General features: G+C 49.0%; 32 protein-coding genes, 1 long non-coding RNA gene and 1 other non-coding gene across 125 annotated transcripts; 19 read left to right on the forward strand and 15 right to left on the reverse strand.

Moving 5' to 3' along the window:
* Nucleotides 1-12048: 12048 nt before the first annotated feature.
* Nucleotides 12049-26630, forward strand: LOC3290543 (dynein axonemal heavy chain 3). 3 transcript variants are annotated; one of them, XM_061644900.1, is made up of 18 exons: nt 12050-12367; nt 12426-12976; nt 13049-13146; nt 13207-13930; nt 13990-14951; nt 15021-15205; nt 15293-15558; nt 15627-16847; nt 16916-18205; nt 18273-18826; nt 18887-19091; nt 19157-21890; nt 21955-22084; nt 22151-24682; nt 24746-25085; nt 25158-25781; nt 25950-25988; nt 26100-26630. In XM_061644900.1, exons 1-18 carry the CDS (start codon nt 12238-12240, stop codon nt 26400-26402), a joined length of 12888 nt encoding a protein of 4295 aa, XP_061500884.1. In that variant the 5' UTR covers nt 12050-12237; the 3' UTR covers nt 26403-26630. The 3 variants fall into 3 exon arrangements, with proteins under 3 accessions (XP_061500883.1, XP_061500884.1, XP_061500885.1); XM_061644899.1 differs by having other exon boundaries at nt 12049-12367; nt 15021-15558; XM_061644901.1 differs by lacking the exon at nt 25950-25988.
* Nucleotides 26631-26786: 156 nt separating this feature from the next.
* On the forward strand, nt 26787-28075 carry LOC1281109 (uncharacterized). Its single transcript, XM_321047.6, has 3 exons — nt 26787-26995; nt 27558-27641; nt 27716-28075. Exons 1-3 carry the CDS (start codon nt 26950-26952, stop codon nt 27877-27879), a joined length of 294 nt encoding a protein of 97 aa, XP_321047.2. The 5' UTR covers nt 26787-26949; the 3' UTR covers nt 27880-28075.
* A 1177-nt stretch (nt 28076-29252) lies between these two features.
* Nucleotides 29253-32218, forward strand: LOC1281108 (ammonium transporter Rh type A). Its single transcript, XM_321046.5, has 5 exons — nt 29253-29624; nt 29703-30490; nt 31048-31266; nt 31333-31426; nt 31971-32218. Exons 1-5 carry the CDS (start codon nt 29444-29446, stop codon nt 32099-32101), a joined length of 1413 nt encoding a protein of 470 aa, XP_321046.4. The 5' UTR covers nt 29253-29443; the 3' UTR covers nt 32102-32218.
* A 2739-nt stretch (nt 32219-34957) lies between these two features.
* On the forward strand, nt 34958-63141 carry LOC1281107 (lateral signaling target protein 2 homolog). 6 transcript variants are annotated; one of them, XM_321045.6, is made up of 4 exons: nt 34958-35104; nt 37412-37722; nt 61423-62040; nt 62122-63141. In XM_321045.6, exons 2-4 carry the CDS (start codon nt 37714-37716, stop codon nt 62308-62310), a joined length of 816 nt encoding a protein of 271 aa, XP_321045.6. In that variant the 5' UTR covers nt 34958-35104; nt 37412-37713; the 3' UTR covers nt 62311-63141. The 6 variants fall into 6 exon arrangements, with proteins under 6 accessions (XP_321045.6, XP_061499627.1, XP_061499624.1 ...); XM_061643643.1 differs by lacking the exon at nt 34958-35104 and adding an exon at nt 35150-35446; XM_061643640.1 differs by lacking the exon at nt 34958-35104 and adding an exon at nt 35837-35906.
* Nucleotides 63142-67507: 4366 nt separating this feature from the next.
* On the forward strand, nt 67508-73810 carry LOC1281106 (uncharacterized). Its single transcript, XM_321044.6, has one exon. It carries the CDS (start codon nt 68877-68879, stop codon nt 73188-73190), a length of 4314 nt encoding a protein of 1437 aa, XP_321044.6. The 5' UTR covers nt 67508-68876; the 3' UTR covers nt 73191-73810.
* LOC1281104 (leucine--tRNA ligase, mitochondrial) lies at nt 73807-76802 on the reverse strand. The gene is made up of 4 exons (XM_321043.5): nt 76647-76802; nt 74783-76586; nt 74234-74712; nt 73807-74148 (listed from the first exon to the last, which is right to left on the reverse strand). Exons 1-4 carry the CDS (start codon nt 76725-76727, stop codon nt 73849-73851), a joined length of 2664 nt encoding a protein of 887 aa, XP_321043.5. The 5' UTR covers nt 76728-76802; the 3' UTR covers nt 73807-73848.
* Nucleotides 76803-77609: 807 nt separating this feature from the next.
* Nucleotides 77610-97179, forward strand: LOC1281103 (dynein heavy chain, cytoplasmic). 7 transcript variants are annotated; one of them, XM_061648003.1, is made up of 10 exons: nt 77610-78056; nt 78276-79903; nt 79982-80491; nt 80890-80928; nt 81563-85804; nt 86333-86359; nt 86845-89868; nt 89943-90183; nt 90395-90596; nt 92963-97179. In XM_061648003.1, the coding sequence occupies exons 1-10, from the start codon at nt 77789-77791 to the stop codon at nt 96858-96860; spliced, it is 14079 nt and encodes a 4692-aa protein (XP_061503987.1). In that variant the 5' UTR covers nt 77610-77788; the 3' UTR covers nt 96861-97179. The 7 variants fall into 7 exon arrangements, with proteins under 7 accessions (XP_061503987.1, XP_061503988.1, XP_061503989.1 ...); XM_061648004.1 differs by lacking the exon at nt 90395-90596 and adding an exon at nt 91711-91909 and having other exon boundaries at nt 77626-78056; XM_061648005.1 differs by lacking the exon at nt 86333-86359 and having other exon boundaries at nt 77626-78056.
* Nucleotides 97180-97351: 172 nt separating this feature from the next.
* LOC1281102 (acid phosphatase type 7) lies at nt 97352-99433 on the forward strand. Its single transcript, XM_321039.6, has 3 exons — nt 97352-98268; nt 98346-98766; nt 98902-99433. The coding sequence occupies exons 1-3, from the start codon at nt 97646-97648 to the stop codon at nt 99247-99249; spliced, it is 1392 nt and encodes a 463-aa protein (XP_321039.6). The 5' UTR covers nt 97352-97645; the 3' UTR covers nt 99250-99433.
* On the reverse strand, nt 99344-101600 carry LOC1281101 (beta-1,3-galactosyltransferase 5). The gene is made up of 2 exons (XM_321038.5): nt 100869-101600; nt 99344-100799 (listed from the first exon to the last, which is right to left on the reverse strand). The coding sequence occupies exons 1-2, from the start codon at nt 101149-101151 to the stop codon at nt 99889-99891; spliced, it is 1194 nt and encodes a 397-aa protein (XP_321038.4). The 5' UTR covers nt 101152-101600; the 3' UTR covers nt 99344-99888.
* Nucleotides 101601-101694: 94 nt separating this feature from the next.
* Nucleotides 101695-113417, forward strand: LOC1281100 (actin-histidine N-methyltransferase). Its single transcript, XM_321037.6, has 3 exons — nt 101695-103551; nt 111922-112206; nt 112312-113417. The coding sequence occupies exons 1-3, from the start codon at nt 102848-102850 to the stop codon at nt 112802-112804; spliced, it is 1482 nt and encodes a 493-aa protein (XP_321037.6). The 5' UTR covers nt 101695-102847; the 3' UTR covers nt 112805-113417.
* Nucleotides 103597-126355, reverse strand: LOC11175537 (uncharacterized). Of its 2 annotated transcripts, none has more exons than XM_061648011.1 (4): nt 126134-126355; nt 124095-124421; nt 104884-108238; nt 103597-104426 (listed from the first exon to the last, which is right to left on the reverse strand). In XM_061648011.1, exons 2-3 carry the CDS (start codon nt 124311-124313, stop codon nt 104960-104962), a joined length of 3498 nt encoding a protein of 1165 aa, XP_061503995.1. In that variant the 5' UTR covers nt 124314-124421; nt 126134-126355; the 3' UTR covers nt 103597-104426; nt 104884-104959. The 2 variants fall into 2 exon arrangements, with proteins under 2 accessions (XP_061503995.1, XP_061503993.1); XM_061648009.1 differs by having other exon boundaries at nt 126120-126355.
* Nucleotides 126356-145387: 19032 nt separating this feature from the next.
* LOC1281099 (WD repeat-containing protein 5) lies at nt 145388-147096 on the reverse strand. 2 transcript variants are annotated; one of them, XM_321036.6, is made up of 3 exons: nt 146672-147096; nt 146512-146608; nt 145388-146427 (listed from the first exon to the last, which is right to left on the reverse strand). In XM_321036.6, exons 1-3 carry the CDS (start codon nt 146801-146803, stop codon nt 145613-145615), a joined length of 1044 nt encoding a protein of 347 aa, XP_321036.4. In that variant the 5' UTR covers nt 146804-147096; the 3' UTR covers nt 145388-145612. The 2 variants fall into 2 exon arrangements, with proteins under 2 accessions (XP_321036.4, XP_061501082.1); XM_061645098.1 differs by having other exon boundaries at nt 145388-146608; nt 146672-147075.
* Nucleotides 147097-147237: 141 nt separating this feature from the next.
* LOC1281098 (NADH dehydrogenase [ubiquinone] 1 beta subcomplex subunit 8, mitochondrial) lies at nt 147238-148368 on the reverse strand. The gene is made up of 3 exons (XM_321035.6): nt 148199-148368; nt 147770-147993; nt 147238-147687 (listed from the first exon to the last, which is right to left on the reverse strand). The coding sequence occupies exons 1-3, from the start codon at nt 148281-148283 to the stop codon at nt 147472-147474; spliced, it is 525 nt and encodes a 174-aa protein (XP_321035.4). The 5' UTR covers nt 148284-148368; the 3' UTR covers nt 147238-147471.
* Nucleotides 148369-148836: 468 nt separating this feature from the next.
* On the forward strand, nt 148837-158266 carry LOC1281097 (1-acyl-sn-glycerol-3-phosphate acyltransferase alpha). Its single transcript, XM_321034.6, has 3 exons — nt 148837-149785; nt 155781-155914; nt 155990-158266. The coding sequence occupies exons 1-3, from the start codon at nt 149601-149603 to the stop codon at nt 156742-156744; spliced, it is 1074 nt and encodes a 357-aa protein (XP_321034.6). The 5' UTR covers nt 148837-149600; the 3' UTR covers nt 156745-158266.
* Nucleotides 158267-158275: 9 nt separating this feature from the next.
* Nucleotides 158276-160421, reverse strand: LOC1281096 (protein maelstrom homolog). 2 transcript variants are annotated; one of them, XM_321033.6, is made up of 3 exons: nt 160163-160421; nt 159894-160095; nt 158276-159803 (listed from the first exon to the last, which is right to left on the reverse strand). In XM_321033.6, the coding sequence occupies exons 1-3, from the start codon at nt 160280-160282 to the stop codon at nt 158617-158619; spliced, it is 1509 nt and encodes a 502-aa protein (XP_321033.6). In that variant the 5' UTR covers nt 160283-160421; the 3' UTR covers nt 158276-158616. The 2 variants fall into 2 exon arrangements, with proteins under 2 accessions (XP_321033.6, XP_061519567.1); XM_061663583.1 differs by having other exon boundaries at nt 158276-160095; nt 160163-160411.
* Nucleotides 160422-162252: 1831 nt separating this feature from the next.
* LOC11176037 (uncharacterized) lies at nt 162253-167421 on the forward strand. Its single transcript, XM_061663585.1, has one exon. The coding sequence runs from the start codon at nt 163039-163041 to the stop codon at nt 163495-163497; it is 459 nt and encodes a 152-aa protein (XP_061519569.1). The 5' UTR covers nt 162253-163038; the 3' UTR covers nt 163498-167421.
* Nucleotides 167422-176900: 9479 nt separating this feature from the next.
* On the forward strand, nt 176901-179111 carry LOC133395073 (uncharacterized). Its single transcript, XR_009767183.1, has 2 exons — nt 176901-177972; nt 178162-179111. It is a non-coding gene; the product is annotated as an uncharacterized LOC133395073 (long non-coding RNA).
* A 2789-nt stretch (nt 179112-181900) lies between these two features.
* Nucleotides 181901-185546, forward strand: LOC1281094 (uncharacterized). The gene is made up of 3 exons (XM_321031.5): nt 181901-182304; nt 182449-182829; nt 182929-185546. The coding sequence occupies exons 1-3, from the start codon at nt 182201-182203 to the stop codon at nt 185354-185356; spliced, it is 2913 nt and encodes a 970-aa protein (XP_321031.5). The 5' UTR covers nt 181901-182200; the 3' UTR covers nt 185357-185546.
* Nucleotides 185547-186093: 547 nt separating this feature from the next.
* Nucleotides 186094-208810, reverse strand: LOC1281093 (F-BAR domain only protein 2). 34 transcript variants are annotated; one of them, XM_061651984.1, is made up of 17 exons: nt 208602-208738; nt 204250-205051; nt 198591-198935; nt 198302-198517; nt 198020-198118; nt 197796-197892; nt 195881-196705; nt 193590-193862; nt 191198-191309; nt 190938-191110; nt 190657-190829; nt 189569-189822; nt 189327-189502; nt 189056-189239; nt 188456-188965; nt 188134-188363; nt 186094-188064 (listed from the first exon to the last, which is right to left on the reverse strand). In XM_061651984.1, exons 2-17 carry the CDS (start codon nt 204277-204279, stop codon nt 187913-187915), a joined length of 3849 nt encoding a protein of 1282 aa, XP_061507968.1. In that variant the 5' UTR covers nt 204280-205051; nt 208602-208738; the 3' UTR covers nt 186094-187912. The 34 variants fall into 34 exon arrangements, with proteins under 34 accessions (XP_061507968.1, XP_061507986.1, XP_061507962.1 ...); XM_061652002.1 differs by lacking the exon at nt 193590-193862 and having other exon boundaries at nt 191198-191306; nt 196238-196705; nt 208695-208810; XM_061651978.1 differs by having other exon boundaries at nt 189056-189502; nt 208695-208810.
* LOC1281092 (uncharacterized) lies at nt 205382-207271 on the forward strand. Its single transcript, XM_321029.3, has one exon. It carries the CDS (start codon nt 205662-205664, stop codon nt 206238-206240), a length of 579 nt encoding a protein of 192 aa, XP_321029.1. The 5' UTR covers nt 205382-205661; the 3' UTR covers nt 206241-207271.
* A 239-nt stretch (nt 208811-209049) lies between the features above and the next one.
* Nucleotides 209050-210520, forward strand: LOC1281091 (dehydrodolichyl diphosphate synthase complex subunit DHDDS). 4 transcript variants are annotated; one of them, XM_003435961.2, is made up of 2 exons: nt 209050-209270; nt 209365-210520. In XM_003435961.2, the coding sequence occupies exon 2, from the start codon at nt 209368-209370 to the stop codon at nt 210364-210366; it is 999 nt and encodes a 332-aa protein (XP_003436009.2). In that variant the 5' UTR covers nt 209050-209270; nt 209365-209367; the 3' UTR covers nt 210367-210520. The 4 variants fall into 4 exon arrangements, with proteins under 4 accessions (XP_003436009.2, XP_321028.6, XP_003436008.2 ...); XM_321028.6 differs by having other exon boundaries at nt 209050-209260; XM_003435960.2 differs by having other exon boundaries at nt 209135-209270; nt 209348-210520.
* Nucleotides 210521-210581: 61 nt separating this feature from the next.
* Nucleotides 210582-220379, reverse strand: LOC1281089 (E3 ubiquitin-protein ligase Godzilla). Of its 8 annotated transcripts, XM_061652014.1 has the most exons (9): nt 219233-220073; nt 217262-217405; nt 216180-217056; nt 214593-214750; nt 214407-214498; nt 214115-214314; nt 213621-213807; nt 212971-213532; nt 210582-212892 (listed from the first exon to the last, which is right to left on the reverse strand). In XM_061652014.1, exons 3-9 carry the CDS (start codon nt 216372-216374, stop codon nt 212442-212444), a joined length of 1845 nt encoding a protein of 614 aa, XP_061507998.1. In that variant the 5' UTR covers nt 216375-217056; nt 217262-217405; nt 219233-220073; the 3' UTR covers nt 210582-212441. The 8 variants fall into 8 exon arrangements, with proteins under 8 accessions (XP_061507998.1, XP_061507996.1, XP_321026.5 ...); XM_061652012.1 differs by lacking the exon at nt 217262-217405 and having other exon boundaries at nt 213621-213819; nt 219233-220379; XM_321026.5 differs by lacking the exons at nt 217262-217405; nt 219233-220073 and adding an exon at nt 220165-220364.
* A 587-nt stretch (nt 220380-220966) lies between these two features.
* LOC1281087 (bromodomain and WD repeat-containing protein 3) lies at nt 220967-234513 on the forward strand. 2 transcript variants are annotated; one of them, XM_061650804.1, is made up of 10 exons: nt 220967-221140; nt 221403-221461; nt 221565-221594; nt 222831-222890; nt 224841-228535; nt 228620-228790; nt 228885-229158; nt 229232-232123; nt 232209-232554; nt 232668-234513. In XM_061650804.1, exons 1-10 carry the CDS (start codon nt 221098-221100, stop codon nt 232718-232720), a joined length of 7623 nt encoding a protein of 2540 aa, XP_061506788.1. In that variant the 5' UTR covers nt 220967-221097; the 3' UTR covers nt 232721-234513. The 2 variants fall into 2 exon arrangements, with proteins under 2 accessions (XP_061506788.1, XP_061506787.1); XM_061650803.1 differs by having other exon boundaries at nt 232209-234513.
* A 322-nt stretch (nt 234514-234835) lies between these two features.
* On the reverse strand, nt 234836-234907 carry Trnad-guc (transfer RNA aspartic acid (anticodon GUC)). The gene has a single exon. It is a non-coding gene; the product is annotated as a tRNA-Asp (tRNA).
* Nucleotides 234908-235019: 112 nt separating this feature from the next.
* Nucleotides 235020-246130, reverse strand: LOC1281081 (uncharacterized). Its single transcript, XM_321018.6, has 10 exons — nt 245446-246130; nt 244308-244504; nt 243035-244226; nt 242550-242943; nt 242251-242470; nt 241942-242170; nt 240897-241870; nt 236188-236499; nt 235866-236106; nt 235020-235793 (listed from the first exon to the last, which is right to left on the reverse strand). The coding sequence occupies exons 1-10, from the start codon at nt 245495-245497 to the stop codon at nt 235306-235308; spliced, it is 4299 nt and encodes a 1432-aa protein (XP_321018.6). The 5' UTR covers nt 245498-246130; the 3' UTR covers nt 235020-235305.
* LOC1281083 (arginine kinase 1) lies at nt 236807-238904 on the forward strand. Its single transcript, XM_321020.6, has 3 exons — nt 236807-237111; nt 237210-238185; nt 238268-238904. Exons 1-3 carry the CDS (start codon nt 237103-237105, stop codon nt 238672-238674), a joined length of 1392 nt encoding a protein of 463 aa, XP_321020.6. The 5' UTR covers nt 236807-237102; the 3' UTR covers nt 238675-238904.
* A 671-nt stretch (nt 246131-246801) lies between the features above and the next one.
* Nucleotides 246802-252094, reverse strand: LOC1281079 (intron Large complex component GCFC2). Of its 2 annotated transcripts, XM_061650805.1 has the most exons (8): nt 251455-252094; nt 250557-250897; nt 249384-249648; nt 249137-249313; nt 248343-249056; nt 247523-248258; nt 247109-247432; nt 246802-247026 (listed from the first exon to the last, which is right to left on the reverse strand). In XM_061650805.1, the coding sequence occupies exons 1-8, from the start codon at nt 251792-251794 to the stop codon at nt 246969-246971; spliced, it is 2955 nt and encodes a 984-aa protein (XP_061506789.1). In that variant the 5' UTR covers nt 251795-252094; the 3' UTR covers nt 246802-246968. The 2 variants fall into 2 exon arrangements, with proteins under 2 accessions (XP_061506789.1, XP_061506790.1); XM_061650806.1 differs by having other exon boundaries at nt 250552-252081.
* A 203-nt stretch (nt 252095-252297) lies between these two features.
* LOC1281078 (dihydroorotate dehydrogenase (quinone), mitochondrial) lies at nt 252298-254109 on the reverse strand. Its single transcript, XM_321015.6, has 2 exons — nt 253649-254109; nt 252298-253549 (listed from the first exon to the last, which is right to left on the reverse strand). The coding sequence occupies exons 1-2, from the start codon at nt 253673-253675 to the stop codon at nt 252380-252382; spliced, it is 1197 nt and encodes a 398-aa protein (XP_321015.5). The 5' UTR covers nt 253676-254109; the 3' UTR covers nt 252298-252379.
* Nucleotides 254110-254156: 47 nt separating this feature from the next.
* On the forward strand, nt 254157-262085 carry LOC1281077 (zinc finger FYVE domain-containing protein 1). Of its 4 annotated transcripts, none has more exons than XM_061647491.1 (6): nt 254157-255717; nt 257409-258721; nt 258867-259065; nt 259147-259444; nt 259770-259874; nt 259936-262085. In XM_061647491.1, exons 1-6 carry the CDS (start codon nt 255670-255672, stop codon nt 260436-260438), a joined length of 2466 nt encoding a protein of 821 aa, XP_061503475.1. In that variant the 5' UTR covers nt 254157-255669; the 3' UTR covers nt 260439-262085. The 4 variants fall into 4 exon arrangements, with proteins under 4 accessions (XP_061503475.1, XP_321014.6, XP_061503476.1 ...); XM_321014.6 differs by having other exon boundaries at nt 254185-255717; nt 259701-259874; XM_061647492.1 differs by lacking the exon at nt 254157-255717 and adding an exon at nt 257079-257291.
* Nucleotides 262086-262417: 332 nt separating this feature from the next.
* On the reverse strand, nt 262418-266114 carry LOC1281076 (leucine-rich PPR motif-containing protein, mitochondrial). Its single transcript, XM_321013.5, has 2 exons — nt 265963-266114; nt 262418-265866 (listed from the first exon to the last, which is right to left on the reverse strand). Exon 2 carries the CDS (start codon nt 265858-265860, stop codon nt 262672-262674), a length of 3189 nt encoding a protein of 1062 aa, XP_321013.5. The 5' UTR covers nt 265861-265866; nt 265963-266114; the 3' UTR covers nt 262418-262671.
* Nucleotides 266115-266604: 490 nt separating this feature from the next.
* Nucleotides 266605-349183, forward strand: LOC11175933 (serine-rich adhesin for platelets). 10 transcript variants are annotated; one of them, XM_061647481.1, is made up of 11 exons: nt 266605-267422; nt 294341-294390; nt 340288-341228; nt 341413-341664; nt 342779-343688; nt 343761-344270; nt 344357-344534; nt 344632-344811; nt 344900-345474; nt 345541-345888; nt 345979-349183. In XM_061647481.1, exons 3-11 carry the CDS (start codon nt 340289-340291, stop codon nt 346553-346555), a joined length of 4470 nt encoding a protein of 1489 aa, XP_061503465.1. In that variant the 5' UTR covers nt 266605-267422; nt 294341-294390; nt 340288; the 3' UTR covers nt 346556-349183. The 10 variants fall into 10 exon arrangements, with proteins under 10 accessions (XP_061503465.1, XP_061503470.1, XP_061503467.1 ...); XM_061647486.1 differs by having other exon boundaries at nt 342779-343679; XM_061647483.1 differs by lacking the exon at nt 266605-267422 and adding an exon at nt 269888-270040.
* LOC133391820 (uncharacterized) lies at nt 285118-291036 on the reverse strand. Its single transcript, XM_061648224.1, has 3 exons — nt 287295-291036; nt 286378-287225; nt 285118-285199 (listed from the first exon to the last, which is right to left on the reverse strand). Exons 1-3 carry the CDS (start codon nt 287628-287630, stop codon nt 285118-285120), a joined length of 1266 nt encoding a protein of 421 aa, XP_061504208.1. The 5' UTR covers nt 287631-291036.
* Nucleotides 349184-353774: 4591 nt separating the features above from the next.
* LOC1281073 (uncharacterized) lies at nt 353775-355949 on the reverse strand. Of its 3 annotated transcripts, none has more exons than XM_061647494.1 (5): nt 355648-355949; nt 355309-355474; nt 355017-355197; nt 354715-354927; nt 353775-354628 (listed from the first exon to the last, which is right to left on the reverse strand). In XM_061647494.1, the coding sequence occupies exons 2-5, from the start codon at nt 355402-355404 to the stop codon at nt 354327-354329; spliced, it is 792 nt and encodes a 263-aa protein (XP_061503478.1). In that variant the 5' UTR covers nt 355405-355474; nt 355648-355949; the 3' UTR covers nt 353775-354326. The 3 variants fall into 3 exon arrangements, with proteins under 3 accessions (XP_061503478.1, XP_061503480.1, XP_061503477.1); XM_061647496.1 differs by having other exon boundaries at nt 355309-355561; nt 355644-355949; XM_061647493.1 differs by having other exon boundaries at nt 355644-355948.
* Nucleotides 355950-357091: 1142 nt separating this feature from the next.
* LOC1281072 (interference hedgehog) lies at nt 357092-437670 on the forward strand. Of its 17 annotated transcripts, none has more exons than XM_061652020.1 (11): nt 357092-357239; nt 358506-359017; nt 376082-376122; nt 388895-388966; nt 414370-414615; nt 429193-429814; nt 429897-430213; nt 430277-431130; nt 431857-432672; nt 432764-432939; nt 434628-437670. In XM_061652020.1, the coding sequence occupies exons 6-11, from the start codon at nt 429230-429232 to the stop codon at nt 435447-435449; spliced, it is 3570 nt and encodes a 1189-aa protein (XP_061508004.1). In that variant the 5' UTR covers nt 357092-357239; nt 358506-359017; nt 376082-376122; nt 388895-388966; nt 414370-414615; nt 429193-429229; the 3' UTR covers nt 435450-437670. The 17 variants fall into 17 exon arrangements, with proteins under 17 accessions (XP_061508004.1, XP_061508013.1, XP_061508002.1 ...); XM_061652029.1 differs by having other exon boundaries at nt 432764-432933; nt 434931-437670; XM_061652018.1 differs by lacking the exon at nt 376082-376122.
* The last annotated feature ends 1105 nt before the right edge of the window (nt 437671-438775 follow it).

Raw genomic sequence — 438775 nt, forward strand, 5'->3', positions numbered from 1 at the left:
AGTGGGAAACGAAGACGCACACTTTTTTTTCATTCTTTCATTTTCATTTCTTTCATTTTTCATTCGTTCATCCAAACGAACCGGAACCGAGCAAGACTACGGCCTCCTGCTGCCTGCCTGCCGGGAACGCACAAAATCGAACCAAGACCGATGGACACCTTAGCCCCGTTAGCACCCGCCCGGCAAAGGCGCAAGAGCCAAACGAGGGGCACGCGCGGGTAGATATTGTCGCGTCTTCTTCATTATGCAAATTTATTCACCCTCGTCGAGCGATCGACAAACGGGGCACGTTTTTTCCCCGTTGCCGACTTCGGTGATCCGTGGAAAAGTGTTTGTTTCTGGTATGCCTATTATTACAATAAGCCTTCTTCTGCTTCCTCCTCCTGTTGCCTGGGGTCGTCCTGCCGCAACAACGGGTTTTCGGGAGTGGAACGTTTCCTGCCAGCCGTTGCCGAGTGGAATCATTTATAATGCTGACGCTAGTTCTCCCGCTATCTCTCTTTCTCTCTCTCTCTCTCTCTCTCTCTCTCTCTCTCTCTCTCTCTCTCTCTCTCTCTCTCTCTCTCTCTCTCTTTCTCTGTTAAGCACAACAATCAAAAAGGTCCTCAAACTTGGCTCCCTTCCTACTTCTTCTACTTGTACCTATAGTTCACACCGTTATCGTTCGAGTGGGTCTACGGCCTGACCTCGAAGGACCACTTAATGTGCCACAATTTGCACAATAATTGTGTTGGCGCGGTGCTGCGGCACAAGCCTTACGGCAGGAGACACCCAGCAACGGGGAGCGCGGTGCCGATTCACTGATTGGTGTAAAAGTGACAGTTGGCTGCCAGTGACACGGAAAACTCTAAGGCGATGTTAACATTTACTAGCTATTTGATTTGTTCTGCTGCAATCGCGGATGGTCTGATTGCAATTAATCAAGAAAAAATTCATTAAAAAGGAGAGAAAAATGGCTACAAAAGATTTTTCCAGACATTTTTTTGTGCATTTTCTAACTTTTTATAAAGTAATACAATAAATCGAGAAAGAAACAAATTGGAGAATGTTAAGACAATTTCTAACGGAGCTAATAAAAACGCATAATAATATGCAATTGTACACATTAAACCAGCTCAACATTAACGAAAACAGTGGGTAAAATGATAAAAATAAATAAAATATACAAATGACTCTTTCAAACCTGGTAACACAAATAATTACACTAAATAACCAGCAACCTAAACGAAACCTCTACATTTGTTATGCAACTCGAGAGAGCTCCCCCCCCCCCCCCCTCCTCCCCCTAAACGTACGTCAAAAGTTGTGGAATCTCCCATTTAAAGCTTTTAAATTATTTGCAACCATTTGCTGAAGGCAAAGTACTATCCTCCGTTCCGCGTCCTTTAGCCGCAAATGCCGTCGCATTGAGTGGAAAAATCCTTTACCCCACCTCCCATCGACAGCCGGGGTGAGTTTCTGCCGTCGTGACGAAACGAAATAATCAAGCCAGCGCGTTATAATCCACCAGCGTAATCAAAAATTTACTTATACACTTCATCTCCGCGTACACGAAACCGTGTTTATCTGCCATTCGCTAAGTAATGCAACTGCTGCTCCGGCTGCTTCAGGCTGCTGCGTACACTTTTCACCATCGTCACCGTTGTCATTATTTTCCGCACCCGCGCATAGATGCTGTCCATTAAATTATAATGAGACGCGCGCACTTACGTCACGCTGCAACAGTCACAGCGAGTAGCGCTTTGATCTGGCGGAGGGGTGCGCGAGACCGATCTCTTTGCCGTAGCCAACAACTTACAGATTTTATTCTCAACTGAGACGACGGGGGTCTTCGGGAAGCAACCAAATGGATGACGGGTAAGTACTGCAGATTTGTCGTTCCGGGCTGTCGTTCCTCCGATTGCGCGTCTAATGCTTCGTTTGTTTTTCCCATCTCCATTTTACTACTTGTGAAGGTACTTCATTTATTTTTACTTCTTCAAGTTTTGTTCGTACCATCGTACCTCAGCCCTGTAAGTGTACGCTTTCATAAAACTTTCCCCAACGACCCAATGCCCGCACCGTTCCGAAGGTGATAGGATGGTATGTCCGCAAATCTTGACCAAACGAAATTGTTTGCATCCGGTGGTGCAGTAAGTGCACAACTGGCCAGCTCTTCCCAAACCGGCAAAGTGCTCACTGCACTGCGGTGTGTTGCGGTATGAGTGCGCGGTGATTTGAATTAGATGAGTGGCCCCCGGCGGAACCATTATCCTTGTGTGCTCCCCCCCCCCTCCCCCCAACCAGCCGGTGTGAAGTGCATCTACTTCGACCACCCTACTGTGGGCTAATTCTTGCCCCTTTCCGTGCTGTGTGTCTGTGTGTACTTGCGGTAGGTTGAGCTTAACCCGTTGCCGTTTTCCCCACTGCCAGGGGTGAAGGGGGAGGTACCATCATCGACGAGAGTGTTCGCACACGAACAATGTTGGTCCTCTGGCCCTCCGGACCACCCTCTTTACACCGGTAAGATGGTTCCGCTTCGGCCCTTCCTTACTGTCCGAAGTGTTAATGCGGATGCGGAAGTGGCACATTTAAAATTCATAGTGTCGCAAAAATTGACACCATTTGGGTCGGTTGTTTGGCTCCTGTTGGTTGATAAGATGGGTCCAGCTGGGTGGTAGCCGTACAAACAAGCTTTCTTTCAGGAGCTTTTTGAACAGGGCCTTCTTACGGGGCGTGCCATAAAAAGGCTAGGGTGATTTTCTGGAGAGGGTAAAGATAAACAGATACTGAATTAAATTAACTGCTGTAGAAGGAACAGCACGTACATATTGCAGTTTTTCAAGTTAAAGCAGTTAAAATAATTTAAAAGAGCATCAATAAACATTAGATCCTATGATATTTATGTATTGTTTTTTTACATTCACAAATAACTCGTAAAATATCCAATAATCTTCGACGACTAATAAAAGCCTAAAGTTATGCAATAAGCATTGCACCATTGTCTTTTTTTTTTTTTTTTTTTTTATGATGGTCCCTCCACTTTCCCCTTCAAAGGTTCGAGAAGGACGAAATTATCTTAAAGATATTTAGGTATAAAAAATGAAAATAAAAATTTCTACATAACACTCGAGTGGATGATTGAGTGTTTTCGACCCACTAATGAATCCGATAAGGTGCCGCTAAGTCCTATCATCTTACAATCAGTGGGTCTAAACCCCAAAGTCCACTATACGCGCGCGTGTCTCGAATCTTTGAAGACTCTCATTATTTTTTAAATTTTATTTTAAATTATCTTATTTTTTTTTCATAAAAGCTGTTAAACAAAAACAAATTAAAAAATACACCATCATCATCAAGTAGATAAATGCGGTTAAATACTTTTACATAATACAAACTAGCAAGCACTTCTAGAAGTATACATTCTACATTACACTATACTACTATACTAAAACACTTCACGACCACATTACTAAATAACCTGCTTCACATACAGTGCACATTCCTTTTTGAAATTACCCAGGCTTGTTGCGTTAACAACTTCTCTTGGCATCGAATTATACATTCGAATTCCCTTATAGTATAAGGAGTTCTGAGCTCTTAATGAAAGGTAGCTTGGTGTTCTCGGTTCATTTGATCTACGAGTAGGGTAACGATGAACATCCGTCCCTAGAACTATTTGTTCCCCGAGATATCTTGGTAACATTCCATTCAATATTTTGTGTATGAAAATCATTGTTTGATATATTATTCTTTGTTTTACTGACATCCATTGCAGGATGTCAAGCATAACTTTAGAAGAAGTTCTTGAACCAAGACCCAAAATCACTCTCATAATTTTGTTTTGGATACGTTGTAATCTTTGTATCTGTGTTTTATTGCCAAGAAAAAGAATAGAAGCACAAAAATCTAAATGTGGTGAAATAAGCGACTTGTAAAGTTGCAGTTTACCAAAAAAGTTTAAATCTTTGCTAAGCCTGCTAATGACACCACTTTTTTTTGCTACTTTCGCTATGACATTATCTATGTGGGGCCCAAACGTTAATTTATTGTCAATTATAACCCCTAAATATTTTATTTCAGCAGTATTGTCTATTTGTTCTTGATTTATTGAAATACACAGCTGTTCTTGATTATTTTTGTTTGATATGATCATGTATTTGGTTTTATTAATGTTTAGAGCCAGTTTTTTATATTTTAGCCAGCCATCTAAAACATTAAGTTCTAGATTTAATAGAGTCTCTGCTTGTTTTAAATTAGGTTTTGCGATGAATAATACTGTATCATCGGCAAACAGATTTACTTCACAATAATGCAATATTTTCTTTATGTCGTTAATATACATGATAAACAAGATTGGCCCTAAAACACTTCCTTGTGGAACTCCCAGGGTGTTTTCTAGTGGATCTGAAGAACTATTTAAAAAAGAGGTTATTTGCGTTCTTCCATCGAGATAATCTGTAAACCATTTTAGAGGAACTCCTTGAATACCAAAAGATTTAAATAAATTCTTAAAATTCCTATCTTGTCACTTTTATTGCAATTTTTAAACTTAACTTTTAATCCCCTAATGCAAATAAAAAGGTTCATTAATAATTAATTTTCAAAAGAAAAAATGTCTCCATGTCTCAATTTTTAGCAGTTTTCCTGCTGTAACATACTGTAAACCGTACGAAGCGCTCAAGATGGGCGTCTAGGAACGACAGTCATGCTCCAAGGAAATTGGTCGGAAGTTGGCTGCATACAGGCAACCATCCGTCAAAGCATGGCCGGATTAATGATTCCTTCCCCGTGCCTTCCTGCACCGGGAGCGCCAACCCAGCGCCCTCTCCCAAACCCACATCATCATGTACGAACCAGCGCCGTGGGTAACTTGCACCAACAAGTGGTATTTACATTAATTGTTGGATAATTAATATGCATTTAATAGCAGACGAGGGACACTTTGCCCCAGCACGGAAGCACGCGAAAGCAGGAGGTGTCGCTAAGATACCGAGCCCGTGTGCCGCATTAGCAGGATCTCTGCCAGCAACCGTCCGCCCAGCACACGGCATGATTGATGAAGACACTCCACTCGAAGGAAAGGACTTCACACCCGGAAGCCCCTTAAGGTTCGCTCTTAAGTGGATGAAGGAACGGGAACACGGTTCAAGTGGGCACTAGCACAACGTAAGTGTGTGTGTGTGTGTGTGTGTGTGTGTGTGTGTGTGTGTGTGTGTGTGTGTGTGTGTGTGTGTGTGTGTGTGTGTGTGTGTGTGTGTGTGTGTGTGTGTGTGTGTGTGTGTGTGTGTGTGTGTGTGTGTGTGTGTGAGTATGTTTGCCGGGAGTGTAGGCTCCAGCACGACGGTTGCACGAAAGACACCGCTCACGTTAGCATACCCAGCCGAATGCTTCAGCACACAGGCCAAGGATGGTAATTCACATCGTCCTTGGTAGCGACAATTTCTTCCTGCCCCCCTGTGTGCTTAAGGAGCGACCCCGTTTGATGCTGATTTCGCCTCCTGTCTGCTTCGCAAAGAGCTTGGACACGAAATTGCAAACAACAACAGGATTGCTGCCACCAACGGACAACCGCTTTATCCCCGGGAACGTCTGTACAAGCTATTTTTGTACCCCTGTTCGGCCACACTGCTTACGTCCTCTCCACCCTTTGGGCGAACGTTTGATGAGTCCCGTCTCTTTTACAACCTGCTGCCAACCATTCGCGCGTGTATTGTGTTGCTTTTGCTTCAGCTGCATTGCTCGTTTTTAAGTATAGCAGCACTCCATTCACACCGCCTGAGATTGCAATAAAAGTGAGTTCTTTTCGTTTGTCTTTCGTTTCAAGCCTTTAATGTACACAAACAAGATGGAGCTTTATGTCAAGCATAAACCACCGACTGTTAATTGCTTATGTTTGGCTACAGTGCATAGGGTTGTTTTTCGTTGGTAAATCGTTTGAAATGGTAACGAAATAAACAACAAACATGACGACCATAATTTACAGCTTGTTGCCATGTTTTTACTCATCTTTTTAAAGCGTATCTTTCAATGTTTCGCTCGTACACATGCCAAACAGCGTATTATGCTTACAGCTATGCATTTGCTGCACATATTGTTTGTTTGCTACATTGAACATGATGGAATATACGGTCGAAAGGAACGGAATTGAAAATTAATATCATTAACATGATCCTCTACATTCCACAAACATGAGCGCGTACTGGGAAAGTGATGTAATAATACGCATATTCTTGTTTTGTGCGTCACTTTACGCATAGCACTGTGAATGGTATGTTTAAACGATCCAGGAAATACACATACGCTGATAATTTCCATAACCACAGGGGTTTTGAAACCATCACCATATCAATACCATTATTAATTGAAATCAATGCCAAACACTTGAAACTACGGAATTGCATCACAAAAAGTATGGTAAATTGTGTCAATAATCCATTGTTCCTAATAACGTTCAGGTCTACTTTCGATTTTTTTTAATTCCTCTTCAGTAGGAATGGAGTACAGCTTTTGCATCATGTTTGTTCAGAAAAAAACTCGAATGGACACAGCTGATGTATGTTAGCCTGGTTCGTGGACGAAGGTATCATATCGAAATTCCTTTTTTTGGCCCCATTGGGATTTCTACTTCCTGATATGTTTATTGTGGTGCTTCTTATCACTCAGGGACGTCGGCCATTCGAAACTCTGCTTTTTTCGATGCTCTGATTGTTGTCCAATAATGCCAAGATGTTGTAGATGCCGAAACAGGCTTTTACGACCTCCACAAACTGTCACACGGAATCCGTTTTAGACGCCGTTCTAGGATCGCGCACGCTCCTTTAGCTCCCCTTTTTTGGCCATCACGGTTAGAGTTCGACTCATGGGATACTATTATAGAAAGTGCAATTAAAATTTCGTTGGTGTGGTTTAAGATACATCCTTCAGATCAACATTTTTTGTCCATTTTATTCAATTCAAACGTTATATAACATACATCTCATCAAAATCATTTTATATTTGCACTACTTACCTATGTGTACTACATGCACCATGACAACTGCGGTACGTACATGTTTTAATTAAAGTTAAAACAATTACATCCAACAGCAAACATTGAAATAAGCACACATGCTAAAGAAAGCAAACAAAACCCCTCTACAACAACAGCACATTTCATTTCACGAATAAATCTTTGCATAATTCCTGGCCATGGCGAGACTGATTTTTAATGCCCGGCCACTGCCACCCGTCCGTAAAAACAATGCTCACCGAGACGTACCAAAATTGAAACCATTCATTATTGATTATTATCGGATTGTTGCCTTGTTGTTGTGTTTGCTGTTTGCATTTCTGTCCCCTTTTTTGAGCTCGTGCGCTTATACGTGTACTGTTATTCCATTCCCGTCCGTTCCCGGAGATTTGCTGCGACATAATCCCTCCGGAGTGGCGTCCTGGTGATGTGGGAGCAGTGCCATCGTTTCAGCTTTCAATTGATAAACACTGGAACCAAACAAAAAAAAGGCACTATATGCAAAAGTTTTAATTATACCTTCAACCACTATGGATTCTACACGTATATCGGCTCTAGCTTCTATATTCGTTTTGAGCGCATTGAATTATTTGCTAGTTCTAAAGAACTTAAATATTGTTTGAAAAGTTCAAATTTTATTAATTAGCCAATCATAAATATTAATGTAAAACTATTAAAATATTTCGATCGTCTAGGTGTATTACAAATTTTCCGTTTTTTCTCATTCATATTTATATTTGCATTTTACATTTTGCGTTTGCATATTTTGTTAGACAATCAAAAGTAAAACAGAGTTTTGGACCGTTCCTCTTGATTAAAAAAACAGAGAAGAATTGCCTTACGCTGCTGTATGTTTTCCATATTAACCTCAAAAAGAATTTTATCCTTTCAAAATCCTTTTTGTATTGATAATTGCATAACTTTAAGCGGTTTTTCAAGAGGCTTGCTTGCAAGAGAATTAAATACGCCTAAAAGTATGCAACTCAATCTACAAAATATCTTAATACATCTTTTGAAATGATCTGTATGTCAATCCAATAATTAAAGCATTCCAACCCAAAACAAAGTTAGCACAATCAACAACTTCCAAATTTATCTCAAATTTTCAAACGCATCCTATCGAATGCAGCTCACTGTAAATGCATTCCCGAACAAACACTGATACACTGCCCCTATCCACCCGAATCGTATCGCTTTGGTCGACAAAATATGTTGACAATTTCCGTGCGTGCCATCCATTTCCTACGTTCTTGCTGCACTCGTTGCAACACAAGTGCGGGTAGGATGCATGAACCAGTTGTTTATTATTTTATCTCACTCAGCACGCGACATCATCTCGAACCTACCCATGGTGCCATTGCGATGCACGGTCGCACCAAATGCACCACGCCGAGCCCATTATCGCACACACTTTTACACAATAAATAAATGGCAATGTGTAAATTGCTCATTTAATTAATTCTTTCGCCAAACGGTGCCCGTGTCCCGTCGGGGACTGCATTTCCGCCAGATGGCAATGCGGGCTTGACATTATTCGCGCAATCGAGCAGATTTTTTCACCGCACACATTTCGGCTACGGCACGGGTTGATAGGCAGCATACAGGCACACGCACACGCTCCAGATTGCATCGAACACGGCAATGGACGCTATTTTCGACTCCACACTCCTGTGTTGTGCACTTGCCGTGGATTAGAGGGCTACGGCTATCGCACGGCCAGCATTTATAATCCCCGTGCTTGGCCAGACTCATTATGCTGTGCTTCCGTTCGTCCACGATTCGGTGGTCGAATAAAGCGATCGTCTAATTGTTGTGAGCCCATTTTCAGCTGAACAAATTGCCACCATTGACTCTTAACGGTAGACGAAGCAATTATGCTCACCCGTCACCCGGCTCGGGCACGCTTCCGCTCTCTAAAAAATGGTAATTTTTTATTCAATGTACACGAGCGAATGGCTGTATTGTCGAGCCTCGACATAGTGCCAATCAAATAGATTCTTTCATCCGCCATAGCTAGACTGGCGTGCAAATATTAGCCCGCGACTGCTGATATTGAACTGATGTGCTCGAATGCGAACGGTGCCCCCCCACCGAGGTCAATGCCAACAGAATCAATACAAAGGGGAGTACGTGCGATGTGAACGTATATGAACGAATTAGGACAAAACGGACACTTTTATTTAGCACAAGCAAACAGAGTACGGCGAGATGAGCCTGAATGAACTCGAGCGATGGCTCAAATTTGAATGGTTAGTTTTTGGTTTTAGCGAGGTTTCATTTTTCTAGATTGCGCAAAATTCGATTGAATCCGGTATACTGTGTACTTTTTAGCCTGTGAAAGAGTACACTGTGATGCATTTTATGCAGTGCCAATTGCATACTTTGAGGCGTTTTGCAACGCAAAAAGGAAAACAATATTTATCCCACCAAACAAAGTTGATTTGGTGTGGCGGCAATTGAATTTTTCTTCTCTACCAGAAGCTCTGATGATCCCATTTGATGAACACTGTAACATTTTGTCAGTAAATTCTAAAAATTCGGCATTTATCTATTTCTTGCTGGCGATTATACGTTCTTCATGGAATATTGTAATGATTCCAGTTCCATGTACACCCTGATCAGTATGTAGACGTCCCTACGTTTTCCAAATATTTAAGCTCAATTGCTACTAAAACGAACAATCATGACGAACGCGAAGGCACACCTGACGTGCAACCAACCTGTTGGGCTTGAGCATGAATCATCCCGTCACATCGAACCCATACCCATTACCCGTACGCCATTACAAATCGCTCCTTTCCCCCCGGGTTCCGAATAATGTCATTGTAATTTCAAACGAACCATCACAGGGTCGCCCTTTTCGCGACCCATAACGTACCAGGAAACCTCCAAAACGTTCTACTCCGGGCCGGTGTGTTCCAAACCCTACCAGTCCTCGCGATCTAATCCAATGACATGAACCCCTGCGCTCGCTCGTTTAATTATAGCTTCGGGCACGAAAATTGCTTCCGACATTATTCAGCTTTCTGTTATTCGAGAGGGCGAGTGTGTGTGTGTGTGTACACGAGACAGTGCATCGTAGTTACCCGGGAGTGAGACTCCTAAATCCCCTCTATAAAACAGGGAAAGTTCCCGCTGCTACAGCCAGTCGGACGGACAATTGTGCCGGTCCCAGGAGATACGTAAATGACTGCTAATAGCTCCAGAAGGATACGTGGGGCACTGCGCACACTGCGCTCCAGTGATTCTATGCTCCAGGGGTTGTACCTCCGGACAGCTGGGTTCCCACTTCCCAGCACGGCCACTACAAGTCCCGGAGAGATAACGAACTCCAACTCCAACAGGAAGGGCAGCACCTCCAGCACCTAGTGAGCATTGCAATCGCAAGGGCCCTCGGTCTTGGTCTGCCCAATGTTGATTAGTTGCACGAAATACTCTCGCACTAATTGATACTTACGCGGGCACTGAGCGGCCACCGGCAGGCGGTAAGAACGCTTCCTAGTCCCGCTTCGGCTGAAGGGTGGATTACGCGCGTAAGTTATAGCCCTACCCATTGGCTCTCGTCCGCCCATTGCTGGCCCATCGTTGTACAAACTCGCGCGGGGCGATAAAAATGCTGACCCTTAAGCCGCGGGCTGCATTCATTGACTTTGGAAGTTAATTTTCGGACCGATCAAGGTGCTGGCTGGCAAACGCGACCGTTTAGTGCTAATACCGGAAGACGAGAGGAGGGGGAGAGAATACAGCACGCCTGCCTTACGAGGGGATTTAAAATACAAATTTTATTTACGGGTGGGCAGGACAACGTTGACGGTGGAATGGATACGCTTCTGGCAGGGGATGAGTGGCTAAGTTCATAAATTCTCTATTTTGACAGCACAAGCGATTTTCCTGAATGAAGTATTATTAAAGCCGCAAGCCTCTTTCAGCGAGAATGCTGTGAAATAAATCGTTTCAACAAACTTAACAAACATCCATTTCCTTCCGCTACAAATGAGCAACCATGCTTCGTACTAGTACAAGCATGATTTTAATAATTGTTAGCAATTCTTATTAAAGTATAGCAATAATGTATTTCCGAAAATGGTTTGTGTTTTTTGTGTCTTTAACTATTACAAATGAGCAGGCATCAATTGTACCCAGCACAATCAATAATTTCGTATTAAAGTAATAAACAATGTTAAACAAAATTAAACAAAACAATTGTTATTCTAAACAAAAAGGCCACATCCCCTTTCTTGGATGATGAGCTATACGAACATAAATCAAACTTACACTACTGGCCCATAGATGGCGCTTTTACAATGTGCTTGCAATCTTGCGCTCAAGTTTGCATGCTGTTGCATCACAATGGGAAACAATCGTGTGTTTACCGGAACCAGTTCTTGTTTTTATTCCCTTTTATTTATTCCCAACTTTTTTCTTCTTTTTCTTCTTCTCCTTCTTATTCTTCTTCTCCTTCTTATTCTTCTTCTTACCTGGCACAACAAAAACTGTCGATAGTCAATTATGCGTAAGGGGTGTTCAGTCCATACGGGACTTGAACCCATGGCGGGCATGTTGTTAGTTCGTGCTAGATGATGATTATATCACCAACCCAATCATTATATACATTTATCGAATATTATTCTATTTGAGCTATTTCAAAACAAATAATGCAAGTGTCTTTAACTGATATTTAATTATATTCAAACATTTGGAGTATGAACCACAAAGCAAATTTTATTTCTAAATTTAACTTCCTAACCTAAATAAGTTCCACAAAAACACATTTAAAACTGAATTTTGAAAGAACGATCCATTGTGATGAATGCTTTGTAGCTCTACATCAAACAAAACTTTCACCTTCAAAGGCCACCCTCATAATCGTTCGATTGACCCAATTCCAACATTCAACAATATTTTGATCCACTTTTATTTTATTGTTTTTTAACACTTGTTGATATTTGTTTACCTTCAACAAGAAACCGATCATAACAAAAACTCAACAGGTTTCGGTTGCGTTTCTATAATTTCAACAAACCACGTGTTGCATGTGTAGCACGTGCTTAACCTACCAGCCGGTTGCCATTGGAGATGATTGCTTCGCTACATTCGCTTCGTTTACCGGTAGTAAACAATGCAAACAATTTTTCATTCAAGTAGGCTGCAGTTAATGGTGAAGGTGGTTTTAACGCTGCTAGTTTGTCTAACTAAACTAATTGAAAGATTTTACTGATTAAAAGAATAAGAACAACTTTTAAAAAATGAGACGTGCAAAAAAACCGAAACCCAAACTTAAACGGCACATTGAGGATGTTCCGTTTTATAAGTTTTCCCATGGACCGGACGAGCTACCCTTGGATCCGGCCCGGTCCTTCATAGAAGAACAAATCGGTAGGCTGTTAGTCAAACTATGCTTTCACCTTTTATCTACAGGTTTTTCTCTTTGCAGGAAAAATTCATTCGACCAAGTCCAGCTGCTTTACCAAGGACTACAGTCTGCATCTTTCACCGCGCGGAGATGGTACGCTGGATCCGGAACTATTGCCACCGGAAACTGTCAACCTGTTTCATCACCCGGAAGCTACACCACGGCCCTCGACCTCAAAGGTTTACTGTCGGGGTGAACCGGCTCGTGATGGTGGCGGTTCACTGTCTGCAAAAGCTAAAGATGCTACCGATCGTATGATCGATGTGTACAAACGGTTTCGATTGAAAATATTTCACGATCTAGCACTCACCAAACCGATGCTCCGCGGTAATGAGTTCTTCCGGCGGTATGGCCGTACAGATGAGACCGGTCGCCGAAAGTTACCATCACTGTGGAGAAAAAAGCGCCCCCAAAAGTTTCAATTCGATGAGTTTGCCTATCGCACGCCGGAAGAAAACGAGGAAGCGTTGCGAAAAATTCAGAAACATCTGGATCGCATGATTGCCAAGAGCATACGGGAGGCAGAGAAGCGTCGTCGGGAGAAGGAAGAACAGGAGAGAAGGCCACAGTTTGTAGGTTTCGTCATGTTGAGGTCTAACTGGTGACTAATTCTCTATGATATGTTTGCCTTCTTTTCTTCCAAGTGTACATCCAAGAGCAAGAATGTCTACGAAGTTAAGGTGAAAAAGAAACGTCTTAGTAATGAGCAATACATCAAGAAACTCAAGCAATCGGAGAGCATGTAAGTATTTAAGTATTGCACGAATATTCCCCAATAATTGTATTAAATGTTTTTTATCAGGAAGCTCAAATATCTGCAAGCACTGCTACCTGTCCATCCCGACGATCAAAAGCATAAAATATTGCAACGGTACGAGCATAACTTCCGGCACGCGATGTGCTTCTTTGACGATGCGATGAAGCAGCGTACACTGAACGTGCTCGATCAGCTGGACGTACGCAAAATAGAGCACTTCCCGTCGCATCTTATCAAAAAAATTCTGCCCCGCATAGATCAGCGTCTAAACCATCTCAAACAAGCACACAAATTTATTTCCGAAGAAGAACAGCTGTGGCCCAACATTTATCCAGAGGTGATTCTGATGGATTACCTCTTCGATGCCGATCATGGTGTGTCACGCGATCAGGCTGTATTTTTCATCATCCTGCTGATGGACCTGCAGGAAGACTATCGGTACTACGTGAAGCGTTCGTTTCTACGCTACATACTGCGCTCCGAGGCAGAACGATCGCGGCTACAGCTTGCCATTGAGCCACCCGAATTTCCCATGGCCACAATGGTGGCCCCAGTGCCGTGGAAGTGCTCGATCCAGCTCGCCAAGAACAGGCTCGAGGAAGTGCTCATGATAAATCATCCCGTGCTGCAAGCGATCAACATGCTATGGCACAAGCTGTACAGCAATCTGCTGGTAGTAGATTCGGTCAAGTTCTACAGTACTGACATACCGATGCATGCCGATAAAATCACGGAGATGATACATAACAGCTGCCGAATAACGAGAGATGTAAGCGCGCACATAATTTGTAATTGGGAGGTTCTAACGTACGGTGTATTTTGTTCTAGATTTTAATCAACGACTGGATGCCCAGGGTGGCTGATCTGGTGGACGTGATGCGCAAATATTGGAAAGATCTGGTGCCCCGCAACTCTACACACGGTGGACGAGGGACAATCTTCTTCAACTGCATACACGCACTCACCTCCTACCATCTGCAGGAGCTTATCAAGAAGAGTCTTGACCATCTGGTCGAGGCGCTGGAAGTGTACCGGGATGGTGATGTGGCAGGAGAGGAGCCGAAAGTACGAAAGAAGCCCTTTATGACACTCACCGTCTCAGTGGTTGGCCAACACCACACAGATATTGAGAAAACGACCGAGAAAAGTGATCTTTCCCTGTACCAGGTAGATGATGATGATCCCGATATACTGGCCTCGGAGTCGGACGATTTCGCGCTAACGAACGGTGATGAACGGAGAACGTCCTTCATTGTTGAAAGCAGTGGTAAAATCATCATCTATCCGTACATGGAGGAGCTCCCCGATCTCTTCAAAAGCTACTTCGTGAAGATCTTGAAGGTGGGCTACAAGATACCGCGACTCGAGTACTACTTAACGCAGGATGAGAAGCAGCTCGGCTACCTGCACTTCATACGCACCGACAACGACGATATGGAGAAGTTGTACGAGCGTGTGAAGAAGATTGTCATCGCCAACCAGACTGGACCGACGGTTTATCTTTACCCAATGTACGAGTACTATTTTCCGGTTCTGGCAAACAAGATGAAGCTTATAACGGAGGGCATTTTCTCGCAAGTGGAACTACCGCCATTGGATATCTTTAAAGAGCTGGTCCAAAAGTTTACCGATCTGCTCAATGGGATCTACTATCTGCGAGACTTTATACCGCTGAATCTATTCATGCTTGATAACAGCAGGCTGAATAAGGTACTGGAAAAGTTGGTTAATGATCTGAAGAACTTTGTCATCAACTATTTCATTACACTAAATCAAGTGGATAATAGGAGGTAAATATTGACGTCATTAGACATGGCTTTCAAGATCAAGATTTACTGGTTCATCTTTGTTGTTTACAGAATTTGTGATGAGTTTGAAGATATGTCGCTGCATGCAGGCGAGAGACCTAAGGAAACTCCCGAAGTGGTGGCCCTGCAGAACTACCTTACCCAATGCAGGGAGGAACGCATGTACCAGCTGACGTCTGAGATCAAGCAGGTCGCACAGCGTGTTATCTTCCTGTTAACACATGCTATTCTTGACCGTAGGTTTTTTCGAAACACTCAAGCACTCAGCAGGTCCAATGACGATGACGTACATTTAACGTTCCTTCCTCTTTGGCTCTTTCCAGAGGAAGATATCAATCTCAACTCTCGTCTGTTCCTGTGGCCAAAGGAGTTGGAAAAGGTGCTCGATCTTAGCGGTGCTCGATTATCCGTTGTGCGTGATAATCTCGAAACATCTCTACGCGAACGGCGAGTCAAGTTTGAGCAGTACCTCATGACGGAGAAGAAAAAAATGGATCACTTCCGTACGAGAGAGATACGCGAAATGCTTTCACTAGACGATCTGCGCGATAAAGTGGATACAGTGGATGGACTAATGAAGATCTTAGAAGTATCTGCCTCTATGTTACACTTTCAACCTTAAGGCGTACTTTCTAACCCCTATTCTGTGCTCCTCAGGATTGCAGCAGAGAGGCAAAGGAGATCAACACGAACGAAAACCTGCTGCAGATCGATCTGTCGTTCTTCCCGTCGCTCAACGAGATGATCGAAAAGATGGGACCGATCGAGAAGCTGTGGCACACGGCGTACAAGTTCGACACCTGTCACGAGGTGTGGTACTTCGGTCCGTTCAAAGATCTGGATGCGGACATCATACGGAATGCGGTCGAGGAAATGTATCTCGCAATATCGGTGCTGCTGAAGGAGCTTACCGGTAGCCCGCAGGCAAAGCGGGTCGCGGAACAGATACGCATGAAGGTGGAAAAGTTTAAGGTGTATCTACCAATTCTGGAGTCGATCTGTCGCCAGGGATTGTGCGATCGCCACTGGAAACAGATCTCGGAAGAGCTCGGCCAGGAAGTGAACCCGGACGTGCACAATTCGCTCAGCCAGATGGTGGAGATCGATATCGTCAAGATACAGGACCGGCTCGAGGAGATCTCGAATGCGGCCGGCAAAGAGTACGAGCTCAACATTCAGCTCGTCAACATGCAGGAAGAGTGGACCGATGTGCTGTTCGTTTGCGTACCGTACCGGGACAGCGATATGTACATTCTATCCTCCGTCGACGAGATCCAAACACTGCTGGACGACCACATTCTGAAGGCACAGGCGATGCGAGGATCGCCCTATATCGCTGCGCTCGGCACGAAAGCAAACAACTGGGAGGATAAGCTCATCTCCATGCAGGACATTATCGATACCTGGCTGCAGGTGCAGGCGACCTGGATGTATCTCGAGCCGATTTTCAGTTCCGAGGACATCCTGCGCCAGATGCCAACCGAGGGCCGTCACTTCAAGGCTGTCGATCGCGTATTCCGCAAGATCATGAAACACACCACGTCCGATGCACACGTCATTCAGGCGACAGATTACCCGGAACTGCTAAACACCTTGCGGAAGGCGTACACCGATCTAGAGGAGATACAGAAGGGTCTCAACATGTATCTCGAAAAGAAGCGGCTGTTCTTTGCGCGCTTCTTTTTCCTCTCGAACGACGAGTTGTTGGAAATTTTGTCCGAAACCAAGGATCCGCTCCGTGTGCAGCCTCATCTGAAGAAGTGCTTCGAGGGCATACACGCGCTGCAGTTCGATCCGCAGATGGAAATTGTTGCGATCACATCGGCAGAACAGGAAGTGATACCATGTGTTCGAAAGGTTAACCCGAATCTTGCTAATGTAAGTATGCATCAATCGATCAAACTATTCTACCTTGCCAGCTCATCACTCGTAACTCCATTTGGTAGGGTTTGGTAGAGAAATGGCTTAAGGAGGTCGAAACAGTAATGCTGGAGAGTGTTAAGGAGCAGATCTGGCAATCGTACGAGCGCTACCCGAACGATCCGCGAAAGGTGTGGGTGCTGAACTGGCCCGGACAAGCGGTACAGGTTGTATCCTGCCTCAAGTGGACCGAAGAGGCCGAAGAAGCCATCCAGCAGGGCCAGCTCCCGCAGTTCGCTATAACCTGCAGCAATCAGATCGCCGAGCTGGTGGATCTAGTGCGAGGAAATCTGAGCACCGGTGCAACGATTACGATCGAAGCGCTGATCGTCGTCGATGTGCACGCACGCGACATAGTCAAATTGCTCGTTGACAAGCAGATCAGCGATGTGGGCGATTTTAACTGGTTTTCACAGCTACGGTACTACTGGCGCATAGACGACGATGACAAGCAGAGTTACGTCGGTGTTAGCATGGTTACTACCGACCTCAAGTACGGCATGGAGTATCTCGGCAATACTGGACGTCTCGTTACGACCCCTCTCACCGATCGATGCTTCCGCACGCTGATGGGTGCCTTCAAGCTCAACCTTGGTGGTGCACCGGAAGGTCCTGCCGGTACCGGTAAGACAGAAACATGCAAAGATCTTGCCAAAGCCGTTGCCAAAAAGTGTGTCGTGTTCAACTGTTCCGACGGGCTGGACTACAAGGCGCTCGGCAAGTTCTTCAAGGGTCTCGCTCAGTCCGGCTCGTGGGCGTGCTTCGATGAGTTCAACCGTATCGAGCTGGAAGTGCTTTCTGTCGTGGCGCAACAGATACTCACCATTCAGCATGCCATCGCGCAGAAGATTGTCAAGTTTACCTTTGAAGATACGCACCTGAAGCTCGATCCTTCGTGTAACATTTTCATCACGATGAATCCTGGCTACGCCGGGCGCACGGAGCTGCCGGACAATCTGAAGGTGCTGTTTCGTACGGTTGCCATGATGGTGCCCGATTATGCAATGATCGGCGAGATCACGCTCTATTCCAATGGGTTCGATAATGCACGCGTACTTGCACAAAAGATTGTACATACGTACAAGCTCTGCTCGGAGCAACTATCCTCGCAGTTCCATTACGATTACGGCATGCGAGCGGTAAAATCAGTCCTTATGGCGGCTGGTTCATTGCGTCGCGCTCAACCCCACCTGCCGGAGGATCAAATCGTACTGCGAGCTATCATTGATGTGAACCTTCCCAAGTTTCTGCAACAAGATATTCCACTGTTTGAAGGCATCTACAAGGATCTATTTCCTGGGGTTGATCTCCCTCCGGTATGTACCTATTTCGATGTCTTCTTTGCTCTACCACGTGTTAATCTCCTCATTATCTCACAATCAGCCTGCCCGAGACGATATTGTGCGTATTCTGCTGGTGAGGTTGGTGAAGCGGAAGCTACAACCAACAGCCTGGTACATCGACAAAATCATGCAGATCTACGAGATGATGCTCGTACGGCACGGTTTAATGATCGTTGGCGATTCGATGGGAGGCAAAACCACGGCCTATCAGGTTTTGGCCGAAACGCTACGCGAGCTACGCCTCGAGAAGGGACCGAAGTGTGAAGAGCAGGGCGTACAGTACCGTATCATCAATCCCAAATCCATCTCGATGGGCCAACTGTACGGTAGCTTTGATCCGGCTTCACACGAATGGTCCGACGGTGTGTTGGCGAACACTTTCCGCGAAATGGTCAACACAACGAGTCTGGAGCGCCAATGGATTCTCTTCGATGGGCCGGTTGATGCGGTGTGGATTGAGAACCTGAACACGGTGCTCGACGACAACAAAAAGCTCTGCCTAATGTCGGGCGAGATCATTCAGATGACTAAGCTGATGAACCTCGTGTTTGAGCCGGTTGATCTGGAGCAAGCTTCTCCCGCTACTGTGTCCCGGTAAGTGTATGAGGACAATGCCAAAGTTTCTTCTGTTAATTGTTGTGAATTTATTTCTAGATGCGGCATGATCTATATGGAGCCACATCAGCTCGGCTGGATAGCTCTGCACAAATCGTTCTTGCTGGTGTTGGAAGAGAAAGGAGTGTCTGAGATTAGCATCGGCGTTTTCGAGCAACTTGTTGAGTGGTTGATTCCACCTTCGCTCAAGTTTCTTAAAATGGTTAAAACCGTCTTACCAATCTCAGAGATGCAGTGCTATTCGGTAATACGAAGTAGTCCGATCACGAAACTCGTTACTTCATTAACATCACTTCCTCTTCTTTTCAGATGTTTTCCAAGTTTTTCTCCATTTTTTGCACACGCATGCAAAATTACACACAAATACAGTTTCAGCAGACGTTCCTGTTCTGCTACGCTTGGGGCTACTTCTCATCTGTTACCAACGAGGGGCGCAAGATGATCGATCCCTTGCTGCGCAAAATACTTTACGGTGGCAATGAAGATCATCCGAAACCGAAGCACTTCTCCCTGAACCGTGGCCAAATGTATCCGGAAAAGATGAACTTTATGGACTATCGCTTTGATGAGCATGAAAATTGGTGGCCCTGGCAAACGACGGAGGAAGTGGTCCTGCCCGAATCATGCATAGTTTCCGAGCTTATGATACCGACCAAAGAAACTGGCTACATACTTTATTGGACCAATCTGTGCGTTCGCAACGGCATCCCAATTATGCTGGCCGGTCCGACCGGTACAGGCAAAAGTGCTACCATCTCCAACTATATCCGCGAGCTGCCGAAAGCGAAATTCATCTCAAACATTATTAACTGTTCGGCACGCAGCACGGCCGCACAGGTGCAGGACACGATCATGGGTAAGCTGGATCGACGGCGCAAAGGTGTTTATGGGCCACCGGTCGGGAAAGAGTGTGTCAACTTCATCGACGATCTTGCCATGCCGGCACGTGATGATTATGGCTCGCAGCCACCGCTAGAGCTCGTACGTACCTGGCTCGACCATCGCATATGGTCGGATTTGCGCGATACGTCCAAGATCGAGCTTATTGATCTGCTACTCATCGCTGCTATGGGACCGATCGGGGGCAGTAACTTCATTCCACAGCGATTGTATCGCCACATGTTCGTCATATCAGTGGACTCCTTCGAGGATACTACACTGATGCGCATCTTCTCCTCGATCGGCGATTGGCACTTTGCGAAGGGCTTCCCGGAGCCCGTGGCACGCCTTAGCAAGCTGCTCAGTCAAGCAGCCATTGCGGTGTATCGTGGAGCGATTGAAAGTTTCCTTCCAACACCGGCAAAATCACACTATCTGTTCTCACTGCGCGATGTGTCACGGGTGTATCAGGGGATTGTGCTGCTGCCTTCGAAAAAGCTGCCCGATCCGGAGAAACTTGTGCGGCTTTGGGTGCACGAATCGTATCGCGTGTTTTGCGACCGGTTAGTGGATGATGACGACAAGTTGAAGCTTCTCCGCCTAGTCGACGATGCTTGCGTGACGCATCTACGCCTGAAGATGGAGCAAGCCTTTGGCGATCGGCTTGAGCCGGGCCAGAAGGTGTCGGACAAGCATATACGCGATCTGCTGTTCGGTAACTACATGGAGCCCGCGGCGGTAACACGCATCTACGACGAGGTGGACAATTGGGAACAGTTGGAGAAAAACATCAACTACTATCTGTCCGAGTACAACGAACGATCGAAATCGCCCATGAACCTAGTGCTGTTCCGGTTTGCGATTGAGCATATCTCACGCGTCTCGCGCGTGCTGCAGATGCCTCGGGGACATTTGCTGATGGTGGGACTCGGCGGATCCGGACGGCGCAGCGCCGTCAAGCTGGCATCCTTTATGGGCGATTCGCTCGTATTTCAGGTGGAGGTGACACGCAGCTACACACTCAACGAATGGCGCGAGGATATGAAAAAGCTGCTCATGTATGCGGGCTGCGAAGGCAAGCGTACCGTGTTTCTCTTTAACGACTCGCAGGCGAAGGAGGAAGCATTCGTGGAAGACATCAACTCACTGCTCAATACGGCCGACCTGCCCAATCTGTTCCAGGCGGAGGAAAAGGCGGTGATCCTCGAACAAATGCAAATCATCGTCCAGGCCACGAACAAGCCAATCGATCTGACAGCACTGTCGCTGTACACCTTCTTCGTGGAGCGTGTGCGCGAGAACCTGCACATAGCGCTGGCCTTCTCCCCGATCGGGGACTCGTTCAAAAAGCGGCTGCGTATCTATCCCTCTCTTATCAACTGCTGCACAATCGATTGGTTTACGGCTTGGCCCGATGATGCGCTGCAGAAGGTGGCGGAATATTTCATTCGCTCGATGGATCTCGTCAGCAGCCAGGAACGGTTGTCCTCCCGCGAGTCGTCTAGCGTCGAGGTTGTTGAACCAGTCGACGAGAAGGACCAGAAGGTGCGCAAACTGACCGAGCTGGAGTGTAAGTTGATCGACTGTGTGCTTGTGTTTAACGAAAGCGTTGTAGAGAATTCGAACCGGTTCTTCCTCGAGCTGGGCCGCCGTAACTACGTCACGCCCACGTCCTATCTAGAGATGCTACGATCATTCAAAGACCTGTACCACAAAAAGTACTCGGAAACCATTACACAACGCGACCGGTACACTACCGGTCTGGAGAAGCTGGACTTTGCCGCCGGGCAGGTGTCGGTCATGCAGGACCAGCTGAAAGATTTGCAACCGATGCTGAAGCAAACGTCCGACGAGACGGAGAAAATTATGGTCAACATCGAACGTGAGACGGCCGAAGCCGAAAAGAAGAAAGAAATTGTTGGTGCGGACGAGACGGCAGCGAACGAGGCGGCCGCCTCTGCTCAAGCGATCAAGGATGATTGTGAGAGCGACCTGCAGGAAGCAGTGCCGGCACTGGAAGCCGCACTTTCTGCCCTTGACACGCTCAAGCCGGCTGACATTACCGTGGTAAAATCGATGAAGAACCCACCGTCCGGTGTGAAGCTTGTGCTGGAAGCCGTCTGTGTCATTCGTGGCATCAAGCCGGACCGAAAGCCTGATCCGAGTGAGTGTTACTGAGGGGATAATTACTACATCGAAATTTGATTCACTTATACGTTTTATTGCAGATGGCCATCTGGTGGAGGACTACTGGGGACCGTCACAAAAGATGCTGGGAGATCTCAAGTTTTTGGATAGCTTAAAGACCTTCGACAAGGACAACATTCCTATACCCGTCATGAAGAAGATACGAGAAGTGTAAGACGCACCTCCAATCACTCATTTCCTACGCTTACTCATTAATCTTCTATTCCTTCGCAACAGGTACATCGCCGATCGTGAGTTTGTGCCCGAGAAAATCAAAAGCATCTCCATGGCCTGTGAAGGTCTGTGCCGGTGGGTGCGGGCTATGGAAATCTACGACCGTGTCGCAAAGATTGTCGCCCCGAAAAAGATTGCCCTCGCCGAGGCGGAAGCAGAGCTGGCGATGCAGATGGAAAAGCTCAACTCGAAGCGTGCCGAGCTGCAGGAAATTCTCGACAAGCTGCAGAAGCTGAACGATTTCTTTGCCGAAAAGTCGCGCGAAAAGAAACGCCTGGAGGATGAGATCGATAGCTGCGAAAAGAAGCTGATACGTGCCGAGCAACTGATCGGTGGACTTGGTGGTGAAAAGCGGCGCTGGTCAGAGTGTGCCTTCAATCTGCACCAATCGCTTAGTAACGTAGTGGGTGATGTACTGCTTGCTGCCGGGTGTGTGGCGTACCTGGGCTGCTTCTCGACCGAGTTTCGCTCAACGATCGTACAGGAATGGAACGCGGAAGCCGTCACGCGACGCATACCCTGTACGGAAGCCTTCTCTCTCATCACCACCCTTGGCAATCCGTTGCAAATCCGCAGCTGGTCTAACTGGGGCCTGCCGACGGATAACTTCTCCGTTGAGAATGGTATTATCGTGAAGCATGCGCGTCGCTGGCCGCTCATGATCGATCCCGAAGGGCAGGCTAACAAGTGGGTTAAGAATATGGAGAAAGCAAACAATCTCAAGATCATCCAGCAGATGGAAGCCAACTATATGCGCATCGTGGAGAACGCCATCATCAATGGGTATCCGGTGCTGCTCGAGAACGTGGGCGAGAATATTGATTCCGGGTTTAATTCCATCCTCGAGAAAAACATCATCTACCAGAAGGGATCGTACAACATCAAGTTCGGCGACGGTATGATCGAGTACAACGACAACTTCCGGTTTTACATCACGACGAATCTGCGCAATCCTCACTATCTGCCCGAAACCGCCGTCATGGTGACGCTGATGAACTTCATGATTACGGAGCAAGGCTTACGGTCGCAGCTGCTCGGTACGGTCATCGTTCAGGAGCGTCCCGATCTGCAGGAGAAAAAGGAATCGCTCATCATCGAGTCTGCCCAAAACCAGGAAGCGCTGTACAATGCCGAGGCAAAGATTCTGCAGGTACTCTCCACTGCGGAGGGTAACATACTGGATGACGAAAATGCGATCGACATTCTCACCTCCAGCAAGCAGCTGTCGGAAGAGATACAGGCGAAACAGATCGTAGCCGTGGCGACGGAAGCGGAAATTGATGCCGCCAGACAACAGTACATCCCGGTGGCTCGCCATTCGGCTGTGATTTTCTTCTGCACCGCCGAGCTGGCAAATATTGACCCAATGTACCAGTTCAACCTCACCTGGTTCTTGAATATCTTCGTACAGGCGATCCTAAACTCGCCCAAGTCCGACGATCTTGAGCAGCGTCTGAAACATCTCACCGACTACTTCACCATGGCCATCTACAACAATGTGTGTCGCTCGCTGTTCGAGAAAGATAAGCTAATGTTTTCGTTCGTGCTGTGTCTTGGTATCATGCGTGGCCGGGGTGACATTAAGGATCCAGAGCTTTCCTTCCTGCTGACCGGTGGGCTTGCGCTGGATAACCCCTACCCCAATCCAGCTCCCGAGTGGCTCACGGACAAGTGCTGGTCGGAGATAGTGCGTGCCGGAGCGCTACCTTCCCTGAAAGAGCTGCCCCAATCGATCATACAAAACATTGCCCAGTGGAAAGCGTACAACGATCTCAACGAACCCGACGCCCATCCGCTGCCGGAGCCGTACGATCAGCACGAAAACATCACCAAGCTGATCGTGTTGAAGTGTCTCCGGCCCGATAAGGTCGTTCCCGGTTTGCAGCGCTTCATTGTACAGAACATTGGCAAAACGTACGTAGAGCCGCCACAATTCAACCTGGAAACATCGTACCGTGATAGTTCGCCGAGAATTCCGCTCATTTTTATGCTCTCGCCCGGTTCCGACCCGATGGACAACATCTTTACGTTCGCTAACGCTCACTACATGAGCGACGACTGTCGAGTCATCTCGCTCGGACAGGGCCAGGGACCGAAAGCGACGCGAACTATACTCGATGCGATCAAGCTGGGCTACTGGGTTGTGCTGCAAAACTGTCACGTGGCCGAATCGTACATGGACGAGCTGGAGAAAATTTGCATGGACTCGAGCCTGTACGAGTCGGTCCATCCCAAGTATCGGCTATGGTGCACTTCATACCCCAGTCGACGGTTTCCAGTATCGATACTGCAAAATAGCGTCAAAATGACGAACGAAGCACCGAAAGGTGTTAAGAACAATATGACACGCATCTTCACCACTGAACCACTGTCCAATAACGCGTTCTACTCGGACGCTTTCGATGAACAACTCGCCAACATATGGCTTCGGGGAGTGTTTTCTCTGGTATTTTTCCACGCCGTTGTGCAGGAGCGATGCAAATTTGGTCCACTTGGCTGGAACATCCCCTACGAGTTCAATGAATCCGATCTGAAGTAAGTATTTGAGTTTCAAAATATCTTAAAACTGTACCGAAATGAGCGATTTTTCCTCGAAAGGATCTCCCTGATGCAACTGAAGATGTTCCTGAACCAGTATCACAAGATACCATTCGAGGGACACATTTATCTTACGGGAGAGTGTAATTACGGAGGCCGAGTTACCGACGATAAGGATCGGCGTTTGCTGATGGCTCTGTTGAACCGAATCTACAACCAGGACACGATCGATGTCGAAAACTATCCCCTGACGGAATCGGGCCGCTATAAAGTACCGGTACTGCCAACCAAGACTGAAGCACTTGCCTACATCTCCACAATGCCAATGATCGCCCACCCGGAGGTGTTTGGATTGCACGAGAACGCTGACATCACGCGCAATATTGATGAAACCTCGTCGGTAAGTACGAATCACAAGTACCTGTGTAGTATCTGTTCTTCAATATGGGCTGATTAATTTCCTTCATTGCAGCTGCTAGATCGAGTTCTGCTCACCCAAACGCACCTATTCGCCGGAACGGCCTCCTCCGACACGGAACAAAAGGAGGATCCGGTGCTGCTGCTGTGCACCGAGATTGCCAAAAAGCTACCCACCCTGTACGATGTCGATGCCGTCGCCGAACTGTATCCAATCGAGTACGAAAACTCGATGAACACCGTGCTGCGCCAGGAGCTCACGCGCTTCAACCGGCTGCTAGAGTACATTCGCCTCAGCTTAATCGATGTGCAGCGAGCCATCAAGGGCCAGATTAGCATGATACCGGAGCTGGAGAACATTTACCGGGCGATGAAAATATCGCGCGTACCGAAAGCGTGGCTGTCGAAGAGCTATCCCTCGCTGAAGCCACTCGGCAGCTACGTGAACGACTTTGTGCAGCGGTTAGCCTTCTTCCAGCGCTGGATCGACGAGGGCGAACCGAACGTGTACTGGATGAGTGGGTTTTACTTTACGCAGTCGTTTCTGACCGGCATTATGCAGAACCACTCGCGCAAATTTAAGCTCCGCATCGATGACCTGGTAATGAACTTCGATGTAACCAGCTTTGAGTCGGACGAAGCGGTCAAAGATTCTACCGAGGTGGAAACGTTTGTTAAGGTAATATTTCATATTTCACTGCAAATTGTTTAACGTTGCAAATAGATAGTAAGTCATCTTGCTTCACATAAATATAGATGCTATGAGATACAAATATTACATAACATACACAATTCTAATAACATTCTAACGACGCAAACTAACTCATTTAATGCTGCATTACAAAAGGACAAACGACTCATCAACGTTGACTACGTAATGTTCGACGTAAGTACTCGCCAAAGCATTGTATTAATGTGACACTTAACTTTCTAACAATTACTAATTCATTTAGTAACAATGCAATTTCTAATGCAACTGCTTTTATCATCTCAACAGGGCCTCTACCTGGAAGGTGCCCGTTGGAATCGGGAAAGCATGCGGCTGGATGAGCCCTTGTCGCGCATCCTCTACGACACACTGCCAATCATCTCGATGACCCCAATACTGAAGTCGGAAAAAAGTGAACAGCGCGTCAATCGTTACGACTGCCCCATCTACAAAACAAGCGAACGGCGTGGCGTCCTATCCACCACTGGCCACTCGACTAACTTTGTCATGTTCCTCGAGCTGGAAACTGATATGCCGCTGGAGCATTGGGTTCTGCGGGGAACGGCCTGCCTCTGCCAACTGGACGATTAATCTAGCCAGACCCGCAAATACTCTCTCTCTCTCTCTCTCATACTCTTTTGCACCGTCTCTATTTCCACAAATGTTTTGATTGTTTTGGTGTGGCACATCGCATCTAACCCACGGCATGGGTTTCAATAAATTTGTAGTCGTTTTATCCACTCTATTTAGTGCAACACGTTTCTTATCTTATCTTGCCACATTCGCCGTTACTCGCGGGTAAGGTAAGCGTCCGTTAAACGGCGCGACAAGTTCGCCCCAAAATAGAGAGGACAACCCTGGCACACCGTACCGGGCGGAAAGGTGCGTTATCTTATCTGTACTCGCGTTTGCCAATCGCCCACCGATAGCACAGCGTAGCGGTAAGGGTGTAACCATCCACATTGGAACAGGTCTTATTGTGTGCCATCCATCGCTTCGTAGCAGGTTGAATCGTTTGACAAATTTAAGTGTGAAAGAAATTTTGTGCTTTTGGAAATAAAAGCAACTTAAAACAGTGTTGACGTTTGTATTGTTTTGTGTGATTCTACAAAAGTGTCCAGTCCAGTGCCGTTTCAAGATGCATATCATAAAAAACAAAGCCGTTTACTTCACCCTAATGCTCGGTAATTATCAATGCGCAACCACTACACGCAGGAAGGCACAATCACCTTGAAGTGAGCGTGTGTGATTCATCGGTAGAATATTTCCAAGAACTGTGGCATTAGTTCATCGGTGTGAGGAAAAGATAAATGCAAACGGTGATCATATTGTAAATACTTGCTAAAATAACAACTGAATGCAGTTAACGAACTGAACGTAATAAACTTGAGCCATAACACGTAATTTTAACGGTTGTGTTATGGGTCACTTGGAAGTAAAGTCATTTCGATGGTCGAAAGTGTAGGTCAGCGTATTATACCCCAAATTATAGTTCCTGCTTGCCTTATCATACATACGGCATCTTTCTCTTAGTGAAGTTTTGACCAGAATGCATAAACGATGTTACATCTCTTTTGTTCCCGATTACTTAACCGTTGCCCAGTAATAACAGACCATTTTTGTGTTTTAACTGTAACAATTAATATTTTGAACACGTCCAAGTGTAACAGCGGAACACAGCGAGACACAGTGAAATATCTACTTCATCTAACACCTTCCATTTATCTATCTCTATATACCCCACAGTTGTCTTGAGCATGTGTTTGGATCAAACCGAGGCACGTCGCAAGATTCTTCGCGGACGCCGTACCATTAACCGAACCTTCAAACGTGAGTCATAACGAGCAACGCTTGCTTCGCGGGCTTTATACTAACCCCCAACACGCCCCTTCTCCACGTTACAGGTGGACCAATGATTCCTGCATGGGCCATCATTACGATAGTGGCCATCGTGAATCTGCTGCTCGGCGGCATTGCCTATCTAATATTCCGCAAGGTCGTGCTCAATGCACCGATCGAAAACGTTACCTCCTACACGCCGGCCATGCAGGATGAGTACAGCTCCTGAGCTCCCTATTAAACGGCCCATCCAGCCGTACACAAACACTTCATTTACCATGCTACCCCCAACCCCACGACAGCAGCAAATTGAATCCTGCCGGTAGTTTGTAAGCATTACCCCTTGTACATCCTTACATCCCCTTGAATCGATTCACAAATCAATAAACCACCAGATCAGTTTCGAAGAAACGTAACCAAAACAACGAGCAGACCTTCGTTTTATTGGTTGTAAAACAAACGCCCCGGTGCTCCATTCACCCGGAGTCAACCGAGTCAACTTTTCATCAATAATGAACCCGAACCATGTATTACCATGTCGAGCAATGCCACATCATTCCAGAAGCCACACTTGAGATTGCGTGACGGCAGGCGTCACGTTTTCGATGGTTGTTTTTCTACCTTATTGACACAGGAAAACCTCTTTAACTTTACAGACAACCCGGATTTGAATTGCCAGTCCGTAAGCAGACATTTGTGAAAGTAATCGAATCGTTTCCATATTTGATTACTACAAAGTCTCACAACGTACGGTGGAACCAATCCAATCCATCCATCGAACGCTCATCTTCAAACCGAACCTAGCCGAAATCGGCTCGATCGATCAGAACGTCCACTCGAAATTTACATTCGGAACTGCGCCGGGGGGTTTGCATAGGTCATGAGGGGTTGGTTTGGTCAAAATCGTTCAAGAGCAGCATGTACCTCCGGCAAGGCGTGGGGTTATGTTCTGCACCGATTACAGCTACTCCACTAATCCACGGTCACGGTCAAACTAGAAGCTGTGCAGCAGCAGCAGCAGCAGTAGCCAGAGGGGTTGTAGCAAAGGCGAGGGCTAACGATTTGTATAAATTTACATAATTCATTTACCCCCTTTTCCTAATTTAAATGTTCCCTTTCAATCCAATTGGCGCACGGAGCGGGAATGTCGGGGGTTTGAGGGTTTCGGTGGGAAAAGTAGAGTAGGATGTATCTGGCCGTGCAAAAAAAAGGGGTATCGTTTGGACGTGCAGGTTGATATTGAGCCACTTCAGATGTTTCACAAACCATGTTGGTAGATGCGACCGGCAGCATGGAGTTGTTTGATTGACATGTGCACAATGGGTAAAGGGGATGGATTTATCTTTGCATAAGGATTCTAAATAAAGTAACACTCTGTGGTAAAATATGCGTTGCTTAAATTATTCCATATTCTATACAAGAACCACTATTTCATGAGTAAGCTCTACACAAATATTGCCCCATTCTTTATGTCCACCTTAAAGCACGCCCATTCTCCCACTGTGTTCAACATCATTATCATCCACCGCGCGCATAGCAGCCACATTCCCGTCTAACCGTCCTACCTTTACAACCCGAATCTCAAATCCCAACCAACATCAACCTATCATCGTTTCTGACACCGAAATCAGTTCCGTTTGGACAGTGCGCGGATAAAAATGTACCACGGCTAGCGCTCCGTGGACTTGTTACGAATCCCCCCCAAAAGCAAGTGACCAAATTATTCAAACCATCAAACGGTTCAACGGTTCTAGGAAAGTGATCTTTCGGAAAGGAGCAAACAACGCCTCATCATGCACACACCAGGATCCTCGACGGCCGGTTACGCACTGCTGCTGATCGTGCAGGTGGTTTTTATAATCGTGTTCGGGTTCTGCACCGATTACGCCAAGGAGCTGTTGCCCGTGAAAAATGAAACAGCCCGAGTCCACAGCCCTGCCGAGTCCGAGGGAGGAAATCTGCGCAAATATCCTCGTAATACCGAATGTTTGCAACGACGGTAATCACGTGCAGCATCTCATACGTGGATTATTCTTACCATCATTTTTTCAGACTTTCAAGACATCCACGTGATGATCTTTGCCGGGTTTGCCTTTCTGATGACGTTTCTGAAGCGGTATGGCTTTAGTGCGTCCGGGCTGAACCTGCTCGTGGCCGCCCTGGTCGTCCAGTGGGCCATCATCATGCGGGGCTGCTACGAGATGGAAGACGGCATCATACCGATCTCGCTACAGAACCTGATCGGGGCGGACATTGCAGCGGCGGCCGTACTGATCAGCATGGGCGCCCTGCTCGGCCGTACGACACCGATCCAGCTACTTATCATGGGCATTCTGGAGATTGCGATCTTCGCTGGCAACGAGTACCTGCAGCTGGAGCTGGTAAAGGCGGCCGATGTCGGTGGCTCGATCACGGTGCACGCATTCGGTGCGTACTTCGGGCTGGCCGTGAGCTTTATGCTACGACCGAAGAAGGAACAGGCGAAGGCCGGTCCGCTGGAAGGGTCATCGTACAGCTCGGACATCAGCGCCATGATCGGGACGATCTTTTTGTGGATCTTCTGGCCCAGCTTCAATTCGGCACTGGTCGATGGAGCGGACCAGGAGCGTGCCATCATCAACACGTATCTTTCGCTCGCCGGAGCGACGGTGACTACGTTCGTGCTGTCCGCGCTAGTGTCCCACGAGCACAAGCTGGACATGGTGCATGTGCAGAACTCGACGCTGGCGGGCGGTGTGGCGGTAGGATCGATCTGCAATCTGCTGATCCACCCGTTCGGTGCACTGATCGTCGGCGTTATGGCAGGCGTTATTTCCGTGCTGGGCTATCGCTTTCTTACGGTATGTATGCGTGGTGTGCTATCTAATGTGGTTTCTCATGTGATTGTTTACCCCGTCGTTATCTAACCAGCGATCTCACTCTCACTCTTTTAGACAGTGTTTTAGACAAACGTGGTTTAGTGATATCATAACCGTGCGCCGTTACCATGGCAGTAGAACGTTTTATCAGCAGCGCAACCTGCTAAATGCTGCTAACAAAATTGTTCCACTGCTCGCCGCACTGTTAGCAACGGTTTAGATTTTAACCTGCTCTCAACACGACTGGATGTTTTCGGATCATTTTCACACCGAGCTGCTAAAAAGTGATCTCAAAGTGCTCTACTTAGCACTCAATAATGATTGGATCAATACGCAGATCGGTGAAGGCGATCGTACAAACTGCCGCGCACGACAGCAGAGCAGCTCATTAGTATCATTGCAAAAACATGCAGATGTTGATCGTGAACACAAAAATCTATTTTTATATGTTCATTTTTTTCGTACACTTTTTAGATATTTGTAAACCATTGCAAAATATTCAAAGCTTCATTTCTCTCTTCGTTTCTTTTTACATCTAGCCCGCCATACTGTCTAACCTGCGCATTGCGGATACGTGCGGTGTGCACAACCTGCACGGCATGCCCGCCGTACTGTCGGCCATCTTCTCCGCCATTTATGCATCGTTTGCAAGTGTCGAAACATACGGCACCTCATTGGCTACGATTTTCCCCGCGATGCAGAATCCGAACGCCACCAATGCCACGTCGGAAATGGAACCGCTGGAATATGTCATCGGGGTAGGCAGTGGTTTGCAGGTTATGAGAAGAAATGCTCTATTAATCCCATTTCCCTTCACTTCACAGGGATATGGCCGTTCCGGTGCTAAGCAGGGTGCTTTCCAGCTGATGGCCATTGGTTTAACGATGGTGATCGCCATTGTTGGCGGGCTGATAACCGGTAAGTGGAGCGATCAGCGATCGCTCGTTCTTCACACATTCGCTCTTCCAAAAGCTCTGTTTTCATGTTGCATTGCGCTGTTCGATAGGAGTGATCGTTAGAATGAACACGTTCGGAGGGCAGCTAACTGCATCGGAGCAGTGCAGCGATGCACTTTGGTGGAAGCTGCAACCAAACGAAAGCCCAAAGCAAGCTCCGAATATTAACTCCGTGCCTAGCATGACGCTCAAGACAAATGTTGCGTTTAAGCGCGCGCTTAAAAGGTGGTTAGTGAAACGAAACATGGCTAGCTCGCTGTTCACTACCGTTCTTGTACCGTGCACATTGAATGTTTAATGGAAAGCGCTGTTGTTCTGTGTATATGTGGTTCATTTTGTTTTATTTCTCCTGCAACAAAAAAATATTCCAAAAATGTGGCTTTGCTTTATGAGATGCACAATTTTAGGCGTATTCAAACAGTTCTTCTTGTATTATTGTTCCATATTCCACAGATTATGCTCTACATGTTTTACTAACTGTCGCTTTTGTTTATTTCAATTTTAAGGATTGATACTCAAATCACCCTCAGTTCGTCAGTTGGAAGAACATGAGCTGCACAAAGACGATGCGTTCTGGGAAACGCCATCAGAAGAGTCGACGAACACTACTAGCACCACCAACGAATCATCCAACTAGTAATAGAAAAAGGATTAAATACAACGAACGAAGAATCTTTCTCTTGAACAGCGTTCAATTCTTCGTAGAGGTCGAATTAAAATAAACCACAGCAAATTACAAATTGTTCATCTAGAAGAGCTTTTTTTATTTTAGTTAAGAGGAACGGTCCCTATAGGCCGTATTGCTTCAACGGAGGAGATCACTTTAATGTGTCTTAATGCATACGGCCGTTTCATAATGTATCGAAATCAAAGAAAAATGTTCAAAAGATGACTCAAAAACAACAAAAAAAAAGAAACTCATTACAAACACACGTCATCTGCGAAAAGATTTCCACCGTGGTTCGTAAATTGATTTCTATTACGATTGAAATCAAGACGCATTTCTCTATCTCTCCCTCTCGCACGCGTTTGCCTATTTAAATTCCATTTTCATGCCAACCGGCTCAATCATCGCAAAAGTCCCTCCCTTCCCCACAGCTGGACCGCATTCCGGATCGCAGATTAAGGCAACGGCAATCCAACCCGCTGAGCACACAAACATGAGCCTTTGCACCGGGAGCACATGGCCAGCGGCCCGTTCGCCCGCCACCCGTGATCGTGTCGGACGGCGCGTTTGCAAATTTTCGTTTGCACGCTCCGGCACACACGCGGCAACGCGTTGGTCACGCTAAGCTGCCATTTTATCACGCGATCATAGCCGCTCTGAGCGCCTGCTTTATACTCTCCATTTCTTTTAATAAGCGTGAAATGTATCACCTGTTCACTTGGTCCCACCTCGTCTGCGTAAAGCCCACTTACCCTCACGTTTGCTTCCACCTTCACGGATCAAGAAGGACCCAGTGTCTGTTTGTGTCGTCGCATGTTTATGCTTCAACCTAAAACTCATCCAAGCCTAATGCTAATGCATTAAACACAGAAGAAGTACAGGGAAATAGTGCAACGTACATTGGCGCGGGCGCGCGAACCGTACGAGGAATATATTATAAACAGTGGCATAAAATTGTCGCATTAGTCTCCGGCTAGCTCGCCTTATTCCCAGCAATCCAATTAACGACGGCCACCGCCGGCCTGGAATGTAACGTCCCTGGACTGTGATGTCACTTCCTCCGGCAGGGCAATAATTTCGTACGTCCTCGGTTGGCCTCGTCCATCGCCCAAAACAGAAGAAAGAAAAAACAAATCGCAAAACAAAAACGCACGCCTGAAATCTATGAACTACCGATCCGATTACCGTTACGCATGATAGAAGGTTAGCAATATTATGTCACATTCCATAATAACCGCGCACCGCGTTTGTCGCAAAACCAGGCACCAGCGCCAAATTAAAAACTAGAAAAAAAAGCGTTCACTCGGTGCTTTCTAATCGAATGAAAAGTGACCCACATTTTGGGGAGAGGCGAACGAACTTTCAATCCTTTTCCCAATGTCCAAGCCCTTGTCGAGTCGGTGTGTCGCCGTCGCTAATTGGTCTCAATCTCGGTGTAATGTCGGTCATCTTCTCGCAAGCAAACCGCCCAACAGGTTACACCTTACACAACCTACCCGAACACAGCACTACCCCACCCCGCAGGGGGCGACACTTCCAGACACTTCCGCAAATGAGCACGCGAAGGTATAATGAACGAAGCCCCACGACACAATGTCCGTGTCTCGCGGGCGGAGGCCATGTTTTCCACCCTCCGCTAGTGGGAGGGAAATTGGAACGGAAAATGGGCAACACCGTGCGGATTGGGAGGGGGTCATTTTCACGCTCCACGCATGCCAGGAGTTTCGCGTGCATGATTCGTAACGATTCCCAGAACGGGCCCCACCGGAGTGTCGTTCGGCGCTGGTCAGCTGGACGTGTTTGTGAGCGTGAACACTGAATGTGGCAATTGTAAGCAGATGGTATAACTTTTAGGGAATGATTTTTTGGGAATGGCTTGGTTGTAATCTGTAAATATCATATTGAAGATAAAGTTACAATGTTTGAGCGCCTTAAGTTATGCAATTTGTGTGGCAAAACTGTCTGATGTAATGTTTTTAACACTCTTGCATAGCTGATTAAAAATATCATCTAATTTTTCATTTCAAATTGTCAAAAATATGAGCACATATTGCAACAACACTACGACCCCCTCCCTCCGTCGTTGGAAAAAGGTTCTGATACCGCCCATATTACACGCAATGTTTATTAGTGTATGAGCTGCTTTCGGTTGATAAATTCGAGGTACACCACCTGACACTCTAAATCTCCTACCTAAGTACAGGCGGTCCCTGAGGTACACGGTTAATGGGGACCGAAAACAGCCGCAAAATAAAGCGTATCTCGAATTTCCGCGTAAGTCGAATCTTGTGATTTTCAGCCTTAATATCGTTAATTTTCATATAATTTTCCAAGTTGGGGGTGATTTAGCCACTTTATTTATTATTTGATATTCTGACTCAAAATAACAGCTTTAAAATATTTGAAATGGGTTCTAAAATTCAATCAAAAGGGAAAATATTTAGCATTTGATAATTGATGTGTCAAATCAGTACAATTTGCCCAAAGAACTGTCAAATTTTGAAAACCGGGTATCTCCGAAGCCCCGTATAACAGATACCATGTATCTCGGGGATCGCCTATAATCATTAATTTCTTCAAAATTCAACAATTAATTTATTATTCATTTTTTTCCTTCACCAGCTACTGACCGCGTCTCAGTGTGCAGGTGCCATATGCCCGGCGCACAGACAGAATGAAAGCAAAAAGCGTACAAATTTAACGAACCAATCGAGCGGATGGGGTATAGGAGCAAACCAACAACAACAAAAAACAAAAACCAATACACCATCCATCCACCAACAAGCAACAACCACGACGCTCCCGAAGACGCGCGCTCTCTCGAACGCATGGTGCGCGGTAATTAGAACCGCAGCTACTGCGCCCGCGATGGAGCAAACACCATCGGGGCAGACGGACCATCATTTCGTTAGCGGCACCCGTCGAGGCAGGCCGCAGTTACTGAGTGTGCAGTGTTTAGCTTCGCACGCAGCCGTAGGTTTCCGTTGTCTATTTTCACTCCCCTCATAATCACCAGCACCCTTCTTCCCGTCGCCTTGCCCCAACGTCTTCGTTCGTTGCGTTGTGTCGAGAAATTAAAGAAAATTCCGTCGGGAAGGGATCCAAGTGTGCGCGCACCGCATTTTCCACGGATATCGTGTACCGCCTGCTGTGCGTGTGTTTATGTGTGTGTGACGGTGCTCATTTCCTCCTGAATCTTTCCGGACGGCTGCCTGTTAGCGAATCGTACAGTAGCGCTGGCCCGTTTGACGCTGTGATCGAACGGAGCAAAATCGATCCGACAGAGCCGATTGGGGCGCGGATGTAACCTATCAGGTGAAACCTAATCATTCGCTCTGTGTGTGTGTATGTGTGTTTCTGTGACTCTCCCTTCTGTTTTCCCACCGAGTAAACGATCGAGAAAGTGAAACGAATCGAGAAAAGTAAAAGCATTAGACAGCTGTGTGTGTTAGTGTTTTTTTGTTTTTGTATTTCCCATTTCTGTGTGAGTTTCGACCGTTACGTGAACCACTTGTGCTGTTCCATTTTTTCCGCACGCCGTGCAAAACCGACGACCGGCCATTTGTGTTTCCCCTTTTCGTCCACGGTATGAGGGGTGGGGAGGGGGGGGGGAGTTCGATCCGGCCAAGTGTTTATTAAATTTGTCCCGAGCAGCATCGCGCAACCCCAACCCGTCCGCCGGAGGGGGCGCGCGATTGTCGCAGTTGAGCGTGTGCGGTGTGAGTGAGCGTACACACGCATCATGCTGCCGCCGTCGCTACGCAGCATAAGCACAGTGGGTGAACGGCAGTAGGCCAGGCGGTTAAAAATAAACACCACACCCTCACACGCAACCACAGTGCCCGGTAGGGAGAGAAGGGGTTGGTGCGACTCTCAGCCCGGCCAGGTAATGATGCTAGACGATGATGGGCGATGATAGCGCAATGAGCTCGGCTTGCATGCCTAACGCAACTTCGCGCATCTATCGGACGTTGTGGTTCGGACGTGAGTGCGCACGCCTCACGCCTCAGCCCTCCAGTTGGCTGCGTCAAGTGGTGCAAAGAACGACATTGAAAAAACGGTGCATCACCGTGTGTGTGTGTGAGTGTGTGGTGTTGGTAGGTTTCAATGCTAGACGCGTTTCGCTGCCTACGATCGAGCGCGATCAATCATACGCACTAACCTCAAAAAGGCTGGTCCCAACACGGTTGTACGTACCATGTACGGGTAGTAAACTGCTGCAACTGTTTCACCGGCTAGTGGTTTTGTGTTTTTTCGCAACTTTTCGGTTTTCTTGTGGCAAAACCCGCTAATCAGTGGTGAAGTAACGAGCGTACGCGCTAAAAGTAACGTGACGCAGCTAACACGAGGAAGTGTGGATACGTCCGCTGATTGCAGCAGTGACAAGTGTGTGTGTGTGTGTGTGTTTGTGGGTGTGTGTTTTTTCTATTTGTTGTTATAGCGCGTCGAGTTGTTGAGGTGTGTTATCATCTAACTTTCAATCCAAATGGCTCCATCCGCCACTTGAGGCTCTACTATCACAGTGTTGCCCAAGTGGGTGTTCCCTGAGCCCCCAAAAACACAAAGCAAAACCTCGAGTGTCCATTTCATTCGATACACCCTCTTCTTCCCCCCAGGTGGGATCACCCACCGGAATGGTAATTCTATCCGCTAAGCTGGATAAGAAGCTTCCTTTCTAACAGCGCCTTTTTGCGTAATACTTCTCCAATTTTTTCGTGTTCCACAACCTTACCACCCCCCTACAAACACAAACGGAAACAAAAACATTCCACAACACAGACACACACACACACACACCGTTTGGAGGATACAATGACGGTTCAACCCCAATGCCTCTGCGTTCTCGGCCAAACGGTGAGGAGCTGACCATGGAGGTCACGGAGTGAAATCGCGAAAATTGTGCTTCGACACAAAAAAACAAAACCAACAACCTTCCTCCGTACGTCGAAATCTTCGAAATTGCACCTCGCAGAATGTGCGTCATCTAGTGCGGCTTGTTGCGTTACCACCACCAACCCCTACCCCTCCCCGTATGGTTTCGGATTCCGCGAGTGTGCACTAGTAGCAACAACAACAACAAATACAACACCGGCTGAAGTAATCCAAACACGCGTCGAAGCGCTTGGAAGCCAATGCCGTTGCGCGGGCCACCCAAGGAAAAGCTGAGAGATGTTCTTTCTGTTTTCTTCTGTCTTTGCTTTTCCAGGGGGGGGCGAGCTATTTCCAACGTTTACGGCTGCAGTGGTATAATCTTATACATATCCTCCTTCAATCCACCAGCCCGAACTAGCGAGAGTGTCGCAGCCGTTGATTGTGCCGTCAGTGCGCGTGTTTATGAGTGGCCTTTCAATTTGTTATCTAATGTGCAGGCGAGTGGTACAGGTTGCAGCGAGACAGATCCAGTAAAGTGTACTGCTGCTGTTTTGTCGCGGAACTGTTCTGTGCCAATCAACTTGTTGTGTGTGTGTGTGTGTTTGTGTGTGTTGAAAAAGTCATGCTTCCGGTCATCGGATTGCTAAACAACTGCTGATCTCACCCACTGATTGCCGCCGTCCGTAAACTTGACCATCGAACAGCGTTAAATGGATACGGTACGTACACAGAAGTTGATGCTATTTTGTACAGGGTGACTCTAAGATGAAGTCGGTGTATAGAAGAATATTTTAAGCAGTATCCATCTTTAGTGTAACTAGTTTCAACATTTGAAGGGTTTTAGAGCTTCTTTTCGATAATCATATGTCATTACCGCAAATTTGCATTGTTATATTCGTGAAACCATAAGCCGTTGTGCACAAAAGAAACAAAATGCAGCGTGTTCCAAGTCGCTTTCATATGCAAACAGAGACATTTTTCAACTGCCCAGCTGTCACAAGTATGTAATTGCTGTTGAAAAGCATCTCACGATCGATGAATGCTACAGTTCACATAGTTCACTCGAACAACCCTGTAATTCGGACCAAGGTTTTATGAGTGAAGTTAAGAGCTCGATCAAAAGAATGTGCTTATAGCAGCATTTGATCTGTTAGACGACTTTTCGATTTTCCACACGAGTTCAATAGGCATGGTAAACTAATACACAATAAGATACAGTAATAAACTATGATGAGAGGCTATCTTTGAATAACTTCCTTTTTATTACAAGATTCTACTTTACTTATACCTTCCATTGCTAGCTGGAAATGATTGTTTACTGCCTCCTGCTCGGAACTACCCTGTGTGCCACTTCCCTCTCTTGTCCTAATGATTGCTGTTAATAATTCAATTTATCACAAATGCTCCACACACCATCCGATAGTCCGGTAGCACCGTGCATGTGAACACGTTAAACACCATCCCGCAACAGACACGTGTATGGGCCATCGACTGTTTGGTGGCAATGTGTTAGGTTTGCTTTGGAGAGTGTTTTCCCTGCTACGTGGCTGTTCCAATCATGCCCGCATAGCGCTAGGGGCGATACGGGCAATTAGTGAAGTGATGTGGTTCGTTAGTTTCTATTCTTCAGCGAGCAAGCTGAAACTGAACAGTGAATCTTGTAAAAAGAAACCCATCACTATTGGTGTTTGCATAATGCATGATCCTCTACTCAGTGGATATTCACCTCCGTTTTTATACACTCAGTTCAATCAACAAGCAACACTGAACCCTTGGAATGCTTCAGCAGCTTATTGCATTGATTGCTGGAACACTTGCTCATGTCCCGTTTATGACTCATGAGAACACGTCTATTTTTATTTTTTTTATTTCACTCCATTTCATATCTCTTAACGGATTTTTTTCAATTAATTGAAATTTTAAATTTGCTGTTCAAAATCTTAGCAAACCGTTACCCGTAAAACCAGTGTGCTGATAAGACAGTATTCCAAAATCTGACGTTTTTTGATAGTACGTCCGGATGTAACGGAGACCAATCAATAGCTTGAAAGTGGTGCCCAGCTGGTGTGTAATCTCAACAAACAACTGTCTGACGGCGAAACAAAAAATATTCCTAATCTTGATCATTGGATCACGTGTGTAATGGGATTGAAGCAGAGAATATTTAATATTTATTTTCTTGAATATGCATTGTCTTTCGTCACCAGCTAGCGTTATGTAAACAGGAATGTGTCGATAAATACCTTCTACCATTTCGCGCTCTCCTCACTAGAGCTGTCCTTCGCATCATCACGTTGCTTCCCATTTCCTCGGCCATTATGCTTTCCATTCTTTGCATGGCCTTTCTTCTTCCCTTTGCCGGGGCTACTGCTACGAGATGGTTGGTCGTTAGATTCACTAACATGCTGCTCATGTTTGGGTACGAATTCCAGTGGTGAAATGGGCAGTGGCATCTTTGCTGGTTGTGCAGGTTGTATAGGAATGTTCATGCGATTTACTACGCTTAAGCTCTTTTCCGTGGCCAGTCCTTTGGGTGGAGTTTTAGGCAAGGTAACTGATAGTTTCGTGGTCTCAACACTCACTGGTCCTTTTACGGCAACCGGCGCTCGGTAGGGCAAAGCATTTGTACCCGGAAGCGCGGCTTTTGGTTTGATAGGCGGGAACGTTGATAGCCCAGTGTTGCCTGGAGACAGTGAACGACGTACCCGATAGTGATTGTACTCTTCTGAGCTTTCGGTTGAAGGTTTATCCTGCTCTGTGTTTAGCTGAGATTTGGTTCCGGCCGTAGCTGCCACGAACGAAACGACCAACACCTGAAGCAACAGAGTTCTTATAGTTCCCATTGTGATAGACAAGGCACTGGAAGAATGGTTTACTACAAGGCCTTTTATATACAGGCGTAAGATGTTAAAAATAGTTGCCGCATTTGCAACCTTAAAACAACATGCATATTAGACACATTTAAAAACGATCAGTACATAACTAAATTACATTATAATAACCGCACTACGCATGACCATCCGTATAAAAGACCATCGGAAGGCGATAGAATTTATCATTTCGTGCCTACTATTTGAAACCGTCCAAACCAACTCAGTTCAACCAACAATGAAGGCTACTCTGTTCTTCTGCTCAATGAAGGGCACGGGCCGTGAAAATGGTAAGGGCAAGAAGAACTAAGGTGACGATTGGTTCGAGTGATGGTTGAAAAATAAAGCATCTTGAAAACAAAACAAAAAGACTTACGTGTGCAGAGTACGAGGAACGCAATCCGAACAAACGCAAAAACGTCTCCATAAATGTTGTTAATGTTTCCTTGGAAGGTTGTTGATTTAACCGACCTTCGACGATATGATCTTCAAAATTGCATGCTATATTAGATAGATTCCACTAAAACTAGATCGCAACGATCACCGATGCTGGATCAAGCGTTTTCGCCGGCTTTTTGCTGATGGATGCGGTGATCATGGCAACGAAGAACGAATAAAACATATTATTTGCATATTTTGTACCCTACCACCATTGGTAAGTTTGTTATATCACGCGAAGCTCACGAAATGAGAATGTATTCTTTGACTACTTTATACTACATAAGAGACTAATATGCTAACTAGCATATTATCAGAAATAAAAGCACTTTTAATTAGCACTTTTAAGATAAAGTTCTCATTGAAAGTAACGCTAAACTAAATTTAAATAAATAAATACATAAATATTTTACTGTGTTATCAAATAACTACAAATGTATGTTTGTTTAGCTATAATGTATCATTTTATTTCCGTATGTTCCGTTCAGTTCTTTCCCTTGCCCTTTCCGTGCTCCTTGGCCTTCTCCTGGCCCTTTCCTCCATTCTGAGCGTGGGCACGACCAGCCTCAGCACGGGATGCAGCGTCGCCCTTCTCCTGTCCCTTGCCCTTGCCGTTGCCAACGCCTACTTTCGAGCCATCGGCAGCTCCAGCGGAAGCTTGTTCCTTTCCTTTGCCCTTGCCCTGTCCCTTGCCATGCTGCTCACTGCTGTTGGCAGAGATAGCCACGACGCACAGGACGACGACCAGGAAGAACAGAGTAGCCTTCATTGTTGTGGGTTGAGTTGAGTTGGTGAGCTGGGTTGGGTGGTTGGTTAAGCTGCTGGTAGCTGGGCTGGTTGTGTTGTTTCGAGTGTTTTTCATCAGTATTTATAGTAGCCAATATGGACATTAGTGCGAATAATGCCCGTGTCAAGCTATTAACTTGCGATCAAGAAAATGAACACTGCATGCAGTAAATGGTTATGCCTAATAGGATGAAAATGAATAGTACTGATCTGCCCCATGATCATGTATTAGATAGTAAATTAATCGAGCTACTGATCGGCAGGTGATCATTTGCAAATATATCCTAGTCAAGTTACTTCTACTTGGGTATCGAGTTCAACACCTTATAGTGTTATCTTTCCACATACGTGTCTTGGTCAAAACCGTCTGTTCAAAGGTATCACAAAATAAAAAGCCCTCTCTTGATCTATGATTGATCAAGAGTTATCGCCAGTGATTCAGCTGAGAAATAACGAGATTTTTTTTTGAAACGAATATATAATATTATTTGTATATTTTCTACACCACACGTATTGGATGTTGGATATTATGTCACGAATTGCTCGACATTCAAGTGCATTCCTTTACTAGAAAATAACATTCAAACGTGGTCAGTTGCATCACAAAAGATATTCAATTAATCTAATGGACTGCTCCAATACTTAATACCACATTGATTCAAACTATTCTCATGACGCTATATTTGTTCAGTTCAGATTCATTTACATCCTTCTTAGCGCAACGTGTATCATACTGGTCCTTGAGCATTTAACAGGAGCTGTTGTCTACAGTGGAATAAACACCATTTCTTCAGCATTATTTCACTGAGTTACAATATATTACCATAGTTTTGTTGCGATATGATGCGACATCAGTTAGCAAACACTCCAGAAAAAGCGACAACTGTCAAAGGGAAAGTGAAGCTTCTTAAGTATAACATGGTTTAAGACGCTTTTCATAGGATTCCCTCTTCACGATCATTTTCTTTCAATCATCTCACATGTATTGTTTTGATATGTTATCAAATAACAACAAATGTTTGTATGTTTAGCTATAATGTATCATTTTATTTCCGTATGTTCCGTTCAGTTCTTTCCCTTGCCCTTTCCGTGCTCCTTGGCCTTCTCCTGGCCCTTTCCTCCATTCTGAGCGTGGGCACGACCAGCCTCAGCACGGGATACAGCGTCGCCCTTCTCCTGTCCCTTGCCCTTGCCGTTGCCAACGCCTACTTTCGAGCCATCGGCAGCTCCAGCGGAAGCTTGTTCCTTTCCTTTGCCCTTGCCCTGTCCCTTGCCATGCTGCTCACTGCTGTTGGCAGAGATAGCCACGACGCACAGGACGACGACCAAGAAGAACAGAGTAGCCTTCATTGTTGTGGGTTGAGTTGGGTTGGTGAGCTGGGTTGGGTGGTTGGTTAAGCTGCTGGTAGCTGGGCTGGTTGTGTTGTTTCGAGGCTAGTTCATCAGTATTTATAGTCAACCAACATGATCGTTAGTGAGAATAACATACGTGTCAAGCTATTAAATTGCGATCAAGAAAATTGCAACTGGATATTGTTCAAGAACAAACAGCGATGACCAACTTGACCGAAAATGATAAATAATGGCGTAATATCACTTAATAGATCGTAATGTCGGGCGGTCCCGTGGTACAGTCGTCAACTCGAACGACTCAATAACATGCCCGTCATGGGTTCAAGCTTAGAATGAACCGTCCCCCCGTAGCAAGGATTGACTATCTAGCTACGTAAGGTAATGAATTAAGTCTCGAAAGCCTGTATAGGTAATGTAAGCCGGCATGGCTGCATAGAACGTTACGCCAACTAAAAGAAGATCGTAATGTCAATACATTGATCGAACTTCTAAGCTCTTAACACTTGATTGATTATGTTTGCGAATAGTTCGTAGAAGATCTTTAACATATGATATATTCGTCTTATTATCATGACTTCTAACTTTTGTGTTCGGATGACCGATGAAGCGTTGAAAATAATGACGCGAACACAAACTACAATTTACAACTTATATTATAAGTAAAATGATAACATCCGTGCCGCGCTGACACACAACCGTTCGCCACCAAAGCCAGATCGGAAGAGAGAGAGCAATTCCTTAATTCTAATTCTCCTAATTCTAATTCTCCTAACTCTCCAGATTTCGCCTTGCCTATCTAGTTTCGCCTCGCCGTTGCGTCGGCCGCCTGACTGGTATCGGCGACTGTCTCCAGCCGCGATCCAGGGGTGAGCAACAATACGATCACAACACTAACATTGTCCGATCAGCTCAACTGATCCTCGGAAAACCTCGGATCTCAGATAAACTAGGCAAAGACCAAACTGATGGTGGCAACATCAGCGGACCTACCAATAACAAATCCAAACCTACATAGGCGTGACGTACAGATAGGTGAACGCACTTTTAAAGTCGTTTCACAATTCACCTATCTCGGGTCAAAGGTCTGCAACGACAATAGCGTGGTAGCTGAGTTGCACGCAAGGATGCTGGCTACCAACCGGTCTTTATACGGCCTGAGCATTCAGTTCACCTCAAAGAACCTGTTGCAACGAACGAAACAGGCAATATATGGCTCCTATATAGTACCGGTGCTAACATACGCCTCTGAGACATGGACACTGTCCAAATATGACAAAACCCTCTTAGCCGCGTTCGAGAGAAAGATGCTTTGAAGGATTCCTGACCCTGTATGGGTGGAAGGACAATGGAGGAGCCGTTATAACGACGAGCTATGCGAGATGTACTGTGACCTCATTGTCGTGCAGCGTATCAAGCATGCCAGGCTCCGATGGGCTGTTGTCCGCAAGAACAGAGGAGGCATGTTAGGCCCAAATTGAGGTCGCAAGATGTCGTTGCGGCGTCCACCATTGAGGCCGTGATAACGGATTGGCAGACGAAAGCGCGAGACCATGAGTGGTTTCGGACACTCCTGAGGCAAGCCAAGACCGCAAAGTACTAGTAGCGCCGGATAAGTAAGATCATTAGAAATACCAAAGATCATATCGTCGAAGGTCGGTTATATCAACAACCTTCCACGTAAATATCAACAACATTTATGGAAATGTGTTTGCGTTTGTTCGGATTGCGTTCCTCATACTCTGCACACGTAAAACTTTTGGTTTTGTTTTCAAGATGCTTTATTGTTCAACCATCGCTCGAACCAATCGTCACTTTAGTTCTTCTTGCCCTTGCCATTTTCACGGCCCTTGCCGTGTTCCTTCTGCTGCTCCTGCTTTCCCTTTCCTTTCGGGCTCTCCATGCGACGCGACGATCCTTCCATCTCACGATCCATACCGCCCTTTCCTCCCTTGCCACCCTTTCCTCCCTTGCCACCCTTTCCGCCCTTTCCACCTTGGCTCTCCTCCGAGCTACCACCCTGTTGTCCATCCTCCATCGATCCCGACTCGTCCTGTCTGTTGCCCTTGCCCTTGCCCTGTACTTCGGACTTTCCCTTTCCACCCCGCTTCTGTTCGGATTGTGGAGCAGCCAGAGCCACTGCGCACAGGACGACGACCAGGAAGAACAGAGTAGCCTTCATTGTTGGTTCGACAGGGTTGGATTGGTTGGTTGGAGCTAGGTTGGCTGGTTGGTTAAGCTGGTGGTAGCTGGGCTAGTTGTGCTGTTTCGAGGCTAGTTCATCGATATTTATAGTCAACCAATATGATCGTTAGTGAGAATAACATACGTGTCAAGCTATCAAATTGCGATCAAGAAAATTGCAACTGGATATTGTCCAAGGACATACATTAATGACCAACTTGACCGAAAATAAGAAATAATGGCCTAATATCACTTAATAGATCGTAATGTCGGGCGGTCCCGTGGTACAGTCGTCAACTCGAACGACTTAATAACATGCCCGTCATGGGTTCAAGCTCAGAATGAACCGTCCCCCCGTAGCAAGGATTGACTATCTAGCTACGTGGTAATGAATTAAGTCTCGAAAGCCTGTATAGGTAATGTAAGCCGGCATGGCCGCGTAGAACGTTACGCCAACTAAAAGAAGATCGTAATGTCAATACATTGATCGAACTTCTAAGCTCTTAACACTTGATTGATTATGTTTGCGAATAGTTCGTAGAAGATCTTTAACATACGACATATTCGACTTATTATCATGACTTCTAACATTGTCCGATCAGCTCAACTGCTGATTCATTTCGACGATCTTCCCTGCATTAATCGTGGTTCACACGTTCCAAAACATAAACAAAATCAATGTGCCACTTGGTAGTCTTTCCATGCATGTTTAGCAGGTAATTCCAAGAAATTCTCATAATTATCAAAACACTAAAATTCCTTTTATCAAAAGCCACTTTTGGAATCCCGGCCAAACTGATACGGTTAGTTAAAATGACTATGACCAACATCACTTGCCAGGCGAAGGTTGAGGGAAAACTCTCAAGGCTTTTTGCTACCATTAAAGGTCTGCGCCAGGGGGACGAGCTTGCCTGTCTCATATTCTACTTAGCGCCAGAGAGGGCCATCCAGGACTCGAGGTTGGAAGCTTCGGGAACCATCTTCTATGAGTCAACCCATATCCTGGCATATGCTGATGATATAGACATCAATGGTGTGCGGCACTCCTATGTAGCAGAAGCCTACCAAGGGATCGAGTAGGCGGCAGAGAACCTCGGATTGCAGATAAACTAGGCAAAGACCAAACTGTTGATTCAAAGATCATATCGTTGAAGTTCAGTTATATCAACAACCTTCCACATAAATATCAACATCATTTACGGAAACGTTTTTGCGTTTGTTCGGATTGCGTTCCTCATACTCTGCACAAATAAGTTTCTTTGGTTTGTTTTCAAGATGCTTTATTGTTCAACCATCGCTCGAACCAATCGTCACCTTAGTTCTTCTTGCCCTTGCCATTTTCACGGCCCTTGCCGTGTTCCTTCTGCTGCTCCTGCTTTCCCTTTCCTTTCGGGCTCTCCATGCGACGCGACGATCCTTCCATCTCACGATCCATACCGCCCTTTCCTCCCTTGCCACCCTTTCCGCCCTTTCCGCCCTTTCCACCTTGGCTCTCCTCCGAGCTAGCACCCTGCTGTCCGTCCTCCATCGATCCCGACTCGCCCTGTCGATTGCCCTTGCCCTTGCCCTGTACTTCGGACTTTCCCTTTCCACCCCGCTTCTGTTCGGATTGTGGAGCAGCCAGAGCCACTGCGCACAGGACGACGACCAGGAAGAACAGAGTAGCCTTCATTGTTGGTTCGACAGGGTTGGATTGGTTGGTTGGAGCTAGGATGGCTGGTTGGTTAAGCTGCTGGTAGCTGGGCTAGTTGTGCTGTTTCGAGGCTAGTTCATCGATATTTATAGTCAACCAACATCATCATTAGTGAGAATAATACCCGTGTAAAGCTATTAAATTGCGATCAAGAAAATGAACACTGCAGGCAGTAAATGGTTATGCCTAATAAGATGAAAATAAAGAAAAATGATCTGGCACATGATCATGTATGAAATGTGATTCATGCAGCAAGTTCATGCGTTTCTCCATTCCTTGTTGTATTCAATCTCTGTAAGATGATCGAGCTACTGATATGCAGGTGATCATTTGCAAATATATCCTAGTTAAATGTCTTCTATTTGAGGCTCAAGTCCAACACCTTATGCTGTTGTCTTTCCACATCCGTGTCTTCCTCAAAACCGTCTGATCAAAGAACCCCCACCAAATATGGATCGCTCTCTTGATCGATAATTGATAAAGAGTCATCGCCAGTGTTTTAACTGAGGAAAAATGTGATTTTTGTTTGGAACGAATATATAATATAATTTATATATTTTCTACACCACACATATTCGTAAGTTTGATATTATGTCATGAATTACTCGACATTCAAGTGCATTCCTTGACTAGTAAATATGATGCAAACATGGTCAGCTACATCATAACAGATATTCATTTAGTCTGATGGACGGCTCCAATACTCAAAACCACGATGATTCTGTTCGCATTACGGTATATGGGTTCAGTTCAGATTCATTTACATCATTCATAGCACAACGTGTATCATACTGGTCCATGAGCATTTAACAGGAGTTATAGTCTACAGTAGAATATAAACCATTCCATCGGCATTATTTCACTGAGTTACAATATATTACCATAGTTTTGTTGCGATATGATGCGACAGCAGTTAGCAAACACTCTTCATGATCATTTCTTTCAATCAGCTCACATGTATTGTTTTGATGTGTTATCAAATAACTACAAATGTATGTATGTTTAGCTATAATGTATCATTTTATTTCCGTATGTTCCGTTCAGTTCTTTCCCTTGCCCTTTCCGTGCTCCTTGGTCTTCTCCTGGCCCTTTCCTCCATTCTGAGCATGGGCACGGCCAGCCTCAGCACGGGATGCAGCGTCGCCCTTCTCCTGTCCCTTGCCCTTGCCGTTGCCAACGCCTACTTTCGAGCCATCGGCAGCTCCAGCGGAAGCTTGTTCCTTTCCTTTGCCCTTGCCCTGTCCCTTGCCATGCTGCTCACTGCTGTTGGCAGAGATAGCCACGACGCACAGGACGACGACCAGGAAGAACAGAGTAGCCTTCATTGTTGTGGGTTGAGTTGGGTTGGTGAGCTGGGTTGGGTGGTTGGTTAAGCTGCTGGTAGCTGAGCTGGTTGTGTTTTTTCGAGGGTTGTTCATCAGTATTTATAGTCAACCAACATGATCGTTAGTGATATTAACATACTTGTCAAGCTATTAAATTGCGATCAAGAAAATTGCAACTGGATATTGTTCAAGGACAAACAGCGATGGCCAAAATGACTAAAAATGAGAAATAATGGCCTAATATCACTTAATAGATCGTAATGTCGGGCGGTCCCGTGGTACAGTCGTCAACTCGAACGACTCAATAACATGCCCGTCATGGGTTCAAGCTCAGAATGAACCGTCCCTTCGTAGCAAGGATTGACTATCTAGCTACGTGGTAATGAATTAAGTCTCGAAAGCCTGTATAGGTAATGTAAGCCGGCATGGCCGCGTAGAATGTTACGCCAACTAAAAGAAGATCGTAATGTCAATACATTGATCGAACTTCTAAGCTCTTAACACTTGATTGATTATGTTTGCGAATAGTTCGTAGAAGATCTTTAACATATGATATATTCGTCTTATTATCATGACTTCTAACATTGTCCGATCAGCTCAACTGCTGATTCATTTCGACGATCTTCCCTGCATTAATCGTGGTTCACACGTTCCAAAACATAAACAAAATCAATGTGCCACTTGGTAGTCTTTCCATGCATGTTTAGCAGGTAATTCCAAGAAATTCTCATAATTATCAAAACACTAAAATTCCTTTTATCAAAAGCCACTTTTGGAATCCCGGCCAAACTGATACGGTTAGTTAAAATGACTATGACCAACATCACTTGCCAGGTGAAGGTTGAGGGAAAACTCTCAAGGCTTTTTGCTACCATTAAAGGTCTGCGCCAGGGGGACGAGCTTGCCTGTCTCATATTCTACTTAGCGCCAGAGAGGGCCATCCAGGACTCGAGGTTGGAAGCTTCGGGAACCATCTTCTATGAGTCAACCCATATCCTGGCATATGCTGATGATATAGACATCAATGGTGTGCGGCACTCCTATGTAGCAGAAGCCTACCAAGGGATCGAGTAGGCGGCAGAGAACCTCGGATTGCAGATAAACTAGGCAAAGACCAAACTGTTGATTCAAAGATCATATCGTTGAAGTTCAGTTATATCAACAACCTTCCACATAAATATCAACATCATTTACGGAAATGTTTTTGCGTTTGTTCGGATTGCGTTCCTCATACTCTGCACAAATAAGTTTCTTTGGTTTGTTTTCAAGCTGCTTTATTGTTCAACCATCGCTCGAACCAATCGTCACCTTAGTTCTTCTTGCCTTTGCCATTTTCACGGCCCTTGCCGTGTTCCTTCTGCTGCTCCTGCTTTCCCTTTCCTTTCGGGCTCTCCATGCGACGCGACGAGCCTTCCATCTCACGATCCATACCGCCCTTTCCTCCCTTGCCACCCTTTCCGCCTTTTCCGCCCTTTCCACCTTGGCTCTCCTCCGAGCTACCACCCTGCTGTCCGTCCTCCATCGATCCCGACTCGCCCTGTCGGTTGCCCTTGCCCTTGCCCTGTACTTCGGACTTTCCCTTTCCACCCCGCTTCTGTTCGGATTGTGGAGCAGCCAGAGCCACTGCGCACAGGACGACGACCAGGAAGAACAGAGTAGCCTTCATTGTTGGTTGGACAGGGTTGGATTGGTTGGTTGGAGCTAGGATGGCTGGTTGGTTAAGCTGCTGGTAGCTGGGCTGGTTGTGCTGTTTCGAGGCTAGTTCATCGATATTTATAGTCAACCAACATGATCGTTAGTGACAATAACATACGTGTCAATTATTACTATTAAATTACTATTAAATGGCAATTATTACTATTAAATTGCGATCAAGAAAATTGCAACTGGATATTGTTCAAGGACAAACAGCGATGGCCAAAATCACTAAAAATGAGAAATAATGGCGTAATATTACTTAATAGATCGTAATGTCAACGCATTGATCGAACATCTAAGCTTTTCTTACTTGATTGATTATGTTTGCGAATAGTTCGTAGAAGATCTTTAACATATGATATATTCGTCTTATTATCATGACTTCTAACTTTTGTGTTCGGATGACCGATGAAGCGTTGAAAATAATGACGCGAACACAAACTACAATTTACAACTTATATTATAAGTAAAATGATAACATCCGTGCCGCGCTGACACACAACCGTTCGCCACCAAAGCCAGATCGGAAGAGAGAGAGCAATTCCTTAATTCTAATTCTCCTAATTCTAATTCTCCTAACTCTCCAGATTTCGCCTTGCCTATCTAGTTTCGCCTCGCCGTTGCGTCGGCCGCCTGACTGGTATCGGCGACTGTCTCCAGCCGCGATCCAGGGGTGAGCAACAATACGATCACAACACTAACATTGTCCGATCAGCTCAACTGATCCTCGGAAAACCTCGGATCTCAGATAAACTAGGCAAAGACCAAACTGATGGTGGCAACATCAGCGGACCTACCAATAACAAATCCAAACCTACATAGGCGTGACATACAGATAGATGAACGCCCTTTTGAAGTCATTTCAGAATTCACCTACCTCGGGTCAAAGGTCTGCAACGACGATAGCGTGGTAGCTGAGTTGCACGCAAGGATGCTGGCTACCAACCGGTCTTTATACGGCCTGAGCATTCAGTTCACCTCAAAGAACCTGTTGCAACGAACGAAACAGGCAATATATGGCTCCTATATAGTACCGGTGCTAACATACGCCTCTGAGACATGGACACTGTCCAAATATGACAAAACCCTCTTAGCCGCGTTCGAGAGAAAGATGCTTTGAAGGATTCCTGACCCTGTATGGGTGGAAGGACAATGGAGGAGCCGTTATAACGACGAGCTATGCGAGATGTACGGTGACCTCATTGTCGTGCAGCGTATCAAGCATGCCAGGCTCCGATGGGCTGTTGTCCGCAAGAACAGAGGAGGCATGTTAGGCCCAAATTGAGGTCGCAAGATGTCGTTGCGGCATCCACCATTGAGGCCGTGATAACGGATTGGCAGACGAAAGCGCGAGACCATGAGTGGTTTCGGACACTCCTGAGGCAAGCCAAGACCGCAAAGTACTAGTAGCGCCGGATAAGTAAGATCATTAGAAATACCAAAGATCATATCGTCGAAGGTCGGTTATATCAACAACCTTCCACGTAAATATCAACAACATTTATGGAAATGTGTTTGCGTTTGTTCGGATTGCGTTCCTCATACTCTGCACACGTAAAACTTTTGGTTTTGTTTTCAAGATGCTTTATTGTTCAACCATCGCTCGAACCAATCGTCACTTTAGTTCTTCTTGCCCTTGCCATTTTCACGGCCCTTGCCGTGTTCCTTCTGCTGCTCCTGCTTTCCCTTTCCTTTCGGGCTCTCCATGCGACGCGACGATCCTTCCATCTCACGATCCATACCGCCCTTTCCTCCCTTGCCACCCTTTCCTCCCTTGCCACCCTTTCCGCCCTTTCCACCTTGGCTCTCCTCCGAGCTACCACCCTGCTGTCCATCCTCCAGCGATCCCGACTCGTCCTGTCTGTTGCCCTTGCCCTTGCCCTGTACTTCGGACTTTCCCTTTCCACCCCGCTTCTGTTCGGATTGTGGAGCAGCCAGAGCCACTGCGCACAGGACGACGACCAGGAAGAACAGAGTAGCCTTCATTGTTGGTTCGACAGGGTTGGATTGGTTGGTTGGAGCTAGGTTGGCTGGTTGGTTAAGCTGCTGGTAGCTGGGCTAGTTGTGCTGTTTCGAGGCTAGTTCATCGATATTTATAGTCAACCAATATGATCGTTAGTGAGAATAACATACGTGTCAAGCTATCAAATTGCGATCAAGAAAATTGCAACTGGATATTGTCCAAGGACATACATTAATGACCAACTTGACCGAAAATAAGAAATAATGGCCTAATATCACTTAATAGATCGTAATGTCGGGCGGTCCCGTGGTACAGTCGTCAACTCGAACGACTTAATAACATGCCCGTCATGGGTTCAAGCTCAGAATGAACCGTCCCCCCGTAGCAAGGATTGACTATCTAGCTACGTGGTAATGAATTAAGTCTCGAAAGCCTGTATAGGTAATGTAAGCCGGCATGGCCGCGTAGAACGTTACGCCAACTGAAAGAAGATCGTAATGTCAATACATTGATCGAACTTCTAAGCTCTTAACACTTGATTGATTATGTTTGCGAATAGTTCGTAGAAGATCTTTAACATACGACATATTCGACTTATTATCATGACTTCTAACATTGTCCGATCAGCTCAACTGCTGATTCATTTCGACGATCTTCCCTGCATTAATCGTGGTTCACACGTTCCAAAACATAAACAAAATCAATGTGCCACTTGGTAGTCTTTCCATGCATGTTTAGCAGGTAATTCCAAGAAATTCTCATAATTATCAAAACACTAAAATTCCTTTTATCAAAAGCCACTTTTGGAATCCCGGCCAAACTGATACGGTTAGTTAAAATGACTATGACCAACATCACTTGCCAGGTGAAGGTTGAGGGAAAACTCTCAAGGCTTTTTGCTACCATTAAAGGTCTGCGCCAGGGGGACGAGCTTGCCTGTCTCATATTCTACTTAGCGCCAGAGAGGGCCATCCAGGACTTGAGGTTGGAAGCTTCGGGAACCATCTTCTATGAGTCAACCCATATCCTGGCATATGCTGATGATATAGACATCAATGGTGTGCGGCACTCCTATGTAGCAGAAGCCTACCAAGGGATCGAGTAGGCGGCAGAGAACCTCGGATTGCAGATAAACTAGGCAAAGACCAAACTGTTGATTCAAAGATCATATCGTTGAAGTTCAGTTATATCAACAACCTTCCACATAAATATCAACATCATTTACGGAAACGTTTTTGCGTTTGTTCGGATTGCGTTCCTCATACTCTGCACAAATAAGTTTCTTTGGTTTGTTTTCAAGATGCTTTATTGTTCAACCATCGCTCGAACCAATCGTCACCTTAGTTCTTCTTGCCCTTGCCATTTTCACGGCCCTTGCCGTGTTCCTTCTGCTGCTCCTGCTTTCCCTTTCCTTTCGGGCTCTCCATGCGACGCGACGATCCTTCCATCTCACGATCCATACCGCCCTTTCCTCCCTTGCCACCCTTTCCGCCCTTTCCGCCCTTTCCACCTTGGCTCTCCTCCGAGCTAGCACCCTGCTGTCCGTCCTCCATCGATCCCGACTCGCCCTGTCGATTGCCCTTGCCCTTGCCCTGTACTTCGGACTTTCCCTTTCCACCCCGCTTCTGTTCGGATTGTGGAGCAGCCAGAGCCACTGCGCACAGGACGACGACCAGGAAGAACAGAGTAGCCTTCATTGTTGGTTCGACAGGGTTGGATTGGTTGGTTGGAGCTAGGATGGCTGGTTGGTTAAGCTGCTGGTAGCTGGGCTAGTTGTGCTGTTTCGAGGCTAGTTCATCGATATTTATAGTCAACCAACATCATCATTAGTGAGAATAATACCCGTGTAAAGCTATTAAATTGCGATCAAGAAAATGAACACTGCAGGCAGTAAATGGTTATGCCTAATAAGATGAAAATAAAGAAAAATGATCTGGCACATGATCATGTATGAAATGTGATTCATGCAGCAAGTTCATGCGTTTCTCCATTCCTTGTTGTATTCAATCTCTGTAAGATGATCGAGCTACTGATATGCAGGTGATCATTTGCAAATATATCCTAGTTAAATGTCTTCTATTTGAGGCTCGAGTCCAACACCTTATGCTGTTGTCTTTCCACATCCGTGTCTTCCTCAAAACCGTCTGATCAAAGAACCCCCACCAAATATGGATCGCTCTCTTGATCGATAATTGATAAAGAGTCATCGCCAGTGTTTTAACTGAGGAAAAATGTGATTTTTGTTTGGAACGAATATATAATATAATTTATATATTTTCTACACCACACATATTCGTAAGTTTGATATTATGTCATGAATTACTCGACATTCAAGTGCATTCCTTGACTAGTAAATATGATGCAAACATGGTCAGCTACATCATAACAGATATTCATTTAGTCTGATGGACGGCTCCAATACTCAAAACCACGATGATTCTGTTCGCATTACGGTATATGGGTTCAGTTCAGATTCATTTACATCATTCATAGCACAACGTGTATCATACTGGTCCATGAGCATTTAACAGGAGTTATAGTCTACAGTAGAATATAAACCATTCCATCGGCATTATTTCACTGAGTTACAATATATTACCATAGTTTTGTTGCGATATGATGCGACAGCAGTTAGCAAACACTCTTCATGATCATTTCTTTCAATCAGCTCACATGTATTGTTTTGATGTGTTATCAAATAACTACAAATGTATGTATGTTTAGCTATAATGTATCATTTTATTTCCGTATGTTCCGTTCAGTTCTTTCCCTTGCCCTTTCCGTGCTCCTTGGTCTTCTCCTGGCCCTTTCCTCCATTCTGAGCATGGGCACGGCCAGCCTCAGCACGGGATGCAGCGTCGCCCTTCTCCTGTCCCTTGCCCTTGCCGTTGCCAACGCCTACTTTCGAGCCATCGGCAGCTCCAGCGGAAGCTTGTTCCTTTCCTTTGCCCTTGCCCTGTCCCTTGCCATGCTGCTCACTGCTGTTGGCAGAGATAGCCACGACGCACAGGACGACGACCAGGAAGAACAGAGTAGCCTTCATTGTTGTGGGTTGAGTTGGGTTGGTGAGCTGGGTTGGGTGGTTGGTTAAGCTGCTGGTAGCTGAGCTGGTTGTGTTTTTTCGAGGGTTGTTCATCAGTATTTATAGTCAACCAACATGATCGTTAGTGATATTAACATACTTGTCAAGCTATTAAATTGCGATCAAGAAAATTGCAACTGGATATTGTTCAAGGACAAACAGCGATGGCCAAAATGACTAAAAATGAGAAATAATGGCCTAATATCACTTAATAGATCGTAATGTCGGGCGGTCCCGTGGTACAGTCGTCAACTCGAACGACTCAATAACATGCCCGTCATGGGTTCAAGCTCAGAATGAACCGTCCCTTCGTAGCAAGGATTGACTATCTAGCTACGTGGTAATGAATTAAGTCTCGAAAGCCTGTATAGGTAATGTAAGCCGGCATGGCCGCGTAGAATGTTACGCCAACTAAAAGAAGATCGTAATGTCAATACATTGATCGAACTTCTAAGCTCTTAACACTTGATTGATTATGTTTGCGAATAGTTCGTAGAAGATCTTTAACATATGATATATTCGTCTTATTATCATGACTTCTAACATTGTCCGATCAGCTCAACTGCTGATTCATTTCGACGATCTTCCCTGCATTAATCGTGGTTCACACGTTCCAAAACATAAACAAAATCAATGTGCCACTTGGTAGTCTTTCCATGCATGTTTAGCAGGTAATTCCAAGAAATTCTCATAATTATCAAAACACTAAAATTCCTTTTATCAAAAGCCACTTTTGGAATCCCGGCCAAACTGATACGGTTAGTTAAAATGACTATGACCAACATCACTTGCCAGGTGAAGGTTGAGGGAAAACTCTCAAGGCTTTTTGCTACCATTAAAGGTCTGCGCCAGGGGGACGAGCTTGCCTGTCTCATATTCTACTTAGCGCCAGAGAGGGCCATCCAGGACTCGAGGTTGGAAGCTTCGGGAACCATCTTCTATGAGTCAACCCATATCCTGGCATATGCTGATGATATAGACATCAATGGTGTGCGGCACTCCTATGTAGCAGAAGCCTACCAAGGGATCGAGTAGGCGGCAGAGAACCTCGGATTGCAGATAAACTAGGCAAAGACCAAACTGTTGATTCAAAGATCATATCGTTGAAGTTCAGTTATATCAACAACCTTCCACATAAATATCAACATCATTTACGGAAATGTTTTTGCGTTTGTTCGGATTGCGTTCCTCATACTCTGCACAAATAAGTTTCTTTGGTTTGTTTTCAAGCTGCTTTATTGTTCAACCATCGCTCGAACCAATCGTCACCTTAGTTCTTCTTGCCTTTGCCATTTTCACGGCCCTTGCCGTGTTCCTTCTGCTGCTCCTGCTTTCCCTTTCCTTTCGGGCTCTCCATGCGACGCGACGAGCCTTCCATCTCACGATCCATACCGCCCTTTCCTCCCTTGCCACCCTTTCCGCCTTTTCCGCCCTTTCCACCTTGGCTCTCCTCCGAGCTACCACCCTGCTGTCCGTCCTCCATCGATCCCGACTCGCCCTGTCGGTTGCCCTTGCCCTTGCCCTGTACTTCGGACTTTCCCTTTCCACCCCGCTTCTGTTCGGATTGTGGAGCAGCCAGAGCCACTGCGCACAGGACGACGACCAGGAAGAACAGAGTAGCCTTCATTGTTGGTTGGACAGGGTTGGATTGGTTGGTTGGAGCTAGGATGGCTGGTTGGTTAAGCTGCTGGTAGCTGGGCTGGTTGTGCTGTTTCGAGGCTAGTTCATCGATATTTATAGTCAACCAACATGATCGTTAGTGACAATAACATACGTGTCAATTATTACTATTAAATTACTATTAAATGGCAATTATTACTATTAAATTGCGATCAAGAAAATTGCAACTGGATATTGTTCAAGGACAAACAGCGATGGCCAAAATCACTAAAAATGAGAAATAATGGCGTAATATTACTTAATAGATCGTAATGTCAACGCATTGATCGAACATCTAAGCTTTTCTTACTTGATTGATTATGTTTGCGAATAGTTCGTAGAAGATCTTTAACATATGATATATTCGTCTTATTATCATGACTTCTAACTTTTGTGTTCGGATGACCGATGAAGCGTTGAAAATAATGACGCGAACACAAACTACAATTTACAACTTATATTATAAGTAAAATGATAACATCCGTGCCGCGCTGACACACAACCGTTCGCCACCAAAGCCAGATCGGAAGAGAGAGAGCAATTCCTTAATTCTAATTCTCCTAATTCTAATTCTCCTAACTCTCCAGATTTCGCCTTGCCTATCTAGTTTCGCCTCGCCGTTGCGTCGGCCGCCTGACTGGTATCGGCGACTGTCTCCAGCCGCGATCCAGGGGTGAGCAACAATACGATCACAACACTAACATTGTCCGATCAGCTCAACTGATCCTCGGAAAACCTCGGATCTCAGATAAACTAGGCAAAGACCAAACTGATGGTGGCAACATCAGCGGACCTACCAATAACAAATCCAAACCTACATAGGCGTGACATACAGATAGATGAACGCCCTTTTGAAGTCATTTCAGAATTCACCTACCTCGGGTCAAAGGTCTGCAACGACAATAGCGTGGTAGCTGAGTTGCACGCAAGGATGCTGGCTACCAACCGGTCTTTATACGGCCTGAGCATTCAGTTCACCTCAAAGAACCTGTTGCAACGAACGAAACAGGCAATATATGGCTCCTATATAGTACCGGTGCTAACATACGCCTCTGAGACATGGACACTGTCCAAATATGACAAAACCCTCTTAGCCGCGTTCGAGAGAAAGATGCTTTGAAGGATTCCTGACCCTGTATGGGTGGAAGGACAATGGAGGAGCCGTTATAACGACGAGCTATGCGAGATGTACGGTGACCTCATTGTCGTGCAGCGTATCAAGCATGCCAGGCTCCGATGGGCTGTTGTCCGCAAGAACAGAGGAGGCATGTTAGGCCCAAATTGAGGTCGCAAGATGTCGTTGCGGCGTCCACCATTGAGGCCGTGATAACGGATTGGCAGACGAAAGCGCGAGACCATGAGTGGTTTCGGACACTCCTGAGGCAAGCCAAGACCGCAAAGTACTAGTAGCGCCGGATAAGTAAGATCATTAGAAATACCAAAGATCATATCGTCGAAGGTCGGTTATATCAACAACCTTCCACGTAAATATCAACAACATTTATGGAAATGTGTTTGCGTTTGTTCGGATTGCGTTCCTCATACTCTGCACACGTAAAACTTTTGGTTTTGTTTTCAAGATGCTTTATTGTTCAACCATCGCTCGAACCAATCGTCACTTTAGTTCTTCTTGCCCTTGCCATTTTCACGGCCCTTGCCGTGTTCCTTCTGCTGCTCCTGCTTTCCCTTTCCTTTCGGGCTCTCCATGCGACGCGACGATCCTTCCATCTCACGATCCATACCGCCCTTTCCTCCCTTGCCACCCTTTCCTCCCTTGCCACCCTTTCCGCCCTTTCCACCTTGGCTCTCCTCCGAGCTACCACCCTGTTGTCCATCCTCCATCGATCCCGACTCGTCCTGTCTGTTGCCCTTGCCCTTGCCCTGTACTTCGGACTTTCCCTTTCCACCCCGCTTCTGTTCGGATTGTGGAGCAGCCAGAGCCACTGCGCACAGGACGACGACCAGGAAGAACAGAGTAGCCTTCATTGTTGGTTCGACAGGGTTGGATTGGTTGGTTGGAGCTAGGTTGGCTGGTTGGTTAAGCTGGTGGTAGCTGGGCTAGTTGTGCTGTTTCGAGGCTAGTTCATCGATATTTATAGTCAACCAATATGATCGTTAGTGAGAATAACATACGTGTCAAGCTATCAAATTGCGATCAAGAAAATTGCAACTGGATATTGTCCAAGGACATACATTAATGACCAACTTGACCGAAAATAAGAAATAATGGCCTAATATCACTTAATAGATCGTAATGTCGGGCGGTCCCGTGGTACAGTCGTCAACTCGAACGACTTAATAACATGCCCGTCATGGGTTCAAGCTCAGAATGAACCGTCCCCCCGTAGCAAGGATTGACTATCTAGCTACGTGGTAATGAATTAAGTCTCGAAAGCCTGTATAGGTAATGTAAGCCGGCATGGCCGCGTAGAACGTTACGCCAACTGAAAGAAGATCGTAATGTCAATACATTGATCGAACTTCTAAGCTCTTAACACTTGATTGATTATGTTTGCGAATAGTTCGTAGAAGATCTTTAACATACGACATATTCGACTTATTATCATGACTTCTAACATTGTCCGATCAGCTCAACTGCTGATTCATTTCGACGATCTTCCCTGCATTAATCGTGGTTCACACGTTCCAAAACATAAACAAAATCAATGTGCCACTTGGTAGTCTTTCCATGCATGTTTAGCAGGTAATTCCAAGAAATTCTCATAATTATCAAAACACTAAAATTCCTTTTATCAAAAGCCACTTTTGGAATCCCGGCCAAACTGATACGGTTAGTTAAAATGACTATGACCAACATCACTTGCCAGGTGAAGGTTGAGGGAAAACTCTCAAGGCTTTTTGCTACCATTAAAGGTCTGCGCCAGGGGGACGAGCTTGCCTGTCTCATATTCTACTTAGCGCCAGAGAGGGCCATCCAGGACTCGAGGTTGGAAGCTTCGGGAACCATCTTCTATGAGTCAACCCATATCCTGGCATATGCTGATGATATAGACATCAATGGTGTGCGGCACTCCTATGTAGCAGAAGCTTACCAAGGGATCGAGTAGGCGGCAGAGAACCTCGGATTGCAGATAAACTAGGCAAAGACCAAACTGTTGATTCAAAGATCATATCGTTGAAGTTCAGTTATATCAACAACCTTCCACATAAATATCAACATCATTTACGGAAACGTTTTTGCGTTTGTTCGGATTGCGTTCCTCATACTCTGCACAAATAAGTTTCTTTGGTTTGTTTTCAAGATGCTTTATTGTTCAACCATCGCTCGAACCAATCGTCACCTTAGTTCTTCTTGCCCTTGCCATTTTCACGGCCCTTGCCGTGTTCCTTCTGCTGCTCCTGCTTTCCCTTTCCTTTCGGGCTCTCCATGCGACGCGACGAGCCTTCCATCTCACGGTCCATACCGCCCTTTCCTCCCTTGCCACCCTTGCCGCCCTTTCCGCCCTTTCCGCCCTTTCCACCTTGGCTCTCCTCCGAACTACCACCCTGCTGTCCATCCTCCATCGATCCCGACTCGCCCTGTCGGTTGCCCTTGCCCTGTACTTCGGACTTTCCCTTTCCACCCCGCTTCTGTTCGGATTGTGGAGCAGCCAGAGCCACTGCGCACAGGACGACGACCAGGAAGAACAGAGTAGCCTTCATTGTTGGTTGGACAGGGTTGGATTGGTTGGTTGGAGCTAGGTTGGCTGGTTGGTTAAGCTGCTGGTAGCTGGGCTAGTTGTGCTGTTTCGAGGGTTGTTCGTCGGTATTTATAGTCAACCAACATCATCATTAGTGAGAATAATGCGCGTGTAAAGCTATTAAATTACGATCAAGAAAATGAACACTGCAGGCAGTAAATGGTTATGCCAAATAAGATGAAAATGAAGAGTAATGATCTGGCACATGATCATGTATGAAATGTGATTCATGCAGCAAGTTCATGCGTTTCACCATTCCTTGTTGTATTCAATCTCTGTAAGATGATCAAGCTACTGATATGCAGGTGATCATTTGCAAATATATCCTAGTTAAATGTCTTCTATTTGAGGCTCGAGTCCAACACCTTATGCTGTTGTCTTTCCACATCCGTGTCTTCCTCAAAACCGTCTGATCAAAGAACCCCCACCAAATATGGATCGCTCTCTTGATCGATAATTGATAAAGAGTCATCGCCAGTGTTTTAACTGAGGAAAAATGTGATTTTTGTTTGGAACGAATATATAATATAATTTATATATTTTCTACACCACACATATTCGTAAGTTTGATATTATGTCATGAATTACTCGACATTCAAGTGCATTCCTTGACTAGTAAATATGATGCAAACATGGTCAGCTACATCATAACAGATATTCATTTAGTCTGATGGACGGCTCCAATACTCAAAACCACGATGATTCTGTTCGCATTACTCTATATGTGTTCAGTTCAGATTCATTTACATCATTCATAGCACAACGTGTATCAAACTGGTCCATGAGAATTTAACAGGAGTTATAGTCTACAGTAGAATATAAACCATTTCATCGGCATTATTTCACTGAGTTACAATATATTACCATAGTTTTGTTGCGATATGATGCGACAGCAGTTAGCAAACACTCCAGGAAAAGCGACAACTGTCATAGAGAAAATGAAGCTTCTTAAGTATAACATGGTTTGAAACACTTTCCGTAGGATTCCCTCTTCACGATCATTTTCTTTCAATCAGCTCACATGTATTGTTTTGATGTGTTATCAAATAACTACAAATGTATGTTTGTTTAGCTATAATGTATCATTTTATTTCCGTATGTTCCGTTCAGTTCTTTCCCTTGCCCTTTCCGTGCTCCTTGGCCTTCTCCTGGCCCTTTCCTCCATTCTGAGCATGGGCACGGCCAGCCTCAGCACGGGATGCAGCGTCGCCCTTCTCCTGTCCCTTGCCCTTGCCGTTGCCAACGCCTACTTTCGAGCCATCGGCAGCTCCAGCGGAAGCTTGTTCCTTTCCTTTGCCCTTGCCCTGTCCCTTGCCATGCTGCTCACTGCTGTTGGCAGAGATAGCCACGACGCACAGGACGACGACCAGGAAGAACAGAGTAGCCTTCATTGCTGTGGGTTGGGTTGGGTATGGTTAGATGTTTCAAACAAGAGCAGTTGACGGTAGTGGGTAGACTTGCTGTATGACTGTGGTACTAGTGATTCCATGCTTTTATACCTGATCTGCGTAACCAGTGCGCATATTAAATACTCATTACTCAACTCATGAGAATTGATGATTGCACCTATCCTAATGTAGTGAAATTGACCTTCTTTCAACACTTCTACCAGTTTTACAACTTTATGTTTAAATTGTTTCATTCTTTTTCTTTACCCTATATACACACAGATGAACCCCGTGGACGAACGGCTACCAAAGCTAGAGTTTACGCTTTCTACGGACGAAGAAAATGCGCTCACCCTGTACGAGGAGCTCGAGCAGACGGACATCAACCCGACCAACCTCAACGTCAACTGCTGCTGCGGTCTGTTGCGCACCTCGCCCTTCCACCAGCCAAAATCTACCACCTCCAGCCCTACCGGCCGGCGCCAGCTAGACGATGCACAAAGCGTACATCATCGCCATCACCATCATCACCACCAGCAGCAACAGCAGCATTCCGAGGACACCGATCCGAACGTTCACGTTTCGACCAGCGACGAGGACTACCGGTGCGACAACACACTGTCCGACAGATGGCGGGACAGCGTGACGCGTCGCAACGAGCGGTACCGCACGTTCGGGCTGCTCGAGTCTAGCATACTGAACAGCTTCCAGCTGCAAAACTTTCGCCGCAAGACGCCCAGCGTGTTCGACTCGTCCAGCTCCTCGGGGCAGACGAGCTGCAGCTCGACCGCATCGAGCATGATCGACGACATATCGGACAAGATCGAGGAGATCGGCAAGCTCGACACGAACATCCACTCGCTCATGTACAAATCGGTCGAGCTGCATAATGACATACTGGTAAGCAGGGTCCCTGGGATTACAATATTTGCCCCAAATGCTAAAACCCCCATTTTGTTCACCATTCCCCCTTTCCCGCAGTCCTTGGAAGCGACTACTAACCGCCTCATTGCCGACGCGAAGAAACTCTCAGACGATCTGGACGATGTACGATTCCTGGACGAGCTGATCGCCATCCTGAACGGCGACATCGGTCCGGTGATACATCGCGAATGGCCCTACAAAATCGACACCGACGCACCGATCGAAGAAGGCACCCCGGTCACCTAACCTGCCCGGTTTCGTTTCGCCAATCTCGGCACACGCCTAATGCGTGCGTGCGTTCGTGTGCCGCTTGTGCTGGGGAAGCCGCCATCGCCATCGTGCCCAGCTGTTTTCAGTACGCGCCGGTCCGGCCGGTCTTATTATACCCCTATTACACTCCGATAGATCCTCGTGACTGCATGTCGGCGGCTTTGTAGTGCCTCGGCGGTGGTTCAAAAGACACGCGAACGAACGCAACGGCACATCCAAAGACCGAACGGAGAACCTCCAAATCGATAGCGTATCTAACGTTGCAACTTCTTGCTAAGTGCGTACCGTGCACTGCTCCATTGTCCATCATAGCCACAGCGAGACACAGCGCTGAGACACACCAAGCAAATGTCCTCGTCCTCGACGATAATTGGCTTACGGGCACGGTGTTGGAATACAATACCTTTCCCTCTTCCTTTGTGACATATCCAATATTCGATTTAACGCTTCCGGGAACAGCACCGATTTTGTTGCTTGTACCGCGCGTTGTGTGTCCCCTGTTGCTTGGCCCGTTTCAACGCTGCCGCTGCTTCTTAGCCAGCATAATTATAGGCAGAAAATGTAAGACCATCAGCCTAAAGGTGTCAGCGCATTGGAAGTGTCCCCTGCGAGGTCAATCACTTCGCGTCATTTGTCGCAGTGGCGGGCGGGTTTTAAACTACGCTAACGAGCATCATTAGGGGAGAGGGGGGGGGGGGGGGGGAGAGGGTGGTTGTAGATTAGAAAATTATACGTAAGTTAAACTACTCCGAACACTGTGTAGGTTGTATAAATAAATGATCCAATTGTGATAACTAGTAAAAAAAAGCCTGCAATCATTCGATTTTTTTCTTTCTTGTTTCTTTCTTGTTGGCGACAGTGAGCTGCAACACGTGGGAATAATTTTAGTTTCATATTACCAATATTTGAAGGCCGGATGGCTTATTTAAAGCCCATTTCGTGAAATTAAATCACTAAAGTGAGTTAACATCGCAAGCAAAAAGTGGAATAGATTGAGCTAGTTTTAAATAAGTTACAAAATAATGTTTCACGCATTGATGACGTTTTCTTGTGTGTATGGGTCGTATTTTCCAGCAAATTAAAGAGTTCCCAAATTTAGCCTAATTTTATATCAGTGCAATTTCAAATGCTAATTTAATATGAATCTAAATTTTCAAATTATATGACCTTAACGGATTAATGGCTCATGGCTCATTATCATAGCAATTGATAGTAACCTCTGAAAAGCTTATTAAAGAAAAACGTGTGTCAAACCAATTTATTTTAAATGTGTTTTTGCATTAGATAGTTGAAACTGTACGTTTCCCTTCATTTACTTTTTGTTGAGCATTTAATGATGGACATGTTTTTTTAAAAGCAGAGTTAAACGTACATCGCATGAGATTTTAAGCATTTTAAAATCGCACGTTAAAAATACAATTCTATTCAATGAATGATTTAACTTCCAGCAACAACAAAACAAAAAAAAACAAAACAATCTCCCAGAAATCAGGCCAGCTGGCTGAATCAATTTGTCTCCAAAATCGAAAAAAAGGAATTCCTTCCGCGACATTCCACCCACAATTCGCGTGCGGTCATAACTTTTGTCATTGACTTCCTTTAGTTTTATGCAAACATCGAACAAACGTGACCGTGCGGGCGGTATATGAGCGCTATCCGCCGTGCATAATCACGCCATTGAACTTGCTCCGCACAAACTACCCCACATGCCCTCACACGTAGTACGTAGTCCAATATATTCCCATACACCCCATCAAGTCGAATCGGCCGAGTAGGCTTTGATCGGGTCTGCCGGGAGCTCCCTGTCACAACCGCTCCCATAAGCGGGGTGGGACACCGATTGCACCAAACGCTCGCATATGAATTTATGCACAGTACGATCGAGAACTGACACATTGAGCAAATAAAAAAAAAATAGGGACAATCGGAGTTCGGGGTCCTTTACCGCACTTCAAGTTGTTTCTTTCTTGTTTCTCTCTTTCTTTCTCTCTCCATCTCTCTCTCTCTCTTTTTTTGGTTTCATTTTTGTCATCATTCCATCGCTTTCCCGGCCTAAAGCGTTGCCTCCAAAGCCCAGCACCAGAAATGCAAATCAACTACTCCATCAGCTTCTGAACGCCCTCCTCAACCTTTTCACCGTACATTGCCTCAAAAAAAAAACACACACACACACACAAAGTGAGCAATTGGCGCGTGGTAAGGGAAATTGGAGGGGGGAAAGTTTTGCAACATTTTATTAACTTACTCTGTCCCGTGAATCGGTCGGCCCCGTTCTGTACTGCTGCAATCAGCACGCCCCGCGCGCTTTATACTTAATTACTCGAGCAGTGCCCTTTTCTAGAGCACCAGTCCATCACTTAGTCCACTTTACCTGCTCCTTGCGAGGGGAAAATAGGGAGGTGAAGCTTACTCACCCACCCACCCACACTCACACACACACCCACTTCATGCCATTCTATTATGTGACTGCGAACTTTAGCGTTCGTTAACCTGGGGGCTATGGCTGGGTGTTGTATTTTTTGTTTTTAGTACATTCACTTCCGGCTTCAGGTTGCATTCCGTTGTGTAGCAAGCTTGACTGGTGCAAACGTTGTACGTTTGCCGTTCCGAGGACTAGTTCGACCCACGGCGCTGCATAGCCAATGATGAAGCATAAGTTGGTGTGTTGCTCTATTTGCTATCATTCTTTTTGGAGGGTGAATTAAAAAAGGCCAGCAAAAGGATGCATTTTACGGTGGGAATAGGGGAGAAAATGGTACCAATCATGTTTTAATTACGGAGTGACATTGTTATACAATTTGTGCGATTGTTTTCCACTTTTATGACAGTATGGTAGGTATTGAGTTATAAGAATTGTTTCCCTTTCGTGCAATTTGTTTAAAACCGTAACGGAATTAAATAGTACAGAATACAAAACATATTATCCTGTCTCAATGAAACAAACGGAACAAACCATATCATCAATTAACCTCTCCGATACGGAGTGGCTCGATAGTCTGATCGATAGGCGTGCATGATATGAATGTATATGATCCGGTTGAGTATCAACTCCCGTTTGGACTTCTCACCACATCCTTTCGCAATTGTTTAATTGGTTTTTATAGCGTACAGAATAGTAGGATACGTTTGAGATTTGATCCTTTATCGATCATATAATGCTTGCCTCATATAAATCTTTCGTCTTTTTGTACATCGGTGCTATAGGACTTAACGGAAATAAACACTTAATAATAGATCCTGCTTCGAAACATTTACTGCCTCTGTCGCTGAAAATTATCACCCACTGTATGCTGAAAATAGCTTCCGTAAGGCGGCTGCGTGGTTGTGGAGAAGAATGTTTGCCTAGCACCACCAGCCACCACCAGTATATCCCGCCAGTTGCAGCGCGAGTTCCACAAATAGAACCTAGTGTGCTAATGATGGAAAATGGCACCGGAAAATGTAGGCCGAATTCCGCAACACGATGCCCCCCCCCTCCCCCCTCCAACCAAGCCACTCAACCAGAGCGTCCGCTGTCCCGACGTTTGCAACCTTCCGAAGAATGCGAAATCGGGCACGATGCCTGGGCGCGCAGTGCCCGCCTTGGAGCAGAACGAATGTACAGCGGGAGTGACGGCGGGGGCAAACTTTGCAGATTTCGTTTGCAACGAGTTTCACTTTTTTTGTTCACTCCATTTGGTACCACCGATTCATATTGCGGAAGTTTACGGCACTTGGAAGTAACACTTCCGCAGCCGGAAATTCCAAAGACACCCAGCGGGGTCACGATGGGTTAACGGGATGTGTTATGCAAATGAGAGAGAAAGAGAGAGAGGGAGATAGAAGGGGGACGAAATGAGACAAAAAATGAACCAGCCCAACCTTTCCCCCGGGGGAGGTCCCGGGTGAGATCCCCGGGGTAGGACCCCGGGTGAATCCAAGGAGGGAGGGGCCAGTGTGCGAAACTATTCAGACGACCGGAAACACTACCATACGGCAGCCAACACGGCAGCGGCCATGTGGGCATATGGGGCGAGACTTGGAGCTGGGGCAGACTGGCTCGAAAGTTTGCCTTACCCCGCCCTATACTCCCGCGCAAACACACACACACACAAACACACAACATCTGCCACAGTTTCTATGACGTGTAGTTTCATCGTGCCCGTTTATCGTTTGAGGAGCCACGTCACAGCAAGCGGGTTAGGATTTTCCGTTGCTTTTGGTATGCATGTGTATGTGTGTGAGTGTGTATGTAGTGGTTCGAGTTCGAAAAGTTCCGCCTGGAGCGTAATCTATGGACGCGACTTCTAATCAGACCATGGTTTAGAGGGAACATGACTAAATTACTCACCTTCCCACACAAACACACACACACATCGGCCTCGGTCGAGTTTTGGACACGGGACACAGTTTAGTGGGTTCGGTTGCTACTCGCTCGGCCCATCGGCAGGACGAAACTTACACGAACAACCGTTTTCCGGTTGAGAATCGCTTTCTCTTGTTCGCTTCCTCGCTGCCCACCCCCGTCGGGAAGCCGAACTGACATCAACACGTGAAGCACGGCTCATCAGACCGGTAGCGGAGTATATGCTTGCGCGTACCATGACCGCGGAACATCACCGGGGAAGGGCCGGATTCGGTAGAACGTGTTTAGAACATTTTCCGGCGATATGATTTTGAAGCGCCTTTTCCACGACCGGTTCTCGCGTGGAAAACAGCGAACAAAGAATGAAAGAAAGAAAGGGAAACAAACAACTCCACTCGAGCAACACCACTGCTACGCGGCAACCGACCACAAACAACCGTCGGGAACCGCACACGCACACGCCTGCTATGTGGGGCCCCCCTTAACAACATTCTCAGCACCCAGCAATCACTAGGCTTTTGTTTATATCTAACCTCAATACACGCAGTACACAGCACCCAGCACCCAGCGCACAGATAGCGCATTATTTGCAACAGCGCGGCGTATCCTAGTGTGCGCTGAAATGATACCCCTTCCCTCACCAACACCACCACCACGCCCGTGTGCGCAACCGGTACGAAAAGCGTGGTGCGCGAGCGAGCGACCCACCAAAGCAACGTATCCTTCGGCGGCGGGACTGTTGGCCGATTTTCAATCATAAACAACGTAACGGCGGGGAGGGGGGGGGGGGAGAGGAGGGAGAATAAAAAGAGCGCAGCAAAAAAAAAAACACCACATAACTGTCCCGCGCAGAGGGTTGGGGAGTGTTTCTCCATTCACCCGAGGTCCGTGCACACCAACACACCTGCAGGACAGGACACTGAACAGCTTGAGCCGAAGTCACAGGAGCCAGCAGCAGTCGAAAGGATCGCGTTGGCGTGTGCGGATGTGTTTTTGGTGGTGTTGGCAACCCTGGCACCCGGGGGGATACGGCCACATAGCTCCACGTGTGCGGGTTTTCCGTTTTCCGAACCGTCGCCTTGGCACACACAGTTGGCATTTCGCTTGAATAAAGTGACACGTTAATGCAGTGTGTAGTGCGTGTTTTTACATTAAACATTTGTACACGGAATGTAGTACGGATATGTCAAACCGCTAGTGTGTCTGTCTGCAGGAGAAAAAGCCCAATAATGGGCAGCCAGAGCAGTGCGGATTGTCCGTCCGTAAACGGACCCCCAAGCCCAAGATCCTGCCCAAGAACCACTCTGCGTGCCAACCCTGCCCAACAGAGGAGCTGAGTTTGAGTGAATGAAAGGGGAAGAATAAGAAAAAGGGGTTACTAAAGAAGAAAAAGAAGAAGACCGAGAAGAAGCAAACGCGAACAGTGTGCGCCGCCAACGCCAACTTTGTCAATCAGTTCGTGCGAGCGATAGAGGGCAGTGCAAAGCAGGCGGGTTGTTTCGGTTCGGGAAAATCGGTCACGAAAGTTTTTCGGCATTCAATTGATTTTCACTACAACTATCCTATATAGTATAGCCGACGGTGTGTGTGTGTGTGAGAGAGAGAGAGAGAGAGTGCTCCACAGTGTCTGTGTCGTTTGATGTGGGCCTCGGTGTACGGCGAGAGGGGAGCAAACAACGGAGACAGTTAGAAAGGACTACCACCACCACCACCCGTTTCACCAAGACAGCTCATAAACAACTTTATGAAGCGCATGAATTACAAACGGCTGCACTGCATCACTACTACAGCGGAGGACGGAATCCTAACGAAAGGACGACTCCCTACCACTGTGCTGAAGGACTTTCCACCGTTCTTGTGCCGAGTGACAACCAACCTTTTCGTCAGTCTTCATAGTCTGTATCCGCGTGTGTTTGTGTGTGTGTGTGTGAGACAGGGATCTGAAGATATTGTCCAAGAAGTGTCCTCAAAGTGTTGACCGCAGCGCGTACGATGCACCGTATCATCCCGGTGCTGACTGTGCGGAGAGCGAAACGACGCGCAAAGGGCACATTCCGCGAGGCGGTGAGCTGTCACTCAGCACTCCGCACAAGACAGGCTGGCAAGGTTATTGCGGAGGAAACATCCTACAGCAACTAACAGAAAGAAAAAAAAAACGAACAGAGGCAATAAGCAGGTCACAGCCGCAGGCAGCACAATGAGCACCTCGAAGATGCGGGGAAAGTCGGCCCTCCACATCAACGACGGTATCATCGGCACGGGCGCACCGACGGCGGGTGTGGTGACCGGCGGGGGTCCGGGTCCACCCGCCGCCCTCCTAAAGATCGAATCCGTCGTGCCAAAGCTGAGCAGCCGGGTCGCGAACGGGCCCGCCTCGAGCTTGGCCCTAGCGGCGGCGGGCCACTCCACCCGCCTGCGCACCTTCCACCGGTCGCACAGTACGCTCAGCTCGTCCTACCTGCGGAAGGTGACGGCGGCGGCGGCCGCCGACTACAACCGGCAGCAGCGCATCCATCCGACCGGGGGCGCCACCATCCGCCCGGAACCGATCTGCGAGCGGGGCGGCTACGGTGGCCCATCGCCACCACCACCACCAGCGGGAGCAGTAGCAGCGGCATCACAATCAACCCACGACACGACCGGGCATCATGCGCTGCTGGCTGGGTACGCCGAAACACCGCCCCTGGACAGTACGCTGATCGTGCAGAATGGCGTCCCGAGCATTAGGCGCTCGGAGAAGGATCGCGAGAAGCACCCGGACCGGGTCAACCTCGACCGGAAGGGGCTCAGCTCGATCCCGCTCATCGAGGACGAGCCGAACCTGCGGCTGCTCTCGCTGCAGCACAATCTGATCAACGCGTTCCACATCCCACCGGAAGCCGACCCGAACAACAATCTGCCGACAACCAAGGGGCAGCACCAGGGTGCAGTGGTGTCGAATGGAGAGCTTAAGCCGGCTACGGCGCACTACTACCCCGCAGCGGTCAGCAGCAGTCCACCGACACCGACCAAACCCTCGCCCGGCGGTACGCCGACGAACGGGCCTGCCTCCTCCTCCTCTTCGTCCACCGCTTACGGGCCAGCGGCCACGAAACCCTCCGCCAAGCAGTTCCTCCGGCAGAAGTCAACCTCGCGCGGGCAGCTGCTGATGGGCACGAATCTGGCCTCGCTGGCCGGGCCCGGCGGAAATGGAAACTCCGTGGCGAGCAGCTTCATCCAGAGCAGGATTACGATCGGTAGCAAGCAGCCGGCGGTACCGAATGGTGCTCCCCAGTCAACCGGCCCCATGTCCGGGGTGTCGCCGCACCTTCAGAAACCGCCAGCGACCGCTGCCTCCACCGGCAACGGCTCAACGGGCCCGATCGCCATCACGGCGCATCAGAAAAGTTTGCTCAAAAAGTCCAACAGCTTCATCGGCGGACCGAGCATGTTCCTTACCGGTGGGCCGGGGGCCACACAGCCCGCCACGCCAAATGGGGCCACCACCACCACCACCACCTCCAATGGGATGTTGAAGATGCGGGCCGGCAAGCTGCTGCTGGTGCCCTCCTTTAGCATCGATAATCTGAGCAACATCGCCGAGCTGCCTGCCGGCGGTGCGGGCCTTGGCGAGCAGGACTACTTTAACGGACAGTCGAGCAGCAATGGCAGCGCGGGCAACAGTGGCAAAACAACACCCACCAGCACCGGTCCGCCGGTGGTGCCACCGGGGGCGGAAAGTGTGGTCCCGCCGGCGTTCGTCACCCGCTACAACCTGAGCAATCTGGTGTTTCTCGACCTGTACGACAACCAGATCGAGAAGATCTCGTGTCTGGACGGGCTCAAAAGCCTGACCGTGCTGCTGCTCGGCAAGAACCGCATCACCGACATCGGGGGGCTGGTGTCACTCAAGAGCACGCTGCGCGTGCTCGACCTGCACGGCAACAAGATCAGCAACATCAGCGGCAAGATCTGCCAGCTGCAGGAGCTGAAATCGCTCAACCTCGCCGGGAACGCGCTGCGCCAAATCCAGGCGCACGACTTTGCCGGCCTGTTCAGCCTGAAGGAGCTGAACCTGAAGCGGAACCGCATCAAGAAGCTGTTCGGCTTCGACGATCTGCACCATCTCGAGCGGCTCTGGCTGTGCCACAACGATCTGCAGTGCGTGGAGGATATGGCGGCGATCGCGAAAGCGATCAACCTGAAGGAGGTTACGATCGAGAACAACCCGGTCTCGCTCGCCGGCGACTGCGTCTCCTTTCTCGTCAGCTACCTGCCCGGGCTGGTGTCGCTGTCGCAGATGCAGATCACCGAGCAGGTGCGCCGGGCCGCCTCGGCCTGGCGCCGCAACAAGGAGCTGTCGGACAGCAAGTACTCCAACCTGTCGTCCGACGTCTGCCAGAGCATGCGGCGCGAGGAGATCATCTCGAACGCGCGCACCAACTGGGAGCTGCTCCGGTCGCAGCAGTCGATGGCGATCGCACGCGGCACCCAGCGACCCGCTGCCGCCGGCGGGAAGGAGGTTGCCAAGGAGCCGGACGGCGGTATGCTGCTGGGCGATGGTGCAATACTGCCACCGGGCGATCAAGGTGTGACGTTCGCGGTGGAAAAACCGACCAAAAAGGGAGCGAATGGAGCGTCCTCGCAAGGGACGCGGCCGTTGCGACCCGCCAATGGGAAGAAAATGGCCTCCAACCGGAAGCCACTGGTGCGATCTTCTTCGCAGGACAACTCAAGCTCGCAGGTGTCCGAGCAGGGCGGGGAAGATTACTTCCGTTTGCCCCCGATTTTGGCCCCGTTTTTAGAGCAATCCGCACCGGCCGGTGGAAAAGGTGCGGGCGAAGGTGAGGCATCCGTTACGTCCGGCGTGGGAACGCATGCCGATTCGAGCGTCTCCAGTGGATTTAGCTCGGAAAACGAGGAACAGATGAATCTGGAGAAGGAAATGGAGAAACAGAGCACGCTGGTGGCGAGTGGAAGTGCAAACTCTACCCCGGAAAAGGAAACTGACCGACCGGATGGGGTGGTTGCGGCACCGGGGAGAGCGTTGGATGTGGTGGAAGACCCTTCCAGTTCAGGTGATCCCGTTGCGCCTCGCGATCTACCCGTGCCGGAGGAGAATGGAGCACCGCCAAGAGAGAAGTTGAAGTTGCCCGCTGCTTCGGACGACTGCCAACCGCCAATCAGCATGGCCGATCCCTGTCCACCGCCCGATCTGGACGCAAATCTGGACAAGCTGTCCACACTGTCGACCGTCTCGACGAAGAGTGCCACCGAGTCGGTCATCACCAATGCGTCCTCCAACTCCTGCAACTCGGACTCGACCGGCTCCAACACGGACTCGGCCGGCAGTAGCTCGGCCGGTGGCAGTGGCAGTGTCGGTGCTGCCAGCGGCAGCAGCAGTACGAGCGGCCCCACTCCCTCCCTAACGGCCGAGCGGGGCCGAACGCACAAGACCAAGCTGACCACACCGATCAAGCGGTACGGCACGGGCACGCTCGCCCGCACGCAAACGGCCCGCAATGCATCCACGCTTCCGTCCGGCGGCACCACCAGCCTGGCCAACTCGTCCAATCTGGCCCACGGCAACGCGGGCACGGGTGCGCCGCCCGCAAACGCCCCCAGCGGTACGTACGCCGGCATACCGAGCAGCAACTATGGGCCGACGGCGGGTACGACCGGGACCGGCCGTTCCGGCAAGTCGGGCGAACGGGAGCGGGAGCAGGGCGGCGACTATCTGATCGAGATCTGCGGCCGCTACCTGAACGTGTACGGGCTCGGGGCCCTCCGGTTCATCGACAAGCAGTGGAACATGCAGAAGGCGTGCGACGTGCACACGGTCAAGTTTAGCTACATCAACTTCAACAGCATCACCGCGATCCTGTGCCGCATCAAGGTGCGGTTCGTCAATGCGGAAAACTTCATCTTCCGCGAGACGAACATCGCCTGCCTCGGGCAGATCAATGCACTGGCGGAAAGCCAGGGCATCGCGTCGCTCACGATCGACCCGGAGGGCAATCCGCTGGCGGGTCGGCCCTGGCGCAGCTACGCCATCTACCGCCTGTCGCACTGGGGGCTGAAGCAGGTGAACGGCGCGGAGGTGACGCCGGAGGAGGTGCAGCAGGCCGAGGCGACGTACGCCGGGCTGTCCGATCTGGTGCTGTGGTCCCTCCCGGAAGGGCTGCTGCAGCCGCTGCTGCAGCGGCTGCGGCTGGAGGAGACGGCCCACGCCTCGAAGATGACGGCGAAGGAGTGGCTGATGCAGGCGGACCCGTCCCTCAAGAACATCGTCGGCAAGGAGGCCCTGCAGTGGAAGAAGCACAGCACCGCCCAGGACGACACGGCGATGCGGGCGAAGGGCCGGGCGTACTTTGGCCGCATGCTGGAGAACACGTGCAATGCGGTCGAGAAGCTGCAGCGGCTGGAAACGATGTGGCCGGTGCTGCTGCTCGAGATGATCCGGAACACGCTGATCGACTACTCGCAGATCGACGTGTACGTCAAGGGGATGCTGGTCGAGCTGCTCAAGTAGGGGGGAGGGGGGGAGAGGGGAGCGAATGCGGCGTTGCACGCAAACATGTGTTCAGCAAACGCACGCGGCCTAACCGCCACGTGGTGATTACTGAGTTTTGCAGGGGATCTCGTAGTGGTGGGACACTTCCTACACTTTTTCCTATTGGAAGTGAACTGCATATGTTGGAAATTCGACTCTATGGCAACCCTTTTGGAATTCTGATAGCATTTGTCCAACAAGGGTGCTAGAGAGTCCAATTCCCATTAAAATACGTTCATTTCAAGTAAGAAAGAGTCAATGAAGGTTCCCACAGCTATGATAACTCCTGGAAAACCCTGTATGATGCATTTCCCGTACCTTAGTTTTATACATCGCTAAGAAAACGTTCGATCGCGGACGTCGGTTTCCCGTTTAACTAGTGAAAATAGGAAAAGGTGCAATAATAACATTTTAAAAAACACACACACCCACTTTCTTTGTTTATCCTCCTATTTTGTCCCCCTTTAACTCTATTTCTATTCGCTACCTTTTGTCCAAAGTTTCCTAAAATTCATCCCGCCCAACGTCGCCAATGCAAAACTTAGTACTAAAACGTGTCTTTTGGTGTAAAATGCAAATAAACCAGCACAGCAAATACACACCAGGGCGTTGAATTTATTGCTTCTTACCACGCTTATCACATCCCCACGTGCAGCACCTGCAGTGACTTTTTCTTCTTCGCCTTCTTGTCCTTCTTTTCCTTTTTGCTCTTCGTCTCGGGCTCCCCGCCTTCCTCCACGGCGGCACGATCGAGATCGACGTTCAGAATCGCCTCACAGCTCGGGTAGAGGGTGAAATCGCTCGTCCGGAGCGGTCGCTTGCCGATCAGCTTCACGATCGGCTCCTGCCGCAGTGCCAGATCGAGCGATTCCTGATGCGTCAGCTGGTTGAAGCGCTTGGCCGGGATTTTAAGTATGCAACACTCCGCACCGTTGATCTGCAAAACGAAAGTCAAAACGATTAATAAATGGTACTTCTCTCTTTAAATGGTGTGTGTGTTTTGGAAAGAAATAAAAAAGCACCTTAAAGGTAAGATCGAGCGGAAAATCTTCGTCGATTTCGGGCCACCGTTGCTCAAACACCGTACCGTCCCAGCGCAGACCAGTAGCGTCGTCATCCACACGGTGCGGTGCCGTCGCAAGCTGCTCCCACAGTTCCGCCGCAAAGTGGGGTGCCATCGGGGCAAGCATAATGATCTGGGCGGCCAGTGCCCGTTCGTACTGTCGGCCGTAGCTCACAACGGCCGGCGGGGCACGCCGGATCGCGTTCGTCAGGCCCTGCATCTTCGAGATGCCCACGCTCAGCTGGTGCGAGTGGCGGTAGTTGAAGGTTGCACCGGCCGTGAAATAGTTCCGTGCATCCCACAGCTTGTGCTCGTGCTCGGTAAACTCGGGCGTTGGTGTTGGTGCGCCTGAGCTGGGATCGATGTTTGCCCTCGCCTCCCGGAAATCGTACATCGTCAGCCAGAGCCGTTTCTGCCAGTTCAGAATGCCGGGGAATGCTGCAATGAATAAGAAACAAGGACATTAGAATGGATTTCATTCGTAACGGTAAGTGATCCATCCACTTACTCGCTTCGGACCAGTTCCGGTGCGATGTCGGCGCAACGTCGGCCAGCAGGATCAAGCGCAACGCATCGCAACCGTGCTCCCGCAGCACCTCGAGCGGATCGACACCGTTGTGCTTGGATTTGGACATCTTTTCCCACAGCATCGTGACCGGTTCGCCCGTCGCCCGCTCAATCGCTTTGTTGGCCTTCTCGTCCACGATCTCGACCTCCGCCGGTGGAATGTACTTCCCATTGCTGGCCACCCGGTAGGATCGGCCCATCACCATGCCCTGTACGAGCAGCCGTTTGAATGGTTCCGGCGTCGGCAGCAAACCCTTGCCGTGCAGATAATGTGCGACGAACCGGGCATAGTACAGATGTAGCACCGCGTGCTCCTTTCCCCCGACGTACAGGTCCACCGGCATTAACCGGTGCGCAAGCGCACTGTCGAACATTTCCCGCCGATTGTGCGCATCCAGGAAGCGCAAAAAGTACCACGAACTGTCGACAAACGTGTCCATCGTGTCGGATTCTCGCCGACAGTCGGTCCGTTGGCAGGTGGGACACGCCGCCCGCAGCCACTGCTCGTTCTGGGCCAACGGAACACCGACCGAATCTGTGGGCAACCGTACGGGGAGATCTTGTTCGGGCACTGGCACCGGACCACAGCTCGGACAGTGAATGATCGGTATCGGGGTGCCCCAGAACCGTTGCCGCGAGATGAGCCAATCGCGTAGCTTAGAGCTGACCGGATGACCGCCGATTCCTTGCTCGAGCGCTTTGCGGACTATTTCCTCCCCAGTGCTGGCAGGGCTCGGTGTGTTTTCCTTCAGCTTTAATCCACATTTGGTCGCTAACTGCCGATTCGATTCGCTCCCGACCGCCAGGTAGGTGTCGCAACCCTCTGGAAAGGTGACCGCTTCCGTTACGATCACTGGCAGCACATCCCCGGTGAACGGATTCTGTACGGTAACGTTCTCCAGCAGGCAATCGGTTTGTTTAGCCGTGTTCAGTAGATTCGTCGGATGAATAGCAATAAATAGGCCCCGTTCCAGCTCGACCGGATCGCTAGTCCACACGGACACGCTCTTCATCTTGTGCTCTCCAACCAGCGGCAGCTCGAACGCATATCCCTCACACTCGCCGATCCAGTGCCGCTGCAGCTTTATGATATCCTTCCAATCTTCCAGCCCCGGATCGCTTAAACCCTCCAGCAGCGGTTTGGCGAACCGGGTCGTCTTCACGAACCATTGGCGCAGCACCTTTTTCTCCACCTTCGCGCCCGACCGCCAGGAGCAACCGTTATCGTCCACCTGCTCGTCGGCCAGCACGGTCTCATCGACCGGGTCCCAGTTGACGAGTGCTTCCCGCTGGTACGCCAGCCCATCCCTGTATAGCATCAGAAACAGCTGCTGCGTCCAGCGGTAGTAATCCGGCTGGCAGGTAGCAAACTCTCGCTCCCAGTCGAAACTGAACGCAAGCTGTTCCAGCTGCTTACGCATCTCACCAATGTTGCGGTGCGTCCACGTGTCGGCCGGGATGCGCCGCTGCATGGCAGCATTCTCCGCAGGCAGCCCGAACGCATCCCAACCCATCGGGTGCAGCACGTTCGCACCGTTCAGCCGGTAAAACCGGGCCATCGCATCGCTGATCGTGTACACCCGCACGTGGCCCATGTGCAGGCTGCCGGAGGGATACGGAAACATGGCCAGCACGTAGCGTTTCGGTTTAACCGTATCGGCAGGGTCGAACCGGCAGTCGCCCAGCTTGTTCTGCCACTTCCGCTCCAGCTGATGTTTCATCTCCGGCGTCAACTCGCGGCATGGCTGGCAACGGAAGGCAAATGATATAATCAATCAGTAAGTCGTTTGCGTTTTGATAGTTACCGTCAACTGTCCGACCGCGGAACACAAGTGACTTCGCCCTTTTGACCATCTTCCCAAAAGCGATACGTGAAGAAATCGCATGTTTTCACACCGAGCACAATCCCACTACAAACTTTTCCGCACACGGATGACATAACGCGCGAGAGCTGTCAAGCTGGGCCTGGGTTTCGTCGATTCGGATGCGAATGAGGGAAGCACAACAAACGACCCGATAACCAGCGGCAACCGGCATCAGCTGTTCAGTTTGATCGAATGTTGTTGTAAACAACGTGCTGCATCTCGCTCTGTCGGTGAAATGGCATGATTTGCAATCGACCAAAGCTACACGGAAAAATAACGGATCGTTGGTCTTGAAAATGGAAATCTTTTGCTAATGTTGACTTTCAATTTACTTGAAAAATAATTGAATCTTGATGATATATTGGTTGCATTTCGATGTGCCATGATTATTATTGATACTTTCATGGGATTTTTGCTTAATTTAATGTGTATTATTTATAATTTTTATATCTTTTGCGATAAAATTATCAAATTGATATCAACAACACAATCATCAGAGGATTCCTTCTAATTACTTAAAAAATGGGAAAAATAATATTTGAAGTACTTTTTACAATTGAAAATTTCTTCCAACCTCCTTAGCAGTGTACATTTTTGTGTTCTTTTTTCATTTTTCCAGGAATTGTGCAATTGTCAAAGTGTAAGTTTAGAACGCCAGTTTCAAGGTTTCATATTTCAATTCAAACGTTACGCAGCTACTGATTATCTGACAAATCGAAAATTATCCAAGTATTTGCACATTTTTTTAATGATGATTTTAATTTTAACTAAATTTCAGCTTTACTTAGTTTCATCACCACGAAAAAGGGATCTAAATTTGAAAAAATGCATGCCACTTTTCTTCCGACGCCTCTCCAAGGTCATATAAACATAAAAGCCTGGCTGCGAACTGTCAGCCAAGCCGCAACCCAAGGCCGCCATCTTTCTTTTCACTTTGGTCCCAGTTTTGCGACGTGCAGAAGTGTCTGCGCGTTCCAATAAGTATCAATTTTGTGGGAAGAGAAAAGTACTCAAAGTTTAATTTTTGTGTTTGTGTGACGTTCAAAAGAAGAGTTCATCCGGCTACGCTAACAGTCGCCACGATGGGTGACTCGCTCGAGGCAACGATGCCCAGCATGGGCAGCGAGCAGCCACCATCGGTGGAGCCGGAGGCGGTAGCCATTATCGATTTCGACAACTTTTCCAACTATCTCCGCAAGGCGATTACGGTGCTGCTGCCGGAGGACGATATGAAATCGTTCGGTCCGCTGAACGCTGCCCTCGAGGACAGTGTTAATCAGGACTGCATTCGAAAGTTCATCTCGGATCCGCAAACGCAGGCCCTGTACATCCAGCGGAACTGCTTCAAAGGTAGGGAGAGCGTAGGGGGGATGCTGACGTATCACGTCATCAGTAGGCGTTTGCTTCTTCGCGCAGGTTGGGCGTGTTCGTGGGAGAGAGCGAGTCAGCCGATAAAGATGAAAGTTTATGGGCAATCATGACTCATCGGCATAGGCGATGGATGGCGTTGCATTTGGGGCTGTATGTTGAATTGATTTGTCTTTTTTCTTTACCCTCTCCCCCCAATAGATGATGAGAATGAACCACCGACCGAGGGTGAGGAAGAGAAGGACTCCATTACGTACTACTTCGGCAACGATGTGCACTTCACCAACCAGCGTATGGCTTCGCTGGTGTGCATCAAGCGTGGCGCGATGATTGAGGCGGACAAGTCGATCCACTCGCAGGTGCGGCTGATCAACTTTTCCGAGGGCTCGCCGTACGAGACGCTGCACGCGTTCATCAGCAAAACGCTTGCGCCGTTCTTCAAGAGCTACGTGAAGGAATCGGGGCGGGCGGACCGCGACGGCGACAAGATGGCACCGTCGGTCGAGAAGAAGCTGGCCGAGCTGGAGATGGGACTGCTGCATCTGCAGCAGAACATCGACATCCCGGAGGTGACGCTCAACATCAACAGCACGGTGGCGCAGGTCGTGAAGAAGTGTGCGGACGAGCAGCGCAAGGCGAAGATTACCGACTTTGGCGACAAGGTGCAGGATTCGACCTTCCTGAACACGCTCCAGAACGGTGTGAACCGGTGGATTAAGGAGATCCAGAAGGTGACGAAGCTGGACCGCGATCCGTCCTCCGGCACGGCGCTGCAGGAGATTTCCTTCTGGCTGAATTTGGAGCGTGCGCTGCACCGCATCCAGGAGAAGCGCGAATCGCCGGAAGTGGCGCTGACGCTGAACATCCTCAAGCACGGCAAGCGCTTCCACGCGACCGTCTCGTTCGATACGGACACGGGGCTGAAGCAGACGCTCGCGATGGTCGCGGACTACAACCCGCTGATGAAGGACTTCCCGATCAACGATCTGCTGTCGGCGACCGAGCTCGACAAGATCCGGCAGGCGGTCCATTCGATCTTCAACCATCTGCGCAAGATCCGCAACACCAAGTACCCGATCCAGCGCTGCCTGCGCCTGATCGAGGCGATCTCGCGCGATCTCAGCCAGCAGCTGCTGAAGGTGCTCGGCACGCGCCGCCTGATGCACATCCCGTTCGACGAGTTCGAGCGGGTGATGAACCAGTGCTTCGAGGTGTTCAGCTGCTGGGACGACGAGTACGACAAGCTGCTCGGTACGCTGCGCGAAATCGTCAAGCGCAAGCGCGACGAGCACATCAAGATGGTGTGGCGCATCTCGCCCGCGCACAAGATCCTGCAGCAGCGCATGGAACATATGCGCAAGTTCCGCCGGCAGCACGAGCAGCTGCGCACGGTGATTGTGCGTGTGCTGCGCCCGACCCGTCAACCGTCGTCCGCTCTGTCCGCGGCCGGCGACACCGGTGTCGGTGGCGAGGGCAAGCAGCCGTACAGTCTCGATACGGCCGACGCGAACGCGATCGAGGAGGTGAATCTGGCGTACGAGAACGTGAAGGAGATCGAGTGCCTGGACATCTCGAAGGAGGGCTCGGAGGCGTGGGATGCGGCGATCAAGCGCTACGAGGAGCGCATCGACCGCGTAGAGGCACGCATTACGGCCCATCTGCGCGATCAGCTCGGTACGGCGAAGAACGCGAACGAGATGTTCCGCATCTTCTCGCGCTTCAATGCACTGTTCGTGCGGCCGCACATCCGTGGGGCGATTCGCGAGTACCAGACGCAGCTGATACAGCGCGTGAAGGACGACATTGAGGCGTTGCACGAGAAGTTTAAGGTAGGGTGGGAAGGGGTTTGCTCTAACTGGAAGTTTCCCATAACGCTGGTGTTCTTTTTTCTCTCTCTCTCGTTCCAGGTGCAATACCCGCAAAGCAAAAGCTGTCGCCTGTCGGTGGTGCGCGATTTGCCGCCCGTTGCCGGTTCAATCATTTGGGCGCGGCAGATCGACAACCAGCTCACGATGTATCTGAAGCGCGTCGAGGATGTGCTCGGTCGTGGCTGGGAATCGCACATCGATGGCCAGAAGCTGAAGGCGGACGGGGATAGCTTCCGGGCGAAGCTGTCCACGGCCGAGGTGTTCCAGGACTGGGCTCGGAAGGTGCAGGAGCGCAACACCGGCATCACAGGGCGGATCTTTTCGATCGAAGCAACGCGCTCGAGAACGGGCCGTGGCAATACGTTGCGTCTGCGGGTGAACTTCCTGCCGGAAATCATCACCCTGTACAAGGAGGTGCGCAATCTGAAGAGCTTGGGCTTCCGGGTGCCGCTGGCCATCGTGAACAAGGCGCACCAGGCCAATCAGCTGTACCCGTTCGCGATTTCGCTGATCGAAAGCATCCGTACGTACGAGCGCACGCTGGAGAAGGTAAGTGCGCACTGTACGCCGCGTGTCCGACAACCAAACTTTATCATTTGTTCTTTACAAGTCTCTTCAAACCTTCGCCTATCCATCTCCCTTTGGACTGAACACACACATTTTGCAAAGTGAAATGAAAAGAAAAACCCATACCACCCATATGATCGCCACTTTCGAAACAATATGGCGCTCTGCTCATCCCATTCTACACTCCTGTTTGGCTAATAACAAGAAATTCTCTTCAATATGTGACGAAATTGTGCTTTTATCTCACTACTTCACCGTAATCGTAAAATTAAACAAACAAAACACACACACACGATCCAACACCCATACAATCTCATTAGAGTTTTACCATTGTCAATCACAGTAAGAATCTCGTATCCTTAATTTGTTCTTCCATGCAGCTAAACAATAGGACATTAGCACAAAATTCAGTATTTAAGGTAGCGAACCGCTAAAACCAGTTTTCCTAGCCTATTTGCCTATCTTGTTCTTTTGTTGAGAGGCTTACATTTTGCTCTTGTTTTGTTTTGATTTCCCTGTTTTTCGTAATACCCTATTTGTTGTTCTGTGTTGCTGGTACTGCTCAGGTTGCAGCACTTTTCTTGTTCCTTTGCTCGAATGCTCGACTTTGTATCGATCGTACTTGAATGGTTGTCGTTGCTTTAGTTATTGCTTCCTTTTGCCATTACGGAATGATATGCTTATCTACTTTGCTTATATCGTATTTAGCCTTTTCTTCCTTTTGTTATGAATTTTCTATCGTTTTGGAGCTTTTATTCCACAAAATTTGAAGTTTATTTTTCATTTACATGAAACAATTGGCGCAAAGTGGCAAAATTGTACAACATTGATGCTTTACAAAAGTAATTTCTGGATGTTTTATTTCTCTTTCTAATCATGTTGCTTCATATATTAATGCTATTATCTACTGTTGCACGAAACTGCTACAAATCGAATTGTGCTCAACATTAAAATAATTCTATTGTTCGAACAAACCCCACTTCCCGCTGTGCGTGTTCATTTGCTAACATTTATCTCTCTCTCTCTCGTGTTTCCCCACACCCACCGACGTAGATCGAAGACCGGGCCAGCATCATTCCGCTGGTGGCTGGACTGCGCAAGGAGGTCCTGTCGCTCATCTCCGAAGGCATTGCGCTCGTGTGGGAGAGCTACAAGCTGGATCCGTACGTGCAGCGCCTGTCCGAGAACGTGGTATCGTTCCAGGAGAAGGTGGAGGATCTGCTCGTGGTGGAGGAGCAGCTGGATGTGGACGTACGCTCGCTCGAAACGTGCCCGTACAGTGCGGCCACGTTTGCGGACATACTGTCCAAGATTCAGCACGCCGTCGACGATCTGTCGCTGAAGCAGTACTCCAATCTGCACGTGTGGGTCGCCCGGCTGGATGAGGAGGTGGAGAAGAAGCTGGCCGCACGGCTGCAGGCCGGCATCCAGGCGTGGACCGATGCGCTTACGGGCAACAAGAAGGAGGTCGACCTGTCCATGGACACGGACGCTCCGACGCAGCCCACGATTCGCCCGGGCGGGGATCCGCAGATTCAGCGCGCGATTCACGAGATCCGCATCACCAACCAGCAGATGTATCTGTACCCCTCGATCGAGGAGGCTCGCTTCCAGATCATGCAGCAGCTGTTCGCCTGGGAAGCGATCGTGACGTCGCAGACGCGCCTGCAAAGCTCGCGCTACCAGGTCGGGCTGGACAAGCCGGTCTCGCAGACGTACCGCAATCTGCTGACGAAGCTGCCGAACAAGCCGGACCCGCTGGAGGGTGCGTACGCTGCGATCGAGAACCAGATCGGCGACGTGCGCAGCTACGTCGACGAGTGGTTGCGCTACCAGAGCCTGTGGGATCTGCAGGCGGACATGCTGTACGGCCGGCTCGGCGAGGACATCAACCTGTGGATCAAGTGTTTGAACGATATTAAGAAATCGCGCACCACGTTCGACACGTCCGATACTAGGCGCGCGTACGGTCCGATCGTGATCGACTACGCGAAGGTGCAGGCGAAGGTAACGCTCAAGTACGACTCCTGGCACAAGGAGGCGCTGAGCAAGTTCGGCCAGCTGCTCGGCAACGAGATGAGCACGTTCCACTCGAAGGTGTCGAAGAGCCGCAGCGATCTGGAGCAGCAGAGCATCGAGGCCGCCAGCACGTCGGACGCGGTGTGCTTCATCACGTACGTGCAGTCGCTCAAGAAGGAGATGCTCGTGTGGGATAAGCAGGTCGAGGTGTACCGCGAGGCGCAGCGCATCCTCGAGCGGCAGCGCTTCCAGTTCCCGAACAACTGGCTGCACGTGGACAACATCGAGGGCGAGTGGTCCGCGTTCAACGAGATCATGAAGCGCAAGGATTCCGCCATCCAGACGCAGGTCGCCAGCCTGCAGGCCAAGATCGTGGCCGAGGATAAGGCGGTCGAGACGCGCACGGTCGACTTCCTGAACGACTGGGAGAAGAACAAACCGACCGGTGGGCGCACCCGGCCGGACGATGCCCTGCAGCAGCTGCACATCTTCGAAACCAAGTTCTCGCGCCTGAAGGAGGAGCGCGACAACGTGGCGAAGGCGAAGGAAGCGCTCGAGCTGCAGGAATCGGCCATCCCGAACAACAGCACCGAGCGCATGTCGGTGGTGCTGGAGGAACTGCAGGATCTGCGCGGCGTCTGGAGCGAGCTGTCGAAGGTGTGGGCCCAGATCGACGAGACGCGCGAAAAGCCGTGGCTGTCGGTGCAGCCGCGCAAGCTGCGCCAGTCGCTGGAAGCGATGATGAACCAGCTGAAGGAGCTGCCGGCCCGGCTGCGCATGTACGAAAGCTACGAGTACGTGAAGAAGCTGCTCCAGAGCTACATTAAGGTGAACATGATGATCGTGGAGCTGAAGTCGGACGCGCTGAAGGAGCGCCACTGGAAGCAGCTGACCAAGCAGCTGCGCGTCAGCTGGGTGCTGTCCGACCTGACGCTCGGCCAGGTGTGGGACGTGAACCTGCTGAAGAACGAGTCGATCGTGAAGGACATCATACTGGTGGCGCAGGGCGAGATGGCGCTGGAGGAGTTCCTGAAGCAGGTGCGCGAGAGCTGGCAAAACTACGAGCTGGACCTGATCAACTACCAGAACAAGTGCCGCATCATCCGCGGCTGGGACGATCTGTTCAACAAGGTGAAGGAGCACATCAACTCGGTCGCCGCGATGAAGCTGTCGCCGTACTACAAGGTGTTCGAGGAGGAAGCCCTCACCTGGGAGGAGAAGCTGAACCGCATTAACTCGCTGTTCGACGTGTGGATCGATGTGCAGCGCCGCTGGGTCTATCTGGAGGGTATCTTCTCGGGCAGTGCCGACATCAAGACGCTGCTGCCGGTGGAAACGTCCCGCTTCCAGAGCATCAGCTCGGAGTTTCTGGGCCTGATGAAGAAGGTGGCCAAATCGCCGAAGGTGATGGACGTGCTGAACATTCCGGCGGTGCAGCGGTCGCTCGAGCGGCTGGCCGACCTGCTGGGCAAGATCCAGAAAGCGCTGGGAGAGTACCTCGAGCGGGAGCGTACCTCCTTCCCGCGGTTCTACTTCGTCGGCGACGAGGATCTGCTGGAGATTATCGGTAACAGCAAGAATGTGGCCCGGCTGCAGAAGCACTTCAAGAAGATGTTTGCCGGCGTGGCCTCGATCCTGCTGAACGAGGACAACACGGTGATTCTGGGTATAGCGTCGCGCGAGGGCGAAGAAGTGCGGTTCATCAAACCCGTCTCGACGATCGAACATCCGAAGATCAACGAGTGGCTGTCGCTGGTGGAGAAGGAGATGCGCTTCACGCTCGCTTCCTACCTTGCGCAGGCGGTGCAGGACATCAAGCAGTTCAAGGACGTGATCGATACGCAAAAGTACATGGAATGGTGCGACAAGTACCAGGCGCAGATCGTTGTCCTGGCCGCACAGATCCTCTGGTCGGAGGACGTCGAAAACGCGCTGCAGCAAACGTCCGAAGGCAACGGTGGCACCGGGGGCAACGGCAAGGACAAAACCCCCCTGCACCGCGTGCTCACCACGGTCGAGACGACGCTGAACGTGCTGGCCGACTCGGTGCTGCAGGAGCAGCCGCCGCTGCGCCGCAAAAAGCTCGAACATCTCATCAACGAGTTCGTGCACAAGCGCACGGTCACCCGGCGCCTGATCGCCCACGGTGTGAACAATCCGAAATCGTTCCACTGGCTGTGCGAGATGCGCTTCTACTTCGACCCGCGCCAGACGGAGGTGCTGCAGCAGCTGACGATCCACATGGCGAACGCGCGCTTCTACTACGGCTTCGAGTATCTGGGCGTGCAGGATCGGCTGGTTCAGACGCCGCTCACCGATCGCTGCTACCTGACGATGACGCAGGCCCTGGAGGCGCGGCTCGGCGGATCACCGTTCGGGCCGGCCGGTACCGGCAAGACGGAATCGGTGAAGGCGCTCGGTAATCAGCTGGGCCGCTTCGTGCTCGTCTTCAACTGCGACGAAACGTTCGACTTTCAGGCGATGGGCCGCATCTTCGTCGGCCTGTGCCAGGTCGGCGCCTGGGGCTGCTTCGACGAGTTCAACCGGCTCGAGGAGCGCATGCTGTCGGCCGTGTCGCAGCAGATCCAGACGATCCAGGAGGCGCTGAAATCGCAACAGGACGCCAACCGGGACGCGCAAAGCATCACGGTCGAGCTGGTCGGCAAGCAGGTGCGGGTGTCGACCGATATGGCCATCTTCATCACGATGAATCCGGGCTACGCCGGGCGCTCCAACCTGCCGGACAATCTGAAGAAGCTGTTCCGCTCGCTCGCCATGACCACGCCCGACCGCCAGCTGATCGCGGAGGTGATGCTGTTCAGCCAGGGCTTCCGCACGGCTGAGAAGCTGGCGTGCAAGATCGTGCCGTTCTTCAAGCTGTGCGACGAGCAGCTGTCCAACCAGTCGCACTACGACTTTGGGCTGCGTGCGCTCAAGTCGGTGCTGGTGTCGGCCGGCAACGTCAAGCGCGACCGGATCATGAAGATCAAGGACACGAAGAAGCAGCAGGGCGAGGAAAACATCGACGAGGCGTCGATCGCGGAAAATCTGCCCGAGCAGGAGATTCTGATCCAGTCGGTGTGCGAAACGATGGTACCGAAGCTGGTGGCGGAGGACATACCGCTGCTGTTCTCGCTGCTGAGCGACGTGTTCCCGAACGTGGGCTACACGCGGGCGGAGATGAAGGGGCTGAAGGACGAAATTCGCAAGGTGTGCTCGGAGGAGTATCTCGTGTGCGGCGAAGGGGATGAGCAGGGCGGCGCCTGGATGGAGAAGGTAAGATAAGGGACGATAGCATAGCGATCACGTTACACACTGGCATTTGCTGTAAACAGTTCTTATGATAAACCAGAATCAATAACTAAATTCTTCGATAGCAAACCTGGGGGAACTAAACCTGTAGATAGATCGATAACACTTGCTCTGCATTATGATTCTACTAACCAATCTTTCAATACGACCAGAATTGCAGCAATGCTGAAAAGATTTTGAATTCAGGGAATATTCAGTTAACCGTTGCGGCAATTAGCTATTAGACTGAAAAAACGAATGTAACATTAACTCTATACAGGGACTCATTCGAACATCCATCATGTTCATCCATATACTTCAGTTATCCAAACTAATATTTGCGGGCCTTTCCCACAAAAGAAACCCCCTGTACGGCGATTAACTAACCTGTTCTTGCCCTTTTCTTTCTCACCTAATCCAACGCTTTATTTACAAAATGCGCAAACACAAAAAAAAAATATCAAAACTATCCACCGTACCGAAATCCGTCTGCAAAAAAATGTAAAACACAAGGGATTCGGCGAAACGTGGGTTGACAAAGTGAGTGCAATTAATCGTTAAGAAGCCCATAAGTATACACCCGCTTGTGGTTATGAGTTGTTTGCGGTTTATGCTCCCTCTTTCCCCCCCTAATTTGCTTCCTGTTTCCGTGTACGCGTTTAAGTTTTCTTTTTGTATTAAGAGTTTCCTTTTGATTTTTAAAATTCCAATCATCATTTTTACACAGTGGATATTGGTACTGTCAAAATTCGAAAAGATAATCCATTTTGATCTAACGCCATTTTTAGGGACATTTAGCTCTTAATGCCGGGTTAATGGCTGGTTGGCTGGGTCACCCGCCACCGTGTAAAAATGAAGAACAGTAACCGAGTGTCTCTATTTTGTGTGCCCGTGTGTGAGTGCGTGTGTATGTGTGTGTGTGGCTTGAGTTTTGCATTTTCTCCTTGTAAATGTGCTTGGCGCGATATACGCACTCGCTCGATCACCGCTAATCGTTTCTACCCTCGCTTACCACCGTTTTGCAGGTTCTGCAACTGTATCAAATTTCGAACCTCAACCACGGTCTGATGATGGTCGGCCCGTCCGGGTCGGGCAAGTCGTCCGCCTGGAAGGTGCTGCTGAAGGCGCTGGAGCGCTTCGAAGGTACGGAGGGTGTGGCGCACGTCATCGACCCGAAAGCCATCTCGAAGGAGGCCCTGTACGGTGTGCTGGATCCGAACACGCGCGAATGGACGGACGGTCTGTTTACGCACATACTGCGCAAGATCATCGACAATGTGCGCGGCGAAATTAACAAACGCCAGTGGATCATCTTTGACGGCGACGTCGATCCGGAGTGGGTGGAGAATCTTAACTCCGTGCTGGACGACAACAAGCTGCTGACGCTACCGAACGGCGAGCGGCTGTCGCTGCCACCGAACGTGCGCATCATGTTCGAGGTGCAGGATCTGAAGTACGCCACGCTGGCCACCGTGTCCCGCTGCGGCATGGTGTGGTTCTCGGAGGACGTCCTGTCCACGGAGATGATTTTCGAAAACTACATGTCGCGCCTGCGCCACATTCCGCTGGAGGACGGCGAGGAGGAAAGCTTCAGCGGGCAGCCGAAGGGCAGCACCGAGAAGGAGGACGAGGTGACGCCCGCGCTGCAAACGCAGCGCGAAATTGCGGCCCTGCTGCAGCCGTACTTCAGCTCGGACGGGCTCGTGGTGCGCTGTCTCGAGTATGCGATGGGCCAGGAGCACATCATGGACTTTACGCGGCTGCGGGCGCTTAGCTCGCTGTTCTCGATGCTGAATCAGGGCGCACGGAACGTGCTCACGTTCAACCAGCAGCACCCGGACTTCCCGGTGCCGCCGGAGCAGCTGGAACAGTACATCCCGAAGCTGCTGATCTACTCGATGCTGTGGTCGTTCGCGGGCGATTCCAAGCTGAAGGTGCGCTCGGATCTGGGCGACTTCCTGCGCAGCATCACCACGGTAACGCTGCCGGCGCAGGGCGCCAATCCGATCATCGACTACGAGGTGAACATCCAGGGCGACTGGGTGCCGTGGTCGAACAAGGTGCCCGTCATCGAGATCGAAACGCACAAGGTGGCGGCACCGGATGTGGTCGTACCGACGCTCGATACGGTGCGGCACGAGTCGCTGCTGTACACCTGGCTGGCCGAGCACAAGCCGCTCGTGCTGTGCGGTCCACCCGGTTCGGGCAAGACGATGACCCTGTTCTCGGCCCTTCGCGCCCTGCCCGACATGGAGGTGGTCGGGTTGAACTTCTCGTCCGCCACCACGCCGGAGCTGCTGCTGAAAACGTTCGACCATTACTGCGAGTACCGCAAGACACCGAACGGGGTGGTGCTCGCCCCGGTACAGCTCGGCAAGTGGTTGGTGCTGTTCTGCGACGAAATCAATCTGCCCGACATGGACTCGTACGGTACGCAGCGGGTCATTTCGTTCCTGCGCCAGCTGGTCGAGCATAAGGGCTTCTACCGTGCCGCGGATCAGTCGTGGGTGTCGCTGGAGCGCATTCAGTTCGTGGGAGCCTGTAACCCGCCGACCGATCCGGGTCGTAAGCCGCTGAGCCATCGCTTCCTGCGCCACGTACCGATCATCTACGTGGACTACCCGGGAGAGACGTCACTGAAGCAGATTTACGGCACGTTCAGCCGTGCGATGTTGCGCTTGATGCCGAATCTGCGCGGCTACGCCGAACCGCTCACGAATGCGATGGTCGAGTTCTATCTCGCGTCGCAGGATCGGTTCACGCAGGACATGCAGCCGCACTACGTGTACTCGCCGCGTGAGATGACCCGCTGGGTGCGCGGCATCTGTGAGGCGATTCGCCCGCTGGACAACCTGCCGGTCGAGGGCCTGGTGCGGCTGTGGGCGCACGAAGCCCTGCGCCTGTTCCAGGACCGGTTGGTGGAAGAATCGGAACGCCGCTGGACGAACGAGAACATCGACCTGGTGGCGACGAAACACTTCCCGAGCGTCGATCGCGACAAGGCGCTCGCCCGCCCGATCCTGTACAGCAACTGGCTGTCGAAGGACTACATGCCGGTCAACAGGGACGAGCTGCGCGATTACGTGAAGGCGCGGCTGAAGGTGTTCTACGAGGAGGAGCTGGACGTTCCGCTCGTCCTGTTCGACGAGGTGCTCGAGCACGTGCTGCGCATCGATCGAATCTTCCGCCAGCCGCAGGGCCATCTGCTGCTGATCGGTGTGTCGGGCGCGGGCAAGACGACGCTGTCCCGCTTCGTCGCCTGGATGAATGGGCTGTCCATCTTCCAGATCAAGGTGCACAACAAGTACACGAGCGAGGACTTCGACGAGGATCTGCGGTGCGTGCTGCGCCGGTCCGGCTGCAAGGATGAAAAGATTGCCTTCATTCTGGACGAGTCCAACGTGCTCGATTCCGGATTCCTGGAGCGCATGAACACGCTGCTGGCGAACGGTGAGGTACCGGGGCTGTTCGAGGGCGACGAGTACACAACGCTCATGACGCAGTGCAAGGAGGGTGCGCAGCGCGAGGGCCTGATGCTGGACTCGAGCGACGAGCTGTACAAGTGGTTCACGCAGCAGGTCATGCGCAATCTGCACGTCGTGTTCACGATGAACCCGTCGACCGACGGGCTGAAGGATCGGGCCGCCACCTCGCCCGCCCTGTTCAATCGCTGCGTGCTGAACTGGTTCGGCGATTGGTCCGATTCGGCCCTGTTCCAGGTGGGCAAGGAGTTCACCATCCGGGTGGACCTGGAGAAGCCGACCTGGTCGGCGCCGGACTTTTTCCCGGCCGTGTGTCCGCTGGTGTCGAATACGCCCTCCCATCGGGACGCGGTCATTAATAGCTGCGTGTACGTGCATCAAACGCTGCACAAGGCGAACGCACGGCTGGCTAAGCGTGGCAGCCGCACGATGGCCATCACACCCCGCCACTATCTGGACTTTATCCATCACTTTGTGAAGCTGTACTCGGAGAAGCGCAGCGATCTCGAGGAGCAGCAGCTGCATCTGAACGTCGGCTTGAACAAGATCGCCGAAACGGTCGAGCAGGTAAGAAAGGAAGAGATAGACGGCACAAAAAGGACACATTAAAGCTAATCGATTGTCACTTTAATGGATTTTAGGTTGAGGAAATGCAAAAATCACTCGCAGTGAAATCGCAGGAACTGCAGGCCAAGAATGAGGCGGCCAACGCCAAGCTGAAGCAAATGTTCAAGGATCAGCAGGAGGCGGAAATAAAGAAGGTACAGTCGCAGGAGATTCAGCAGCAGCTGGCCGAACAGACGGTAAAGATCGAGGAAAAGCGCAAGGACGTAATGGCCGACCTGGCCCAGGTGGAACCGGCCGTTATCGACGCACAAGCCGGTAAGTACTGTGCTGCGGGTGCGGGGATAGGGGGGATTTTTCCTTGTTTTACAGTTTTCAGGTCGCGTGTCGAATGTTAAGACGGCACATGTGTGTACCCACCACCAACACACTTTTTTTTATTGTAATAATCTCAAACTGTTTAATTTTCGTGTTTTGTTGTTGTGTCGATCGAATTTTGCCAAAAAAAAATCCGACCAACACCTCTCAGCCGTGGGCAACATTAAGAAGAAGCAGCTGGCCGAGGTGCGCACGATGGCGAATCCGCCCCTTCCGGTCAAGATGGCGCTTGAGTCAGTGTGTCTGCTGCTCGGGGAGGACGATCGGGGCGGCGATTGGAAAGCGATACGCGCGATCATGGTGAAGGATAGCTTCATCGCGTCGATCGTCAAGCTGGACACATCGCACATTACGTAATTATCATGATTTGGGGTTGGACGCCCCTCCCTCGATAGCTCAACACGACGCTCGGGCGCCCCGTTTTCTTCGTCCTGCTTCTTTTGGGAGGAGGAAAAGGGGCCACGTCGTTCGTTCGATCGGACAAGCGCAAGCGCATTATAGCCTTCATCCGCAATACTCTCTATTGATAATGGCAAACACTCATCCGTAACCGTTCCGGCGGCTTCTCGTGACTAAATTGCAAAGGTGGTGCACACGGAAAAACTTGACAAACGAAACAAAAGGAAGAGGCTAAATCTAAATAGCCAAATCGAAATTTGAGTTATTATTGTTTTAGGCAGCACACCAGCATGATGAAGTGTTTTGTCAAGGGTTCCGTTGCACCGCCAAACTATGTATCCGTGTTTGTGACTCATTTTTAACAGCTTGTTCTTCACCAGCTTTTTTCCCCACACGTGGTCAACTGTCTGCAGCGCTGTATTCGTGCTGCAAACATGGCTTTGGCTGTTACTTTACTTACCGTTTGCACTATATGCTACTATAATCGAACATAATGTACGCTGGCTTCAACGATTTCCTAAGCGATTTCAAAACAGGGTGTGTGGGTACAACAACAGAACGACGGCTGTGTGTGTGTATGTGTGTATGTTCCGTAATATAACAATCGCCGTAATGGGTGTGATGATTTGCTCCTGGCTCAAAGCAGAGCTACATACTTACCCGTTATGTTATGGCAATGGAAAAAAAAACAAGAACAACATATATGTTTAACGTATGTTTAATGATCTGAACCAATTTTTCTAATAATTAAATGTCTTCTTTTATCTTTTTACTTCTCTCTCTCCCTCTTTTTCTCTTTCTTCATCTTCTAATCTTAAACGATTAACGAACTCTTGCGTGACCTTCAAATGATAATTTCCAAACTCCGATTACTTTCCTTCACCAACTCTTGATACGCAAACTGTGTGATACAATAATCTCTCTGTTCTGTTAACACCATCTCACAACATGAACGTTTCGTAATCCAAAAACACTAATCTCTTTCCAAACGCGGAACCGTTAATGAAAACAACAAAAAAAAAAACGTCCAAAACATACACCCACCCACCCACTTACCCCACCGTGCAGCGGTAAAGTCGATCAAGAAGCAGCATCTCGTCGAGGTACGTTCGATGGCGAACCCACCGGCCGTGGTAAAGTTGGCGCTCGAATCGATCTGTCTGCTGCTAGGCGAGAACGCATCGGACTGGAAATCCATTCGTGCCGTTATAATGCGGGAAAACTTTATCAACTTGATTGTGTCCAATTTCAGTACCGAAGACATAACGTAAGCATGATCTCTGAATCACTCTCCCTCTCTGTTTTCTTCTTCACATTCCCTTTCTGTTATATTTGCTCCCGTGTTTTTTTCTTTGTTTCTTATCCTTCCTTTTGGTTGTTTTTTTTTCACATTTGTGGTTTGATTGTTTCTGAAAAATCATCCTTTCTTCTTTTGTATTTATTTTGTTTGTTTCCTTTGTTCGATTGGAGTGTTTTTTTTCTAAATCATGTTTTCCCTTTAAAATTGTGTGAGCTTATTCACATTGGAGTTAGTGTGAAAGTGTCTAGTGAGCACTGAACGCCACCCATCCTTGGAAGTAGCAATAGTAGTAACCTTTCTCACTACTAGGGTGAACTCCTCTGTCCCCCTATCAGTATATAGCAGTGCACTATCTTATTTCTAGTAGATGTAGAAGACGTAGAAAATGGAATTAGTGTGGACCATTCTTTATCCGACACATCTGCGTGCGTGTGTTCCTTTCCACTTGGCGTGTGTGACTGTAAAAAGCAACTACTTTCAAGATCAATTACCTTTTTTGTATTGTTTTTATTTTGTTTAATAATTTACATTAAAAAAACCCCCCCGTTACAATCCGCGGCACATTACGACTGCTACCGATGTCCGTTCGATTTATTAAGAGATACTGTGTGTGTGTTTTTTTTATTCTGTTTCCAACAGCAACTACTTTAAGTGAGTTGATCTTTTCAAGAGATGCTTACTTACTGCCTGTAAAGAGCCTGCATGACACTTACTAAGAAAGCTGCTTTTTACACACATATATAAGAATATTACGCATTAACATTAAAATTAAGAATTAAAATGGTCGCATTCGGTTCTAAATTGTTCGTGTGTGCCTCAATTTATTGGTTTCCTTTCTGGACTGCGATCATAACAAGCGCACGTAACACAATGCTTCTCATAGTTTGCCTACCTGCCTCACCTTGCATGCCATACAATTGCTTGTACCACGCTTTCCGTTGCGCTTTCCGACCCCTGTCCGAAACAGTACGCTAATATGATTTTTTCCTTTCCTCTTCTCCGACTTCCCGGCGAGCACAGCGATGAGGTGCGTGAAAAGATGAAATCGAAGTACCTGAGCAATCCGGACTACAACTTCGAGAAGGTGAACCGTGCCTCGATGGCGTGCGGTCCCATGGTAAAGTGGGCGATCGCGCAGGTCGAGTACGCGGACATGCTCAAGCGCGTGGAGCCGCTGCGCGAAGAGCTGAGCTCGCTGGAGCGCCAGGCGGACACGAACATCAAGCACGGCAGGGAGGTGAAGGAGCTGATCGCGCAGCTCGAGCAGAGCATCGCCGCGTACAAGGAGGAGTACGCGCAGCTGATCTCGCAGGCGCAGGCGATCAAGACCGATCTCGAGAACGTGCAGGCGAAGGTGGACCGGTCGATCGCGCTGCTCAAGAGCTTGGTGATCGAGCGGGAGCGCTGGGAGGCGACGAGCGAAACGTTCCGCTCGCAGATGTCCACCATCGTGGGCGACGTGCTGCTGTCGGCCGCCTTCATTGCGTACGGCGGTTACTTCGACCAGCACTATCGCAGCAACCTGTTCTCGACCTGGTGCCAGCATCTGCAGGCGGCCAACATACAGTTCCGGGCGGACATTGCCCGCACCGAGTATCTGTCCAACCCGGACGAACGGCTGCGCTGGCAGGCGAACGCACTGCCGACGGACGATCTGTGCACGGAGAATGCGATCATGCTGAAGCGCTTCAACCGCTACCCGCTGATCATCGACCCGTCCGGGCAGGCGACGGAGTTCATCATGAACGAGTTCAAGGACAAGAAGATCACCAAGACCAGCTTCCTGGACGATTCGTTCCGGAAGAATCTCGAGTCGGCGCTGCGCTTCGGCAATCCGCTGCTGGTGCAGGACGTGGAGAACTACGACCCGATACTGAACCCGGTGCTGAATCGCGAGCTGCGCCGTACCGGTGGCCGCGTGCTGATTACGCTCGGCGACCAGGACATCGATCTGTCGCCGTCGTTCGTGATCTTCCTGTCGACGCGCGACCCGACCGTCGAGTTCCCGCCCGACATCTGTTCGCGTGTGACGTTCGTGAACTTTACCGTCACGCGCAGCTCGCTCCAGTCGCAGTGCCTCAACCAGGTGCTGAAGGCCGAGCGGCCCGACATCGACGAGAAGCGGTCGGATCTGCTGAAGCTGCAGGGCGAGTTCCATCTGCGGCTGCGCCAGCTGGAGAAGAGCCTGCTGCAGGCGCTGAACGACGCGAAGGGTAAGATTCTGGACGACGATTCCGTCATCACCACGCTGGAAACGCTCAAGAAGGAGGCGGCCGACATCGGGCAGAAGGTGGAGGAGACGGATAAGGTGATCGGCGAGATCGAGACGGTGTCGCAGCAGTACCTGTCCCTGTCGCAGGCCTGCTCGAACATCTACTTCACAATGGACAGCCTGAACCAGGTGCACTTCCTCTACCAGTACTCGCTGAAGATGTTCCTCGACATCTTCAGCACGGTGCTGCACAACAACCCGAAGCTCGAGGGCAAATCGGACCACACGGCCCGGCTGCTCATCATCACGTCGGACCTGTACCGCGTGTGCTACGATCGGGTGGCGCGCGGCATGCTGCACGCGGACCGGCTCACGTTCGCCATCCTGCTGTGCCGCATCCATCTGAAGGGCACGGCGGAACCGAACCTCGACCAGGAGTTCAACTTCTTCCTGCGCAACAAGGAGGGCTTGGTGGCGTCGGCCAGCCACGTCGATGGCGTCAGTGCCGAGCAGCTCGAGTCCGTCACCCGGCTGGCGACGCGTCTGCCCATCTTCCGCAAGCTGCTCGACAAGATCAAATCCATGCCGGAGCTGACCGCCTGGCTGCAGCAGGGCTCGCCCGAACAGAACGTTCCCGTGCTGTGGGATGAATCGAAGGCGCTGTCGGCGATTTCGGCCGCCATGCATCAGCTGCTGCTGATACAGGCGTTCCGGCCGGATCGTGTCATTGCCGCGGCGCACCTGTTCGTGTCGACTGTGCTGGGCGAAGACTTTATGCCGCAGGCCGAGAAGGAGCTCGACTTTGCGGCCTGCGTCGAGAAGGAGCTGACCAGCAACACGCCGGCCCTGCTCTGCTCGGTCACCGGGTACGATGCGTCGTCGCGCGTCGACGATCTCGCGGCGGAGCTGAACAAGCAGATCTCGAGCATTGCGATCGGCTCGGCGGAAGGCTTCAACCAGGCGGAACGGGCCATCAACATGGCGTGCAAGTCGGGCCGCTGGGTGCTGCTGAAGAACGTGCACCTGGCCCCCCAGTGGCTGGTGCAGCTGGAGAAGAAGCTTCACTCGCTGCAGCCCCACTCCGGCTTCCGGCTGTACCTCACGATGGAGATCAACCCGAAGGTGCCGGTGAATCTGCTGCGTGCCGGTCGCATCTTCGTGTACGAACCACCGCCAGGCATTCGGGCTAATCTGCTGCGCACGTTCTCGACCGTGCCGGCCGCCCGGATGATGAAGCAGCCGAGCGAGCGCGCCCGGCTGTACTTCCTGCTGTCCTGGTTCCACGCGATCGTGCAGGAGCGGCTCCGGTACGTGCCGCTCGGATGGGCGAAGAAGTACGAGTTCAACGAGTCGGATCTGCGCGTCGCCTGCGACACGCTCGACACGTGGATCGACGCGACCGCCATGGGCCGAACGAATCTGCCGCCCGAGAAGGTCCCGTGGGATGCGCTGGTGACGCTGCTTTCGCAGAGCATTTACGGTGGCAAGATCGACAACGATTTCGACCAGCGGCTGTTGGCTTCGTTCCTGTCGAAGCTTTTTACGGCGCACAGCTTCGAGGCAGAGTTTGCACTCGTCGCGAACGTGGATGGTGTGGCCGGTGGACCGAACGGACAGCGTCACATTACCATGCCGGACGGTACGAGGCGCGATCACTTCCTGAAGTGGATCGAAGCGCTGGCTGACCGGCAGACGCCATCCTGGCTCGGGCTGCCGAACAACGCGGAGAAGGTGCTGCTAACCACGCGCGGCACGGATCTGATCAGCAAGCTGCTCAAGATGCAGCAGCTCGAGGACGACGACGAGCTGGCGTACAGCAACGACGAGAGCCTGGATACGATGCAGACGCGCCAGGAGGATGGCCGCCCGTCGTGGATGAAGACGCTGCACAACAGCGCACTGACCTGGCTGGAGCTGCTGCCCAAGAGTCTGGCCACGCTGAAGCGCACGGTCGAAAACATCAAGGACCCGCTGTACCGGTACTTCGAGCGGGAGGTCTCGAGTGGCGCCAAGCTGCTGCAGACGGTCGTGAGCGACCTGCAGGACGTGGTGTTTATCTGCCAGGGCGAGAAGAAGCAAACCAACTACCACCGGACGATGTTGAGCGAGCTGGTGCGCGGCATACTGCCGGCCGGATGGCGCCGCTACACCGTCCCGGCGGGCTGCACCGTCATCCAGTGGATCACGGACTTTAGCCAGCGCGTCCAGCAGCTGCAGAAGGTGTCGACGCTGGTATCGCAGGCCGGTGCCAAGGAGCTGCAGAGCTTCCCCGTCTGGCTGGGCGGCCTGTTCAATCCGGAAGCGTACATTACCGCCACGCGACAGTGCGTCGCGCAGGCGAACAGCTGGTCGCTGGAAGAGCTAACGCTCACCGTAACGATCACGGAAAGTGGCTCCGACAGCTACGACAACCTGAAGGACAGCAGCTTCGGCGTGTCGGGTCTGAAGCTGCAGGGCGCTCAGTGCAAGAACAACCAGCTGCTGCTGACGTCCGCCATCATGACGGAGCTGCCGCTGACGCTGCTCAAGTGGACGCGCATCGATTCGGAGTCGGCCCGTGCCACGAAGCTCACGCTGCCGGTCTACCTAAACTCGACGCGCGTGGAGCTGCTGTTTACGGTCGACATGACGGTAGCGCCGGGCCAGGATCCGCACAGCTTCTACGAACGCGGTGTCGCCGTGCTGGCTTCAACTGCTTTGAACTAAACGGAACGGGAGGGCAGCAAGCAAACACACGTGCTGCGCTTTTCACACACATGTCTATCACACACCGATATCAACACACAACAACTAAACGGTGCATAAAAAAGGTTATTGGGAATCATGCTATTTATCTTCATTTAACACATTTACGCATGTTGACATGCACGTATTTAGAAAGAGAGAGAAAAAAGTGGAATTACATACAATTATCCAACGGCTAGTAAAATTATTAACTCCCTCGTTCTAAGAATGGAGGGGGGGCTTTGCTTACTCAATTCACACATATATTCAAATATACTTATCATGCAAACAAAAAATACAATGCGACTTTTCATTCATGTCGATTAAAAGTAAAAGAAAGCAAAAACATTCAAAATATCTCAAGAATTTCGAAAACCGAGTGCGTAAAGAAACGATTCAGTAACTGCCTTTTAACGGTTCCCGGGAGCCTAACTGTCAAATTTGAATTTGACAAGACCCCATCATGTCATGCGCACCGAAATCAGGTCAACAAATGTTTTGACGCCACCGCTGGTGACGAAAACAACGCAAAACAAAGAACAGCTGCAATCGTCGTTTGCACAAAACAGGCCAATCGCTACCTTATCTCCCAAGGCTAGTGATTGCTGGTGGTATCGCATTTGTTTATTAGCATTTAGAACTTTCCTCTTCGAAAGAGTGAAGCTTTCTCTCTACCTCCGTTCAAGTGCAAACTACGCCACGGAAGTTAACGCACTTGGCTAGACGCACTGCCATTTGTCACTGCCATTTACGCAGTATTACGTAAAATGGGGCTGCTGGGAGGTATAAGGCCTCTGGCAGGACACCTACTCTTGCTCCTGCTCATCACCGCCTGCAATGGGCAAGTGTTTTACTACCAACCGGAGCAGGTGCACCTGTCCTTCGGCGAATCACCGCTCGAAATTGTCGTCACCTGGAGCACCATGACGGCGACGAACGAATCCATCGTCGAGTACGGCATCGGAGGGCTGATCCTGAGCGCTACCGGTACGGAAACGAAGTTCGTCGACGGTGGCCCTGCCAAGCGCACGCAATACATTCACCGGGTGGTGCTGCGTGACCTGCAGCCGTCCTCACGCTACGAGTACCACTGCGGCAGTCAGTGGGGCTGGTCGGCGGAGTTTTACTTCCACACCACCCCGGAAGGCACGGACTGGTCGCCGTCGTTGGCCATCTTCGGCGATATGGGCAACGAGAATGCACAGTCGATGGCACGGCTGCAGGAGGACACCCAGCGCCACATGTACGACGCGATTCTGCACGTGGGAGACTTCGCGTACGACATGAACACGGACGATGCGCTCGTGGGGGATCAGTTTATGAACCAGATCCAATCGATCGCCGCCTACACCCCGTACATGGTGTGTGCGGGCAATCACGAGGAGAAATAGTGAGTCACTGGCTGGGTTGTCCATTGTTGCTCGAGCATCACCACCGGTTCACAATCCCGTTCTCTCCTTTTCGCAGCAATTTCTCCAACTATCGCGCACGGTTCAGCATGCCCGGTGGGACGGAAAACATCATGTACAGCTTCAACCTGGGACCGGTGCATTTCATCGGCTTCTCCACCGAGGTGTACTACTTCATGAACTACGGGCTGAAGCCGCTGGTGAAGCAGTACGAGTGGTTGCGCCGCGACCTGGAGGAAGCGAACCGGCCGGAGAATCGCAAACTGCGCCCCTGGATCGTCACCTACGGTCACCGACCGATGTACTGCAGCAACGATAACGATAACGATTGCACCCACAGCGAAACGCTCGTGCGCGTGGGCCTCCCGTTCATGCACTGGTTCGGGCTGGAGGATCTGTTCTACGAGCACGGTGTCGATGTGGAAATTTGGGCCCACGAGCATTCGTACGAGCGGCTGTTTCCGATCTACGACTACAAGGTAAAGGCCATGTGCTGTCTGTGCAATTTGTGCCTTATCGTTCTATCGTGCCAGTGCGGACAGTCCCGTGATTCGATCGATCGTTGACATGGTGCTGAAACCACACTTACTGAAACATCTTCCTCCCCTCCGCAGGTCTACAACGGTTCGTACGAGGAACCGTACCGTAATCCCCGTGCCCCCGTACACCTCGTCACCGGTTCGGCTGGGTGCAAGGAGGGGCGAGAACCGTTCATCAACAAAATACCGACCTGGAGTGCGATTCACAGCCGCGACTATGGCTACACGCGCATGAAGGCGATCAATGGATCGCATCTGTACTTTGAGCAAATTTCCGTCGACAAGGAGGGGGCGGTCATCGATTCCTTCACCATCATTAAGGACGAACATTTGCCGTACAAACAGTTGCTGGAGCGGGACGAGCAGGAGCGTTTGCGTGCGAAGAGCAGCGGCGGCGCTGAGGCGGAAGCGAATCTCCTTTAACGCGCATACGCACACACAAACACCATCATGCGTTATATTTTTCCACTTTTATCCTATCTTTTGCCACTACCAAATATGAAACTCCTTGCCGTTGTTCACATTGCTACTATGCAAGCGATTTATTTAGTGATCAAAATAATACTTGAAACCACGCAATAAACACATCGGAGGAATTACCTATATATTGCACCGCGTTTTTTTGGGGCTGAGATTCCGGTCCGGTAGTGTTTGTGTGTTTTGTGCAGCAATTGGTATCACAGATCGGTTCTAAAGATCGGTCTCGTAAGTTTTGTGAGGGAATGGTTCTCGATGATGTAAAATAATACGCTTTTGCTAACTAAATCTACTTGTAAGTCTTGCACTACTAATACTAATACATCTCTCCCTCTCTCTGTCTCTATCTTAGTGTAAGAGGGATTAAAAATTAATGGCAGTATCGTTTGTGTGATCGTGCACATGATTAAGGACGGATGTGTGTAAAAAATGTGTCTTTTTCCCCCCACTAAAATGGCAATGATAGTATGGTAAGGGAGGAAAGGTAGTTCGTTGTTTCGTTCGTTGGCACATGCTAGTGGATGGAGGGGGTTATTTATATCGGTTTGGTAACTATTCCCGTACCCTTAGCTTACCATTACCATACTACTTTCTCAGCTTCATCTGACTGATCATGGCCGTACCGTGGTCGGGCTGGATCTGCTGCTTGTACTCGGCAACGCACGTCGCGGTGAGCGATTTGCCCGGGGGCCGCTGGTAGCACGCATTGTCGTAGCACCGTTCCAGCTCCTGGATGAACTCCATGATCAGCTTCCCATTGCCACCGTTCGGGCCGACGTAGTAGTCGCACTGGTACGAGTAGCGCTTCATGTCCCGGATGCAGCAGTCCAGAAACTCGGAGTTGGAGCTGTACCAGCGGTTCAGGGCGGTCGGTTGTATCTGCAGCCGCTGTGCCAGTATGCCCGTGATGAAGGTGTCGTCGATCCAGAAGAAGCTGCCCGCCTTCTGCGATTCCGCCGCCAGTGCCCGGGCCGTCCGCTGGTTCGTGATGTAAAGCCACCCGGACAGGTACGGGGGGTAAATGTCGCCCGGGAACTCGTCCCGCGACACGTACCACTTGTTCGCCTGCAAACGGATGACCTTTTTGCTGCGAAACACGTACCCGGCCAGCAGGTGGTGGTGGGTTCGCGCCTCCTCGCTCTGGTGCAGATCGGACAGATAGTTCTGGATATAGAACGGATCGTACACGATATCGTCGTCCATCTTGAGCAGATACTTGGCACCGCGGCAGTGTTGCGTTGCCCACTGCAAGCTCATCAGGTGCTTGTAGGTGAGATTACGATACGCCTCGACGAAGTTGCCCTGAATCAGATCGCCGTGCAGGCGCTGTTCGGCTTCGATGGCGGCCTGCGTGATGAAGCGTTCGGTTGGTGGAATCGAGGCGAGGGAAAATATACGCAACAGCCCCATCGAGAGCAGCTTCTGCTGCGATATGGCTTGTCGATGGGCAGCGCGGATCTCATCGTGACCGACGTACGAGGTTACCAGAATCACTCCTAGAAGGGGAAAGAGGGAAAACAGTGACCACGACAACAACACACATACCCAGGACGCACTCTTCTTACCCAGTAGTTCCGAAAAGCTGCCGTTCTCCTTGCAGATATCGTTCGCTATTACATACTCGAATCCGGTCAAGTTGGCCAACCGGGAAGGATCCACGGACGACCACTCCCGCTCACTGCTCACCGCTGACGATTGCTGTTCGCTGTCGCTCACTGACCTTCCACCCTCCCCGGGCAGCAGAAACAGATAGTTCCCTTCACTGTCCTTGCGGAAGGAGTATCGATACACGCCATACAGCACGGCCAAAGCTGCCACGGAAGCGAGAAACCGTTGAAACTTTCTCATCGCACAAAGCAACAAGTGGAAAGCAACGGGCACACGACACAAAGGGCACGGGAGCCCATGCAGAACTGTCGCGGGCACGCACGTAAAACACTTGGCACTTGGTTGTTTGAGTATTTTGGCACTGGGGGAATGAATGTTACATTAGATTACATGAAAATAAAACGTTTTTTAACACACTTCTATGATGGCACTGTTTTTGCTTTTTTGTGTGTGTGTGCTGATAGGCTGCGAACCGATTACTGCGGAATGTGTAAACAAACCGAGCTTAAGTGTCGTTTACACCACACGAATGAGACTTGCTGTCAAACGCTGTCAAAGCAAACATATCACAGGGGTGGTCAACTTTTTTTTTATTGTAATATAGATTTTCCTAAACGAAACGTGTGTTTTATTATCATTCAAATAATCGTTAAAATAATTATTTATGATATAAAAATGAGGGAAAATCTATGTTTTCCTCTATTTCACAAAATTGTGTATAAATTCACGACACTTTGTGTTGCGTTTTCTCACACACCGGCGACGATCCCTGCAAGACAGTGCAAAGAAACAACATTTCAGCACGCATGCACGTCACCGCGTAGCTCCTCAGCTCGCTGCATTTTCGATGCCTATTTATGCAATTTAACTCAGTTTTTTCTGTTCCGAATCTTGCTGGGAGCGGAAAAGCGGATAAAGTGGACCTATCCTCCCACAAGTGTCGAAAAGGGTGTGTGTGAGTGTGCGTGATTGTGTACTGAGTTGTGCAAGAAAGCCGTGATCACAGAGAGCAGCAGTGGCCGCCGGTCCGGGTGCGAGTGATAAGTACGACGGTGATTTGTGTGGTATTCCGGTGTGGTGTAGCCGTGGGTAATTTACGTGTTGTTTACGTACCGGTCCCTGTCAGCGGTGATGGGCATGTTTGAGTAGTTTTTCGAATAGTCCAAATACTTCGCCACCGGACCCTCGACCGCTCGGGGTGAGCAGCAAGAGGCGAGTGGGCAATTTGTGCTTGCACGCTTGGTACAGTCGGCTCAACCCCGATCGTGCATCGGCCAACCGGCAAAGATCATTTATTCTGCCGGCGTGCGCGCGCGCGTGTGTGTGTTTTGATCGGAAAATTACGATATTGTCAAGTGTGTGGCTTTCAGCTGCCGGCGTACCGGGGACAAGATCGTAAGGAATTTGGTGCAGCAGCAGCAGCAGCAGCAGCAACTGGGAAGGAAGCGGAGTGTTGCAAATTCGACCTCGGACACACACACACACGTTCCGACCGTACGGGTGGTTCACTAGTAGATCATCGCGTTCCGCCTCAGCGAGCAAGCAAGTCAATCTACGGCGCACGACCCATTTTTTCGGAATCTATTTTAAGTACGGGGCGGACTCGTCACACACCAATCTAGTGTGCGGGGAAGGTTTGCTTGGCTTGGGACATCTCATCAAAGGAGCATAGAAAAATTAACTCTCACAGTCCCCCCCACTCCTTAATGTGGATTCGAGCGTGCGTGCGTGCGTAGGTGATAAATATCCCCTCTAAAGACGACGGAGACCCCCAGAACACGAACAAAACACGGAAGGGGGGTTGGCGACAAAACTTTCAAAAATACATAAATCACCGTGACAAGCAATATAACGACGGGGTAGAAGAACGGGCCGCGCGGCACGTGACAACGTAGTCGGATCAGCACCACCACGCCACCCCCATCCGCGCCTCAATATGAACGGCGGCGCCCCCACCAAAGCCCTCTCGAAGGGTAAGGTGAAAGAGCTGAACGGGCTGGTGGAGGAGCTGATGCAGCACGGGTTCCGGGAGGCGAACGGTGCCGACGAGCTGCTGGCCCAGCACCGCGACATGGCCGGCGTGCTGGACCGCATCCGGCGCGTCGAGCCCAAGCTCCGCACCACCAACGGACGGCCGCGGATGGAAACGGTTGCCCACTTTATGCGGTGGGCGGTCGAGCGGGGCTGCCAGGTGGACAATGTTCGCGTCGCCGAACACGCCGAGTACGGGGGCCTTGGACTGGAATCCTGTGGGCCAATACCGGCCGGCGAATGCATTATCACCGTACCGAGGAGCATGTTTTTCTACGTCACCAACGAGCCGCGCTACCGGCAGCTGCTCGAGCTGATGCCGGGCGCGATGATGAGCGAGCAGGGCAACATTATGCTGGCGCTCGCCCTCATTATGGAGCGGTTCCGGGCGAAAAGCGACTGGAAGCCGTACCTGGACCTGCTGCCCGACCGGTACACGACACCGCTCTACTACACGACCGAGGACATGGGCGAACTGGCCGAGACGGACGCGTTTCTGCCGGCCCTGAAGCTGTGCAAGCACATCGCCCGCCAGTACGGGTTCATCCGGAGGTTTGTGCAGGAGAAGGTGGACGAGCTGCGGGACTGCTTCACGTACGATGTGTTCCGGTGAGTTTGAGATTACAAAGGGAAAAGAGGACGATACCACCACTGCCTTTTAATTAGATTTATTGTAATTTAAGAGAGTTTCGGATTGGTTTCACCATCGACGTTAAGTCGGATTGCTCCTTAGTGTTCCCCTCCTTAGTGTTCCCCCTTGGTGCTCAATCAGGCGGGCGTTGGGCAACTCGAACTCCTATTCTACCATCCCAACCTATCCTTAAAAGAAACGGACATACGGGGCATCGTTGTTTTAATCTATAAATTATTTCCCTACCGGGCTACAACGCGTACCGCCAACGGGTTGTCGTTTTGCGGGTCGTTTTTACACTATCGCTGCTCTAAATTAATGTATTATTCTTCCTTTCGAACATCATAATATTGCACATTGGTTTTGTCTATCTTACAAGATTTTCGTTCCCGCTCCATCTCCTCCCTAAGCTTCTTAACAACGTACGCACGTTACTAGTCTACTGTGTAGATAATTATGTTTGTCTCTTTAATACATCACTCTGGAAACTCTGGTCTACTGTTGTTCGTTGCTGCTCTCCTCCTTTCTACGCGCAACGAACGGCCGCAACCGACCTTGTTGGTCCTTTTGCTCGTAACCATATCTAAATAACCAATTCCTGGGAAGTTTAGTCGCATGTTGCATGGACAATCGTGTGCCCGAGATGTCGCCAATCTGCGGTTGCTGCTGCTGCTGCATACCCCACGGCTACAGGATTACCGTCCGTACCGTTTCGGGGCACGAGGGCATCAACAGCGCGCCGGAATTCCATCCTTACTTCTCGTACGCCCCAATAAGAGTTCGATACGGTGTCGGTGCTGTCCTTCTTTTTTGTGTTTTTTTGTTTTGTTTCATTCGGTGTGATGAGACCAATCTGAAAGGAAAGATAAGAAAATGGGTACGCGCTGCGTTAGTGCAACTTTTACGTCTCGTGGTCGTGCCGAGCGAGCAGGCGAGCGATAGCGGTTTGTGTAATTAAATTGCACCCTTTCAGAGCTTCAAAGTTTTAGCACGAAATTAGCACCACAATCCGAGAAGCTTGTGGCGGTTATGGGGAAAACCGAAAGTTTGTCTAAACTTTGACCAGCAATGCAAAATGCACACTACTACCCACGCCCACGTGCGGATTGTGTTGCTACTGTTGCCATAGAAATCAATGCTTCGGGTCGATGCTGTGCTGTTGACGAAAGTTGGCAGCAAAAGTTGGCTTAATTACAAACACATCCAAAACGAAGTGCTGTCGGTTTTTTTTTGGGAAGAAATCTTCCCAATAGTTCCTTTCCGCTGCACAACTTTACGATAGCAATGCAATCAATTATTGCCACACTCACCTACACAAACAGATAAAAAGAGCATGTGCTATCACAACCGTCGACATTCCAGATTTACGGCGTAAATGCCCCGTCTCTACTGGAACGGCTTCCGGTCCCACAGGTAGTCCTGTATCTCGACCGAGTTCGGATCCATCATGGTGCGCTGCCGGCCCGCCGCTGTCGCTGTAGGCGCTGCGCCCGCCCCACCGGTGCCGCCGGTTCGTTCCGCCAGGGCACGGTGCGTCGTGTAGACGACCTGCTGCTCGCCCAAACTGCTCGACCGGCCCGAACCGGCCGGTGTGCAGCTGCTGTGGGCCTGCTGCTGCTGCTGCTGCTCTTGCTCCACTCCGCCATGCAGTATCGGCAGCCGCCCCTTGGCCATGTGGAAGTGTTCCGTGTAGTTGAGCTTCTGGCGCCGGCGCTGCCGCACCCGGCACGCCACAAAGATGGCCACAAAGATCAGCAGCGAGACGCCCACGATGGCCGAGCTGGCCACGATCGCCGACCGGACGCCGACCGGCATCGACGTGCTTTCGATCGTGACCGAGCCCCGGTGGTGCTGAAACCCGTGCCCGGACAGCTCCAGATCGAGCAGATCGCCGTCCACATCCATCCGGTCGTCCCCAGTGCCGGCAGCCCCGTGCTGCTGCTCACCATTGCTGCCGTACGCGTGTTCCATTGCGGCGGACATTCTCGAAGGCACGAGCAGCCTATCCTTCGATCCGCCCTTCACTAAAAAATGCGACTCACTGCGATGGTGGTGCTGGTGGTTGCTGCCGGCGGCGGCCCGCGACCGGTGCCGGTCCTGCTGCAGCGCCCGGGCCTCCTTGCTGTAGCCCTCGTCCGACGGGCGGATGTTGATGATGGAGGTGAAGTAGCTGAAGCCCTGCGAATCGTGCTTGATGTCGTCGGGCCGGATGCTGCGCAGATTGCCAATGTTGAAGCGCGGAAAGTGCTCGAACGCCGTCACGATGTCGATCTTGTCGTCGATCGGCTTCACCTTGCCGTTCGCGATCTCCGCCAGATGGAGCTGGCTGGAACCGCGGCGCCGATGCTCGAGCAGCTGGTCGAGCGTCATGTTGCGCTGGGACAGCACCTTCGCTAGCCGCGACCCGATCCGCCGGTCCTCCATCAGCTCGAGCAGCTCGCGCCGCTCGTCCGCGCTGGTGATCGGCGACAGGTCGTTAAACAGCGACGGATTGCTCTCCGTCACGTCGCGGTACAGCTCCTCCAGGCTGTCGGTGAACGAGCGCTGCGTGTGCTCGCTGATGCGGCCGATCAAATCGGCCACCGCCGCCTCCTCCTGCTCGGAGTCGCGCTCCTCCTGCGGTGTGGCCTGCGGTCGCACACCAGCCGACGAATCGGCAAACGAGGTGAACTTCTCGATGATGTTCAGCCGCGGCTCTTCTTCCCCTTCGTCCTCCAGGTCATCGTGCAGCCGGTGCTGGCGGGTTGGCGGTTGCCGTTTGCCGGTCGGCAGGTCAGTTGTAACCACTGTCCCTCGCTCCCCAGCACTGTCATCCTCCAGCTCGACGTCGGACAGGTTGAGTGGATCTTTCGTCGCCGGTGGCCGCTTGTCGGGTGGTGGTGATGACGGCGATGACACCACCGTTGCTCCGTTCGAATCGGCGGGCAGCGTCGGCGGTACCACGTTCGTTAGCTTCGGTTTGATGGCGATTCGGGGCTTCAGTTTCGGCACGCGAAGCAAATGCTGCTGAAGGGGCCGATCGGGCGACAGCTCCACCATTGCTTCCGCTTCCGGCAGGATGGAGGTGGCCTCGACGGAGCTCAGTTTGGGCGCAACGAGCTTCTTCGCCGTCGGTGGCTCGACCGTCGTCACGGTCAGCCGGTCAGCCGAACCGGACGAGCTAAAGCTGGCCGGTAGGGTGGTGCCGTAACCGTGGTGCCGCTGCCTGCCGCCGGTCGTTTGCTGCTTGGCCCGCTGCCCGACGAGGGCGGCCGACGGTGTCCACTTTTCCCGGGTGGTCGGTGTTAGCAGCAGCAGCGATGGGCTCGTTGGCCCGCTCGTCGATGGTGTGGTTAGGCCCGGTTCGGTGCGGATGTGCGTGTTGCTCAGGTCGGGCCGTATCCGCGAGGCGACACCCTTTATCGGTCGCACGCGCTGCTGCTCCTCCTTGTGCACGGGCAGGACCGGGTTGAGGGCGAGCTGTTTGATTTCCACCGTTGGGAAAATGTTGCCCACACCACCACCACCACCACCACCTTTCTGTCCGTTGTTATCATCGCCAACCGCATTGCTCGACTCGTCGTCCTCCAGCGGATGACCATTGAAGCCGGACGTCGTTAGCATATCGCTAGCCGGTGCTGGTAGCACCGTGCTCGTCGTTGGGCTCGTCATTATCGCGCCGGTGGTGGTTTCGCCGCCCGGCTGCGACACTCGCCCGGTAACGCCATCATCGTCGTACACCCGAAACCGTACGCTCGAAAGTGTCGGCGAGAGGGTCGACGCCGGGTCGGTTTCGCCAGCCGTCGACGGCATCGTCGTTGTGGTCGCGTCCAGCGGGCTCTGGGTCAGGGCGGCCAGTGCCATCTGCTTGCCCTTGATAAGATCCTGCAGGGAAATGTTGCGCTGCTGCAGTATTTCGCTCAAACTCAGCCCGTCCGACTGCTTCAGCAGGGCCTTCAGATCGGCCGCCGACGCAGGAAGCTTGCCGGCCGTCTCTCCTGAACCACCACCATCGCCGTGTTCCTCCTCGGTGCGCCGGGCCTGCGAGTAGGGCTTCCGGTACGCTTTCCCATTGGTCGGTGACGGTTCGGTCGGCCGGCCGCCGGCAATTCGCCGAGACCTATTCGCATCCATAGGTGGCAAATTCCCGCCGGCCGATGCCGCCGCAGTCGATTGTCCACCGGGGAGTCGTCTTGCAGGTATTGCCGCCGCTGCCGCCGCCGGTTGCTCCACGTTCACCGCATCCGTGTAGGGATTGTGCATCCAGTCGCCGGCGCGCTGCTGATGCTGCTGGTGATGATTCCAGTTGCCATTCGTGCGAACACCCTGCCGAAAGGCGGACGGTGGCACCTTCTGCTGCTGTCCCGCCTCTTCCCACCGTACTGCTGGCAGGCGCTTCCGTTCGGATCCGCGCGTCCCGGCCGCCGCTGCCGTCGGGGAGGAAAACACGTTCGATTCGGTATCGTTATCTTCCGGTGCGGCCGGCGGCCAATAGTCGTCCTGCAGTGGGCGACGTTTGCGCTTTCTGCCCAGCCGACGTCGCCGGCGTCCGTCGGGCGGTGAGCTGGAAGGTGCCGACGGGCCGTGCTCGGCCAGGGGCTGCAGGGATGCATCGGTTTGGCCGGGCTGGTGCTGCAGCGCTGCCGCCGTTGGATCCTCCGAGAGCAGTGTCGTTAGCGAGAGTGCCTGGCAGGAGAGGATGGGTTGAGAAACATTATTATTAACATCGGGAAAGCCGTTCGAACAGCATTTCACGTCATCTCACATGTGAACATGCATGTCTAGTGCGTTGATACTAATAGCCAATTAAATGGGTATGCGCACAATGCAGCAGGGCTCAAGGCTTCAATGTTTCTAGCTACCTACTACGTCCTACGGCCGCAGTTGGTAGTTGCTGTATCCCAAACGAAACGATTCTTTTAATGGTATGTTATACCGTAATATCAAATTCTGGCATTCAATAATGAACCTGCAAACTAAACGTTTCGGGTGAACTCGCAATTGACATTTAACCTTCCTTTCCATTAGCGCAATACGTCAGTTAAGCAAGCTTCCCGTTCCATTACAAAGTGGACCTAACTCCACCACCGAAAGGTCAGACGGCGAAGAGCACGGAAATCGGACGCCAGCATCGATCCGATGCGCTCAGATTGTCTGAAAAGCTTTCCATTTTCCACTCCAAGTTCACGATTGGAATGTTTTCTAGAGCATCCAATATGTATATATTGAACCATTATACCATGGCCATTGAGCTCGGCGGTTGCTATGTTTAGCTGGCAAAACCAAGCTCATTTACCTTGAATAATACGAAAAACTTACCGTCCTGCTAATATGTATCTCATCCACATACACACACGTAAATACAAACAGATAAATCAGGACGCGGTTCTCATCTGCTAGGCTAGGCTTCCAGTGAGCTCCCCCACGACCCACATCTGTCCACTTGCAAATCCGAATTCGCCTCAGTTCCTGGGAATTCTAAAACTAGCTTGAAACACTGTCTATTTGTAGTGTGGTGTTTTGTTGTGCCCTACCAACTCCTCCAACACAATGCCCCCCGTCTCCGGCTGCCAAGCCCGGCAGCTCGCATGCTCTGCTGGGTGAGTGAGATACGAAAACATGGAAAAGCAATTAGAACACAACGGGTGGCCATAACGCATCACAAAACTAATCATAAAGTAAAGGTGACACACAGTGGGCACAACATTGTCTGTGAGAATGCGGCAAAAAAGCATATGGCCAGAGTATGGTCAAACCCGGTTCTCTATTGTTCGAAATTAAGCACATTTTTCTTGTCCCAGAAACGAGTAGGGAGGCGGCTTTAAACTCTGGCTAAATCCTTGCTCTACCTACCCAGCCGGGGTGTAAATCTGGCCCTTTTCTGTTGTTTACCGAACTGCTTCTGCTTCACCGGGACCGGGAGGTCATTTCATTTATGCATCCACTCCACTGCAAACAAACCCAAAGCCCCTCGTCGCATTGGTTGCCCTTTTTGCGCTGTACCCCCACTGTTGGCCAATAAATGATGTTATTTTTAAATGATAGGAACACAAATGTTACAGCCACTTTTTGCAAAATAAATGGCATACACACACAGGTTGCCGTCACATTTCGATATTGATATGTTGTGTGCTGTTTGCAGGCGGCGGGATCCCGTCCATTAGATGGGTCACGGCAAAACTTTGAGTTATTAAATTCTCGTATCCCTCCGCCTAGTTCCACTTCGATGGCCCGGTTCGGGCGGTAACAGCTGTGTTTGCCGGGGTTTTCATTAGAGTCCGTACTAAATATAGGACTAGGAGGGGGGGGGGGGGGGCGGAGGGAGGGGAAGAGAGAAGTGGACTGACAAAATCCTAACATCACTAAGGATACCCGAGAGCCACGTCTCATAAATCGGACAACCCTCATAAAGTGCAGTCATGCGTTTTGGGGGCCAAACTCGGTACTGCTCCGATCTCCGATCCGATTTGCATTACTTCTGCCTGTCCGAAGCAAAGTCCTTTCACGCAACCACGCACACACACACAGGACCAAAGAAGGACATTCTTCCATTCAATACCAACGGTGGTAGATCGGAAAGCAGCAGCAGCAGCAGTGGCAGCAGAGGTTTAGTGGCAATTTTTGCCGGCAATGTCTCACCGTCATCATCCTCATCATCGTCATCATGTTCAGATGTTTCATCGTGTTTGGATGACGGATGAAGACACAGGAAGGACATCGGATATCTTTCCAACTACCGGGGACGTATCCTGGGAGGCATTCTTTCCAAACCAAAGGATCCTAAGCAAGACATCCTCACACACACACACAGCGCTGGAAAAGGGAGAGAAAGTCAGTGAGGCTGACATTTTCCGTTTGATTTGAATGCCGCACACGGATGGGCGAGTTTTTACGCAGTGACGATAGGGGTGAGACTCGGCCTGGAGGGGCCTTCGGAAAGGGTTTGTGTGGGGAAAAATGTTGTCCCCTTTTTTCTTGCTATTTCCCATACCTCTTCCCATAAGGATGAATTTGTTGATGTTTTTTGTTGTTTAGGAAATAAGCTCCAAAGCCTAAAGGATATGTGTGCAGAATGGGGGGGGGGGGGGGGGGGGGGCTCTATTTGTTTGGGTCCGCTACATTGTTACGGTGAATGGTAAATTTTGGCGAAAGTTGGAAGGAACATATTTGCATTTCATCATATTTGCCTTACCCCGTGTTTGCTGGCTGTGGAAGGATTGTGATTTCCTCCCCCATTGTTTCGGCAGTCTTGTAATAATACACACAAAAAGAACTCCTTCCACCCCTTTGCCGCAGGCTGTCTCAAGATTAGTACGAATTAGCATGAGATTGATTGAAATACTTTTAACGGCTTAACATTCTTCTCGCAAATACCGGGCTGTGTGATTTGCCGTGAAACGCTCAGCACTTTGCCAAAACAAGCTTAATAGCGGCCAATCGATTTCCCGGAGGCACTCTCGACACTATTAGATGCTAGATGCGGTTCGTTCGCCAGTTTCTCGAGCACGCCAGGGCCAACGATTTCCAAGAAGTTTGCCCCCTCCTTTGCACCGGAGGGCCTCAAATTTATGCGTTTGCAATGCTGATATCACCAGTAGAATTGATTTAACTCTCTCTCCTCGCTCTCGCTCTCGCTAGCATATGGTCGGTCCAGTCCATCCCGGCATCCACTCGGACATTATTGCACCGACGTACTGTCCTCCGTCTCACCGCCGGCTCACAGTTGCCCGCTTGCTTGGAAACCCAATCGGATATAAATTGCCTGGCAAACAGCTTGCAGCGTGGACCAGAGGTTTATTTCCGAACCGAATATGCCCTGTTGCATATCGTCGTCCTCTTAGGCAATGTTGCCGCCACCACGATCGGCAAGCGGAGCCTGGAGAGGCATAGCACAAGCCAAGCAACGGAATTAGGGGAAAATTGACTTTATTGCAAGTAGCAATGCCCACAATCCTGGCGATGGCTTTCGATCCGGTGTGAAAGTTTGCAGTGCGGGAAGGTTTGCTTTTGTTCCGAAACGATCGATATATGATCTATTCCCTCGACTATTACCGAGCTACTAGCTGTCTCTGCTAGCTTACGTTCGGTATTTGCTAAACAAATTGTTGTATGTATGTTGTGTGTGTGCGTATTTGGCTTGCATTGGATCGATGTTACCTTCTCGTTAGTGACTATGTTACTGGTCACATTAATACCATTTTATTAGGTCTGTTTGCGGACTGTTAGGCATCAGCAAACGGCAGCGTTTAATATGCTCTTACGATGATATTTAGCAATTAAACATCCCTCTCCCCCTCTATAACCAGCACAATAGAGGTAGAAATTTACTAAATCCGATTGCTCCTCTTTACCTTGCTTATCCCACACAGCTGGGCTGTCTCGACGGTTATGACACGACAGAACAAAGTACCGGTCAATCTGGCCGAGTTCGACGGGATGGACCACACGCTGGCACTGATCCCGCTCTGGGATATGGCAAACCACGCATTTCCCGACACCGCGAACGAGACTCGATGCGTGGCCGAAACCTGTTACAACGCCACCAACGAGCAGCTGGAGTGTAGCCTGACGCGGGAAGTAAGCGACACCGCCAGCGTACCAATTTTCATCGTTTACGGCACGAGAACGGATGCCGAATTTCTCGTGCACAATGGGTAAGTTGTTGCAGCAGCAAGCAAGAAGATGTTTTATTAGTTCACACTTTCCATCATTTAAAAAAAATCTCAACACTGCTCACTGGCATATCTTCCCTGTTTCAGCTTTGTCTGCCCCCGTAACCCGCACGCGAACGTACAGAAGCGCTTTACCCTGGTGCCCGCGATTCCCCTGTACAAGGAGCGGGCGCACCTGCTCGAGCTGCTCGGCATGCCGACGACGGGAACGTTTAGTTTTGGGCCCGCCAGGGAACCAGCTGCCGCTACTACAACTACACCGATATCCCAGGAACTAATCTCGCTGGCCCGCGTTTCCTCCATGACCGCTAAGGAGCTGGACGAATATACCGCAATGGAGGAGACGCAACGGCAAACGCTGCGCACGTACCAGGCGCTACTGCCCGCGGAACTGTGCGCCCGTACCGAGCGGTGGTTGGCTACGGTGATGAAGATCATGCTGCTCCGCTATCCTACCACGATCGAGCAGGACGAAGCGTTGCTGAAAACCAACCGGCATCACATCCGCCGGCTGCTGATCGAGTATCGGCACGGGGAGAAGCAGATACTGCGCAGCTGGTGCACCCTTCGCGGGGTGTAAACTGTACTGCAAAGCAACCATGTTGTGGAGCACCCGTTCTGATTGAATCGGGTTCTTTGAAATACTATTTTCTAATACCGAGAACTTGTTATCGCTGACAAACCCCCCATTTTCAATCGGATCGGAAACGACGGTTGCGCACTTGCAGCGAACAACTAATCAACCACCACCAAATAGCTTCACGGCAACATGACTTGAACATGAATAAAGCTTTAATGCAATAGCATATAAAGCTTTTGTAGCAACGAGCGTATGTTCTAGTTCACGGTGCAGCAAATACTGAACATGAAATAGTATTATTTTGCTTAAACCTTTGCAATCAAAATTCGTAAAAAATCTATCAAAACTTTCCTCTTGTTATGGTTAACTTAACTTAGTATTAGCTGTGCACAACCACTGATTGGATTTAGTGGCTTTGTAGCGGTTTTTTTTTGTTTGTTTTTCTTATCACATAACAGTCATATTACGTTTCGTTTTGCATAATTGTATACGCTTACTACATGTTCTATTGTATGTTTTTCTTGTCACCCACGGAAGCATAATTTGCCTATAAATCGTGTAACGTTAGAGTGGAATAAAAAAAATCTTATATTATTCTTGATAGACAAGAAAGGTAGCATTATTCCGTGACGAAAGAAAGTATCGCCAGCTTAAACTAGATAAGTAGCATGAAAAACAATATATCCTAGTGCAATATGTTTAACAATATTGATGAATCAGTCGAATTCATGGTAAAATACTGAGATTAATCACATCACAACTATAATTAGTTCATAGCAAATCTCTTTTCAATGGTCGCCCTCGACAATACTCTCTTTATGCACCAAAATCACATAAGCAAGCATCACTGAAATGTGAATCGGTTGCGTTGAAATGCATTTCCGAAATATGATACGATTGTTGCGTGTACCAGCCAAAAAGCCGCTCCCCAACGTACTTCTCCCCATCTAAACATAATCCTGACCACCACACCCTCCTTTACCCCCTGCCATTAACACGCACTCTTATTGCAGTTTTTCGCCATGTAGCCACCAAACCTGCGCCTGTACACCATCTGGCAAAGCAAGGCAAAGTTTCATGCTGCCCCGGTGGTTAACGGGTGTACCGGCAACATCGTTGCAAAAAGCATAAATCGATTTATTGCCGCTGATTTATGCATGCTCACCAGTACGGATGGGGTTCAGTTAGGTCAGCGCCTGTGCCACACACTCGTTCCTTCCGTGCCTTTCGTCCTGTGTAGGCGCCACAGAGACAATAGGTTCACACCGCTTCGCATTGTTGGTGGTGGTTAAGGTTCGCAAGGTCGAAAATCCATCAAAACCTCCAAAACGCAACATACATTCACCGCTCCGTAGTGACACCCACACCGTGACCGGTTTGTGTGGTCACCAGTTTCGTTCACTGGTGCATACGGCTTGGGGGATGAAATGGTGGATTTGGGAGAATCGGATTCGCGTGTGGTTTTATTGCAATTGTTCAACCAGAATGGAGCACACAAAAAAACGAACCACCACAACGAACAAGCGCAGAGAGACAATTTTCATGGAACCGCCGAAACGGTAAAATGGCCATACCGGATGGCCGGATAGATTGAAATGTGGTGCACCGAGATGTGTGCCGACGGAGAGATGGGGAAGGATGGGCTTTATTCAAACATTTAGTTTTCGGAGCAGTTTAAGCAGAAACCCACACAATTGACACTACACTTCGTGCGGATTCGTTAGAGGTGTAGTTAATGAGGTTTGATTGTGCGGTACGGTGTGGCAATGACGTGCCGTATGTATGTATGCAGATAACAAATAGTTTTTACTGTCCCACCCATTATTGATAGGTGCTTTTTGTTCACTAGAAATGCAACCATTTGCCTTAATTAATCGTACATTAAAGCGTTAACAGCCAGCGGGCAAAATGTTTGCCCTCCTACAAGGGGAGTAGGATTTATGATGCTAAACAGCCGCGTAATTAAACCGTCACATGTCACACGATGCTTTCTCTCTCTCTCTCCCTCTCTAGTGCGAATGTTAATATTTTCATTTCCAATTACAGTTTACCTATACCGGCCAGCTATCACAACAGCGCCGCAGCCGAAGGAAGGGCCAGATTACCGATCCAGCAATAATAGCTCACAGCCATAAACAAATTGGAAAACGATGACTTTCCCCCCAAATCACCCTGCCAAAAGTCAACCCGATCGTACGACCGCTGCCCGACGGATGCTGTGTGGCGTGGCTTTCTAAACTAAACGGAACATCGTCGTACACACACACACACGCACACAGATATCCCTCTTGGTGCCAATCAGGTACGCCGAGTTTAATTTCATCCTGTGACGGTGAGACACCGGTCGTAGGACGCTGTCGATGGCACAAATTGGTGAAAATTAGATTATGAAATACCGCGGGCGTGCACAAAAGAGCAACGGCGCGACGAGAAAACTCGTCAACCTATAGGTATGAAGGCACTCGAGAGAAGGAATAGGAAGAAGAAAAAACTGTGTAGTTTTCGGCCCTGATGAGTCCATGTGTCCTGTCAGCGTTGGTCCACAAGTGGTGCTACCGCGAAAGATACGCGTTTCATTTAATGCTATTAATCCAGCCGAATGAAGTGATTTCTGAACGCGTGCAGGCCCTCGTCCTCGGCCGAAGGTAGAAAAACGGAAGAGCAGGAAAAGGAAAATTGGATTAAAACGAAAAAGCTCGTTATACAGCCCCAAACCCTATCCTGCCCGGGCACAATCCTTTTGCGTGCGCAAGTGCTTATCGGCACGGACGGGGCAATGTGGGTCTTACATTTATCTCTCGTGGCGGTTTTATTTACCCTCGGTCTCTCGGCCACGCGTGCAGCAACGGTTTGTGGTTTATTTTTACCCAACAAACCCACCCACCCATGCGTGCATGTTAATATCGGCTTCGTTTTGCCCCGGGGCCAGTTTGTGTTTTGTTTTCCAACAGTAACAATTTTAACCGAAACGGCAAACGTTCGGCCCTTTGGCTTGGTATGGCCCGGGCACAATAATCATCAAAATAAATGCTCCACCGGAAGCTCCTCCTGGGGTGCCTGCTTTCTGCCAAGCCGCTCCTGTTGTTGTTTTTTTCACGAATAAGCTTTTGCATTTTTGGTTTGATGGGCACAACAAAAAGGAAGCAGCAAAAACATCGAGATGAACAACCAAAAACAAACAGAACCCTATCTGCTTTCCGGGGCTGGGTGTGGGTATGTAGTTTAATGGTTCATATATCGGAACAACGGGGCTTCATAACAGCAAGAGATGCCAGTTTTTTTTACTACTACTACTACTACTGATGAAGCATCATGGCCAGCGGAAGCCCTTCTACACCGGAACGCTTTGCGCTTTCGAGTGGCGTAGATTACGTTTTTGCACTCGTTAGAACACACACGAACACACACACAATTTGATTAACAGTTATTACTGTTGTCTCCCTGGCAGCTGTGCAAACATGATGTGCTGTGCGCGCAGCAACGTTGCCAAACCGCGTTGCCGTAAGCGCGCCCTCGTACCACGTGTCATGTTGATGTTTGCGCGTGCATGTGTGTGTGTGTGTGTTCGTAACTACAGCAGAAATTTATACTTTTTTTCCTTCTGGCAGTTCATCCTGCTCACCACTCTCCCCCCGGGATCCTGTTTGTACCTGTGTGTTCCGCGGCGTACAACATCGATCTTTCGCCGACCGCGTGTCCTGTACAGTGGCGCCCGGAAAATTGGCCCAATCTTGCTCTCGTGCTACGTCGAGAGGGTGCACTGGGAAAACAATTTTCTCAACCACACCAGCCATAATTGGATCCAAAACTTGTGACAAGGCTAGCGGACAGCCCGCAAACAGGTGGTGGTTTTGCCGGGGGACATTTTGACGTCCATTTTAAAAGGGTATTTAATTGCGGTAGCAATATTGGCATCAGGCATCGGAGGATCAGGGTTTCCCTAATGCATAGTAGGATTAGTGAAATTTCGGTATGGTTGGCAAGTGATTAGTAGGGTCAAAGCGAAAACCTTAGTCAAAAATGAACAGGTTGGCTTGCTGGGCTGCTGGCTTGCTACTTACGAGCAACCGATTGTCGTCGTGTATACTTAAATTTCGTTGGTTTTAGGATATTCGAAGTTATTTATTTGGGGTAGCAACCAACAGTAGTAACTAAGAAACTAACTAAAGGCAGAGAGACACCCTTTTATATCTTTTACTAATGGAGTTTGGTTCTTCAATCTAATTCAGTGACTTAAAGAGGATTGATTTTCCGATTATGAATATAGTCAAAGGCTTGAACTCATGACGAGCATGCTGTTACAACATGTTGCGTGCAAGTTGACGTCTATACCACGGGACTCGCCCAACGAGTTGCTTCTAATAGAAGGGTTTTATTGTAGAGTCTAGTTACGATCGGTTTGATGGAGAGGGTTTTGCCATTTTTTATTCATTCTAGCAGTATTCTATTGACGAAATCGAGATATTTCTACGTGTAATTGTCGACGTTTGGAAGTTCTCGAATCGAAAGATTAACTAAAGAGTACTTTTAGAGTTCCCATCACAAATCGAATTATTTCAGTTATTTCAGTAGACGTCCATTACCAATCTTAACAAATGAAAGACAGTGCACTTTTTGGTATTCTATTTACTTGAATGTACGCACTACAACCATGTCTGCTGGCAAACGTTGTTGCTGGCACACACTGTTCTCTCTACCACACCGGTATCACATGAACTTTTGAGCCGAGCGCTACCGGGTTGTGCGCACTATCTATTGTTTTGCTAGCTCGTCTGCCGGGCAGAATGTGCACCATTAGTCTTTTATTTTCCACGTTTTATTGTCATTTGTTTTAAGCATTTTTTATACCTGTAGTATGTACACCCTTCCCGCACCCCTGATGCGCTAGCACCATTTGATTGAGCCGTTTCGGTAGTGTGGCGTGCGAATCCGGTGTTTGTCCACTTGTCACAACGTTTTCGTTATATTGTAACCGTTTTTTTTTCTTCTACACATTTTCCCCGCAATATGTTGGTGTATGTTCGGATCGTTCTTTCTTTTTTTTTTCAACCAGCTTTCATGTTCTGTCTGTTGCTGGTTGTTAGGACGAAAACGGAAACATAGTTTTTTTTTCTCCTACACGGTTGCTTCTATAAACACAACAACATATTGGCTCTCGCGATAGGAAAATAAAAGGGGGAAAGGTGGTGCAGAACAGCAGGAATGGGGGATGGGGAGGGGGACAGGAGTGATCGGTTTCGGGAGTGCTGATTAATGTTGACACATACCGTGTGAAAATCCCTCCAGCCATTGCGCGCGATAAAACTATTCGACAGCATTGCGGTGCACAGCAGACACGTGCATTTTGCTCGACTGCACACGATGTTGGAGCGATGCCCGGTGGGCTGATGCTGATTGTGGTTTAATTTATGCTACCGCAAGGGTGCTGGTTTTTGGTTAAAAATTGAACAGACAACCCCTCTTCCCTCGACATTGGATTGTCATAACCAGCAGTGTGAATAATAATTTCGCATGACATGTTTGGTATTGGGACTCTCTCTCTCTCTCCCTCGATCAATCAATTGAATGAGAAAAAAAGTGCAGTGCAGCTTGTTTCATAGACGAACGTTTTGACCCTGTCCAGCAATCACTACAAACCGGTGTTTAATCATTCGAACTCGATGCTTTTACTGCACATAAACGCATTTGATGCGAATGAAATACGTTTTGGCGTAAAACGGTTTCCCTACCCCGAAATCGCGTTCTTTTCTCGGAACTCACATCACGGGGAAAATGATTTCTCCCTCCCCACTTCTAATCCCGTACACGATCGTTTGCTACATATGGAGCCGGACGGAAAATGATTAATATTTTCTCCGAACGAAAAATAAAACACAACCACACTCCACACCGTCGATGCAGTTTCCCGCAGCTGTATCGAGAGACCGGCGCATACCATCGATCAATGCCGAAACGATGCACTAAAGGCACCCCTACACACACACACACACACGCACGTACGCATTCGATGCACGCGAATGCATCGAGATGGAAAGTAAGAAGCTTATCAATTCTGTTTCATCGCTCCATTCGGCACGCCGCCGGCTCGCGTCCCCGTGCGAAACCTTTTTGCGATGCAACACAAGTGAGAAAATGCGCGCAAAGGGAGGCAATAAGGGTGGTACACAACACACGAACGAGCGGCCCACCCTTTCTTCCGTACCGAAGGACTCTCACATGTGTGTGTGTGTGTGTGTGTGTGGATCGAAAAGAAGAGTTTTCTTTTCCATTTCCATCCCCGGTCGGGCGTTAATTTTCATAAAAGCAGAAAAGCGGTGCCTGATGAAGTGGACAGAAGAGAGGGGTTGGGCCGGCTCAGTTGTTCAACGGGTGGTCGGCATTCCACCATTCGAACCGGTTCATTGAAGCGTAGGAAATCTGTGTACGAACGTGTACGTGCCTCAGTGGCCGATACCTCCGCCGTGGATATAGAAAAGAGAAATCTTTTCCTTCCTATCCACCAGCGGCCCCCCGTGTTGTTGTAGGGGATTGGCTAGTTTTCCTGCCTTTCCAATACACGAGCAACTGCAGCAGCAGCACCACCACCACCACCACTCTGGCTGCACCATCTTTCCCTTCTTTTGGGGTGAAAATCAGCCGCGTAGTGGTGAAAATCGGCATGGCCCAAAGACGCCACAGCATGCGAAAAAAGGATGCTGCGCCCGGGCAGGGGAATTTGATGCATGATGCATGCCGGGCGCATGTTGCATGCCAGACGAATGTGCAATGGCATCGGCATGCTTCGCCGGCTCCCATGAAAGAAGCGAACGTGTGAGCCCGCACACACATAGGGTTTATGTGCAGCAGCATAAAAACAAAAGAGTGAAATAAGTGAAAAGCAAAAGAGTTTGATCGATCGAAGAATTGGTTTGATGCATCATCCCGGTGTGCATGTGTGTTGCTCCGGAGCAAGGAGTAAAATGAAGGCTGTCATGTTGTGAACACGAGCAGGAAAGACGTCGAGAAAGGAACTCACCCAGCGTCGGTGAACATGAAAATGAATAATAAAAAACAGAAAGAAAAAAAGAAAGGGCCACTGTGTCGACTGACGTGATCAAGAGATGGCGATGATTTCAAGTGTCGAACAAGTGATACACAAGGGCAAAAGCGTGTGGCGATACATGGTGCACTGAAAACGGTTGGCGATTGGTTTTTAGTAGCTTCGTTGCGAGTTAGGATTCATAGCTAGTAAAATAGATTCTCGTCTGAGATTAATATTGCATACCACACACCGCAGGCGAGATACGGGTGGAATAATACACTGGTGGCATACGATCACTGTTTGAAGCTTGGGGTGCGCTATGAGCAATGCAATTTTTTTATCCAACTAACGAGAAAGCTACGAGCACCGATATTGGTTTTTGATAACGTAGCGTTGGGATATCAATTTTTGATTACCAAGCGATGGTTTTATGAAAGGAAAGTCCACCAATTAATGCTGTTCTGTTCTATCACATTTTAAATTGATGTTCCGAGCAGCAGTTTGGTCAGATATTTTTTAATACAGTCGTTAATCGTTGCCATCAAATTTTGGCTCTAAGGCATCAATTCTTGACTTGTCTGAAAGTCACCGATTTTCGACTCTTGTAAGGATCATGATACATTTACAAGCTATTTGAGCTGATTTAAGTCAATCGTAATTTTAAACTACAAAGAACACTACAAAAAATATTTCATTTGATTGTTTTTTTTTTTGATAAAAAAACGAATGAAATTAATATATTCTCAAGACACACTTTACACCGGAAAATACATGCCAATTTTTTCACACCATTTAAACTTCAAAAATTGGCATGACAATATAAATATTTTAAATTATATCCATTGGATTATTAATTAATTGACTTAAATTGATTATTTTTTTTTGGAACACACAGTTTCAGACAGTAAGTGAAATTTTGTAAACAAAACAATTGACTTACAGTCGAAAATTGATGCCTTGGAGGCAAAAATTGTGACACACTGTAAATAAACTGAGCACCTTAAAGACAAAAACAAGGTATGTTAGAGCCAAAATTTAGCGTAAACGACTGTAAGATGTAACACGCTACATCCTATATCTACTAGCTCACTTACTATAATTGACACTATTAGTTGCCATCATGCGATGATCATGCCGTCGTCTTGAAAGTGGATGAAGGTTACCTCAAGTTCTACATGAATTTTTGCACATCTTTGCATCTTTGGACTTTACTTCCATACCATTTTGTTCATTTTATGTTTGAATCAGAGTCCAAATTCTTACTACATAACTTTACATTTTAAAATACGAATTTTGAATCTCTTTGCACGGTTCCCGGAGTGTTTGAAACCGTTTGTCGTCAAATGCCTTAAAGTTGAACGAGTTTTCATGCTTATAGAAAGTCATATAGATAAAAGTCACTTAGCGCCTAGTAGGCATAATTTGCTACAATGAAATTATCCACACACTGGCTACGGACTAGAACTCCGTCTGATAAATCTTTCTTCCAAAAGCGGCGGCCAGGAGAACGCTGGAATGTCCAAAAGCCGCAAGAATTCTATGAACGATGGCTTACCGATATTGGGAAGTCACACCATCTCACTACCAAATAATGAGATCATATTGCAGATCTTGCACACTATTCAACACTCAACGTATTATAGGACACATCACTTAAGATTATCTTTCAATTTACAACGAATTTGTGTTTATCATGCGTCCTGCTTGCACAGCAAAAGAACTCTCATCGTTATGGCAACCAGGGACCGGGACTGTATTTATTGCATAGCTTTCAGCATCAGAGCCCATTTCATACACAATTACAATTATCTCTTCCGTTTCATCACCATCCTTGGGGCAGTCTCTTAATGGAAACCGAGCGTACCTGTCGGGGGAGGCAACAAAAAAAATTGGAGATAAAACGCTCATCTGAAAAATCAGGTACACCTCGACACAACCTGATCCGTGTGCTTTTGAAGTGTGGCGTTGGTGGTGTTGGTCGGAGCATTTTCTTTTTTTGCATTTAAAATATCCTTCCAAAAATCGTCCCGAGGGCAAGGCATTCGGAAATGGAAATTTCAATGCGTTATCTTTCCATTTATTGCTTGCTCGAGCACAACAACAAAACATTCCAAAGCCCAAAGCATTCCACCATCTGCTGCTGCTGCTCACTCGGGTATAACGCTCCGCAGGGACGGGCTTGCTCAGCGCTCCGAGATATGCGCTGTAAATCGTAGCAGAGGCATTCTTTTTGTTCTGGCGGGCGCGGCAAGGGACCAGCGGCAAGCGAGACAAGAAAATCAACAACCCGTAATGCAAATACTATGCGCTTCCAAACCATCCCAACCCCGCTGCCATACATATTCCAAATCACTGGCGTTCATTTGATCATCATCATCACTTCGCTCCACTGCTTGGCGTATCACAACCGGGACGAACGAACTCCGGGAATGCCTCGCCACCAGGGAATTGGCGGGAATGGAAGGGGGGAGGGGAGGGGTGGAGGAATGGCAGCAGAGAGTTGAAGGCTTAGTCACTTGTTTGCAGCACTTCTTTCGCGGCAGGCACCAGAAGTTAGCCGGATAAGAAGGATACGGCGCGCAAGGCTGTCTCGTGTGTCGTGTACGAGCGCGCGCCACATCTCGAGCTGCTCCTGCTGCTGCTGGGAGCGTTTTTATGCGAAATTCCCCATCCGACGATGAAGCTCCTGGCAATGGCTCCTGGGTCGGCGGATCGGGATGGTGGGGGATATTAAAATATTCATATCAATATCGCTTTAGCTTATGCTTGTGTGTCCCTTTTGCTGCCCCGACCCCGCTGCACACTTCCGGTAGTTGCAGCCGGCAAGGGAACTTCAGCACATACTTAGAGGGGGGTAGGAAGGGAAAATGCTTACCACCCTCTTCCAGGCAAGCCGGCCTGGGCAAGTTGTGCTAAATTTGCATCTTATCTTTGCAGCTTTTTCGAACGAAAAGCCCTCGATATGGCACGGGCCACCCATCATCGCTCAAGTCCCCTCTGTTGCTACCGTGCAGGGCGGGATTCCTTTTATTTATGTGAAAATTTGATGCAGGTATTTTATTTTACGGAACAGATCAGTCGACACCGGTTTCCAGCAAAAAAAACGGAAGACAGGACTGTGAGAATTTCTTATTTGAACCCCCTCCCCCCCGGCCTTTCCGGCTAGGCTCGTAACTCGTAAGGCTATTCTGTTGCCTTCGATCGTTCGGTTGCAAGTTGATGAAACTATATACTCCACCCGGGTAGTAGGCTATGGCGTTGGTGATGTAGAGTATGCAACCGGGGCTAGGACGAACCCCTTCTCGGGTTGCCTGGGCCTGTACCTACACGATGTTGATCAAATTATTATACACTATCAAGGGAGCTGCTCAAGCTGGGGAGAACGAACCACTTCCACGGGAGAGTAGATTACACGCGCAAGCATTATTAATTTGTGTGTATTTTCTTCCTTTTCATCGTAAAGCACTGGGCGTAGATAGTAGCTACATTGTGCCTCTTTGTATTCGCTACATTACACTCCACTAATCAAGCGCCATCGCCGTAATGTAGTCGAAATTGCTTGTAATACAATAATGCGAATGAGATGATTTAGTTAGTTATTTAGTAGCGAAACTTTACACCAACATTGGCGTGTGCTGCGGCCCAAATGCCGGTCGCGCTAGGTCGCAAATAAGTAGAGCAAGTGATTAAAAATTCAATACTCCTGCTCATCCAATTAAATCCAGGCCCATGACTATTTTGGCCGGGATTCGATCCGTTGGCTTCCCCAGGATCTGCGATCTGCCCCATCGCACTAACTATTTCTAGAGCGATTGTTTTCTATTTTTTCCTCCCAGCAATAACTCCCACGGGATACTCTGCTTGGCTTGTATCCGTTCTCTACCCACTCGGTCACTACATTTTTCATGGCTCAATCGATCCACAATCCCCTCTCTTCTGTCCTATCCTGTCTCTCTATCGACGGTGTCTTCTACGTTCGTGCATTAAACATAACCTTTGCCGGTGGCGGTGGCGGTGAACTTTACCCCCCAGCGCGTGCTTGAACAGTACTGGTAAACAGTGGGTTTACTGGATGGGATTTATTTTTTCTGGAGTTTTAAAATCGCAACGTATTTTTAAATTACAATTCTTCCTAATCTCTGCTTAATGAAATTATAGCTAATTGCAATATTACTTATTAAAAAATAGCAGCATATTTACTACAATGACTCGTTTTTTTACTCCTCTCCGCCTCTTGCCCAACGACCACCGCTGCGCTGCGTGTCCTACCTGTGGCATCAATTGCTCGCCTTCTTCGCTGCTCGGCATGTCTTCCGGCTTGCTGCCCGCGGACGCATTGTATCCCTCAGCCCTGCCGACCACGGTGGCGGCACACAGTAGCATCACCGCCAGCACTGCACCACCAAACGTCGTCACCGACCGTTGGCCGTTCCAAACGCTTCCCGCTCGCTGCAATCGATACAGCCGTACAGTTCGATGTGGAATCATTTGGAGGACTGTTTGTCGGGGACACTCGCTTTAAACGATGGTTGCAGGGCACAATCACATACACACACAGAATAAGTCACACACACTCGTATCTATGTTGCTGTTACCCTGAGAGAAGGAGAAAAGAAATGACATTTCACATTCCGGCTTGCTATGATGATCGGTGACGCAATTGGAAATTTTTGGCTTAATTGCTGTCACAACTTTTGGTCATTATTTGACATATTTAACAACCCCCTATCAAATGTAATCTTCTTTTTTTTATTTCCTCCCCAAACACGCAAATGTCTTTTTAATAACTCCCTGGTGAAAAAGGAGAGGAGAATTGACTTGAGTAAATTAAAAAAAAAACACCCTTGTTTCACATTTCCCTATTTCACATTTTCAATCAAGTCACTTTGAAAAACACACACACACACACACTTCAGTACGTCAATCATGCGATTTTCGCCACGGTCGATTGTGCCTTGCGTTCGATAAACAACAATTTGTTCCAGCATCACCTATCATCATCATCATCGTCATCGTTGGGTATCGCGTGCATGCGTTTTCACTTGTTGATGCTCTCGCCAAAACCGCCCGGCAGTTCGTTGTGTGTGTTAACGCACCCCGTTGCTTTTTGTTGTTGCGTCTTGGCGGGGGGATGTGTTTTTTTTTTTTTGCTTTTTTTTGCTATGCTCGCTTCTGCATCACACTTTCATTCACTTGCGCATTTTCACCCGCACCAGGCGCTAATGTGTGTATGCATGCTCACGCTGCATCACGGTTGACGCGCATCCTCGACAACTACGTTCTTGTGCTATGTGAAGGAGAAAATGCTACATGGGGCGTATGATTACACCCTCCACAATAAACGCTCTAATTATTCCACGCTCTAGCTGTGTACATCGCGCAGACAGTGAATTTCGTTCGATGGAACATCGGATTTAACTAAGGCGACAGATTTTGTGATAGCTGATCCGGGTTATCAATCCGGGATCACATCAAAAGGATTGACTTCCAAGAAAGAGGCTGCTCGAACGTTAGCAAAGGGTGTTGCCCGCACCGATTCTTTCAAAAGCTAACGTATATTTTTACTGTTTTAAAGTCTTCCAAGCCTTTTTTTTTTCGTAATAGTCAAGCATGAGTCTTCTTCTTGGAGCTTAGAGCTGACACCCGCCCTGTCGGTCTTAACAGTTTTTGTCGTAACATGCTACCACACTACCTCCAACCGATTTGTGTTTGCTCCCTCACGACACCTACTTAATGGGGTTCTCCGAAAAAAAGGTGCCAAGAAATGCTATGAAGTACTAAAAAAGAGAAACAAAAAACAAAACCATCCTCTCCAAAGATCACACATTACGGCTAACAAATTAAAAGAAAAAAAAAGTACACGTCCATCCCCATCCCATCGGTCATACGATTCCCGTTTGAGGCAGTTTTTCGTTTGATGTCCAGTTTCTTTTTTTTGTGCTTTTTTGGATTTTTCACGCCTCACACAAGTGGGCGGGCAGTGTTTACGCCACGGACGCCAACCGACCAACACAACTTTGGCGACACTTGACTCTGGTGGTGCAACAAAAAATTTGGAAAAAATAAAAAATTAAAAAAGGGATTTAATTCGACGTCTAGCGCAAAATCTCGACCGATCAAACGAGATGCCACTCGTGCCGTGTCAGTTTCCTCTTATCTTCGCCATCTGCAATCCCCCAATCCCGGAACTACACTGAACAATGTTTGCCAATTCTCGCAACATTTCCCATTTGCTGTTTGTTTTTCACCGAAATGTTAACACACTAATTATATTATAGCAAATTAAAAACATACACCGATGCACGTACACACAAAGTTGGAAAATTACGCCACCCGTTACGGTTTGGGGCCACCCTTTGCGTTTACTTTTCGCCTTCGACCGGGTGCTATGTTTTGGCCACCCTCGGTAAAACACTGGCGAACCAACACCGAACAGCCACGGCAACGGCCACTTTTGTTCTCTTTTGTGACGAGATAAAGCGCAGCCGGAGACCACTTTCTACGCCCGAGCGCAACAACAGACTGGCATTTCACGTCCATCCGGCAAAGCGGTCCAGCTGGTCGCTCGGTCGATCGGTCGGGTGCTGGCGAGCTTTCGGTTTTGTTTCTTTTTTTTTGTTGTTGTGCCAACCCCCACTGACTGGGAAGCGGGAGATGATGGGAAAGCTCCAACGCTTCTTCTCTGCAAAGCTGAGAAAGCGCGCGCAAGGGCCCGTTAGAGAGAGCGGGAGCGTGCGATTGCAACCGGCACGTCGGTTGCCATGGAAGCGGATGGGATGAACAGCTTCGGGCTTTGCGCCGAGGCTTCGCATGAACCATGCATGAGCACATGAATTCATGCGCGCGTTGGAGGATGCTGTGACGGTGGCGTGGCTCGTGCGCCAGCATGTGCTAGCCGCGCGTTGTTGCTCCGGATCGGGCTTCGGTTCGGTTGGGTGATGGTTTGTTTGCGTCGTCTTCGGCAGGTGGCAAAAAAAATAGTGAAAAAAAAACCGGTAACTTCCATTTGTTGAGCGTTTCGCTGTTCGTGGAAGCGGTGTTTAACTTTTTTGTTCTCTCCGCAAGCTGCTTTTGAAGTACTTGCGAACCACCCGCAACCACCCATCATTAGTGATGTCAGCTGATTTCGGCCCTCAAAAACCGCTTAGCCAATCTGTTTGTTTCCCCGAAAGCGAATCCGCAAAACTTCTAACGGAGGGTTTTTATTCTTGTGAATTGTCCTCTTTAGTGTTGGCTTTTCTTTTCTTTTTAAGTATGCTTCCCAACATAAATAGAAAAATAAGACAAATTTTCTAAAACCAACCTGCAAGCGGGGTGGGCGTTGTGGATACCGCATTACACTCACTCCCCTCAGCCCGGAATAGAACTCCACCAGTAGAAGGAAAACAAAAGCGCAGAGGCATCGCACCAAAACTTTCTGGCGGCTGCTACTTGCTGCTGTTGCTGCTGCTACCGTTTGTTGCCGCAAAAGTTATGCTTAAGCTCTGTGCTCTCCGAAACAAGATAAAACTGCCCAGAAAAACTTCCACCAAGCTGTTGACCCCCCATCCTGCCAGGGTCCTTGCTGAATCCTTGGGTATGGGGGATTCGTAACGATTAATTTAAATCTACACCGACGGCGACCGATGAGTTGGGTTTGTGGTATGGTTTCTTTCTGCAAAATTCCACTTTGCAAGCTAAATTTGTACTCACCTCACCTTCCTTATCCTGCGCCTGCTGCAACTGCTTGCTGTGCGTTTGCCCTTTTCTGCCTCTGCTATTTCAAACTTTTGACCGTAAGTTTTGCTATCTACGAAAGTCAGCCAGGATTTCTTTGGCAAGGGCAAGCGGGGCCATTTGGATTCGGTGAGTCAAAAATACTCGAAAAGATTTTGATGAAGATGTGGCTCCCTCCCCCCCAAAAGTTTGCCCACAAAGGGTACGAATGAAAGCAACAATCTCTAGCATCTAGGAAGAAATAACACAATGGGAATGCGAATCAACTGCACCCGATTTTGAACATTGCGTAGTGTATTTTTGATGTTATTTTTGCAATAACAGATATTTGCTCGTATTAGAGCATCGGACGTTTTTCATGCCACACATCATCACCACAATATCCATCCATCCAGACACAGCATTCCACAATATCTTCACAAACACAACATTTTATTAGCAGTTCATCGTAGATTTCAAGCCCAATTCCAAGAAATTTCAATGAAGCAGGTTCGCGATAGGCTAATTATAGTCGCCCGATCATTATCAATTTGTTTCAGAATTACTTTTCAATCTAAAAATGCATCATTAAATTAAAAATCGAAACGAAAAATTTCGCTCCCTCTCTCTTTTTCTCTCTATCACACAATAAAGCAAATAATAAAAAGCTGCCTCTTTATTTGTGTTTGTGTTCACTTTTTTTATTATTTTACTGCTGAACCGTGATTTCAATCGAAACCCGCGAATCACACACAATCCCATCGCGTCGATATGTCGATTCGTCATTTTAATAATTGCTTTCGCCACGAAACTGAGGTGTGCGAAAGGGGACAATGAAAGTGAAAAACCCCCCTCCCGGAAAGCAAACAAATTGGAGGCAGGAATTTAAAACAAATGAAAAAGAAATGAAACACATACCCGCTTCACACCTTTTGCTAATGATTAATAAATGTGTGTATGTGTGTGTGACTGCTGTATGGATATTAATTTTAATTCACCGCGCACGAAATGAGCAAAATATTCCTGGTGCGTATTAAAATGACCCGCAATGTCAAATACAATGACAAAAAAAACCACCCATCCCACAAAGGGAATGTATGCAAAATCAGACATTTACCATAGCACAAGCCGCAGTGTCATGGGGATGGCAAGGTGCACTTGGATGCTGTTGGATGCGTTGCATTGCAGCGCGATAATTGGAACACTACGCAACACAATAGGACACTAAATGCTTCTGTGTGGCCATTTTCCATTTTCCCGTTACCTGCTGGTGGACACAAACACACACACACACGCGCACGAACATACCTCTGTGGTAGCCGAAACCCGTTACGGCTGGATGTGAATTGTCCAAGTCTCGAATCAAGCCCACTCGAGAATCAAGCACAACAACAACGCACACACCAGCCCGGAAGAACACATGCTGCACTCTGGGAGGCACAATCAGTCTACTGATGCTGAAACGCTTCGCTCTTTATGCCAACCGTTGGCGGGAGATGGACAACCGACTGACTCTTCATGTGTTGTGCGTTTTCGCTCGATGACTTTTGATCGATGGAGGAAATGGCGTGAATAACAAAACATGGATCAACGCACAAACGCATTGGGACGCATAAAATGAAGGATACGTTTGCGATCGGAGGGCACCCATTGCCAAAACTTTAGCAGTTCCAAAAAGTCGTTGCCAAATCAATTAAGAACAGAAGATCGACAAATATGTTGTGTTTTGGGGAAGAAATTAATAGAGAATATTTTGAAATGAAATGAAATTATATAGATTTTTTTTTATTGTCATCTATTTATTTATTTATTTATTTATTTATTTATTTATTTATTTATTTATTTATTTATTATTACTAAAGTTATCCAGTCGGTGCCCTACAAAACAATTCACAGCTTATAATTACATCTGACTAAACTCGAAACTAATCGAAATGTACACTATAAATAATGAAAAAAGAACAAAAATTAAACGAGCATTTCAAGCAAACAAATAAATAGATAAATCTTCTTCTTCTTCATTGGCACAACAACCGCTGTCGGCCAAGGCCTGCCTGTACCCACAAGTGAAGTGAGCTTGGCTTTCAGTGATTTATTGTTACCATAGCAGGATAGTCAGTCCTACGTATGGGGGCACGGTCTATTCGGGACTTGAACCCATGACGGGCATGTTGTTAAGTCGTACGAGTAGACGACTGTACCACCAGACCGGCAAATAGATAAATAAATAAATAACATAACATAACATAACATAACATAACATAAACCTTCTGGCCGTCAATATGTGCTGCTACGCAAAGATCAATCCCAGCATTTATAAACAGTTTATTATTACCATAATCTCACTGAATGAGGAATTAGGACTATAAAGTGAATCGTGATATATACATATAAACACAAATCCCAACACATAGCAATATAGTTTCATGAGTCCTGGTGCGAATGGGAGAGAGGTATGGCTCATTTGAGATTCGAACGTCTGGCAGGCATGTCATGAGGTCGTTCATTTGACGACTGTACCACGGAACCGAATCATTGCCGGAGTGCGGTGCTGCAATAAATATAACCTGTACGGTGAAGACTGTTAATGGACTAGGTTGTCCGGTAGTTACTCTGAATTTGCCTAGAAATAAAGTTTTGCATAAAAAAACAACGTGATACTCTTACTCTATTACGAATAATTTTGAGAATTCAATAATCATCTTAAAAAAGTAAATTGTATGTTCCTTCCAGTAGTTCAAGAGCTAGGAAATCAAACATTCCTGCATTAAGTATTTCGATTCCATTCATAGTTGAATTGTGTCGCTAAAATGTCGCCCACGGCTGTATACTTCTTGACTCCCCTGAGACGTGCTGAACTTTTACCGAATCGGATGCAGATTGGTACAGTTTTGCGCCCTTAATCAAAACCCCGTCGCACCTTATGGAAACACTCAACGGCGTAACCATTCTGACACGCTTCGCACCGGATGACAGTGACACAATCAGACAACCCCAAAGAGCCAGTACCACCCTTTGCCTGCGTTGCATTTTGGGTCGTTGACCGTCTGCTGGCTGCCCAAATGAACCGCACGTGTAGAGATTGGTTATCGATTAAGCAGCAGCAGCAGCAGCAGCAGCAGCACCAACGGAACCGCGTTCGAAGGGGTTTTGCTGGATAGAGGATGAAAATTTATTGCCCCAGGTGGCTTACCGGACCCGCTGGAAGCTAGACAGTGGCACTGTGTGTAAAACTTCTTGAGAAAATGGTTTGTGCCCCGGTAGCGTCGGAATCGCAAAGAAGCTGCTCCATCCCACTCAACTGTTTGACCACGCTCGAGAAAACAATAAAAGTGCATTTCCCATAAATTAGCAGTCCAAGCTTAAGTCGCTCCCGGCGATTCCCGGTGTCATCTTACCGTAACGGTGGAAGGCTGTCCTTCTCAGGGGAGGGCTTTGAACAGTAGTGCTACCTTCCTCATCGCTATTACCAAGTAGTAAAAGCGTCACCACGTGGTGCGACCCACCAAAAACGCGCTCTCGCGTGCGCCAAAAGCGCGCCAAGGTACTTGTCTTATCCTTGGAGGATTTATGCAGCATCGCTTTATCCCTACCTCCCTACCATCTTTAAATGTGTGTGTGTGTGTACATGTGTCGCGTAAAAGCAAACAAAGTGTCTAAAGCGTTTGAAAAGACGGAAAAACGGGCATGGAAAAGTTTTGCTCCACCAACACCTTCTCGGTTGCCTTTTTTTTTCTTCTTCGTGCATCCTTTTTAAGTGTTTGGTTTTGTGGGAAGGGAAGAAAAATACCAACGCTTGCGAAAGAAAGTTTTTCGCTTGCGGAGAAAAAGGTAAACTTTGTCAAGCTTTCCTTTCCCCTCCCCCCCAGTCGGAATGCGGGACTGGGGGGGCCGTTTTTCGGGACGATTTTGTTAACAAATTTAGCATCACCTTCGGTAAGGTGTAGCGTACATCAAATCCCTGCAGCCTCCCCCTATTTCTACACTACCTTAGGGCGGCTACCTTAGGATAGAGAGCGAGTAAAGTGACTCGGCAAAGTTGCTAGCGACGGCGCAGAGTGCAAAAAGTGAACAGGAAATGGTGAAAGGTGGAGAGTAAAAAAATTGTCGCAAGTGGGAAATTATTGTATCACTTTCCTGGAGCTTAAGCTCCGAGCTCCGATAGGAACGGGCATTGTGTGGCTATTTGTACGGGGCGGTCGCAGAGCACGGTCGTCCTTGTTGGCTTGGGGAGCCAAGTGATTTGGAGGTATTTGAAATTTATAACGTACAAGTTCAGTGGAACCCTAGCTATTGTGCAGTTTATCCATTGTTTTGTGGATGGTTCTACGTGGTTCTAGCGTAAAATCTAGTGGCTCTTTGCATGGTTCGCATTGCCGCGTTGGGAGTTTGCAGGGATTTGGTTAAGCTGAACCGATGCTGAAAGCTACATGGCCGTATCGAACATTCAGATAAGATGGCGGAAGTATCTTCCCCGGAGTGGTTCGGAGTGGTCTACAGCAGGGGTCTCCAAACTTGGCAGTTTGCGGGCCGCACTGCTGAGGACCATTTTGACGTTACTTTTAAATGTTTGAACATTTTACTCTTATTTTTAAGACTGAAAATGTAAAATGTTTAGAGTTTTCTAATGTTTATTTTGAAATACCAAAAATATAAGTGTTAAAATCCAACCCAAATTGTTTTTACCTTTTCAAAGCCTTCACGGGCCGCATGATAGGCACTCAAGAGCAACATTTGGCCCGCAGGCCGTTGTTTGGAGACCCTAGGTCTATATCATAGATCCTCTGGGTCGTATATATGTGCTTAACGTCGTTCGATTTCCTGCCAGGACTTATTCGTAGCAACAACTTCCATCTTTGCATGGAATAAATTTAAAATGTTCCGCAACTACAGACGAATAAGAACAGACCTTACAAGAAGTCCATACAGCGAGAACGACCCTATGATTGCGATGACCCGTAAATTTAATCCGCGTTACATGTTATTTATCTGACACCACCCTACAAGTTTCTGTTGATCCTTCATGATCTTATACAATGCGTTTGATCTGTTGTTAGTTATTTAAGTTTTAGTTTTAACTCAGTGATAAGGCCGTTTGTTTGGCCAATCATTTAAGCACAATAAAAAATTAAACAATTAAACAATTATCTAGAACTCCGATTAATGCTAGCTTAACTGTTCAAGAAAAGGACACAACTTTGTAAATTTTAACAATTTTGTCAATTTTTTAATGTTTTGCGTTTTGATATAGCTTTTTTTCAATATCAAAGCATGAAAGGTTTAATCTTAGCTTAAAAGGACCTTGCAGTGTTTAATGTTTCGCAAAAGCAATAAAACATACGGCCGCAATTGCTATAAATACTGCAAACGTACATTTTTTTATTCGGATTCGGCATACTTTCAGAAGTCTACCGCGAAAGTTTTGTGCAAGTGTTAGCCTTAGTCATATATAAATAGAATAAAAAATAATCTTTAATGCCCAAAATACTGACGTTATGGATGAAATCAGTTGAATTTGTTTTTATTTTAAATCGACGAATCATCTTCAAGTTGAATGTGAATGTGAATTCCTCTGTTGTTAAAAAAAAAATACAAATACAATATTTAAAAAATATATATTTTAATTGCTTTACAAACCTTAAAAAAATCTTCATTTGATTAACGCCTCCCTTTCATATACGCACCCGGACGGACCTGGTAGCTGCCTATGAAATGTTAACTAATCTAATCATCTTCCAGCTCGCGCTTGGAAGATGTCTCAAGGGTGAATTCGTGCGTAATTAGTTTTTTTTAAAGTAAATCACGGTGCCTAACTGTCCATAAAAAAATGAAAAAAAACATCATCCCACACCGAACGCGCAAACGAAAAATCTCGCCCGCAAACTAAATCAACATCGTTGCCCCGCAGGGTGTAAGATTAAGAGTCAGAAGGAAATTAAACACAGCTGTTAAGATGTCCTTCCGGCATCAGCACGGACCGGCCGGTTTGGCGGTCCATTTCCGAAATGCCGCAGCATAAGCGACTACAACGAGGCAGGTTGGTTCGTTTGAGAGATTTTTTGCTCGATCGTTCGTCCGTTCGTTGGTTGTGCATTATTTGTCGTGTGGGCGTAATTATACCCACCATTCCGGGTTAAATTACACAACTCACCCGACAGACAGACGGTACGCTTCAGAGCTTCAGAGAGAGCTTTCTTTGCTGCATCTAATTACGCTTCTTTGGGGAGCAAAAGGTTAAGCAAAGGGCACAAGTTTGCGGCTAATTGTGTTGTGGCAAAAGTTTAGTATGCCCCACAAACACTGCAACCAATTTCACCCCGTGCCCGTGCCCGCTCGATCGCTAGTGGAAAAGGGGTGAAAATTATTATTATTGAAATCCAAGACCGTTAGATTAATAAAATCTCAATCAGTAAATGTATCCAACTGCTCGATCCGAAGTCCAAGCAGCAGCAGCAGCAGCAGCAGAAGGAAAGAAATACCCAGCCCATCAAAACCGGATTGCAACTTTCGCTATCGTTGCTCGAATCGCAAGTGTCGCATCATCCGGCGGGCAGGCGGATTTGCAGGCAGACGAATCCAATCCCCGCTTCAATCCTGTCACCCCGGGACGCAACAACGCCTCCAAGTCGAACACTTTCTCTGCTGCTGATTTTTCCAGGTTTTTCCTGTTTAGCGCACGCAATCGAACGCTGCCCCGCCACGGTCCCGGGAACCAGTTTCCGGTTAACATACGGACCAAATCGAAGAAAGTGATCCCGCACCACCCCAAACCGACCCATCTGGAACCCATGCCCTTGTACGATGGGCGCGAGAAGCGGAGAGTTGGCAAATTGGCGCAGCATTGCATTTTAAGGACCGGTTTACCCACCCACCCCACCCCTCGCAGGCGTGTGCGCACAGATGCACTTACCGTGTTCCGTACCGTGGTACGTTGATTGCAATCGTGTGTGTGAGTGTTGATTTTTGCCGCTCGTGTTAAGTTCAGTGCTAATAAGCAGGAAAGCGGATGTAGTTGCAGCTGCTTTAGGAAGATGCTTGCAGGAAAGCAGTGACCTTTTCGATTAATGCAACCAGTGCTGCCAGAGATGCACTTCGTAGCGTTTTATAATGAGATATATTTACACTTTAGCACTACATTGTCTTCGAGCGGACGGTGGAACAGTACGCACAGCGATGTATTTAAATGAGATAATCGATTGGATGTAATTGAAAACCTTGAACACACTAATGAATCAAAGAGCATCAAAAATGTTAATAGCTATTAAATTAAGGGACTCATAAATAGGTGTAACATATCATCACCAATTAACGTTCATCCAAAGGGACGAGCTTTTAGTGGAACCGGTTAGCGCTTAGCGCTCTTTTCAAATAGACGCAACTGGTTTCAACTCTCATCTGGAGCATGCGTGTGTCATCGTACTCTTTATGATAATGATGAACAGCTTAGGTAGAAAACACATCGGTCTGTACACAGTGTGCTGCTATTACAAAACAACACACAATAAAACGCAAAAATCCGGATTCCAATAAAACTGATTAAATGTCCACATGTGTTGTATGTATAATAAACATGTTGGGTGTTCAGTTTTTTTTAATTCAGTTCTGCCTTCATTACATTCGCATAATCAATAAAAACAACCTGTAGATGTATGTATATATTTTTTCAATATTCCTTCAATTTCCTCGATCTCCTTGTTGTGAAGAAAATTTGATCACACCAATCACAGAATCCCTTCAATTTTACCACTGAAAACGTCAAATTCATTTTAACAAACAAGTCAAAATCTAAGCAAAATAATTGACGCTGTTAAAATCAAAAAAGATTGACAAAAATACCCAAATTTTTGCATGAAAAATTGAAACACTACCTCTTGACCGTACAAAAAAAAAACACTTCATAAACACTTCAAACAGGTTGGCAGACGGACATACAAACAGTGATTATGCATAATTCACCTCATCTGCGGTTACATTTCCCCTTCATCTCGATCATCTTTAGAGGGAGATTATATCCCCCATTTTCCCCGAGTACCCGCGGGTTGACACAACGTAAACGCGTGAATTTGCAGTAACTGTTTTGCTCATCTTGCGCCATCGCCAACACAAACGCACACGTGTTAGGGAAAACAGGCTTTCGAGCACCGTTCGCACATTGCTTCACACCTTTTTTGCGCCTGCCCAGAGTGACACACGAACAACAGACACACACACACACACACACACACAGACGCCACATGCGGAGATTATGCAACAACCATGGTTGTTGCGATTATCCGCCACAAAAGCAAACGCTAAGATGTGTTGCTTGCGCTTGTTGTGCCAAACCTCCCATTGGTGCACCTATTACCATCATCCCATAAAACATAAAAGCAAATCACTTTTCCATACTAACCCCGTGCTGAAAGTGTTTTCCGATCGTGTTCGCATAGCATGAGCCCCCCACAATTGAAGAGCCAACCGCACACGTTGGGCATAGTAAATGCGGAAAATTGGTCAGCACACTTCAATGCTAGGGTTACGAGGGAAAGGGAAAGAGAGAGAGAGAGAGAGAGAGAGAGAGAGAGAGAGAGAGAGAGAGTATGGCTACTGCCCCAAAACGGACCGGCAAAAGATTAGCCGCCCGATGGAGATGCTTTGGAGGAGCAGCAGGAAGTCTCATCGCAGCAGGCTGACCACGTGTTGGACGGTGCGCATTCGTCGGCTGAGGCGGATCGATTTGTGGATAGTTGTTTGCGTTGCGCCCGCGTTAAGCATCCAGCGATTGGTTTTGCGAGTTCGATTGCACAACATTTGTGTTATTGAAACCTCGAGAAAAAATAAGCCCCCAAACATATCAAATGTCTGAAAATGTGTCAAAAGCTATTATCGCACCACACCGGCTACCAAACGCTTCCTTTTGCGCGCCATAAAGCCCGTTGCCCGTTGAACCAGGGAAATAAATTTTAACATTAAATTGCATTAACATGCGCATAAAAATATCATTTAAAGTGTAGCCAATTGTATGTGATTTAACTAGTCTTGCACCCGTAAAAGCTTTTTCCTTTGTCGCGTCTCTTGTTCAATCCACTCCCCCTATGGAGCGCACGCTTCGCGGATGCTGTTCACTGCTGACGGTTCGTTTCCCAAGCGGCAATGCATTTCCGTACCGGCGTACCGTATTCCCGGATGAAGATATCGAAACTACCGCACTCGACACAAGGGTGTGTGTGTGTGTGTGTACAGTCATTTGCTGCAATTGTTTCTATCATCTCCCCCGTTGGGGGCAGGAGAATACCGGGTGAGTTAGTAGAGTAGCAGTTGCCGGAAGCGGAAACGCTCAAAAATCTCCCGCAATGCAAACATACATGCCAGCCCGAACGGGGAAGTACAAACACAGCATACATTTGCACGTGCACATCTCATGAGTGAATGAAGGAAAACACAAACGCGGGCACGGAAAAATAGGGGGACCGCCGAAGAATGCACTGCAAAAAGCGTGGAAATGCATACACTGCACAGATACAGCTGCATACAGTTTTGCATTCTCATCTCCACTGCATTGCTGCTTCTGCTGCTACGAGGGGAGGATGCAATCATTCCGGAAGAAAATTACCACTACCAACCCTACTGCTGCTGCTCCATCAAATTAAATCACTCAGCTCCCTCCCGTGGGAGTCGTAGTCATAATGAGGACCATACCGTGTGTGTGTGTATTGAATGTGTTGTCGAGTACTGTTTGGAATAGCAACACAAATTTTCTTAAAATATTTTCCTTTTTTTGCACCCAATTTCTGTATTTTCCCTCTAGATGCCTTACACATGCATGCATGAGATGTTTGTGGCTGTGAGAGCGAATTTAAAAAGAAGAAAAAAGCAGATAAATGTTAACTCATCTCAAGCAGAAGAGATTGAAAAGTGCCTCCGACAGCAAACCGCCCTACAAAACATCAGTCATTTGTCAAGCAAAACAAAACGCAAACACACATCAAGTAATGCTTGTGAGAATCCCGAAAGCCACCCGCAACCACAACTGAAAAAAACGACTCGGAAGGTGTCGGAAGCGATTTAGGCACAAGATGACCCCATTTCCATTCATGAAACTGCATCCCATATAGTCTCCCTCTCCCATGGTCTTGCTTCGCCCTGGCTTCCAAGAATCCTTCCCAGGGAACTGAATAGATACAAACGATGGCAAACGATGAAATAGTAATAGCATGCCTTGGATCCTTCTTCCGAACCGTTGGGCGGTGCTTGCCGAGCTGGGAGCGTATTACCATGACGATGGGTTATGATTGCCATCGGTTTCAGCAACCCCCACTCGCCCGACACACCCGAACCACCCAAACTCGCCTACTTTGACGGCCGAGGGTTAAGCACGTGTACAATCCTGTTACACGGTTAGAAGGAACGTTGTTTGTGGCGTCCGTTGCGCCCGTAGTTCCGTAGTTCCGGGCAAAGGCAATACCGTCGAGGCATCCTATTTCGCTGCTGCTGCTGCTTCTGCTTCCCAGAAATTCCACAAAAGCGTGCTGCAGCTCAGACCGGGGGATTGTGGTCGTTCGCTTCCGGTTGCGCGGCTCGGGAACGGAAGTGTCTTTTTCAAGCGAAGACTGCCGGCAAGCTGCTAGCCGGGACTGCTGGCTAGTAAGTCTATCATTATTATGCCTATCTTGTACCCTTTTCTCTCCGTTGTTGGCAGTCCTCTTATACCACCCCTTCGTCGGTTTACTGCTGGCCGACGTCCGGAGTGATATCTTTGTGCGAGGAAAAGGCGAAGGCGAAAACTATGGCGCTGGGCTATGTGGGCGGCTTCTTGGTTTTTCGTGCTGCACGTATTTTACGGGCCACGCTTTTTGCCCCGTCGGTCTCTTATCAGCCTCGGCAGCACATGCAGACCGGAATCCGGCGCAAGGCACACACCCGCAGTCGTTAAAATTTCATTATACACCTAAATTCTACTTTCGGTGTGAGTATACACACACACACACGTGCGAGCTGTTGTTCTGGTATCTCATGGGCGTGCGCTCGCATACAGCAATTTTAATCGTTTACCTACCAAAAAAGAACAAGAAGCAACCAAAACTCTGGGGAATGGACCTGACCTGTCTTCGTCCTAAACGAGATGCTTTGGGAGGAACACCACAGCTACGTACACCCAAAAGAGCTCGCTCCCTCAACAGTTTGGCTGGACGGACGGACATCACCGGGCAACACAAATCAGGATGCCTAACTCAAACACACCGTGCCGGATGTTACTGACCAGCTACAAAGGTGATGATACCAGCAGCAGCAGCAGCAGCCGCAGTTGTGCGGCAAATGAACCTGCGCAGCCATTGTACGGGTCGTTCCAGGACGTGACGATCGTGTGTTTCGTCCACCTCGTTAATTGCATTAACACGTCGTCGTCAGTGTTTGTTTTAATGGTATTAAAACAGATGAAAAGAAGCCGAGCAACAGCAACGTAGGGCAATCCTGGGGTAGTAAAAGTGTCAGATTATTTCACTGTATCAATATGGTTTGTGTTTGTGGAACCGTTAAATATGGGAGATACGGTTCGCTTTAGTACCTACGTCATTGCAGATAAGGTTTTTATCGGAGTTTTAGGCTACCTTTATTACCCAAATTTTATAATAATCTTTTGAGATGTTTTCCTTCCTTCCAACCGATGTCTTCGGAGGCTCTTCTGTCAGTGTTGTAATGTGTACACATCTCCTGTCACAATCCATATTTATCATGGCCTGCCTGAAACAAATCCACCGCGTCATCCTCACGCTTTCGGGCGTTTTACCACACACACAAACACACACGTGATGCTGCCCGCCTGCATCGGGAACATGGGGAGGAAAAGCTAACAGCTACCTCAACCATCCCCGACCCCCTCCCACCCACTTCCCCGTTATGGCCGTTTTGCCGTTAGCTGCCGTTTCACTTTTGCTTTCCATCGGGAACGTGTGGATGCTGGCGTGTGAGCTTGTGGCGCTAGTGATCCCATGCCGTAATTGTTTTCCACGCCGTGTGGTGTGTTTTGCATTGCTTCCCTCCTCCACACCCACGGATACCATCCGGGGTAGTTAGTACCCACCGGCAAGCGTTACGTAACCAGGCGAAATGGTTTGATATGGACACGGGCAAAAAACGGCCTGGAGCGTGCACGGTTCCGTTGGAACAGAGTCTGGCCAGGTTGCAACATGGTATAAATTCCAGCTTTCTGATAAATGTGTGTTCATGGTTTTGGTGCACGTTTTGTGATAAAACATGTTTTTTTTGTTTCACTTGTATCTGCACATAGCAATTTACCTTCAATTTGCTTCCGGCGATGGAAGTTTTATTTTGCGTGCAAAATCAAATTACAAGCAAATCTGTTCATCCCACCTCTTCCGCCTGGGCGGATACCGAACTACAGGTTATGTGTTTTAAAATATGAAATTGAAATGAATTTCTTGCAACAGGGGGAAAAAACTAAACCCTTCAAGGGAAATATCGCCATGTTTGGCCACACAATCGTCGTTCGTCGGCCGTGCGTAACTCGCACGCGCTCGCTTTGGTACAACTGCTCCCCCCTGGCACATAGATTCAATTAACCTGTTTCACTAATTCCTACGAAGAGATATGGATTTTCCACCCACTGTTCCACCCTGGAAAAACGGGAGGATGATCTGCAAATGAATTACAAAAAACATTATGTGTGACACAAGCGCTCAGGAAGGCCATCCATGGATCGTCGAAGGGAAACCAACCAGACTCTGTAAAAGGGATGGGAGCCCGATGGATATAGAGCAAGAGCGCTGTAAACTTTCCGATGGACGGTGAAATAATCAATACACAACCGAATAAGAGTTTGCGCTTCAACGGGTTTCATTGCTATGCCACGCTGCCGGCAAAGATGGAAAAGTGGCTGGAAAGCGAATGAGATTTTTAGGAAGGAATTGTGCTGTTAAATATGCACTCTTAAAGGATGTACTATTTGGGATGTTTTTTTTTAAGTTGTTAAAATGCTATTTAAATTACCACGTTGCGTTAAGTATCCTATTTATCTGTAGCATTGCTAGAAGCTTCTACAAAGAACGCATCCATTCACGAGACAAAACTACTCCAGCCGTTTGCTCTCGATGAAAAGGTCCTTGAAAAAATGGAACGGAGGAACAACAGTGGCTGTCCGCCCATTCGTTCCGCTGCCAATTTACAAATTTTACCCACCTTTATCCTCCTTTCCTCTCCTCCCTTACACCAGTTCCTAATCCTTTCGTAGGACGCTGCTTTTCCAAATTTAGGGCAGGCAGAAAGTGTGAATCCGAGACGACGACACGGATGGACGTTTATAATTTGAATAATAGATTTAACTCAGATTTTCTCCGCATTTACTAATTTGTTAACTTTCCGGCACTTCATCTCCCGGTGTTTACGGCCCGACCACCGAGTTCGCCGAATAGATCGGAGGGCAGAGTTTTAAAACGGGCAGTTTGGGGGGGGTGGGGGGGGGGGTTGTGGCCCGAGTAGTGAGTGGTATGCTCCATCGGTACACTTTTTTATGGGTAAAAGAACTGATCGGCTGGTCGGTTGTTGTTGTTGGTGGTGGTGGTGGTGGAATGCGTTTACTTTCCTATCACTAGCAAACTAGACCACGCGCATTTACACAATACAGCTGGTTGTGGGTTTGCATTACTTGCCTTCTTATCTGCACCACATTTCACTTTGCATACACTACGAGCCGCGGGTCAGAGCTCGGTCAAAAGTGGTGTAAGTGAACAACTGTCACTTTTCATTAATGCCAGAAATGGCCTTTTATCCTTCCACTCAGACACTCACAGACACACGTGACGTGAGGAATGATACATTTAATTAAGTGCATTAAATACGCGATAGCCGTCCGCGGGTCGTATCACTTCACAAAAGCATCACATATCGCACAAATGGAATCAATTGGCAAATGTTATAACTTCGCGGTAATAATTAGTAAGCTTATGCTGTTGCTATGCTGACAGCAGTGAGATAGTAGCGAAACGCAACGCCCTCTAGCGGAAACGTGCAAACGGGCTTCCGTGGGGCGTGGGCTTGCTATGCGTTAGGGATTTATACGCATCGGGTTCGTTTTGCGCACCTTCACAGCTAATCTACTACGTGGAACGGGGCAAACAAGAAACGGGACGAAAACCAATTCCATTTTCCCACCCCGGGTAGCTGCTTTTTTGGGGCTTCTTTCATCCCCTTTTTTGGCTGCACTTATTAGCATTGTGACGCGCGCCAATGATTTTCACACAGATAGATATATCTTCGTTACACAGTTTCCACTTTTCCCTCCTTCTCGAGCTGGAGGCTCGTTGCAGCAAAAAAAAGCGCTTTGATGAGTTCAGAGGGGTTGTTTTATTTTCATTTTCATGCCGCCCAGCTCAAACCGGCGGAACCAAGCGTTCCAAATCAACACAAATTATCAGAGCCGCGCTTTGATAAAGAAGATATACATTCATTTTCCATTTGGGTACGAGGGGGGGGGGAATGGAATTGAAGAGGTGTGGCCATTTTTCTCAGCAATTAAATAAATTAATGTTTCGGTTTGGAAATAAAAGCTCCCGGCAGGGGTTCGGTCAAGCGGTAAAGTTAATAATACGGCAGCGGTTAAGGGTTGGTATCGAAACCAATTTCTATGAAATCGTCCTCCCCACTACTGTGTGTGTGTGTGTAAACTAATTTAATACCCTTTCAAAAGTATTGTACATTTGACAATTTATTCTGGTTATTTAACAGTGAAGAAATAATCTCCAAAGACAATGCAACTCTCGTAGAACTTATGGCATGTTTGTTCGTGAAATCTATTAAAAATATAAGAGACAATCGAAACCGTTGACGATGCAAGTCCCAGCCGTTGCTGTCCCACGTGAAAGCCCGGTCCGGATATCATATTGCCCCGCAGGGTGTCAACCATTTCCCGTGGAAATTGGCCGGAGGAAGCTTGCAAAACCGAAATGCCTTCACCTTCCGTAGTTCGTAGTGCCATTTGGTATTACCTAACCTGGGTGAGAGAAATAAGCATAACGACTGTCCAAAATAGTGCACCATAAAAGAAAACAAAAAAAAAACACTCACACACACAAAAGCAAACAGAACCCGGGAAGAAAAAGGGTAAACAGAGGGGATGTAATGTAATGTGCCCGTTTTTAGACCGACACGACAACTTACGATCACGAGGCCCGACGACTTCACCACCACCAACCAGCTGAATGGGGCAGAGATTTCTTTCACGCCCCAGCTCGGTTGTATCCGTTAGACCCTAGGGCGGGCTAGGTGATTGTGCTGTCTACCCCAAAGGGCACCACCAACCCACCAGCCACTGTTTTCTTTTTTTTTTCACTTTCATTCAGGCAGCAGTGGCTTTGCTTGGGGTGGAGATTTGCCAGCTTCCGGTGGCGTGGACTGGCTCCGAAAGACAGCAGACAAGAAAGCCGAAGGCAACACTGGGAACAACACTGGGACACTTGACACCTGATGGCCACCACACGACACCCCCGGCCCACCTCCACTTCGGGCCAATGACCTTCGGAATTCCACCCGCTTTCGATCTCGTTTTCTCACTTGCTAGGTTTTATCGTGTCGGTGTCGTCTGCTCGGTCTTTCTCCTCGGGAGCGGGTTTTGGGGTTGAGCGCGCTTTTTGCGCGAATTTCTCCCCCGTTGGTGCTGACTGCTGGTGGATCTTTTGCCTTTGCTGGAGCGGTGCCGCTTTTCCTGTCCGATAATTGAGGCCATTATGTAGAGCACAGGTGTGGCGCAGGCGAGCGAGCGGACGAACGATGGGTGGACACCTATTCAAAGCAGCGGCTGCATTGCGGAAGGGAGTTTTAATTAATGCTACCGAAACCCATGCATGGGCATGGAGACGTGATAGTAAGTGGTACAAATAAACATTACATTTTAATGTTTTTTTTTTGGTTACATTGTAAACATATTTTTAAATTATGTTTTATAAGAAATCAGAATGATGCAGTGCTGAGTTTGCCGCTAGGTCATAAATAGGATCAAATGATTGCCAACCTACAGAAAAAGTTATTACAATTTACATAATCAAAATATGTGGTTTGTAGGTACATATCAAGGTATTGTTTTTTTAGCATAGCTTTAGTCTATTTGGAAAAACAGTTTTTGTCTCTATTCTGTAGGCCGTTACTTCACAAACATTGCTTAATTAATGTCGTAAGAGTCAGTGAAGGTAATTAGTGTTGTCACTGGTACAAAAACGATTTAATTAACGATTGCTAACAGCGACCTTAATTATGCGACAATTGCTTTCCCAAAACCGCAAAACCAGTACTTAGAAAAGATCACTTATGTAAAGCTTCTAGATTAAAACATCTTCATTTTTTGCTAACAAGAAAAAAAAAACAATGATCTCGAAATGTCTCGATCGATAAAGATCCCCTGAAAATTTACCCCCTTTGCTGCGGATTTATAGTACGATCATGATCACCGTTCTCCGTTACGATCTTACGTCAGTATTAAATCACTCCCATCCAATATTGGTAGCTACTTTACTCCCTTTTTTCCCCCGAACCCAACCGTAATCGGCACCGTTCAAGCGCTCTCCGTACAAATTGCACAATCTTGCCTGAGGGGGGGCTGAGCTAAAAAATCGGAAGTAAGAGCAAGCAACTCCAATGAAATAAATTAATAACTCCATTAGCCCAAACACAGCCCGAAACGGAAAGTGGCTGTGATCGCGATCATATCGCTACCTGGTGGATTGCAACTAGCTCCAATTCCTCCGTACCGCGCGCAGCAATGGAAGCAGAATGGTAAAGTGCATAATGCGTTTATTACGTGCCTTACGCGCGCGCGCGCGCTCTCGTCTTCACGTCTCCCAATAAATCACGCCTCATTTCCTCAGGTTGGGATTTTTTGTTGCTAGATGTTGCTCTGTTTTCCCGCTCATTGTTGGTACGACAAAAAGAAACAAGACTAAGGGATCAATTTAAACCATAAATCGAGTTAGTAAAACGATGGTGCTGTGATACCCGCAGTGGTGTAATTACTGAAACCATCCATTTCTGTGCCGGACAATGCGATGCCCAAAAAGTGGACAATCGCGATCGCTTCCATTTATTAGTAAGGGGTAGAGTTTTTATTCAATCGATCGAAACTTCCCTTTTTTATCTTTCCCATAGTCCACGTTGCTTTGAAAGAGATCCCCAAACAAAACCCAGTGCCACCGAACACTGATCGGTGGTCGGTGATCAGGCACGGAAGCGCGTTTAATGCTCCAAACAAAAATGGGGCTCGCGGGTTTAAATGAAAGTGAAACTTTTCTTGGGGATACTTTTGTTTTCGTTCGCTACTAACTGCGTTTGATTGACTCTCTCGCTTTCTGTCGCGCAGGGTTAAGGAATTGTATGGAGAGCATCAATTAGCGGTAGATGTGCCGCTCTATACAACCCGCTGAAGAAACACCCTTCCATGTGGTAAACGTGCAACAACACTGCCAAATCACTACTGGCCGTTGGGTTTTATGAAATACGCTGTGCAAAATTGTCAGCTGTAAACAGGCTGACGAAAATATGCTGGCTCCGGCAAACAATGGAGTTCCCATAATCGACACTTTCACGCATAATTTTGGCTTATTTGTTTTTTTTTTTGGGAGAGGGGGAACAGAGAAACCCCCTCTCCGAATCAACGGATTAGCGGCCGTTCTTTGGCTGCTGCTTGTAATTTATGGTTAACGATAACGAGTTGGCTTTTTATTGCCCATTGGCGCAGCAAAACTACTTTCAGCAAAATAAATGGCATTGTTACGTGGAAGGAGGGAGTGTTTTGCTCAAAGTGAAATTTTAAAAGTACGGCAATAATTTTTAAACATATTTCTTTCCTGTTTCGTGTGCGCTATAAACCACTCAACACGGTGTCGTTTCCTTATATATGTTGTATCATTATCATGCACGTTTAGTTTGTATATTATTATACACAAGATGTCGAAGTCTTATAAAACCATCCTGAATCTTTCTTACCTCGCTACAACTGTCCGCATCGCCTACCGTCTACTTACTGTTCTGGTTTATGAATTTACCCTTAAACGATAGTGAAGAAGGTTCTCCTCGCACCGCAACTAACTCCGCTTCTATCGTCTCCCACTCTACGTATCGCTCTTCCAAAGCTTTATCGTTTTATCGTTCTCGAGCGCAGCCGAGGCAATGATGTTCTCCGTCGGATGGCAAGCCGTACAGAGGACCGTATCCGTGTGGCCCTGCAGCGTCTGCACGATCTCTTTGCTCTGCAGGTTCCAGATGTACACCATGTGGTCCTCACTGCCCGACACGATCCACTTGCCACCGGTGACGGAGAAGTTGGCAAAGATGCAGTACTTCTCGTTCCGATGGCCGGTGTACGTCTTCAGGCACTTGCCCTTCGAATAGTCCCACAGCTTAAGCGTGTTGTCGAGCGTTGCCGCCAAAATGTACTTGCCGTTCGGCGAGAACTTCACGAACGATACCGGCGGATTGTCATCGTCGATCAGCGTCTTCAGACACTGGCCGCTGGCAGTGTCCCAGATCCGGCACAGCCCATCGTAGCTGGACGATACGATCAACGACCCGTCCCGGTTGAAGTGAACCGCCGACACGGGGTCGGAGTGTGCGGGCAGCGTCTTCAAACACTTGCCCGTTCGCACGTCCCAGATGCGCACGGACTCGTCGAAGCTGCCCGACACGATCAGATTGCTCTGCGGGTTGAAGTTGCAGCAGAACACGTAGTTGGTGTGGCCCTTCAGCGTTTTCAGACACTTGCCCGAGCTCAGCTCCCAGATTTTCAGCGTCTTGTCATCGCTGGCCGTCACGAGCAGACGGCTATCGCTCGACCACGCCACATCGCTGATGCCGAGCTTGTGGCCGGAGATCGTCTTCTCGAACTTACCGTCGTAGGCGCCCCAGATTTTGATCAACTTGTCGGCCGCTGCAAGGGAAAGGGAGGTAAAGAGGGAAGTTTTGTTAGTGTGAAGGACCGGTAGGAAGGAAGGTACGGTAGGTGCATACGTACAGGAGCTTGCAAGCCATTCACCGTTCGGACTGAACTTTACCGCCGACACCGCCTTGGTATGTCCGGCAAGGGTGAACTTGAGGGTGTAGTTTGGTTTCTGGAAAAACAAAACAATGAGTTAGTCAATATGCTACGGCTACGATAGTGTGCCAATACGTACCACCGATAGTGATTGCCGGTTCTGACTGGATGGTGCATGCTGACTTTGTGACGGTGGAGGAGCAGTTTGTATTGGAGTCGGTATGTGAATCGGATGTCCACCGTGTCCTACAGGACCCCCGATTGGTACCATCGCTTCGGCAGTATGTCTTTAGCGTAAACACAAGCCAAGGTTGCACAGCGAGCTAAAATGCGGTTCGTCCTTTTTGGTGTTTTACGGTTTAGAACACAAGCAAACTGCCGTTAATCTGAAGATGGCGACAGGAGTTATACGTGCAAGATACTTCTTATCCAGTTTTAAAGTTTTATTTTCAAGATTTGAGACCAATTTTTCACAAGCACTCTGAAAATGCTGAACCCAAACAATTAATCTCACCGAGTTCGCGTCTTTTCTGCTGTCATCGAAGCGGAAATTTTGCTCGACTGTTTTCGAGCAGCAGAACTGTCAAACAGGGAAGCAGTTTTTAGACCAAAACACGTGTGCTAAAAAAATCGTTGCTGATTTAGAACAATGTAAACATTAATTTCAAGTCATGAAAAATGAGGAAAATACAACCATTACGTCGATTGGGCTTTGTAATTTGTGTTTATTTACATAGCGCTCATAACAATTGTTTCAATCTACTTTGTTGTATTGACCAGAACCAGTGGATACGGTGCCAGTACCACGCGGCGGCAGCAGTGATGGTTGTTCTGCTGGCTGTTCGTTTTCATAGGATGTTCTCCATTGCTCTGAGTTTGTAGCAGCATGCAATATTAGCAAATTTCGCACTATTGCTCCAACCAGTACCGAAAGCCGGCTTACTTCTTGTCGAACGTGTAGTGAGACTTTCCTTCGTGCGGATACTGCTTGGCAAGCACCGGTCGGAACATTTTGTAATTTTCAAGCCAGTAGTACACCGCGAAGCAACCGGTCATAACGCCCAAAAATGCTAACCAATAGGTCTTCATCTCGTAGCGCAATGGTTCCGCTGAACCGAATCGATCCTCCGACCAGAAATCGGTCTCTGCGTGGAGCTGCAAGTGAACAATAATAACAAAGCATCATGACACAACGACTATTCTGCTGGAACAGGGCGCAAAAGGTTCCACTACTTACTGTATCATGAAGATTTCTCTTCAGTTCCGGAAAATCGTACGGATAGTAGGGATCGCGTGCTTCCACCGGTACGTCCGGCAGCTTCGGATAGTCACCGTAGCCGAGACCATCGTCCGGGTACGGCTGATACTCGGCGGTAGTCAGGCCGTACTTTTTAGCGGCCGCTTCACGATCCTTGTCCGATTCGGGGAACTTACCAGGCTTGTAGTCTTTGTTCCAGCCATCTAAAAGAGAGCATTTACATTATCAGTACACCGCACAGTAGCGCACCCGCAGGATGAAACGTAAACAAATCAAAGTCCTTCTCTATGCGACACTCCGGCACTTGTCACTGAAGTTACGTAAAGTTAGCGTAGCAAAAGATTCAGTCTATTTGCTCGCCCCACACTGTATTTACACTTTAACGCATTCATCTTGGAAGATACTTACGATGTCTTACGCTCGTGTACAGTATTGCTGGGTTTCGGTTCGAGATTTGGGCCGCAAGTTTAATACCCTTGATCAGCGCTGCCATTTTCAAGAGGTGTTTTTTCGTCGTATTATTTTGCGAGCAGAACCCCTTGACAGCTCACACAGGGTGCCTCGAAAATGGATTCTGCTGATTGTCAAACATTTTCGAAAACTAGTTCGAAACATATTTTGCAACTTTTTTGGAAATCGTTTTGTCCCTCTTGAATATTACAAACTCTGCTTGCAAAATGTTGCAGAACATTCCAGATTTGCACAAATATAATTATCATATTTCCATGCGATCCAATTTTACATGTTTAATAGCGATCTCTGTTTGCATTTCAGGCCATTTGGAGTCGTGCAATAATTTTATATAATGATTAACCAAGACCGATAACTGCTAATTATAAATCATTTTTAAATAATAAACCTTTAAGAAGAATCAAATCATTTGTGAACACAGCATTTTGATTTTTCGCATCAACCCTTGACCACTAAGGGTTAACATTCGGCCGGAAACCTCCGCTTCGTAGGAGTGAAGCATGCCGATGGTTCGAATTGTTAGCCCGTCTCTTTCACACTTACGCAAAAGGTTCAACCCGCTCTAACGTCGGTTTCGCACGAAGCGAAGCAACATCGGTTTGGCTCCATAAGCCAGTGAAAAACACAAGCGACCTGCACGCATGGCGGACATAGACCTGCGATGCTGTAAATAAACAGTCGCAGCAGTGAAAACATCGGACGTATTCTACCAGAATCGGCCACTGATCCAACAGTACAGCATTGTACCCGTCCACATCGACCCGAGCATGCTAGGGGGCCCGTGCCGGACCGACAGTTGATACAACATTCGCAGCATCGCCTTTCCGTCAGGACATTCGCCGTCAAGGATCGTACCCCAAGAAAAAGGCAAGAAACCAACGTGTGCAGTGCAACGAATCGATATTTTGGCGAATGTAGTGTAAAAGTGCGAAAAGCGGGTGCGGTGGAACTAAATATTCCACGCTTGCTGCTTTTTGCTGACAATTGCGGGCAGAGTGTGCATGCAGAAGTGCAATTCGCTGATCAGATGTGCGCGTGTGTCAGTATGTGTGTGTGTGTGAGCAGTGTATTGATTGCAGGAGCATTGTGTAAAAAGCGTTGATTGATATTTTCCACCTCCGTCGCGACAAGAAAAAAAAACACCATTGCAAAACCAGTGCACCCGGTGGCAAATAGTAACATCACCGTCCGTGCGTGACCAAACGAAACCCCAAACCAACACCCCGGGATTTTTCTCGCTCCTTCCGCGAACGGACAGTGTGCGAAGGAGCAGCTTTTAAAGCAAGAAAAACACGAAAACAGTGCAACAACAATAACAAGAAAAACGTACATCGCCAAAATGTTGTCCAACTACGCGGAGCTGTTTCTCGTCTGTGCCATCATACTGATGCCAATATTTTACGAAACGTCGAGCCGCTTCCGGTACTACTTTAAAATCTTCGTCTACTACGCGGTGGTCATACTGAACTCCTTCTTTTTCATACCCATCTTCCTGTTCCGGCCGTGCGATGTGAGAAACCTGACGTAAGTAGCCACACACCACCAAACAGATGGGCGCAAGACAGTAGTAGTAGGCGTGCGGCGCGGGTAGCAGTGTAGAGAGCGAAAAAGCTTCTAGGATGTTCTGGGGTACCCGCTTTTCCTTCGCTATGCGTTTTGTAACGTGCTCCATCTTTTCGTGGCAGGAAGAGAGAGAGCGAGAGGTGGGCACCGATAGCGATAGCGCAGAGCTGTGCGTGCAGGGTGCGTGGAAAACACGCTGTGAAAAAACCGACGACCCCGGGAAAATAGACACACGGAACGTGTCGTCGCAGTAATCGATATTGGACTTCTGGCCGTCCTTTGGGGAATTGGTGCCCTTTCCTTTGCAGATGACGGATTCACACATGCTACTACGATTGGAGGCGGGGCAAAAAAGGATTTTTCTTTCAATTTCCATGGGAAAGGGACAGTTGACGTTGGCTGTGTGAAAGGCACATTAATAGTGTGTGCACGATTTAATTTTGGTTTTCTTTTAGCACTTTTTCAGCTGAAATGCCATCTAGTGTGCCCAGAAAGTGTCTCCCCAAACAGCTGTGTGGGACTTCTTATGGCTAGAAGACAAACACGCTGGCGCTAGCAAACGTATCGATCTAATACCAGCCAGCGGACAGGCACTCAAGGGCGCACACTTGCGATGTACACAATTACCAAGTGCCAAGTGCCGTAGTGTGTTTGGAAATTCTTTCACCACCGCAAACCAGTCCAACACCAAAAAAAATATGGAAATGAAAGTGAATCCCGTTTGTTTATGGTACAGTTCCCAAAATGTTTACCTTTGGCAGTGCAAACTACACGGCGGCTCGTTCTTATTAACCGCTCCCTGTTTAATCTCACCTTTTCAGCCAAATGTCAATCGATGGCATTTAATCCCCTTTTTTTTCCTTCACCGCCACACTCGTGCGAAGCATGATTATTATTTTAAAACAAATTCTAAAATTAGCCATTTCATTGGACCATTTTCAATTACCATGCAGCAACACACCGGCACAAACACACATCGTCCGGTATAATTACAGCCCTCCAAAGCCCCCGACCATTCTTATCATCAAACCCATCAACGCATATGCTCCACAATGAATCAGCTTATTGATGAGAGGGAGAAGGGACAAATATGCGCCGTGTGGCTCCGTTTGGCGTATCGTGGTTTTCTTCGTGCTCTCAGGTCTCTCCTCCCCATACCTGGCCGTACGTCTTTGCCACTACTGCCGCTGGTATGTCAGGAGTGTGCGATACAGTGTTGTGTGGTAGTGTGGTGCTGCTGCATTTATCAATTCGTACCACCATGGTGGGCGAAAGATAGGGCGAGATGATTGGGATGTAGTTCATATACGCGCCCGTACCCACACCCGACAGTGTCCGGGACAATTCAATCGCCAAGAATGGAGGAGGTGTGTTTGGCGCGCTTTATCGTGCCCACTGGGAGCCATTTATTGCCAAAGGGCCATCTGAAGTGGCATCCACCTACGATCCAACGTGATGATGTGTACTTTCTCAGGGGGCCAGTCTTAATAATGACGGTTGAAAATGACTGTATAATATTTAAACATTTTTTTTCTCTTTTTCTGTATTTTTTTCACGAACCTTTCTATTGGAGCAGATGTTCCACAACATACCTGAAATTCACAAAATGTAAACTAAATTAAAAAAGAAGGCAAGCATTCCTTGTACTTCCTTCAAGTAGAACGCCGAACGACCAACAGTGTGCGAAAAAGAAACGACCTCAACATGGGCAGCCCACACACAGCACCAATCTGTCTGGACAGCGCTTTCCGCTGGGGGCACGTTGCGCACAGCATTGCCGACTGAATCACATCCCAAATCCATCCTCTTCGGGCGCTTTTGTCGCGGCCCACTCCCGCCGATCCGTAATTCCTATATGTTAAACCACACCGCCGTACGCTCGTGCACACACACACACAAACACACTCAAACAAGGGCCGTTGTGTCGTTTTCGCCCCTTCGGTACCCTGAGAGGAGAGGAGGGACCGTTTTGCCCGTGGCGTGGATCATCATATGCGTGCGTTCGCGCGATCTAGATGTCGCGACGAAAGAGTAAATCTGCGATGAATGGATGGAGCATAGCGTCGTTTTTGATGGGGGGGGGGAACCGGCGGCTGCTCCGCGCGTGTGTGTGTTGGTGCTGGTATGTTTACTCAATTCGGTTCAATTAGCTGTCAAGTGCTTGGCGGTTCGGTGCCGGCCGTGCGGAACTGCTGATAATAAAACAGCACATCACTTTCTTCCCGGCAAGAACTAGGGGAATTCTCGGTTCGTTAAGGAAGCTCAAAAATCGGAGAAGCGGTAGCGATGGAAACACGGTTGCGGTTCGTTCTCGTTTGCAGCACGAGACAGCGAGACACACACCGCCTGCTTGGATTGATGAATTGAGAAGCCTGCCACACAGACACATAGGAGGATGTCATAAAGATGCGATCGGTATGCCCCCGTCCAATGTATGATCTCTTCACCAAGCGGCAGGATCGCACAAGATTACGCGTTGGAGCATAATTTGCAATCAGAAACAATGTGACGAATTTGATTGCAAAATAATGCTTTCATGTTAATGAAGTGCATGATCCTCTTTGCTATTTTTTACCGCTAATTTAAAATTAACGCGAGCGACTCATTTGCCTGCAATGAACACTAAATTTTGCTGGACTTTTGCGTAACGCACCACAATGCCAACCCTCAGGCGCCCCGTTTTTTGTGGTGTACCGCTTTTCTTCTAATGAGATTTAAAGCCTAAAATTAACTGCATAAAAACTGCAGATAGCAGATGCTGCTAGTGCCAAACAGTACCCAAACAACCTTGAACATTAACTCCGCAGTGGTTTTGGCGGACACAACCTTAAAGGCCAGACAGACCCGGCGGGCAGCCTGCACGTGTCGTGTGGCCTTGGGAAAACGCTCGTTGGCCATTTGTCGATAAAGTACTGCTTTTTTTTTTTGTTTGGCTTAAGTACCACACACGCTATGACGTGGGACATTTGCTCAAGGCTACATGCACCCAACTCAACACACCCTTGTGTGTGTGAGAGAGAAAGAGAGAGAGCGAAGAACTGTTACCAGCCCAAGCAAAACGTTTCCATTTCCACTCGGAATAAGCCACAGCAAAGAATGCTGCACCGGGCGAAGGGAAGAAATGTGCATAGCTCAGCATAAAAAGGCTTTGCTTACGGTTCGCCGGAAAAGAGATAGGAGCTTCCGAAGTACCGGTTACTACCCCCTGTGGAGGGTATGACCCGCGGGCAGTGATACAACACTGTGTATCTTACAGGTTTCCCTTTTTTTTATCTTGCCTGGATACAACCCCGCAATTCAAGCGACGACCCCCGATGTGCCCGGAGTTATTTCTGTTGCATCAACAATAATCTTCCAACAAAAATAATAATCAAAAAATGCAATCCATCCTACCTACGTCAATCATGGGGATGCATTAACAGAACCGATGCTTTAAATACAATAACGTTTAAATCCCACACAACTGGCCCATATCATTATCATTGCTGCCGCGAAGACGCCCTTCCGTACGAATGCACTTTTGAGTTCTGGTGTGTTTCTAGTTACGAGCCCACCTTTGTGCGCAGAAACGGTTGGCGTCAGCGCAGCACCGTTTGCGTCCTTGCTAGCGAGACGGCGTAACAATAATCCACAATAATCCCAAAATAATAAATTGCGCCCCCCCCCCCCTCGAAGCACCGATAATGAATGGTTATCGTTTGGTGATAGCATTTTGCAGAAAATAAAGCGTAAAAAGGAGGAGATCTCTGAGGCAGTCGGTTATCTCGGTCCCATCCAGTGTGCGCAATCGTATCCCCGTATCGTTATTTTGGGACCTTGCTCTTCTATTATCGTTACCAACCGAAGAATGCGATTGGTTTTTAGATCCTCGGGTTCCGGCTGTGTTCCTTCGCCCTCCTCGCTCAAAGGTTATGTGCAATAAAACAAAAGCAATCTTAAGGCGAAGGAGAATGATTGGGATTTGTGGGAGGAATTAGCGAGAGTGGTGTGCGCAAGCAAGCAAGCAAAACAACACCGATTACTTTAGGTAGAAGATCAAACGGTGACGGTTTAAATAAACCCCCCCATTCCCGATTATTGTTCCCGTTTGTTGTTAGAGGTAGAGAGTTTAATGACCAGCAAATGGTGCCGACCATTTTCAAGCCAGTTCCTTAGCTCTTTTGCTTATCAAATCGAACAAATGTTTAGCTGAAAGAGTTCAACCAACAGTAGCCGTAGGGGCGTCGATGACGACAGCGCGGCGCATCATCATCACAAAGCTCTCTTACACGTCTAATGCCACACATTCCGCCACAGACGGTTCTCGAACCGTCGGCACACTCGATGATGCACCCGCACCACCACGCACGACCGCGTCCAAGTGATAAGGAGGGGGGGGGGGGGGCGTCTTTTATAGACATGGGGACATACCCCGGGCAGTGGCCTTGCTCGGGCGGCACAGAAGAAGGAAGTTCCAGTAGCTTCAGTAGCTGCTACCGTTCCATCCTGCGTGCACCAAGATGTACTTTGTACCTGTCGACACGTTCCACCAGCTTAAATGTGAATTAAATCACCACCCACTTTATGATGGGGTGCCTCCAGAAGCAAGAGCAAAAAAGTATGATCATAAAAGAAGTAAATGGCGACGCTGCTTGCCCCCCCCCCTCCCTGGGATAGGGGACGCGTGGACGCGTGCTAAAGTCACAATGGGCTTACGCTATCTTTGGGCGTTAGTGGTGCTTTAAGAGAAAATGGAAGCATTAGAAGGGGAGTGGAGGGTGGAGATAATTATAATTATGGTATCGAAATAACTATGTGTCGTATGGGGCGGTATGATAAGAGAAGGCAGCAGAGTGTGGCCGCTAATTGCCCTGCCACATGCCCCCTTATTGGCTGACACACAAAAGGCGGCTTTGCGTATGATTTTAAAGAACGTTCTTTTTGTTCAATCCTACTCTAATACGGTTAATTAAGAACGTTTGCCCACGCAAATTTGCTCTTTTGCTCTTGGTGTGCCCAGTCTAAAAGATCACATTCTCGATCGTACGCTGAGAACCGGCTAAAATGCAGGCCTACTTGGACGCCAATTTAACAACTCTTTGCATGGCCCACATAGATAGCATAACAACGGTACCCATTCACACCCGCCAAGCAATTAGCGATGTGCGGCGCTACGGTGTGCTACCGATGTTGTTGATAAGGATTATCCGCACACCCCGCGACCACCGCTGCCTGCTTGGTGCAGGAAAAAAAACACACGCGGGCACCAATAACGCGAAAAGGAGAGGAGGAGGGAGTATGTTTAGCTTGACCCGCTTTTTATACCGGTGCATTAACAACTCCGCGCTGTTGCTGCCTCTCTATCTCACTCTCTCTTTCTCTGAGGTTGGCGGCGTCCAATATCTGCGTATGTATCCTAGGTCAAGGCGGACGCGCGCGCTTAAGCAGCGAGAACCGTCCAGAAGGCGTCTCTGTGTGCGCCTCTCGTTTTAAGGATGAAGGCAGTATTATTTTCGTGACATGCTCGATCCAGTGACACCTACCTAGTACCAGTAGACAGTGAGGCAATTTATTATCGCCCATGTACGAGAGGGACGTGTGCTATCGGGCCTGTCAAACTCTGCCGTAACATGCCGTCCGGTTGGACAAATGAACATACTTCTTCGACCAGTTCTCTGGGCCCGGTGCTATTAAGGATGCTCAACACACGTCTCAGGCAGCGGCGTAACCATGGCCACGGCTAGGTGTCTAGGTTGCCTTGTTTGCGTTCGTAAAGTGCGTGCTGTTGTGCGTGAGCCGTGCAAGGAGCCTCGGCGCACACTATTTTATCTAATTGGAGATATAATGTTCTTATTAGAAAATCCGCATTTAGGGGGGAGAAATATGCCAATCGCTCTTCTAAACAACCCGAAGGGGCTGTACGCCTTGAACTCGATGTAATTTTTTCAATGATTTATCCCCCTTTTTACTCTTACAGACTGGCGAGCAAATTCTGCCGCCTTGCGTCGCCAATCATCAGCATGAAGTGGGAGGTGCGCGGTGCCGAGCACATGGGTGCCGATCGGGCGATGGTAATGGTGGCCAACCATCAAAGCTCACTCGATATTTTAGGTAAGTGTGCGTGTATGTGTGTGTGTGTGTGTGCAACGTTGATTTTAATTTTGTTCTCTCTCTCCCCCTCAAAAGGTATGTTCGACTTCTGGCACCTGATGGACAAGTGTACGGTGATCGCCAAGCGGGAACTGTTTTTCGCCTGGCCGTTCGGGCTGGCCGCCTGGCTGTCCGGGCTGATCTTCATCGACCGGCGGCATGCGCAGCGCGCCCAAACGGCAATGAACGAGTCCACCAAGATGCTGATCGAAAAGCGCACCAAGCTGTGGGTATTCCCCGAGGGTACGCGCCGCATCACCAACGAAATCCACCCGTTCAAAAAGGGCGCTTTCCACGTGGCCGTTCGGGCCCAGCTGCCGATACTGCCGGTCGTGTACAGCTCGTACCACACGTTCCTGGACACCAAGAACAAGGTGATGAACCCGGGGCACGTGATCGTGACCGCGCTGCCACCGATCGAAACGAAGGGCCTCACGATCGACGACATCCCGGAGCTGATCGAGCGCACCCGCAATGCGATGATCGAAACGTTCAAGGCCACCACCAAGGAGGTGGAGAATCGGTTCAATCTGAGCGGCCACGGCATGACACCGGCCAAGGGTACGACGACGGTGATCTCGCGCATTGCGGCCGCCCTGCCCGGTGGCGTGAGCAAGCAGCCGACTACGGCGACTTCGACGACCACCGTGGTGGATCCGCTTCCGATCCGGCCCGTTGTTGAGCTGATTGAACCGGAAGCGCGAAAGATTGGCTCCCTGCTGGGGGGTGGCGATGCGTCACCGATTAAGGAACCGACCGCCTACCGGCGCAAGGATGTACAGCGGGATTAGTTTGCTCGTTGTTTTTTGTTTTGTTGTTGCTGTTGGCCCGCTGCAATGTGGTGTCACATACACACACACGCGCACTCACACGGGCAACCTAATTTGTTGTCGATTGGTTAGGGGTGAAAGCGTGTTTTAATTTGATTACGGTTGGAACGGAAAAGGAAAAAGGTTCAAGGATCCCATGGGCAGTATGGGAATTGCAATTATCCTCCTCATGGTCCAAAGATCGAGTGAGTTTTAATACAAACATAAACGCTTTCCGGCGTCTCTCAGAGAGTGAAAGAGAGAGAGAAATAGAGCGAAAGAGAGGGGCTCCCGTCCCCGGTTGGTGCGTGTTTTTTTTTGTAAAAAAAAGAAGCAGAGATGGAGGCCGAGTAAAGGGATCGTTTCCATCGCGAAAAAGTACTGTTTTGTGGACGTTTCAAAACGCAAAAAGCGCACCCTGGCGAGAGCGCCGCACCCACAATCGAACGGGAAAACAGATTTTGCAAAAGAGATTACTTTTAGAGAGTTAGACCAAAACCAGACGTTAAAGCAAAACAAAAAACATTAAATCAATGTGCCATCGTACAGGAGGAAAAGAAAAAGGCACCATAAATGTGAACACTCCAAAGAGACACACACACACACACGTCCTCGTTTTGCCTCTATCACCCATTTTTATCTTCATCACCCTTTTACTTTTGTGTATATGTGTACATGTTGGTTCGAGAAGTCACGAATTTGTATTAAATTATTATTATTATATATATTCCTTTGCTCTTATATATCCGTAACCAAACGGACGCGCGTTGAATTGTAGTTCGTATCAAGGGAAGGGAAAGGATAATAGGAAAATATGGCTGAATAGGAAGAAGAAAGGAAGGTATTCAAATGTTGGCGAAAATGGGGGAAAAAGTGCGAATTGTTATTTTGATTTGTTTATTTACACAGTTTGTTTGTTTGTTTTACATGCTGATCTCGTTTGGCACGGTGTAACTCTGTCATGTAAAAAGTCGATTACATATATGCACACATTTACACTGTTTGAACAAAAGTTTTACTATCCATTCGCATCGTCCTTTTCTAGCACCCGTGCGCCCGTATATTTTTGTATAGTATAGCACACATTTGCAGACACTTTTGTGATAGACACGTGTCAGCGCCGTCTCACCACATGGTTTTGTAACGTTCACCCCATCTTGGCACTTGGCACTAGTCGGAAAACAGGTGGCAGAGAGAGGGGCGGCGGGCAGGAGAGGATCGGCAAACGTGGTAAAGATAGTATTGCAGAGGCACAGCATAGTAGGCACAGCGTATAAAGCGAAAAAAGCCCCCCCATATGAGATGATGAAGGAAGTAATGTGCCGTATTAATGATATTCATTCCACATTCTTTTTATCATAATTTTTCGTACCTAGTTTGTTCGCGTAAATAATAGAAAGAAGATGAAAAAAATGTAATCAAAAGATGGCCTGGGATAATAATAATAATAATAATAAACAAGAACAAAAACTGTATTCACAACATTCAATGAAACTTTACAAAAGCGTGCCAATAAGTTCTTTACGTACTACTTTTATTAATACGTAATTCAGACGATTTCATAATACCGAAACGAGTGGTTGGGAATCTTGGGAAAAAAAATCATTGGCTTTGGTTAAGCCCAAGTAAAAATGCTTTAAAAAAAAAAAAAAAAAGTCGTCGCCCTTGTGCACAATGAAGCGCGCGAGTCAGTAAGTAAGCTCTTGATTGTTCGTTTTGGATGTAATTCTAATTGTTTGCGTTTTGTTTTCGAAATCTGCTCATGGCACTATATCCCTAACCGAAGGCACGCGCACAGAAAGTAATGAATGATTAAAAAAAAAACTGCGAAAAGACAGAAAAAAATCTCCCGGCTCACAGGAACCGCCGAGCGCGGCCACGTCCACCAACGCCGGCAAGCGGTGGAAACTCCTCCAGCAGCTGGCCCCGTCCACGGCCCGCCCCACGGAAGCTGCTACTGGCGGGCGACTTTGTTTCCGGGCCCCAGGCACTGCCACCCGCCATGCTGCTGTTGCTTTCCCACGCGGCCGAACGTTTGAGGCTTTCGTGCAGCTCCGTCTTATCGTCGCTTTGCGAGCTGCTTTCGAGCGAGCTGCTTTCAAGCGAGCTGTTTGTATTGATCGACTCTTCGACGCTTTCAAAGTGCGACCGTACCGCACTGCTGCTGCTGTTGGCCCGCGAACTGCCGCCCGGACCGAAACGCTTTGCACCTCGACCCGCCGACGCCGGCAGCTGGCTGCTGGCGTAGGAATCTCCGGTCAGCGGGTTCGTGAAACGGCTGACGTTCGACCCGGACACGAACGAGTCCCGGTCGTCGTGCGCCGACACGAACGAGGACAGATCGTAGGTGCAGGCGGTCGGGTTGGTGTTGGCGTTCAGCGGCACATGCTTCCCGGGGATCGGCTCGATGCCCATGTCCTGGCAGCAGTTGTCCGAGATGATGTACGCCCAGCGGATGCACCGGGACAGCGGGCAGTACAGCACGTTGTCCTTCTCCTCGTGGTAGTCGCAGCTGATGCCCTTGGTGTAGTCGTACACGTCCTTCGTGATGATTTGCTGCGCAATGTACACGGACGGGAAGGTGGTCTGGTCCATCATGTACAGCTCGACGTTTTGCTTCAGCCGGAAGAACAGCTCCGCCAGCGGGCAGATGCGCAGCTCAATCTCGCTGAGATGGTCGCTCAGAATGTGCTCCAGCATGCTTTCCACCCGGGGCACATCGGTCTCGTCGGTGAACAGTAGCGGCATGTCGTCGTTCTGCAGCAGAAAGGAGAACAGCCTCATCGCCACGTCACCGTAATCCGACACGCCCATCGCGTTCGGTGGCAGCGGCAGCTGGTGGTCCTCCTCGGCGTGCCGCTGCGCATCGTACGCCATCCCGATCGGCAGCCGGCCCGGATTGATGAACATGTGGAGCTTGTCCTTTACGCCACCCTCGAGACTGTACCGCACGACGGCCAGCTCGGCCGGCAGATGGACGCCAGTGTTCGTCCGACAGAAGTAGGCCATGGAAATGAAGTAAAACTCTTGCTTTTCAAGCACTGCGGAAAGAAAGGCGGAAAGAAGGCGTCCGTGAGTATCGGCGGAATGAGCAACACGCTCCGCTTGTCTGTGATTCCCTCCACACATACCATTTTTCGATGCAGCATTCATCACCAGCGTGCTGACGAGCTTTTTCAGCCGTTCCGCTTTGCTCTCCCGGTCGCGTTTTTCCTGCGTAATTTCGCTGATCGGTATGCCAATGTTGGTTATCTTGCCCTTGCCACCGCTCGTGTTTAACACGTCCTGCTTCGCCTGCACGTTGTACGGTTCACGCTGCTGGGCGTTCATTTTCTGGAGAACAATAAAAGAAGCGCACACATGAAGTGCATTGTGGTAGAACGATAGTGTTTTTACGTACCTTCCATACTTCGCCGGCAATGGGTGCCACCTGATCCAGGCCGCTGAACTTTCGTCCCTTGGCCTCCTCGCGCTTCTTGTAGTCGAGCATAAAATAAAAGAAACCGTTCTTTTTCGGCATTTTTGTTTTTCGATGTGTGGGTTTGCGGTAAATGAGTTTAGTAAATGTTGTGCACCGATAGCAACTGCCTCTTCTGTGAATTTAACAGGAATTGACCGAGATAACGTTCTGACAGCTGAGCCAAATGTCAGCCAGATTTGACACAGACTGAGGGTGCATTTACACAATGCACCTCAGAACTGCTCGAATGGAGTTTGTCGCAAATTGAACCAGTTCGACAAATTCGAGCTAATTAGAAAGAATGTAAACAATATAGCGCGTGGCCACGGAGCTGAAAAAATGTTGAAAATTTTTTCAACTTTGTCAAAATTGCTTGTCAACTGCAAAAAAGAGCTTTTCTCGTGGCCGCACCAAAAACATACACAAGAGCGACAAAAAGCTCCAACATCTGAATATCATCGATATTTTGTTTAAGAAACACTAACTAGGTATATAAATCAATTAGAATCATGCATTTTAGCATTATTATCATAACAATGGGTCACAACTGCGCCAAATAGCTGTTTGTTTACGCTTTTTCACGAACGTCAAATTTTGTCACAAAATTTTGACAAAAGCTCAAAAAAGTGACAAAAGCTCACATTTTGAAAAATTTGTCAGCATTTTGTCACTCCCGTGGCCTTTCGCTTATAGAAGGTAAAATCGCTTGAAATATTGCTGTCCTATTCTTCCAATGTTTTTCGCCTAGCTTCATCTAATCATAACATATATACCCTTCTAACTTTCCGAGCAGAAAACCATAAAAATGGTCGTGTGGTCAGGTCAGATACATGTATATCAGCACCGACGACCATTACTCAAATCTCACATGCTTCAAAGCTGGTGGTTAACATTGTAATTTAGTATTTAAGCAATCATATCGCTGTTCTAGTTCTAGCGATGCTTAACTTTAATACGAAACCATATAACATTACAGAGGGAAGGAGAAAGCTCTCAAAGCAAAGAAAGCTTCGCTGTGTGGCTATCCCAAGTGCCACAAATTCACTAAACGACCACTAAACGGCTTCTAAACGACTCAAGTTCTCTACCTAAACGGAATATTGAAAGACTTCGTTTAGCAGACGGCAAACGACTCATGCATTCTAAAAATAGCTAAAAAGCTGGTGGCGCTCTCTGTTGGTGGGATACCCCAACCAGTTGAGCTTCATCGCTTGGAGGAGAGCTTTTTCATCTCCTCTGTACTGTTGTATGGTTTCGCATTGAAGTTATGCATCGCTAGAACTAGAACGGCGATACGATTGTTTAAATACTAAACTCCAACGGAAACCACCAGCACTGAAGCAAGTGAGATTTGAGTTATGGTCGTTGGTGTTGATATCCACGTATCTGACCACACGACCATTCATATAGATTTTTGCTCAGAAAGTTAGAAGGCTATATAGGTCATGATAAGATGAAACTTGTCGAAACACATTGCAAGAAAAGGATAGCAATATAATGATGAGCTGTAATACGCCATCTATTGATCAAACCAATGAAGCTGTGGAGCTTTCATTTTTTTTCTATGGATATTCAATTTTCCAGTCGTTTAAGCTTAATCTGTGGCGCTTGGGATCCCACCAACGGATGGCACCACCAGCTTTTTTGCTATTTTTAGAATGCTTGAGTCGTTTGCCGTCTACTAAACGAAGCATGTATTTTTAGATTTCGTTAATGTTGAGAGCTTGAGCCATTTAGAACCCGTTTTGTGGCCGTTTAGTGGAGTTGTGGCATTTGGGACATTCTTAGAAATGATGCTCGGCAAAAACAGTGAAAATATACGGCCTCAATTCATACGTTTAGCTCATCCAATAACTCTTGTTTACCGTATCTAATAACCCTTTAATCACAAAACAATGCGATTAAAAAAACCAAAATCGTCGAACTCGAATGCATGTACGTCACCGGATGACACTGCGTGGAGAAACGACTTTATACTTGTCGTGTAGCAGGGCCTTCATGAAACAATACCTAAAATGAGAGAGCGAACGCCCATTCTCGTCATTCTCTCTCGAACCGCCGAAAGAGCCAATAGCCAACCGACAAAACGGTCATCACGCGAGTTCACCGTAACAGTATACACACAGAGCTGAAAGCGTATCGTTGTAAAGTGCACAGCGTGTTGTGAATCGATCAAATCGGAAAACCGCGATTGCTGCAAACGTTTCTCTACACCGTCGTGTGCGAATTAGTTGTGTCTGTGTAAAGAAAAACACAAACACCTATACACAGCAAAACCGAACGAAGTGAAAGTTTTGTTTCTGCAGGGAATGCGTTTTACGTGCATCGTCGTCGATGTAAAGAGAAAAAGAGGCAAAAAGGCATCTTGTTAGTTTTTCTCCATCGCTAGCGTGCGCGAGTGTGTATGTGTGTCCCTATGCGTTCTCGCTCTAGCACAGAATTTTACAACGTGCCTCGAACGTGATCAAATACAATAACAGAAAAAGCAACTGCAACAACAACAAAAATACACCCACCGCGTAGTAAAATAACAACCCCCCATCCACGGGTACGAATTATCGATTTTTCGTCCCAGTGTGTGAAAAGCGTGGAAAACGAAAAAAAAAAACGCTACTGGAGTACGTGACTACGAGCACAACTTTTCCGTTTGACAGACACCGTATTTGCCGTTTCGGTGTGCCGCCTTGTTGTGTGAGTGCGTGTGTGTGTGTACGCGCGCTTGTGTGCGTGTGTCTGTGTGTATCGCCACAAGCGAAAAGGAATTGTGTGTTTTGTTTGCGCGTTTGAGCGGTCGCCACTTTCCCACGCACGCCAAGATGGCTTTCATGATGCCGGTGATGAAGAACGAGTTCGACATCTACAAGGGGCGCCAGCGGCGGATATCGGAATGCTCGAACCAGAGCAACTGCCGGTCGCGCAAGGTGTCGGAAAGCTCGCGCTCCGACTGCCCCAGCCTGTCCACGTCGCCCGGCACCGAAGGGTTCATGTCGAGCTCGCCGGCCCACCGCAGCCACCCGATGTACATGTCCCATCTGGCCTCCCGGTCGCAGTTTTCCCGCAACTCGTCCCGCACCTCGCAAAGCTCCCTGATCGCGTCCAGCCCGTCGAAAGCGAGCGCGGGCAGCAGCCCGCCGAAGGGTGCGGCCGGACCGGCCGTACCGGCAGCGGCGGCGGCCGCCGGCAGCCAGAGCAGCCTCAACAAGTTCCACAGCCGGCTGGTCGACAAGCTGCGAAAGTCGCTGCGCAAGAGCAAGTCGACCGATGGCCGGTCATGAGAGGGGAAAGGAGCGGGTGCTGGCGCCGTGGAGGGAGAAAGCCCCGATGCGGCACCGAACCACAAAGACGACGGCGGCGGCGACGATGATGACGACGACGACGGCAGCAACAACAACAACAACGAAGACGATGACGAGACGCCCGGCGAAGCAAGTCACCATGGTAGCCGGATGAGCAGGCGGCTGGAGGACGAGGTGCGGGAAGCTTGCTCGGACAGTGTGCTGCATGTGCATCACCGGAAGCCACCGCTACCCCGGACGTCGACATCGTCCGTCAGGGCGCCGGGCAAGATCCGCTCCCGACGGGGCACCTACAGTGCGCCACGGTAACTTGGCCGCACCAGCAGTGGCCGCGAATGGTGTTCGGTGTTGTTGTGCCCCGGCCGATTTCAAACATTTAGAGCAACGAGAGACACGGATAAGACGAGTATGGCTTATTATTAGTAAACTTACATTAAACTACTTAGAGTAAACGCAAGGCAGCAGCAGCAGCAGCAGCAGTACTAGCAGCATTAGAGCAGAGTCAAAGAAGGCATTGCAATAGTTGAGTGAAGGGGTAGAAGAGAAAACATTGAACACGGGTGCGCCGCATTGAACCAGCAACATATACACCACACATACACAGCTTACTTGTTATAGTTACAGTACGGCTAGCTAATATTAATCACCTATCACCATCCCGCTCATACTAGCAAGTAATAACGGCTCGCCGAATCAAAACTATTCAATAATACCTGTACGTTTTAAGTGTTATCAAGTATGCTCGCAATCGCGTCCCTGGCTCATATTAGTATGTACGTTAGTATGGCGTGGACAGGGAAACGATGGTTCGTTTCCTGCCTAGTATTAGGTCCCTTAAGTTAGAGCAAATATTTATGGAACAAAAACTGCAACTCCTCTCTCTTCGATTCTTTTTACATGACTCGTTTCTTCATAATGCCGGTTCTTATCATACGAGGATATACTCCCACCATCAGTTGCTAATAATCACCAGCACACGTTTTGCCATCGTACGCGTACATACATATACATATCAGTTTCTAGCAGTGTTGAAACGAGAGATTTGTTTCTCCTTTCCTCTGTATCCTACTCAATCCGCAAAGATCCGTACGGTGCAGTAAATTGTTATTGGATCATAAGGGCCAATCAGCAAGCAAAAATTGAAACATACATATTGCATTATGCACACCCCAACGCTCACAGGAAACAAAACAAAACAACCTTATTCAAAACTGTGATACATGTTCGGAATCTGTACAGAAAAGATCGCACCACATCTTGTAATAGAGCGCCAAAGCAGGTAGGGTGCATGGAGCGATTTGCTTACACGGTACGCTCCAACGGCCATTCCGTAAACGGCCCATCCCCAACAACACTTAGTAGATTACGAAGAACAGAGGGGGGCGATGCAATCGCAAACGAAATTCCGATCCCTTTCTGTATTGGGCACGTGTTTGAAGGAAGCACAACGAACCAACAACAACAAAAAACGAAACAAATTGGACAATGAAATTGCATCCATCTGGAAAGTGCATTAGCTGTTTACAGTTTTTTGTTTTGTTTTGTTTGTTTGGGTTTGTGCATGTGCACACCTGTACAATTGGAAGTGGATGTTGAATTTTGTGTTTCAAAAACATGATACGAAAGAGAGAAAAAACAACATGCAAGTCCTATTTTGATTAGCCTGCCCCCCCTGGCTGGTGGTTGCAGTAGGTGGGGGAGGGGGAAGTATTTCCTTTTAAACAAGCTACCCATACACAGAGACATACAAAAACTTACACAATCTGTGATTCATACTGGTGAGGAATGTGTTGATATCGAATTGTGAATGCTTTTATGTAGCGAAACGAACCGGAGAAGAACACTAATAGTCGCGCTTCAGCAATGAGCATATATTTTAATATCCCTAGAACAAAAAAACGGAGGGGGGAAACATTAGCGCATACTGTGTTTTGTTTGCGTGTGTGAGTGTGTATGGGAATAGAAAATTGGAATTTACAAAACAATACTAAAAAAGACAGGCGATAGGGAGAGAGGGCGCATTTTGCACAGCACTGTGTGTGTGTGAGAGAGCGAAAGAGAGAGAGAGAGTGCGCTCGGGAAGGCGGTTAGATCAATATTTATAGAGCATAAGTCCCTGGATCTGTGGGGTGAAGGAAAGAATTCTAAAATACGCAATAGGATGACTTGACGCGTAGCCCACACACGTAGCGTGGTGTGGATGCTTTTTCTTTTCTGTTTTTATATCTATATGGAAATTTAAATGTATTGATAACAAGGACACGAACTACATACAAACACCAATGTGTTGTTTGGGGTGGCGATGCTCGGTGTTGGCGCATTAATGCGCAGAATTGATTGTACTGTAATGCGATAATAAAATACGATACACATACACAAATACGCTTAACGTGAATGACTTAACTAAACGGACACATGTACATTTAGCGGACTTCAGGAGGTCAAACGTGTAAATGGATACCCTTCCATATCCCTGATTTTTACTACACGTTAAACGTTGTTTTAAGGTGTAAATTGTTAATTTAGACATTTTTTTCTCTCTATCAAGCACTGCTTCTATACACCAAGCAAACAAACATGGCTGCCACGAGGCAGTAATGTTTTGGAAACCCCCCTCCCGCTGTAAATTCGGCACATTTCATAGATTGCTGCGACCTTTCCGGATCGTTGCTAGAGCGATAGGGGCAACTCGCAAACGTTCCGCAAACGTTCCGATTGTGGTGATTTGAGCGAGGAAAAAGCATTGAGATGCAAAATTTGGAAGTTTTTTTTTAATAACCAGATAATTGCATATGCTACAACCTGGATTAGCTGCTTTACGTGAGCGGTAGGTACTGAAGTTACCCAGGCTTTACAGCCCGGAGGCTCACTTTGTTCGGAGGCTCGATTGTTAGTAAAAGACTGTTGCTGGAGTTTGTTTTTTAGTTCCCCCTTCGCGCCCGTTCCTGTTAGCGATCTTGATCTTCTCTCGTTGCGTTCCCTTTTGCGGAAACGACCTAGACTTTAGTAGGGTAGTGAAGTCCCAGAATTGGGACGACTGTAGTGCACTGATAAGCAGAGAGCGTGGCCATCATCCTCCACCAGTCATCAGTCCATCCATCGTCCAACCCCATAATTCATCGCATTCTGACCAGTTGACCAAGCGTTTAATATTGATAGCCCGGAGCCGTCACCGGTACCGGGTATAGCACCCGAAGAAGATGCTGTTGAAGCAACTGATCAAAAGCAAAATAATAAATTGTGATCCAAACATGTTTATTGGTCTTCGGCACGTACCATAGGGCAGATATGCAGGCAGACAGGGAGATGAGCAAAAAACACAGGGCACATACCCACACGAAAGACACATTCCACTTTTGCCAAATTCTAAGTCACACGTGTGTCTATGCTAAAGGGGAAATTTATTCTGGCAAAAATGAGACAAAAATTTGGCAGACCAAACTCGATACCGGGACTCTAATTATCGCCTATTTAGAGAGAGAAAAAGAGAGAGAGTGTGTGTGAGAGAGAGATAACATAAAAGAACAAGCATGTCCTCTAGAAATTCTTTTCGGAATCGTTCAGAAATCGTACATTGCTCCACGTTGGACGTAAGAACCTTATCTACCTATATCTGTATCTCTAAAATAACCGAATATGCTGCAAAAATAAGGTGCAAATAAATGAAAACACCCCATGAAAAATCAACAGATTGGAATCGAATTAAAAAAACACACACACATAAACATATTGTATAATTATGTATAATTGTATAATGTATAATGTATAATGTATAATTATTACCCTGTATACATATATCTATATACCCTTATTAAGCGAACAAAACCGGAAGCTGCACAGTTCCGTCATTTGTAAACCCAAAATATGAAGAAAAAAATAAACAACCAGAAAAACAATATCGTATTTAGCGCCTTGTGTACGTTGTTCCCAATTTGTCCATCAACCACGAGTGAAAGAAAGAAAGCGTATCTCCAATAAAGGTTCAACTGCGATAAAGGTTCCGGCGGCCGTCCGGCGGTCGGTCAGGTTTAAGCGTCCAAATTCTTCGCCGCCTACGTCAATGGGGGTTAAATTTAGTAACTCAACCGCACAACCGGTTACAAATACAAGAGCGATCTGCAGATTCGAATCCGCGCGCACAGCGTTTCAGTGTTGGTTGGTGCGGAACAGCCCCGGGCCGGGAGTTCCCTCCGCCGGGAGACGATGGGTGGCAGTTTTGTTTTTCGAGTTTTCACCTGCATCTCGCTAGATTTTCGCTGCACGATTCTGTGACCGTACCGGCCAACGGAAGAGTGGGGGGTGCTCTGGTACGAAAGCAGCCGACGAGAGCATGTGCAGGTCGTAAATCACTGTTGCAAATTCTACCATTCCGCAGCCCCCAGCACATGCACAGCTCACCCATTTCTTCGTTAAAAATTTCGCCCTCTCCCTCCACTATCCACCCCCCCCCCCCTCCCAAAAGTCAACGGCGTGGTGCAGAGAAGCTGTGGTCAACCGTTTGCTGCTGTTTTGAAGAGGATGATGATGGTTGTGTGCTTTTGGGTGCTTATTTTTAGAGATCTTGTTCGTTTGGTTTTATTTTGTTTTTGCATCGTTCTGTTCGATTGAATTGCTGACTCTTTCCGTCTCTCTCTTCTCCTCATCCTCCCAAACCCCCTCCCCTCCCCGCAGTGTCCCGTGAAACATCCTACTAAACTAGTCCTACTTCCGCTCAGTGTGTTACCCGTCCCCAAAACCCAAAACCCTCTTGTAACCCACGTGACTTGGATGGGAAAGGGGTAATTGCAGAGTTAGTAAACTGTTTTGCTCATTAGTAGGAGTGATGCTACATAGTAATGGTATTTTAATTAGAACGTTTTACATGTTCCCGGGACCACTCGCCCACGACTAATGCATTCGTTGAGTGCGAGCGAAATTTTTCAAAAAAAAATGTACAACCAAATTGCTTTGCTTTTAGTCAATTCTTTAGGTCCTTATTCTGTCGGAATTTGCCGAGATGTAGAATGTTGATTTCACAGCCTATAGAACAGCCGACTCCACATTTCGCATGACTCCTTCCACTTCCGGGTGCAAATCATCTGCTCCCGGGTGCTACCAAACAAGCACGCGGTCTCATTTGCCATTCAAGCTGAATTTAAGCTCCTAGCTGGCTCCCTTGCCGTTCGATGCAAACCGAGGGGGTGTGCTACTTTTTACCTTCACATTCCAATTTGCTACGCCTGGATGGAGCACACTACTCTAAGAAACACAACTCTTGGAATATGTTGCTTCACTAGCTCGAACGATCCAACGTTCGCCACCAGCAAAAGCAAGTAAAAGGAGATCCAAAACGTTAGAACCGGATTTTCGGTTTTAGAAAATCATTACCCGTGGACGAGCCCTCTCGTGCAGGCGAACGACTGGTCAAACGACGAACCGACGAACCGGTTCCGTTTGCTTCAGCCGGACATGATGCGCGGTTGAACGGCCGCAATCGTACAAGAACTCGCCGAAGTAGGTTGAGCTATGGCAGCAAACGCAACGAAACGAGTTTCACCGCCACATTAGTGGCGGGGTGAGTGGCAAAATTATGAATGCAAATGTGTGCCGTTTATGGCAAAAGAAAAAAAAACCGCGCGTGTGTGGTAAGGGTAGATCCTTTTTCCGCGTAGCAGCACGGTTTCTAACGAGCTGTGCACATTATCTAACTGACATTTTGGTGCTGCCGCTGCTGCTGCTGCTGCTGCTGTTGCAAAGGCTGCTCTGCCAAAACAGACACGGCACAAAACCGCTTTCTTCGCTTCTTCGCGGCAAGCGCAAGAGTGTTAAGAGAGATGAATCACAGTGCACTGTGCGATTGTTTGTTAGAAAGGCGTGTGGGCAACAGGTTGAAAATTATGCGTACTGTGTACGTGCTGAGAGTGAAAGAGGACAGCGCGTGGGTGCTGAATATTAAAGCCGCCCACTTGTTGCTAACCCTTTCATCTTGGTACATCCTAATCATCACACTGAATGTAGTATTTTTATCATATGTTTATCCATTTTATAGCCCATTATTACTATGTTGATGACTCGCAGTCACAGTCAAGCACCATGCCAAAGCAAATGGATTTGCGAGATGAAAATTAAGCGAATTATCATCGCTTTTCTAACTCGATTCGCACTGCTTCATTTGACTTGCATAAAAAAAAACACTTTAATTAGCAAACCCCGAGACACACCTCCGTGCCATGCCATCATAATCAACACAATTCACGAGATCGCGGTGTTTTTGGCACACGTGTGCTGTGCGCGTTGTTTACAAAGATGTGCGACCGATCAACCGACGCCCCGGCGTCACGAGTTGATTTGCGCATTACTAGAGCAAGAAATGTATGACATAGAGCGAGAGAGAGGGAGAAAATATCCACCCCAATCATTAGGGATGTTTATGCGTATGCTCCCGTAGAACGTAGAAAGTGTGTGCGCCCGCGCGCCCCCACGAGAACGCTTGCATAATAATCCCCCCCACTACACGTCAGGTGCTGTCATTGGCCTTTAACCGGCAATTGAAATGTCAGGTGTACTGTACTAACACCCCCCCCCCACCCTCCCCTAAAGACTCCGTAGTTATCCTCTCTATCCCTGTACCACTCCTTCTCATATTTCAGTTTGTTTCCTTTCGTCGCCTAAAGCCATACTAATTATAGCCCACTGGGGGCTGTATAGCACACTGCGATTGACACTGCGAGATAGTACGCATTCTTTGATTGATGGGTGTACCTAACCTGTACCGGTACTCTCATCCGACCGGCTTAGTAGGCGAGCCCCAGGTTACGCTGCCGGGTAAGCAAAACGGTCACGAAAACACGATCATTCCCACACCACGTGCAACGGGTTGGGGGTGGTGGTGTGCGCGCACGAAATAATGGCCAGAAATTAAACTGCCAACTGTCACTCTACTGAACAGCGGGCGGCGTAGCTGGGTGGGGTAAATGGGGCTTCTTTTCTAAAACCCCTGCCGGCTGAGCGACCGCGCTGCAAAGCTTTGGAAACTGAGCGGAAATCACGCGGTATCCCACGATGAAACGAATCGATACAACTACTCCACGAGGGGTCGGCGTAAGACTACAACGTACATGTGCACATACTAGAATGCAACTTGTAGCGTGTACTTTTTTTAAATATAAAGGAATGATAATAGTAAAACCGAGACACCGCGGCAGAGTGGGGCATTTCAAGCTACGGCGTGCGGAAAATTCCATAAACGCGTTGCATACCCTCAGACAGGGAGGGAGAGTCGATATTCTAAGCAACATGCTTGAAGAATGATGCTTTACACCGTAGAAGACGCGTAGATACCATTGTTGCTGGGGAGTAAGTAAGAAAAATAATTAAAGATTAGTTGTACGGCTATATATATTTATAGATCCATTAGGCTTCATCGCTACCCACGGGATTCTCCCTCCCTTTTGAGTAGCAATTACCGTATCCCGTAAATCAAGACCCATCGCCACACACCTACGGGAGCTCTGACTAAGGCGTAGGCCGCAACAAATGTGGGCTTTGTTTCTATTTTTTTTTTTTCAAATTCTCACCCACCACCACCACCCGATGGAACGACATAATGAGCAGACGCGGCCCGAAGCTTCTCGAGTGGCCGATGGCGACCACTAAAACTGCAGGGCGCAGGGTGTCGAGAGCGGGCGAACTGCAAGGTGGTCTCTGCTGGACGCACCGCGCCGCACTGCATGCACTCTGTATGCAGCAGTGTCGTTGCAACAATTTTGTTGCTATTTTTAGCAACCGCCAGTAATGGCAAGAAAATGTACACCATCTCCCCCAACACCAGCCGCAGTATGTGTCATTAAAGACGATGACGATGTTGCTGTGGCGCGGTAAGCGGTCAAGACGTCGCCATACCATACCGGACCAATCCGGCCCCGTCTGACCTCGAATGTGGATCATCTGGAGGCGCATAAAAACGTGGTGTGTTTGAGTGCCTCTCTGTGTGTGTTTCTATGCGTTACAGGGCAGCAATCAGGCAGGCGGGCGAACCGTTTTCGTATGTTTACCGATGTGTGTCAGTGGGCGAAACGGAAAATAGGAAAGATGACCCTGGAAAGGGATGGCCCGGCCACCCTTCTTCTACGCAGTACGCGCTCGTACGCACGGCGTACGGTACGGGGTTGTTGTAGGGGAGATGGCATTGTTGGAATGCAATCCCTTGTTATTTGAACCGACGAAATGATACGTTAGCCGGAATGTGATACCAATGGTGGTGTCGTGCACGAGAAACATATCGTTTGCTGCGCCGCACTGATTGCCTCTGCCGAAGGAGGTTTGAAGGTCAATGGTGGCAGTATGAGTAACATAAAAGGGCAGAGGAACTTCCCTACCCTGCCTTAAGTACACGAGGGAGAGGGAGGGCGTCTGATAACGACAAAGTCAGTTTTAACCGGTACATGGAGTACATCTATTCGAAGTACACGTGTTACAGAAGAACAAACAAATGCCCGAGATAAACCCAATGTTGCGCTTGCAGTTGAATGAAGCTGCTCAGTGCAACGAGCGGTAAGGTCCGGTTAATTAATTCTAGCTTCAGATACAATTCGGAATTAAATGCTACTGAAGTTATGGCTTTATTTGTCCGGATTGCTGAGACTCGATGTGATTTTGACCATTTTTATTGCAGTTGCTCCCTAAAAATAATTCCAACCGTGTCGAATGGTTGTATTTTTCCATACGTAAACATGATAAAACGGACGGATCGTACGGACTGATATCTCCACTTTGCTCGCGCAGTGTGTGCGCAAAGCGTAAAGCGCCAATAGTTGTCCCCAAAAATAACCGCTTCATACCAGCTCCCAGCTGTTGACGGCTGTCACAACCATCAATGAGGTGTTGATGGTTTGCGATAACACTGCCCAATTTACAGCCCCACACGAAAGTGTGCCTTTGGACGGGATGTGCCCACCTGCCGAGGTCGAAATCGTTGGCCACTGTAAACAAATCCCCTGCTAACAAGACCAAACAATCAACAACAAGGCTGCACGGGCCGCCCAAAAAAATGTGTTGTCCAGCGTCAATCCGATAACACCGCGGCCATCCAGTAAAGATAGCGTCCCAAACGGCCTTCGCTCAACGGATATCGGGTAATTGTTTACAGTTTATTTTTAAAATAAAAATTCCATTCCATGAATGTGGTAACATTCTGCGATCGTACTTATCTCCCCTACTACACCACACGTGGATCGCGTGTACGGCCGCATACAGCGTTGGGAATTGTTTACGCTTCGACTTCACTGTACATGGACCTCGGCCGTCCAAGTCCTATGCACGTGATCCGTATCTGTCAGTTGTCTAACCTCTCCGCCAAGGGATAAGTGCAGCATTCCCTCCGATTCCGGTTGAATGCCGGCATGAATCAACCGGATTTGATGCACTCGTCTGCGAACGTTCCAGATCGCTGCAGATCCCCCAACGGATGGGAAGATTTCCGAATGACGCACGGGGGTAGTAGTTGAATAGTCGGGAGAGCATTCCGTGTCGTCTTTGTAGAAGATATTTTGCGTATCATGTCCATTCCGGCTCAATTGATCACAATTGATATCGTTTATGTTGTTGGCCATCGCCAGTGATGATGGCGTTGCAAAGCAACAAACTACCCCATGGAGGGGGGAGGGGCGAGTCGGCTAACATAATCCATTACCGACGCTGGAGGACAGCAATTCGCCCAGGCGCGTCGGGCGAAAATGGTTCTCGTTAATTTGCGTGTCCTATGGTGTTGCCGGTCCAACTACATGCATCCCGCCTTCCAAACCCTTGAAATGTGGTGCTAGAAAGACTCGGCACGCGTCTGGAGCGATCGCCGGTACGGGTACGATCAGTGGTCTTCGGGTCAATTAACCAACCACACACAGAATGGGCATGCGCCATAGATGATCAATCGATGAAGGCAGAAGGCGAACGATCGTTCGTGCACTGACTGGCGTCGTCAATTGGTTGTGTCGCCAGCAGTTTGATTGGAACTGGTTTCGGCGAAAGTAGTCTACGCGGTTGCCATTGAGCTTGAAATGGTATGGAGCGCTTCCCACACTTAATTGATTGTAGGATCTACTGCGTTGCAATACACGCAAATTGCGTTGTTTCTCTTCATCGACACAGTTGAATGAATGACGACGGCTGATCGGTTGGGGGGACTAATCAATGCACTACTCCGCGGTGATGGTATACTAAGGCACACTAAGCCATGAATCATGTTGCGAACAAGGAAATGGAAAGAGTGCGTGTATCTTGTAAATCAAATCGTAGCTTATCAGAGAGCAGTTATTGCATGTCCAATAAACGACACACAACGCCACAACTCAAAAGGAGCAAACACCATAACGGAGCGAAATGTAGCACCTTATCGAATTCCCACGGCAGAGAGAACGAGCCGCGTGGCGTAAATCACGGATATCCCCGCTGACGATAACCCGTCGCTAATATACAAGAGTTGTAAAGCTGTCCTAATCAAAGCGTGTTATGACACAACGTACAAGCTACATACGAAACTGCCCGTATCATCCTCCTTCCTTCCAAGTATTGCGATTGCCAGTACCGCGAACTTGACCTTGGGCTTCCCGCGTATGCATTACTGCATTTGTAATTGCGTCTCCTTGTACGCATTTCGAAAAAAAAACAGGGAACTTCTTACGCATAATTCCACCCAATCGGAAACTCCCTGCACGACGTCATCGCACAAAATAGGGGGTAGTAGGAATTTTGTCCCAGTTGTCTTATCACCCGCTTATCACCATAATTGCTAACGATTGCATCATGATTGTGGATTGTTGTCAGATGGTTCCGTTTTTGTGCCTTGTTCCAAGACCTGTCAGCAGGGATGACAGATGAGTTAAGATGGTTTACTCTGGTCCCATATCAAACCAAGCCGAAGGAATTGTTTTATTTGCACATACACACAAAGTCTGGTAGGAGGTGGGTGGGTAAAGCTACTGTCTAGGTTGTAGAATCATCACTGCACATATTACTCATTGCAATGATTCATTTCCTACTTGAAGGAACTGGGTTTTGGTGATGAGCCTTTCTTCCCTATTGTGAACCCTTTTTTTCTCTCTATTTCTCTCTCTATTTCTCTCTCTCTCTCTCTCTCTCTCTCTCTCTCTCTCTCTCTCTCTCTCTTGTTGGCCTGCTCACGATAGAGCACGTCGATGTGACATGGCCCGGTCAACAATAATTGTCAAGGATTCTCGGTCCCTGGCTGCAGCCATGTCCCATCCATGTAGACACACGATTTCCGACAGGTCTCGCTTCACCTGATCCAGCCATCGAGTTCGCTGTGCTCCCCTGCGCCTTATGCCGAACTGGGGATCGCTGTTGAACACCTTCCTGGTGGGACATGAGTCCGGCATTCTCATGACATGCCCCAGCCATCGAATCCTGCCAGCCTTCGCCACCGTCAGGATGCTCGGTTCGCCGTACAGCTTAGCAAGCACGTGGTTTATCCTTCTCCTCCACGCTCCATGCTCGAACACACCGCCAAAGATGATCCGGAGTATGCGTCGCTCAAACACGCCCAGCACGTTTGCATCCTCCGCTCGAATGGTCCAGGGCTCGTGTCCGTAGAGGACCACCGGGCGAATCAATGTGCGATATATCTCACATTTCGTGCGGGCTCGAAGTCTTCTGGATCTCAGCAGTCGGTGAAGCCCATAGTATGCACGATTCACCTGCACAATTTCGCTGCTGATGTCGTTTCCAAAGTAACGATCGTGGCGAGATAGCAAAACTCCTTTACCACCTCGAGACTGTCGCCGTCAACTAATACACTGCTTCCCAGATGGTCTGAGTCACCGGCAAGCAGGTACTTCGTCTTCGTCGCATTGATTCTCAATCCAATTCTTGCTGCTTCGCGTTTGAGTCGGGTGTACGCCTCACACACCTTCGCTGTTGTCCTGCCGATGATGTCGATGTCATCCGTGAAGCCAAGAAATTGGAGAGATCGGTAGAGGATCGTGCCACGGATGTCGTTGTCAACCCTTTTCTAAAGATGGTTGTTTCAGTCAGATTTTAACTACACTCCGAACTCGCTGGTTGAACTTCGATTCCCTGCCTACTATTGAATATGTGCTTTATAGTTGGCACGTTTTTCCATACAAAAAAACTGAATTTTTTCTCGGCAAGCCATGAGATTTTTGTGAAATTTTAAAAAATCGGGTTTTCCATACAAATGCATGCTTTTCAATTGAACTGTCGAGCGAACTATCGAGCGTTCAACTAAAAAGCATGCCAACTAAAAAGCATTCAACTATTGAATTATGACTGTACTTTAAATATAAACATACGCACACACACACACACACACACCTGCAAGTTATGCCTTTATAGCTTGATTTTATTGCCCTTGTGGGTATTTTCCATGTGTACCTTTAGCAATACGCAATGACTCCGTCCAGCCTCAGGCACTTTAATGCCAGGTTACATGGGGACAAATGGCGCCATTCAGTTGTATTTCCAGCGATCCAGAAATATCCAGTACATTCGCTCACATTGGCTTTATAATCTCAACCACTCTCGCGCAATCCCTCGACACAAAAGAAGGGGGGGGGGGGGGGGGGTGCAACTAATGCCGTGCACACGGTGTAAAGCAAAACCTCTGATTACATGGATCTTCATGGAGCAATGTTATGAAATATATCCCACCAAACACCTCGGAACGACCCCCCTCCCTCAAATTCTGACCCCTAGAAAGGGCCGGCTAGAATCGAGGACCCGAGACCCCATATCACACGAGCGTCACACACGTGTGCGCCACTCTAGCGCCCGCTCGGCGGTCACACGGGTCGTCCGCGCTCTCCAACCGAACGAAACGTCTAGCGAAACGTGAACTAAAAACGAAGGGGGAATTCACCATTCCTTGCCCAGTACAGCTGCAGAGTTGCATTTTACGTTTGGGCGTACGTACCCCGCGCCCGTACCGGGACCCGATCGCTGATCGAGTGACAGCTAGAATGAGTTTCCCTTTGAGTGGTGCTGTTTTTTTTTTTGCTTTTATTTTGAAACCGGTTCGATGGAGAGCAGTGTTTACTAAGCACTTCTAGCCCTTCCCCCACCCCTCGGGGAGGGGACACCGGAATATTGCACCGTTGTAAAATGGTGTTGCGCCCCCCTCCCCCCTCTCTATACAGCAACTGTGGCGCGGTGTTTTATCGTTCTTTTGCGGGACACGTATGCGAGATTTTACCGTGTGGACACGTAACGAGCAGTGGTAGTGGTAGTTATGGAAAATTTCCACCATTACCATAAAGCGGAGGAGCGTTGTGTTTTAGGCCAAAGTAGAATTACGGGCTTTTTTTAACCCATCCCAACGGGGGTATCTGTAACCCGTTCTGTCTGGTTACAAACTTAAAGATTCGTATTTTTAAAATGTATTTACAGGTTTTTTTTTGTTGAATGAAAAGCGCCATCTGTATGAATCACAACAGAGTACAGTACAAACCAGTTCATTCCTCAATTGCAATTGCCTTGTGCAACAAAGCACATGGCTGTAGTATTGGAACCGGCTCGTCCATTGGATGAGTGGTTGCACTGCGTCACAGCGTGGTGTTACTTCCTTAAGTTTCAATAAATAAAATCCCCTGCACGATCACCGCACAGGGGAAGGGATCGATGACTGGACGAGCACGAGCACACACAAATGCATTGCTAATGGGGGAGGAGGTGATGAGTGGGTTACTGTTGCAGCAACCGGTTCTAGCTAGTTACGTGAACTACGGCTCATTCCGGTATGAGCAGATTCCATGTCCTTTGGGTTGGACAAAACAGGGCTTTGTACGAAAGATTGGAAATCCCAATGGGTGGGTGGGTGTGTGTGTGATTGACCTCTGCTGTACGTGGAATCACAGACCGGTTTGGCAGAGAGTAGTACTACCGAAGAAGTTACAAAATCCGTTTAAGAAGACGGGGGACAGAGGATCAAGAATGCGCTGGAACGAACCACCTGGAACCAGTTTGTCTAGGATGTGGACTCCTCTTCAGCTGATCCCCTGAGCTCTTGGGAGCGCCGAAGACAAGAGCGACTTTTAAATGTCGCAGTAAGTTCAATCAAATCGCCAATCATCAGAGATGACGCTTTGCCATCTACTGTGATATTGCCTCAGAAAGTGCCCTTAAGATCACACTTAGATGCAAGATTGTGCAATATCGCCTGGTTGTGCTGGAACCGGCTGCAACTGTCAGCTGCAAATACGATTAGGGCAAATAAAGTGCAGTGTCAACAGACGGCCCTCCGATGTGTTCAACACTTATATGCACGATATGGGCAGTAGAAAAAAAAAACCCCTGGAGACGATGACGCGTAACTGCAAATTGCGCCGGCCTGGGTCTCGTTGCGCAACCCGTGCACTTTATGGTTGTGTTCGTGTGTGTATGTGTGTGGTAGTCGCAAGTGTTTCTATCAACTATTCAGCAAAAATTGTGGTAGGCTCTTGAACGGTAAGCTCCGGTAAAAATCCCCATTTCCTGTTGCATCACACTCCGCGCGAGACCACGTTAGATGACCACCTGATTAAGGGGGAGTTTAAAAGATGGCCACTTCCGGCGCTTCACCGTACTAGACAGTAGTAGTGACAGATAATCCTCTAATCCTTTCTCTCTCTTTCCCCCTCCCTCTCCCGGACCAAGGAAACAGTGTGGCCAAACGGATTCAGGAAGCACCTTATAAATCATGCTGGACAGAGCGGCGATAAACCTTCACCAGAAGGAATGTCTACCAGTCTGCTCTTCCCTGTTTCCCCCCAACATTACCGTTTCTCTACTGCCTTGAAAAGGAAAGGCGGCCAGACCGGCCGGGTCGCTTCATCTCTCGTGCTCTGCCAATAAACTTCCGCCATTTCATAAATATTTACACCAATCCCTCATCCCCTCCCCACCATGCCATGTGAATGTGACAAGAGAGGGGGAGGAAAAAGGAGACATTTTAATTGCACCCAACTGTGGCTGCACGTGGGCGGGCCGGCGCTGCTGCCGCCGCAACCGGGTTGTCGTCCTTGACTCGTGAGAATTTTACATGCACACTCGCACACAGCCGAGTGACCAGAAATCAGCAGCAATGGCAGCTGTGTGTGTGTGTGTGTGTGTGTCGAATGCGGCTTTGATCGACTGGCGCCAGCAGCAGCTCGATCGAGACAACGGTTTTGATTGGCCACCGGAAGGGGTTGGTTCAAGCGCGGGGTGGTTCAAGCGCGTCATCGGGTTGGGTGTGTGTTAGCACGCGGTGTGCAATGACTACGATACAGCCGTGATTAAGCAGATCAAGCGGCACGGTCACACAGAGCCACACACACACACACCCCGTGCGATCTTCGCTTTGTCATCTTCGCTTTGTTGTGACGTTGAGAGTAAAGTTTGCTTACTTGTTTTACTAGACCTATAAAAATAGTCGTCAAATCGTAACAAAGTTGCTTGGAGACTGTATAATTACCACAAATCTACTGGACCTTTTCCAGAGTTACTATACTTTGTTATTTTTCTTAGCCACAGACTTCTGCTATGCTTAACTGTCCTGTACATTGCAATCTGTTCCATTTGTTCAATAAACATCCAGTGCGTTTGCGCTTTTCTTTGTCAATCCATTTTCAATCTTAATAATCGCTTACTACTTACAATGCTAGCTCCAACCTAGATCATGCCACACCTCAAAAAGAAGCAATTTATCATCTCGCACATCTCGTGCTGACGCAAATCAATTGTACGCGCCAGCCCGGTGCAGCCGTTACCCCGCGCGAACGATGCGATTCACGCGAAACACGCGACAGCTTTGCGCAATTGCGGAACATCGTTTACGCATGCTGTGTCCTGATCAATTACTATCAAGCGTGCGTATGTCACCCAAATTAACGGGTGTTTTTTTTTTATTTAATTCTGTTTGTATGTGATTGTGCGCGTGATTACATTATCGCGGGCATGTTACAGAGATCGGCCCAAAGGCATTTGGTCGCAACAATCACGATCTCCAATTCAAAATACCCGAATACCAGTTTTTTTTTGCCCTGCATGCCATTCCTCCACCGACCTCAAACCAACTCTCGTTCGTACCCGACCACCCGTTGCTGTCGTTGTGGTGTTGTTAAACATGGTTAAAAATAACATCTCGCCTGCACTGCATGTCTTACCATCCTATGTGTGTGTGTGCGAGTGTCCCCCCCTGTTGCCCCGATGGTCGGTTTGATCTGGTGTTGCGGTATTCTGTTTTGGTTGGTTGGTTGTTGTTGTTGTTTTTTTGGCGACAGCGTGGCCGTTGTCTGTGTGGGCCTGTGCCAAGGGCCACGACGTGCCAGGTAGGTAAAAATAGGCACGAGCTTTCTTACGGACTATACGGTGGCGACAGATGGTTTTCCTTTTTTCTTTCCGTTTACCCCCTTTGGTGGCCGCCTCCTCCCACAACAACGGCAAATAAAAAGGCAACGGCAAGGCAGAGAAAATGATCGTACGATGGGTTTGTTGACTTTACAAGCAAAATGGAAAGGGAACACAAGTAGCTCAAGGGACATTCTGGTCCGGTGGGATAAGGCCCCTCCAATGTGGGATTGATTGACGTCGCTGCACCAACAATGCTGCCACCCCAAGGTGGCACTGTGTGGTCTTCTTCGGACCGGCGGTTGGGGGCTTTTTGTTTTGTGCGGTAGAATAATTTACACCGTAAAACAAGCGCTCGCCGTAGTCGACCAACGCCCTCGCCCTCGTGTAAAGAATGATCGTAAAGTACCCCATCCCCTCCCCAGGGTGGCAAAGTCATAACAAATGACATCCCGTAGTGTAAGAAAAGCGTAAGCTTTTTCATGGACATCCGCACCACCGAAGCAGGCTGGAGCAGTTTTTATCCGTTCTCGACAACATTCCTTGTTAATATGTCGACAAGGACGGCATCCTACACGCATTTGTGGGTCAATGTGCATGCATTCACATCTGGGATGGAGGAGCAGGCAGCGGCAGCAGCAGTTGTTCCGCGATCGCCGTTTCCCAATGTCAGGGTTTTGTGCACCGGAACAGGGCATGGATAACGGAACGCGCGTCAGCTTGCAGGCTTGACAAGGATGACGAGGAGAACGTATGTATGGCATGAAAAAGGCAATCACGAAGAGCAGGATAAGGAGGCGTTACACCGCCACCGATGGGTGATATAACAGACGGGCCCGCGCACGAGAATGATCGTGCCGGCACGCACGGTCCGCGTAGCGCTGTGAGGAGCTTCTTACTCAGCTGGTGCTGTTGTTCTTATACACTTTACTGCACACATAGCTGAGGATCACGAGCGAGACAAACCCCCTTTACCGAGGAAGAGACAGCGAGATTATTTGTAGTACAGCTATAGCTTGACATTGGGGACCAGAGTCCCAACAACGGTTAGTGAAATAGCTTTGTTTACGACGAAATAATGCCTGCCCACGCCACCGAGGGGCATCACGGCCGCAAAGGTGGGCGGAGGAGATCCTATATCCGTTGTACCCCGCGCTCTAAAAATACATCCTTCTACATCTTCACGCACGGGCAGCTTCCGAGAGTGCATGCGATCTTGTACGATTCGCTGGCGATCTCAATACCGCGCCACAATCACGTTTCGCAGCCGATCGATGGACAGTGTGGAGGCAGGGGAGACAGGGGAGACAGGGGATTGACCGTTGCTAGCTTACATCGTTAGGCATTACCGGTTCAGGGTGGATATTACCGGCTGCCGGGAGGGATTAATGTCAAACGATTTTACATTGTTTGGTTGCTCCCAGTTGGTGTAGAATCTACGACGCTCTGGACATACGAGGTGTATCCGTACCACATCGCCAACAGTTCTGATGCGAAGTTAGCTATAATTATGTATCGTGCGAAGCGGTTAGTCTCAGCAGCATTGTGTGCTTGTGCTTCCTGTTCCATCGGTAAAATGTTTCCCTCCACATGGTTGAAATAAATAAGCCACGCTACCGTACACGGAAGATGCTTCATAACACACATTCTGTCCGATCCTGCATTGGCTCTGCACGCCGACTCGAGCTCATTCTTTTTGTTTCATTCGATTGACGTTGACTCGGCGCCGATGTGCGTCAATCGGCTGGTGTCTTTATCTAACGGCAACCAAATATGGTAAAACTTTGTGCAGGGAACCAAAATACCACCTATTTGTGTAAGTTTCCTATATTTGATTATCACATTTCTGTCACAATCCATATTCATTTTGCAGAAACGCATTCACAATCTACCATTAGCAATAGATTAAATATGAAAAATTACAAATTACAGCAAACGAACGAGCAAAAGTCAAACCGTTACCATAAATTCAAACGTCCCATTCAAATCACACTGCAATGTCGACTTCACGCAATCCTTACGTCGACGACTCTATGCACCTTGTTCCGCTATGCCGGCAAATTCAAATGTCAACAATTTTGACACTTTGCTTGTGCTTGGGATTTGCGGTCGAATTTGCTCCAAAACGTGCGTGAAAAAAGTTTCCGTAATCCCAGCTTTGAATAAATAGAAAAAAACATTGCATATAAACTGTTTCCAGACACAGGCAAACGGAGAATGGATTCAAGCGATTGAAACGACTGTTGAAACAGTGTTCCGCACGAGTGGTACCGCGTGTGTGTGTGTGTGTCTCGTGCTCTAAACCCGTGGACCCCGGAAAAGCCGAACAGGGAAAGGGAAGGGGTCCTGCCCTGCCGCAAAGAAAATGGGCGCGAACTTTCTAATCATGCTGGGCACGATCGTGGTGCCCTTGGTTGTGATCTGCTTCGTGTCGATCGTTACGTTCGTTAATCTGTACTTAAACGTCAGGTACTGCACGCCCTAGGAGATGTTTTTTTTTGTTTCCTTCTCTATGTTCTTCTCGACTTAGTTCCCTTCATTAGCTATTGTTTACATTAGAGGTTAATTATCGGTACCTTCTCACACACACTTTCTGCTTTTCGTTTTCCGTAGGAGACGCTTCCCGGCAAAGGTAAACTGTTGGTTCTGCAATCACGATACGCACGTGCCGTACGAGCAATCCAACTCGTTCGTCTGTCCGGCGTGCAAGCAGTACAATGGGTTTAGCGCTGACGGTGACTACAACCGGGAGATCCCGGAACAGTACCAGCAGCGGCTGAACAATTACCACTATCACCATCCCGCAAACGTCACCGACGATGATAAATGGGATAGTTCCACCGTCCGGTCAGTTGCCGGCAGTGGACGCCCCCAGCCCACCAGCAACGGACTGTGCTTCGGGTGCAATCGCAACCAGGAGCTGAAAATACATCAACTCGCATCGTTCGTGCCGGAAAATGAGGATAACTATGATGCTGAGGTGGAAGAATACCGGTAAGAAAGAGAGGCGTGTTGTGTGGCCACCTTTTGCCCTTTATAAGCCTAAATGCTTATTCGTTACTTTCTTTCCAAACAAAAACAACAACCCCACAGCAAACAGCTGGAACAGGCATACAAACTGTGCGGCAGATGCGAACGCGTGTTGAAGCGTACGCTGAACGATGTGAAGCGCAACGTACTCGGCTCGAAGCTGGCCCAGATCGGTAGCAAAAGCTTGACCGCGCTCGACATGCACATTCGGGCGTCGGGGAAGCAGCAGGCCCACCAGAAGCGGCAACGCTGGGCGAAGGTGTGCGTCTGGGCCATCACGGGACTGCTGGCGGTGAAGCTGCAGCACCACTTTGCCGACTCGGGCTGGACCGTTGCCGAGCTGATGCTGCACTGTCCGGCTGCAATACTTTCCGCCTTTAACATGGCCCTCTCGTACGGTATGGCAATGCGCGAGCTGTTCTGGAATCTGGCTGACCGAGTGCTAGCCGAGCCGAGCGTGCAGCAAACGACGGAGCGTTTCGAAACGATTGGGTACGAAATATTTCTCCAGTACGTGCCGAAGTCGGTGGTACAAACGTCCGCCCACTACCTGGAATCACTATCGGCACAGGTGCCACACGAGCGCAGCTCTCCTGCACTGCTGAACGCTGCGATAGTAGCGCTGGCCGCACTGCTAGCCTCCTTAGGCAGTCAGCGAACGATCGTCAAACAGCTGCTGATCGTAGTGCTCTGTGCCGCCGATTGTGCAGTAGTGTTTGCGGAGGCGAAAGATGCACCGACAATAGCCTTTCTGCTAACTTCCGGAGCCCTCTTAGTATCGCTCAGCTGCCTAGGACAGCGTTTAATACGCAGCGATGTGCCGGCCGGCAATCTCAATTCTAGCTTCCACAAGATCTACTCCCAGCAGTGCAAGGAAAGCGACTACTCCGACGCAGAAACAAGTGCCGCTGGTGAACGGGACACCTCATTCACCGGACCGGGTCAAGGTCATGGCTCGTTCGGTAGCAAAAGCCCCCCTTTGCTTCACCGCACCATAGCGGGGGGTGGTGATATGAGCGGTAAATCGCTCGATACAACAAAATCCGGCAGCCCTTCGGGTATGTCGTTCTCGACCACCAATCCGTTCCTGATGGCGGACGGATCGCCTCCGCTAGGCTGTGGCAGCAAAATTAGTGGCTCTCTGTTCAACGTTGCTGCCTGCACGAACCATCGCAGCAGCAGCATTGGACCAGCCGATAAGGAGTCGGTGTTTAGCGGCAGAACCATCGTCCCGTCGTCCAACCATCACCCCTCATCAGCCCATTCGCTGCTGAAAACACCATCCTTTTCGGTGGACAACTTTCAAACGGTATCACACGGCTTAACGCACCGGCGAAACCACTCTCGCTACTCGGGACCGACCAACAACCAGTTCCACTACTCGATGAGCACAATTAACCAGCAGGAAGAGGAGGACCACCCCAGTCAACTCATCCCGGACGATATCGATCGGCTATCGATCAGCGGGCGTGTGTCGTTAAATTCGGCTTCAGTACTGTCGCGCAGTCGTGTATCGCTCAGTGGCACCACTAACCCTTTTGCGAAGAAGTCACTGCACGAGCCGGAATACGATGAGCGCGTGATGCTGCCATCAGCCGGATCGCTGCATCATCGGGCACGCGTGTTCCGTGCGCCCGAACCATTTAAAGGCTACGCCAAAGACACACTATGGACGGGTGGTAACGGCGGGGGTGGTATCGGTGGCCCCTTCGGTGGTCAGCTGACCCACATGTCGCGCACCTCATCCCAGAGCTCCGGGTTTGAATCGCAGGCCGGCACCACGCGCCGTAACACTCCGACCGAGGTGGACAGTGCGGCGAACGTCGAAATGCCATCCGATGAGCTGCTGTCGCAGCATATCGCTTCTCAGCCCCGCAGCGAACAACCCTCACCAGTCCCATCGTCGGCGTCCGTTTTCGAGTGGAACAACATCACCGGAGGAGCGTCCATATTTGGCAGCAAGGCGACACCATCCTCCCAGCACCAGCGCTCACTGTTTAGCGAGCAAAACCTCTTCAACAGTGCGCTGCAACAACCGACCGCAGCAATCGACGGTAGAATGGGGCCCGCGCAAGGAGGTGCTGCTGCTGCTGCTGCTGGTGGTTTCACAACGATGGAAGGATCGGGACTCTTTTTCCCCAAACTTGCCCGCACCTCCACCATCGGCAATGGGTCTATAGCAACCGGCACCACCATTACGCCGCACATGGCCGCTCGTCACATTTTCCCGCCCCAACAGTCCAAAACGCCATCCTACCATCATCAGTTTAGCCATAACACTACTACTACTACTACTGCTGCAGGGGTGTGCACGCCCTTCGGTAATACTGCCAGCTTTGCGAGCAAAGCGTTACCCTCCTCACCGGCCTCGCTTGCCGGTAGCAGCCACTATACCTCAACCAAGTCAACTGCCACCGGCAGAGCAAGCCTGCTGAACATTAGCAAATTTACGCATGAACTCAGCCACAACGGAACCCTGCCCACTGCCTAAGGGAGGAGAAGAAAAGGAAAGACAAGTTTAGCTTAAGTTAGATAGGTAAAAATATCAGTGCTGCCAGCAGAGAGAAATTCTTCTGCGCACCGAGGTGTGATTGTAAAGTTATACGTGTTTCGCTTTTTTTTTGGTATTGCAATTTTTTTTACATTGAAATAAAAATAATAATCACTGCTGTGAACATAAATCGTGCATCGTCGTGAACGATTTCATTTTCGTTCCCTTTTGGTTAGTGAAATTAAGCATTATAACGTAAGGGTTGGTTGTCTTACTTACTCTGCAGTAGTTCCGGTGTGACCACTCCACGATCTAGTTCTACCGGTTAATTTTGGCCTTATTATCCAAGATGCACTGGCCACGCTACGTTTTCATCTTGCACCTAAAACACTTCCATTGTCCATGTCGAAGAATTCAAAGGCCTTTACAGACCAGGCGGCGTTGTCTTGTGATATGCAAACCGGACCTTTCCTGTGTGATTGCTCGACATTTTCCGCCTGCTACAGATTGGTTTCCCTTATCTTCCTTTTTCGCCCATTAGTATCCTAGCAACTGATCGGCCCGTAGTGTTTTCGGATGTTGTTGAGCGTACAACCGGCATGCGGGCACTCTCCTGTAAGTAGGTTGATGAACAAGAAGCTAGGAACTTACTCGATAAACGGAAGCAACATTCCAGCACAATCCACATTTAAAGATTGTGAGAAATGTAATGCTAATATCCCGCGCTGGTGTGTGTATTGTGATTGATAATTGCCTAATTTTTATTTTTCCTTCGCACGATGCAGGCAGTATATAATAATAATAATAATAATAGTAATGATACCTGGGCTAAATGTTTGCGTCCTGTTTGCTGTATCCCTATGTTTTGGAAAGAGTGATTTTGTATTCAAAATTGATTTCAAGTGTATTTCACTGTTTGCTTTCTTTGCATTTAGGAGGGGAAGGGAGGGGGGATGTGTGTCGTTTCCTAGCCTACAATTGTTACCGAGTCTTTTTTTATTTATTATTATTTACGAAGAGGAACGGGTGCCTAAGGATCGGTCGGTGTGTGGACAGACACATTCGGATCACTTTCTTGTTAGAGTTCAATATACTAGGAAACAGTCCGTTGTTTAGTTCAGATTCTTGCCCTCCTTTTGCCATGCTACGCGCTACATCTCATTTAACCTACTTCTTTGCCCTTAGTGCACAAACGGGATAATAATAATACAGCAGTATGTGTGTGTGTGAGTGTTTTGTACCGAAAACGAGGAGTGTGTGGCATTTTAACTAAGGTCTAAGTGATGGGAGCATATATAGCATCCACACCCGATACACATCAAACGTAGATTAGAGTTTACATGTTTTAAAAATATGCTAACATAAAGCATAAAACAACAGTATAAACATTCAAGCTTAGCATTCTGATGCAGTGCCACTTATCTGTAGTGAATCAAATTTTCTCTGGAGCCACGCTCTGGGGCTACTGATAGTGAATGTGTGTGTTACACTCTCTGTTACTGCAGATGTTATCTTAAGAGTATTTCCATTTAACATCGCAACTACCTCTTCCTTTTGTTTGCTGTTGTTGCTGGAAAGCATACGTAAAAAACACCGGCATACACCACACTCAGCTTACCACTAGCACATATAAACTCGCAGACTCACTGGACACTCGCTTCCCTATGTGATGCGTTGTTTGGTGGGTAAGCGAGCGCCTTCTACGAGGGTATAACATGAAATTTACATTACTTAAAGCATTCTCACGCAGCTGAGAAACGGATAACAAGTAGATATCTTCGAGAGAAAAGAAAAAAAAACAAAACAAGCTAGCGTCAGGAATGGCGTTCGGGGTGTCAGTCCTTGTGAAAATACTAGCAGTTGTTGCTACAAACAAACAAAACACGAAAGGGATAATAATAAGGAAGGAGGAGCGCGGAAAGAAATTAAACGTACAGAACTGGCAGGATAAGCAAAGCCGAGGCACACGCTCTCACCGACGGACCGGTTTGCACTAAAGAAGGAAGGCACCATACCCATTTTACACAGGCTTATCCGATATCCAACTCCTTCGCTCCGCACGGTCTGCCCCGCCACAGCAGAACCCCAATCATCATCATCCACTAAAAACAACATTTCTGAAATCTCCTCCTAGCCTCTCTCTCGTACGCTATCAACGTTCGCTTTTCCTCCTTCCGTATAGCGCGCGTGTGGGGTGGTATATATCACCATTCTCTCGCCTTCTCTCTTAGTACCAGTACGCAGTACAATTTGTTTTGCACTAGTCTATAGTCTTGGTTGGAAAGTCTTTCCACTCACCCTACTACTCGCTACCGACAAACAAGCCGACGCCCGGTATTGCGTATAGTGCGCGCCCTAGTGCAACAGCAACCGCCCGCTCGCTCGGAGGGTTAGACGTTCGCTGCCCGATGGCCGACAAATGATGAGGACGGGGTGTTGTCCCGGTTTTGCACCCAGCAGCACTGTAACAGTGGTAACTTCTACCTTCAGCTCACGCTCTCGTTCGGGGGAAAGGATATGGTGGTACTTGCTTTTCTAGCAGAAGAAAAACCGATACTATCCAGTGGTGCCACCGGATGAGGGGTTGGCCGACTTGCTGCTGTTGCTACTGCTGCTGCCGAACGGAATCGGTGACATGACGCCGGACACGTTCGGTGGCGTAGGTGTTTTCACCGTCCGTATGCCATCGCCTTCGCAGATGTACTTTCCTAAAAAGCAAAGATGATTTTTTACACATTTGACCGTCCAAAAATCGACAACAGCAGTTGCGTACGTACCTGATACGAATCGTCGCTTTACAAGCGATAGCCGATATCCCGAGCCGGCCAGCTCAAACTCAATGCCGGACAGCGTGGTCCCTTCGCAGTTGAACTGGGTCGAGATGATGGCCGGCGTCGATGGTCCCGTGCCTACCTCGAGCCGGGCACGGAGCGTATCAACACCGCCACTCTCCGAGTGCTGCGATATGTCCGTAAAGTTCCACACCAGCCGGTTCGATTCGCCTTGCCTGCACGCGACCCCCAAAAAACCCACACCAAAGCGAAGCAATCATGGTCAGAGGGTCCCAGCTGCAGCTGCTTCTGAAGAGCAATTACTCACCAAGCCGAATGAGGTTTCGATTGGACGTTCTTCACACCGCCGTCGACCGGCACCGAGATGGAAACGTTCAGCAGCGGGGACGGCTGGGCCATCGCGTGGCAGTTATACTTGTAGTCGATCTTAATGTCCGTGTGCCGCTGTTCGCACTTCCAGTAGGACACGAGCTGGAACGGACAGGAGGCCGCCCCCGGCTTGGCCTTGATCTGGTACTTCAGGATGTCCACGTTGATGTGCGGCGCGTTCGGGTTCTGCTCCGACTGGCGCCGCAGGGTCGCCGTTAATACTGGCATGTTGAACTCGAGCGTCGTGCTGAAGCTGGTCGACTGGAGCCGATCGATCGTGATGAGCTGCTTGTTCGGCAGCACGTTGTCGAGGTTCTGGAGATTCTTGATGCGGAAGCCCAGCTTGGCCGGGTTCGGATTGTTCGTCAGCACGTTCACAATGCCGGCCGGGAACGAAATCATCATGTCGCCCGACATTTTCACCTGACACCGGGACTCGTCGGCTCCTCTGGCAGAGGGAGAGAAAACATAGTTTAATTAGACTTTCGAATCTACCACTCCACAGCGGAGAGACACAGATGGGGAGAAGCCTTCTTACTTGAAATAGGCGTGAATAATTTCGTGGAATGCAACAGCCAATGGAATCGTATCGGACATGCCGATCGTTAGCGGGGACGGACCACGGGACGATCCGATACCCACGCTCGGACTACGGAACTCCAAACTGCCGACACTGTCGGCACGAGCAATCTGTGACGCCGGACTGACACGATCACGTGCAACTGAGGATTGAGTTGAAGAGAAGAAAATTACAGCATTACAGCCGGGGTCTAAACCACTGAAAGGACAGGGTTCACCAGCGCCCTTACCAGCCGCTTCCGATCTTCGCGATGGTGGTCGCGGTATAGCGATACTGCTGCCGCCCGCTGACGTCGGTGTGGGAATTTGTCGCTGGGTAAGCTTCGTTAGGTTCGCGGAAGTCGGTGCCGAGATGCTAATGTCACCCACCTCCGAAAAGATGTCACCCAGATCTGCATACCGATTGCTGTAACGTAAAAGAAGGCGAGTTTAGGCGTCTCCCATGCCACCGTCTAACGAGTCTACTACTCACTTCGAGCTGGTTGACATCGACAGGGTAGGGCTTTGTAGCGGCGCGTACGGATGTACCGTCGTCGGCGTGGACGCATTCGAGGCATTCGGACTGGTGAGGTGCGTGGCGGCGTTGCTATTGTTCAGGAGCGACGCATTCCCGACCGACATCTGGTGGTGCAGCGCGTGTGCCTGGGAGGCGGGCTGTGCCTGCTGTTGCTGATGGTGCAGCTGGTGGTGCAGCTGGTGCTGCTGATGGTGCTGCTGCTGCTGTTGCTGTTGGAAGATAGAGTGGTTTAGTGACAGCAGATCGTGGCTCGGTTTGCAACCGTTGCCATTGTCGCCGATCTGCTGCGACACGGACTTGGAGCGTTTCATGCGCAGCAGTCGGTCTTGGTGCTGCGGGTCGAAGCTTGAACCGCGCCTTGCCTGGTGTTGGGGGGGGGTTTTAGTACGTTATGAGGCGTTACATAGAGAACCGGCCACCGGTAAGCAAATCCCCGCGACACAACCAGAATTAACGAACGGGACAATGAACACCATGAATGCGTTTCCAAATCGTCCAAATCAGTGACGGGGTTGTTTTAGTTGTTCCATAGACACAGATGAGTTTGGTTAGTGATGATGAGTTGGGTTGGATGATATTAAGGCATGGATGATGATCGTCAAATAGACCCACGAAAATTCGACAGCACGACACGCGCGGACAGACAGTGTTATTAAGTGCGTAGATGGTAGTAGTAGGTAGGTGTACAAATGGATGAAAGGAAAAAAAGGCATTCGAGTAGTTTTGTTAGAATTGTTTTGAAATTAAAGATGGAATGAAAGAGGTATGACAAAATTTAGTAAAATCAAGCTTCTAGTGATACTTATTCAACGAACAAGGCATTAGATATGAATATGGTTAACTATCAAAAATTAAGCGGAAAAATAATGTTCTATCCATTTAAAACAACTTCAACTCAACAAAAGTGTCCTACTGCTCTAGAAAATTGCCACAAACTAATGAAAGCACAAATCTGTTATGGAACGATGATCACTACCGCGCGCACACACACACACCAAGCCCGTCCATTACTACACACAGTCGCTAAAAAGTTTAATTCTTACCGATGTTAGAATACCGATTGGTGATAGCGAAAGATTTTCCACCGTTGCCCGCAGCTCATCGACACTGGCCGAAATGGGTGCGGCACCATTGTTAAGCGGTTTAATTTCCACGTGGATTTTCTTCTCTTCACGCTCATCCTCGCTGTCACTGTCCGAGCTTGAGTAGAAATTATCTGCAAATAATCGACCGGGAAAAGGAACGATACACCAACGAACGGGGTTAGAGTTTTATCTTTTTAGCTTAAAAACGTTCAATGAGCGGCACTCAGAGGTATGCTTACTGCTCTTTTCCGTGATCGTCGCACTGTCCCAGGTGGTTTCGCGCGGCTGTATGCTGTAACCGTCCTCATCCACTTCGGGCGTTGCCGTGGGGGCTACATTCGAAGCACTGATCGCGGAAGTGGTTTGCAGATTCGTGGCGCTGTCCGCATTTGCCGTATCGCCCTTGCTATCGCTGCAAGTAGAGTAATGCATAAAGTGTTCAAACAGTGTCACTCGACAACATCGACGAGACGACCACGGCGACTTCGCTCACACATACCCGTCCAAAATATTTTCATCTTTGGCACTGGAGTTTTCCGTGGAATCTTTCTTCTTTTTGGCTTTCTTTGATTTGGCCTTCTCGCGCCGGCTGCGCAGAAACCCGGAAACTGCTTCGATCGGGAGCGACGAAAAGCAAAAGATGAACAAAAAAGATAAATAATAGTTACACACACACAAACACATGTTCTTCGATCGAAACAACTAACAAGACGGAACACGTCTTTTACCTACAACAAAACAGAGGATAAGATGTCTTGTTTGTTGTGATTTGTTAAATTTGAAACGGGGGTTAAAAACTGGGTGGGAAAAACTCAATGCAAGAACAAAATGTCAATAGGTAAGATCTAACACAAAATAGGAAATGTGGAAAGAGAACCGTACGCCAGAATGAAGATTTAAATTTAGTAACTATAGGAAAGTTATACTATCGGCAAAGTAATCCTGCTGCTACCAACCAAATGGGGAGAATTTTGTTCAGGTTCTCTTCGTGATGTCAAAAAGTTATGTCCACCAAACAAGGAAAACAAAAACATAGGAATTACAAAAAACACAAATGGATCACGATCGCTTGATCGCATTAAGTTAAGAGTACAAATGTGACTGCTGTTTGCATGTGAGTGTGGTGTTGGATGTGATAAAATCGATAGAAATGATAAAACAAAATGGGATTCGAGGAAAGAGGAATGGAAAGGGAGAACAGGCACGTAGGGAGATGTGGTATGAAATGAAAACGCGAGTTGGTTTTAACTTGAAAACAACGGAAAACAACAGAAACAACAATTCTTGCCACTAAAAAAAATAACAATGAAACAGCCAACAATCAGCATTAAATAAAAGCACGCACTAAATGAACAACTGAGCGCTATTGTAAGGAGCACAAATAAAGAGTTGTAAATATTTTGCATAACGCAACAACACTACTACTACTAATAATAGAAAAAAATAGGTGTAAATCATGAGAAGCCACATCACAAACACTACGCATTTTGAGGAGGTCGCACAGCTTTTGTCCGGTTGTTTACGGGGACCTTTGCGCTTCGTCCTGTGCCAGGGGCAGTCCGTTCTGTTGTAAGTCCTCTCTGCAGTCCACTCAGTTCAAGGTTTAGTATGGAAAATGCACAAACAGCACGCTGCCTAACAACCACACACACAACACACACACACACATTTATATCATTCACTGTGTCCGCGTGCTATAATCACATCAAACGCAAGCCACTTCCTATCACACACGTTCGCGCGTAACATTTATGTGTTCAGTCTTAATCTATAACCTTTCTTTGCCGTACCATAATAACAAGCACGCTATATGCGACATGCAGATTTTAAACAGTAACGCGCGATGGACGCGCTTTCCTTTAACGGCTGGCTTACTGAATGAAACTAGACGACAAGTGGCGATTAGCAACAATTCTGCAGACATGAACGTGGCCTAAGAGAGTCAGACTTTTGTTTTTTTTTTCAGTTCGTTGCGTTCCGTACCGGGTGAGTGCGTAAAGTGTTGAACACTTCTCTACCTAGAACTTGTCCTGTGCTGTGTGCTTCTCCTGTGTGTGTGCGTGTGTTCGCTTCACTACGTCAACCCTAGCCGTGGTCGAGAGATAACAAGAACAACTTCTTCCCGCACACCTTCAGGGTTCAGGTTAGAAAAGGTCACAGTTAGAAAATAGGTAGTTAGCTAGAAAATAGGATAAAAGCTATTGATAAATATAATCATTAACGTTAATTAGGGATGTTAGCTGATGGTACTAAGATAAAAATAGACGCTAGAAAAGAAGCAAACTGAAAAGCGTAAACATAATTCTAATTAAAAAAATAATAACCAAAAGCCAAAGAACCCCGCTATATAAGAAGATACAAATGGTACATGGTTTTTTACAGAAGCAAATAATTAACCTAATTTCAAATGGCACTAATATGATTCAGGTACAGCAGACAGACCCGAATAGACTAGTACTAACATTCAAAAAACTACTCTCATTCTTGCTGGTGAGCACAGATCGAAGTAGAAGAGCTAAAGAATACAAAAGAATAGAATAAAAACATCCAATAAAGTAACCAAAACAGAAGAAAACAGTCGTTTGCAACACACTCAGAAGACACAGGCTAAACACACTCCAAACCGTTTGTGGGAAAAAAGATAATCCAATGTAAAAAGTAAAACATCCTTTGCCGAACGAATACCGATCAATGGACGATCATCATCCATTGTTCTCTAGTAGCAGGGGAAATCCAATTAGATGTAAGAAATAGTTCAATTGAAATAAAAACAAAACACCAATAAAAAGGGATTTAAAAAGAGAGTGAGTGAGAGAGAGAGACAGAGAGAAAGAGAGGAAGAAAACACAACACCACGCAATGTAATCGAGATGAGAAGATATGTGATTTACATTTCGAGCCCCGCAGCAACGGATTCCGTCCGATAAAGGACTGCTGCTGCTGTGACCGTTCATCGATGGCTGCCGCCGTGCCGCCCCCGCTGCTTCCAGTGTCCGGATCGTTCGGGCTGGTCGGGGCAGAAACGGTCGCGCCGGTGGAGGAGACCGAATTTCGACCGACTTCCGATGCCGCCGCATTGGTGCCTCCGGCGATGTTGCTGTTGTTCCGGCGTCCGCCCGCACTGCTTGTGGTCGATTCGCGGCTTTCTCGGCTATCGCGACTTCCTGTATTGCCACCACGTTGACGTTGCCGTTCCCATTTACACGCAAACACACACACACATACACACACGTTTTGTCGAGAATGGAAGGATAACGAGGAGCCATACCCCGACCGCCCAGCGAAGCAATTATATATTGTATGCGTTGTGGAATGAATTGTTGTTGATATATGGATGGCGGCGTGTAGTGAACAGTGAGGTGTTGTGGGGAGATTTTTGTTTGTTTGTTTTGTTTTGTACAATCATCGAGAGGTGTAATAAATACACGGGGCAGAGATGTAAAAATAGGGGAAGAGACAAAAAAATGGGCATAAGAATATCGATATTGAAAACCATTTTGATGTGTTATTTTAATGCGCGTGTTATCGCCCAAACGTACTTGAAACGTTGTGGGGCATACGGTACGTGCCAATGTTACCGCTGGTGAGAAGAGAAGAGGGTAAAGTCTAGGAAAGGGTGAAGTGAGACTAGAATATTATCAAAATTATAACGAAAACAGACCACCAAAGAATGAAACCATAATTTAAGTACAGAAGAGAGGGCAGCAGTACCGGGGTTTTTTATTGGGATAAAAACAAACTACAAAAGTGATGCTTTGTGGGGAAAATAATGTGGAAAAAAATAGATAAAATGTACCCAAACTTTGAAAAGAGATTGACCACAATATTGTGGCTGATATTAGAGAACAGGGTAACATTTTTTCTCTATTCAACCATTTAAAACAGAGAAGAACCGACGTGCTCCACCACTGAAACTAACACTGATGTCTCTAACGATGGTAACCATAATTGAAGAAAAAAAAGCGCTATTCTTCACTTTGCCAAACACCTTTTTTCCACTAGGGCAGGATTCTGTAATGAAAGTGTAACTCCCACAGGAACGCTAGCTTCCAACACACCCCAATTACCACCACCATTGCGCTCAAATGATGGTCCGAAAATAGTGCAAATGACATCATTTACGACCCGCCCCTTCACAGGAGTGACGATAATGGGAGCGGTAGACACTCCAGCAGCCTGCGGACGAACGGTGGTGCCGCAAGCTACTTGCAATTACTGTGTTGGGCAGGCGCGCATCATATCCACCCAGCTAAAAGCACTAGCACTAATGGCACGTTCGTACACCTTGTTGCAAGACGTACGCACGCAGCAGCGTAGATACTTCGCTAATCTTTTCGCCATAAAATATGTAGAAAATGGGCAAAGGATACAACACTAACTTAGCTATTGTTTTAAACTATTATTATTGCAAAGCTGCACTAAAATTGAGCGTACGATCGAAACATGAAATCATGAACCTAGCAATAGTGATGAGGTAATTAGATCAATTAGTTGGACCTATTTTTTCTAGCGATACCTTCTTTTTAGCTTCGTTCGATTTTAGGATACGGCATTTCAAGCAAACGAGTAATCCCATTTGAAAATTAAACCCGAACTGCTGGCATTTGCCATCGATCCAAATTAATTAAAAGCGTGTTGGTGCCAGGGGTAAGAAAAACGGAGGTGGGTGGATGTGTGTGTGAATAGAAATAGAAAGCGGAAAGCAGTAGATTAAAAACGAAACCACGTCCCGTCTAGTGAGAAATGGCGCATTAAAGATATTAATAGCGTCAAAATAAAACAAACACAAATCGGTACGAAATATGCAAACATGAAAAAAGACAAATAATAACTAAATCTACGTTACGCATAGGAACAGGTAAAGAGAGTAAAATAGAAATGGTGAGCCAACGCAACGGAAAAAACAGAACTGTAAGCTATACTATTTCCAAAAGTAATAGATGGAAAGATAAGGCAAAAAGATATATAAAACCCATAAGAAAACCGATAGGAAACAGAAACTAGAGACAGACTATGGAAAAAAGAAAAGAGGAAAAAGAGATAGGAACAGCAAAAGTGGAAAAAAACTGTAAGTGTTTTGTAAGTGTGTGTGTGTGTTTTAGGTTGTTTTTTGGCAGTGTTGTGAAAGATAGAAAGTTGTATTCGCATATCGCGAATGTGAAAATCAAGAAGATAAAATTACCCTGGGAGTTAGACATGAAGAGATTGAGAAGGGAAGTAGTGCGGCGGGAAGATTTTTGTTGTTGTTGTTGTTGTTGTGGTGGTGGTAGTTGCTGAGGTGACGCAGGCTGCTGCTGCTGCTGCTGGTCTTGCTGTTGCTGTGGATGCTGTAAAGATTCTTGCAGTTGCTGTTCCTGCTGTTTCATTTGCGGCGATTGTTGCGATTGTTGTTTGCCGCTGCCACCGTTATTGTGACCGTTAGTGGCTAGGTTGGGCGGGTGGTGGTATGGCTGATTGTGATTAGTGGAGGGATTGGTACTATGATGCTTGAAGGAAAACAGATCGCCGTAGAATGGTTTACTTGACTGTTTGCCCGTACTTTGTGCGGATCCGGACACGCTACTTTCGTTCAGCACCGATGGCACCGGCGACATGGCACGCAACGAGGCCGGATGGGGCTGCTGCTGGGCTGACGGTAGGTCCGTTCCGCCATCGCCCCACCGTCCGCCGCCTCCGCCCATCGAGGTGGACGTGGGCGAGGTGGACAGATTGACCGGTGAGTTCGTTGGGACGGCTGCCGTCGAGCTGGAGCTAAACCAGGACCGCAGGTGGCTGCTCTCCTTCTTGCCGGGCGCCGTGCCGATGTTGATCGGTTGCGAGGAGCTGGTCGCGGACAGGGTCGGTGATTCGAGCAGCCCGCCGCCCGCCAACGAGGATGGAGCGGGCGAAATGCTGCCACCCGGTGGCAGCGGGGCCGAGGTGTTCACTAGCAGCTGGTGGCCGCTGTTATGGCCAACCGCACCGGAACCGCTCGCGGTGCCACTTTCAAAATCAAGCTCAATTAGCTCTGAAGGAAAGGAGAATATTGTAATGGATCATAAGCACACATTAAGCCGGCCGCCCGATCGAACACACACCCGGTACACCCCCGGCAAACGGGAACAGAGATTGAAAGGAGAATGAAATAGAGAGACGAAAAATCGCACGACTACAAAACACGCACACACCGGGCAACACTGTACGACAACGCACCACGTGGCAGGGATGTACCGGAGGCAAGGAAGCGCTCACTATTGCACAGACGTACAGGGGGAACTATGACTCCAACGACGAAGGGGGTAACGTTTTACAATCACTACTAATGTAGACAATTTTAAAATGAATTTGAATATAACGGCGAAATAGCACACGGCAAAACAAGAAAATAAATCTACTTTACATGCATTTTCAATTATTTTGGGCTTTTAAATTGTTCCTCTGCGAGTAGCGGTCTGTATCGCGCCTTAGCTGGAAGAAATGTTGAGCTGATCGATCGATCTGCCGATCGATCATAACTGCCAAACAAATGTTTACAAAAACTAGCAGCTATCCCTGCTGAGAGTCACATTAGCTTTTGTAAGCAAATTAATCAAATGACGATTAAGCTTTTTCAAACACAACAACGAAAAACACAAAAATAAAGCTTATTGGCTATAAAAGTACCATTCAACGTGAAACATCTACAAAAAAAATCACTTACAGCAAAAAAAATCAAACAAAAACGAACCAAAGGGCATACAACATAAAACTTGTAAGCAAATTCTCAAATAATTGAAAAAAAACTCATGAGAACGCATGCAAAAACCAACAAAAATCATGCATTAGATAAAAGAAAACGCAACACACAACAATGTGTTCGTCCGGGCAAGGCAAAAAATACGAATAAAAAACATTGAATTATAAAAGGAAGAGTGTATAAAGGGATTACAAATTCCAAATTGATGTTTCTCGACTGGTGTTGTGCTATGTGGACTGGGGATCTAATACACTGTATATATTTGGAGTTTTTTTTCTCTCTCTCTTTTTTCGTGGCTTCCGTGTACGCCAGGAGAGGAGTGGAAACAAAACACTACACCCCACGCAGGGTTGGTTTCGAACATTCCCGTCCTGTTACTTACCTGGTTTCTCCAGACCGGTGTACTTGTTCAGCACGAACTGTTCCAATAGCTTGTCCACGGTTAACTCTAGAAATTGACGCTTCAAATCAGAATGGACCTGGCGCAGGAAGCAAAGTAGAGAAAGAGAGAGCGAGAGAGAGAGAGAAAGAAGGAGAGAATCTATGAATAATCGGATTTTACGGCTACGCCATCTCATCGCACGTCACACCATTGCCCGAACGTACCTGGCCAACTAAATCGAAATTGTTCTGCACTATGTCCATGTACGACGAGAGGAACTCTTTCATTTGTTTCAGATGTGCTTCTTCCATCTCTTGAAAACGCTGCAACAGCAGATAGAAAACATATCAAACAATCAGCTTGGTCCGTGTGTGATTAGAATGTTCGTAGCACCGCATTTGCACACAGTGCTCAAGGCCGCTCCATGCCAGGGTTTCGGTTGTACGCGCCCCGGGTTTGAATGACTCACTGGCAAAACTGGAGGCTTTGATCGCATTTACACTCACCCTACACGTTATTGTCATTTTCTTCTCAAACTCCTGCTTGATTATGTTGTGCTTCTCCACCAGCGCCTTGTAGTCGTCCTGGTGTTTGCGTAGCTTTGCCTCCGACTTTTCGATCTCCTTGGCCGAATTGTCCTTCCGGGCCTTCTCCACCTCCTGCAGCCGGGCATTGTGGGTATCCTTTGCCTTGGCGACAGCCGCGGTCGATTCCTTCATTGCCTGTTGGGAAGGATAATGGAGCACAAAGCGTCATGTTATGCTCTTTCCGTGTATGTGTGTGTGTGTTACTCACCTGCACCGCATCCTGCGTGCCCGACTCTTCCTCCTTCACCGATTTATGCTTCTTGTGCAGGTCTTCCGCGTACTTGGTGACATTCTTGACCAGCTCCGTCAGCTTCTGCACCTTCTGGGCGTGCAGCTCCGACAGACGCTCGGTGGTTGACTTGAGTATGATCCAGAGCGGGGAAAAAGTACCGCCACCGCTCGAGCCCGCCTTGTTGGCCAGCTTTGTCAGCAGCTTCGAATTGTACTCCTCCAGATTCGAGCGCTCGCGGAAGTACTCCGCTAGCTCTTTCGTCGCCGATAGGCCATACTTCATGTTTTGGTACAGCACCTCGTACCCGTTGTTCTTCTCGCCCTGAAGACAGTGGAAAAAAGGGGAAAGATAGGTTAGTTAATTGGTTGTACAGCCAAATTTCCAAATCCATCGAGAAGGAGCTTTCAAGTATTGATATTTAGATTTTTGGATTTTTTTTATGACTGTTTCATTCTTATGCCCATTTTTTCCACAGGCACAAAATTGTGTACTTTATTCCTCAATATTGCAGTCACGTGCGAGACGTGAAGAATTTAAAATCCATGAAACAATCCTACACACCCCATCTGTGTGCCAGCTTATGACAAACAATTTCCACGTGTGTTTGTATTAGAACCGACCTCCAGCACCTCGGGCATAGTTCTGGTATAAAAAATATGATCTTTTCTGTCGATGTCTAAATGCTGCTTCATCCACATTATACTACAGTAACAACGCACACACTCAAGTTGCCGCTGTATGCTATCCAGAAATAGTTTTTTGTTTGTTTCCAGCGTGCAAAGACCAACGGCATGCAGTAGACTACTAGAACACCAGAATAGTAATCTATCTTTCTCCAAACCATAAGCCCCTGGCGCTATAATTAATGAACATGATATTTTAAAAACAGTCTTGAGCAATTCGCCAACCCATCTACGTAACAACGGCTAGTTAGTTTACCGCTTCCCAACCCACCCAACCCAAAACACGAAACTCCAATGCTCCACAGACAGGTCATAACCCATGAAGTGGAACAGAAAAACACCATGTGTCGGGGGAGGTTTCTGTTTGGTCGATATGTAAGCTTAAATTGAGTTAAATCAAATTATTTTGATCATCGGTGCCAGAAGTCGACCAATTGAGTAAAATTTCTTCCCATGAGCATGAGCACCACGCGGCACCACCTTCCTTTGGACCGCATGTTACTACCACCCGCAAAACACTGCCAAACTTGTATTTGGTCATATTTTTTTTCTGTTTTTTAGGAAGGGTCACATGGGCAGATTGAATTCACATATCACTCGAAGAAGCATGAGAATTGTAAAGTACTGCGAGTACAACAAGTCACTGGCATTGCAACTGATCTCCTCCTCACATACAACACACACTGGTCTCTCCTCAACCAACCAGGTGTGATGCCTTATGGGCGGACGAGAGTCATTGCGAAGCCGGAACCGGTTCTAGCACGAGTGGTAACAGTACTACACATGACGGTGGTGATTTATTATGAGAAAACCATCCATCGATGAAAACAAGCTTCATTGCGCTGAGCGCTTACCCGCTGTTGGTTGAGGTGGTATGGAATGCATTTTTCCCACGAGTTGTCCGGCGTACATACATGCACCATCACGACACGACTGCTACTACTAATTTTACTCCTACCACTACAAAATTAGTGGCACAAATTGGTTTTCATTCGACGACGAGATGATGTTTAGTTACATCGAATTCCCTGTGCCGCGTCGCAGTTACACAGTAGTGTCGTCATGGTGTCTTCATATTGGTCCGCTTTTTCATGGCTTCCTATGGTGTAGTGAATATCCCACACACACAAAACATCTTCCGACAAGGGATAGCAGCGCTAACGCAGCAAGCGCAAGGACGTAAATGATGATTAGACTCTTCTGACTCCTACGCGCAAACACGTGGTTTTGGTGCCTTTCCAGCGAAACATCGGGGCTAGCCTGGCAACCAGGAAAGAAAGGGCCGCTGACGGCCACTGCGTATGCTGTATCTTTGACCATCGTGGAAGATATTTTTAGCCAGTCGGAAGCAATAAAAAACACGGAACCGTAATGAAAGATGGGTGGGGGATGGTTGGGCAACGTAATGATTGTAACCGTACAGTACAATAAATCGAAATTAATGACTAGTTTGCGAGTAGATTGGTTGCCGAGGAAAGATAAGTTTAATTGTAATTAATTTCGTTTGGACGTTTCACCAGATACAGAGAAGGAGCGCATTAGTTAGTTTCTAAGTATATTTGCTGTTTGTTGCGTGTCTTCGGAGTGTACTACCAACGATGGTGCAATGGTCAGTAGCAATTCTGTACTAAAAGACTAAATTTCTCGACTAAATTCAACCCAATTCAATGTTCAAGCGTGCTCGTGTTCGGCATTCCTTTTACATATTCCGAAACCAACTCTAGCACACTCAAGCTACGCGAAGTGGAATGTTGTCTATTTTACATCGATCTTGATCCACCATCACTGGCAGCGATAGACAGCTCCGACGGGCAGGCGGCGGCAGGCAGACAGGCAGCGCTCATTTACAACCGATTTGCGTCACATGAATACAAATGGATGCATTTATGGTGTGACAGCACCTTCCCTTCATCGGGGCAGGCTCGTATCCCCGTCGTCTGGATGCCGGGTCAGTATGGTTCATCCGGGACAACCTCCCAACCCCCCCATACAGTCTTGGGGGTTGCACTTGTATCGTTCAAAGGTAAGGGGGGGCATGAAGAAGCAGCGCGACTGCATTAATTCATTACATCCTGTCCTCGGACACAAAGATTGGCGTTACATCGTGTACAAAAACAAACGCAATCATTATTAAAATCACATCGCACGGATTTGACCTTGCAATGCGCATACACGAACATCGTTCGAAAGCACCCTTCCTGCTACAAGATCTTAAACTAATATTGCTCTTCATAAAATAAAATGTATTTTTAACTTCAGTCAGCAATTCTTTATTAGGGCCGTCTTATCCTTTCGTACATGAATTGGAAAAGCCCTTACAACGCCACAACAACAACAATCGCAACCCACGCAGCTGAAATGAATGACTCATCAAAAAATGTCCACACACACACACACCAGCTGGCACACAACCGCAGCAGGAAAATCCCGTCGTTGCGTAAAAGACTGTGACAGAATAAAATGTATTATTTCATGATCAATTGCATTTTTCTTGCCACTCAGCAAAAAGCAACCGGGCGGCGTCTTGTGCTTGGTCGGTCGGTCGGTCGGTCCGAGTCAACGAACCGCATCGTAACGGAACAGAAGCGGAAAGGAACGTTCGACGGCGCCGGGGCAACGACGACGACGCACGTCAGCTGATTTTATAACGCCCTTATCCCCCAGCCCTCCCACCGACTCACGCCCTCCACACCAACAAAGAAACGGGTGTAAAGAATGAAATTGATACTGAAGCTTTGTCCAACAAACACACACACGGCAGAGTAGAGAAGAGAGGTGGTTGTAATATTTCAATGGAGGTTAACGGTCATTCGGTACACTTAATCATAACCGGGAAAAGCGGAAAAGTACTGGCTGGAGGTCAAATGGGTTACAAAAAATGAGCAGTAGCATCTCAAATACAATACAGCATTTGTGCAAGCTTCTCAATAAATCACATAAAATGTTGTTAAACAAGCTAAATAGTAAAACAGGTGTAACAGCATTAAATCGTATAAGATAAGGAATGTTTTGTTAGCGTGATAACCGACATAATACGGTTTACAGTTACTTTAAACGCAGTATCCTCACGTGTTGCCGGTCTCGTAGTACAGTCGTCAACTCGTACAACTTAACAACATGCCCGTCATGGGTTCAATCCCCAAATAGACCGCGCCGCCATACGTAGGACTGACTATCCTGCTATGGGTGGGAATCAATTAGTCACTGAAAGCCAAAGCCCACAAGTGGGTACAGGCAGGCCTTGACCGACATCAGTTGTTGAGCCAAAGAAGAAGAAGAAGATCCTCACGTGTTATACCGCGCTCAATTATGGAAAATTAATTATAAACTTTAACAATCGAATTAGTTCAAATTATGTCTAACACAGCAGCGCCTCAACTAGCTATTTGTTCTCCCACCCTACCTCCACCATCCCCAAGCTACCCTTTGCGAACAATAGGAACAAAACATTTGCACATACTACAATCTCACCCAACCCTCGAGGATTGACCTTCACTCTTGCATGAAAGTAGCATACGCGAAAACAGAGCTTAAAACGGGTAACAACGGGGCAGCGGCACGTGGCGCACTTGAGTAATTTTATCTTTTCCTGCTCGAACGACCGAACGACTTCGGTGGCGCATACGCAGGCTGCCTCCAGCGCAGCAAATATCACACAACACCGCGCGCCTACTTGGATGGAAGAAGGACGGCGGCGCGCAAGATAATTCCATTCAGCATCAACGCTCTTAAGCTCTTTAAAGATGGATGGAAGTGGTGTTTGGAGAGACCAGAGAGTGGGGTTTCGGGTGGAGGTGCGAGATGGTTGTCTTATGTGGGATCTCGAAACGGGGCCGCCCCCCTCCCAATGCTGCGCGCACGAGAAATAACAATAAGCGACACGAAGACGACGACAAACAACAGAGCGAGTAACACGATCTCGCAAGTCAGCGCCAAACACCCGGAACGTAGTATAATGTGAGCAGCGCATTGGGCGTCGGCCGTACCACCACCACCACCACCACCATCCATGGTCATGTTGCGTCACCGATTATGCCAAACTGCCGCATTTTGTATCGCGTTTACTACAGCAGCAGGACAATTTAGCGCTCAGATTTCCCATCTTGAGGTAGAAACAAACATTCAGCGCGCAGTGAAAAACTCATAAGAACGATCATGCGACTTTGTTCTAAAATAGTTGATAAGTTGCTGTAGAGTTGCCGGAGTAGAACGATGTAAATGCTCTCAAACGTCCTGTTCAAATATCTTCAAACTTGCTGCTGCTTTCAAATTCAACTACCATTCGTTCTGCTACACACTCTTATCAACAAAACCCATGAAACCTTCGTATCATGTGGCTCAACTTACATTTTTCCGTCAAAAAAAACATTAAAAAAACAGTATGATAACAAGCGCTCGCTCTGTCTTGACATCCATATTCCGATCCTCAAACGTACCACCCACCCCGATGCAACAGCAAACGGCAAGGCTAAGGCGAGGGGGGAAAATGCGTGAGAATTTCTTCTGTACACGAACTGGAAACTGGTTGTTTCCCTCCCTTGGTGTCAAGGGAGTTCAAGATCGACGGGTTCAAAGATAAAGCGTTTTGCAAATGGACCGCACTGGGTTCTGGGGTTGGTCGACGGAGATAGGTGTTGGTGATGGAAAGCAGCAGCGCAGACACATTATCAGCATCGAAGTATTTTTTCAACGGGTCAGGCGAGAGTGATAAATCTCCTCTATCACTGCCGCCGACATTCCGTGGCACTCTAGTGCAACAGCCCTAGATCATTTGCCCATGTAAAACATTCATGAATATAAAAGAGACGGAAAAAATACAAGATTAGAAATGTTGGGCGTGCGTAAACCATGCACGGTCGCACTACTAACAACACACTTCAGCCCACAGAAAATCCGGTAGAAAGCATCGGCAAATCCCAAAACAAATCCTTATCGCACATTGACACACTTACCCAAAAATAATCGTTGAAATCGACCGTCATTTTGTCAGTGGTTGGGATTGATAATCGTTGCCCCCACGGAAATGTAATTACGTGCCGATATATCGCGCGTCGTTGTCGTACTCTGCAATTATCCTTCCTTTGCACCGCCGCCGCGTCACAACTGCTTGGGCCGGGGGGGTTGCTATGGGTTTCAATTACTTTCACAAACACAAACACACACACACGTACACCGACACTTTGCTTCTTTTGTTCTCCAGCAAGGACTAGACACTTTCACCAGTACCACACACACTCACACACACCGGCCACCATTTAGCAGCTACTACTACCGTGACATGATGATGTGGTTGTTCATCTTCGCTCCATCACCGTGCCGCCCGGTTCCGATTGACGTATGCCCCGGGCCCAGAGTGTGGTGGTGGCCTCATTACAACCTGCCCATGCTAGGCTACCCCACCAAACACACCGCCGCCTTGGCAATGGGCCAAGAGGACACCAAACGCTCGAACACCGCCGAGAGCACTGTGATGGATGGGCTGATGAGAGGTTGGAGAGAGCTGGGGCGGAAGCAATAGCGCGACGGATGGTTCTGGAACGGTTCACTTTTCCCTTCCCGCGAGGGAGAATTTTCCGTTTTTGTATGTTCTTTTGTTTGATTGGAGATGCTCCGCGTTTCTGGACTAATTTCCGGCACTCATTTTTAACGCTACGTAATTGTTCTGACAGATTGAGGTGCTGGTAATTTCACATTGCCATCTGGAGGCGTATGAGGCGAGTGTAACTTTTGCTTCCGTTTAGCAATTTTTCTTGTCTGTGAATAAAGCGTTTAATTTGTTAATAAATAATTAGCACGATGAGTGAGTTCATTATTAGCTAAGTTTTATAATTATAATTACAATTACATAAATAAAGGACTGTTTTTGAGGCCATTTTAAAGTACATTATGAAACTAGTAGAACTATTTGATGTAACGAAAAAAAAAGAAGAATTTGTTTCATTCCTGAACAAACCCAGATAGCAAAAATGGGTAGCTTTCTCATATCACCACAACGAAACGTGTGTTTCAACGATCTGTTCGCTGGACGTCAGAAAAAAAAAACATAAAACAAATGCACAAAAAGAGACTCCCCAAAGGTGGGCTTAAATTTAGCCAAACAAAAAGCCTGCCGGGACCCGGTAGTGCGGCCCGCTACGCAAGCGAACCGTGCGCTCCGTGCCGTATCACCTCTGTACGGGTTGCGAAGAATTGGTGGCGCACTGATAATCGCCATCGTCCACAAGACATGCCGGTGGTAGCCTCAAAGTATAAAACTACCCCGACCACAGACCGACCGGTACAGTGCGGCAGGTTAGCTTAAACCATTCCATCAGCGCTTCAGCAGGACATTCGCAGGACAAACACACAGGAGCCGGAGTACAAAATGATCAAACCGTTCGTCTGCATACTGATCGTGGCGGCCGGTTGCGCCAACGCCTTCATGTACAAACACCCGTACAACCACCATCAGGCGGCGGTGCTGGCCCACGAGCCGGTCGTACCGGTGGAGTTTGTGAAGCACACCACCAGCCCCGCCTTCCGGCCCGCCTCCTTCCTCGAGGTGATGGAGGTCGTGCTGGACTGCTTCAACACGCTGCGCATCCCGCTGCAGCGGTTCCCCTCCTACCTGTCCGGCATCTTCCCGGAGGATCCGGAAACGAAGTGCTTCCTGCGCTGCGTCGCCATCAAGCTGGGCGTGTACTGCGACGAGAAGGGTGCCGATCTGGACCGGCACTGCGTACAGTTCGGGCTGGGCGAATGCTGCGAAAACTTCTCCAACCGCCATCTGGTCTGCCTGCAGCAGAACTCCCTGCCCTGCCCGGATCGGTGCACGGCCGCGTACAAGCAGGAGCTGTGCTTCCAGGAGCCGATCGCCAAGTATCTGGACTACCACTTCCACGATCTGGTCGGACTGTTGCATCAGGCCAAGTGCAGCCACGATCTGAAAATGCTGCATCCTTAAAAAAAGAAGCCCGTTCGTGTTGGTTGGTGTAGTGTAGCCGTACTTTTCTTCTTTGCGTGTTTGTTTCCGGTGTGTGTGTGTTGTGCCCGAAGGGGTAAGGGTATCATCAGCAGCGCGTGGCATGTGTTAGAGCACGAGCGCTGGCGATGGTGCCTAAAAACGCATAAAAACTAATAAAAAAATCAATAGCACAAAAATATCCTAATTTATTCGTTTTGTTCTGCCCTCGTTCCATTCGTTGAATGATAGAGAAAGGATGAATATTATGGGCACCGGAATAACCTTTTCTACCTTCTATCTCTTTCTGACCAGCTTGCTTCCTTCCACCAAAAAAAAAAAACAGGTCTACTAAACCTCTACGGCTTCAAATGCGCTATATTTACCGTAGACTTGCCATTTAATATGCTGAAAACTTCAATATTGTCCCTCTTTCGCTTCGCTTCGCAGAACGCAAGCTGGGAAGTGACAAGGCAAAAACTCCTTTCGCCAACAACGAAAAGGTCGGAAAAGTAGGCGAGCGAACTGCATGCTCATCGAAATGAAACCATGAGTGTTTGGCTAATTACGATTGAAAGAAGGATTAATAGTGATTAACCAGGCACTAGGCAAACTATTTGTTCCGGAATGGTGGTAAAAAGGTAATATTTTCGATGAACAGTGCAATGGAAGCTTTCTTAATCCGGTTGCAACCCTTGTAACTCCTCAATATGTCTTATTGAGATCTAAGTAGCCTATGCCTGATCGTTCGAGTCCTGATTAAAATACTGAAAAATTATTTTCCCGATATAAACCTGATAACTGAACAACGTTAAAGCCACTAACTTCAAATCGACTGGCTTCGTAAAACTAAATTTAAACGCTTCCTATTGCTTCCAACCTTTAGATATTTCGTGACACAGTAAGAAATCAATCGCCTCATTCCTCTAGATATGTGAACATGAAATGGCGAAATTCGCATAAAATTTCGACATGAAACATGAAAAGCACACGCTCACAGAGACACAACACAATACCGGGAACATGCACGAGTTCAGACCGTAAAGCACTTTTCCAAAGAAGGAAAAAACACAGTTTGGTGGAGAATTTTTCCTCCCTTTTTTTTTTTTTTTTGTTGTTGCACCAATGCGGTATCATGTTTAAACACGCACACATACACGCTCCCTCAGTGGCACGCGACTGCTGATTTTCCAATAATTAAGTATTCATACTTTTTTTTAACATACGCACACACACACACACACACAGCCAGACGCACAAACTATCCGCAGGTTACACAATCTGCCCGCTATTGTCGTGCTCTCCGAGGACAACCTTGCACTCTGCCTGCAACTTGCTCTTCGGGCGGACGGATGGCATGACATGGTAGGCAGTCGAGCCAGTTCCGCCCCATTGCGATTATTGTGCAGCACACACCCTTCTACCCCAACTTCCACTCCTTCATGTAAGCCACCAACCACCCACTCCCTTCCATCCGTTTTCTCCAGGGGCTAATACAAAAACACAACCCGGTTAATGGGGTCGGCTCGAATCAATAAACCTTCGAGCGAATATTTGCCATCGTCGTGTTACGCGTCGCGCACCGACCGTTGAACTTTTTTTGTTGATTCTATCATCATCCCCCTCCCCAGTGTAACTAAAGACCGGGCGTGCACATACACACACACACGCACGCACACACACAGACACACTGACGCAGAACCTGTGATTGCACGATGTTTGCCTGCTGGAAAATGGACATTTTGCACGATCAATGTGAAACAACAGTGGGGCAGCGCGGTAGGGGGTGATACAATTCCGTGCACCGAACACACACACGGGAATGCCGTAACAAACACTGCGAAAGCCTCCCGAACACATTCACAAATTTCACTTCAAGTAGGCTGCATTCTTGCCCAACGGTCGGGGGGAAGGAGAGGGGGTTGAACGACACCCTTGAAGCATAGAGAGAAAACACCCTTTCGGTGGCCGCTCCTTTCAATACATCGTCATTCGCGAGGGCAGCCCTGCTGTGCACTTTCGGTCGCCATTTGCTATCATCACCGCTTGCTGCTTCCAGCGAATCCCCCGGACACCGATTCCTGCTATCAAACACGGGATTGCTTCGCACTGGAGATGTGGGCGTATCGCGCGCCTAGTTGGCTGCTTGTTTTCTGCAGTCGCAGTTCACACTTGCTAACACACATTGACACCACTCACTATCCGGGAACATCGTATTTCGACCCAGCACAGATCGTCCAGCGAATATGCTAATCACCCTCTGAGCGGAGGTGCGCACAGCAGGGTGTGTTGGAAGGTGGTGCTGCTGCTGGTTCCGTACGGCGGCTCTACGCCGTTGTCTTTTTTACCACACAAACTGCTTACATCACGCAGCGCCGACGGAAGTGGTGGATGAATCGCGCATCAACTGCCCAACACTGCACCACTTTCCGACGGAGCGAATCGTTAATATTTCACCGATTTTCTTGCCTGCCTGCGACCGACAACAGCGAACAGAAACAAACGAAAAAACCAAACGACACCAGACAACGACGACGGAATGAAGGAATTTGCTGTCAAATGGGCTCTTCCTCTTCTTGTTTTGCAACTGTTTGCCGCGGAGCCTGACAACAATCGCCGTTACCGCGCCCGCGTCTGTTGACAGTTTGTGGCGCTGGCATTTTCGAACTCGTGTTTGAACAGTCCGTTACGCATTTTTGCCAAAATACAAGCAAAAACTGTTTCTTTTAACTCCTATTTGTGAGATAAAAGTTTAATTTAAATATAGCTGAGCAAGCCTCATACTTTGAGACAACAACATGGTGAAAATAGATCAGGAAATAGAAAGAGAAAGCATCAGCTACGAAAGGTGAATGCGCAACATCAGCATACCATGTGGGATAGTTTTTTCGCTGGGAGTTTTCAAAACAATCCGCTGTCATGTGAGGTTCCAAATCGGCAAGAAACAACTCACGAGAAGATCTTTCCCCCTCTTGGTGATTCTAATTCTAGCAGACCCCAATGAAATAGTTCAATTTTAGCAGGTAATTACAGGTAATCGTGCAATATACTTTCCTGCTTCTACACTCAAACAAATGGGACCGTCCGCACACACACACACACGCTCACAGTACTCCTTCTTTTGCAGGCGATGGCACCTTCCGCCGCTAGCGTCCGCCCCGTCGAAGTGTCGGGGCCACCACCACCGACACCAGCAACGGAACCACCTGCCTCGACCTGGGTCCGGGAGAGCAACCTGCACTGGTACCATCGATGGGTGATCCGGGTGCTGCAGGCCGGCCCGATACCGCGGCACGTCGCGTTCATTATGGACGGTAACCGGCGGTACGCCCGGAAAGCGAACATTGCCAAAGCGGAGGGCCACTCGGCCGGGTTCGAGAAGCTGTCGGAAACGCTCCAGTGGTGCCTGGAGGTGGGCATCACCGAGGTGACGGTGTACGCGTTCAGCATCGAAAACTTCAAGCGCACGCAGGAGGAGGTGGACACACTGATGAATCTGGCCAGGGACAAATTCCAGCGCCTGCTGGCCGAGCGGGACAAGCTGCACGAGCGCGGCATCTGCATCCGCATCATCGGCAACTGGGATCTGCTCGAGCCGGACATACGGCGCAGCATCGCGGAAGCGGTCCTGCTGACGCGCCACAACCGCAAGGCGATCCTGAACGTGGCGTTCGCGTACACGTCCCGGGACGAGATCACACATTCCATCCGCACCGTCGCGCAGGCGGTCGGCGATGGGCAGCTCGAGCCGGACGACGTCAGCGAGGAGCTGCTGACCCGATGCCTCTACACCAAGTATTCTGCCGAGCCGGATCTGCTAGTGCGCACGTCCGGCGAAGTGCGGTTAAGCGACTTTCTGCTCTGGCAGTCGGCCACCACCGTGATGTACTTCACCGAGACGCTGTGGCCCGAGTTCACCATCTGGCATCTGCTCGGCGCCGTGTTCTCCTATCAGCGGGTGCGCTGGCGCATGGTGGACGTGCGGAAGGCGCTAGACCACTACACCGACGAGGGTGTAGCATCGGCGTGCGGCAAGCGTGACGAACGCGTCGGCCGCTTTCTCGAGTACGTGGAGCGGGAGGAGGAACATCACCTGGTGCGGCTGGTGCGGGGGATGGGTATAAAGTAGCGCGTGCCGCGCACAACACGCCGTTCTCTCCGCGGGGGTGGCCCGCGGGTGTGTGCGGGGAATTGTGTAATATTTTGTTTTTTTTTTTTCTTTTCACTAGGTGTTACGTTTACATAAAACAATGCTAGAACTATGAAAATCGCATAAACACACACTTACCGTTGGTGCGGGAGTTTTATTTCTCCGATACATCCGAGCAGCTGTGCAACGCGTGCTTCAACTATATTGTACAGTTTATTCTTCCTTTTCTCATCTAGCGCGGGATAATCTGGTTTACAATAGTGCCTTTTCTCCGTTCTCCGCGAGCGAAGAAACGCAAGCTTCTCCTTCTGCTCCGGCTATTTCACTATAAAGGCTTGCTCTCTTCCCTCTTCCTTTTCTTGAGAGAACGTTCATGATTCCACTTCAGCGTGAGAGTTCACTGTCTGCGCTCGTGTATCGTCCGGATTAGATAAACGAATGCGTCGAAATTAGCCTACCGAACTAATCCTGTTCATAGTACCGTATGTACATCCCACCGTATAAGTCCGAATGCACACACACACACACATACATACATATATATGGATTACGCAGATAGTACGAGTTTTCTATTTTATTTCCTCGCTACCTCTAAATACCTCTCTCTACCAAATATTTTCCCTAACGCCGTGGTAGTACAAGTCGCGGTTCGAACTATGATGAGAGTGGACGCAAATCCCGAAAAACAAAAACAAAATGTGTGGCGACCCTTAATTATCATGAGTACCGCTGTGCCAGCTACTCCCAACTCCCTACCTTTACGCGCCCTTTTACGCACAATGTGGTTAGCAACTAAAAATAGGGATCTCTTTCTCTATTGCTTTCCTTCGCTCTTCAGCAAAAAAAGAAAAAAAAACACTGTACGGAAAATCCGTGCCGGAGGAAGTGGTCGAAGGAAGATATTACACATCGGAACAGCTCTTGGAACTGTCCGGTATATCTTGTCCTAACCGTGGCGCTTGTTTGTTGTTTGTGCAACAAAACAGACAAAACATCGCACTAATAACTCAAAATCACATGTGTGTAAAAATCACACACTGCGCGCAATTAAACTCTTCTGCTGGAGGGGGTACACAAACTGATTACTGTTCTGCTCGCAAATACAAGCAGAGCACACACAAGCGCACGATTGGTGGGCGCACACTACTATCTATTCGATTGTTTCGATCTACTCACTCTACTCCTCTGCTCTCAGTTCCGTTAGTAAAATGAAGAGAAAAAAATAAACGATTAATATACGAATGACTATACGTTTAAATGGTAAATAAGGTAAATTATTTCAACAGTAAGCGGCCACACCGAGCTACTGGATGCCTGCAAGACAAGCAGAGACACACAACAACGCAATGCAACAGGCTCACAGTACAGCCTGCAACCGACCACCGATCACAACGCGGTCCACAACACGCACACGTGGTGCATTGCACTACTGCTACAAAAAAAAGCATAATATTATGTGTGACTGTGTTGTGTTTTGTGACACGCAATTCGAGCGATATCTGCCTTCCCCCCCGGGGAATGTTCGGGGATTGGACAAGATAACTGACGGCAGGATGGATGAGGGTTGTGATGCTGCATTGCATTGCTTGGCCAGGACCTCTACCACAATCTTGCCTTCTAAAAAAGGGACAACTCCCCGGAAAAGTTACAAACTCTTGGCCAGCTTACTTGTTGTTTTTTTTTTTTGCTGTGTTATGCTTACATATATGTACTCTATATCACGTGTGTAAGCGACATCAATATGGTCGCGCACATTATGCAGGGGGGAGGGGCTCTTGATGATAATGATGATTTAGGTATCCGTAGTGCGTTCGCTTCGTTCGGCTGCACGCGCTCCATCCCTTTTAAAAGATTTCCTAAAATAACCCTTCCCAACTTTCCTCCCCCGTGGTGCGGGGTTTTGGGGGGAGTGGTCCGCACCCGGGAGAGAAAGAAGAAAAGAAAAACGCTATAGCACACCGAATCACGCGTGTGTTTGTGTGTGTGAGTACCACCATCCTCCGAACGTCGCAGCCACTCCAGGAACGTCCCGCCACGTTCGGTTAGGCACGTATTTACACAATATGGCTATTGTTGTTGCCATTACGTCTACGCTCATGCCGAGGCATCGGTTGGCGGGGGTACCGTCTCGGGGCACCACCACCGGACGATGACTCGGCCGGTGCTACCGGCGCGTTTGCGCCACCGCCCGCCGGGTTGAAGTTAACGTTCGGCAGTGCGGCTACCCCGAGACGCGCGCCGACACTGGTCGAGGGCATGTCTGGTGCGGAGCGGAACTGGCGCTGCTTGGTCCGGTCGCGCTGCATTGCATCGAGCAGTTCGTCGTCGGTCGTGTCTTCCGAGCCGTGGAACGAACCGGACAGGTGCGCATTGAGGATGTTGTTACCCGTGCCGAGCGGCACGGTGGGACTGAATGGTTGGGGTGACGGTGCTTGCGCCGGTGCCGGCGGTTCCTGTATGTTGTTGCCTTCGGTATCGCTTTGCGCCGTACTTCTGGTGAAAAATCTATCATTGGAGAATGAAATATTTAAAAATCAGTAAATGTTATCGCACCCGTTTTCCGTTGCTTAAGTTACAGCCTACCTTTGGAAAAACCTCCAACGGGAAGGAGTAGCCACATTGTCACCGATCGGACTATATGGAGACTCATTAAGGGGTTGCTGTTGCGGTTGCTGCTGCTGCTGATGCTGCTGCTGGGAGGAAGTACGGCCACGCAACAGCCAGCGCGCACTCGGTACATTCCGATCGTCCAGCATCTCATCGTCGTCGTCAGAAGGTGGCACCTCCATCACGTGACTGTCGGGAGCGGCATTCTGCTGCAGTTGCTGCTGTTCACGCTGCGGTGCAGCAGCAGCAGCTGTTTGCGCCCCGGCACCACTGTTACCGGACGGTGCAACCGCAGCAGTGACCGGACTGGAAGACGATGTAGCCGGTGGTGCGGTAACCACTCCGGCAGCGCTACCCGAAGTACTGTTTTCGGTCGAGTTGAGCAGTGGTGTCGATTCGTCCGCATTCGTCGACGACATGCTGTCGCTGGAGTAGCGACGTTGGCGTGCCTCGCCGCGCACTATTACCCGCCGTTTGCAGATGGGGCAAACGCGCCGGTTCTTCGTCAACCATGGATCGATGCAGATCGCATGATAAGCTGCGGCGCAAGGAGCAGAAAAGAATGCATTGTAAATAATCGCACCACAAGCAAAATTAGGAGAGATCCGGGTGGAGGTGATGCTTACCATGCCGGCAGGGCAGCACACGCAGTCGCTCGTTCTCGACAAAGTCCTCCAGACAGATGGCGCACGTGTCGAAGCGCATCCCTTTAGCGAACTTTACGATGCCGATCTTGCGCAGCACGCGGGCAGGCAACCGGTGACGCATCCGCCGTCGCCGCTCACGAATGCAGCGGATAATCATGAACAGCACCTGCAAGACACGCTACCGAAAATCAGCGGGAAAAACATACATACAGTTGGCCTCATTGGTAAGCCGGACACTTGCGGCGTTGTTGTTGTTTTTTTGTCTCTATATACTTGAAACCCGTATGCGAAAGTTATCTTTAAAAAGACTCTGTTCATCAAACAAACCAAAGGATAATCGTTTTGAATCATACCAAAAACAGCAAGTGTCCGACTTGATCCAAATGACCCATACACACGCGCGCGCGCGCGCACACAGGTGCTAATAATTGATTGAGCCTGATCGAGTCCTGACTCGAGCGACAAGGGCTTACCATAATGATAAAGCACAGCCCAACAACGATGGCGAATGGAATAATCAGATTATTGCTAATGTTGAACGGGATGTCATCGGTTATGACCAGTGCGTAGTCATGATCGTACAGGTACGCCTCGATGATGCTGCGTCCAGCTGATTCGCCCACAAACACGGACGGTATTAGCAGATCTTGCGGATGGTTGGCGGACATGTGCTCTGCGGTAGGAATAAGGAAATAAATAATTGCTATGCTCCAAAAAAGCTCCCAACTGTGTCTCTAACTCGCTGTTTGTTGCCACAAAACCTACCCAAATCATTACTGCCCACATTGTGAACGATAACCATGGCATATCCAGCCTGTTGAGCGTTCCGTACCTTCACCTCGAACGAACAGTTGTAGCTAAAATGGGAAATTGGAAAATCATAAACCATCGATGAGTGATTCATCCACAAATGGTAGGGATCGCTTTTTTGTTATACTCAATAAACCATACCGTGCGATTACTACCGCAAACTTGCTAGTTATATTCGGCGCTGGACGCATTTCGGTACAACCGTCCGGTGGGTCCGCCCTGTCCGCCAGTACCTTCAGCCCCGAGTCGGGAATTTCGCCGCCGAACGTGGCTGGAAGGTCACGAAACTCTTCGATGATCTACAAAGAGAGCACAAACGAACGAATGGAAATTAGTAAACAACATTGAGCATAATAATCTACACTGCATCGAAATACGATTGCATGCCGGCAAAATCGGCCAACAAAAAAGAGGAGCGAAGACAAAAAATAAATCAATCGGACACACTTTCTTTGTGAACCGTGCTCACTGTCGCAGGGCGGATTCATTCTTCTGTTTTAGCCGGTGGCATGTGGAGTGTATTATCATAAGAACGGTTATTAACAGTAAAATCGCTCGTGCCCGGCTACTGATACGGTGCAAAAGCTCGGCCACTACTATCTCCTAGCGCTATCAAACGACCGAATGGTCATTGCGCTAGCTGGCTGATGTCGGCAGCTACGGAGGAGGAGTTTGAGGAGGGAGGGTTCGAAGGGGGTGGGAAAGAGTGCAGCAAAAAAAAAAAAGGTTCAACAATAATCATCGTTCCTGCGGATGGCGGCATGTTGTAACACGTTGTGTACGGCTTGCGTATGTTATTGGTGACCTTAAAGCCGGAGCCTCTTTTGCATTAGACAGATTTGGGCCAAGCGGTAGTGTGTGCAACGTGAAGCACCGTGCACCGTGTTTTGCGATTACATTCGTTGCTGTAGTGTTCTTGATAGGACTGATGATACGAATGAGTACAAAGACAGACTTCTATTTAAATTTTTCTATGTGAAATTATACTTGAACAGTATCGTTGTTAAAAGATGTAAACCGATTAATCGTTCAATTATTTCGAACGATTGTTTTCTTATCGATCTTTTAACTCTATATCGTTGCAATAGCCGTCGATTTGAATTGGCAAGCAAAGTTAACGACCCTAAAATTTTACTATGTTTTCTACGTGCTTTTAAATCTTTTCCTCCCAGCAACAGCTAGCAAGAATCACAGCGAAACTGTTCCCGTACAAAGTAACCGGTCACGAAGTTCGTGCAATCGTTATTCTACTCACAAACGAACCACATTCGCAAAAGATGACATTGTTGTTTAGCCACTCTCTTAACACCAGATGGGCAGAAAGCAGTGACGTCTATGTTGCGCCGGCACAGACACCCAGGCGCATAAGAAAATGTCTTCACTGGACAATGTTAAAAAAATTATTAAACCAACTTCCTCTATACAAACTCATAGTCATTATTGCTTCCGTCGAATGGATTACGCGTCCTCGGATGGGGTACGCAGACGATAAAACTTATCCAGCGATAAGTGAAGGTGTAGTATGTATCCGTTTTGCCTGATAACAGGATGCTTTGCTGTTGGCTGCCTACCCTACAATCTGCTCTGTGTGTACCAGTGTCAGTGAAGATAACACCCGTATCCTCAGACGATGCGCCTTCCGGTAGAAGGTTACGGGGTCACATAATCGCAGTCAATATGGCCTTCCATCTAGAAGGTTCATGGAGGTCGAACTTTTCAGCAACTTACCTGATCGTTCAGCATCTGATAGACGAGTATGTCCGCTCGTACGCAGGGTTGCGCCAACATCAGGACCATGGCGACCAGCATCACCAGCCGATGATGGTACTGCCGATGGACGAACTTCGGCGATCGGTGTGCAGCCCGATTCATCGGCCTACGCGCGTACCCGCCCTTCACCATTATCAGCGACTGCGGCAGCATGTTCAATCCACAGAAACGTTTGCGATAATGCTTCGCGACGATGGGCCCCAAAACAAACCCGATAATCGCGATTCGTACTCTATATATAGCTCCCGCACGACTCCGGGTTTGCGCCCCTGGAGTACACGGTCGCCTCCCCTGCCGTCCACCGTCTGTGATACGCTTTTGCGCTAGGGTCGGTTTAACGCGTACGCGCTCGCACGTCTGTCTTTTCCTTTTCACGCGGCACGCGGCCGTCCCTTTGGGTACCGGGGTGGGAGAAGGGTGAACGGCACCAGTGTTCACAGCTCTCTAGTGCCTGTCCGGCTCTAGGAGAGTGATGATGATGATGGTGCTGATCATGTCTAACGGTCACACTTCAGCTAGCCGGCATCGCAGGAACACAAGATCAGGCTAGAGGCCAGCGTATCAGGTACGGGAAGCAGAGGAGGAACGCGGAGGGTTTGTGGTTTTCGCGACACGATTGTCTTCACATGCGTCTTTTATACGGCGGGGGCAGGAAACGTTCACCTTTTTCTTTGCCCAGCACTTCTTTGCTGCAAACCGGAAGCAACAATAGATGGAATGCACATTCACGATTTAGTATTTTTCCATTAGCGATGGTGGTTGATTGGGGTGTGTGGGTGTGTGTGTGGATATTCGCGATCCTACAGCAAGGTCAAGCAACGAGCCTGATTGATATCTACAATGAGAAAAAGGGATTAAACAAAGATTAAATTACACAAGAAAATTGTTATCGATTAGTTCTTTTAGATGAAAAATGAACCAACTGAAATTTTCCGAACCAAGATTGGAAAGCAACATACACGCACACCCATACACATATGTTGCCACCTGTTCCGAAACGTTCAACACACCCCGGGGGAGGAGAAAAACAGTTCACGTACGTTCGTTCACTAGCGCTGCGCCTACTGTGTGTATGTGCGTCGAAGGTTCAAGGACTGGTGGTGACTGTTGCTTGTTTCCTGCTTATCCCAAACAAACGCACGAACCACACCACACACGTTTGCTTCGACCCCGCTGTATCGCGGCTGAGCGTTGCAGCATCGTGGAGATTAGCGAAAACAAATGAAGAAGAAAAAATACCACTTTACAATTTCAACGACAAGAAGGTCCCGCTGTGCACGACCGCGGAAAGTTTGAACGCGATTTTAGCAGCTGCTTCTCACTATCTACGACTATACACGAAGCTACCGGACGAGTGTGTGTTAGTGTGTAGAGCTCCGTGAAATCAAGCTTAGAAAAACGATCACCCTCGTTCCTTAGGGTGGGGTATGATGCAAATGTGCATCGCATGGTGCTCGTTTGATGAAGCTAAAATTATGATAATTCAAGAAACAATTGAAGATTCAAAACCCAGTTGTATGCGCTTTGTTGCTATTAGTAGCAGTAGTTGGTGTTGTAAACGGCCATTCGTTTACGTTTTCATCCTCTGCCTCAATCAATTAGCCCCAATCATATGGTTTGAGAGATGCTTTACGCACACACTCACACACACACCATACGACGCGGGTTCTTTAATCACAAAGACAATCTCGCGGTCGCGTACAGTTAAAGATAGGGGATGATTTTGGGTTGTACGACATATAATCGGCCCTTTCGAGTTTGGCATGCGTCATGCGTTCTACGCTCCCCAGGAGGGACGTTCTAGAACGACTGTCCGCCACTGTGTGTGTTCTGTTCTGTAGGTGTTTGCCAGCATGATCATACAACACAACTGCTGATCATGGTGTTTGCGAGAACATAGAACGCATCCAAGTCAACGCGAAGGAGACAACATTGCTTAGACGCGATTAGGGAATGATGCATGCAGTGTGTGCTTTGCGTGTCTGCCATTCCATTCTGGTTGCGTATTGCGTATGTGTTCCGTCGAAACGCAACGCAACCAACAAACGGAGACACCACTTACTGCTTCCGATAAGCTAAAAGAAAAGGAAGTAAGAAAGGAAAACAGCGATCGATTTTCAAAGCCACTTTATACCAACACCATTGGTGACTTCAGCCACTGATTTTCCTGAATTCCTAATGCTCTTGCAATAATTGCTGAACGATATGCAACCGAGTTTATGTGTTTGCTGTGTGTTGTACCGCCTTTCAGCTTGAAATGCTTTGTTAATGCTGCTTTTCTCCCTGTACATGGTGTGTCGGATGGTTTGTAGCTTTGCGTTATCATCTCCAGGTGTGTTGCGCACAGTCAAGTGGCACTGAGTCACGCGCACACATTCAGCCAGATGTGGGAAAGAAAAAGGGCACGTACTCTTCTGGCTTCTTCCGTACACTTCGCTCATCACTGTGGATGGGAGTAATCTACCAGCAAATCCAACAACACACCGGGGCAGCTTTTGCCAGATCGATTGCGTCTACTGAATTTCGGTTCGCTTGTACCGCTGCGCACACGTTCACAACAATTCGACACCCTCCAGGGATGCAAATTTCACAGACAATCGCAAGTTATTGGTCGGACGTGTTGACCTTGGGGCTGGTACCGTCTGCCGTCGTCTACCGCGGGTGAGATAGTACAGTCAGCGCGTTGTTCGTGTGAGCTTGATGATGGTTGTCACGGTTCCGGAGGAAGAGAAAAAAACGGCCAACTTTGCACAACACCAACCCTGTTCCCTTCCTTTGAAGAGAGATAGACACACACACGCACAAAGCGAACCGTACCTGTATTAGCGTACCACAGCACACCACCTCTCTGTTTGGTAGTTTGCTAAGTGTACGGACGGACACACACACACACACACACACACACACACACACACGGCCCCCAAAATAGCGCTGTTGCTTTGATGAAAACAAACCGAAATTTTGATCACACGGTACGGGATATACGGGGAGCGGTAGGGATTTTCACTTACCCACACACTATTGCTTGTGTGTTTGTTTCTTCCGCTAGTTTGCGAATGCGATTTTCACTCCCATCCAAATACTTTTTCCACCTAACTTTCCTTTGTACGGGCGGTGCGCAATTTACAACGCACTAGAAACACCAAAAAGACACACCGAACAAGCGACACACACCGATATGACAGCTGACGGCGGAAAGCGTAAAACGGGAGGGGGCCGAACAAAGTCAAAACAAAAACCGTCCGTGCTGTGCTCTGATGGTAATTTTTCTTGCTTCGTGGTTCGATTATCTGGCTGGAATGAATCATTTCCCGTTCAGCGTGCAACCGGAAGCTGCTACCTCCCTGACGCTAGGGTGCGGATGAAACACGGGCATGGAAAAACGTCCACCACTTGACTGGGCGCTGAATCGCTAGGACGTAATCACTAAGCAGCGGTCGCCATTATTGTCTTAGCGATTGAAAACATTGCAATCATTTGCTCGCATTGTACAAACACAGACGCACACAGCTACACAAAACACACCAACACACTCATACACTCACACACAGCAGCGAATGCTCCGTGCTTCACACCGAGAGGGGCTTTTGGAAAAGAACAAACTTTGAACGTAATACTTTGCCAGAACTATGCCTTTGAAGAAACTGGACTAGATGAGCAAGAAGAACGTGAATATGGCACTGCTTTGCACAAGGAAATTCGTTTGCTTGTCCGACAACGACCACAACAACAACAACACCATCGCCCGCTGCCCAACAGAACCAGCGGTTGGAGGGAGAGAAGGAAGGGAGCCTCAACTATTCTACTGCGTGATTAATCTTCGCCTTTCCGTATCCGCAGCGCAGATCACAGCGAAGCAAAACCCCATCACAAATCCCGGATCGGAAACATCACACACCGTTGCCGTTTGTTGCGAATTCAGGTGAACAATTGTCCTGCGTACCTTTTCCTGCCGAGTACTGGCGGCGCCCGAACGCTGCCAACTTGCTTCTCGTTCGCAAACAGTAGAAAATAATGCACGGGAACAAAATGCACTCTTTCCCTTCGGCCTGCGCTGAATGAAATGAAATGGGCCCTTTTTTCGAGGTGAATATAGCACAGCACGGCTGAGCATAGCTGTAGCTCAGCTCGTTGGTCGATACTGTTCTGGCGCATTGCTTTCGTACGGTGGGATGGGGCACGAGCGAAACGCACATAGAAAAACAACAACAAAGCCGGAATGGTTTGGTAGGTTGGTGGTGAGTTTCTAGCACTGAGCGCAATCAGCTGCCCGTTTGCTGGCGCACTTAGCAAAGACATCCTGCATTGGTGCAACACTTCAACACACTGAAACGAAAAATGTTATTTTTTAGATCTTGTTGAAAATTAAATTCAGGAGGTAATTTAAATAATTTGCGCAATGCGAACAATTGCTGCCCAGCGGATGAAGTTGATGCAAACGTTTGTCCAAGTGCCAAGTGCACTGCAATCTCCAGTTTGCAGTTTTTTATCTAAAAAAAGAATTCCTTTTGTGTTTTAAAGCGTCCATTCAAATCGTAGAATCACTAAAAAAGAAAATAATTATAATTTTCTACTATTCTGTGTGAATATTTTTCCTTTTTTCGCAAAATATTTCTCAGCCACTTTTGAATAACGCACATCTCTCGCGTTTTCAAATGTTCGAGCAGTTTGCTCACCCGCAGCACGAACATGTCGAGCAGTGGCGGGTCTATTTTGTCGAGCGGGTCCTGCGTAGACCGTGCGTCCGGATGAGCGGGTTTGGATGTTTTACGAGCTCAGCGTTAAGTAATGGCGGATGTGTTCGTACGGTGCTCCGTCGAAAAAATGAACTTTTCTACCCGTTTTGTATGAGTGTGACAACAGAACCAGTGCAAAAATGGAAGATCAAAGCCTAGTGAAGCAAAACATTCTCGTTCCAGGTAAGTGCGGTGCCGTGCGGTGGCCAAATTGGGCGTACGAAATCGCTCGAAGCCCTACGCGAGACGACGGGGTTCGCGTAGTGTGAGAGCTCTGTGTGTGCCCAGCGCGCACCTATGGCTGTGTGTGTATGTGTGTGTGTGTTGGTTGTGTGGTGGAAAAAACATGGGGACGGAACTGTAACCCAAAAACATACGCCTGGAAAGTTGTTCACGTTTGTGGTTAAATTGTGCGGTTTTTCGTTCTGTTTGCTCTCTTCCACAGAACTTTATTTTCTGATATCCAAATTCCTGGCCAATGGACCACTGCGCGAGACGGCAAAGGTAAGTGCGGGGACGCTCGGAACGGTTGACAAATCTCAACGCCTATTCGCGTTCATTAATTGACGTTTCGTTTGTGTTTTGATTCGCCGTCTGTTATTTGCAGGTTCTGGTGCAGGAGTTGGAGCATTTGGACGTAAGTTTAGACGCTGTTTTGTTGTCATTTCACGATCTTTCTACCACGGCTCTTCACCCCGCTTCCTTTCCAATTCCCTTTCCATCGTCCCCTCTGTCTACCCTATACAAGCTTTGTTGTACACTGCAGCAGCAGCAGCAGCAGTACCTTGAAACAGAGCTGCGTCTCGCATCCACCAGCGGTATATACAAGCAAGAAAGAAAGAGATCACACGCTGCTGTTATTGCAGACCATTTTTGTAGCTGCGTGAATGAGTGTGTATGCGTGTGTGTGTGTATGTCGAGCATTGAAAAAGTGTTCAATGAAAAAACACACGCGCGCACCGTAACGTTCGATTCTCCGTAAGCCATTTTCGATATTGCGATCATCTTTTATGATAATTATGTATGTTGTTCTGCATAACCATGAGCCTCTTTTCTTCATATGAAGTTTAAAATTGAACTTTCAGCGAAAAAATAAGGCCTCCAGAAGCAAACTTGTTTCCAATCGCGAACGCGCAATATCGCCGCACCGTTAAAAACGGGTAGCATCGTTAGTAATCATCGGAGCACGTGTATTGCCCACCCCGCCCCTCCCTTCCACCGGCATTACACCTCCTCTCGCCCTCCGCGGGTTGGATTTGCCGGTATGCAGCAGGGCCAGTGCGTCTTTCCGTCCGTCTTGCCCCTTCCCCATGGTAGGGAATTCCCAAAGTCTTGGCGGCGTCTAGGCTAGAAGTAACACGTCAGATGACGATTTTGAATCAAGCGGGAATCTCCCTCTTGATACATTCGGCCTTGACCTTGTCCTAGTTTAGAAAAGAGACTTTCTTCTTCCTCTGTTTTTTTGTTGTTGTGTTGGCCCCCTGCGAGTGTTGCCGGGTTTGTTTCGAGGAAGCGAAAAGCCAGAGCGATTGTGCTATTTCTTTCTCGCACTTGGTACTTTGGTGTTAAAGTATTGACAAAATGAAATTATATGCTTTTTCTCCTCAACCATCTCTCCTTGCCCATTCACCACCCTGCCTTACCCACTCGATGAGTCATGTGGCAGTTATAGTAAATCCCGTGCCCCGCCCCATTCCTTCCACAACTTCGCTCTCCTGTCTTTCGACTTCCAAAGTTCATTGACATGGAATGTAATATTTTTGTTTTTATTTTGTCTCCCTCTTGCCCTCGTGCCCTCTCCTGCGCCACTATTTCTTCCACCCGGTGGCATGAACGGACCGGAATTGTGTTGCTGCACGGTTCGCGGAAGCAGATCCTACCCCGGCGCCTAGACTGGACCGGACAGGAGCATCGACAGTCGCTGGATGAACTTGTGAGTATAGTAATAACATTATGAGCAATTTAGTTTGAATTTTGCTACCATTGCTTGGACACACGGTGCCGTCACCGGAAATGCTGAACGCCTAGCAAGTGGGCCATTTACCACTACACACGCACACGCTCGAATCGAGTCGAGCTCGAACGTGTCCGTAGGGGCGTCGGCGTGTCGGTGTGTTAGTGTGCGGCACAGCTTTTGCGACTCTCTCCCCTGTGTATGCGCCACCAAGGTGTGCTGTGTCGCCTAGATGTCCGGACCGTTTTGAAGGTCGCCATACTGCAATCCGGATTATCTCCGGTGTGGCGCGCCGGATGTGACTACCGGAAATGTTTTGGTTTATATTTTCATACTTCATACGCAAAAATAATTAGAAATTGCCTATGGCAAAACATTTCTTGTGTCCCATGTCCAACTTTCTTCCGCAGTGGACGGTGGCACCGGTGCTTGGTTCCGGATGTCGGAACATCCGGAACCTGGTTCCGTGCTTTTGTGCTGCAAACATACTCCCTACCACCTAATGGTGGCCGCCATGTTGGTTCTTATTCTCATCGGAAGTGACGCGGTCGTGCTTGATTTCGTACCAGGGCGGTTTAGAAAACAGCACGCGGTGGTCACTTCATCTCTAGCCCGTCCGCGACGGAAGTGTACGTTGCGCCCATCACCACCACCACCACCCTCTCTTTTAGCCGTTTCAATCGAAGCAGCGCCTGCTTCGCTTTGTCCAATGAGAGCGAGGTGTGCGAGTGTGTGTGTGCGCGCGAATGGTAACACGCAGCTGCTTCGCTGTGTTGAAAGTGCTCGATTTTTCGCCGTCGGGAATGGAATTTTAATTTTTAATTGATAAAATGTAATATTCATCATTGCATTGTGATATTCTGGTGTGGTTTTTGTGCATACATATACATTGAATCGTGTTGTTGTTTCGTCGAATGTTAATTAGCACCGCTTTGTGTGTTGTGTTCTGTGCGTGTATGCTTCGAATGTGCAAATAAGTGAGTTGTTTGTATAGTTTAGTGAATAAAACAACCAAATAATTATTTAAATTCGTAAAAAAACTATGATTGTGACGCCATTGTGATGTGAAATTGAAATACTCGTTCTGCGTTTTTACACCACCTCTCTCTGTCCGTGACCGGGGGGGTTGTATTTTTTCGTATGCCACAACACCACTACACCAAACCGCGCCGTGTGTGTTGGTATGGGATGTTCGTACGCAGAAGCATAGAGTGCTCGAATCGCGTACGACGTTTCGCAGGGCCCGCTGCGCTCTTTGTGTAAAAGGTCTGGCAGCGAGTGAGAGTGTGTGTGAGCAGTGTAGTTTAATTTTGTGCTTGACGGCACTCCTGCTGCCGTGGGGTTTTTGCCTTTTACATGAGCTCGCTTCGACGGGGAAGCAACGCTCTGTGCCTGCAATGTGTAGAAATGCATCAAAACAAATGACGATCGCACAGCTTTGCGGGATTTGTTTACAATGTTTTTGCTGTGAATTTACACTATAAATTGGAATCGGATTGCGTCCCTTAGTAAAAAAGTATAATCAGTCAGAAATGCTTTATATGTTCAAAGATGCTCAGAGCATTTAAATTGTTACGATATTGAGTAAATTATACATTTTTCGTAAATTCGTAAATTCATCTTCCGTCGCGGCATCTGATTACCAGCGCAGACGATTTCGTCATGCGATGTACGTAGCACTGCTGTGTGTGTGTGTAGAGCGACCCTCCACTACCACATAGCAACCTTGTGTCTGTGTAATGATTTCGAGCAGTCGCTCTCGATGGCTGTGTTCGAAACAGCTAACATGACGATGAAAATACAATTTATTTTATATTAAATAACTTTTTGAGTAAAAAATCATGTAAAAATTAGCCAATATAAACTCGATTTTAAAACTTTTATACCTACCATATAATATACCCTACAATTTAACTCTTTGTTTTTTAGGAAAGGAAATATCCACACGTTGGACCAGAGCATTTGCTCGAAATATGCAGCCGTATCGGACCGCTGTTGGACAAAGTGCTGCCCCCGGCCGTGTCCGGCGTTTCGTCCGTGCTCGGCGCCGGGCGGCAGAGCCTGCTGCGCACGAAGGAAAGCGTAACCAGGCCGCGCCAGCTGCTCGACTACTACACGCGCCGGCACGACCGACCGCTGAGCGATGTGGTGAATCGCAACAACACGCACAACTTCGTGAAGGTGCTGTACGGGCGGGAAAGTGCGGGTCCGCTGACGCGCCGCCAGGCCATCCCGACCTCCTTCTACTCGAAGCAAACGCTGCAGCGGCGCACCCTCGGCCACCTGTCCGCGGTGTACTGCGTCCTGTTTGATCGCACCGGCAAGTACATCATCACAGCGGCGGATGACTTTCTCGTGAAGCTGTGGTCGGCCATCGACGGCCGCCTGCTGGCCACGTTCCGCGGTGCGTCCGCCGAAATCACCGATATCGCGATCAATCTCGACAACACGATGCTGGCGGCCGGTTCGCTGGATCGGATACTGCGCGTGTGGGATCTGCAATACGGCGGCCCCATAGCGGTACTGGCCGGCCACACCGGCATGATAACGTCGGTCAACTTTTGCCCCTCGCCCAAGACGGACCTGCGCTTTCTGGTTACGACCAGCACGGACGGCTCGGTCGCCTTCTGGGAGTACACGACGCGCAACGGCAAGACGACGTTCTCGTCCAAGCCCACCTCCTACCACGAAAAGCTGCGCCCGGGTCAGGCACAGATGATCTGTGCCTCGTTCTCGCCCGGCGGCATCTTCATGGCGGCCGGCTCGGCCGATCATCACGTGCGCGTGTACCTGATGTCGGAGGACGGGCCGAAGCGCATCCTGGAGACGGAATCGCACTCGGACACGGTCGATTCGATCCAGTGGGCCCACGGTGGGCTGAAGTTCATCTCGGGCAGCAAGGACGGTACGGCGCTGGTGTGGCACTTCGAGTCGCAGCAGTGGAAATCGATCCGGCTGAACATGGGCGACCGGCTGCTGACCTGTCCGCCCGTCAACCCGGACGACAACGTGAAGCTGAAGGTGACGATGGTGTCGTGGGACAACACGGACAACTGGGTGATAACGGCGGTGAACGATTTCACGATCAAGGTGTGGAATGCGCAGACGGGCAAGCTGCACCGCGTGCTGCGCGGGCACACGAACGAGATCTACGTGCTCGAGTCGCACCAGAAGGACTCGGGCGTGCTGCTGTCGGCCGGCCACGACGGCCAGCTGTTCATCTGGGACATTGTGCAGGGCGTTTCGATGGCAAACTTCGTCAACCGCATCGACGACCATTGCGAGGGCGGCATCTACGACGCGAAATGGTCCCCGGACGGTATGATGATTGCGGCGACGGATTCGCACGGCCACATACTGATGTTCGGGTACGGGTCGGGGCACGAGAAGCTGAAGCAGCTACCACCGGAGCTGTTCTTCCACACGGACTACCGGCCGTTGATACGCGACTCGGCGCTGCACGTAATGGACGAGCAGACGCAAACGATGCCTCACCTGATGCCGCCTCCGTTTCTGGTCGATATTGATGGCAATCCGTATCCACCGGCGCTACAGCGCTTGGTGCCGGGCAGGGAAAACTGTCCCACGGATCAGCTCATACCGAACATCAGTGTCGGTGGTGAGGGCGCGGAGGTCCAGCAGCAACAGCAGCAGCAGCAGCTACAGCCGGCTATTGGTGGCGGTGTTGGTGGTGCTCAGGCAGGCCCGCAGGAGCCCGCTGGTGGGGCATACTCGAATATCGATCGTATGATCGAAGCCCTGGCCAATCGACGACAGGTCGAGGGAGGTGGAGCAGATCGAGCGGCCCAGGGAGAAGATCAACAGGCGCCCGATTCGAACAATGATCGGGCACGTGGAGAGGACGCCGGTGGCGCTTTACAGCCCGCGAACAACGGTGGCAGACCGGGTAACAACGCGAATCAACCCGCCGGCGGAAGGAATGGGCAGCGTGGGTTCGGCTCCGCTGGCAATTGGCACCGCACGGAGGAAGGCTTCAAGTTTCACCGGCGCCAGTACGTGCGGCCGATGAGCTACTCGGCGATGGTGAATCTGAAGCAGCGCGTGTACGCGGCCGGAGTGCAGGAGCAGGAGGTGTATCGGCGCGAGATGCGCCGTCGCCCGGTCATGATCAACACTGCCAACAGTGCTTCCTCGTCCGGCGGTCCGTCCGGGCTGGGCGGTCGGCGAGCGGCTCGTGCCGGCGGTGGCGCCAACCGTTCGTTGCGCCGGGCCAACGGTGAGGGTGGAGCGAACGGAGCACGCCCAGCCTACCGGACGCGGGCTGTGCGCGAAAACGAACCCATGCCCGAACCGGACGAAGACGATGCGGCGGAAGAGCAGAACGAATCGTCGTCATCGGAGTCGAGCAACAGCGACTACTCCACCGCCATCGAGGAGAAGCTTGACCTGTCCGGGAGCAGCTCGAGCGACACCCAAAGCTCGGACTACTCCGACTGGGTGTCGCACGAGCCGGGCCACAATCTGGAACCCCCGAAGCGGTCGAAGCGGAAACACGTGCAACGCCGTGCCTATTCGCCGCCCGATCCCGACCAGCCCGGCCCGAGCCATGCGACGCCGGGCACGAGCGGTACGGGCGGTGGCCGTCGTCGCTCGACTAAGGTGCGTAAGATACCGCTGACGCGTGACGGTGAGATACCGGAACAGTTCCGGCCGCCCGAATGGCTGTCGGAGGTGATTCCGCGCAAGGCGCCCTACTACCCGCAGATGGGCGACGAGGTGGTGTACTTCCGGCAGGGCCACCAGCGCTACCTCGAGGCGGTGCGCACCAAGTCGGTGTACAACCTCGGCAACCGGTGCGAACCGTGGGCCGCGATGGAGATACAGGCGCACGAGCTGTGCAAGGTGATCGGCATCAAGTACGAGATCCGACCGCCCCGGCTGTGCTGCCTGAAGCTGGCCATCATTACGGAGGACGGCGAGCTGACGGGGCGCTCGTTCGCCATCAAGTACCACGATATGCCGGACGTGCTGGACTTTCTGGTGCTGAAGCAAACGTTCGACACGTCGGTCGGGCGCAGCTGGGGCCCGGGCGATCGGTTCCGCTGCATGATCGAGGACGTGTGGTGGACCGGGCAGATCGAATCTCACAACCAGCTGTCGGCCGACTTCCCGGACTCGCTGTTTATGTGCTTCCGGGTGCGCTGGGACAATGGCGAGTACGAGCTGATGAGCCCGTGGGATCTCGAGCCGGTGGACGAAGCGCGCCAGCCGGAGGAGGTGGGCGGTGCGGTGCCGGTGCTGCCCGAGGAGCTGCAAGCCACACTGTACCAGCCAAAGCCCGAGGAATGGCCCCGGGGCGATCGGGATGCGTCGTGCCGGCGCATCATCGCCGGGCTGGAGCAGGTGATGGGGCTGGCGATTGCGGATCTCTTCCTTGCGCCGGTCGATCTCAACATCTATCCCGAGTATGCGTTCGTGGTGGAGTATCCGATCGATCTGAACACGATCAAGTCGCGGTTCGAGAACCATTTCTACCGGCGCATCACATCGGCCCAGTTTGACGTGCGCTACCTGGCGACGAACGCGGAAAAGTTCAACGAATCGCACAGTACGATAGTGCGGAACGCTCGCATCATTACCGATCTCTGCTTGCGCATACTGAGGTGAGTAAGGGAAGCAGGAAAAACAAGCACGGAAACCATACTCTAATCAATGCTTTTTTTTGCTTCACAAATGTGTTTTGGCAGTGATCTCAATGAAATCGATGTGCCAGCTGTGTATCACCAACTGGTCGATACATACCTATCGTCCGACTCGGAAACGGAGCGGCACAGGCCTGGCCCATCGACAAGCTCGGCCGGAGCTGCTGGTCCAGCCGGAAGTGGTGTTTCCAACAATCGACGAACGGGATCGCGAAGGTAACCATCGTCCGTCCGCTACGAAAGCTTTTCCCTCGGCAGCGATGCAGTCGGTGTACACTCAACGACCGTTCTCCTCTAATTACTTTTCAAGATCAAGACGACTGGTGCCGGAAGGGGATTGGCGAGTGGACTGCCGGGAGCTGCTGGAGATGATTTGGCAGTGCGATGATTCGGAACCGTTCCGAGAGCCGGTCGACACCATCGAGCATCCGGACTATCTGCAAATTATCGACACGCCGATGGATCTGCGCACGATAAAGGAAGATCTGCTCGGCGGCAACTACGAGTCGCCGTACGATTTCTGCAAAGACATGCGGCTCATCTTTCAAAACTCGCGCAATTACAACACAAACAAACGTTCGAGGGTAAGTTGGAAGGATCATTTCCATTTGTGTGCCATCCAATTTCAAATGTAATACTTTTGCCTTTTTCTTTTAGATCTACTCGATGACCCTACGGTTGAGCACGCTGTTCGAGGCGCACATAAAGGCTGTTATCTACAACTGGAAATCGGCCCGAAGGCGCAGTCGAGGCAGTGGCGGTGGCGGTGGAGGCAGCGGTAGAAACCACGATCTTTCCACCACCGGCAGCAGCAATGGGCTAGCATCGTCCACGAAACGGCGCCGACGAGATAGGCGGGACGATGCGGTGGCGGGTCCGAGCAGCAGCCGAAGAGGCGGGGCAGCACTGAACAGCAGCTCCGGCAGTGGGATGAACACGAGTGGCAGCTCGTCGCGTGCCACTGCCAGCCACGCAGCGGCACATTCGGATGACGACGACGATGACGACGACGATGATGATGACGATGAGGAGGAGGATCGCCGGGCGGCGAACCATCGTGCCGGCAAGCGTACGCGCAATGGCGGAATGCTAGTAGCGTCCTCGTCTCGCCGTGGTCATTCAACCGTGGCGGGTGGCTCGAACGGTGTGTCGTCATCGTCGGCCGGTGGTGGAGCAGGTAACAGTAACAATGTGATAGACCCGTTGGCTATTCCGGGTCCGAGTAGTAGCCGCGGCAGCCGGTCGGCCACCGGTGGCGGTGCGCGCATGCTGACGCGACGCGGCCGTCGGTCGCAGGACGAAGATGATGAGGAGGACGAGGCGGCTGCGAGCAGCGAGGAGTCGGATATGAGCAGCAGCGACAACACGAGCAGCGAATCGGACAGCGACGATGACGACGATGACGATAGCACGGGCGTACCGGTTTCGCACCGGGCGGACTACGACTCCGGCGAGATGTACGATCCGTACAAGCGGCGCACCAAACGGTCGCCCCAGAAGCGGAAGCAGAAGAAACGCAACAAGAAGAAGGTGCACCGGAAGGCGGGCGGCAAGCGTGATACGGTCAGCTCGACGACGAAACGAAAGCGCCCGGGTGTGCTGGACGACTCGCCGGAAGCGGGCAGCAGTGGTGGTGTTGTTCGGCGGCCATCGGCAGCGGTGCGCGCAGCGCGTCAGGATCTGTTCGGCACTTCCTCGCCGGCTGGTGGCGAAAGTGGTGGTGGTACACGGTCGCTTCGCAACGGTACCGTGTCGAGTGCTGCTACCTCCAACGCAGCAGGAGCCGAAGCAGGATCGTCGATGCAGAACGATCACAGCAAGCCAAAGACATCGTCGCTGGGCAGCAAGCGGCCGCGCCGGAGCACCCGCAACCAGATGGACGACTCCAGCAACGACAATGACGACGACGATGAGGAGGAGGAGGAGAACGAAGAAAGCGAAGAGGATGTGGCAAGGGGCGGCGAGGGTAGTGCGGTGGCAGCGCGCGAGAGTCGCTCCTATCGGGGTGGACCGCCGGCGAAACGTAACCGCAGCCGGTACGAGTCCGATCACAGCTACCACAAGGAGCGTCCCAAGACGGCGCGGATCGTTTCGGATTCGGATAATGAAGTTGGCGAACCGTCCCGTTCGACCAGGGGCAGTGTCCGGCGGGCACAGGCCGAGTGGGGCAAGAGCGAGGACAGTTTGGAAGAAAGGCACGACGACGAGGATGACGACGACGATGATGATGATGATGACGACAACGGTGCCGAGGAGAAGGTTGCAAGACGGGGTGGTACTGCAAAACTGCGTTCGGAAAATGAGGAAGAGGATGAAGCGGTTGCCGGCGGATCGAGCACCCGTCGGACGGCGGCACCATCGTCATCGTCCGGCACCGGTCGACGGATGCGGGCACGCAAGCTTCCGTCCGACCACGAGCAGAGCGCCGAGGAGACGAGCAACATTAGCAAGCGCAGCTCGGCTACGCAGCGCGCTCAGCGAGCGACGGTCGGTCGAAATCACCCAAACGCCTCGCAAGCTGCTTCGTCTAGCGGCACGCGCAACAGTTGGTACGCCAGCGAGAGTGACAACGACGGGAACCATCACCCCGCAGCCGGGGGTGCAGCAACCGTGCCTGCCGCCTCGACTAGCTTTCATTCGGTGCGCTCGTCACGTCGTATGGTGATGGAAATGAACTCATCCAGCACGATAGTTACCGCCAACGGGACGGCGAGTGGTTCGTCGATCGTACGAAGAACGATAAGCGCTACCAGCAGCAGCAGTACGTCTGGCCGCCGGTTGCGTGGAATGGATGCGAATCCGGCTAGTGGGACGGCTACTCCGCCACCACACACCGTGGATCATAACTACGGCGAGCAGCCGGGTCCATCCGCTACGCCAGCGGCAACGAGCGGTTCTTCAGCAGGCATTGCTGCCGGTGGCACGTCTAGTGCGGGACGGGGAGAGGCACTCGCTGCTGGCGTCCCGACCGTTGGTGGCGGTGTGAGTGCGTTGAGAAGAACGCGAACGCGCAGTACCGTGCTGTCCCGCCATCAGCGCAATCCGGACGAGCTCGATCAGGGCGTGATGTTGCCCGAGGCTCCGCATCGCCCGGAGGCGCCCGCGGATGGAAGCGATGAGGACGATAATCAACCGCTAAGGGCAGCACCATCATCCGGCGTCAGATCATCACGGTCCACCACGGCACGCCAGTTACGATCGCGCGCTGCCGGTGATGGTGGTGAAGGCGGCGCTGGTGGTGGTGGTACACCGTTGAAGAGGAAATCAACGCGCATTTCGTCATCGCACGAGGAAGACCTGCCGGAGGACGGTGCCGCCGACGCCGCCGGCGACAGTGAGGACAGTGATGATTCCGATGACGATAATACGCCGCTGAAAATGATGGCGGGATCGTCGTCTTCGCGCACGAGGAGTGGTCGCTCGCAGCCCCCATCCGTTGCCGGTACGCCCAAGAAGAACGACAGCAGTACGGCGTCGTTCGGTAGCAGTCGGATCGTGCCACATCGGACGCGAAGAAAGGAACGGTACACGTCCGATGAGGAGTATGAGGTAAGTGTTTGCCATGTGCATTGAATGCATTGCACAAATAGCACTCTTAAAAGCATACTTTAAAATGTTTGATTGATGCTTTTAGGCTCCCGGTCCGTCGAGCGGAAGGTCGACGCGCAAGATGAAACGGCCCCGGTACAACGAAGAGTCGGAAGAGAATGACGAAGAGGACGGGCGTCGTGGCGCGGGCAACAATCACCATTCACATCATCGAGCGCAGCGGCACACGATGCGGCCCCGCCAGCGAGTGCTCAGGACTGCCCAGGAGGACGACAACGAGAACGATGACGACGAGGACGAGCACGACGACGAGGAGGATGACATTGCACGGGCGCTGGCCAACATTCGGCAACGATCGCGCCGCACGATTGCTTCCTCCTCCTCCTCCTCCGCGGCACAGCACGGCACAGACGGCGATGCGGCCAACAACGGTAGTACCAATAGTCATAGTCATAGGGTGGTGGACAACCTTCCTCACCACACCACAACACACCAGCAACAACCGTATCATCATGCTACTCCTCCTCCTCCTTCTCGCCATCAGTCAGCAGCCGGCAGCAGTCAGCAGCAGCGACGCGATACCATCGACGAAGCTGAGCGCAGTTTGGGCCGGCCAACTACTTCGCCACCGCACCACCGCAGCTGCAGCACTGGTGGTGGTCGTCCGCCGCGTAGTAGCAGCCACTATCCGCAGCAGGCCGCAACGGAGGTGGCGACAGCAGCAGCAGCTGGGCCTTCATCACGCTTTGCACGAGGACGGGGGGTCGGCCGGGGGCATCGTAACAACAGCAGCGACGAGGACGATGAGGAGCAGGATAGCGCACAGGAGGAGGATGGGGGGACGGAGAATGGAGGGGCCGATGACGCCACGACACTGCTCACCAGCGTCAGCAGCCGGGGCCGCGTACGGCGCATCAATCCGCGGGTGCGCAAGATTTTCGGCGAATAGTACTACGCCCTGGATGGTTCCGCGTGGGAGGAGGGAACCAGCGACACTGCGAGCAGTTCCGGCAGCGAGCAAGACCTTTCAATGTTTCTCGATTCTAGCAGAACGCACCGGCAGCAGCAGCAGCAGCAGCAGCAGCAGCAGCTCCAACTTGGCCAGTTTTCCGACGAACAGTGTGTGGAGGAGCTGCTGCTGCACGATGCGAACACCACTACCACCACCACCACGACGGTAAGCAGCCTCGATGTGCAGGTGGACGACGTGGTGTACGACATTGGTGGCGAGGTGATGATGTTCTCCGCCAGCAGCCCATCCGGTGCAACGATCGAGGAGCTAGAGTTTATCCTTGGAACGTAAAAACAATGTGCGCGCTGCATCCAAGCAACAAGCGCGAAACCACAATCCCTCACTTATGGCGGGCAGGGTTTGTCGGTCGGTTGGAAAAACCGCTATCCATTATTAAAGTCATCGTTAGTCCGTTCGTCGATGCAAGTATCGCAAGGGAAAACGTTTAAGACTGATTATTAGAGAGCCAACGTGGTAATCAATTCGTTGCTGATAACCCACACACACACTCGCACTCCCACGCACCATCTTGCGTTTAGTTGGTGTTGTTGAGGTGTTTGCGCGATCGGATTATATTAGTTCGACCAGTTCATTTTCCCCCCGTTTCACTCCCCCGGGGGTCTATATATCTCATCTGCTGCCAGATTCGATCATTTACTGATAGAACGAAGTTGTACACCACACTACTTTATAAGCACACACACACACACACACACACACAGCCCGCTCTGCAGCAAGCCGCGTGAACAAAGTGACAGATAAGAAAGAGAAGAAAAAACAGTAACAGTAGAGAAAGCGGAAGAAAAGGATCGCGGGAATAATTTCTCATAATTTTGTACAATATACCTAAGCGCCCTACTAGAAAGAGAGCGAGAGAGAGAGAAAGAGAGAGAGAGCGAGAGAGAGAGAGAGAGAGAGTACAGTTAATTTCCTTACATAGCATAGTAATTTACCTATCAAGGGAATGTAACAGCGGAGTAGGCGGCGACGACACCACGGTTTGTAAAAAAAGAGGAAGGAAAGGATGTGTAAATGTAATCGCCCCCCTTGTTGATCGTCATCAATGCCGGAACGGAATATCAGTCGATCATTATTAATATTTCCCCTTTGTCACCGCCGCAACTCTTTCTCTCTCTCTCTCTCTCTCTCTCTCACACTCTCTCTTGTGGTGCAACGTGACCGTAAAATAGGTGGTGTGTGGACACCGATCGTGCTTTTCGGTATCATCCTCTCCCGCTGGTTAAAAATGTAGAGTTTAAGCGTATTAAGAGTGTCTCTGTGTCGCGTATTTTAGGAAACAAAAGTAACTACTAGAACCGAGAGAGGAGATGTAATGTGCTACAGAAAAGTAATAAAAACGTGGATAAATATAAAAGAATGGTTGTACGTGTTTTTCTCTTTTTTCTATTTTTAAGATTCAATTTTGGCGTTCTATTTGTTGTCTCTGAGTAAGTTAGTAAGTTCCATTTACAGTTTTTTTTAAAGATTTTTGGATGCTTCTCGATATTTTTTTTGGATTAAACGATTGTTTCCCACATATTTTTGAAACGTTACCACAATCCAATTTGAAAGAACGAATCCAATACGTTTCGGGAAGCATCCAAAAAGATTTCGTAAACAACATGTAAACTATGAGGGGAACCCTGTAAAATATGTTAGGAAAACACCCCACTCATGGACAAAAAAAGCAAAGTTTTCCTCTCCCCGACGGGGAATCGAACCCCGGTCTCCCGCGTGACAGGCGGGGATACTGACCACTATACTATCGAGGACGTTGCGTGAGGCGCCGTTACATGCGTATTTCAACCACGGCCGAATACTTTAATCCGTGCACGCATATTCGCACATGATGCTGGATTTAAAATCAGTGAAACCTTTATCGGGTATTTTAAAAAGCTCCTTTTTTATTATCATTCACTAGCACTCTAACATACACAGAGACACAAAACCATATGCTTACATGCGCTGGTTTTATGTTTACCTAATATGCTACGCTTGCGTTGCACATGCACACGGCTTTATGCACCCACAGCCGTCGCGCGTATAGTGAGAGACCAACATGGGGGGGGGAGGCCGGCCGATAATGTTGCTGTGGTAATGGTAATCCCCTGTAAACCTCAGTCCTAACGAGACACACACACACACTCTCTCTCTCTTTCTCTGTCTCTGTCTACTCGCGATCACTGCACAGCCCGCACATTTGGCCCTTGTGGACGGTCGGCAGCAGCAGATTGACTATGCCCGCCGGTCCGTACTGTACGACCGCACCGTTCAGCTGGTTCTCCACCACCAGCACACCCTCCCGATCGATGTACACCCGGAAGTCGTAGAACTCATCGTCCGGCGGGTACTGGTACACGATATTGCGCAGATCGATCAGCTGCTCATCGTTAATGTTAACCGTCATCGTGGGCGAGCTGTTGCTGCTGGCGTTGTAACTATTGCCACCCGGCTCGTAGATCAGATAGTTGCCGCCGGTGTAGATCTGCACACCCTTCTGGTCGTCCAGCACAAACACGGCCATCTTCGGGGTGAGCGAGCAGTCGGCGGTCAGCAGGAAGCTATCGCGCACCCGGTACTCGTCCCGTACCTCGTTCGTCAGCTGCAGGACGCGATCGTTGAACGTGGTCAGCTTGTCGTAGATCAGGCTGCACACACCTGCGGGAAGTGAAGAAAGGTGTATTAGCATCGGAGCACAGCAGGCCACGGCAAATCAAACGCGCCACTTACTGAGAAACCCGTACTCGATCCGTGACGTGTAGGAATGCTGCATCTTGACGTTGTGATAGAAGCGCGAAGGGAACCAGATGGTGCCACCGTTGATTTGAATCTCTGTATCATTCGACCACTGCATCACCCGGGCCTGCACATCGATGTGGTCGGTCATGTTGAGCGTTTGTACGCGCCCGGGCACAACGGCCGAGACGGCATGGTCCAACCGGTGCAGCAGCATATCAATCCACGACGGAAGCTACAACAAAATTTAAAGCAATTTCATTTAAAATCAAACTATTCGCGCGATATCCCATTCATCCTTCTGTTTTTCGCCAACCTTAGTGAACTTCAGGTGTGCATCCAGCCCGGTTACGGTGGTCAGCGGGCTGAACCGATTTGCGCGACACTCCCCGGAGAACGGTGGTGGCGTCAGGCGCAGAATCTCCTTCGGGCAGCTGCGATCCTTGGTGTCCAGTGCGCGGTAGATGCGCTCAACGTACTCGGGCAGATGGTACGACACATTGAACGCAATCCGTGGCTCCTTGGGGCACTGTTTCGGTACCCGAGTTTCACCAAACACCACCTCGCCGGTAAGCTCGAACGGTCGCTGCAGAAACACCAGCGGTCGATAATCCGCCGAAAAGCACATCTGAAACGAAATCAAAAAAAGGAAAAGTTTAGAAAACGGCGCGCACACCATAGAACGACCATGCCCAGCTCCCCACTGCAGAGGGAGACTTTATGCGGGAGAGGGGGGGGGGGGGGGGCATTAGAACCTGCCCATTGCGGGTTTTCCTTCGCGGGAGTAAGCCCTGCATCACCATGGTAACAGAATTGTTTGGTTGCTGCCTGTTGGTAGCGCTACCGTCCTCGTCTTTCACCAGAGGAGCCACTTTCGCTTTTCTAGCGCTCGTGTGCACTGCTTGGGCTCAGTAGACATTGCTATGTTTGTCGCATCGCTCATTCAAGGTGAAACTATCCAACGAGCAGGGTGCAAATCGTGATACACTGGAAAACTGAAACCGTCTAAATTTGCAGTGAACTTTAGTGAGAGAGAGTAAAGTAAAAAGGATTTTGGAACCATAACCCGAGACAGGCATTCCACACACACACACACATACGCTTGAAGAGGACGGTAAGGATCCCATTTCATCGAACGAGAGAGAAGTGTGCACTTCACTGGAAAGCCCTACAAGAGGTCATCCCGTCCGGAGAAGTATTGAAAAAAAAAGAAATCCATTCAAACAATACAATGGCTTCGGTAAGTGGAAATTGGGAGTCCCTTTTTCCCCCTCTATGGCCACAGCTTGGGTTTTTAACCACAACCTCTTTTTTCCCTTATCTCGCGCGTGCGGGCAGCTGGACCAGAAGCGTGAAGCGTTCCGCAAGTATCTCGAATCGGCCGGCGCTATCGATTGCCTCAGCAAGGCACTGATACGCCTGTACCAGGAAGACCACAAGCCGGAGGATGCGTGCAAGTTCATCCGCCAGGTGCTGTGCGAGAGCTGCCCCACCGACGAGCAGGTGGCGGAAAGTATGGCCGAACTGGACGAAGCTCGCAAGCGGATACGGCACCTGGAGCGCGAAAATCGAGGCCTACTGCTGAGCGTACGGCGCACCGCGAGCGAAACCAACCTTGCCCTCGACAGTGGGCTGGCGGGACTGGCCGAGGACGAGGCGTGCGATTCGCTGCTCAAGAAGCATCTTACGCCCGAGGTGCTCGAAACGCTCCGGGAGCTGAAAACACCGGCCTTCAAGTCGACGCTGCTCGACTGCGTCCAGTCCGGGCTGAAGAATCGGGACTCGCACGTGGGCGTGTATGCGGCCGACCCGATGGCGTACAGCGTGTTTGGCGCCCTGTTCGATCCGCTGATCGAGGAGTACCATGGAGGGTTCGGGTCGGATGGTCAGCAGCCCGAGCTGAGCTGGGGCGAACCGAGCGAGCTGGAAAATCCGGACCCGGAGGGTCAGTACGTTGTGTCGACCCGGGTACGCTGTGCCCGGTCGGTGGAGGGTATGCCGTTCCATCCGCGCATGCAGGAGGACCAGTACGAGGAGATCTACGACAAGGTGCGGGAAGCCGTGCAGGACCTGCCGGAGGAGTTGCAGGGCGAGCTGCACCTGCTCGCGGCGCTCGATGCCGGCCAGAAGGAGGAGCTGACGGAGGGGCACTATCTGTTCAAGGAGTGTGACCGATTTCTGGACGAGGCACAGGCGAACCGGTTCTTCCCGGCGGGGCGTGCGATCTTTCTGAACGAGAGCAAAACGTTCGTCCTGTGGGTGAATGAGGAGGACCATCTGCGCATCATCTCCATGCAGGAGGGCGCAGATGTTGGTAAGTGTGCACTGGAGGGATTTTGAGAAGCTCCCTTTTCCAAAACATTAATTCTCCACCCGGGGGGGAACTTGTCTTACAGCACAAGTCTATCAACGGTTCATTACCGCGCTGGAGACACTGGGCCAAAAGATACCCTTCCAGCGGGACGAGCGACTCGGCTTTCTCACCTTCTGTCCCACCAATCTCGGCACGGCGATCCGCGCCTCGGTGCACATTCGCCTGCCGAAGCTGAGCGCCGACAAGGCACGGATGGAAGAGGCGGCCGCCACTCACAAGCTGCAGATTCGCGGTGTTCACGGTGAGCATACGGACACCGGTGACGGTGTGCTGGATGTGTCCAACAAGCGACGCCTCGGGCTTACCGAGTTCGAGGCGGTGAAGGAGATGGTGGACGGCGTCAAGGCACTGATCGAGCTGGAGAAGGAGCTCGAGGCTGGCGGAGGTGGTGAAGCCGCCGCAGATGAGGCTCCGGCAGCAGAGGAGTAAGACAGACCCCCTGTGTTTTGTGCCATTAATTGCATCGGCTCCGCTTGCCATATATCCGCTTTAGCTAGACAATTTTGTTTTTGCTGGTACAATCACCAATGTCAGCAGCTGCAGCAGCAGCATAGCCGTGAAACGAAGTTATCTACTGCTTTTAAATCCGAGATTTAGCAGAGATGTAGCAAATTTGTAGACATGAATTAAAAATAAATCATATTTATCGAACCGTTGAATCAAGCCTAATGGAATCATGCAGATTGATTTTTTTTTAAATAATGATAGACCTTCCAATTATCAGTTATTGCCTGTTAACTTAAATACTAAAGAATCAATTTGGTTTCAATAGCCAAAGGTGGAGATGTCAAACTCATTTGACCAGAAGGTGTTGTGATCATAGCAACCTCGCTAGTTTAAACGAAGTGTAGTAGGCTTTATTGAAATAGAGAATAAATCAGTTTGCATTTTCCTTTCGTACGAACAAGAAGTTCCAACAGGTTATGGGTCCAGGATTAGTGGCGATTAAAACGTTTTAACCAAAAGAAAGATTTCGCAAAATGGAACGATTGGGAATTGCAAAACTCAACGGAGGTAATTACAGTGTCTGGAAGACAAAGGTCGAATTCCTCCTTATCCGAAAAGATTTGTGGCAGTATGTGATCAGCGATGGACCAGGTAACACGATGGCCAGTCCCACTACTGAAGCCATCGGAGCAGTATGGAAGAGTGGTGATCAGAAGGCGCGAGCGACAATCGGCCTTTTACTGGAAGATAACCAACTCAACCTAATTAAGGACTGTAAGACGGCTAAAGCGACATGGGAAAAGCTGCGAGGACACTTTTGAATGATGTTTTGACCTATGTCGAATCACTTTGCATTAGGCGCGCACTCATCTACAACGAATAGACAATCGCTTCAAACTAAGGAGTATGAGTATGTAACAACGGCAGGCGATTCCATAATATGGAACATCTGGTCCTGTGTAGAGAGCTCAATACTGCAAGACCTTCCTTGCTTGAAGAAATCGTGATTCGTGATATTCTGGTGACTAAAGGCCATAACCGAGAGCAACAAAACACTACCACCATATCCCATCACACCTAGTAATAGGACGAGCGAGAACACCCCACGCTCCAAACAGCCATAGAACCGCGGACAGCAAAACCTAAATTTATTATTATTACACGTTCAGCCGAGTATGCCACCCGAGATAAGGTTAAAATCTTTTCTTCTTCTTTTAGGTTATTTATAAAGGAAACAAACGTCTTGAAAACAAAATCTGTCGATAGATGGTACATTAAAAATACGGACGAAGTTGTAATAATGTTAATTTAAATTAAACAAAGTTCTTCAATTAATTGAATTGACCTCCGATCGATCAGTACATTAGAAGCCTTGAGCTGAAAATAATGATCCACGACGTTGCCTCATCGACCGTTTGCAATGCTATCACAAGCCAGTATTGAAGCTTTTTGGTGCATAATGTAGGTGCTTTTCAAACGTTTCGTTTAGGTATTGCCTTCTAAGCTACCTTAAGCCAAACGAAACTTACATGAAGAACTAGGGGATCGATCTTATGCTTTCATGAAAAGACGGGTCAGAACGGTGTGAATTTTTCGAGACTTTTGTTCTTAATGAAATTGCGCTCTCTTTTGCACTTCCAACGTATTGAATTGATGGCATTACACTGTTTTTCATCACAAATACAATCGCAGTCCGTAAATGAACAGTATAACAACTAGAGGCAATTTTTAATTTTTAAAAACTACACAGAAGCAAAAGTGAAAAATAAATTTCGGCCTGAAGCGGTAGCGGGATGCACCGAACGACCCCGAGGGCCGCAAGTTTGACCACTCTGTCCAAAGACATCGGCTCCGTATCATCCAACATTCAATATTCTGTGTCGTCGAGTCCTCGAGTCTGCGCTGTCTGGGTGGTATGCACATTTGCACGGATTCCGAACCCTCGTACACAATTAAAAACAATTCGATTGTCCAAGGCGGAGAAATGCAATCCGCGCCGCCCATGGTGTGATGATGCCGGGAGAGAACGGAAGGGTGCGCAAAAAATTGACCCTTCCCTGATTGAGTTTAATTCAATTGAAAAACGAACGAGCGCCCGCGAGACACGTTGATGCGCGCGCTCCAGATTGCTTGCCCTCACAGCATCCCAAAAAATACCTCCCCTCCTCGCATCTTCCCCTATTTCCCCCCCACCCTCCACCTACCTTCCAGTGAGAGCTGTTCCATTCGTGGCGCGTCAGGGAGAAGAAGATCCGGGCCGCCCGGTCACACTTGAAGTTGGTGTACTGCGACACAATGTCCCACTTGTGCAGCACCTTCACCTCGTCGCGGCTTCCCTCCGGCTTCGGGATGGTGTGCGCCAGTATGAGGTTCACGCGCAGCACCTCGTTCTCCGGCACGGCCGGCTGCTTCGAGTAGTTCTGCGTGTCCCACTTGAGCGTACCCTGCAGGAGCGTTTTCTGATCGTTCGCGATCAGCAGCGTCAGATGCTTGTCGCGCCCGATGTGGATCGTGTTCAGCTGGATCAGGCTGACGATGCGCAGCACATTGTTCACCAGCGAGAACGGTGCCTTCGTCAGCACCTTCGCATTGTCCAGTATGTCCGTCTCGAGCATGAACATCACGTTGTCCTTGGTGTAGTCCTGATGCACGCGGGCCAGCAGCTGAATGCCAAGATCGTCGATCCGGTACCCGTACTTGGCGATATCTTCCTCCTTCGGTTCGAGCGTTTCCGCCGCCGACGACCCATTTGCCGGCGTGTTGCGCGTGCGGCTCTTGAGCGAGATCCCACTGGTCATGTTTTCCGGCCGGTAGAAGCTGTAGCTGATCGATTTGCCCGCAATGTCCCACACGATCTCGTTGTTGACCGGTATGTACACCAGGAAGCCCTGCTCGCGGATGGTCGAGTACTCCACATCGTTGATGGGGTTGTAGCTGCGGATCTTTACCACAGCGTACGAGGAGTACCGCACGTCCACCTGGTTGCTGCGGGCCACCTTATCCATCAGCATCATCTGCTGCGTAGTGTTGCCGCGCACCGTCGCCAGCACGGTGTTCTCGATCAGTATGTCGGCCGGCGTACCGAGCAGCGTCGGCAACGCGTACTTGATCATGAACGGGCGGCGCACGATCTGCATGTTCACGTGGCTGTCCCGCAGCAGATTGATGCGATTGATGACTTTAGGGTTGGAAAATTGTTCATAGGATCACATTAGAAAGCCCTAGCCCCACCCAATACGTTGTACTTACTGTTGCCATCGGTAAGATTGTGAAACGTCGTTTGATTCAGATGGTAGCACAGTACGGCCTTGCCCTCAAACTGCACGATAAACTCAAAGTGCAGCGGCGTCGGGCTGATGGTGGACAGCTTCATCGTCTTCAGAATGCTGCTCAGCCGATCGAGCCGAAGGTGGCTCGAGTTGAACGTGGTCAGCCGGTTGATGACGGCATCACTCAGTCCCCGTGCCTTAATGTACAGCTGTGAAGTTGAATCGGAAAACAAGACGGAAACATTACACATGTGCTGGTATTTCGCACTGCTTTCCTCCCGGAACCTACTCCCAGCTGGCCTGTGAACCGCCCGAGCGCTTCCGTGTCGAACTTGAGCGATGCAATCATCGGCAGATCCGTCTGGTGGCTACCGATCAGCATCGTCTGCAGCATCGAGCCGATGTGGAACTTGCGGTCCCGGTAGTCGAACAGATAGTTCCCGGTGACCCAGTACTTGGGTGCGGGTGCATCCGGCAGCTGGCGGGTCATGTAGGCGAGCAGCAGTTTGCTGTGGAGGGAGATTGTGCGTGGTTTTTAAAAAGGGTGATCCTTCGACTGCTCCTGGATCACGTTCCGCCATGACTTACAGATGCTGGTAGCACGGGTAGGTCGTCTCGGAGATGCTCAGCACGGTCGTGCGGTAGAAGTTGATCATGTGCGGATCGTTCTCCGTCTTGATCACGCTGTACAGGCCCAGCAACCGGCCCGGCGTTGGGTTGGAGAACAGCAGCATGGTAAAGGCGGCTACCCGCAGCTGCAGCGGGCTGGTGCGCGAGTGAAAGATTGGCCAGTACGTCTCGTACACCTGGTTCGGGCGGAGATGGGCGGTGGGCAGCAGTGCCAGCATCGCCAGAAAGCGAATGTCCGTGTTTTGTGGATAGTCGGCACGAATGATTGGATCCAGATATTCGGCCACGTTTTCCAGCTGCAGATTGCCTAACCCTTCGAGATAGAGCATTTGCTGCTCGTACTCGAAGCTGTCTGTGTGTTGGAGGAAAAAAGAAGAAAAGAAGAAGAAGAAGGAAACATTTCTAAACGGTCCAAAAAAATGATGATGCCTTCTCGCACTCACTCAGAAACAGATCGAAGTACATTTTCACGTACTTCTCGAACGTGTCCGCGGTCAGCTTGCCGGCGACGAACGTGTTGTAGATCATCGTGGCGTAGCTCAGCACGGCCGCATGCTTAATGTCCGGCCGGTCCGCACCCACCTCCAGAAACACCTCGCACTCCTTCACCAGCTCCGGCGACGGTTCGGCCATGTAGAACGGGAGCGAAATCAGCAGCTGCACCGCCGTCATCGGGTTGACCTGCTTGTTCATGATCAGATCACGCGTCAGCAGTATCGTCGAGGTCGTCCCGGTGCGCGGCACTATCTCGAGAAAGATGTTCCGGGCCGTCTCCTGCCGATAGGACGTGCCGAGATCGATCTCCTCGTACAGCTGCTTCAGCGTTTCCAGATCCATCGTGCCCATCAGCCGGATGATTTCCGACACCGTCTCGTCGTACGGTTCCTTCAGCTTGTTGTCGACCGTCTCGAGATTGTCCGCCATCGCGTTCAGCAGGCTGGCGGTCCGCTTGATTAGCTTCTCCTTCGACTTCGGGCTGCGGCCACCGGTCGCCTCCAGATCGGGACTGTCGAACAGGATCGGGCTGAACAGCAGCGCCATCCCGCTGACGATGTCCACTACCGGCCGGCCCGGGGGCCCGTCCTCCAGCACCTGGTGCCGGTCGTACCGCAGCACGACGCGCGAGTACAGGAACTGCGGATAGTACGACTCGAGCGTCCGTATGTTGGTGCGCATCGTGCCGTCCAGCTCGGTCAGCATGTACCGGTACGATTCGATCTTGCGCAGCTTGTAGTTGGCGATGCGGGACGTGATCGCCTGCGGCTGCTTGTTCGGGATGCAGTGGTTCTGCGGGATGTTGCTGCGCGTCAGGTAGATCGCACCGCGATAGATCGTGCACCGGTCCATGCCGTACGTTTTCGAGATCTCGTACACGTTCGACTTGTTCACCACGAAGTACTCGGTCGGGCAGCTGCCGAAGATGCCCTGCTCGTCGACGACGTACGCACCCGGCCCGTCGCCGTGCGCCTGCAGCAGCGAGGCCAGCGCGCGCTTGATGTTGGCCGACCAGATCGGCTCGTTCAGCTTGAACTGTATGCTCAGGATCGTATCGTTCGCGATCGCTATGCGGAACGGTTGCAGGAGGGCCGACACATCGCCCTCGCTTTGCGGTATGTGGTGGCGATCGAGCTCGATCTGCCGGGTGGCGTTAGGACGTTAGTAGGACTCAGTGCTGCTAGCTGACCATTGTGGAATGCGATAGATAATGATGCTTACCTGAGCGGCGAGATTCTTGGCATCGTACCGATGGACGCGCAGGTACCCGTTCAGATACCACATGTAGTTGTCGGTCGCGTGCACATCCGGCACTAGCGTTACGTCCGTTTCCAGCCGGTATCGGATGTCATAGTTCGGAGGGAAAATATCGAACGCATCGCAACGATCGATTAGAGCCGGCGACAGTGCAAGCAGAACTGAAAGGAGAAGCAAAAGGAGAGCGATGGGGCAAAGACCGAATTTTAGAATCAAGCTTTAGCATCACTTAAACGATAAGAGAGTGCGCGGGAGTGCAATTTCCGAGAATATGGAAATGAAAATTCCCACGAAGGGCCACGGTAGATGAGGCACCAATCACGTGGCAAACAAATAACACCGCTTCGGAACGGAAATACCATTTCGCAGCACAATTTTGAGTCGCGGCAACAGCAAAGGTGGAAGTTGCGCAAGCGCTGAAGCAAACTCCGCGATAAGCATATCCTTTCGCACGGACTGCAATGGTGACGCATCCAGTAGAAATAAGAACATGGACAGAATGCTACTACAACCGAAAAAAACATTCCAACGATAACGTGTTGCTCTACTCTGCTTCAACAACACACATTGGGAGCTCTCTCTCTCCCTCTCGTGCGTAACGGTCGTTTGCGCAGCCAGCAGAAGAAGCTAGTCAGTCCGCGCCGTCTTGGCCAACCCTGGGAAAACAATTAAGCGCGCCCGGCAAAGGTCAACGACGATCACGATCACGAGACTGTGAGGGCGCAAAGGCAAGAAACGCTAACGAAAGGAAGGCTCGCTCGCTGTAACATGCCTCCGTATCACTATCATCGGGCTTTGCTGCTTCTTCATCTTCTCCCCCCCATCCCCGAAACGGTGAGGACGCGAGGGCTTGGAATGATGATGTGCAAATGCATTTTTGTGCCACAAATTCCGTAGTGGTGACCGAAGGCGCGCGATAAGCCACTATCATCATCCGTCAGCGTCAGGCGGGGCCGTGACGGCGGAGTGTGTTGACCGACCGGGTGGGCCGGCTTTTTTTTCGTTTCCTTACGCGTCTTCGCTTTTCTTCGCCGTTTGGCCCGGAACCGGAAAATCGTTATCGTTGGGAAGCGGAGCAGGAATTTCGGAAGTGGTTACTAACCCCACACTACCACCGGAAGTGGTCGATTGGCCGGAGCCGAAGTGCCGCGCATCCTTGCCGCCACCGACACACACACCGACAGACAGTTTTTCTGGCTTTATAACAGTACTGACTACTGATCACAATAATCGCAATGGTTTGTCACTGCTGTTAACACCACTCACGAAAGTCGTTTGTAGGAATCGTCGTTCGAAAGCTGATTCATTAATAAACGACAGCGAAATTACACATCATCTTGCACTGGATGGCACACGCTTGCCACACGCTCAACACATCACCACATGCTTCTCTGGCAGCCGAATCAGTCCGTGCTGGACGAGCGTCGCGGCATTACTGACGACCAGCATCGATCGGCTTGGTTTTATCCAGCTTCGCGGCGCCCGGGACAGTTCTGTGTGTGAGCGCGCGCGTTTGTCAATTGAACAATCTCTGGACGCGTCGGCGACGACCGCGGTCACTTAACCGCACACACACACACACATACACACAAATACGGTCCGATCGGTGACGTCGGTGACCCCAGCGCGGTGTCATACGACACAGTAGTAACCGACGGATGGCGATCAACGTTTCGCGTTCAGGCTCGGCGTATAGGACATCTGACTTGCGTCTTCACGCTCCCAGCCCGTTGGAGGAACTGGCGCTACACGCTGCGCTGTGCTCTGCACGATGTAGGCCCGATCCTGGAATGGTAAACACATAGCATGGTCGTGTCGTGCGCGGCAGAGACCGTTGATAAGCTCTTGTCGGTCCGTTTGTTTTAGTGTGGTCCTTCGGGCCGGGCACAGCACAGCAATCGCGCAAAAAGGCGTCGTGCGACCCACAGACCCGCGTGACGAATGATGATGCAACCATTTACACAGCGGGGAGTGAGAGAGAGAGAGAGGCAACATTAAAATAAAAGACAAGGAATGTGCCCCGGGTGCGAGTGAAATGGAGGGAAAAAATGGTTGATTGAAAACAGATTGGGGCCTACTGGACCGCGCACGCAGCAGGGTCAATGCAATCGGCACTTTTCGGGAGTCTCGTGATTCGTTAAGCTATCTGGCGGCCAATTTAATGTGGCGGCTATTTATAGCACGTATTCGGGTGTCGGTGTAGCCCACCGGCAAGGACGACGGAAGACGCATGAAAACGGACCGGCACGACGCCACGCCAAGATGGTCAAACCAAATGACATCATCGACGGCATTGCAGTTGATTAACATCATTTAACAGCTTTTGGCCCTTGGCTTAAAAGGCGGGAAGGCGGCAGTGTTCGGCGTGTCCTTTTTTCGTATTTACTTCTTCGCTGACATTCTGCCATTTTCTGTTTTGTTTCGGAATTATTCTTCGCTCACGCCGTGTCATCTTTCATTTCCATTTTAAAACGATCGGGAGCACTTTATTTGCTTTCTTCATTCATCCGCGTATTGCTAGAAACAGTGATCAGAAAAAACGGCTTTCCAAACGGGATGCAAGTGTTTGTTGTGAAGCACCACTTCGCTTCGCGTTTGCTTCAGCTGCCCACCGGCAAACGAGCACTACGTCGCAGTCACGTGCAAGCTTGTTAGAATTTTGCGTATCTGTTCGGCAAGTTCGCTGCAAAAAAAGGGGGAAAAACGAGGAAAGGACACATTTACTGCAAACCATCGGCACTGTTTAACCTTCCACACCGACTTACCCATTCGGAGGAAGGGCAGGATCGAGCTGAGATTGCAGATGCCGCAGCATGGTGACGAACTGATCCATGCCCTGCACCACCGATGCGCCCGGATTGAGCCAGACGCGCGGCAGGGTGTACACGATCGTGGACGCTTTGCCGACCGCGTCCACCGGCGAGCAGACGCGCATCCCGTTCAGCAGGTAGCGATTCAGCAGCGAACCGATCGCGAGATCTTTCAGTGCCGCATCGGCTAGAATCCCTTGCCAGCTGGTGATGTTGCGCAGCAGCTTCAGGCCGCTGCAGAACTGGCGCTGAAAGAAGGACGACCTCGCTTCCTGCGCTCTGGAAAAAAGGAGAGAGAGAGAGAGAGAGAGCTGTGAGGATCACGGCCCAGAGCACGATCGCGATCGGCTGATCCGCCACACTACTTACTGCTTCGGAAAGATTGGAATAAACACATCATTGTCGATCGACTGTTTCAGCTTGTCGAGGATCGCCTGGAAGAGCACCCGGAGCGGCCGGCAGCCGCTCCGGAGCGATGGGTAGTCGCGCACGAACCGCTTCAGCAGCCGCACCAGCCGGAAGGTTTGCGTCGTCGACAGCGGATCCCAGTACTGCTCAACCAGCGCGGTCAGCTTGGGCAGGAATATTTTCTCCACCAGCGTCGGTATGAGCCGTACGTCCGGATCGGCCGCGAGTGCCGCCTCCGTCGTGGCCGAGCAGCCGTACTGGGCGGCCGTGCGGTACCACTTTTCGTTCTCTAGCTCGACCAGCGCATCCATCGTCATCGGGTTCCAGCACACGTGCTCGAGGCGGATCAGCGGGCCGAGAATCTTGGGCAGGCAGAGGCTCATGTACGCGTCGCTGTACGCGGGCAGGTCGTGCTCGCGCCACTGCTCGAACCGCTCCAGTATGCCGCCGACCTCGCCGTACTCTTCGGCCGCGTCGGCAAAGATGTCGCGCGCCTCCAGCTCGATCGCCTGCAGGGCGGACCGGTAGCGCGCTGCGTCCATGTCGGGGATTTCGTCGTCGCTCGACATGCCGTCGAAGTGGCTTTCGGCCGTTTCGTTCTTTTCGCGATCGCGCCGCCGCCGCGTTCGGCGACCCTCCCGCTCGGCGGCCCTTCGCACACGCTCCTGATCCTCTGGACCGGCCCGTTTGACCATTTCTGTTGGAGCGAAAGAAACAAAAGGATCGTAAATAGTAAAGTGTATCTTTGGTCTGCAACGTCCCGCAGCAGCACGACACTTACTGTTTGCGTCCGTGACCTCCTTCACCTGGTCGCGCATATCCTGCCGGCGTCGCTCGATCAGCATGCCGGAATGTTTCCCCATCAGGGCGAGCGCCCGCTGCTCGAGTGCCGTTACCAGCGGTACCTTCTCGTTCAGACACTCGACCAGATCGGACACGTAGCAACGGAACTCCTGATAGAACCGGTACTTGGCCGCCGCAACCGGTGCCCGCTGCTCGCACGCCCGATAATCCATCTGCAGCAGCTTCACCTCCTGCGTGATGTGTTCGATGTCTTCGTCGTGCTTTCGGTTCAAATCGGCCGTCGTACGGTGCCGTTCGGTTAGCTGTGCCAGGATTTGCTGCGGCATCCGCGGACCGGTCGGTTTCGTGTCGGAAGATTTGCTGCCGGCATTGCTGGACGCATTCGTGGTACGCTTGCTGCCAGCGCCGGTACCGGCCAATCGGATGCCGCTCGACGCTGCGTACGCTTTTTCGAGCAGGGCAGCGGTTGACAGTGCTCGGAACTCGCCAGTTCCATCGTCGCCCGCCCGCTGATCGTCCAGCAGTAGGGTGGATTTGTTCTGGAACGTTTGGCTAAAGCTGCCGCCGATTAAGTACTGCGATATGACGGATTCTTGCTGTGCCGATACGAGCTGTGCCCCGGTGACGCCTTTGCGTATTTGCTGATTTTCCCATTCCTTCGTTTCCACGTCGGAATCTTCCGCATCGGAATCTATTTATTTATAAAAAAGATCAATTAGCATGTGTTTTCTGTCTTTTCGAGTGGGTCGAGCGTTAAATCGACAGTGTTACCTTCACGCTGAACGGCGTAAAACTGTTCCCGCCGTTCCTCGCGCTCTTTGGCACCGGTTATGGCCGACATGTCGATACGGTCGTCATCCTCATCGGACCCATCGCCATCGCCGTCCTCTTGCACGGTTCGCTTTTTGGTCTTGTCCTCCTTCGGCTCCTCGACCGGAATAAATTCGCCTAAAAGAAAGCAACAATAACACATGAGCTCTTCTACTACTTCCATACAATCCCAATCATCCTTCCTTACCTTGTTCACGCGCTTTCTGTCGTCGCTTGCGTGCGGCATGAATCATGGCCGCGTCCGGTATGACACCGTTTTCCAGACACATCTTAAAGTTGTCCTGCGGCTTCGCAAACCGATGATGATGATGCTGGTGCTGCTGCTGCATCCGTCCATCCGTTTCGTCCTCCTCGTTCCCGTCATCCTCCGACGACATATCGTTCCGCCCGGCGCACAGTGCCGCCCGCCCGTTCAGGATCATATTCTCAGGGTCCGATTTCTTGACCACCAGCTTCGCCATCCATCGACATCAACCGGTAACGGTGGGGGAGAGGGGTGTGATTTCCGGGATGCATAAGAGTAGGTGGGGAAGGAGAGCCAAGGGCCCAGCAAAATACAAGCAAAACCGGAAAGTACCGAGTATTAGCAGAAATCTTAAAATGGCCATCTTTTCAAATGGTGGGTTCGCAAGACGCAAGGTAGACAACAAGGCGACGAGCCAAAGAGAGAGAGAGAGAAAGCGAGAAAGAGATAAAGAGTGGGGATTTTGAGGGGGTGAAAAAGCGGTGCAAATGGAAATCCTGTCACGTCGTTTTGAGAATCATTTCACCGATCGCGCGTGGTAATGATGCTGGTATGGATGTAACGGGGTCAGGGTGCAGTTAAGGGGAAAGATGGGATCGATTTAAATTTGCAGGACACAATTAACGAGCTTTGCCCATCGCGCACTCGGTAAGCTACACTTGCTGTGGTTTTGGTTTTTGCTTTGTAAACTAACAGATCCATTTGCGAAATAAAATAAAAATCCAATCAAAAAGTGGTGTAAAATATTTGCATTGACTCCGCTTCAAAGCAAATCGTAGCCCAATCGATCATTACAGTTTACCAATCGAACTAAACACGATGAATTCCGGCGAAGGGCACAATTCAATTAAAAAAAGCAAGGAACAAGGAACGTACAGCCGAAATAATTAAAACCAAAAACCGTAACTAAAGACGATGCGAACTAAACTGAATGCGAAGCACACATTTCTTGTTCTCGCTTGTAGCTTGCTTCATTGCTCCTTCATCTTCTAGCTTTTTGTTCGCGTATGTTTTGGGAGTGTTTTCGAACAAACTTAAAGATACTATTTGTTTTTTTTTGTTTAAATACAACTTAAAAGAAAAGAGTAGTAGAAAATTGAATAATAATAACCTTACCACAAAGTCGTCTGTGCGTATTTCTGTTTGGATATTAGAGCTAGAATTTTCACACTTTTCTCTTTTTATCTTATCATTACTGTCGGCGGTACCACCGTGAGCCGACGAGCCCGCCACGCTCGATGCCGACGATGAAGGCTGCTTTCGGTGCGGTGCGCTCGTTGGTTTGGCCTGGTCCACTGCACCCGCTCCACCGGACGCTGATCCTGGCGCCGGTCCGGCCAGTCCGCTGCCGTTGCCCTTTTCCATGTGCCGCTTCCGGCGCCGTTCCTTGTCGAGCGTTTTCATCACCTTCTTGCTGTGGGAGGACTTTTTCACTTGGAAAACTTCGCCGCCCTCCTCTGTGTGCGGTGTGAGCGAGGGGATGGGTACGGAAAATAAAGAGAAAGAAGAAGAAAGACGGACGGAAAGAAGAAAAAAAAGTGCCATTAAATGCGTCCCTTGCGGTTGCGGATCGAGGGGGGTGGGGAAGCTGCACGACGGAAACTGCGGTTTTAAATAATAGCAAAAAATAAACATCCGTCCTGCAATTTGGCGTTTTCGCATTTCGGCAAACAAACACACACACACACACACTCTCTTCTGGGCAGTGAGGGGACATCCACTGCAACAATTTCGCATATTTCTTCTACTCAATGCTGGACAAATTAAACACACACTTTCAGTGCATTTTTCGCCACCATTTTCTTCTTGGCTTTGGGAAACACTACTGGGAAGCGCTTTCCCTCTTCCTTCTTCGATCTAATTGTGGTCGATCTTGCTCCACTCACGCAAAAACACTATTGCGCACCACTGCCACCGGGGGGGACGATGGGCTATAATGCTTCATTTTTGGGCTACGCGTGTACGCGTGTGTTTCTTAGGTACGTGAAGAGCTAAATTAGAGGCTTTTTGTTACCTTCGTCGTCGAAACTAAGCAAAGAGGGTTTGGTGCTCGGGTTCGCTTTCAACGACGAGCCCTTCGAGCCAGAGTCCGCCGCAGCACGGTGCTCTTTTCGCTTGGATGAGGAGGAGGACGGTGCGACCGATGCCGTCGCTACCGCCGGACCTTCCGGCACGGGGTCAACGTCCATCGGTGTGGACCGGTCGACGCTGGTACCGTTTTGTGTCCCGTTGCCGGCACCGTTCGGGTGGCCCGAATCCTTCGCCGACGAGCCGTGGTTTTCCTCGTCCTCATCATCGTAGCCGCTGAAAACGCGCCGCTGGATGGGCTTTTTGGGCTTGCGAAAGAGCGACATCGCACCGTCGCACCCCGTCTACGCACTGCTGTGTACTGTGTGCTGCTGCTGCTGTTGTTGTTGTTGTTGCTGCTGTGTCTGGTGTGTGTGTACGTTTCGCGAGGGTTACTGAATCGTCACCATTGCACAAACACCGTTCCAGTCAGCGGAACAGAAAGCCAAATGGAAAGAAACACTTTTTCCCAACTTTTCACGCAAAATAGAATGGAAATGTTGAATCAAAACACGCCAGACGGAGTAGCGTTGCCCTTGCTACGGCGAGAGGAAAATTTTCATTGCCCCCCTTTTGACAGTTGCTATTTGACGCATTGCTGAAGGAGTGTGAAAAGGAGAGCAATAGTCGGCACCAATGAGCGAAAGAAACAACTACTACTACCGTTCTGCAGTGAAGTTTAACGCGTTTATCATCCACGGTTGAGTGCTTCATATTTCCGCGTGGAAAAATAAAACTAAAAAAAAAAAATGGGCAAAACAAAACAAGAGAAAAAAAAAACACCGGCTGATTTCGCAACTATATACAATACACAGATATATTTCGACTCGACTTTTGTAGCTTACACTAATTCCTGAGGAGCACATCACATTTTATGCTAAATATTTGTCCACGCCCTTGCCGACGGCGTCCTGCACGCTGGCGTAACCGTTCGCTTCCAGCAGGCGGTCCAGCTCGCGCTTAATTTTCGGCACCACCGGCGGCCCGTGAAAGATGAAAGACGTGTACAGCTGGACCGCGCTCGCGCCCGCCTCAATCTTCTCGAACGCATCCTCGCCGGTAAAAATGCCACCCACGCCAATGATCGGTATCTTGCCCTCGGTCAGCTTGTACACCCGGGCGATCATCGCCGTCGACCGGTGCTTCAGCGGCGGTCCGCTCAATCCACCGAGCTGGCCGGCATTGACGCTTCGCAGCGTAGCCGGCCGGTCGATCGTCGTGTTCGACACGATCAGCCCGTCCACCGCGCACGCTTTCGCCCGCACCACGTCCACGATCTCGCGCAGATCCTCCTCCGACAGGTCCGGCGCCAGCTTCAACAGTATCGGGCGCTGCTCATTTGCCGGCAGGCTGGCACGTGCCTTCAGCACCTCCGTCAGCAACGTTTGCAGTGTGCTCTTGCTTTGCATCGTCCGCAGCCCGGGCGTGTTGGGGCTGCTCACGTTAATCACCAGATAGTCGGCCAACGTCCCGAACCGCTTCACGCCCTGCACGTAGTCGGCGATCGCATCCAGCGACAGCTTGTTCTTGCCCAGATTGATCCCGAGGGCGACACGCTGGTCCGGTGGCTGCTGTTCGCGGCACTCCCGCAACCGTTCGTACACCACGTCGTGGCCCTCGCTGTTGAACCCGTACCGATTGACGATCGCTTTGTCCTCGTTCAGGCGAAAGATGCGCGGTCTCGCATTGCCCGGCTGCGGTTCGGGCGTGACCGAGCCGATCTCCACAAACCCGAACCCGATCAGCTGCAGCCCCTGGACGGCTTCGCCGTGCTTGTCGAACCCGGCCGCAATGCCGATCGGGTTGCTGAACGCCATGCCGAGCAGCCGGGTGCGCAACCGGTCCGTGTCCTGGTACGGTGGGCGGAACAGCTTCCACTTGACGCCCAGCACCGCCAGATCGTGGGCCGTTTCCGGCGGTATCAGCCGGACGATCGGCATGAACACGTTGTTGTAGAATTTCTCATCGCCCCGGCACACGCTGTACGCGCTGAAGACGCCCGCCGCCAGCCCGGTTACCTTCAGCAAGGAGCGGATTTTATTCTGGAAAGAATACGAAATGCAGAAGTGACACCTTGATATTACACTTTATCAGCGACCTCACGGCAGGGGTCACGCGGAGAAGAGAGGGCGTTCATTTACCGGTGTTCTTACGCGGCATGCACACATGGTTTGATGGCAAGGTTAAATGCAATATTGTTAAGCCAAATTTGTCGGAAAAGGTTCGTTAATTAAAAAAAAAAATGCACTTTACACGGAGGAGCGCTCAAACGAGTCCGTTACCGAACCGGATGATACTTCTTCACTGTTTTGCTTGTTTGTGAATCGTGCAGAAAGTGAAAGTTTCCACGGTGTGCGTGTGCTGTGGGGGGAAATGTGGTGATTTTGTTTACGTTTTGCCATTAATGTCAAACCAATGCGGTGCGCGGGAACACTGTGTGCTGGTAGATCGGATAATGTTGCAAAATGCACATTTATGTTACAAAAAAACGTGTAAATGATCGGATTAAAACCGAAGCATTTAAAACAAAAAAAAGCAAAAGAGTTGGGAAATAAATTTGTTCCACTTTTAACAACAACAAACCGTGCTCAATCCACCTTTGACAGCTCATTTCGAGCCGGCTTGAGCCGAGTGGCGAAGTTGTGTTGTTATTGATACAGCCCGATCTCACCAACACTACCCTGCAAAGCAGCGAAGTGTCATGTTCGGGAGTGAGGAGAAAAAACTCGCAGAGGCAGTGCGTGTGAATCAGCGAAGAAAAACAGAAGCACCCGAAAGAAAAGGTGCAAAAAACCTGCTTATCATCGCTGATACGCGACTGGACGACGCAACAAAAGGCGTTTGTGTGAAGTGTTTTCCAGAATAGCCTCGTCGGAAAAGTAAAGATTGATCCAGCGAAAAGGCAGCTCATCGAGGAAATCCATATCACTCCCCACCCTCCCCTGGACGGGGCAAGGAGGTGCTGCTGCTCGGCGCAATAGAAGGACGGGGGCCCGTGCAGGGCGATTGTTTTCTTTGTGCTCAACGGGTGCGATCGTAGAAGGCGTTGTTGCTGCCCTGCCAGGGGTGCATCTTTTCCTGTGATTTTAATTCCCGGAGTACTGCCATTTTCAGTGCAATATTAGTTCAGCTCAGAAGTGTGCGCGTGTGTGTGGGCGCGGGTGTGTATGCGTTTAGTTTAAATAGGTACGGTAATGTGAACCCCCATTGCAAGCGAGTGCGAGTTCTTTGTTTACAAAATTGCTCCCCCGTCCTCCCGTTTCGGACGGTGGGCATGTTCGCCATAACCCCTTGTCCGTGGGGCGTGTGTCTTCCATGCTGACAATGGTATAGTGTTACCCAGTGAAATAGCTCCTGCTACCTGCAGGTCTGTGCGTCTCGTGAACCGGAAGTGGCGTGAAGGATTTCCGTTTGGAACTGTTGCGTAGTAGAAATATCAAATCCCCACCATCGTCACCCGTCACCCGTTTCCCAGTGCGACTAACACAAACGTACGTACGGTGCTACAACGCTCCCTCTCTCTCTTTCGCTCTTTCGTACGCGATTTGTCTAATTGACGTATGCGCGCGCGGTCGCTCTCGCTCTCTCATACTCTGTCTCTCTTCTTCCGTCTAACGCTCGAGCAAGGCTTTACAGTGAGCACAGAGTAGGAGCAGCCTCTTGACCAGCCAAGGTCACGAAGCGACACTCCGCTAGCGCACAGGCAGCGTAGGCACGGCAGGCACGGCAGGCACGGCAGGCAGGCAAAGCTCTGCATGTTTACGTTTACGCGATTGCTGGCGATGGTGAGGAAGCCTTCTGGTTTCCCCGTGAACAGTGTGTGTTAGTGTGCGTGTGTGAATTTTCTTGCTAAAGTAACCCCCTCTGCACGATAAGAAAGGGTGCACAATAGGGAAGCGGGTTCACTCAAGGCCATTCGGGAGGGAGGGAAAACTCAGCGATCCTTCCCATCCATCATCAGCGACAGCGCCCAGCGCAGGGAGAAAGTGTCACTACACACACACACACACACACACACACACACACACACACACACACACACAGATACAACCCACACGTGCCCCACCTGGAGCATCTAGCGCGTGGAACCCTGTTTGACGGTTTCTTGAAGGAGCGAATGGTTTGAAACGCTGGGGACAACAACAGCACAGCAACTGCAACCATGATGCAAGCGGAGGACTCCGAGAGCCTTTCGTGGATCAGTGATAAGGTAAGGACGAAAGGGGGTACCTTTAGGTAAACGGGTTTTTTTTCGTTTTTCACAGGGCAAGCAACACGCTGCACGAAATGCGTCTCGGCGTTTGGCCTACTTTGACCATCCCCCATCGTTACCAACAGCGAAGAACTCCCAGCGTTGTGTGCGGGTGGGTGTGTGCACAGAGAGAGTTTGTGGGTGTGTGCGGTTTTGCAGCCCTTTGTCGAACTTCATGCTACCCTCCCCCCTCCCCCAAAAGGGAGTTTGTTTACCACTGCGTGGTGGTGTGAAGGAATTAAGATAGGCGCTGACCCGTACCGTAGAAACCAATTGAAATGCCTGGTGCCTGACCACACACGATAAAGAAAAACCACATAACACAAACATGTGGTAAAAACGATGCCCCATAAGCAATGCTTTGTGCTGCCGGAGGGGGTCTTAAACAAAACCAGCAGCAGCAGCAGCGTATCCACTGTGCGTTGCGTATCGAGCGCCACGCGCACCAGCCAAACCATCGTTCCCTTCTACGCGAACGCGCTAGCAGCGAGAGCGTTCGATGTTCAAGGACTTTCCGATGGCCAAATGGTTGGTACACACATACACACACCACGCGCGATGGAGTTTTAGAAGGAGGTGGTATGATCGTGCCCCCCCTGCGCTGGTCGAATTAATATTCTACGCATGACATTGATCCTCAACTTTGGTTCTAAAGGCGCTGCAGCGCTTGGCGAGTGTGATGCAAAAGGCGCCAACCACTCATTTGGCGCTGCTTCCGTTTCAACGGGCATCAAACAAATGAACTTACACGAGCGTACGATCAGCAGCTTTAAAAAGCAAACACTTTCCTCAGCAACAATCGGCAGCGCTGAAGCGACCTACTTAGGCGGAATTAAAATTGATTTTTGTGGAGTCGTGGTTCCGAGCAGCTTCCGACAGCAAATGTTGCTACACAAGCATAATGTGAGATCAATAACAAAAGTTATCATGAAACAACAACACAAAAAACGCGCCCTTTCTCAGCTGTTTTGGCTCCGGAACCTTTGTTGCACCCTATCGGAAGTGTGTCTTCTTTCTTGCGTCGCTTGCATTGCTTGGCCCCACCACCCTTCGAACAGGTACATCCGGGGCCCGAACGCCGTTGCACCGAATTGAAAAAAAACGGGGTCAAATGAACGTGTGCCTAGTGTGGTGTACCAATCCTTGTTGCGATTGTTATCGCGCAACAACCGCGCGAGCCTTGCGCGATCGCCGTTCGCTGCGCAATCTGGTGTGGCCCCTAATCGATCCCTCCCCCCCTCCTCTCACCATGGTGGTAGGATCGTTCCCACAAGGAGGGGGGTCTGAGTGTGAGGTTAGCATGTAATCATTCTATTTGTTTCCTTTTCGCGGGGCACGTCACCACACCCCGTGTCCATGAGGCCGTGGGCAGCAGTTTTGATAACAGTAGTAGCAGGTCGTCCGATTGCAAGCGAGTGGCGATGCAAACAGTTGATGACGCAAAAGATTAAAGCTGCGACTTGGGTGTTGATTTTACTGCCTCTAGGGACACCGCCGTGGGTTCATTACCAGCGGTGGGCTCGTTCAACATGGTAGGGAAGCGTTGGGTCTAAATCGTAACCGGTTGGACTCAGACAGTAGAGTTTAGTTATTAAAACGAGCTTTTTTTTATATATTTAACATTCTTTTCTGTTTCTCTCCCTTCGCAGCCACCGACGACGGATGGAACGCTCGCAGTGCAGCCGCCGGATGTGGTGTCCGGTCCGTTCACATCGCTTACCCTCGACATGACCGACACGGACGACATCGACGATCGGCGATCGCCGGCCATGAACGGAGCGGGCGGACCCACCGATACTGCCGGCACCAAGAAGGAGCGCAGCTTCCTGCTAATGGACGAGCAAGAGCGGATATGCGTGCGCTCGGCCGAACAATTCTGCAAGCGGCTGTCCGTATCGCCCGACGCCAAGCTGAAGGTCGTGTCCATCTTCGGCAACACGGGCGACGGCAAATCGCACACGATGAATCACGCCCTGTTCGGTGGCCGGGACGTGTTTAAAACCTCCTCCGAGCAGGCGTCCTGCACGATGGGCATCTGGGCGGCGTACCAGCGGCAAAAGAACGTCCTCGCGCTCGACACCGAGGGGCTGCTGGGGGAAACGGTGAACGAAAACCGCCAGATGCGCATGCTGCTCAAAGTGCTGGCCATCTCCGACATCATCATCTATCGCACGCGCGCCGAACGGTTGCGCACGGACATGTACAAGTTTCTCGGCACGGCGTCGAAAGCGTTCACGAAGTACTTTTCCGGCGCGCTGCAGGCGCTCGATCTGCCCGGTCCGCCCCAGGCGCTCGGGCCCGCCGTCATCATCTTCCACGAAACGCACAACACGGAGGTGCTGAAGGAGGACGAGGATGGAAAGAAGGAGGAGGACATACTGCGCGAACGGTTCGCCAAGCTGCGGCTCGAGCTGAGCGCGTTCAGTTCGCTGCGGTACGTGGGCGTGCGCACCTCGAAACCGCCGACCAACTACGAACCGCTGCGCATGGTGTGGGAGAAGGAGGTGCGCAACACGGCCGTCCGTTCGCCCCGGTTGCCGCGGGTCGTGTTCGAGGCGCTGCTCGCGCTGAACAACAAGTTCAACGGCGAGCTGAGCCCGCTGCCGTTCCACGCCTTCCCGGAGCAGTACTTTACCTGCACGACGTACTGCAAGTCGTGCGACGCCCGCTGCCAGCTGTCGATGGGCCACCTGGAGCTGAAGGAGGACCACCGGTGCGGCAGCACCAGCTGCAAGTACCAGCATCAGCACGAGAACAAGGTGTACCTGTGCAACCGGTGCTACGTGAACGGGCGCCAGGTGGTGGTCAGTATTAAGACGCAAAAGTCGAACGACTCGTCCTGGATGGGGCTGGCGCTGTACGCGTGGAGCGGCTCCGTCATCGAGTGTCCGCACTGTGGGGAGATCTACCGCTCGCGGCAACACTGGTACGGGAACAAGCCGCCGGAGCAGAACGCAGTACGGTAAGCTGTTTCGTCGTGCGACGTACGGGTTGCTTTCCTCTTTTTCCCGCGAGAGGGCGCCCTTACGGCAACGCATGAAGCGTTGCGATAGGGAAGCGTTTTTTTTTTAACGCTTTTGGCTTTTTCTCCCCCACACTCATTTCAGGACGGAAATTGTGCACGTCTGGAACGATGGCGGGCTGCAGCTGCAGGGCCCGACCCATTCGGCCCAGCTCGTGCTGGACGGGGTAGCTTACATCACCGATGCCATGGCCAGCGTTGGCTCACAGCCGACGAAGCTCGTCAAATCGTGGGTAACGGACAAAATACGGCCCGCGTACTGGCGCCCGGACAGTGAGATTATTGTAAGTGCCCTTTGTGGAAAGTTCGTGTGGAAATGGATAGTTGTTTTTATTGAGATTTTCCATTGTCGTCCCAAAAAACAGCACTGCAAAGGATGCATCAGCAACTTCGAGCGCTTGGGTCTGAAGAAGCATCACTGTCGCAGCTGTGGCGAAGGGTTCTGCAACCATTGCTCCAAGCACGAGATGGCCGTACCGAGCCGCGGCTGGAACTATCCGGTGCGCGTGTGCAACAGCTGCTGGAACGACGGCCGAAACGGTGGCACCGTGGGCACGGAAGGGCTGGCCGGTCCGGGGGCAGCCGTGAATGGAATGACATCGAACGGGAACCACCATCCTCACCACCGCCATCACTCGCCGGAACAAACGCACCGGAATGCAGGTAGGTGTGAGACGTAGATAGACAGTGGCATGGTCCGGGAAAATCCTCACCCCATCCCCCCCCCCCAACATTTGTGCAACGTTGCTGTTCAAAATTGTGCTGAATCTGGCTCGACTGCTGCTGCTGCACGATTCTGTGTTTCCCTATTTACTTCTCGATCCGCCGTGCGTGCGATGTGATGATGGTGGCGATGTGTTACACGATGACACGCGATCGTGATTCTCCCTTCACGTCGTCCATCCCGTCCGCGGCACAGAGCGGGAAGAAGTTGCTGACCAAGCGCTTACTGATGAGGCTGACCTCCTCGTGCCGTCTTCTTCTGCAGGCAATAATGGTATCGACGAGGCGAACAACGTGCTGGTGCGGCGCTACGGCGAGGCAGTCATCAACACGATCAGCAACATTGGCGCCGTGCTGGAGTACCCGAAAGGTGTGTGATTATGTGTGTGTGTGTTTTTGTCATGCTTCTAACGTGCCCTGTTTTCGCGTAGATTTTATCAAGGAATCGGCCCGCCCATCCTACTGGGTGCCGGATGCGGAGGCACCGAACTGCTACATCTGCGAGCTGCTGTTCGGTTCGCCGGAAGAGCTGAACGCGCTGGCAGCACTTGCCAGCCAACCTGCCGCCCCAGCATCAGCAGTAGCGCCCCATGCCTCCGGAACATCGACACCGGCGACAGCAGCGTCGCCTGCCAAGCGGAGCGAGAGCGGTGCCGCCGACCCGGTGGCCCGTTCGGGCGGTGGAACCCTACGCACCTCGGGCGGTGGCGCATCCGTTCCCCCGAAGGCTGGCGTTGCTGGTGTGCCGGCGGCCCAACGTTCGGCTGCCGGCTCAGCATCGTACCGTTCGGCGATCGATCGCCGGAGGCACCACTGCCGGGCGTGTGGGAATGCGGTCTGTGCCGGCTGCTCGCAGAACCGTCGGCCCGTACCGAAACGGGGCTGGCTGAGTGATGTGCGCGTCTGCAACAGCTGCTACACGGCGGAAGATTAGGCGCGTTCCTAGGGCGAGCACGTTGCCTGCTACCAGTAGTTTGTAATATTTCTATCAGAGACTCGTTTCCAATCCCCAACCCCACAAACCCGTTCTCGCGGATCGTTGACACCCAGCGTTTAGCAAATTATTAGTACAATTTGTAGCTTGCTTTCCGTTGTCCGCGCTAGCGTGAATGTATGTGAAACCTTCCTGGATATATCCTTCCTTCCAAACAAAAGAAAACACCGCGGCACCAGGCTGCCGCCCCCAAAAGCTCAAGCTTCTTCTCAAGCCCTCTCTTCCCCTGTTTTGCATTTCCACCCGTGTAGGCGGGGGGTTAGTGACAAAACAACAAATGTGTGTGTTTAGCCAAAAGAAAAACAAAACAAACGACAACAACGCTTCAAGCTTGAGGTGGTGGCGACAGCGTGGCATTCTAGGGCACGGCTGCCGAACGACCAAAAATGTGATGATATTTACCTTTGTTTTCAAACACTTTTACTAGCTCTTAGCTTATGAATATTGATAATGATTTTGATTGTTTGTTTAATTTTGTTTTTTTTTTTCCTGTGTACACCTTATTTGGTTCGGCTTTGAAGAGACTGTGGCGCGAAAACGGAAAAGACTCTAGTATTTGAATGAGTGGAGAGGGATTGTTGAAGGAACAGTGTAGTATAGAACTGTTTAGCTTTAAATCGTTTCCGCGTTGATTTGATGCCTTGCTTGTTCAGTTTGTTCATAGATGTTTTGTATTTTCGTAACTCAACTAAACCTGTACTGGCGTTAAAAAAGAGTGATCTGGTGCGTAGCAGGAAAAACAAAGCAGGGCTTTATTAGGTTTGGAAATTTGTTGCACGTTCGCTCGCTTTCTTCATGATGCTGATGCGACACAACTTCGAATGCCATGAGGATGATGGTGACGATCAATGATGCTAACCATCGTACCCTTCGTTTCATCATCCCGAGGAAACCTGAAATGGTTTTAAAACTCTACAAAAAAAGAAACCGCCCGATCGCCCGATCGGGCACGGCCAGAATCAAAATTACCACAAAACAAACCACCCGCGATCATCTTCCTAAAACGAACATATAAAAAAACCAAAACAAAATAACGGTTATGCTGCCATCCGGTATTTATATGTACACCTCAGTACACTGTTGGTGTTGCAATGCACACACAAACACACACAATACACACTCAAAACACATGTAATGAGCATAAGCGATTGAATTTAACTCTCTGTACCATTTTTGCGTGATTAAAAAGAGCACGCGAGTGACACGGATCTAGCCGTGTGTATCTGTTTGCTGGCAAATTACGATAACAACAAAAAAAAAGAACCCCGGGAAGCAAAACGGAGCAATTGCGCCATGGCGCGGCCGCGTAAACATAGTTTATGTGGCGGATAGTGTGTAGTTAAAGTAATTGATATTTCCCCCCTTCTTCCAGCAGAACAACACTCCCGTGTCCCTCCGGCAGTCCTTTCGTGTGGCATCTTACTATGTACTGTACGGACACATAAAACCACATATATATATTGAACAGATATATACAGATAAAGATACATACATATACATATATATATATATATATATTTCGATAACTCTTCAGAAGAATTCGAATGGCACAGTTTTAGAATAAATTAATGGTTTTTCTTTTCTTTATTATTTTTAGCAATAACTTTTGAAAGAAACGGTCAGCATTGGATTTGATTCACTGTATGTACTGCTGTTGTTCCTCTTATTGCTGCAACGTGTCCAGAAAACCGGCTTTGTTTGAGTACTTGTGTTAGTGGGCAAGTTCGCTTCGCATGCTTCCCACAAGTCGGCCATCCATCGAGCTCTGGTACGAAACCGATCGATCAACATTGTTCGTGATGCATAAAAATAGCACCAAGCATGATCGGTGCGACAATCGATCTAATTAGTTGAAAACAACGTCAAGCGACGACAACAGCAGCGCGTGTCTATTTTAGGAATTGGAAAACTTAATTTCATTTTTCTTTGCAACAATGATTGAGTTTATTCTACTGTCGATCGCTCCCCCCCCTCTCTCTCTCTCTCTCTCTCTCTCTCTCTCTCTCTCTCTCTCTCTCTCTTTCTCTCTCTTACCCTACATAAGGATTATGCACTTTATTGCGATTACTTAGGCTAATCTGTGCCAAGTACGTTCGGGCATTATGCTAAGCAAAAAAAAACCAAAAATAACTAAAACTATTTACACGTCCATGCTGCCGACCCTGCTCAATCATCACTTCAGGTACATCTGCAACCCGGCCGGCAGTTCGTAGTTGTTCGCCTCGAGCAGATCGGACAGCTTGCGCGCGAACTCGGTCGTGATCTTCAGCTCGTCGCCCTCGTCCAGCAGCCGCTGGAAGAGCTGGACGGCCGCTTCGCAGTTGTTGTCCCGCACGTACTGCCCGAGGGCCAGCTGCAGAAAGTCGGACTCGCGCACATTCGCCAGCCCCTTGGCGCACTTGGCCAACCGCAGCACGGGCTCGAGCTTGCCGCTGCCGACGAGAAACTCGCACTGCGTGAGGATGTACTCGTGGTTGACGCGCACCTCCGGATTGATAAGCATGCGGCGCAGCTGTGCCTCGGTGCCGCCGACCGCCAGTGCCACGATCAGCGTGTTGTTCGTGTTGACTGGCCCGTGAATTTGCGACACGATTTGGATCGTTTCGCTAAGCAGCGCTTTGGCTTCGGCTGGTGAAATGTCCTCCTGCTGCTGGCCGTTGGTAAGCTCCACCAGCAGCGTCATGATTTCCAGCTGCAACGGTGTCCGCCGTTTCTCGGTGGCGATCCGTTTGAACTCGTCGATGGCGGCCCGCCGGTGGCCGGCCAGCAGGTACTCGCGCAGCACCGGCCCGAGCAGTGCGTTGTCGTAGTTACAGTACCCGAGCTGGACGAGCAAATCGAGCAGCTGTTGGGTGGTGTTGGGAGAGGCACTTCCACCCTGCTCGCCTTTGGCGTTGGCCGCCGCCGCCCACTGTGCCGTGTTGGTGAGCAGATTCCAAACGTTTTTGCTGGTGGAGCCTTCGTCGGCGCCGCGCAGCTTACCACCGCCGGCTGCGCGTTCGCGCAGCACCTTCTTCGCACCGTCGAGCTGGCCGCGCTCGACCAGCAGCGCCGCGTAGTCCAGTATCTTGTGCTCGTCCACCACGAAGCCGGGAAACTGTTTGCGCAGCTGCTCGAGCGTGCGGCCGGCCTGCTCCGGGTTGCCCACCTTCGTGTACAGCTCGACCACGGACGCGAGCATGCCGGAGCTTTGGTCCACCTTCGCCTGGTCGCACTTCTGCTTCAGCTCGAGCGCCCGCTTGTACCGGCCCTCGCGCACACTGAGCTGCAGCAGGCGGCGCAGCACGCCGCGCGTATTCAGCTTCTTCTGCTCGAGCTCCACCAGGTGGCACTCCAGCTCGTCGTAGCTCATGTCGCGCGGATGCACACCGATCGTGTCGAACAGCTCCTTCGACAGGATGGTCAGCTGGTCGTCGGTGACCTTCTTCAGCAGCGCATCGGTCGCTTCGCCCTCGTTCGCACCCGTTGCTTTCCCCGCACGCCCGAAATGGTTCTTCAGCACGCCGGCCGCCATGCGCGATATCTTGATCTCGAACCGGTCGAACTCGGCGAGCAGCGCCCGCAGGCTGGCCGCGTCGTGCTTGCTCTTCTTGTTGCTGATCAGCTCGAGCAGCAGCTGGCCGGCTAGATCGTGCCGCGTGTCAGCCGACCGTTCGCCGATCGCGCGTATAACCTCCGCAAGCTTGCGCTGGTGGGCGCCGGAGCGGTTCACGTTCGCTTGCAGGATCAGCGGCCACAGGAGCGTCTCCGTGTCGAGCTTGGTCGGGTAGAGGCGCACAATCTCGAGCACCTCGTCGAACCGGTTCTGGTAGAGCAGGTGCGATATGAACGGTGTCATCAGTACGGCCGTCCGTACGCCGCACGCTTCGAAAATCTTCAGCGCCGCCCGGGAATCCTTCAGCGTGAGGGCCAGCTTGGGCAGCACGTACTGGGTGAGCGTTTCCTGGTCCGGGTCCACCTTCAGCTTGCGCATCGTCTGCAGCACCCCCAGCACGCCCGCCTCCCCATCCGTCTTGGTGCGCTGCATGAACAGTGGCCAGAAGTAGTGCGGGCGCAGATCTTCGAGCGGCGCGAGCGCCGCCAGCAGCCGCGCAAAGTACGGATGACCCGCCTTGGCGGCGCACTCGCACGCGACCTGGTACGCGCGTGCATTGCGCTCCGTCTGTACCAGCCTTTGCAGGAAGCGGTTCAGCCGATCGAACGGCACATCGTTGCGCAGCATCTCCACCATCAGGAACGTCCCGTAGCCGTCGGTGTTTTCGTTCGCCCGGAACTGCGGTGCCGGCAGGTCGTCGAGCAGTGCCATCATGCCGTCGAGATGGCCGGCCCGCACCAGCCCGCTCAGCACGTTGCGCAGCACGGGATGGATCCGGCCGTCGCCGGTCAGCTCCTCCGGCAGCAGCTTCAGCAGGGCGCGCACCAGCTCCGGCTGCACCTTCGCACCGAGCGCGAGGGCGAGCAGCTCGAGCACGTGCCGCTCCTGCAGCTGCGAGCCCTTTTCGCGCACCATCTTCAGCACCCGGTCGCCCATACCGTCCTCGAGGAAGGCAATCATCAGCTCGCCGTACGTTTCGCCGTTCGCCGACACGCTGCTGGCGCTCATCGTTTCCAGCACCATCTGCACGCCGTCCAGATCGCCGGCCCGGCCGTACCCGCGTATCATCAGGTTGATCACGTCGACCGTCAGCGGCAGGTTGCGCTCCTTCATCATCTCCCCGACGAGCTTCATCTCCGCGATGTCTCCCTTCTCGGCCAGCACCCCCAGCAGCCCCCGGTACAGGTCGGCATCCTTCTCGACCGTGTCGCCCATGGACGCGAGAAACGCCGGCACGTCCGTGATGGTGCGCTCGTTCTCCCGGTACACCTGTAGCAGCACCTTCCAGTGTTTCTGCTGCGGTTCGCCCAGATAGAACCAGAACTGCTCGAACACCTTCATGCGCGTTTCGAGCGTTTCCGCACAGAGCAGGGAGCCACAGCACTGGAGCAAAAACTCGTACGCATCGGCCGGTATTTCGAACGGTTTCGCAAGCAGTTGGTTCAGCTTTTCCAGCTGCACTCGCCGGTACACGATCGCATCGGACCGCAGTTCGTCCACCAGCCGTACACTGTCGACCGGCTTTTGCTGCTGCTTGCCGGATGGCGCTTTTGCTGCTCGATCGGACTGGTGGGCCGTTGATTCCTGCTGCTTCGCCGACGGGACCGTCTGGCAGTGGCGCACGGACTGGGACAGCAGTCTGGCAAACGGTACGGTGTGTTGCTGCAGCACTCCGGCACCGTAACACGAACCGGCGGCAGCACACTGTAGGGCGGCCCGCTGGCACACCACCACCCGCCTCAGCAGGGTCACTCGAAGGTGATTCATTGCGGTCTGAAAGAAAAAGCGAAAGAACAGCACTCGGTCACGAAAACGGACGAAACGCAAAAGTCGCTCGCCCGGTGCAGCGCGCGCTCGGAAAGTGATTACATGAACGTGTGCAAAAGCTGCTCGGTCGAGGCCGCCGGGGGTTGGTTTGTTTTGAATCGCGCACCACACTGACAGCTAGAAACGTCAGTGTCAGCTGCCACAGCGCGACTGTGTGCGTGTGTGTGCGTGAGACGTCGCGTCCCGGTGTCGGACAGAGCACGTGGTGATGTAAACAAACCGATTGTTTGGATTTGTTTTGTGGCGAGGAGAGAAAAAAAGTTGCGTGAACTTTACGCTAATTTGTGCCTGCGGAAAGGTAAGCAAATGGGAAAGAATGATCAAACACTGCATTGTTGATGGTAATGAGAAGTTTCGTTGAGAAGATCACGATTTTTCAGGTCACGCTTGGAAAAGTGTTAAAAAGAAGAGCAAGAAAACGAATAAATGCGTTATATAAATAGAAACCAAAGGAAAAAAATGAAAAGAAGCTAGAATGATGTCTTTCCCCCCTACAAAGACCAGGGTGCAGCATTTTTTCACAAACTACAGGCAAATTTTCCGCGAAGCTTGCCATTGTTTGCTACGCTGCCCCCGCCCGAGGCAGGAAAGTGAAATCCGAATGAAACGCTCCATTCAAAAAAAAAGCTGCATCGCTTTTCATTCAAAAACACAGATCCGCCATCCGCCCGCGAATGACATTACAGTGCTGTGCCGGGGGTGTGTGTACGTGCCGCCGGTGCCAATCTTTCTCACAGTGTGCGTGTGCGTGTACTCCGTTCCTCTTGATCGCGCACCGTACAGAGGCGATACACGGGGCCACGGCTTTATTTACCGCTCGGCACAAACGCCACCCGGATCGTGAACTCGGTTGTGCGGCTGCTCTCGTTTCTAACTATTTTTTCTTTCTTTCTTTGTGTGTTTGTTCTTTCTACGGACGGACGGACGCTGTGCAACATACACAAACGACTCGGAAACGCGTGGGACGGGCCAGGAAACCGCTAACCAACACGCTCTCCCGTCGTCTATTGCGTATCCGCAAACCACAGTGCGGTGTGATTGTGCAGAAAAAAGGAAGTGTCTAGAACTGGTAGTAGTAGTAGGCTGAGGACGCGTTCTGGCCTCCAAAAATCGCCCTTCCCGTTTTTGTGTGCGCGTGTGTCTGGAAAGTGAAATCGAAGCAAGCCCAAACACCAAACCCAAAAGCTTCTCCCATGGTGTGTTGAGTGTTGGGCAGGGGCGGACCTTTGGACGGGATTGATTGCGGGACCATCGCGTGGACAACGCGACCGTGCCGTGACTGTGTGCGCGTGTGTGTGTGTGTGTGTGAGAGAGCGTGTGCACGTTGGTGTGAATTTTCTAGCCGTGTGGGCTGCAGTGTACACGTCCGCGTGGTTTTCCAGCGGAAGAAACCGGGCGTGCTGCAAAGTTAGGGGATTGCATTACAATTACTGTACGCACTGTACTTAGCGTAGTGTGTGTGTGTACGACTGGCTTGCCGAAGAACGTCTGGCAGTTATCAGGTAAGAGTGTTCAATACTGGTGTGTGCAGTTTCTCACCCCCCTGCGTGCCCAATCATCTAGTTTGTATCTAACTAAACTTTCATTCCCACCACCCCGGCCCCCTCTACTGTGCACAAGCGTATCTTTATCGAAATGGGTTAAAACGGCGTCGACCCCCCCCCCCCCCCCCCCCACCAGTTTCCCGTAAGGGCTCGTCAGCAAACTACGCAACGAAACACACGTTCGTCAATGATGATGGGTGTGCATGTGTTGTTATGGGTTCAGGGTTTGCTTCTTCTTTGCCGCAGCTGCCCATAGCAACCAATCCATCCATGGGTGAGGCGTGTGTGTGTGTGTGTGAAAGAGAGAGAGCGAGAATGTAGAGGAAATAGTAGTTTCTTCCACTACCACGAAAGGTAGCTAGAGAAGCAGTGGTAGTAGTGCCGTTGGGAAGCTGATCATCCCCCTTTCCCCCCGTTTAATGCACATTTCAATTTGATTCCCCGTGATGCATTCCACTATCATCGGTTTCCCCCCCGTGGGGGGGGCTGATAGCTTACAACAACAACAACAACAACAACAACAACAACAAAACCACATCCGAAACCCTGCCCACATGTGTGCCCGTGTGGTACGTGTGTGTGTGTGTGTGTGTGTGTGTGTGTGTACGGGCTGCGACCTGTGGGGCGACGGCGGAAGAGCATGTGATATACACCGGCCGCCATTACACCCGAACGTTTGGTTTAACAAAATCCCCTCACCATCAACCTCCCCTTGCTGTGTGTTGTGGGAAGGGTCCCCCCTTGTGGGAAGGGGGGGGGAGTAGAGATACAGCATAAATGAACCATTTCAGGCGGCGCCCCCCCCCCCTCGCCGGTATTATTTTCGGGTACAATCGAACGATACACAGAGAGAGAGAGGAAGAGAGAGAGACAGAGAGATGCAGTGTTGTGCGGAGGGGGGCCATTTTTTGGGCCCCCTTTGCTCCCCTGTGTACAGTACCAGCCACGTACTGGTGGCGTAGAACGCCACCACCTCCACCACCGCGCCTGTGTGTGTGTGTATGTGTCCTTGTGGGGCGCAAATCGTCGGCAGCACAACTATTTGAAACGCGCACCGCAACAAAACGCACAGTTCGTTTGCGTAAAAGACGCGCGCCCCGGGGCGGCTTGGGTCGCTGATGCGTCTAGGTGTTGGTGGTGCCGCTGCCTTCATCTGCAGAATCACGCCGTTTTCGAGCAGTTTTGTGTTGTTGTTTAAATCTGCTAAAATAGATACGCCGATTTACTGGTCGGTTAGAGGGTTGTTTGATTGAGTTGGTGCACTAGTTTTCCATTTTTTTTAAGTCGTTCCCTTACCACGTGTATTGCTGTTTGCAGTGCCATTTTGACAGCTGTCAAAGCATAGTATCAAATTTCAATGTTTAGTGTACGGGTTTTGCTTGGTGTGTTGCTTACTGATCGTATGCACGATCTCGCTTTTGGAGACCAAGTTCCGCCCATAGTTTCGCAATTACAACAACACACAATTTTAAAAGGACATGTAGTAAAAGATTTGCAGTTTCTATTCGCTCTCTCTCTCCGTTATAAAGCTTGCCCACTTGCTGCTCCCCTTTGCTGCTTCACCAATCGATTGGTTCCGATTGTGCGTTGATCGATTTCACGGACATTTTAACATTGGCGTCGGTACCGAAACCAACCCAAACAAACGAGCAGTCTAACATCATCGGTGTACATTACAACTACTACTACTGCTGCCACTACTACTACCACTACCTTGCCAGCACGGTCACCGCTAGAAGGTCTATTTCTAGCTGTGTGTATGATCAAAACCACCTCCACCTCATCTTACAACCTTCTTTCCTGGGTAGCAGAGGCATCCACGGCACCGTTCCGTGCAAGTTATGCACGTTATCTTGAGCAGCGTTGGTGCTGCTACGGCCACGCTAATTTGGCGATAGTGACAAGTGTGTGCCAAGCATCGGAATTTGAGCGCAATTCGATTGTTGTTGCAATGATTGTTGGTGAATTGGCAAACACAGCAACGACCATCAGCAATAATCAATTAAAAGAAGAACCTCTGAAACATATCTCGGGACCCCGATGGTTTCAATCGTTGGCGCTAGATTAGATAGAATTGGTGTTGCTTTTATTTGTGTTGTCACTGTTTTTGATCGTGTTTTTTTAATTCTTGTATTGTGTACGGACCTTCCACCCATACACACACACCCGCAGACAGCCCATGGAAGAAGAACGCATCCCTTCTCTATTTATTTTTTGCTCCTCTTTCTCTCTCTCTCTTTCATCCCTCGAAACCTCTGAACCAACCAGGCGGCGTATGGCCTCGATCGGTACACGCGGACCTAACAAGGTGCAACCGGTGGTTGGTTGGTTGTTTGAGAAAGCAGCCGAGATCGTTCCTTTTCCTTACGCTGGCGAGATCGTGCGTTTAAAAGTGTGCCTTTTGTTGAGGGATTTTTTTTTGTTATTGTTGCCGTTTTGCGGGTTGGTGGATTGGCCAAAACCTAAGACTCACCGTTGCTCGTGACAGTCAGCTTAAGCTAAGGTAGGAAGTGCGTTGTTGCGTGTGAGATCCGGAAAGGAATCAAATTAGAACGATTAAGCCGTCCAGGTACCAGGTAAGGCAGGGTAGGATTCTTCTAAGCCAATTCATCTACATCTAACCGTGCAACTCTTTAACGGCTTACGTCATCGAACCACGCGACCGTTACGTTACGTTGCGGACCGCCATACAAAGGGAGGTTGCTATTCGGTGACGAATGTTGTCTGGACAGTCATCCCCCAATGTTTGGTAGTGGCTGTGACTGTCCACTTTTTTTTTTGTTTGGTTTGTGACAAGCACGATACGGAATTATTTTTTTTGTTGGTGTTGACGTTTTCCTTGTGCACGTGCGCCGCAACCCCAGCGTGAATCGATGTGACAAGTCAGCTGCACAAAATAACACACGCACACAGATAGACACACTAGCAACTAATCGTGTAGTAGTAGCGCATGTGTGTTTGTGTGGACTATGTCGATGGTTGCTAGATGGCGCTGTAAGTTTGACAGTTCGCTTGATCAATTGCTCGGTTTAAACTGGGTGCCCGATGTTCTGAGAAATGGGTGGGAAGGGGGAGGGTAAGGAATTGTGTTCCCAAAAAGGGCTCTCGAGCGTCGATTGGTGTGATACGATCGACAATGATGCAGAAATGTAGCTTTATTTGAGTTCGAGTGAAACGTTTGCTTTATTTTTCGATAACACTGGGTAATTTGCAGGGTTTGCAGAACCGCGGATGAAAAATTAGGCATTTAAAATGTTATAGACAAATAATAAACTAAACTAATATGTTATCTAATCTAAGATTTAATATCAACATCAAGAATCAAAGAATTACTCTCGAAAAGAAGCGGTGCTTCGCTCTTCGCTTAAAGCAAACTAAACAACTATACAATACACTGAATGATCTATTCCGATCTCCTAGACCCCGGTACCTCTCCACTCCCATCAATCGGAGAAGGTTACTTAAGATTTGCAAAAACATGCATGCGACTTTAGCGCGAACGAGCGTGTGCATGATTCACAGGTGCAAAACGTTTTCGAGTGCATCGAGTGCACTTCCGCCCGCGGCGTCGGTTGCATTGCGTCTGGTCGGTGCATCATAAGTATGGCTCCCATACCCGTCCAATGTGTGGGTGGTGTTTATGGCAAAATATAGCTTCTTGTTTTGTTTTTTTTTTTGCATTCGTACACCACCATGGTCGTGGCAAAAAATTCCAGAGGGAAAGAGAAGCAGCGGTCTGCTCGGTCTCGGTTAATGCATTGCGTCTGTTCCGACAGGATGTGCATCGGTCTTACTGCCGCCGCAGCTCGCTCGCACGTTGGTTACGTTGTCTTGGCATTGGACATCCACAACGTGATCTCGCTGTCGTCATGTCGGATAGCCCTGGTGCCCGGGTGCGATGTGATATCTTGGGAGTCTGGGAAGTGGGAAGTGGGTACCTGTAGGGCCTGAAAAGGTGTCTTTGCTAGTGTAACCAACGTTTGTGTGCGATCGTCTACGCTGCAATTGTCGTTTTTTTCCACGGCCACTGCTCATAATGCCCGTGTGGATAATGGATGGCATATGCAGTTTCCATCATCATCTTCCACTGCAGTACCGGACGTCGTAATTAATTCGCTGTTTATGGTTGCAAGATGTGTATATTCTTGCCGGTGTAACTGTGTGTGTAATATCGAAAGCAAAGCTTTTGAAACAACACCAACTGGAAGCGACTCGGAATAGTGATCGCACCTTCAGAACGAAAAGAAACCAACACGGCAGCATACGATCGTGCATGATCTGCAGTAAAACAAGAGGAATCGATGATAGTTGCATGGTCTTCCCGCTTCAACGGAAGGACGCAACTCATTAGAACGTTTAACCTGTTCAACGGGGAAGGGAAGAACCGTTTAAACTACCTGCACGATCGCTTATCGCTTGCAAGGATCACACTGCAGCACGGCGATTATCCTTTGCCCCAGAATGGTGCGCTTCCCGATCCGCTTCCCAGGATGGCAGTGATCCGTTGACCCCTCGGAAGACCCTTTTTTACGGCCTTTCCTTTGTGCCCGGAACAGACACGCAACTTTTGCTGCTTCCTGCAGATCCATTCCAACTATGTAAGCGCGCCGCTCACATAGACACACACTCACACACGATATGATGTGGTACATTAATTTAATGCTTCCTGCAATTCTTCACTTTATCTAACTTCCCGTGGTGTCCCGTAGTGGTAATAGTTGCGGTGTTGATGCGGTGCTGCGGCTGGACGTGTCGGCGTCCCGGGCTATCTGGGCCCCCATTATCGGGCACAGGCGTCGCATCGTGACCATCATATGATCACACTGCACACACACACACAAACTATTATGAGCGTGTTATCGTTTAGCATGCTTCCCTCTGCCACTGCCATTGATCCCTCTTCTTTCTTTCTCTTTTGTTTTTATCTCTTTTTGTCCCCTTCCTTCGTGGCAAACGTGTTGTGTGTTTGAGCATTGTAGTTTACGGAACTCGGAACTCGGCAATTTGGGTTTTCGTTGCGTTGGATTAGTGCTGTCGCAAGATTCGTTCTGTCATCCTCTGTGTTTCGCTCCACGTGCTTTTTGTGCTGCGTTGTGCGCTTGACCACGTGGTTTTGGATTTTGTGTGAGGGCCATCTCAACCTCATGTTTTACTCAACAAATCGGTAAACGTGGTGGTAGGGGAGAAAGAGAAAGAGAGAGAGAGAGAGAGAGATTCAAATGGTACCAGCACAATAGCAAGGCGTCTTCTTAGCGTGGTTCCGGCCGTCTCCAGAAACGCCGGCCGAAGAGAAACGACACACGCTCTCCTTGAACTCTGCTGCTGCTGCTGCTGCTCGCCGCCATACGGCAAGCTTATCAGATATGATTTTTTGGTCACTACTGCGTAGAAAAGTGAACCCCGATCCCCGAGCCAAACGAACCGAAACACACCGGCAAGGTTATACAGAAATCCCCAATCCCCTCCCAATGCTTGGTTGATGGTGGTAGTGGTAGTGTGTTTGCGCTTCGCGAGTTAAAAAGGCATCAAATCAATTGAAGACGCGTCGTTTCTTCACACCACAACACAACAAAACACACACTTATATAGAAACAAACAAGTGTCCAGTTTTTGTGTGCGAGAAGGTAAGGCAGAACCTGTAAAAGATACGTTGGCGCGCGTGTGTGTGTGTGATTGTTTGGGGTTGGGAGTTTGGAGCCAACATTGCAATTGCGCATCGAAGGTTCAGGCTTCTTTGTGCCTATCTTTTCATGCTGTTTAGACTGCTTTTGTTTGTAAACTTTTGTTGCCTTTCCACCTTCTTTGGCTGATGTTCCGTCCTCTCCTCCTCCTCCACCTAACCCTCCGCTGCCTCCCTTTCCCCCAAGTCCCCAACATTGTTGATACCAGTTTCTAAGCACGACACGATTACTTTGCCTTAGATAAGAAGACATTCTTTGGCCAAAATTCCAAACAATATCTCACTTTATCATTTCAACCGGTGTACTGAATAGGTGTTTGTACGGGGTGTTACAAGTAGTATTCTTACTTACTTACTAGCACACCCACCAAACCTACCAAACCGTAACGTTGACTTCAAAATGCAAGAGATGGCGCCACATGGTGCCCTCCAGAAATTACAAATGTATTCTCATTCTCAAGGTTGTTTGTGATTATTTTAGTACCGCTCAACCACCATCACCGCCGGCCTCACCCCTCGCTGCGGTATCGCTGCGGTGGATGCGTTCCAGGGGTCGACCCAGGGGTGGGGTGATTATGCAATCAGAAACCACTGCCACTGCCTGTTGTTTCTTATCTCATCGGTTCTGATGCCGTTTGACGCCATTTCGCTTTCAATTCGGAGGTGCTCGTCAGGCTCAAATGTCAACAAGGGGGCACCGTGTGCAAGTGGTTCCGAAGGTGCCCAAATGCACTTTGCGATAAGGAGGGAAGCGTAATTAAGGAATACAGGGTTTGTTTTGCGAGTTTGTAATGAACCACGCAACTCCAAAAAGTCGGTCCTGCCTTGTAGAAGCTATCTATGTAATACATCCTGCTAACAGACCATATGGAATGTACAGTGGAGCGCCGTTTATCCGGGTATCTTTTAACCGGCTGTCCGTTAATCCGTGCTGTTGAAAAATGACAGTTCAATACAAAAGTGACATTGCTTTATGAGGACAATATTTGAAAAAAGCGGTTATAAGAGCACATTGTCATAACAAAAAAACACTATAATTCATGGCAAATTTTAAATATTCTCTTTGGACAACCATGAAGCTAATAAAAACTGGGTTATTTTTATCAAAAAAATAAGAAAAATTTCCAAAACATAACCAGAAACTGGTGATAAAATACAGTGAACCCTCTCTTATTTGAGAGGCGATGGGACTGTCGAATAAGACGGGTTTTCAAATTAGAGAGGTTGAAAGTGAATGTAAGGTCCATACAAACACGAAAGAGACAGAACATTTAGTATGCAGCCTTAACTGTTGCTATAGGAAACTGTGCATACGATTGCCAATTTGAGCATACATCATTCAATAACCATGGCAACACCATACACAAATAAGAGGGACACAGATTTCAGAGGTTTTCCAAATTAGAGGAACAAAAATGTACTGGAAATCAAGGGTCTGTGTAAAATGTTCAAATAAGAGAGGTTTTTCAAATTGGAGAGATGTCAAATAAGAGAGGGTTCACTGTATATCATTTGAGTCATTGTCCGTGTTATTCGCTTATCCGGGCGAGGTCAAGTCCCGAGAAGCCCGGATAAACGGCGCTCCACTGTATGTAAAGAACTGGGAATGCCTGAATTAAAGTATATTTATGTTTATTACACACTAAGGAAAGCTGTCAAACACGTCTAAAGACACAGCTGTCACGCGGTTCCGACATTTGGTGTAGTATCTTCAAACGCACCAGAACGAACGAAGTTCCGTAGAAGCTGCGTAGTGTGCTAATCATATCCTCTCTTAGTGGTTCTTGTTGATCTGCGCGCGCCTGCGAACTACTAATATTATTTTATGAGCCGCGAAATTGAATCCATTTTAATGCTGCGTAAAACGGGGCGCGCTAATTTCCTATGGTGGTTGCGTTTTTGGTTGTGTTGTTGAGGCTTCTCTTCTAGCTTTTTATGGTTAATGGTGCGATTGCCAAATTTACACCCACCCAACATCGGTGTGGTTTTGTTTAGCACACCGTTTTTGTATCGTGTGTGACTTTATGCTCATTGATTAATGCCTTTCCTTATCTACTGATTTGACCATTTTCACTGAAGCGAGTGTGGTGGGGCAGCAGAGTAATGTTATTTGACGGTATTTCCTTTTGACTCATAATGTTATTGCTCAACATATGATGATGCGAAGCGAAATTGCTTATTTGCGAAATTAATTTAACTCCTACCACCAATGGGGTGGCAATGATCAGGTGTGTCTGTGTGTGTGTGTGTGTGTGTGTGTGTGTGTGTGTGTGTGTGTGTGTATTTGCCCTGTGCTGATTGATTTATGTTTCATTGGTGCGCCGATGCGTGGCAAAGCGATGTTTCACTTGTGGAGCAGCAATTTCTGGTTTTTTACTGTTCTTTTTGCGGTTGCTGCTGCTGCTACTGGTTGAATGGAATTCAGTATGTTGCCAAAAATTCGCACGTTAAGGGTTGTGGTGGTGGTGGTGGTGGTGGTTTCGTTTTGGTTGGTAAAAAAAAGGCGATGGGAAAAGAATGGGGAAACTGTCCGACATTAATTAGATAATTAATTAAGTCCAGTTTGACCCCGGGACCAGGTACTATGCGGGTGGTAGTAGGATTGGCAAGAGTGTTTATATTGCATTTTTACTGTATGTTGACGAACTATAAAATCACACACATACACACACACACACACACACACACACACACACACACACACACACACACACACACACACACACACACACACAGAGATGAAGACACAAATTAATGTGGATGTGCAAAATGAGACATTTCTTTAATGCAAATAAAAACAAATAAACTGTTCCATTTGATCGATCGATAAGCCGTATTATGTCAATAAACAAACACGCTTTTATAAATACAAGTAAGATGGCAGGGGCAAACCGACCGACCGACACGGTATGTGTGTGTGCGTAGTGGACGCGCGTTCGATGTAGCTTGCGTGCCGAGCACATACATATGCTGCTGCAGTAGGCTGCGGTGCGGTTAAAAATAGTTCACAACCATCATCTTCCCTCTGCCTGTCCCTCCCACACACAGTCCCACAGTTTTCCTTTTGGGTGCGAATTGTGCGGAGGAAAAGCAATCACTCCGAAGGTAGCATTGGCACACAGCAATAATGTGAGTGTGTGTGCACTGGCCGTGGTTCGCTGTAGCTTGGTGTGTGATGTTTTCATCCTTTGCTTTGTTGTAATGGAGCTTAATAGCGGGTAGTATTAGTACACACAGTATGTGTCGATACTGTCATTCCTCCCCGCGAGGACAGGAGAGTGTACGGAGAGCTTTCGGTCGCTGGCGGCGACTTTGGCTGCTCATTACATATGTAACGCCCGTCACTACTTGGGTAACGGGTAGAACTTTCTCGACTCGATGTGCGCGCCGCACACCCCAAGTACGGAATATAAATGAATTTGAATATTGTATGTGGTGTTGTTTTATTACTGGTCTGTTGTTGTATTATTTTTATAAGAATAGGATGAGTAATTAAGGTGTAAATTCTTACTTTTTTAACCTTTTTTTACCTAACATTTTGGTGTCTTTACATTGCTGTTGTACTTTACCGGCTGTTTGTGGACATCAAGCTAGCGGACAGCGGCAAACGACGATGCCACCATGTACGAAGTACCGGCAAGCAAGAGCGTATTTGTGTGTGTGGCCACCAATAATGAAGCAAATTTATCTGAGAGAGTGAGAGAACCTTAAAAAAAGAGTTGGGTTAGAGGGTCGGGGTTGAATGGGGGGGTTGGTGATTCTCATATTTGGAAATGTGCCTTTCGGTGTCTTTACTTCCCATTCTTTGCGTCAAACAACATTTCTGGGCGTTGTGCTGGCCGTTGTCCGGCTCGATACGGTCTCGCCCAACACAGCACAACGCCCAGGGTGTGTGTGTGTGTGTGTGTGTGTGTGTGTGTGTGTGTATGGCCGACAACGAGGCGGAAGTTTTGTGCCCCGTATTTCACCTCCACCGCCACCCTCAGGTCGAGCGAGAGTGAAAGGGAGAGCGAGAGAGAGAGAGAGAGAGAAAGAGAAAGAGAAAGAGAAAGCAACTCAATTTTCCTCCCCATATATCCCCCCCCCCTCCTTTTCAACTGATCGGCCTAAAGGGAAACCGTAACCGGAACGCATATTTGTTGCACCGCACACTTGGTGCCAACCGGCGCACTGGTTTTCGATGAGGAATGAGAGGGGGGGGGGGAGGGGGGGGTGAAGGGTGGAAACAACTGTGAGTCTGTGGAAAGCAATGCATGCACTCACACACACACACATACACGGGCGCCGCTCTAATCTACACCGGTCGCCAACAGCCGAGGTGGTATTTAGGCCGGCAAATCCATTTTTGGCCATCTCGGCCCCCAAGACCCGTCCCACAGTGTGTGTGTGTGTGTGTGTGTGTGTACTTTTTTAATTGCGATACTGCCTTTTTTCAGTTGGTGCGCTGCTCTGGTGCAAGAGAGTACAATCCAAATAGATGAGCCGCTAGATAAAAGCGGGTTTTGTTGCGGGTGTTTGGGTGGTGGTGGTAGGTGTGAGAGATGGGGTGGTTGTGGAGGTGGTGCCCTCGGACGCTCTCGCACGCCGTGATCGCTTATCAATTGGCCAGTGTCTCAATCAGGTGTTGCTTGACGCGCCAGTAATGTGTGAGATCTTCTCTCCCTCTCTCTCTATCTATGTTTCGTTCACTGTCTTAGTTGCACTTGTTTACTAGGGAGAGGTGAGAGGCAAGAAAAGAGAAAGAAAACAATACAGACGAGCATGCATACGCGCATGTAGTGGTGAGCGAATTTTGTTTACCAAAAAAAAAAATAAAAACCACGACCCCCATCCCCCAAGAAGCATCATGACGCAACACCCGTTCTGTGTGGTGATTGCGGAAGGGGGGGAGATAGTTTTAGAACCAGAAAGTATCTTTTGAATTGATTTTCACACCACTAAAAAGTTGAGTTTAGTAACTGAAGTTACATTACTTGCCACGTTTTAGTAAAGAAAGAGCAATCAACGCAATTCTTTTGCTTTCTCTCTCTCACACACACACACACACACGTACACACACGGCAGGCAGTGCCCCACGTTGGCATTCTCTGTTTGATTACTGTACTGTGTTGAGTGGTTGAGTGTGTGTTAGTATGCCAACAGGGGTGAGAGTGAGAAACCGTCCCCAACAACGCACACACACATTCAATCGACATTATGCAGATAGGGGAGCATTGGAGCTGCCGGTTGTCATGGCAACCACGACCGGTCCGCCATCGTGTGTGGGGGGGGGGCGGGCAACGTTGCTGAGAGCGCGCAATGAGAGCGAGGATCAGCGGCACCGATATACACTCACACAAACATCCACACACCGATAGGAGAGCAGTGTGTTGTACAATCGCACTGAAAGAGAGACGCCTTTCGACGATGTGTGGCGGCCATTCGGATACACAAATTGTGTTGTGTTTTTGTTTGCGTGTTCGTTTGCGAACTAACCCCCCCCCCCCCCCTTCCAGCTGGGCAGGGGTAGGGTTTGCTATGTGTGGCGACTGTATCATGAGAAGATCGCATCAGTGCCACGTGAGAGGTTGCGTACAATGGTAGCGTGTGGGCTTTACCATGAGTAATAACCGGTAATATCTCTCTTTAACAGAAGTCGTCACAATAAATTCCCATTATTTTCGGTTTCGCATTGACTGCCCCCCCCCCCCCCCCCCCCCCCCCAGAGGCAGACATCTGTGCAAAGGCGATCGTACACGCGGCTGTTTCGTCCATCTCGCGACTTTTACGTATGTGTGTTTATTTACCGCTCACCCAAACGGTTTTCGGTTGGTGCGAAACGCATACCAATACCCACAATTGTTCGTTACCGGTAGTGCCAAAGAGGAACGCCACCACGGCGTCTTGCTTGCTGTGCGAAAGAGACGTTAACGCCTTAACGCCGCCACCAACACCAGCACTTTGGGTTTGGGTGGCAAAAGGGAAATCGTGGCGTGCGCGTCGCGGTTTGCCGCATCGCGCGGTCTCGCGTTTTTCTTTACGTATTTCTCTCTCTCTCTCTCTCTCTCTCTCTCTCTCTCTCTCAATCATCTCCTGTCCCTTGGCTTGCTTTCTGTAGTTGTGGCCGACCCGAAACACACAACAAAATGGCATCGTGATTCGGTAATTAGATCACATGTACCACCCGGCACTCCGCTTCCTCACACCAAACAACTTCACACCTCACCCTGCCCCCCCCCCCGGTGCTATCGGCCAGTGCGTCGCCTTCACCGGATGACAACGACCACGACGACGACGACGACGACGAAAAACCGGTCGAATGATTTGCATTCCCGACCTAAGCCGCCCTACGCTTCAACGGTCCGCCTCCTTGGACTCCTTGGACACCACTGCCATGGGTCGCCACCGTGGCTTTTTCCACCTGTGTTCCGTCCTTCACTGGTCTGGTGGCTATTCTTGGCAGCACACGAATGTATGATGTGTTGTATGCAACAAGTCAGGCCCGCTTCTAAACATTGTAAAGACCGGCTGCGGCTTCTACAGCATTGCTGGGTGATCTATCCCCCCCCCAGTATCTCTCAGTGTATGGTGGTGAGAAACCGTTTAACAGTGCATTTATCTGATGGTTATCATGATGTGCCCTCAATTCTCGGGTCTGGTTTCGGGATGGGGAGTGGGTGAGCAGATCTTGGGGGAGAGTTTTGGGGAAGGCCAATCAATGCCTTTGATTTTCCACTATTGATCGACTCGAGCGACGAGTTTCGTACACGTGGCTCCAACTACATTACAGGTTATTAATTTACAACGGATTGTCCAACGATGGAGGGGTTGTGGACAGTGGAGGGATTGCCGTTGTTGCTAAGGGCTAAGGCGCAGAGAACGATCGAGATGATCGTGATTGTATCACACGCTGTCGCAAAGAGCCGAGCTGTCATCGATCTGTCAGTGAAACACTGTGTCCAAGAGAGGTTTAACCAACTTTTTTGGGGAGAGTACTGAAGCATTCTCTATGGTTTGGTTACAGGACATTACATTAGGCGTGTGTGGCAGCGTTACTGAAAGCTAAACGCACATTCAAAACACACACACACACACATCAGATTGTGTTTCTATTCCCACAAGCACAGCCACTGTGTGGTGCGTGTGGCAATTACAGCTACAGATGTTGTACAGCATCATGCTCCGATCAGTGTCTGACCGGCCCCGCGCCGTACCACGCAAGCAACGCAACAACCTTCACGCCGGCCCTTGAATCTGAGGTCCGAGGGGACCGGCGAGGCATCGAAAGGCATCCGAGGGGGTGGTTTATTTATTTTCTTCGTTCGGTCGGGTTTCTTTTTCGCTTCTGTGATTAGAGACGGGACTGCTGGGATCGGGAAGGGTCAGGTGGATGGACACGAACGCCCTGACAATCACGAACGATTGCGCATTCTTTCGAGACGCGCATGCCAAACGTTCGATCGTGTGTTTGGGTGTGTGTGTGTGTGAGAGAGAGTGAGGAGTATCATTGCCCCCCCCCCCTCCCCCATCTGTGTCCAAAGATGAAGCTTCTAATTGAGGTTAGAATTGTGATCTGGCTGCAACACACAAACACACACACACTATTAGCACCAATCCCGGGGAATGCGTTTGCGCTGTTGTCGATCGTGCGCAAATAAGACATCGCGCTTGCTTCGCTAGAAGAGCGTTCCAAGCGGCGGGGCATCTTCTTCGGGACCAAAGGCCCGGTGGGGGCAAGTCACTGGGCGAAGCATAATCGGTTCGCTGTTTTAATCGTATGCAAATGCGAACCTGTTGCAATAAACCTGTTGAAGAAATGTAGTGCCAATCGTGGGAGAGAGGGAGGCAGTTGGCCGACAGAGAAGCAGTGCGCGGAGCATGAACGGGAAAGTAAGCGAAAAAGGAGGTCATCGCGGGTGTGTGTGTGTGAATGTTTGTTCGGTCCAGGTCAGTACACAGGAGCGCATCCTTGTTGCTGGCCGCCGAACCGAACAGCAGGTGCATGACGGTGCGATCATCCAAGAGGAAGCTATTGGCCGGTGCGAGATCGTACCGCTGCCGCGACCACCACCGCCACCGACCGAGCATGCCAGAAAAGTGTATGTCCGCCTGCACCTGTACCGCGGTACGGTGGCGCCATATCGTTTCGGTGGAATGTTTGGCATCGCGTACGAAGCTATGAATATTTTGTCGGTTTTAGTTGTGTCTGTGTGTGTGTGTGAGTTTGATTTCTTGTTCTAATGATTGCGACGTGCCTTGCATAGTAACTAGCGTGCTTGTTTTAAAGGGGTTTTTAATGGCTAAATGACTGATAGCTTCCAAAAAAGAAGCAGGGCGTTTCAATACCTCGAACTATGATACCTCGATAACTTTGAGTTGAAGACGGTTTTAATTATAGGCAAAATAGATCCAAGTCATGGGGCAACTTGTCAAAGTTGCAGGATTTTTTTTGAAAAGTGTTCGATCAATTTTATTTAGTAATTTTTAGTACTTTTAGTAAGTCTTGTAGATGTTGGAATATCACAGAATCGTGAACGCATTAGTCGTCGTGGCATTGTTAACGTAACCAGCATGACGCTGACATAACCCGTTAAAGCTTCAGGGAAATAAATAAAAAAAGTGATCGTAAGATCACGATCGTTGAGTTGCATTAATTTTTGGCAATTACTTCTAGTGTCACCCCATACAACATCCTAGTTGTACCCCAAACGTAACCTGTTGCGACAGTAACTTCTTCCCCTGACTGTGTTTAGACGGCTCTGATGACCCAAGCAGAACATACCGGAAACATCCGTTCCAAACCGATTGCACGTTGATGCGTCTGTGTGCTTCTAGAGCGCGTAGCGTTGCTTTGCCATTCGTTCAAGGAAGCTCACACTCCAGCAAATGGGACGGCGAGGCGCTTAATCCCGTCTGGGAGGCACAAGGGCATGCTCGTGCCCGATTACGGCATGCAATCGCGTGAGCATCGCCAGCTATCTGATTAGCGTAACGGTGACGAACGCGTAACGTTGTCCCACCGCGCCGTCACGACGGGAAAGTGCACGGGCAGTGAAATGATCCGGCCACAGCGAGCACGAAGGTGTCCGGTGTCCAAACAAAAACGGCTGAGAATGGCCTTGCGATATCGTCTTGGACAGTTGAATCGAGCTGGTGTTTACTCCATGCCACGGCCACACGACTCGCATCAAATCGGCGCTAAATGGCACAGAAGCATGGGCCCATGGGTGTAGCTATCGATAGGTTTTCCGGAGGCTGGCTAATAGTGGAAAAACAAGGGGGCAAACCAATGGCATTGTTTTGTAAACAGGGGCAGCCCCTCTAGTAATACCTCCGGTTCCGGCCCTGCTCGTTTGACGCGCACCGGTTTGGAAGGAGTGGGAGTGGAGTGTGTGATTTACGCCACACCGTTCATATGAACGGAGGTAATTTTGCATGTATGTGTGTGTGTGTGTGTGTTTGTTTTATCATACTCACCCCCCCCCTCCCCCCTGCTTACGGCGCCAACCAAACAACGACCGAACGACGGAAGCCGGCTCAGCTGGTGTGTGCGGGGCTACACATATTGTTTACATCCCGCCCTTGATTGGTTCCTCCGGGCCGCCCGCAACGACGCCATCGCTCTCGCTGATAAACAAAAGCCGACCAAACTCCGGATTCATACCGTTTTGTGTACTGCTGCAAATCGGGTTAAATGTAGCGTTACGGCTGTCAAACACACACACACTGGCTGACAGAAGCGACACAGATTGACAGATGGGTAGATTAGATTCCTGGCAAACCCAGTATGCTATGGTGCAAAGGGAGGGGGGGGGGGCTATGACAACCATGACATTTTGTTTGGTTGTTACGTGAAAACCGCCCCCCCCTTCCCCCGAAACGGGCTTTAGCTTACATGTAAATCAGTGTCTTCATTTAAAAGTGTGTCATAATTGGCGGTCATGTTCAGCAGTTCAGATAGCAGGGCGTTAGAACTCAGTCCGCCTAAATCACGCCTCTTTGCGCACCGTGTGACGTTGGTAGGCGCGAGCGCAACGTAGAGAGATAGCTCACACACACACACACCGGACGCCACCATGTTTTATGGCCACGGTGTGAAGGCGGAACCAATTTATCAGGGCTCGCGTATCGCGTGCCCCGCTCGCTTTCGTACGCAGATCGCTTTGCAGCAGCTTCAATTGTGCAGTGCATCCCGCGCGCGTGTATCGCACACACCCGAACGGTGGCGCGTCCGGGTTGCGCACACACAGATGAGGTGTTGATATGACATCCATCATACACGAAATGGTTCCAACATCATCACCGCTGCACTGGTGTGTGTGTGCGCTAGACAGTAAAGAAGCATCCGCGAAACCAGTTCACTTCACCAGCGCAAACACCGCGCGTCTTACCACACTCACCCCGCGCGATCACACACGTGGTTCGCTTGGTGGGCACGTTTTGTTTGTTTGTCTGTTCGGTTGTTTGTTTGGTTGGGGCTGCTTGCGTGCTCCCCCCCCCCCCCGTTCGGCAAAGGTTAGAGCTTCTCCTGAAGGTTACTAACGGCTGCTGCTGCTGCTGCCGCCTGTTCCAATTAATTGATGCTACAAATTAGCATGGCCGCGCTACCGCCACTGGCAGCCGCTAGAACTGGAGCGAGAAAACCGGGAACCGGGAAGGGCTATCAAACAACGGAAGACGCGTGGTGACGTGCGATCGTGCAATCAATGCCGCGTATGATATGTGTAGCTGCGAACATGCGAGAACAGTGAAATGCTGTACCCTTCAACCCACTGATGCGCGTTGTAGTAGTTGTTACACCAGCCTGACGCCATGTTTAGAATGTGTGTGTGTGTGTGAGGGGTAGGGGGGGGGGGAGGTTAGGGCGGACTGTGCCACGAACCGCTCTCACTCGTTTACTACCATAATTGGCTGTGATTGGAGCTGTGACGTAACGCGGAACGCAAAAAAAGGCGGTTACCCCTTTCCACGGGTCGAGAGGCGAGAGCGAGAGAGCAGTGTAAAGTATCTTTTATTTCGCCTGTTTTTATAAGTGGGTATTGGGGGCACCCCCCCAATGGGTAGCTGTGCTGTTGATGTGTGACGGTCTCGAGAGATTTAACACCGACTGTGTATCAGTTTGTTCTTATCATTATCGTGCGCACGTGTAACGCGCTATGCAAGGCCACCATCACCTCCGAGGAAGGCATCAGCTGAAAGGAAATTCGTCCACTGTCGGCTCGATTTGATGCGAAGATCTTCCGCATGGGTCGCCATCTTGTAGCCGTATCTGTGTACATTCTACTGCGCTGCATTCTGCAATAAACCGATCGATCAACAGCGTTAGATGTAGGAGGATCGCAACGAAAATCGACTGCTTTCAGCAAGCAACCAACCCCCTATAGGATGGATTTTTTGTTTAAGAAGCTTGACTGTATGTTCACATGCTTGTAACGCAAGTAGTTATGGCACTGTGTTTACATCATCGTAAAGCATCAACACCCCTGCCGCCAGCCCAGCATCCCAGGGCATTTGTTTTTGCACGCGCGCTCATCATACAGCGGCGTCTCTTCGCCGTCTCTCGCCGCGCTTGCTCGTTCAATTCGGTTGCTCGATTCAAGGTTTTCGTGCGCGATGCATTCCGGTGGTTCAGGGAGGGCGTAGAGAGTACACTGGTGCTTTTTAATCGAGCAGTAGCGTCCGAGAGGCACAATCCTTTCGTACCTTCCACGCCCGCAGTAGGGTTGCGGCAAAGCGTGGACGCGCTTTTCCCGGTTCTGACGCGACACAAGCCTGTCGATGTTTGAGATGCCGATCGGCGTCACCTATGCTACCGCTATATATAGCGTACTGCCAATGGAGACACGGGACACTCAAAGGGAGGGGATTACCGCAGAGTTCTGGCGAAGGGTAAGTGTCACTTAGATACACGATCCGGTGGCTCGCAGTAACCAACCCAATCGGTGAACCGTGGGTTGGTGCTGCACCACGATACGCAAGAAGCATTACGCAGGGCTAAAAGGCCCCTAACGTCTCCTTCACCCACCCCGGTATGGTGGCATCCTTTGCCCAGATCGAACTGCTGCCACCATGGTTCCTAAAATATCCCAAACAAAATAGAACAAAAAAAAAAACACACAAAAAAAGAACACACAAATGGATGGATGACTCTGCTGTACTACCGGGACACACACCGGTGCAGCTCAGCCATTGGTTATGTAGCGACGCGTTTTGCCGAAATAAAAACAAAGCGCAGTAATACACGTTTCGGAGGATTTTGTTTCGGTTTCGGTGTGGTTTTGCTTGTAGGCTTGAGCAAATGCGAGCAGAAGGCGAACCAGCGACGGTAGTACAAACGTTACAAAACTGTCGTTAAACTCTGCACGCATATAACGTTGTATCGGTCGGTAGAAGAGGGCCATTAAATGACTCCCGCACAAAACTATGGAAAGTGGAGATGTAGTAGCGCGTTTCGGGGAGAACGCTAGCCATTCTAACGATGTTGGGTGTAAGAAAAAGAAAGAGAATGCCTTTTTATTAGCCGTTTACTTGAGTGTTTTTGAATTGTTGCTCGGAAAGGAAATAACAACTGTGTTTCTCAATGATTTGGTGAAATACAGTCACTGATTAGATAAGTGTTGAAGTAAATAAGTCGGGTATAGATCGACTACAGGTACTCATTTATGCAAAAAGTACTCGATAAACTGTGTCTTATTTTGCAATTATTTGTACATTCCCTTCGATCGTCTCTCCGTTAAGCGGTAGCATGCGATCTCCAGCAGGAAAACGACCATTCCAAGCGCTGCTCCAACCGGTAGCAGCACGAAGAACCAAATAATATCGTCAAATTTAATCACATCCGCCATCAATGCCGTACGATCGCGGGCGATCGGTACCTTTTGGAGGATAAAATTGTCCCAGTACCGGTAAAGGTTGGCTTGATACGACAGGGCAACGTATCGCTCCAGCACCTCCTGCAGGATCGACTCCTTGTGCAGCAGTTAAACGATGTAGTGCGAAATCAAGGGCTCCTGTATTAGCTTGTAAACGTTCGGCGAATGTTTTACCGCCAACTGTGCATGACTGCACGCCATTACAGTAGCTACGTACTCTCGGTGAGGATCGAAGTTTAAATTGTACGCACGGTGCCGTAGTATTTGCAGCTGAGTTTCCGTGCCTGAAATTGGAGTCTGATGAACGATCAAGTCTTTTAGGGTGTCAAGAGTGCTAGCATATCGTACGGTGGAGAGATTGGAGATGACTACAGACACATACACCGTGACGATGTGGAAAACGGCCAGAATGTAGCAAAACAGAAGCAGCTGCTCTACTTTGCGAATGCGCTTAAGCTCTGGCGGTGCAAGGACGCAACACTGCAGCAAAACCAGGTGAAGTCCACCGTACTGCTGGAGGAACGCGATCGGTGTTCTAGCGGTGGGAGATTGAACGCACTTAACAACCGTCCAAACGATAGCCGTTAGCTCACTACACACCAACCATAGCAGCCAGATGTGCCGATCGAAAGGATCGATGAAGTCGTTGAAAATGGTTAAAATATTCGCAGCCGGAACCACTATGCACAGACCTTCCATATCGTTGGTCCATATGCGCCGGAAATCTCCCTCACTGTGACCGTAGGTGACGATGATACTGTTTTCCTTTACGTGATCCTTGAACTGATGTTTGAAGACCAAGTTTAGTTGATCCTCACGTTCCACCATCGATAGGTTAAGCCGATCGGCGGCCATGGTGATGAAGTAAGCTTCCCGGTTGAATATCTTAAATTTTCCGTAAATAACGAAGTGAAACGGATAAATCTCTACATCGATCAGATCCTCCAGATGGTAGCGATGCATTTGGCGGAACTTATCCCGGAATAGGTCCTGCACTGCTGCACGGATCTGATTGTGGCGGTGAATGGCGCTGTTCAGTACGTTAAAGGTAAGGAGATGTTTATGATTGATCGCAAACAGATTGTTGTACAGCCGTTGTCCGGTAAGGATGGTTACGATTGCTGTGAAGTTTCTTAGCTGATCAGCAGTCAGTGAAGGTAGATGGAACAGATACTTCGCTCCCCAGTCATAGTAGGCGGACTGTTTAATGTAGGCTCCAATGTGTTGCAGCTGTTGGAGTTCAAGAGGACAATGGTTAGTGATAGGATCATACTTAACCGTTGCTGACGCCTCCCGTACATTGTTTTCCGTGAGGTTGGAAATATGCACCACGTTCAGTCGGCTTTTGCGTAGATGATGTCCGAAGGAAACGTTGCTGAATAGCTGTTGAAGAATGATTGCTCCCGTACAGTGGTTGGAATGGTTGGTGGCAGGTTTCAAGATGCCGTCCACTGCAAGCGAAGAATCGAACAACACACGCAGATCTACAATTCCGGGAGTGTTACATTCTCGCTGTACGATCTGAGAAAGCAGTGGCGATAGTAGTGTAAAGCCAGTAGCTACGTTTGTCAGTGCGTAAAGGTAGAGCAAGTGATGCATCTTGCGTAACATTCTCTTGCCAAATGGTCGTTGCATCGTAAGAAAGTTAAGAACCGGAGAGGAAATTGCACTCAACTTATTAGTTTGATTAGTTCGTTATCGCACTAATCAAATGTGTGGATTATAATTGCATACGTCAAGGTTTAATGTTTGTTTAATTGTTGCTATATTTTTTCGGAATAGTCCAGGTGGTAGTGTTGTGGAGTAATGAATTCAATTACGCAAACACATTTAGTACTCTGAGGCATAGTGCATCGCAATTATTATCTCTGAAATCCTTGGAAAAGGAAGATACATTGGAGCTGCATTTATGATTGAAATCGATAGTGTGACTTTTGCCGTATTTGTCTGATTCGAGATTGAAGAACGCGAAGATTGTAGATAGTTTGTTGAACAATATTCTAAAGTATTGAAATACTCAGCTGTTACTTAGTTGTCCGTACAGGATCGATAAGCAGTCCGCGCAGCAGTGTGCACGAGTGTGTTCCTTGCAACTCCTTGAGCGCTTGCTTAACGTGTTGACGCATATCTCACCCTGTGTCCATGAGGCACAGCCGTAACGCTCTTGCAGTAGAACGTAGATAAAAATACTCCGCTTTTTCTCCAACAAGACCCGTACACCGGCCCAGGATGATGGTGTTTGTGGTGCGCGAGATGGTCCAATTTTTACCTCCTCCGGCACGAAGGTCGGCACTGTTTGCATAGATAACCTGATGGTGGTGCATACTCATGTGTGTGTGTGTGCACGGTCACTTAGCACGACAGACGAGACATGTGTCCCCGAAACCCCGAATGAGCCAGCGTCCGGTGGGTGGGTGTGTGTGCGCGCGGAGTCGTCGCCGTCTAGTTTGGTGTAGCAATTTTTATCGCAATGCTAATGGTGTGTGAAGCAGCACTGGATCTCTCTACTCCACCACTGCACGACTGCAGCGCATCTCCTTTGAAGGTCCGGTCCAGCGTGACTCCAGCAAACGAGGCTGTCCGCCGCTACTAGTGGCCACTAGCACGACAACCCTTCCCCCCTAAAAAGACGCTGTTTAATGAATCAATTCTACGCTGCAGAGCCGCTGGGGGGCTCTAATTGGTCCGCTGTGCTGCGCTGGCACAACGGAACACGGGCGGTCGGCTCTGACGCAGTTTGCACACGTCGATCGCGGAAAGGGATAGCGGGACGGTGTGGAGAACCGTGCAGAACCCATTGCGTCAGTACGTTTTTGTGAGGTGTTGGTGTTGGTGACACGCCGCGCGCGTTTGGTGTGGTTTCCAAACCGTTTGCGCCTTTGCTAATTATCGAGTAAGGTGTTCGCACGGCGCGGGTTTATCGGTGTCAACGCGTGTTTCTTCTGCAGCATTCGGCTACGCGCTAGGGCGCTTGTCCGCTCAGGCCCTGTTGCATAATCTATGTGCGTACGGATCGTGTGGCGAGACCGCGTCCTAACAAGCCTCGGCGGCATCATTTCGTTTATAGGCATCGCGTAAAATTAATCACGCGTGATGAGCAACTTACAGTTGTCGATGGGCCTAAGCATTGATTAACGCAACAAACGACGCTCGAAGTACACTCTCTCTCATTTGCCTTGCCTCTCTCAAAGATGCTCTGCACTCCATCTTTCGGTGTGATAAGATAAGAGAACCTGCTTTACCTGGTAGCTCGCACTCACACAAACCGCCGCCGTCCATCTTGTGCAAGCGTGCGAGCTACACCGCCAAACACACACCGCGCGATCGTAATCGCAATTAACGGAAACCACCAACACAACCGCGAGCTTGATCAACTTGATTCGCTCTGTACGATTGTGTGTATGAGGGGTGTTACTGGGTGGGGTATGGATCGGGGGAAAACTAATCGAATGCGACACGTCGATCGGATCGGAACAATCGTTCAGCTCTCAGGCGGCAGAAAATGATGCATAAAGTCGTACAAACGTTACAAGCGCTGTGTGTTGTACTGGCAAATTTGTTGAATGGGTAATTTATTGATCTAGATTATAGTGTATTTTCCTTGCAAAATGGACCTTTTTGTAGCTAAACAATGAAATTGAGTGCTATAATTGGTACTTTGTCTTTCTTTTAGACTAGTGTGAGTTACCAAACCGTTCTAATTACAGTATAGGATGCTGCTTGTTTTCTATCTAACCATAACATTACAAGGTTTTCCAGGAGTACTCATAGCGGTTGGACACATCATTGGCTCTTTCTTACGCGAAATGAACTTAATGAACTTAATTGGACTCTATAGCACTGTTGTTAGACAAATCCAATAGGAATTTCCAAGGAGTCTCTCCAAAAACGATGCCATACAGTCCAATATCCTTCATTTGCAGTTCATTTCCCATAAGAAAGAGTCAAGGAAGTGTCCGACAACTATGACAACCCCTCGAATACCCTGTAAACTACAATTACAGTCGAAACACTTGAGTTTACCGGAAAATGGTTAAAACTCGAATTGGTGATCCTTCTGCTGGGATCACCTGCTTTATTTTCGCCACCAGATATCGCCCGCGCCACCGTTCCGATCCGATCGCGACCGTCGCGCCGCACTGCCACCTAAATTGCATGCACGCCCACCACCGCCGGTGTTGTTGCTGCCGGGAGTGCAACCGCTGGGCCCCCATTCATTTGCACCGCGCGCCGCCGGCATAACGTTCCCGTACTTTCTTGGGTCCAGGGGCCGCCCGGTGATGGTGAAACTAATTGGACCGGCACGTCGACACGGTCCGGCCCATTGGTTTGGTTTGGTGTGTCCTGCTGCTGCCGTCTACTGCCCTTTTCACCACCCCCCACATCCAACTCGCAAATGTCATACACACGATCGTGGGCGAAACAGCGAAGGAAAAATGCTTAATTTTCCGCGGCGCGTCATGCCGAGGGGTTGTTGCGCCGCCGCCGCCGCTTTCTGTCTGCGGCGGCCCCGGCATGGGGTGAGTGTTAGCAACAATTTGACTGGGATTTTTGTCGCATTTGTCGCTAGTCGAGTCAGAGAGAGAAAGAGAGAGAGTGTGAGAGAGGGATAGAGACAGAGAGAGAGAGAGGTGTAGAGTGAGGAAAACTGTTCAGAGGAGCGGGGAAAAGGGGAAAGCAACGGACCGTTGATGCCTTTTTTAAATCGAGAGACACACAAAAAAAAACGAAAGATACAAATGCGGAAAATGGGAAGAAAAACCATTCGGTGAATGGATGGCTTTCCCGCCACCCACCCACTTCCATCTCTGTGGCGGGTTTGGCTGCGCTGCAACAGCCCAAGGGTTGCGTCGGTGGATGTGTTTGGCTAAAATTAAACAAATTTCTTTCGCCCCTGCGAGACAAATTCGGTCATCGGTGTGTGGTTTGGTGGACAGAGATATAGCGTGAGATACAGAGAAGGAGAGAGAGAGAGAGAGCACACTGCATACCCTACGACGGGTGGGGTATATGGGAGAGTGAGCTGGTGGCGAGGGGTTTGTTGGCGGCGACCGTTAGTTTGCCGGTCTAACGCAACCGGCATTTTCAGCGTACGTACGGCACGATCGGCTTGGCGCACAGCAAATGACTTCATAGTTAATGATCAGGAATGCTGCCACTGCTACTGCTGCAGTGTGGATGGATAAGTTACGGGAATAGCTGTCGTGCGTGACTGTGTGTGTGTGTGTTTGGTTGTGTATTTAGGCTTAAGATTTGTAGTTAGAGATGAACACCTTCGTTGTTGTAGAGCTGCCTAAAATATGAATTAAAAGAGCTAAATAACGTAAGAATAGCACCGGGCGATGTTGTGAGTCCGTGCAACATTGTCATTCTATGACAGCTGTCAGCTGCAGAAAACTGATTTTTTAAGCTCAATTCCGCAGCTCTATGTACCTCTATGGGCAATCCTTTCAAAAGAGGTTTATTTTCAACGATTTAATTACCTCCCCATAAAGCGTATAAAATAAGACTCTTTTCTCTTGTTTTACGATCATCTCATACGCGGGCGATCATTACGCGCGCACCCTGCTACGCAAACGAAAGAAAGGGCCGCCAGAAAGTGGCACGTAAACGCCGCTTCGGCTTCGGCTCAGATTTTAACCACTCCCGACATGCCAATTAAACGCTCGATTGAAAGTAAAAGTCGCCGCTTGAATATGCAAATTGGCACTGGCTGAAGATGTGCGGCCCTCATGCGTTATGCTGCAGCTGCACTTCTCTGGGTGTGTGTTTTTGCTGGGTGGCGGCTGCATTTTGCTACGCTGCTGGGTTTTAACGATTATTAGCTAAGATGTTATCACCTTATCGGTCAATTATATCAAACAACATCCGCTGATATTGATAAAATCTAACTACTACAAACCTGTGTTGTTAAGGCCCTTCGCTACACGCACGCAAGATCCATTACCTTCGCAATACGCCGGAAGAGAACCGTACATGATGCTGCTGCTGCTGCACGGTGCGATTCAGTCATAGGGTCAGCCTTCGTCAAAAAACCGGCCACGCAGACACGCCACACCGTTCAATTGAAGTGCCAAAGCCGCGTCAGCACCACGCTGCGAATGATCAATCATTCCTCGTGCCACACCGGGGCACGATGTGTGTCGTATGGTTTGGCACGGGGCCAACCGCATCACGTGGTGGTGGTGGTGGCTACTGCTACGACACTAAAGGTGCCTTTGAACGACCGGCTTTTTTTGGTGTGTCGGCTGGTGAAAAAAAGAGCGGAAGAGGGGGCTGGGTGTGGTACCCAAATTCTGGACAGCCGATGAGCGAGGTCAGCAGCTGGATTGGCGTTTGTGGGCGTTGGTGGGTTGAACGATCGTCCTGCGCGGCTGCAAGATATATCCCAAAGGAAAAGTGGGTACGCAAAACACCATTCCACCACCAGTTCGGGGGCATGCTGGGTGAGTGCGCATAGCTTTGCATTGGCATTCGTTTGATGAATGCTGCGAATGTGTGGTGGTTTTCAAGTGGCTGATCGCGATGTTTGTGCGGAGGCTGTGTTGATGTTGACGCGCGGACGGTGCATCGGACGGTGCGCATAGTTCGGGCAGGGTGTCGGCGTGCTCGCGGAATGTGGCACTCGGGTGGTATGGCAGCGATCAAAGGGCGCGTCAGAATTTTGCACTTTCGATCGAGCTCCGTCGGTTTTGAAGTGCCACAGTAATGTGACACGTGTTTGCTGATCGGTACATTAACACACGGAGTCTTGCTGGGGAGTAAACGCGTACTGAGCTATTCCAACTTTTCCCGAAATTAATTCTATCCTTTCGTCGTCAAGACACAATACACATGAGGCGACGCCTTGCACATCGTTCAATGAACTAGAGCGACACTCAGGAAATGTGAGGCAATATCTTCTACCCTCAATAACCGATTCGGAGGCAGGGCTCTACACTCCAAAAATGCCAACAAATAGCATCAGGAGTTGTCTGCAGAGAATGAGTAAAGAAGAGGCCAGAAAGGGCCCAAATAACCCGAACCTTGGTTTCCTTTTTTTCTCGTTCAGAAACTGGTTCAGAAAGCATTCTAGGAAGCGTCAAGGAAGTCCATCCGTATATCGAACGCGTCACGGTGTGGCGCTCGCGTTCGTTTGTCTCGGCTATAATTATCCGCTGCGGGATGGATGCGCAAGATGGAGTGTTGGGTCGCTGGCCTTTTGGTCGTGTACCGATCGTGTACGGGCAGCCACACACACATACACCCAAGTCAACCCTTGAAGAAGTTAATCAGGAATTCAACTGATGGGTAGCGTAAGGGATTTGTTTATAGTTCTAGCCGAAGCCAGTAGTGTAGACCCTTAAACGATAGTTTACTTTGCACAGCACTGTAAGAGCCTAAATCAATGAGACTGCGTCACTCAAGGGTTACATTTGCCCGGCGACAAAGTATCCGCACGAAGCATACGTTGCCCTGTACGGGAGTGACAGCGAAGAAGCGCCTTCCTTTGCGCCGTTACCATGGCGATACGATGCTCGGATGTACTCGATTACCAGATCGTTTTAGTGTGCTGCGCGTTTGCGACAGCGTCACCGTTTCCACTTACTGCGCCTCTCGAATCGTTCAAGGTATGAGGTAATTTGACCAACTCGCCTGACAAAGATTACTCACCGATAAACGCGTCTCTTTGCGCGTCCTTCGGCCGCTTGACATGCGTTCTTGACAACTTTGTTCCGAGCACAGTTCGTCGTCTGCTCGAATCACACGGGTTGTTGTTGTTTTCGAGTGTTGGGTGTCCCAAAATATGCCCAAAATCATCCCGCTCGCTAAAGCTATTCGCACCCCCCCCCCCTGTCCCCCCCCCCCCCCGCTCTCGGGGTCGTCTCTCCCGGAAGCGTTTCGGCTAAGGGCAATCGGCGCGTGACGAGAGACGGCTGCTCGTCGTACCCTGTTATGCATTCCTGCAGGTCGTCGTTGTGTGTTGTGTGCGCGCGCGTGATTCACTCACCGCTTCTTTTTGGACTCTGTCCAGGTGCATTAGGATTACGTTACATCCCAGCCGCACAGCCCTGCTGACCTGCAGACCGAGACCTCCCAGCAAGTGAGTCCTGGGATCGATGCGGCGGGCCACAGAGCCAGAAGGAGAGCAATATTTTTAAAACATGATGGATCGCACACTTGCGTCTCGCCCGCTATTATCGGTCGTTAGCTGGTGGAGGTGCAGGAGCGGATTTTAAGCAGATGCAAACGTTACCGATGCTCGACGAGTTTTTAGTATTTTTTTGGTTGTTGCTCTTGTTGTTGATGTTGCTCTATATTTTTAACCCGTGCTTTTCTTTCTTTCTTTCTTTCTTTCCGTCTAGGTTCCAGTTCGTGAGAGTCGACGAAAATTTCACCCATAAATCAGCTGCAGGTAGGTGGACGGCGACGGCAGACGATGATGATGTTTGTTGTGAAGTCGGGCACGATCCGCTTGTGAGGGGATTACAATTAGCGTATGTTTGCCGAAAAAAAACCCCGTCACAGAGATAATGATTTACCGATTGTTTTTACACGGCTGCATTGTACGGTACAAGTGTGTGGAACGTGACCGTGTATGGGGACACTTTAGGTTTGATCTGTCTGTCTGTCTGGGCTGGTTGTTTTACACGGCTGTGGTTAAAATCCTCCCCCCAAAACGACAGTCTCGAGCAGTGAGTACTAGATGGAAGATCTGTGCGCATTATTATTTATCGCGTCCAATCCACTGGTTGCAATGCGTTGCAAACACACGTTTTTGCACCGGCGGCAGCAGCAGCAGCAGCAGCAGCAAGACACAAGTGCAACCAAACCGTCACCGGTTCTTACGGGTTCGTAAGACGCGTGTCTTAAAGGCGCCTGTCAAAACATTCCGTCCTGTCCGGTGCGCTTGAACACACGGGGTGCGCTTGTTAAACGAAAACAGACTCTGTTTTTCCCGCCTGTTGGGCCTGGGCTGGTCTGACCCCAGCGGAGGTGGTGAGAGATATATCTTTGCGTTCAGTTTTCCTCCCTCCGGTGGAACATTTTGTTTGTTTGTTTGTTTGTTTTTTCGATGAAGTGTGCATCAGGCACGGGTTTTTAAAAACGTCAGCCGTCGTGCGCCAAGTGCTACTCAAAAACCGCTCACAAGGGGGTGGATTGAAATACAACTGTCATGGTTTAAGTGACCGTTTATGATCGTCAAAACAACAGGATCACCTTACTTTGGGCGCGCGGGACAGTTTAATTGCATTTCGGGCGTGTGGTGCTGCATTGTTGGGTGAAGTTACGCCTTAATGGTGCTCAAATCAATTGGTCATTGGACTACGTAAAATTAGGACAACAAAGTGTGTGTTTTATGAGCATCCTTAACTGCGCTCAAGTAATTAACGTTTTTTTTTTTTAAGAACAAATAGATAAGGAGTAATATAATGTACATAAATCACGTGTACTTATCAACATTTAGTGGTAAGAGGTATCGAATTCTTTTGAAGCGATTATTACGTAGGCTGTATGATTGGTCCTACACAGAATTGTTATTAATGGTAAAAATTAAAAAAAAAATGCTTAGTAATACCCTTTTTTATTATAATAACTCCTAATAATAGGTGGTAACAACTGTTGATCTTTAAATCGAATCTGTTGTGTCTGGCCGTAATGAATCCCTTTTTGCTTTTAAAACAAATTCAAAATAATAGTAAAACTTGTCCAGAGTATGACACGATCCCTCTCAGGAGACGAGCAACGAAACATCTAAATGAAATAATAAAATCAAAGAAAAGCAAATAACTAAATACAAAAAAAACACAACTTAATTTCCCACTCAGAAAGAGCGTCCCTTGGCATGGGATTGGCCGATCGCCTTCTTACCATACCAGAGGACGAAGAAGCAGTTTGTTCGGGGGGGAGGGGGGCAAAGATTTACGATGGCAAAAAATAAAACATCATAAAACATGGGACAACGCAACTTCGCCGTCTTCCCATTCTCCCCCCCCCCCCCTCCAAACCCATCCATTAGCGTCCGATTGGGTGTGCGGAATTGCTCGAAATAGTAATGACCCAATGAGGCTTCTTTCATCGCGTTACCGCCCAGAGATGGTGCTGGTGATGGTGATGGTTGCAGTTGAACGCGAGGGCAATCAGAAGGACCGGCATTTGAACACCATCATTAAGTTTTCATCCTCTAGAAACCGAAAAGATGTGCACGACGGTGCCCGGTAGGGTTGTGCGACGATCGGCGGTCGAATGTGTATTAATTAGAGTGAAATGCCCTTCGTTTCGTCACAGTTTCGTGAGGGAAAAACCAAGTACCATAAGGTGTGAATAGAGTGGTTGTTTCGTATTCCCTGGCAGCAGCATAAGCGATGCTTCGGCCCACAGTTTTGGGCATGCCAGGTTGCATATTAGTGTCTGTTCGGGAGCTGCACCGCTTCAAAGGGAGTTCGTTTAGATCTGTTGCTCGTTTGTTGTTGTTCTTTTTTCGCTTCGTTCGCTGCTGTTTTGCTGGGGCTGGATTTTGGATGAACGGGGTTTCGGGTGTTTGGAAAATTTATGGCCCGTTACGAGAACTCTTCCTCCGAGCGGCGGATCACCTCCGCCCCGTTGTCAGGAGCAAAGCTAGCCGCTCACGGCGCTGCTCTTTCCGCGGGAGGTGTAAAATGGCGCACGATGCGCACGATTTAGGTGGCAGCGTCATCGTCACCTCCAAGATCTAGCGATTGGGACTGAGCCCGGGAATCTCAGTAGATGAAAATTAACCTTCCCTCCCCCACCAACACGAGCAGAGTGCAAGTTTAATCCACGAACTCATGATCATTATGTCTCACTCTCTCTGTGTGTCAAGCCACGATGACACGATCTCTCAGCTGTGCAGCAGAAGGTAACGGAAGGCACAAATGTAAACGAAAAGAAACCATAACAACAGTCTTGTGATGGGGGGATTGCAACCGGCGAATTGTTTGTTTTATTGACACATTATTACCGGACGTCGATACGCATTATGAGAGAAAGAAACAGAGAGAGAGAGAGAGAGAGTAGGGCTGCTGTGCGGACATTTGCGCACACAGGATCATTAAATTCTAAAGTGATCGTTAAAATCAACTTTCTTCGTGCACGGTATGGATGCACCGGTTGTGACCTACTTTGATTTGAAGAATTCGTAGAAATTTTGGGTGAAATCATCAGCAGCTCAATTCGAAAAGGTTAGATCGTTGATGGCTTTGTTTTGGTCTAGACGATTGCGTCAATTGAAGCGCAAAGAGAGGATGATCGATTGCACAATACCGGGGGCTAATTTCACAATGTTGAGTTTTGCTAAAGAATAGATATTTTACGCAATGAGACAAAGGATCGGATGACTTACAGCTATTAATAAAAACTAAAAGATCGTTGGTTTTATTGGTTTTGGATCATACATTGTGTTAATTTATATTTCTAAACCATAGTTCTCATTCTTTATTCCTTCATGTAATTAAATTTGAGTTGTTCACAATATGCACTAAAATCTGTTCATTACTGACAATTCCTACAGGAAACTGGGTCAAAAACGAACTTTCTTATTTTGTTGGATCGTTTGAACAGTACAATCAAAGTTTATTTTAGTTCCAAAGAATTTTAAAGCGTCATCTAACAGGTTGGCTGATAAGTCCCCGGTCTGACACATAGATGGCGCCGTTAGTATTAAATGCATATTTTTTTTATATAGTACCAACCTTCAAATGATTCGTGTCAAAATTTGACGTCTGTATGTCCATTAGTTTGTGAGACAGAGCGTCTTTTGTCAAGCAACTTTTGTTAACTTTTTGTCCACCAAGACAACGCACCGTGCCACAAGTCATTGAGAACGATGGAAAAAATTCATGAATTGGGCTTCGAATTGCTTCCCTACCCACCGTATTCTCCAGATCTGGCCCCCAGCGACTTTTTCTTGTTCTCAGACCTCAAAAGGATGCTCGCAGGGAAAACATTTGGCTGCAATGAAGAGGTGGTCGCCGAAACTGAGGCCTATTTTGAGGCAAACCCGAAGGAGTACTACCAAAATGGTATCAAAAAATTGGAAGGTCGTTATAATCGTTGTATCGCTCTTGAAGGGAACTATGTTGAATAATAAAAACGAATTTTGACAAAAAAAAATGTGTTTTTCTTTGTTAGACCGGGGACTTATCAGCCAACCTGTTAGTGCATGATCTTCAAAAATAATGTTATTAATTCTTTCCTTGGCGATTAGCAACATGAGCGAATTGAACGATAGCCACACAGATATTACCAAAGGAATTATTTCGCGGAAAGATCTACCCTTTAAAACATATATTCAGACGCCAAGACTACCTTATCTCTAGAAAGCTGTCCCCCGTATGCACTGTGCTCAGTGTAGCGCTCAGTTATTTGGTACTGCGCCGAACCTGCGCTACAAAGTAAGCAGATGGCTGTCAACCGCGTGTTGCAAGGATAACGCGAGACAGCGTCGTCCACCGGGAATGGTAGACAGACAACCCAAAAAAGTGCATTAAAAAAAACAAAAACGGCCCGCACTGTACGGGCGTATGTTGACCATTTGTCAGACGCGTCCCCGTCCGTACTCTATTCAGGCGCTCGGTTAAAATTAGCGCCAGCGTCGCGGTTTTTTGTGCGCCCCTCTCTCCCCACGCCTTCACTGTCTGCGCGCGCGCGGCGTTCGCGTTCGATGCGTCATCTTGCGTTCGCGCGGGTGGAAAAAGGCGTCTGGTACTGCATCCACATCCACCGTGGCGAAGATGTGGCAGACGGTGCCCGAACGGGGAGGGAGAGTGTGATGCGAGGACTAAAGCATCCACACTGTGTGTTGTACGGGTCTGTACGGGCGGTTTTTTTTTGTTGTTACGGTGGCATGGCTTAAGAACACGGCCGCGCGCGATCATCGTTTGCGTGCAGAAATTTACGATCGTGCTGACACGAGCCGCCTGTTCCGCGCTCCAGCTCCGGGCGGTGAATTATAATTCCATTAGCCTCTAAATGCACACCGTGTGTGTGTGTGTGTAAGGCCGTGGGTGAATCCTCCCCCGGAGGACGATGAAGATGACGATGGGGCGAAAACCTGTCTGCTGCATACGCAGCTCGCGCGCGGGAGTGCGCATCTCTTCTCTTCATTAGCCCGGCCGCACGGGGCAGATTCTTTTCCACTTCCATCTCCAGAAAGGAGATCGTCAGGCTGTGACAGAGGGAGTTAATTATTTGTCATCTCGTCGCGATCGTCCCATGTTCTTGCGATCGAATGCGTTGTTGCGACCACAGCACATTCGCTGGCCCAATTTTCCCCGGCTCGCCCCACACACCGGGCTTTTCTTGACCGTTCGCGTGGGTTTTCCATTCGCGGCGTCGCGTTTTTGCTGGATCATTTTTCCACCCTCTCGCTGTGTGACGACCGACCGGTGTGGGGGGTGGGTGCGATTGTTTATTTACCGCTTGGCAGGAACGAAAATAAAACATTGCGCGCGGCGCAGTAGGCTGTGCAGCGGCGTGGTGAATGGCGAATCATGAGCGAAACACTGCGTGCTACGGGATGATTCTTTCCCCAAATGCGGCGGGTGTGTGTGCGATTGATGCTGGAGACGCGTTGATGCGTAAGGTTGGTTGTTTATTATCGTTCGCGAATCCGCGCACTCCGAATGGCACTAAGAATGCAGCGCCAGCATCCGTGGTCGTGCAGCAGAAAACACGTGCAGCAGCATACAGAGCGACGGCCGACCGTTTGCAACCGTATGGCGCACCCGCCTTTTGTAGCTTTGAAGCGATGTTTACGAAAAGTCTGCCGTTTGGTCTGGCGGCACATAAACACACACACACACACACACACACTGACATGACGTCATACATGAGGATGTAGGCGGTGGAAGTGACGGAGTCCGTTTTTGTTTTAAATTAAGCTATTACTCATAAGTGTTGTTGATAGTTTATTCCCAAAAACAAAACAAAAAATGCCTTGGATTAACCCCGGCGAAATGGAAGTGGGGGACGTCAGCAGCATACTTTTTCCCACAAACGCCGTATGCCCATCGGCCCATGGGGTCCTCATGATTGCAACCCTCCCGCTCCCGCTCTCTGCATAAGTTGTGTTATTTTTCAGCCCATGATTAATGGCCTTGCCACAGTAAATGGGTGGGTGCGTTTAGGCAACGGTAACGAAATACGCTTAAACTTCCCAACAAAAAAAAAAAAAAAACACCTCCCACCGAGAGCGCGGACGGGTGCATCGTCGCCCGGAATATGGCGTCCACAGGCAGAACAATCATTAACCAGAAATCGTTCAAAAACTCGCGCCCCACAGGCACGTGATTTGGTCGCTGACATACGCCCCGCGGATGGCGCTGCTGGCTCTGACTGCGTTCCGTGGGCGATAATGTGTGTTTGTACCACAAGGTATCGTTTTTTGTGTGTGTGGATGGTTTGATGGTTTTGGTCTATTCTTCGCACTCGCCTAGCTTGCTTTCGGGCAGCTTGTGGCTTGTCTTTTGCCGCCTTCTCTCACACATCCCCTGCACGCGCGCGTAATCTAACACAGGCGTGGGGGCGACATCGACATGTTTGGCATTCGACGGTGCGTCGGTTTAGGGTCGGATTTTTGGGTTTTTTTGTTGTTGTTGCTTCGTTCTTTTGCTGGATGTGTTAGGAAATTAACTGCAACTAGGAAAATCAAAACAACCCCGCTCTCGATGCGGGTTCATCGCCGACTTAAAGGTGTAGCGCTGGACTTTTTTGTTGTCGTTGTTTAAAGGAGAGGAGCAAAATTAAGACAGACATGCCGCCGGGCCCGCCCCAAGAGAGAGAGAGTTTGATATTGTGAAGCATGGTCTGTATGGCATGTTACAAGGACGTACCGTGGGTGTGTCACAATGATTTGTGCACAGCCGATTGAGAGCAAAAAGGAGTCGTTTGGTCATCTCGAGGGACGTAACGACCGCTGATTATGTTTTAGTTCCGAGTGAATTGCTATTATTATTATTATTATTATTATTATTATTATTATTATTATTATTATTATTATTATTATTATTATTATTATTATTATTATTATTTTTATTATTATTATTATTATTATTATTATTATTATTATTATTATTATTATTATTATTATTATTATTATTATTATTATTATTATTATTATTATTATTATTATTATTATTATTATTATTATTATTATTATTTTTATTTATATTATGATTATTTGTTGGCCGGTCTTGTGGGACTTTAAAAATGTCCATCGTGCGTTCAAGCCCCGAATGGACCGTTCCCTTATATCCAGGACTAATTATCCAGCTATGGATAATCAATAAGTCACTGAAAGCAAAACCCTACTAGTTCTTTAGGCAAGCCTTGGCCGACAACGAATGTTATGTTATTACTATTATTACTGTTTCTCTTCGCTATCTTTCTTTTCGAGATTCTGTTTATGCATGTTTTTGATCCTTATTTTTATTATTTAATTCAAAAGTAGATTTTCTTTAGTTTCAAAAAGTCACACCAATTATTGCTCACATAATTTAGTTGGATACATACGAAAGTCTAAAGGACCGCAAATAAGCTCATAGCGAGTACCGGAAACGATCCCGTGCGAACCCACAGGGCTACATACATGATCTAGCCATTAACGTCATGGGTGGTTTCGATCACAAACAATGCTGCCCATTCACAGTGGCCACACACCGCGTGCAGACACGGATTTTATTGCCCGGTAGCAGATTTAGCAAACAACCGCTTGGATCGGATCAATCTGTGTGCGAATAATACGGGAAGAGCTCCTATGTGCGCCCTGGTGGTCCACCGTCGGTTCGACATCCATCGCTCATGGATGGTGCAAAAGGGTTGTAAGCTACAAAATGAAACCGCGGCGCAAATGGCATGTGCATCTAGTGCACTTTCCGATGTGCGATTTGGTTTACAGCACGACACCAGCGACGGCACAGGACGGCTGGTCCGCGCCAGTATGGTGCACAAATTTTAAGATTTCCATTTTAATCTCATTCTGCTCCCACACACCACCGTTCGCTCGTTTTAGTGGTTTGTTCCAGATCTGTGTGTGTTTGCTGTGGTTGATCTTCCGCACGATTGACTGTACCTAATGGTGGTCGCTGTCGTTTGGTCAACGTATTCTTCCTTTTTGAACATTTTTCTCTTTTTGGATGAATTTGTTTTTTTTTTCTCGCCGACGGCCAATCTTGCCGCGTGCAATTACGGTGACGCGAATGTCTACTCTTCCGACGCCCAGATTTGGGTTAAATATACTTTATGATCACGCATTGCAACCACCCAGCACTCGCACGGCAGGCGCACAGTTGTTTATGGTAATTCTTACATTCGTTTTTTCTCTCTCTGTGTGCAAGAATTAGCGTGTTGATGTGTGGCCCCGCGGTGTTTGATGGACACAATTTTATGAGCTTCGAGCTGGCTGGAAAATTAAACACGGCGCACGGAGCAGTGGCAGGGAAATTGGTGATGATGGTGATGATGCTGGTACGATGGATTGGCTCAAAAATAGCACGCCGTCTACGGATTTTGTAATAACAAGCCTTTGTTTGATTGTTGCTTGATTGTTTATGTATGTTCGCCTAGGTGCTGTGGTGGAATGGGTTAATGTGTGTGTGTGTTGCTATTGCAACAGAAAAAATTTTAATTTTATTCTGTTTTGTATGATTTACTGATGACATATTTGGTTTGGTATTTTATTTTGATGCATTTTTTAACTCTGTTGATGTAGTACATGGAATCTTTTATATTTATGACTCACACAAATGCATATAAACTTGTTGGAACCTTACAACAGCATGAAAGAAGGGATCCAACGACCTGTCGACATTAGCGTTAGGAATTGTTTAGGAGAAAAAGAGATAGGAAAAAAGGGAGAAAAAGCTAGGTGAAAAACGATAAAACGGTCTCGAAAGACAAATTCTGGCATTATCGTAAACGAACCGGCGGAATAAACAGACTAATTTTTTGGCAACAGCTAAAGTATAACAAAAAACCTTTAACGTGTTCGGCACTTAATTATTTTCCGCTTCGTTTTCTAACAAAACTATTATCTTTAAATTTTGTGTTTTCATAGGCTCAAAACATAAATGTTCGGAGTATATTTTACGAAATTTATCCTACACAAAATATATTACGCATGGTTAAACGTACGAAAATGCTTCATTCGATTAAATGCTTCTGGAATGAAATAAACATGTTTTTTGTTCAACCTTTTTCATTCTAACGTTAATGTTAATTTATTTCTGCACGTCTCCTCAATAATCCTTTATTCATTGCTATTCAAACAAACCGCGTCGCTTCACTAAACTAGCATTACTGCATATTAGTCATACGCCCACGCCAAGCAGCAGCGCAGCCTCTCTCCCATGAATCATCTCTCCAAAAACAGCCACAAAAGCAAAGACCGTGATCTACTGAACCGCTGCAAAACAGAAACAATCGGCGTAAAACCAACGCACAAACACGGCGCTCCCCGGTTCACTCCGGTTAGTGCAAAACTGCACCGCCGACAACGCCGGCGCACCGGTGGCAATGAATTACCCGGCAGCCGACAGCAGCAGCAAGGACGGCAACAAGTCGCCACCGTCGTCGTCGTTGTCGGATTTTGCCCGTGAGAATATCAAGCGGTGGCCAAAGACGCCAAAGAAAGGAAGGCGACGAAAGCGAGCGATGGCTGTCCTCTGCAGCTGCAAACACTTTCCACAGGGGCTGGTTGACTGACCGAAGGGACAAACGGCAACGATTACAAACGTTAAGATGCACGCCTGGTCTGTGGTGTGTGCGGATAATTTGAAGGTTTTTCGTAAGCTTTATGACCCTTCAGCTCTCAGGATATCACCTATCCTGTCCGTAATTATGCACTCAACTGTGTTCTTGTTGAGGGTTGTACTTGGCTGGTTATGACTGTCCTCTTGGCTTCGATTGCGGTGCGCTTCGGTCACTGGTTTGTGTGGATAATTCTTTTTACTGTCCAGTAGTTTAAATAATCTTTTACGTTTGCAAACACGCTTCCCATCCGTGTTTTCTCTTTTGCTTGGAGTTTGTGTCAGTGTCCCAAAACTGCAGCTCAGTGGCATCAAAGTGCATTTCATGGGCGGAAGGAACTTGTTTTTTTTTTAATTATTATGTGTCTCTTGGGAAACAGCAGTGAGGCCAATAATTTACGACCCCAAAAAAAGAGCAGTCGGCGGTATGGGGCAGTACGGGGGTAAATTATTGTTTGTCTGGGTCGTTCGAGCGCCCGGGCGACGCTCAGTGCGCCCGGAACAAGCTTCCTTCCCTGATGCGTCCCTTGCTCGGGTCTGCAGCGGCAGCGAAGGGCTGTGGTGACCATTCGCTTCCCGAAGAAAGATTGTTCGAAATTGGGGAACTGTTGAAAACCGGGAAAAGAATTTAAAACACACACACAGCATACAGCGTGTGTCGTTTGAGTAGGAAACGTATTTTGACAATCCTTTAAAATACGATCACGATCGTAAGGCGATTAGTATGCGATTGCACCGACAGCTGGGAGGATTAAAAGACGATAAAATGATGGCCTTTTTCGTTGTAGTAGTTCGTTTTTTCTTCCCCCCTGGCGCTCTCACTGTGTTTAATTTGTTTCGGATAAAAGAGCAAACAAAAAAGTCACAGTGGCACAGTGGCGGATACACACACGATGGAGGCGCCTGGTTGGTGGTGAACGATCGGATGGTCGAAACGATCGGCACCGTGGACGAGTAAACCTTGCATTGATTTAAAAGGTACAACTGGTATGTGTGTGTGTGATGAAATTTCTTCGCATTATGCAACCCGATGTCCGATAAACTGCTGCTCGCTTATTTCCGTCAACCCGCTAGCGCTCCCGGTTCTGTTGTCTAACCTTGTTCCGCTTCTGTTTTTATCTTGCCCGCAACACACAGCTCTACATACTCGGCCACGTCGATACCCACGGCCAGTGTTCCGCACAACAAACGGAACAAACAAAACATTGCAGCCGGTGTTGCGGGTTGCGTCGCGCTAGACGACGGCGACAAAGACGCTAATCGCCCGGTTTGGATGGATTAGCGTCGGTTGGTTTGGCGTTGACGATGGAAAGACACATCCGCCGCGAGAAGCGCTGTCTTTACTGTGAGTGTGTGTGTGTGTGTGCGGGTGTGTTTCGATGTCCCAAAATCACGACCGTCAATGTTGGGCGGCAGAAGCAGATGACACAACGCAAACTCAGGGACGCGCCGTGTTTCGCTGTGTGACGTTGCTAGTGATGATGATGCGAAGGTTAGGTGCTTGGTAGAGGGAAGGGTGGAGGTTGCAATCGTTGAAGGATTCTAAACCGGCTAAATGATGCTAATGAGAAGGGCCGGCGGGGGTTTTTCTTATGATGATGGTAAAGTTAATAGTGCGCGAAATTGGAAAAAAGATTGATCGATTGTGGAAAGTATTTAAAAGCTTTAAGAATTTGGGGTTTTTCAGATAAAAAGATTGAATACACCAGATGTTTGATTATTCCGAACTTGTATTCAGCTCCCTAATTTACTAATTAAGGAAATATATTTAGAAACAATTAGTTTTGTTAATTAATGCGTTGTAATGCTTCTTTGGTCATATAAAAATAGCATTTTAATATATTTTAAACCTTTCAGCCATGAATATACGAATTTTTGTTCAATAAATCTCAAATTGAATGGATTTGTATGGATTTTTCCTCAACAAATTATACTAAAATCTCTAAAAGTGTTAACCTAACGAAGAAATTATGCGTTCCAAATATATGAACTGTTTAGCATTAATTTACTTATCCCATCTAAGCTTATATATGATTCAACAGCTTATATGATTAAACAAATGCGAAGAAAAAGGTAGATAATGCATCTACCAAGACCTTTTACCAAGACCCAAAAGCTGCTGTAGACCATCCTTTTTACCACCTTGAGTACATTTGTCTTTGCATTTCTCCCTTTTCTTCGTGAAGAAAGAAATGTCACCCCATGTCACCTACTACTGGATGCCTACGGGCGTCGGCACAGCATCGTCAGCAAGAGCAGCGACTCTTAACTCTCGCACTCTCGGTTGTATCGGCTCGAACGGACGATGCAATCATCCCCCAGGGAGCGGGACCGAGTCACACTTCGTTAGCGACCGAAGTTAATTGCTCAAGAAATGCACTCGAGGTGTATACCTCGCCTTGCATCCCCTCCTACCTACTACCTGCCCTGTTGTGTGTCACAGGAAAAATCGTTGGAAAAATGAACGACGAAACACAAATCTGAAGCACATAACATAACCACGAATCGTGTAGCGTTCCTGGTCAAATGTAGGCCATCCTGGGGCTCCCATCTAATCATTAAGGTTCTCTCTCTCTCTCTTTCTCTCTTTTTCTTCTTCTCTCTGTCTCACTGCTAGTACGTAACGAGAAAAGGGGGGTCAGGCCCCTACTCGGACAACGGTCCTTTCCGCGCACGACACATCTTTCGTCGTGACGCTCGCTGTCGATTGATGGGTGTTGCCCGCTGTCTGGCTTACGGAAAGTGCCGTAGCATCTTTATCCTTCAGTTTTGTCGTAGTTGTTGTTATTGCCTCCTTGGTCATTTCGGTCGTCATCGTCTCGGGGCCTGTCAATCAGCCAGCCGTGCGGGCCGCGATCTGCAACTCGAACTGGTGTCGGGCTAGCTAGATACACAGCACGTCCAGGACATTTCTTGACTTAAAGTCACATTTTGGGAAGCACAGGGTGGCCTCATTTGTGTGAGTGTGTTTTTTCTCCCCCTGCCGAGGAAATGGTCACTTTTTTTTTGGATTTTTCAATCAGCATTTGATTTGCGTTTGACAGATGCCTTCCGGGCTTGAAAGTGTGATGTTGCATTAACTGTTTTTTCTACTATCTCTCTCTCTCTCTCTCTCTCTCTCTCTCTCTCTCTCTCTCTCTCTCTCTCTCCAATAAAGACATTTTAAGGTAATTGATTTAGAGGATAATTAGATTTGGAGAAAGCAACTAATGCTTCAACATGTTCCGCTGCGGATGCCGCTCAATCCAATCATTTGCTACGTTTATCGACCTCCGCCGCGACCAAAAAAGGCATCTCAGGAGGCCCGCGAGATAGAGATAGTGAGAGATTATTTTTAAAAACAGTTGCACCCCCCCCCCTCCAACAGCGAGAACAGCGGTGTGAGACGTTTGTTGTACCAACACAAAGCGTGTAAGCGTATGTACTCGTTCAATCTTTGGCGATTGTTTCGTTCGATGGATGCCGTTGTCTGTTACGATTCTGAAGCGATCGTTCCGTTTGATCGCGATCGCCACAAAGCATGGACAGCGGCGGAAATATGACAAGTTTGGGAGGGTGGTCTTGGGTCACCCGAGGGGGGTGGGGGGGTGGGTGCAACGGTTGTGTAAACAACGGAGATGTATTATCAAACGGAACCCCGCGGGGCGGCGTCCCGTCGAAACCGTCACCACGGCAAACGGAGAACCCAACCCAACCACCAAGCAACAAGTGGTGAGTTACTCTCACTCACTCTCTCTCTCTCTCTCACACTCTGCTGTTCTCGCATGCCTACTCTTTTCACCGCATAGCGAAACGGCTACGACACACCATGATGCTGTTGCGCAGGAGCTGCTGCCGCGGCGTACTATGGCGAGGTTTACTTTGCCTTTGGGAGTGTGGGTGTGTGTACACAAGATGTGTTCGGTCGAATCCAAGTGGGGCGTATAGGAAAGGACGCCATGATTTAGCGTGTGGGTCGTTGGTGTTTGTTTGCGATGGCGGTTGTGGCTACTTTGTAGCGTAGTGCAAGGAAACACAAAGCCCGTCCGGCCCGTTCTTGCAGCTAGTGGAACGCTTGGACAATCATCATGGCGGAGGAATTATAATGCGTGATGATAGTGACGTTATTTACGTTGGACGGAGGATCATTCCAATAGGAGGATCACGCCTTTACAATGTAGAAACTCTAACACTCACTCCAACTATTTTAAATGTAATATTGTTATTAAGGGATATTAAGAGAAACTGTTAAGAGATGCAGGAAAGTCTTGTCGCTGTTTATGAGCTTTCATCTGTGCATGATCTTGGGTGCATGATCTGTCTTATGATGTTGTGAATGTAGATCTACACTATGATTAATACTTTACCATCTGGCATCTGTGTTCATATCGTGTTGACTCGTGCCAGTCTTCAACGCAATTTCGTTTCGACATTCTCTCTCTCTTGGACATAGCCACAAAATGCTTACCCCGTTCTAAAGATGTCACCCTACCATCGATCAACTTTGTTGCACACGGGGAAGGGACAACAAAATAGTGCCCCACTCTACGTCCCAAACATGTTTACAAACTGCACTCTAGCTGCGCCATACACTCTTTTGTCCCTGTGCTGTCGATAAGTGGACGCTCTGTGCGCTCTGTGGCTTCAGTTTGTCCTTCGATGAAGCCGCCCGCCCCGGCAGACGATTGACAAAAAGGGCATATCTGTCATCTTTGCCCCCCTTACCGTCCCCAACCAACCCATTGCCGCTGGTTTATCAGTATCGGACGCCAAAAGAATAAGGCCAGACAACAACAACAAAAATTGCCACGCCATGTAGTAAACCGTTTAACGCCGGTGGGAGTTATGTAGCTAAAAGAGGGACGAAGATAAATAAAAATGAATGCATTAGGTAATTTATTAGGCTTAAAATCGAGCGATAAAACTCGCGTTCGTTTGTCCTTCTGCCGTTGATTTCGTTTACTTTACTTTCTCGCTCTCTGTCTCTCTCTCTCTCTCTCTCTCTCTCTCTCTGTCTCTGTCTTTCTCTCCGTCATCCCTCATCGCTCATTCAGCCAAGGTATTTCCTACTCGACTGCTACAGCAGCGCCTACCTTGGTGGTGACACTCATTTGCCAAAAAAGAAAAATCCCCAACCACCAATTAGAAAGAGAAAAAAAAGAGAAATGCTTGACATCTTACTTGACCGGACCCCGAACCTACTGCGTTCGATGAGAACAAGCGAAGAAGAAGAAGAAGAAGAAGAAAAAATGCCTCGACAACGACGACGCCGCACACTGTCGAAGCGCACGATGCGCGGCCGCCGCCATGTACGTCGACGACATCTCCTCTTTGCGCCGTGGCCGTTTCAAACGCAGCAGCGCAGCGGACAACGCCACTTTTCCGCGGTGAAAAGCAGCCGACGAAGGGGGGTCGGGTCGAGCGATTGCGCGTGTCGCACCGGTGGCAAAGCGTCACACCACCACCACACAGCCAAGGACGATGGGATGGGTGGCGTTGGTCGTGATGGGGGATCGCGTTGGGGAGACGCTGTTGTGTCATGAGCGATTAAACCGAAAGCGCAGAGGATCGCGTACTATTCCCCCCCCCCCCTCCCCTTGTGAGGTGATCAAACCAAAGAGAGGCTTAAGTGAAGGGGAGGAGGGTATGTACCGACAGACACATACACTTTAACACCAAACGACAAACGGTACACGACGGTACGATAGCGAAGCGTCGATGGAATTAGCGGCGTTGCTATTTTTAAGTATTGAGAACAAATGTATAAATAACAACAAACAAACCGAAACGAAAACAAAGAAGCAAAGCGCTGTTTCTAGTCGGTCTAGTTGCAGCCAAAACGAAGACGACGACGACGCGGGAAAGAGGCACACAGAGGGGGAAGAAGAAGAAGGCAAACTGATACATGGAGGTGTTGTCTGTAGCCCCACCACAAGCCGGCCACAATCTAGCAAGGAAAATCAACAACAACCACAGCAGCCGAGAGAGCGCGTCCGCAAACAAACACACACAATACACAATAGCAGGCGTTACAGATTGAAAGCGAAAGAGCAAAACGAGCACAACTGACTTGCGTTTGCTTGCTCTGGGTTGTACTACCGTGGCTATGTCTCGGTGTCGTTGCTTCTTTTGTCACCTTTTGTCATTGCCTGTGTGATCGGGAGCGTGTTTGTTTCCTTTCTAGTCGTTGTTTTTGAGCGCTTTACAGATTTAGAAGGTTTTGTTTAATTAAGTTTTTTGTTTCATCTTTTCCATCACTGTTTTATTTGTATTCTTTCATTTCGTTCTGTTCTGATTTTGGTGATGTTATGTAGTTTTTTTTTAGCTTTATGAATATGTTTTTTTAAATTTGAAATACTTTTTTATCTTTTTTTCGTCTTTACTAGGTCTGTTTCTGATCTTTCGACACCAATTACTATCATTTGTCATTTCTTTTTCGTAACTTTTAATCAATATTTGTTTTCTTTTTATCTTTGTTACACGTTTAAATGTTTTTTTTTGATAAATTCTCAATGTTTTCATATTTTCTTTTGCTGTTTTCTTTTTATTTTATTTCGATCATGTTTTACATTTGTCTGTTTTGTGATTTTGAGTTTGTTTTTCTTGAATTTTTCGTTTAAACCTTACTTTGCCCTTTTACTTGGTCTTTTGTCGAATTTCCTACACCGAAAATCATCGTTTCTCTCAACTTTTCAATCAACGTGTGTGTGAGCGGCTTAATTGGTCCCAGCCTGCCGCTCCTGTGACATTCCTGCCCTATTTGCCACCACCGCGGTGGCCACAATGTCTAATGCTTTATCATGTTTTGTCGCACGTCCGCATCGGGTGTTGGTCCCGGTGCGCTATTCCTACAAGTTTGTGTGTCCACCTCTGTTCGGCCCGAGAGAGGGAGAGATGCTACGTAAAAGGGTGCACGCAAAAGGGCGACGATGTTTAACGACGCCCAAAATTTGGTTATGCGTTCGCGTCCCATTCCGCTTCCGCGGTCTGTGTGTGTGTCTGTGTGTTTCGCAGGACGGTGGATTAATTAAATTAAAACGCACAACCGTGGCACCGAGCGCATTCAACTTTTGTTCGAATTCTAGCACTACTGGTGGTGCTGGTGGTGGTGAAGTTTGGTGGAACGTCGTCGTGTACCTCTTTACGTTTTGTTAGCCATGTTCGATTCGAAACACCGGCAAGGTACGGTGGCTGAAGGCACGAGAAACATGAAGTTGTACAACAGAACCGACGATTTTAAGAGATGTTGGACCCTTTGGGGCTTTGGTTGATCCTATAGTTGATCTGATCCTATAGTTGATCCTCAATGCTTCTTCCCTTAAATCTTCGGAACAGAGTTTAGTGCTCGTTGAACTGATATCTTCGTTTTCACCACGTACACTAACACGTAATCATCAGCCATAATCTCGTATGTAGAGCCGTCTGATGTCCATCCAATGTCTTGATGTCTTGGTAGCTCATCTCTGGAGCTCATGTGCAATAGTTAGCAAAAGTTGCACTGTAAATTGTAAATTGTAAAAGACAAAACTCTACAAATTCTGTACGATAAAAACTTGCTTGCCGACGACAAAAGCGGAACCATCAACACCGATGATGTTGTTTTCGTTGGGGCAGCATTTCACTGGTTGTATTTGTCGTTTCTATTACCGTTAAGTTTCAAATGGTCTAAATTTATGTTCAACCTTGAAACTGCGCGTAAATAAATCTTACGCTTCGTCCTTTTCTATGTACCAGCAGCTCTTACCACCACCACCGAGAAGGGTCCAACGTTTTTAGATCCATTCTGAACAATGTTTCCGTTTTTATCAACAATTTGCTCGCTTTAAATGCTCGTTTTCATCTTATTTTATCCCCTCCCAACCACTAATTTTGTTGGCTCATCTTCGGAAGCATAAACAGATTCATCCCAATCCGGTGGGGGAGGATGTTGGGGAGGGTGAGGATTCGCGCGATTTGTCACAGGAAATAAATTAGAGCAATCGGCAAATGGGCATCGAGTCCCCTAGCTAGCTAGTCGGGCATTACAAGCACTGACACGCCTGACATCCCGGCGGATAAAGGCGGATCGATTAGCACGTGTCAGTGACACAAACGGGAAGAAAGACATAGAGAGAAAGAGAGAGAGAGAGAGAGCCGGTGTTCGAGAAAAGACCTCCGCTCCTTGGTCGTCTGGTACAACCTGCACGATCTGTCTTTGTAGCGTCTGTCTTGTTGTACGAACCGGAAACACTTACCCCGCAAGCTCTCTATTAGCTAATAAGAGGTGGTGGTGGGAAGCAGGGAACCAAAACTGTCAACTGATGCGGCGCTATAAACAGCATCTTGGTTTGTTTGGTGCCGCGGCGGTGTACGGAGAAGAAGGAAACCCTTTCTTTTTTTTGCTTTTGGTTAGGAGTTTGCGTAGCCATGGTGTGCTACGATTTGATAAGCGTTGGCTGGGGGATGCTGAGATACGCTCGGTTGTGCTAATGGTTTCGGTGACATTGAAATTCTTTCGCTATGCGTGTGCGGTGTGCCTTTAGATGTTGGGGACGTTGGGGTTGGATATTTGGAGGACAGATTTTTTGACACCGTCCGTGCGTTTAGAAGAGCGTCCGGAGCGTTTGCGTATTCTTCTCTTCTGCTGCGGACGGCGTTGATTTGTTAATACGCAGCACGCGAAATGGTTGGTGTAGGTATTTTATCGCAGATTAATCCGCTCACTGCTGTTTCCCCTCCCCTGGGTGGATGTTGCCCTGTATTTTCTCTGGGTTTATGGGTTTCATATTTAGAATCAGGAGGTGTGATCTCTTTTTTTTTGCATAGCTGGGAAGCTTTGGGTAGGAATGAAAGTCAGTTGAGGCAATCAAACGAGCGTCTATGTGATGTAATTTTAGTGTTTGACGCTTGATACGGAAAAGCAGGATAATCGTTTGCGAGCGGTGATTTAGTTTCGGTGTTAACTGAACATAAAAGTTGATTTATATGATGATGATCAATATAATTCCACCTTAAAATGTGACGAAAATGTTGCATCATTTTCACAGCCGTTAACTTGTTTAGTAATAAGATGCTAGTTAACAATTCTTTCTACTTTCTACAGTTCTTTGACTTCCATTTTCGTTTCGCTATCCTGGCTCTATCATCTTACTTGTGTTGTCTGTGTTACTAATTGCTTGTTGCCCAGTATACGTTGTCGGGTTAGATTTAAGTTATTTGTTTGTTATTATTAATTCTAAGTTTTAGTTTATAAGTTTCCCTATATTTAGCCCTCTGAGGCAGATATTTGTAGCAAAATAAAAATAAACAAATAAATAAATAAATATTATACGTGTTCTAATGGTTCTATTCTAGGTACAATGGCAAATGCGCCAGCTTCTGCAAGATCAAGCATGTGGTTGTCTAAATTGTCCCATTCTTTAACAGAGATTGAAGTGGAAATGGAAATTTAGAGTTTTTGCACTACAAGACTGCCTAATACCTAATGCCTAATACAAGACAAGCTGAAATAGGATTTTTAAAGTATCAACTTCTTCCCATTGTCACGAGCCAAAATTATACGGAAATGTGGACAAGAGTTATGCAAAAAGTGTTCAATTTGATGGCAAATCGTATCCATCCGCTGGAGATTTCGTTTGCCTTAAGTCACTGAAACTCAAGCCACACTAGTGGAACAACCGACAGGCCCTTGGCCGACAGTGGTTGTTGTGCCAAATTCTGTTACCTGGGTATAAGCAATTGATTGGTTATTGTTGTTATTCAATTATGTTTCCTACGTGTTTGTTGTGGGTCTCTATGTCATTACAAAATTCAAAATTTTGTTTTCTCCAGTTCTTGTACTCTTCTGTGTTGCAGTGAATGGTTCAATACGATTAGGAATGTTAAAGTGTCGCCCGGTTTTCTTCCAGTCCAATATGGTCCACCAAATCCATGACAAACCCACGTAGTATATGCAATGGCAGTTCAAACAAAAGCGCACATGTTTGTTGCTTACCAAGGCGTCCTCTCTTTTTGACAGAAGTGCGCTAATACCCACAGCTAAAGAGTGCGGTAATGACGTTTCGCTTCATAGCCGTGAATGAAATGTGATTGCAGGCAAGTGGCCGCTGCCGTTCTTCTGCCAATGCTGTGTCGTTGTTTTGTAGACCATCCCCCCCTGCTGCCCCATCCCCCTCTTGTAAACCATCGCCCTGGTAAATCCTCTTTTTTTCCGGTGAAGGGAGAAAGCGAAACGGGAAAGATATCGAAAAGGTGAATCGAATGCATCTCTTCGCCCTCTCTTATTCATTTCGCACAAACGGGCGAATGGTCTGTGTGTGTGTGTGTGTGTGTGTGTGTGTGTGTGTGTGTGTGTGTGTGTGTGTGTGTGCAGTTATTGGTTGGCAATTATTACACCCACGCGTATTGACCATTTAGCTGACCGGTTGTGGGAAACGGGGAAAGGGGAAGAGAGGAGACAGGGGTGATGGTACTTAAAAACACATTTTCACCTGTCCAGGGGTTGGTTATTGGGTTGGAGTTTGCTCGATATTTGGCCATTCAACAACGAGAGAGAGAGAGTGAGAGATAGAAAGAGAGAGAGATATATAGAGAGAGACGCGAGCAGGCTTGTGTGAGTGTGTGTTCCTGAAATCAAAATTCAAGCTACGAGAGACCTTAATGTACCGTGCAGTTAATGGACCGGCACCGTCGGTCACTACCCCTTGTTGCTTTTTTTTAAGGCGGGGAGGTGTTGATGGTGGTCGTTGAGAGCTCCAGAAGGGTTTACCACGGATCCGCGACCATGTTCTCCATGCGCCACCGAAGCGCACCAGAAAACGATCGATTTCCGGTTGTGCTGTGTTGTTGCTGTTGTTGTGGGAAGTTCAAGTGCTTTTGCGCTGGCGACGGGAATTTTCGGATGCTTCCGGAGGGGGGGAGGGCCGCTCTCAGCCCCTGGAAGGAAAGCACACTGAAGCGTTTAAAATAAGGGAGAAAGGTGTACATCCGGGAAGATTGTTTGTGTGTGTTGCTTGGGTTACGTTGGTCCATCTGTCTCAACAGAAAGCACTAAACGCTCGGAATTGTGTGTGAAGCAAGGCCAGAGGATGCGGAAGCAAACGCCAAACCCCGCAGCTCCCATTGCAGCAGCCCCTGCATCATGCAATCGCAGCGTTCGGGTTGAAAACGTGCTCACGGCATTTGGCATTTGTGTGTGTGTGGTGTAATTCCTCTCTCTGATCCCCGGTACGCTTCTCACACCGAACACCGAATTGCGTGTTGTGTGTTTGTTAGCTTGCGGTTTTATTAACCTTATTACACGTTGGCGTTGGCTGGCCCCCCCAAACAAGTTGTTACCGATCATATCGGCCCCAAAATCGGCTCTGTGCACTGTGAATGTGTTGGTTTCCTGGTGCTTGACAGGATTGCCGGGCGGATAGCGCGTCGACACCGCCGGCAGTTTCGCTCTCTCTCTCTCTCTCTCTCTATCGCGCGCGCGTCTGTCTCGAGTTCGAATCCAGGTCGATGCAGGGATCCGCTCCGAAAAGTTATGCGTCGGTATGGGTGTGTTTTTGTCGTGTGCGCTGTGATCGTAATGCGCGGGGCGGCTGGTACACGTTGCAACACAGCACTGTGTGTGTGTGTGCCCTGACGGGTCGCCAGGGGGGTGGATTTCTGATAAGTGCTATCGCTTCGCATCGCGCAACAACCTCCATACCCCCCCTCCCGTTGCGTACACTCTTCCATACCAAAATACACACCCATACACTCATCATACACATCCGTTCGGTTGCGTTTTTCTCAATTGAAAGTGAGAGCACTGCTGCCGCGGGCGCTCGATGTGCGCAAGCGAGAGAATGAGCAGACGATAGAAGAAGAAGAAAAGAAAAACGACAAAAACAACAACAACACGCAGCCAAAAACGGTCTGCAAAATGCAGCACGCACGCACGCACACAGCCACAGGCGGCGTGTAAACATTGGCCGCATTCTCAAAACACAACCCTTCGCCGCCGCCTGCTGCTAACGGTGTTTGTTGCTTTGCGACTTTCGCTCTCTCTCTCTCTTTTGGTCTGCGCTCTGCTTGTGTGTGTGTGTTTTCGCTCCGGTGGAATGTTTGAACCATCGTTCTCCACCTTCCTACCCCTTCCGCCGAACCGCACTGTGCACAAGCGGGAAAGCAGAACGACAGCCGGTCGAAAGAGGGAATCAAATCGAATTATCGCACCTCACGCGGGCACACATATACACATAGCAGCGTTGCTTCTTCCTATTTTTTTTTTAAATGCACTCGTGTCAACGGGCTGATCGTTAGATAAAATGGTGTAAAGCAGGAAGCGGGGTTGCGCGTGGTGCAGGTGTGGTGGAGCTTCTGCTCGCGGGGCACAGGCGGATTTGTTTACACTTGTTTGTATACGCGCGCGCGGCCGTGTGAGATGATTCCACCCTTGCACAGCAACACGCACACAAATGAGTGCGCTGCTCGCACGTGTTGTCTCGCTCTGTCGACCGGTATTTTGGCGCGTCCGTGTCGCTGCGAGTGTGTGTGTGTGTGTGAGGTGTGCTGCGACGGTAACTATAGCAACAGCTGATCGACGAGCACACCAAATTCCATCCAACGGTGGTGTGCTGCAAACAGCAACACACTTACTCTCTCTCGCTCTCTCTCTCTGTCACACACTCTCGCCCGCTCTCGCGAATATCTCTTCGCCGTCTGGTGAGCGACCGCACTCGAGTAACAGAGAGGGCGATAGTTTGTGGTTGCGCGAGCAAGAAAGAGAGAGAGAGAGAGAGAGAGCGAGCGCACACGCTGTGGGTAAATTTGTTTGTGCTCGAATGCGACGAGCGCCAAACATACGCACACACCCAGCCATGCTCTGGTTTGTCGGCCCCGTTTGTCGGGTTAGCCTCACTTTTTCACCCCGACTGTGCGGTGGCATTTCATTTCAGTTTGAACCGTCGTAACGCGCGCGCGTGTGTGTCCGCCTCTCTCGGTCCGTCCGTGCCCGGAGAGTTTCTGTGTGGCAGCCGATCGGCTTCCGGCGGCGTTTTGTTATCCAAGACGGCAGTGTGTGTGCGTGTGTGTGGGGGGTGACTGCGTGTACAGGTTTTACAACACCTTAAACGGATCAAAACCTGCCCCCGCCCCGGTACACACTTCGTGACAAACACACGCACGAAAAAAGGCACAGTTCTGTGTGCCAGTTGGGCCCATTTGACACACGGACGTCGTACGTTTTGTCCCAAGGTTTCCCTGGGTTACCTCTCACAGGAGCTGTGCACGCGTGTGTTTCTGTGTCTGCTTGCGTGTGCGCGTGTGTGCGTTTGTTACATGATGGAGAAGGATTCAAACGATTACGGTGCACACCTTGCTCCAGTGCCGTGAAGAGTGCCCTGTGTTTGATCCCCCCATACCCCCAGTTTGTGGTTTATTTTCACATCGCCTTTTGGGTGCTGAAGTGTCTGCTGGCGTGTACAAAAAACCGGACACACGCAGTGTGCGGTGTGTGCGTGTGTGCGCTTCCGCTGCGTGGTGTGTGGTGGTACCTGTGGCGTGCGCACGCGGGGCAGTAGGAAAGGAGCAACCTGCCCGACTGTGTGTGCGGCGAACGCGAAAACGGCTTGTGTGTGTGTGCGTGTGTGTACGTTGTGCACGGTGTGCGTTTTTGCGAAAAGTTTTGGAAGTAAAACGTGGCCAACAGACACACACACACGTACGGTGGCCCCCGGAGAAGGGAGGTGGCCGGGGTAAACGCACGCATTGCAGCCCCCGAGGTGGTGGTGTCCTCCACACAGTGCCATCGCCGCCGCTGGCTCCGCCAAAACGCATCACGCTTTTATTGAAGCGAAATAACATATCGGTAAGTATAAATGCCTGCCTCTGACGCGATTCGTGCCTTTACTTGTGTCTGGTGTGTGCGTGCGTGCGTGTGGTGTGCTAGTTTCGCGAAAAGTGTGTATGTGTGTATGTGTGTGTAGCTGTGTGTTGTGTACAAATCGATGCGTGTTCGATCTAGGGTAGCCCAAAGGAGGAAGAGTAGGCCGAAATGTACAGAAATGTCACTTTCCTGGGCATGACAACATGGTAGCGTTGCTTTTATCGTGGTCAAAAAAAAGCGGGTCGGTGGAAAGAGGCAGGGGGCGACTGAAGGGCGACTAGGAGAAAGCAGTGTGTGTGTGTGTGTGTGTGCGTTGTGAAGCAATTTTTCCCTACACTCTTTCTGTGTTTATTGCTATATACGCGTGTCGGGGCGGGCCAATCGCAGGGGCCAATCAGTTGTGGGCACCTCGTCTTGCGCTGATTAAACTGCTTTATTCAGGGTTTACATTGTCCGCCCTTCCTCCCGCCCTGTTGGCAAAGTACAGTTTCATCCCCAAGCATCGTGACGTCACTGGAACCGTGTCGAAAGTTCCCAAAAGCAGCGCCAGCGTGGGGTGGAAGTAAAAAATTGAATTGAATTAAAACACAAATCAAACAAACCAGATACAGAAAGCAGGAGAGAGAGAGAGAGAGAGACTAGAAGAGAGACTGAAAAAAAAATGGAAAAGAGTGCAGTTTTTTTCTTCTCTTTAGTACGTACTTCCTTTTCTAACAAGAGAAAAGTGAGCTTTGATGGTCCTTTTTTGTGAATTTTGTAGCTGCTGTACTGCTCAATTTGCTTTCCGGCTCCTTGACGACGCAATGTTGTGTGTGACCTCCCCATTCCACCAGCCCCCCCCCCCCCTCAACTCTCCCCTAAGCTTTCGTAGAATTTGTCCCATAATACGTTTGTATTGGTCAGTGATTGAGGCGACAGTGGGAAAAGCAAGCTGGAAAGGGCTCCTTCCTTATTGGGGCGAGCGCGCGTCATATCCTGCTTTCTCCCGACACACACACACACACACACACACACACACACACACACACACACACACACTGCGACAGCGCATCGGCGTTGATAAACCCGTTTCGCAATCCGCAATCAACTACGTTGTGTGTGGTTTCTCCACTTTGGTTGCCTTGGGTTTTGTCGTGTACTTCTTTGCGCTTGACAGGGCAGAGGCATTTTTGAGGGTGAAAATCAGTGAACGCATGCCCCCCTTCCCTTTCCCTGACTGGTGTTCTCATCAAAATTCTGCGTCCATCTTTCGTGTGTATGTGTGTGTGTTGGAGTGTTTGTCGCTATGTGTGGTGTCATTAATTTATGCGAAAGGCCATCGAGGGGGGTAATGATTGGCTAAATGGCACAGCACTTTGAACTGCCGGTGTGCGTGTGAGGATTTTTTTTATTGCTAATTCTCATCATCATCATCATCATGATCATGAAATGCGTTTCTTTCTAGTGTGTAGTGAGTGTGCCGTTTGTTATTTTCTTCTCGAAACAATCCCGTTTACATTATTGCAGCTTTGAAAAGAGAGCGAGAGATAAAAACCGTAGAGAGAGAGAGAGAGAGAGAGAGAGAGAGAGAGAGAGAGAGAGAGAGAGAGAGAGAAGAGCAAAATGTTACATTACCCAATATGGTACGACATCTACGCCATGTGTGTGTGTGTGTTTGTCTGTGCGCTGGCTGCTGATTGGAAAAACCGGAAACATTGCGTCTGGTGAACTCCTCTCCCCTTTCACTGGAAAAACCCCTAAAAAGGACCCCCACGTCTGATGCACACACACACGCACAGTCACAAGCGCACACGCGGGAGAGCCTCTCCCGCAGAGTAGTGCTCGTTGCTCGGTGCTCGTAGCTGTGATGGAATGGTTTGTCGTGCGTGTATGTGTCGGGCGCCCGCAGTACAAGTGACGCGGAAAATCCTCCGACCACCAAGCAGCGTCGCCAGGAATTGAGAAGAGTTGTTGTTGGTGGTGTTGTTATTGTTGTTGGTTGGCGTACGGCCGTGTGCGAACATAACTGCCCGCTGTTGTTACCCTTACATCATCATCACACCGTGTGTTTACGCATCATCTAGCGTGTGCGAGCGAGCGAGCGACTGTGTGTGTGTAGGTTCTTGCCGTGTTTTGTCCCGTTTGTGTTGCTGGCAGATTGCGCAGCGGCCGCACGAAAATTGTTTGTTTTTTTTTTTTTTTTTTTTTACTACTGCTCTGTTGCTTGAGTGTGTGCGTACGTATGTGTACGTGTCCGCGTTTTGCTAATGTGCGCTTTGACTGATGGATAGCCGTGTGGGTCCGTGCGTGCGTCTGTGTGTGTGTGTTGGTACGGTTGTTTTCTTTTCCTTAGCAACCGATCAAGAAAATCTGTGCTAATCTTTCCACCCCTTTCCAGCCGCCTACTTCTTGTTTGTTCCACAAACACACTCACACACACTGCAGTGTACTGCAGCTGGGATGGTTAGGGAAAAGTTTTCGCTCAAAAAGCGTTCGCTGAGTCTCTCTCTCTCTCTCTTCTTTTTGCCACGGTCGAGACACTGCGTCATCGGTGTGTTTGTTGTGCTTGTGGGCATCGGGGAAGGAAGAATTGGTTCGATGACAACACCTATTTGGCAGTTCCTTCCGGCGACACGTACCATAGCCAGCATGTATGATGGTGTGTGCACGCTCGTTTGTGTTCCCTCCACCGCCTTTCCTCTTACACGCAACCCTCCTCCCCCCCCCCCCCTAACACATACACACACACACACACACACGCACACAGACGTGCGCAAGTAAGGACGATGCAGAGAGACACATGACGTGATGGTGTAAGAAGGGGAGGTTGGAGTTTAACGCGTTTCCATGGCACACACACCCAGTTTGGGGATGTTGCTATGATGATGTGTTTGCGAGAAATTGGAACTCTTTACGGTGTGTGTGTGTGTGTGTGTGAGAGAGAGAGAGAGAGAGAGCGCGCAATTTGACAGATATTACAACTGTGTTTGTGTATGTGTGTGTGGTCACAGTTTTGGTTCTTTTGCTTATCATCAGCAGCACCAAGTGTAATACCAACCAAACCAACCACCACCGCTGCTGCAATGTGACGGAATTTGAAGCCCTTCTTGTATCGGTATGTGGTATTGTTTGTATTTGTGTTTGTGTGTGTGTGTGTGTGTGTGTGTGTGTGTGTGTGTGTGTGTGTGTGTGTGTGTGTGTGTTTATCGCATTGCTGTCGGCCAAAAATAGACACCGGAAGGTTGCTGTTTCCATTTGCGCTATTGCCATACATTGTACCAATTGGTTTCCTTACCTTACCTTTTGGGCAATTGGTTAAAAATTAACCACTTTAATTTACCTGCTGCGCTATCGTTCGTTTCTCCAGCTGCTACGCAAACTACGCAATCGATATGTCTGTCTGTCACATGCACACATCGGTTTTGGCGTCGTGGCAATTCCCCAATGCGTGGAAGATGATGATGATGATGGCTGAAAAGCAGCAGCAGCCGTTGCTGCTGCTAGCAGTGTGTGCGAGCGCCGCCGCGTTAGTAAACAAATTGTGTCGTCTAACGATTTAATGGACGCGCGCTAACACACCGATAGAGAGCGACCGCAGTGTGTGTGTGTGTGCCTGTGCCGCTGTGTACCGTACGTGCGACCATTTTATTATGGTGATGTGCGTCGCCGCCGCTGCATCTAATTTCCATCCGCACACATTGGATGATTGGAATGTGTGTGCGAGGAATTAAATCAATTCGCTGACACGGGGCCCGCTCGGGGAATGACGCGCTGCAAATGGTTGGGAATTTTTGTGCTGCCTTTGCCTGCTCCGGAACACACGGTTCACGGGGTTCGTAAATCGTTATTACGGCTGCAAGTACGTCATCCGGCACACGGTAAATCGGCTGTGTGTGTGTGTTTCGAGAACTATTTTGTTGCATGTAAAGTAAGAGCGAGTGTAGGTTTGTAAGTAACTAAGCGAAACTTTTGTATTATAAAAGAAAATTCGCCTTTGTAAAACACCCACTCACGAAAGGAAGCTTTGTGTGTGTGTGAGTGTGACTTCTTCATTCCTATTTTCTCTAACTCTGTAATACGCCGAAACGAGCCCGTTCTAGCAGTTTCCACCGTGGTCCGTTCGACGCAAAGCGCGTCACGGATGCGTGTGCTGTGTGCGTGTACGAAAATAGAGCAAAAAGAGCAAAGTTAAGGGGGAAGGGGAGGGGGTCTGTAAAGAGAAGGACTTTCTTCTTCATCTGCCACCCTGTGCAGGAATGTCAGACACCTTGTGTGTGTGTTTCTGGGTACCGAGTGTCTCAGGGGAGGAGACTTTACCTAAAGAAGCCAAACCTACTTTGATCCACGGGCTTCACATGTTGATTTGTGTGTTGCGCGATAGAGAGCGATTGTAGAGGATAGAGATAGTCCGGCAGAGTGCAAATAGCAGCATGCACGTACGTGCGCACGCACGCACGCACGCACGCACACAGATACCATACCCGCGGTACAATAAATGGTTGCTGTCAAACAGTGATAACGCAACCCCTGCCCCTCAAAGTCGACAGCACAGAGGGCCTACTTTGTTGAGCCGACCCCGTCCAACGGCGTCGCTTGGATGAATGCGTCACAACAGTGTCTTTGTGTGTGTGTGTGTAGCGACAGGACGCGATAAACGACGCTTATCCTAACATCCACCATTACTCTCTACCCCCCCCCCCCCCCTCTAATCTCCGTAGTTTCGGGAGTGTTTGGTGTGTTGTGTCACCGCCCCCCTGAGGGCATGGGGATTAGCCAGGGGCATCCAACGAAACAGTACGTAATGAAGCTATAACTCTTCGCCAACACTTAATGACGTGTGGAAATTGGCCCCAGTATTCTTCTAAAAACGAAACGTAGCGCAAATCCATACACAAACTATTTCATCATCATCATTTTAAATGGGTATGTTTGCGATGTACAGATGCGACATGGAGCATCGTGGTTTTTATAAAAGTTACTTCACAATAATGGCTTCTTAGTTCAAATGCAGTATGAAGCTAATTTGGGTATGCATTTAACACATCAATTCATTGCTCTAGATCAGGGTTAATACTAAACAGTATCTATTATTGACTGTAGCAGCAATGTCGATGAAGAATTATCATTAATATCCCAGGAATGACAGCGATTTCATTGATGTTTTCTAGAACTAATAGAGTTTACATTCCGTTAGGATTTCAATTATGTGATGGCCTCTCTGCCATGAAGGTTGGGACTTTGGTCTTAGACATCTAGACGATGTTCCCGGAGGATAGGTCTTAGACATCTACATGATGTGCCCGTAACTTCCATGCAAAAGTTCCATAGTTGGGGGAACCTATTAGTACATTGTTCTATAATGTTTTTTTTGCACAATAGTAAGATTATGTTCCATTCCGTATGTTCTTACCTCCCCGAAACTTCTCCAAATGTTCATTAGTAACCTCCATTGTCTTGCATTTGCAAGAAAGCTTGCAGAAACTCACCCATACACCAGTCGCGGTTCTGAAGATGCACTTACAGGACCAACCCCTCGTATCAAAGGCTGGGTGAGCCTCCAATACCCTCCGGACTTCCAAGTCGTCCTACTAATTGTTACATCTTGTATGTGTGCATCCTCACGACTTTCCTTTGCTCCTTCTTCTGCTGCTGCCTCTCTTTCTATTTCTCTCCACCAACGTCCGCTTAATGTATGTTTGTGTGCGAAATAAACACTTGATGGCGTTTCTCGTACTTGAGAACGTCTTAAAAGCGCTTCTTCAGCGTATGCTGTTTGTACACTTTGCCCGCAGTGGTTGGAAACTTGAGGCGGCCCTCCCGCCCCATGAGGCACCGAAGGTATAATAGAAAAGCAGCAGCAGCACGTTGCACGTGTGTGATGCACATTTCGGTTGGTTCTCTCCTGCTCGTACCTGTCCGCCGGTGGCCCGTCCGTGCACTCATAATAGCTGTATATTGGGGATGTATGCACCTGTGTGTCAGGTGGCTCTTCTCCAATTAGCGCCAACCGTCCAATTTCGCTACAAAACATTTCCTCACTGTCTCGAGCCGGTCCGGTTATTTTTGTTGTTGCTGTTTTGTTTGGATATGTACAAACTGTGTAAAGCTTTCCACTGGTTGTGGTGTTCAGCTCCCTGTAGCCCCTCCTCCCGCCGCACACCCTCGTCGTGACGATGTCATGCGCGCGTGTCAAACCAATCACGCGGCGCTGCGCGGTGTTTTGCTGTGCAATCCCGAAACCGTGTCCCACCTTCATCCTAAACCATCAACCTCAACGCTGCCGCAAACCACCCACCCCCCCTTTTGATGTGTATTAGCTGTTTTGCATCGTGTGCACACCGAAAAGTGTATCGCATCGTTTATCGCTTCCCGGGGACGAACGAGACCGTCTAGCTGTGACCTAGATAAGGTACAACAGACACCCAAAGGGGGTGCGCAAAGAGCCGGTACCGGGGGAACTGCTGCGGCGTCCCTGGGGGCAGTTTAAAACAAGAAGATGCGCTACGACCGTCATCTCCTCCCGCGTTCAGGGTTGGTCAATACTTGATGGCTAGAGACTAGACAGCGGTTAGAAAAAAGTGTAGAGAAGGTTCCTTACTTGGCTCGCGGTAAATGTCTCTGCGCGCTAGTGACAGAAGATGGACACCGTCCATAGTGTTGTTACGCATGTAAATGTTCAGTGCCGATTGCTACGCTTCTGCCGCAAGACTTCCGTGTTGGTTCGATCGGGCTGTGTTCTGTCGCAGTACTCGCACCCGTAGCAGTTCGTGTGGCCGTTGTAGAAATTGAATATTGAAATGTAACCGTATTTTAACCGACCACCGAATTCACTTTCCAATGGGAGGGAAATAGATTTGAAGACGGTGGCCGTCGCCTACCCGGATCGTTACCATAGCCGGGTAGTACTTCTAGCTGTCAAAACAACAAAGCCTTCCGAGGAGAGCGCCTCAGACACAGAGAAAGAGAGAGAGAGAGAGAGAGAGAGAGAGAGAGAGAGAGAGAGAGAGAGAGAGAGTATGAAAGAGGGAAAGGGAGAGCTAGCGGCGGCGTACCTGTGCACGTCTGTCAGCAGTAATCTCGCCACGCCATAGCAACGAAGCGAACACGTTTCATACGCTACTCTCGCCACCGGCGTCATCATCATGTGTGTGTATGTGTGTGTATATGGGGCGAAAGTAAATAGGGGGGGCAGGGCTAGCGGGCAAGCGAAATCCCCCATCGGGTGGCCATTTTTTTTTTCAGCAGACACGCAAAATGTAGGCCGCGCTACAATTTGCGAAAGGACGACACACGGACAAAAAGAGCGTGATTGGGTGGGATCGATTCGTCCCCAACAACACAGGCAGCAACAATGACCTGTCATCAAAGCCTGCCTGCTGCTGCACACGAGCGCGAGAGTCATCTGATGGTCGTCGGTCGTTTTGCGGAGATTTGTTTGTTTGCGCGAACCAACCGCGCCGCCGTGTGCACTTTCATTGTGTGCTCGATAGCATTGCGGCGCTACTTTGTTGTTTGGTGTCTGTGCGCAACGGCGTAATGCGAACGCTACATACGCATACCAACACACACATGGTGTGGTAGGCTTCTTCAGGTGGTGACGGTGACGTGACTGGGATTTGTGGATGTAAATTCGTATGTTTCGATTGGTTTGTCGGGGAACGTCCAAGGTGTATATCGAGTGGCAGTTCTGATGACCGCGTGTTGTGTTGTGTAGCTCCGTGCGTGTGTCTGCTTCCGCCAGAGGGACGAGACACGAGATGACGTAACACCGGCGCGCGCGCGCTCTCTCTCTCTTGGGTACGAACCCCGGTGCGGATGGGGTTTTGCCTTCGTGGCGTGCTGGAAAATCAATGACAGTGCGTGTTTTTTTGTTGAAGGGGGGGGGGGGGGGGGGGGGAGCCTATGAAGACTTACAACGGCGCGATGCCGCATCGTTGCATAATTGTGTTCTATCCATTTTTGGGTTGAAACATAAAACACAATATGAACTTTTATAATCTCTCTCTCTCTCTTGCTCCTTCCCTAGCAGCGGGGGCTGCTCCGAGTCGTGTTTTATTACACAGCTTTTGTTTTATTACAAGTGTGCGCGCCACCGTTGGCAACTCTTCGAGAGCGGGAGCTTCTCCAATCAATCTTACTTCGATTTGTTTTGTAAAAAAAAAAAAAAAACTGCGCAGAAAGCGAAGCGCTACTCTTGCTACTAGCCCGTCCACCGAAGCTCCTTAGCTGCTTAGCTACCGGGTGAGAGGAGGGGACGGTGCAATAAACATCCGGACACGCGCGGCCACACATCATCTTCTGCTTTGCAAAGTAGGAGAGATAGCGATCGATGAAGAAACAATTTTATTGCCGTCACCCGCCGTTTAGAAAGCCACACACACACACACACACACCACGAATGACCGGCGCTTACAGTTGTTACAATTTGATAAAAATGCGCGTGTGTGTGTTTAGTGCAATTACTCATCACAAACCTCCTATCCATAAACTCGATTTTCACGACCCACGATAGAGGGATTGTGCGAAAAAGAACCATGAAGTCATCATGATTCAGGGCGGGTCGCCATTTCTGCTGCTGCTGCTGCTGCTCGCCCCCCAAAATGTGTTTATTTGGACGAGTTTTGTTGATCAAGCAGCCAGCCAGGCAGCAGGGGATGGTGGTGATGTTGGCAAAAATCCGTGTGGCGAAGGCGCATTTCTTTTCCTTTGGCTTACCTACCGTGTTCCAGTAGAGAGACACACGAAGCAGTAAGCGAACGAGATGGCGTTGTTTGTGTTTATTTGGTTTATGTTTTTTTTTGTTGGTTGCTCTCTTCTGTTCCTCTTGCTGCTGCTGCTACTCCTGTTATTTTGTTGTTGTGTGGTGCTACTCGTCTTATTTGCTGCTTCGTTGCACAGTAGCTTCTACGCGCGCGTGTGTGTTTGTATCGTTGACGTAGCAGAAAGCAAACGGAGCAGGCGATGGATCGTGGGGGAGCGCTGTTTTGGAACAGCGAAGCTGAAGGGGCTGAAAGACGCCGCGCCACAAGCGCGCGCGCGAGCGCGGTGTATGTAAACAAATGTCAAGCGATAACGGGCTCTGAGCCGAGCTGAGCTGCAGCGCGTTAAGCATTTACCTCTCTGTTACTAATACTACCACCAGCTACTAAGCCACTGCCATCATTGCGATGGGCTTTTACAACTACGACGAGGCTGCTCATCACCACTACAAGCAACGTTGTGGCCTTTTTTCGAGTGCGTCCAGCGGCAAAACATACCCCGGTGGAAGGCGCACGGACACGCGCGCGCGTTCGAGAAGAGGCCGCTTCTGAAGGACAGCCACCCCACAAACTGGGCAATGATGGTGGTGGTGGTGGTCGGTGGGGTTATGTTTCTGCCCACCGAGGATGATGCCGTAGTTGGTGAACCGTTTTTTTTCTCTCCTTCTATTTCTTCTGTTGCTTCCCCACACAAACACAAACATACGGGCGGGCGGGCAGCATTGGATACAAACGATGTACACAGACAGCCGACGCCACCCGCGAGTCCTTTTGCCAGTATGGAAAGGGCATCATGTTGAAAAGCGCCGTGGAAAAGTATTTAACCCGAAGGATGATGCGTGTGTGTGTGTCGGTGTGTATGGCTTCCTGCTTCTCACTCCATTTACCTTCTATTTGCGGAACACAGGCGTCCACCATCTTTGCTGATCTTCCATTTTCCGTGGACACGCGTGCAGTGGCCCCATAAACACTGTGCCATCGATTGTACTCGCTTTTCCCATTTTTTTTGTCTTTCGTGTGTGTGTGTGTGTGTGTTTTTTTTGTACCCGAAAGCTTTCGCTTCGGCTTTTTACGCTTCAAAAGCTGGCAAACGCGTACACACCAGACACACCGGTAAAGTGTTGACCGTTGGCTGCTGCTGCTGTTGCTGTTGCTATGGTGAGTTTTCACCCAAAATTTATTCACCCTGCTGTAGCTTCCGAGTGTGCCGTGTACGGCCGCACGGGGGTCTCCCTTGTGACCTGAGCACAAAGTTCGAAGACTTTTGGCCACTAAAAGGGCAATTATATTTATTATTGTGCCCCACACATCATTGAATTACCTTTTTTTCTTTGGCTGTATCTCTCTCTCTCTCTTTCTCTCTCTCTCTCTCTCTGTCTCTCTCTCTTTATATCTCCAAATGCACTGCAACAAGAAAACGGGGAAGTCTCTCTGCGAGGCCACAAGACGAAAACGTGTCACAAAGACAGCGTGCTTTTTTGTTGTTGTTGTTGTAATTTTGTTTATCTCTGACCTTGAGCCTTAACCGCAAAAACCGTCGAAGAGAGAGAGAGAAAGAGAGAGCAAGAAACAGTCGCCACAGTTGCATACAGCAACGCCTGCTAGAATGCGATTAGATATTGGTTTTGGGAGCTTCATTGGCAGATGGGGGAAGTAGTATTACCTCCTCCTCCTCTGTCATCTACCGTTTTTATTAGAGCAGTAGGCTCTGCGTCCGTGTGCTTGATTTCTCTTTAAAACTGTTAATTTGGAAAGAGCCCCCTCCCCCTTCTCTCCACATGTCACTAAACCATGTTAGCAAGAGTGGAGTTGCTACACCCGACGATGATGATGATGATGATGATGATGACGATGCTGCTGCCGACTGGTGCCACGTTTTACCGATACGACGCAGCTTGTTGTGTATTTATTGCTCCGTTTCTGTGTCTGTGTGTGCGCGTGTGTGTGTGTGTTGTGGTATGTTTTTTCTACTTCTATTTTTTGCACTTGTAACACGTCTCATTCGATGGGGGGGGGGGGGGGGCAATAGGCGTCACCACTCAAATGACGCCTTTTTCGCGTGCCTGCCACATGGACATGTGTGTATGTCTCTGTGTGTGTGTGTGTGTGCGTGTGTTTGGAAACAAACAAAACAAGAAGCCCGCGTGGCTTTTATAATGTTGCGGCGTATAATAAATAGTGCTCCTCCTCCTCCTCCTATTGGAGAGCGAAAATAAAAAGAAAATGGGGAAGCCTTTCAGCTCCTCGGTAGCAATGGCGTCTCCCGTGCGCTTAGTGCTTACAATATAAGCTAAGTACATACACAAGCACAGAGAGAGAGAGAGAGAGAGAGAGAGAGAGAGAGAGAGAGAGAGAGAGAGAGAGAGAGAGAGAGAGAGAGAGAGAGAGAGAGAGAGAGAGAGGCTTTGTGGGTAAAATAGGCTCGTTATCGTTTGTTTGTGTTTTTTTTTCTTCATTCTACACGAGTCAAATGCTGGTAGTGTGTGTGTGTGTGTGTTAGTAGCTTTGATCGCACACAAACACATGCACACTTCATAATCATTGCTGTGTTGTGTTGGCAGGTGGATTGCGCGTGTCATCCTCTTTCGTGCGCGCACACAATACGCCATCCCCCCCCCGGCCCCTTCCCTCCACCCCCCAAATGTAGTGGGCGCGTGCTGCCCATTCGATCAGCCCTTCATCCACCCCCCCCCCCCCTTCCCTCACAAAGTATATACGATCATGTGTATGTTTACGCTACACGCTTGACGCGAAGCGACGCCATCTTTTCCAGCGAGGCGCCAATTTCAAGGTTAAGCAAAAAAAGCAAAAAAAAAAAAGGTTGCCAGTCAAGCGCTCCCCCCCCCCCCACCGGGGGGTTTTACCTATTTTTTCTCTCGCTCTCTTCTAATGTGGCTTTTGCGCGCGCGTGCGTGTGTGTGTCTGTATTTTTCCTTTTTAGCTGCATCACGCCAAAAGTCGTTCGCGTCTCGAGGCCGTGCGTTTCGCAGCAGTGAAGGAAGGGGAGGAAAAGCCACATTGGTGTGATAATGTTTTAGTGCGTCCCACGATAAGAACGTCTTCGTCGCTACGCTGTGCCCTTCCGAAGTGGGTAAACACGTGTGTGTAGTCGGGCTGCGGATGAGAATGGTTCCTCTGCGCAGATGGCGTTACGCGATCACGCGTTACGCAATGCGTCGTCATCCTGGCAGGCGTAGCGATGCGTTGAGGTGTTTCTGGTCATGTGGCCCGTATACTGTAAACTAGATCCAGCCGCCAGGGGCCAGGGAAAGCGCCCAAGCGAACGTAGTAGAACTGCTGCGCTTCTTACTCCGTTCTTGTTCGTAATCACCGTTGCTTTGAAAGTAGGTCACGAAGTAGGAAACAATCTCTCCTCCATCCCCTATCTGAAAACATGCCTACAAAAGCTAGGTGTGCGTACGCAAGCCCTCTTTGAGTTGAGACGTTGCTCCGCGTGACAAATGATGGACGCGCCCTGTTCCCTGTCGTTTCCGCTGACTTCTAATGCCACTGTCGGCCCGCTTGGTTGTAGGTGGCGTAGGCGTATACGTCGAGCAATTGGGAGCAAATCTTGACGTGACATCTTCGTGACGCATTGTACTTTTGCTTTCTTTTGCCCCCCCTCCGGCAGAAGAGTTCGGTGGTTCGGTGGATCTTGAGTTGCGGTTGGCTTATCACAGCACGGCGGCCCCTCTGAATGGTTGGTTCCCAGGGTTTCTTGTGCTGTGGGAAATTCGCTTCCCATGCCGGAGCTGGCTTATCGTTTGCTAAAAATTGTGTTGTGTTGAAGTTGGCTTGATATCATCCACAACGAACGATCGACAAAACGCGAAAGCGTCCGATGGTTTACAATCGTTTCATTTCAGCATTTCAATAATGGGGCAATCTTTTCTCTGCTGTGTTCCAATGTGCTCGATCCCATGTGTGGCTCTTGCGTCATCGCCGAACGCACCAACATGGCAGCGGCGCATTCCTCTAGCTCGTGCTCCTCCTCCCAAAGATTTAGCATTCTTGCTTTGTTTCAGCAAATTTTCCTTCATCGTTCCATCGTTCCACATCCCCCCCCGCAGCAGCAAAAGAAAATCAATTCTCCGAGAGACGCTACCATATCCATCCAGCAACCAACCAAGCGCGCATTGTTGCTGCCGTTCGCGCATTTGTTTGTACAATAATGGGGAGCGGGCTGATCGTTCCAGTGCGCACAACACCGTTTGCCTGTTTGGCCACTGTCACTGTGATGTGTGTGTGTGTGGTGCTGTATGTTTGTCTCCCGATTCTGGGGGTTGTTGTTGTTGTTTGGTTGTGCCCTGCAGGCGCGGTTCCTGTGTGGGTTCCCCACGAAAAAGGGGTAGCCCGATGATGATGATGCCGGTGCTCTATAACGTTTCTGCGCGCAACAACATCGAACAGAGTGTGGGCGACTGCTCGCTACTTTTCCTGACTTCCACATCGCTGGGGTTTTCCAGCGTTCGGTGTGTTTGTGCAGTGTGCAGTGTGCGCCACCAATCGAAATGTTTTGGGATTTAGGCAAGCGGCAAAAGCGCCCAGCGCCAGAGACATGATTGTGGTGGGCGTCTCGATGTCTCTCGGTCCTCCCTTCCTCTCTCTCTATGCAGTGTTCTGTGCCACCGACAAACGATCTTGTAATCTTTCTGTGTAGAGTGCGCGACTCAGGAGGGCGAAAGACCTCGTTCATTCGCGCAACAAGCACCTGTTGGCCATAAATATATGGTGCGTGTGCGTGCGCGTGGTGGAAATGGATTAAAGACGCCGGCAAAAGCAAGCAAGAACCCCACCGGGTACACCGAAACTACACAAATCAAACTCATGCCACACCCCGGGGTTTCGTAGTTCTTCTCTCTCTCTCTCTCTCTCTCTCTCTCTCTCTCTCTCTCTCTCTCTCTCTCACTCGATACGGACCCAAGCGTCTAAGGTTGAAACCTTTTGCTGCTGCCTGACGGGAAAAATCGACGCATTTTCGTTGTTTGTGTCGTCGTTTGCGTTTGGCCGAATTCCGACCGATCCCCTCGACGACCACCGGGTGGGTAGGGGGTGCCGGCTTGAACGAAGATCATGTTGGTCCCCTCCGCATACGCGCCCCTTGCGGTCGGTGTGCTGTCGCCTACGCAAAAAAACTACAATGCGCTCAATGCTCTGTGCTGTGTGTTTGTGTGGTGGTACAACTGGAGCAACCAAACCCAAGCAAGAATTAAAGGTAGAAGATCGACGACCGGTGGTGCTGGTGGACCATTTTTACGAAAATAGCAATGATCACGTGGCACCGAAGGGGGAGCTGTGACTAAGAAGAGGTTCCCTCTGCAGTGGAATTATGTTTGAACGTCGTTTGCAGTTGGATGTCATGCAGTGAATTGTTGTCGGCTGTGTTTGTCGTTACACGTTTCGGAATGAAAAACAACGGGAGTGATCTCCGATCCGAAGCACACCCAAACAGCTTTGAGAGTTCACGGGGGGTGGTTCAAGGGAATTGGAAGCAGAGCAAGGGAATGTTCAACAATGGAAGAAAATGCGGAACTCAAAGACAAAGAGCGATTTTTGAGTCAATATTTTCGACAAAACCAGGACAAGTTGTGGTAGATAGATAGGTGTGACCCTATCTCAATGGTGAAAAGAAGGTCCTTAACTGTTAGTATAGTATATCTACATGTTATGATGATCTTATGCTGCAAGGGAGAGAGTTCGTCGCTTGAGTTGAATGAGTTGTTTTTTGAAGTTCGAAAAACTGTTTAAAAACAGACAATCAAACGGAAACTGGAAGGGATTCGAACCACATCCGACTGTGTCAAAGAGCCGGTGCATCTAACCAATAGACCAGCGGGCGATCACATCTCAATCACGCAACGAACCAATATGAATCTTTCTGGATTGAGGATTGCTCGATGTGTTGTTGTTGAAGAAGCTACAACGGAGGACAATTGCATAGCCTGTGAGCACAACTTCACAGAACTTTCTAAATAATTAACACAAAGTTTACACGGTAAAAAGTAGTTCAAGCTCCTCTGCCCCCCCCCCATTACCATGCATAAATTGATACGTTTGCGCTTATGTGTGGGAAAGGAGCTAAATATGGCTCTCATTCCACTATCTACACCCTTTTAGTAGATTGTTGCTGCCGGCAGTCCGGCAGTCGGGCGATAGTGGCATGGTGTGTGCGCCTCGTATGTGGTAACACACGTACCACCGGGTGCGCCTTTACCGGTTCAAAGTACACCTTCTCTATACCATTTTGCGCGCCTCTGCGAGAGAGCGCCAAAAGGCAACACACCAGCCGTGCTGAGACACTGAGACGATGCCAGAAAAAAAGAACAAGAAAGAAGCATATAAATTGTAACCCTTTAAACACACACACACACACACACACGGGGTGGCACTGTTTCATCAAAACCACAACCTTTTATAGGGGGAACTGGGAGACGCCATTGCACGTTATGCAAGGCGTCTCATTTATCTTCATCGTTTAATGTGTGTGTGTGTTGGTGCGGGTTTTTTTGCAAATAAAAGAAATAATCCATTACCGTCCAGACGAATCGAAATGGTGAGAAATCCCCAATCGATTAGCGTCGATATGATATGGCGATTGTGCTGTGGTAGTTTCGTCGCTTCTGATCATAATACCGTACACGATCGTGTCATACACGTGTCATTTGGAAGGTTAAAGTGTACTTCTACGCGTCTTTAGAATGACTTTTCTTTTTTGTACGAAGGTGCGCTACATTGTAATGGGACGTTAAATACCTCATTCATTATCGTTTTTGTGGGTTTACAACACCACCGAAGCCAACCAACCCGGCTGCGTGGTGGACTTTAAATAAGCGGTTCAACTCGTCAAGGGGTCGGCCGGCCACCCGGTACCATTCGCTTTGGGTGCTCTTCATTCCCTACTTCCCTTGTTTCCAGACACTTATCAATATTTATGCGCGGTGCATATTATTTCCCTTCGCTTGTAATAATCGGCGTTGTACCGTAGAATAGGTGTGCAGTTTCAAAATGCGCTGCATTTTTATCAGCAAACACACACACTTTGTTTGTTGCGTGTGCTGCGTGTGTTTCAGGGTGTATATGTGCTTAATGCATTTATTTGATCATCGTGTGTATGTGTGTGTGTGTGTGTCTTTTAAATGTTCTTGAGAAAGCAAAGGTTATATGGAAACAGTTCGCGCGATTGCTTCATTTGCGGGGCAATGTTGGCGCTGGTTGGTTTCGTTCTCATGACCTGACATGAAGTCCTCGTCTATGTTTTGGACCGGACCTTCACTCCCTTCCCCCTAGACAAATGGGTAAAATATGAAATTGCATGCCACACACACACACACACACACACACTCACACCATGGTCATGTGTGGTTGTTCTAGAAGTGTGTTCTCTTGTTTTGTTGTAATTCGATTTGCGTGTTTGTTCTTCCTTGAAAGAAACGCTTTTCGGAAGGTTCGAGTGATGTTGCGGTTTCCCATTTCCATCGTCCACACACAGACACACACACACACGCGCTTACTGCTTGGTGTATATGGGTGTGTGCATATTTGATTGCCCATGCTCATGCTCATTATAAGGCAGTGCGGCGGCATATGAACGCGCTTGGTGTACTGGCTGTGGACACGCCAAACCCCGCACCGTCACTCCCCCCTCCCGGGCGAGGGGTTTCACGCTTGCCTCCGCTCGGACGGTCGGTGGCGTTTGTGTTTGGCTCCCATGCGATAAGGTTGTATTGTGTGTGCAGCAAAGTGTATGGCGTAAGGGCCAATTTCCCACACACACACACACACACTGTGCTGCTACCACCATCGCCGCCCGATTCCTAATTGGCTTTCCGTTGCGCCGGGAGCAGGCAGAGAGAGAGAGAGAGGGCTCATGGATGGGTTCCATGTTTCGAAAACACCAGCCGCGCGCACAGTCTTATCTCGCGAGCCCGGCGTTTGACGCTTCCACTTTTTGCGCCACCAGGTCCACTAATGCTCCCCATCCCCCCTCCCCTCTCTCTCACACACTGCAAAAGGCGTCGAGTCATCAACCAAGCTGTCACGCGCAGTAGCGAAGGACACGTGTTTGTAGCTTCACATGCGCCTCGTCTCGGTGCGCGCGAATGATGTGGCTTGATTTGGTGGTTGCGATTGTGTGTGTGTGCGAGCCCCCTCGAAAGGGTCGGGTGAGTGTCACTTACCGGAAAACCTTGAAATTTTTAGGTTTGGTGGTAAGTGTGTCCAAATCAACACATATATTGATGAATATGGCTTAAAAGGTTCTTTCACTTTTTGTCTCAGTCTCGTACAGCTGTAGAAATGATTTGTAAAATAATGGTTCCTACTCTAAAGGTCAACTAGCAGAAGGTGCATTTGAAGGAGGGGAGCGGGGAGCGCTGTTTTTGGTGTGCTGGACGAGGTTTTGTGGCAACGGTGATTGAATGCCAGCGAAACGTGTGCTGATTGATCTCCCCAGCATTAGTAAACAATCAATTAGGACAGTTTTTTTGCTGCATAATAAACAAATAATAACAATAATAAAAGCCGAATAATGAACAATGTACAAAAACGTACTTAAAAGTAATCCATTCAAGTATATTTTTGCTACACAATGGATCAACCAATGCGCATGAAGGATTCATCATTACATCCCTGCTCCTTGTGCTTCCACTGTTTTTTTTTTTATTTTATTCTCGTGAAGTATTTTCCTTTCCTGTGCAATGTTCTTCTTTATTTCGTTTGAAACTTGGCTCCCCCTTTGTTGTGACCGTGCAATTTTCGCGTTGTGTGCCTGCAAAGGGCGTTCGCTTCTTGATGTGCGTTGCCAGCAACGACCGGCCGAGCAAAAACAATGTCAAACAACACAAAGGCAAATCAGGCCACAAACACACACATACACACACTCAGAGGGTGATATAAGGCCATCATCGGGCATCATCCCCATCGTCCGTGTACAACACCACATGAAAGAGAGAGAGAGAGAGAGAGTGCGAGCAGGAGAGTGCTAGATTAAAAGGAGGCGTTTGATGCAACTAAAACCACACCACAGCACTGTTAGTACACAGTAGCAGCAGCAGCAGCAGCAGCTATGGAAACTACGGTCAAACATCCTGCTTTTGCGCTCTCTCCGCTCTCCCACCTGCCCACTCTTTCCATCCACTTCCACAGCCAAAGCAGCAGCTGTGAGTTCACTCTACATTCCAGCGCGCTGCTTGTCACATTCTCGTCCTTTCGAGCAGCAGCAATGTGTAATAGTAGTAGTAGTGGTGGTCGCCATCTCTACACACACCGGAAAGCTTTCCCTCTCCGTATTCAGCTGTCACACTGTGTTGTGACCTTGACCTTTTTTTTAGCGCTCCTCACACACATACACTGTAACGTGGTGTGGCCTAGGACGAGCAAGGTTCTGTTGTGTGCGGCGACTGGCCTGCTGCTGAGTGTGCGTCGTCAGGGTGGTTGGCGCTCTCTCACTCACACACAGACACACTTAGCCCCCTTCAATGAGGGTTGGTAGGAGAGGCGAGCAAACAGTGTACTGACGGACACAGCATAGTAGACTGCGGAAAACCGTCGGCCCCGGATTTTGGTGGTGTGCGTGAAGGCAGCCCTTTTACGCGTTGTTTGACATTGCAAGGACTCGGCTCAACACGCCGTTGTCATCACTACGGAGTGGCCTGACGATGGAAAGAGAGAGAGGGAGAGAGAGAGAGAGAGAGCAAAGTGTATAAAAAAGGAGAGTGATGTTTCCGATGCGCGTGTGTGTGTGTTTTAGTGTGGGATAAAAATACACCGTTTGTTTGGCGGAAGAAAACGAGAGGGGCGAGCGTGGCTCGGTGGGGGGGGGGGGGGGCAGTAACCAAGAAGAAGGTTGAAATTTTGTTTACGTTGGCAACCAAACAACAAATCAATCTGCTGCTGCTGCTGCTGCTGCTCGGCACTTGTTTTTTTCTTTGGGGTTAGGCGAAAGGACCTTAGAAGAGCCTCTTCCCCTTCCATAACCATCATGTAATGCCTGCCGTGTTGGCCTCTTTTTCTAACCCCCGTTTTTTGTTTTTTTTTTTTTGTGGAAGTTAAGGAATGTTGTTAGTAAAGCATTATGTTGGTGTACAAGAATTTATACCATTTCCGCTCACTACTGTGTTGTAATGCATACAAAATTACAGCGAAAAAATCGGATTATAATTTGGAAAGTCCTTTACACCATTGCTCCCGCTGTTGCTGTTCATGTTGCTTTCCATCAGCCGCAAAGCAAGTGCTTTACAAGTTCGATCAAACTCTCTTGCCCGAACAACTGACCCGAAACATGTTTTTTGTTGTTGTTTGGTTCACGTTTCTGGATCAACCCTTGCGGCAGGTTCGGTGCGTTGCAGCAGGCAAGGGGGTGCAGCAGGGTTCCCGGGGTGGTGGTGGTGGTTGCGGTTTGGTGCGGCTGGCAAACCAGCAGCAGCAGCAGCAGCAGCCCGGTTACGATCAGTTGATATCGGTATGTAAAAGAGAAGACCACCGAAAACCAACCACTGGTCGGTCGCGACGCGCTGTGTGCCTTTCTCTTTGTCGTGTTTGGTATGTGTGGTGTGTGCCGTTTTTTCAGCTTTTTTTGTTGTTGGTTGGCAGTATAGAGAGACTGTTCCAAATTGGTCGTGTTTAATGCACTAATCTCGGCCCAAGCGAGTCGGAACCGCATTCTTTTCCTGTTTGTTTTATGTGAACTTTCTGTTTTTTTTTTAAAATAAAATCGTTATTTTATTCGCACAAAGTTCAAGCAGTGAATGGTTTGTGGGTGGGTAGGGGGGGGGGGTTGTTGTTGCCAGGACAGGTTCTGATCCCACCACCACCACCCAACCTTCTGCAGGTGTGTTGCGTTCTATCGACAAATTAATTAAAAGTCCTACACAAACCTCAAAGCAATTACCACCGCGCATACGTGTGCAGGATTGCATACCCTGCAGGCGCATTACTCTGTGCGTGGCGCATGCAAGTGCTCAGGCTGCCCCCAATATTGCTTCCTTGGTTTGCAGCGAAATTGGCTGGATTGTGATGATGATGTTGCAATAGTGTGCTGCGTTAGCAACAAGAACCAACACTAAACGATTTTACGACGACCGACATTACTATGTGTGTGTGTGTGTCTGTGTGGAGGGAAAAAGGGGTACACTAAAGCGGCGCCGTTCCAAGGCCTCTCCCCCTTACAGGTCCTGCCGTGACCTGTTTCTAGGTAGTTCTTAGTACCACTAGGAAGGCGTTAGTACTAACCTTTCCTAGTATGGGAAGAGTCACAGTCGTCACCTTACCTACCACCCTTACCCCATCATGATCCGTCAATTGTTTGTGCCTGCCTGTCGAAGGGTGGTTTCTTTGGTAACTGCTAAAAAAAAGAGCACTAACCGAACCTACCACTCTTGTAGTCGCTTCCCACTTCCAACTCCACCTCTTCTTAATCCCTGCCTTTGGAAAACGGAAGCTTCCAATTCCTGTGTGTATGGTTGTGTCCCTACTGTCCTTCAAACGCAAACACTGCACCGAAAAGGAAAACTTCCGCTCCAATTGTGACATAATACACAGCTTGTCGATTACAATATTTTACAATGTGTGTGTGTGTTTGTGTATTTTTGTTCTTCGTAATTTTTATACAATTGCTCACACAAAAAAACAATTCAAAAATAAAACCCATCAAACTAACCCTTAGTCAGGTGTAATAATGCTGTGACTGTGCTTTCCTTCGTGTGGAATGTTTCACCTTTCCCTTCGGAGTCGCACGAACAAAAAACACACACAAAAAAACACCCCAATTGCTCGGTTGTCGTTGAAAGGAGGAGCATGGGCCAAGTTGTCCAGGCAACTTTTCCCTCTTGACAGAGAGACGATGAAGGTGGGTCCTCGTCGATTCCTCGAGAGTATGTGTGTGTGTTTGCTTTACAAAATTGATCCAATTTCACCCTGCCTGCCTGCCTTCCTGCCTGTCACAGAAGCCTCCAGGGGCGTGTGTGTAAAAATTTCACATCCAAATTATCCACCGGACGACGGGCGACAACGTGGCGTCGATGATGGTGGCCGCGTGCTCGTACCGGTTCCAGTTTCCTGGTTCCGCCGTCGGCCCCATTCATTACAAAACTGTGGCAAACTTTATGGTAGCGTTTCTAGTGGAAAACTTTAATTTGATGTATTTGCCACTGTTGAATTTCTGGGAATAGGAGCAAAATCCGTTTAGCGCTCAAATTTAGTTCGATTTTTTTGCAAGGAAATGCTTTTGGAAATGATTTTTTTGTGTTATGTATTGATTTATCATAGGCCTCATAGGCCTCGACGCGCAAGTAAACCATTTTTCCTCACCAAAGAGAGAAGAAGAGAGAGTGAAAGAGATATCGGAAGAGCTGGAAAATAATAGCATTGGACAGGGAAACCTGCAAAGGTCTCCCGGGTAGAACGGAAGGATGCTTATTTTTAGCCACACTTTAATCCTGCTGTCTTAAGACGGTGTAACTCATCCTTGACGGTGCAAACGGGACGATACTGAAGGGAGGATGGGGAAGAGAAAGAAAAGAAAAGTTAATGTTAATTGTACCATTTCCCTATCGGATTGGCTGCTGAAGGTTGTTAGTCCGTTTGCTTCATCAATGTTTGATGAGCCACGACGTTGGAAAACTGTCTCTCTCTCTCTCTTTCTTTCTCTTTCTCTCTCTCTCTCTGTCTCTCTCTCTCTCCTACTCCCTTGATACCGATTATCAGACCGATCACCCCGGGCAGCGCGCTGTCCATCACCATTCGTCAAGCCATCCCGGAGGAATTGCTGCCCTTTTCCTAGGGAGAAAGCGACAGAAAAAAACGAAGCTTAAATAAGAAAGCACAATTGGGTCAACATTAAGCTAGAATGGGGGGCGGAAGGTGAGCAAGGTGCTGCTTTTCCTTGGACTACTGCTGCCGCTTCGATAACTGCGGGAAAAGGACTTTGAAGGACACGGCGACTAGGACACACACTATCAGGTTCGATATTTGTCCGAGTGCACTGAGGTGCGGTACATGGCAACAGTCGCAGGTTTGACGGGAGGGTTTTTTTACCGGTGCCCCTCCTAGGCGTGTGTTGTAGTTTTGGAAACTAGACAAACAAACTGGATTGAAAGGGGGGGAAATAAACACACGGACACACCGAGCGCGGTAACTAAACAAGAGGAGGTCCTTTCAAGCCTAATCCTTCCTTACCGACGCTTCTCTCGCCGTGGTGTGACATCCTCGTTTTGCCGCGTTACCCTTGGTTACGGTTTGTTACAGCCACCAGCACGCGACCACACCATCTCGCGCACTGGTTTGGTGGTGGTAGTTGTAAGGGGCACATGCAGGGGCGCACTATTCACGGGATCTAGTTGGCTTGGCTTATGTGCAAGCAAAAGCTCCTCCATCAACCCGGGGAGGTGGTTTGTGTGCTCTACGGGGCACTCCCTTAAGCGGTAACACAGCTTCTAGCGTGTGTGAGGCCGGTACGGGTGGTCACCGCCGGAGTTTATTAAATCGATGCCGTCGGGATTTACGCGCACCGCCCTAGAAATCGAGGGGGTTGGGGCGCGATGATCCGACGATGAACCCCCGACGATGGTGATGTGTTCGTCCTTTTGGAACGGCGTCAGTGTTTGGGGTTTGCCGCGCATCGCCGTTTCTATGGTTTGTTGTGGTTCGTCCGGTTGTGCAAGGAAGAAACAAATATTGGTGCGCGAAATCGAAATCGCAAACGGTGAAGATGTTTGGAGCAGATGGTTTGGTTTTTGGTGGTGGTCTCCATTTCGCCATGAGTCCTTTGGCAGGCAGGGTCCGCATTGTAAGGCAGTGCGACGCGTGTGCTTAGTCTGTAAGACTCTTCGCTCTCTTGCTCACTCTCTGTACGTTGGATCTGCCCTGTTGTGGGTTAGAACAACATCTACAGGAGTTGTTCCAATACCTGACAAGTAACCTCAATACCGCAAAAGGAAGTAACATTTGGCTAACATCTTTTCCCCCCCCTCTGTTTTCTTCTCCTAAATTTACAGGATGTCCCCGGAAAGGACACTTGATGAAGACAGCAGCAGCAGCAGCAACAGCAACGACAGTACCAGTGTCCATCATCTAATTGCGGAAGAATCGATCGAGGAAGAGTTGCTGGAGGAGGAAACGCTGCTCGAGCCGGCGGAAACGATCGTCGGAGATCACGTGACGGTCGAGACGTCGTCGCCGGTGCCAAGCCCCGGCGCGGAAACGACACTGTCCGCCTGCCCGCTCGGTGGCGCTGGTATGACCGAGGGTCCCGCCGCCAGCAAGGCAACCACCGGCACCAGCATGGTACTGTCCGCGATCCCCCTGGACCAGTCCATCATGCATCAGCAAATTCTGCACCTGCACCAGCAGCAGCACCAGCAGCAGCAGCAACACAGCGTGAACCATACGATCAACAACAATAATACGAGCTTCAAAAATCACAACAGTAGCCACGCAGGGAAAAACATCCTGCTCGGCAACAACAACAACAGTGGCAGTGGCACAGTTACACACCAAATTGTGCATCCACACCACCACCAGCAGCAGCAGTCGCAGCACCACCAAACGTACACCATCAGTCTGGGCAGCAGCAGCGCTGGTAACGGCACCAACCACTACCAAACGGTTACCACGGTAACGTCGAACGGTGCTCCGGTCGTCAACACCACCACCGGAAGTAGCAGCAGCAGCAATATGGCGTCCGACCGCAGTGGAACGGCCGGTGCACTCGCACTAGTGACCGGAGGGGCCGCCACCACCGTGGTCAATGCAGCCGTGCCATCGTCACCGTCCTCGTCCTCATCCTCCTCCTCCCCGGCATCGCTCGGTGCTCCTACCAACAGCAGCGCCGGTGGTGGTATGCTGGTGGTGACGGATCGCAACGGAACCGCCACCACGACGACCACGGGCAAGCTGGTGCTGCTGCATCAGGGGCGCGCGGGCGAAGATTATATAAGTAAGTAAGGGTGCGGGGCGCAGTGTCGGTGCGTTTCTTCTTGCAGGATTTAATGGATTCCGGTGACCTTGTTAGGCTTTCCAATTAGAATCCATATTTCATATAGCAATTGAACGGCAAATACCATCAAGCTTCTTCTCTAACCTTTTCTGTGTTACCTTTTTCTTCCCTCCCTCGCCTGCAGCAACGACGGGCGAAACGATCAACGGTGGCAACATCGTGCTGCTGGCAACGGAACAGATGGACATGGCCGAGCACGACATCATTAACAACAACGTTATCATCAGCACCGCGGGTGGCACGACGCGCACCGTCGCGCTGCCCGCCCATCCCGCCCATGCGCACGGTGGTTCGCCCGCCGGTTCCGGGCCGCCCGGGAACGGTGACGAGGAGCTCACGTCGTTGTCCTGGTTGCAGGATAAGAATTTACTAAAAGGTAACGATCGCATCATCATCATCATCGGTAAAGCAAAGCAAAAACAAAAAGAAGCATCAGAAACACGTTACGACGGGTTAGATCTATTAGGTACGGTGTGGGATTGGGAAAAGGGTGGCAAGGAAACGGGGGTACAGAAGTATGCCGGAATTTAGATCAGGCCAACGAGATCTCGGCTCTGCTGTTGAGTTGTTTTGATTCGTGTTTTTTTTTGTTTGTTTTTGGCACGCAGCGGAGCGCACTGTTGCTGCCGTTGAACTAACCTCAATGGCGCGGCGAAGATGCACAACAGCGCGTACCACCGCTGCTCGATCAAGCACATACCAAGTGTGCTAGTGTTCACAAGAGTGACTGTGCTTTAACAGGAACAGGCGAAGGCTGTTTCTCAATCTTCTCCTCCGATGCGCAAACAACCAACAGCAAGCACAGATGCCTTAGCAGGCGAGAACCTTAGCAAGCAATAGGAGAACGCACCCACCCCACCACCCCATTCCCTATGAAACAAACGGGGCAGCTATCGCCAAACCGCAGGTCAATGACGTATCATCCGAATCAGGCGTGGCGAGTTGTTCGTTAGCTTAGGAAGAGTTAGTAGTACAGGCGTGTGCGCGCGCGCACGCTCTTCGCAGCTTACGCACCGTGTTGCTGTGGTGCGTATTGTGCGTCCCGTGAAGCGCGTTCGGTGAGCATGGTCGCCGTGTTGCTGCGCACTTGCAAAGGAGAGACAGCAAAGGGTCGCAGATGCGTCAGCAGTGTAGCAAACGGCGCGTTTTAGCATTTCCTTACATTGTCGACATAGGAGGCTGTGCGAGGCAGCAGCAGCAGCAGGGCAATGCTGGGAATGATGCGCACAGTGTTCCCCACACTACATGCTTAGTAACAGGGGGGAATGTAATGTGTGTGCAGTATGTCAGACTGTGTCAGAAGGTAAATGACCGATCGCTCTGGGCGGTGCGTGTGTGTGTTGTGATGACGCGGTGTTAGGCGACTCACTTTTCGAGCACTTTTCGAGGAACGAGGAGCAGGAATCTAGCGTCTTAGTGTGTCTTAAAGTAATTTCAAACCTGCCACAAACTTACCACTGTCTACTCCTCTTGTTGCGTCACCTTCGCAGGTATCAACCTGTCCAAAGTGCCAGTCTCATCGCCCGACAGTCCTAGGCAGGGTGGCGGTACTGCCGCTGCTGGTGGCGTTGCCGGTGGCCGCATCTCGCCGACCAGTGACTTTGTGGAGGATTCGTCCAGCATTTCCGAGGACAACAACTCGTCGGCCAACTCATCGTCGGCGGAGCAGAGCACGGGCAGCAGCGCCGGTGCGCCGGCTTACTCGACCGATCCGGCGCCGCCGGGTACGCCCGACCGTCGTACGCCCTCGCAGCATCTGTACCAGCATGGGGCCGGCCCGGCGAAGGCAATCACCACGCTGAACGGGGACACGATCATTGGCATTCCGGTCATAGCGGTCAATCAGCATCACCATCACGCGCTCGCCGGTAGCAATGGTAGCGGCAGCAGCACCGTCCAGCAGCAGCAGGTCATTCTGGATGGTGGCAAAACGATGAAGGTGTCGGTGATGACCAGCCCGTCCCCGGCAGCAGCGTCACCGTTCATTGTGGCCGGGTCCGCAGCGGCAAGCACGGTACCGTCGGCGTACGGCATCGTTTCCTCGCCCGTTAGCTCCTCGGTGGCGGCAGCTCCCGTGGCCGCTTCGACACCGCACAGCGCGAATTCCAACAGTACCGCTAATAGCAGCGGTACCACTACGAACACCACCACCAGCAGCACTACCACCCCGCATCAACACTTCCACAAAAAGTATTTGCGCGAGGAGCTGGTGAAACAGCAGCAGCAGCAACAGCAGCAGCAACAGCAACAGCAACAGCAGCAACAGCAGCAACCACAACAGCATCAACCAAATCCAAAAACCGCCACCATCGGTGGCACAGTCACGCTTATGTCAACCGGTGGCACTAGCAGCAACATCTTCGTCACACCGATGAAACAACTAACAAGCAGGTACGGCAGGTACACTCGAAGCACCTTTTCCACCTGTTGCGGTGCTCATTCTTAACCCCTTTTCCGTTCTCTCTTTGCCAGTGCTGTGAAGTACGAGGATGACGTGATCGAGGATCGCCACTATCCACCGCCGGCAGCGCCGGTCAAGAACGGCAGCAGCAGTTACGGTGGCAGCAGCAGCACCATGAGCTCGCCGAATGTCAGCGGCGAGGAGTACGGCAACAGCGTCGGCAACACCGTGACCGTGTACGGTGGGCTCAACATGATCAAACCATCGCCCGTGTCCTCGCCGACGATGCTGTCGCCAGCGCACAACGGTAGCACGGGCAACGGTTTAATTATCCAGCATCATCCAAGTCATTACCAGTCGCAGCAGCAGCAGCAGCAGCCGATTGCGACACCTCCACCACAGCAGCAGCAGCAGCAACCGTTACCGCCACCGTCCACCAGCTCGCTGTCCATGCCGGCATCGCCCCAATCGAGCAGTGCCGTCAGCCCGTCGAAGTTAGCTCCGCCGAAGGCAAAGCATCCGACCAACGTGCCATACGATCCGCTTGTACACGTCAACAGCAAGCCACCGTTCAGCTTTAGGTGTGTGGAGCAAATCGATGAAGCTCTGATTTGAGCATTCCAAATGGCTTGCAATATTAATTTCTCCTTTGCCTTCCTCTTCCCAGCTCGCTCATCTTTATGGCCATCGAAAACTCGCAGCAGAAGGCGCTGCCGGTGAAGGAGATCTACGCCTGGATCGTGCATCAGTTCCCGTACTTTAAAACCGCCCCGACCGGCTGGAAGAACAGTGTGCGCCACAATCTGTCGCTCAACAAGTGCTTCCAGAAGGTGGAAAAGGCTGCGGTAGGTTTCCTTTTTTTTGTTTATTATTGTGAACCTTAGTTTTGGCCAACATTTTTGTTTAAATAAACGTGTTTTTCCCCCCCTTACCTCACTGCAGAATCTCGGCAAAGGCTCGCTGTGGATGGTGGAGCCGCAGTACCGGCCGAACCTGGTGCAGGCACTGTCGCGCTCGCCGTTCCACGCCGGTTCTGGCATCGACAAGGCAACGTACAAGAGCATGCAGCAGCAACGTTCCACCAATGCCAGCCCGACCGGCAATGGTGCACACTATTCCAAGGTTTGTGTGTGTTCAACGATTTGTGACTGTTTGGAATGGAGAATTTGGGTTTTTGTTACTAAAAATCCTTCTCTCTTTCTCTTTCTAGCAGGACAACTTTCCTCAGCTGACTAGCCGGCTGGCGCCGGCCGATGCACAAAACGGTCTGCTGCATCAGGACGATCTGGACGACATTAGCCGCTCCTCGACACCGATCGACTACGACGGTGGTGCCAGTGGTGATCTGGCCCCCGGTGTCGGCGGACCGCCACATCACAGCCCGTATCGGCCCCAGCATCATCACATAGCGCACGAGCAGCAGCACCAGCACCCGCTGCCGGCCGTACATCACGCTCACCAGCAGCTGATTGCCGTGGCGGGCGGTGGCTTCCATCGGCACAGCAACGGTTCACCCGAACCGCCCATGAATGGGGCGGCGAACGGCGCTACCGGGACCACCACCACCTATCTGACGACCGCCGACGGTACGACGATTGTGTCCTGTCCGGGCGGTGTCGTGTACATGAATGGGGGCAGTGTGGGTGGCGCCACCAGCCTGCCGAAGGAGCTGGTGGCGGGGCGCGAATGGAGCGCCGACACGATAGAGGATGTGAATGCCGCCACCGCAATGCTAGCGCTCAAGCATGGACCTAAGATTTTCACCGAAAGCTCGTTCCGCAATGGGTAAGTGTTTTTCGGGCGCGTATGGAGCAGGGTTCCGTCTCATGCCGATGTTTCTTCCTGCTTTAGCAACCCACCGGTCATTACCACCTCCCCGAGCGAGGACCACACGTACTCGGCCGGCGGTGTCGGCGTGCAGGAGCAGCTGGCGGTCGCCAATGGAGCGGCTGCAAACGGCGGCACTGCCGCCGCGGTGGTAGCGAATGGATTGAGCTGCTGCTCGTCGTCGGACGAACGGTACGAGCCGCCGCAGCACAGCAAGCACCACCACCACCACCACAACCATCACCAGCCAGCACCGCATCATCACACGGCGATCCATCATGCGCACCAGCCACAGCAGCATTCGATCCGGCACAGTGACAACGTCAGCAATGGCACCTCCTCGGACGCTACGTACGAAAGCAGTGAGGAAAGGTAGGTGCTGCAATGAAAGCGAATTAAATGAAGCTTTTACTCTGGTGTTTTCATACTAATTTTTGTGTGTGTGTGTTTTCTCTCTCTCAGCCATCCCGCTCATGTCGCCTCCGCCGAAGACGTTGAGGAACGCCGCCGCCAGGAAGGTGTGTTCGCGCTGCTCAACCTCGCCCAGATGACCTACTCGCCCGCCTCGTCCATGTCCTCGTCCACGTCCACGCTGTCGTCGCCCGCCTCGTCGACGGGTTCGCTGAAGCGTGCCGCACCGGCCAACGGTTCCTCCGACGCGCCGTACGCGCCGCTCCACAACAGCGCGTACCGGCTGCACCCCGCCACCGGTTCGCCCGATCGCGTCCGAACGGGCTCGCCACAGCTCCCGCCGGCCCACCAACATCACCAGCATCTGCACCATCACCTGCAAGCGAACGGGCATACTATGCATGCCGACCAGCAGCAGCAGCAGGCTGTAAACACTCCTGCCGGCGGCAACATTCTGCAAACGATGCCGATCGTTTCGTACTACGGCGGTGGTGGTGGAGGCAGCACCAGCAGCAGCAGCACCAGCAGTGTCGATCTAGCCCGCCAGTACGCTTCGCCGCCACCGGCAAAGAAAACCAAACCACGCTCATCGCTCAAGAAGCTGAAGAAAAAGTCGCTCGGCCGGTAATGCACTGGGTCGCGCCACCGTTGGCATCGGCCGCATCGCTGCTGCGGTACCGTCCCGATCTGGAACGACTGACAACACACAAACACACACACACACACACACACATCCGCACCGCTCGCACGCATCACCGCACTGGGCGGTGCGGTGGGCGGACCCTCTAGATTCATCACTGGACGCGCGCACTAAATTGTTACTATTGTTGCTGCTCTTAGCGAAGCACACTACTGTTGAATTCACGTTAATATTTTAAAAAGCGAAACTCTCATCCCCGCGAAAGTATGGGAGCTGGCGGGGGGGCAGGAAAAAAAAGGAAAAGCTATAGGAAACGCCAACAATGTCTTCCATTGTTCGTTTCCCCGTTTAGATGTTCTTGTTCGGGTATTCTAACACTCTATTGCCTTATTGATGTACACACGGCGCACGGCGCAGAGCCGCGAGAGAGAGAGAGAGAAAGAGAGAGGGAACGGTTGCATGACTTTCGCAATTGCAATTGCACGTGTACAGCGCGGCACTGTACAATGGTACGCAGGACACCACTGTACGGGGAATGTATAAAGTGTGATAACATGTTGGAACACCTTTGCATCTGTTTTACCTCGCCAATCCCATCTCCTCCCTCTCCACAGGGGGGCCGGTTTCGGCTTGCAACCACCGTACCCGTGCGTGTCTCTTTCTCCTGGCGCATCTGTTTCAACCACGTTCACCTGCGAACTGTTTTTAATCCCGTGTTTTAGCTATCTTTCGTTGCTGTTTTGTGTGTTAGTGGATCGATTTTGTGTGCGAAACACGGCACCCCGATGCAGTAGTAGTAGTAGTAGTAATATAGCAGTTAGGTGTTAGGTGGGTGTGTGCGTTGTTTTCGCCACTTGAAATCATCAAAGCGGTTCGGTAGAGTTGAACTCTCCTGCGAGAAAAGTAAAAAAACAAACAAGCAACAAATCTCTAAGAGAGGAAATTGTAAATCGTTTTCAAAAAATGGTTCCCATCCAGCTGCTGGAATAGGTTTTCGTTAGACACAGGCCTCCGTTGTACGGAAAGCGGGCGAGAAGCATGTTAGGAGGAGCATGTTCGTTAATGCTTTCGCAAGTTTGTTCACCGAAGCACAAGCATAGCTTGTTGTCCGAGCTCGTTTTTAGTGGCACCCGTCGGAAGGGTGTTTCCGCTGTTCCCCGTTTAGCGTAGAACACAATCCTCGCCTTTGCGTATAGCTTGTTTTGTTATTTTCTTTTATTGGGCCGTGTTTTGTAGGTCCTGTTTTCATCATGTTTCCATTACAATCAACCATTTGCTTAATTGTTTTTCGGTTTAGTGTAGTGTAGAGATGTAGGAACGATTGTGAGCGGAGTTTTACTATTTTCCCGCATAACACGCATCGGCCACCCCGTGTACAGTGCTCGTTTAGCAAACGAAGCTGCAAGAAGCCAATCAATGAAGTTTGTAATGTAAGAAACCCTTTACCTAACAGCAGCAAGACAAAGAAAATGAATGAAGAAAGAGAGAGAGAGAGAGAGATAGAGCGAGAAAGAGAGATAGTGAAGGAGAGTGAAAGATAGAGAGAGAGAGCAGGGGAAAGGTGCGGAAACGCGCAAACCGTAGTCAAAATGGCACCAAAATTGCATTTTTTGTTTGTTTTTATATACTTGTTTAACAGTTGTTTCGATTTTAGTGCTCCGTGTTTATGTTTGCCCCTATTTGTTAGCAGTTATCGATTACAAAGCAAACGTGTCGTCTAGCCGCGGCGGGGTAGTATCGATATACTACCTTTGAGCGGGGCGAACTTGCTAAGACTAATTAACGTTATGTTCTATGCATACATTTATATATCTTTATATATATATATATATATATACATCTACATACAGCTAAGAGAAGAATAAGAAACGAGTGATTTATGATATGATAAGCGAAAAATAAGTGGAAAGTGAAGGAGTGTGACAGGGGATCATCGCCTCCGAAACCGACCGAACCACACCATAGAAGAAAAAGAAGAAGAAGAAGAAGAAAAAAAGGAAAGTGGTCAACACACAGCACTTATCTACTCGCGCCTTCAATATAGTTATTCACTTATCCCCTAACACACCATTGTCCTACTATCGATTAAGAAGATCCTGACCGATTTTTGCTATAAAACCAGACGCGGGGAGAGGCGGTTGGAAGGTGATGTGTTCGGTCCCCGTCCCCAAACGTGATGATAGCGCCATTTTCCCCCTCCTCCCAATTTGGGGCGATGCTTCAATCAAACTATTGTTTACGAACGTTAACGTTTAAGGTGTAATTTGTGCGACGTAAGCCGTTCAAGCGTCAAGCGAGATGCCATCGAAGGGGAAGAAGGCCAGCGCCGGTAGGAAGAGAAAAAGATAATAGAAAAACGGATTTCAGTACGGTTTTCCCCCCTCTTTGGATGACTTTCCCAATATCGGTGGAACGCAAACCGTGTAGTAGCGTAATGATGTGCGAGAAGCCGGGGTGGTTGAGTTGCTACGTTTATCTAGTGCTTTACATACTTCCTTGTTTAAGTTTGACAGTTTGTTTGACTATTACTACTACTACTAATTGTAATATCACGTATTTTCACGTACGCCAATCATATGTAGTTGGGTAAGCAAAAGAGAGAGACAGAGAGAGAGAGAGAGAGAGAGAGAGAGAGAGAGAGAAAGAAAAACAAACACACCTAACATAAGCAATCAAATGAGTAAGGATGTTAACGTGTAACGCGCTGCACGGACCAAGGAAGGGGAGGGATGGCAGGCAGGTTTAGGAAAAGGAACCTGGTGTCCTGGTGCGGCATTCAGTAATGCAACAGAAGCAACGTAATCATCTACTTATATAGTCCCCTTTATATTGGCAATGAAAGGCGTATAGAAGCAAAAATGCATCATCCTCCCGTAGCCGCCTTGTCGTCGACGTAGCTTCCTGTCGAACTTAAGCCCTGTTTGTTTGCGTTACTATTAGCAACTGTTTTTTTCTTATTAACTAAACTAAAGAAAAGAAAGGAAAAACAACCCCCCCCCCCATCTCCCTTTTTGATATAAAATCTATCCCGGTTGATCATGTACACTGTTGATTGCCTAGTTTTCTAGTGATTAGTTAGCTACAAATAGAACACTGAGCCAGAAGCGATACACACATATAGCCACGCGGTGTGCGTGCGACTATTGGGTGAGCTAGGCTAGCCGGACTACTAGACGGTGGATTTGTTTGTTGAATAAGTTTAGCAATAGTAGCAAGTAGCACAGCAGTTTATTGTAATACGAAAATATGGCGCTAAATGATATTTAATAGCAAATGATTGATTTCAGAATAAGAAGAACATTTTTCGTTGTTTTATTTCTTTTCTGTTTTGGTTTTGGTTTTGTTTTATGTTCATTTTGTTGTCTTTCTCTTTCTGCTTGTTTTTTCTTCTCTATTCTTTTCTTCTTTTTTTTGTACTGTTGTGTTTTCTCTACTTTGATAATGTTTTGTCTATTATCATTTTTTCATTCTTTTCTTTTATCTTCTTTTGTGCCTTTTTTTTCTTTTTTACATTGTTTATCTTTTATTATTTCTAGTTTTACTTTTGATGTTTTTATTCTTTTGTATTTTTTACCTTTCAGTTTACTCTTTCTTGGTTTTCTTATACAGGATGTATGACTGCTGTGCCGATCGTTATTCCAAGAAGCAGTGCAAAACGCTACCAAACGCTTCGGGGAGGGGTGAGGGGTATGTTTTTATTTGTTTAATTATCATCCTTATCACACTACTTTTCATCTGCAATAAGCTCCTTTCCTCATAAGGGGGGGACGCTGGTGGTGCAAGGCGGGTGCACACCAGCAAAACACACTTAAAAAGCGCTGAACAATCATAATCATGTCGATCAAGAGCATGCAAACAAAAAAAATCACTGTTTATTCTAAAGATAAACACTAAATTACTTTACAACAACGCATATATATATATATATGTAGAGAAAAGCATGGGAAAAAGCATGGGAGAATTATTTTCTAACGCGCAAACGGGTCGTGGGGAAAATGGCGGGAGAGACGAACGATAAAACGATAATCATCATTTAGTACGCTTGCTGCTGTTGCTAGTGGGCGTGTGTGTGCGTGTGTGTGCGTGTGGGTGTAGTATGAACATGGATAACATAATGCACTACAATTTCAATGCTAAAACATGTTGTTTGTTTAAAGTATCCCTCTATCTCTCTCTCTCCTTCTCTCTTCTCTACTAGAGCGCCTTAATTTATCGTACACGCACTGTTTTACACCTTTTTATGCAGCTGGCAGCCGGCACTATCGTAAGTAAGAGAAAGAGCCTTATAGAAGTAGCCGTTGTTTTTTTAAAGTAAAGTAGATCGATCGAGGAAGAGGACATAGATATATGGGCGCAAGAAGCTTCGTACGATGATTTCGATTGTGCCAAAACCTCTGATATATTGCAAAAAGAGACATCATCACAGCAAGAATGCAAACATCTCATCACACAAACTCAGTATCCATAAATATCGGCCACTGTACACCGAGCAAACAAGTACCCGAACGAGGTCAAAGTGCACGACGCTCGAAACTAACCACTGTACTGTAGCTTTATAGCGTGTATTTGTTAAGCCGTTAAGCAGGTAGCATCCTATCGCACTCACCCTATCGCGCTATCTTTCTCTGTTTCTCTCCTCCTTCTGTCCGTGGTTTCGTTCGATGGCGCTGTCAGAAGGCAAAAACAGTAGGATGTTGTGTGTAGCTGAATAGTAGAAGCAAAAGCCATAAATCAACCACACACACACCACATCTACCAGCGAGGAGAGATGGAAATGGTAACACAATTAAGCTAATTTAAAGCTAAATCAGAGATAGAAAGCGAATGAAGGGAAAACAACAACAACAAAAAAACACAAAAATATTAGAATACTAGAACCGAGCAAGGACAAAAGGAAAGAGAAGAACAAGGGGAATCATCTACTATAGTCTTCCAGATGTATATTTACACCTTTCTAAACCTTATGGCCCCGTTCACGTAGGCCATGAACGGCACGGAGCAAAGCGTTCGTTTCAAAGCGTTAACGCGTGTTTACTGTGTTACCTTTGAATGTGCTAAATGTATTTGTTTTTCTTTATTATTGGTCTATTATTTCTGTTAAAACTGGACAAGAGCACAGTTAAGATAGCAGTTTGCGCTGCTGCTTGCGGTTATAAATGTATGTAGTGTAAAGTTGTTTTCGTCGTACGCACGTTTGTAGGAAAGATCCGCAGCCTAAAAGGATAGAAAAGAGTGTGTGTGTGCGAGAGAGAGAGAGAGAGAGAGAGAGAGAGAGAGAGAGAGAGAGAGAGGGAGGGGGAGAGAAAGAGAGATATGATGCTCTGTATTTCGAGTGTTTGATTTTGATTCAAAACAGGTGCCTAAATGCCCAATGAATGTTGTTACACTGTCTGAAAGAGCTTTAAAGTTTAGGTTTAACTCTATATAGCAAAAGCGCCGATTCCTTCGTTAGGTTTGCTTGTTATACAAACTCTATACCCTCTATTGTAGCTGTTTTGTTCAAATCATACAAATTTACTAAAAAAAAACCAAACTAAATAAGAACATTCACAGTGAAAAAAACAATGCGCATACTCACATACAAGTAAATCACTCGCACATATGATATTTATATTATATATACATGCAAACATATATATATACATATACATATAGTTAAAAGAACTTGGGGGAGGGTAGAAAGGCAAAAGCAAGCAAGCATGCAAACAAACAAACAAACAAACAAATCCTTTATCGTTGAACAAACGAAAAATAGACTGCACTGGAAAATAATTACTCTATACACTCGTAAACTATTAAACAAAACCAAGCATAGCAAAGAAGCAAAAGCGGGTAGTCTTGGGTGTAGTGCAATTGAAAGCAGAAGAAAGAAAACTGATACAAAAATAAAGAGAAAAAGAAATCATTATTAGTACGAAAAGAAGTGTGTAAACTATTTGCAAAGATAGGCGTAGGCGGGACGGAAAAGGACAAACAAAAACATGCAACTATAAATGCAAAAAGATGAAACAAAAATATAAAACACAGAAGCAATACACTTTTTCAATGTCTTACTCTCTTTACACAGCTAACAAAACAAAAAAGAAGAGGAAGTGGAAGAATATGGTAGAAGGCAAAAGGAGAAAAAAGAGATAAAAACAAGTAAGAAAAATATAGAAATCGTAGAAATATTGTACACCTTTAGCAAGCAAATGCCTGAAGTAGTAATGACTTACCAAAGCAAATCTCTTTGCCTGCTCCTTATAAAAAGGAAAGAAAACAAAACAAAACAAAAGACAAAAAAAAACAAATCTTCACTCAAACACCATGGTTTTTACACAACAAAGCAAAGCAACAAGAACAACAAAAAAAAAGTATGTTATACAAAGGGTAACACAACAGGAACAAAAAGCCAACTAACCTGTTTATACAACAAAAACACAACATTATAGTAATAAAACACACAAACACACACACACATATTGCATACACATAGTTCTCTCACGCGAAGCGACCAGGCGGTAGCAGTAGAAGGCAGCCCGGTACCGTACCGTACCGCTGTACAAAAACCACTCATCCTTAAAAGAGATGCAATTAAAGACGACACGGTGTGCGTAGGGCATGCCGTAGAATGGAGTACAATACAACATGGTATGCATGGTACAAGTAGAGCCTGTGGAGCCTGTGTGGACACAGCGTATCAGCAGCACACAGCACCACACTTCCTTCCCTTGTATCTTGTACTAAAGCTCTCTGCAAACTGCAGCAACACAATAGGAGTTCAGGATGAAGGCGCTGAAGCTATCCTTTAGAAGGGGTATATCACACACACACACACACACACACACACACACACACACACACACACACACACACACACACACACAGTCCGACAGCTTGTCAAACACTATACAATCGCACGGGCACGAGCAGAGAGAAGATACAGATCGATCGAAGATCGTGAAAAGGGCTAGACTAATGGTAGGAGCTGTTCTTCTAAGCCACTGTGCAGTGGATCGGTGGTACCGAATACGAATGTTGAGTAAATAATAAAAATCTTCAAAAACAAGGCGTAACGACAGTGTCCAGGGATGATCATCATGATGACTTCCAAAATTCCAATATGATGTGATGTGAGCTCGACTACTTCATTTGAGACTTGAAGCAATTTGATTAGTTCTTCTCGGATGACCTTCTTTTCTACACCTTAAAAGCCAACACCTTTACCCAAGGTTAATCCATCCAGTTGTTGGTAATTTTTTTATTATAGGAGATGTTCCTCTACTACATATTCCAATACAACAAACAGCTAGTGCAGCCGCGCGCGCTTGTGACGTGCTACTTCTTGTATCGTTTTTTTTGTCTGTTAGCAAAACCAATGTGTCTAAATTTGCAAATCGTTCGCTCTTTGCACAAAATCACCCCACACCCTCCCTACTCCCATTTCACCCCACCAATCCAGGGGGAGAGACAACGAGACAACCACACACGGCAAAATTCGGTACGTTCCAATGGGAGGGGCGCGAAGGAAGCAGAAGGATCCAACTACGCAAGCCTGCCTGTCTGCCTGTGGGCCAACAGCTAACAACAGTAAAATTCAGTTTTATGGTTGATGATGATTGATGAACAATCAATGGGAGGCGAGAGAGAGAGAGATGGAACTCTTCCGGAACTCTTTCGTCGTCCTCCTTTTCACAGCAAATAATTTACCATTCCACTATCGCGATCTGTGCCATTTGTGCGTGCACGAAGACGCCGAAAGCTGTCGCCCAACCGCCGCTTACACCAGATAGTTGGCCTCGTTGGCATCGAAGAGAATGTGCTTCAGTCCACCGTCGCTCAGGTGCATGTTCTCCTTGCGATAGTGATGCGGTATGCCGTTGGGGCATTTGCCGGTGCTGGTGGTGGTGGTGGTGGTGTTGCTGCAGGCCCCGTTTGCGGTCGGCGGTACAGCAGCCGGGCACGGAATCGCCACAATCGCTACCTCGCGCAGCTTGGTCATGTGGACGAGATTCTTGTAGAAGAGCCGAATGACGCACCAGACGGTTGCGTTGAAGATGAACATGATCGTGCAGAAACCCCCTGAAATAGAGGAAAGAGGGGGGGATGGGGGGATGAGAGAGTAGCAACGAGAGTTAACAAGGTAAGCATTTTCCGGCGCTCCTTACAGTACTCCCATTCGGCGACGTATTGGTAGGTGGAGTCATTGCAGCCGCACGCCAGCACCACCGACCCGATGGCAAGCGTACCGAAGAAGTCCACCACCATCCAGGGGATGAAGAACTCGTGCCGGTTGCGAAGCGTACCGATCAAAAGCCCCAGGCAGCTCAGCACATAGATGGTGGCAACCGTTGTGCCGATGTAAAGCACGCAAAGCGTCACTGCAAAAGGGAAACCCGAGTTGGAACATTAAATTCTACCAGTTTTACGACCCTAGCCACCCCAAAAAAAAAAAAAACACTTAACCTACCGGAAGCGAGCTTTTCCGCGGACTTGAAGCGCCACTCGTTGATCGACTCCTCCTGCTCGCTCGTCGTCCAGATGTACTCGCCATCCTTCTGGTCGGCGATGCTCATCTGCAGGATGGTGCTCATCTCCTCGGCATGCGCCAGCCCGAGCAGCATCACAAACAGGAACACGTGTGCCGTCAGCTGGAATGGAAGCGGGAAGGGGGTTGTATAATGTGCACGTAATAAAACTTGCGATGCGATGCACCGCAACGGTTCGAGCGGAAATTGCCCCAACCGCCAGAGCGCGCTTACCACTTTATAGATGGCGATGAGAATGGCCGTGACGCGCAGATATTTGGGCGACAGCGGCAAGTTGACGGCCTCGATGATTCGATTAACGAGCTGCATTTTGCTGTGGCCTGGTGCTTGGCTGCTGCCACTGCCGAGCGCTCTGGTGATGATTATTATCGACAACTTCCTGTCACCGGAGAATGGCAAAAGAGGAATGTGGTATGCAGGATGTTAGGATGAGGAACGCGCTTCCAGCAAATCAGAACAAAGGATGCTATGGAAAGGGGTTGCTGTAGTGTGTGTGTGTGTGTGTGTGTTTCTTTTTTGCGACACTATAGTTCTCTACCCTTTCTTACCGACCGAGTACGGAAAATGGCGCAGTGTGCCTTGCAGTTGCTATGGAGGCGCCTGGTTTTTTTCGCCTTCTCGCTTCTTGGTTCTCTTTGGAAGAAAACGCGCTGCAAAAGCGGTTGAAAACACGGAAGGTGTGTTGCAAGTTACGGCCAGGTTACGGTCTGTAACTAGTAGCACTACTGGCACCAAAACGAAGCACTTTCTTTGCCGGAGAACGCAGCAGATCCAGCAGGTTCCCGGAGGTGTTTGTGTTTGTGTCCCTAGCTGGAAGAGAGTTACATCGTGACTGATGGGAACAAAAATCGAATCGAGTCGTCCTTCGGTTTTCGGTTTGCGGCTTGCTCTGGTAGTGGGTTTGCGGGGAAAGGGATTGTCTGGGGGAGGGATGAGTGTAATGTTTTTATTCATGGAGCATGCGCCGTTGTAGTTGGAGCGGGTCGTGTTCGTGGTGTTTTTGTGAACGTAAACAATCGAAAAAACGAGTGGATTCGCTGGGTTATAAAACGCGCAGCCAATGACAGTAAAAAAAAATCATCATCAGGAGCATGTTGAACATGTGTTTTAAAATTTTCTTAAAAGGATTTATTGCTTTGTACCAAAGTTTTGATTTAATTTTTTTTAATGATTTTTTTGAATTAAATTATTTTTTAATTATTTTTGTTTGTAGGAAAACGTCAACAGACAGCTTAAGCGCACAACATGGTTGGTCGACAAAAGTCGACAAAATGGGGTTTGTGTCTCGGGTAAATTGGATTGATCTGTTGCGATTTCAAAGATTAATTGCTGAATTGAAGAAACAATGAAATGTAATCGGTTTATGGAAAAACAGTGAAATTTAAAAAGTTAACATAAAAACTTAAGAGCTAAAAATACTAAAAACTGCACTTGTGTAATAATTAATTTCTCTGTCTATTGTTATTTCATATTATTGAATAAAACAGACGAAGTTCGATTTAAACAATTCAACACAAAATTAAGGCACTGACAAAACACATTCATATAGTTTTTTTTTTTGTAGAATTTTCATTTCAACTCTACTGCAAAATATCACAATTTGGATGCTGGCGAAGTCTAAACCACGCTTTAGCGAACGCTCTCCCCAAATCACTCTCACCGCTCTCGCAGTGTGTGAGTGCGATGCAGCCAGTGCTGCTCTCATTCTGTTTCGCTCATTCTAATGTCCCAAGCTGACCGGCGTGCCGGTGCGATGCGTACGAGTAGACAGAGAGAGAGAGAGAGAGTGCAAAGAACAAAATAATTGCTCTCCATCTCGCTCTCTCTATATCTCACTGTCTCACTCTCTCTGCTGCGTTTATAAAGACGATGATTTTATGCTACAGGCGCCCGGCAAACGAACGGTGTGCGCTCTCGTTCTCTCTGTCTCGCATCTCTCTTCCTCTCGATCGCACGCTCTCTCTCGCAACATCCGAGCGGACGTACGGGCAGGTTTCGCTGTACGCTCGGGCACTACTTTCAAAGTGTATTTCGCCGCGTACGTATCTCTCGAAGCCTGGGCAACGGATCAGTAGGAAACTTCTGCCGGCGTGAAAGATCCCGTGATCAGGTGCGATCGACGGACGGGTTGGTGGCAAGTGCAAGTGAGTGTGAGTGTGTTTTTAAAGGAGGGGGGGATAAATTTAAATTATCACGCATTCGTGTGTGGGTTTGATTGAATGAAGAGAAACGATCGAAACAATCAGCGTGTTTTAGGCAAGGAGGAGAAAAAGTGTTACTAGCAAGTGGAGATTAGTGTGTGACTGTGTATTACAAATATTTTACAAGTTATGCGATTACACCATGCTAAGGAAACTATCGAAGAAAAAACCCCAGTCATCCATCATTTCCCACAGAAAAAAGTGTTGCAGTGTTGTTTTTGCTTATCCAAAACGTTGGAGTGTTTTCGAAAATATACTCCAAAAAAACAAAAAACCGTACCATTTTTTTCGAAACAGTCGCCCGCTGAAAAGCGGTAAACAACTAACAAACCTTCAAATGTGCCGTCAACGGTTGCGACAGCGGAACGCGTCCGCTCATAACAAACACTAGAATTTTTGGCCAATTTTGGGCAAGCCATTTTTACACACAAAAACGTTTCCAAGGCAACGCAGTGCGCCCAGTTGCCCTGTTCCCACGCAGCGGTTGAAAGAGATTTGCCACAAAAATGTTGGGCAAAGTGCACAAAAAAGATTAAACTTTATGCGACTGTGTAAAAGGCGGCTATCCTTCTCGTGCGTTGTGTTTTGTTTTAGCTGTGCTGTGATATTTTTGCTTTCTTGTGTGTTTTGCACTGCCGTCGTTTGCCGCTTGTGTGCGTTAGATCGGCGGCGATCTTTCCCCGATCTCTGTCATCGCTGTAGCGGATGGTGATGGTATTTTTACACCCAAAAGGTTGCCCCCGGCCAGGCCTGGCGATGTTTTTTGTTTTCTTTTTGTTTGTGTGTGTGGTGTTGCTGTTTGCATTGGAGAGGGACACACACACAAACGAAAACGATCAGTTACAAATGATCATCAGGTTGAGTGAAGCTTTCGAGCTGCTCTTCTTAACCTTCTAATAACTCGTTCGATCATCACTGCGTGTGTGTGTGTGTGTGTGTGTGTGTGTGTGTTGGGCGATGTTTTGAAAGGAAGCGCAAACCCACCGGAACCCGAAACCGGTCGAAACGTTCAGGCGCACGAATGCGTTCGAAGCAAAAAGACAACAAACGTACACACACCGAAGCGATCATTTGCTAGCCATTCTCTCGCAACGATCTCTCTTTCCCTCTCTCTCACACACACTGATCCCCGCACACGGTCTGTGACGTTTTCAGAGTGATTTCATTCCGCTTTTCATTCAACCTCTTGTTTCGCCCGATCTTCCCTAGCCGAGTGCACACGTGCGTATCTCTTCCCGAGTTGTTTGTTCACAGTGTGTGAGTGTATGTGCGTGTAGTTTAGTGTGTAGTGCACGCACGGTGACGAGATTCGTACCAGCGGCGTTGTGCGGAGTGTGTGTGTGCGTGTGTTTGATTTGCCTGTGGCGATGTTCTGCTAATGCGCGCTCACTGTCTCAATGACGTCGATCGCTGGTGCGATGAAATAGCATCAATCAATGAGCAGTGTGGTTTGGTGTGTGTGTTGATGTGTCTCATCTCATAGCGTAAAGAGCGCAGTGCAGTGTATACTGTGTGTGTGTGGGTGTGTATTAGAGTGTGCGTACGAGTGTGGGTGGATGGGTATTCAGTGTGAGTTAGTTTAGTGTTTGACGGTGGTGTACATACAAAAACATATAAAAACAACGATTGTGTACGGTGTGGAAGACAGCAAGCAGAGACAACAAACCTCACCAGAGAATACGAAGACGATCGTAGCCGATGGTTTGTTTCGCTCAACAGAGGTTAGTTTTGGGCCACTTTTTCCTATTAGCTTTCTCTACAATCCCTCAACAAGCAAGTAAGATTGATGAAATGTGTGTTGGTTTGCATTGTCTCCGAGTAGTTTTGATTGGAGCATTCGCAAACAACAGCACAACAAAAAGTACATCATCTCCCGTGTCTTGACGCCGTGATCTTGACGTTTTAGCGTTGGTATGCGTGCACGATGCACACGCACACATACACCCGACGGGGCTCAGGAATGCATGGCCCGGTGCCGGGGTTGTTTTCAGTTTCATAGTGGTGGTGGTGGTGGTGTTGCCGTTTGGTGCAAGATTTTAGCGTCCCGCCGTGTTGTGGGAATCATATGGGCAAACGGCAAACGAAAGCACGATGATCGTAAGGCACGAAGGAGAGAAAGAGAGGGAAAAACGCTACACAGCTTCCACTGGGAGTATAAGGAAGGTGGAGGATGAGGTGAGCCAGAGCGGCGGCCAGCATCGGAAGAAAATTCTTTTCCTTTTCTTTTCAATTTTCTTCCTTCTTGGTTTCGTCTTGGCTTTCTGCTGTGCCAGGGCTTTTTTTTGGGGGCACCAACGTTCCCCGGCGATCGTTTCATACCGCGCTCGCAAGGTATCAGTATTAATGGGTTGCTTCTCCGTCCGTCTGTTCTGTTTCTTCTCTGCCCTTTTGTGTTTGGGTGTGTGTGTGTGTGTGGAAAAGGTTTAAGAAAACGGGAGAATGAAAGACGGGCAAAGAGAGCCTGCCGTCTGCGGGGCAGAATTCCGAGCGCAAGAAAGCACGATCAAGTATCGAGTACAATATCGACCGATGAAACGAATCGATCTAGCCCGGATTCGATCCGGTATGAATGGGTGGATGAGGAGAGAGAGAGAGAGAGAGAGAGAGAGATAGAGAGAGAGAGAGAGAGAGAGAGAGAGAGAGAGAGAGAGAGAGAGAGAGAGAGAGAGAGAGAGGGAGAGGAGGCAGCGGCACAGTGCACAAGGGCGAGGGCTTTCCGGGTGTCGGCCTCTGTGATGGGACAAGTTGGGAGAGTAAAAGCAGAACAATTAGGGTTGTATGAGGTGTTTTGTTGTACATCTTTAGGGAATAAAGTTTTAGCTCATAAAAAAAAAGAAAATGACCTAAAGGACGTTTGGAAGCATCATTTCCATTAACTATTCATCGTAATAGACGTTAATAAATTGAATGTTTTGCATTGAAATACGTACTTCTAGAATGCAATTCAGCTCAATTCAAATTAACCTATTTATTGCTTTTATTTGATGAGCATATTCCTTATTTAAAATGGTGATATTACTTGTAGTAAAATACATTGTTTTATTGTTTTGTGTTGTCGTTCTACTATACTTTTACAAAACTTCCAATCCACATTTATTACAATCACAATCGCATATCGCATTTAAGCCTTAGAAATCTATTTACACAAAACAAATCCTTTATGTGCCGCTTTTCCTCAAGCAAAACGAATTGAGCAACAACAACCAAAAACATTCCAAACAAAACCTTTGATGTGAAAAACGAACGGGCGTTATTGAATGGTTTGCGGGAAACTCACCGCGTAGCGAATGTAAACGGTGCGACACCAATTGACTGCTTACGTACGAGTTTAGGCCACACCAAGCGTAAACACTGCCACACCGTTCATCCCGTTCGGCAGGTTCTGCACGGTGACAATTCTTATCCCTATCACACACACACGTTAACAGGGTGGGACGATATGTGTTTTTTTCTTCCTCAATTTCGCTACGGTTACGATGCGTTTTGTTGTTGCAGCAGCAGCAGCAGCAGCGGCTGCAAGTGACTTTGAATATTGCACCGCAAACTACAAAGCGAATGCCGCAACAGAGGGCTTGAGAATGGCTCCGTCCCAGCCGGGGGTAGTGGGACAGGCACCTTTCCCGCCCGATCGTGCCCGTCGTGCGATCGAAGATTTGTTAAACGATCGGCAACGTTTGTGCGTGCTGCGTGTGTGCGTTTTGACGCTTTTTGCCGTACCGCGCAGTACCGATCAACATCGATGACACGGTACATTTGGTGCCACAACACAACATGCAAGCGATATACAAACACACACACACACACACGATCGAGTGTCATCCGCAGGCTCCGAGCCCTCCGAGAAAGGGTGTGTGTGTGTGTTTGTGAGCAATTTTGCGTTGAAATTCATACCCAAAACGAAGCCTCCTGGAAGGATGGGAGAAATGCTCCCTTTTCATTCCCTGCTGCCTGGAGCTGCGTTTTTTTTGATAGTACGTTTGCCGTCCCAGCATGACGGCGATCGTATGCGAAACAGCATGCTGCTGCTGCTGTCTGCCTGTCCGCCTGCCCGCTTGACGATGTGATCAGAGGGCCGCCCCAGCCTCGGTTCGGTTCGTTATCCTTGTTCACTTGTTCTGGTTTCGCTGGTTGTTGCAAAATGAAAGCAAAATACCAAAAAAAAAAGAACTCGAACGAAAATCCTGCCCCGCAAGAAGCGCAAATAAGCGGCCCACATAATGAAGGAAGAACAAAGCGACGAACCCTTCCGCCACGGCAAACCATCAGTCTCCCTCTCTACACACGCACTCCGGTGGGGAAGAGAATGCGCTGTGCAGAATACATACGCCGAAGCTTGTTATGCACACTATCGACGACGCCAGCAATCCTTTTAGGCTGTCGGGTGTGTCGGGGGAATGCGCTATAGTGATGTGCTTTCTGGAGCGCACCCATGATTCTGATCCGTCTATTGTTAGTCAGATTCCGACTCCGGCAAAAGGGGAACCATTAGTTCCGCTTGGAGTCAGAGTCTTCCGAGGTCGTCCGGAGCCATCCGAGGTCGTCGGGAGTCGTCTGAAGTCTTCCGGAGGCGCCTGGAGTCATCGGGAGTCGTCTGAAGTCATCCGGAGTCGTCTGGAGTCCTGTGCAATGTATCTTTCGTATGCAGGTCTTTGTTTCAAAGCCTCCGATATCGGATGACTCCAATTCCGGCCGACTTCGGGCGATACTGGTCGTCTCCAGCCGATTCAGAACGTCTCCGGATAATGCTGGGCGAAACCGACCTTCCGGAATTATCGGTTCCGAAATTATCGTAGCCGGATCGGAATCGACTCCGGATTTTTGGCCATCCTTACCCATCACTAGTGTGCGCACCCCGCCGCAGGAGATCGCGCACCAAAAACCCGACTCATCATCTTGAGCCGGTGCCGGTGCTCTGTCAGTCGTCTGCTTCGTTCAGTTCGTGTCCATCTGCTTTCCTTCTTTTAGTGTGACTGCAATAAAAAAAGGAAGAAACGATTCCCCACTTCACCTGCCTCCATCACCACCGTACCGTGGAGAGTGATCACCGTTGCTTAATGCTGCTAGTGAGCGCACACCAACACACACAGGCACCCGTACGGTTACACCGGCCAAGGCAGTTTTGTGTCATTATCGGGTTCGTTTCCTGTTGCCAGGGTGTGTCTTTCGTTTCGTGCAGGGTGCGCGCTTCTTCAACGCGCTTGGCTACTCGGGCACTACTCGGTGGATCTGGCCCAGGAGGATCTGTGTTTTGTCAAAGCTGTGAATGAAGAGCCCCGTACGACGACGATGCAGCAGTAAATGTGATTGTTGTGACCGTTGACGGCTAGCTTTTTCCGAAAACCTTCTCAACTGTTCAGTGCACGGGCGCCGTTCCTTTTTTTTTTGTTTGCCTGAGCACGCCAAAATCAAATTGGGGTTGATCGTGGCGTGGTGTTGGTGGTGAAGATAAATACCGTGCAAAAAGGGATGTGATTCGGTAACAACCCGATAATTACCACACCCAAAGCACTTCCCCAACAGGGAAGGTATGCGCCTTGTAGCGAACTCGAGCGGGGGAGGGGGGAGGAATGACGCCGGAATGATGCCGCACTAGGGTTAGGCGACCGCAAACAGACATTCTTTCCACCGAATGCTTTGCTGGGTTGCTGGGTCAATGGCTTGGATTGGGGGGGATTTTTTGTTGCACGGTTGCTTCTAAAATTAATCGTTTCGAAATTGGGGATCGTCGCTCCATCAGGAGTTCCAGGAAGCTTACAGGAAGTTAAAATTACACACAGAAAGAGAGAGAGAGGGATTTGTATCAGAATGATCACGACTTAAAGTGAATCTAATGTTATCTCAACTGTCTTTTAGTTACTAGCAAAATAAAATAAAGAATGCCTTTTGCTTTGTCTACAGCATTCGATCGTACCCGAACGAATCAATCCCGTCCTGGTCGGGCCAGGCTTGTTGGCTTGTTGTAGCTCCTTTTTTTTAGACACCTCTTTTTGCTTGCCAAATTACCCTGACCAGCGTTGGGTTGTCAGGCTGTGCCTGCAAACGTTTTGAGTGAATGAGAACGGGCATTCTTGCTCGGCTGTTTTTTTGTTTGTTTCTTATGTCCGCCCCATTTTAACCGCGCTGCTGCCTGGCTGCGGAGCGCGCCTAGTTGCGTGTACCGGCCGGCCGACTGATTGACGGCTTGATTGGACCTTATCAACTTAAGAGCATTATCATTTGCATGGGTTGCATGTCTGCAAACGTTAGCGTTTTGCTTTGCTGTCACCTGGTGGGAAGCGCTGGGCAGAAGTGCCCTCAAGCTTCGAGCTTTTGAAGCCTTTGATGCATTCCAGGGCTTTTCCATTTCCTTCGTTTCACACTCACACACACGCACACACACACACACTGGGGAACTGCGTATGCAAGCGCTGCAAGTGCAAGAAGTGTGCCTGTGAAAAGGCTCCCCACTCGAGCACTCTTCAACCGGCTTAACCTGATGCATCGGCTGTGGAGCTGGTTGGCTTTCGCGGTTGCTTATTTGTTGAACGTTGCTTAAAGGATGTTGAGAGTACCTGTGTGCGCATGGGACATGGGAAAGCTTTCTCGGCACTCGGAAAATGCGATGCAAGCATAACATTGGTGGTGGTGTGTGCTTCTATCACAGGCTCGACTGTTGATGAAATCCCATTGTGTGTGTCGGCACTGCCGGCGAGGTGGGAAAGCGGTGAGTAAAGTGATCGACAAAACTTTGTTTCACACAGCGCCAGCATGGATGTGGAGGCTACAATCCCATCATCAATCGAAGCCCTTTCCCCTCTAGCCACCGCAACTCATCGGGCTAGGATCGAGTAGAGATTCCACTTCAAAAGCACAGTGGGATTACAGTGCTGAGAATTCAATTTTTAAAGTAATAAAAGTGATGAAGCTGAAAGTCGAAGTCGAATCGTCGCCATTGCTCATATTGCGATGAACTATTCCTTTCGTGTGTAATAGTTTGAAGTGAGTTCCGGTTTTGAATCATTCGATATCGATCCTTCGACTTCCTCCTGCCAGCGTGCAAACAGTGGTGGAGCAGCAATCGCACGATGGATGGCGCGTTTGGTGCGCTCCACATGGTAACGAAACGAAACGATTCCAGCGGCACCGGTTTCGAAAGGATTAGGTGCACGTGTTTGCGTTAAGTTTTCCCTCATTCGCTCCGCCCGCGTCACGGGCTCGTCTGTTTGTCTTTCATCCTTGCCAGCTCCTTGCAAGGGGTTGGCAAAATATAATTTATTACGATCGATCGCTTTATCCCCAATCGAAGTGTGGAGTGTGTTGCAGCTGAGGCAGGTGGAAGGATTTGAGCGTTTGAGCCAAGTCGATTCGCTGTCGAGCGCTGAAATGATAGAGAAAAGTTTTTTCTTACCAACGATTCATTACCTTGTGGGGGAAATGTTTTCCTTTCAAAAGTTTGTGCTTTGGGAAATGCTACATTTGCTGGAATGTTTTGATTGTAATTGAACGATTTTTGCTCCTCCGTTTGTGCTTTTATTAGCACAAATCAATGCTACAATAGACTTTCAGTTCGAGTTCTCAAAGTCTTGTTTTGCTTCCCTCGGCATGATATCATTCCCATCTTCGGCACGGTCACTTGATCACGTATCGATTTTGTCAACACTTCAACACCCTCCACATTCGCACGCCCTGAAGCAACACACACATACATGTTCGGTTCGGTTGAGCACAAACCAGCTATTGTAGCCAGCCAAGCGGATTGAAAGGGTTCGCCGTCATTGCCGATGCGCCGATCTATGGATGAAGGATTGGGATTGAGAGGGCGCGGGTTGAAGATTGTTTACACACTAGCCAATGTTTGGTTTGTAATGATCGGACCGGGTGGTGGATTTTATGGCAATATTCTTCTCCGTTCCCGTACCCATCGCTTTTTCGAGTGATCTTAACCGATATACCACTTGACGGGAGGTGTAAGCTTGTTAGAGGAATGCGCTGCTCTTAAAAGAAAAGCAAGGGTGTGGAATGCATTGATTGAGAAGGTGATGGAAGCGAAATTCCCACCTTTAGCCGGGGATGGGAAGTTTGTTGGTTGTAACGTACAAGAATTTGATTATTTTGCTACAATCAATGAACTTAACCTCAATGGAAGTATTCAACATGTTTCTTCGTTGGCCCAAAGGTCAGGTATTTACATCAACTGAGCACGACTTTTGCTTCAGCAATCAAACTGAAGATTATCTGCTGACAATAAGAGTTTTTGGTCCTTCGAACCGGATTACGGACGACAAACAGACACTCGTTTCACGCACACACACACACACTCTCGCAAGCAACGTTCGCAAGATTTATTTCCGACAAATGCATTTTATGCCATTTCCACTTTAGACAATTTACTCGCCCCATTATTCACTTGCACTTCCTGGGGGGAGGAAACCGTGGACAACCGCTAGAGGAGTGAAACCATCGGTCAAACCAATCCTCGGACCGGTAGAACAAAAAAAAGAACAATTCAAATTGTCACCCACATTACTCACCCAGCCAGCCTGCCAGCCAGTTTGCCATCCCCGCCCCGCAATGCTGTGTGTGTGTGTGGAAGTGCATTAAAATTGCATTAACGAGCGATTTCTTCGGTTGATCTCGTCCGTGCTAAAAAAATAAAATATCATCTGGTCCATATTTTGCGACCGAATGGATTACCGGCCTCGGAAAGAGATTTTGTGTGTGTGTGTGAGCAATTTCGAGTGGAGCGATATGTTTGCACTCGTTTGAGAACCAAAAAAAAAACCCCCAACGGATTGACTTTGATAGCCGAACAGTTGTCGTCCGTTGCACCCCGGTGGGATGGTCGTCAAACCGGCGTGGGATGGAAAGTGAAGGAATGGTTTGATAATATATCAAGAGATTCGCAATTTCGCTTTTACCCCTGTGCCCATTTCCCGAGCCGAGTAGAGCGGACGGGCTGCTGCCCCGAATGTAATGCTTCCGGTCAGTGCAAATATTACAAGCCAGTTTGATTGCATCCAGGTTCCGGTTCTGGTTCACACACACACAAACACACGTACATAAAATACGAACTGCATTCCGCTGCCCCATGCCATCGATTGATTGCTACCGATGTACAGTTTTAATTCCAACGTCGGAATCCAACGTTTGTTCGGGCGGAAGCGTTCGGGACTGTTCCCCGCGGACAGGGCGCAGAAAAACAAACGCCCCACCCTTGTACACGGAAAGGCCATTTGATGGATTTTTATTGGTATTTGCTGTTTGCAAAATGTCTGTCGCAATTTGTGAAACCTCCCAGTGGTGGTGGTTCATTGGCCAAGCCTTGGTTTGGCTTGGAGCGAGATGGATTGGCGTTTCGGGCTTTGGTTGCACCGTTTTGTTTGACTTGTTTTTTTGGCGGAGAGGGGAGTTAAACTGTTGCACATTTTGTAGCATTTTGGTGCGGTGTGATTGCTGACAGCCAAACATTGGTCACCTCTGCCTGCGGCAACGTGCAGTTAAAAGGTGTTTCTTTATTTACAAATAAAGCCTCTCAAATCAAATAGTGCACGAAATAATGCATCGTGTTTGCGATATTTTTCACGCCGGTTATTGACCGAGAAACATGGCCCGAGAGAACCCCTCCCCCAGCAGACACTGGGGCCGAAAATTCCCCTCAAATAGGGAGGCTATGTGGTTGTGAATCATTTTCGTTGTTTGCACCCGCTGGCAGCATCGTTCGACCCATCGGCAAGCGAGAAGGGAATGGGACACAGACACACACAGGGCGATGAGTGTTTGCTGTTTTGGGCAAAAGCGCTCTTTCCCAAGTACAGTTTTTGACAAATCCGTGCGCCTTCCAACCCAACACAGTGGAATCTTTAAGAAACGTGGCTTCTTCACACGTCTCCAAGCTCTCCAACACGAAGGGTGAAGTGACGACGATGAAACATGACGCAGAGCGCGCGGTTGCAGTGCTGGCAATGCAATAAAGATTGCAAATACCCGGAGCCCGGTTGGTGCATTGGATCTAGGATCACGGACTTGCACTTTCCCGGACCTCGTTCCCAGACCCCTTCTAGCGTTACCCCTTCCAGTCTCCACTATGATATGGAAAAGCATAAACAGTCGATGTTTACATTCGTTGCCACAAATGTACCTCCGACAGCACAGGGCTCCTGGGGTGGGGAATGGTGGGCCAAAAACAGCAATCCGGGAGGAAGGAGAGATATTGTGGCCACAAGCCTTCATTCGTTCGTTCTTTCGCTTTTCTTGCTCTCTTGATTTTTCTTGCCAGGCCACGAAAAGTACGACCGGCGGCGGTAGTACGTGACGGATGGATGGGTAAATTTTAAAATTCGTGCTTCAAGTTGCGCATTTTGGGGGTGCTACTACACTAGCCCCAGACACTAGCCTGATATCTCCTTCTCTCTATATATATATATATCTTTCTCTCTCTCTTTCTTGCTCTATTTTGGCGTTTATGTGTGTTATTTTGCTTTTGATCCTAGATGGGGGGGTTTGTTCCCTTCGTTTTCGGAGTCAGTTTAACCAAACTAGAACGGCAGATTGAGACGGGCGGTCCCCAAGGGTGGGTGGGTGGTATATTTGTTTGGCAACGGGGCAGACGGGTGCTTTAGCATGTGAACGATGCACTTGAACCGAACTTTTCGCACCGAGGTTTGTGGCGCTAGTGAACCCTTTATAGCATCGAGTGGGTTTTTTTTTATTTAAATGATTTTGTTTTGTAAAAGAAATATTTTGGAATAGATAATATGTTAACATTAGTTAAAATAAGAAAAGGAATAAATTGCCTTTGGAAAATTAAAAATGCTTGCCTGAACCTGAGCTTTTATTGGCGTTTTATCTTCTCCCTAAGATAGTGGTGCCGACAGTGTAGTTAGCTGCGCGCTCGACTTGATAAGCTGAATGACGTTAGTTCGAATCCTGACTTGACTTGACCCCCCCCCCCCCAAACTGTCTAGAATTTATTTTCAAACAAGAAGGACTGATTTAATCTATCTTCCACTCTTTTATCTAAAAAATTCTCAAACCTGTTTGTTTAAAAGAAAATCAATCATAAACCGGTTATTAAATAATAACTCAATTAATAGCAATTTGTCTTATCTTTGCAACCGCTTTCTCGATAAGATATAGATAGTTGTTTTGCGGCCTACGTTTTTTTAAATCATCCCAATCAACTTGTCAAGGGTTAAACGCGGTAACAGTTTGTCACTTGCCAACGAGTGAGTGAGTAGAGTATCTCGTTTACCCATACCCCGGTGCTTGGCACATGCCCTTAGCCGGTGGACTACGTGCGCAAAGGCACGCTTCCATTCGGGAGCATCTCGTCGTCGTCGTCGCCTCCTGCTTGCCGTTGCTATCGTATCTTAACAAACTGTGCAAGCAAAGTCGCCCGCATCAACCAAAGCTGCAGTTGTGTGTGTGTTCAGTTGCAGTTTCGGTAGCAATTGAAGCACGGCGAGCCCCCGTTCCCCGTTCCAAGCTGATAAGACGACGGCCAACAACAGCATTCGCAACAGCGTTGTGCACGTAGTGGGGTTGGGGTTGGCTGGGCGTACAAATGCGCTATGAAGAGGTGCGGAATTATTGGATTCTTATGCAGGCTTATGACGATGACGACGATGCTCATGGGACACGCTGGGGCTCGGCGGCGCACTCCACGGTTCGCGGAGATTTCACAAACCATCGGCCGCGTCGACAGATTGGTCTGTGCAAGAAGAGAAAAATCGCTTCTTCGCTCGGGATCAAACGAAGAATTAATGGGGGTGGGGAAAGGTGGTGAAAAATTCGTCCCATGGTGCATTGATCAGAATCAGTTCGTTTGCTTTACTTTTTTTTTGTTGATAAAGAGCGCAAAAAAAGGATTCCCCAAACACAGAAAAAGAAAGATCAGATAGGGAAAAAGGGCACGTAGCTCAGACGAAAAAGGGGAGGGTTTCCCTTTTTTCACAACGGCAAACATCATTAGCCCGGAGCGTGACCGTGTCGGTATGCTCTGTGTGTGTGCCTCGTCTCGTGGGCAAAAGGACGAGCCAAAGAAGGTTTTGTTTGGGAGTCGCTGGAATCGAATTGCTAGTAGTCGTAGTACCTAGTAGCAGTAAAAAAAGGGATCACACACCAGCACGACCACTGTGGACAGACCAACGGGGGACACTATTTGTTCAGCCCTGATTGGCGCATGTGTTGACTAAGCGTAGGATTTTTCGGTAATGAAACGCGCCCCCCCCCCTCTCCCGGTGTTTCGGTTGATTGGCGCGCTAAAGGTGGTTTGTTTGGGTGGGCGAGAAATGTGAAGCGAACGCAATGTCTGATTTCAATTAGGAAGTGTTGGGCTCGCTGCCTCGCTTTTGGGCCTACGTACCTACGTTAATTAATTTGAAAATTTTTCCAATGTCCATTGGTGCAATGGTGTTTCGGGTGTTGAAATGAAAGCAAACGGCTTCTCGGCAAGCGACACATTGTTGGGGCGTTAAGAGGGCTAGAAGCTCAGGGGTTGGTTGCGCTACGAGGGGAAGCTAATTAAGCTGTTTAGTGGCGGGTTCAAGCCATTTCAATCCAATTGCCAATTTCTGGATCAGTTGCGTTACAAACCCCTTGGGGCGAACGAACAAGGTACGCATAAAGGTTATTAATTGGAGAGGCTCGTGTAATTGGGCTGTCCGGGGTCTTTAAGGTGCTTCCGTTTGTGTAAGTTCAAGGTTTGATGTTATCCTTTTTAAAGGGCCTTTTTTCGTTCTATTTTATGTATTTTTGGATATTTGGAAAGAATATCTGCACACCTCAATTTCCAATTTGTTTGGAGTGTGTGATTTGAAGCATAAATTTCTTCGTAGATCGAACACATGTAGGACATAATGGGGGGGTTGCACAATCAGAGCCACTTTTTCCGCCAACATCAAAAGCGAACAGGAAAAGCGTGTATTCCGCACACTGTTCCTCCTTCGTTTTGTAACGCTTGATTTGAAGTGGATTTGAAGGAAATGTCAAATCATCATTTTGGCTCTTTCCACTTGACGCGCGCACTCGGCATTACTTAACATCAATCGATTCTATATCGCCACTCACCGGGTTGGGCGGTTTAAGTGGCGAAAAGAAATCCCTCTTCCCTCTTCCCTTCTTTCTACCTGTGCAGAATGGTTCTGCTCAGGTGTGCTCTCGCCCCACGTGGCCCCCCCAATCATCGTGTGCAGTATGATGAATGATCGGCGTGCTTGAAGAGTTGTCCCTTCGAGCGGTGGTGCGAAGAAGGTGTAACGCGGCGTTACACAACTTACGTATCTGTCTCTAAGTGTGTGTGAGAGAGATTTCAACGATGTTGCGATGCTATTGCCGCCCTGTCGAAGGATTGATGGGCAGTAACGAGCTTGAGGGGTTGGCCGGCGTATAAGTGAGCCAAGGTCTGGCCGAGCGCGACCATCTATGCCCGTGCGTGCGTGAATGAACCAGCGCAGCAGATGGGGAGGATGGGGAGGGGGATGATGCGATTAAGTGTGGTGTTCGATCTGCTAGCTTGAACCGCGCGAAGGACATACTTTGCACGGGCGAAGTGGTCGTTTTTTCTTTTGCTGCCGTTGGCTGTGATTTTCGGCAGAGATAATCTATTTTCGGTTTCGTCTGCGGATCTGCTGTGCGTTGCGTTGCGACTTGACAAGGCGTACTTGACCGCCCCTCTTGGTGACTTGATCGTGCCGGGTGTTGAACGATTTGAAGCAATGGAAGGAAAGATCAATCTAGAAGTGGAGAGCGCACCGAACTAGATTCGATTGAATGTGAAGCAGATGGAGGGCGGAGGGAACGAAACATAAACAAACAAACAGCTGGTGGAAGCAGTTTTGCATGATTTATTAAGAGTTTCCTTTGCTTTTTACCCAACTGCTTGGCGGTGCAATCGTTGGAGGTTAACGCATGGTCCCAATTATTTAAACAAAGCTATGTAATACTATGAAAAGATGATTTATTTCGGTAAACAAACGTACAACAATACTGCACAAATTGCGTGCCAGATTTATGGAAGTCGTTAGCGCGACTGTTCACTTCCCTGTTAATGTCATCTGTGTTTGATGGTGGGTTGATCCCCTCATTTTTTCACAGCATGTAATTGTTTTTCCTCCAGAGCACGCAGAGCAGCACCACCAAAAAAAACATAAACCCACTTTGCTACGAGTTAGACAAATTCGCTAGTTCATCAAAAAGCCGCTTCCCAAATGACTCTCCCGTAAGCTGTGCGTCTCGCTCGCTTTTGTGTAACGCTGTCGCTGTAACGATATTACGATGCTGCACGTACGGGGCTTGTTTCAGCTTCCCGGTCCCGGCCGGCTTCTGCTGTTAAATCGAATTTCTTTCCTTCCCTATTTTAAGGGCGGAGCACTCCGACTCTGACCAGAGAGCCATAGCGTTCTTGCAATCGTGTAGTAGGCTTTCCTGTCCAAACGGGCCAACATTCCGTGGGAGGGATGTGTGGCTCAAAGATCAAAGCAGGCCCCCGGTGCCTCCATTAGTGACGAAGACGAAGACCGACCGTTAGTTTAATGTGCATCGCAACCAAAGCATGGCTGGCTTCGACGGCGATGATGATGATGATGATGATGATGCTGGGGGAATTGTAACGCACCTTTGGAGCATTATGCTGATGATGCTGCCGGTGCTGCTGCTGCTGACGAGGCCGATGCCGAATCGCACGGCAATCGGATCAAGAACTTTCGATTCGATCGGTGGCGCTGTTTGCTTCCCATCTTCTACTACTTTCCCCCTTCTGTACCTTGTGTGGCTTTATTTTGTTGACAGCGAAATAAAAACAAACCATCCTGCGGTATGAGATTTTAAGTAACGATGTAGCAAAAAAAGAAAACACACACACACACACATGGTTAGCATTGGTTTGGCGAGGGATACCAGAAAGTTTGCTCCCTTTTGGCCGCGCCGGGCGAGCGACACAGCCCGCAGCGGAAATGGTGGGTGATGATTGAAATATTGTTTACTCGCCCCAATTACGTCGAGGCCGGGCTTGATGGGTGTGTGTGTGTGTGTTTGTGTGTGAAAAGTTAACGCGATATTACGTGCCGCGAGGGCGGTAGCATAAGTAAACATGCGACAAGGGTGACGGATTGTTTAGTGCGTGTGTGCGAGCGCGCTGCGTATACGCAATGGCACGCGCGTTCGCTGCAGTCGGGTGAAGCGAGCGAGCGCACCCGACGACCGCATCAGCATCAGATCAGCATATTGTTTTTTTTTCTGTTTGGCTTTCTGTTTTCTCGTGTACCTGTGTTAGTGTGTTTGTGTTTTGCTGTGCGATGATTGCAACCGGTGACACAGGATCGGTGATTGATGTGTCTTAAGGCGGCCAAAATTTACAGTTCCGCAACCGGAAAGGTTTGGGCGGTTTGATGATATAATGCTGCAAAACGTTGCTGCCCGACCCGTCAACGGGAAGGGGAACATTGCTGTGTGTACGTGTTTGTGTTGTTTGTGGGATCAAGTTGTGAAGTTTTAAATGCTGACAGGGATTGGATGGATTGCTGTATGATTATGTGCAGATTGTAGGGCTTAAGCTTTGTGACTGCGGGAAGATTTGAATGAAAACTGTTACTATTTTGATTGAAAAATGGATAATTTGTAGAACGGTTTCGTTATCGATGAACTAAGTGTCTACTTTAATAGAGCCTTATTCTATCTCTACATACAAAACAGAAAAAAGTAAATCAAAATATATAAGAGAGCCTTCTTGTTGGAGATTTCTATGCTGGTGCCGTGACCAGGATTTCAAGCTGGAATAGCTATAAACATACGATTTCTTATGTCTGCACCACACAAATTGGATCTGGCAGCGAACTGCAATATCTCTGCTATTGCTTCTTACAAAACTCTTGTAATTCCGCAGAAAAGCTGCCACAAAAAATGGCCCTCCTCATGGCTAGTAACGAATTGGAGGAAAAAATGCTTTTCTAGCTCTATTATGACATGTTTAGCACATGTTTTATCACACCTGCACCATCCACGAGTCCTTCTCCCCCTCCCCTCACCGTCCGGGCACAGGTGCACGAAGATAATCGTAAATTGTTGAGGGCACGAATCCTCGAGCCACCACAGCCACTGCGATAAATTTGAATGAATGCTGATGCAGCCCAGGCAGCCCTGAACGGAGCGAGCCACGTTCGCCCACCGCGAGCCAATCATGAATGAAACACGACCCCCGAAACATACCTGCCGACAGCCGGCATTCCCACCAGAAAAGCATACATTCAGCGAAGAGTGCGCGCTGCGACAACCCCTTCCCCCCCCCTCTTTCCACGACCGTTGAGGAAACTTCCGGATCGAATTACGCCATAAAGCCATAAGCGTCCGTTGTCAGCAGCATTCCGTTTTCGAAACGGGGTTACGAGATGGAATTTGGAGAAGAAGATGGGAAAGTGTCGCTACGTACGGATCTCACCCGGTGTCGTAGGAGTGTCACCTTCGTAGAGCCGAAAAACCGTAAAGCGTTCGATCGTTTGTTAACAGGTTTTACGATGCCGCTCCGACAAGAACGCGTGTGTTGGAGCGCGCGTTTCCGGCGATTTTAGAAACGTTGGAGCGTTGGATTGGGCAGCACAAGTTTCTCCGTTTCTAATGTCGCTCGAACTGCCCTGTCCACGGTTGAGGGTTGAGGAAATTAGTAAAGATTTAAGCCCTTGACGACGACTGACCCATCGACCGCAAGCTTGACCGCGGTGGAATGTGTATTTGTGTGGTAGGAGAAGACGCGAAGCAATTAACAAGTCCTCACATGTCCGACAGCTTCGCTTCGCTTTTGGTAGCGGGGCAGTGGTCAAAAGAAGCCCAGTATGACCCTCCAGCGTTACCAGCGGTGTTGTGGATGGTGTGGTGTTTATTTAGAACTGGTTCACCGTTCCGATGGGAAGATGAAGAATACCCACGAGAACTTGACCTTCGGCCGCGTCCCAGGTTGCATGAGCGGGCTCGATCGGTGCTTCCAGCAGCTTGCTTCCACGGGCAATGGGCAACGGGCAATGTTCTGGGTCTGGCAGTGCCTTTTATCTCTCGGAGTTCCACAGTTTGTGTGCTCAGCGTTTCAGCCCGTTGTCAGCTGAAATGTTGTTAGTTTCTGCTTTTGCTGACGGTGAAGGGACCGGTTAATGGGAGTAACTTGTTTGGTCGTTCGTTCGCTGCTGCTGCCGTTGGTTGCCTCGGTGTTGTCGGTGTCTGGTCAGCCCAATGGCCGAAACCTCCGAGTGTCGGCGTCCCAGAAGGACACCAAACAACACAGCCGAACGACCGTACGGCATTAAAAGCACGGCGCTGGAGGGAATGGGGGAAATTAAAACACGGATAACACCTCGGCTAAACAAATGGTGGCGACACGAATGTTAATATCCCGGGCACGACGGGAACGGCGGGAGGAACGACATAAAGCAAGGTTTTACGAGTAGCGCGCCGAGCAGCTCGACCGGGGACTGGAAGCTATTTGAAATGGGTTTGAACCGTCCCGAATTGAAGTATTGGTGATAAATAAAGTCTCACCTTCTGTGCATTGGAAAACGGGAGGATTAAAAGTCTTAAAATCCGAAATTTCCAAAGAAGCGTTCTTCTGAGCTGAACTCCAAACAGAGAACCCTCAAAAGCATTGGGCGAATTAATCAATGCGGCGGACTGTCCAAGCGTCTTGTAATCGGCGGTTCGGAGTTCGGTTTATCATGTCCTCGCACTTGTCTTAGCGACAGGTGACAAGCTCTGTACCGTATTCTGCCACGGCATGGTTGCTATCGTATCGGCAAACTACATCTTGCATTGGGGTGCGACTTTCCACGAGGTCTCCTTTTGAGATGGAATGAAATTTCTTGTTTAATATGTTACATGAGTGAGTGTGTGGAGTTATCAACACATAGTTCCGACATAGTTTCTGCCAGCGGCCTTTTGAGGGGGTAGACGTTTTGTAAGGTTCCAAAACGAAGGGGACGAGAGTAGTGCAGGTTATCGTTTCTTATCGTGCGCTGGGGGCTGAAACTGGAGGCCTTAAATTATTCGTCGGACTTGTCGGCGTGCAGAAGGTGCCTGTTTTTTATGACCCACCAGCCCAAACGATATCTAGCACCGGGAAGGGGGGGGGGGAGGTGGAGGAAGAGATGGTAAAGATAAATAAAGAAATGATTGATGTTTCCAAGTTTGCCTCAAGAAGCGTTTTACCTCGCATCGGGTCGGGTTGGGACGGGTCTGTGAAGGTTTAGAAACTGTTTGTTAGACAAACAGGTGCTTCTCGTTCTCGTTCGTTAGTTTGAGGGGGGATTTTTTTTTCATTTCGTTCCCCTCATTTCTCCTTCCGATAGAAACTTTCTTCCATCCATCCGGTTTAGATTTCATTTGGATACATCGGCATTGGTATATAAACCGCTCGAAACGTTATTTGTCCACGCGAGACAATAAAGTAGGCAATATTTTATCGTCCACTTCTACCATTGGCCCTGCTAGAGCCTGCTGCTAGATAAGCCCACCGAGGTGGAGGGAAATAACGATCAAACGGTGCTGCGGCTCTATGTCTGGGATGCTCGCTCTGGGTTGCGTTTTGCGATCAGAAAAAAATGTGGCGCTTGTTTGTGTGTGTGTATGAGAGGGAAAAGCAATGAGCTGCTACTACGCTTAAATCGTTTTGATTAATGTTTCATTTTGCCATTACAACCCGATTTCGGCCGCTGTGAAGTTCATCAAATATTGACTCGTTTCTTACACTCTCTTAACCTTCTTCCACTCACCTTGCAAATGCTTACTATATATGTGTTTTTTTTATTCTCTTTCTGCGTTGTCGTTTGCAGGCGAGGTAAGCGAGATTGTCCTGCTGGTTCGTGTTCAAAAGGTTCGTTTTCGGGGGACGTTTGTGCCATAAATAATTCCAGCAACAGTAGTAGAGGCAGTAGTAGCAGTAGTGGTAGTAGTAGTGGGAAGATGACTCGTACACAGGAATTCGAGGGGGGGGGGGGGAGGAGGAAGTCAGTAGCGCAATAGCAAGGAAGAAGAAGAAGAAAAAAAGCTACAATAGCACACAAAACGCACACACAAAAGAACACAAACGCGGTAAGTGTATTGATTTGCATAACTAACAAACAAGTTGGAAGCTCGAGTTTCGCCAGAACCTTCGCTCTTCGCCCCATTCCAACCCATGGGGTGTAGAATTCGGGTGCGTCAACCCACCGAGAGAGAGAGAGAGGGAGTGGTGGGAGGATTGTGTTTGAATATTACATACCGGGTGAGGACTTGTTGTTGCCTTTTTTTTATTGGTTTTTGCTTCATTTTTTGTTGTTGCTGGTGTTCTGTTACTTGGTTCTTGTCAAAATTGTTGACATCAACCGAAAATCTTTTCTGAGGAAATGTCATTGATCGTACGAGTAGTCTCGTGCGTGTGTTCCTCGTTGTATGTGTCTGTTTGTCAAGAAGTTCCTCTCTTTAAATCAGCAAACGGAGCCTTCTTATTGTGCCATAGCTTCGTGTTCATAATTTGCTCGTAAAAGTGTGAATTGTGACATGAAAACTTCAAGTACATCAGTAACTTTCATGTGGTAGTAGCTTTATACCCACCAAACTTTCGGGAAATCAGGTTTAATTTAGCAGATGGGATGTCACGAGTAGCGCCGCTTGCGCGTCCCCTCACTCCGTTTGCCGATCGAAGCTGACGTGCAGGATGGGTAACCAGCAACCTAGCTCGTTCTACTAGCCGTTCCGAGTTGTCCATCAAACTCGTCTTGACGTCTTGTGCGAGGCACATAAGAAAGACCGTTTGCCTCTCCTTGTGGTTGTGGTTTGTGTGTGTGTCTGTGTGCTACTGGGGCCAAGTTCGAGATAATGCTTAAAACATGTCTTAAACATGCGAACGAAGCTGCTAGACTCTGGCCTGGTGAGAGTTTCCTGGTGAGAAAAATTAGTTTACCTTTTCGAAGTGCACAGCAGGAACAGCAGCCGCACGTCAACAGCTACCGCTACTTCACGACTTGATCTTGCGTTTCGAATCGATGCGAAAGGGAACGGTAACGGTAGTGATGCTGGTGAAAACCACCTTGGGGTGGAAGGGCGGGGTAGTAAGCCGACCAACCATCTTGGCTTCTTGACGGGTTGGGGACGGTCGCGGAAAGCACTTACCCGCGGCAGCCAAAACAAACATTTAATTAATGAGATTAACGCGGCTGAACGATCACGGCTTGTGTGTGGTACCGGTCGCGCCGCCCCGTCCCTACTGTGCAAACCACTCCTTTTGACAGAGTTTCCTTCGTGTGCATTTTCCTTCATTTTCTCGCTCGGAGCCGCTCTGTTCCCATGGTCTATCGTCTAGCTAACTTTATTACCGATAATTCCTTACCGCAGCAGTCTAGGGACTCTGGGTAGGTGTGTTGCTAGAAGGTTAATGAAGGTGGAAATTCCATTATGATGGGGCTATGGTTTTAACAACATAATTTGTGACAGGATTCGCCAAAGTGTTGCAGCAGCGTTTCGGCGCGGTTGAAGTGCATTACAGTAGCAATAATTACATTCTTGAAGAGTTCCATTTTCATTTTCCAGTGTATCAACTACAACCACAGTGTTTAGAGGCTGTAGGTCATAGTAACACGAAGACGCGATACTATTTGCTACAAAGTCGCTAAATCCATCGAAACGCTAGAACGCTAGTTTCCTTAACGGGGCGCTGTGTAAGGATCGTTAAAATACTATAAAATAAGATTTTATTCGCAAGCAAAGATCATGAATTTCACGCTATATTGCGTGGAACGCTTGCACGAACCGTGAAGAAGGTGATCGTTCGGTTTGAAATTTGTCATCCCATTTTACGGCGTAGGTGGGTGGAGTTTTGTGTTGTTTGTAGCAAATACACAAAAGCGCTCGAATAATTCTGCAGCTTAAGCCAACAAACAAATCGAAAATAGAATGTAAAGCAAATTCTCTCTCTCTCGCTGCATAGGCGGAGCAATTTCGCTTGCATGGCAGGGAGGTTGAAGAGTTAATTGGCTTTTTTATCTACATTTGATAATTAACAGAACCAAAAAAAATACTACAAAGGCTAGCAGAAAGGAACCAGTGTTAACAAACGACCACGGTACGGGTATATTTGCGTGCCTAATGTGTTTTTATTTTGTTGATTCTTTGCCTACCACCCCTGCCCTTTGTCGCAAAAGGAAGAAACCGGCAAGAGCCGTGTGTCCCGTCCGATATTTGTGATATTTTGCGTGTGCGTGTTTGCCGTTTTTGTTCGTGTTCGTTGTTACTTTATTGGACTGTAATAGTTGCAGCGATAAGCATGTTGTGGAAAATGTCATATCTATTAAACAAGCTGCGCTCCTTCGTGCGGCAGAAGGCAGAGCGAACGTTTGGCGTGGGGCAGTTTTTTTATGTTGGGGGATCGTTTTTTAAGCGTTTGCAGTTGTATTCCTCACTGTGCAAACACCGATATCTCACCCACTCCTACGCCCTCTTTTTTTCGGGAATGAGTTCCGTGGGGTAAGGTGTACTTTTTTGTTGGAGATGCTTTTTGTTCTTCTTTCTCAGCGGTTGCCTTTTTTGGTCAGGATCAGCATAAAAAGGAGCGGAAAAATGGTGATAAAATGTGTTTTATGTGGTGAGCGTGTTTGGTTATTTGTTGCCTTGCTTTATTTGCGTTTTGATAAGTATATTTGCAATGCGGGTTCCGTTGCTCATTCGAGAGAGGATATTGAACTTGAACTTCAAATATGTGCCTAAAACGGCTGGCTTCAAAAAGCGCTATGGAATGTTGGCTTCATTCAATTTGGTTTGAGAGTTTCGGCTGCTCCCTATCGCAACCATTCAGCAGCGTCTTATCTGATGGGTTTCACTTCGGATCCGACTGCACGATATGAATGCAATAAATTCAACACCAACTAACGTTACGATGCAACCATTAAAGACACCTCTCTGGTACATACCTTTCTGGTGCCGAGAAGAGCCTGACAATCCTTAGCCGCCACTGCTGCTGCTGCTGCTGCTGCTGCTGGCTGACCGGTTTTTTTGACAACTTCATCTTCTCCGATCGCACGATCGCTTCCGTTTCGTCCTGTGCACTGGGCTGCGTTCCCTGCTGGTTCAGCACAATGGTCACCATTCCAAGGGTCACATTTTACGATCGGACCCAACAAACCGGCCAAAGATGCAAACGCAATACGAAATGTGTGCACGGCGTGCACACCTACCCTACCCCGTGGCCCTAACGCGCGTAGTTTGATTTATGATGCATCCCAATGCACAACCCCGATCTCCGGATCGTAGGAGCTCCTTTGCTCGTGCTGAGCCAAAACTCCTTTGGAAGTAGAAGGGAAAAGGTACAATCGAATCGAAAAGGAGGCTTTTTTGTTGTTCCTTGCTTTGCGAGTTCGGGTGTTGAAGGGACAGGCTTTTGTGATTGTAGGGATCCGCTTGCTAGAGTTGTACGATGTAAGCGCTGCTTCTGAGGCGGCATTGGGAACGTGAGTAGAACGTTGATGTAGCAGACGCGTCGCTGCTTGGACGATGAAAACGATCGGAATGTTTCGGTACAAATGGTTCGTTTCGGTCGTTAAAATGGGAGCGATCGCGTGTGTATCTAACCTTTTTTTGTGTATGTGCCGTTGTTAATTTCTCAAGAATGCGTCAGTAGAAACTCTTGAGACCTGTTACGGATAAAGTTTCTCAACCAGACAAAAAAAAAACCAAAGAGAAAGCTATATTATTCTGCACTGCAAACAAAAGAACGAGAGCAGCGCATATGTGCAACCGGTGACGAGTTGTGCACAAGAATGACACCAGCGAACGGTGTTGACAGTTCCAAAGCGAAGCATAATGGACACTGGTTTGGGTCAAGCCTGTTGCTGCTGTTGGGCTACGAACGTGAGAACTTAAATCCAACGATTAAGTTCCCGGTCGCCGTTTCCCCGAGGACGGTGCCACGATGTGTTTGTACAGCAGCACTCGAGATCTTCGGAATGCAGCACGATTAATCTCTTTTTTCTGGACCGGTCATACGATTCGGAGCCTCGGTTACCTGTGAACCCGGGGTTGCAATTCCTGTTGCCTCTTCAGGCTCCAATGTGTTTCCCTTCTTCGCTTGTGTAGCATCTTGCAAGCGGCTGCAAAGCGCGGGGAGAATGCTGGAAACGAACCGAGACATCAAGTAGGCTTAAGTGTTTTGTTTAAACCTCGATCGCGCTAGTCAGAGCGGTTTCCAGCGGTCCAAAAGAATTCCCACTGCTTCTCGCTCGATTGTTTTGGTTGCTGTGTTCACTCTGCATCTCCGTTGTGCTCTTCTCTCCATTTTCCTTTGGGATTGTGTGCTTGAACCGCGACTTAAAGATGGTTCGGATAAGCCAAGGAGGGGCAAACGGGGCGACCGAGTTCCTTTTCGTCCCTCCGTGCGGCCAACTGTGTTGCTGCCTGCTGCTAATCCACGGGCACGACGTCCTACCCAAGCGCGGATCGTTGTCGCCGGCAATGGCGATACACCGTTCGCTTGTTGGTGGATTTGCATCCCACTTCAGGAAGGAGGGACGACATGTGATGCGGTACATGATTTTATCTGTGCAAGCAAATCCATCGGATAATGGGACTTGATGTGGCAGTATGAAGATCGAGCGTGGTAGAGAAGCTCAGCCGCACATCCTGTGATCAGTGCTGGTTGGTTGGATAGGCAGGCAGCATTAGCTGCGAACAATACGAAACCGATTGCTCCGTTGCTTCATGGCAGAGTAGGTATTACGAAAGGAATAGAAGTTACGTTTGATTGTGGAATATTTTGAATGCATTTTACCGCCTACAAATCTACACACGTCTTGTCCGGCGTCTCAACAAACTGAAGCTTGATGTCCAATGGAGTTCATTACCGACAAAGGACGCCATATTTGGTTCACACCAAAAGTGAAACTGACCATTTGAGACTGGTGGAGGAGTTCAACTGGACTGGAGAAATCCAAATGTTGATGTTGATCAATTTTGATAGCAAAATAAAGCATAGCACCGCCCCATAAGTGGCTTAACAGAGCGATACCGGGTTCGAAATGATGATCCGATCCATCCTACTGCCAACCGTCTGGCACACAGTGACGGTGACCAAGCCTAACCTTAGCTCGTTTCTGTTATGTTTGGTCATATGGGGGAGTTTGTGTGTGTAAAAAAATAGAAAACAAAACAAAATCCGTCTTCGATCCACCTTTGACAAGTTGAAACGGTATTGCAACATGGGCCGCCAACATCCTCTCCTGTACGGCCGTGTTTGGTTTGGTGGATTATCTAGTCGCGGCGAAGATCCGCATCGTGTGTGTGTGGTGTCGGGTGCGTCTTGTCGGACGTAGTTTTACAAGTTTTGTTTCCTTGACGTTGACAGATAATTACCTAATCCAACATGCAGTGAGGCACCAAAAACCGATCCACCCACCACCACTCATCTTGTTGTGTCTAGGAAGGTGTCTATTTTTTTTAAAAAGAAGACTCCTCCCTTCCTTCCTGCGCGCTTGTTTGCCACGTTTTTGACGATCACATCCGATCCGGGAGGAATGCGTGTAGTTTGGAGGAGTCTTGTTACCAGCCTGGTTACGGTGTTTGTGCATGCATTCACATGGTGTACACAGTACTCTAGCCGGTGTCTAACAGGTCGGTTTCTTGTGTGATGCGGCTCCGGCTCCGTACCATGATGAATGAAACGCACACAAACTCGAGAATAAACTGTTGTGCTGCTTCTTGGAAAGGTGAGTGTGCGTATTATGAGGATGGTTGAAACTGGTGCACAGCCGTACAGCAAACGCACGCGCGTGGAGCACCTCTGCCAGTCGAGATGTCGTCAGCGGGGTGACATATTCCCGTCCCTCGGGTCTCTGGGGGTGGGTGTGAGACATTAATGGCATCTTCATCTCTGATAATGGATGGAACCGCTGCTCGGGGGCGGGTGGAATGGAGTCGGGTTTGCCAGGGGCTTACATCATCTGTCGGCTCCCTGGAAGATGAAATAGCGGACACAGACGACGTAGTGGTGATCGGAGAGCCTGGCGATGGTCTGGTGGATGTGAAATGAATGATCGTGCGGTGAAAAGTTGAGAAGGAGTTAATCCTCGCTGATGGGTGTTTGCGGAGCAAGAGTGCGAGTAACACAAACGATAAAAGCAGTATTTCATCCAGTGAGTGTCTCTTGAGAAGGAAGATGAACGTTTTTGGATGTCTGGAACGCAGTTTCTGGATTACAGTGTGGTGATCTTCGTCCAGGAATGGAGGTGAATAGTTTGCAGTATTCAAAATCCTCTAGAGAGCATCTGCTAGCTGTTGGGATGTGGACGACCTCGGTTCTTCGTTATCTGTGCTCAGTCCAGATGAGGGCATCGCGCCAAGATTCGAGACCTAGACATATTACCGGCTGCTGATATATTCCCCAAGAAAGCTAATGTCCGAGTCCATTAATATATTTTACGGTGAAGCAGGTTTGCAAAAAAAAAACGGTGCCCAAGAAACTGGTACGATCAATTAATCACTGGCCGCATTTCACCTGTCGCCCCGGGGGGATGGTGCCGTCGTCATGCTCTGGAATATGATAGCAAAGCAGAGTGGAAAAGGCGGGTGAAGATTTCTGCATTCCATGTTATTTGCTTATCCTCGGTGGCAGGAAGACAACCACGGACAGTTGGAAAGGCATCATCGATCCAACCAGTTCTGAGGGGTTTTTATGATGAACCGGTAACTCGCGGTCGATGAAGACGCACAATTATCAATGTGTTCTGGATTTAGCAATATATCTTAACAGTAAAAGGAGTTTCTAACAAACAATCTGGTGCAAAAGGTTGCTGAACCGTGGCCCGTTCCCTCTGCAGAGGAATGCAAATGGCTCCATTGTTCCTCAATCTCAGGATTGCGTGATGTGCCGCGTGAACACACTGTTGCCGGCGCCATTTTATGTGTTGCTGTTCGCGGTGCTTCCGGCGGCGCATCATGCAATCGGACGGGCTTCTGTAATTATTTATATCCCTTCCATGATGTCGATGTCCCCATTATGCCCATCTCGTTCTCTCCAGCTAAGATGGACGTGAGCGGGGCCCTTTTTTTCGGGGCACCTCATTGCAGGAGCTTTGGGGCAAACGATCATCGATCGTTTCGGGAGACGAGTGATGTCGATCGTCATACACATATTTTGTCGCAAATTCAAGACATCGATATAAGGTCTGCTGCAAACACAATCTCGCGCACACATACATACCAAGCGCGCACGAGATGGTGTGACGCACACTTTTTCGTTCTCGGAAATGAGCGGAAAATTTATGCTTCCCAAGCGGCAGCAGCAGCCGGTGGGAAACGATTTATGATGGCATCATGATCCCCTCGCGGTAATTTTGCTGCCCCGACTATCCGCGCCGGGCTTTCCTGCAGCTTTCATCCATGTTCGCTGTTCGCTCGTCCGCTATTACCTGCCGATTGCCGTCTCGGTGGTGTGTAATGATTGAGAGAATGCAAGAACCAACGAGAATGCGGAATTCGTGAACGGAACGAAACGCTACACAGACACACGGTCCGGCCCGGGCCGCGGTTGCCAGAAGCGGACAAGAACTTAACGATGAACAGAAGAGAGTACACCGCGCTTAAGGATGGTCATCTTCACCTGAGACCTTTCCCCGTCGTGTCCGTGTTGCCGCCGTCCGGCCTGCGAGCACGATTTAACGAGGTACGGCCAATCGAACGCGATCATCGACGTCAGCCCATTACCGACATTCAAAGACGAGATACAGACACACACACATACATATATATGGGGCCAAAAATGTTGAGCACTTCGCATCCGCAGTGGACACAAAACCTTCCCAAAATGTTGTTTTTTTTTTCGTTTATACTCTTGCTGTGCTTATGTTTCGTGATTTTTTTCTCCTGGCGTGTCTGCCTTCATCAGCCACAAACTCCTTTCTTTTCGCATTCGCCACGCGATCGCACGCGGTGCAGTGTACGTTGGCATTTTTTTTTCTCTTGCGGCCAGTTTGAGAGAATTTGGTGAACGGAAGACTGGTGCCGATGGTACAGCGGCATTGAAACCGCGGGTTGGATGATGCTGGTTTAAAATCAAAGATGTGAAAAAATCGTTTCGATGTTCGATCGTCAGCGCCACCCGACTCACCGGGGTACGTTTGTGAGGTGGTGTAAGATGCCGAACGAAGAAGAAGAAGAAGGCCCGCAAGCAGGTGGGAAGAAGCGAAAAGCGGGAAGAACACTGTTAAAGCCCCGAAAATGATGCTGGTATGCCCTGCCGGTGGGGTGTTCTCATCGAAAGCTCATCATTTCTGGGCGAACGGTTGAAAATGGTTCTGTCGTTTAATAAGTGTTTCTTCTCTCTCTCTCTCTCTCTCTCTCTCTCTCTCTCTCTCTCTGTCTCTTCTTCGTCCTATTGGATTGGGTGGTTTTTTTGCTGTTATTATTGTTGTTGAAATTCAACTGGCATGATTTTCCTAAATTGACTTCTATTGATCGCCCCCTTACTGCAGTCATTTAAAGCCTCTTGACGAAAGCACTCTTCAGCTTGGCTAGCGATGTAATTCTCAGCGTCCGGGAAGGGTTTTGGATTTTCCCATTCCGTATTGCGTTGTGGTTAAAAGGGACAAAGGGACAAGAAGCGTTGAACTATGGGTTTTGATTAAAGATTAAATCGTAAGACGTGGCTATAAAATTATAGGAATATTCTTGTTGCCATGTTTAAATTCACTTGTTTGTGTAATTGTACTTCGAGAAATCTGAGTCTAAAGCTCATGACTTGTGTCACTAAATCTAGGTGTCTTTCTCATACAGCTAAAGTAAATACAAAGGTCATGTTTGAAAAATTGTCCATCCCATTGCATGGTCCCCTCTTGCCCCGTATGTAGTGATCTCTTAAACACACACACACACAACCGAATGCTCAATACTAAATGGACATTCAAGTAGGGGCACCACTCTTGACCAGTTTCGATGAGCAGAACTGCTGAACGATCTTCACATAACGAAATGCTGAAGAGTGGTTTTGTTGAACGCTTACTGAAGCTCTAACGAGCTTCCTACCCGTAATGCGTGCAGACTCACGCCTGCGTGGTTTAAGCGTGATCACGTCATCGGCCAACAATTCCAACCAAGAGTAACAACATAACGAAACGTATTTAAGAAATTAAATTAAACATTTCATTTTGTTCTATCCTGTTTGGCTACCCCGGAACGTGTGCTCCTTAATGTGTTTCTTTGCACCGATACCCCGAAATAGGTAAAGAACAACTACACGGCACGAAACCTTAAGCCTCTGTAAGCCATTCAGCAAAACAGTGGTATTTTAAAAATGATCTCATTAAATGGCGTTCGGCAATTCTCCCTGTGTTTTTCTCTCTCTCTCTGGGTGCTGATTGCGTGATTGATGAGCGGCTTAGCGGGTTTAATTGGCACAGCTCCAGTTTGGCTTCTGGTTTGTTGCTGGCAAATATGCACGACCGCAACCATACCGTCCCAACGTTTGAGTGGAAGGACAAACGATCCTCGGACGGAGTGACGGAGACAGAAACGGGATCAAGTTTTACAGCTTCACCGAGATTGCGTTTTGGCGAAACTTTCGCCACACGAGAAATTCGATCCATTTTCGTTGGAACGTGTTGTGGTTGCGGCGAATGTGATCTCTCTCCCCTTATTGCCGACTCCAGCACCGGAAATGGGTGCCCATCGAAATGTCGGTTGACCCGATGCGCGGGATCCATCATTATGTTGCGTTCGGGAGGAGGCTTTTGCTTTGTACGAGGGGGAAAATGGCACACACACACTGGCTCGATCGTTCTCAAAGCCCCAGACAACGTCATTAGCCACGATCCAGGCATTAGGCGCGCGCGGGAGACTTGAACGAGCGTGTCTCGTGTTACCACGATCCATGCTTTTTTATTTGCCATGTTTTCTGCACGGGAGGGCTTTTTTTGCGGGACTTGTCGGCGAGTAAAGGCTTGCAAAATTAACCAACCACCTAGGGTGGAGTTGAGATTGAAGCGATGCTGTCTTAATAAAAAGTTGATATATTTGCGGTAAAACGTAAATTTGAATACACACGGCTGTTCCGTTCTCGATCGTAGCGTGTATGAAAAAAAAAATGAATCATCAACGTGAATGCTCGGCGATCACAAAAGGGTAATGAGAAGCAGAAACAAAAACCGGCCCCACTCCATCCATAACGACAACTTGATCCTTCCAGCTCTGCGCGCTTCTAATCAGGTGGAGTCAGCGGTGCTGCAGAACCACCTTGGCGAGCGCGTACGGTCGTAAAGTATACATGTTTATTGATATCTTCAGCGATTGAGCCGCGCGCAGAACGCCGTGTCGTGGGACCATTTTTCGCGCTAGCTAAAACCCCTTTTTGCTTGAGTGATCTTGAGGGTTGACCGCGTGCGGTCCCAACGCCAGCCGGATACCTGCGCCCGTATTAATCTCAATTCCGTTCGCAAAAGCCGTCCCTCCTCTCATGTGTGCGCGCCGGCATCCTTTTGCGCGTAAATTATACAACTTTACGATCGCTCGGCGGATGCGGTGATCCTGGTCGGGGTTGTCCTCGTGTTGGAATGTGTGTGTGTGCACGGTCCTCCCGGTTGAGGTTGCAAAATCCATCAACTTTTCACATTGTTGCGCCGCTGGCACGCTGCTCCCTGTTCGACCATTGCATTGCGGTAGCGCGAATCAGTTTCCACGGGAACGAAAGCGAGCGCGATGATGATGAGATCGGTTCGTCTGACTCAGAACTGTGGCAGGATATCCCGTAGCAGAAATAATAAAATAACTCTACAGAGCTTGTATCGCGTTTTTTATCTCTCTCTCTCCTTCACGCCACCCTTATTCTGCTGCAAACAATAAACAGGAGGTCGTAGAATGCAATCCGTCTCGGTTCGTAAAATGGAACGTTTTCCAGTTTACAGCCAACCTCCCCCCGCCCATAACGGGCTGGACCGACGGGACGATGCTATTGGCCTGTGTGCGTAAACAATGTGATGCCTTGCGGACGTGCCAAAATGGATGAAAATGTTGTCCCACTGGGGTGCAATGCAAAGGCGGAAGTAAAACGCGACACCAACCCCTTGGGGGGGGGGGGGGGGGCAACGGGTTGGGTCCATAAAAATGACACCACTTTGCAAAATGTTCATCATTTTAATGAAGAATTTCGTTACGGGTGTGATGAGGCGAGGCGCGCTGGGTTTCTGCCACACAGGGATAGAATGAAGAAGACCGTTTGGGAGGAAGCCGTGATACTGTTGGGCTGGAGATATTGAATCGAATCGTTTGTTAGTTTTGTTGCGTGAAAAGATGTTGTCAACGGCATGCTGAAAAGCGTTCATTTTAAAGGGTGGAGTTTTTAATGTTTCGATGGATTGAATTTGTCCGGATTTAGTGTTTGGGAGGCAGGAACATGGTTTGAAGTAAGATTGGGGATATTTTGCATTTGGAAATACGTAATTTCTAGTAAGAAATTCATGAATTTACTTCAATAAATGATCAATTCTGAGATTGGATTATGTTGAGAATTTAAATGACCATAGAAGAGGTAATGGAGTAGTAATCTATTATCTTCCATCAATCAATGGATCATTCCTTCAAAGATCTCTTATCGCTCTGACAATGCCGAATCTTTTAAAACCACATTCCACGTAATAAAATCACACGAAAACAATATTCGGCGCGTACGCCGTTGGCCTTTCTTGATAGCAATCTACCGCACGGCACCGTGGAACCAAACGGGCTGTGGGGTTCGGGGACGAACCGTTCGTGCCCCGGTCGGCACTACACACTACTGCGACAGACCCGGGGCGGCTAATTAAAAATGCAGCTCCAGCGCTTGCGGACGTGACTGCGGCGATAGTTATCAGAAACAGTTCCTTCTTCTCTCCGGTCTGAGCCGTCGTCATTGCCGCTGTCAGTCTGTCGGTAGGAACGGGCAAACGGGTGGCCCCGAAGTCCCGCCACCTGGAAGCAGTTCAGCGTTGTGGTGCCGTCTCGCACGACGCAAAAATATGAAGAATTAATGAAGCTCGAAAAGAAATCTTAGATAGGCCACAGCCGGTAGGGCCGGTTTTGGGTGAGTGTCTTATCGGGCATGCAGGGAGGGCAAATTTACACCAAACCAGCAAGAGATAGACATTCATATCAATTTACGGCGCCTTTGCCGATGGTGTAGAGATTGCGCCTCTGTGAATAGGTGGAAAGGATATGAACCGTGGAACGCTGTGTGTGTGTTACTCAGGGGGGATTGATTTATGATGCACTTGTTGTTGTGGGAGTGTACTCCATGTAACTTTGTTTTTACGACCCACTGACCTGTGGAATTCTGCGCAGATTTATTTGGAGCAAGGTGCTTCGTTTCTGGTTCGTACACAGATAAGAAAAATGGTTGTTATATATGAAGTAGTGCGTTACGCACCGTTGGCGCGAGTGTAACTTAACAAACCCTTATCTAAGGTCTGTTGGGGCCTGAAACTCGTCGTGAATGGTGCGGTTCGCAGGGCTGCGATAAATTCCCAAACTAACCCGCCCGTTATATGTTATCCGTTCCCAAACCGCGTGTGCATCCACACCCCATCCCATTGTTTGTGCACATTAGCTTTGTTACACAAAAATACAATTTCCGCTATCTTTGCTCTTCTCTTCCGCAGATAAGTGTGTGGCACCACCATCTAACCCCTTGGCATCGGCATCAGCGTAGTGGCATCTGGGGCAAAATAAAGGTACGTGCGAGGGTTACATGCGTGTATTATGGGCAAATGGCGCGACATAACTTATGCGAAGGTAATTTCACCCGCGAACACTTATCACGGAGTGGGGCATTGTTCAATGGGAGGTTCAGGGCAGTGCCGAGTGCTACCGGTGGCAGGATTTCGGGCGTACCGGGCGTCTCTTAGCAGTATCCTAATTACCGGTGCCTATTTGCTACCCGATTAATCTCATTAGCAACCACGGAACGACAACCATTGGATACGCGTGTGTTGGGCTGCGCTAAGGCAACGGTGGTAGAGCTAAGCAGCAGCACTAGAATGAGTAATATTCTTTACATTTCATTAAGTCCGTGTTCGTGTGTGTTTTGGGTCGTATTTGCTCGTTGCTGGGTAAACGCACCGCACCGGGAGGACTGCTTTTGCGTCTATTGTAGGGATGGCAGATACTTTGTTGCTGCTAATAGAACCAAGCCACGTAAATTGAGGATAGCTCCTGTGATTACAGGCTGAGCCTGTGACTTCGTTCCTTCTTCCGAGGAGGGCGTGTACGATGGTAAGTCGTAAACACGGGAGAATATATATCTTCCAGCAACGGGAAGAATCAACAAACTAACGCCACCTGTGCGCGTAGTCAAACTCCGACCAGAACCACGTCGGCCAGAAGTTTTACACCACTACCATATTTTCTCACTCCTATGCTTGTCCAAACAAACCGCCGTTTCGGTTCGGTAGTCACTTCAGTGGTCGGGTAGCCTCACGCTGGCTCTGCAGCATCACGCTCCATGTCAAGTGCGCGCAGTTCCAACGAAACCATATGCATCCGCCTGGATATGTGACTTTGGTAGATTCACTCCCGAAAGGTTTTTGTTTGTTTCTTGTTAGCTATTCTGGTTAACACCGCGATGATCTACCGCGCTACCAATGTTTGGTAGCGTTTGGTGTTTTTTTCTTCTTCTATATCTTCTGTTATGTTTTTCTTCTCTCTCTTCTTCTCCCTCCCGAAAAAAAAAGAAAACAGCAACATTGCGCTGCTGAGTAGAATGCGCCATCGCGTTGAGACATTGGCCGTCGTTCGGGGCCGTGCGGGGTACCGCAAGTCGTTGTCCAGCAAAGCAGTTATTTCATACGGTTTCAGGTTGCAGGTCGTATGCAGTGGCGATGTGTGCGCGTTTCATTTCTAATGCCAACGTACACTAATTGACAGACAGTGGTGCCACGGGAGGGAACGAAAAGCAGGGCGAGACGTGCTTGTGGTCGTTTATTTTTTGTTTATTTTAAAAAGTTGGTGGCGTACATAATACACATAGATCAATCAGTAATCACGGCATGCTAGTTAGTCAAGCACAGCATCGGCGAAGAAGCGCTGGCTGGTTGTACGCATATGCTGAACTGGTTGGTTTTAGTTGGCGTTGATTTTGGTTCTTGATGGTAGTTGACGGAAGACGGAGATCTATATTTGCCAATGATAGATGTGTCTGATCTAAGGAGAACGACTAAATTAAGCGTTTGAATGCATTTTCGGTCCAAGATCGTGAAGCTGAGTCAATAAGACTTTAATTGCAAAAGAATTCCGAACAGAACATGCCAGAAGAACCTCTTAGAATTGAATGATCTGTATCTTCGATGCTACTATAAAAGCAATGATCAATGATCAGAACATCGGAATGATCTTACGTAAGCATGGCAACGAGGAGGAGGGGCCAACAGTTTGGCCGGTATCACCAAAAATGGGTCGTCACTTTCTATTTTTGAGTGTGAAGAATTTCGTCACCAGACCGAACTTCATCTCGCAGCGGCTCTCTCACACAAACGCCGTGGGTGGTTCGGACGATGAGTCTTGGGGCGTGACGTTTCCAAAGTGTAATTGCTCATCGGAGCTGTCATGCGAGCGGAGCTTCATGAGCACGCGAGCTGATGTTACAAGGGGTAGAGGAAAATCCGGGTAAAAATAAACAACCACCCCGCAAAACACTTGTGCCCGTATTCCGATGTCTGTTGGGGACAAAACTGCGGCTTCCGGTGTAGACCGGGCTCGTAGACCCTGTCTCGAGACGAGTGTGAAGTGGCGTCCACAACCACTTCCCACGTGATCTTCCCGTCGTGCGTATTTCAATGCTGACTTGGCGCATCGATCGTGCCCGCGATTGCGCAACGTGCGCGGGTGTTCTTCTCGGGGTTCCTGTGAGGTACGCACGCGCGTGTGCTGCTAAACAAGAAGATAGGCCGCAGGGAGCGAACAGTAGTTGTGTAGCACGTGCTGCTGCGGCTGGGCCTGCTTGGTGCACTTCCGTTGTCAATATCCGATTCGATCACGGTGGCACATGGGGAGGGTTGGTGTGAAGCGTGTGCGATGATGAAAAGGAAGAAGGGAGTGAAAGATGAATGAATGATCTCGTCTCTTCCGGTCGGAATCGACTCGTTCATTAGGGTGGCGACATCTATTTTCCCTTTTCGGTGCGCATCTTGCATGTTTCTCTGTGTAGTCCCTCACACAGGAAGCGGTGTTATATGATTGGGTGTGTGTGTGTGTGTGTAGAGAGATTTGGGTGGTCGTTACCAAAAACTACGATAGCTCTAACATTGGCCAGAGTTCATGTGGCGCACAATGCCGTACCACTTCAACGCGGAGGAAAGAAACGAAAGGAAGCTGCCTCTTAGAATTCTATTAATCAGCTCATAATCAAGCCATACCATTGTCTGCAAGTGTATCGTGTGAGAGTCGCTGGTGTTGAATCTACTGGCGCCAGCTAATGATGAACGGTAGGCGGCCGACATCCGACAGGAACAGGCATTCGTACACCGAAGAATTCAGCAACCAACAAAACAACCTCCCTCATCCCCTGGAAGCGAGAAACGTGAAACGTGACATTCGTTCGATCCTGCTGTACAACAGGCCAGTGCCAGTATTACAGGGCCCGGTTGTACAACGATTTGCTTCTCCAACTACTCCAACGACAGCAACCGTACCGAAACTGATAAGCGGGAGACGGTTTTTTAATTGAAACCCCTGCCAATCAATTGTCGCATGGGCTGCCGCGTGTTCAGGGCGGCCGTCCAGGGCGACTCTTCCGGTGGAGGATTACAGAGGGCGCCACGGAATGTTGGGCGAGCGTGACAGAGGAGAGGAGAGATTCGGTTCCAGTTCGTCGATGCTCGAACCGGTTATCACATCGGTGCGTGAACCACCCCTTGTTGCCTTGGTATCGTGTCTGCCCTCCGTCCTCACGGCTTATCAGCAATCCTCCGCACTGTCGTGTGTAACGGTTGACTGGTTGGGTCAAAGTTTTGGGGTGACAAAATGGAACGCCACGCCTCGCACGGGTAAGGTATGGGCGAAGGTCGGGGAATGGACCCGTGCACAGGGATGCTGCGGTCTGATTGATTTCTCGACCAAGGTCCGCAAACACCCGTTAAGTCCTGTGGCGTTTGAGCTCCCGCAGCTGTACTTATCCTTATATGGAACGTTGCTGAACGTAACGACCGGTAATTAGCAAACCTTGGTATACATGCGCCCAAGCATTGACGGGCAATACGTGATAGTCCGTAGACCCATCGGAACGGACCCGAGGACACGAGTAAGATATCTTGTGATGGTGTTCTTGGTAATAAAAGGTCTTACGGGAGAAGCACCACTTTTTTATTGGTTGCATCAGTTTATACCTCGCAAAAGCAAAGCGAGCTGGACAATGAGGAGGGGCCCTGAGAGTGATGCTACGGCAGGGATTTGTTCTTGCCATTTGATTGCTCGCGTCGGAGCAATGGTGTCCCCTTGATTCGTCCTCAGTCTGGTTGTATGGGGCCGGAATTTAATGCAGCCAACAGACCAGAGCGCCGCCGTACGAGCTGAACTACTTCTGCCGAATGGATAACAAGGTGGTGTGCCTGACGTACGACACGACGCTCTCGTAAATGTCACGTAATTATCATTAACGGGGAACTGGAGGTTGGTGTAAGAAATGGTGCACACTAAGAGGTTGACTGTAATTGCTGCTTCAACAAAACTACCTTGGCCCAACAGCACAATACATTTGTGTGTGTGTGTTGTTGTAATCCAAAGGGTTTGGCTCGAGGACGGTAGAAAAACCTACTCCGAATGACATCGGACCTAAAAGGACAATAAGTAAACCAAGACTGTAGCTTAGAAGTTGTAAAGGGTATTGTCTTCTTGTGAAAGAACAACAATACTGATGGAGGTTTGAAATATTTCCTCCGTAAACCTGCGCCGACCTGCATGCGGGAACAGTTCACATACGAGCCGGTTTTTACCCCAAAAAACGCATTTTTAATCGAAATCGTCGTGTGCATTCAACCCAGAAATGGCCCCAACGACTGCCGACACAGGTTGTGCAAAATCATTCCAATGTATAGCAACACCGCTTACGTCAGCCACATCAGCCTTGGAGCATCAACGGCAAACGCATCGCAATGCTACGCTTCTCATCGAGAAGATTCAGCCCCGTTTTGGCACAAAAGCATCGAAACAAAAACAATCTCCCTGTGGCAAAAGGAATGGAAACAACCACAATACGCAAAGTATACTTTGTATTCCGGGAGCAGAGCGTAGTTGTTCTGGGGTTTTTTTCTTCCCGCTGCACTCCCGAACCCAAACTTTTGTGCGCTTTTGTGCGACATTGGACCTGGGCTGCGGAAACGGAAATAACCTGTAGGACATTTAGGCAGCTGGAGCTTTTTTCCGCTTCGCTGACGAACGAAGCTTTCATGGTTTGGGCAAAGGAAGAGGTTGGTGACGTTTTACAGCCGGTTTGTGTGTGTGTGTGTGTGTAAGGCGAAATCTTGGGCAACTGAATGCAGAATCAATGTTTTCCAACAACACCGGCTGCCGGATGCTGGGGCAACAAGTTCGTGAGAAAATTTGCAAAAAGCCCTCCTCCTCGCAGCAAGGCGTCTGTGATATCGTCGTTGGTCATCGAAGGCAGGGGTGCAACGGGGAGGGGGTTAAACTCCACCGAAAATGGCAAGGCATTGCTGTGAACCCTGGCGGCAGTACAGCGAATTTCCATCGTCCTGTCCTCTCGGGTGGGTTGTTGCAGTAGCAGCAGCAGCAGCCGGTTGGAAAATAAAAACACGATCCACTCGAAACGTGCTGCAGTGCTGCGAATGAATGATGCATTCGGCGTGCCGCATCCTTTCAGCGTTCCCCTCGGCATCATTATTGTACTGGTTTGACTTTTTTGGGGGGAAATGTTTTTTCGCAGATCCACTGATGATGGTAATTACTCCCAAATGGGCAAACGGGGGTGGGGGCATGGAGTGATGCATGGAAAAATGGGGTATGAATTTTAATGCAATTCAATCGAACGCTCGATGGATGCTGGCTGAATACTAAGCAGCGCAGGGGACGCAGTTTTTCGTGTATTTTATGAGGAGAGGAAACCCATAACCCATCAACTGGGGAGCGGTAAGAAATTGCTCGATCGAAAATGATTGAATGGACATTTATTTTCCTCACGCGGCACGAAGATTAAGCCAAACGTGAGCCGAATGTGAGCGTTTTGTGGGAGGGTTTTCCCTCCAAAAAGGTAAGAAAAACTACCGCCCTTTGAGCTATTGGGTTGGCGTGACGTTTACACCTGAGAATGGTTGGTTGCTTTACAGCAACGCAAGAAGCAAAACGGTTCAAACGCTATGTGTGAAAGATACGCAACGATTGCTTGAAAGTCCCCTGACGATACCACACCACAAGCATGCCTAGCTGCTAAAAATATAATTTATTGAACTGTCCCATTTTGACACACGCTTTCAAAACACGACCCATCACACCCGTTCCGTCCATCTTTTTTTATCTCTCTCTCTGTGTTTTTGTGTGTGTGTACACCATTTGGTTTAACTGCTGGGTGGGAAGACATTCTAACCCTGCCCTCCTCGAAATCAACCGGACGGCATATAGATAGTCGACCCATTCATAGAGTGCGCCTATAGGTGTGTGTGTGTGTGTGTGTGTGTGTGTGTGTGTGTGTGTGTGTGTGTGTGTGAGTGTGTAGGTGCGTTAAGGGTCCACCTTAACCATCAAAACACAGTCCACCCCACGCGCAAGTCGTCGTCGTCGTAGTGTGTGTCACCCACGTGGTAGTTGAACGAACGGGGCACACCAACTGCACCAACGTTTCGACACGCAAATGGAGATGTTTGATGCTGTTTTGGACACACAGCAACATCCGATGGAAAATGGGCCCCGCTGCTGTGCGGAGGCTCCAAGTTGCAGTGGGAATGATTAATTCTTGACCTGGTTTTTTGAATGCGCGCGCTCCATACGAAGTCTCACGAGATGGACGAGCAACGCATCACCTTTAAATGTGTGTTCCCGGGTAGGGTGTGGTGCATCGGGGGGTTGCATCGTCGCATGTAACCGACCGTTTGAATGTTGTTATGATGCGAAGATATGGGGAGAAGAGCCAGTGGAAGCGGTTTAGATAAGGGTCTCTCCGGTAAACACGGGGATGATCCTTCAACCACAAAATGGACCGATTTGGTAAAAAAAAACGAGGCCGTGTCACATCTTGCCACTACAAGCTAATGCCAGCCTCCCCACCCCCTCCCCAATGAGGGAGCGAGGAGTTCTTTCGAATGCAGCGACCCGGAATGACTCGGGGTTGACAAACCGGAATGAACCATTTGCAGCGCTTTCCCTCGGGAGAGACAGTGTTGGCACTTCTCGTCAGCCCTGCAAAGATCGCGGGGGTGTTCGTACCAACGCACGGTGGGATAGGCACACTTGAATGAAAATATCAAGTAGAAAATTAAGAAAAGAATTTCAAAATAAATTATTTTTTATCAATCAGAGCCAGTGAAGGTGTGATGAAAAGTAGAGAAAAAATAATATAAATCTAAACGTGTTTCACAAACTGCAACATACAGTATTGTAAGTGTGCATGCATTTGACTTTTTGTTTCGCGTTCTAGCCCATACACTGCATGCCTACGATTGACCTTTTTTTCTTCCCTCCCTTCTCAACCCCCCCCCCCCCACCTGGGAACACCCACATCGACAGTTGGTTAAAATCGTTTTTATTCCACCCTCTTTTTAGTCAACTTTTCTTACCGTCACCTCGTCGTTTCTGAGGGTGAGCTAGAAACCGAAAGCCACACACACGAATGGAAGGCGCACCAAATGCACACCTTTTTGCGCTGCACACGGCGCGCGGAACCATCATTCCGCTGGCTCCTTGGCGTGTACGTGTGTGTGTGTGTGTCTGCTAGTGCACCTGAAGAAGCAAGAATCGAAGACATGGGACTGGTTTGGAAGGAAGAAGCTATTTTTGTGACAGTATTTCTTCTTGCCTCCATCTCTTTTTCTCTCTCGATGTGCATTCTTGGTGCCTTTGAGTCAAGGTAGGGCCGCAGCTCGCACGTCCCCACACAAACCGACCAGTGGCGCACCAGTGCAAATGAAAATGAGTTGCACCTTCCGGGCTAGGGCGGAAGCGGGGAGGGATGGGAACCGGATTTTCATTTCCATTTTGCAATCCAAACAGGGAAAAATGATGCAGTTCTGCCGTGTGTACCTTTCGCTGTGTGTTGTGTCGTCGTCCCTGGGTGGGGTTGTGGGGGCCAGTGGGAACTGCATTCTCACTTTCGCCTCACCTGCATGCCTGCCAATCGTGCATCGTGCCCACGTGCGGCGGGAGCATATGCTAGAGCAGCGGGGTTGAAGCAGGTTGCGGGCAGTGAGCGGGGTGGACGGAACACACAGGTGAACACATCCACACAAAATATGACATTCATTTTCTGACGAATGTGCGGCCCGCCCGTCCCAAACCCATTCGATACAACAAGGACTTCACTTTCCTTTCCGTTGGCCCAGTTGGCGTGTTTTGTGTGTGTCTGTTTGTATGTGGATTTGTGAGTTTTTGCCCATAATAAAAGCGAAACCGGTAAATGTAAATAGTGTTGACAGTGCACGGGGAGAGCGGGTTGGATCCTTGGGCCCCCTCGAGCCCCGGCTGCTGCTGGGTGGCGGTGGTAGTGTAATATAGGATGGAACCGCTCCGAGGACGACGTCCCAGTTTGTTGTGTGGACGGAGATTTGTGGACGATTCAAAAGTGGAACACAGCCACTGCCTGAAGAGCTGGGGGGGAGAGGGTAGCGCTACTACCCGTGCGAGAGAGTAGCTTTTGGAAAATTGGAAAATTTTCCATGTCCTTTTGTGTTTTTTGTTTTTCCACTTGCCGTTGTTGTTTACCTGTTGTCGCTAAACTGTGCTTCGTTATTCAATAGCAGTTGTTCTCCCCCCCGCAGATACAACGAACGGTTGTAACATACGGTCGATGAAGCACGCGTTCGCCAGTGTCCCGGATGGATTTTGGGATGGGAAAGTTTCGCACAAAACTATGCAAAGAAGGTTTGCTACATTTGAATTTTCCCTAGGCAGCCCCAGGGCTGATCATGTAACAGCTGTGTGGTTGGTACGGAAATTTTACCATGTCGTAAGTTGCTGTCTCACTGCTGCAAGAAATGATGAACAACTTATAACGCACGAGGAAGCAAGAAAGTGGTGGTGCAAGAGAGGGGAGTATCATCTAGATTTAGAGGTTAGAGGTATGACAAGAATGTTCGTGTCGTTACTGCCCAGGTTGCGAGCGAATGGGAATAAGATTTGGCGGAAGTGATTCAGACCTCACGTACGGTAAATAGTGCATGATTTCATCAAAATTCTATGGTAGTGTTGCAGGAGGGAAGGACGGTTATAAATAGCTGCTTGACGCTGGGATGTTAGAAGGAAAGATGAGTGTCTAAATATTCCCGAATGGGTGGTGGTGGAGGTATGCATTATAAATTGTGCTGAAAGTGTTCCACATAAAGCTCAAGGTTTTTTGAGATTTAAGGAAATACCTTAATAGTTTACAGTAATTCTGTCGTTGTGGATGTATCTGTCTGAATCTCTAATGGCATTCAAAGAGGCTTCTAATAAAAAACAAAAATAATACATTGATATCAATCCTTCTATCGTGTGGTGTCCATCGATTGACATTCTCCAAAGACATCCCAACATCTCTTAGTCGGTCTTCATCACGTGGGAGGTCGTCAACTTCCGCCTTCGCAGCGAAGCACGACAAATGTCATCACACCATTCTCGTGGGCCTCGAACCCTTCCGGCATCTATTCCGAAATGTTCAATTGGTTGCGGTTAATGCTGGCCGCATCGCCTCTCTAGTCGGTGGCGTTAATCCAATTTGATTTACCACTAATGATCATTTCCCCTACTTTGGGGAGTACGTGCGCGTTCCAACCTCGGGAATGTGATGATGAAGATCTTGCAGTGGATGGTGGTTGAAATGCTTTTGCTTCGATTTACCTCACGCATGCCGCAGCTTCAGGAAGGAACTCTCGCCATCCAGCACGCTGATCACCGCAACAAGTGGTGCTAATTTACCATTCGAGTCGCTTTGGATACGAATTTCAAGTGCGAGAAATCGATGGGCTTAACATACGCGTGTCCGGAAGACCTCCCAGGAGCGGACATACTACTCCAATCGCCCAACCAACCAGAATTCCCAATTTGTTTTTATGTCTCTTTCTCCCTCTTTTTCTGTCTGTGTGTCTTCGGTGCCTACTTATGTACGATTTCAATGTTTTTCTCCCTCCGATCAGGAGGTTAGTAGCACGGCTGAGCAAACATTTACACCGCGCAAGAGGGGGAAACCGTGTTTTGACAGATTGTGCTGAAAAATTGCACCTTATACTGCTGCTCGTGATCGTGTGAGCGGCAGTGCGATCGTGGTTTGTTAAAACAGCTCGTCTTGAGCCAACGCCGGTCAAAAAGGTTTGCAAACATTGCTCCCGTTGCTTTCTTCGGCTTCGGCACACTTGACACATATTTAATAGGACGCATAAATCATACAAAACGGTGGTGTTGTTTGCATCTTGCGTCATCTTGTTTGCTGCTGAAAGCGAATGATAAAGAGAGAGAGAGAGGACATGACAGTCCCCAACATGATGCTGTACGATGCCGTATTCTGCCCCACTCGGATCTGGGGACATTAAAAACTATCCCCACGAATAAACCACAGATACGAAAACATTTGTCAGCTTTCGACAAAAATTAGCGCCAGCGGTTAAAGGAATCCGTGGCACGCGTTTTACGCTGGGGTATGATATTTATGGAGTTCCTGTCCCGGCTGTCGGACACTTGTTCAAACACTGTGGGTGGTGTGTTGGAACCAGTTACCCTTGGGTTGTAAATCTGTTCCAAATCAGTGCGCTAATTCACGATTACTGCGGGGCAGACACACGCTGTATAGGATGTCGCGTACTGTCCTGTCCATAAGCGGAGATCACGATTACAAACGAGCCCGCCAGATGGAACAGGTCTTTCGATTAGCTCTTCTCATCCTCCTCAAGCAGCGAATGAATGTTCCATCTGTTTTGCGGAGGCAGTTGGCAGGGGTTTGGGTAGTAAATGTGAGCAAAAGATGAACCTCCAGACCCGGCGTGAGCAAAGCACGCCCGGGCGGGGTCATATTATCGTCGCGGTTGCGGTGTCGGAGCTCTGCAAAGCTATGGTGGCAAAAGTTTGGGCCCGCAATTTATTCTCCAACCACGTCTCTACCGTCCTTCATTGTGGGACATCGTTATGACATCGTTTTATTCATCATTTCGCATCCGTGTTTTCGTCGTCGTCGTCGTCTGCGTGTCTTTTTGATGGGTGTCACCGAGCGGAGATTATTTGCAAACATTAACAAACGGAAATGAAATGTCTCTCGCTTGCGGTGTGGAATTTACCACCTTCTCCGCCCACGCCAAAATGGCTCCATTACTGACCACCGGATGGTGCGGGGGGAAGAGTGAGGCTTGGCCCCCGCCCTGGAAAGGTTGGTTGAATGGGCTTTATAGAATTATGTCTTTCTGTGTAGCGCCGCGGTTTGGGCTCATTAACTTTTCCTCTGCCCATCCCCAGTGCGTGCCCTCGTAAAAAGCCGCTACCGTCCATTCAATTGAAACCTCAAAGAATGCCTCCCGGCTCCCAAACCCGTACCGCAACCGCATTGCGGACACAGCGACCAGTGTGTGTGATGAGAGCGTCTGTGTCGCGGGCCTAAGGATGCTGGGCGTAAAGTAGACGATTAACGATGCTTTTTTGGAAAGCATTTCCCCCGCCATTGGCCGAAATGTTCTGAAAGGGTGATGCTTATAATCAGCGAATGGAAATGGTTTAAAAATTCACCAAACTGACCTCTCCTTCAGGCACTGCTCACCTGTCTCTTCGTGGCTGAATTCTACGGTGGCACGTAACGGAAAACGCGAAGAACCTTTTGGCGCCGATGCTTTGCGGACCTGCGAAACTGTAGAACTGCCGAGCAGTGAAGTGGGCCCAGGTTTTTATAGACCACAAATTTTAATGAGCCCAGCTGGTGTGTGTATTGTGCTCTGGAGTAGGTTTTTAATGATCAAAAGTGAGGTTATTCCAAGTGCGGCAGTGCTTCTGGCACCATTATTCCGATGGCGCTGATGCAGCGGTGGCTGTGTGTGTACATAAAGATGTGGCGCAAAGATTGTGTCAAAAATTGTATGAAAAATTGCAGATTTTGAACGTCCATCGTGGTGGAAAAGGTCCATCGCTCCAGCAGCAATAGAATTTGAAGTGTGCCGACTTGTCGACAAACTTAATTTTGTGTTCTTAGCAACGAACTCGGAAACTTTATCAAGTGATGATAACAGCAAAAACAAAAATGCACTCTTTCACCGATTTCTAACCCACGTGCTGAAAGCTTTTAGGAAAGCATGTTGCAGTGGTCAGTTGTTTGCACTAACGAGTTCCACCGGGCTCTGGAGCACACTTTGCTGGAGCGTGCAACCAATTTCTTTACCCACCATCTTCAATGCTGTCCGGTGTCAGTCTTCCATGGCCGTAACGGTTATGATATTTGCCGATGGTGATGGTGCCGTATGGCTACCGATCGGTTCGTTCGCTCTGTGTGTGAGCCGGCTGCATCCGCTTGGCCACAGCACGCTTGAAACAGCAAGGTTGAAATTGAATTAAGAAGTGCAACGCTCACATTGCAATTTTACCGCGCATGTGTTCGTGTTTGTCTTTCCTTTGCCCGCGGAGAACAAAGTTTATTTTACTGCTTTGCCATTTATTCCATTTATCAATTGGCTCCTCCTGCCGGCTGACCGGTCGGGCGCTGTGGACGACTGTGTGGCTTGCCTCTCGACCGTGCTGCTTAGAATCGTGTTCCTTGGGGATGGTAAAACCGGGTAAAAGGAATTTAATTTTCCTAATGATTCGATTATAATCCGCTCGGGGATGGTGTGGCGTGGGACGTAAATGGCGAAAAGAAAGCGATGGGAAACGATGTGTGGCAATGTGTGCGCTTACTACTACTCTGCACCATCCCAGCGTTAAGTGCGTTTTGGCGTGTGCAGCATCGAATGAAGTCTAATCGTGTACTTCACGTGCTCTCGTGAAGTTAGATGGTCCAATCCAATAACGCTTAAGTGAGTCGGGCCGTTAGCCAGCTAAAACCAGCTAAAAGGGGCAACAGCAACAGAGCACGATGGACATTAGGTTTTATTTATTCGAAAGAATCAATATCCTTCCCTGTCCACGCGAAGCACTAATCGTGCAAGTAGTGTTTGAATTACACTTCGTTTTTTTTTCACTCCATCCACTGAAGATGCATTTCAATCCGTTTTTTTTTCTCCATCTTCAGTCAGCAATCCAAACCAAAAAGGTGGTAGCGCACTGATGCTGCTATCATCTTCATTAATAAGTTTTTATGGGCACGATAAAGTTTTACGATCGTCTCCGCGTGCACACTTACCTGCGGAGTGTTTTTGCCTGCACGGTTTCGGAAAAGGGATACCAAAGGGGGTACAGACAGGGTTGGTTTTCGGTCGGTAGATCGTATGTTATCGCAACGCTATCGACCACACCGTATGCGTTTTATGCGCTGCGCTGCAGCCAATGCCTGTGTCTGCGTGCGCGCGAAGGGTCCGTGTGCAGCTTAAGAAGCTGGCCATATTGCTCAGCTTTAATTGACTTTCCTGCCTGGTGCATGGATGTCATTGACATCTGGAATGTTTTGCGGCTGGTGAGACCGGTGCCGCGGTGGGTTGTTTGCCAATTAGATTTTAAAATTGAAATAGGGAAAAAGCAGATGGGAAGCGATTAAAGGAACAGCTTTGACTGAGCACCTTTAATTTCCTTCGCCCCTTTTACACAATGTCCACCACTGGCGGTGTCCAGCAGAAAGGCTGTTCCATGAGCGAATGGAAAAGGTTGTTGTTTTTTTGGTGGTTATTGTGGTCATTCCGTTCTTGTTGGCGTTTCCGTCGATCGTGTTGCTTCGGGGCACCGTTGGCCCAACGACAGGCTCCGGCTCCGGATAGTATCAAGACGGCGGTAAGATTTCCATCGCGAAATATGTTGAACGATCTTGCACAAACCCCCAGCACCAACATCGATGGGTGGTCTCGCTGCCGTGTGGTTAGTGAAAGGCGGGCTTCACAGCTTCGGCAGTATCGGTGCAGCAACACCCTCGGTATCTCCAATTCAAAGGCCAGTGTCTGGCTGTGCAATAATGCCAATACTCATCCCGGACGGATTGAGCTGCGGTTCTGTTACCCTCTCCAGGCACGGGGGCAGAATCGATAAAACGGTAGGCAGCCATAGAAAGTCATAATCGTCAATAAGTACAACCATTACTAACATTCCCGCAGCAACGGCAGCGGCAAACGCTGTGTGGGTTATGTGCGGTTTGCGTCTGGTGCGGCGAATCCAACGGCGGATTACCTGTCATCTGGAAGTTTGAACCGATGGGCAATTGCACAGTTGAATTGCTTAACTTGTGCTGTGTGCCGTGTGCGGTAAGCCGGCAAACGGCATATAACATGCCGCTTTATGGAGAGAGAGAGAGAGAGAGAGAGAGAGAGAGAGAGAGAGAGAGAGAGAGAGAGAGAGAGAGAGAGAGAGAGAGAGAGAGAGAGAGAGCTTCCCCTCTTGCATGCATTATTTATTTATTAACCCTTTTTTTCAAACCAATTTAACGGTATATCGGTTCGCTCTTTGTACCGAGGTGGACCGCAGTATGAATATGACCTCTGAGTTTGGTTCGTTTTTTTTATTGGTGTTGTTGTTCCGAGCCCGGGCTCTCGGTTCTCATGGTTGTGCCATGCGGCCTGGGTGAAGCCACTTGAGCATGAATAACTTGTACGGCTGCAGCGGTTCGATTATCGTATTAACCCGCTTCCCGAATATTTGATGCCTCACGGGGTCCGCTCACGACTACAAAACCGTACGCCGACCGACCGACCGCCCCGATCTAACGGATCGATGATCTTCGACCTCGATCGATCGGCGGACCAGTGTTTGGGAGCTGCAGGTATATCCCCGTGCGGCAAAACACCGATTAAGCCGATAATGATCGATTGGAGTGCGGTCGGTTGTGTTTTGGTTGGTCGTCGTTCCACAAGTAAGAAGGTAAGAAGGGCAGAGTGGGATTTAGTGAGTGTGTTTCTCTTTCCTCCATTAACAATAGCATCCCATTCCGATTGATGTATGTTGTCGAAGATATGAGTCGGATGTTCGATTACTACACTATCGATCGAAGTTGTGAGTACAAGAGGGAGTTCTCTCGATGTAAATGCTCTCGCAATCAGTTTAGGACCCAAATCGTCTCAAGCTCCGCTTCCGAGCCGCTTACGCCAGTGTCGCCCTATTAACCGACACGTTTGTGGCTGGCGAACCTTCCTGATTGACCGCTCCAGACGCATACCCGGAATGTGGTTTGGTTTCTGGATGGAAAGGCCTGTGTAGCCTTCGGGCACAGTAGCAGCCTGTCCATCGAACGGGACTTCTGTGTTGGCTGCTATCGCTTGCAACTGATCTACAACCATAAAAGGGATCGACGAAGGCTACTCCTGGCGGTGGTACCTCGTCCGGGCGTCTTTTCGTCGTCGGCCGAACGCGTGCAGGGCATCGGTGATTGATCCTTTTCCCGATCGGAAGCATTCGCGGGTTGAAGAAGCGAACACTGGGGACACACACACAGCACGCGGGAGACAGGTTTTTCAGGGCAAAAGCGAATTAGGTTTTGTCGGGAGCAGGCAGCACACGGAAAAGTTGCTCTTGTTCGCCAACAAGCCGTACATGGAAATTGGGCGAAAGACGACACACGGGCATTGGCGGGGCGACTACTGGGAAGAGTGCGACTACGGGAACAACTAGTGGCCTGTCGCTTGTTCCAGTTGTGCGATTAATGTGTGTGTGTGTTTGCGTTCCCTTATGTTGTGCAGTTTTCAGGTGCCCGGTTCCATTGCGAACCATGTCGGGCACGGGCGGGTGTCGATAACTGGGCCAAGAACATTCCAAGTCGCTAGGAGGGGGTATTCCATGTTGCTGAGTGGAGAGGATTGGCGAAGCTATTTATAACAGAACGAACGGTACTTTTCGGAGGTAAATGGGGGAGCGATCGAGGCAGTCCAGCTTTGGGCGAAGGGACAAGCAGCTGTAGTAGCGATCCGGTGCCAATGATGATGCCGATTTTACCAGCGTTGGAAGATCTCTTAAACGCTCTCTTGATTGAAATGTACACACCTGGCCTTACGGCATGTTGGTTGTTTATCGCCCGATGCGATCGTACAGATCCGCCGGCGATACAATGTAAGATTTGCGTGCAATTTGTTGGCACACTTTGGCATACATTAGCCTTTAAATCTGCGTACCGTGTCCGCTCACGTGCCACCTGTTAGATCATGGCGTCGCAGAGGCAATGTCACATGTTCATACTTCATACCGGAGTCGATGACGCCTCGTCGATTTATTTGCACACGCTAGCTTGTGCAAAGCTGTGCGACACGCGCAATAATTTCAGTTTCCTACGCACGCGGCATTTCTTCCCCACAGGGCCTGTGGTGACATGTGCAGGTCTTTGGCGGCCTGCAGCTGGATCGGTACGAGAGATGTGATCGTCTAAATCGCAACAGAGATCACCGACACAGAATGGGACAACGTTGTTTGCGTGTTTTGCCTGCAGTTATCGATCACTCGCTGGGCCGGAAGTTGGTAGGCGGTGGTTGAATGCGGTGTAGCGATTGGATCCAAGCATTTCTGAGGAGGTAGTTGTGCACCAGTCCCACAGAGTCGTTGTGGAGCTATGTGCCATGTGTACTGCTGAAATGTCTTCAGTGTCTTACAGTGCAAAAACGAGAAACGATGCAATTGACATAGTTCTGCCTCAATTTGATGCCTCATTTAGAGGCGTTTACTCACTTCGAAAGCATCTCGTTAGGTATGTTTGTTTACGCACATTTCAAAGGGTTGATAACGCGTCACGTAATGCTCTCCCTGCTTTGCGTTGCGCTAGAAATAGACTCAATTTATTAACCGGCTATCGCAGGCAAATAAACAACGCGGAAGGTGATCAAAATTGTTCATGGTTAGTAAAAAGAAACACTCAGAAACACACCCGGGAGACATACCTACAAAAGCCGTTCCAATTGCCCACGGTTAGGTTGGCGTGTGACCGGGTGTGTGTGATGTGGATGGCAGGGGCGATCGTTTTCGAAGATTTATGCCGCGTCGCGTTGCGCATCAAAGCGTTTGCAAGCCGTCAGTCGGTGACGACTGGTCTGAGGCATAGACGGCTGATTTCGGTAGCCGTCGAAAGAAGGAAGCGGCCATAAATATCCAACCTGATCGTTCCGCACCGCTTTAGCTTGATAGGGTTTAGCGCGTGTGCGCTCGGGGACGGCTTGGGAGTCGTTGGAACTGCACCTAGCGCTTGTTTTAAGGGGCACACCAGGGGCTCATTGGGGCGCACTGCGGTGGAGGATTAATAAAACACAACCAAGCGCTGTGCACCGCCGTTTCGAAGGAAGGTTTTAAATAAATAATGAACTACTTAAGCAGCTCATATGCTAACGATCGAGCCGGCCGACGATCGGGTCGAGTTTTTCCGTCCTCTTCCCAAACCCCAACCTGTACACCCAATGTCGCGTTTGACGTCGGCGCGTTTCGCACCGTTCCGGATGGGCCATAACTGTCAATCCGCCTCAATCAATAATCGGTCCCGATGTGGTGCCCCCAGTGCCTGTCGCCGCTATTAAGCGATTGCCGTGTTCGTGTTCAGAGATTTATGACAGCAAACATAGCTGCCGCGTTTCCCGTTCGTCATGAAGATGACGGCTGAAGCAGCCAAGACACGGCAACCAACTATCGATTACAAACCAACGGTTAGTGCTGCTTGTCTTTCCCGCGCCACATCACACCGGCAAACGTTCGGTGGCACTCTGCTGTACGCTCGAGGAACTTTAGCAAATGCTGCCGTCGGTTTGTTCAGTGCCATTGTTTGCACTACCTTTTCCTTCTGTTTTGGTTCCGTTTGGACCGTTTTGCGAGCCGTGGGGAGGATCAAAGCGGGCAACATTCCCTCCAGGGAGATTGTCTTCCTCCGATCGGTCACTGGCAACTGGGTGCCCCTTCCGGCTATTTGCTTCTGGGAGAACGCTGCAAACCTCCCTGTTTTCCGGCGGCGGCGTCGTCTGCGCGGCCACAAAATTGCGATAAAAACGTAGTTCTCTCCCCGGAACTGCGGGCAGGGTAGAGACGCGACAGCGACAACAATAATCATAATCATCGTAAATGCATTTTCAATTGCCAGCCGCTCTAAGCATTCGTGTCGTGTATGCGGCGCGTATACCCTTGTCGTGTGTGCCGGTCGGTGGTGAGTATGTTTAACCGCTACTGTCAATGGGACCGGTACACCCGTTCGGGCGGGGAGATGCAGCAAGCAGCAACCGAGGAAGAGCGGTTGTTTCCAAGCGAACAACTAGAGAATATCTGCATCTCTGCCACTGCTGCCTGAGAGAAGATTGGTACATACATTCCCGCGTGGGGGCGGAAGAACGAACCGACGACGCAACAGACGCAACCGAGCTAATGGGGACTCGGGGCGTGCTTGGCTTGCGCTTGTTATGGTTTGATGCACTCGCACGCCGCACTTTGCATACAGTGCAGTTCTCGGTGCGGCCGGCCTTTTGTACTCCGAACCTGAAAGGGAAGGAGCAAGAGGGTGGCCGTTGTTTTCTTTAGGTGCATCGGTGCGTCACAGTACCCATTCCGTCCATTGGTGGGGAGGGTAGGGGTTTTTGATTCTCGTTTTCTAATGGCGCTAAGCGCTGCTTCCAAAAAAGGGGGGGAAAGGGGCCTTATTATTTCCTACTTTGCCAACGAGTGGATTTTTGGGATGTTTTGTTCCGGACGTGTGTGTGTGTGCAGGTTATTGTTGTGCCATTGCTCGACACTCGAAGCACCACTTTCTGGCGTGTTATTTGTTTAGTCTAGACGTTTGATGACACTGGGCGAGTGTATCCGGTGCTGTACTCCTCTCCATTGTGCCCGCACATTTAAGCACTATTTGGTTGCTAATAAACCGCCACTTAGTCATGGATTTATCGGGCGCGCGCGCGCTGAGATTTGCTGTGGAGCTCTCAATGATTATTTATCGCCCTTTTGGGGGGGTGGATTGATTTTTTGATGACAAATGGAACCGGCTAACCGGCTTCGGTTCGAGTGTAGCGAAGAAGCAAAACAGGAAAGCGATTTATTATCACCAAAAGTCGACCGCTCTCGAAGCGATGGCATATAATTCACATGCGAAACGAGCCCGAAATGTGTCTCCCGCTCTAACACCGTGAAATGTGTCTGATAGGTTTTTCTTTTTTACGATCGTTTTGGTTCCCCCCGTTTCGATGATGGTTCAGCATTTATGACCCCCCCGCTCGAGACGCTTATCGTGATCGTGTGTCCCAATCCCAGCACGGTCGATGCTCTGTGGTCGAGACCGTGGCCGGAATCGTTTATTTTAATACCGTGCAAATGTCGATCCCATTTCGGGATTAGATACACGGCCGATTCGAATGGGGCCCGGTCTCGATTGGACGGTTTACGACCGCGCACCGGTCGGTGGTACCATCGTAGAGCGGGCACGCAGAAATCAGCATAATTCCAAATCCGATCACAGGACCAGCAGTGTTCTGAGTCACCGTGGATGCGCGTCAAAAGGGTGCCGCCCGGTGGAGGGCCACGGTCGGCATAATTTAATTGATAATACCTCCTGGGATGGCATTCGAATGTTTCGTGCACGGTGCAGGAAGTAGCTGGAGCATCTGCCCCCCCCCCCCCCCCGTCCCTTCGTTTGGTATGCCACGGTCGATCTTCATCGTGCGCAACAGTTGACGGAGGCCTTGGGGAACACGCCCGGGCAGCTACGAAACCTGCGAAGCATTAATGTGCCTTTTTGCTGGCTTTTTATTAGCAAAAATACACTGATTGGCAGTGATGGCTGTAAAAAAAAACAAAAAATCAGGAGAAAAGAAGCTTCCACATTAATTGCCTACCTTGGGGGCAGCTCACCTACAGTTCCAGTAGTCTGATGTCGGGTGAAAGAAGGCATCATATCCGTGCCAAAAACCGTACCATAAATCTTGGAAGTAAAAGTCAAGCGCTGAGGCGTCAACGTGTGTGTGTGCGTGTGAGTGTGTGAGAAGTAATTGCACCGCATCCATAAAAGAAGCTATCCACCCAGCCATGCCTGCCTGTGATTGATTTGCAAGTTCAGCTGTGGGGAGTGCAGTTACAGAAACAGGCAACAATGGCAATGTTAAAAGCATGGCGTATCTCCATTAACCTGCGGTTGTATCTTCTTGTCGGGGAGGACCCACAGCATCCCCTGTGCAGCACCATCACATGCACCAGTGTGTGTGTGTGTGTGTCGTCCCGACTCGCCCGCCCGATCGTCCGGAGAGTGGTGCTAGGTTTGCAAAATTAATTAACAATAGAAGGAAGAGCGTAGCCAGCCAACCCTCTCTCGGTACACGGCACTGCTGTGGCCTGCAGGGCAGAGGTGAAGCTGTCAGGAAGCGATGGTTAGAAACTAATGTGTAGGTACACACACACACACACGTGCGCGGGCGTGTTCGTTAGTGCTGTAAATTATGACGCTAAATTTACGACGCCACTGAGTGAACTGAGTGAACTTACGATACACGGTACGGAACTAATGACACGCTCATCGGTGGTGGCCGAGAGCGTGTCCAACGGCTGACGTAAGTGGAGCATGCTCCCACTAACGCTAACTGGCTGACTGTTTGGTTTGAGAAGGTTTTACGTTAGCAGTCTGCAGGCAGTAGGTCTTGAAGTTTGACACCAAATTAATTCCCGAAGAATTCAAACTGATAAGATACTGAAAAAGGGTTGAAATGTGTAACAAACGCAATAAAAATCTTCTTGTGCAAGAGCTGAACTACACCCGAACAATCCAAAAACTAGTCCAACCTCTTCCGTACGGTATTATGATGTTATGGTACACTTGCACCACCGACGACCGATCGCCTACGCTGAAGTTTGTCCACCCTGTCCCTCTCCCTGTTGCTGTCTGTCTTGCTGTGTCGCTGTCGTCGGAGGAGCCGTTTTCGTAAATTAACGTTTCAATACAAACTGACACATCTGACACACACACACGGCGCGGTCTCGCCAGTACCACAGAGGGTTGACCAACCTACGGCGGGCGGATTCAGCTTTTCGGGTCGTCCACGTAGCAGTAGTAGCTACTGCTTATGAACTAATTATAGTTACCCGCACCGTACTCCGCGCGGACTCGAGAGCGAGAGTGGACGATACTGATTCTGACACATATCTAGATTTTAGTCGCCATCCGCTCAAGTGGAACCAACCAATCGGTGTATGGGATGACCAAGAGGGGGGCGTCCTCTCGGTTTTCCCGAGTGGGTGTGCCGTGTGTCTAATGTCTTTCCAGCAGTTTGCAATAAACTTTGCTCGCATCGTAATGGAGCGCACTTGCAAAGTGGTCGCGTTCTTCGGTGCACGGTTTCGGCGTTCGAGGTTTGGCATATGCGTGGTTTGGGCCAAATGGTGTAACACAGGGTTCGGGGATGACCTATTTGGTGAAGAATGCCGGAATGCACATTGCAACTTTAAGTGAAAAATACTGCCGGAATGTTCAACGTAAACAACCTCTTTTAAAATGGGTTGTCAATTAGAAGGGAACTGTTTTACCCTGCACTGTTTTTCCGGAACAAACTTGTTGAAATCGCAGTACCTAGTATTTTTTATCGCTTATTTTCACATCAGTTATGGCCATTGAAAAAAGGCAAGATAAAAATATGGATTCGATCGATTCCAATTTATCTTTATAGTTCAAGGTTTCGCCGCTTACTCCACGCGTTCTAGCTCGATGGACTGAGCCCTTTCGGGCGGGTTTTCTCTCTCGATTTCGTTGGTCATGATCCAACAGTCGTTCAACAGGTGTCGATTTTGAAGCAGTTATTAATACACAGCCATCCCTTTAGTGGCAGCGCCAAAAAAGTGAATGGCCCTTTTTCCCCCATTTTCCCAACTGCTCCCCGTGTTCGTCCGATGGTCCGAGCTGCTGCTGCCCCTGTTACTTACTTCCGCCTGTCAAACACACGTTTTGGGGGACCGATGACTTTGGCCTCTACATTGGTACTGGTCTGGTGGGTTTGCACAGGGTGCTATTGGCTGCACTAGATTTCAGTTTTCCACGCGCGTACTTTCTTTCTAATGCTGCCGCCCGCGGACTGCTGCTGCTTGTGTGCGCGCGTGTATGTGTGAGGTGTTTAAAATTAAAAATAGTGCCCCCAATAGTGGTGTGGTGTCTGTTGTAAGTCGCCTAAAGACGCGTGTCAGTTGCAGTTTTCGTAATCGCATGGACCTTGAATGTTGCAGTGTCAGCAGCTAAATCGCACGCAGCAAACAAACAAACAAATGGGATGAACCCTTCTGATTCTAGCACAGCGCTTCTAGCTTCTATCATCGTGCAGCATAAAATTCACTTCCCATCGCCAACACAACATGGTGCATATTATTCTCGCCCGAAGTAACGAATGTCGAGGTAGAAAACCTTGGCTGTGGTTTTATGTTTGGCTTGTCCCCACCGGCAGTGAATGACTCATAAATAGTATTCGGCCCCTTTCTTTCCCGGCTACCGCGCGCGCGCACTTCCAGCATGATACGTTTGCGAGGGGGAGGCAGTGCCTTTCACACACCAAATTAATGAGACAATAATTTGGCAACAAAACGATACTGCTGGCGTCCGGTTATGAGTGGGCTATCACATTTCTTTTTTGATGTCGTAAAAATTTCATTCAGGACCTTTCCCCATGTCCCCTGTTTTTTTTTTGCTTCTTCTGCTCGGTGCTATAAAGTGCAACTGGGAAGTGCAGTTTTTGTTGAAGAATGAGTTGATAATTCGGCACCCTTTTGGCATTCATTTTCTCAAAATAAATAAAGCAAATAAAATAAACAAATTGCATCCTCATCTAGCCAGCCACTGCAAGTGGCGGAAATGTACAGAGTGAAAGAGAGAGAGAGAGAGAGAGAGAGAGGTAAGAAAGGAGTAGTATAAAATGAGAAGGGGGAGAGAGAGGAAAAAAATCGTAAACAGTCCGTTCAGCAGTTGTCAGGCCCAAAAGTGTGTGTAAGGCCCGCTCACAGACCGTTCGCAGACGAAAGACGATAAAAATAAATATTTTGCACAACAAACACACACACACACACACACACACACACATCCCCCAAATTTTGCACCCGACGTCGCCGCTTGAGGTATTGCGCTAGAGAGGGAGGAGGACAAGGGTTGGCTTGCCCTGTGTGGTTGGGTTGGGGTGCGCGCGCTAGCTAACTGTTTGCTTGTTGTTTTGGGCAAGTCGGGTTGAATAAGTGATTTCCCCAATTTTTGAGCGGGAAAGGGATACCAATTTCCGCCGTTTGAGGGGGGTGGGGGGGGGGAGGATTGTTGTGTGGCTTTTCGGTGGTGTGGTTTTGGTTTTTTGCTTCTTCTTCAACCGTCTGACCGGACCCGGACCGGACACAGAGGGTTGGCACGATTGCATCAGTGCATTGCATTTCGTGGAAAGTGCAACGGAACGAATCGTGCTGATCGAAGGGGAAATCGCGTGCCTGGGTGGGTTTCGATGAGTTTTCGATTAAAAAATGGGGGCTGGGGGATTTTGTTATATTTTTTTATTAATGAGCAAAAATGAAGGTAGAATCGGTTATATTTGAGGGTCTTCTTTCACATTGGTGCGGTGATGTGTGGCAATCGATACTGGACGGTTGCGTCTCGTTTACACCGGAAGTCGTCGGAGCAAAATGTGGTGCCGGTGGTTGTTGTTGGGCAATCGGCGTTTGACGATCACTGCCTGCCTGCATCGGCAACGGGTTGAAAGATGATATGCGCCCGATATGATAGGTGAAGACCTCAAAATTGCTCATTTTTTATGTCATGGTTTGTTGACTGTTCGCAGCTAAAACAAGGGCCAAGCAGGAATATTTTTTATATTTATATTGACATTACAAGTGAAACTATCTATGTTTACGCTTTAAGCTAGCTCTCGATGCTTTAATTTATCTGTTTTCATATAAATACCTCAGCCTGTTCGTTGCGCGCACACAGGCGAACTGCAGCGCAATTGTATGCTTATTTTCACAACCACTCACGCCTCGATTGCCCCGGTAAACGTGGGATGCTGGCCCCATCCTACACCCTACTACGGATACGGACCGACCCACTCAACGGTGCATTTGGCTTCCCAAGCCCCCGGTGGATTTATGAGCATCGCGTGGGGTTAATATGCGCTCAGGTTCAATTTTTTTGGAAAGTGCTGCATAAGAACGGCCCAACGCGGCTTTCGTAATCGGTCGGTATCTTCGAGGCCACTCTCGATACTAGCTAGCTAGCTCGTGGAACCTTGTCGCTTAGTGGAAAAAAGCCGACCCACCGGCCTGTTACATCTGTGTGTCAAACCCGTTCCGGGATCGAAGGCTAGGTTTGTTGGAAGCATCTTATCCGAACTTTCGCGAATATGCAATAAATGCGCCAACACAATCCCTTGCAAGCCCTCGCTTCAATCACACACATAAATCTCCCGCAGGTGCTGTGCGCGTGATGTGATTTTGTGTGTTTTATTTTATAACACACACACAGAGTCATCGCACAACTTGTCGTTTTTGTGAAGCGTGTGTGGCAGGCATGGTCATGACAAGTTCACAAGTGGGGGTAGACTAGCCATTTCGCCAGGCCATTTGTGCACTCCATCAGCCGGCCATCAACCCGGCACCCGACTGGAAGGGGGAAAAGGGCAAAAAGGGGCCAGCTTGTTGGTGGTGGTGGTGGTGGAACGATGCATAAATGCATCGTTTGCAGGAAATTAATCCGTCTGCCTGAAAGTGTCCGAAAAGATTTGATTCCGGGAATGTTGATGGCGGCTACACGGAGGCTGGAGCAACAGGAAGGCAGAAACAGATGGAATTTTAATCGATTCTCGGCCGTCGACTTAAGGAATGGCACAAATTAAATGCATTGCAATCGGAGGGAGGGGATGCTGGGGTGTATAGCGGGAAAAAGAGACGACACCTGGGCGGATGGACGTACGCAGGGATCCAACAGCCAACAGGCAGCAGATGAGGGAGAGAGAAAATCACTTTTTCGTCGCAGTTCGTCGGTGCATATGGTCATGGGGGCAGATTTAGATTGCTGAAAGTGTTTTACCTTTCAGCGCTCGATTCACAATTAACCATACATCCGAAATGATATGGGAATCCTTCGGGTTTTGAGTTCTTAGCTTCTTCAGCTTCAGCTCTTCCCGCTCAGATCTCGTGGACGTGTGTGTCGCTCCTTCCGGGCATGTCTTACGCCTTGCGCCCTTGTCACTTGCCCGAACGAAACGAAACGTGGCCATTACGTATGATATTTCCATTTCGTACGAATTCTGTATTTGCATTTGCAGTATGCTATACGCTGCTCGCATCGTATCGCTTGGGCCGGATCGGGAAGAATTCCAGTGGTTTGGCTTTTTCTTTTCCCTTCTTTTGTGTTTGTTTTGTTCACGGTGTACAAATCCACTGGTGCTGCTCTGCTCTCTGTGTCTTAATTGCTTTCGAAAGGTGCATTTTGGACTGGTGGAATGAGCTCTCTTATGCATTTTTAATCGCCATTCTCTGCCTTCTCGATCCGTTTGGGGCGGGCTGGATGTGTCTGTATGTGTGCGCTTTAGCGTTTGCATAAAATACTTTATTGCAACATCAAGGGTGCATGCAGCATCCACGCCTACAATCAGTGTGATTGGTTTTCGGTTTTCAGTTTGACTTTTTGAAATTAAAGCTTGAAGTAAGGCAACAGTTTGTTGGCAGCGTTATGAGGAATGATTTATACATTTATTAAAGTTTTTTTTTAAATTATGGCACATTTAATTGATTCTGGTGACGGATTATCTTACTCTAAGTGCCAGCATAAAATGACCTTAAGCGAACCCTGATTTAAGTAGGATATTCAACATGACATAAACATATAGATTCCGTACATACTAAGCAGCTACTAATGGGCATCTATTTTATGGGTTGTTTTTCTTTCCAGATGATTGGCTGCTAATGAACTAAACAGGGAAAGGACGCGGCGAACGTTAGCAGCCCCCACAGCCATCGATAACTGTTCAGCTCCCGGGACTGTCCGCACTGGACGCACACTGCCCCAAAGCGTTGCACCTTTTTTTTGTTATTTTAGCGAACTTAAAAGACTACACACTCTGCTGTTTGGCTCAGAGTGTGGCCCTCCAGGACCAACAAGTCGAGCGAGCGAGCGAGACGGAACACAAAACTGAAGGTAAGTAAGTGCGGGATAATATTTATTACCAAACGGCAATGCCATCCCCACACAGTGGAAGCAAATCCATCGTACAAGATAATCCCATAAAACAAACCCCCTCTCTCCGTGCGATCAGCAGCACACACAACCGCGGCTCGCAAGGGTGGGAATGTTGGGTGGCAAGAATGTGAACACACACACACAGATCATTTCTCCTTTCTTGCACATATCTCTCGATTCAGTTTGATGGTTGTTGTTTTTTATTTCTTTACCCATTCGAAATCGCAAGATTTGTTTCTTCCTATCGATGAGAAAATGATCGCAGAAACAGAGCGGTGGAGACGGTGGACGCTCGACACACGCGCTTGAAACCCACCTGAAGGAAGGGATCAACAGGAAAGAGGGAAATGCATCCTGTGCGGTGGCGGATGGTTGGGTGGTGTGGCAAAGGGACGAAGGCAGCAGCAGCAAACAAGAGTGAGGCAGTGTGTGTGTGAGAGAGCGAGAGTATAATAAAATCAGCAAAAACCCTCCCAAGATCGGACCCGAGCATGGGGAGGGCGCTTGCGAAACGACCGAGCGAAGAAAAGTAAACATAAAATAATAATAAAAAATTATCCTCATTTTGCGTGGAATGCATGTTTCGCGCGACCACCGCGAATCGGCCGGGGCGGAGATCGTTCGCTTGTTGTGGCAGGATGAAAGGGTGGCCTACAGAAGGGAGGAGGGGGGGGGGGGACGGTTGGCCACACTGTGGCTTGCACACTCCACTCCATTTTAATGGTGTTTTTTAGTACGCGCCCGGTGAACGAATTCACGATCGCGCATCGATCGCCCGATTTGTTTCCCCTCCCGCGATCGTTGGTTTTGCTTCTTGTGGTTTGTGCGATCCCGCGTACGGTTTGCAGGGGATGCAATGCGAGGGGAGTGGCGGGATGCCTCCGGTTTGTCGTTTGGCAAAGGGTGCGGATGTTGTACAGCATCGGTGACCTCTCTCTCTATCCCACCAACCGCACCGGCACTAAAGGACACGTTTAGTGGTGGCTCGCGCTTGCTCTGCATTGTTTGGGAGTGAACCCCGTGTGCAGCAGGAGCGTCTCGCTGCAGCCAATGTATGCAGCCACGTGTGTGTGTGAGTGTATGTATTGAGCGTCCTTGTGCGGTTGTTCCTAGTGCAACGATCGATCAGCTTGCCAGATCCGCAAAGTGCGATAAGCAGGCGGCAAAAGGGAGAGGGAGCAAGACGCCGGCTTTCGGCTGAACATCTCGAGGTGAACGCAAGATCATGGCCACTGCTCCGCACTCATCGTTGTCGGCCCGATCGCATCGCCGATCTGCACTCCGAGCGTGCATGCGTAAATTGATTACGGTGTATTATTTATTTAGTGGTACGGTTAAAGGGCGCCCACTACTGATGGAGGGGGGGGGAGGGAAGAGGGTAGTTTTCCGATCGATCGATACAGCCCGCAAGTAGTAATCGGGCGCAGATCGGATGAAGGGGGGAAATGTAATCTTTCCTGGAAGTGAAACAACAAACTGCAACAATTAGCATCGCAAGCAAACAGACGAGTTATGATTTGCAAAACCAACTACCATTTAGTATGGGCCTTTGTTTGTATTTACTTCGGTGGAGGGTTTTTGGAATCAAACATCCCGAGATTTATGAAGAAGATACTCTGTTTATTGTTTAATCAACACAAACAAGCTAATAAACATAATAATATAGCTAAGAACAACACTGTTACAATAAATTTGCTGTTAAAAGAGTAACTTTGTACTGCCTGTAGTATAACTTTAGGCGCATTTGGTCCTTATTTGCACTTCCAAACGCCTAAAGTAATGCAATCTGCGTGACAATCAATCAATTTACCAACCGCATGACACTTGTCTCCCACATCAACAATCATGCACCAACGGTTACTGGCGTTGCTATTTATTACGCTTCAACATTCAATCAAAGTCCACACACTGTCGATAACGCAGCGATTGTACAATACCCGCTGCCTGTCTGTCCCATCCACTCCGGCGCAACATCCGGTTAGTGGCAGATAGTTTTTCGCTGTCACCCCCGTGTGGCACCCCATTCCAGGCGAGTGCCATAAACACACTCCTGCCAAAGTGTGAAGTGTGGTGGCGGTGTGAAGTGTTCCCCCAAAGCTCGTCGACTCGCCGTTCAATTGCGGCCCGTTTAAGGCGCGGCGAGTCGGATGCAACTCCATCCCGAAAAGTGTCAAGCCCCTTAATAGACCGGCTTAATGCCGGGTACGGTTTGCAAAAATTTGCACATTTCGCACATGCCGCCGAGTGTGCCGCTGCAGGGCGCGCGAGCTGTCAATCAGCTGGCCCGATGCGACAAAGTGCGCGCTCATCGTCACGTTCGGCAAGCCGCGTTGATGCACGAGTTGTGATGCAACGTCAATATGATATGCTCTTTATTGGTTGGTGTAGAAATGTCCGGAGGTGTCTAAGGTTTGAGGTTGAGTAGTGTTTCAAAAACTTCTTGCTTTTTTATGAATATTGTACATGAAACTTTGTGACAAAATGCTGCAAACCTGATCAACAGTGGTGGACGATTTCGTATCAATTTGCCTGCAACGGTAAGGAGAAGGAAAAAAGACACATTCACCGTTTTTTTTCTTGTTTCTTCTTCGCTTTTGGGGTCGAAACTGTCACGACTGGTGCGCACTGGTACCACCACCGACGGTTCGACATTATCATCCCACCAAGATCTGAAAGCCATTCGTCTTACAGGATGACCAGCGGGAGGGAAGAGTGGACTCGGAGAGGGGCCGAATCCCAAGGCCTGTGTCGCGAACGGATAAATCACGCCCGCAGAGACGAAAAGGACGACGATGACGACGACGACGACGGTGTGTTCCTGCCACGTTTATGCAGGTTGCAACCGGGCCCCCGTGGGATGCCGGGGATGATTAAAACATTTTTGCATTGGTGGGAGTCGTTGTCAAGATTTTGTGCGAACATTGTGTTCCCGCAAGCCGGCAAGAGCTTAGTCTTTGCGCACAAAAAAGCAGCATCAGCTAAGACGATGGTTAAGATTTCGGACGCGCAAGATATTTCGTTGGACGCAAGCTAAAGGCGGAACTTTTCGCGGCCGTGGGTTGTTAGCCGTGCGCGTCTGGAATGTGCACCGCTGGCTTTCACAGTTCGCGAGCGGGCGAAGGAGTTTGGTATTTTTATTCACCCCGTTGCGCCTATCATCATGCCCGTTGTCCCAAACCGGTTGCGAGCGAGATCAGCGCACGGTAATCACCACAACGGCCACGACTTTCGAACGCGACCAGCGATCGATTCGGGCTCTCTGCTGGTTGGATTGATCTGACCGCGGGTGTCTGCTTGCTGCTCCCTGATCTGCATTCTGCGGCACAGTTCGGGTGGGTTAATCTCGGGGCTCTCCCTATCTCTCTCTTTCTCTTTCTGCGGGGACACTTTACCGGGTGACATTCCTTGGATGGAGGTGATGGTGGTGCTGGTGGTTTGTTCTGCGAATAAGTCCACTGTCCAGTGCCTCTGGAGAAGAAGTACACCGGCAGCTTGTCGTCCCATTTATATTGAGCTCGGTTTTTTGTTGTTTTGCTTCGAAACCAAATTCGCAACTCTCGAAAGATTGATTTGGATATCTGCTGCAGCACGAGCGAGATAGCAGCCAACTCCAATGAGAACAAGTGTTTGTCGCGCCCAAAACTATAAAGCAAAGGACAGCACAGAAAGATATGGAAGCTGTTTTTTATGAAAATCGGATCTTGTCTTAGAGATTACGAGGAACACCGAAAAAATGGCGAGCAATATCTCCTGCTGGAAGGGAAAGTACAGCCGGCGGCATACGGCATTCGCCGATTGGGCGCGTAGGTTCGGAAGGCTTCTGATGCCTGCAATGGGATATTAATCGCTGTGGAAGCGATTAAGTGCAGAGGGTGTGCACGCTTGGAGGGAAGCAAATTTGGATTTAATTTCGCCAATAATTCTTCGTTTCGTTTAAGGTTTTGTTGTTGTGCGTGTGCTGATCGAGTGTCCGGATAGGAGAGTTGCTGCAGTTGCTGCGTGCAAAGGTGGGCGCGCGGGAGCTGCGGCAAAGTTGGAGACTGTCAATTTATTTTGATTTATCATGAAATTCAGAACAAGCTCCTTTTGGTCGGCGGGAGCCTTTGGGTGATGGAGTGGTCGTCCTGTTGCTCGGAGAACTCAACCATGGAGACCACCTTCTTGGATGGTTCTTCGTCTCTCGCGCTCCTCTCTCCTTTCGGTGCAGATGCCTTTCAAGGATCCAACCCAAGTCGGATAAATCCTGCTCGTTAACTTTCCCCATTGAAGGCTTTTGGCGGTATGGCTCCCACGGGGGGGTTGGTGGAAGTGGAAGGTTTGGGGAGCTATCAAAATGAAATATATCTTGGAAAGAAAATTTACAAAAAAAACAAGCGCTCTTTTGCAAAGAATGTGACATGCACGACCGTGGGAATTTGTCATCGGAGAAGTTTACTGGCAACACCCGATGGGGAGGGGGGAGATTCACATTCATCAGCGTGTCCTCGGCCTGGGAATGAAGGGGCCCGGTAGAGGAATGGTCGTCGGGCAAAAATTGTGGCCCGCCGCTAAACGATAATTCATTTCCGCGGCTCGGACTCGGGAATGTTAATTTGCACGCGCGATTTGTGCAAACTTTGAGGAGAGAAAATAAAGAAAAGAAAGTCCAGTTCCCGGAGGCGCTCTTGGCCTTCCCCGCCACGCGACAAGTAAATTGGGTACGGAAAAGTTTTCCTTCGCGAAACGAATGCCCGATGGGTAGGGAGTGGTTGAATTGGTGACATACACCGAGGGCAAACACTTGAGCCAAGGAAATTGGATAAGCTGTCGCCCTTGAGGAAGGTCTGAGAGTGGCTGTGGCAGTGTCTTCCGCGCCCCAGTTCGCTCTTTTGTAATGGAGATGGATGGGAAAATTGGTGCATTACATACAGAAGAGGCTGAAACACATCCTTCCTTGTTCGGGGGGGTTTAAAGCTGGCTTAACTTGTAGGTTAAAAATGTAGGCCTTTTAGCGGCTTTGCACCTTGCTGTATGCTTGGGATTTTCCAAACGAATTCCGCAACCAAACCGGCATTACCTGCATGGATGGATGAAGTGTGTGGAAATTCAATCCGTGTACCTGTGGAGGGTCGTGGATAAGGAAGGGTTCAGTGTCACCGCTCCCCGTGTAGAGCATCCTGCTCTGTGCCCATCACTAAAGCCCTTCACCTCGTTTAGACACAAGTGTTGTTTGGAGCATGCCATGGATGAAGAAGTATTCAAAGGAGAGAGAAAGAGAGAGAAAACGAGAGCGACCTAAACCGGAACGCAAAACAACACCCTTCCAGGTGAGCGTCGTCGCTTTCCAGAAGGGAAAAGACGGCAGATGCAGCTGGCGGAAACTGTAACTGACCCCGATTGCCCGGTGCAAGGGAAGCATGAGAAGGCATAAATCTGGTGCAGACAAGCTTCGCACGTAATCGGCCAGGTAGCACGGAATGTTTGGTGCCGGCCACTGCCTGTGTGTGTGTGTGTGTCTGTGTGCGCGTCTATCTGCGCGCTCTCGTTTCCACATTTCGACGCCATGAATCAGCGCGAACTTTTCCGCGGCACAGATTAGGCTCCAGGGCTTTTAGGCTGGAGGCTTTGGCAGTGCGTGAACCGATCGGATCGGTTTCGGTTGCATCGAACCTAGCCAGTTGCATCGAGCGCGTATTCCATTATCGTTTGTGCAGCATTTTTTGTCTGGGATTTTGCTGAACCAGAACGAATCTAGCGGTTGTGTGGTGGGTGGTGATGGGTGAATCGCCAGCGAAACAACAAAACCACCATCACCACCCGGTTCAAGCTGGTCGAAGGAATGTGCTTTACGACCTGAACTGAAATGCTGTTTTTACGGGGGCACGATAGATCGAGCTTTTGCACCAGAGCACGGCCGTTGAATCATGCACGGTTTTGCTGCAGAAGGAGGCAAATAAAAAGGGCTGCAGTCGGGATTAAATAAAAAAAAATATCAACCAAATCGGTAGAAACCGCCTGACAAAAGCTGGATAGTGGAGGTGGTATGCTGATTGGTGAGGGTGGTTGTGGGTGGTAAAATGAAAAATTGTCAGTACAGAAGGCTTGATGCCTGAGCCTGGCCTCTAGCCACTGCTAGGGTGGGAAGGTAGAAGCAAATAAAAATTAAAAAGTCTCCTAGTAAGTGGTCCTCCCCAGAACGGGGGGGAGGGCCGTTGTCGCATTGCGATGAACGTGTTAGTGTGGTTTGCAGTCCTTTCCGACAATGCTGGAGAGAGTTTCTGCAGAGCTTTGGGAATGTTTATTTTCCTACTTTTGATCGCTAGCTAGAGAAGCTACTGACTTGACTTTACGATGCATTGAAAGCATCGAGTAAAGGTAATTAATTTGAGCTGTTAAAGTGAAGGCTTTTTAGCGCCAAAAGGTATGCAAACTGCACAACAAAAACAAGCGTTTAACAGTTTTTTACCCACAATCGGTGTCTATTGAGTAAGAGTAAGCTATGAGCTTGATATTTTAATTAGGCACTGCTTTATCGATCTGAAATGCTTCCTTTTCACGCCTAAAAACTCCCAACATTAAATGCCATCATTCACCTTCAAACCCTTTTAAGAATGCTTATTAATTTGTGTTTCTTGATCAGCCTTTTCCCACCTGATATCTTATCATGCAGCGAAGTTGTATCATTTGTATCTAGTAGAGCAGGTGGAGGGAGTGTATTTCCTTCGGTTTCGCATTTTTCTCGTCTTGAAAGCTTTCCTTGAATTCATTACAAGGAATGTCCCGCGTCCCAATGGCGCTGGCGGAAGCTGGGGCAAAAACTCTTCAATAAATTATTCACCTAGTGGCCGTCGTTTGAAACCACTCGCACAATCGATCGATTGTGGGAGCAACTTTGTTAATTTGATTTTCTTCTTTGCTGCTTTTGCTGTCATTTATTGCACCACAAACACACACACAGGCAGGCTCACCACAGGAAGTCTCTCGTTTTTTGCGCGCTGTGATACACAAACCACGCGCTGCGACAAGTGGTTCCGTTCGTAGCATCGTGCATCGCAGAAGAACCGAATGTTGACGCCGGGTTCGGTTGACACCCGAATGTGGCCATAAAACATTTGTCCGACCTTTCCGGCCGTTCGCTCACGCGTTTTGGGGGGGCGGGGGGAGGGGGAGGGGGGGGGGGGAAATGGCTAAAATTTGACTCTCTTGCGGTCGTGAAGAAAATAAAAAAAGCCGTAAACCGCGTTCTCCGTCTGCTCTCTGAGCAACAGAGCAAAACAACGAAAAGCAGCGCCCGTCTTCCCACCAGTGTGTTCGGATCATTCTCGGCCTCCCGACCGAAGCACACATTCCAACGCAGCAACAGGTTGTTGCGCTGTTGTGTCACGGTGCTGCGTTCGCGCCGTGCCAATGGCGTACCGCGGAGACGATGATGAGGCGCATATTCAAAAAACAAAAAAATGAGGAAAAGAGGAATAGAACCCCAAACCACCTTTGGAAAAAAAGGAGAGAAGAAACGTTCGCCCAAAAGTTGTGTCCAATCGATTTGCATAAATAAATATTGTAATTTAAATTTTATCAATTTATTATACCCTGCCGCCTGCGCCCGTCCTCTCCCCCCTCGGCCCTGGTGGGGCGATCGTTTCTTGAAACTACCCCCCCCCCCTTTTTTTGTGAGCGTAATTTTCGACTCTTTTCACCCTTTGTTCACCCCGCGCAGACTAACAGCTAATGTGGCACTGTTTTTTTTTTGCTGTCGCTCTCTGTTCTCTTCCTCGCCAGCATATATCCGCCTTCCTGTCCTGTGATGATGGTTGTCATTGGAGGTTTGCTGTTTTTTGAATGTGTTGCTCGATTCCACGATCATCTTAAACTGTTTTCGCGGGAGACTAATGTGTGCTGTTAGTGGTTCCCCACCGACCGTGGCCGTGCGCCGTTCGGGCGAGATTCCAATCATTCCGCCAATTTGCCTTGGCATCCAGTGGGATGGAAAGCAGGTGAGCCGAGGGGGTTTATTATCGATTCTGTGGGGTGGAAAAAAGGCCACCTGAAACACGATTAGTCACACAGAACCGTGCTCAGAGAGAGAGCCTCTTCTCACGGTATGCCGTGGTCGCGGGCTGAGTCACTGCGCCAGTGCGACACGATCCTCCTATGATCCTTGGAGATTTTGTTGTTGTGCAGATCGTGTGCGCTGATCGCTGCAACCTAAATTAGGACCCCCCCCTCCTCCCCTCTCCCCCTTTATTTTCGCCAAAAGTGGGGTTGGGTTGTTTTTTTACTAATGGTTTCGTACGTTCGCTTCTTCTGGGCGGTTTGGTGGTTTGAAAGTTGAATTGAAGTATGTGTTTTTTGTTGCTGTTGTTGTTGCGTCCCATCCATCGCTTCATCATGTTTCATTTTCGGGGGGAGGAGAGAGCTTTCATGTTTTCTCCCTCTCTCTCTCTCTCTCTCTCTCTCTCTCCCTTGGCTGGTTTTAAGTTTGGTTACACTTGACGGATTCTAACCAGCCCGGCTCATGGGTCGCTCGTTTAGCGATCGGGACACGATGATTCTTCTCATTTATTATCATGTTGTGCCAATCGCCATGACCAGTTTGGTTTTTTGATGTTGTTGTTGGTTAACCGCCTTTTTGCTGCGTTCTGTGCGCCTCTGACTGTGCGCCTCAATCGTTTGACGGGCGATCGTTTAGTTTAGTGTTGTGGGGGGTAATATTTAAGGAAAAAAGGGAGAGCGAAGAAAATAAAACTATAATCATTTGCCCCCTTTTGCCTGATTCCCGGCTTGATCAGCATACACGCATCGTTTGTTTGACGCGTGTGTGTGTGTACCTCACATCCGAATAACTCGTTATAAGTGTTGAGGTATTGTTACCGCTTGTTTTATGCTGCTTCCTTAACGCGGTTTTTATCGAGGTTTATTTTGCTTGTTGTTGTTGTTATTCGTTATTTGAGGTGGAAAAGAACCTTGCCAACCACCCGCTGCTGATCAGGCGGGCAGGCTACCAGGACCAGGAGTCTCTACGTCCCCTTTCGACTTCTCTCGAACCCGCACGGGGCAGGTGGTTCATGAGCTCTCTCGCCCGCCTCAAATAACACAAGGCGCTCAAATAATAATCTGCCGCCCCTACGACTGCGGACTGTTTATTTCTTTGCAACCCCTCCAGCAGCAGGAGCAGACTAAAATCAATTAACATTCCGTGAGAATGCCAATGAATTGCTGCTAATGATGACCCTCCCGGTACGTTCGTGTCGGTGTCGCTGTGTGTCGAGATTACGGGTGGTTGGAAGCGGGCTCGGAGGAAGAAGAGGAGGCAGGTTTATGTTTTTATGATTATTTCCACCCGCGGTGGCCGTACCAGCTCCAGCGCTTATCCGCCGTCTTATCGACCAGTTTCCGATCGAACTTATAAGGATACTCAAATGAGGGTAATGGTGCAAGGGGAATTCACATTGAGGTTTTTGGGGAGCAACCTTTTGGCCAACAAATTGTGTGGTGGTCGGTTTGTTCGGAGGCCGCTGGAGAAGACGGTCTATGTGCAGACAGTAAACGCGGTGGGTGAAGTAAGTGAGGTCGGTGTTTTCCGGGGGCCCCGGTGCCGTGATTCCGGGCGGTCGATGAAATTTGTTGAACGAGTTCTCTTGAAATGAGGCAGCACCAGGCAGCCGGCTGGAATTGCAGGGAGCGGCCCTAGAGCAGCGCTTGTTTGTGTGTGTGTTTGGGCTGATCTGGAATCTCAGATTTCAGCTCGCGCGGTTTGATTAGATTGGTCGTTCTTGTGATTAATTCGCGATCCGAAAGGTTGCGATGATGGGAAGGAAACGTCAAAATTAGATTGTGAACAGTGTGGAGTGAGCGAAACCGGCGAGGTGTAGGTCGGTAAGAGTGACTGCTCGTTTGTCTGGGATGGCCGTCCGGCAATCATTAATTCGATTGGGCTAATTTTTACAACGTCAAATCATCCATCCACCAAGCGTAGGTTTGTGTTGTAGTTGTTTTGTTTTTTTGCTGTGTAAAAGAAACGATAATTAATGCTGTATGGCTGTGCTGGGATGGTGAACAAATGTGTCCTGATCGCGGTGACTTCATGGGAGTAAAGACGTATCAGATCCTTGATCAGATACATTGTAGGCTTTAGTTTGGACAGTTTCCAACAGAAAGGTTACATACGAATAACCTTTATTGAAGTTCTTTTTTTCCCTTTTGTCCCTTTTTGCGTAACAGTAACAAACCAGTAAAGTTCCCAAAATCATCGTTAAATACGCGTCACTGCACGGTCCCAAAAACCGACCGTAACTTTCTGAATCATTAAGGATCAGATTGTCTACTCAGTGGCGTAAAATAAAGCGAGCCGCAAATTGTCTCAGATTTGTCATAATTTCCCCGCATGATTGCAAAGTCTCGGTGAAATAAAAACGGTCTCTATGAACACCGATTCACTACCAGCCACGGGCAAATAGGTAATGTAATCTCATTAACGCTAGTAAAGCAACGCTCTAGCATCATAATGCCTATTGCGCTCGAAGAACGAATAAATGCCGAACACGGAACGCCGCTGCCGACCTTTAAAGGGGAAAATGGGGCGATTTTTCATAGCCCCCCCCCCCCCCCCGGCCCGTGGCGGCAACGGGACCGAGAACGAGTCTTAAAAGATGAATGCGTAGGGTCAAACCCGCACGGCCGGCCCCTGCGGTCGGCTTTTCGTCTAATGGTTCGTGTCTAATGTGATCTCTTTTACGATCAGCCAAAGGAAGCAGGCAGGGACCAACTGTACCATTCCTCAACATCACCATTTACAGTACAATTGTCGCAATTCGAGCTCCGTAGGGGTGGTTGTGTGTGGTTTGGCTGTGATGCTTCTGCCGCCTGATCGATTCCGCTCTTCATCGAAAAACGCTCTTTCCGAAATGGTTAAATTGATGGGGCGACGGTGATCGCAGGCAAGATCGCACGCGCACCCACTGGATCGTGCCGCCCGGCAAAGCGCGCAAAGGGGATGATAAATTTAAAAAGGGGTTAAAATGTGCAGTAATTAAAGCGTTCGATACGGATTGGCCATCGTACGCGGCACTACATCAGTAAGATTGATGAAACACGTTCGCGCGTTCGCACGCGCTCGCGCACGGCCCACCCGTGTGTGTGGGATGGAGTTCAAGATCGGGGCGATCAATTTTTAGTGAAGAAGGAACCTCTTTTTTTGGAAATTGGCAATCGCTCAACCGATGCGATGGCCGTCTAGGCGGCGAGTCTCCGAACAGACTTTGGCGCGGGAATATGGTTGATTGATTTCTTCACCATTAAGCTCTGTGTAGCGGTCGGTATGTATCGAACATAATCCTTCTCGATCATCCTCGCAGCTCTGGATCACAAGGTTAAAATATGTCAAATTGTGAACTATTTGGAGCAGCGTTCGGTTTCATTCTTGTGCAGTAAGATCCTAAAATGTTGGATGCACCTGTTCGCGACTAATCATGCGCTTTGGAATATTGGGTTGATAGAAAATTCAATCTCGCAGCATAATTTATGCACCATTTCGTGCGATTTGACACATGTTCATTGTGTGTGTATAAGAGAGAGAGAGAGATAAATTCGGAAACACACATCTTACTGTACGATCGAATAACAGTTAAAGGAACTGGAACGTAAAATACGCCTAATTTATACACCACCTTCCATCGGCCGCCGAATGCACACGATAGCACCTGCATACCCTTTAACGCTTAAATCGCAACTCGCACGACAGATCGAGCACTAAACCCACTTCGCCACCAACTCAGAAAGGAGGGATCGTCGGACGGTCGTTAATCTAAAATTAAAATAATTCGAAACCCCATTTTATAGGGCAGCTGCAGCGCACCGCAGAACAGGAAAGTCTTATAAAAAAAAGAACAAGATTATATTAAATAACGGAGACATACACACACACACACACACGCCAAACCGGCACAAGGGGAACCCCGTCCGCACCATCCGCTTCCATTGACGAGATTGTGGTTTATGGTTTTCAAAACATTGTCGTAAAATTATGCTGCTGTCTGTCTTATTTTGCCGCCCCGTGGTCGGTTCGGGTGTGTAAGTGTGTGTTTGTTCTTGTTGTTCTGTTGGTGCCGGCGTTCGATTCTCCACATCCTGTGCGTTTTTGAGCTGTATATTGGAACCACCATGGAAGCCGAACGCATTTTCTGCGCTGGGCGTTGTAAATGTTGATGTTTTTTACTCATTTTTTGTTCATTTTTTCCTCCTTTTCGTATCAATTTGTAAAGCCCAAAGAATGACCACGGAACAAACGACGGCAAGGGACCGATTATGGCTTCATAACGAATAATAAACGCTTGTGCTCCATAAACTTTACTGCCCCCGGGGTCCCCGGACGGTGCAATAAACTTTGCCTTGGAGATGAAGGGAAGGCATCTTCTGGCATGGCTTCCTTTGATCGAGTTCATTCCAAGGGAATGAATTTGTAGTTTTAATTAGAAGGTGGTGCGCAGCCACAGAGGGGTGGCGTTGCTGAGAATGTTGAACCGAACGATGATTGATGGAGCAGTTCAGCTTATCAGTTCGAAGTTCAGTGGCTGACAAATTCTTTCCCCTGGCTTGGTGTATTTGAATAGAATAAATCTTTCTATTCTTGTTGAACAGTTTCGTCCCCCTAAAAGTGATTTACTTATACACCTGTTCTCCGTTCGTTCCAAGATCCAAGATCGATCGTATCCACGCGAGGAACCCGATAAAGCCATTCAATCAATCAAGAATCCCCCCCTTCGTCAAATCAATTCACGAAACCACCCCGTAAACCCTATCCGATACCGATCGTCATTGAGTGAGTTCCGCAATCTCGGGGCAGGCTAATTATCATTGCTTGTTGTAAGGCCCATCACACTACCACTCACTCACTGCGTCATTCATCGATCACAATCAATTAAGCATTGCGTGCCAGTTTATGTGTAATCAAACCATCATTCTTCCTACCCCGCCTGGAAAACAGTGCGATAAACATAAGCGCGACTGTAAGGCGAGTGTTTGTTTATCTAACACAACGCAGCGAGCGGTTAAATATTGGTTCAAATAAACGCGCCCGGTCGCTGGAGGAGTTGGAAATGGACTTCCTGTTTTCCCACGGTGGTGCAGTGCGCATGGCGGTACTAGTTGGCAGTGTGTGAGAGAGAGAGTGAGAGGGTCGAGGTCCGGAAGGAAGCAACCTGATCTAGTGCCCAAATTTATGGTGATCGGTCAGTGTCGGGAGTTGGCAGCGGGAAACGGAACGGTATGATGTGTTTACGATAAATTATTCTATGTTTACACAAACTACGATCGAGGAGTGTCCTTTTTGGAATGGAAAGATGTTTGAGTTATCGTAACCGTTTTGAATCAAACATATGACAGTCAGTCTGTCAGCCAACGGTGCGTTAGGGGGGCGTTTCTAAGAACTCTGCTGCCTGTAAGCAGACCTAACGATCGAAGAGGAAGTTTGGACAGGAATGAACGGGCTCTCCGTTCGTGGTACGTGTAGTTGATAAGTCAACGCCTTTCCCGTCCTGTCCGTTCTGTCTGGGATCTCGCAGTTATCATGCAGAAGGCGGAGGAGGAGGAGGAGGAGGATCGTTTACTCTATCGCTTTCGTCGTTTGCTTCAAAATGTCGATCGAAAACAAATAAAGCAGACTCTCTCTCCCCCGGCTGAAACGTTTCGGGGGCAAGATTAATCGCTTTTTTCTCTCCTTCCTTTTCTAATCACGCACAGACACACACATGAGGCGCTTGAGAGTGATGGAACGCGCCTAGACACATGTCAGAGACACTACTGGGACTTTGGGCGAGGGTTTCGGGAATAATCTCTACCTAAACTGTTTGGAAATCTAACAACTCATCAACGCTTACGGCACTGACATGAGTCGGTCCCGTTCGAAGCTAGGGAAGATGGGTAAAGGGTCGGAATGGTCGTCTAGGCAGCGTCAAGGTACACACACACACACAGAACACGCACCGTGAGGGATCGCCGTGACGATGTGATTAATCTATCATCAATCACGTCCGGACCACGTCAAGACGCAACTCATCCGGACCGAGATTTCGATCCACTTTCGGGCGAGCGTCCAAACTTCGGCGACCCCTATTGGATTTGGATTGGTTGTAGAGGCTCAGCTGTGAGCTGTGCTGTAAACTGCACCGTAATGCTTTCTGGTTGCTTGCTGCATTCCACCATCGGTTTGGGTTTGGCTCGGTTTTGTGTTCGGAACGGTATGGGATTTGGGGGAAAATTTGTGGAAAGGTTTGGGATAACTGGGGATAGGTTCTGTTGGGAAGGAGAACATTGCAAACCTTTGCAGATGCGTCACACATCTTGGTGAACTTCACCCCGTACCAGCAACTCCATTCAATGTCATTCAATCCCTGATACATCCTGAACTCCCTTATCGCACTGAAACCCTTCCCAAAGTTAACTCTTTTAAAAGGTTTATTATGTCCCACAAAACCAAGGGATATTACATGAGCAATCATTTCAACCTTCATGTCCCTAATGAAGCCTTATATCTGCTCTTTTTCCCCCGTTTCTTTGCAGTGGATATGCACTAGCCCGAACCTGGAAGCGTTTAACAATGTGTTCAGCAAACGATCGACTCAGCGACACCGCCACTCATCCGCCAGCAGCACCACTCAGCTCCACAATGTACACGCAAGCAAGCAAACGACCTCCAGCAGCACGGCGACCACTCGTGAGCAGTAGGAGGAGATCCTGCCGTACCCAGCAGCACCTGCCTCACTGCCATCGATGCAGTAGGTGGTCGGACCGGCGGATATCGCACAGTTTATTGGGACTGTGCCTACTGCTAACCGTATGCATCCTGCCCACGGTGTTCGGTTCCCCGCAGTCCTCACACTCGCATCATTCACATCACTCCCATGGACATCACCATCAAACGGCACCGGCACACGGTGGTGGAACGAGTGGCAGTGTCCCGCCATCCTCCCAGCAGTACTCCGGTGGCTCCTCGGGCCGTTCGAGCGGTGGCAGCGGTCTCGGCCTGTACATCATTCGTGCGCCGGAGTCGACGATCGCACCCGCCGACGATGAGGTGCTGTTTGAGTGCGAGCTGAACCTGATGCCGGAGCAGCTGGACTGGCGGTTTCGGGCGCAGGGTACGGCGGGACAGCGCAAAGACTACGTGCTAATCCAGAGCAATGTAAGTCGGAGGGAGGGAGACTAGGACACGGATCGTCGGGCCCGGTTTTTTTTTTATTAATAACGCTCTTCACTCGTTGCAGCACCATGGGTACAATGCGACGGTCGTTGACGGCCGGTACAAGCTGCGCGTGTCGGTAAGCGAATCCACGATCGGCGAGTACCAGTGTGTGGCGTGGTTCGGTGCGTCGGCGATTGCGTCCATACCGGCCCGCCTGACGCTGGCGACGATCGGGCTGGAGGCGGAGGCAACCGGTGTGCCGGGCCGGCACGATCGGGTACCGACGACGATGCGCCGCATACAACCGCAGCAGCATTTTAAGGTATTCCCCGGCAACAGTATTATCATCGATTGCGGTGACATCGTCTCGAACCCGCCACCCATCTGGAGCTACTACAAGTAAGTTGTGTTACTGCAAGGAAGTAATTGCAATAAGTAATCTTCCGCTTTCCTTTCCCGCAGGGATGGCATGACGATCTATCCGAACGTGACGCAGCTCCAGACGGGCCGCCGGCTCATACTGGCCTCGCTGGCGCAGCGCGACACCGGCACGTACTGGTGCTCGGCCGTCAACTCCATCACCGGCAGCGAAGTCATACTGCCCCAGCGTACCACCGTCACGGTCGACTACGTACCGCGCTCGGCACCGCGCGCCTTCACCCAGCCTCAGAACGTGTCGGTGCTGCCGGGCGATACGGCCCTGCTCGAGTGCCCGGGCGTCGGCAACCCCGTCCCAGTGCCCGCCTGGACGAGAGCGAACGGCATCCCGCTGAATGTGCGCGCTCGCATCCAGGACTACGGCCTGCAGCTGTCCAACGTCCATCCGGAGGACGCGGGCCAGTACCTGTGCCGGCTGCAGAACGGCATCGATCCGCCGCTGCTACACTCCGTGTGGCTGACCGTGCTGGAGCCGCCGCGCATTGTCGCGCCACCCCGCTCGACGCTCACCAACGAAAGCGACAGCCTGGAGCTGGAGTGCATTGCGCGCGGTTCGCCCCATCCCGACATCTACTGGATGATCAACGGCGACTACACCGAGTGGGACGGTCTGATACGCACGAACGGCACGCGGCTCATCATACAGTCGGTGGAAAAGCGCCACGCCGGCATCGTGCAGTGCTTCGCCCGCAACGCGGTCGGGGAGGCGAGCGAGGGCAATCTGCTGCAGGTCATCCCGAAGCAGATACCGGGCGGCATCGGCACTACACCGCTCGGGTCCGTCCCGTCCAGCCCGAAGGCGGGCGGTGGTGGCGGCGGTGGCGGCGCCGGCGGGGACCATTCGCCCAAGCGCAAGGGTGGAAAGAAGCACAAAAACCGTAAGTATGGCAAGCGCATCCCGAACAGGCCCGCTTGCTTCGGGGCCGTGGGTGGGTTTATTACGCGTCCGATCTGCTCGATAAGCTGCTGCCAGGCCGGGTGATCGGCGTGTAGTGGGGGGAACTTTTCGCACCTCGGCGGTCCCCGGTTGAGACCGGTCCAGAGCGGCTGGCCCGGTAGACGGCAGTTGCGGGCGATGGACAGCTCGAAGCTGCCTTCCGGCGGTTCCAGCCGGTCGAACTCGTTCACGATCAGCTTGAAGCGATTGTCCGGGAAGGTTTGAGCGATTTGGTCGAACGTCCGTTCGGCCATCGTGCGGTAGATGGGACACTTGAGGCAGTGCTCGATGCGGACGATGGCGAGCGCTTCGTCAAAGTGTTTGTCGTCGCAGTAGACGAGGTTGGGGTCGGCGGTTTTCTTTTTGCCCTTTGCTCCTTTGCCTTTTGATTTGGACATTTTTGGAGTTTAATCCCTAAAACAAATTTCAATAAATTTTAAATCACTTAAACTTTAATGGGAAATATGTAAACACACTCCTAATTTAGAGGAACCAAAACAGAGTGACATGAACGCTCTGGTTACTTAGATTTGGGTTTGACGTTTCATAGAACGTGAGCATTGATCCGCTGTCAGTGAACCGTTGGTTGTCAACGCCTTTCCATTAATAAAAAAAAAACCCTCCCTAACATCTTGTTCTCCATCTGCCTCTCTCTCTCTCTTTCCAGTGGTAATGATACCTCCCTCCCGGCCCAACATTACCCGGCTGTCGGACGAATCGGTGATGGTGCGCTGGTCCGTACCGTCCAGCGACGGGCTGCCGATCCAGTTCTTCAAGGTGCAGTACCGAATGCTCGGCGACCCGACGAAAAACATCGCCCGCACCCAGTGGATGACGGAGAACGAGGACATCCCACCGTACACGCGCTCCTACGAGGTGAACAACCTCAAATCGGACCACCTGTACCGGTTCCGCATCGTGGCGGTCTACTCGAACAACGACAACAAGGAGGGAGCCGCCTCGGGCAAATTCCACCTGCAGCGTGGCTCCCAGCTCGGTCTCACCAAGAACCATCTGCTGGCGCCGACGCTCACCCGCATCGAGCCCGTGTCGCAGCATGCCGTCGTGCTGCAGTGGCAGTTCCCCCAGCATCTGCCGCACCCGATCGATGGCTTTTACGCGTACTATCGGCCGGCCACGACGGCGGGCGAATACTCGAAGGCCACGGTGGACAGCAGCACGGCCCGCCACTTCAAGATCGATCATCTCGAGCCGGGCACGGCCTACGAGTTTAAGCTGCAATCGTTCACCGCGTCGGCCGCGTCGGACTTTAGCGCGATCCTGACCGGTCGGACGCTGAAGCCACCGACGCCGCCACCGACCGTACCGACGGTGATAGCGGCAGCGGAAGGGCCGGACGGTAGCCAGGTCGTGCCGGTGAACTATCTGCTCGTGATCGGCTGCGTGCTGATCGTGAGCGTGCTGCTCGTGCTGTTTCTGTGCTGCTGCTTCAGCCGGCGCAAGAAGCGTGGCCACGGTGCAGGTAAGCGGAAGCTTCTTCTGTCAATTCACTTAAACCGTAATGTGTAATGTTTCCCGCACTTTAACTTGGTTTGTTTTTTTTTTTTTTTTAGATGAACCAGATGCGAAGGTACACATACCGGTCGATCAGAACGGGTTTGCCGGTGCGGTCAGCAATGGGGGACCAAGGGGCCCGCCGCCGCCCCACCACAAGACGCGCACGAACGGCATGAACGGACGGATGAACATTACGCCCAACCCGCTGGCACAGGATGGCGACAAGGTAACGGTGAGCTTTCATGCCGCTTCGTACCGCTAGTGTTATGCGTTCGGTTGACACAACATTCCACCCCGCACGTTTCCTTCCCCCAATCCCCACACTGCATGTGCGTTTGGTACTTAATTACCCCCGGCGGGGCGGATGAATAGCTTACATATTACAAGTGCACCGGCGAAGACGGACTTACAAGCGATGCGCCTGAAAGTATGCAATCCGCAAATCAGGCACATGGTTTTAAGTCACGTCAGTCGCCGTAGTTCATTCGCCCGCCCGGTAATGATTCCTTCACTAATGTCTTTTTCCGCTCCTTTCCACTAACAAGCCTTTTGTGTTGCGTATAACGTGCATGAGTGATTGCTTCATCTTGCTCGCTGCTCCCTTCAACCGCTCCCTGCACGACCAAGCGAACAAGTACTATCCAAGTTGCGCGATGAATGTTTTGCTTTCCCCTGTTTTGGTTTTGAATTGTGTTGTTCCCATTTGATGTTGTTTTTGTTTGGTTTCGTTCTCGTTATCCTTATTTTGATATTGTTTTTCGCTTAAATCTTTGAGCTTGTTTGATACTCTTCATAATTAAGTTACACGTTCTTTTAAGCGTACTTTTCCCTTTATTTAGTTTTTCCTTTGTAATTTATATTTGTCTTTGTTTGTAATTTTGAATGTTTTTTTTTTTTGTTATGATCATGATTAAACGTAACTTGAACTTCATTTCTGAATAGAAGAATATTCACCCTTTCTGTACATATGTTTCACATTAGCTATCGTAGTGCATACTGCATGTAAATATTGATCCAAATCGACCTTTAGTGTACAGCGTAGCGTTCCTCATACAAGTACTTTCTTGCATATACACAAAAAAAAAAAAAAATACAACGCACAAGAAATAAATCGCAAATTTTCAGCCCAAGCAAAACTCCTCGTTCGTCGCCCACGGATAGCTCGCTCTACCATCGCCCTAACGGTCGCCCGGTTTCGGTACGGTGAAGGAGCTCGGTTTAGGCTTCGCTTCGTAATCCTTTCCTTCCACACAATCCCGCCCCCCCTCTCTCCCGACCACTTTCATCAAACCTTTCCATCATCCATTTCTTGCTCTGTTCTTCACCCATTCTGCCCGCCTCCATCTTGCTCCCGGGTTGGGGAGAGGATCGGTTTAACAGTCATTTTTCTTTTCTACACCTACTCTAACCGTCCTGTTTCTACCTGATGCCGCACCGTTTTGATCGCGATACGATCATCCCGTACTGCGTACACTGCGATTGCGCTCTATTTCTTCTCTTTACTATTGATCTTCTTTGTATTCTTCTTTCCTTCCCTTCCTTTCGATTACACACTACTATCTCACTTGTTGCTGTTGTTGCTGTTGTGGTCGGATGCCCACAATTCCAGCACTACGTTCGGCGGAACTGAATCTTTGCGCTCTCCACGAGGAAGCGCCTAAATGTAGGCAATCTGTTTTGTGTTAGTGTGTGGAGGATAAAAGCTGCCGCTTCTTTCTCGCTTCACGACTCTTAGGGGGAAAACATCCCCCTCCCCGCCTCCCTTTCGCTCCCCCTGATCTGCTCCTCACTTTCATCTGTCACCCTCGCCACCCCCCCCCCCCCATCTCTCCCCCGCCACCCCAGTAGCCAGTTTGCTGTGTAGATCGATTTGCGAGGACGCGTTTTATTCTAGCTCAGAAATCAGCGTGACTGTTCTAGAATCGCACTGTGATGGAGCTGCGCTTCCTGCCGAACACGCTGGTCGAGGGAGATGCCGGGCTGGCACGGGCGGCTGGCACCGCTACCGCCAACCCGATCGAGGGCGGCTGGAGACGGAAGAAGCGAAACGCCGCGCTCGATGCGGTGCCGAAGCAGGGCGACGAACCGGCGGACGGCGGCGGACGGACGGGCGATGGTAGCGACGAGGGCGACGAAACGACGGACCCGGCTGGAGTGGCTGCTGCCACGCTGTCCCACGAGCCAGCCACTAATAACAACCACCAATCGATTCCCAACCAACAGCAGCAACATCACCTGCAGCAGCAACACATCGGAGGACTGCCGCCGCTGCATCATCCGAGTGCCGCCACCGTGGCAATGAACAGTTGTGGCATTCCGCAAGCGCAGCAGCAGCAGCACCAACAGCAGCAGCAGCAGCAGGAACAGCTAATGCTTGCCTCGATGCCCCACCGGCGCACGCTCGAACGCACCGCGGTCAGACCGATCCCGAACGGTGCCACCATGGCGTACGGCGTCGATCCGAAGCTGGTGCTGGACGGTGGTCAGCCGCCCGTCGATTGCCGCCAGTCCTCGATACGGCGTACGCGGCGTGGGTCCGGCTCCGTCCCAGGCAGCCCACGAATAGGTCGTGGACCCAGCAGTGAGTTCCTTCAGCAGCAGCAGCAACAGCAGCAGCAGGGCGTAACCGTTGCCCGCTCGCCGATGCCGATGCGTGCGGCCGGGATGAAGCGACCGGGCGCGACAAGGCTGGGCCGGGCCGAGAACATGTCCTCGGGCAGCTTGAACAGTATTGAGGTATGAGAATGGCCGACCGGCGCCGTCCCGACCGCCGCCGACGGCGCAACCACCGGCGCGTCCTCCTCATCCACCATCGTCTCCCGCAAGCGGCGCAGCAAGCGTGCGTTCAAGCTGCTGTATCTGGTGCGCCGGCGCCATGCTAGGAAGCCACGCCAGCTGCCCCAGCAGGACGTGGAGCACCACTGCCAGAAGCAGGCGTTCTACGAGCGGGCGAACGGGTACCGGCTAATATCCTGAGTGTCACCGTTCGAGCTGCTGCTCTCCGTGCTGCACGATCTGGTGGTTAGCGTTTAGAGAGGGTTAGAGCGGGTTTTGCGGGGTTCGTGCCCCCTTTTACTTTTTTTGTTTCTACTACATCCGTCCATGAGTTGTCTGTATACATCCTGTTTCTGAGTTAGAGTTAGAGAGAGGGGCGAGGGTTTTAGCAAGGTTAAGTTAGTGCCTAAAGCTAGATCGTATGAGCAAAGGGTGCCGCTGCTGTACTTAAATCTCTATTCTTCGTTTAGTTCGATGTACCTTTCGCTTTCCGTTTGAAAGGCACCTCTGGCCCTGCCCCGGGTACAGTGGGTCGGTGCATAATTGTAAATAAGGCTCCTCGGTTGGAACGGGGCGTGAACTTAGGCTATACGGGAGGGAAACTACTGTTAACAGCTGTGTGTGTAGGGATTAGCAGAGCAGGCGAAGACAAAAGACACACGTAAGCGCGGCGAGCAGTGAATGTGCTACTTAACGTATAACTACTATTGCTATTAATACGGCTATTAATACTACTACTACTACTACTACTACAGATACTTAACGTACACACATTAGATAATCACACCAACAACCAACACAATCAGGAGTCCGAAATGTAACGCTTAGAAACGAACTGTAACAAGTCTGTTAGCTCTCGGCCTCGGCCTACTTGCTGGAAGGGTAGCAATGCAATGCGCCTAAAGCTATGCAATGTGTTAGAATCTGTGCTGTTTGGCACATAGTTTAAACAGCTGTTCAAAACTAGTTTTTTCATGATTTTGGTAGTTCAAAGGTATGATTAAAATGGAATGTAACGACAACAAATTGCATACATTTAGGCGCTTTGCCACGTGGAAGGCATGCAATTGCAACAGAAAGCGACGCAATCGTTCTGTACACATTAGCTTCACCATAGTAATACACACGCACATAAACAAACACAGAAACAAACACTATTTAAATGTAGCACAGATGTATATGTATGTGTAACAAATTTGAAAGGCGAATCAAAAAAGGCGGGAAGAATCGAAAATAGGGAATAATAGTGAGATGTTTACTGAGCTTCTTTTTTTAAACTGACTGATGGGCACTGATTAATCATTAGCGAAATATACATGTATGGGGTTAGGCTAGGGGACGAGTGGGGGGAGTGCTAACAATTTCCTGGCACGTTTGACACAGCGCGCACGGCCAGCAGTCTGCTATACAAATGTGTGTAAATTATTTATTAAACCGGTAGTGGAAGGAAACCAGCGCACAGCAGCAAACGAGCGATAGTATTTTAGATGTGTTAGATGCGCGGAAACCCATAAAAGGTTCCAATGTATTCCAGATCGAACGTTTCGAACAGACAGAGAGAGAGAGAGAGCTAAGGAGTCGAACCGGTTTGCCATTTAGCATGTTTTGGAGAACGTTTGTTCAGCGTTGTTTATAGTTTTGTTCTTTAGCAAAAGATGCTCCAAAAAGGCCGAATGTAGGCGCCTTGTAGGATTGTAAATAACGAAGAGGAATAGCTAAAGGACACTGAAAAAACTAGGGTAGAAAACACCTCCATCTACTTGTAAACAGTAGCAATCTGAGCAGTTATTAGCGAACCAACTGGATGTACGTGTATATTTTGTGTAACAAGTAGAGAGAAAAGGCACAAAAAAACGACAGAAAAGCGTAAAATCCACCCAATCAAATCATAATTCCAGCATCATCATCTGCGTGTCCATTTTTTTGTTTGTTTGTTTGATTCTACTTGATCAGCGCTTCGCTAACGTCCGTTTTGTGCACTAGGATGAGGGAGATAGATGATCGCATAACGACGATTGGTGTGTGTGCGTGTGTGCGTGTCTTTTTTTGGGGGGAGGGGGTGTGCTTACTTACGTTTGCTTCTACGTTCCCCGTAGCACAAAAGGCGCTTGAAGCGTAAGCGAAACACAATGGCGAAGAAACACCTGTAAGAAATGGCGAAACAATTAAAGGAAAACCGTGAAAAGAATGCAAATTGTGTGTTGATTATTTGTATGCGCTGAGAAGAATGGAAAGAAATTGGCAATGGTAACGGGTAAGAATTTTAAAACGAGAAAGAAAATGAGAAAAACGTCATTGCGCAACAACGTCCCTCATTCACCGACGCATGCCATAGAGGAAAACAGAAAAAAAAACAAAAAAAGCGAAATCGGTTTTGACCCCGTACGCGATACGGCAAAAGTAACAGGAGCGCAGGAATCTGTGCAGGTAGCACCACGCGTCACACGACACACTAATTTCGGGCGAATGAAAGAGACAGCACGGTGTACTGCGATCGATCATGTGCGCCTGTTACAAACGTAGCAGAATGTTAGTGTCGGCAGAACGGCGTGCCGTGTGCGTATCGCGTTGCGTGCTACCTACCGACATGCATGCTCTCCTGGTACAAGCAGTCGGAAAGGTTGTGTCAGCGCAAATCGGTTTTTTTTTCGTTTTTTTTTTTTGTTTTCTTCTATGGCGAATGAGGGGCGTCGTTGCGGAATGAAGTTTTTTTTTACATTTTCTATCTCGATTTTAGTTTCTTACCCGTTAATATTGATCAGTTTCTTGTGTGTTGTTTTGCAACATGGCGAATCTTGTTGTCGCAACCGGGATGTATGATCCTGTTCGATGAACATTTTGTTCGATGTTCGATAGCTGCCGTGGTGAATGTTCAGCGTGGTGAATATAAGACACTGTGCTTTTGCTGTGCTGGTTTGTGTCTTCGCTAACTGGCATAGTGATGTGCAAACATTGGTATGATGGAGAAGATTAATAAAAAAAATAAAATTATCAAAAACAAACACGAATAAACGGATATGAAATTACAAGCAATTGTATATTGTGGAAAAATAGTTTGATAAATATTTAAATTCTGACAGCTATTACTTACTGAATCAATCAATCTCCACAATCGAATTACAAAATTACCATCCCGTAAATAAGTAAACACGCAGATTGGTTTCTTTTTTAAATAGAATTTACATTACATATATTTCTTTTCTTTTTTTCTGTCATTTTCACAGGTTTTTTTTCTTGTTTTGTGTTGTTTTGTTTGCTTGTTGCTGGTTTTATACACACATTTAGTTTAAAAT

The sequence above is a fragment of the Anopheles gambiae genome, chromosome 2 (genome assembly GCF_943734735.2).
Source record: "Anopheles gambiae chromosome 2, idAnoGambNW_F1_1, whole genome shotgun sequence".
Taxonomy (NCBI): domain Eukaryota; kingdom Metazoa; phylum Arthropoda; class Insecta; order Diptera; family Culicidae; genus Anopheles; species Anopheles gambiae.

Excerpts from the sequence above, each read along its gene's own strand:
- LOC3290543 (XM_061644899.1), top strand. The coding sequence starts at position 12,238 with ATGAGACGTGCAAAAAAACCGAAACCCAAACTTAAACGGCACATTGAG. Across the intron at positions 12,977-13,048 it reads AGGAGAGAAGGCCACAGTTT|TGTACATCCAAGAGCAAGAA; the intron begins GTAGGTTTCGTC and ends TTTTCTTCCAAG. Across the intron at positions 13,931-13,989 it reads GCTGCCGAATAACGAGAGAT|ATTTTAATCAACGACTGGAT; the intron begins GTAAGCGCGCAC and ends ATTTTGTTCTAG.
- LOC1281109 (XM_321047.6), top strand. The coding sequence starts at position 26,950 with ATGCATATCATAAAAAACAAAGCCGTTTACTTCACCCTAATGCTCG. Across the intron at positions 26,996-27,557 it reads TTACTTCACCCTAATGCTCG|TTGTCTTGAGCATGTGTTTG; the intron begins GTAATTATCAAT and ends TATACCCCACAG. Across the intron at positions 27,642-27,715 it reads CATTAACCGAACCTTCAAAC|GTGGACCAATGATTCCTGCA; the intron begins GTGAGTCATAAC and ends TCCACGTTACAG.
- LOC1281108 (XM_321046.5), top strand. The coding sequence starts at position 29,444 with ATGCACACACCAGGATCCTCGACGGCCGGTTACGCACTGCTGCTGATC. Across the intron at positions 29,625-29,702 it reads AAATCTGCGCAAATATCCTC|ACTTTCAAGACATCCACGTG; the intron begins GTAATACCGAAT and ends TCATTTTTTCAG. Across the intron at positions 30,491-31,047 it reads TGGGCTATCGCTTTCTTACG|CCCGCCATACTGTCTAACCT; the intron begins GTATGTATGCGT and ends TTTTACATCTAG.
- LOC1281107 (XM_321045.6), top strand. Across the intron at positions 62,041-62,121 it reads AGCTGCATAATGACATACTG|TCCTTGGAAGCGACTACTAA; the intron begins GTAAGCAGGGTC and ends CCTTTCCCGCAG.
- LOC1281106 (XM_321044.6), top strand. The coding sequence starts at position 68,877 with ATGAGCACCTCGAAGATGCGGGGAAAGTCGGCCCTCCACATCAACGAC.
- LOC1281104 (XM_321043.5), bottom strand. The coding sequence starts at position 76,727 with ATGCGATTTCTTCACGTATCGCTTTTGGGAAGATGGTCAAAAGGGCGA. Across the intron at positions 76,587-76,646 it reads CCGCGGTCGGACAGTTGACG|CCATGCCGCGAGTTGACGCC; the intron begins GTAACTATCAAA and ends TTCCGTTGCCAG. Across the intron at positions 74,713-74,782 it reads CCGGAACTGGTCCGAAGCGA|CATTCCCCGGCATTCTGAAC; the intron begins GTAAGTGGATGG and ends TATTCATTGCAG.
- LOC1281103 (XM_061648003.1), top strand. The coding sequence starts at position 77,789 with ATGGGTGACTCGCTCGAGGCAACGATGCCCAGCATGGGCAGCGAGCAG. Across the intron at positions 80,492-80,889 it reads ACGAGCGCACGCTGGAGAAG|CTAAACAATAGGACATTAGC; the intron begins GTAAGTGCGCAC and ends TCTTCCATGCAG. Across the intron at positions 90,597-92,962 it reads CTGGACACATCGCACATTAC|CGATGAGGTGCGTGAAAAGA; the intron begins GTAATTATCATG and ends CGGCGAGCACAG.
- LOC1281102 (XM_321039.6), top strand. The coding sequence starts at position 97,646 with ATGGGGCTGCTGGGAGGTATAAGGCCTCTGGCAGGACACCTACTCTTG. Across the intron at positions 98,269-98,345 it reads GGCAATCACGAGGAGAAATA|CAATTTCTCCAACTATCGCG; the intron begins GTGAGTCACTGG and ends TCCTTTTCGCAG. Across the intron at positions 98,767-98,901 it reads TTCCGATCTACGACTACAAG|GTCTACAACGGTTCGTACGA; the intron begins GTAAAGGCCATG and ends TCCCCTCCGCAG.
- LOC1281101 (XM_321038.5), bottom strand. The coding sequence starts at position 101,151 with ATGAGAAAGTTTCAACGGTTTCTCGCTTCCGTGGCAGCTTTGGCCGTG. Across the intron at positions 100,800-100,868 it reads CAGCTTTTCGGAACTACTGG|GAGTGATTCTGGTAACCTCG; the intron begins GTAAGAAGAGTG and ends TTCCCCTTCTAG.
- LOC1281100 (XM_321037.6), top strand. The coding sequence starts at position 102,848 with ATGAACGGCGGCGCCCCCACCAAAGCCCTCTCGAAGGGTAAGGTGAAA. Across the intron at positions 103,552-111,921 it reads TTCACGTACGATGTGTTCCG|CTGGGCTGTCTCGACGGTTA; the intron begins GTGAGTTTGAGA and ends TATCCCACACAG. Across the intron at positions 112,207-112,311 it reads GAATTTCTCGTGCACAATGG|CTTTGTCTGCCCCCGTAACC; the intron begins GTAAGTTGTTGC and ends TCCCTGTTTCAG.
- LOC11175537 (XM_061648011.1), bottom strand. The coding sequence starts at position 124,313 with ATGATTCCACATCGAACTGTACGGCTGTATCGATTGCAGCGAGCGGGA. Across the intron at positions 108,239-124,094 it reads GCGAGCAATTGATGCCACAG|GCACTCTCGCTAACGACACT; the intron begins GTAGGACACGCA and ends CTCTCCTGCCAG.
- LOC1281099 (XM_061645098.1), bottom strand. The coding sequence starts at position 146,803 with ATGGTACCAATCGGGGGTCCTGTAGGACACGGTGGACATCCGATTCAC. Across the intron at positions 146,609-146,671 it reads ACCGGCAATCACTATCGGTG|AAACCAAACTACACCCTCAA; the intron begins GTACGTATTGGC and ends TTGTTTTTCCAG.
- LOC1281098 (XM_321035.6), bottom strand. The coding sequence starts at position 148,283 with ATGGCAGCGCTGATCAAGGGTATTAAACTTGCGGCCCAAATCTCGAAC. Across the intron at positions 147,994-148,198 it reads GTACACGAGCGTAAGACATC|ATGGCTGGAACAAAGACTAC; the intron begins GTAAGTATCTTC and ends GCTCTCTTTTAG. Across the intron at positions 147,688-147,769 it reads AGAGAAATCTTCATGATACA|CTCCACGCAGAGACCGATTT; the intron begins GTAAGTAGTGGA and ends GTTCACTTGCAG.
- LOC1281097 (XM_321034.6), top strand. The coding sequence starts at position 149,601 with ATGTTGTCCAACTACGCGGAGCTGTTTCTCGTCTGTGCCATCATACTG. Across the intron at positions 149,786-155,780 it reads TGCGATGTGAGAAACCTGAC|ACTGGCGAGCAAATTCTGCC; the intron begins GTAAGTAGCCAC and ends TTACTCTTACAG. Across the intron at positions 155,915-155,989 it reads AAGCTCACTCGATATTTTAG|GTATGTTCGACTTCTGGCAC; the intron begins GTAAGTGTGCGT and ends CCCCCTCAAAAG.
- LOC1281096 (XM_061663583.1), bottom strand. The coding sequence starts at position 160,282 with ATGCCGAAAAAGAACGGTTTCTTTTATTTTATGCTCGACTACAAGAAG. Across the intron at positions 160,096-160,162 it reads TTGCCGGCGAAGTATGGAAG|AAAATGAACGCCCAGCAGCG; the intron begins GTACGTAAAAAC and ends ATTGTTCTCCAG.
- LOC11176037 (XM_061663585.1), top strand. The coding sequence starts at position 163,039 with ATGGCTTTCATGATGCCGGTGATGAAGAACGAGTTCGACATCTACAAG.
- LOC1281094 (XM_321031.5), top strand. The coding sequence starts at position 182,201 with ATGGGCGCGAACTTTCTAATCATGCTGGGCACGATCGTGGTGCCCTTG. Across the intron at positions 182,305-182,448 it reads AATCTGTACTTAAACGTCAG|GAGACGCTTCCCGGCAAAGG; the intron begins GTACTGCACGCC and ends CGTTTTCCGTAG. Across the intron at positions 182,830-182,928 it reads GCTGAGGTGGAAGAATACCG|CAAACAGCTGGAACAGGCAT; the intron begins GTAAGAAAGAGA and ends ACAACCCCACAG.
- LOC1281093 (XM_061651978.1), bottom strand. The coding sequence starts at position 204,279 with ATGACGGTCGATTTCAACGATTATTTTTGG. Across the intron at positions 191,111-191,197 it reads GATGAAAATATTTTGGACGG|CGATAGCAAGGGCGATACGG; the intron begins GTATGTGTGAGC and ends CTCTACTTGCAG. Across the intron at positions 188,364-188,455 it reads TCGAAACCTCATTCGGCTTG|GCAAGGCGAATCGAACCGGC; the intron begins GTGAGTAATTGC and ends GGTCGCGTGCAG.
- LOC1281092 (XM_321029.3), top strand. The coding sequence starts at position 205,662 with ATGATCAAACCGTTCGTCTGCATACTGATCGTGGCGGCCGGTTGCGCC.
- LOC1281091 (XM_003435961.2), top strand. The coding sequence starts at position 209,368 with ATGGCACCTTCCGCCGCTAGCGTCCGCCCCGTCGAAGTGTCGGGGCCA.
- LOC1281089 (XM_061652012.1), bottom strand. The coding sequence starts at position 216,374 with ATGCTGCCGCAGTCGCTGATAATGGTGAAGGGCGGGTACGCGCGTAGG. Across the intron at positions 214,499-214,592 it reads TTTGCGGTAGTAATCGCACG|CTACAACTGTTCGTTCGAGG; the intron begins GTATGGTTTATT and ends TTCCCATTTTAG. Across the intron at positions 213,820-214,114 it reads GGCTGTGCTTTATCATTATG|CGTGTCTTGCAGGTGCTGTT; the intron begins GTAAGCCCTTGT and ends GATTTTCGGTAG.
- LOC1281087 (XM_061650803.1), top strand. The coding sequence starts at position 221,098 with ATGGAAGATCAAAGCCTAGTGAAGCAAAACATTCTCGTTCCAG. Across the intron at positions 222,891-224,840 it reads GACAGTCGCTGGATGAACTT|GAAAGGAAATATCCACACGT; the intron begins GTGAGTATAGTA and ends TTTGTTTTTTAG. Across the intron at positions 232,124-232,208 it reads CGTCCGATGAGGAGTATGAG|GCTCCCGGTCCGTCGAGCGG; the intron begins GTAAGTGTTTGC and ends TGATGCTTTTAG.
- LOC1281083 (XM_321020.6), top strand. Across the intron at positions 238,186-238,267 it reads GCAGGAGGGCGCAGATGTTG|CACAAGTCTATCAACGGTTC; the intron begins GTAAGTGTGCAC and ends CTTGTCTTACAG.
- LOC1281081 (XM_321018.6), bottom strand. The coding sequence starts at position 245,497 with ATGCGCGGCACTTCGGCTCCGGCCAATCGACCACTTCCGGTGGTAGTG. Across the intron at positions 242,471-242,549 it reads TACCCGTGCTACCAGCATCT|CAAACTGCTGCTCGCCTACA; the intron begins GTAAGTCATGGC and ends CTCCCTCCACAG. Across the intron at positions 236,500-240,896 it reads GGAACAGCTCTCACTGGAAG|ATGTGCTTTTCGGCGGATTA; the intron begins GTAGGTGGAGGG and ends ATTTCGTTTCAG.
- LOC1281079 (XM_061650805.1), bottom strand. The coding sequence starts at position 251,794 with ATGTCGCTCTTTCGCAAGCCCAAAAAGCCCATCCAGCGGCGCGTTTTC. Across the intron at positions 249,057-249,136 it reads TTACGCCGTTCAGCGTGAAG|ATTCCGATGCGGAAGATTCC; the intron begins GTAACACTGTCG and ends ATAAATAAATAG. Across the intron at positions 247,027-247,108 it reads CCTGCCCTTCCTCCGAATGG|CGAACTTGCCGAACAGATAC; the intron begins GTAAGTCGGTGT and ends CTTTTTTTGCAG.
- LOC1281078 (XM_321015.6), bottom strand. The coding sequence starts at position 253,675 with ATGTGTGCATGCCGCGTAAGAACACCG. Across the intron at positions 253,550-253,648 it reads CATGCCGCGTAAGAACACCG|AATAAAATCCGCTCCTTGCT; the intron begins GTAAATGAACGC and ends TATTCTTTCCAG.
- LOC1281077 (XM_321014.6), top strand. The coding sequence starts at position 255,670 with ATGATGCAAGCGGAGGACTCCGAGAGCCTTTCGTGGATCAGTGATAAG. Across the intron at positions 258,722-258,866 it reads CCGGAGCAGAACGCAGTACG|GACGGAAATTGTGCACGTCT; the intron begins GTAAGCTGTTTC and ends CACTCATTTCAG. Across the intron at positions 259,445-259,700 it reads ACAAACGCACCGGAATGCAG|AGCGGGAAGAAGTTGCTGAC; the intron begins GTAGGTGTGAGA and ends TCCGCGGCACAG.
- LOC1281076 (XM_321013.5), bottom strand. The coding sequence starts at position 265,860 with ATGAATCACCTTCGAGTGACCCTGCTGAGGCGGGTGGTGGTGTGCCAG.
- LOC133391820 (XM_061648224.1), bottom strand. The coding sequence starts at position 287,630 with ATGCAACGACCATTTGGCAAGAGAATGTTACGCAAGATGCATCACTTG. Across the intron at positions 287,226-287,294 it reads CCAACCTCACGGAAAACAAT|CTGCAACACATTGGAGCCTA; the intron begins GTACGGGAGGCG and ends GAACTCCAACAG. Across the intron at positions 285,200-286,377 it reads GTTTTCCACATCGTCACGGT|GAACCATGGTGGCAGCAGTT; the intron begins GTATGTGTCTGT and ends GGGATATTTTAG.
- LOC11175933 (XM_061647481.1), top strand. The coding sequence starts at position 340,289 with ATGTCCCCGGAAAGGACACTTGATGAAGACAGCAGCAGCAGCAGCAAC. Across the intron at positions 341,229-341,412 it reads CGCGGGCGAAGATTATATAA|CAACGACGGGCGAAACGATC; the intron begins GTAAGTAAGGGT and ends CCTCGCCTGCAG. Across the intron at positions 345,475-345,540 it reads GAAAGCTCGTTCCGCAATGG|CAACCCACCGGTCATTACCA; the intron begins GTAAGTGTTTTT and ends TTCCTGCTTTAG.
- LOC1281073 (XM_061647494.1), bottom strand. The coding sequence starts at position 355,404 with ATGCAGCTCGTTAATCGAATCATCGAGGCCGTCAACTTGCCGCTGTCG. Across the intron at positions 355,198-355,308 it reads TCATCGCCATCTATAAAGTG|CTGACGGCACACGTGTTCCT; the intron begins GTAAGCGCGCTC and ends CTTCCATTCCAG. Across the intron at positions 354,629-354,714 it reads CGTCGCCGAATGGGAGTACT|GGGGTTTCTGCACGATCATG; the intron begins GTAAGGAGCGCC and ends CCTCTATTTCAG.
- LOC1281072 (XM_061652020.1), top strand. The coding sequence starts at position 429,230 with ATGTGTTCAGCAAACGATCGACTCAGCGACACCGCCACTCATCCGCCA. Across the intron at positions 430,214-430,276 it reads CCCATCTGGAGCTACTACAA|GGATGGCATGACGATCTATC; the intron begins GTAAGTTGTGTT and ends CCTTTCCCGCAG. Across the intron at positions 431,131-431,856 it reads TGGAAAGAAGCACAAAAACC|TGGTAATGATACCTCCCTCC; the intron begins GTAAGTATGGCA and ends CTCTCTTTCCAG.